Source organism: Camelus bactrianus, chromosome 2, assembly GCF_048773025.1.
Source record: "Camelus bactrianus isolate YW-2024 breed Bactrian camel chromosome 2, ASM4877302v1, whole genome shotgun sequence".
Classification (NCBI taxonomy): Eukaryota; Metazoa; Chordata; class Mammalia; order Artiodactyla; family Camelidae; genus Camelus; species Camelus bactrianus.
Window position 1 is genome coordinate 44,574,950 of NC_133540.1, and position 576,716 is coordinate 45,151,665.

At 37.7% G+C, this 576,716-nt stretch overlaps 4 protein-coding genes, 2 long non-coding RNA genes and 1 pseudogene across 23 annotated transcripts; 3 read left to right on the plus strand and 4 right to left on the minus strand.

The window, feature by feature from the left end:
- Window positions 1-5,787: 5,787 nt before the first annotated feature.
- Window positions 5,788-53,360, minus strand: LOC105070491 (UPF0462 protein C4orf33 homolog). Its single transcript, XM_045518014.2, has 5 exons — window positions 53,279-53,360; window positions 37,565-37,622; window positions 31,909-32,089; window positions 20,489-20,537; window positions 5,788-6,047 (listed from the first exon to the last, which is right to left on the minus strand). The coding sequence occupies exons 1-5, from the start codon at window positions 53,290-53,292 to the stop codon at window positions 5,912-5,914; spliced, it is 438 nt and encodes a 145-aa protein (XP_045373970.1). The 5' UTR covers window positions 53,293-53,360; the 3' UTR covers window positions 5,788-5,911.
- Window positions 53,345-77,366, minus strand: C2H4orf33 (chromosome 2 C4orf33 homolog). Of its 3 annotated transcripts, none has more exons than XR_006725518.2 (7): window positions 77,176-77,366; window positions 71,823-72,012; window positions 69,366-69,426; window positions 66,943-66,994; window positions 66,628-66,827; window positions 64,576-64,728; window positions 53,345-53,482 (listed from the first exon to the last, which is right to left on the minus strand). XR_006725518.2 is itself a non-coding variant. In XM_045518012.2 (7 exons), exons 2-6 carry the CDS (start codon window positions 72,001-72,003, stop codon window positions 65,853-65,855), a joined length of 552 nt encoding a protein of 183 aa, XP_045373968.2. In that variant the 5' UTR covers window positions 72,004-72,012; window positions 77,176-77,366; the 3' UTR covers window positions 63,984-64,728; window positions 65,832-65,852. The 3 variants fall into 3 exon arrangements, 2 of the variants coding, with proteins under 2 accessions (XP_045373968.2, XP_010955220.3); XM_045518012.2 differs by lacking the exon at window positions 53,345-53,482 and adding an exon at window positions 65,832-65,910 and having other exon boundaries at window positions 63,984-64,728; XM_010956918.3 differs by lacking the exon at window positions 53,345-53,482 and having other exon boundaries at window positions 63,984-64,728.
- A 3,654-nt stretch (window positions 77,367-81,020) lies between these two features.
- On the plus strand, window positions 81,021-245,458 carry SCLT1 (sodium channel and clathrin linker 1). Of its 10 annotated transcripts, XM_074378665.1 has the most exons (24): window positions 92,765-92,866; window positions 101,205-101,263; window positions 102,033-102,105; window positions 106,386-106,441; window positions 118,317-118,452; window positions 122,942-123,064; window positions 124,751-124,816; window positions 128,733-128,803; window positions 147,783-147,873; window positions 151,043-151,134; window positions 159,452-159,629; window positions 162,212-162,310; window positions 165,404-165,475; window positions 171,483-171,557; window positions 173,440-173,585; window positions 176,988-177,180; window positions 183,345-183,541; window positions 224,257-224,335; window positions 226,808-226,903; window positions 230,503-231,970; window positions 239,687-239,818; window positions 240,443-240,726; window positions 240,923-241,027; window positions 244,688-245,458. In XM_074378665.1, exons 1-20 carry the CDS (start codon window positions 92,765-92,767, stop codon window positions 230,563-230,565), a joined length of 2,067 nt encoding a protein of 688 aa, XP_074234766.1. In that variant the 3' UTR covers window positions 230,566-231,970; window positions 239,687-239,818; window positions 240,443-240,726; window positions 240,923-241,027; window positions 244,688-245,458. The 10 variants fall into 10 exon arrangements, with proteins under 10 accessions (XP_074234774.1, XP_074234771.1, XP_074234770.1 ...); XM_074378664.1 differs by having other exon boundaries at window positions 240,443-241,027; XM_074378666.1 differs by lacking the exon at window positions 240,443-240,726.
- LOC141579847 (uncharacterized) lies at window positions 227,501-239,689 on the minus strand. The gene is made up of 3 exons (XR_012511866.1): window positions 239,541-239,689; window positions 228,940-229,190; window positions 227,501-227,628 (listed from the first exon to the last, which is right to left on the minus strand). It is a non-coding gene; the product is annotated as an uncharacterized LOC141579847 (long non-coding RNA).
- On the minus strand, window positions 241,103-447,959 carry JADE1 (jade family PHD finger 1). Of its 7 annotated transcripts, XM_074378656.1 has the most exons (14): window positions 447,858-447,959; window positions 418,026-418,073; window positions 325,836-325,963; window positions 318,322-318,434; window positions 280,043-280,120; window positions 269,975-270,060; window positions 266,807-266,964; window positions 264,631-264,818; window positions 261,864-262,075; window positions 258,861-259,028; window positions 257,542-257,658; window positions 253,668-254,189; window positions 248,327-248,444; window positions 241,103-244,917 (listed from the first exon to the last, which is right to left on the minus strand). In XM_074378656.1, exons 5-14 carry the CDS (start codon window positions 280,092-280,094, stop codon window positions 244,007-244,009), a joined length of 2,532 nt encoding a protein of 843 aa, XP_074234757.1. In that variant the 5' UTR covers window positions 280,095-280,120; window positions 318,322-318,434; window positions 325,836-325,963; window positions 418,026-418,073; window positions 447,858-447,959; the 3' UTR covers window positions 241,103-244,006. The 7 variants fall into 7 exon arrangements, with proteins under 7 accessions (XP_074234757.1, XP_074234752.1, XP_010950860.1 ...); XM_074378651.1 differs by lacking the exons at window positions 318,322-318,434; window positions 325,836-325,963; window positions 418,026-418,073; window positions 447,858-447,959 and adding an exon at window positions 296,644-296,879; XM_010952558.3 differs by lacking the exons at window positions 318,322-318,434; window positions 325,836-325,963; window positions 418,026-418,073; window positions 447,858-447,959 and adding an exon at window positions 296,249-296,378.
- On the plus strand, window positions 254,031-256,057 carry LOC123616182 (uncharacterized). The gene is made up of 3 exons (XR_006724059.2): window positions 254,031-254,283; window positions 254,561-254,673; window positions 255,835-256,057. It is a non-coding gene; the product is annotated as an uncharacterized LOC123616182 (long non-coding RNA).
- LOC105067146 (hsc70-interacting protein pseudogene) lies at window positions 301,558-318,246 on the plus strand (annotated as a pseudogene).
- Window positions 447,960-576,716: the final 128,757 nt, after the last annotated feature.

The following is a 576,716-nucleotide window of genomic DNA, read 5'->3' on the forward strand; positions in this document are numbered from 1 at the left end:
AAAAAAATATTCTACTCACCATTAAAATGTTCTAAGTTCTATGAAGCCTGGCTTCTAGAGTTATTTGTGGTTGCTTCAACTCAGTGTTCCCAGAGATATTACCAGCTGAAATCATGTTTTAGGTTAATTTCTCAATGTAGAAACCACCTAGATAGTGTAAACTTGAGCACCAAATGAATGTAAAGGCCGGCTCACATTTGTAAATTCTCAGAGGAAAATTTTGCTATCCTAACTCCCAGCTCAGGCTGCAGTAAGTTGCTTGGTTGGCTCTCTGTGCCAGTGAATAGATATTTTTCTAATTCACCCTTGACTTTATTCACTGGTGGTGCAACTCTTCAACAGTTTTTCATTTTATTTTCTATTTCATTTTCAACTCCCGGACTCATGAATCCACAGCATCATTTCCTGTCCCCACAGGGCCATTAAATTCCAATTCTTGATAACTGAGAGATGGAACCAACCCCATCTGCCAAGGCAGCTGCCACTTCAGCTTTCACTCTGGGGCTTTGTTTCCTCATCATTTATCTCCCCTGGCATTTTTGAAATTCTCTTGCAAGCAACCAGATGAATAGTTGTTAAGTTCTATCTAGTATTTCTAGGTATTTAATAACTGAAGGCTATTCAGGTTATCTAATTCCTGCCATCCAGAAAATGAAGCCCTTTAAGTTGTTTTAATATAAGTCAATATTGGGTATTATGTTTACTATTCAATTCAATGATGGAGAAGATAATTTTACAATTACTAAAAATGAAACCAAATTTGTCATATATGATCAGTGAGCAATCTTTATATTAGTATCACATCCAAAATGGTTTAGCTCTTTCTTAGATCTTTTTAAAGCTTTTTTCAGAGGCCAAAGATGAAAAATCTGGTTGCTTTCAAAGCTCTATTATTTATAAACTTATGTAATTTATTATGTATTTGGATGTATATGGATATAATTATGATTAACTAATTTATTTAACTCATCTCATCTTACATTTTCTTGACTTTTATTGAAATACCATGTGTCATGACCTATAAGAATTCAAAAAGTCAGTTATTTTGCCAAGTTTTCCTACTATTCCCCCATAACTAGCCTATATCCCCAGTAAAACAAACTAGAGGGCATTTTCCACCCCAATGTGAAATATTTCTCTGTCTCTGAACCTTTGCCTATGCTTTAAACCATCCAGATACTATAATTTCTCAGTTCTCAGGTCCAGCTCTCAAACCCTACCCATCTTCAAGGCCTCTTTATATGTCTGTCATCTTCATGAAAGCAATCTTTATTGCCCCAAATATGACCTCCAGTCTCTTTCTGCATAACTCTTGTGGTTTTACCATATTCTATCTCGGTTTACTGCTTTTTGGGATTTTATGTTTTGTTTTAGCTTAGAAAATAAGCATCTCTATCGTTTTTACTCTTATAGTCCAATGAAACACTTTGAAAATTAGTGGAAAGTCAATAAATACTCATTGAATTTCAAGATAAACAAAAGCTCCTTTACAATTCAAACCAGATGTTTTAAATAATTACAGTGTCACTATTTAGAATATAAACCTTGAAAGGGAAGATTTAAAACTGTTACATGTATAAAAGGTGTGACAACACATGGAATAAACCTCTCTGGATCCCTACAAAAAGGAAGGTTTTTAGACTAGATGACTCCTGAGGTTTCTCCTACCTCTAAAATGCTGATATTCTTCTCCAACATCAGATAGATGTTCATGACTATTTCAGTTGGGGGCCCAGTGTTTGCATTCTCAGTGAGACGATCACCTGACGAGGACCAGGAATGCAAGCTCCTCTATTGTCTTAGCTTAACACTGTGCCCGTTGAAAATGAGAAATGGTTATAGGATCCAGCTTCTCTATTGCAGAGCAGGTAATGCAGGATGGATTTGAAGCTGAGAGGCAATAAACTGATAACTGGCACAATAGGGGGTATAAATTTCATTGCATACATATTATCTTCAATTTAGGAACAGATTTCCTAAAATTTAAAAGATGGAATGGTCATGTTATGATGTGAGAAGGTAAATTTGGATTTAAAAATTTGTATAATTCTTTCAAACACCAAGGTACTAGTTAATAAACTACAATTTCAGTATATTAAATTGTAGTAAAGTAGCTCAGTGCATTATAAGATTTTAACTTTTTCTATAATTTTGCAAATGAAGAATACATTTCACCTTTCCAAATCAATTCCAGTTTGATATCAAAGTCTATTTGTAATAAATACCATAAGCTACTCATTGGGGGGAAAAAAGACAGACTTGTGACTTAAAATGAAACAGCATCTCGTGGTTGGTGTGTTATAATAAATCTTTGACTCCAATATCTAGGAATTTGAATAAACAGATATAGTATGATAGCACTGAAACATCATGTTCCTCAATCAACCGGATGAAGGTCTGTTCTTCTCTATAATTTCCTTTGGTCTCATCATTTACTTGTTCAAAAATTTTTTTCTATGATATTTAATAAATATAAAAATCCCTTGTACAACTTAGGCAGTATGCCACAGTGGTTAAAAGCATGTCCTTTAAAACTAGACTGAGTAGGTTTGAATCTTGACTCATACTTTTGAGAGTTTGGGGGACTTGCTTAACCCCTCTCTTTCTCAGTTTTGTCATTTGTAAAATGGGGACAGAATACCTGCCTCATAGGGTTTTTGAATGTATTAAATGAACTAACACAAGTAAAGTGCTTAGGACATTGCCAAGAACACAATAAGTGACAGAAGTTTGTTGTTTTCCCTACTACCTATATCCTTGAGAACAACTGTCAAGCACTCTTGATTGATTATGGTGACTGGTTAAGAAACAACTAATTTTCCTTGAAACTCTCTTATCACCACATCAGAGAACAGAGGGATAAATATAAAATGAATGCCTTCTCCCCTTAGAATTCCAGGACCATTTGACTATTCCTTCAGAATGGGATCAAATATATTGTTCGTACTTGTCCTAACACTTGTCATACTGTTTTATCCCTGTCACTCAAGGTTTCAATTATCAATATGAAACATAATTTGTATGTTTCAATTTACATATTTCCTCACCCCAAATCACCCAACTGATCCTCAGAAAAATCTGTTAAGCCCTAAGGATAAAAATTACTTAGACATCTGATTTTAAAGCTTGCTAAATTTCCTGTTTCAAGCCATGGATACCAATCCTAAAGAAGTTATTGACATAAAGTTACTTTAAAGAATAATCTGGTCCTGAGAATATGCTATTGAGCAGACAAGTGGTAGAACATTTTTTCCTGCCAGCCTTCATACATTCGTGTATCTAGTAGTTCAATTCATAATCATTTAATAAAGTGAACATTTGCAGTCTTAAATATTAAGAAAGAAACAGGTTATTAAATGTTAAAACCCTACTTGCATTTAGCCATGTTTAAAAAAATAATCCCAGGAATATTGTAATGAGTGTAGGTTTAGGCGCAAGCATTGTGCAAGTTAATGTAAGTAAAGAACCTTTCATGTGAAATGATGTAGTGTCACAACTCATTTGCGTCCCACTTAAAGTGTAATTAAGTTTCTCTGACAGCATGGCTTATGGCTGAAAGAACAGACCTGGCTGCTAAATTAATCCAGAGTCCCTCAGTTAATAACACTCAGCAAAGAAAACTTTACATACTCTTTCATTTAAAGTTCCCAAACTCCCATTCACAGAAGTGTATGACAATGCAGCCCTACAGAGAAACCTTGGTATGAAACTGATGGCCTTTTGCCAGACAGATTTAATCATCAAAACACCTGAAAACCAGACTTTGATGAATCAGGATGTGAGAATACACTATTTTCACTCCAGCTATTTTGGTCTGAAGGGGGTGGTTTCACATTTAAATTTCATTGCACCATATATTTAAACTGTAGTATGTTCTCAAAGTTAAATATGAAATGTTGGGAATTTTTAGATTTATAACAGAACTGGGGCTTACCATAGTAAGTGCTCAGAAATAATGGAATTTGGTTTTTTCATTCATTCTTTCAGGACCTGAGTACTTCATATAAGTGAAGATGCTGTTCATTAAATTTTTTGTTTGTTTGTTTGCTATTGTCATTGTTTGTTTTAAGAAAAGATATGATATATACGTATACAAGAGAATACTATTCAGCCATAAAAAAGAATAAAATAATGTCATTTGCAGCAACATGGATGGACCTGGATCATCTTACTAGGTCAGACAGAAAAAGACAAATACTCATACAACGTCACATATATGTGGAATCTTAAAAAAAAAAAAGACACAAATCAAATTATTTACAAAAAAGAAACAGACTCACAGACATAGAAATCAAACTTGTGGTTACCCAGGGGAAAAGGCTGAGGAGGGAGTGGAGAGATAAACTGAGACTTCAAGATTTGCAGATACTAACTACTATATACAAAATAGATAAATAGGAAGGTCCTACTGTATAGCACAGGGAACTATATTCAATACCTTATAATAGCCTATAATAAAAAAGAATACATATAATATGTATAACTGAATCATTATGCTGTATACCAGCAATACCACAACACTGTAAACTCACTATACTCAAATTTTAAAAAATGAAAAAAAATAAAATAAAAATAAAAGCAAAAAAAGAATACTCACTTTCTGCAATCCCTAGAACTGATTATGATGTTGCCACAAGATTAGAACTACACTGTTACTTAGAACAAGTTTTGGGGAGTGGGGGGTATAGCTCAGTGGTAGAATACATACTTAGCATGCACAATTCAATGGGTTCAATTCCCAGTACCTCCATTTAAAAATTAATTAATTAATTAAATAAAAATAAAAAACAAAGCATAAGTAGAACAAGTTTTAACTAAATAAGGATTTAACTTATAAATAATCTAAACTGTTTTCAGAGAGGCAAACGAGAGGACAGGTAAATTTCCCAGGATCAGATTCCACTTCACCCCAGGGCAACATAAGATACTCTGGCCAACAGTTATGTGTGGCAACTGCTTGGTGCTACTACCTTGTTCTTCTTTCCCCTGCCACCTCAATTCAAAGGCTGATGTGGCAAAGAAGCAGTCTACCTTCAAGTTGAAGGTCTCAAAATCGACTCTTGTTGCCACCGTAAGTTAACTGGTTCCTCAGAGAGTCAGTGAAATGTTGGTAACTGGAGAAAGAACACTAGGTATACCCTTAACATATAAAAACATTCCTGAATCCAGGAAGTGCCCAATAATTTAATAATGTAATGCCTAATACACTTACCCTAGTCCCCTAAACCAATACTGTTCAGAGTATTTTGGGCTAAGTTAGCGTTTATTCTGACAGATGACCTACATGCCATTTCTACCAAGAAAATTGTTTTATTTAGAAATTAAATAATCAAGTGTAACATTGAGTAGAAGCTATAATGGCCACCTCCGTGTATTTACAAAGCAGTGAAATGTCCTTAGGGCAAAATTTGCAGCAGTTCATTTTTCTACTTCAGGTCTCAGCACTATACTGAGTATCACTGGTATTTCAACAGAAACATGCTCTTCCTTGATTTTCCAAAGATCTAGTCCAGGGAACAGAAACTTGCCAGGAAGGATAAGTTGATGGGAAAGAAGTACCCTATCAATGTTTTTCTCTAAACATTTATTTTAAAAAATCATTATGTAGGCCACCTCTCTTGCCTTCTTAGATGGTCCACATTCTGACTATGGACTGTGTATATCCTAAGGCCGCTTGTTTTGCCTTCAGAGACCACCCGCATTCTGTGGATGGAATGTGTATCTCCCTGAATAAATTTACTTTCACTTAAAAAAAATCATTGTGTAGTAAAAGATAAAGTGTAGAAGTCATGTTCAATTAAATGATTTATTTCTGGCATGTTGTTGGAACATTTACAGTGGTAGCAGACAATGATTTTACTTCAGCTGTCCAAATGAGGCCAAAAGGTGGAGGTATATGGAATGCCTTTCCTTATGAGTTATAGCCCGTGTTGTCAGAATGTAAAGGATCGCAGCAAAGCTCTTTCCACAGCTCTGAGTCTGGCTGCTCCCAGTCGTCTCCGATAATCCACTTCAGGTTGAAAGGTTTAAAATACTCAAAGCGATGGCTTCAGGTCACATAGGAAAAAAAAAATTCAAATTTTAAGTATTCAGTACACAGCCACACTTTATTTGTTCATTAAATACAAAGAAAATTAAAAAGAAAAACATATATGTTATTTAATTACTTTAAAAATTGTTCATTAATCTGCTATATTGTTTTTAAATGATATAATATATATCAAATCTTTTTATATGCATGTATTTTTCTTATGCATACATATGCAGACCTTGCCACAATATTCATTGAGAAGTGAGAAATCATTCTTTCTATGCTAATAATTATATATACACATATATTTTTTTCTTAATTCAAATCTCACCTAAAAAAGTTTATATGAGCAGTTTATTGAGTTCACATTTTAAGGCATATCCAGATAGTCTGAATCTAAGGTTCATCATGCAATAATAAAGGTATCCTCTCATGTCTTACTGGTGGTTTCTGTGAGTCCCTGACTACTACAAACACAGTCACTCAAGTCACAAGAAGTACTGTATGCTAATTAAATACTTTCATTCATATAACTCTCCTATAAAATGAGCTTTACCTATGGATTTTCAAAGTACATAAGCTTTTTTACAGAAATCATGCAGTCCTGTACCGTGCTTAGTACAGCCTGAAGGAAGTTGATTCAGGTTGACTGTTATGTAGATTCATTTTCAATTAGATAGGAGTTGATCGAAATGACAGAGTTGTTAAAGTATAAAAAAATAGGTCAAACAAAAATGTTGAAAATGATTCATCTGTGCTATACATAAAGAATATCAAAAACTGTACATATAGTACACTTACTTAAATATTTATAATTTTATATGTATGTGTAGTTTTTAAATTTTAGGTACTGTGAAAAAATGATGAATGCTTAAAGTATCTCTTCCCTCAAAATGTGTAGCATCTGAAATGAGTGGGTATCAAACCAAAAATCTCAAACATTTATAAAATATAATACATAGGGAATACTTGCAAAAAGTAAACCATATTTGGACTTTGAGTTGGAGTTATGTAGGGCTGAGAAAATAATGTAACTATACAAAACAGGTTACTTGGTAGATTTAATTCTACATTTTAGAAAGCTTAAATAATTTACAATTGTTCCCTGGTATTTTCAGTTCCAATTAGCTCATACAATATAAATCAGAAAATGTTTTAAAAAAAATTTGGTTAATATATCACTTATTTGTGAATAGGCTACTTATTCTTATTACCAGAAATACAATGAAGATCTTTCTGGGATATTAAAAAAAACTTAAGGAGTTGTTGTCAAAGCTCTTATCTGCCCCCTCTCACAACTCATTGTAGGTAAAAGTTGAAAGTAAATACATAATCAAATTATTTGCATACTTACAAGTTAGGCCCTTGTCCATCCTCAATCTCTTCATGTGGTGTTGAATAAAAGGCTTCATAAATTCTTCCAATCCCCAATCCATGAATTGCATATAAATTCATTTTATCAATACCAGGTGGAAAATATTCCCAAGGAAGAAATTTAATCCCATTCCATTGCTTGCAGGTAATGTTGACTTTAAATTGTAAACTCAGCTCTTTCTTTCATAGTTAGGAGGAAATCATCAAAAGAGCATAATTTTCGAGAGGCAGATTTAATGGGTTAAATAAATAGAACCAAAGTTTAAATTAAGCAAAACTGATATGATTGCTTTGTAAGGCAAGCTCGTCAGTCATAGTTCCTAAGTTGAAGACCCATTAGTAACACCACTGAGTATTCACCCCATTCATAGTTTTACTATTTATAAAAAGTTGAAAGTATTTATGGTCTGCTATAAAACATATAAAATGTTAGATTCAATTTATGCAAACAGCTAATTTTTATAAGGACATAATTATACTGCTGACCTAGGCACTGGTTCTTTATGCTTAGAGCTCTAAGGAAAAGCAAGTGAAACTGCTTTGTTTGCTCATTAGCTCTAACTTTATTGTAGTTGTTAATATTTATGCTAGACCCCTGGAAGGCAAACCTAGACTCTGGAGACCTGTTAAGCAGCCACCTTAGCTCAAGGAACCTGACCTGAATCACAGAGACAGTCTAATGGAACTTAGAAGCCCCTACCTGCTTGAGTTAGTCACTTCGTTCTTTCTCACGATTTTAGAAGTTAATCATATTTATTATATTTGTCAGAGTCACTCATTCATCAACAACTATTTTACAATTTAATCAGTTTTGCAATTTTTTAGAAACTTTTTTTTGCTGACATCAATTTTTACCTTTTTAAACTGTTCATCTTTTTATAAATGCTTATTAATAAAATCTTTTAACAGGGACAAGTCATAAAAGGGATAGATTTTAGAAACCATCCATGTTCCAAATAGAGAATATTGGATTTCTTTTTATTTAGATTATCTCCCTGAAGACTTCATTCCCCTGTTCCCAAACAGATCCTGTCAACCCTAATGAAGAATCTAATATTAAGCGAAGTCAGCCAGAATCACTGACAATCCCATTCTAAAAATTACCCATTTGGAAAACAGTGATGGTCAAGAGCCAAATTACCTTCCCTGCTCTTCCAACTGCACTCCCTCAGAGATCAAGACAACTTAATTTAAAAAACTGTTCAGGGAACTGCTGTAACAATGTTCACTGGACAACTGACAACTTCTATGAAGCGACTCATAAACTAAAATCTATGGCATCTGATAAACACAATCCACTGATTACAGTCATTTCCCCTAACAGTCTATTCTGCATCTAGAGAAGAAAGTACATGAGGCATTTTATCCAGGGACGCTCTGGAACTAGTGGTATTGTCAACTCCATACAGCTAGCAATAGTTGTCTGCATTTTAGGATTTTTTTAAAAAGAACTTTTAAAATAAAGGGTCTATTGTCAAATAATTGGAACCCAATACACTATCCTGCTGCCAGGACAAACTTGAGTAACGTGCTTGACCTCCTTTCAGAACAGACATTCCCAAAAGCTCTTCATTATGGCTATAATTTCCTGATTCACTTTAAGGTGATAAATGTATCATAGGAACCAAGCATTGTTTGAGATGTCATTTTTCCAAAAACCATTTTCAAAAAAAGATATTTTTATAAGATCTGAGCCCAATGAGTTCCAACAGATGTTAGGATCTAAATAGAACATTCTTATACCTCTCTTCTTTCCACTTGCTTCTGTATCAAGAAACTTAAATTAATTCCTGACTTTATCAAGCACTGGATTGTCATTCAAGGAGTGTTTACTAAGGGCTTGCCCTGTGGCAGACACTTTTCAAGGAACTGGGCACACGGTGTCCACAAAACAAAGTCCTTGCCTTCACAGAGCTGATATTCTAGCTACATTCATAGAACAGACTCTTGAGTATGAACAGACACCTGAAGTAAGCATCTTAAATTCCTTTACCAATTTACCAGGAGGACAGGATAACATTTTTGATTTGCTGAAAGCGCTGCAGAAAAACTGATTAACGTTTAGAACTCAGACTACAGCAGCAAGCCATTCTCCAGCTAAATAACCTTTATAGTTATCGTCTGCTATTCCCTTCTGCTTGAGAATACAATTCTAAGAGGTCAAACATGAGGTCTACCCTGTACACCAGCATAGTCCCATTGTCTAGCCCACTTAACGTTTGTTGAATGATTAATGAGTATTAGGCCAACTAATGAATGAATAAATGAGTATACAGAAGTAGCTATTCACAGGGAACTCTATAACTGTGGTTGATTTAACACCTTTAATTTTTCACACTATCATCCCTCTTCCTTCCCAAAGTGACTCTGTCAAGTGTCCTATTATATTAGGCAGCAGGCAAGTTCCTAAGAAAAATTGTAAATGCACTTGTCACACATTGAGGTAGCTATTTCTGGGCTATTCGCACCCCCCTCCATCCTTTCCACCACCTCCCAATATTTGGATACACTGTGGCTAAATTCTTTAAATTTTCCCCTGAGTGGTGAAGCAAAAGATATAGTAGCTGCAGGAGGGCACCAGTATGAAATTTACATATTATCACAAGGGAGAGCTCCCTTGTTTCCCCAAACCCCAGCATTGCGTTAGCCTGGGGCCTACCCTCTCAAACCCTACTCCAATTTCTCCTACTAAATTGCTCATGGTTGGATTTTTTTTCATTGGAAAAATTTAAACCTGGTTCAGGAGCCACATTAAAATCTGGTCCTCAAAATACTGCAGACCAATCTTATCCAGTTTTATGGCGTCTAATTACACACTTTCAAACAAGTGCTTATTTAAGCCTTTGAGTAGAACCAGAGTTGCTTTTTTGAGAAAAGCTTTGGCTCCAATGGAGGCATTCCTGCACAGCTTCTTTTTAAGTAGGGTGAGTTTTCATTCCAGCAAGAAAATAAGAAGCTCTTCAATGTTCCCCTGAAATACCATGTTGGCCATCAATTTTGTCTCATTAAGATTACAACAGTCTTCTATCAGTCAGCAGCACAGAACAGAAGCCATCATCATAGTGTGCTTGCTGTTGCTACCCACTGAATTTTCTGCCATGTAGTTCTTATTACAAACCTAGCTAAGATCACACATTCAAAAGGAACTGATTAAGGTGGTCATTTCAGAAAATTTGTGTGGTTATAAATTTACGCAGATTGCTTACAAAAAAGATAAATTCCTAGGATCCATTCAAGATCTCCTAAATCTGAATATTAAGGGAAGATCCAATGCCTAGAACAATGCTGTAGACATAGTAGGTACATACTAAATATCAGTTAAAAGAGTAAATGTATGTGTTTTTAAGTCCCACACTGCAGTGTTTCATTTCCTGAAGACAGACAGTTCATTCTGTGGGACAAAATCATCAGGATTTTCCCCACCTGAACTCTTGGCTAGTTACCCCTGGAATGTGAGCTCCTTCAAGGAAGGAGCTTTGATTGTCTTGTTCACACACGTAGCCGCAGCCACATGAACAACAACCTGTATGTGATAAATGCTTGCAGAATATTTGTTGCATAAATGAATCGGCCTGTGAATCCCCATATTTATTAAGCCGCATACGTAATCCCAAGAGTGTTCAATAAGATTAGAACTTATAATATTAAATACAGGTAAAACCGAGCCAGAAAAGTTGAAAGTTGACATTGGTGACTTTGATGCATTTTAATAGCCATTTTCTTTCTTTAAACAGTAATATTTACAATTTGGGAAGGGTTGTAATGGTTCTCATTTAGAGATTAAATTCTTCTTATTTAAACCTGTACAATAATGTGCTGTAAAATTGTATACCTACAGCTAAAAGTGTGAAATGTATTACTATATTAACATTGTGCCAGATTTTGCAGGTGGCATGAGGATATCAATGAACTTCTAACCCAAAGAACCACTCTAGAAGGAAAGGTACAGTTTTTAACATGGAAGAGAAGTTTTTTCTTCTTTTCAGAGATAAGAAGGTTTCCTTATTTTGCAGACTTCTAGTGTAGTAGCATGGCTTGGTGATATTTGCTGTTCCGTTTTGCTTTGCTTTTTATTTTTGTATTCCAAAATAGAAGCAGAGATATTTAAAGTAGATATTAAGAAAATATATACCAAAAAAAATTCAGAGAAAATTTGGTTTGTAAGAAATCCAATCAGCATTAACTAAATTAACAAAACATTTTGAAAAAGTGAATACATGTCATTGGAGTGAAAGCTCCAAGACAGCAGAGACAGCACATTATTTGACTTTGTATCCTCTGCCACTAACACAGTCAGGTCCATAAAAGATACTCAATGAAAGTCTGATAAATGAATGAATGAATGAATGAATGAATTCAATTCTGCCTAATAAATACATTCAAATAACTAATTTTGTCTTCGTTAATGAAAGGCATTTTTAACATACGACTTTCAGTAGCAATTCGTTCAATCCTCAAGTGCACATACCTTTCTCCACATATCAAGACAAAATTATGTTCCAATTTTCAGTGCTGATTATGCTAGGTACTATGGAGCCAAACCACTTTAAGAATTCAGCAAAACATTTAACTCTATTTGACACTTAAATGGACAGCAGCATTTTAAATCTGTCACTTTATTTCTGTTGCCTCCACCACTGTTGATGGGATTTTAATCTGGTTGGCATCCACTTAACAAACAATATACTCACAGTTCTCAATTTTCATTTTTCCTCTTTTACAAAGTAGAAAGTCAAATGGTAAAGTTAATAGAGCTGTAAAAAAAATACAGTACCAAATTTATTTTAATGACAATGTGATTGTCACTGATTTAGGGCAGCTGCTCTCTGAATAAATAGACTCAGGGTCTAATAATTTGTGAAGAAAAAGACCAAGGCAGATGTCATTGCTGAGGCCTGAAGACCTGTTGGCAGACCACTGCCCAGGTAAGATTACTGGTCTCAGCGGCATGTTCCCTACAGCTCAAAAAACTGCCCAGCTGCTTTTGTATGCAGAGGTTCCTAGATTGATTTCTTACTGGAACAGATTCCTCACAAACAAGGTTTATTCTTTATTGGAGCTTTAGTCACTTGAATTCCTCTCTGTATTCTTCACTGTCAGGCTTTGCAATTTTTATTTATTCTTGGTAGAATGCACTTACTATTGTTATGGCACTTTTCACTCTAAGGCCTTCTTTTCAGTGTCTTTGAGAAAGAAAGGTCTTTAGCTAGACATTTCTCATGCTTGTTGACAGTCTGGAAATGATTTATTTTAGAAGAGAACAGAGGTGAAAGGAGTAGAATAAAAGATCATTATTCCCCCACCTTTGAGCACTTATCAGTTAAATGTTTATTGTTAAATGAAATGTGATGGCTTTCAACACAATTTTATTGCTTTTTATCTTTGTTTAAGAAGTAACACTAAAATATTTTAAAGTCTCATAAATAGAGTAAATCCAATAGGCTAAAAAATTTCCCTGTGGCTAAATTAACTTTAATTTACTCACTCTCACATTAATATGGTAAAATGGATTACTGCAACCCTAGACAATGAAAATATGTTTTGATCGTATATTATTTATAAACACATTTACAAATATATTTTCATGGATGGGTCTATAGACAAAGCCAGTATTATTCTGTGGGTACCCGTTCAGATGTTTTCAACACTAGCTTCTTCCACACACAAGAATGAGTCCATAATAATCAGAATTGTCACTCTTTCAAACTTCTACTTAATATCCTGACATTTTAACCCATTGCTTTCCAAAGCTTCTTCTCCATGAGAATTATTGCATATATACTTAGGACTAAATTCTAAAATGGTTACTGAAAGAATTATTTAACAAATATTTCAAAATGTATTGAGCTTACTCTGGGGTTTTCTAATTTTGCTACACAGAAATAAAATATTTAGACTAATTCCTTTAGAGAATAGCAAGATTCAAGGCCATCTGGTGCTTCTGTCTCTTCTTTTTCCAATAAAAGAAATTCTTCGAAGTAAATTATTGCCAATTACAAGTTCACCCAGGGAGAGGAAGAGAAAAAATAGTGACTGGATTTCCTTAAAAGACTATTCCGACTTCCCAAGTGTGAAGTCTTAAATAGTAGAGACTAGAGTGGAGAATATACAGAAACTAAAACTAGATACTGTAACTACTAAGAATTTAAAGGAAACTTGTCATTATCTTCTTAATTAGATGCAAAAGCAAGCTGCTTATGAAAGTTAAGCCCCCATACTTAATTTTGATTTCTTATGCTAACCTTAAAGACTCTACAATGAAAACCCACTGAAATATTGAATCTGCATGCAGATAATCATTTCTCAAAACCAAGTTTATATGTCAGAAACAGAAATAGAAGGAAAGCATACATAAAAATATGAAGGTATATATTGTGTTTACTATCATGTTTCTCTTATTTGAGCCCAGAACTTGATTGCCGCATTTTTGTAATTCCAAATGTAAAATTAAAATAAACAACCTGTATTTTTTTCCCCTAAGAATGTCTTACTCAGAACAAGATTAAGGATACACCATTACTAAATTTAAATTCCCCTTTCTCCTATTAGGGCAGGACCAATACGTAAAAAGCAAGCTGGACATCAGGAAGTCTCCCAAAGAACATGCCATATTGAGGGAAGAACTCAGTATGTTATATAAACAGTGCACTGGAGCCAGCCTCACATGAACTGGAGTTGTCTTAGCTATTGCCCAGAAAGCATAAGCAAGAACATAAGAAAAGATTCTATTTTCTTCCTCCATATTCAGAATAACACACTGATATCACCACCCTGGGTACAAGGGGCAAACATAAGTGACTGTTGTCTAACTTCCCAATGTTGAAAACTATTATGCTCACTTGAAAAATCTTTTTTCAGCACAAGTATTAGTTCTCACAAATTCTTAAATGGTTTACAATTTTATGTCCAATCAAACATTACTACTACTGTGTAAGGACCACAGTAGGACCATCGGGTAGGCATATTATTTGCGGCACAAATCCCAACCTGTGTTTTAAAAAAAAAAGCATTACATAAAAAGCTCAGTTAGATGTTAGCCAGGGTTCATAATGTAAACATATGCATGTGCCATTCAGAACTCACAAATAAACAAAAATGGAAAGGTCAGCAATGGTCTTTCTTCCTCACTGTTACTAAGCCTTTGAAATAAGCTCACGAAATGTATGCAGGTGGTTTTTTGATTAATTTGATAGAGGTACATCCATGGAACCAATTTACAAGTGATTTGCAGGCAGGCTGGCATTACTGAAATAAACGGTGCTATTACTATGATTTATACTACTATTCCCAACACAAATGATAAAGTGAAATTTACAGTCCTTAATTACCACCATGAAAAATTGGGAGGGAGAAAAAAGAGCAAAGATTGGCAATTTGCAAACTTGTCAGTAAGGCAAGATGCAAAAATCCATTTGCTTTACTTAAAAAAGGCACTGCATAATGGGTCTTACTATATTGTTATCAATCCATTTGAGAAGGCGAGGGAGTTCAAAAAACAAATGACCAGAATATAACCTTGAGATGCCAGGAAGTATGGTTTAGGAAAACAGCTGACAAAATGTAGCCTCCAGTTTTGAAAAGAAGGGAAGTCACAAAATACAACACTACATTATACATTATTCTGGGCCAATCACATGGCCCAATTTACTCTTCAAATCACCTCCTTTCAAATGTTTTTCAAATGCTTCCTAGCAGAGGAAAAAGAAAATTAAAGAAATAATATCTGTAATTTTTAACTAAATGTTTTTCTCTTGTCCCATTCATATCTAAATAGTATTGGGAGTCTTTTAGGATATTCAAAGGTGTCAGCCACACTGCTATCAACAGAACTCAAACAAAGCTACCTGGAGGAACCTACTCTGAGAGGCAAGGCTCAAGCACTGCAGTTGTCAAGAGGTTGGAGATGATGTGATTGCCCAGTTTCCTGGGCCCTTGGCCCTTTCCTCTCTCATTTATTATCACTTCCTACTTTAAAAGTCCAGCCAGGCTTTATTTACAATACTTATTCCCTCTCATGACTGACCTCCTATCAGGGAATGCCTAGGGTTCTAATGGACCTTCTAATCACCATTTGCTAAGTTTGATTTAAAATACAGTGATTCCACGCACTGGTCATTCATAGTACTTCACAGACTGGCTCACGGGAAAACTCCACAAAGTTACAAGACATGGAGACTGACTGCATATAACAGGCAAGAGAAACAGAACAGAGACAATTCTTGTCTACCTGAATTAGAAAATAATGGTGCAGTCTTAGATATTGGCACACAGCCAAAACTTGGGAATTGATATGTCAGTTTCAGTAATGTTAAGTTTGAGTTGCTGCCAGGACACTCAGATGCAGATATTCAGCAAACATTATCAGGAATGTAGGACTAAAGCTCTGGAGACAACTTAGGCCCAGATATATACAGATGTTGGAGAAATCTGAATAGAAATGAAGGTTGAAGACATCAGAGGGGATCAGATGGCCATAGTGGAGGCTGTAAAACCGAGAGGCCTGAAAGCAAAAACAAAGAAAAGACAAAGTTGGAGGACCCAGAATAGAGAAAATAATGAGATCAGAAAGGACTAATTGGAGAACTAGGAGGAGTCTGAAAAGAATCTCAAGAAGAGAGAAATGATCATCAATGTCACATGCTGCAAAGAAATCAAGACAAATGAGAAGATGCCATTAAGTCTGTTGAACAAGATAACGTCAACAGACAGAAACCAAAATACAGGAGTCTAAGAGATAAACACATTTAAGAAAGAGGAGTTGCAAGTGTAGAGATTTCCTATTAGAAACCAAGTAGGAAAAGATTTAAGAGAATGCTATGGAAATGGATTAGGAGAAAGCTTTTTATATAGTAGATATAAAGCATATATGTGTCTTATTGATTTCTGATTTCTTGCTACTCCTTAAAATTTCTTCTTTCATGACTGGTATGTTATCCTGTGTGAAAAAGTCTTCAGATAAGCTTTTTATGGACTTTATCCCTTTTGTATGTAGAACTCAGTGATTGTGATGGGTTATTTTAGCTTTGTCTTGTTCCCAGTGAGCCCAAGAGCATTTGGGGATTCTACGACCAAGGACTTTCTCCATTTCTACTTCCCATCAACTCAGGCTTCTTTCCTACTCCATAAATCTTCATTTTTTTAAAGCATCATTTTCTCCATTTCAATAACTTTCCTCCTGAGATTTTAAATTATAATAACATTTTCACACCTTCTTTAATAACCTCCTTACTTCAAATTCATAAATTTTACTTTTCCCTCGAAATTTTCCATACCTCCATTCATCTGTATTTGGATGGTATCTCTTTCTCATAAGCATTTTCTAAGTTACATTTTCATCACCATACTTGAAATTCAGAACATAGAATTTGCAATGCTCTGTTTCTTCTAATTTATATTTCTTTTAATATTTTCATCAATAGTTAATATTAACTACCATTTGAGAGCTTGCTCTATGTATTAAACATTTAATAGAGTGTCTGACATTCACTGTCTCATTTCATCATCTCTAAAAACCTTTGAAGTGAGTATTTTTATTCTCTACGATTCACAGATAAGGTTAAGTCACTCATCCAAAGTCACAAGCAAGTAAACAACAAAGCAGGAATTTGTACCCACGTCCATTCAACTCCAATGTTCATCATTTACCTTGTAGAAAATTCTATCTTAATCCTTTTAGTCTTACTTTATAAGAATATCAATTGTCATTAATGCATTTTCATTATTGGAACACTGCACAAAACAAACTCTCATTAGTGAAAGCAAGCCTCTGTCAATTCTGGTTCAGTCTAATGCAAAATATTCAAAAGGAGAAAATTCAAGAATTGTTTTGTTCCTTCTTCTATCCTCTCTTCGCACTTTATCAAGCAGTACCCTGTTAGTCCCAAGAGACTCGAGTTATTTTAATGGGTCTTTCCCTCTGTTACTCCCTCTGTTTTTTCCTGTATCCTAATTACTCTGAATTCATTTTTATTGATAGATAGTGTAAGTGTGCATAAGATCACCACAATTTGAAATTATTCCTTTATTTTCATTAATGTTACGATACCCACATCTTCTAGAGTTGATATTAGTACACGTGTTCTTTCTTATCAGATATAAAATATATCATGTATCTATAAGTATATATACACAGAATTTAATGACATTAAGTGAGTAGTATATCTTTATGTAACTTAGTGTGAATATGTTAAATTTTTTATTTTTATCATATTTTATATATTTATATGTATATATATAATTTAATGGTATTAAATCAGCAGCTTGTTTTAGATTAAGTAGTTCTCAAACAATACATAGATTGGTTTCTTAAAACATTCCTTTTATAACTTTTCTCTCCTTTCCACTTTCACAATTGAAATGCTAGTCATATTCATATCTTCTCAAACACATTAAAGATTAAAAAGCACAATTATATTTAAAAGGAAAAAGAAGATGCCATACCTTTATGTGATACTTTCTCTAGAACTTCACTGTCCAATATGGTAGCCATTAGCCACACCTGGCAATTTAAATTTATATTTGAATTAATTAAAATTAAATAAAAGTTAAAATTCAGTTTCTCAGTTGCAATAGCCACATTTCATGTGGCTAGTGGCTACCACTTGGGGCAAAGCATATACAGAACATTTTCCAAAATCACAGGAACTTCTGCTGGATAGTGCTGATCTAAGACGACTCAATAGATAAGTCAATCTTTAGTATGTTTTGCAAATTCTCTTAAGATTATTCCCCCATCACGAATGGATAAAGGAAATGTGGTATATGTATACAGTGAAATACTATTCAGACTTTTAAAAAGAAGTAAATTCTGCAATATGTAACAAAATGGATGGATTTTGAGGACATTATGCTAAGTGAAATAACAAGCCAGTCACAGAAAGACAAATACGGTAAAATTCCATTTATGCGAGGTATTCAAAATAGTCAGCTTCACAGAATCAAAGAATAAAATCCAGGGTTTGGGGGAATGGGAATTGGGGAATTACTAATCAGTAAGCATAAGTTTCAGTTTAGCAAAATGAATAAGCTCTAGAGATCTGCTGCACATTATACCAACAGTCAACAATAACATAATAAACACTTAAAAATTTAAAAGAGTAGATCTCATGATTTTTGTTCTTACCACAATATTTTTTTTTTAAAAAGGGCTATATCCAGCATGGTTCTGAGGAAAACAAATGATAGATAATAAATTATTCTTTTACTATTAAGAAAAAGACTATTATCTTCCTTCCTATCTCTCTTTTTTTTTTTATTGCCAATGCTTAGTCTTCTTAAATTTTTCTACTCACTACCACTTTGAAGTAACAGTCCTGGAAATATTTTACAATGTAAGATCAATAATGCAAATGTCCTCCAATTCAAAAAGTCTCCCATTACTTTTTCTTAAACAAAATAGCCAAGAGACCTTGGGTCAATTTTTGTTATTTCCCCTTGCTCCAAAACTTAAATAACAAATCAAAATAAAACAAGGCTTCCTAACAGAGTGTGCAATCCTTTGTAAACTCCAGTGGTTGAGACCACTGTTCCTGCAGTAGGTGTGGTCCTGTACTGAGAATTTTGCTTCTAGAGTTAGAAAAGAACTCCTCAATACTGTGTTACACTTTTTATAGACAGGTCATTGTTTCAGCTCTTAAATCCTGTATTTCTACCACTGTAAGCAAGTTTACAACAGGCTTCTGGTTTTTTCTTTGCTTTCCTATTTTCTGAAAAGTTTGAAACCAATAGAATACAAATGTGAAAAGCTGACCAAAGTTAGGATTGTAATCTATAGTCATGGACCACACAAAGGATCAAACCTCTAATCTTGGCCTTCTTAGCACACTCTTTGACTGAGATATCCTTGACAACAAAAAGTTTATGTCTGAATATATTACTGCGAGAAAAAAGAGATACATCATCTACTGTGTCTTTTCTTAACGATTAAAAAGGAACTACCAAAACACAGACTTAGTATTTCAATATGAAAACTAAAAAAAGCAGCTAAAACTCTTGAAAGCAATTGCCCATGGAAAGACTGCAGTGAAGAATAATGAGTCAAAGAAATATTGTATTTAGTCCTATAAGCCTTTTAGTTGATTTTTAAATCATGTGCATTTTACAAATAATTTTTATAATAATAAAGTTGCTTTTTTAAAAATTATGGAAACTATCTGATTGTCCACCAATTGAGGAACATATGATTTGATGTCTTATAATAAGATATGTGAACCATTACAAAATATATGACTTTGCAAAATATTTGACTTTTGCCATATTTATATATAACTGACCTAGATTACATTTACAAAAACATCTTAGTTAATGGCTCTTCCCAATTCATTAAGAACAGACCATTTCACAAACTTTTAAAATATTTTTTAAAAAAACAATTTATATGGAAACAAACATGTTAAAAAAGCAAGAAAATATTATAGAAATGATACTGACCAACTTTAGACTAATGAAAGTCACAAAAACTGGAAAAGGTAGGAAGAAGGAAAAAAAAAAAGGAATGGTAAGGGATAAGAGAAGGGTATTGGCTGCATCTATAAAGATTTATTTTTTAATATCTGTCAAATCCTTTTGATGGGGAATGTTAGATCTAAGTGGTAGATGTCATATTTACTGTACTTTTCAGTTATTTTGAAATATTTTTTCACTTCTTAAAAAAATTCCACCTTCATTGTTCAAAGTGTCCTCAGTTTATATGAAATTTTCCAACTAAATACACACTATTCTCTGCTGCTCCTTTTAGAGAAGTGTGTAGAAACTTCAATCTCAGAAGAGCAGTTATCATTATTAAACACAATGTGCAAGAGCACATGTAAAACAACAAGCCGTATTAATAATCTACCCGTATACCAGCCACACCAGTGATATATCAAAAAATATATCTATATTTGCCTCATGCATTTCAGCCCTACTCAAGCCCTTGGCCTCTCTTATTTTGCTTCCTCTTCCCCCAACTTTGAGAAGGAAATGAAAGTTAAACACCAAGTATGTAAAAATTCAAATTTCCAAAATCATGCAAACCTACATTTTAAAATATAGCCATTGTAAAACAAAGGTAGATTTTATTCAGTAAAGATGTGTTGTACTCACTGCAAATGCATCACCACTGGAGAGCAGTAAGACCAGGTGCTGTCTGTGCCTAAGCAAACAAAAAGAATCATGACAGAGTTGAAACTAGGCTGACAGTTCGGGTATTTTCAGATTAAAAAGTCACCCAGCTGTAATTTTTATCTAATCTTATTTGTGATTTTCTAGTAGCTCATTCTCAGAAAACTGCAGGTTACTTAATTGACTATAGCTAAGAATGAGTAATGGTGGGACCCAAAACACTTACAATTACACAGTTAAAAGGAAGATGTTTGTCTTTTTCCATTTGTACAGGTTATGCAGACTTACTCAACTTTTAGAAAACCTACTATTAAAGGTAGCTTAAACATTGTCCATAAATCTAAACTTTATCTAAATTTTCAGCTCTATTTCTATTAATGGGGAAGTTGTCAGATAAAAGAACATTAATTTCAGGACCGGCTGTTAAGATTCATGTTAAAAATATTCAACACACTGTTCATAATATGCTAAAGGATTGTGCTCTTAAAATGGAGATGGCAAAGTATCAGCATCAATTCAGCCCTCAATTTACTGCCTTTCATACAAGAGATGTGTGCCTTTCATCCAGTCTAAATTGAGTACATATTTGCCGTTATGTCATATTCACAAGGTCAAAAACTAAACTGCCTCGTCCAAAATGTTAAGAAATGAACATCCTAGAAGTATCTCTTAAGAATTCAGCTTGCCAATAAAGATGTTTTAAAATTGAAAATTTAAATTAGTAATGTTCAAAGTTGGTAACATAAGCAAATTAAACTGGAGAATTTTGATACTTAATTTCTTTAAATTGTATTATTTATCACACTTAGTTCATTTGTAATAGTGGATAAAATATAATGATGCTCAATTTAGCACTATTTGATCTACATATTTAATTTCTTATAGAGATGCATATTATTTATATTTTTAAAAAATAAATTACAGTGACTGGTAAAAATAACAAAGAACATATTTTTTGAAAATAAAATTGTATATACTTTCTACATTTCTCCATCATTTCACTGACATCCTAAGAAACATCTAAGGCACATAAATTCATACTTTTTAGAAAGAAAAATATACAAAAGTGTATCTTAATTTTTTTTTGTTTTCTTTCTTTTTAAATTCAATTTATTTAAACTTAAAAAAACCCAAAACAGTTCATCCATTTCTCCCACCCCCCAACCCCCACCTCTGGCAACCACCAATCTATTTTCTGTATCTGTGAGCTTAGAACATCTTTCTGTCTCTTTCCATCTATCAATATAGACAGATAGATAATTTTAGATTCCTCATATAAGAGAGATAATCAGATAATTGTCTTTCTCTATCTGACTTATTTCACTTAGTATAATGCCCTTGAGGTCTATTCATGTTGCACAAGTGGCAAGACTGTATTCTTTTTTATGGCTGAATAATATTCCATTGTATATATATGCCACATCTTTATATATTCATCTATCAGTGAACACTTAGATTATTTCCATGTCTTGGCTGTTATAAGTAATGCTACAATAAACATGCAGGTGCACGTATTTTTTCAAATTAGTGTTTTCATTTTCTTCAGATAAACACCCAGAAATGGAATTGATGGGTCATATGATAGTTCTACTTTCAATTTTTTGAGGAACTTCCATATTGTTTTCCATAGCAGCTGCACCAATTTACATTCCCACCAACAGTATGCAAGGGTTCCCTTTTCTCTTCATCCTTGCTAGTCTTCTTGATAACAGCCATTCTAAGAGGAGTGAGGTAGTATCTCATCAGGCTCCCAGGATACCTCTGATATGTAAACTAATCAACCCAGAGCCATACCTCCTTTATCTGGCTGTATCAACCAGGAGGCAGAATTCTTCTGCCTTAATCATCTGAAGGCCAGGTCCAGGTAGCAGGCAAGTAGGGAGCACCCTTAGAGCTTAGAGACTGCCAAATTTTTTCAAACTAACCAAACCTAATCTGTTTATCCTGCCCTGCCTTGCCTTTCCCTCAGAAAATCCAAGCCTACATGCCCCCCTCTCCTCTGCCCCTTCTGGCTCCTGACCCATACCAGTGCTTCCCCATGTTGCTCTTCATGGTATACCATGCCTTCTCTTTCTAGGACCTATGAGTATAATAAACTTTGTTTTTCTGACCTCCTCCTGGGTCTCCTCTTGTAGCCGTATCTGAATGATCATTACATACAAGAACACAGAACATGATGTTTATGTTTCACTTGTGTTCCTGTTTTATACATGCAGCATTACTGCTAATTGTCCATCAGGCTCTATTCTTCCTTGCTACCTTTTAATAACAGACATTATTAGGTTTAGCTGTATGTGACTGCCTGGCTAGAGGTGACATTTCTCAGCCTCCCTTGCAGCTAGATGTAGCCCTGTGATTAGGTTTTTGCCAAACTTATCATATAGATGAGAAATAAAACTTGCTTTCGTGCATCTAAAAGGCAAAATTAGGAACAACATCTAGCAAGTATATAGAAATGAGTTTCAATTAAATATAATTACTTTCTAACAATAGCATTCTTTAGAGGCTACTGCCCTTTCAACACTGTATCTTCTTTTCAATCAAAGGTTGGATACAATAGGAGAGACTTCTAAACTGAATAAAACTTTGGAATAGATATTGCTTAAAGTTTCTTCCAGCCCTAATATTCTACAATTCTAGCCAGATAGGAAAAGAAAAGTTGGGACAAGGAAGAGAAAGTAGGAGGCAGGACAAAAGGGTCAGAGAGAATGAGGGAAAGAAGAGGAAGGGGTAAAGAAAAGGCAACCTTTAGAACCAAGAAATAAGATTACTGGGAAATACATCTGAGTAACTAGAAAAAATGTTCTTGAATTTTCATTTTTATACAATATCAAATTTACATATCCCTACCCTTAAAAAAACCCACAAAATCTTTCAAACAAATATATTTTAAAATCTAAAGGGTAAGCTCTAGATTCAGAGTATAGACATAAAATTATGTTTCATGGTTTCGAGATTAATTTTATTGGAACTGAAAATTCCTCTTATTCATCATTTATAATAAGTAGCAGTTTTACACTGCTTGATTGATTCATGTTATAATCATGGAGTAATTTACTATCCTAATTTATAACATGACATCTGTTGACATTTGCCATACTTATATCTGCTCTAAATTCTGTCACTTTACAAACATCTTAGTTAATGGCCCCCTGCAAGTTATTAATAAATTTAATTAAAGCAAATAAGATAAAGGACTTTGTCACACTCATCTCTGCATTGTCTCCAGTGCTTAACACAATGCCATTACTTTAAGTGTGGCTCAGAAATACTTTCATGCAATAATCATTTATTGAGGCCCCAGTCTGTTCTTGCTAATGCTTTGGGCACTGGAAGCAACACAGCATGGTGGTTAAGAGTGTGGGCTTCCAATTAGGATGAGTCTGTGTTTGAATCCCTCCTCTGCCATTGAGGACATCTCAGTTGCTTATACCTCAGTTTCCTTTCCTGTAAAATGAGTAAAATAATGATACTTCCCAGGTGAAGCCTGAATAAGAATAACGTGCAGTATGCTTAGCATAGCCTAGCATATGTAAGTCCTCAATAAATGTTATTTATAAGTCAATCACATAGTGTCCATAAAATTATGTCAATAATACAACCATTCATATTATAATCTATGTACTATAATTCACTGAATAAACGTTCCATGAGGAAAGGACTTTTTGTCTATTTTTTTCACTATTGTATCTTCAGTGCTTAAAACAATGCCTGGAACACAGTGAACATCCCCCTAAATAAGTGTTTTAAATAAGTTAATCAGTAATCACGACATATTTTACATTAAATAATTTCATTCTCTTAATTACATTCATTTCAAGAATTATAAACGACATGCTAGAATGCTCTATTAAGATTAATTGAAGCGGGACTTCCAACATATCAAGATAATCTAGTTCCTTCCAGGATCCTGCCTTAGAAAGACAATATAGGCAATAATGACCTAGAGTAAAATGCCTACCTTTATATAATCTAAATAATAAAATCTTCAAATTGGCAATATATGTGGTGAGTTAATGAAGCATATCTATTAAGACATTCAGAGAATTCTTAACACGTGAGAACTTGAAAACCCAAAATGATAAATTCTCGATCTTCTTATTAATCTCGGGACTACACAAGACAAATTCTTTTAACAGAAGAAATTAAAATGCTAATAATGTCTGTCTTATCTCCAGACAACATACTTTAGTGGTTCCTAGTGTATGGCAAAATAGCTTATGCACATTTGTTTGTCCATTCAGTACCCCAGAAAGTTTGCCTAAAGGCAGGGGTCCAGGTAAACAAAAAAGAAAGAAAACATAAAGAACTTGAATAACCCATAAGGATTCATATTTAAGAATTACGTAATAACTGTTCTGGAGATACAGAGATATCATGGACACTAGCCACGTCCCTCTGCCAGATTTTCCTTCTCTCTTTTTCTCAGAACTCTCATTGCCTCTGAAGAACTTCACCCTTTGAACTATGTGGTTCTGGCAGGGCTGCCAATGACAGTATCACAGTCTCCTTACATACTGAAGCGGGAAGAAGCAATCTGGTTCCTTCAAAGTGGCTAAATTAGGATTGCTACAGATTTTCAACTGCTGAGTCACTCACTTCCTCACTACCTCATAAAGGAAATCTCTCTCTATAGGAGGAAAGAGTAACACAGTCACACATGGATGTGGAAGGCATTTAGAGATGAATTTGAGGAGAAGGGGGTGGGGAGGATATGGAGGTGTGAGAAGAGAAAAGCTCAAGAGTGAATACTCATTGACATCACTTTATTCTTTGGATTGAGGCAAACTAAAACAGGCCAGCAAGTCCAACTCTGATTTTAAGTATCTGAACCAACAATTCTTTCTCTCTGCCCAAATTTCCTTGAGTTGTAGTTTCCTCACCTTAAAAGAATTTTGATGAATATAGGAGAGCTTCAATTTTACTTAGTCACAAAATATCTAGAAGTATAGAATTAGTTTATACATCAAAATATTTGGTCTTATAAATAATCAAGGTTTTCAATGTTGAGCCCTATTTTTTTGTTTTCTTTTTTTAATGTTTTATGCATTTATATGATTAAAACTACAAAACATTTGGGTTTTACTCAATGAAACTATTCTCCTCTTTGAGATGTGAACGTCCACACAATTAATATAAGTGAAGAAAATAACTGATTCATTTTGAAGAAATTACCTTAGCAACTTAAGTTAATGAAATTATTAAGCTATCAACAGAGACAGCACAGTGATTAAAGAGCACAGACTTTAAAAACAGACTGCCTGGATCCAGATTTAGACTCTGCTACTAACTAGCTGTGAAACCTTGGTTAAGTTATTCAACAGAGATATGTTTCCTTACCTATAAAATGGATTACAGTGTGGCGAAAGGACTTAACAAGTGAAAAGTGCTTAGAATAACACCTGACACAATGTAAGCATTACATTAGTGTTAGTCACTATTGTTGCCATTCTCATTCTCTAAAACAACTGATGCTGCAATTAGCAGATCCTAGGTTTCACCAGTGTGACTTGGCAACAACAATACAGTGCTTTAAAATGCCTCGTTGATTAGCTTATTTTATCATCTCACACTTTGCTTCAATGAAAGGATCAGAACTGCCTGATTGGTGCACAAAAGTTCTGGTGTACATATCCAAATTGATGAAGCATTTTAGCAGTGTGAGTAATGCCAAAGCCAAGAGTAGAATGGTGGTTCCCTCTGCCACTTATCCTTTTTCCTCTAAGGGAAAGGAATGCAATGGAAAGCAAATTTTTACTGGGAACTTGGGATTTGAGACAGAAGGACTCTAATGCTGATTGCTTCCTGCTCATTTTCTACAATATGATAGTGTGCTCAAAAAAAAAAAAAAAAAAAAAAAAGCTACACTGTGATTCCAGAGATCACATGCTGAAATATGCAGAAGACCAGGCATGCACTGTAACTACGAGAAGCACTCTTTGAGTATAAGCACTTAAATTCAAAATTGTAAAAACACACTATAAAAAACATACTATAAGCAAAAACAAAAAACAAAAAGCAAAAAACAAAAACAAAAACAATCTGTTGGTCACATTCAGCCACTGAGATGCCTGGTTATACATCCAAAGGGTGAACAGTGATTTTATCTGGGTAGTAGTATCACAGATGATTTTCATTTGTATATGTGCCTTTTATTATCTTTTAAGTGCTTTACAATGTATATGATTTTCTTTTATCATCAAAGGAGAAAAATCCCACAAAATATGTGATTTAAAAAAAAAAAACATAGGTTCAGTGACTTGGCTACACCTAACTGAAGCTGCTCATTTGTTACATTGAAGAAAATCACAAAACAAGCCTTGCGAGAAGAGGCCAGAATGAACAAGCACCCTAAGGAACAACTTTTACCAAAATAGATGACCAAAATACCATGACTTAGATGACTGGCTGTCACAGAGAGAAGTCCAGTACCGCACTTTCACAGGCAGAATGTGGAGTGATTCAAACAGACCGAACATGCTAAGTGCTGTTTAAGTGTGGTAAAACTGCATTTAACAATCCAAAATTACTACCTAAAGAGTTCTTTCTTTCTTTAATGCTATACCCATGCAATATGTCTCTAAACCGTACTCCTTGACTGAGCATCTTTACAGATAGCAATACTGTTTTTCCAGCACAGTAAGGGCCAGAAGAATCCATAAACTCTTTACAGACTTCGTGAAGAAATGGGTGACGCCCTGGACAGGGTTAAATAGATGGGTTTAAATTTTAAAAGTTTAAAGTTTAAAAAAATGCTTTAGAGCACAGAACTCATCTCATTAGGAAATTAGCTTCTAAACTTGGTTTGCTTGTTGGCTCAGTCTATAAAGCATATAGGTGGGTTGGCGTGTGTGTGTGTCGAACTTACTCAGTGGAGTTGAATTAGGGATTACAAATATCCTAAAAAACATTGGGTATCATAACTATGTGAGAAGCTCTCTCTAATTTTGATATCTGTAAGACTAGTTTCATGAAAAAACATCAATTATGATGAATTTAAATCAGGAAGTAGGTCAACCGTAAGGAAATATCATCATCTCAGTCACCTGTGTGATTCTGCATAGTCTACCTACTTTAATGCTTCTAACTTTGTATGATGTCTATAATAATAAATGTGGGTGGGACTCACATACATTTTGCAACCCAAATAGAATGTTTAAGAGTTTAATGTTTTTTTAAAACTATTTGGAAAGCTAGCCTAAAGTAGCAAGCAGTCTGTGTGAGTTAAAAGAGAACTTACAGGTAGAGTTCCACCTCCAGGTACTGTTTAGTCTTGCTGTTCAAAAAAAAAAATTCAACAACTGCAAATAAAAAACAATCATCGTATTGAGAAATTTAATCTGGAAAGAGTCGAGAAAGTAAACATTTAGAGAGGTTGCCAAGTGGGAACTCAGGAAGCCAGACTGGGAGAAGAATTGCAGAGCATGGATGTTGTCAGAGGCTCCATCTCCTGCACTGGCCGTTCACGGAGGGGGACCACCTGCCAGACGCAGACCTTGGTGCTCAAACATCCCCGCGGGCATCTGAGGATAACATCCTGAAACCACAAAGAGTCAGGACAAGAATCCTGACTGTGTGATCCCCACCCCTCCCTCCTGGCCATGGAGTCTGCTGTCACCTCATGTCCTCCACACCTGGGTTGCTATTTTCAGTCCTTGCCTAACATCTGAGGGGAAATGGAAGCTCCGGGGACTCCAAGTGAGTTCACCGATGCCTTTAATTACACTTCAAATCCAGAAGGGGTCTGCCCTGACAGTGCACTCTGTTAATTCACCTTTACCGTGGTGACGACCCAAAACGTGAAACACCCCACAGGAATTCTGTTTTAGTCAAATAGAAAAAGCTAATTCCAGTAGGGCTATCATAAAAATGTTACAAGGCAAGTTCATAAATTTTGATTAAAAAAATGAATTCCTCTTTAAAAAAAAAAAGGAAAGTAAATATTTGTAAAGAGTCACATTTTGAAGAAGGAAAATCTAGTGGCTTATAAAAATTAAAGTTTTATATTCAACGTTACTGCACACTATTTTAGAAAATCCAGTGTAACGTTCTTGGGACCTTGTGAATATTAAAAGTTAAAGCAATTTATCTGTTGTCTATGCAAAACATTCTGCTTAAATTCTTTCCCAAAGTAATTTCATTGAAACATCAATTCCACAGAATTTCTATAGACAGTAGATATTTAATATGGGAGGCAGCTTAGAATCATAGTTGATTTCAAATTGTGCCTAAGCCACTCACGCGACCTTGGACAAATTTCTCAACTGCCTTATGTAGCAGTTTCCTAACCTGTGAAATGGAGATAAAAATGATATCTACGTCATAGAACTAATGCATGAAGTTCTTAGAACAGTGTCTGGCACATAGTAAGTACTTAATAAATTGTAGTAGTCATTGTTGTTATTAGTATTACTGATATAAAAAGAATATATAATATATAAAGAATATATATAATATACAAAGACTAAATATATAAATATATAGTTTATATATTAAGTATTTATATATATAAATAACAAAGGAAAATATATTCGTGTATGTTGGGTTAATAATATGAAACAGATGTCTCTTCTGAAAGATTTGGGAATTACTAGTTTATTAATAATATTCATAGTGACTCTCCAAGGGACAAATAGAGTTTTCAGTGTTTTCCAAAATTTCTTCCACTGGGATCTTTTTTTCCCCCTCAACATATTTCTCAAAACTAATGTCAATGAACATACTTGAGGGATGTAAGTAAATAAAAAGAGGATTTCAAAAATAATTTTTTAAAAGATAATACAAACTAATTCATCTACTATAAGGAATTTCTAACATTCTAGTTCTAAAATCAGACAACCTGGCTTTTTGAGTACTAGCTCCATTATTTATGTACTGTGTGATCTTAGGTAAGATAATGAACTTCTCTGAGCCTCTGCTTCCTCATTTGTAAAATGGTGATAGTAACCATGCCTATCTCACAGAATTGCCATGACGATTAAACGAAACAATACTTGCAAAGCACTCACCAGAATGCTGTCCAGCTGAGGACAGAGATTCTGCTCAGGGCATCCTACGCACTGGAGTGTCTCCATTCTTCTACCCCTACCTTGTTAAGACTGTGACTTTCAAATGCCAAGAAGGCTTGAGAACCAGGAGAATTCATACATCTCCAAATATTTCTGGTTAAGGACACGTTACTGCTAGTGTAAGATTTTCTTGAATGATAACTTAAATCCCAACCATAAAAGGCCACCGCATAACAAATCATTCACCTTCTGAGACCCTTCATGACTGAGCCCTGCTAGGACCGTGTCATTACCAAGACTTTGGGGTCCAAAAGAAGCTGCTGAGAGAGCTCCTGTATTTTCTCCTGCTTTGTATGTGCTTGTTTCTGCCAGATTTCTGTATTCATTGTTTTTACAAATAAGGAAATTAATGTAATTAATTATATTGGGATTTGAATGGCACAGAGGAGGGGAGTTCTTTCTATCTGTAGCTAAACAGATACACTATAGCAAAAAAGTGCCACAACATAAGCACAAAATGAATATTAATTGTTAGCTTTCATTCCCATTCAGAGGTGGATCTAGGACTTATGGGACTAGAAGCTTATACAATTTGGGAGGACCCTGTCTGAAAGTAAAAATACAAAACTATGAAAACAAAATTAGACAGAGAACTTTAGAAGGGACCTATGCAAGTATAAGCCCTGAAGCATAACCTTCATTAGCTTTATAGTAAATCCACTCAGGGGACAGAAAATACATGTTCCTGCCTTCAAAGAGTTTTAAATACAATAAAGGAAACAAGATAGTACCTAAGAGTTTAAACTGCAGGCAAAAATACTACAGAAAATTCAATATGGGGATATGTAAATGCCACAAAGCAGCATATAATAAATTTCTAAAAAAAAAATGGAACAGCACATCTCTCTCTTTTTATACGTATAGTAGGAGTTCAAAAGGTAGAGTAATCACTATGAACTGGATTATCTTAGAAGGATTCACAGGAGAGGTAACATTTCAGTCAGGTCAAAAAGAGAGGGTTTGGGTAGGCAGAAAGAAAGGAAAACTCTGTGTGCTCAAGGTTCAAGTTATTTAACTTAAAATGAGCAGATCTGCTTAGTTGAGGCAGAGGTTTCTGGAAGGACAGTAATTGAACACAGTTTGAGGAAAAGCCAATCAAATGCCTTGAATAGCAATCTAACAATTTGGGGCTTAACCCTGCAAGCAAAATGGAGCTATTAATCTTCTTGAAAAAATGGAGTAACATAATCAAAACAGCATTTTAGAAGCACCAGCCAGGTCATTGTGGATAGGATAATCAGGATCACGAAGACTCTGGGAGCAGAAACACCACCTGAAAGCACACTATAATAGTCTAGACAATCCTTAAGAAGTCATGCTGAGGATGGACACGAAGGGGCATGGTCAAGAGACATCCCCAGAGAAGAATCAACAGAACGCGATAAATGTTTGAGGGGGAGAAAAAAAGAAGAGATCATGATGACATCAGGATCTCAAGGCTGGTAACCTGGAGAATAACTCAACAGAAACTGGAAAGTCAGAAATAAAAGTGATTGTGTATGAGGACAAGCTCAGATTTACCATGAGAAGTTTGGGTAAAGAAAGAATATATTCAGGTTTTGATGTCCACAACAAAGTTGTAAATATGGTTTCAAGAGAGATTTTAGAGAAAGAATTTCTTATTAAATTCTAGTACATCAAGAAGTGAATTTTTAAACAGGACAACAGCATATATTGGAAGGTTTTGGATTTGGAATCAAGAGGCCTCAGATGTAGACACAGGTATGTTTAAGGTAGCAAGACTAATAGATCCTCACAGGTAGAGTTCCAGTACACTATGATTCCATGAAAAGATCATCTTATTTCCCCTAAGTTATTCAACGAAAACTGTAAATTACAAAAACATAAAATATCTGGATGAAAAATCCTTCTCAAAATATACAGCTACTTTTTTTTAGAAATAAGTATCACAGTACTACTATGAAGTTTTTAAAAAATAGAGTTTTATAGTTCTAGAACTTAGAAGATACCATCAATTTAAATTTAAAGATGCATGCTTTACAAATACCACTCAACACCTGAAATAAATCAATTATCTATATTTAATACTTGGACTAACATTTTCACATGAATTGCTAATTAATACTGTTTCACAAGTAATTTTCTTAAGTGCCTATCAGATATAGACTGTTCACTCCAAAATCTCTAATTCCAGGTCATACAATTTTTGACACCATCTTTCTATGTCATTGAATTTTCAGATATTCAGGATGTGGAGCATGAGGTATTTGGAAACTCTGAGAAGATGAATAGATATTATAAGAGAACACTACCATATATCACAAAATCTGCTCTTTCTCTCAGCTTTGGCACTCAAAATAGGAAATGTCTCACCTTCATACTTCCAGAGTCCATCAAAAGGTTGTCCTGCTTCATGATGTGGTGCTGGGGGATCATCAAAGAAAGGAGCATTCAAGTCCATCAGTAAGCCTTGGACCCCAGATCTAAACTTGGGAGTCATAGGCCTTTGCAGCACTGGTAAACTGTCCCACGTGGTGGTAATTCTATATTCCAACTGTCAAAATGAAACAGAAGAGCAAATGCCATGATATAAGTGAAGCAATGTTTTTCTTGCTCCCCTGGTCTTGATCAAATTAAACTGAAATAACATCTTTTACTAATATCCTCAAGGCAATCAACATCCCATTACATATTAAAGATTTCTATTAATTGCAGTAAAACGTTTTTGTGTGGTATTCAGCCATAGCAAAATTCATACAAAATATTTAGAGGAATTGCTTTTTGTGACTTAATACACAGGTGCATTTATTTTTGTAGTATTTACAGTGTTTAATGATGTGAATTTGCTTTTATTCATTTGTTGGGGAGGAAGAAAACTTTCTTCTACACTTTTAGGTTCTTCTGGCTGGTCTAAGAATTAAATTGACATGAGACATTAACAGGAGAAAATAAAATTTAATTTGGCACATACAGGAACTCTACCTACATGAGAGATTTGAAGACAGAAAGGTAAAATGAGGTAAAGATGCCAAACTGAGCTAGAGGATGGGATGGGGCCCCAGGTTTCCAAGGATAGGAGGGTTATTCACTGGATGTTAAGAAAAGTTTGGTAGTTAGATGTTTGCCCTGCCATATACATGTGGCCACTTAGATAAAATTTATCTCTGGTAATAACTCTTTTCTGGGAAAAATTTCCAATTTAATTTCTTTTAGATAATTAAGGGAGAGGCAATATTTTCTCTTGAACTTGCAGGGACTTGACTAACCCCAGCTCAAAATAATCTTCATACAAAAGTGACACATTCTGAGGAGGTTCATTCTGTACCCCTACACATTCCACAAATAATCAGTGAGGACGTACTATGTATGCCACTTCTCACTAGGTTCTGCAGATAAAGTTCAAAGTAGACAATGTAACCCCTGTCCTGCCTAAAAGACCATATAATCTTTATAATCAGAAAGAAAGACAAAATGTACATCCAAAAACTAATGAACAGTGAGTGAAGCATAGATTTAGAACCTGACTAAATAACACAGAAAAGTAATAGAAACATGGAGATAAATATAGGTTGCAGTAGTTGGAAAATGCTTCTTGGGACTTAAGGTTGCACAAGAAAGGAAAATGCATATGTTGAATATACCTATCTTGGATAGTTTATTCTGGATGTTTATCTTGCCTACTTCAATTTCAAGCTTTTTGAGAACTGAAAATAATGACGACAATCATTCAGCATTTATTCACATCCCATGCTAGCGTCTGACTATCCCCCAAAATGTATTAGAATGCTGCTCTTACCTGGGTACTCATTAAATGCTTATTGTAAATCAATTAATAAAACAAGTATTTCTTGTGTAACCACTATCTGCCTTTTCTGTGCTAGACGTTTGAACTATGGAAACAAGACACTTCCCTTGCACTTAGGTAACTCACAATCTAGTGTAAAAGAAAACTGTGAACAACTAATGAGAAAACTGTGAAAGTGCTTTAATAGAAGTGTGCAAGCACAGAGCAGGGAGCCTCTAGTTCTGACAGCGGGAAATGGAAGAGTAGAGCGTGTATGCAAAGACCTCACAGAAGTTACAATTGAAAGATGTGTAGGAATAGGAGAGGAAAGGAAACAAATGTATTATAAATGGAGGAAATTGCTTAATCGCAAGCACACAGCCATGTGAAAGCTGAAAGGAGACGGGAGATCAGATATAAACGGAATGTAAGGTGCGTGGTGGGAGGTGGGGGATATAGTGAGAGAAATGACACTGGTGGGAGGGGGTGCAGATACTGAGAGTGAACATTAAAGTTTATGCTGAAGTCATGTAGAACTGATGTCAGGTTTCAAACAGAGAATTTACTGATGAGGTTTATGTTTCAGAAGAATTACTCTGAAGGATGTATAGAAGAAAAAAATACTCTAAGAAATTTGAAGTCTTATTCAAAATTTATTTTTCTATTCCAATTTTCTCTAATTACAATGGTAAGCTTTTATTTTCAAAGTTATAATCTTTATTTCAAATGATTCTGTGAAATGTTTGTAAGAGAAAGGATCTTAAAGAATACAACTGAACTCAATTCAAGTAACAATGGAACTCTTTATTCCTTATCTACAACATAATACTTCTTGAATCTCCCAGTATTAGAAACACTCAGGCTTTCTCAATTATTCATTTCTCATTATGCAAAGAAAATTAACCAAAGTGATTCTGACTGAAGGAAAGAAAGGAAAATTTGGAGCCAGGAATAAATTACTATAAGCACTGAATGCTATATGTTTAAACAGCCATTTAGAAAACTACCCCATCATAAAAGCAAAAGAAATTTAATCTGCACAAAAGTTTAAAACTCCATATGCTCACTGGGATGATAACTCTTTTTTTCTTAAATATTCTCAAATTACGTGTAGCTCTGAGCTACTTTTGCTTAGAAAAAGAGTTGGAGCAATTTTTTTAATGTATTATGTTTAAGGATTTTTTTTTCTTTTCTTATAAATAGATCACATTTTTTTCTAATATCCCAAAATAGTCAAAGGCATTCTTCTGGCACTTTGCAAATTTCAATAAAAATAACATCTTTAGTAAAATTTCAAAATATCAAAGTTATCATAATTTTGTAGGAAATTTTAGTTGTTTTGTTGTATAGTTTAGAAATATCAAATGCCAACAAGAAAATTTATAGGACGAAATAAAGTTAATATGCATAGACAAGAATCACGCTTTTTATTCTAGTATTCAAATACTGTCCGGTATGAAACTTCTGAAGTGAGATATTTATTAAAAAAAATCTTAAATGCAAAAAACAAAACAAAACAAAACCCCCACAATACCATACACAACAGTTTTAGATATCCTTATGCTCAACTATTGATATAATTAAGATGTAGCCCCTCCTCTTTCTAAAACAGCTTGATGTTTACCAAATTCTCAGCTGCTTAAAGTCTGCTTTCTGTTAAATTTATTAAATTCCCACTGATGCCAGCACCACCAAGGACAGAATTTGGACTGATGAGCTTTGTTTTATTTTGTTTTAATCAGGCTTCCACAAAGGAATATTACACTACCTGTAGTAACAGAGAGATGTTTTTTGGCCCCAAATGCTATGACACTTGAAAGACTCCTACATTTTTCAAACTGGAAGAAATAAACTTCTAAAAGTCAATAAAAGACCAAGTAACACTTTTAATGGGCATGTTTTATTCAGCTATATAAACTTTTCTTGTTAAATTTCTTTTTAAAAAGTCTCTATAGAAAAATCACCAAAAATTTTCAAGTGATAATAATAGGAAACCAAGCTGTATTAAAGGCAGGACCAGGTTGTATCAAAGATTAGAGAATTTTATTTCTAGATTCCTTACCCACATCTGTAAGGGTAAAGAGTTACAGAGAGTTAATGCAATTACGTTGCGTCGATAGAATCAATGTAAATACACAGTCTGGGTAACCACACTACAAACTGCTTACTGTATCATTTCTTCAATTACAGGGCTTAAAATTTATACCCAGCTCTTGTTAAATAAGTACCTCTATTCTCTACCTTGCCTATGCAGACAAAGCCCTAAAAGAGAGCCAATAACTTACATAGGCCTCTATAGCCATTTTTTAATCCTTCTGATAAATACCTTTGAAGACATATTTTTTTTAGATCTAATACTACCACTGAGTTATGACTCTTTTTTTAAGATTTAACTGTAGATGGGCAAAAAAGTTATAAAATCAAACTGATGTCATTCTCCTTGTAGGGGACTCAGCTTATGTTTTATAAAGTATATGAAGTGTCAAAAACAATAAAATTTTTAGCTTTATGTAATAAGATCTAAACATAGTTAATATTTTATATGTTTATTAAAATCACTGAGATTGTTATTTTGAATCTGGGAAAATATGCATGTATTTAGCTATTACTGCAAAGTTGCTCTGTAGAACAAAATGGTGAGGCTGTTCATAATCTAAATTTAAACATCTGAAATATAAATATATAAAAGCATACATGTACATATATACTAGGTAATCTAGTAATCCTATGTACTGACACACATTTATCAAATTTAGATAGGACTTAAATGTATAACATTTTTACTCTCAAGATATAAAACACTATTTAATTTTAAATTTTAATTATGCTTTACTTATAAGAAAGGCATAGAACAAAATAAGAAAATAAGGCTTAAAATTATATAAGATCTCCTACACACATTTTTAGCAATTAAAATAGTGATGATCTAGATACAAATAATATTATCAAAATAATACAGAATCTGAATCTGGAAAATAAAAAGTTGCAAGATCTTCACTGAACTGTACAAAATTAAAACACCATAAAGCTTGTCCCGCTGTAGAACAAGGTGATCTCTGAAATTACAAGGCAGTGAATTCAGAATCATAAAAAGGAAATATTACTTCATAACCTTTAGTTAACCTGTAGCTACAGTTCCATAGGAGGTCATAAAATCAAATTCTGTGGTTGGATTTAAAAGCTGGATAATTTTATAGCCACTCATAATACCAGGGTTCAAGCTCATTGCCTTCAGCAGCTGGAATGGAATTCTTTGATCATTCGTATCAATAAACCACAAGGTATGAAGGTACTGGTACTATGTGTTGTTTTAAAGATTAAACACTGTTTTATTGGAGTCAAATAACACTGTTTACCACATTAGTTGCCTTTCTCACATGTGTAGAGGCCTGAAGGGGCATAGAAGCCACAGGCAGCTGCCCTCATAATTCAGAATTCATCATTCTTTTACGGAGTCTTCCCATCAACTTACAGACCCACGTGCCCAGTAAGCTTACATTTGCTACAACACTGGCATCAGATGGATGCTAGTATTCCCATTTCCAGGTTATTTCACCTGAGCGATCTGATGTTTCCAAGCGGAAGCTTTACTTTTCCAGAATACCCACGCTTCTCCCTTACCTGGTGCTTTAGCTTGTAAAGACACTTCTTACTGCTAATATTTGCCCAAAAAATACATTTTACAGTGTTCTATCCACACAAATATTTAAATTGCTTTTTAAAATGTACTGTCCTTTCATCATTAAATATGTTTTTAAACTGGTATTTCCTGCCTCTGTGCCTTTTTTCATTCTGCCTCTATCACCAGAATGCCATTCTCTGCCCCTCCCAAGTCAAGGCTTAATTTAAATTCTAGTTTCTCCATGAAGTGATCCCTGATTTTCTCAGATGAAAGTGATACTCTAAGCTCACTCTCCCCACCCACTCTATATGTCCAAAATATTACAACTGTATTTCTAATATGTATCCATTTCTACCTTATTTTAAATGTACGCATAAATCAATGTGACTTACATCTTGCTTAGCTCTCACAGAATGTAAAAATTTTATAAACAGTTGCTGTACCTAAGTCATCCCTTGTGTGCTTCTCATCTAGTCTAGTATCTTCAAGGTGCCAACTGCTCAGCAAGCACTTGTGGCACAAAAGAATAATTAAACGAATGAGGCTTGTTATTTATTGCATAATAACACGTGAAAAATCACTCTGCAACGTACCTGTTACCAATATTTTTATATAATTCTTACCTCTCCTCTTCCAGCTGGCAGTTGTTCTCTTTCTTGGTTACTTTTGAAAATTTCAGTCCTTTAAAATAATGATAAGAAAATTAATCCCCATAAAAAATACAGAAATAAATATAATTTGTACATCCAGTATTTATATGAAAAGAAATATGGCAGTAAAAATATATAAATAAAAGAATGCTGAGACTGTCATTATTTTAAACACAGTCTTGTGGTTGTTTCTGGGTAGAGTTGAATAAAGCACCAAAAATATCATTTTGTTAACCTGCTTCTTCCATCTAGTGGCAAAAAGCAGTAAGAAACAATGTCCTAGAAAAATACTGTGAGCAAATGGTTCTAAGCGCCATTTCAGGAATTACTTGATGGTGAGAGTCCAACATCCAAGCTTTAAGTTATGAGTATATATTAATTATAAAAAAATAATTCTAGCAAATTGTCAGGGTTCAGCTGGGATAACTGTTAAATTTACTTACATTCATGAATGTATTTATATGTTTTAACAAAGACTTCTGCAACATATATAAAAGTGTATATAAAAGTATATACCAACTACCCTGCATTAAATTGAAATGGATTTGTTTTTGTATATATAATTATATTTCTGGATCAAATTGCTGGATAACTATTTAGAATTCCATTATTTCATCAGCTATTACCACAGGGCTACGGTGCTATTATAAGTTTCAAGAAGTACAATTGAGAGCCACTAAAAGTGACCTGTCCCATTGGAATTACTAGTTAAAATGCTTTTGCAATAATAGGCAGTGAAATACTTTGTGACTTGAAGCATGGGGTTAATTGGAGGGGGAAAAGAGGAAAAGTTTAAAGGAGATACAATCATCTGTTCAGCATCGTTAGGGCTGCTTCAAAGGCATTAATGAAAAGTAACATGCAATACACAACATAATTGTGCATTCTCTGCACTCTCAAAGGCCACCAGCTAATCCCTAATACATGAAGTTTGACTGCCCTTCTAACACTTTCTGTTCGCCTCGCTGCAAATATAATTAATGTTCTAGAAGTTAAATATGGGTTACACAGAAATGGCAAAAACATTCTCCAAGACAACAAGCTTTTCCCCTTCCCCTATTCAAGTGAGCCAGCTAACAATGTGTAATGGTAATATAAATGAAAGGTGGTCAATATATTAAATCAAAAATATATTAAGACTACATAAAGGAAAATAAAAGTATTAGTGAATGCCATGATTATTTAAAATTCAAGATTTTGTATTAAAAGAAGACTTTTTGTTTGTTTCCTAATTTTCAAGAACTGAAAAATCCTGTCTTAACACCTTCAACCCCCAAAGCAAATTTGAGTATAGGATTGAGTAAGGATTGGCTGCTGGGTTTTCTCCTCTCCCTAGCCATCCTCCCTGCTCAAATGAAAGCAGGCTAAAGTTTTATGTTCTGCTATATGTGGGAGAGAAGGAGGAGAAATACAGTGATGACACAGAGAAGGTGTGAAGCAAAGAAGATGAGATCATAGGGCAAAGCTATCTGGGAAAACAACAGGCAGAAGGTGGTTTCTGCAGTATTCTTGTGGCCAGTCTCCCTGGATTAGGCCAAGGAAAGGGTGCCAATTAACTGGAATATCCCAAAAAGCCACAAGATCTGAAGCCTCACCCCGAATAATTAAATTGACACAAACAATTGTTGCTATATGATACCAGCAATAGCCAGGATAGGGATGGAATCCGGTGGCCCAGTAGGACTCCTGGAACCTGTGGTGGAACCTAGCCTGGTACTCATCATTACATTTACTTCACAATCATGTGTTTCCAGATTATAAGCAGCTGAAATGTGTGGATCTCTCTTATGGTATTATAATATAATTTTACTAAAACTAGAGATCTTGGTATTTAAAATTTTGTTTCACAATGAACAAATTCAGTTCCTGAGAAGTGAATTTCAGGCAAACTGTATACATAGTCACAGGCATTAATATTTTATTCATTATGTTTATCAGTTCTTTGACCTTGGTCAAATTATGTAACTTCTTTGAACCTCAGTTTCCTCATCTATAAAATAGGGATGATAACACTCACCTGATAAGGTTTTTATGAGGAACTATGAGAAAATGCTTATAAACTACTTGGCAAGTAGTAGGTGTTCAATAAATATGAAATATTATCATTTATGGGATACTTAGTATATACTAAGAATTTTTTGTACAGTATCCTGCATATAGTGTGGTATATAACATTTGTTTATATGTGCTTGTAAAACAAAATTAACAATGTTCCCTCTGGTGCAAATACTTCCTTATCATTGATTACTTTTGTAAATAGGCATGGAGATTTTTGTAAACAATTTTCAAAGTTGCCTCCAAGTGCTTGAATATCCAATAAACAATTACAATTAAATATATGTTAATATTTTTGTCTTGCTTTTTTTGGAGTTTTTTAGAAAATCTTAGCTGAAAAGCTCAAGATTAGTACAGGAAATTTAAAAATACATAATTTAAAACAAAAGGGACAGATGAATAATAAAAAGAAAACATCTGTTAAAGAACAAAAAGAAGGTAAAATAATTATTAAAAACTTCTAATCCCTGAAGAATTGAAGTACTCATGCATTTCTGAAAGTCTTGCAACCTATGTTTATATGAAGCCATGAGCTCAGAGAAAGAAAAACAGGTCATTTCAAAGCACCCAATTGATTTTTTTGTCCTATGTGAATCTGAGTTGGAGGGAGGCTATAATATGGTAACATTTTTTATAAAAACTTAGAAAACAGAGACATATTTTCATATTTGGATAGAATACATTCAATACTAAATGCCTATTCATGATTTGCAGCTTTATACTATGTACTTAAAGAGGAAGATATACAGAAGGAATTGTCATAATTTGCACACAAATACATCTGAGCTATAAAGCCCATTCACTCTTGTTTACTCTTCTGAAGCCAACTTGAAATTATTAGTTGATCACTTTTAACTTGGAAAATATTTCTGAAGGACTCCCAATATTCCCAAAAAATACAAGATAACTTTAAATTATTTTAGGCTTCTAGATAAAAGGTCTTTCTTTCCATGTCACATACTTGCTTTTTCTTCCTGAGTCTATATACAGTTTTAAATAAAATCTAGAGTAACAAATATGCTCCAGTTCTGACTCAAACTATGGGACTTTAGTGTAGAATTTTTTTTTACACAACATCAAACCTCTCTGATTTACACATACCAATCTACATGTCCCATGGAATACAAGATTTGATGCTGAACATTATTCAACAGTTCTAACCTATTCTAATTATTGACTAGCAAAAGGGCCTCTGGCATCCAGCTTTCTTTCTCATCTTTTGAAATAAAATTCTTCTAGAATTTTCTGCACATGCTCCAGAAAAAGTTTACTCCAACTTCACAACCACTTAAATGTAATTCTTTCACGATAAAACTTTATCTGAAACTCTAGTAATTAGAAATATTTACTAGTATAACCAATATATTCCATTTTCTGTAATACCTATTAGAAATTTTACTGCACCAATTTTATTGTAAACACATGGTAAAAAAGAAAAAAAACACTCAAACAAAGTTTTTATAGGACAGGAAGAATTACCACCCTCTCTAACAAATGGTCACATCCCTGCAGAATTGAAAAATGTTAAAAAATTAAATAATTGAGTCAACTACCTGTTTGGTAAAGAGCAGCATGCAGGGACTCAACAGCATGCGGCAATAAGAATTAGGATCAAGACTGCCTTCATTTTAAAAAATTTAAAACAAAAATACATTTTGAACATTATTTATATCTTAATATATCTCAGCAAGGTTAAGGCATTAAGTTTCATTATTTACTAGAAAGTTTATGATTGATAATGTTTACTGTCCTTGGTTGTGTCCATTTATTGGTAATGATATCAGATCAGTGTGGCAAATATATGGTCAGAACAAGGTGGCAAGACTAATATCACACAGCTTAACTCTGAGAGGGCCACTATATAGTCAATATAAGCAATGCTTACTTCTCTTAATATTGTTTGTTCTTTTAAAACATTATGAAAGTGTTATTAATGGAGGGAAACTCTCCGTTTATCTTCTCATTATTTGTGTAAGTCTAGGGGAAGTATTTTCAGCAACTCTTAACTTACAATCAGCCTTTAGCCTTATTATGATATTTGTTGTAGCTATTGCACTAAAATCTTCATTAGGAAACAGATCATCATTAATTAAATTATTTTCATTTATTCAAAATTATTTCTAGGGCCTATTGAAACAAAGCATTTAGCTTATACTGCAGTGGGGAAAAAGCAAATTAGGCACTAATCACGTTCCCAAGAAGCTCACAGTTTAGTTGAGAGATAACTGAATAGATAAATCAAAATGCAAAAATGATAAAATGCAGTAAGAAAGATATACAGAAATAAAGCTTACAAAATTTGGGGGAAGAGAGTTTACTAGCAACAGAACAAGAACATTGAAGGTTGGATGGGATGTGGGCATGTTCTAAGAAAAACGATTTAATTCACTCATGTTTGGGCAAATTACTCTATTGGACACTAATTTAGATTTGTCCACTCTGTGAGAGAAAACTGAAAAAAAAAATGTGGTAATTTCCTTCCCCACTAACCAAAATATGGTCAGGCTATATGATACAGTTTTGAACTTCTTCACTCTTGCACTGCAGGGCCTAAAGCAGAAGTTACCAGGAACCTAGAATTCAATCAACACATCCAGTTGTGTGTGTGTGTGTGTATGGAAAGATAGGTAAGACTAGGCTCAGAGGCACTGAAGTGTTCAATTTGTAAAAAAGGGAGTGCTTGGAGAGTTTTCTGAATGAGAACTATAGAGAGAGATTTAGGGAATTAAAAGATTTTGTATGGAGGTAAAGAACTCATGCCTCACTCCTATGCAGAGCCCTGGGATGTGACAGAGCCTTTGACTGGGTGGGATGGAAATTTGAGGAGAATGACCACAAAGAGAATAAAAGATTTCTGTGTCCAAACTTGGACAAGAAGCAGTGGAGTCATGAGATCAAGGGAATATTGTGGTTTGTACTATAAAATTAATAATGGTAACCAGTGTAGATGAAAGAAGAGAGGACCCTTCCTTCCAAAAATATTTTGCACTAAGCAAGACTCCCAGAATTCTTAAAGCATCCCAGGAAAAGTGAAAAGACACTTGAAACATGATTGATACAGAGTATCCTGTCAACAAGGTACGTGTGGTCTGGGAATAGATTATCTGTTTTAGATAAATAATGAAATGTAATATTTCTTTACCCCTGTTATAAAAGCAAAGTTTCTATCTGCTACATGTTCAATTATTCAAGAAATATGTCAAGTTCCTACTTTGTCAGGCATGATCCTGAGGAATATCTCACTTGGAGGTCATACTTGAATGAGGGGAATATACATACATTAAAATATGTTTAATATGCTAGGTGGCAATAAGTGCTAAAACAAAAGTAAATCAGAGTAAGCAAAATAAAGAATGAGCAAGAAGTTGCTATTTTATATGACACAGTCAGAGAAAGCCTGTGTGTTAAGCAGACGTTTAAATTCAGATGAGGAAACTAGTCCCACAGACATCCAGGGAAATGTGTGTTTTAGATAGCATTACTAGTGAGAACAAAGATCTTGCAGCAAGACAGTGCTAATCATATTTGGATAACAGTGGAGTTGATGAAGCTGGAATGGAGACTATGAGAGGAAGACTAATTACACATGAGGTCTGAGAAATAAATGATTGAGATGGCAAGCCTTTCGTATTGCTGAGCACAGGTGTGGCATGACCTAACAGTACCTGAAAGTCTGTTTCTACCCATGAATGTGGTAACTCCTATGGGACTTGCTATGGGTCCTGCCATAAACAAATAGAAAAACTGAATAAATTACATGAAACCACCACTGTCAGATATTAGACAACAAGCAGTACAAGAAAAGGGAAACAAAGTGAGCCTGTAACTACTGTGGCTGTTGGCCTGAAAGCAATTTCTAGAACTTAGCACAAGGAGAGATTTTTAAAGTTTCAAAAGGATCAAAATGGTAGTAATGGGATGTCACTTCTGACAGTAGGCTATAAAAGGACTGCATTCTGTCTTGGGCGTGCACATTTGCTCTCTTGCTCTCCAAGATTGCTTGCTGTGGAGGAAGTCAGCAGCCATGTCACAAGGCAACCCTGTGGAGAGGTTCATGTGGTATGGAACTGGGTGTCAACAGCCAGTTGAGTGAGCTTGAAAGCACATCATCCCCTAGTCAAGCCTTCTGATGAGACTGCAGACCCTATAAAGAGCTTGACTATAATCTCATGGGAGACCTGGAGTCAGAACCACCCAGTTAAGCCATTCCCAAATTCCTAACCCATAGGAATTAAGAGATAATAAATAATGTTTTAAGATGCTAATTTGGGGAGTAATTTTATATTCATCAATAGGTAACTATTATAATATCCAGAATGAAAATTTAACCTGATGGGATTGACAGCAGACTAGACACCGCAAAGGAAGGTTCAGTGGATGTGAAGACACTCTTAAATAAGGCACAGAGAAGAAAAGACTGGAAAAGAAATGACTGGAATCTCAATGACCTATGTAACTAAATTAAGCAGGCTTGACTGAGGAGAAAATAGAACAGAAAAAAGTATTTTTTAAAATTAATGGCTAAAAGTTTTCCAAGTTTTATTAAAACTACAACTCAGAGATCCAAGAAGCTAACAAAACCCCAGTTAACATAAATACCAAGAAATCCGTACCATGGCACATCATAAACACATTGCCAAAACCCTGTGATAAGAGGAAAATCACAAAAGTGAGTGAGCAAATTAAAAAAAGATTACAAACAAAGGAAAAAAGAATATAGCACACTGTATTAGAATATGCATAAATAAGAAGGAAGTGCGGTCGTATCTTTGTAACACTGAAAGTAAAAGTCAACTGAGAATTCCATGACCAGTGAAACTATCTTTCAAAAATTAAAGTAAGATAAAGACTTCTCAGAAAAGAAATTCTATGAGAATTCATCTCAGCAGACCTATACTCTAGTAAATATTAGAGGAAGTTCTTGAAGCAGAAGAAAATGATGCCAGAGAGGGGGAAAAAACACCTTTAAAATTCAAAAGAGTGAACAGTGCTAGAAGTGGTAAGTGTGTGAGTAGATACAAAAAAACTTACTATTCTCTATTTTTAAAAAATTTATAAAATATAATTGACTAATAGAAGCAAAAATAAAAACAATGTTTTATGGATAGAAGAGTAAAATAATGTATTCTAGTTGTATATTATATTGTGAATTCGAAGAGTAAAAGTTACAAAGCATTTACTCTTTGAAAGATATGTTTAAGAAAATGAAAAGGCAAGCCAAGCCATAGACTGGGAGAAATTATTTGCAATACATATATTTGTCTAAGGACTCGTATCCAGAATATATTTTTCAAAACAGCTGAATTATAAAAAGACAAACAAAAATTGGCAAAATATTTGAATAGACACTTCACAAAATAAAATACATGAATGGCCAGTAAGCACATGAAAACACAAATCAAAATTATTGGTCAGCCAAGAAATAAAATTTAAAATCACACTTGAGAAACCAGCCTACCCATACTTGAAGGTTTAAAATTTAAAAGACTGACAATACCAAGGTTGGTGAAAATGTGAAACAACTAAAATTGTCATGTATTGTTAGTACTATAAAATGGTAAAGCCACTTTGCAAATAATTTATCATTTTCTTAGAAGGACAACATATAGTTACCACATGATCCAGTAATTTCGCTCTCAGATATTTACCAAAGAGAATTAATAACATGTTTGCAAAAATACTCATATACAAATGTTCATAGCACCTTTATGCAAAATAGCCAGCATCTGGAAGCAACTCAAATGTCTACCAATAGGTGAATCAATAAAGAAATTACAGTATATCCATACAATGGAATATTTCTGAGCAATAAAAAGGAACAAACTACGGACATGCAACAACACAGATATATTTCAAAAACATTGTGCCAGTGACAGACCCCAGACAGAAAAGATTGGAACTACAGTATATAATTATAATTATATGAAAGTTCTAGGAAAGGCAAAACTGTACGGAAAGAAAATAAACTAGTTGTTGCTTGCATATGAGGGTGGGAGCAGGGATTGGCTACAGACAGGCACAGGAGATGTTTTAAAGTAATCAAATTATACATTTTATTTTTTGTAAATTTTACCCAAATTATATTGTTTTTAAAAAGTAGAACCTGCCTTCTGTTTAGAGAACAGGTATGGGGTGAGGATACAAGGGAGCAGGGCAAGGGGAACAGCAGGGAGACTCGTTCTTTTCAAAGACTACAGTAATAATTCAGGGTTGCAAAATTGCAACAATCCAGGAAAGATGATAGTGGTTTGGGCTACAGTGGTAGTAATGAAGGTGTTAAGAAGTGGTGAATATGAAAATGAATATATGTATGTATATGCATGACTGGGACGTTGTGCTGTACACCAAAAATTGACACATTGTAATTGACTGTACCTCAATTAAAAAAAAAAAAAAGAAGTGGTGAGATTCTGGATATATTTCAAAAGAGGAGATGATTAGATTTGTCAATGAATTGGATTTGGGTCAAATGATAACTTTTCATCCTGAACTGCAGAAAGACTTGCCATTTAAGATAAGACAAATTTGGGGAGTATCAGGTATGGTGGCTAAAAAGAGTTTAGTTTTAGACATGCAAATATGAGATGCTCATTTGACAACTTAGTGGCAATATGAAGAGCTGTATACATTCATGCACACATTAGGAGGATGAAGATATACCTTTGGGAATCATTAGCACATATAATGTATTTTAAATCATGATACTGACTGAAGTGACCAAAGGAGAAAATATATAAAAAGAAAAGGTCTGAAGATTGAGCCTTGGCAAATTCCATTGTTAAAGTCTGAAAAGAGAAGGAACAAGCCAAGAAAAATTAGGAGGAGAACTGAGAAAGTGACATTCCCAAGATAAGTGAGGGATATCCAGGAGGGAACAATCAATGTTGTCAAATTCTGATATATAAGCAAGATGATGTCCAAAAAGATTATAACAACATAAGAGCAAATCATCTGAGATAACATTTCTTACCTCTCAGAATAGCTAAATCTTGAAAGCATGATAACATACTCTGGTAGAGAAGCTGTCTCATAACAGGAACTATCATACTTTAAAGGTGGAAATGCAAATTTCTCTATGGCACATGATTCTGTACTTTCTAGCAAAATTGTATATGGCATATGTGTTTGACCTTTGACTCAGAAAATACTATTCCTAGGATTATAGTCCAAAGATATTCTGGCAAAAATACAAGTCTTTATGAAGTAAATAGTTAAGCAGCAGAACAGCAATCTATTTCCTTCTTTTCTATGGGGATGGCCTAGGTAAAAAGAAAGTGACCCAGTCAAATCTCCTTGTAAACCAGATTATGACAAATCTGGTGAAATAATGATATTTGCTAGCAAGATATTCCTTGTCAATGGAATGCTTTTGGCAGGATATATTTGGTTGGCTTAAGATTGCTTATGATTAAAATAAAATCCTAGATTTGGATTTGTGGGGCATATGTCCCTGGAAAATGTCACATAAGAAATGTAAAAATCTGAATATAAAATGGAGATGTTTATTGACTAAAATATAGCCCCCTTTGGTGTTAAGTCCTGTAGCTGAAAACACAAGGCCTGTTGCCTCTGCCCTTTTCACAGGGGATATTGTCTAAGTCTACCCCTCACCCAGTTTTAATTAGCCGTGCTAAATGAGAACCTTTGGAATTGCCTAAATTCTCCGCAGTCATTAATACTAAGCAATACAGAATTCCAGGAGGGCAACAATAGATCACTGTTCAAATTAAGGAAAAGGTTAAGACGGGAGTTTTGATTCCCATTGACCCCCTTTTTAACAGTCCTAGCTACTATATAAGGCATAAGGTTCCTGAAGGTAGGCAACAGACTGTCAAGGATGAAACAAGGTGGTTCCTCTGATTGCTTCAGTTACACCTAATATGGTGAAAACTATGTAAGAAGTGCAACAGGCCAAAGGGGCCTGGGATGCCATTATGCATCTAACCTAATATCTAACGTAATGCCTTCTTATCAATCCTAAATTCACACTCTAGCTAGACACAGTTTGCATTTTTATGGAATGGAAATCAGTGTAAATTTACGGTATTGCCAGAGCCAGAGCAATACAGTAAATTCCCTGACATATTACCATAATCTAGTGAGTCAGGACTTGTACTAAAGAACCATAAAGAACAAGTTAACGCACTACATTGATGCTATTATGTTAATTGACTCCTCAGAGGAAAAAGGTCAAGAAGAATTAAGAACCATAGTCACCTTTATGACAAATAGAGGATGGCTGATAAATCCAGCTAAAATTCAAGTCCAGCCCAACATAAGAAATTCCTGGAGTAACCTGAGACATTCCTCAAACTGTGGGGAGTAAGTTACTGTCTCTAACAGACACTTTCAACAAGCAAGAAGAGCACAGCTAGGACTATTTGAGTTTTGGCAAAATCACATTGTTCCTGTTAGAATACTGTTAGCTCCTGTCACAAAGTCATCAAAAATAAATTTTATTTTAGGTGGGGTGGTAAGCATAAAAAAAAGATTTGCGGAGGATGGTGGCACAGGGAGCCCAACTATGACCTCGTGATCCAACTTCTCAGATTATATAATATTCACCTCCTAGAATATATGCAGATGTGAAGCCTTTGGGAGAAATTAAACAGGGCTACTCAGCAAAGACCTCTTGGGTTTGGACTTGAAAAATTACTGAGGCAGCTGCTCTTAATGAGCCCATTTGAAAGACAGATGCTAGTTTGTTTCTGGGTATTGGTCAAATGGCCACCCGGCTCCTACCACCACAGAAGGGTATCAAATAATTTTGAGGCTGGATATCAATCCTGCCTTGAATGACACCAGAGAGACATTGAACAGAGAAAAGGCAGCACAGCAAATCTCACTGACCAGGAGGAAATGCTACGTGGAAGAATACACAAGGTGGGAAGTTCAGGGGAAGTGTACTGAATATGAGAGCAAGTTGCTAACAGAGCCAGTGAGAGAGCCCTCCAAGGATCTCCCTTCCCCACAGTGCTCAGTGGTCCAAGTCCTGTGATTCTTTCCCAGCCAAGAAGCAGCTGCCTGGTTCACTAATGGGAGTTCCTGCCTTGAGGACCACATTACTGTTTGGAAATTGGCAGCTATGTGCCTTACTGATATAAATAACCTTGAGGGGAGGCAAGTCTGCAAATTTGGCAGAGTTGAGAGCTGCCAGTTTAGCAGCCGGAGAATTAGGCTTCTGATCTCAGAGGAGCATTTGGATATTCATAGACTCTGGGTTGTAGTCAACCACAAATGGGTCCTAGATCGTTAGGCAATGGAGGAATATCCTTACGTGGCACTCAATTAAGAAAACCCCTGTGGGAATTAAGAAGAATTAAAGTGGATCGTGTGGATGTTCACAAAAAAATCCAGTTCCCAGCTCAGAAAGGAGACTGGAATGCTAAGGCAGATGCCTTAATCAGATTCCTGAGCTAGCTACCTGGGTTCTTGCACTCAGCAGGTATGGAGGTTTGGATACCAAAGCAACCTATGTCTTACCTAGCACGGGTAAATGTTACATGACATCTGTAAAAACCTGTACCATAACACCTGGAATAAACCAAATGGGGCCCAGAATTTACTGAACAATGGACTCTAGTCACCACCCTTATAAAGGGGAATGTGGTATAGGAGAAGACATTTCTATTGAGAACAGAATGATCCCATAATATTAACAAATACACGATGTGTCAAATGTTACTTTAATCTCTCTTCTACAGCTATATGGTATAACAAAGAATTTGTAAATTTATTTATACAATTAAACAAAAAGGAAGATTTATGTAAACAATAATTTCCCAGGATAAGAAAATATTTAGGGAAGTTGAATTAAATCTCCCAACAGATATAACACTTATGGAAACCAATTGGCCGGAGAAGGCAATGTATTTGGCCTTAGAAAAATTATACACTCAAGTTAAATTCTTAATTCAGCACATTATTTTAAAAGTTCAAATAACTGTGGATAAACAAGGGGAAAAGAGTAACTGAATTGGTAAAAGACTTATGAAGCAGTATGGTCATTGTTAAGGTATTCTGTAGAGGGAATTCTTGCTCCTTATTAAAGCTGCTGGCTGAAATTTGTTTCTCTCTGATTACCAAGGGAACATACTCCAGGAAAGAAAAAAAGACAGGTGTCCCAGTCTTAATATTTCTGTAAACATGCTGATAACTGACTTCTTTAGGCTAAGGATATGTGCTATCAGGTGAGTCCTTATCTGTGGAATTCTCTTAGCAAGATTGTCCCTGGAATCTATGGATTTATAAGGCATGGCCAAGGGAGAAATGGCATATAAGGCCTTAACTAATCTAAATATAAAATGGGAATGGGCAACCCTTCTCTTACTATGTGAGATCAGCCACAAATCTCACTAAAAGACATCATCTATCACTGGCCAGAGAAAGTGTCTTACGCAGAAAGGAAACACCAAGATAGCCATATAGAATGAACTAGCTTTCTTTCTGACTTGCCTGAGCTTTTGGTTATTTATATCCTTGAAATTATTAGTAAGTCTAATTTGACAGTGAAATTTTCTGTTAGCTCCAGGATGCTAACATTTATATCTAAGATGGGAGGATATGACAATTTATACATATTTGCTTATATTAAAAAATGGAAGCATGAAGGGGGATGGTATAGCTCAGTGGTAGAGTGCACACTTAGCATGCACAAGGTCCTGGATTCAGTTCCCAGCAGCTCCATTACAAAAAAAAAAAAGTAAAATAAATAGATAAATCAAATTACCACCCCCAAAAAAGTTTAAAAAATAAATTATTTTTAAAAATGGAAGCATGAATTATAATTTTTTTAAATGGTTATCTATAGGGGTAGAGAGGTGATGGGTTGGAGGGAATCAGAATAGAGGCCAGAGTTCTCTGAGTATATCTTCATTTGTAGATTTGAATTTGAGACCTCTTAATATTTTAAATTATTAAAAAAAATTTTAATTCCCCCAAAGTAAAAGGGGAATTAAACCAATGAACTTAATTGTGTATTGACTTCAGTGCATATTGACTTCAGTGCATAATACATAGACAGAAACTACTTTCAAGTGACTTTAGAGACAGGAATTGGACTGTATATTTTTGGTGGGATATATGCTAAGGTCAAAATGAATAGGAAAAATAAAAATACCCTTTAAACTCTTTCTAGTAATCATATTCTTATTGATAGTGTTAATTTATTCAGTCTAGTGTGTGCATTGTAGGAAAAAAACAAATGAGATTATGTTGAAATCACTGAAAACCAATTTGGGCCCTATTAAAACAGAAACAGATGTAAAATGTATAAAATTAAGTAGGAAGTATCAATATGAAGTCATGATGCATTTTTTAAAAAGGACTAGGAAAAAATAATCAACCCGTTAGCAATAGGCACTCTTAGTATTCAAATAGTGGTCTTTAAAAATCATTTGCTACCAAGAGAAACCAAGATTTACTGGAGAAATGGCAAGCTCTATGTCTATAGCAGGCAATGTCCAAGATGAGCCCAGAACATCTTGTTATACCAGAAAGCAAATAAGCTACTAAAGACTACAAAGGTCATATCAAAAGACTTAGGAACAAACTTAAAGAGATTCCACTGGCCAAAGACAGAACACATTGACCACCAATGAGAAAACTGCAATGAATTGATATACATACAATATTTTTAAATCCATGAGCTCAGAAAGATATTTTTAAAAATATCACTGGTCATCTTTGGAGATTGCTGGAGAATCAAGTATTCAGAAAATAGTTAAATCAAAGGAAAAAAATCAAGCATTTATCTTGTAAAAACAGTGCTTCTTGGAATCTAAATAGTTGAACTGGGATAATTCAACAGCTAAGAAATATGGAAGTAAAGATAAAATTGGATTATCATTTATGGACTTAGGCAATGTTCATCAGTGGCTTCTAACATCACAAAATGGAGACAATCAGACATAATGCATCTCCTGATAGAAGAATCTTACAATACTGTCTATGAACTATTCTTACCAAAAATTGAACCTGGATGTAATCAAGTATCTAGATATAATTCACAGAAAATACAGGAGACAGATGGAAGCATGGGAATACAATTATCAAAATCCAGACTTCAGAGAATTGTAATTTTCATGAAATGAGTAACATATTTAGAATAGTGCCATAAATCACTGAGTATTTTCTCTTATGTTAGATTTTGTGGTTTGTCATTGTGAGGCTTATAAAACCCAGTCATTTCATATACAAAAAGGAAAGATGTCTTTGGATGAAGAAGACCTAAAAGATGGTAGAGCAAGAAAACCACATATAAATTGAGCTAGAAACCTGATGACACAGTAAAAATGTCAACCTCTACATCAAACTGCCAAGAAGTCTGCCATATCTCCTATTACCATTTAAGCTAGCTTGAGTTGAGCTAACTTTTACTTATAACTCAAAGCATACAGTAAAAAGGGACCACGTGCAATGAATATATGTAAAATCTGAGGCTCTATATCTTTGCAAGTGCTATCTACCTACCTACCTATCTCTTAAAATTTATAGAGTTGAAGAATAAAGTGGAAGACCATATTTCTTTCCTTAGTTTTTAAGCTGCATCAGAGACACATTTGAATATGAGGTTCCCCTCCAAATCTTTTTCAGTCACTAATCATTGAGAATCTTTTAGACATTAACTAGTTATGCAGAAGATAATATTGTGAAGAACCAAACTGTTTAAAGCCTGTGTTCTGTAAACACTCAAAACTGATGGATTTTGAACTTTTGTGACTAGATCTAAAATATGAACAAAACTCTTGAAACAATATATATACTTAGTGAATATGATATACTCTTTTATTTTCAATTCTAATTAATTATTTATGGTTACAACCTACTATTTGGATTCTATAATCTACTCCCTAGTGGGTTTGCAACTTGCAACTTGAAAAGTCACTGATATAAGTTAACCTACTTTATTGTTTTTGATAGAAGATAATCCTCTCAGAAAGGAAAACAGATACACTGTCACTGTTGCAAACAGTAAAATATTAAGAAGAGGAATGCAGATACTCACAACCTTGAGGTTTTCTGCACAAGCAGATTATAAGATCTTTTAGAACAAATTACTGCTAAATTTCTCCAGTTTCTGATACATGGAGATAAGTCTATTACAGTTATTGCCAAGTTGCTCAAGTTAGTGCAAGTTACTCAAGGGTGTGAAGTTTGGTTGCCAAAGTTTTCGTATCTTCTGAAGCTTATGACAAAAATGTGTTTTGATTTTTGACAAAAGCCAAGTTAGTAAAAGCATTTAGTATAGTTGCAGCCTGGGTTTTCTTCCTCTCTGATATTATATCACACTGTGGTTCATTCCCTACTCAGGATAAATCCTAAGAGATTTCCATTCAGATTAGCCACAAGTCCACCACCAAAGTACACCAGCTGTAATGACAATTTTCAGGTGTGACATTGCACTACTGCAATAAATGATACCCTAGAAGAGCCTAGGGGGAAAATGTGTTTCTCTTAGCAAGTGGCTTATTAATGAGCGACTTGTATACCCATCTTCTCTGTGAGTGTACTACAAAAAAGTGAAGGGCTTATGAACCTATTTTTCCTTCTATGTTATTTTTATTTATAGAATCAGGCAAGAAAGAACTCACTTCAGTAGCTCTATTTTATAGATGAAAAATCAAGACTCACAGAGGCTGCAGCATAGTTGACGAGTGCCCGGTCTCCAGAATCAAACTTCCTGGGTTCAAATCCACTTTTTAGCTGTATGATCTTGGGCAAGACATTTAATCTCTGAAGGCCTCAGTTTCCTTAACTTTAAAAATAAGCATTCCAAGATATACAATTCTCTCTGAGGTTGTTGTCAAAATTAAATATAAAGGTCCTGAATGATTCCTGAAAAATAATAAATATTAGAAATTTTAATGAAATGACGCACAAAATCTGGCAGTCAGGAGCAAAGCCAGGACTATCGTAGGAATACAAGACACTTGGTGCTTCTATGATATGTATCAAAGCTTACTACTTGTGGTATTAATTATCTTTTTTTCTTCTGGATATTCTTTTCAAAGTTCATTCAAAGACATACATTTGTATTTAGCACATTTTTAACTTTTTGGAATGCTTTCATTTATAGCTCGGTTTTCTATTTCCGCAAAGCTCTCTCTTCAAAAGATGTACTCCAGGCACTGAAGTGCCTTAGGGCATTATTAGAAACCTCGGTTTTCAGTGTACTATTGAGCCAGAAATACTACTTAACAGATATTTGAGTTGATAAACTGCCAGAAGAAAATTAGTTTTTACTGAACTCTGCATTCTCTGTGAGTTTTTCCACTACAAAGTAAAAAATTAACAGAAAAGCACTAAAGCTCTCTCCAATGATAGAATTATATATTACTGTAATTCCTACAGATGGTAAAGTGAAATATCATTTAACAATATTTTCTACTATTTCTCCTTTAAATTATATATTAGATTTATAAATATGAGGCATAAAATTTACCTATGGATTACACTGTGTGGAAAATAATATTTTAATTACTAGCTATTTATCACAAAGTCATAAAGAAAAATTTATACAGACACTCCACTTTTCATAGAATAGTAACTTCCATTTTCTTATATTCCTCATACATGTGTCATCTGGCTGTAGTGAAAATCTTTTCACTATTCCTTACATGAAAAATGATAGCTGGTGATAATAAATTGTTATAATATTCAATTTTATACATTTTTCTCTTACAAAGAAAAATTCGGAAAATAAATGATCAGAAAATGGGTAGTATCCACCTATTCGTTTATTTTCCTTTTTAGTGCTTCTTTACTTCCTGGCACTGGGAGATGCTCTAGGCTTAACCTGTCTTTTCCTTGAACTAGCCCTAGAATTAGCCATTCCTCTAAGGATCCCTAGTTCCTTTATTGGAAAATGATATTTAGAATACTGAGAACACACCTCACTGAATACTGGGTGTGCTTATTGTTGCTGGGGTGTCATTGCCTCTGGGCTTTCTCTGAGGACAGAGATAAGATATATATTTAAGTATACTAAAAATGTATAAACACCCATCTATAATCTGTCTATCCTATCTATACCTACCTATCATCTATCCATGTCTATCAATGACTTATCTATCGATTGATCTATCTACCAAGACTAAACACGAGTTCATACTGATGTATCTAACTCTAAGCAAGTACCGCAGAGTTAATCCTAAATTTCCCCCTTGCTTATTTGTAATTTATTTCTATGATAGTAAGAAGCCCAGATCCTATTTAACTAGCATTTATTCTATTATTTTTCAACCCTAGTAAACATATAAAGTAGTTTCAGAATTATTAACTGGTATTCCTATGAGAAATAAATTTACTATCTAGAATACTGTGCTTACATATAGTTGGGTTGTTTTTTTTTTGTTTTGTTTTTTGTTTTTTTGTCTTTAGTCTGTTTTCAGTCAAAACATCATTTTCCTAAGTTACTTAGGAAACTCCTTTTTTCTCCTACCACTTTCAGTGAGGTTATGTCATACACTTATATTACAAATAAAGTCATTATACCAATCAAAAAAAAGAAAGAAAGAAAGTGGGTAGTGCTGAGGAATGACAATTTTTTTAAAAATATGCCCCCATACATATCTTCAATTAGAAGATTTGTTACACAGATATACTCATCTCAAAATGCAAATGCTCTACCTCTTGGACTTAAGTCCAGAATAGTGTAAAATACCCTAACGGTTGAGTCAATACCTATTTAAAAGATCGGCACTTAGACAAATTAAAAATTTTGTCCGTGACGAAGACTAATGGAAAAGGTGGGGTGAGTTGAAAGGACTGGGGAGAATGGACACCTGGGACAGACAGAAGGAAGTGGGGAGACCCTCATGTTTAGGGGCCAGAAGAAGTAGGAGGAGTGGCTAGAGGAACCTTAAAAGAAATTCTATTTAAAAATCAATACAATTTAAGATGACTGTACTACGTAAATAATGTTTTGGCATAGGCACTGATAAAACTAGAATAAATGAAAAAGACACAGGTCCTTTCCTTTTTTGTCTACTATTTATTTTATCTAGGACACTGAAAGTGGCTTGTGTGACAGGAAAAAAATCTTTTTTGCAGGTTGCTAAAGTCTGAGTTATGATTTTGGGGAAAATGAGAACTTTTTAATTTCCTAAATGTAGGCCCATTTTCCCAGTCACAACTAACTAGTCCTATGTCTCCGATCTATTTTCCAATGGAAATAGGAAGGTAAAAGACAAGGAAAGATGAAGAGAGAGGAGAAAAAGGTGATGTCTGGATGTATTTCCACCTTCTCTCCTTCCCTCACTAAAACCAGTAGCACAACGGAAAATATTCCAGGATTGTCCCTACACATGAAATTTTGAAATATATCCTCTAAAGTTATTAAATCCAATAAACACTAGCTGAATGCTTAAATGAGCTCTGGACTATTTTTGTGGAGATAGGTCTTTCAGAATAACAAAGAGACATAAAGATGAATAATTACAATGCAGTGTACTTTAGTCTGGGTTTCACCAAAAGGAGAGCCTGAGAAAAGAGCTCAGTGCCATTCATTAACTTTAGAACATGATTCTAAAGAATGAGAATGGAGATTTTGGAAAAAGTAAACAGGATAAACCAATATAATGTTGTGTTTTTGAGCTGATCACTACCATAGGCAATTGAAGGTTAGTCCTGAGGACCACTGAAGAACTATATGGAATTTACCTCAGAACTGTCTATCCAAAGAATATTCTGAAGAGAGGAATATTTACCTAATAACTCCTGTCCCCATTTGACCAAGGATGCTAATTCCCTCAAACTTGCAGGTTTGCACTTATGCCAGAATAGCTGAGCATATTGCAACAGGTGTTCCATGTAGCTGAAGTGTCAGAAAAGCACCAAGGCAGAAACCAAGATATATGTGGTACACAGAGGTAAGATGCTATCAAAGAGTGAAACAGGTAGACTTAAAAGATGGCTTGAGAAGATGTGAGGTGGGACACAAGAGCTATCCAGTACAGTCTACTCCTTGCAGCCACATGTTCCATACTGAGTCAAACAGTCTTTAAGGTAGTGGTCAGCCAGCATATAAAGCTTTAATGCAAAATATTTAGTGAAACAAGCTACAGTCTCCACTGCTGCAACTGATTTTATATGTATAAATGACATTTATCTTCTACTTTCTCCACCACAAATTCTACACTTCTTTCACATTTGGCCAAGCTCCTCAGTGGGTACAGGTTGTTTGAGTGATGAGATAATCCAGACCTTCATTCTCATTGGATTAGTGTCCTTGGCTGCTTTGCCTTGTCAGGCTGTGGTCACTACAGTTGCCTATTCAAGGTTTTCAATTGACACTGAAGCACCAAGAGATGCCCATTTTCAATGGATCCCCTAAGGAGGACATAATCCATTCTGCCTCCATTAAAGTTGTAACACTAACTCTTCATGGTAGTCAGGATCAATAGCCCCTTCCAATATTATGCATGTACTTGCTTGATGAACTGCTAGCACAAGAAGCCATTAAGACTAAGTGGTTTTCATAGCTTCAGGTTCTGTGGAAAACTCACTGAGTTCCATTGTGGAAGGCTTCTCACTTTACCTCCAATCCAAAAGAGCCCACAGTTGCATCATTGTGAGTGATGTAGAGAATCGCCAATTTCCACCTTCAGGTTCTTGGATCTCAGGTTCAGTGCAAATACTACATCCTTAAAAATATCAGCCCAACCTTCCAGCTGTCCCTGAGCTTCTACTTAGTTAAGCCTTTAATAGGCCACTTCATCATTCTGTTAGGTGGCTGCTTTCAGGTTGCACAGTATATGGTAAGACCAGTAGATTCTGTGGGAATGCAACTATTTTCATATATCCTCTACCATAAAATGAGTCACTTGGTCAGAGGTGATATTATATAGGATCCCATGTCAGGAAACCAGACACCCTATAAGCTTTTTGGATGGTGGCAGCAAATTCAAGTCTGGAACAGATGCTGATTCCAGCACAGATGAGCTGTTGTCTTTCTCAAATAGGAGCCAGGTATAATCAACTTGCCATCAAATGGCTGGCAAGTCTCCTCAAGGAATAGTACCATATCAAGGTCTTGGCATTAGTCTGGGTTGCTGATATTTTGAGCATTCAAGAGTAGGTCACTAGTTTCAGCACAGCAAGAAGGAATACACGCTATCGGGCCCACACATAGCCTTTATCCCAGCCAACATGGTTACTCTATTTATGGATCCATCGTACAAGCTCAAGAGTGGCTGAGGACAGAGGCTGGCTGACATCCACTGGTTAAGTCACTGTGACCACCTATTTATTCAGGGCTTCCTCTACAATGGATCTGCTCTGGTAGGGATTAATATGAAATGTAAAAAGATCCTCATGCTTTATGCCTAAAACCATAAGTCCATCTACATGCCTCCTTCCCAAGCTTCCTTGCCTCCCAACTTCAAATCTTGCCCCAACCAGTCAAATCATTTCCTAAGGGTCCTTAAATATGTGTACTTACAGGCATTTCTTCACAACACAAGTGAATGACAAAGTAAATTGCTCATGTACCTGTCCTCTAGAAGGCTTTCCCCTCATCTGTCATTCAAGGACTTTCCTAATTGGGCCTGAAGAACAGCAAGAGTTCCCTTTCAGTTAGTACTAACCCATCAGGCTTGACTTTTTTCCTCCTTTGTATTTGGTTGTAGGGATCCTCCCATGAAGCCATGGACATGAGCTGAGGGAAAGGCATCAACACAACAAAGGTAGGTGACGTGGGATTCTGGGACACCTATTCATGCAACTTATTTGTGCCCTCTGGACCTGATCTTAAAGGTAGTGTTGGCATCAGATGATGGATTACTGCTATGCCCTCTTGATCTCATGACTTAACAGATCTGATAATACCTATCTCATGATAGGTAGCTCTGGTCACATAGTCACTTATGTGTCCCATGGTCAGGTGCTCAGCCTTTACCAGAACCCAGGAGTATGGTAGAAACTTCTTTTCATATATTCTTAGCAACAGAAGACATGGCCTTGCTCCATAAACCTAAAGAGTCTGTATTAGACTTCTCTTGTTGGGGCTTTCCAGAGACCCTACCCCATATTCTTACTCACCATAGATACCTCTTGGCCCTGTCACGCCATTAATCTGACAATGCTGAAGGTATCTAAGGGGTGACAGGGCCAACTGTGCCATAGCCAAAAGTGCTGCAACACCCTTTCTTGCTCTGGGGAATAACCTGGGGGCAGGAGGGTGTGGGTGATGGAACTACTGTGAGATGTTCTTGGCCAGGATTTCTTTGATCACCTGGCCTCCATGTGCCCCATTCTAACAGAGGGCCATAATGTAATTCAGGTACCTTATTATTAATGTCAGCTCAGTTATCAAATTTACTGTATTCAACAGTCCCCAAACATCTTAGTAGTCACCTCTCTTTGAACTAAAGTTATTCTGATTGAATGGCCACAGATCTCTCTGGGGAAGAATTAGAATATTTATTGTATATTCTTGGGGTGACACTGCTGGTTATTTTATCAAGAGGATTCAGCTTCTCTTTCAATTGGCTATGGATCTGAAAGTTGGATTAGACCTACAATAAGGGTGACATATCACAATGATCTATTCCGTGAGCTGTAAACAGCCTTCTTCTCACCAGCTCTGAATTATTTTTCTGGTATACATTCAAGTTGGCTGGCTACTTTTATCACCCTCAGGTATACTTTGGAATATTAGCCATATTCATGGATATCTGATGTTAATACATTCTGATTGCCACTCCTACCTTATTGCTCACTACAGAAATTACATTCACATGACTTCTGTTAACTAGCAGCTCTGATATTCTGGGAACTTATGATGCTCATTGAGAAATCCCAGTTCTATGGCAACACTATCTACTCAGTAGTGGGTTACATAGGCTACCTACAGTTACTGAGGTCACTACTGAGTGTCTCAAGAATGATGGTGCTACCCTCTACAGCTTCTTTATTTTATTCCCCTCCTGATGAATATAGATGGAGGGTTCTCTGGTTTCATATAATATTCTACATTTTTGGCTTCTTTTTTTTTAAAAGTACAGCTGATTTACAATACTGTGTTAGTTTCTGGTGTATGGCATAGGGATTCAGTTATTTATATATATGTATATATGTATTTTTCTCTTTTTCATATTCTAACATTTTAACATCATCATCTCTTCAAGCCTTTGACCTTTCCTCAATACTCCACCAAGGCAATTTTAGCATTTCTGCTTCATGTACTAAAAGCTACCATTAAATCCAAGTTCAAGAAGTCATCTTGGCAGCATGCTAAGTTCCAGGTGTCCTTGTCAAGATGTTAAGCTCCAAGTTTAACACCCCATGCCATCTTCTCAGAATCCACCCCCCCCAAATTATTACTTTTTGTTAATGTAGAAAGAGCAAATGGAATCATTTCAGCATCAGAATTGTTAAAAAAAAAAAAAACGCAGTTAACACCACAGTCCCTATTATTACCACTACTTCTATGTCATGTGCTATCTACCACTTACACTGATGTTTGATTTTCACCTGCACTTCAAGCCCATCTACCATTGAAAATCTTAGTAACTATGATGTTACACCAGGGTCATCACAACCACCAATGGGGCCCCTATCATGGAATGCCCCATGGGAGATACAGTTCCTGATTCCCATCCTGAAGCGCTACTTCTGAGGGCCACTGCAGGTGACAACTGACTTAGCCTGGGTCCCCCATAAAGCACACCTTGTAATAGCTGTTTGAAATGCTTGCATGTAGGATTTTGGTAAAGTAATTCCAAACAGGAGTAAGGAATTAGGAAGAGTAAAACAGAAAATGAGGGAAAGGCAATATAAGTTGTGTTACTATTTGGCCACTGCTGTGAACAACCAGCGTGTCATGTTTTTAGGGGTCCTCCAAGGGGCTGTGTGGAAGGGAACTCCAAATTGTCAGCCTCACAGATGAAAGGAGTATGTATCCACCTACTTCCATCCTTCTTGGTTAAGAGTTGTCCCATAGGGTGTAAGCTCCCTCACACATCCAGGGTAGTTTATGTATGAGATTGACTAAATGGGTTCCCCAACAGCTGAGGCAGCAGCGAAGCCACAAGACAGGATATATATAAGCTGAGGCAAGGTGCTGTCAATTAGCTGGCTGCTGTGTCAAGAGAGCTTTCTAATGCACAATGGGAAAAGTGCTGCAATAAAGTAATGTTAAATACTATGGAAACTTAAATGGGAAAAAGGAGACGGGCTCTGAGGCATGAGTAGAAATGTTGGTTTACTGTAATAACTTCACCACTTATAACCTTCCTTTTACTTTTTAAATATCAGGTTAACTGTATTCATTACCTTCTGCCCTCGAGCCTAATATTTTAAAGAGGAGGAGGAAAAGGAAGAGAAAAACTTAAGTATTTTTTTCCTGTGGCAAAAAAATTTTTAGCGTCAAAAAAGGTACTTGAGGGCTAAAAATAAATGTTATATTTCCCTCTGGACTGGGACTTACACTTTACTGAAGCTGAGAAAAAGCATGAGAAAGCACCTGAATAAATATACACACTGTGTAATCTATTTAGGTGGTGAGAAAAGAGAACCTACGTGATACTGTAGTGAATAATTTACCACACAGCAGGGAAATACACTTATGCATATATTAAACAAAGGAATGATTATTCTTTAGTCCTAGAATTGAAAAACAAATTTCAAACAGCTATTACAAACACCCACTCTTAAAATACTAAGTTTCTATAGGGTGCATTGTTTGTATCTTACTAATGGACAAATCTTCCAAAATTCTGTGGTTGAACTGCATGTTCCTTTTAAAAGAAAATGCTTATATAGCATGTTTTTGTTTGCTTGGTATTGGGAGAAGGAAAATATTTCTTATCTAGACAAAAGTTAAGAGATGTTTTAAAAACAACCAAACAGATAAAAATAAGTTTTAGAAAGCTCACAAACCATAATATCCAAATTCAACATTTTACATAATTTTGCTTGTATCTAGGATTATTTGTGCTTTGCTTTGCCTTCATGCTATAAAGTTACGGTATATACCTGAACCTGTGATTAAGGTTCTCCACAGTCTCATTAATACTTAGTATTGTCAGTTGTTTTCAATTTTAGCCATTACACCAATTTATAATTCTGGTTATTATTCAGTGGTATCTCATGGTTTTGATTTCCTTGGTGGTAGGTGAGGTTGAGAGCCTTTCTATATACTTATCGGCCTTTTACATATTTTCATCTGTGAAGTGTCTGTTCCAGTCTTTTGCTCTTTAAATGGCTTGTCCTTTTACTATTGATTGTAGGAGTTCTTTATATATTTTGGGGAGAGTCCTTTGTCAAATATGTCTATTTTGAATAGTTTATCCCAATCTGTGGCTTGCCTTTCCACTTTATTTTCCTAATTCTTTTTTTATTGAGGTATAGTTTATATATAATATTACACAAGTTTCAGGTGTACAATACAGTAATCCATAATTTTTAAAGTTTATTCCATTTAGTTATTATAAAATATTGGCTGTATTCCCTGTACTGTACAATATATCCGTGTAGCTTATTTAATTTATACACAGTAGTTTGTAACTCTTAATTCCTTATCCCTTATTTTGCCCCTCCCCCTTCTCTCTCTCCACTGGTAACCACTAGTTTGTTCTCTATATCTGAGTCTGTTTCTTTTTTGTTTTAGTCACTAGTTTATTTTTTAGAGTCTACATACGTGATATCATACAGTATTTACCTTTCTCTGTCTTATTTCACTTAGCATAATATCCTCTAAGTTCATCCATGCTGTTTCAAATGGCAACATTTCCTTCTTTATTATGGCTGAGTAGTATTCCATTGAATATATATACCATATCTTCTTTATTCATTCATCTGTTGATGGACACTTAGGTTGCTTCCATATCTTGCTAATTGCAAATGATGCTGCTATGAACGTTAGGTTGCCAGGTACTTTTTTAAATTAGTATTTTGGGGTTTTTTTTTGGATATATACCCAGGAGTGGAATTGCTGGGCTGCTCCTTTACTTTCTTAATGGAAGATTTTGATGAACAGAAATTTTAAATTTTGATGAAGTCCAATTTCCCATTTTTTATTTTCAGTTAGTGTTTTTTATGTCCTATTTGAAAAAAAATCTTTGTCTACACCAGATTGTGAACATTTGTTCCTAGAATTTTTTTTATTTAACCAGTCACATTTAGGTTAATTTTTTTTCATGTTTTTCCAGTTATTCCAACACAATTTGTTGAAAAGACTATCCTTTCTCTTTTTAAATAAATTACTATCTCTGTCAAAAATCAACTGACTGCATGTAGTTTTTTTTTCTAGTTTCTCTATTCTGTTGCACTGATATCTCTGTCTAAGTCTATGCTAACGTCATACTGTCTTCATCAGTATAATGATGAAGCTTAATAAGAAGTCTTGGAGTCAGGAAATACAAGTCCCCCAATTTTGTACTTTTTCAAAATTGTTTTGGCTGTTTCAGATCCTTTGCATTTCCATAAAAAATTTGAATCAACTTGCTTATTTCTATCAAACAAGCCTTCTAGGGTTTTTAAATGATATTGCACTGAATCTATAGATCAACTGGGGGAAATAAATTAGGCAGTTTATTTTCTTCTTCATAATGAAGTCTTCAGGTAGGCAGTCCGGATATGATCTGTTACTCTACTGTGCTGTTTGAAACCCAGACTCCTTTGTCTTGCTACTGAGCTATCCCTGGGTTGTCTCTTTATTAACACAGTGGAGCTACTTATGTTACCTCAGGTATTAATTCTACAATTCAGGAAAAAGGAAGAGGAAGAGTAAAGGACAAAATGTATATGGCAACTGAGTCTTTCATCTGTAAGGCATCTCTAACACTGTATACTTACATCTCACTGACCTGAACTGTTTTATAGTGTCATTTCTATCTACAGAGGAATTTGGGAAAATTTAGTTTTTGAGCAGAGCCCCTAAACATTCAAGTTATGTAAAAGAACTAGCAAAGAAGAGGAGAAAGTATATCATTGCGTAGGAAATTAGGTATCTGTAATAAAGGTTCTTCTTCTCCAAGATCGCTTATCTGTGAGTTAAGAATTCTGGTGAAGGACCAGGTTTGGTGGAGAAGTTCATAGATAATCTACTAGATGGCTTCAAACTATGAATTATAACACAAAATTTGAAAATTATAGACCAGGAGTGTTTGATGTTTATAAAGTAGAATGATATTTCAGACATCTTGTTTAATAGGATTAAGAAAATGACCAGGGAAAGGGGGTGGGAAGAAATAAATTTGGGAATTTGAGACATATAAATGTTAGCCACTATAAACATAAATAGATTTTAAATAAGTTTCTTCTGTACAGCACAGGGAAGTATGTTCAATATCTTATAATAACCTTTAACAAAAAAGAAATATGAAAACAAACAAAAAAGAAAAAGTCATTTATTTGTAAGTGAAAGCAGAATCTGATGCCTGAATTCAAGACTATGTTATTCCATTTCTTTCTACAGAAAAAAAGTAGTCGTAAGACAGGAAAAACAGCTGATTAAATAGCACGTGTATCATAATAATTCCTGAACAGATGGATTTCCTATTCAACTAAAATATGTCATTTTTCTCCTCATTTCAAGAATGGACATAAGATTCTGAGTAACAAATTATTACATGTTATGATGGAGTTCAAAAATGTGCAAATAAGATGTTCAGTTTCAAACTGGCTGAAGTTTAGGGAAATGGGAAGAGAAATAATGATTTTGGTTGACAGAGACAGGGATATTTGGGGTAATGGTGATGCAAGGCAGATGGTAGAACCTGTTGACATGATGACTCCTGGACTAAGTGACTCCAAGAAACAGTTTCACTTTATAGTTAAAATCATCTATGAACTTTCTATTTTCTTGTTAATTTATACACAATTTGCCAGAGAGATACTATGATTTCATTGACTTCTATGAAAATCTTTGTTGTTGAAATGTGTTCACAGTTTCTTCAAAGAGATTGTACTTATTACTCATTTACCTTAAAAGGTATAGCACGAAATGACTGATACGGTCACCTACTATACTCCTATACCTCAGGTTTCTCTATAGCCATAGTTCTGATTCTGGCTGTTTCCACTCTTCTCCAAGCAGTGTGTTAAAACTGAAAGGCTTGAAGTACTCCAGACGATGACTAAATGCAAAGAAAAAGAAGGTGGGAATTTAAATGAACTATGCATTTGTGAAAAAACTGCCCCGAAGGGCTATATATTTTGTCACATCTGCGATAGGACAACATTCTACTTTAAGAATATCGAAGGTAAGATGTATCCTATGTGTACAATTTTCTCATTCTAGTAATCAAACATTCAGCTCTGAAAATATTCACCCATATCTCAAAGCACTCTCCTTTCAATTCTACAAATAGCTAGCTCCCTCACAGCTAAAGGGAGAAATAAAAATCAGCCCTCAAACCTGACTCATCCCATCTAGCCTTAAAGGAATCATATTATGCTCTTATAGATGTTTTCATAGTCAGACTTTGATGTAACTTATATCAATTACATAAACAATTGTTTTTAAAAGTTTCAACTCAACAGATTAAAGGATAGACTCCTTTACCAAAGCAAGGTAGGTTTATGTAAAACAGTATTAATTCTATTTCTTTTCCTTCCAGGAAAAACCATTTAATGATTAGGAAGCTTTCCACTGTGGCTTAATGAGGAGAGAAAGGCTTTGCTAATACGCTGCAGTAGAACTCAGCTCTGTAGGAAATCACTCCGCCCTGGCTCTGCCCTAGCCAATGGCATAATTATACTTTTATCTAGAGTAAGCCTCCAGTAATGTATAAAAAAGAAGCTTGAATACAGGAAAGTATTAGTTTGCGAAGAGGCAGAGAAACAAACCATCTTGATATGAAAGCCCTGAATGAGTTGCATCTAGAGTCCTGTCCCACTCTGCCCACCTGACCAGGCTGAACCAGTTTTAGAGTCACAAGTGTCAATCCAGATTAAGTGGTCAAGGAAACAACAGCAAAGGATAAGAGAAAGGAAGGGAGAAAGAGGGCCAGGACTGGGGAGAAAAGCAAGGGGAAAAGGGAAAAATGCGTCAGGCAGAATAAACAGGTAAGAATAGATAAAAAGCAAAGTAGAGCAAAGTAAGGGCATACAGGAAGGACAAGGGAGAATAAGGACAGTGCAGTACTTTCCAAGGGTAAAAAGGCAGGAAAGTTAGTCTACCATGCTGCAAAGCCCACTGGGATGTCTCTGGTAGGCTTTTCTAAGCATGCAGACTCACCAGACTATCTCGGCCACTTGACTACACGCTATACAGCAGGAGTCTCAGGTTGCCCCAGGACAGAATCTGGCTTTCCTCCCTAAGGGGGAAGTGTTTGCAGCAGTCCATGTAGCATTCATAAGGCTGTCTGGGAACTACATTCTTCACAAGTGACTGCTTCAGGTGCAAAGAGATCAGACTCAAAATGGGAAAGTGTGGGAGATACCTTGGCTTACATGCCTGCTGCCCCACAGGAAATAGTATATTTTGTTATAACTCTCTAGACATAGCTTCCAGGGTCCCCACAGGGAACATAACTATTAAAGGGAAACCAGAAGCCATGCTATCCCCATCTATGTTGCCTAGAAATACAGTTGACGTTTTTATCCTTATGAGGTTACAGGAGAAAAGAATTAGAGAGTTAACTTAAGGTCAGAGTCAAGCAGCAGGGGAAAGGATTTATTAACCCTTTGCTCACATCAGAAAACACAGATGCCTCTGGCCATTAAGCTCTGAAAGGAACCATAAATGAATTGGCAGCCATACTTCTATACCAGCTGTTGCAGTACTCATTAAGCAAGACTTTTCTTACATTGCTATGGAAATATAAGTGCTTTACTGACAGTAGTGAGAGAGACTATGTTTGTCCAAAGTCAGTCTATCAAATACTTACTCAAGATCATTGGGAAACAAAGCACTCTACTCAGTGCTTTTACACATGTATTCTTCGATCAAAAAATGTTACTACTACTCTACAAAGAATTAATTTCAAAAAACTCTTATAGTCGGGACATATTTTCATTTATTTTCTACTTACAAATCAGGTTTCTGTCCTTGCTGCAGTTCATGCTGAGGTACAGGGTAAAGAGCTTCATAGTTTCTTTTGTCTTTTGATCCATGAATTGCAAATGAATTGAATTTTGTCACATTTGGTGGAAAATAACACCAAGGAAGATAAGCTTTACCTTCCCATTTTGTCTCTCCTCTGGACACTTTGAATGATAGATCAAGTTCTTGCTACAGAAACAACATGTGACACACAAAATGGAAATTCATATTTATACTTTAAACATTTAAAATATGCATATATACAAGATACATGGAATTTTGTCTCATATTTTTATTTACTTACTTTCCACACATTTCTTCTACCAGAGAGTAAAAGCACCAAATGCTGTCCGTGGCTGTCAAAATTAAAATTCCTCATGAGTGTTTGAAAGAAAGAAACATTATTTTTTGGACTATTTATCATATCTGTGATGTGTGTGCTTATAACTAAATTTTCAAATAATTAAAAGATGCAATATAAATACTGGATAATTATAGGGAGAGCCAGTGTGTTCAGTTACTTAGAAATGGCATCTTTGATTTTACCACTTTTCAAGCAATTGCAGTCAAATGCATAAAACTATACATGTTCAGACTGCTTTTCATATTCTTTAAATAAGAAATTATATAAAATACTTCAATTGGTTAGATGATGCAAAGTATGAAAAGAGGGCAGAGGTATACCACGGTATCTGGAGTTCATAATAAACCTGTTTTGAAACTTAAAGTATCCCAAAGGAAGCTGGCACCAATTTCCAGGTCGAAATCCAACAACTTTACTAAAGGTTATTCTGTAAGAAAACTGTCTTGAAGATCATTAGGAAGATATAAAATAAAAATATAGATTGTCTAAAACTACTCAGCAGGCTGAAGACTTTAATTTGTATCTATTCTCATACACAACTGTTCTGGACCTGTCTGCCTCTTGTGTTTTCCTGCTTTCTCCCATCAGTTCTGACACTGATGTCACACTTTCAAAGAGAAGCACAATACACCCTCAAAAGAAAGCTCTAATAAGAGCACATAATTGGGATTAGACAGTTCAGTAAGAATCAAAGAATTTCAAATAGTTACATGAAGCAAATTTACTGTCTGTGGAAAAGACTGCATTTAAACATTCTGACACAGATGGTCTGTTGGGAGCTTCTCAGGAAGGATTTCCTTCAAGAAACTAGTCTAACAGAAGACAAGTATTCCTTTCCATTTAAAAGTCCTCTGCTTATTTTTATCGTTATGACACAACTTTAAGAATATCCTGAGGAATAAAATTTCTTGCAAATTCAAATAAGAATACTCTTCATATTGCTTTCCTAGAGGTTAATTGTCACAGGAGTTGACTGCCTAAAGCACAAACATGATTCCTGATTATTAACTGTCCTAATCTATCTAAAACCAAACAACTCTAGGGATTTCTTTTAACTTTTAACTTTATTAATTTTATGCATAGTGATTATCGTATAATTTCTAAACAAAAGAGAATCTAATTATCCTATGTATCCTGTGATAAGTCATCACTTTATGAAAGTCAACTGATATTATCATCCAACAAAATTTAAACTAAGGATATAACTTTATAATTCTAGTAGATCCAAGTTCTTATCTATCTTTTGGACAAGTTATAAACCTATTTGCCTTAGCTTTCTCATGTCTATGGTGAAATTTTCTTATCTCATATGATAGTTTATAAGAATTAATCATACTTTTAATAAGATTTTGGCATGTTAGTTGAAAGATAACACACAAAGATACAAAATTACTCTTCTGAAAAATATAATTATGAACAGCTGTATTTTCCACAAAAGCATTAGCAAGAAATCGAAACAATGGAAAAGAAAACGATATCTAAAATCTCATTTAAGTCAGTTGTTTGGGACTCTGCTCACTCTACAAAAGGACAAAGGTTACTAGATAATAGATACTGAGAAGTATTCAAATGTCATTAAAAAATAAATAATGGCAATATAAAAAATATATCACTACTAGGTATTAACTTAAAATTTCTTATAATTTAGATAATAGGTGGGCATAAATTTACTTTTTGCCATCTACAGAAAAAAATTGCCTACCAGATAGAATTCTCAAAGACTGATTAAATTTGAACAGAGACAGCCCAAGGTTAACATTTCTATTGACTCTAGGAAAAGCCACATGTGATTTAGTTTTTATCCCTGGCACTGAACAAAAAGTGATACAGTATATACTCAATAAATGAATAAAGAATAAAGGAAGGAATACATGAATATGTAATTATGTAATATATAAAATTAAAGTTTAATCTAGCCATTAAACGAATCCCCTAAAAGAAACATTTTCATAAACTGGTTCAATTGTTATATCTATATGCCTCTCTTTGTTTCTAAGTAGCTAATATTTAATAATGCAAAGTTACAGAATAAATAATGAGAGGGATTCTGGGATTTTTTTTATAGAGTTTCTGTCTTGAAATAATTTTTTTCATTTTGCAAAAAGAATCCTTCAAAGTTATTAGAAAATCAACTACACTAGTGAATTAAAAATAGTATCAGTACACTTCCAAAAATTTACATACTCTAAGTTGTACATTTACTTGAAAATAAGGAATTACATATAATTCAGATTAATTCAGATTAGCATTCCCCACAGTTGGCTGGAATTAGTGAGATTTTACTATAAACATATGATATATAACTAGAAAATAATGTGTTCAAAACACATAGTAATGAGTTAGAAAAAATATCTTATACTTACGGACAAAGTTCAACTTCTAAATACTGTTCAGTTATGTCGTTCAAGAAAAATGCTTCCACAACTTTTGAAAACAGAGATATGACATGTTAAGAAATTCACTTTTGTTTCATAATAATTTGTTTATATCTTTAGAATATAAAATAAATTAACTCATTTTTAATTAAAGCTATATCACCAATAGGAAAAGGGGAAAAGAAAATAAATAGACATCACCTGGAAGAAGAAATATATAGAAAATAAATCATCAATTTTTTCCCATATCAGATTTCTAGAAAATAAAAATATTAATAAAGCTTAGTGCTGGTGAGTTTATAAAAAAATGAATATTATCACACAGACTCTGAGCCAGTTATATTCTTGTGGGAATTTATCCTAAGGAAATAATCAGACAATTGAAAAAAGTAGTAAGAAAGATGCAACTTATCAAATTATTGCTCAAAAGGAAATGGTCTAAATGTTTATCTCCTGTTATATAAATAAATCTCCTATTATATAGGAGAGTTGTTAAATACATATGGAACTTGTATATTCCCTGCAGTAGAATATAATGCAGTCATTAAAATGAAATATAGAGTTAAATATTTTTGATATAGGAAGACATTCATGGTATCTGATAAGTAGGCTGCAGAGCAATAACCAAATGAACATGAAATAAAAATGTCTGTGTGAGCCCGTGCCTAGATGGCTGCAAAATGTGCACAAAAATGTTATGACTGGTTGTCTCTGACAGGTGGAATACAAGTAGGTGATTTTTCTTTTCTTTATAATTTTCTGGAATTTTCCAAGCAAGTTTATTTTAAAAACTGTGTTATTATGAAAGTAAAACATACTTTTTATAAATTATTAAAACAATACAAACATATATGAAGTAAAAAGTCAAAATCCTTTCCTTCCTACTTTGCTCTAAATTCTGTCAGACTTCTATCCATCCACAATCTATTTTACCTAAATAGATTAAAAAATACATAATCATTTCCTGTCTACAACTTGCTTTTCCCACACTCACATGCTTTACAGCATATAGCTACCTCTTTTTAATTACTGCATAGTATTCTTCTGTAGAATGCTATGACTTATTCACAAAATTCTTTATTGATAGACATTTAGGTAGTTTCTAGTTTTCCATGTGTTATTTTTATAACAATAAAATATCTAAGATACAGATATAGTCCCATCAACAATTCAGAGAGTCTTATTGCCCCTTTTTAAGTCTTTTCCTGTGGAAAGGATGGTAGGATGAAGAAGAGATACTGAATTAGAAAAACAATCAGGAGGTGAAACTGGCAAGATTTAATAAATAAACCCAAATATGGAGAGTGAGAGAGAAGATAACTTGGAAAGACCTCATATTTCTATATTTGGTGATTTGATGTATTACGGTGTCATTGATTGAAACTGGGCAATTAGGGAAAGAAGAAGGTTTATGAGAGAAGTGGACGAGCTGAGTTTACGACTTGCTGAGTTTGTTGTCTGTAGTACCTCCAGTAGGTAAGTCACATTGGTGTGTACACCAACAGGAAGCTGGTATATACAAGTTCTGTATCAATAAAAGACAACCTTCATTTAATGTATGATAAATGAACACTGACAAAATGCATGCTATACAGATGGTATAGAGAAAGCAGATGTTAGTATGGACTAGAAGAGTCATCAAAGGTTTCTCTGAAGAAATGAAACCTGAATTAGACCTTGAACTATGTGCAGTAGAGGCAGGGGGACTAGAATGAGGAAAGGGATATGAGTGAGAACATGCATGAACAGTGAGACTTTCAGCCTTTCAGAGGTCAAGAACTTTTGATTGAATATGATAGCTCAATTCATGAGTACCTTGAAAGCTTATGGGAATGGTTTGAACTTCATCTTAGGGATAGTAATGATTTGTAATTTAGGGAATGGCATCATAAAGAGTATTTCAGAAAGATAAGCCTGGTAGCTTAATTAGGATACATTATAAGGTGATCATATAGCAAACCTGAAACTGTAATTTCATGACATGTCTTTTAGTCTTCACTTGATATGTGAGAGCACTAGGTAAGTACAAAATAAAAACTACATTTCATGTTGAAGTTGATGGGTCTCTATAATAAGTAAAACACCCCAAAACTTCCATAAAGAAGGTTTATAAGGTTAAAGCAGCAATTTGAAGACACTTTAAAACAAAGCAGGAATGCTGAACTCTTCTTACAATAGGTAACAGAAGTAAAGGAAGGAATTATAGCAGCAATTTAAAAATCTGGATTTGTAATTGCCATTTTTCACTGTTCTTGTTATATAGTTGAAGTCACATAGGTAATTGTGAAAAAGTCAGAATGAGAGATTGGTAGGAAATTATCAGAAACTGCACATGTCAGTTGCTCAGAAGCACTCACTTCCTTATAGCAAGATAAAATAATAGTTGTATGAGAGGTTATTATAAAAAGATTTATGTTTGCAATAAAATGCAGTACTTCCACTTACCTTCATAATCCCACAGTTCATTGAAAGGCTTTCCTGGTTCTCCTAGTGGGGCTGGAGGATCATTGAAAAATGGAGCACTAATTTCCATCATCACTCCTCCATCACCCGGATTCACCCTGACAAACACTGGCTCATGCTTCACTGGAAACTCATCCCAAGTGTGTTCAATTTTAAAATCCATCCGAAGACTCTAAAGGGAAAAAGAATGAAAACAAACTCTTTAACAATTTACAAATGTTTCCTTTAGATGAAATAAAATGAAAAGTTCAAAGCCACATAGAAGGTAGGAAGGCAGCAGAGTGAAAAGAACACAGTTCTGAGAGTCAAAAGATCATTTGTGCTATGGCAAATCACAGACATGGAATTCAATTACAAAATAGGTGGTTGTATCCTAAAAGCTTTAAGTCTAGATCTAGCTCATGTTACCTTGTAAAGACTATACCAAAATCATTTTTAAGAACTGTAATTAAATCTACTGCAAGTTGTTCATGTACTTAACTATAAGCACTATGAGTTTATATGTCATGCTTTGTCATGCAGATGAATTACTGGATCTCATGGGAGTCAATATCTTTACAATAAAATTCAATTTGATTTTTAAAAATCTCAATAAATGAGTACAAGCATTGCAGTTAACACTTGTTCTTTCGGCTTAAACTCTTCTCTTCTTAAGCTAGGAGTGGAAGGGGACTTCAATCATTTGAAGGTAAGCAGAGTTTAATATTGTCTTTCTTGATCTCGGGGTATAGATTTTCTTAGCCTTTTCAATTTATGTTATTTCAAGTGCTAAATGACCATTTGCTTTGTTACTTCCTTCTCTCCACTGAAACATGGGGAAAAATCTGCTATCATTTAAATTATGAAATAGACTAAGTTCATTTGACACAAACAGTATTTGCATTTTAATTATTTCTCTAAGGATTAAAGGGGAGGACATAGTATTATATTAATAAAATTATATTTTGCTGAACACTATGGATCAGGTGTTTTATAAACATCATCTCATTTAATTTCACAAAAACTTGTAGAGGAAGTATAATTATCTTCATTACAAATGAAGAAACAGACTTGTCCAAGGTCAGATGGCTAGTAAATCAAGAAATCGAATCAATGTCAGCCATGCCTTCCTAGACGAAGACATTTCAGGAATCTGCAAAGAGATGAAAACCTTATTTCAGGAGAGGTGGATCCCCCCAAATTATACTAGGTCCTTATGTCTTGTCCAAAAGATAACCTTGATTAGTAAATGATGATATTTCCAGGCTGTAATTTTTCTTATCTGAAGTCTCTGGATGCATTTCCTTGCTTCATTTGTTATTTTTACTGCAAGTAACCAAGTTCTACATTTTGAAGAAATTTCTCTCTTTAAAAATTATTTTTAGATTTACTGAGGTATAAGTGACAAATTTATATATTTAAGGTGAACAGTGTGATGGTTTCATATAAATATACTTAAATACATTTATTTCAGTGAGTATATTTTGAGTACTTTACAATGTGTCAAGCACTTGGAGAACCAAATATACAAGCTCTGGGTCACATAAAGAATCCAAGATCTCTGAAAACCTTTTTCTAAAGTATGTAACTTTTTTCAATTTTCACTATGTGCTAACAAATTTTAATAGATAACCTCTAAAATTAAAAAATAGTTCTGGTATTACAACCCATCTGCAAATAAAAGCATATTAAAAGAGGATAGGTTAAGCAATTTATATTCTTCATCATTGAAATAAGCTCAATGAACAATAAGACTGTATAGAGATTCTGATTTATGTGAAATTAAGTCCGGATTTGCATGGAATAGAACACCTTAGTAAAAAACTTATTTTCTTTAGTTGAAATATCAAGGTACATTCTTCAAAAATAAATATATTACCTTCTACCCCAAATTCTGGTACTAGTAAGTAAGTACCCTCTTGCAGCATATAGGAAGAAATAAGAATAAATTAAGTTATTAGAAATGATGATTTAATCTGATTCTGACACCAATATGCTGAGAGAATATGCTACTCTCCTAACTTAGGGCTTGAGAATTCTTGACAGTCCTGGCAAAACATAGCTCAGCAACTAGGGAGTTTTGGTAGAGACATTCATTCTCCACATAACCAACATATCCACAGAAAATGCTGCACATGTTAAAAGGATCCTTATCCTACTCAGTAGGTTTCTACCAGGGAATTTTCAACTCCCAGCTCTCTTAGGCAATCATCTCTACGCCTAAATGGAATTACATCATATCCAGTGATGTGGTCCTAAACATGGTCTGTCACTTTCATGCACATATAATAGGTCTCACGGCCAGAGTGAGGTTTCAAATTACTTCAAAATGCAATCCTAACTGGAAGATAAGAAGAAATAAACGATAAAAGCAGAGCTACCCTTGTTGACAGTATAAGGTAGTGGTTTCTACTGGTTACTTCTGCCTTTTCCTCTAAGCGTTGTTTGGAAATTATTGCAAGAAATATTGACTAGACTTCCACTAGTGGGAAGGAGTGCCACAGCTGACGTGTCCAAGTGTAGGATATAATTTTGGCTTTAACTGTACAAAATGACTTTAGATTCTTATCACAACAAATTTGTTCATTTGCTTAAAGAATATTCATGCTAATCTAAATGTGCATAATATTTATTTTAAAAAATCAACCTAAAAATTATAGTCCTGCCCACTAGTTTATGATCTAATCTAAAGATAACATGGACCCAGAGACAACTGATTCACCTTTCAACTCCCTAGGGACCCTTGGATTAGGATTGTATAGGTTTAACCTGCATCACCTTTCAATTTTCATTGTTCGCACATGTGCTCTTACGAAGTACAGACAATTCAACCACCAGCATCCTTCACGACCTGGGCTAGTGTGCATCCGTGCAGCATTCCAATCCCTATCACTCTATATTGCCCATACACTGCTCTGTTTTGATTCACAACACTTATACTGCATGTCATGTTGTTTATTGTCTCCCCATTCCCAGCTAGAATGCCTGTAAGTAATAGGAATAACAAAGTATTTATTTGTTGAGTGAAAAACTGTTCTAGTCTCTGGATCCAAAATTTCATGATTCTGAGATTTTATGCAGGAGAAATCAACTGTGTTAGTGATATTACCTCTTTCAACACCATCAAAACAATGGCAAATACCTAAGATGATACATCTAGAAAGTTCCTTCCAAATTAGTTTTCTACTCATTTTGTTGCAGGCACCATACAAGGTGCTGGAGAAATAAAGTATGAGAAAGTCTGTGGGGACTGGGGATCATTTTCATGTAAGTAATCAACAGGTCTCATGTTGATGCATTATCGTTTGGTTCATTTTGCAGCCTGATTTAATAAAGTTGGATCCCTATACCAAACTAAGTTTCAAACCAATCAAAAATCTAAACATAAAAATCACACCATATAAAAACAAGAAAGAAAAAAGAAGGGAGGCTGTTTTTAAAAGATGATCTTATAGTAGAAAAATCCTTTTTAAAATATAACCCCAAACCCAGAAGCCATTAGAGACTGATACATTTAGCTATACAGAAATTTTAAAAATAAAAGCAAAATCTGACTTCCTCCACCAAAAAACCCCACCATTATGAAATCAAAGATAGTCTGGGAAAAAAAAAAACACCTGTAACTCACAGTTCCAACATATAACTAATTTCTTTAATGTTTAAAGGTTTCCTAGAAATCACTAAGGAAAAGATTACCCCAACAGAAAAGTGGATAAAGATATTAACAGCCAGTTCACAGAAAGGCAGGCCTCATTTATAATGATAGAAATGCAAACTAAAACAACAATAAATTATTATCTTTCACTAAGATTGTAAAGGAATAGAAAGTTTGGTAAGATGCTGTGATAATGAGGACACAGAAACAATCACATACTGCTGTTGGGGCATAACTATCACAGTCTCTGTCAAGAGCAACCCCTGAATATCTATCAAAATAAAAAACGCAAATAACCTTTGACTCAACAAGTCTAGTTCTAGGAGTTATACCTGCAGATATTCAAAATGATACAAGTATAAAGATATTTACTGTAACACTGTTTAGAATAACGAAACATTGTAAGCAACTTAAAAACCATCAGTAGCAAGGGGGAGAGGGCAGAGCTCAGTGGTAGAGCATGCTTAGCATGCACAAGGTCCTGGGTTCAATCCTCCATTAAAAAACTACCTCCATTAAAATAAATAAATAAATAAACCTAATAATCTACCCCCACCAAAACCCATCAGTAGAGGACTGGTAAATAAATTATGCTGTATCATACAGTAAAACACCACATAGCTGTTAAAAAGAGTGAGGCAACTCTACATACACATCTAAAACGCATTAAGGAAAAAAAACAAGGTGCAAAAAGTGTGCATTTATTTAATAGAAAGGAAGGCTATTTGTATACATGCTTTTGAATGCATATACTATCTCAAGAAGCATATACAAGGAACCAGTGTAGCAGCGATTGCCTCTTTGGAGAGAATTATCTGAGACAGGAGAGGAAGCAAAATTTACTTTCAAGTGTCTCACTTTTTTCTTAACCTACTTGAATTTTATACTACGATAGGCACGCATTACTATTAAAAAATAAATGAATAATTTAAAATATTTTTTAAAGTCCAATTTATGGCTGAGTTTCTCAGAGTATGGTGGTTTCCTTTTCTCTCTCTTACATTATGTATGCTGAACATTTCTAAAAAGTCTGAATGAACAGCAGGCATATTACTGAAGGAATATATTCATTCAAGGTGATGACCCTCCTATTTTTATACAATTTTAATGTTGGCCTTTTAGACGTCCTTAAAAAGAATGTTTATTGTTAATCTGTATTTTTCCACATTTTAACCTCTATTCAAATTATGCTTTCATCAAAAAAAGTGAAAAATAATTTTTAAATTATTTTCATGCTTTACATGTACTATGGACAGACCTTTAAAAGCAAATCAAGGAAGAGAAAGGAGATAGAACCTCAGAGCATTAAGCGCCTGGAGAGGAAAAAAAATCCACAAAGCTAAAGAAGTTAAAGGTAAAGAAGGAAGTTGTGGAAAAGGTGCTTTCTCAACAGAACAGTCTGTGAGGAGAATTTCCAAATTCTTTCCAATTTCCAAATTCTTTTCATGAATTTTTTTTTTTAAGTTTTCCACAATAACTATCTCTTCAGTTTGAAGCCTTCTCCCCCCCCCCCCCACCGCCCCCCGCCCAATTAAGAGAGAAACGGAGAAATGAGGAAGTCAGGCCGAAAGTGGGAGTAAACTGAGCCGGCACAAGTTGCAGCTGAAAAATAAGTTGCCACAGAAAAAAAGCCAACAAAGCTGGGAGAAGGTGAGAGGAATTACCGAGTGAAGAAAGCGCAAACAAGAAGACAACACAGACCGAAGCTTGCCTCAGTCCAACACTCGTGCGCTCCCTTCGCCGAGGTCCCTGCCGAAGGCCCCGCCCAGGCTCCGCCCCGCTGCCCGCGCGTCCGGGGGAGGGGCTCCAGGGTTGACGCAAAGACGCCTGTGGAAGGGCTGCCGGTGACCCTCGGAAGACTTTCCATCCTTCACAGAAGTTTGAGCGGTTTTCTAGAAGGAGAAAGAAGGGTAACCCGGCAGTATTTCAAATGGTGCAACAATTTAAAAATCAGCTGTAAATCATTAAGATAACAATAGAATATGTACGGCAATAATTCACTTAATGCAACTAAAGGCTAACCGGCTATATAAGCAAAAACTGTAAATTATATTACAGTACTAGGAGGCATGAACATAGTGGTTAACATTCTAACATTGGGATCAGATAGCCTGGGTTCAAAATCCCAGTTTAGGCACTTCCCAAATGTGATCATCAGCAAGTTATTGTAAAAAGGATTTTAAAATAGCACCTACCTTGCAAGGTTTTATGAGGTATAAGTGAGTATGTGTGTATATACACATATATGCCTGGTGCATAGTAAGTACTAAAAAAAAGATTTTCTATTATTATCAAAGTATATAGGTTTGCCTAAAGAAAATATTTTTCTGTTCAAATCATTAAAATTACATGTTTCTTAAGTGGTTTTCTTATAGAAAATTAGACTGCGAGACAGGATCGTCTGACCCTTGAGATGAGAAAATATGGTTAAGTGCTCTAGAGATATGGTTCTGGTTGGCTCAGTCTTAACTATCCTAGCAGTTTAAGCATTTATCAGCCTGCTTTCCTTCATTTAGGGTCTCTTTCACCCAAGACAGTTTGACCTTACTGTTTCCATATAGGATTAGAACTAAATTCATAAAATAATCATGTATAAAGTTTTAGACTTTTCAAGAAAAGGTAATAATTTACAGAATTACAATATTTCCAAATAATATAATCATTCTGTATTTTAGTTGTTCAGAATTACCAAACTTCTAATAGGATCTAAGGGTTTAATTCAGCAAGGAGTCACTGCACCTGAACTTCCTAGCTACTGTGAGAAGAGTGTGCATATTCTGCATGTTTAGGTAGACACTACGATTTTCTCCCAACTTGCAAAAGTAGATATTACATTGGTGTCTTGCCATTATTCAAATATTTTCAGTTGAAGTATTAAGCTAAACCATTTGAAACTTTGGTCAACAATTTCATATGGTTCAGCCTAAAAATATTCTGCTTGTAACATACTTCCAAAAACTTTTGGGGGGGGGGGGAACAGCTTTTGTGTTTGTTTTAACAAAGCAATTATTTTTGTTTTATAAAAATCACTTTTGGTTGGAGACGGAAATGGGGAGTTGTTCAGTAGGTATAGTGTTTCAGTCATGCAAGATGAAACAGTTCTAGAGATCTTTTGTATAACAATGTGCATATAGTTAACAATATTGTGTTCCATACTTTAAAAATTCAGAGTAGACTTCATGTTATATGTCTTCTACTACAATAATTATAATAATAAAAAAAAGACAAGCTTAAAAAGAGAAATTTAATTTCCAGGCCATCCTTCTCTTGGTTGGTCAAATAAACATACTTATTAAGGAATTTTTAAAAATCACTTTTCGTGGCACCTAATAATATCAGTCAATGTTAAATAAAGTTTAGATCCTAGCTTAAATTTCCAACTTTGTATTCTTCATAATGCTTTCCCTATAGTATTTGGTGCTCAATGTCAATTTATTGCATAAATTAATATTAGTGAAATCTATTAATTTTCAAGGGGTTTCCTTACTGCAGAAATATATCTAATATAAAAACATAAATTAGTGACTAGAGAATGTTTAAACACATACTAAGTACTTTTCTCTCCTTTTCATTCCCTGTATTCAATTACAGTAATAGTTACTTTCCATGCACATTCACCGAATTCTTCAAATTAATTCCTTCATCAGCTACTTATTGAGTGCTCATTGTTTTCCAGGTAGTATGATGTAGCCTGAAGTCAAACTACAAAACAATATGATAGAGACTGCATGTACAAGCACAAAGAAAGTAACAAGAAAGCACCTAGCATGGGGTAAGTTGGTAGAGAACACAAAGGGAGCTTTAAACAGGAAAAACACCAGAGGGGATACTTTAAAGACAGGTGGAATCATAGCAATTTTGTTTCTTAAAGATGAAAATTACCTTGAAAGTACTTCATTAAAATTCAACCAGTAAAAATCTTGTAACAACAATAAAAACCAAAACCAAAACACACCACACCTCAGAACCCCAGAACTATAGTTTGTATTGACCTTAATCACATAGGCCAAATAATTCAAATTTCAGATGCTTAATTTATGCAGTGCAAAGACCACCTCATTATTTACATCCAGAAAGCACTGTTTGTTTTTACCCACACTAATATCTTATCAACTTGTAGCGTAAATATAAAGTTAAGTTTATAACTACTTGTTTGGTGCCAAGTTAAATCACACTATGACAACATACAAGGTTCAAATGTAAGGGAAGTTACAAACAAGTCCTTGGAGAATCAAAAAGATTGTTCATGAAGAAGTCATACACTGACCTTCAAAAAAGAGTTGGAGCTTGCACTCATCAATTTCTCTTTCTAAGAAGTTTTGTGTTAACTTCATGGCCACTAAAAATCAGATCAAGTTCAATCTTCACTACCTCAGAGTTAAAGTAAGCTTTTTATGGTTATTAGATATACCTCCGTATTTAACAATGAGTCTTTAGAGGAAGGGACCATCTCATTCTCTTAATAGTGAGTATAGAGAAAACTTGTAACAGCAAATACCTAATTGGACACAGCTGGGCTCATTTTTAAAACAACACATTCTGCTAACATTACTTTCTTTATATAACATTATGAGTACAAGACAACAAAAACTTCTTAAACTCTTAAAGAGGAAGCTAAATCAAGCTACATCTATGACATGTCTGTTCAGGAACTTTACCTCAATCCATAAAAACATATTCGATTAAAAAAGCACTAAAACTGGTGGCTGGCTTCAAGTTAGTTATTATTGCTAGCACTGAAATTTCCCCTAATGTTAACTGTTTAAAGAAAATGATGAGGTTTAAAATCTAGACAAAATCAATTTTTAAAAATGGGAATTATAATCCAGCTGCAATGTAAAGTTTTACCTAATTTTTTTTCTTGCAAAAAATGTAACTTTGGTCTTTTCTTCTTTTTTGAGGACGCGGTTTTCTCTAAAGAAATAACTGCTGAATTTGCAGGACCTTTGGAGTACTGCATGCCTAATTAGCACACAGTTAACTATTTAAACAACAACTGTGTCCCTTCTCCAAAGACCCACGTACTTAGCTTCTGGAGATTACTAAATTCACAGAATTTAGTGAACAGAATTCACTTGGCGGGTCCCCAGCAAACCCGAAATCTGAAGTTTCTACCCTGAGCGAGGGACTCGGCTGGGAATCGGGATAAGGAGATAACTAAATTCATACCCAGAAATCCTCCAGAGGGACAGCCTTGGATGTAGACTCTGAAGACGCCAGTCTGGGTTCCAACCCCAGACGCAGAAAGCTGCGTGCTTTCCACCCACCTGCTTTGGCCAGCGGGTTCTCCCAGTCTGAAGTGCTAGGTAACAAAGATACTGGGGAATTTAAAGTATATATTTAATGCCTTACCTATGTTTACACTTGGGAGGGCTTCTTTTAAAAAAAAAAAAAAAAGAATAAAAGGGAAAAAAATTACCCCCCCCCCGCCCCAGCTTGCCGGCTACCACACAGGTGGCTAAACAGGCTGTCATCCAGGTTCCCACAGCTCCGCCCCTCGCTTTGCAGGTAGCCAATAGTGTGAGAGAACTCCAGGAAGTGCGGCGACGCAAGCGCTGACGCCAGCGTGATGGCGCAGGCGGCGTCACTGTCTCCAAGGAGCGGTCTGGGGCACCGGTTTCAAAGTCGCAGGGCGGGCCGAGTGGACTTCCGCTGCTGGCCTCGGGCTTCCCGGCCGTCCTGAAGTCGCTCGTCGTTCTGCCAAGGACGCCGCCACCGGGCTGCCCGCCGGCTTCCTCGGCGCTCTCCTGAGTGGCTCGACACGACCCCGAGTGACCCGCGGGACGCATATATCCACCCGCGTCCCTGGTCCCACCTGGCTGAGATTCGAGTGAACGTGGAACAGAATTCACGTGGCGGGTCCCCAGCAAACCAGAAATTTGTAGTGTCTTTTGAGCGAGGGGTTCGGCTGGGACTCTGGGGAAGGAGACGCCGCGGGGCTATTGACGCCGCGTGAGTAGGATGCTAATTACACTGCTCTAGTGCCAAACAACCTCCGAAGCGTTGCCTTACTTTTGTTTTCCCGCACAGCGAGGTTTGTGTCTTTTTGAGAAAAGGTGGCGAATGCTCCAAACTAAAATTGTATCCAAATAGACACAGAAATCGACTTCCCGCGAGAACAAAGTAAGCTCTATATTCCTTGATTGAGAATTCTTAAATGTAATGTTTAATATCGTAATTGTTAACTAATGTTTTCTGAGTGCCTGTTTGGTGCCTAAAAATTTGCAAAAACTTTAAAAAGCTGCAGAAAAAGCTTGGTGGTATATATGAGGATGTGTATACACTTTAAAACCGTTTGGTAAATACAGGTTCCTTACGCTTATATGGGACTCTGTTACAGGCATGTTTGTTATGCTCCTCGCATGCTCTGGAGAAATTAGAGGGCTAATGGCCAGAATAGTTTCCAGCTGCAGTTAGAACCTAGAAGCACAGCTCTGGCCATTTGTTCAAAGATTGTTTATTGAGCGCTTCCTGTTTCTGTTACGTGCCAAGCGCTATACAAGCATAGATACTACACGGGTAAGGAGGACTGTTCTATCCTCCAAGAATTTAATTTGAGGAGGAAAATCTGTAAATTCCATATATATGCTGAAGTGGTAGCAACGACTAACCTTTTTTGCCTCAGTTTCCTCACAGGGTTGTTGAAATGATTAAATGAGTGTTAAAATATATAAAGGATTTATCATAGTGTCCGACACATAGGGCTAAACAAATATTAACAATTACAGGGTTATAATTTACTGTGGTCAAGGAAGGTGCCATTTGTGCTGAAACTTGAAATACTAATATGAATTTACTAGGTAAAGAACTGTGTAAGCAGACAACACTATTTGCAACACTGAAGGGATTAGGAATATGCTTTGTAAAAAATTTGAAAGAACGTTGGCTTGAATGGAATATGGTGTATATAGGAAACTGGCATGTGGAGCTGAAAGGGAAGAATTCGGCTAGATGGTGAAGGGCCTCCTCTGCTGTGTGTTAAGGAGTTTGGACCTTTGCACAGGTTTTAGGAATCACTGAAAGGAATTCAGTTGAGTAACTTGATCAGATTGTGATTTATTTGAAAAGCCCAGCTGGTTTTTATGAGGAACACGCGTTATAGCAGAGTGCAGTTAGGTGACTGTTGTCATTATCCAGGTAAGAAGTAAACTAAGGTAGGTACAGAGAAACTGGAGATGAGGGATTTTACAAAAGAGGTAGAGGACACCTCAGGTTTTTGGCTTGCTTGAGGAACAGGGGGAGTAGGAAAAAAGTAGTAAGTTCCATTTTGGAAGCATTATAGGCCAGTGGTTAAGAACTTAACCTCTGGATTCAGTCAGCCTGGGCTCATATTTTAGCTTTGTCTCTTTCCAGGTCTTTGACCTTGGGCAAGTTACTTAGCTGCTTCTCCGTGTCTGTTTTCTCATTTGTAAAATGGGTATAATAGCACAACAACCCTTAAGGGTTTATTGTGAGGATTAAGATGATGCAAATAAAGCACTTAGGATGGTGCTTAGCACATATTAAGTGCACAGTGTATATTATCTAAAATCATTAATGACCCTATATTGGTAACATTAGGATTATTTCTTAGGTTTCTTAGGTTTGAAATGGAAATACCCTTTTCCAATAAAGAGGATTAACTGGCCACCATCTGTGTGGTGTGGGAGAATTGGTGCTGAGGAGTTTGGTTGGGGTGGGGAGTAAAAACTATGTTTCAGAGGAATGCATCAGCCAGAATTCTTAAAACTGAAATCCAAATACCAGAGAGAATGGTAGAAGCATTGTAAATTATTTTTTGAAAAATGAGTGGTAGTTCACCAGAAGACAAATGAGTGGAAGAAGGGAGTCCTTACATGGAGGGAGCGGAAGAAACAAAGGCTTGGAGGCTTAAAATAACTGCTTATTCAGGAAATTGGAGTACAGAATGGTAAGATTTTCATGAAGAGATGATAATGAGTTTTGGATGTCTGTGAACCTCCCCCTTTTTCCTTTAACTGGATCTCACATGCCAGTTACAGCTAGTGGATGACCTCCACATTAGTTGACCTGCTAAACACCAGCTCAGGTAAATATAGATCGATTGCCTTTCTCCCACCTACCTGTGTATTCTCTGCGTTGACTTCTATTCCTTTTTGAGCCTCTTTTCATTTGTTCTAGCATTTGCAGGACACCATTCTTCCCTCTCCATCTGGGAAGTGAGATCTGATAGTCCTTAGGGACCTGTTCGAAGAGAGACTTGTATATCAAACTAAGGAATGAAGAATTTATTCTTGTAGTGGGGATTATGAGCATTGGGGATGGACTCTTTTGTTTTCCTTTTTATTCTCTTAAGAGTGTCTTTTACAGAGCAGAAGTTTTTAATTTTAATGAAGTTCAATTCATCAATTTATTCTTTAATGAATGTGCCATATATAAGAAATTTTTACCTTACCCAGGGCTGTAAAGATTTACCTCTGTGCGCTTTTCTACAAGTTTTGTAGTTTTAGATTTTACATTAAATTTTTTTTTCTTATGTCTTTTTCTGGTTTTGGTATCAGGTAATGTTGGCTTAATGGAAAATATTTTGCCCTCTTCAGTTTTCTGGGATACATTTGTGTAGAATTGGTATTATTTCTTCCTTAAATGTTGGTAGAATTTACCGGTGAAGCCAATTGGTTCCCTTTGTAGGAAGATTTTAAACTACAGATTCAACTTCTTTAATAGAGAGTTATTCAGTACTCTGTTGTGCAAGAAAGACCCTTTACAGGTGGTACATATATGGAGTTCTCTCTCTGTGCAGCTTTCTCTCTTATTCTTTGCCCTGCCAATTCTAGTTTAATTGTTTTCCACTGAGTCTCAACTTCGTCTCCTTAACTCGGAGAGTCTGCTGATCTCTGCTGCATTTTCCCCCTCTGTTCTACGGCCTGAAATGTCTCTCAGGTCATTAAGCTGGGGTGATCCTTAGGGCTCATCTCATTTGTTTTGTGTCTGTCATTATCATTGTCTGATGTCTCCTGTCTTGCAAACCCTTGTTTCAATTGTTTGTTTTTTGGTTGTGTCAGGTGGGAAAGTGGTTCTTGTTAACTTTATCTTGAGCGTGAAAATCCTATTCAAATTGACCTCCTTTTGAAACACAAATATCTTACTCCCACTGTAACTGTTCTTTGACTTCATCAAGACCTCTATTTGTTGAACCCTTCATTTTCTACCATTTCCTTAACTCTTTCCCAGCTTGTGTTTTACTACTTTCTTACACAGACTGTAACAGTTGCCCACTGGTCCATCTGCTTTCTTGTTAGTAGTATGACTATGCCCCTGCTTTTCTGTAGCACATGTCCAGTAACACCTTATACCTAGTTGCCTTTCAGTTCTCATACCCAACTGTTAATAACCATAGATAAAAACCTCCTAGATAAGTACCACCACAAATTCAAGGTTAATTCATAGCTAGTAAGTAACTGAGCTGGGACTTGAACCCAGGCAGTCAAGTTCCAGTGTCTGTTCTTAACTACTACCCGGCAAAGACACTTGCATGAAAGAAAACTTATAAGCCTGTTTCACTTATGCACATAGAAACTAAAATCTTAAATAAAATATTAATAAGTTGAATCCAGCAATGAATATAAATTGTGTATAGATACCTATATAAACATACAGTCATCTTCATATTGGGTTCATCCTAGCAACGAAAGGGTAGTTATAAAATTATTAGAAAATTAAATACATAAGAGAAGACCTAGATTAATGGAGAAACATCAAATTTATGAATTTGAGCGCTCAATATAGTAGACATAAATGTGTCAGTTATCTCATAAATTAATGAGTAGATTGAATGCAATGCCAAACCTAGTTTTGACAACATGGTTCTAAAATCTATGTGGAAGAGCTAAGAATAACCAAAAGGGTTTTAAAGAACATCAAGATGGGAAATTTTATTTTACTATTAAGACTTATTATAAACATACAATTTTTAAATCAATATTATATTGGCAGTTAAATATATAGATCAGTTAGCACAGAAACAAACACACGTATCCACGAACATCTGAAAGAACAAACAACACAAATCTAGACTGTTCAGCAAATGATGCTAGGATAATTGGCTTTCCAAATGAGATAGTAAAAATAATAAAGATATCTTTCTGACATCTTTCTCACGCCATATAGAAAAATCATCTCCAGGTTGATTGAAGGAATAAATTCTCTTAAACTTACAGAAAAAAATTTAACAGGGTGTCTTTATGATCTCAGGATAGAAGATTTCTTCAATAAACATTTTTGACTGAAAGGAAAATATGTATGAATAGATTACACTAGAAATAAAAACTTGGATATCACAACATCATCAATATAATGACTAGCCCATCCACAGAAAGGGAGAATATATTTACAGTAAACATGACCAAGAGTTGATTACCATCCAGAATTTAAAGAGATCTTTCACAAACAAAAACACATTCATACTAATAGAAAAATGGTTTTTTTACAAAAAAAAAATAAAACCTGGAGAGGCCATTTACAAAAAATAAAATCCTGGAGAGCTACTAAAAATATGAAAAGGTGTCAATCTCATCAGTAATTCAGAAAACGCAAATTAAACAATGAGATAAGTGCTTGTTGAATAAAGGAAATACTAGATTTAAATTACAGTAAAACTCTGCTGATTAAAGTCAGTGTATGAAGATTTTGTTTTCTTCATTAATGCACAATTGACTTCTTAACCTTGTTTAATTACTGAGAACTCAGATTTAGTATTTCTTCTTATTTGAAAAATGTATCAGAAAAAGTAGTAGTTTGTATTGGAATTATTATATCCCTGACCATATCTCCAGTCTCCTTTTGAGACTGAAGAGTAATAAGCAGAAACTAGATCCTAATTTTAGAGCTGTGTCGAGCAACTTTCTTAAAAGTTCTGAGGATAACAAAAAAGGATAATTCCTTTTAAACTCAATAAAAAGTTAAAAATTATTTAAATTATTTTTATAATTACTTATTCCTTTATCAGACTCACGTGTATCTGTCATATTTCTCCACTAAATTATGTGTGCTTTCAAGGAAGAAACTTATCTGAAGGTAACAATGTAGAATATGTACACTATCTGTGTGTACGTGATATATGTTTGTTTATTGATATATATAGTTAATGTATTTGTGCATATATATGTATATTTGCTTATATATAACATATGCAGAAAAGTAGAGAAAACAAATATAAAACTAATAGAATTGTTACAAATCTCAAAACTCTTAACCACAACCCAGATCAAAAAATAAAATGTTGCTAAGACCTTAGAAGCCCTCTTGTAATCATAACCTCTCCCCCATCTCCCAAGATACTCAAAGATAACCAGTATTTTTAATTTTACCCTGTGATTTAGTTTTGCCTCTGTTTGAAATTTATATAAATGGAATCATAAACAGAATCATAAATTGTGTATCCTTCCATGTTTGGCTTCTTTCATTCAGTATTACGTTTTTGAGATTTATTCATATTCTTGCTTGTAGATGTAATATGCTCATTTTCATTGCTGTAGAATAATCAGTTTATAAATTTATCACTTTTATCCATTTTTCTTTTGATATTTTCAGTTGTTTCCAGTTTGGGGGGCCATTGAAAATAGTGTTTTTATCAATATATTTTGTCATGTCCTTTAGAGCTCAAGTGCCCACATTTTGGTTGGGTATATTCCTAGGAATTATGTGTTTGTTTAATCTTAAAGTTGTACTAATTTACACTCTGACTAGCAGTGTATGGGAGCTTTCTTTATTCCATGTTGTCAACATTTGTTTTTTAATCTTAGCTCTTTATTATAATTTTAGTTTGTATTTTCCTGATATCTGAGGTTGAGCAGCTTTTCTATGTTTATTGACCACCTGAGTAAACTTTTTGTGAAGTACTCATTCAAGTCTTGCTTTTAGGAGTGTCTGCCTTCTAATTGATAAACGTTCTTTGTATATTCTAGAAATAAGCCCTTTGTCAGTTATATGTGTTAGAAATATCTTCTCCATGTTTGTAGCTAGCATTTTTACTCTCTTAACAGTCTCTTTTTTGATGATCAGAAGTTCTTAATTTTAATGTGGTCCAGTTTATCATATTTTTCTTTTATGGTTAGTGCTTTTTGTGTTTTGATTTAAAAATACCTTTTTCTCCTGTAAGGCTATAAAGATACTCTCTGTTCTCATCTAGAATGTATTGTTTTGGCATCCACAGTTAGATTGCCAATTCACATAGAATTGATTTTTATGGATGATGTTTTGTTCTTTTCCGTGAGGATATCCAGTTGACCCAGAACCACTTACAAAAAGTCCTTCCCCCCTCACAGCTCTGGAGTGCCCCTTTGATCACAATATATATATGTATTTTCCTGGATTCTGGATTCTCTTCAATTGGTCAGTTTTGTTCATCCTTATATGACTATCACCCAATCTAAATGACTATAGCTTTAAAATAAATCTTGGTATCTTGTTGAACAAGTCTTCCCCTCTGTTCTTCTTTGGCAAATGTATTAGCTATTCTCATTACATTTCCGCCATATTTCATTTTATTTTTTATTTTTATTTTTTGAGTAGGGTATCTCATTGGTATTTTAATTTACTTCTCCATAATGCACAATGCATATCCTTTTCCAGTAATTCCCCAATGTTGATCAATTTATACATACTTAGTTCACATTTATGTATAATTTTCAGTAAGGTAATACTCATGTTGACCTATTTGTTTTAATTTGGGTTTGTTTTCTTATTGTGGAGATTTTCTAGTTCTTAGAGTATTTTGCATGCAAATCTTTCTTCATTTATGTGTTTTGAAGGCATATTCTCCTAGTTAGGGGCTTGTCTTACCATTCTTTGAACATTGTCTTTCACAGAGTGGACATTTTAAATTTAATAAAGTACATGTTATCAATGTTTTTCTTTCCTGGATTGTGCTTTTTGTGTTGTGTGTGAAAACTAATTATCAAACTATAACTCACGTAGATTTTCGCCTACTGTCATTTTTGTAGTCTTTTTTTTTTTTATATTTAAGACAATGATTAATTGTCTTAAATATAAAATGAATGAATGATTTTGAGTGAACTGATGTCTAAGGGGCAGAGTTTTTGTCTTTATTTATTTCCTTATGGTCATCCGTTTGTAGCATCATCATTTGTTGAAGATGACTAAAGACTAAAAGTTGATCTTTTCTGTGTTGATGTTCCTTTATTCCTTTGACCAAGGTCAAGTTGTCTGTATTTGCATAGATCTGTTAGTAGAGTCTCTATTGTGTTCCATTTATCTGTTATTTGTCTGTTTGTTTAACATTCTGTTCTCTCTTGATTATTTTAGGTTTATAGTAAATCTTGAAATTGGAAAATGTGAGTTCATTAACTTCTTCATCGGTGTTGTCTAGACTACTCAATGCCGTGTTTAAACAAGTTTGTTGATATCTACAAAATGGCTTGCTGAGATTTTTTTATTGGGCTTGCACTGGATCTGTAAATCATTTTAAGAAGCATTGATTCTATTCTTATCTTGTGGTTGGCTTTATTCCTTTGATAACTATGTAAGTTTAAAAAGCTAAAGCTCGGAACTGTTCTTAGAAACAATGAACAGTACATATATGTAAATTTAAAAAAAAGAAATATCCAGAAAAAAAGAAGCATTGACATCTTAATAATATTGTGGCTTTTGATCATGAGCAAGGAATATATCTCAATTGGTTTTTCTTTCATTGCTTTCAAGAAGGTTTCATGTCTTTTTTTCTTTTTAAAAAAACTTTATTCTAAGTTTATTTTTTTAAAAAGATCCAGTTCATCCATCTCCCTGCCCCCACCCTCCACTTCTTACCCCAACCAATCTGTTTTCTGAATTGATGAGCTTGGTTCCTTCATTCCCTTTCCTTCCTTTTACTCTTTCCCTTCCCTTCTCTTCCCTTCCCCTCCCTTTCTTTCTTTTCTTTTTTTCTTTTTTTTTTTTTTTAACATGTGGAATCATGTAAGAGAAATCATGTCTTTCTGTTACTTATTTCATTTAGCTAATGCTCTTGAGGTCCATCCATATTGTCACAGGTGGCAAATTATTTTTTATGGCTAAGTAATATTCCATTGTATACATACCATAGTTTCTTTATCCATTCATCCAACAATGGACCCTTAGGTTGTTTCCATATCTTGGCTGTTGTAAATAATGATGCAGTGAACATGGGGGTGCATATATCTTTTCAAGTTAGTGTTTTCATTTTCTTTGGGTAAATACTCAAAAGTGGAATTGCTGGGTCATATGGTGGTTCTATTTTTAATTTTTTGAGGACCTACATACTGTTTTTCATAGTAGTTGCATCAGTTTACATTCCTACCAACAGTATACATTTCCATGTCCTCACCAACACTTGTTATTTCTTGTCTTTTTGATAATAGCCATTCTAACAGGAATAAGGTGATATCTTATTGTGGTTTTGATTTACATTTTCCTGATAATTAATGATGTTAAGTATCTTTTCATGTGTCTGTTGGCCATCTGCATGTCTTTGGAAAAATGTCTATTCAGATAATCTGTCCATTTTTTAATTGGATTGTTTGTTTTAGCTACTGAGTTGTATGAGTTTTTTGTATTTTGGATATTAGCCCCTTATCAAGTACATTATTTGCAATTATTTTCAGTTGGCTGTCTTTTCATTTTATTGATGGTTTTCTTGGCTGTGCAGTTTTTTCCTCTTTAAGAAGTTCCGAGGTACTACATTTTCACTATCATTCAGTTCAAAATACTTTCAGATTTGTTTTGCAATTCCTCCTGAGACCAGTGAGTTATTGAAAAGAAATTTCTTAACTTCATAATGTATGGAGATCTTTATTTTTTAATTTCTTGATTCTAGCCAAATTGCACTATTATCAGGTAATACACTGTCTTTGGCTTTGTAGGGGAAGAAAAATAATTTTCCTCTACCCTCCTAGGTTCTTACCTGAACCTCCCCTCTCTCCCCCATAAAAGACAGATGAACAGGAGAAAAAACAAGTTTAGTAACATGTATACATTCTGTATGCATTAGAGAGGTCCAGGAAACCTGAGAAAAACTCTTTCCTTGGCTGAAGATTACAATCTTAAATAACATCTTCAGCTAAAGACAAAAGAAGATGTTAGTGGGGAAAGAGTAGGCAGTTATGAGAAGTTACCAGGAAAAGACCAGTAAATGAGGGTGAGGTTGTTATGCAGATTTAAGTTGTTGCCTTCCCTATTGTTAGAGTCCTCTTTCTCTTTCTGGTATAGAAAGGGAAATATAAATGGAGTTTTCTCTCATAAATGTTAAAGTATTTACAAAAGGATAATTTCTCAGTTTTCAGAGTTTTTCCTATGTCTGCTATTTCTTAAAAATAATGAGCCTAAAATAATACTTATGCTAAAGAGGCATATTTTAGAGTGGTGTATTCTTCTCCTATGGAGTTACAGTCGTTTGACAGTTATTGAGACTTACTCTTTTGTCAGCAAATTATGAGTTTTAAATGTTCATGTGATCTTGAAAGAATGAATTTTGTACTGTCGATTGAAAAAAATGTACTGCCTAAAATTTGAGACTTACGTTTTATTCAGCAGACATACTGAGGACTTAACCTGGGAGACAGCCTCTCAGATAGCTCTGAGGGATTGTTCTGACGAGGTAAGGGAGGAGCCAGGATATATAGGAGTTTTTCCAACCAAGTCCAGGTAGTTGGAACATCAAAAGATTACTATTAATTAAAGAAGAACCAGACATCTCAAGTTAATGAATTTTGCACTCTTTTATGAATGGGAAGATGCAAAAGTCTGGACTCATTGAAATCATTCCTTTGATATGCACCTTAACTATCTACGGCCAGTATCCTGCTTTTCTCCATCCTGAATTTCCTCAGGGTGCACAGTTGGGGATGACTGCAGTGGCTGATGGCCCCCACATCTTTTGTTTACTGATTTGCAGGGGACATTGTTCATTCATAGTATATTTGTTGGCTGCTGTGTTCTATTGTATGTTTCTTTTCTTGATGCAAATAAAAATATCACCTTGCACTTACTGAGAGCTCTGGCCTTTTCTGGACCTTCTTTTCCATTGTCTCTTGCCCATCCCTGCTTAATTTGGATACTTTGTTCTGCAGTTTCTCTGTAGTGTGGAGGTTTGTCCTGGAAGAGAATTTCAGCAGATTTTAATTTCTGAAGATGTATAGTTACAGCCTTATCTTTCCAACTCTTTTCACTTCTAGTAGCAGGGACGAGAAAAATAAATGTGGAGAATATTTTTTGCCTTCCAGTAACCTGAAGATCAAGCCAAGAAAGACTGAGAATTAAAATTTATAGGGTCAGAAAAATTAGTTCTTGCAGCTCTTTTTTTCCTGCTGTTAGTAGTTGGCCTAGGTGCGTAGAATGACCTATTCTTTTTTTTTTTTTTAACATTTTTATTGAATTATAGTCATTTTACAATGTGTCAAATTCCACTGTAGAGCACAATTTTTCAGTTATACATGAACATACATATATTCATTGTCACATTTTTTTTCTCTGTGAGCTACCGCAAGATCTTGTGTATATTTCCCTGTGCTATACAGTATAATCCTGTTTATCTATTCTGCATATGCCTGTCAATATCTACAAATTTTGAACTCCCAGTCTGTCCCTTCCCACCCTCCTACCCCTTGGCAACCACAAGTTTGTATTCTATGTGTATGAGTCTGTTTCTGTTCTGTATTTGTGTTCTTTTTTTTTTTTTTTTTTTTTAGATTCCACATATGAGCGAACTCATGTGGTATTTTTTCTTTCTCTTTCTGGCTTACTTCACTTAGAATGACATTCTCAAGCGACATCCATGTTGCTGCAAAAGGCATTATGTTGTCTTTTTTATGGCTGAGTAGTATTCCATTGTATAAATATACCACATCTTCTTTATCCAGTCATCTGTTGATGGACATTTAGGCTGTTTCCATGTCTTGGCTATTGCAAATAGTGCTGCTATGAACATTGGGGTGCAGGTGTCTTTTTGAAGTAGGGTTCCTTCTGGATATATGCCCAGGAGCAGGATCCCTGGGTCATATGGTAATTCTATTCCTAGTCTTTTGAGGAATCTCCATACTGTTCTTCACAGTGGCTGCACCAAAGTACATTCCCACCAGCAGAGTAGGAGGGTTCCCTTTCTCCACAGCCTCTCCAGCATTTGTAATTTGTGGACTTTTGAATGATGGTCATAGAATAGCCTATTCTTAAATTTTAAAATGGTGTGTGAAAACTGAGGATTCATTTTATTTTGAATAGCAGTGAAGACTAGCAGTTTTGTATTACATATATCAAATAATATCTATGTTATTTCTATTTTTTAAAAATTGAGTATTGCCTAATGAACTACAAATTGGTTTTTCTTTTTGTTTCAGATCAAAGATTAAATGACATTCTTAGGCAATATCAAATGGAAAATTTTTTCAAATATTCATCAGTACAGGTATGTAAATTAAATTGAGGTCTAATAAACTAAGTTAAAATTTGATTGCAAATAATCTATGAATGAGTGCAAAATGAATTCTATTTAAGATTATTCCATGTGATGTTGAAAGTTTGTTTAATGCTTTGCTTCTTACAAGGAAGACTACTTGTGTTTTTGCTTAATGAATATAAATTCCTTGACCGTAGAAATTGCCTTTCTTCCCCCCAGAGTTGAAGCTTATGTATTATCTATGGTGTTCACATGTTAGAATTCTAAAATGAGAATTGATTAGACTTTTGAAACATCCTAAAATTGTTTTTCAGAATATAGCCAGTTGGAAATGTGAACTCTCTGAATTCTCATAAATTATGACAAGCATAAACTAACCCAGTAAATAATATATGACATTGTTTTATTATATCTTTCCTTGGGTGTATGTTTTTGTTTAAATAATGTGTTAAAAATTTTTTTTTGACCAATAAGGTATATGTACTGGTGGACGTAGAGTTAGAGAATATTAAAAGAAAAATAGCTGCTGGATTAGTGGTAGTTCTTTACTGAAACAGCAAAGAAGTGTTTTGCTTTTGGCATAAATGAATTTTGTAAATTAAACTGAAATTGCTGTTGAGATATTAAAAAGAAGTTGTTTTTAAGATACTAGGTGTTAGAGAATCTTCATAATCCAACAGTCGCTAACTTTTGCTCAGATTCTTAGATTCTTTTGCTTCTGCTTAATGTCATATAGAACATGCCTGAAGGGAGGATTCAGACAAAAGATAAAATCACTGAGATAAAATCACACAATGTGAGAGTTGTGGGTTAAGTTTTATTTGGGGTAGAATGAGGACTATAGCCCTGAAGACAGCATCTCAGGTAGCTCTGAGGAACTGCTCCAAAGAGGCAGGGGGGAACTCACTATTATAATATGAAGGTGGCTTATATGCAGTCAAGCACACATTTAGGCAGAGGCTTGCTGCTAGTCACAAGGAACAGATGTCACCAATAATGATTTTAGTGCATATGAGGCGATGCAAGAATTTGGGCTCAAAATCTTCTCCTGAAAATATCTACCTATCTGAAGGCCTGTTCTGCCAGTTTTCCCAGAGCATAGAGTGCCACATTCCTGATCTCCACCCTGCACTCCTTTCAGGGAGTGTTGGAGGTCAGTGTCTGTAGCAGCTCGTGACTTCATCCAAGCAGAGGCAGGTGGCAAGTGCCAATTTTTAGTTGGCAAGATTGATTTTAAAACCTGAGAAGACCTCTAGACATGGTATTGCATCATATCTACTGGAATCTATGGCTGATTTGTTTATGAAAGATGGTTTTAACAGATAAAATAATGACTCTAGGTGGCCCTTTAGATGCACTTGAATTGTGTATCGTGATTATAATTAATTAAAACCTGATAGTAACATAGCAAGCAACAGGTTTTCCCTTACATAATAGAGTACTTTTTAGTGAAATTGTAGACTTAATTCTCTGAAGGTACACCTTCTTATTTTACATACACTGTTTTTGTCATCATATGATCAAATCTTGATTTCTATTTCTTATTTTTAGTGTTAGTATGTTGTTACTGCCTAAGATTCCTCTGTAGTCTACCATCTCTTCAGAACATGTTGCTGTCTCAAGACTCCAATCCCCATGGGTCTTGCCTTTCACTGCACAGTTTGCAATAGTGAGAGGGGAGGTCATATGAGAGCATGAAAGGGAGTTTAATCTGCTTTCTAGCAGAAAGGTCCACATCCTTGGCCACATGTAGTGCATTCTTGGGGTTTTTTTCACCCCAGAAACATTATTCTGGTTTCTGATAAAATGCTCAGGGGGATTTCTTTTTTTGTTTTATTTTTGTTTTCTGTTTGTTTTGTAGTAAAGAATGACATAGAAGTAGGAGGAACCCTTTATCAAAGAGAAAATGGGACCCAGGAGCACTGGCTCAGATCTCTTGTCACTGTAGCTTTAGTCATTGCTACTAGCAACAGAAATTCTTTAAAAATTTGCTTGCCTTTTTTGTTCAGCTGCATTTTCCAAGTTTCTAGAAAAGTTCTTGTTAGATACAATAAATATTTAATAAATACTTGTTGACTTAATGAAACAACTATATCCTTCCTCTTCTTCGCTCTTACCTACTTATCTTCTTGCATCATTTGAGCTCCATGTGCCAAATACATTGAAAGTGGAGACGTCAAGAGTCATGATCACTTGGGAAATACAAATAGTTCATGCTTTTTAGTTCTATTTTTAGGGATAAAATTCCAATGAAGTGTCCCTTCTTTCTCACACTAGGTACCATAAAATTTCCAGGACTTGTGTTAAATGGACGTATTTTATGAAACCTTTTTCTAATATTGAAAAAACAAAGCTTCAGAGTTTGATATTTATTTCTTATATTTTAAGCTGGAACTTCAAACATGGTTTTCTATAGAAACTACTGTAAGTGATAGTTAAAATTCTTAAGTACTTTTACTACATACTGATTATTTCAACTTCTTTTGGATCAAAGTATAAGTTTTATGAATTACCTTAAGGTATTTTGTATAGTATTCTTGGGGAAATGATACATTTATAGTAACTAATGATGTATAAATTCTTTGGATTTAAACTGAAAGTTGGACTCTTCCAATGTGTTGAGTAGCTTGTATATTTAATGTATTTGGTTCACAATACTTTCATAATTTATTCATCTTTTAAAAAATATTTTCCCTTCTTTTAATTGTATGTAACCTTATAAAGATATTTTAAATAGCAACTAGTTTCTTGAGTGATCCCTTCAAGTTATTTTCAAATTTAGTTGTCTTTCTTTGATTATTTTGTGTTTTTTATATAAATAAAGTGTTTCAAGTAACATTGCTCTCTGAGAGTGTAGTAGTGGGCACTGGATGACAAATATTCAAAGATAAGTAAAATATTTTATTCAAGAAAGTGAATGGGAAATACTCCTCTTCTCCCATTTTTTTTCCCAATTTTTTATTCCCCATTGAATCCCTGCCTTTTCTCACAAGCAAGCTAATTGAATCTTCTTTGCAGTCTATACCATGCTAGTACATTTGTGTACTGAGGGGTGGGATTCGTGTTTTTGTTCTCTTTGTACTTGCTGGAGGGACCGGGTGGAATATTAAAAATAAGTTTATTTTCTCTAAAAGCTCTCCTAAAAATATCTTCCTCTTCTAGGTTGGGACTTTTTCTACTTTTTACCCCTTGAACTCAAAATTAAAGTTAAAAAAAAAATTGAGAGGTAGTCTGCTGGGAAAGAAAGGAAACACATAAACTGGAAAGAAGAGGAAAGAATAAATAAATAAAAAAGCATGATGTCAGGAGGTACGAGTTGGTTGTAGAGGAAAGACAGTCATAGTGCAAATTTACTTACCGATTCACTAATATAATAAACATTAATATATTAATTCAACAAATTTTGAGTATATTCCTTTGCTAAGTAAGCTCTGGGGACAGAGCTATGAATAAGATAAGAAAAAAGATCCTTCTTCAGTGGAAGAGATATGAATAAATGAATGAATGAATGATTGAATGAAAACTGTAATATCCTGTGAACATAATAAACAGGGTGCTGAGATAGAGATTAATGTGTATGTAGTGTGGTGATGGCTGGGGCCCATTTTTGGTAGAAAGGTCAGAGAAGGCTTGTCTAAGGCAGTAACATTTAAGTTGGCACTCAAAGTGAAGAACAAGCCAAAGAATGGACCAAAAAGAGACAGAGGTGGGAAGAAATTTGGCATGTCTTGTATAAGGTATAAGAGCTGGTTCCAACTGTAATCAAATAATAGTTATTTGAAATTTACATAAAAAAAGAGGAGCTACTTCTGTTGATCATGAGTTTAAAAATATAAGACTTGTCAGGTAAAATATAACAAACCGTTTTTACTACATAAGTCAGATTATTAGCTTTCTAGACCATTGCTATCCAGTAGAACTTCCTGTGATCATAGAAATGTTGTATAATTCTGTACTGTTTGGTATGGTAGCCAGTATCACATGGAGCTTTTGAATACTTGAAATTAGGCTTACAGAGCTGCCAGGTCTTTAATTTTCACTTAAAAAATGAAATTTAAATTTCAATAGACTACTGTGGCTTATGACTATTGTGTTGGACAGTGTAGTTCTAGACTCTCCATATGATGCCATGTGATGAAGTACTCGGGTAATAACCTTGAAGTGTTGATTTTGCATCATTCCATCATAAGGATAGGTAATCAATGATTTAGTACTTTAAGGAGTCTGAATGTAAAAGTTTCTCAATTTCCCATGTTGTACATCAACCTTTATTTATAAGTGATGAAAATCTGTTTCCTCATGATATGAATGAGAAAGACTTAAGGGTTTGCTGCAACCCTCTAAAATGTACAAGACCACCTTCACAAAATGTTAGTCTACCTGTACTTTATTTTCTTCTGAAGGATAGAGGTAAGGATGCCACTTACTTATTTGATAGCCAGTGATACTGATTGAAGTCAGGGATACAAAATTAAACATACTGAATTATAATTACAATACTTAGAACATATGTAGTTTTGTTAATTAGAGGAAGAAAAGTGTCCAAAAAGTTTGTTTCCCTGACTACAATCCTGTATTACTGACATTCTTTGTGTGATATACCATCACTATCATCTTAAGAAGTCATCTTGGGATCAAAATAGATAGAAATTAATGTTACAGTATCCATTATTCAAGATTTAAGATTTATAAAATTCTTTAGTTTGTATAGTTTGTTTAAATTTTGTTTGAGAATATAAGAAGTCTTATAAATGCTTTTATAGTCAATTTCAATCTTATTTTTCTAACCTGATTTTTTTCCCTCTAGGTCTCCACTTTCTAAGTAATGCAGTCTCTTATTCCAGAAATTTTTCTAGCAAGTTGAAAGGGATTGCTGAATCTGTATTTTTATTTTCAGATGTTTTTCTTATGTTTTGATTTATTACGTTTATTTTTGGAATCTTAATAACTTCTATAATTACTTTGGATTATTGGGTCATTTACTCTTGTATTTGTATTTCCTTAGCAACTGTTGTTAGAAAATAGTTTTGGAACAGTGTCTTCACAGAATTCAGCTTAAGCAGTATATTGAGCACCATCTTTATGTAAGGCACTATGCCAGGGGCTTTAGTGATAGAAAGGTATGTAAAATAAAATTACTGTTTCATAGGAACCTAGAGACTAATGAAAATATGGTATGAGAAATATTAAATAATTAGGTTAGAGGTATATTATTTGAAACTTGAGAACCTTAAAACCAAATATGGATATCAAGGAAGAAAAAGAGATCATATGCAGCTGGAGAGATCTGGGAAAGTTCCCTAAAGGGTGTAGCATATCTGATGGACACTGAAGAGTAGGTAGGATTTCAAAAGAATTTCACTGGGGGCCAAAAGAAGGGGTGGTGGAGAGCACTGCAGATGGACCCACTGGCTTGATGAGAAGCCAAGGAGGTGAGAAAATAAGTTATATTTAGGGATTAAAACATACTTCAGTTTGTGTAATCTGTTTGGTATATGTGAGGGAAGTAATTGAAAGTAACATTAGGGAAGTTAGGTTGTTTCCACATTGTAGAGAACCTTGAATGGTTAAGTTGAATAGTTTGGATTTAATTTAATATGCACTAGATAATTACTTGATATTTTTTAGAAGAATGGTTTTCTGAATTACCTGGAACAGATTTATTTATCACTAATATATTGTGCATCTGTTGTAAGTAAGGCATTGTGTTAAACTATGATAACATAATAGTTCAGGCATGATGCTGTCTATAAGATAGATGAAAGTGGAGAGAAACGTGATAAGAATAACAATTAGGAAACTTAAAATTGATGGGTGGGAAGTAAGGGTTTGAATTATTTTGCAAAATGTCATCCATCTCCAACTATCAGTCATAACATTGATAGCTGATTTTGATTTTATAAAAAATTCTAAGAAATTTGGGAAATAATACTTTTAAAGTTTAAACTATAATTAACTTTGAACTGCAAGAGTTGTCTTAGGTGCAAGCTTTTTTTCAGTAAATATAGTACCTGTATTTTCAGTTTACAGATCTTTAAATTAACTAAGTGTATGGAAAGCTTTTCGTTAGCTTAGATATCACAATATGTAGAATCAAAAGAACTAAAGTTTGAGTCCTAATTCTATCCAGATTATTTCAGCTTCCTACCCTTGAGTATTTGTCAATTCCTTTGTTTTTGAGGCAGAGATACCAGTGTGTGGATTTTTGACTGCTAGTCATCACCTCTAACCCCTGAGTTGTTCAAGGGTCAACTGTATTTAGTTATATCCAGAAGCTTTTAAACCAGTTTTGGAACAATTTAAAGTTAAAATAGGACTTGAGTCTTAATTAATTCTTTAAAAAATACAATAAATTTTTCATTGCTCTAGAACTGAGCAAACCACTCCCTGAGTTAATTACATAGACTACTGGATGCATTTACTCTTTAACTCATCAATTTCTTTCTGGAAGGTTACCTTTCTTTTAGTCTAATTCCTTTTGTAGTTCTTCTGGAGTGATGTGAACACATCTATGGAGGTTTTGCTTTGAGAGAGTTAATCCTTCCCATGTTGGTTGAATTCTTATATAGCTTTGTTAGCCAATAGATTTTTTTACCCCCATATTCAGAAAAGAGAAATTAAAAAAATAAAGAGCTATGATTTACTAAAAGCTCTCCATGTTCGGGAATTATGCTAAATGCTTTAGATATATTATTCCCTATATTTAAAATGTATATATGTTGAACATACATCAAAGTATAGAGGATAGTAAAAACTAGTATCTGTATAGCCACCACCCAGTTTTGTTCACTCTTAACTTTTTGCCGTGTTTGTTCATTCTTTGACCTAATGGGATTTTGTTGTATTTTTCATTTATCTGATTTTTAAAAAACTTACAGTAAAAGCTGCACTGAACATTCTTGTACATCTCCTTGTGTTTGAATGTTTCACCATACTTTATACTAGATACTTCATATTTGATCATGTTAAAAATGACCCTAGCCTTTTAACTTTGCTGTGGTATCTTTTGCTGTATAGAACTGTTAAATTTGGATATTGTAAAATATATTAGTCTTTCTGTTTATAGCTATTAACTGCTGATGTCTTACAGTTAGAAAATGTATTTTGAGTGAGATAATGCCAGGCAATGCTTGGAATATTGAACAAAACAGACAAAATTTTCTGCATTTTTGGAGCTTAAGAAAGCTTTCTCTATTTCAAGGTTAATAATACATTTTGTTTCAATAGTTGTTAAGTATTTTTTAAAACATTTGAATCTTTAATCTAACTGTAATTTATTTTTCCATTTGGTATGTGCTGGAATCTACTTTTATTTTTTTGCCCAACACTAGTATTGAAAAGCAGTACTTTGTCCATCAGTTATAATTTCACTTCTTTTGTATACAACATTCCATAAGTACTTGTGTCTATTTCTGAATTTTCTATAATGTTGTTTCTGTGTTTGTACTATATTGTTTTAATTACTTTAGTATTACAGTTTGTTGTTTTTTTTTTTTTTTTTTTTTGACCAGATGATCTTGGCTATTCTTGCACATTTATTCATGCATGGGAACTTTAATATCTGTTTAAGATCAGGTTTCATAAATTATTCCATTGGCTTTTTTTTTTTTTGAATTACATTGCACTTGCAGTGAATTTTAAAGAATCGATGTACTTATAATATTGACTGTTCCACACATGGATATGATATAGTTCCCTTTTTTTAAGTCCTTCAATAAAGTTAATTTTTCAGTAAAGTTATTACAACATTTAAAAATTTTATTTTTAAGTACTGCCGTATAGTAGGGAATACGATATTTTTCCTATTACATTTTGTTTAATGCTGGTATTTGGGAAAGCAGCTGTTTCTTTTTGCTGATCTTCTATCTGGTGACTTGGTGCATTGTTATTGGTCTGAATAATTGGTAGATTATGTATAGTGTTTTCTAGGTAAATGGTCAAATTGTCTGTAAATGAGGTTAGTATTGTATCTTCCTTTTCAACCTTTAGCTCTCCTAGCACCATCCACCCAACAGATTCCATTGACGAACCTTTAGTGTTACGTTGAATTTTCTCAGTAATAGTGAGCAGCCTTGTATTACTGAATTTAATGCAGTACTTCTGATGTTTCCTATTTCTAGTTTACCAAGAGTTTTTTATTATGTATAAGTGTTAAAAATTACCAAATACATTTTTTAAAGCATCAGTTAAGATGATTATTTTTTTCTCTTTCTCTCTTTTGAAAGTGCAATAATAGATTTTTTAAGGCTATAAAATTTTTAATTATATTTAATTTTAAACTACTGTCAGTTTTGGTTAGAGTGGTGAATGAAAACAAAGTTTTAAGATGCAGTATTTTCTGTTATAGAAAGCTGTCTTCAAAAGAGATGGAGATGACACATTGGAAAACTCAATCGTTGATCAAAGGTGACGTTGAGTTACCAGAAAAATAGTATTTTCTTAATTTTGTCCTCCTGTATATATATATTTTTTATTGAAGTATAGTCAGTTTACAAAGTTGTGTCAATTTCTAGTCTTTTGTTGTTGTTGTTGTTGTTGTTGTTGCTTTAAGAAGCAGAACTTCATTTGGGGGGGTAATTAGGTTTATTTAGTTATTTATTTTTGGGTGGCAGTACTGGGGATTGAACTCAGGACCTTGTGTTTGCTAAGCATGCACTCTACCACTGAGCTATACCTCCCCCCGCCAATTATGTTTAATTATTGTTAAAATAATCCTTTTAGTGTTATTAATGTTTATTTTATGGTCTGGTGTAATTAGGTTTAAGTGATCTGTCATTGAATTGACAAAGGAAAAAAAGCTAGTATTATAGTCTGTAAGAGTGGTTCTCAGCTGGGTGATTTTTGCCTCCCTTCCCCTTCCAGTTACTTGACAATGTCTGGAAACATTTTTGCTTAGTCACAGCTGTGGGAGGTAAGGGTGCTGCTGACTTCTAATGGGTAGAGTCCAGGAATGCTGCTAAACATTCTGCAGTGCACAAGTCAGCCCCTATAACAGAAAATTATTCAGCCTAAAATACTGAGCTAAGGTTGAGAACCTCTGGTTTAAGAAAAAGGCAAAGTATTGATTGCTTTGGATAAAATTAGAATAAAAGTTCTGATGTTTAATTTATTTCATGTTACATATTTATTAAACTAAACAGAATATGTATCTTTTAACTTTGTAATTTTTCTTTAGCTTTTTAGCTCCTCTTATTACTGAGTATGATAAGCGTCTGGAAGAGCTAAATGGGCAGCTGAAATATTATCAGGTATGAAATCATCGTTATCAATCTTTTTATAATATTTTCTTATAAAAAAAGAAAAATAGACTCCCTTTCTTTTCAAAAACATTGATGAGGAAGAAAAGATTTACCTGTAACTAACTAATCAGTTCTTGACTCTCTGTGAGCGTAAGAGTGTGTGCGTGTTTGTCTGTTTGCATGTATGTTTTCAAGATTGTCTTTGGTTTTGTCTTTTGATCCATTGTTTCCTTGCTCTTGGTATCTGGTAGGAGCATCTCTTATCTCATTATTATTTGCTTACATCTTGATTTTTACCCCAGAAAGACCCCAAACCATCTCACATCCTTTTAGATCTCTCTTTCTCTCCCCTCATTTTACTTATATTTCCCATTATTTGGAGAATATATTTTTTTCCCTCAATTTCAGATATCTGTCTATCAGATTTTAGATGCTTTGATGTACTTCTGATATAGACTTAAGCTGTGGCAGCTTTTTGCTGAAATCCTCTTTAGAGGATTTTAGAATTGAAGGAAGTGAAGAAACCAAGAAAGCTGTCTATATAGACAGGTTGTCATTCTGAATCTCAAAATTTCTAAGATGGGATACATGGAGAACCAGAATCATAATACAGCATTGTTCAGGATAAAATCTGAGTTTCAATGAGCTACATTTTTAGAGTATACATGATATTTATAATGTTTCTTTGATTTGAAAATGTTTTTTACATTTTCCTCCTAAACTTTGATCTTTCTGATTATTGGATAATCATACAACAGAAACATTTCTTATGTCTCAAGCTAAACCCACCAGGAGGTGATGACCACTCTTTCCTAGAGTTTGAATATACTCATCATTGTTTTTGGCTCAGATACCCTGGATCAAGTCAGTTGTGACAAAGGTACCAGGGTTGACTTAATTTAATGCAAATGGAAGAAAGTATAACAACATGATATAAAAACAACCCCTTAAGACTGATTTCCTTAGAATGGGGCTGTGGATATGATATACGCTAAGAATTTTATTTGCTCCCTTACTTTCTTTTCTCTTCATACATGGACAGAAAGAAAGAAATCTACTCTGTGCTTTGGATGACTGAATAAATGCCAGGGCTTATTGGAACAAGATTATTAGATCTGGTTTAACAATCTATATATAAATTACTGGATAGATATGTAGCTTTACTGAAAGAACATATAATGCTTACAGCTTCTAAAAATAGATGTAAGTTCTTCTGTTACATTTGAAATTATTTATATTATCATTTCCAAGGTTAATCTTCTAATAAATTTATTTATAAAGTGATCCTTTAGACCTAGATTTCAAAAACAAGCCTTTCTTTTAAGTTGCAGCTTCTGTTTTGTCATAATTGTCTTCTCCTAGTCTTTACTGTTTGCTTTTTAGCCTGTGGTCATTTAAGTTTGAGCCAACCATAGTAATTTCTTTTTCTAATTGCCAAAGAGCAACAGAAAGCACTCTTTTGCACAAATGGCATTTTGCTTTTATTTTTAGGACTAGTGAGTCTAAAGTTTCTGCTGAATTCATTCTCTCGAAATTGTTATGACTTGTGGTTTATTATAAAATGGAATAGCTGGTTATCTTAAAATTAAACTACTTTAAATTTTTAATTTTTTGTAATCTCTCTGATTTGTTTCTCTCTTAAATCAGCGATTTTACTAAGGTGTTTAACTTCATTTTTCTATTTGGCATCCTCCATCTAAGAGTGATTACTGAATTAATTACAAGAGAGAAGAAACTGTAGTAGAAAGCCCAGAGGGCTATGATAAGAGTAGTTGCTACTTTTACAGAGAGAAAAGATGTTGACAGCTACTTCTAAGAACAGTTACTCACATAGATCTTATTGGTTAGAAGTAGTGTTTATGATTTATCTTACTGACTGAATCAAAAAATAGTATATCTTGAAAACAAGTATCACTATAATTCTCTATATGAAAGATTTTCTTCCAGAAAATACAAATAATAGGGGAAAATTTGGTGATACGGAACATACTGCTGAAATTTTGTTTCCTTCCAACTATTAATTATTTTGAAATATTTTACAGTATAGAATCTTTAGTGTGACTGTAATGATCCAACTTTTTTTAAACATTTTTTATCGATTTATAATCATTTTACAATGTGTCAAATTCCAATGTTCAGCACAATTTTTCAGTTATACATGAACATATATATATTCGTTGTCACATTTTTTTTCTCTGTGAGCTACCATAAGATTTTGTGTATATTTCCCTGTGCTATACAGTATAATCTTGTTTATCTATTCTACAATTTTGAAATCCTGTCTATCTCTTCCCACCCTCCGCCCCCTTGGCAACCACAAGTTTGTATCCTATGTCTATGAGTCTATTTCTGTTTTGTATTTATGCTTTGTTTTTTGTTGTTTTTGTTTTTGTTTTTGTTTTTGTTTTTTAGATTCCACATATGAGCGATCCCATATGGTATTTTTCTTTCTCTTTCTGGCTTACTTCACTTAGAATGACATTCTCCAGGAGCATCCATGTTGCTGCAAATGGCATTATGTTGTCGGTTTTTATGGCTGAGTAATATTCCATTGTATAAATATACCACATCTTCTTTATCCAGTCACCTGTTGATGGACATTTAGGCTGTTTCCATGTTTTGGCTATTGTGAATAGTGCTGCTATGAACATTGGGGTGCAGGTGTCATCCTGAAGTAGGGTTCCTTCTGGATATAAGCCCAGGAGTGGGATTCCTGGGTCATATGGTAAGTCTATTCCTAGTCTTTTGAGGAATCTCCACACTGTTTTCCATAGTGGCTGCACCAAACTGCATTCCCACCAGCAGTGTAGGAGTGTTCCCCTTTCTCCACAGCCTCTCCCGCATTTGTCATTTGTGGATTTTTGAATGACGGCCATTCTGACTGGTGTGAGGTGATACCTCATCGTAGTTTTGATTTGCATTTCTCTGGTAATTAGTGATATTGAGCATTTTTTAATGTGCCTTTTGTTGTAATGTAATGTATATGTAATGATCCAACTTTAATCCTAGTTTATGCATGTCTCCTACATAATTATTTGAATAATATATATTTTTCAAGATGCATTAATATTTTTGCAACTTTTGAAGATCATTATTTTTAAAATTACAAAATGGAGGTCATTGCTACAGTGAAATCCAAGCCTCTTAGTTATCATGGCATTCAAGACCTGCCACCTGCCTTTCCAGTTTTTTCTCTCATTGCATCACTCCATGTATGGTCAGTTCTCAGTTATCTGGCAGTGAATTTATTCATTTTTAGTTTAATTGTGATCCAGACGCCGCAGGGGCCTGGGAAAGGTTCACCTTTCAAGGCAGCTTTGTATGTAATTGGCTATTACTGATTTCCTAGACCAAGCTGCCTTGAGCTTCTCTTGAAGCATTGCATGTTTCACCCTTCCCTTACCAGGTTCACTCTAGGCTTGTCTCTTCTCCTATAACCTAGAGTACCCAATCAAGACTAATGGATATATCATGCATTGGTTGCAGTTTTGTTTTAAGTATGATTTTACATGCCCTCCTTTCTGATCTCCATCTGCTCATTTACTTTTATTGAGAATTCACTATATGCCTTGTTATCTAATGTTTTTTTCTTCATTTTCTCCCCACTTGAAATGCCCTTCCTTTAATCTTGAAATCTAAAATCCCTTTATCCCCTCAAAGAAAATTAATCGTACCTTCATCTCATTTCCTTTACAGTGTGTATTTTATTCTTACTTATATTTCAGTTAGTGACTTTTTATCATCTTTCCTACTAAAATTTGTGTTAGCAACCACGTTGGCAGCCTTGTATAGTGCAGAGAGTTTTGACAATTAATAAAAGGTGATCAGAGACTGAATGAATTACTGCTAAGGAAGATCTCTATTTTCTCTTTTCACTATAAACATTTTACTTTTTGAAATAAAAGCACTTAGATGGGCTTCACCTAAGATCGATTAATTAAGATATACATTCAAAGTCTAGATATCATCTGGTATTTGTTATGGTGACATACTGAGGAATATCTTTCATCTGTTTTCCTATAAACATCTAGAAATCATAGGAATTATTTATAAATATTTTGTAAATTTTATATAAAATACTTTTATATTCTATTCCAAGTGTTTTATCATGTTCTGCATATCATGAAAATACCTATATTTAATATTGCTTGTTAGAAGTGAAGAATAATTATTTCTTATCTGTAGACTAGAGTCATATCTGGTTACTTGCAGATGGATGGACTACTTAATCCATTTCAGATCTAATTATGTGGAAAATGTTTTCCTACAACGATATTTTATTCTTTCAGAAACAGACAGGTGAAATGAAACTACAGCTTGAAAATGTCATCAAGGAAAATGAAAGGTAGGTCAATTAACTATTATTTTCTTTTCTTAGGTGGCTTTTATTATTTTTATCTGATATATTATTCATGTAGTATACTGGTCATGAGTGTGGAGTCTTGGACTGATTTCCTGTTTCACTCCTAGCTCCATTACTTAGAAGACCTTGGACAAGTTATTTAACCTCTTTGTGCTTTAGTTTCCTCATCTATAAATTGGAGATAATAACAATCTATTATTAGATTGGAATAAAGTAAAATAGGGATACCTAATAAACACTTTATAAATATTAGCAATCATTAATAGTATAGTATATAACATATATGTATGTTAGGAAACATACTGATAGAACAAAAATCTGTCAACCCACTATCCAGTTAAGAGCTAAAATGTTACCAATACTGGTGCACCTATCCATGTTTTCCTTCCCCATCTCATCCCTCTCCTTCCCTCTGCCATAGGTTAATACGATTTTGAATTTTATTTTTTAAAAGCAAGGGAATTATAAAAATTTTTATAGGTACGTTTTTTCCTAATGATATATTATTTAGTTTTGCATTTTTTTAAAGTATCTAAAATGGTGTTGTTTAGTCTTCTGAGACTTTTATTTCACTCAATACCATGCACAATTACAAGAGTTTAAAGGGATGAAATTGCTGAGTCATATGTTCTGTGAATACTCAATTTTGCAATTAATGCCAACTTAATTTTCAAAGTGGCTGTACCAGTTTACATACCACCGGTGATATTTATGAGTTCTTTTTGATTCAGATGTTTTATCAGCACTTGCTCTTATCAGATTTCTTAGTTTTTGTTATTTTGAGTCCTAGGTGGTATTTCATCGTGGTTTTAATTTACATTTTCCTGAATACCTGTATGATTAACCATTTTTCATGTATTTATTTACCCATATGGCTTTCTGACAAAGTGCTTGTTAATTTCTTTTTCCAATTTTCTATTTGTTTATCTTTTCCTTAATAAATTGTCAAAGTACTTTATGTAATCTGAATATTTGTTGGTGTACCAATCAATGTAAGCAGTAATCATTGTACAAATTTCAAATAAGAAGGAATTTAGTCAATTACAGTTGAGTACTATGTAGTAAGATCGTTGGTTTTAGGGTCATACCTTAGATGAGATTCTGAGGTCAGGAGTTAATGCTGCTGCCACCATCTCTGTAGCTACCACTACAGCATCATTTCCATGAATCTGGACACTTGACACTGGAAAGCGGGGTGTGGGGTACTGACTGTAAGAGGCACTCTTGTCTACCATCTGTTGTACCAATAGAAAAATGTTCTCAGCTCACTTCTGCCTTCCATATCCCCCTCAAGTACTTCTTACTGGTGCAACTTTAATCCCATCTACAATTTCATCTGCAAGGACATGTGGGAAACATAGTTTTAGACTTTAGCCACTATGATAGAGGCTGGGATATGGAAAGGGATGGGAATGAAGAATGAGTGCCAATGGCCCATTCAATGTGCTAGACAATAGTTATGTTTCAGATGTCTATTCTCAGGTTGTGAAATATTTGGTAAACAGAATTTTTTTTTTTTAATTTTAAGGTAGTTGAATATAACAATCTTTTGTCTTACAGTTGTTGGTCTTTGTGTCTCTAACAAATCCTCCCTCAGCTTGGGGTCAGAAAGATCTTCCCTTATATTTTCTTCTAAAAAATGTTTAAAGTTTTATTCTATCCCAAGTTTAACTTTCAAAGCTCATACAACTGGGCTGAACCCTGATATATCTTTTGTTGTTGACTTGTATAACTAAACCAAAAAATGAAATACATGTTTTTTAGTTTTAATTTCATTTAAAGCATAGGCTCTTTTAAAGTTTGGCATTTCTTATTTGCATTCTTATATGCAAGTCTCTTAATTGTATTTTCAGTTTTTCTCATTTATTTGTGTTTTTTGCCATGAGAAACTTTTTCTGACTCTAACGTTTTATGATATACTCTTCTTTCGCAAGATAATCATTAAACAAGTTATCATCTTTGTAGTGAAGAATATTACTAAGATTTTTGAATCACCAATGTATGTAGATTAAGTTTGTATTTTGTATTGGGCATAAATGCCCGATGATTGAGCTAATGATTTAGTTGTTTCCTATATTTGACTCCATACTCTTCCTTTTATGTCCAGGTCTTTTGCATCCAGTCTTGTAAAAATCTGCTATTTAATAGTAATGTGGTTATTTCTCATGAATGTACTTATTCTTAGTGCAATAGGGAAGTGAGAAAAAATGGATTCTGAGCTTATTAAAAGGCACTTTTAGTAACTCGAAATGTCAGATTTTAAAGTGAACTCTGTCATTAGGGCGACATCCTGCTTTTAATTATGTATTGCAGTTAAGGATTGCAAAGTCAAAAGAGTATCATTTTTAATAAATGTAGTAAATATGTATACATGGTCAGGTTTAAATAATGGAAGTTAGCAATAGCATGAATTACATAATAGTATGCAATTCCACATTATTAGGTTTTAAACATTTTAATACATTTGAAGAATCAGGACATACTGAACAAGAGACAGCACAGAATTGCAAACTGTAAGATTAGACACCCCTTCCCTAAATACTTCAGATACCAAAACAAATAAAAATAAACTACTTTAGGGAGTTCTTGTTTGACATGACAATGCAGGACTATAAAAATGACCCTGCAAAGTATGTCCAAGATGATGGGATAGGGAGACCCTGAACTCACCTCCTCCCATGAGCACACCAAAATGACAACTATTTACAGAGCAACTATCAATGAGAATGACTTGAAGACTAGCAGAAAAGATTTTCCACAACTAAAGATGAAGAAACTGAAACAAGACAGGAAGGAGGGGGCAGAAATACAGTGTAGTCAAGACCCACATCCTGAGGTAGGTGACCCACAAATGGGTCACAGAAGTTCTCCCTAAGAAGCAAGTGGTCCAAGCCCCACATCAGTCTTCCCAGTTTGTGGTCCTGCAGTGGGAAGGCAAGGCCTCTGAACTTGTAACTTGAAGACAATCCAAACAAATGGAAAGATATATGATCATAGATTGAATTAATATCAAGAACAAATGAAATCCCTTTCAAAATACCAGTGGCATTTTTCACAGAACTAGAACAAATAATTTTAAAATTTGTATGGAAACACAAAAGACCCCAGATAGTCAAAACAATTTTGAGAAAGAAGAACAGCTGGAGGTATCATACACCCTGATTTTAAACTATACTACAAAGCTACAGTCACCAAAACAGTATGGTACTGGCACAAAAACAGATACACAGATCAATGGAACAGGATAGATGGCTCAGAAATAAACCGTACTCATGTGGTCAGTTAATCTGCAACAGTGGCGGAAAGAACATATGATGGAAAAGAGAGCATTTTCAATAAATGGTTCTGGGAAAACTGGATAGCTGTATGCAAAAGAATCAAATGGAATTATTTTCTACTTTTTCACACCATATTCAAAAATATTAAAGAGTTAAATGTACCTGAAAGCCCAAAACTGGAAAAAAACATAGGTGGTAAGCTCTTTGACATTAGTCTTAGCAATATTTTTTTGTATCAGTCTCTTTAGGCAAGGGAAACAAAAGCAAAAATAAACAAATGGGACTCCATCAAACTTAAAAGCTTTTGAACAGCAAATCTATCAACAAAAATGGAAAGGCAGTCTACTGAATGAAAAGATGTTTGCAAATGATATATCTGATAAGGGATTATATCCAAAATATACAAAGAAATCAGCTCAACATCAAATACACAACTGTTTTTAAAAAAGGGCAGAGAAGCTGAAGACATTTTTCCAAAGAGGGCTTATAGATGGCCAACAGACACATAAAGAGATGATCAGCATCCCTAATTATCAGGGAAATGCAAATCACAACCACTTGAGATACACCTCACACCTGTCAGAATGGCTATTACTCTAAGTGACAAATAACAATTGTTGGCTAGGGTGTGGAGAAAAGAGAAAGAGAGCACTTGTACATTGTTGTCAGAAGTGTAAATTGGTACATCCACTATGGGAAACAGTATGAAGATTCCTTAAAAAATTAAGAATTAATCTACCACATCATTGAAGAATACGAAACTACTAACTGCAAAAGGTATATGTACTCCTGTGTTCATTGTAGCATTATTTACAATAGCCAAGATATGGAATCAGCCTGTGTCCACTGATAGGTGAATGGAAAAAGATGTGTTATATATGTAGACACAGATCTATCTATATCTGTTTACACACGCACACAATGAAATATTACTCAGCTATTAAAAAAAGAATGAAAACTAGCCATGGACAGACCTAGGGGGTATTATGCAAAGTGAAATAAGTCAGAGAAAGATAAATACCATACGATTTCACTTATATGTGCAATCTTAAAAATGAAGCATATAAACATAACAGTGGAAACAGAGCTATAGAAACAGTGAACAAACAAGTGGTTTTCAGAGGGGGTTTGTAGAGGTTGAGGGATAAGTGAAGTGCAGGAGTATATTAAGAGGCAGACTTACAGTCATAAAATAAGTCATAGGGATGTACTGTACAACATAGGAAATATAGACAATAAAATAGTGTAATAACATTGGTGACAATGGTAACTAGACTTACTGTGGTGATCATTTTGTAATGTATAAAAACATTGAATCACTGTGTTGTACACCTAAAACTGATAGAACATTGTGAGTCAATTATACTTCAGCTTTTTTTTTTTTACAGCTATGGAAAATACTTTTAAAAAATTTTTTTTAACATTTTTTAATTGAGTTATAGTCATTTTACAATGTTGTGTCAAATTCCAGTGTAGAGCACAATTTTTTAGTTATACATGAACATACATATATTCATTGCCACATTATTTTTCACTGTGAGCTACCACAAGATCTTGTGTATATTTCCCTGTGCTATACAATATAATCTTGCTTATCTATTCTGCATATGCCTGTCAATATCTACAAATTTTGAACTCCCAGTCTGTCCCTTCCCACCCTCCTACCCCTTGGCAACCTCAAGTTTGTATTCTGTGTGTATGAGTCTGTTTCTGTTCTGTATTTGTGTTCTTTTTTTAGATTCCACATATGAGCGATCTCATGTGTTATTTTTTCTTTCTCTTTCTGGCTTACTTCACTTAGAATGACATTCTCAAGCGACATCCATGTTGCTGCAAATGGCGTTATGTTGTCTTTTTATGGCTAAACAGTACTCCATTGTGTAAATATACCACCACTTCTTTATCCAGTTGTCTGTTGATGGACATTTAGGCTGTTTCCATGTCTTGGCTATTGTAAATAGTGCTGCTATGAACATTGGGGTGCAAGTGTCTTTTTGAAGTAGGATTCCTTCTGGATATATGCCCAGGAGCAGGATCCCTGGGTCATATGGTAATTCTATTCCTAGTCTTTTGAGGAATCTCCATACTGTTCTTCACAGTGGCTGCACCAAAGTACATTCCCACCAGCAGAGTAGGAGGGTTCCCTTTTTCCACAGCCTCTCCAGCATTTGTAATTTGTGGACTTTTGAATGATGGCCATTCTGACTGGTGTGAGGTAATACCTCATCGTAGTTTTGATTTGCATTTCTCTGGTAATTAGTGATATTGAGCATTTTTTCATGTGCCTATTGATCATTTGTGTTTCTTCCTTGGAGAATTGCTTGTTGAGGTCTTCTGCCCATTTTTGGATTGGGTTGTTTGTTTTTTTCTTATTAAGTCGTATGAGCTGCTTATGTATTGTGAAGATCAAGCCTTTGTCGGTTTCATTGTTTGCAAAAATTTTCTCCCATTCCGTAGGTTGTTGCTTTGTTTTGCTTATGGTTTCCTTTGCTGTGCAGAAGGTTGTAAGTTTCATTAGGTCCTATTTGTTTATTCTTGCTTTTATTTCTATTGCTTGGGTAGACTGCCCTAGGAGAACATTTTTGAGATGTATATGAGATAATGTTTTGCCTGTATTTTCTTCTAGGAGGTTTATTGAATCTTGTCTTATGTTTAAGTCTTTGATCCATTTTGAGTTTATTTTTGTGTATGGTGTAAGGGAGTGTTCTAGCTTCATTAATTTACATACTGCTCTCCAGTTTTCCCAACACCATTTGTTGAAGAGACTGTCTTTTTTTTTTTTTAACATTTTTTTTTTATTAAGTAATAGTCATTTTACAATGTTGTGTCAAATTCCAGTGTGGAGCACAATTTTCAGTTATACATGAACATACATATATTCATTGTCACATTTTGTTTTTCACTGTGAGCTACCACAAGATCTTGTATATATTTCCCTGTGCTATATACAATATAATCTTGTTTATCTGTTCTAAATTTTAAAATCCCAGTCTGTCCCTTCCCACCCCGCTACCCCTGGGCAACCACAAGTTTGTATTCTATGTCTGTGAGTCTGTTTTCTGTTTTGTATTTATGTTCTTTTTTTTTTTTTTTTTTTTTTTTAAGATTTCACATATGAGTGATCTCCTATGGTATTTTTCTTTCTCTTTCTGGCCTGCTTCACTTAGAATGACGGGGAACATCCATGTTGCTGCAAGTGGCGTTATGTTGTTGGGTTTTGTGGCTGAATATATTCCATTGTGTAAATATACCACCACTTCTTTATCCAGTTGTCTGTTGATGGACATTTAGGCTGTTTCCATGTCTTGGCTATTGTAAATAGTGCTGCTATGAACATTGGGGTGCAAGTGTCTTTTTGAAGTAGGGTTCCTTCTGGATATATGCCCAAGAGGGGGATCCCTGGGCCATATGGTAATTCTATTCCTAGTCTTTCGAGGAATCTCCATACTGTTTTCCACAATGGCTTTCCTTGCTTCCCTCTCCCACTCTTAATGATTTAGATGTCTTCTTTTACAATTTTGTGTTTATTCTATTTGTAATTCATGGTAGTTATCACTTTTCCAGTTAGAAGTTTCTCATTTTGTAACATCCTGCTTCTTTTCTATTTAGAGTAGACCTATCAGTATTTCTTTTAGCATGGGTTTCGTGTTGCTAAACTCTTAGTTTTTGCTTGTCTGTGAAGTTCTTTATCTCTCCTTCTATTCTAAAGGATAGCCTTGCTGGATAGAGTATCCTAGGCTGCACCTTTTTTTCACTCAGGACTTTGAATATATCTTGCCACCCCCTTCTGGCCTGTAGTGTTTGTGTAGAGAAATCAGCTGAGAGCCTTATGGGGGTTCCCTTGTAACTCACTCTTTGTTTTTCTCTTGCTGCCTTTAGGATCATTTCTTTATCCTTGACGCTGACCATCTTGATTATGATATGTCTTGGTGTGTTTCTGTTTGGGTTCTTCCTGTTTGGGACCCTATGAGCCTCCTATACTTGGATATCTGATTCCTTCTTTAGGTTTGGGAAGTCTTCAGTCATGATTTCTTCAAAGACCTTTTCAATCCCCTTTGTTCTTTCTTCCCCTTCTGGAACCCCTATTATGCATAGATTGGCACGCTTTATATTATCCCATAGATCCCTTATATTGTTTTCATTTTTTTTTTATTTGTTTTCCTCTTAGCTGTTTTGATTGGGTGCTTTCTGTTGTCCTGTCTTCTAGGTCACTTATTCGTTCCTCTGCATCATCTAGCCTGCTTTGTACAGCCTTTAGTTCAGCTCTCATCTCAGCAAATGAGTTTACTAATTCTACTTGGTTCTTCTTTATAAATTCTATTTCATTTTTGACATTTTATATCTCTAAACACTATTTCTTTTATTTCTTTCAGTACTTTGATTACTCCTTTTTTGAAATCTTGATCTAGTAGGTCATCAATGTCTATTTCCTTGATCATGCTTTCAAGGGATTTCTCTTGATCTCTTAATTGGGAGTAGTTCCTCTGCTTCTTCATATTGCTCATATCTCTGTGGCAATGGTGGGCAGGTGGGTCATTCCCCCTACCGATGTCGCAATCAGATGCTGTGTTCAGGTGAGGCAGGTGGGCAGATCACGCCCCCTCCCAGCACCGTGGTCAGGTGCTGCGTTCCTGCCAGGATGGCGGGTCGCTGCTCGCCCTCTGCCTGCGCCAGTTGCTCTGCTTCTCTGTGCAGTTGCCCGCTCCACCTCGGGTCGGCGCTCCGTAGGCGGGCTAGGAAAGACTCAGAACAGCCCTGCCCCTGCTCCGTGACAAATCTCAGCTCCTTGTTTGTCTTGGCAGTGTGAGTTCTCTGAGGTGCCAGGGCAGAAAGATCTTACCTACTTTGGGCTGTAAACAAGTCTCAGTCCTGCCTAGGAGGTTGTGGAGCCCCCGGGTGCAGAGTCAGGGCTTGGCCCCGGCTCCGACCCCGACCAGGTGCTGCGCACAGGAGGATATGGCAGCTGTGTCTGCGCCCTGCCTCTCTTCTCACGAGAAGCACCAGTAATGGCACCGTGGTCTGAGGAGACAAAGGCTACAGCGCCTCTCCCCCCAGGGCACACCAGATGTGTTGCTTTGCTTTTTTCTCAATTTATGGGGGACCGAGGTTGTTCTGCTCCGTATCCCCTCCCAGCCATGGCGCACAGCACCCTGCGGTCCCCCAGGGCTTCCTCAGTGCAGCCGCCCCAGTCCTCCACCAGCTCGGGCAGCCTGTCCTGGCCCCCAGCTGCCAGCTCACATCTCGGGCTGGGTGTCACAGGGACCCTCTGTGCCTGTTTAACTTAGTTCTGTCGGACAAGGGGTGCTCTGGGCAGATCTGAACCTCGGAGGCTACCCCTCCGTCCCGCTGACCTCTCCGTTGGAGGAGGGAGACCCAGTGAATGAGCACTAGTCCTCCTTTGCCGCTCCCTCCCTGCAGGACCGGTCCCGCACTGTTTTGCTTTTTCTTCTTTCTTTTTTCCTTTTGTCCTACCAGATTTTTGGCGTCTTTGTCTTTCGAAGAGGGCAGTGTTCTATAGGAGTTTGGCAGGTGCTCTGGTTGGCTGAGTGGGTCCGTAGATGTGAGTTTTGGTAAATTTGTGGGAGAGGTGAGCTACAAGCATCCTACTCCTCCATCTTGCTTCTCTCCCTGAAGAGACTGTCTTTATTCCATTGTATATTCTTGCCTCCTTTTTCAAAGATTAGTTGACCAAAAGTTAGTGGGTTCATTTCTGGGCTCTCTATTCTGTTCCGTTGGTCCATATGTCTGTTTTTGTATCAATACCATGCTGTCTTGATTACCGTAGCTCTATAGTATTGTCTGAAGTCTGGGAGAGTTATTCCTCCAGCCTCTTTCTTTTTTTCAGTAATGCTTTGACAATTCTGGGTCTTTTGTGGTTCCATATAAATTTGATCATGATTTGTTCTAGTTCTGTGAAACATGTCCTGGGTAATTATACTTCAGTTTTTAAAAAGTGACCTTGCAAGCCAAAATCTTGGGAGTGATGTTTATAGTCAATGGCTTAAAATTATTGTTTGGGACCTTCAAAACATTTTTCCAAAATACTAAAAACTGTCTTACTTTTGATTAAAACTTTACTGTTTGTTATAAATGATAAGTTTTTTTTGTTACAAAGAAAGGAAATATCTTAATTCTTAACTTTGTAATTTTAAATAGGTGTACTAAATAAATATAATTTTACTATTATATAGTTTCATTTCATTGTTAGTTAAAAAGTATTAGCGGACAGCTAAATTGATTAAGATGGAAATATTTGTATGGTGGGAAAGAAGGAATATTATGCCATCCTTAAAATATCTACAGAAAACTTTATAATATGGGAGAATGCTTTTGTTTCAGTAATACACTTTAAAAAGCAGATTATAATAGCAATGTGTCCACTTTTAATGGAGAGTAAAAACTCTGCTAGAAAATACATTACAGCATTATTAATGGTTTTTCTCTGAGATTTGGTATGTCTTTTTTGTTAAACTCTTGTTATATTTATGTATTGATAATTTTTATCTTATGCAAATGTCATTTTATATCAGAGAGTAAGTACTTCTAATACTATAAGATATTTAAAAGTAAGAACCTTATGTTACTGATACTTCTAAGTACTTAAAAAAATTTTCGTTACAGAATAATTAGCAGTTGTCCTTTTTTTAGGGAGTAATGAAGTTTCTTGTTTTTGATGAGGTATTTGTCTTATGAGCTTCATTGTATTTGATGAACTTTGTTTTCAATAAATATATTTTTAAAATTAAGATTGGATTTTTCTAGTTTCAAAGAAGATTTTTTCCTTTGGTAGATAATTCTGTTTAAATTATTTTAGAGAGATGGATGTAACTCTGGAAAATTTTTATCTTGAGATGTGTTTATAATAATATTTTCTGCTTATAATATAAATTGTTTTCAAATTTTTCTAATGTTATGAAATGTTTTTCCTTCTAGGTTCATATAATTTTGATATAAAAATCTAATTAGTCTTTTAAGTTGAACCTTTTTATGCTTTTTTAAAAATTTTAAAGCATGAAATATAATTTAATGTAAGATTAAAGTTGAATTTAAGGTTTCATAGTTATGATCAAGCTTATTAAGAATGTGCTGGAAAAGAAAGCCTCTAGTCTTGACTTCATAACCATGAATAATTTTAGTCAGCTCTAGCTGAACTAGTTAGATGTCAGATGCGTTTAGTCAGCATCTAACTTGAACTAGTTAGATGTCAGATGCGTTTTGTGAAGCACAGTGAAGAAAATAACAAACAATACTACAAGGTTTAAAATTCCATTTCCTGCTTAATAAAGCTAAACAAGCAATTCTCCAAGGAAGGCATACAAATGATCAATAGGCACATGAAAAAATGCTCAATATCAGTAATTATCAGAGAAATGCAAATCAAAACTACAATGAGGTATCACCTCACACCAGTCAGAATGGTCATCATTCAAAACTCCACAAATGATAAATGCTGGAGAGGCTGTGGAGAAAATGGAATCCTTCTACACTGTTGGTAGGAATACAGTTTGGTGCAGCCATTGTGGAAAACAGTATGGAAATTCCTCAAAAAACTAATAATAGACTTACCATATGACCCAGCAATCCCACTTCTATGCATATATCCACAGGGAACCCTACTTTAGAAAGACATCTGCACCCCAGTGTTCATAGCACTATTGACAATAGCCAAGACATGGAAACAATCTATATATCCATTGACAGATGACTGGATAAAGAAGATGTGGTATATTTATACAATGGAATACTACTCAGCCATAAAAAATGATAAAATAATGCTATTTGCAGCAACATGGAAGAATGTCATTCTAAGTGAAATAAGCCAGAAAGAGAAAGAAAAATACCATATGATATCACTCATATGTGGTATCTAAAAAAAAAAAAAAAAAGACAGATGAACTTAATATATAAAACAGAAACAGACTTTCAGACATAGAATACAGACTTGTGGTTGCAGGGCAGAGAGGGGTTGGAAGGGATAAACTGGGAGTTCGAGATTTGCAGATACTGACTGTTATATATAAAATAGATAAACAAGATTATACTGTATAGCACAGGGAAATATATTCAATATCTTGTAGTAGCTTATGGTGGAAAAGAATATGAAAATTAATATATGTATATTCATGTATGGTTGAAGAATTGTACCATACACCAGAAATTGACAACATTGTAAATTGTTTATACCTCAGTAAAAAAAAAGAAAAATCCCATTTCCATTTAAGTAACTAGATGAAATTACTATCATATTTAAATTTTTTCTGAATGAGTTATTTCATCCACTAAAAAGGTATAATTTCTGAATTTTACTTCGTTGAAAAATTAAAATCTTCCTAGGACAAACTGAATTATGTATGCTTGAATTAATTATGACCAATTTAAATCATTCAAAATTGTGATATAATATTTTTTCTTACAGCACATTATTTAATGGTGATTAAACACTGTAAATTTTGAGGTTGACTTAACGATGATTTTTGTGTAAAGAATGATTAGACCCCACTGTTTATTTATTTAACCTTGAAACAGTAATTCCTGTTACTAAAATTAGATTATTTTTGTGTTAACTGTTTGTTCCAAAGGTTGCACAGTGAATTAAAAGATGCCGTTGAAAAGCAAGTGGATGCCCTTCCCTTTGGCACAGAGATGGGGAATGAGATATATACAGATGATGAAACAGTCAGGAATCTTCAAGAACAACTGCAACTGGCCAATCAAGTGAGTGATTATATATATATTGAATTATATCTTGAATAAACAGTTTCTTAAAATCTGTGTTAATCATTATTTATTAATGATAATAACAGAATATCAAAGTTGTTAATGGAATAATTTTCTGTAATTTGCAAAATAGTTGACAGATAACAAAACTTTTGCACTATGTACTCTCAGTGTTATAAATGTAGTTGCCATATATATATTTTAATTGAGTTGCAAAGCTAGCTTTTGGCATAATTTTTTGTGTTATAGAGTATTTTAATGCCAAAGAAAATTTTTAAAGAAAATAATTAATTATCCACTTGCCTAAATTTACATTTTTTATTTTTTGTGTTTTCTTCTGATAGTGTGTTTTCTTCAATTTTCAAAGATTTTAGAATTATAATTTTCTAAAGTTATACTTCTTTTAGAATTAGACTTTTTCTCTTTTTTTCTTCCTCACAGTAATTGAAATATTTGTAAGCTATGTTGTATATATCCTGTTTTTAGCACTGTAATTTTTTGGTTATAAGTAAAGGAATTTAATTTTAATTTAAAATTTTCTATCCCTGGGTATCTTGTATCTTGTATGGATTTGAATCCCATTTTTCTACTTAGCAGTTGTGCTTCAGTTTCATTTTATAAATGGAGATTAGAAATTCTGTATCATGATTTTGATTTTATGATTATCTATGAAAAGTCTTTTTCTTTTCAATTCCTTGGGATTTTGGTTTTGGAATTCTTTGCTTTTGAAAGTGATATTTTAAGTCAATCAGATAGGCTGTATCTACTTAATGGAGCATTGTGTAGCACCAGAATTCTTTTTTAATGTGTAAACAGAAGGAATTTGAAAACATAGTAGAGGCAAAAAAATAATTAGGAATGCATGTTTTTTACTCTGTTCTAGAATAGTATTCAGGAAAGATTTATTAATGTTGATATAGAAGTAAATGAAAATAATTTAGACTTATTAATGCTCTCTTTTGAAAGCTGTAGCAGAATAAACATTTCTTATTACTCCTGAAAAGTACTGACAGACCATACGTAAAATAACCCTCTCTTGTACACCTTACCTATAGGCAATGATTATTTGTCAGTCATACCTCAGTAAAACCAAAAAAAATTAGTTTAATTTATAAAAAGAAAGTGGAGTGCGAAACTGGGTAAGATTTGTAGTTTCAAAAAACGAAACAAAATGAAAAAGAATCCTGTCTCTAAAAATCGTCTCTCTGTAGTACTTTTGTCGCTATAATTTCCAATGCTAAATTTTACTAAAACTTGAAAATTATTATTTTTTTAAATCCAGTTGTTCTCATTTCTCACCTTTTTCTCCCTTAGCTTCTCCTCTCTTTGCCTATCTCCATCTGTATCTTGCTTAGTATTGTATTATGTTTCTGAAGAAGGTCCTACTTTTTTGCTGCATTTTGGATTATTACTTCATAGAAGATTTGGTGAGGTTCAAGTTTGAGCAGTCAAAAAGAAAAAACACAGATGTGTTCAAAACAAATTTTCCCACAAAATCCCAATGTACTTTGTATATAAATATGAAGTTTTAACAGTATGAAAATTTAGGCATTTTTGTAAAGTATGAATAATAGAAAATGTTAATAAATCCATAAACAATAATATCAAATGTTAATTCTGCCTATTATTTATACATACATGTTTATGTATTTTGTTTTTTAAGTTCTGATGAAACACATTGTTTTTGTATTCATCACTAGATTGAAAGACCTTTGTGTCATGCATGAAGACTAGTTGAATCCAAACTGAACAGATAAAAACTGAAATACAATTTATAGTAGAAAATTGAGAGAAAAGAGAATTCTTCATTATATTATGCTTCATTAAAGTAATAAATGCAGAGAATTTAACAAATAATCTTCATTCATTCCACAAATATTTACTAGGTATCTATGAGATACGAGTCACTGTGCTTCATGTTGATAATACAGTGAAGAATGTTGGCTTCTGCTTTTGTGGAACTCACAGGCTTTAGGAAGAAAAGTCTGGTCAAACGTCTTGAGTTTGGTCTCCATTCTACTTTCTGGCTCTTTGATCTTGGGGAACTTCTTTGTGCTTCACCTTCCTTATTTATGTATGGAGATTATAATAATTCTTATCTTATGGAGTTCTTATGGGAATTAAATTTTTAAATTCCCATGTAACACTTAGGATAATGCCCAGCATATATGTAAGTTCATAAATCTACCTATTATTTTTATCATCATCATTATTTCACAGCAAGATAAACAAAGAAGAATTAAAATTAGGTGCAAAAGTTTCTGTGTAGAGCAAGTGTAATTGCTTTGGTTGCTGAGAGCACTAATATACTATCATACACCTACCTTAATATTTTTAGCTTGGAGTATTTTGTTCTATAAAAATGTGATTTGTAATATTTTTTCTGGAGGAAAGTTTAGCAAAAAGAACCCTAGAAATGTTCATATCCTTTGACCAATTAGATGGTGATACCACATAGATTCTAGCAATCTGTCCTAAGAAACTATAGTATTATAGTATTGTTTTGATATTTAAAAATTGAAGTTGTTTAAAAATCTAAAAATATGGAGTCACTGAAATAACATTTTTTCCAAATGATGGGTTTATGTATTAGTACGGTGGTTCTCAAATTGTAATCACCCGAGAGCTTATTGAAATAAAGATTGTCACCCCTCACCCAAGCTTCTGATTCAGGAAGTCTGAGATATGGTTCAGTTTACATTTCTAACAGGTCCTATGGCAGTGCTGCTAGTCCTTTGAGAACCACTGGTCTAGGAGAATCTACATTTTCTAACTAGTAATCCAGATGATTCTTATCGTCAGGCAGGTTTGGAAAACTGCAGTCGTTTGAAGTATGAGGCATTTTAATGATCATTCTATTGAAAAGAAAGTCTTAAGGAAATAAAATAAACTGTCCAGGATTATTAAGGAAATAAAATAAACTGTCCAGGGTTATTCAGTCAGGATTAGAAATCCAACCCAAGTCTAATGGTTCCAGATTTGCTTTTGTCTATAAATTTTAAGACTGTGTATGTTTTAGGCAAAACTAATCAATGATTTTCGAAGTCAGAATAATGGTTCTTTTGGGGGAGATTCATGGTATCTGGAAGAGAGCAGGGCATCTTCTAGGTGCTGGTAATAATGTTCTCTTTCTTGAATTGGGTCCCAGTTACATGGGTTCACTTAGTATACAAATTCATGATTTGTGTGTTTCTGGCTGCATGTTACACCTCAGCAATAGTTTCCTTTAAACTTATAAACATGTATTTTAAGTATATACTCATTATGTTCCAAAAATGTGTTATCTTTTCACTACACCTTCTTACCTGCTTACTAAAACTGAGAGAGGATTATCGCTGACCTGGGATTTAAAAGCTTGGATTTCAGAGACAAAGAGGTTTCTTCTTGACTCTGTCAACAACTTGCTGAGGGACTGTAGGCCAAAAGCTTGAACCTTAGTTTCCACTTCTCTAAAAAGAGAAAAACGCTTTCTGTATGCTAGCTTAGAGTTTCTCAACCTTTTTGGTTAAGGATCCCTCCTTAGGATGCTTAAAAATTATTGAGGACTTAAAAGAGCTTTTTATTTTTGTGGGGTATTTATCATATTACTAATTAAAACTAAGATTTTTTAAAATAAATGGGAGCATGAGAATACATTTCGGTAGCCACCAGAGCAGTGACAGCATCACACATCACATCACATAAACTTTGAAAACCTCCACTGTACATTTATGAGAGGATGAGGGTGAAATAGGCAAATAATGTCTTTCTATTATTATGAACATAATTTTGTCTTCTGGGAATCCCATACCACTCTTTGAGAATTGCTCTAATGAAAGAATTAATGACTTGAGAAAATTCTTCTTATAAACTGCCAAGTGAAAATAGTACAATACAAACAGCACACTATATGATTCCCAATTTTGTTAAAAGAAAAAAAAATACAAAATTCTCCCCCAAATCCTATTTATAAACAAGAATACATCCAACATTTATAAAGATGATTGTATTCAGATGTTAGCAGTATTTATTATATCAGGTGTTAAAACTATCAGATTATTTTATCTTCTCTATTTTTCTGTATTTTCCTAATTTTCTACAATAAACATTTATTACTTTTGCAGTCAGAAAAAAAACTTATACTTTACCAAGGAAGTTTTTTTTAGATATTTCTGTGGCTTACACTTTCTTGTGGAACAAGGAGAGTGGTTTAAACGTCTACCTCTGATTGAAGGGTTTTAATTTTAATTATGAAATCCAAATAAAAAGAAGATTTCAAACTAAGGAATTTTTATCTTTTGATTTTTTCTAAATTTAAGTTTAATAATTGAGTTTATAATTATTAATAAACTTAATCAAAAATATTATGACTGTACCATCTTTATATAAGTTCTGTTTTTATTTTGTGTCTTTATATACAAGAATTCCTTCTGTAAAAGAAAATGATTCATTTGTACTGTGCAATAGCCTACTAATAATTTAATGAGTTCTCAAATTTTTTTAATAGGAAAAAACTCAGGCTGTGGAACTCTGGCAGACTGTTTCTCAAGAGTTGAATAGACTGCAGAAACTTTACCAGGAACATATGACTGAGGCCCAGATTCATATAGTAGAAAGTCAAAAACAAAAGGTAATCTTGTATGTCATGGTTTTCTTATATATCAGTAAGAAGTTGCATTCTGGAGAAATTATTTGGAAAGAATGCCTGAATCTCTACTGTGTTATTTATGTTGGCAGTAAATAGGTCTTCGATGGTTAGAAGTCTCTTGAACACATAAGATAATTATGTGCCTAGTATACACTGGGTTTTAAAATGTGATTAGTAATGAAAGCTGTAATTAGTGCTGAGAAACACCCTGTAAGATTATTATGTGTAAATGGACATCCAAAGCTTTCATGTTCTTGATTTTCTACCTGGCTTAAAAAAGACAAAAACTGTTCATTAGATTATGGACAATGAAGAAGCCTACTCAAATGTAGTGACAATGCCATATAAAATGAAAATGTTAACAACATTAAATATGACCTTTTACTAAAATTCATGTGAAGTTTGTCTAACATAAATTAATCAGAATAGGATTTTACAATAGGAAAGAATCTTAATGGCTTTTAAGGGCTTCTTTCTATTCAAAGCAAGAATCATTTTATATTCTTTCAAAATGGGCATCTATCTTCTGCTTTATACCTCTGTTGACAAGAATTCACTATCTCACATGACCATCCATTCCATTGGAAAATCTACCTCCTTTATCTTTCCGTTGATTCTTTTTCTGCTAGGTATATTGAAAACTATGGAGTAATTCCAATTCTTATCCCTTTCCTGTGGATTTTGAGAAGGCATCTGTTTAAATATATTAGTTATCATGCCTATCTTCAATTCTCATTTATAGGCTTTTCAAATTCCAGTTTATGACTGTTCCTATTATTATTATTATAACCAGAAATTTCTACCTAAAGAAGTCATAATAATGCTTAATGATGCTTTGCAGTTAACAAAATGAGTTTTTCATACATGCCCTGGTTTGAAAATAACCCTCATGTAGTCTAAGCCATAACTCTTACCCTGAGATCTAGAAACCATTTCTAATACAAGTATGTTCTTTAAGGCTGTTTCTTCATTTAGGTCAAACAACTAAGCCTTTAGGTTTTTGGAGTATTTTTCTACCTGAATAAGATCAGTCTTATGCTATTGCTATGCAGTTAGGGTTTTGGTTTTTTTGCAGGGGGGATTTTGGTTGGGTTTTAGGGGGTGCAAGACTTTACAAATAATACTTTGTCCTTATTTCCCTAGTTACCTATCAGTTTTGAGTTCTGTTACGTGATATAATAGCAACCCTTCCTAACCTTGTGTCATCTGCTCGTATAATGTTGAATCAGATTGTAACAGATAATCAAAAAATTTAAAACTTGTGGGTCATTCAAGCCATGAGAATTTTAAAGAGGGGAAAGGCACAATAACTCCTTGACTGTGATTTATATTGTAGGTTTTAAATAGGTTTGAATGTGGTTTTTCAGTATTGGGTAAGGTCTTTCTAGCATATCTATTTATTAATGGATTGAGTTCTAGAAATAATGATTTCACATAAAACATAGATTCTTATATTAGTTTCCATGTTATCACTTTGTTTAATTTTGTAATTGTTAAAAAATTTATTTTTTCATTTCAACTGTTAACTCACACAATAATTGTTAGAAGGAATATAACTGATGTCTTCTAGACTTAGGCATAATGATTTTAGACATGATTTTAGTTTAATTTTAAATATGGGCTGTAAACAAAATGCTATTTATGTACCCCTCTACCTTCCTACTGTAGGATCAGCTGACCAATTTTCAACAACTAACCAAGCAACTTCATGTTACTAATGAGAACATAGAAATGGTAAGTGAAAATATCCACTTAGTGCCCTTGTTATATAAACTAGAAAGTGTCACACTAAGTAATAATATTTATTTTTTGCTAAGGCAAATCAATAAGAAAAAACTAAAAATAGGTAGGCAGTACTTTTTGCTTTTTATCTGTCTTTTTCTTTCACATTCAATAGCAAGACATGAGCATTCATAGTAGTTTCTAGAGATCTAAAATTAACAGCTATCTGAAATATATTCTAATCTGAAAATACTCTTTGGGTCCTTAGTAAGATCTCTTGAGAGTAATCTAGACTGTTAGCTTCTCAAGAGTAGGACTTAGGCTTTGTTCTTAGTATTTCATCTAGAACACGGTTAGGTATATAAAGAAAATAGTGGAACTGTTAGACAGATGAATAGCCCAAATCCTTAAAAATAATAGGATACTAAGAACCACTTGTTAGTTGATTGACCATCAGTCACCTAAATTGGTGCACCTAAATTCCCTTTAATTTTTTCCTGAAAGAAGTACAATTAGTCTTCCCAGTTCTGCCTTTTTGCCTTTTTTCTTCTCTCACTTTTATTTTCTTTTTCTCTTCTTTTCTTTTCCTTCTTGGAATTTTATGTTACCTTATTGTTGAGTAATAGGATTATGACATCCCAGGTATTTCCTCTTTTCCTTTCTTCATTTTGCTTAGTTACCCTGTTAATTCTTATTAGTACCTAATGAAAAATGTCTTTAAGAGTGGAGTTGTGCCATCAAAAGTAAGTTTATTTGATCTCATTCTTCTTTTTAAAATTTTCTCCTTTAACCATGTAAAAAATTATTAAATAAATTTCTCCCTATTTTACTTATGTTAACATTTAGAATTTCTATTCACTTAAAATTTTTGATAATGTGACTTCTTAGTTTTAAAACAGTATTAAAGTACTCCAGAATAAAATGATGACTGATTTCCATAATTAAGAAATCCTATTTCTACATGACATTAATAGTCTAACCTAACATCACAATTGTTTATTCTTTTAATATTTGCTAGAATTGTGGAGATTATCTAATCCTTTGATATTTTATACCACAGAGCCTATATTTTGTTATATACAACCCAAAACCATTCTGATGAAAGTCATGGGGAAAGAATACTTGAATACATTAAAAATTTCTAAGGCACAAGAATTCATAGTTTCAGACCAAAACTAAGAATAATAACCTAGGGATACAATAAAAGTGATAAAGGAGTGACAAGATGGATGAAGCATTGTGTTACAAAGAACAAATAAAAGACTATCCTGGTAGTTAAAATAAAGAAAAATGGCTAAGAGAAATTTTTAAGACTTAAGAATTTTTCTTAATGTAACGAACACTGTGGTATCAAACAAGACTCTACCAAGTGTAAAGGGAGATAGTTAAATGATTATAAAGATTTTTTAAGTCTCAGCATTCAGAGTGTGGTCATAGGAGCAAGTTTGAGTCAAAAATCAAACAATGTCCATTAAAAATTTTTCAGATTACATAAATAAACTCAAGAAATGAGTAAGTTCTTACAGATGTACAAGAAATTGATGAATATACAACAAATAAATAATCTTTTATAACCAGTGCACTTTAATAATATGCAGAAGGTAAAATGTCCTGACCTGAATGGTAAATAAAAATACAAATTTATATTTATTTATTATTACTAGAGATACAATAAGTTCACATTTCCAAGAGATTCTCTTTACTGAAATTGTATTTTTCTTGAGATTTATTCATCTCCATAAAGTAACCCAAAAATATTTGTTTATTTCATCTTAATTTCCTTCCACTGCCATGGGTTCTTTCGTTGTAAGAGAAGTGTGCATGTATCCACAAAGCCCCTATCTATTTGATAAATGCCAACTGAAATAATCAGTGATAAGATAGATGATGTAAAGGGATACTTCCCTGGACCTTTAGGAATCTACAAATTCTGTAACATTGATATAATTTTTTTTGTAATCATTAATAAAAAATAAAGCCATGTTCAGATGCAGTTATTGAGCTCTTACTACACTTGCTAGCAAGTTGCATGTGTTTGTTTCCATCACTAGCTTCTTAGAATTCACAATTCTAATTTATACTTCTGCTAATCTCTTTACATAATTTACCTTTAAGGTGCTCCCAAATAGTAAGAAACACAAGAATTACTTATGCTATGTCCAAGACTGTACATAATAAAATGTTATGGTGCATTACAAATATTATACAGGAATTCAGAGATTGAATCAGTTTGGGCTGAGGTCATTGAGACAGCTTCACAGGAGAATTTGAAATGATATTAAAGGTCATCTGTTCCCTCAAATGATATATAAAATTCTATTAAATGCTTTTCAGATGATCCTCTAGCCTTTGCTTTGAATATCCTCTGTAAGACATACTGTCATTTCCACTAAGAGCCTGTTTCTTTGAACTCTGATTATTAGAAAGCTAAAATCTCTTACTAGATTTCCTCCCACTGATACATAATTTTATCTTTTGGTGTAACATACAACAAGCTCATTTCTTTTTCAAGTCAATCCTTCAGTTATTTGCATATACCCATTATGTCTTTCATGACTCATGCCCAGTGTTACACCCAGTGTTTTGTTTTTAACTTTTCTGGTGTGGTATAATTTACTTACCTCTCATTAGTCTGGCCATCTTTCTGTGTGTACTATAGTTGGTCTTTTAAATTGTGGTCTATGAATTAAATACTAAATTCTTGTCTGGAACAATCTACTTCCCAAGATAAAGATTCAGTTCTCAGACTCTCTTTCATGTCTCAGTAAAGGCATTTGTTCATTAATTCCTTAAAAGTATAGTACTTAGAATGTACTAAATCATGTGTTAGATGCTGGGAGTTCTAGGTGAAGCTAGTCTTCAAAAAGAGGCTCATATTATAGCCAGGAATACATAAACTTTAACTATAGTACTTAAGGGCAGTGTGCATTGTAAAAGTATATGTAAAGTTTTATCAAAATGCAAAAACTAAACAATTAATTCTACCTTAGAGTCAATGAATCACTCAGTATATGCAGGGCTGACTGCTGGCAGAATGATGACATCCCAGGTAGAGGGAAATACCAAAGTGTATTAAAAATGTGAAGTCAGTGAAATTGGGTAGGGTGTGAGAAAAGCACAATGAAAACTGCCTCAGGGAGTTTGGTTGGAGAGGTATGTATGATTTGTTAGAATGGAAAGAGACTGAAATCAAGACTATCAGTTAGGAGGTAAGTATAATTTATGTGATTTTGCCTATAAGGCATATAGGTAAGGATGAGGAATTTGTACCATCATGATAATTTTTTTCTACACTTAGAAGAATGCTTCACATCTTTCTTTAGCATTAGTAGACTCTGGGAAAGGAGTTCCAAAGCATGTCACTTATTTAGGAGATAATACCAGGAAGTACCAGTAGGGGAGTGGAGAAATGAGACTGGGAAGGGAAGATAAGGCAGCCAATAAAGGACTTTTAACAATCGAGCAAATTAACACTGTGGGTAACTGAAAGTTAATCCCACTGATGAACTCTGGAACCCAGTTTAGAACACAGGGCTCAGAGATATTCCACCATGGGGCATGGGAGTTAGGGATTTTTACACACCAGTTCCCTTCAATCTTTGTTATTGAGCTCTTCCAGAACAGACTGGGAACATGAAGTCTACAACACCTATAGCCTTCTGCATAGTTAGGTGAACAAAGGCGGCTCAGAAAGCCAGAGAAAGCCAGAAGTCACAGAAGTGAGGATGCAGGTGGTTTGAAGGGAAGCAGGCACCTACTGAAGTAGTAAAGGCAGGGAAAGGTGGCCAGGGTTATATTTTACCATCAAAAAATCTAATAATCATCATGACTTCATTTTATTTTCTTCTACTTGTATACTCCTGTAGTTAGCGTTCAAAGATGTAGTTTTAAATGTTCTAATACTGTATGTTTTTTTTTCTTGTGGCAGACTAATCAACACTTTCTGAAAACAGTAACTGAACAAAATGTGGAAATCGAGCAACTCCGAAAACAACTTAGGTATTTTCAGAAATGATTTTTGTTAATTTATTAATAATTATTTTTCTTCAAAGAAAGTGATGATGTCAAAATTTTTCCCATGAGTTTTTTTTCCCCTCCCTTTTAATCTTCTGTCAATAGCTTTTTGTATGTATGTTCTTTGGGGACAAGAAGAGACTGAAATCAAGACTGTTAGGAGGCAAATATAATATATATATATGAAGGGATGTTCCATGATGGCAAAACCAGTGTTTGTGGAAGAAAATCAGTTCTCTTTAAGTTTTTCTACACATATTTCTTTTTGGATTCCCCCATAAGCAGACCCTAAAAGTCCCAAAGTGCGTCAGTTTACTTAGAGGTAATACCAGGGAGCACCAGTGGAGGAGTGGGGAAGTGAAGCAGGGAAGGGGAGGAGAAGGCAGCCAATAAGAGGTTTTTAAAAATCAGACAGCTTAATACCATATGTATATTATGGTCCAGTGGTTTAATAATCATTGCATTAATCGACTTTACTGAAAAAACCCTAAATGACCAAAGAACTTTTCACTTTTCATTCCCCTTAGTTACAATACTTTAAATTCAGAAGTGTAGTCATAAGATTTTGTGCTGTGATGCTGTCATATAGAAATATCTTTAAATTGTATTGGAAATTTATATTTTATAAGAAATGTAGGTTACTGTTTATTAAAGGAATCTTGCTATTCATTTTGTTTTTCCTACCATCATGATTTTGCCCTGCCAAATAATACCTTATTTTTTTAAGAAACACTTATTTTACAAAATCTTATATGCCATTTAAAAATATTTTAATTTTATTACCTTCATGAACTTTTAAATTTAATTTAACAAATTTACCTTCTTTTCCTCAGACATTTTTACTTGTGGGCTCTTATTTGGTCCTATTATTTCTTTTGATGTAACTGATTTTACAGTTAAAATAGCAGTGATTTATTTAATTGCAAGATCTTATTACTCTTTTTTCGAAGTGAAAGTAGTTTTTTAAATTATGAAAATAATGTACATCCATTATAAAAAAATCTTTAGATAGTATGACAGTATATCAAATTGCAGTACAGTTCTGGCAGTAAGTTAATACAGATTCCACAGGTTAAAAGCACAATCCCCAACATGACTACACCCACACAGACACCAGTCACGAGTTCAGGGCTCCCAGGCCACCTGTACTTGTGACCAGTTGACTATAAATCTGAGTGTTCCCACTAACCTCCCAGGCTCGATAGTTCTCTAAAATGGCTTAGAAAAGTAAGGAAAGCACCGCACTTAGGATTAAAACTTTATTACAAAGGACATAAATCAGAACCAGCCAGAAGAAGAGACTTACTGGGTGAAATCTAGAAAGGTCCCAAAAGCAGAGCTTCTATGTCCTCTACCCATGGAATCAGGGTGTGTCACCCTCTTGCACATCAGTGTATTCACCAACCAGGAAGATCAGCTAAGACTTGGTGTCCTGAATTTTTATTGGGATTTTATTATATACATATGATTTATACTAAATGTAAATAAATTGGTGTTACAATTAAATTAAATTTATAATGACTACATCATAGGACAAAACTCTTTTGAATTTTAAGTGTTATATGACTGATTGAATGAATCATTGATCACTTGTTTGAACTTAATCTCCAGACCTCTTCTCCTCCCTGAGAGTCAGGAAGTTGGGCCTATATGACATGGCTCAAAGTTCCAACCCTGTAATTACATAGTTGGCCTTTCCAGCCAACCTGCTCACATCCTGAAACTATCTAGGGGCCTACTATTGAGTCATTTAATTAGCATAAACTTAGGTATAGTCCCAAGAGCCTACTATGAATAACAAAGTTATTGCTATTACTCCAGAAATTCCATCCCAGAAACTTAGACAGAGACCAGACAAATTCTTTATTATACAATTCAAGTGGAAAATAAAAATCTTATAATTCCATTATTTAGAGTTAACTATTACTAACTTTTTAAATGTATAACTTAGGTTTGTGTATTTAAGTATTTTAGTAAAAAAGAAGTATGATATACACACTAATAGCCTACTTTTTTTTTTACTTATTGATAATATAAACATCATATCAATATTTCAACCTTAATGTTATGTAGTATACTATTATACGGATGTATTATATTTATTAGTTAAATTCTTATTCACTCTCCAGTTATTCCTTTTCCATCTTTAGTAGAATATTTAGTATCTTTTTTATAGGCTATCTATTCATTGAGCATTACAATTAGAACAGTAAATGCATGATAGTTAGCCCTAAGTTAGTCTTAGTTATTATTGTTGTTTATTATTATTAAATAAAAATTTAGTACTGTTAGAGAAATTAAAATGAAATTTATCTAATTTAGGACAGTTAAAAGAAAGGCCAACTTGGTTGAATGTTTTGTTATACATTTTTTCAACTTCCTTTAAAAATTGTTTTATGATAAAAATGCTAGACACTAAACATAAACTGCTAAAGCATGAAGTGCTAGAGAAAAACAAAACAAAATAAGATCAGGATGAGAGATCTGGAGTGTTGGGGGAAATGCTGGGATTGGAGTTTTAATAGAGTATTCAGAGTAGGCCTCACTGAGAGGTTGAGATTTGAACAAAGACTTGAAGGATGTGAACAGATTATCCATGCAATACATGGAGAGTGTTCCAAGTAAAGAACTTGCCATTTCAAAGGTAGAAATGTGCTTGAGGAACAGCAAGGAAGCTAGATGTCTCTTATCTATTGCTAAGTAACAAACCATTGTAAAACTTGGTGGCTCAAAATAATAACTTAAGTAAATTATGATTTGGGAGACAATAGAGCAGGTTTCTGGTCTGGGCCTGCTGCGTGTCTGCTGAACTTGCCTATTTGTATCTAGCCAGCTGGTTTGTCTGCTAGCAGAAACGTCTTGTAGTTGGCAGTGGATGATAAAACAGTCTGACAACTGGCAGTTTCTTCACCAGATCAACAGGGCAAATCTTACTTCTTTACTTGGTCATGGCACAATTTGCAAGAAGAGCAAGAGTGCAAATCCCAGTGTACAGATAATTTTCAAGCCTCTCTTGAATCATTTTTGGTAATTACTCATAGAAAAGCAAGTCACCTAGTTAACCCAAATTCACAGGATAGGGAAAAGAATACCCCTCTTCATGGGAAGATTTTCAACATCATGTTGCAAAGATGTGGATGTAGAGGGGGAAGAATTTCTTGGCCATTTTCACAATTTCTCATACTAGTATATCTGGAACACAGTAAACAGGGAGGAGAGTTGTAGGAGATAAGATCAGAAATGTTCCAGAGGGTGTGAGACAAGGTAATATGGGGCCTTGTAGGCCATCATGAGGACTTTGTTTTGTTTTTTTTTTAACTATGGATAAAATAAGAATGACTTTTAATAGGAGATTGACATAATCTGACTTATATTTTAATAGGACTGATCACTGTGACTGCCACATTGGAAACAGACTGTAGAGAGGCCCCAAAAAAAGAATGGAAGCAAGGAGATCAGTAAGGAGGTGTTACAGTAATCCAGGCAAAAAATCATGTTGACTAGAACTGTAGTGGTAGCAGTAGGAGTTAGTGAGATGTGGTTAGATTCTGGATATGTTTTTAATGTTTTTTATGGTGGATTCAAGAAGATTTTCTGATAGATTGAATGGATACAATAGAGAGATACTGAGGCATCAAGGATGACACTAAGTTTTTTCCACAAGCAGCTGGAAGAATTGTATCGTCGTGGACTGAGAAATCTATGTATACAGGTGGTCAGATTTGGTGAGGAAGGGGCCAGTTTGGGCCATGCTGAGTTTACAGTTAGTACTGGAAATCCTTGTGATGATAATGATTGACAAACACTTCAGTTAAGAAATCTGGACTAAAGATAAACGTTTTTGATGATCAATATACAGTTGTGTTTAAAGTCATGAAACTGTAATAAATGATTATCAATAGAAAAGGAGAATCTTTGACCGCGGTCTGGGACACTCAAATATTAAGAAGTAAGGGAAAAGAGAAGGAATCAACAAAAGAGGCTGAGAAAAGATGAGTGACATAGGAGGAATACCAGGAAGTATGGTGTCCTGAAAAACCAAGTGAAGGAAGTATATCAGAAAGAAGGAGTGATTGCTGAGTCAGGTGCTTTTGGTAGGTAAAATAGGATGAGTTCTAAGAATTGACCATTGAATTTAGCGACATGGAGGTGTATTTGTTTCCTAGGGCTGCCATAACATTACCACAAACTTGGTGGCATACAACAGAAATTTATCCTGTCAGTTCTGGTGGCTGGAAGTTTGAAATCAAGGTGTTAGGAGGGCCATGCTCCCTCTGAAGGTTCTAGGGAAGAGTCTTTCCTTGCCTCTTCCAGCTGCTGTTGGCCTTGGGTATTCTTGGCTTATGACAACATAATTCCAATCTCAGTCTACCTTCCTTTTCACATAGCCTTGTTCTCTCTATTTCTTTGTGTATCCTCTCTTCTTGTAGGTGCACCAGTCAGAGGATTTAGAGCCTGCCCTGGTTCAGGATGATTTCCTCTTCAGACACTTACCTTAACGATATCTACAGAGAGCCTGTTTCCAAATTAGGTTCCAGATGGACCTGAATTTTGGGGGGACAGTATTCAACCCACTACAGAGGTTGTTTTGACGTTTACAAAAGTACTGCATAATTTGCTTTCTTTTCATATCTATATAAAACATTAAAAAATTGAACTCATTTTGGGTGGTAAAAGGTAATTCTTCACAATTTTCTTAGGTTTGATTTAACATAGACCACAGTTTCTTAGGACAGGGCTATTAAGTTTAAAATCAGTAAGAAAAAGATACCTAGGTAATTCCCATAACTCTGGAAATGAAGAAGCATATTTGTGCACTTAAAATGATTTGTGCAGCTTAAAATGATCACTACGTTCAATCCAATTCCAGTCAAAAACCCAGGAGAATTTTTATAGAATTTGAAAAGCTGATTCTAAAATTTATATGGATATACAAAAGATAAATAGATAAACATTTTTGAAGAGGAAAACAACCTGGGTGGACTTCCTGTACCAGGTTATTATGACTTAACTGAAAAATCAAAAGATCGTAGTATTGACATGAGGATAGATAAACTGAGCAGATTAGAGAGGCCAGAAACAGATTCACACTTACATGAACTGTTGTAGTTTTCAAAAATGATGACAATCCTTTCTTTCTGCCTGTATCCATGTCCTTTGCACAATGACTTTTATGGCATCGACAGATGCCATATTTAGCACAAGTACTTAGTGTTCAAGCTGGAATTAGTTAAATAGCCAAAGTAGTATATGAGTGTACATGTTCTGAACAATATTAGCAATAATAACCTTATTAACTAAAGAAGGACAAGGTTTAACTAGGTTTTAAATTATAGTGAACATTTTTATTAAAGAGCAGTAGTGGAAGATGGTGCAGTGTTTTTTTCTATTCCTCCTGCTAAGTACAACTAGAACCACAGGACATATATACAAAACAAACATAAGAAGACTGAAAGGTGTAGAGAAGAAAGCAGATTGGCTAGGTGCCTCAGGAGCCAAGGAATGGCACTATGGTCAGTTCCCTGGGTTTTTTTGGTTTGAGTTCTGTTTTTGACTCATATATCCCAGACTTGGAACTGAAGAAGCTGGCATTGTGATAACACCAACGAGGCTCAGACCAAAATAGACATCACCCCAACAAAGACTTTCTCCCTCTAGCCGAAGGACCAGAAAAGGAGCAGCCAAGTATGATAAAAGCTTCTGAAGTATAACCTCTCTACCTCAGCCAAGTACCACAGAAAAAAACTATGGACCACCTGTACCCATGCCAGAAAAGCCTGGTAGAATCTGGACCCCTGCTTGGCAGTAAAAGACAGCCCCTTATTCCACCAAAAGAAAGGTACCAGAGGAAATAAGCTAAAATAAGTTAAAATAATACTAGAATCTCATAACATGATACCCCAAAAGTCTAGGTTTCTACAAAAGTCATTCATGCCAAGAATCAGAAAAAATCTCAATTTGAATGAAAAAGACAGTAGAACCAACACTTAGATGACAGAAATGTTAAAATTGTGTGACAAAAATTTTAAACAGTCATCAGAAAAATACTTTAATGAGAAATTATGAACAAGCTTGAAACAAATGAAAAAATAGACATTCCCAGCAGAGAAATGGGAAGTCTCAGCAAAGAAACAGAAGATATACAGATGAAGTAAATGGAAAATTTAGTTGGTTGGGATGATTAAATTCTCTAATGAGAATAAGACTTCCCAAATCTTTAGAATTAATATAGTTTGTATTAAAACCCCTGTAGTGTGTGTGTGTGTGCGTGCATGCATGCATGCATGTGTGTGTGTGAGAGAGAGAAAAAGAAGAGAAAATGCAACTTGAAAAACTTACCCTAGCATGAAATGGTGAGGTGTCATATACCAAAACCATTCTGTAGAATAAAATGCTGTGTTGTTTACAGGAATTTGAGTTTGGAAGAATAGAGCAGAAGTTCAGTATGTGACAGAGGTGGTAGCAGCATAAATCAGTAGGGAAACAATCATGTTAGGAATTGTAGCTGTCTATGGGGAAAAAGCCTGCTTTTCACATTTAGGCATTTACATGGTTTTATGGATTAAATAAGTAAATGAAAAAATCAAAACTTTACAGATTTTAAAATACTCTCCTTTTCAGTATTTTGCTAGGGAAGTACTTCTTAATCAGAATTTAAATACAAGCCCAAAAGGAAAAGATTCATATATTTGAGTATGTTAAAATGTAAAACTTCTGTTATAAAAATTAATATATCAGATGAAAAGGCAACCCACAGTCTGGGAGAAGACATATGCAATGTATGTAACTGATAATACATTACTGTTGATACATGAACTAAGTATTGATAAAAATAAAAATTCATGGACTATTGGGCAAAGAAAAGACTCTATAGGGAAAATGGGCAGAACCTGGTGATACTGGTCTAAAGGACAGGGGAAGAATCATGGAATTTTATTGCTAAAGGTATCTTATGATCCTCTTAGTTCAGTTTCATAAGTTTATGGAAGAAACCAAACTGAACCAAAGGCTCAGAAATTGTCCAGGGTTGCACAGCAGATTCATAGAGGAGCCAGAGTAGAACTTGCATCTTGTGATTGCTAATCTAGTGAGTTTCTAAACCTGACTCTCTGACAATGTTCACAGCAGTAAGGAAGTCAAGAATGAGAGTTTATTGTTAAAGGATGATGCATGAATACATCATTTTTTGTCATCTGTGTGAAAGTTTCATTTGGCTTTTGGACATTTGGGCTTAAAGATTATAAACTGAGATTAGAGATTAATAAAAACTAGTTGTGGTTTTCTAAAGCCTGAAGTATCTGAAGTGTTTAATTGTCCATGAGCAACTTTGCCATAATATTTACTGACAGTATTCCATAGCTTAACACTAAGCAGTTCAGAGTTGTATACATAAAACTGCTTGCTTTTCCTGCCACAGATTTGAAAGAACATAAGGATAAGCAGATGCTTCTTTTAGGGAAAAGGGTGTTGCTTTCAAGTTTGACAGATTCTGAATGATGGGCATATTGATATTACCAGAATTTGGGTTTTGAGATGCCCTGTATAACCATGCCAAGAATAACTAAATTAGAATCTCTTTAAACACTAGATTTGTTTAAGTTTGTACTTATACTGAAAACATATTAGTTTCATTTGTTGTCTGATGTTATGGTTCCCAAAAAAATGAGAATCGTGTGAACTTGTAATTAAAGCTTTTATCGTTTTCCTTTTTAAGAGTTTCTGGTGATACTTTATCGTAGCAGGTAAAACTCTTTAGCCTAGTTTCTAAGAACTTCCATTCACCTGATCCTTCCTAATCCTCAAATTATATACAGTAGTCATTTTTTTGTCTTTTTTAATTTGTATTATTTTATTTTGGTGGGGGTAGGGAGATAATTAGGTTTATTTATTTTTTAGAAGAGGTACCATAGATTGAACCCAGGACCTCGTGCATGCTAAGCATGCTCTCTACAACTTGAGCTATACCCCTCCCCGAACAATAGTCGTTGTGCTGTTTCTCACAGAAGAACTTTTGTTTTCTTCCTTTTTGCCTTTGATCATTATTCTGTTTCTTAGAAAAACTGTAACTTTATAAATCTGCTTAAAGCTTGTCTTCTTGAGGAAGATTTCTCTGACTCATTCCACCAGATTTTTACTCTTCTTGTGGATATACTGAGCATTTATTCATTCTAACTGAGATTTTATTCTATTTCTCTGTAGGTAACTTTTTTGTCATATATAGTTGTTTATATGCTGCATTATGGAAATAATTATTTTTCAAGCCATATATGCTCAGATTTCATATTTGCCTTGTAAAGTCTTTGAAAGATTTTCATTTGTGTATATCTTTCAGGAATAATTAATGTTATCTTCGTAAAAGGTTGTATTGTAAAGACTGGTTCTAAAGTATTTGCATAGGGGTCCATATTATCCTCTCAACAAAGTGACAGTATTAGAATATTTATTTTAAAAAATTAAACCACTAAGGAATGATTTCATTAGCAGACATAGATACTACCTTCATATAAGAAACTGTAATTTGTCAATCTATTTTGTATTTATTGAGCACTTAATATACCTGTATGCTTTGAGTGTGGGAACAATCTTTAATAAGTTTACATATGATATGATAGCCTCAGAATCGCTGAAATTGGACCTGTTTCATCTCATGTATACTTTTGTGGCTTTAACAATCTCTAAAGGTGAGATCCCATTAAATTTTTGTAGTTTGAGGTTTCCCCGGGTTATCTCTACCCAGATAGGTCAGAGGCACTAAACTAAGCTTGTTACCATCTCTCCCGAATCTTCTCTTTGTATTTCTAAATGGTACCACCCAGTTTCTGCTTCAGAAAACTAGGATGCGTCCTGAATCCTTTCTGGCCCAACTCTACCTTCTAAGTGTCTCTCAGATCCTTCACTTCTGCATCATTCATTATATTCTCATTGCCTTTGCATCATCACATCTGAGCTACTCCAGTAACTTCCAAATTGGCTTACCCCTCCCCCATCTTCCTTTTTACTGTCATCAAAATGATCTTTCTAAAATAAAACCTGATCATGTCAGTCTCCTTCAGTGTCTACAAAATGCCTATGGGATTTAATCCAAATTACTCAGCATGACATGAAGTCTTCTATGACCTGACCCCTGCCTACTTAACTATCTTATTACTCTTCATCTCAATTTCCTAAACTATTGTTAGTTCCCCCAAACAAGCCATGCTATTTTATAAATCCCTCCTTTGCTCACATTATTCAGGCTGCCTAAAAATGCCCTTTCTTGATAAATATCCTCTCAACTTTCAAGATTCAGTTCAAGTGTCACATCTTCTAGAAATCTTTTTCTGAATCTTTATGGTTTCTTCCTCCCGGGTAGAACCAAATTTGCCTTTCTTTGTGCCTCAGCTGTAGACGGCAATATATCTGTCACAGGATCTTTAATGTACTTAATTCTTTACAAATTAATCTCTCTTTGCTAATTTTTAAACTCCTTAAAGGTATGGATCATAATGTAGCCATTTTTATCATGCCATCATCTAACACAGTGCTAGACACATGGCAGGTGTTCTTAAAAACGACTTTGAGCCATTAAGTCAGTTAATGAAATTGTACTTCATTGGAAAGACAGAGCTGAACTGATTTATGTGGGTTTTCTACTTGTGTATTTTGCAATTGATCTTTTGGGGCACAACTGTTTTCTTGACTTTTCTTGACAGTCATTATTTAGAAAATTATATTTTATATTCTTCAACCATGCAGTAATGTGTGTCCACTTAGTAGTCCTGTGTGATAAAATCTCACACTGTCCTGCTTTGTCCTACCCAGTTGTGAATTATCTTCTTTGTCCACTGTATCCCGCTGTACCCCATCACTTAGTAGTGTCTCCGTTATCAGATTGACACTCCAGGATATTGCAGGCTTGTGTCCAAGTAACCCTTATTTAATAGTGGCCCCAAAGCACAAGAGTAGTGATGTTGGCAGTTCAGATATGCCAAAGAGAAACCTTAAAGTGCTGCTTCTAATGAAAAGGTGAAAGCTCTCTATTTAATAAAAAAAAAAAAAAAATCTTCTGCTGAGTCTGCTGAGATCAATGGTAAAAACGTATCTTCTGTCTGTGAAATTGTGAAGAAGTAAAAGGAAATTCATGCTGGTTTGGCTGTCGCATTTCAGACTGCAAAAGTTACAGCCACAGTGTGTGATAAGTGCTTAGTTAAGATGGAAAAGCATTAAATTTGTACAGTAAGGTATCTTGTGTGAGAGAGAGAAGCTACACTCACATAACTTTTATTACAGTGTGTTGTTATAATTGTTACTAGCTACTGTCATTAATCTCTTAATGTGCCCAATTTAAACTTTATCATGGATATATATGTATAGGAAAAGTATGCTGTATATAGGGTTCAGTACAATCTGCAGTTTCAGACATCTACTGGGAGTCTTGGAACTTCTCTCCTGCAGAAAAGGGCGACTACTGTATATGTACCTTTGCCAGGTAATAGTTTTATTTTAGCTAAGATAACAGATTTTTCTAAGATGTTTCATATTCCAATTTGAATAATATTGTGTCTTTTATTATAAAAATGCTATATGGAAATCTGGAATTCATGGATCACTAGTTTTGATTCATAGTGTCTCTTGGAAACTATCCCAAGTGAGAAATGGCCCTGAGCAGATGTGCTTAGTCATAAGAATTGCCAGACAGTTCCTCATGTGTTGGCAGCTAGTTTTATGAGCATAGAAAATATGTTTTAAGATAAGAAATAGGGCCTTGCTGTCAGTTTCCTATATCTTCACACTATTTTACTTTAATGTTAAAGGGTTACTTAGTCACCCCTTATACAAAAATGTTTATATCTTTCCCACTTAATCTTTCAGGGGCATAAAGAAGAATATGAGACTTTACTTTTAGAACATATTAGTCAAGAGTAGAAATAAATTTATAACTTCATTGTTTGGAACTTTTGCCTGAAATAGGTGATCCCTGATTTATTTCAAAATATGTATTTTATTGATAATTATGATTTTACTTTGCAAATACTCCATATTTACCCACTTAACCTAAAAGTGCACTTCCATGTGATGCGACGTATAAAGAGCATAGGCTATGAAGGCAGACAGCTCTAGATGAGTATTCTTATTTTTTATTTTCTATTGACTTGGGCAGATTGCTTAACTGAACTTTAGTTTCTTAATCTCTAATAGAAATAAAATGAGCTTCTTTACAGTGTTGCAATATACTGTAACTCATTTTTGCTTTTCTCTATTCTACTTTAGTATCCAACCTGTGTAGGTAGGCTTGTGTAATATTTACAAATCAGTTGCTGATAGACTTGGAAGTTAGTATTAATGCAATAAATAGACAGTTGACATTTCCCTTCTAGCTCTAGAAATCAGCCTTACCTCTGTTGTTGCTGCTGTAATTTCTAGGAACCAGATTAAGCTTTCCTTTCTTTTTCACTCCTTTCTATTTTTATATCCCCATGTCTTGCCAACTGTACAACCCTAAACTCTGTTTCTTCTTCTGTGTTGTTCCATCAGTTATATCGATTCTTTTTAAAAATAATAGTCTTTTGGGTTTCTTCCAAGACCACAGGCATAGGTATATACCTCGAGGCCCTGATGATTCCTCAGATTACTGTTTTCTTCTCATTCTTTGAAATTGCTTGGAAGAAGAGCCTCTATTTGCTATAGTCACTCTTCAGAATTTCTTTTACTTTAGATTTGGTCCCACGTCTTTTATTCTTCTCCTCAAAATTATTGGTACCCCTTTTGCCTTGAAACAGAATCCTCCTTTCTCCTTGGTCATTGATTCATTTTGATTGATGATTTTTTTTTCTGCCCTTGAACATTTTTCTACTAGGTCTTTTGTTTTTGTGTCCTGATTTCTTCTCTGACCTTTGTCACCATTTCTTTGCCTTTGCTTTTCCCATTTCCTTATCCTACCTACTAAAGTAGACATTTATTAAATTTTTAGACATGTTGCATAACCTTCCCCCACTTATCACGTTTACCCTACTCAACTTAAACTTTCATCTCAGTAATAATGTTTCCCACATGTATACCTTTGGCCTTGATCACTTTGTTGAGCTCTATACTTGAATTGCTAGACAGTGGTTTTCAAACTTTAACAACAGAAGCCCTTAAAAAAAATTGTATACATAGAACCCCAATATATAACACTGATAAAAGTGGAATTGCTGTGATTGAAGTAAGAAGCGGAAATCTTCCCCAAGTTAGTAGCTAATACTGTCATCAAACCTAAGAAGTTTTCTTGACTCCTCTCTCGCTTTACCCCCAGATCCAAGTCATGCTGGCTTTGGATACAGATTATCACAAATTCAGTCATCACCACTATCATTGCTACCCCAAGCCACCACTACCTCTTGCTTGCATTTGCCTCCTGTCTGGTTGCCTGCTTTTACTTTTATCTCACTGTTATTTATTCTTCACACACCAGCCCAAATCGTCTCCTCAAAACATAAAACAAATCACATCACTCACCTGCTTAAAACACTCAGTGGGTTTTAATTGCAATTGGAACAATTTCCAAAATTCTTACTATACCCAAAGACACATATGATCTGAGAGACACAGAGAGAGCTGCCTTCCTTTGACTTCATCTTACTCGTTTCTATGAAACATCCCTGCTAATTGTCATTTATTTAAGTGACTTTCTCATACTCTGCATTTATTGTTAAATCCCTCTGCCTATAATTCTTCCATCTTAGATTTTCTTAAATTGACTTCATTGTCCTTTAAACCTTAGATCAAATATTTCTTCTTTAGAATAGGTTGTCACTGATGACCCAAGTCTCTCTCTCATTGTTATTTATCATTTGTTTCATTGCATTATCACTTTCTGCAGTTATCTCATTTATCTGTTTACATATTTACTGTCTGTCCTCCTCTAATACAGTGTAAGCTTTTCGAGGTCAGAGCCTTTGACTCCTTGTTTATCACTGTATCACCAGAACTGACAACAGTGCTTAGTGTGGTTTATGTAGGTGCTCAATAAAATAAGTCTAGGGCTTCTGAAATACAGTTTAAAAAAAAAAAAAAAAGCTCGACATGCCATGACCACATGAAGCTCAACATGTCCAGATTATATTCATAGTGTCTGGCATATCATAAGCATTCAGTAAATATTTGTTCAAAGAATGAATGTATGGAGTCTGTTAAATTCTCTCTGTAAAATCTATGCCATCTCTCCAAGTGGAACTGCTTACTTATTGTTACCATCACTTTAGTTTAGATATTCCCATCATCTTGCCTATTTACTATGATAGATTGGTTAAAGAAAGATGAAACCATCATTCTAGTCCATTCTTTTTCAACAATGCCAGGCTTAAATTCCTAATGTGCAGCTCTGATCCCATTATTTGAGCAGCTCTCCATTGCCCTTAAATTAATACAGATCACTTAACTCGTCAACTAAGGTCCTTGACATTGTAACCCCAATGCCTTTCCAGTCTCCTTTCCCACCTTACCCACTTTCCTACCTTTATGCTTCTACTTATTTTATTCCTTCCTGAAACTTTCTCTTTACCTCTGCTTGTGAGATTAACTGTTCCTCTGCCAATTCTTATTTTAAATACCTCACACTTCAATATTCCCTGAACTAAATGCAAATATACTATCTACTATGAATCGTAATGCTTTATTTTAATCTTTTGTGATGCTTTAAGTCAGCTTTGTGGCCCTCCTAAACATTACTGTATCTCACATATCTTTGTTTTGTATTATCTCACAGAACACCTTCTGTGTTCCAAACATCACAGACACGTGGTAAGCATTTTTTGAGCATATCCATTGCATAAGCCTATTTAATAATACAAATGAATAAATATGTTCTCCACTTTGTCAGTGGTACCCAGTGATATGACTCTAAAATTACATTTTTAATAATTATTTACAACCTTTTGGAAAGATAAGCCTGTTAATTGTTTGGTTATTATGTAAAATCTAGGCAGTGGCTGTATATTAGAATCACCTATATAGGTTCTGAAAAACAGATGAGCAGATACCTCTCCCATACATTCTGAATGAATAAGACTCAGACAGAGACTATGCATATATAATTGCAAAAACTTACTTTCATTCACAGAAAGTATAGAGATCTACTACTAGTCTGATGGAAAATTGTATTCCGACATAGAAATTAGAATTTTGAAGTACTTTAAATTGTATATAATAATTTGAATTATGTAAAAATTATATACAAATGACTATTTCAAGACTGAAGAGACTTAAAGTTTTGATAACTCAGTATGTGAATTATTAAAATCTGTTGCTTTTAAAGTTTCTTTGTAGGCTTCTGTCTTTTGAATTGTTTTAATCATTAGACTGCTACTAAAGATTGAAAGGAGAAAAAAATGAAAATAAATTTTTTCCAGTTTTGCTACTTACTATTAGTTTCCTAAAAGCAGAAGTGATCTTGAAAATTCAGAACCTTGTCTAAAATTGAGGATTTTCTGAAGTATTTAAAAATAAATGATTGACTTTATTATACTGGATAATTTTAGAAGAACTTATTTAAAGTACCTAATGTATGCATTTTTGTTTTATTTTAAATTCTAAAGTTTAGACTATGTGTCAAATCCATAAAAACTGGGTCTTTCTCTCAGAATGTTAGCACTTTTCGTTATATGAAAGAAATATTGTAAATATTTCTAGGATTCTCTTGATATGAGCCTATAAAAGACAGACAGAAATTTATCTTAAAATGGACTCATTTTGTTTGCTGTAAAATCTCAAAAAAGGCATTGATAATTAAAGCATTTTAATTTCTGTTGAGATTGATGCTAGTATATATTAATAGAAAATACATACACGTATCCTGTGTTTTATGTTATATTTGATTATACTTTGCTTACAGAGCAAAGCTTTGTTTTTGAAAGATTTAATTCAGACCTCTTTAATATCATAAATGATGAAAATTACATTAAAGAAAAATCTCGGAAATTTTAAATTGCTTGACAAGGAAGCATACCTGAATACAAAATAATTTGCTTTTAAAAATTCTTTGTAGCAAAAATAAAATATGTGAGTACTTATGACATCAAGATTGTTAATATTTAACTATTCTTATTTTTTAATCAAATTTGTTTTTTAAGGTGAAAACTGTTTTTTAACCTTTATAAAATTATGTACATAAGCAGACATATATCTAAAACATTTACGTGTAAAATAGTATAAATGTATAGTTATTAAAGGCCCTTCATAAAATAAAATTATAGTTATTTTTGTTGGCAACTTTAAAGATTTCATAAATTTGAATATTTGGAATGACTCACAACATTCCACAGAGCATACTCACATAAAGCTTTTATTTAAAGGGGAAAGATATTGTGCAGTAAGAAAAAAGAGCATCAGGAAGCATGGGGGCCCAAGTGACATCCAGGCACAAGTGCCCTAGGGTCTTTATTCATACAAAGACATGCTTTGTCTCCAGATTGAACTACCAAGATGTGTGCAATGAATCTAGGCTTCAGGAAAGCTCAGCGCAGAAGGTTTTTTTTGGCCCCTCTGGTCATATGGTCTAGCCCGGCTGTCTCACCAGTTATACCAGGTGAAAGCCATCAGCAAACAGATCCTGTTGGGGGTTAGCGGAGGCAATTCAGACTTCAGCAGCACACCATAAATCTCACTTTTCATTTCTTGGCCCAGAGTCAAGGCCAGACATTCAGACATCCCCCAAGCTTTTTCAAACCAGCTGTAAATTAATGCTGTACCACGCATTCTTGACAACTTGAAATCTAAAAAGGGGCAAGATTATGGTGATAGTCTTTGTGTAAACTACAATAAAGTTTATAAAGTGATTTAATATGTATTAGCTTATTTGAACTTTATGATAATTCTGTGAGCTATGCAGGAAAATTATTTTTTATCTCAAATTTATAGCTACAATTCTGAGACTTGGAGAAGTTAAGTGATTGGCTCAGTTCACATGGCCTTTTGTGGTGATAGAGGCAGGTTTAAGACAGACCTTACAACTTTTATTCTAGAATATTTTTCACTGTTTCATGCCAGAAGGAGATATAAAGAACTATTTCTTTGCTATCTTGTGGAACAATGTATAGGAATAAATATATATAAAACTATTACTTATTTTTCCCCCAAAACATGATTCTTTGTGTGTTTTAGGAAATATAATTAAATGCTTTCAGGGTATTTTTCCTTTTAATACTTATAAAAATAGATCATAAGACCAGTACCTGAATTTTTTTCTTTTATGTATGAGATTCTGTTTCAAATGAGATAGGTATGGAAGAATTGTTCACAAAATTACTATTTTAGGCTTTCCACATATAAATAAAAAATTGGATATGCGAGACCTGAGTAAAAGTATCAAGATATAATTGTACCTGTGACTCTCTCTCTCTCCCCTTTCCTTTTGTACTCTCTTTTATTCACTTATGGTATATTTACTTGTCTGCTATATGCCAGGTACTGTGTTACCTCCGAGGATTTAAAAATTAATACAATGTGATCCTTGCCTTTAATGATCATACATACCGTAATTTTTTCATAAACTCACAGTTCCACAAGGGGAGTATCTGTTAACAATGCAGAAAAAGTATTATGTTTTATGGGGACTGGGATTATAGGGCCTTTTGCCTAGGCGAAATTAGGGAAGACTTGAAATGAGGACACTTTTAAGCTAAGTCTTGAAGATTCTTGAGGAATTTATCAGAAAAGGCAGGCAAAGGCTACTTAAGTCAAGCATGTAAACAAATAGACAAGGATATGTTTAAGAAACAGGATTTGGTAGTCTCTCCTACCTGTAACAGAAATTATATGAGGGGAATTAGCAAGAGATGAGATGTTTGAGGTCAGATGATGACTAACTTTATGTGTCATGCAGAAAAGTGCTGATTATATGCCCAAGGAAGTGGGGAACCCAGAAATCATTATTAAACAAGAATTTTTATCACCAGATAATTTTTTTTTTTGCAGATGAGATTCATTGTAGAGGATGAATTAAAGAGGAGACCAGCAGCAAAGAAATCAGTTTGAAATCCATTGGAATAGTCCTGGAAAGTTATGATGAGATCAAACATTGGGCCATGAAAGTGGAAATGGAATACACAATTGAGAGAAAATTTAGAAGTAGAATCATTAGGCAAATTAGATAGAAATCAGGAAATCATGTATTATAGAACTTTAGTTTTGGCACATTATCTAATCTACTTCTCTGTTGTTGGATATGAGACCGCTGAGACACTCTTGTGGTCAAGTGAAGTACATTAAGCCTCATCACTGGTTAGTGACAGAACTGAGTTCCTTACTCTAGGATCCTCTACCTTGGACCTCATTCCTACTGTGTCTCTAACACAATTTTTTTTTCTTTAATCATGCTCTGACCTTACATTTCTTTACAGTTTACAGTGCACTTTAATGTACATTATCTATTTTGACTTGTGCAGCAACTCCGTGACACAAGTAGAACAAGCATTATTATCCCCTTTCTAAAGGCAAGAAAACTAAGTCAGAGTGGATGCTATGCTTAGTCAGAGGTTACTCAATTTTATCATTACCGGATAAATATCTTACCCCTTCAGTTTTTCCTTTTAAAATAAAAAGAATTTTATATCTGGTAGATTTATTTATTGATTTATATAGTAGATTCACTTCTGAAATTATCTCTAAGCTTAGATTTTACATGCACTGGTATAAGGTAGTTTTTGTTTTTTGTTTTTGTTTTGTCATCTGATGAATCATTTTGCAAGCAGAAAAAAAATTATTTTATCTGATAGTCAAATTTTTATAAATTGGAGATATTTAAAGCAAAGCATTTCCTTATATGCTTAATCTTATGCAGTATTATTGGGGCTATTTTTTAGCTGCCAGTATATCAGAGGACTCTGTTTAAATATCAGTTTCATTGCTTACCTGTGAATACTTGCAAGTTAGCAAACCTCTGTCAACCTTACTCTCTAGACTTCAGTTTGATATAACAATATTACTTAATGCACAGAGTTATTGTGGTGAGACAGTGTCTACAAAGCATTTAGGACAGTTCCTGGAACCTAGTAATTACCTGATACATTTTAGCTATTATTAGCTTTTTTATTTCCTGTTGTTTTATGCTAATCAATAATGTAATTCTGAATACCGTTAAGAGTCAAAGTAAGTGAATTGACATTTATTGTGAATTTTGCATCAAATAATTTATTTACGTTCTACAGCATTAATGTGGTTTATATTTATAATACATACATGAAATAAAAAGAAATAAATATAGGCAGTTCCTAAAGTACCTTCCTTCCTGAAAAGTATATTTTTTAACATAATCCACATGTTCTTTATTTATACTTAGTGCTTAATTGGTATGATATTAAAAAGTCTTTTTCTGTTTCAGAAAGTCTTATTTTATTATTCTAAAATCTTTATAGGGAGTGGAGGAGATACTGAAACTTACTTGATAATATTAGAATATTCAAAAACTTGTCCTTTTTGTCCTTTGCACCTACAGTCTCTGAAGAAAGTAGATATTAGACTATCTTGAGACCAGTGTTTCAATTCATTATGTTACGTACTTCTAGTGTTTGGGGAATGATCAAGGTGTTGAAGCTTGGATTCATTTTCATAAAAAGGCCCATTAGCAATACTTCTCTAACTCTATTTGGGAAATTATAGATGTAACTGTATTCTACTTAATGCACTGACATTCTTGTTAGGTAATTCATTATGATGATAAAGTTCTTCTTCATGAAATCTATTGAATTATTTGAGTATAAAATATAATTTATCCAAATAAAGTATTAATGACTCCCACTTCGCGCTCACTCTTTCAAATATACTTTTTCTTCTTTACTCTTTTCCACATACATTTACTAGAAATAAAGGAATCTTTCAATATTAACCCCTTACATCCATTTTTAGGTGCATAATGGTTAGTACTGATTTTACCAAATTTAAATTTCTTTTCTAATTTTAAAAAAATTTTGTGGTCTATGAAAACAGTGTTTTTTACTTTGTGTTTTAGGCAAGCCAAGTTAGATCTGAGAGTTGCAGCAGCAAAAGTGGAAGAGTTAACTAAAGTGACTGAAGATCTTCAAGGACAGATGCAAAAGAAGGTATTTTCCTTTTTTCTAAGACAAGTGGATGCAGATGCCTGTAGCATAGTTTTCTATGTATCTTAATGTTGATCTGTTGTGGATTAGTGTTAAAGAGCGTTGCTGGAAAATGAATTTATCATTTTGTTGCCCTCTATATATAAAGTTAGGAAGCTAAATTATAATATTGGAAATAACTTTTTATCTCTATTTACTTTATGCTAAGTCAATAAAACATCATAACATCATAATCATCCCTAAATACATCATTACTGAAATGCTTGTTAATGCAAAATCAGGTTTTGATTAATTGGTTACATGTAGATGGAAAAGAAGTATTTAATACTACATTTTGTTTACTATATTTTGTGCTATTTATTGGCATAAGAGACTTTCTTTTTATGTGTAATAGGGAAGTTTCAAGAATATATCAAGGAAAAGTCAGGCTTTAGATTTAGATGGATCTAATTATTAAAGTTTTAACCCTGTCACTTATTAGCTGTGAAACTTTTTTGAGCCTTATTTCCAAATATGTAAAAGTTGGTTATAGATTTCCAATAATGGTGGATTTGTGAAAGGCCTATGCAAACCTTCTCATATATAATAGTTAAAAAATTGGATAAGTTTTTTGAAACACTGCAAAGCACCCCAAAACAGAAAGACACTGAAAGAGAGAATTATGAGTTTTTAACTTTCTGACCTGAGAGTTCTCCCTAACCCCTACAGCTATGCTTCAGAAAACAAAAGCTTTATATGCACTTATAGTGGCTCCCAAGATCAAAGTTTAGGGCTCAGTTGAGAATTTAAAGAAGAAATATTAGCAGCAAGAGAGCCACACAAACGATAAAAATTGAGACCCAAATTCTGAGAATAAACTGACCAGGTTCATAACTGACAGTCAAACTAAGTGTCCAGGGCTAGGATAGGGTCCCCAGGAACCCAGTGAAGAAGTAGGCAGAGACCTGAGAGAAATCTGCTCTTGAAAGATACAGCTGTATGGAACTAGATATTTAGGTTTGCTGCTTTTTATAATTGAGTGCATTCCCAAAATGTGTGCAGCTTGAGCAGGAAAGCTGAAGCATGAGTGTTTGAATATCTGTGGACAGAACCTAAAGCTGGCAGAGCAGCTGGAAATTACAAGGGGATCTCTAAGAGCAACAAACAACAAAGAGGATGAGCCCTACCTCTACCCAGATCTTGACTAATCCTCACATTACACAGACACAGTGAGTTTCCTGGGAGCCTAGCAAAAAAATTTAACAGTGGAAAAAAATTAGACTCATCACAGATGGCAGCTGCTACATACTGTGGGGAAGACACTTCAGAGTTTGAGTCTAGGCAAGATAATTGCCTAACTGAGCAAAAAAGCTAATAATCTTCAAAAGAGCAAAACAGAATCCAGAGAAACAACGATACATTATCTTTGTTATCCAATTTTCAACCAAAACTTACTAGACACTGAAGCGTGACTGCTAGGGGGAGGGTGAAAGAGGAAAGTCAATAGAAACTCACTTTCAGTGAGTTTGGATTTAGCTGTTGGATTTAACAGGCAGAGACTTCAAATAAGCTATTATGTTCAAGGAATTAAAATCTATTTTTAAATTACAGTAAAATATGTTTCAGTGAAGGAACAGATAGAGAATTTTTAATTGAGAACTAGAAAATAATTTTAAAAATAGAAATTCTAGAGTTTGAAAGTAAAACAACCCAAATAAAAATGTCATTAGATGGCTTCAAAAGTTAATTGGAAAAAGCAAAATAATCACTGAACTTGAAGACTGATCAATAGAAACGTTCCTATTCAAAGAATAGAGTTTAAAAGATGGAAGAAAAATGAACAGAACCTCAGTGATCTGTGGGACAATATGAAGCAAGCCAATGCAAGTGTGGTTGGAATAGGGGTAGGGGAGTGGGAGCAGTGCAGAAAAGATGTTCAAAGAAATAATAGCTGAAATCTTTCAAAATTTAGTGGAAAACATTAACAGAGCCAAGGATCTCATTGAACCCTTAGCGAGATGAATACAAAGAAAATCACTTTCAACACATCATGACAACACCGACAGCCAGTTAAAAAGAGAAAACTTAAAAGCAGCAGTAGAAAAATGGCGTGAACAGGGGAATAGAGATAAGAATAATGGCTGACTTCTCAAGAAATTGTGGAAGCAGAAAACACTGGAGTAATATATCTGAACTGCTGAAGGGAAAAATAATGCTCATTAAGAATTCTGTGTCCAGTGAAACTGTGCTTCAAAAATGAGGGCAAAATAAAGGCATTTTCAGGTAAACAAAAACTGAGAAAATGTGTCACTTAGTGTAGCTGTTCTTCAAAAAATTCTTTAGGCTGAAAGGAAATAACATCAGTTGGCAACTCAGATGTAAGAAGAAATTAAGAGCAACAGGAATTTTAAATATGAAAGATATATATACATACTTTTCTTTTCTCTTATTAGTACCTTAAAAGACTTGAATGCTAAAAGCAGAACTTAACACTATTTGATGGGCTTATAAAGTATGTAGGTATAATATATGACAACAATGACACTAAAGACTAGGATGATACATGGAAATAAATACACTGTTGCAAGGTTCCAGTGTTTTCTCTGAATTAATTAACTATTAACTAAATAAATTGGGATAAGTTAGAGATGCAAATTGTAGCTAGGGCAACCACTAAAAAATAATTCAAAGAGGTATAACTAAAAACCAATAGAAGACCAACAAAAAAGGCCAGAAAGGATGAACAGGAAATTTTTTAAAGATGGTGCAAATAGAACCTGTTCATTTATTTTGAAGCAACACTGTTCAAAAAAGAAATAATCTACGATTATAATGGGATGCAGTGTAACCTAGTTAAAAGAACACATGCTAAGGGCAGACAGTCTGCATACAAATTCCTGCCTTGTTTTGTTAGACTTGGGCCATAAAAATAATTTGAAATATTGGTAGAAATCTGTATGTAGTGACTGTTTTGGTTATTGTTTTTCTAATACAGAATTGATAGTGAGGTTCTCATCTCCCTTTTTTAGTATATGCATGATTTGCTCCCAAAGTGATAGTGCTTCTTTAAACTTACATATGAAATTCTAGAAATACAGTAACTTTATATAATGAACTGCTTTCTTTATGCTATTTAACGGTGCTTTGAATTTTCACATACTCAAGATAAGCATACAGTTTCTTTATTTTCTAGGAGGAGGATATTGTGTCTGCCCAAGGAAGAGAGGAAGCATCAGATAGGCGCTTACAGCAGTTGCAATCTAGTATAAAACAATTAGAAACAAGGTAAATACATCTGGCTTTGTTTATATGCTTCGAAAGTGATTCCACATTAGAATTTCAGTTTATGGTATTTTCTAGAATATATATTTTACAAGTGCTGAGTGAACTGTAAGTATAAGTTTAAAATCTGGTTTGCTGGACATTTTTAAAAATCATATTCAAAAGATTGGTGTATTTTAAACACATGTTCAAGAATCATTTTTTCTTTATCTTTTTTCCAAAACAGTAATAGTCAAATTTAGTCCCAAAACCAAAAATACTCTTTTTATCTTAAAGCAGGGGGAAAATAATAGTGAAGTTGGGTAAAAATTACATAGAAAAATAATTTCTCACTGAGTGGATACCCAAGAGAAAGAATACTTGAGGAATCATTATAGATGTGTTTCTTGGAGCCTTACAGAACAATAATTTTCAGTCATCTTTGAAGGTGTGGGCTACTTTTTAAATACATTCTGTAGCTTTGTCTTTAATTGCTGTCTTAATGCAGATGTTCACTCTAGAATCTTTTGTTGTCATTTTCTAGTTCTTGTTGGACGTTCCCTTAAGAAACTTGAAAATTGTCATTTGTAATCTATTAAAGATACAGTGACTACAGCCCATAAGATCACATTATGGTTTGTAGTCGAAAAATGTACTCTTTTTACTGAAGTCTGTTACACTCAGAAAGAGTCTACTGATCTTGAGCACCTCAAAAATTGAGATCTCAGTTCTAGTCACATACCCATGACTGATATTTTTTATTCAGAAACAAATTAGTAGCTTTGAACTTCTGTTTTCTCTTATCCAAAATGTTAATGAAAGTCATTTCTTTGTTCACTGAGTTCAGAACTAATTGATTTTAACCTCTAACTTAGACTCTGGTGAAAGGAGTTGTATTTTTTTAAGTGCTAGAATTCTCTGGGTTTTGTTTTTCATTTTCAAAAGTTTTCAGCAGTTGAGTGATTATTTGACTGCTTTCTTCAACTTCTTTTTGTTAAACTTAGAGAAAAAGTTTGTGGTTGTCACTTCTGTTATTTCAGTAGCATTCTATGCTGTGAAAATAAATGCTAGACGCTTGAAACAGTGAAATTGGAATGAGTGAATTTCACTTCCTTCGATCTGGATAGGATTTCATAAGGAATCGAAGTTGTTCATTCATTAGTGCTTTAAGTTGTCTTTTTAGTGTTGAAGGTATGGGGATTTTTTTTAATTGTTTTATTTTGTTTTGCTTTTAGTCTAAAGTTATAAGCTAACTAAACAGCTTCCTAAGAAGAGATCACTGCATTGTAAGAAAATCTCAGGATATTTTTTAAAGTCTAGTGTTCAGCTAGTTACCCCTGGCAAGGAAATTTTTACATTGGCTGTCTTTTGAAGCTATTATAATAACATTGTTTATATTATGATTAAAAAGTTACATTTTGAAGTTTAAAAAATCTTTTATTTTTATATAAGAGAAAGCAGAGTTATTAGTGTAGTTGATATGTATTTCTGAACAATGTTCAGCCAATGTTTTAGGTGTGAATATATCCTATTTAATGAACTACCAGATAGAAAAGCTATGTTTTTAATGGTCATCTTTTTTCTATTAAAAAAAAGACATTTTGGCCTTAGCAAATACTGAATTATTGATAATTATTTATTATTTATTTCTAAAATTATTATTTGTGATCCTTTTAAATGCCACAGACATCTAAGAAGCATAAATCATTTCTTTCCATCTTCCAAAGAAAGGCCTCCCCTCCTGCCTTTAAAGATAACTCATGGTTACTGGGAATTATATTCGGGGAATGACAGTCCTCTCTGAGAAAGGCTGCTAGTTTGTATATGCCCTGCTAAATAAGACCAGAGTGAAATGAAGAGAATTGCTTTAAACTTTTTAAATTTGGTGCTTTTTTAATTTAGTGTTTTCTTTCAAAATAAGAACATGCAAATAAGAGCAAGAAATCTTTATTTAGGTGACTGGTGAAAAGTGATTTTCATTTGAACCACTGTTCAACTTTTTGTTTGCTATCCCTACTCCTAAGCAAAATAGACTGTATGAATCTTTTAATTGAAGATATTGAAATATGGTCCTGATTATATGTGGAATAGGAGGCCATGCATTGGAAATTAATGAATATGAATGGATGAAGTATAGAGGGCCTTGTGAGTAAGGTAAAGTTGAATTTGAATTTCATGCAGTATATTACAGATTCTTTAACTGGGACTACATGATGAAATTAATCTTTATGAAGATTAATTTGATGGTATTTTAAAGGTGAGGATGTCTGGGGACAGGAATATAAATTGTTGGAGTAGAAAGATTTGAGATTTAGAGGCAAACAATTTCTGGTTCTAGTATTATGTTTTTGTATATTGGGAAAGTTAACCACCCTCACTTAGCTTCAATTTCTTTAGAATTAATTGAAGTAAGAATATATAGGTGACCCAGCACCAAGTTTATTATTTTCTTCCTTAAATCTTCCACTTCTTTCAGACAAAGGATAACTTCTCCCTAGAAAATTCAAAATTATTTCACTTTAAACTTTTATGTCTTATAAGATTTAGCATTTTACACAGTCAGCAGACATTTGGAAGAGAACTAGTTTACTTAAAAGACTAATAAACTATATTCTCAAAGGTAAATTTTTTTTTTAAGTTTCAATGGCCTTAATGAAATAGAACAAGGTAGGAAGAAGGGCTATAAGCAAATGTTACAAAGAATAAAATAGTCTTTAATGTTACATAGAATGACAACCTTCCATCCGCTGCCTCAGATTAGTCTTTTCATAAGGACTGATGCAAGCTCTTACCCTAAAACTTCAATTCATTGTGGTCCTAGAACTTCCTTCTTACCACTCCTATGTTGTATCCTGTGTCTTTTGCATCCCACAGTTGCTAATTTCTTTGTTGACTCTCAAATTTTAATGGATACCATAACTGAATACACATGGGAAGTACATTTTTTAAGACCTTGCTTATTTAGAAATATCTTTACCCTACCTTTAAAGGTGTTTGATAGTTTGGCTGAGCAGTGAATCCTAGATTGGAAATCCTAGGTTTTAAATTTTTTCTTAAAGTGTAGAGATATTTTCCTTATATTACCTAAGTTCCAGCTGTTAAAAAAAAATTTCCTGTGCCATTCAAAATTCCAGTTCTTTGTATTTGCCCTGTTTTTTTTTTTTTCCCCTCTGGAGAGTTTCAGGATCATACACCCCACCACAATTAATATTCTAATTGTGCAATGTGCATATTTAGTTAAGAATCCTTTTCTATTTGGGACATTTCAATCTAGAAATTCATGTTCTTCAACTTTGTGAATTTTTCATGGATTTTCAATTTAATCATTTTTTTTCATTTTTTCTGTTTTTTTCATTTTTTTTGGTAGTTGTTATTAGCTGAGTAATGTGTCTAATGGATTGATTCCCTAACTTTCATGCCTTTTCTCTCCCATTTTCCATTTCTTCATTTATTTTCTACTAACTTGGAAGTTTCCTTAAATTTTCTTCTAATTAACCATTTTTTGAATATTTTATTTTAGCTATCATAAATTTTTAAAGAGCCACTTATGCTCTGAATGTTTCTTTTTCTATAGTATCAGTATAAATGTTACATCATCTCTTAGTAAGTATATTAAATATATTTTTAAAGTTTTCGTCTGCTATCTGCATTGTCTCTGCTTTTGCTACATTCCTTTTTCATGTGTGCCTGTCTGCCTTCCTTGAAATGTTTTGGTGATCCTTTCTGTCCACTGATATTTAAAAGTATGACACCAAAGTGCTCACTTCAGCAGTACATATACTGAAAACTGGAACATACAGGGAAAATTACCATGGCCTACACTCAAATCCATGAAGTGTTCCATATTTTTAAAAACTGAACTCATAGATACAGAACAGACTGGTGGTTGCCAGAGGCAGGGAGGTAGGGGGGGAGCAAAATAGGTGAAAGGATCGAAAGGTACATACTTCAGTTTTAAAAGAAATGAGTCATGGAGATGTAATGTATAGCCCGGTGACTATATTTAACAATACTGTGTTGTATATTTGAAAGTTGCTAAGAGAATAGATCTTAAAAGTTCTTATCACAAGAAAAAAATTGTAACTATATGGGGTGATGGATACTAACTGGACTTTGGTGATTATTTCAAAATATATCAAATATCAAATTATGTTTTACACCTGAAACTAATACGCAGTTGTCCCTCAGTATCCAACAGGTTTTGGTTCCAGAACCCTGTGGATACTAAAATCTGTGGATGTCCAAGTCCCTTATATAAAAAGGTGTAGTATTTGCATAAAACCTGCACATCCTTGCATATACTTTGAATCACCTTTAAATTAATTACTGATACAATATAAATGCTGTGTAAATAGTTGCTGGTGCATGGCAAATTTAAGTTTTTCTCTCTGGAACTTTTTGTAATTTTTTTCCAAATATTTTTAATCTGTGGTTGGCTGAATCCATGACGTAGAAATTGCCGATATAGAGGGTTGACTATAATGTTTTATGTCAATTATATCTCAATTTAAAAAAATTAAGACACCAAAAAGTAGATAGGTAGTTAGGTGTGTATAGATGGACTTACAGTCTGACAGACTTACTGTATTATGTTTAGGCAGTGAGCTGACTTTTTCCTTGGACAATCCCCAGATATCAAAAACTGGGGGTGCTCTTTCTTGGGCCAGTTTCTTCAGGTTGGGATCCACCAGTCTTCTGCTGCGGGCTGGGAATGTAAGTGCACAAGCCTGAGTGTATTCCAAAACTGAGGAAAGATTCTGGGGGGTAATATTGTTCCATATGCAAGCTTTAATTCAGCACCGTGGGCTTTAGTATGTCTCCTCACCCCAACTTTACTTGAAGTGATAGCCTCTTGCTGTATACTAACAGATACATAGATCTATGAGTTGAATCTGTATTAAGTGGAAGTTTCTGTTTGGCAGTCTAGCATATTTATTAGGATCGCTTACTCTGGACCCAAACTGACTTGAGTTCAAGCTCCAGCTTCACCAATAACTAGATCAATAACCATGGGCAAGTTACTTACCCTCATTGTATGTAAGTTTCCCTTTGTATAAAATAAATATAATGATTTAAGCTCCCTCATTGGCTATATGATACTAGCTTCATATCTACCTCATAGGCTAATGATATAACCTGTTTCATAGTGTTTTTGAAAATATTGAGGATTATGTTTTCTTAATTTAAAAAAATTTTTTATTGAAATACAGTCAATTACAATGTGTCAATTTCTGGTGTACAGCACAATGTCCCAGTCTTGTATATACATACATATATTTGTTTTCATATTTTGATTATGTTTTTCTTTAACATATGTAAAGTACCCAGTACAAAGTGTGTTCTTACAAGTGTTTGCTATTATCATTGATGTTGTTGTTGTTGTTGCTGTTGTTGTTGTTGTTGTTGTTGTTATTATTATTATTATTATTATATTATAAAGAGGGAACTTGGCCCAATTTTAGTAAGTTCCAAGAAAGGATTCTTATAAGATTTGGCTGTAGAGCATGTAGAAGTGCCTTTATGAGAATAAGAATAGTAGTAATACATCTTCTATGTTATAAAATTATGGAAACCTATAAATTATGAAGCTGATTATCTGAAGCTACTTTCCTGTAACTCTACTCCTAACACCAATCTGACTTTTCAGAGCCAAATGGTTACTGGATCTGCCAGACTGTTAAATACATATGAAACCTTTATTTGCAAGGCTTTTTCTGACATGGGTGAGTGTCAAGCTTGAAGACAAGAGTCAGAGAGTTTTGACTGAGGATTGGAATTCACCAAGTCCTAAACAGAGTTTGCCCTGTTGAGCCCCATGGGCTTTTGGAAGATGAAGTTTGCGTAAACTCTTCATGAGTCTACCTCCTCTACCTGGTCCCCAAGAGGCCATGGTGAAGCAAATGGGTGAACTGCTGCTAGTAAAGTGTCAAATGTCCTGTACCTCTGTGGGGAGGTGGCGATTGCTTCATCATCTACCACCATGCTTTAACCAAAGTAAGATGGAATGAATAATGTCATATACGTAAATCATTGAAGTATGAGAGGAGTGAATTCCATTAAAAGGCAGAGACTTGCAGATTTTAATTAAAAAGCAAGTCCTAGTAATATGTTACTTTAGAAAATACCTAAAAAAAAGAATAAATGAACAAAGATACTGAGAAAGGAAGGATGAAGAGGATCTGTTTTAAATTTTAAAGGTTTTAGTGGAGAATATTAACAACTATAAACAAGAAAACAAGAATGACAATATCACACAAAGTAGAGTTTAATGATAAAAGCACTAAACAGAATAAAGAGGGACCTTATCTAATGAAAAATGGCACCATTATGAAAAAGATACAACATTAATAAATCTAAATATGGCAGATAATAGGACAGCTAAACATGTAATGCAGAAGTTAGGAAATGCAAGGGTGATTTGATGAAAATACACTTATGGTTATTATTTTTGGCCATCTGCCTCTTACCTTCCTACAATGTTTGGGGAATTCCCCTCTTCATTGGAGACCATCCTAATCCTGTGATGAAGTTCCAGGCATGTTCCCTTACTATAAAGCTTCAAACTTGGTTCTCCAGCTCTCCTAGTGAGTCTGTGAATTTACCAATATCTTTTTTTTTTTTTTTTAATAAACTCTTTATCTGCTTAAATTGGAGTTAGTCTACTGCTGGCAACTAGGAACTCTGGCTAAAATACTGGTAGACTTTAACTCAGTTCATTCAGAATTAAACAGATCTACCCAGCAACAACAACAACAAAGGTTTAAAAATAGAGAAATTAAATAAAAGTGAGGCTGAGTCCTCTCAATTTCTAAAGCTGGGAAAATGTCAGGTGTGCTGGAGCAGGGATGCTTCCTCCTGGAACTCCTGTGTTTGGGTGTGGGTAGAAAGGGTGGGGAGAGAATACAGAAGGCTTCTCCTGCCAACACTTAGATAAAAGAAATGCTTGAAAAAAAACAAAGAAAAATATATAATGTAAGAGAGAATTGTCTTATCTGACATCAGAACATGTTATAAAGCCACTTAAATCAAATTAATATGATTTGGGCATAGAATAGACAAATAGGTCAGTGAAACATGACAATCCATAAGGAAGTCATAATTTGCATATTTTCGTTCTGATACGGAGTTATTTCAGTTCATCAGTTACTAATGGTACTCATGTAACTAGCCGTCAATCTGGGAGACAGGTAAACTAGACTCCTTCCTTATAGAACATTCAGAAGTAAATTCCAGATTGATTAAAGATTTACAGGTAAAAATATTAAAGGTAATTTTTCAAGGAATTCTAGGAGATGACATTACATTTATAAAAACTGAAATCCCAGATGTTGGGGAAAAAAGGTCAAATTTAGCTTTGTTAAAGGGAACATTTTAGTGTAATAAAGATATCCTAAATAGAGTCAATAGGCAACAACAGAAAGGTAGATTTGGGAAAAATATTTGCCATATAGAAGACTGAGGGTTAGTATCTTAATATTCAAAAAGTTCTTATAAAGAAAAGCAAAGTAAATAAGCCATCAGAAAAAATGGGCAAAGGCTATGAAGAGAAAATTCAAAGAAGACAAATCACATAGCTAACAAACTTTTAAAATAGGCTTAAATTCTCCAGTATTTAACAGTGAAGAGAAGTTACATCCATCAGACTAGGAAGGGAAAGAGGTTTGGGATGTATTGTTTAAGGGGATTTTTGTAAGATATTATTGAGTAAGAAAATCAAATGCAGAAAAGGGTGTATACTATGATCTTAATTTTTATAACATAAAATATTATGTTTAAAAACCAGTGGATAGATGTATATATACTGTGTATGTATATTTAAATGTATACTGTGTCGGTATAAAATGATATGTGTGATATTATGAACATGGAGAAAAATATTCAAAGATATACATTAGTAAGTTAACATGAGTTACTTGGGTAGAGAGTAGGAAAGGGGAATCAAGCAAAGATAAAAATAGACCATATAGATAGAACAACTATTCTTTAAGAATTTGCTTTATAACATTGTCATGTAACTATATGAGACAGTATGAGTTAACACAAGTAGAAAAGTGTAGAAAATGTAACATAATTAGTGTTAGAATACCTAGGCTTAGTCTTTGTCCCACTGCTCATTATTCATATGACCTTAATCAAATGTTTAAGCTCTCTGGGTCTGTCATTCTTTTAAATGGAAATAATGAAACTTATTTTACAGAACTTTTGAGTGGATCCAATGAGAAGATACATGTGAAAGTAACTGGAATAATGCTTGTCCTGTAACAGATGCTCTGTAAATCTCTTGTCTCCCTCCTTCTTTTTAAAAATATTTAACTTTTGCGATGTGACTATTAATTTTTAGGTTATGTGTGACAATCCAAGAAGCTACCCAATTAAGAGCAGAAAAAACACATTTGGAAAAACAGACCACAGAGTTACAAGCAAAGTGCAATGAATTAGAAGATGAGAAATATGAAGCTATTGTGAGAGCCAGAAATAGCATGCAACTCTTAGAAGAAGTTAACCTTCAAAAAAATCAGGTAAGAAAAGTAATAAACATGTTTATAAATAAGTAAAATAGGTAATAAAATATTTAACATTCCCCCGTGTGACCTGATAGTAAGGAAATCAATAACTACAGAATAAACACAGAAAAATGAAAGTACTATACTCATCATTAATAGACATGCTACACTCTTGATGTTAAGACTTAACATCATAAAATATGATAAAATGTCAACCTTCTCTGAAAACTTTCATATTAGAGTTTTTTTTAATGTCTGCAGTTCTTATGTAACTAATCTTCATCCCCTGTAGTCTCATACTTTTCAAAAAATCTGTTAAAGTACTTTACTGCAGCATGTGTACTCTATATATTTTATTCACTTGCATGAATCTTACTCATCTTTATTTCCGCTTTGTCACCTGTCCAATTACTCTAATAGAATAGAATCTTAATTGATGGGAATTAAATTTAGCCATAAAGATTTATTAACTGGAGCCTTCATGTCACCATGCTGTATTTTTTAACCCTCTAGATATTGTGATTACTGTGCTATTGCATATCATAGTTTTCATCTTGTACCACTTCCATATGAATGGTATATAATTTATAGAAGTCACAAAGTAGATAATTTGTTTTTAATGTTGCTGCCTCTCATTAAATTATTATTTCATTTAACCAACATTTATTGAATACCTAGTATATGCATAGCACTCCACTGGGAAGTATGGGGAATACAAAGGAAATATTTTGTTTTATTTATGCTTTCTTTTTCACATAGTAGACAGTTTTCCAAGAGCACTGTTAAAAACAAAATAAGCTATAAGTTGCATATTAAGAAGCCACTAAGATGTAAAAAAGAAATAATTATCCAAATCTAAGCTGTGGGAATGTTTTGGTACTTATTACACCTTTCAGCTAACATTCCCACCTGTGATCTGAATACTGTTTCTTTAGAATGGTTGAAAGGTGCAAAAGAGACAAAATGTTCTTGGGAGTTGCTCTAAACACCTAAGTTATTTAGAAAAATTAAGAGCAGGGCAAAACTGTTTATCTCTTCCCCCTGAAGCCTAGTCATATGAACATTCTTAACATCAGGTCACAAAGGTGAACATTTTGTGTGTAGCACGATGGACAGAGAAGGTAGTAGTGACACTCACTGCCTATCCCACAGATCTTCTCACCCAAGTCGTAGGTCAACAGACCTTTACAGAGGCTATTTATGGCCACGGTATTAAGTTCCCTCTTGACTTGTTGCTTAATTGCCAGAGGGTTCCCACCTTCAGTTGTTTGTTCCAAGAAGTCAAGGGTTCTTTCAGCCAATCATACACATAGGCAAGAAGCAACCTTAGTATAGTTTCCTTATGAAGCTTCCCTTTTCCCCATTGTCCTGTTCTCCCTGAAAAGGTTGTGACATCAAAAGAGCAATTAATTCTCACTAGTTTACCTATTTAAGCGGGAGAAGATTTATTAAACAATAAAAAGCAAAGATAGGAACATGTATGGTATCTTTGGAAGACAGTGGGGTCAAAACAAAGAGCCACTTACCTTGTAATGATATTTAAAAAAAAAAAAATTCACTCAAGACTAAAATCGGAGGAATTCCAGGCTCAGGAAGATCCTTGGACTAGAGATGTAAATTTGGGAATTGTCAGCATATAAATGGTATTTTAAAACCATGAGATTGGATTAGCCTACCAAGGGATGGATGCAGTTAGAGAAAAGAACCAAGGACTAAGTCTTGGGTAGTTAAGTATTAAAGAGGTTCAGGAGAAGAGGAAGAAACAGCAACGCACACTAAGAAGAAATAATCAGTGAGTTAAGAAGAGAACCAATACTGTGATGCGCTAAAAGCCAAATAAAAAAAGTAAAACAGAAATGAAAGTAATCCATTATCTCAAGTGCTGCTGACAGATATATAAGACAGTTACTCAAAATTGGCTCATGGGTTATCAGTATAGAGATCATTGGTGGTGAAAGCTTTATTGGAGTGAACATGAGAGTTTTAGAGATAAGCAAGTGTAGACTTCAGAGGAGTTTGCTCCACAGGGAAGCAAAGAAATGGAGTGTGACTAAGAACAGAACTAGGATTGTAAGAATATTTTGTAGGTGAAATATTTTGTAAATGAAAATGATTGGATAGTTAGAAATGTCATAGAGATGAAGTAGGTAGTGTCTACAGTAAAGGAGGTATGAAGCAACAAGGGACATAATTTGAAAAAAAATAAATAATGGAAAGAAAGGGAAACCGAAAAGATTTTTCTGAGAATATAATATTTAAACTTGATTACTTATTTTGTATAGGGAATAAAAGAGAAAGAAAATTCAAAAATAATTCTAAATATCCAGCTGTAGAGGTCAGAAGAGTCATGGCACTGCTTGAAATGTCGAAGGAAAAGAATAAATTTTTGGTTAAGACATGGTCAGGTGAGGAGTTTAGGGAAAATAAATGTCATTCATAACTTAGGCAAGATCTCCAAGTGGAGATGTCTCAGTAGTTTTGAATAAGATATATGCTTTCAAGAAAGTGATTAGTGGATAAGTTTTTACCCATTTATTATGTTATCTTTATTAATAATGATGCAGTCTATAATAACATCAAATTATTATTTTCTGAAGGCTCTGCTTGAGGAAAAGCAAAAAGAAGAAGATATAGAGAAAATGAAAGAAACCATTTCCCGGCTTCTGCAAGATGCCTCCGTAAGAACCAGGAAGGAAGTAAAGGATTTTTCATTATATTTAAAATCCAAAATTTTACAAAATTTCACAGCTTAAGACTAAATACTACCTGAGGTTTTGCCTGATTGACCTAGCTAATTAATTATCAGCTAATTGCATCAATTGTAGTAAATTTCCAATAAAAATCATTTCAAGATGGTAGCTCCTAACATTTGAGCTAGAGTGAGGCAGAGGGAATGGATAGGGGAAGTGGGAAGGAGAGAGATTTAGGCTAGGAATACAGTGCAGATTAACATACCTGAAACACAAAGTTAAAAAGAAAGCTCGAAAAGAAACTTAGAATTCATGAGAAGTAAGAGAAGAAAACCTACTGTTGTTTGCAGTATCTTAGAGTCTTGGGACCAGAGTACCAGAGAAATCTGCTTTAACCTCTTATTTTATTGGTAATGAGACTGAAACCTGTGAGAGGTTATTGACTCACTCAAAATTATATACTAATTAAAGCCAGAACTTAGACTCATGCCTTCTCTTGGCTATAGTGAGCCCAGCGTTGTTTCAGTCACATCATGCTGATACTTGTACAACTTATGAATTGTGGTGGTGTTTGCAATTCCATTATCAAGACTAAATCTTATATTTTTGTGTTAAAGCAATGATTTGGTTCTTGGTTAGAATTGTGAGCCTTATGAAAGTTAAAACTATCTTGGAAATACAAGTTTGCTTTCATATAGAAAGACAAAGAAGACATACATTTATTTGCCTTTTCCTCTGGTACAGATATGAATTAATTCGTAAGCAGTGTGATAAAGTTTGAAAGTGTAAAGTGACTTTAGGAGGAAGAAACCGCAAAAAAATATTTTAAAGATGAGAAACTGAAAAATAGAGTAGCTAACTAACTTGCTTAAGATTCCACCTCCAGGAAGTAGCAGAACTGGGTCACAAATGCAGTTCTTGATTCTTGAGCTCTACTCTCAATCACTGTGAGAAATTGTTTACCATTCATTTTGTATTGTTTTTATTTTTAGGACTTTTCAAACCCATAAAAAGTTTGAAAGAGCTGCATAATGAACACTTATTTACCTCTTACCCAGAAAACTCTTAGTATCTTGCCACACCCATTCCATCTCTCTTTACATACATATGCATTTTTCCTTTTTGCGAAATATTCACACATAAGCCGGAGGTCTCATGACTCTTCATCTTAGCATCTGTTTCCCCAGAAAGAGAGCATTTTGCTACACAACCACACCACTATTACCATACATTAAAAAAATCCATATTATTTCAGTCTAACTTAGATTTCCCTAAAATATTCTTTATGGCTGTTTGTCTTTTTAAATTCAGACTCCAGTCCATATTTATACATCATTGCACTTGACTGCTGTATCTCTGTAGTCTTCCTTGATTTAACCAGTCCCCTGCCTTCCTTTGTATATGACAAAGAATCCTTTGTGGAATCCAGGCCAGTTGTCCTTTAGAATATTCCACATCTGGATTCACATGACTGTTTCATCTTGACTAGATTTAGGTCATTTCTGGCAGAGCAATGTGTATACCTACCTCCCACTTCATTTCATTAGGAAGCTGTAGTGTCAGGTTGTGTATTGGTGATGCTAAACTTGACCACATTATTAGGGTGATAAGACTAGATGTCTCCATTTTATACTTTATAAACAACTGGGGAAGGTGCCATGTAGGTATCCTTTTCCACCAAAATCTTTCATCCAGTGGTTTTAGCATCCATTGATAATTCTTGCCTGAAATAAATATTTTATGGGATAATTAAAAACAATTACATTCTAATTCTGTCAGTCTTTCTATACATTTATTAGCTGTCAATTTTTTTGGTAAAGGAGAGTCCTCCCCCCTTTTTTAATGTCACTGTGGATTCATGGATCTTTCTTATTTTTTTTATTTCATGAGCCATTACCATCAGTCTTTTTTATTCTCAAATTGTCTCTAGCTTTCTTGCATAAATAAGGGCTCTCTCTCATCTTGTACTTTCCCTGCCTCAGACCAGGAATCATCCAGCAACTTTTTGAAAAAGCCTTGGTTTTTTTTAATTTGACATTTTTGTCAGAGACATGAATTAGCAAAAGCAGAAATTACTGTTTTCATTTTTACAGTAATAATTACATTAAAATGCTCTCCTACATATTTGTAAAGGCTATCTATGAAATTAACAGATGATTAAAAAACTAATACTCTTTTAAGATGAGCTCTTACAGGATAGGTAGGTACACTGTATGTTCCTCCACTGGAGAGAACAAAGATGTTAGTTTTTTTCTTACCTATGTTTTTTCTTGTGTGGGCAATATTATTTTCCTCTCCTAGGTAGATTGAAGTGAACTGGTTTTTAAAACCTCATCAGTTAAAAAAAAATAGAACTAACATGCTTGCTTTTCTCCCAAGCAACTAAGTGGTCGAGTTTTCACTCCAGTGAATTCACTGTATAATTCACTGTATTTTTCTTGCCACAAAACTATTTTTTAGAAATCTATTACTTTGTCATTGTCTGGCTGAAATTAGGTAATTTCCCAAGATAAAATTTATAATTTGAGACAGAATCCAAACTAAAGCCTGGGTTTTTTTAATTCCTAATCTTGTATATCCTTTCTGTAGGAATCCCTGTCCTATTCTTGGCATTGAGACTACTGTAACTTTGACGGTAGTTTAAAATATTGTTAATGACATATATTTAAAATAGATTAATACATTTTGTGGCTTTTAATGATAAAAATGTTTTATCAAACTACTCATGGTGTGAGAACTCTGATTTTCTTTTTTTTTAAACATTTTTTATTGAGTTACAGTCATTTTACAATGTTGTGTCAAATTAGTTTTTATTTCTAATATGGTAAATTTTAATAGAGAATCCATTATAAAGACAAAAATCTGTTTTATAGTGTAAAAAGATAGTAAGACCAAAAAGTTTGACAACCATTGTCCTTTAGAATGTAGCATCCTATTCACTTATTTCCACTGTCATGGTAAATTCTTGACTTTTTAATATAGCATATGCTTATCTATTATACCCTAAAAGTTATACTTTTTTATCAAAATCATTATCATAAGTGTTTTATTAGATGTTAATTATTCTATGGTAGACCTAATAAATATCTTAATTTACAGGTTATAAACGTAAGAAAACAATATTCTGTACAGATTTCTCGACTAACAGAAGAACTTTCAGCCCGTCAAATGGTATGTTAGAAGACTATATTGATACTTTCTTCTGAATATTGCTTATTTTAAAGGTCAAGATACATATTTTCAGGCATTCATTTATTCAGAAGATACTTATTAAGCCAGAAACTATGCTAGATGCTAGGAAAAGAGTAAAAATCATCCGTAGTCTGTGTGTGTGTGTGTGTGTGTGTGTGTGTGTGTGTGTGTGTGTGTGTGCGCACGCGCGCCAAGTGAAAGGTAATTAGGTTTATTTATACGTTTTTTTTCAGTGGAGGTACTGCAGATTGAACCCAGGACCTTGTGCATGCTATACATGTGCTTTTACCACTTGAGCTATACCCTCCCCCCTGGTCTGTCATCTTGAACTTACGATCTAGTAGGAAAGATGGATGGCATTTATCACCTTTTACTATGGTTACCTTTTTTGGACAAAGAATGTGCAGATTACTATTGAAGCATCCAGCTACAACTGCTACCATATGCTGGGTTCACCTGGGAGACCAGGGAGAAAGGAAAAGTATACATGACAGCAGGAAGGATGACAGACAGTCTTCCCAAAAGAAATGAGTTCTGAAGGATGAGTAGGTAAGGAGGAGAAGAAAGAGTACTTGAGTGACTAGAGGTGTGTGAGTAAATATATAAATTTAACTTGAAGATTTGATGAAATGGAATTTAATAATCTTGCTAAGGGCATAAAAGTACATGAATTTCCAGAGATTGGGAAGATATTTTCAACTTCACAAACTCTTATCTTTTCTGAATCTCTGTCACTTTTAATCTTTCTTATAAAATTTAGCGATGAATTATGTTTTGTAATAAATATTACACAAGTCCTCTCTTTCTGTCTCCTCATCTTCCCTCTCTGCCTCCTTCTCCCTCTCTTCATGAAAATCTTATCTTTCCAATTAGATTGTAAGCACTTCAAAGTAGAAATGTCATGTGTTCCTTTATTTTCCCCCTTGCCTAGTACAGTATTTTGCACAATATGTTTTCAATAAATATTTATTGACTGATATTTAAACACCTCTGAAAGAAAGATCACATCTTTTTCACATTCTGCAAACTGTGAATGTGGAAATCTGGTATACACAATGGGACCTTCGTCACTGTGTATAGGTCCTGAGAGTAATAGAACAAGAAACAATGTTACTTTTTGTTTACTGTCATTTGTTTTAACACTAAAGGAACATTAAGTAAAATTAATGGGATGTAGTATGGCGGATTAGTCATGTCTAGTTCTTTGTTGTGTTTCGGTTTTACTTCCTCTTCTGTCACCTTGCTGTTTTGCTTGTTCTCCTACATGGACTGATTAGCTATCAAAAGACTCATGGCTTTGAGAGGAGGGATGTAGCTTAGTGGTGGAGTGCGTGCTTAGCATGCACGAGGTCCTGGGTTCATTCCCCCCAGTAACTCGAAAAAGATTCACAACTTTGAAGAAGGGTTTTATCCCAGTCTAGGATTTTTTAATAGATTCTTAACTTTGGAAGGACAAGAACATTATTTCTATTTAGGAATGTGTGCTAGATGGAACCTGCAAGAATTTAAAAAATAACTCATAACTGTGTAGCAACCAGAGCTATATAAACTTACTTTAGTGTAAAAAAATTTTTTTTAATTTCAGATTATTACAAAAGGTGCTTCTAAGGATTTATAGTAAAACAATTGTAACTCATAGCTAAGTGGATTTTTCTAAAGATATTAAATATTATCGGATGTCATGTTGGTTCAGTGAGGAAAACTGTACTAATTGAAGTCTTTGAAATATTAGACATTTAGAAATATGTTTGAAGGAAGACATGTTCAACTACTTTAAAAAGCACATTTTCTCAGGAAACTCAGATTACAGGTTGAGGCATAATAACCTGGCATCAATTACTGATTTCTATTCTGCAGTGCCAGTTTTACCACCTGTGCTAAAAAGATGAAGTCAGGGAGGGAAGGAAGCATATTTTAACCCCAAACTAAGTCATGCTTGCAGGAAGGAGAAAATCTTGTATTTTAGTTTACTGTACATATTTTTTGGTAGTTTTACTAAAAGGCCAGAGCCAGTCTGTCTCAAGCCATATTTCTCCCTTAGGAGAGCAGCATACACAGGTATAGTTTCTCTTAAGAATACTTAAAGTTTTAATTCTGCCAAGTAGCTGAGATTTCTGTTAATCTGTAGCAAATGCAGAAGAAGATTGGTTATAAATGCCCAGATTTTTGCAAGTAAGATAAAAAATTCATTATAATCTTTTTTTGATCCATGAATTTTTTGAAAGTCTAATGTTAAATTTCTAAATACAAGGATATGTGGACATCTTTTAATTACTGATTTATAATCCTGTTAAGTAGAGGCCACAGTCTATGTGATATTTATTTTAATATTTGTTGAGACTTCCTTTGTGATACACTATGGAGGTATGATTTTGGAAATACTCCATGAGTACTTAAAAAAATGTCTAGTAGCATTTGGTCGTATCTGCCCAAAAGGTAGGAATACTGGTGGTGATTAATAGCAAATTATCTGTGAAAGCCTTTTAATAGTCATTTTAAATGTTAGCTTTACTATTTAGTGCCTTTCTAATAGAATTTTTATATCTCTCCATAAAGATTTCATCTTTTCTGTCTCATTTTAACTTCATTATCTTGGGTTAAACAAATATTCAGCCATCATCATTTGGCAGTTAAATGGTGGACTGGGTAAAAAGGGTTGCATAACATATTTATAACATACCTTTCTTTTATATGCTACTCACAGACCAGAAATGTGATCCTGCCTTGTAATTAATATCTGCATTAAAAATCCTTTGAGAATCATATAAATAAATGCAGAAAAAGCATTTGACTGAATCCAGCACCCATTTATGATAAGAACTCTCAGTATACTAGGAACAAAAGGGAACTTCCTCAGTTTGATAAAGAATAGCTACAAAAAACCTACAGTTATGAAACTGAAAACTTTCGCACTAAGATCAGGAACAAGGCAAGGATGTCCCCTCTCACTACTACTTTTCAGCATCATACTGGAAGTACTAGTTAATGCAGTTTGCCACCCTCAAAAGGAAATAAAAGGTATACTTTGCAGATAACATAGTTGTCCATGTAAAAAATCCAAAGAAAAAAGGAGAGACTTGGAACAAAGAAGTGATTATAGCAAGGTTGTAGGATAAAAGATTAATATACAGGTCGATTGCTTTCCTATATCCCAGCAATGAACAAGTAGAATTTGAAATAAAAACCTAATACTATTACATTATCACCCCCAAAATTAAATAAATGTAAATATAACCAAATATATAAAATCTATATGAGGAAAACTACAAAACTCTACTGAAAGATATCAGAGAAGAACTGAAAAAATGAATGAAGTACATGTTCATGGACAGGAAGATACAATATTTTCCGTATGTCATTTCTTCCCAACTTGATGTATAGATTTTTTACAATTCCAGTCAAAATCACTGCAAGTTATATTGTGTATTTTGGCAATCTGATTCTAAAGTTTCTATGGAGAGGCAAAAGACCCAGAATAGCCAACTCAATATTGAAGAAGAGGAACAAAGTCAGAGGATTGACACTGTACCAGACTTCAAGAGTTACTCTAAACCTTCAGTAGTCAAGACAAAGTGATATTGGTGAAAGAATAGACAAATAGATCAAAGGAACAGAATATAGAACCCAGAAATAAACTCACATAAATACAGTCAGCTGATCTTTTACAAAGAAGCAAAGGCAATACAATGGAGCAAAGATAGTCTTTTAAACAAATGGTACTAGAACAATTAGACAACCACATGTAGAATAATGAATCTAGACACAGACCTTACACAAAAATTAATCCAAAATGGTTCACTGACAAAAATGCAAAACACAAAACTGTAAAACTCATCTAAGATAGCATAGGAGAAAATCTAGATAATCTTGGGTTTGGCAATGAGTTTTTAGATACAACACCAAAGCTATGATCCATGAAAGAAACAGCTGGTAAGTTGGACTTCACTGAAATTAAAATCTTCTTCTCTGTGAAAGACACTATCAAGAAAATGAAAATTCAAATCATGGATTGGGAGAAAATATTTACAAAAGGCATATCTGATAAAGGGCTGTTACCCAAAATAATTCAAAGAACTCTTAAAACTCAACAGTAAGAAAACAAACAACTTGATTAAAAAATTGGCCAAAGACCTTAATAGTCACCTCACCAAAGAAGGTTTACAGATGACAAATAAGCATATGAAAAATACTTCCAAATCATATGTCAAAATGCAAATTAAAACAATAATGATTGTAAATCAACTATACTTCAGTAAAAGAAATAAAAAATTAAAAACTTTAAAACCTTTTAAAATTAAAAAATAAAATCAAGCTATAATGAGATACCACTCATTACACCAAGTAAGTGCCAGATACACTTATTAGAATGGCCAGAATCTGGAACACTGACACCATCAAATGCTGACAGAGAAATGGAGCAGTAGAACTCTCAGTTGCTGCTAATGGGAATGCAAAATGATACAGCCACCTTTGAAAGCAGTTTGGTGGTTTCTTAGAAAACTAAATATACTCTTACCATAGGATCCAACAGCTGCATTCTTTTGTATTTAGCCAAAGGAGTTGAAACTTATGTTCACGTGAAAACCTGCTGATGGATGTTTATAGCAGCCTTTTTCAGAATTACAAAAAGGGGTTGAGGAGGAAAGAGAGATGAATAGGGGCATAGGCAAAGCACAGAGGATTTTTAGGACCATGAAACTGTTCTGTCATTATAAATTTCTCCAGACCCATAAAGTGTACAACACCAAGAGTGAACTCTAATGTAAACTCTGGACTCTAGGTGATAATATTGTGAGATGTACTTACATCAGTTTTAACAAATATACCACTGCATTGCAGAATGTGGATAATGGGGGAGGCTATGCATGTACAGGGTCTGGAAATACAGGGGAAATCGGAGACTTCCCCTCAATGTTGCTGTGAATGTAAAACTATTCTAAAAATAGTCTGTTAAGAAGAAAATCACACAAAATGACTTATGAATATAAGAGAAATCGCAAATTTCATACCATAAAGTGCCTTTTCATAGATTAGTGATTTATATGAATATATGGAACATTAAATTTGCATTTCTTATACACTGACAGTTCTATCTTAATAAAAGATAAACTTAGATTAACCCTCTAATTTATAACATAGGGCTAAAGATCTTCATTATAATCAGAGTTAATTTTTGGTCACAATTTAGAAATTTATTTTAAACATTAAAAACATTGATACATAGTACTTCTGTAAAATAAAGTTATGATAAAAGTAATTGAATATTAATTGGCAATATACTGTTAGCAAAGCAGATTCATCCAAAGCATAATTTACAATCAGTAGAAAATAACCACATCCATTCTCAAAAATAAATAGCAAATAACAACTGTGAAGAACTAGTCATTATGATGATTGTTTTTAGTTTTCGTCTCATTTGCAAATTTTGCATTTTATTGACTAACTAATATGCTTGCTTGATTTTACTGATAAAGCCCTTTTGAGCCAGAAATGTTTTATGTCCATTGGCTGTTTATAAGTTTTGCAACAGAAAATTAGCTATTCTAGAATTTATATACCCATACGCCTTTTAGGCCATAGGTTATCCTATGGTGGTGTGCCACTGACCTGTTCTGTTGTCTTTTAAAATATGTGATAAGAGAATATGAAAAGGAACACTGTAATATGAGAAGGGGGTCTCATTTATTTATTTTTTCCCCTGGAATCCCTCAATCTCTATTATCTACATAATATGTTCAATTAGAACTCCTTGACATTCTGTCCTGGAGGTGATTTCTGAAATCCTGAGATAGGTAACTCTTTAAAGGTTGAGGGCTTTTTTTTTTTTTTTTTTTTTAAATATATATAATCGATATGGTCCTGCTGTATACAATGTGTATAAAGTGTGGTATTCCTGTTATAAACAAATCATTTTACTTTTCCATTTTCCTCATTTTTCTTAAGGTTTTACAGATATATTTATTTACAATATGATTTGAATTTATAGGAGTGTGCTGAAAAACAAGACCAAATTGATCAAGCCATTAGGGAGAAAAAATCAGTGGAAGAAGAACTAGAAAAGGTAAAGAGAAAACAGAAAAAATAACTACCTAAAACCCAACTGCAAATATTCAATATAATTTTCTGCTTTCATTATACTGTCTACTAGCAACCCCTTTATTATAAGTATTCTCTTGGTGAGTGCTTTTATTTGCTTGAAAAATATTCAGAATCTGCATTTAAATACTGGTATTGCCTATATTCATTTCTTTACAAGAATGGCCACATTATTTGAACTTTTTACTTAAAAGTATAAATTTGACAGAGTAGCTATATTTCTTGCTTAGAGCTTATCCTCATTTTGTCTTTCTTATCTTTTTAAATTCTCTGCCAACTCTTACTGGGTTTAGGCCATCTATAACTATAACATGTGTGTATATCCAAAAAATTATAATACTGCTATAATTTTAACCTTTAAAGTACAGATTTTTATTTGTAGTTAGGAAAAATATTTACCCCAGTGACATTTGAGAAAGAATATTGTGAGAAGTCTAAATTTAAAGTTTAAAATATATTTCTTATTTAAATGACTTTTTTTTATTAGCAGTAAATATCCCAGTCTTTTAAAATGCCTTGGGGTGGGGGAAAGGCTAAATTTGATTCAGCACATACTGTGTTTGAGATGCTGCATTAGTAACTTTCATAGAGAGGTTAAGTAACTTCCCCAATGTTAAAAAACAGTAAATGGTAGAGTCAGAGTTTGACTTTCAAAGAAGAGCTATGTAGCATAAAAAACCTTTGATGTATCTATGACAACATCAGATTGTAAAAAAGTAATTTACAAAGCATAATATAGTGTATAGTCCCATTTGTGTAAAAAGAAAAAGAAAAATACACATCATGTTCAAGTTAGACCCTTCATGGTCACCACTGTCCTGCAAAGTTGATCTCTTCTGAGTTTCGATCTGTTACGGAGTAGGAACAGGTCGTATTTAGATTGTAACCTGACATACCTCGGTGTTTGAGTGAATTTTTTTTTTAATATCACATGGTATAGGTTAAGGAATAGGCTTTATTGGGGAAATATAAAACCCACAAGGCTAAAGGCAACAGGTAAAGAGAAGTCACAGCTTTTTCTTCTCCCATGGTTCCACAGACAAGCATGCTACAGTCAAAGTACTGCTGAGACTGCAGTATAGGTCTATATTTTAGTAGCAGGACACTGGTATGCCAATATTCTGTCTTTTTGTAGAGCAGGAGTGACAAAGCAGTCTTGTCAGTGGGAGAAGACACAGGTTACTTGGCCAGGCAGTTTGGATTTAGAGGGTTCCTGTGTGTAGGGTTTTGCTGAAAATGTGAGCTGCCTAGCACCTAGAGACCTTGTGAATCATGGGATGTTACAGCCTTTGTTGTAAGTGGAAGCCCAGTCTCACAGGAAGCAGAACATGGGTATAACCACTTCTGCTAGGGAAAGGGAAACCATTTCAGCTAGATCATCTTCTAGTTAACATACAGTGAGATTCTGGAGTCACTTGCAGATAGTTCTTCTCATTGCACCACAGCATGTATCTGTACTGTTGAATATTGCAATACAGAATTATCTTGAAGGTATTCATTAAAGAATCAAAGCATTTGTCTCTAAATGGTGACACTTAAGAGTGTTTTTTTTTAACTTCAGCTATTTTACATCTCTTTCTAAAACATTAAAACTGTTTAAAAAGCTTACAATGAGCATGAATAATTTCAAAAATAAGTAATTATTTTATGTTATTTTTCATCATCTTATTTTGTAAATGTGAAGTAACCAAAATTAATTATTGATATGTTTTAATGTTACAGTGGGAACAGATGAACACATGATCATGGATTTTTATTTCTCATCATTTATTTCAGTTTCTAAACTGTGTAATTTCTTAAGACAATTTCCTTCTGTAAGGTAGTATACATATAAGCCTCTTCTGCAGATTTACCATGAAGGCAGAATAAATGAAAGTGATTACAGAAAACTGGAAGAAATGCACCAAAGATGCCTGGTTGCAGAGTGTTCAAAAGATGATCTTCAGCTAAGACTTAAGACCGCAGAAAATAAAATCAAACAACTTGAAATGAAGTAAGTTACTCTTTTGGATTTTCAAAATTCAAACAATTTTGGACAGGTTTTATTTTTATACAACTCATAATTATATATTATGTTGAAAAAAAGACTGTTTCGGCCAAACAATTTTTTTCAAGATTATTTTTGAAAACTAATTTCTTCAGGAAGAAATGATTTAACAGTACTGTACCATTTTATTTGAAATTTCTTGTTTCTGGCAGTTAAATAGAATGTTCATGAGATCTTTTTTTTTCATGGTAACTGTACAGCTATTAAGGAGCTCGCTTATAATTATTGCTTTTATACTCAGTTTGTATTTATATTTCTTGAGGTATTGAGTAGTCAAAAATAATCCATCATGTTTATGTATTTCATTATTTGTTAAAATGATAAACTTATAATCTGTCATATCCACACTGAATATTTCTGTACCTTCCCCCCCAGATTATTACTTAGTATAGTAAATCTTGCTTATTTTAAGTTGTATGAAGTCTCGATCTCTGTTATAAAATATGTTTAATAGATACTTAAAAATAAAGAGGAGTGATATCAGCAATATGGCAGAATAGGAAGTCCCCAGCCCATATCCCTCTGCAGAAACAAATATTTGACAGCCATCCATGGACAAAGTGTCTTTGTGGGAGCTTTGGGGTCTAAGTAGGTGGTTGCAAAACCCCAGTGGAGCCCCAAAATGAGGAGGCAAGCCTGTGCACCAGTGGCAGGCTCCCCAGCTGTGGTCCCATGTATGAACCCAAAGCAGCCCCATCTCTCTGTGGACCTGGCTCTAAGCCTGCATGCCCAGTCCTGCACCTAGCCCCTTCCCAAGGGACCCTTGTAGGTACTCTTAGTGATTCAAAGAAGTAATCAAAAGGGAAATCAAAAGTTGAGACAAACAAAAATAGAAACAAAATACACCAAATTTATGGGATTCAGCAAAATCAGTTCTTAGAAGAGAGTTTATAGTGATAAATGCCTACATTAAGAAAAGAAAGATCTCAAATAAACAACCCAACTTTATACCTCAAGAAACTAGAAAAGGAAGAAAAACCTAAGCCTAAAGTTAGGAGAAGGAAGGAAATACCAAAGATTAGAGCAGAAATAAGTAGAGAATTTTTTAAAAATAGAAAAGGTCAAACTAAGACTTGGTCTTTTGAAAAAGTAAACAAAATTGACAACCCTTTAACTAGACTAAGAATAAAAGAAGACTCAATAAATCAGAAATAAGAGAGGAGATATACCGGTGATACCACACAAATACAAAGGACCATAGGAGACTACTATGAATAATGATAAGCCACAACAAATTGGACAACCTTGAAGAAATGGATAAATTCCTAGAAACATACAACCTTACAAAAGTAAATCTGAAATAGAAAATTTGAACAGACCAATTATATTAAGGATATTGAATCAGTAGTCAAAAACCTAGGATTTTTGGAAAGTTCAGAACCAGATGACTTCACTGATGAACTGTACCACATATTTAAAGAAGATTTAATGCTAATCATTCTTAAACTCTTTCATAAAATGGAATAGGAAAGAACATTTCCAACTCATTTTACAAGGCCAGCATTAGTCTGATACCAAAGCAAGAAGACACTATAAGAAAATAAAACTATAGGCTAATATCCCTGATGAAGATAAGTGTAAAAATCCTAAAAAACAAATAAAAACTAGCAAACCAAATTCAAGAATGCATTAAAAGGATCATACACCATGACCAAGTGGGATTAATACCAGGGATGCAAGGATGGTTTGACATATGCAGATTAGTAAATGTGATATAACACACTAAAGAATGAAGGATAAAATTCATGTGATCATTTCAATAGATGTAGAAAAAGCATTTCACAAAATACAAATTCATGATTTAAAAAAAAACCTCAATTAGATGTAGAAGAAATGTACCTCAACGTACTAAAGGTCATATGTAACAAACTCACAACTAATGTCATACTTAGTGGTGAAAAGCTAAAAACTTTTGCTCTAAAATCATAAACAAGACAGGGGTGCCCACTCTTGCCACTTTTATTCAACATCGTACTGTATGTCTTACAGAAATTAGACAAGGAGAAAAAGTAAAATGTATCATCTACAGAAAAACAGATAAAGAAAAGAGGGTGTGTGTGTGCACGTGTATGGAGATGGAGATATGTATATATTCTCCAGGAATCCCTCTTTTCTCTGTTTTTTCCTTACAAATAGTTTGTTGAAAAACTGAGTTGTTAGTAGAGTTTCCTCTACCTACATGCGTATATGTGGTGTCATTTACGTAGTTTTTCTGTCCCACGTAGTTCCTAAAAACTAATAACTAAATTGAGATGCTTGATCTGATTCAGCTTTCACTTTTTTTGTAAGAATTCTTCAGAGATGGTGGTATTTTGAATTTCTGTTTGGAGGCACATAATGTGTTATTATTTTTGATCTTAGCGTCTTTATGACTTTAGCATACTTTGAGGATCATTGCCTAGATCTATCATTTCATTAGGAACTTGAGACAGGAAAAAAAGGGCTACAAGTATTATGGGAATAAAGGACCTTGTATATTCCCTGTGATAGCTGTCAATGAGGGAATGTTTACAGTTACTTAATTATCTGGGATTGAAAAGATAGAAATTTTAAAAGATAGGAATGTGGGGAGGATATAGCTCAGTAGTAGAGTGAATGACTAGCATGCACAAGGTCTTGGGTTCAATCCCCAGTACCTCCATTAAAAAATAAATAAATAAACCTAATTACCTCCCTCCCAACAAAATTTTTAAAATAAATAAAATTAAAAATAAATAAAAATTTAAAAAAATAGAAGATAGGAATAAAAATTAGCAGCATATTGAAGCAGTAAACAAGTTTGGAGGTTGTGTCCCCCAGTAGTCCATTGTTGAGAAAGGTCAAGAAATGTACCTATTTAAAGTATGATAAAACAAGAAGTTTATGGAACTAGAAGTTTATAAAAACCATTTCTAAGATATGTAACAGGAAAATATGAAATAGGTCTTATTATAATTCATAATTTAATATAGTCAGCTAATGTGTCTGCCTACAGAGCTGATTGATGATGAAAGGAGTTTTGATTAATACTTACTTCACTTTCTTACCATTAGCTTTAGTTTGTCCCATTGAAGTCCTCTTTACACAGTGATTCTCAATGGTAGTAAAACTTTGAAAGAAGTTTCACACTGATTTTCTAGGTGAGTGATAAAAGTTCAACTGAACTATTCTTAGTTAAGATTGCTAATTAATCATATTTGCCTGGTGTAACATAACATTGTGAAACCACATAGTCTTAAGTCCACAGTGAAGAGAAATGGCTTAGAACAAAGAAAACAAGTCTATAGTATAAAATATAGGCAGATTTTCTTGACATTTACTACAGATCATTAAGTTTAAAGGTTCTTTTTGTTTTGTTTTTTTAATCAGTTCCTCAGAAGAGATATCACGTTGCCAAGAAATGATTCAGAAACTTCAAAATGTACTGGAGTCTGAGAGAGAAAACTGTGGATTTGTCAATGAACAAAGGCTGAAACTTCAGCAAGAAAATGAACAGTTACAGAAACAGACAGAGGATTTAAGAAAGACTGCTCTCGAGGCTCAGAAAAAAGCCAAATTAAAGGTATTTTCAAGACTAGTTAGAATTAAATGTGTACTTCTGAAAATCAAAATACAGAGAATATTTAGAGAGACCTAGTAAAACATTTTTAAGTTTTTTTTTGTTTCGTTTTTTGTTTTTGCCTTCTCATCAGATAGCACTAAATCATATTGCAGAGCATTAACCAGTCTTTTCTGTATTGTAGAACTTGGCAAGCATACTTGAAAATGATTGCTTTCACTATCCACACACAAAAAATCCTTTTCCAACCATGAAATGCACTGATATTTCTGCCAAAGCAATTTAAGCAGTGCTAGCAAGACGATAGATTAGACAACTTTACAGACTGCCATCCTCTCTTCTCTCTCTTTAGATAGCCTCTTGAAAATAGAGCTCTTAAAACTAGCTGTACAGAGGATGGTACATCAGTGTGCTCTGAAAACCATTCATAGGTAGTCTAAAATTCCATGCCAGGAAGAACGCAAGGGACAAAAGTCTCCTCTAGAAAAAAATTTCCTTTTATTTTCTCTCTCCTTTCCCCCTCTTCTTTACTCTAATGCTTACATGGTTTGACAGTAGGAACGTGATAACCTATTTGAGGGAGTTTCAAGAAGCACAGGTACCACCATCAGCATGTTGCTTGCCTTACCCTATTCCGTGTGACTTTTGTAAAAAGTGGCATTAATAACTCTTTACGATAAAGATTTATATCTTCCAGTTTCATAGGAAGGATGTGAAGCAGTAGCATTACTGTTTCACTTTGTTTTTTGTTCCTTTGAGGACTCCTAAGAAGTCACATTCCAACCCAGTTCATATTAGCATGTATTTATTTAACACCTCCTATTACAAGTGTCCAACACTGTAGTTATTTATAAAAGCTTAAACTCTGAACAAGAGACCCTAACATGTCATACAAAGAAGTTTGTAGTTTATGCTTTAGGCTGTGAGAAATCTTTTAAAAACAAAGGGGAAGAGTCACATTACCAGATACCAAGACTTTATATATAAAGCTGTGGTAATTAAGACAGTGTGTAATTGACATAAGAATAATCAGTGTGATCAATAGGACAAAATAGAATTCAGGAACAAAACCTTTTTTCATAATCACCTCGTTTATACAAAGGCATCACTGAAGTTCAATAGGGAAAGAATTGTTACAGTAGATGATGCTACCTCAGTTGGGTCCATATTTTTTAAACACAACAAAAAGAGCACTAATCATATTGAAAAGATAGATGAATTGGATTTCATTAAAATTAAGATTTTTAAGTGATTTAGAGGGACACCATTAAAAGAGTGAGAAGTGGGAAAAAATATTTATAAGATATATAACCAAAAGAAGGGGACTCATATTCACAATATAAAAATGTTTACCAATAATGAAATAATTATTAAGGAAAAAACAGACACCCCATTTCCAAAAATGGGCAAAAGAATTAAATAGGCATGTTATAAAAGAGAATATATGAAAAAATGTTCAACTTAATTATTTATCAGGGAAATATAATTAAAACTACAATGAGGTACTACTGCATACCTTCCAGAATGGCTAAAATTTTTAAAGCTGACAATATCAAGTGTTGACATAGATGTTACTTTCATATGTTATTTTGGGGAATATAAATTGGTACAACCACCATTTGGCAGTATCTTTCAAAGTTGGACATACATAAATACTATGCCAAATATAATAATAAAACTGGCTACATACCCAACAGATATTAGTGCTTATGTTTATCAAAATGTGCACAAAAATATTCATAGAAGTTTTAATCATATCAGAATACTGGAAACAACTCAAATGTCCATCAACTTGAGATGATACAAATACATTGTAGTATGTTCATACAACGGAACAGATGCAGCAACGAGAAAGAATGAGCTATGTCTATAAACAATGGTCGATGAGTCTCAGACATAATGTTGGACAAAGAAGCCAGACAAAAAAATTATAGTCCCTTAATTTCATTATATGAAAGTGAAGAATAGGATGGGATCAGAATAGCGGTAACATTTTAGGTGGGTGAATATTGACATAAGGGCACATGAGGAAGCCTCCTGAGAGTCCTAAATCTGGATGGTGACTCTGGTGTTTTTACACATGTGAAAATTGAGTTGTTCCCTTAAGGTTTATGTACTTCATTGTAAGAGAGAGAAATCATGGCAGAGGAAAGTGGGTAGGATTATAAGTAAAATAAGAGTGGCTGTGAGTTTGTTGTGGATTATGGAAGCTGGATGATAAGCATATAGGGACTCACTGTGATAGTCTTTCTATTTTGTGTATGCTTCAAAGTTCCCATTTTGAAGCATTTCCAGAATTTTTAAAAAGTGTATTTTGGTGAAAAAAAAAAGTTAAACCTTCATCTTATATTTTAAATTTCATATGGATTAATAACTTAAAACTATTAAAGATACTATAAAACATTAATAGGGAATGAAGGTGAATATTTAACTGACAGGTGGGAAAGAACTTTTTCAGCAAAACCAAAAATGGAAGAAATTACAAAAGAATAAATATGTTGATAGATTTGAATATGTAAGAGTTTTTTTAAATTTATTTTATTTATTTTATTTTTAGGGGGGAGGTAATTAGGTTTGTTTGTTTATTTTTAGAGGATGTACTGGGGACTGAACCCAGGACCTCATGTGTGCTAAGCAAGTGCTCTACTACTAGAGCTATACCCTCCCCCAAATATATAAGGTTTGTAAACATTTAAAACACTTTTTAAAATATCTTAAAAAGAAATAACTGGAAGATGTAGTTTTAATAAATATGACAAAAGACAAAGATCATGAGGAGCTCTTAAAAATATAAAAGAAAAATATTTGCAACCTGGGAGGACAACGTGTATGATGCATGAACAGAACTCACAAGCTAAGAAAAATTACTAATAAACTTTTTAAAAGTTTAACTCACTGTTAACTACAGTGTTATCAGTGTGAGTGAATGTGCAGCTGCAAGTATAAAATGGTATACATTTAGAGTCTAACATTTAGTCATAAAATAATTAGTGTCTCATAATTAAAGAAATTCATTGCAGCATTAGTTATATTAACAAATTAGAAACAATCCATCTAGAAATAAACAGTTAAATTATGGCACATCTATAAAATGCTATATTGAGTCATCATTAAAAACAATGTTTCCAAACAATTTATAATGCATTTATATTGTTAAGTCGTAAGTTTTAAAAAAAAGAAAAAATGTGCATATATATTTATATGTTGTAATCCTACATACACTAATCTCAATTTAAAAATTTATAAACAGAAATTATGTAGAAGTTAGAGGTAGTTATCTCTGCGTTGTAGATTACAGAAACCTTATATTTGTCTTTTTAACTTTTTGTATTTTCCATTATTTTACAATATACTTATGTTTTGGGCTTTGCATTTTTATAGTGGGGAAGAGAGGAATGAATGAATTTCCCCTACTTGGTACTCCATTTGATCTATCTTTAACAGTTCAGGATAGTAACTGAAGTTTCTTGGAAAGCAAAAAGATGGCAGAAATCTTATCTACCAAAAATGCTCCCTTTTGCCAAATCTGCATCTAGTGGAAGAGAAGAATCATTGGTAAATAAGGGACAGATTCTCTTAAATAGTTAGCTGTAATTCTATTTTGTGGAGGAGGGCTGTCAGATAAATGGCTGCTTTGTAGCTGATTCCTTCTCTGACAACATGAGAACCTAGTACTACACTTTCCTGCTTTTCTCCCCCTTGAAAGAGAGTGTGATCCTCCATAGATCAACTGAAAGGAGCCAAAGCCTCTCCATATCTTTGTGGTCTAAATACCCCTCATAAGAATGTAAAATTAGGAAATAGACAGTTTATAGCAATCCTTTACTGGAGTGAGTAGTTTTCTACAGAGGAGGGACACAAAGGAGAAGATAGGAAGACCATAAATTCTATTTTTCTTACCCTGAATTGAAACATTCTTGGGACTTTTATTGTTATAGGGAACCTAGTTGTTTCAGCCCTTATCTTCCAACAGCGCTCCAGACCTGTCCAGTTTAACAGTTGGAATTGTATCAGGTAAATGATCTGGGGTTTGTTTAAAGACCAAGTTTTGATACCAGGAAGCTAGCATTCATTCAGTCTACAGATAAAAATTTTTGACATCCTTACTATGTTTCAGGTGCTGAAGATACAATAGTAAGCAAAAAAGACATGGTCCCACCCTTAAAAACATATTATTTGCTTAGAGATGGGCAAACTTTAAATGTATATTTACAAATAAATGCTCTTTAGGAAAAGCATAGGAGAGCTTATAACATAGGGACCTGACTTTTTCTAGATAGATGGTAAGAGAATTTCCTGTAGGAGCAGTAATTGGGCTGAATTCTAAAATTTCAATAGAAATAACTAAGATAAGCAGGACAGGAAAGATTATTCCAAGCAAAGGGAACAATATGTGAAAAAGACCCAAGAATGGGAAGGCATTGTGGCAGAAACAAAGAAAGGGAAAGGAATAGTAGCATAACACAAACTTACAGAAGTAGGTAGAGACCAGGTTATCACGAAGGACCTTAGAACAAGGCTTGTCAGACTGCAAGTAGATTTTCTAAGTGGAAATGGGGAGTTAATTAGGCAGGCAGTTCTAAAACTATACAGATTCATAGACCAGTTTTCAATACATGTGTGAGAGAGAGACAGACAGACAGAATTAAACACTTCCACCTAAGATATCAGAACCATGGCTTCTGTGGAAAATGTGGAGATTGAGACAGGGAAGGCTGTTCAGTTCTAGATTTGCAGAATTCAATAATTCAAAAATTAGTTAAATAGAGGAGTCAAAGAGCCTTAGGAGATTTTCACTGCAGTTATAAAATACAAAATTAATAAATCCAAAGTGGTTTTTCCAGTGTCAGTATTTACAAAGTAAAATTTCTACTTGTGTACCATTTGAGAAAGCAAATTTAAGAGTTTTAGGAAGCATGTCGCGTTTAGCAGTGGTAGTAAGGACAGGTTGTTTGCAGTTTCCCCCCATGAGCCTTAGATTTTGCTATTGTTGGGTTTTCTTTGGTATTTTTTGAATTGGTAAAATTGAGTTCCTTTTTCATTCTTTTTTGAGTTTGAAAGTAGCCATATTTAATACATTACTAGAAGCCTTGCCAGCTGTGACCAATTTTAAAGAAACTTAGTTTAAAATATCATAAGGTAGGTATTCTTTATAATATTTCTTCAGTGTAGCAAGATGAAGATGGATTGAGAATATAACAAAGAAATTGTTCTAGTCACTGTTTAACTATTTTCTCGGCTGTCTCAAGTATGGCAATAGGTAGTTTGATTCTAGACGGATACAAGAGAAGACAGTTCATTACATGTTTTGATTGTTTTAGGGTATTAGGCTTAATTCTGTCTGTGAACCCCAGTTGAGAAAGCTTTTGTTTGTATGTTCATTCTGCATTAAGGCATTTTTACTATAATAACAGACATAACCTACAAATAACTAAAGGCATTTCCAAATGAGTTTCTCAAAGTCATTATAGTCTTTTCATGAAAAAACAAAAGCAAAAAAGCAACACTTCGTTCATTTACACTAACTGAAGTGGTAAAGGGATTTCTATATATGATTTTCTTTGACTTTACAAAGCCCTTTGAAAGACAATCTGAAATTTATTATGTAAATCAAAAGTAACTTGAAGACCTTCTAAGAGGAGCTTCTGATGAACACGTCAGGGTGCTGGGAGGGTGGCATACATGGAGAGAGCATGGAAACTCCAGACACACCCTACATCCTGTACCTTGCTGTGTGTGACTCTTCTATTTAGCTGTTCTAGAGTCGTAGCCTTTATAATAAACCAGTAAACACTTTTTTTTAAATGACTTGAGTAAAAACCTAAATTTCAGTTACTGAGAGCATGAACATTTTCTGTGTTTTCTGGCAACAAAAATAAAAATAGGTAAGAGCAGTTTTGTATTCCATAGTATACTTTTTTCCTACTGGTGTTTTAAGGTGTTGGGGCAAGTGTTGAAAAATTTGTAGCCCAAAATTTATATTATAATACAAAATAAGTCTTCATATGTTTGGAGACAATTTGTAAACCTAATTTTTATATAGATTTCTCACCAAATATTTCTGTGCAGCAGACAACACAGTGATTCCTTTTGTATATATCATTGATCATTATATCTCCTAGGGTAACAGAAAGGAAAAAAAATACTATGTTCATTTTATTCCTTAGATCAGTACAATGGAACATGAATTTTCAATAAAGGAACATGGGTTTGAAGTTCAACTGAGAGAGTTAGAAGATAGTAATCGAAATTCCACTGTTGAACTGAGGCATCTCTTAGTGACTCAACAGAAGGCGGCCAACAGGTGGAAAGAAGAAACGAAGAAACTCACTGAAAGTGCAGAAATTAGGATCAGCAATCTAAAGTAAGTCCACTATTAATTGTTTGATACATTTTATAGAAGAAATTATTGAATAATTTAGTTTAATGTCCTTGCCATAATATTTTGTAAAAATGTTTGTCTGGACCTTGTACTTTTATTTTTTATTCAGCAAATATTTATTGAACTACTATGAAAAATATTAAGCATTATAAACCAAACTAATATGTTTTATAAAGTTTATTAATATTACACAGAATTTAAGGATTTTTGTTGGATATGGCAGTTTTGAATCTCAACACCTTTTGCATATAGGTATAGCACAATGGTTGTCTATAGTTATAACAGAATCCATTTGACCTACAAAGCCTAAAATATTTGTTCTCTGGTCCTTTAAGAAAAAAATTGCTGACCCTTGCCCAGAAAGAACTTGAGCATTTATGATGAATGAAATGGGAAGCCATGAAAGACTTGTAGCAAAGTGATATGGTCAGGCTTCAGTGTTCAACAAATCAGTTTAGCTGCTATAGAAAAAATAGACTAGAGAGGGTCAAGGGCAGAAGAGAGAAGGTAGGCCAGTACTGCAATAATCCAGTTATAAAGTGATGGTAACTTGGATTAAGGTTTGAAGAGTTGGAAATTATATTTTTTATAAAAGTATACTCTGGATCATGTTCAGTATGAGCTACCTAAAAGACATTTAAGTCAGGATATTGACTCATTAGTTAGGTATGTAAGTTTGGAGTTCAGGAAGGAGACTGCAAGAGGAGCTATGAATTTGGGAGTCATTAACATACACATGATTTTTAAAGTATTGGAATAAGAATGTATAGAAGGGAAATCTAGATAGATAATTAAGCTGTCTGAGGACTAAGTTCCAAAAGTTAAAGTTTGGGGAGATGAAAATTCCACTGAGACTAAAAGAAAGAATATTGAGAGAAATAATCAGGAAAGAATGCTAATTTAAAAAAGAGAGAATGAGCAATAATAATAGTAGGTGATATTTACATTTTACTGGCAGAGAAACTGAGGGCCAAGGGAGGTTAAGAAACTTGTTCAAGGTCACATAGCTCATAAAGTGACAGATCCTGGTTTTAAATTCAGGCACTTTGGATAAAGACAATATGCTCTTAACCATTATGTTTTTGGTAACAGTTTTTTGCAGCTTTTTTTTTTTTTTGAAGTATAGTTGCTGTACAATATTATATAAGTTACAGGTGTACAGTATAGTGATTCATAATTTTTAAAGGTTATACTCCATTTATAGTTATTATAAAATATTGGTTGTATTCCCCATGCTCTACAGTATATCCTTGTGGCTTATTTTATACCAAATAGTTTGTACTTGCTGCTACCCTATCCCTATATCGCCACTCCCCGCTTCCCTCTCCCCACTGGTAACCCTTAGGTTTTTCTCTGTGTCTGTGAGCCTGCTGGGTTTTGTTATATTTACTAGTTTGTTGTGTTTTTTAGATTCCACATATAATTGATATCATATAGTATTTGTCTTTCTCTGGCTGACTCGTTTCACTTAGTATAGTGCTCTCCAAGTCCATTCATGGCAAATGGCAAAATTTCATTTTTTATGTCTGAGTGTATTCCAGTATGTGTACACACACACACACACACACACACATCCATCAGGTCTTCTTTATCCATTCATCTGTTGATCAACACTTAGGTTGTTTCCATATCTTGGTAATTACAAATAGTTCTTCTGTGAACATTGGGATGCAGGTATCTTTTCGAATTATTGTTTCTGTTTCTTTCAGATACACACCCAGGAGTAGAGTTGCTAGGTTATACGGTAGTTCTATGTATAGTTTTTTGAGAACCCTCCATACTGTTTTCCACAGTGGTTATACCAATTTACATTCCAATCAATGGTGTACGAGGGTTGCCTTTTCTCCATATCCTCAACAACATTTGTTATATGTGTTCTTTTTGATGATAGGCATTCTGACAGGTGTGATGTGATATCTCATTGTAGTTTTACCGATTTACATTTCCATGATGATTAGCAGTGTTCAGCATCTTTTCATGTGCCTGTTGTCCATCTGCATTTCCTCTTTAGAAAAAAAAAATGTGTATTCAAATATGCTGCCCATTTCTTAATCTGGTTGTTTGGAGGATTTTTTGATAAATTGTATAAGCTGTTTACATATGTTGGATATTAATCCCTTATCAGTCATATCATTTGCAAATGTTTTCTTCCATTCAGTAGGTTGTTTTATCATTTTATCAATGATTTCCTTTGCTGTGCAAAATCTTTTAAGTTTAATTAGGCCTCCTTTGTTTATTTTTGCTTTTATTTCCTTTGCTTTAGGAGATGGATCCAAAAAAATATTGCTTCAATTTATGTTGAAAAATGTTCTGCCTATGTTTTCCTTTAGGAGTTTTATCCAGTCTTCTTTTTAAGTCTTTAATCCATTTTGAGTTTATTCTTGTGTATAGTACTAGAAAATGTTCTAGTTTCATTCTTTTACATGTAGCTTTCCAGTTTTCCCAGCACCACTCATTGAAGAAACTGTCTTTTCTCCATTGTATATTCTTACCTCCTTTGTCATAGATTAATTGACCATAAAGTGTGTTGAGCTTATTTCTGGGCTCTCTGTCCTTTTAACTTCCCTAATAGCTTTGTGTGTGGATAATTCCCTACCTTTACTATTTGCCTTTACTGGTGAGCTTTTTCATTTTGTAATTTTCATATTTCTTGTTGTGACCTTTTCTTTTTCACCTAGAATAATTCCTTTAACATTTGTTGTAAAGCTAAACTTTTGGTTGTGCTGAACTTTTTTAGTTTTTACTTGTCTGTAAAGCTTTTGATTTCTCCATCAAGTATGAAGGAGAGCTTTGCTGGGTAGAGCATTCTTCGTTGTAGGTTTTCCCCTTTTATCACTTTAAATATATCATGGCACTCCTGGCCGGCAGAGTTTCTGCTGAAAAATCATCTGATAGCCTTATAGGAGTTGACTTGTATGTTATTTATTCCTTTTTCCTTGCTGCTTTTAATAGTCTCTCTTTATATTTCATTTTTGTCATTGTAATTAATTGTCTTGGTGTGTTCCTCTTTGGGTTAACACTGTATGTGACTCTCTGCACTTCCTGGACTTGGGTGATTATTTCCTTTCCTGTCTTTTTCACTGATGGTTGTTCTTCAGATAGTTGTGATTGTGGTGTACTCAGGAGTTGAGTTCAGGGTCTTTCTACCCCACCATCTTGGCAATACCCCCATAACCATTATGTTTTACAAAATGCCACTTATTGGTTGAAAAAGGGAGGACTGAGAATGAACCTTTCAGTGTGACACTCTGTGGTGGTATTGTTAACCATGGTAGGAGGAGTTTTGGTAGAATGCTGTAATGAAAATGTATTTGGAATTAATTTAGAAGAAAAGGAAAATTGTTTCTTCCAGTTAATGGTGAGCTAGGAAATCTGTACCATAACTAAAAAAATTAGATGAATTACAAAAAGCATCTACTAAAAGCATTAAAGAACAGAAAAAAAATTACCAGTTTGACTATATCCCAGAATGCAAAATTATTAAAACAATTAGAAAATACATTTATATAATTTACCACATTAAGTTACTAAAAGAGAAATCACAGGGTCTCCTCAATAGATATGGAAAAAGCATATGAGAAAATTTAATATCTGTCCATTTATGATTTTTAAATATATCTCTTAGCAAACTAGAAATAGAACTTCCTTAATTTTATAAAGGTATCTATTCTAAAGTAAACATTATTCCTACTGCAAAAAAAAAAAGTTAACTTTGCTTTGAAGATTGAGAAGATAACAAAGAAGTCTACTATTACCACTTATATTAGTTTTGTACCAGAAGTCCTAATCAGTATACTATGGCAAGAAAAAGAAATAAAATGTATACAAACTAAAAAGGAAGGAATAAGACAGTAAATGATTGTATATGCAGAAAGTCAAAAATAATTCATAGACAGATTATTAGGTGAACATACAGAATTCAGTTATATTTTACATACCAGCAACAAGCATTTCAAAATAAAACTTTAAAAATAGTAAAGTTTACAGTGCATCCAGAAATATCAAATACCCAAGAATAAATCTAACAATGTGTAAGACTTACACGTGAAAAGTATGATACTAAGATATATTAAGATGTAAAGAAGGCCTAAGTAAGTAGAGATCATGTTAACTGATCAGAATACTCAATATTATAAATTATTAACACCCCCCACAAACGATCTATAGATTTAGTGTAATCCCAGCCAAAAAATTAACCATCACACTTCCTGTATCATACATGAGGAAACTCTGGACTTTAAAAAAGTTATACAAGTCCACAGTTAATTATCTGCAATTCCAAATTCAAAAAGCTCTGATAACAGTCTTTTCCTAAGTTAGCTGCCTACACTTGATGACAAAACCTGATGAACTGATCGATAGGAAGGTATTTATCATACAGGTATATTTATGTGGACACACACATACATACACACATATATACAGTTACACAGAAACATATATTCCCTTTATTGTGCCTATTAATATGTTTTACTGAGAAATATTTATTACCATTGTAATCTCTGTCCTACTCTAAACCCCTGAAGTATCTTCCTTTGATGTCTTGGATTTTGCTATCTTGTATATATAACTTGTGCAAAACAGCTAATCACTCCCAGTAGATTATTGATAGTAAATGTGTTTTATTTTAGTTTATATTCCCTGAAGTATCAAGCAAAATGATTTGGCAAAAGAAAACACATAGAATGTTGAATTTAATTGCCTTGAGTCTGTCAAATAGTTTTAACACAACCCCATTAGTCTGGACTAGAAAGGTTGTTAAGACCCCTTGCAACTTATGACTTCAGGAATACATACTTGATTTTTTGAAAGTAATTTTACCTCAGTTATACATGTATTTTATTATCAAGGAGTTTCAGATGATTCTCATGAGTTGTCTCATTACTATATAGGAGCCTATGAGTTGTGAGATTATCCATATTTTTGGAGGATGTTATTATTTCAGAGAAATCAAAGAATGTCTTCAAAAATTATAGATACCCTAGATTTTAAGTTACACGGAGCTTAGATTCTGCATATGTATATTTTAATATGTAAGGTTAAATATATTTGACCTTGATAAGCACCTTAATTTTTGCAGCAAATGCCCTATGTTAAATTCATACGACTAAAATTATTTTAAATGCTCTAAGATGATTCATACTTCTAAAATAACCTCTAAAGTGTTTAACAAGGGAAAATTTTTGTAGTCTGTTTTCAATCATAGACAAACCAAAGATTCTCATGAATTATTTCTCCTCTAGAACATAAACTGAGGCAGAGATCTGGCACTGGGCACAGAATATTAGTGTTCTTACATTTAGCACACACAAAAGATCAAACTAGAAAGCAAAGTGAGAAAGAAGAGTAGACTTGAATCAACTTAGAGGAGGATACGAGAACACACCAGTGACATTAAACAAGATGGCCTGTACTTGTAAAAAAAAAAAAAAAAAGAAAAGAAAAAATAGATAAAATACTGTATTAGTGAAAATATGTGAGTAAATCTCAAATAATGAAACCCTGGTAACTGTGGTTATTTGATATAATCACTCACTGCCTTTAGTACCTACTAATAATATTAATAAGATGCTACTAGATTGGTAAACTCATTCATCTTTTGGTAAAACTCCTAATGAGCTAAATCAAGATAACAAAAGGCTTCTTAGATTACTCAAACCCAGTTTTCAAATATTGAAAAATATAATAGATTTTAAGAAGAAATATTGATCTGGCTTGAGAATCGAAGGTGTGAAATACAGTGCAGAAGATCCAAAGGTCAGCAGTGAATGACAATTTTGGAGGAACATATTTACTGGAATATAAAGGTATTTGGTAATCAAAAATTAATAGTAAATGATATCTTTAATAATTCCTTGTTTTTAAAATCTGTAATAGCAAATGTTTATATAATGAAATATATTTACATTTGTTGATTCTTTTAAGATGCAAACAAATCTTGACACTAAAACATAATTGAATGCTGAAATCTAAGAAAGAAATATCACAAAAGGGAATTCTTGTTTAATTACATTACGGAATTACTAGTCCCACAGATATTATTTTAATTTGATCTTCTCTGTTTGGGACTTATACTATCAGTTTCATTACAGAACTACTAATCTCTCTCCTAAAGCTTTTAATATGACCCATTTGGGAAAAAGTTATGATTTCTACCCTCCTCCATATGAAAAACCTGATTAGTTCCCTCCTCCCTCCCTTTCTTTCTCTCCTCTTACTGAATAGTTTTAGATGCCTGTGCCAGTATTTGAAGTGGAAATAGTTTTTTTTCTTCTCTGTTTTTTTATCAACCTTATTTTATCTGACCATTTCAATAAATTTTCTTTTACTTTTTTCTTTAGGTATTCACACATAAACTTCAAATAACTTAGACCTTCTGATCTCAAATTCTTGGTCTTTGAAAAGATACCTATTCTTATACTATTATCACCTCTTTGTTGAATTCTCCACTGCACCTCTTTCAGCCCTACATCTTTCTTAATGTTTGTCCTAACTTTGTAACTGTCTATAGGATATTTACTGTTTGTCTTGTTATTATCTCAATTTCTACATTTCAAAACCCAAGTTACAATATTACATCTTCCAAATAGATGTCTACCTCTAATGGTCTTTTCTCTGTTATTGGTGCCACTATTTCCCTAATCTCCTAGATATAAAACCTTTTAGCCATCTGTGACTCATTCTTTGCCTTCATCTTCTTTCAGTATCCAAGTACTGTTGATTCTCCTTTTGAAATGCCTCCTCTCTTTCCATTCCCACTGCCATGACTCTATAACTGCATTAGGTATCTACTGCTGTGTGACAAATTACCCTACATTTTAGTTGCTTAAAAACAACATTTATTATTTCATAATTTATGAGCCAGGGAATTTGGGAGTAGCTCATCTGGGTGATTCTGGTTCAAGGTCTCTCATGAAGTTACAATGAAGATGTCATATGGAGATTTGGTGGGAACTGGATGCCCATCTTCCAGACTCACTCACATGGCTATTGGAAGGAAGCCTAAGTTCCTAACGGGTTGTTGCCACACCTCAGTTTACTGCCACGTAGGCCTTTCCACAGAGAAGCAAAAGTATCCTAAGGACATGGAAGCTGTCTTCCCCTAGAGCGAACAATCTAAGAGAGAGCCAAGGAGGAAATCATAATGTCTTTTATGGCCTAGTCTCTGAAATCACATATCACTTCCACTTTATTCTGTTCATTAAAGGCAAGTCTGTGTCCAGGCCATATTCAAGATGAGAAGAATTAGACTACGTTTTTAAAAGAAGAATCTCAAAAAATTTATGGTTATATTTTATAACCACAAGACCAAATGTGCATATTTTTGCTCATGTGTAAATATTTGCCCACATTGATGTTCCATCTCAAGCTACCACTATTTTCCTCAAGTTTCCTGTATTTCTCCAGTCCATGCTAATATTTTCCTATTTTGAATTACTGAAGTACTGAGAGAGTCTGAAACTATTTTTCATTAACTGTCTTTTTAAAAATTTATCTTACCTCTTTTAGATTAGGGTTGATGGACAGACTTTCTTTATTCTTTTTAAAATTTTATAATATGACACAAATGCATAAAACATGTACATTTTTTACAAAGACATATTGCAGACAGCAGTGTAACCACCTCCCAAGTCAAGAAATGCACATACTATTTTCCAATTAGAGTCCTCTTGGAGGAGTGATGTCAGCATTATAGCAGCATAAGACATCTTTCATTTTTGTTCCTCTCCCTTCAACGATAAACTTTGTCATCCATCCACAAACAAAAGTGACTCCGTCAGAGTTGTGGGATCTAGTACCATACATACAGAGAGAGATCCAGGAGGTGTTGCCCAGCCATGTGCTGGGTAATAGGCGCACAGACCTTCTTGGTATGGGCTGTGGAACTGGCAGAAGCCTATCAACTGGCTCCAACCCCTTTCAGCCACAGCCTAGGAGCACTTGGAGATAACTGACTTGAGAAGATACTCATGGACAAGACAGCCTTTGCGGAAGTCCAGGTTTTCATGGGAGAAATTACAGCATTTTGTTGGAGAAAAACAAAACAAAACAAATTTGGATGCATTGGAGTAGAATTGAAAGGAGACATACAGCTTATGAATTCTGCCACAAGAGGGAGCAAGAAGCGAGAAGTAGGTGTATCCATGCAAGGTCAGAGAAGGCCCCAGACTCTGTAGCAAGACTAATAAAGATACCTCTCACCTGAAGACAGTATAGGTTGGAGGAGGTGACTGCTACTTCAGATGCAAAAATAGCAACACAAAACTCCAATGAACATGAAAAATCAGGGAAACATGACATCACCAAAAGATCACAATTTTCTTCTGGTAACCAAACCCAAAGATAAGAAGATTTGCAACTTACCCAATAAACATTTCCAAAAGCTGTTTTAAGGAAATTCAGTGAACTACAAGAAAACATAATTCAGTGAAATCAGGGAAACATACATAAAAAGAATGAGAAATTTAATAAAGAGATTGAAATCATAAAAAAAAAAAAAAAAGAGCCATTCAGAATTTCTGGAGCTGAAGAATTCAGTGAATGAAATGTAAAATTCAATAGAGAGCATCAACAACAGAATAGATCAAACAGAAGAATCAGTAAGTTAGGGGACAGGAACTTTGAGGAGACATACCAGTGTAAGACAGATAGCCCGGTTAGAAGAGAACGAAGAAAAAGAATGACAAAGAGTAAAGAAAACCAATGTGATCTATAGGACACCCTCAAAAGAAGCAATGTCTGAATCCTTGGAGTTGCATAAGGAAAAGGGGCAGAAAGCTTATTTAAAGAAATAATGACTGAGAATTTCCCAAACCTGGGGAGAGATTTAGATATTCAAGTTCATGAAGCATATGGATTATGCCATTATTGCAATCCAAAATTATCTTCACATTATAATGAAACTATCAAAAATCAGAGACAAAGAGAGAATCCTAAAAGCAGCAAAAGAAAAAAAGATTGTAACTACATAGAAACCCACATTAGGCTATCGGCAGGATCTTTACAGGCCAGGAGAGAGTAGGATGATGTATTCAAAGTGCTGAAAGAAAAATATAGCAAACCAAGAACACTTTGTCCAATAGAGTTATCCTTCAGAAAGGAAGGAGAAATGAAGATTTTCCCAGATAAACAAAAGTTGAGGAAATTCATGATCAGTAGACCTGCCTTACAAGAAATGCTAAAAGAAGCTCTTCAAGCTGAAAATGAAAGAAAAAAAAAAAAAAAAAGAAGACATATGAAAATATACAACACACTGATAAAGGTAAGTGATCAAATTCAGAAAACTCCAATACTGTAATATGGTAGTGTGTTAACAACTATAGTACAAAGGTTAAGGACAAGAGTATTAAAAATAACTCTAACTACCATAACTTGTTAATGAATACACAATATAAAAAGAGGTAAATTGTGACATTAAAAACATAAAAGATGGGACATTGTGCTATACACCAGAAATTGACACATTGTAGCTAACTGTACTTCAATTAAAAATATATATATATGTATATACATATATATATAAAAGGCAGGAGAGTAAAAAGTAGAGATTTTTGTATGCAAGCAAAGTTGATGTCAGCATAAGATAGACAGTTCTATCTATAAGATGTTTTATGACATGGTAATACAAAGGAAAAACTGATAGTAGATTTTCAAAAAAGAGAGAGGAATCAAAACACATCATAATGGAAAATCATCAATCACAAAGGAAGGCAGCAGGAGAGGGAAAAAGGAGCCAGGGAACTATAAAGTAATCAGAAAACAGTGTATTAGAAGACATCAGTAAATCCTTATCAACAATTACTCTAAATGTAAATGAATTGAGTTCTTCAAAGTACGGAGTGGCTGAATGGATTAAATACAAGAGCCATCTATATACCACCTGCAAGAGACTCATTTCAGCTCTATGGACATATAGGCTCAAAATGGAAACCAAAAGAAAGCAGGGGTAGCTATACTTATATCAGACAAAATAAGACTTAAAGCCAAAAGCAGTAACAAGAGAAAAAGAAGGTCATTGTATGATGGAGTTAACTCATCAAGAGGATGTATCAATTATGAGGATAACGTACCCAACATTGGAACACCTAAATATATTAAGCAAATACTAACAGATCTGAAGAGAGAAAAAGGTAACAGTTCAACAACAATGGGGTACTTCAGTGCCCCACTTTCAGCAGTGGATAGATCATCCAGACCAAAAAAAAGAATGAAACAATGAACTTGAACTATACTTTACACCAAGTGGACCTAACAGACATATATAGAATGGCAGCAAAATTTACATTCTTCTCAGGTACACATGGAATTCTCCAGGATGCATGATATGATAGGCCACAAGTCTTAGCAAATTTAAGAAGATTGAAATCATACTATTTTTTCTGATCACAGTGCTATGAAAAGTAGAAATCAACAAGAGGAAAACTGGAAATATTATAAAATGCGGAAACTAAATAGCACACGCCCAAACAACCAATGAGTCAAAGAAGAAATCAAAAAGGAAATCAAAAAATATCTCGAAATAAATGAAAATGAAAATGGAAACATTTCAAAACCTTTTGGATGTGGCAAAAGCAGTTGTAAGAGGGAATTTTATAATGATAAATTCATAGATTAAGAAAAAAGAAAGATCTCAAACATCCTAACTTTATTCCTCAGGGAACTATAAAAAGAACTAAGACCAAAGTTAGCAGATGAAAGGAAACAACAAAGATCAGAGCTGAAAAAATGAAACAAAGACCAGAAAAAAAAGAAAAAGAAAAAAAAATCATCAAAACTAAGAGCTGGTTTTTTGAAAAAGTAAAGAACGTTGACAAACCTTTAGTTAGATAATCTAAGGGGGAAAAAAAGACTCAAAAGTAAAATGAGAAATGAAAGAGGAAACATTACAGCAGATACCATTGAAATACATAAGATCATAAGAGACTATTATGAACAACTGTATCCAATAAATTGGATAACCTAGAAGAAATGGATAAACTGCCAGAAACATACACCTTACCATATCTGAATCATGAAAAAATGGAAAATATGAACAGACCAATAATGTGTAAGGAGATTGAGTCAGTAATCAAAAGCCTCCCAACAGAGAAAAGCCGAGGACCAGGTGGTTTTCCTGGTTATTTCTACAAAACATTTAAGAAAGAATTAGCGCCAATCCAAACTCTTCCAAAATAAAAGGGTCATGTACCATGATCAAGTGGGATTTATCCCTCAGATGCAAGAATGATTCAGGTATGCATATCAATAAATGTTATACACCATACTGATAGAATAAAAGGTAAAATATGGTCATCTTAATCAAATGCAGAAAATTGGAAAAAACATTTGACAAAATACAACAGCCTTTCATGATAAAAACCCGCGGAACAGAACAGCATCAGAACAGGGTGAGGGCAGCTATTGCTGGTGTCTGAAGAGAGAATGAATCGAGTGGTCCAGGGCTGTGATTGGTGCTGGGACTGCCACAGCCCTCATGATGACCCATGCCGATCACCCGCTCTGGCCCCTCTTGCTTCAGTGCTGCTCCCCTCTGGGGCAGTACTGGGAGCAGGGAGAGCATACACTTAGAGGAAGAGGAGCTAGCTCAGATGTGACCCCCAGGGCTTATGCTCCAGCAGCTTGGTAGCAGGTCCCTGCTCCTAAATGGTAATGTTGGCTACCTAGCAGAGGAGCAGCCCTGGTTCACACTTGGCTCTGGCTCTAGCCCCTGCATCTCCAGACCCACCTCCTACCAGTGTGATAGCTGCCAGCACACCCTGAGGGAAGATGTTACTAATGCTCACATCGGATAAAGCTCCCCACCAAATCCACTGGGTGCACACAGACTGTATAGGGTTACTCCCACACAGGGCCACCCCTTCAGGACTAAAATAGATAACTCTTTCATTTTCATAAAGACAGAAACTTAAGCAAAATGAGAAGATAGAGAAATGTACTTCAAATGTACTTCAAAGCAAAAACCCTGAAAAAACAACCAATGAAACAAAAATAATGTACCAGATAGAGTTCAAAGCATTAGTAATAAGAGTATTAACTGACTTAGTGAGAAGAATAGATGAATACAATGAGAATTTTAACAAGGAACTAGAAAGTTTTAAGAAGAACCAGTTGAAACCAAAGAATGCAATAAATGAAATGAAAAACACAAGAACAGATAAGTGATCGGATAGAATAGATAGAATACTGGAAATAATCCAATTAGCAGTATGGATATACCACATTTTATTTATTCTCTCACTAGTTGATGGGCATTTGGATTGATTCCACTTTTTAAACACTTATTTTTAAACTGTGGTGAGATACACCTGTAACATTTACCATCATAACCATTTCAAGTGTACAGTTCACTGGTATTAAGTAATTTACATTCTTGTACAACCATCACCACTCATCCATCTTCAGAACTCCTTCTGCCTTGAAAAACTGAAACACTGCCCATTAAACAATTCCCCAATACCCTCTCCTCCCAGCCCCTGCTAACTACTACTTCACCTTCTGTCTCCATGACCTTGACTACTCTAAGTACTTCGTATAAGTGGAACCACACAGTATCCATCCACCTGTGACTGGCCTATTTCACACAGGACAGTATCGCCAGGTCATTCATGTTGTAGCATGTGCATGAGTCTTCTTCTCTTTTAAGGCTGATAGGGAAGGACTCCTGTCATTTTATTCTTCATTTTTTATGTACCTTATAGCTTTTCTGTCCCTCCGTTTCTGCACTACTGTCTTTTATGTTTAGTTGATTTTTTGTAGTGAAGCATTTAAGTTCTTTTCTCATTTCTTTTTGTGTACATTATCCAGCTGTTTTCTTTGTGGTTACCATGGGGATTACATGTAACATAATTATAACACTCTACTTTGGGTTTATACCAGTTTAACCTCAGTTACATACAAAAACGTTGATCCTTTATACATCCATCCCCACCCCTTTCAGGTGTTTCATGTCACAAAAATCACATCCTTATACATTATATCCAAAAACATAAACAAATATATTTTAATGCATTGGTTTCTTGAATTTTATAGAAAAGAAAATATAGCTCCACCTTTTGTTTTTACATGATTGACGAGACTTACACATTTTTTACTGCAAGTATTAGTCTAAAAACTGGTATTATTGCAACTTTGGTTTGTAACTTCACATTTTGTTTTCTATGTAAATTAAGAGATTAATGCATGTTTTGGATTTTGTTTATGTATCATAATACCATCTGCAAGATTTAACAGTTTTCTCTCTTTCCAATCATCATATATTTTATTTCTCTCTCTTATCTGTTGCTCTGGCTGTACCTCCAGTACAGTGCAGAATCAGAGTGATAGTAAGTAAGGACCCTTATCCTTTTTCCCAGTCTCAGAGGGAAAGCTTTCAGTCTTCATCTTTGTGCATTTTGTGTGTGTGTGTGTTTGGGGATAACTTCTATCAGATTCATAAAGTTCCTTCTTGTTTTTCTGAGAGTTTTTGTTGCAAATATTGAATTTTATAAAAGCTTTCTCCATATTATTTGAGGTAATCATTTGATTTTTTTTCTCTTTAATCTGTTAATGGATAAATTTTATGGATTGATTTTGCTAGTGTACTAAATTTGCTTTCCTGTAATAAAACCAACACAATTATAATTCAGTCTCCTTTTATGTTGCTGGATGTAATTTGCAAGTATTTTGTTTAATATGTTTTCATCTATGTTCATTAGAGAGATTGACCTGAAGTTTTTCATTATTGAACTCTCATTAAACGGTAGTATCAAAGTTATGCTAGCCTCAAAAATGAATTCTATTTTCTCATAAATTTTATGTATTAGAAATGTTTGTTCTTTGAATGTTAGATCTTTTTAGTGAAACTCTCTTGACTTAGAGTTTTGTTGTTGCTATTGTTTTGGGGTTTCTGTGGGAATTTTTTTTAATTGAAGTATAGTTGATTTACAATGTTGTATTAGTTTCTAATGTACAGTATAGTGATTCAGTTAGGTAGATAGATAGGCAGGCAGGCAGGCAGACATATATATATATATATATATATATATATATATATATATATATATATATATATACTTTTCATATTCTTTTCCATTATAGTTTATCACAAGATATCGAATATAGTTCCCTGTGCTATACAGTAGGACATTGTCTGTTTTATGTATATATATATATATATAAAAACATATATAACATATATGTAAACACATATATATATGTTTTACCTGCTAATCCCAAACTCCAAATTTGTCCCTTCCCCTCTTTCCCCTTTGGTAACCATAAATTTGTTTTCTATGTCTGTGAGTCCATTTCTGTCTTGTAAATAAGGTTATTTGTATCATTTTTTAAGATTCCACATATAAGTGATATATGATACATGTCTTTGTCTGACTTCAATTAATATGTAGATCTCTAGGTCCATCCATGTTGCTGCAAATGGCATTATTTTATTCTTTTTGGGGCTGAGTAGTATTCCAATGTATATATATTCCACATCTTCTTTATCTAGTCGTCTGTTAATGGAAATTTAGGTTGCTTCTATGTCTTGGCTATTGTAAATAGTGCTGCTTTGAACATTGAGTTGCATATATCTTTTCAAATTAGAGTTTTCTCTGGATATATGCCCAGGAGTGAGATTGCTGGATCATATGGTAATTCTCTTTTTTGTTTTTTAAGGAATCTCCATACTGTTTTCTATAGTGATTGTACCAATTTACATTCTCTGTAGAAATACTTTTGATTGTTGATCCAATTTCACAGTTTTAGAACTCTTCAGGTTTTCTATTTCTTCTTTGAAACAGCTTTGGTAAATTATATTTTTCTAGAAATATATCCATGTCTTCCAAATTTTCAAAATTTTTGGCTATGTGTTCATAATATCTTCTTACAGTTTGGTATCTGAAATATCTATAATGATAACCCTTTTCACATTACTGATATTGGTGATTATTTGTACCTTGTCTCTTTTTTCTTTATCATTCTCACCAGAGCTTTGTCAATTTCATTCTTCTTTATAAACAACTAATCTTTAATTTTTTTAAATGTCTGTTTTATGTGTATTATCTATTTTATTACCTTCTGCTCTTTATTACCTCTTTCCTTCTACTTTCTTTGCTTTCATGTTGCTGTTCCTTTTCTAACTTCCTGAAATAGAAGCATGTCTCACAGATTTTCACCTTTTCTTTTTTCCTAATGCATGCATTCTTAAATGTGACAAATTTTCCACTGGATACTGACATAGCTTTAGCACACAAGTTTTGATATGTGTAGTATTTTCATAATTATTTACTTTAACTTTAAAAGATTTTAAAATTTTTCTTTTTTCTTTCAATCCGTATGTTATAAGTACATTTTTAAATTCCTAAATATATGGGAACATTTTAGCTATATTTTTATTAATTACTTCTATTTTCCATAAATATGTCTCTTAGAAACAATATATTGTTCTGTTTTAGACCATTTAGTTCATTTCTATCCAGTGTACTCTAAAATATATTGAGATTTGTTTTCATTGTTTTATTTTAGTACTTTCTATTTCTGTCATCTTTCTTTTCCTTTTCTTTCTTATCTTTTTTATTGACTTAGTATTTTTTAATCATTCCACTTCTTCCCCTAAGATTTGAAGATTATATACTCTATATTCTTTTGGTAGTTACCCTAGAAATTACACTTTATATACTTAGCATAGGAAAGTCCAAAGTTAAAAGCCGATAATAAAAGAACTTCACAACATATTAATACCATTTGTTTCCCTTGTCCAGCTTATATATTATTGTTGCCAGATTTTAAAGTCTTCTTTGTAATGTTTTTGTTTCATCTTACTAGTTGTTTTATGTAATTACAGTTTATTTACATTAGCTCATAACATTTGCCACCTTCTTTGTTCTACATTTCTTCTTCTATCTCAAACATTCCAGCTGGGACTACTTTTCTAAAGTCTAAATTTGATCTTTCAGAAGTTCCTTTACTGAGAATATGCTTCTGTTTGTCTGTAAAATATATTTATTTTATATGCATATTTGAATGATATTCTTGCTGGGTATAGAATTCCAAATTGGCTGTTGTTTTCTTCTAGAAAATTAAAAACACAATCCTTTGACTCTGTTGTTTCTTCTGTTGAGAAGTCATCTGTCCATCTTACGTGTCATTCCCTTGAAAGTTACCTCTTTTCCTGTGGCTCTACTACTCTGTTTTTCTATAGTTTCACTGTGATGTGTCTAAGCATGGATTTTGTTTGTTCTATTTTGTGCCTTATGAAAGTGTGGCTTGGCTTTGATTCTAGAAAATTACCAGATGTCAACTCTTCAAATATGGCCTCTGGCAATCTCTTAAGTCCTACCATGAAGGAGAAAATTGTGCCAGACTTACCTGCCCACCAGAAACAACTAGAAAACTGGACAGAGTATTTGAAACTATTGTTTTTCTGATCCATGAGAGACAGGAAACAAACAAGATGAAATCTAGAATCACCTTGGATTTCTGCCTTCTGACCATGGTCCACAGAAGGGAGATTTCCAAGCACTACCAAGTGATTGCTGCCAGTTGAGGAGTCAGAGATCAGAGTTTGATGCCTGAGGTAACTGAAATTCATAGGACAGAGAACCAGGAAAGATGGAGCTACACAGAGAAAGAAACCCAGAAATCTTCATAGTAGACCCTTTGAATGTGTTTCTGAAATCCAAGTGATGATTCATTACAGCAAAACTCCTCCAAGAGGCCAGGCAAACAATGGCTGGGGAGCTGTAAGCTAGAAAACACCAAGAGCTCAGACAGGGCTGGGAAATATTAGAGTTACACCCAACCTACCAACAAGTGGAGAGTCCTTCTTCAACACACAGGGCATGCAGTAAAGATTCCAGGACTATTTCACCTTGATAATAGAACTAAACCAGTCCAGAATAAAAGATTTTCTAAATTCACCTTGACAAGGCTTAAAACCAAGCCTCAAAATAGTCAAGCTTGTCCACGAGTAATTTAACTGCCTGCCAGAACAAATCCAACACTTTTAATACTAGACAAGAAAAAATGTTATTCCTAACCAAGAAAGCAAATCAGGTTTGTCAATTTCATTCTTCTTTATAAACAACTAATCTGTAATTGTGGGTGTGTACATAGAAACACTCCCAGAAAACAGAAATGGTGCAATTAGTAGACAAGAACTTTACATCAGCTATTATAAGTAAGTTCAGTAATATAAAGGAACACATGAAGATGACAAAGGAACATGTGAAGATGGAATTTACAAAAAGGAACCAAATGGAAACTTGGGGATGAAAATTATAATATCAGAAATTTTTAATTTTACTGAATGGGATTAACTGCAAATTATATACTACAGACAAAAGGATCAGAGAACTTAAGGACAGAAGGAAAAAATAAACCTATCCAAAAATGGAAGCATAGAAAAAAAGTAAAATAATAATAATGATAATAATAATAAGCAGAGAGCCTAAATGATTTGAAAGACAATATCAAGCAGTGTAAAGATGGGTGGGAGTGAGTTGGGAATAGAGGTATTTTAAGAAATAATGGCCAGAATTTTTCCAAACTTGATCAAAACCCTTTATATTAGTTGTCTACTCTTACCTAACAACTTGCTCCAAAACTAAGTGGCTTAGAGCAAGAGACATTTATTATTTCACAGTTTCTGTGGGTTGGGAATCTAGGCATGTCTGCATCAGAATACGTCTGAGTGAGGATTTCTAATGGACTTGCAATCAAGGTGCTGACTGAAGCTGCAGGGATCTCAGGGCTCCACCAGGAGAGGATTCACTTCCAAGCTCGCTCTATAGTTGGCAGGCCTCAGGTCTTCACTACTGTTGGTAGGACACATCAGTTCCTTGCCTTGGGGGCTTCTCTGTGGATCAACTCAGAACATAATAGGTTACTTCCCTCAGAGTGAGGGCTGATAGAGACAGGCGTACAGAGAGAGGGAGGTAGGAGAAAAAGAAAATCCTGGTCTTTTTTAACCTAATCTTAAAAGTAATGTTCTATCACTTTAACATTTTGCCATTAGAGAATGGAGGTTTGAATACTAGGAGATAGGGAAATCAGGGGCCATTTCAGAGGCTACCTACCACACCATGACATTACACCATACACAAAAATAACTCAAAATTAATCATGGTCTAAACATAAAAGGAAAACAATAAAACTTCTAGAAGAAACGAAGACATCTGCAATAAGCAAAAATTTCTTGCATAAGACACAAGAAGAACAAATCAAGAAAAAAATGATAAATTGGACAACATCTAATTAAAAACTTCTACTCTTAAAGCCACCATTAAGAAAATGAAAAGACTGCGAGTAAAGATTTGCAATTAATATATCTGACAAAGGATTTACATTCAGATTATTTTTTTTAAATGTTTTATAACTCAATAACAACAGTAACAGTTTGGCAGTTTACTACAAAGTTAAATGTGTACTTACCATATGACTATGCATTTTTACTTATAGGTGTTAGCCCAAAAGAAATGAAAATATATATTCACTAAAGAAAAAATCGTACAAATTTTGTAGGTGCTTTATTTATAATAGCCCAAAATGAGAAACAACCCAAATGCCCATCCACAGGTGCATAGATAATCAATCAGCAATTAAAAAAAAAATACTGATACATGCAACAAATGTGGATAAATCTCAAAAATGAGATGAAATAAATGCTAGACAAAGGAGGAGGGTGCATACTGTATAATCCCATTTACATGAAATTCTAGAAAAGACGATTCTAATCTATAATGACAAAACAGCTTGGTGTATGCCTAGAGCTGGGGTTATGGGCAGAGCCATGACTGCAGAGGGTCATGAGGGAACATGCTGGGGTGATGGACATATTCTATATCTTAACTGTGATTGTAGTTACGTGGGTGTATGCATTTGTCAAACCTCACCAAGCTCTACACTCAAAGTAGCTACATTTTATTTTCCATACTTATACCTCAGTAAGGTTGATTTAAAACCAAAATAAATATTGCCTTTGCTCAATCAATTCTCTCTCTCCCATCCTTCTGAGACTCGGCTGTAAGGTATATTAGACTTTTATATTGCATTCTGTGTCTCTTACCTTCTTTATTTCCATCTTTTTCTTTCACTGTGTATTCAGACAGTTACTTCAAATCTATCTTATATTTCATAAGTTCTCTTTTTTTATGTGCAGTCTGCTGCTATATATGCCCATTGGTATTTTTCTAATTTATTAACATTTATTTCATATACATTCTTGAAAGAACTAAGCAAATCCGTACACCTATCCTTTAATTTTATACAACCAGCACTAAAAATGATAACAAAGCTAAGATTTCAGTGTCTGTTAGTTTTCACTCTCTATTTTTCCTTTTGATCTCAACTATCTTAAAGATGATTTCTTTCACATTTGCAAGGGAATGCCTATAGCAATACCGTGTTACCTTGTTCCAGATGACAAAATAATACGCCTATTGATTTTTTTTTTAATCTTAAGGTATTTTTTAATGTTCAGAAGTTCTAATGAGCTCTTTTTCAAGCCCGTTGTTTTACATTTTTAAAGCCTCCTGTCCCTTGCTGATATTTTCAAGTTGTCTTGCTTTTCTTTTAAAGTGGTAAACATTACTTGAAAGTCTGCATCTGATAATTCCAATATCTGTCATCAGACAGGCCTGTTTCTGCTGGTTTCTATGCATGTTGTCTGCTTTCTCTCTCTGCTTGTTAGTATTATCACCCTGGAAATTTTTTATAGTGGGACTTTCATAGAGAGGCTTTGTCTTTGCTTCTTCTGTGTTCCTGAGAGCGCTACCAGTTCTCAGCACCTCAACCAAGGGAGAATTTCTGTCTTACCTTAGGTACTGATTGATTCTTTGAGGGAAATCTGTAAGATGGCCAGTCTATGGCCACAACTTCTCAGGAATGTTTCTTTTTTCTTTTCTTTTCCTGCTTTGCTCATGCCCAAAGTAACTTCTTTGTCATCCTGTGACTTTGAGGGGAGGGGCATGGATTCAGATATGGTTCACCTTTACCCTGAGAAGGAGATACCCTTTTGGGGTCCCAGATCACTGTTGATGTCAGAGAGGGTCTCTCTACCGCACACCTTTCTCTGAATGGTAACAGACCCAGATCCTAGATGTGGGGTATTGTAAATGCCTTCCAGGGCATCCAAAGCATTCATGCCCCAATATTCTTCTTATTTTTTTCATTACAAGCTTTCGTTCAATAATTGTCTTGAGACTTTTTGCTATATTTTCATCTCATTAATTCTTTTAAAGTGTTGTGAGGTTTTTAATGGGTTGATTAATCTGAATAACCTAGCGTGCCTTTACAGGATCCAAACATACGCTCTTTTAAAATATCCCACCTCATTTAGCACAGTAATTGATATATCTTCGTGAAAAGTAGGCTTTAGATAACTTTTGTCTTATACAGAGTTTACAGGTATCTGTAGTCAGTTACAGTATCCTGGAAGTTGAAATGGACTATAGCTACAAAATAAATCACTCAGGCCTGGAAATTTGCATCAGGATCGTTAGAACCAATATTGCACTTACACAATACATTACTTCTAATTAATAACATTAGCAGTTGATCTTAGTATTATTTCTTAACTAAAAGGGATATGTTGTATACCTTTGTGTTTTAACCATATTGCCTTAAGTGAGATATAGTAAGCCTGGATGCAGATCAAGAGACTGACACTGAAAAGGGTTTTACAACTTCTTATACTCACATTTCCCTGGGGCAAACACAGCACATCACCCAGGGCCACTCGGGAAGCAGGCTAGTCAGTCGCCGGGCAACAAGAGCCTTTACAGTGATTTGTGTTGGAAGGAGTGGCTAATTTGAATGATTTCAGTGGGCTCTGAAGCATAGGGACTGTCCCTGATTATCTGATATCTGGCCCTGGGGCGGTTAAGGCAGGTGTACAGTGGCCCAGAGTATCAGAGATCAAGAAGGGAAGTGGTTGTGAGTGTGAATTTAATCAGCTGCTCATGAAGGGATACTGATGGGCCTCTAGCTAGGGCCTCAAAACTGAGTCAAGACAGCATTTAAAAATAATTATATTTTAAAGCAACTACCAATGTAGAGTCCTAAACCAGGAGCATAGGGACAACTATTCTAATGGGGCAGAAGTGCCTAAATTTTATTTATTTGTATCACAGTGTTGAAATGAGCAGTGAAAAAATGTATATCGTACTGGCTGAAATCTTAAAAACATCTAAACAAACGTAGCATAATTTGTAACTGTGTCTGGCTTAGTGAGGGCCTGCCCGTGCTAAGAATGTCCCGTAAAGATTTAACATCTCACTTTCAAGCATTGCCTTTTAATCAGTCAGTTTGCTTTGGTTAGAAACTGTAAGTCTACTCAGAGAAAGTTTTTGTCACTTGGCAGATATTTTGCATCAGGTTTAAGAGAAAGGCAGTGTCACCTCTTTGTGGATCCTCTTATATTTGACTTTTCCATATTTCTCAGGAAATAAAAGTAATGAATAAATCAGTTTAGTTTAATATTATCTTTGTATTAAAAATTACATGTAGATCATTTAAATTATATATATTAACTGTAAGAATAGAAGCACATTAATATTTAATATACTCTTTTTTTCAGTTTTTTTTTAAGTTTAACATTTTTTATTGGGTTATAGTCATTTTACAATGTTTGTACTTTATTGTGTTAGTAAGCTTACCAGAAAATATCCAAATTGGCTCTGATTCAGGTTGTTAGTACACCTTTAAAAGTGGTCGGCAAGATTATTAGCATCTTGGCTCTCTGTCTCTTCACTCTATTAAGTTCAGAATTGCACCTTGCAATTTAAAGTGTCTAATACTGCAGTTTGCAGATTTATACAAGTACTTCCAGAAACAAAGCAGATACCTATAAACTCACTTTAATTTATGACAAACATTTCAGTGACCAACCGCTCTTTTTTTGTGTGTGTATATATTTTTTTTTATTGAAGTATAGTCAGTTTACCATATTGTGTCAATTTCTGGTGTACAGCATAATGCTTCCATCATATATGAGCATACATACATTTGTTTTCATATTCTTTTCACCATAAGTTATGACAAGATATTGAATATAGTTTTTTGTGCTATACAGTATAAACTTGTTTATCTACTTTATATATATTAATATCTGCAACTCTCTAAATCCCAATTTATCCCTTCTCACCCCCTTCCCCCCTGGTAACCATAAATTTGTTTTCCATGTCTGTGAGTCTGTTTCTGTTTTGTAAATAAGTCTGTTTGGCTTTTTTTTTAGATTCCACGTATAAGTGATGTCATATGGTATTTTCCTTTCTTTTTCTGGCTTACTTCACTTAGAATGACAATCTCCAGTTCCATCCATGTTGCTGCAAATGGCATTATTTTATTCTTTTTTATGGCTGAGTAGTATTCCATTGTATAAATATACCACAGCTTCTTTATCCAGTCATCTGTAGATGGACATTTAGATTGTCTCCACATCTTGGCTATTGTAAATAGTGCTGCTGTGAACATTGGGGTGCATATGTCTTTTCAAATTAGAGTTTCCTCTGGATACATGCCCAGTAGTGGGATTGCTGGATCATAGGGTAAGTCTATTTTCAATTTTTTGAGGAATCTCCATACTGTTTTCCATAATGGCTGCACCAAACGACATTCCACCAACAGTATAGGAAGGTTCCCTTTTCTCCACAACCTCTCTAGCGTTTATCGTTTGTGGACTTTAAAGTGATGGCCATTCTGATTGGTGTGAGATGATACCTCATTGTAGTTTTATTTGCATTTCTCTGATAATTAGTGATATTGAGCATTTTTTCATGTGCCTTTGGCCATTTGTATGTCTTCATTGGAGAATTGCTTGTTTAGGTCTTCTGCTCGTTTTTGAATTGGGTTTTTTTTTTTTCTTACTAAGTTGTATGAGCTGTTTGTATATTCTAGAAATTAAGCCCTTGTCAGTCTCAACTTTTGCAAATATTTTCTCCCATTTTGTAGGTTGTCCTTTTGTTTTGCTTATGGTTTCCTTTGCTATGCAAAAGCTTGTAAGTTTAATTAGGTCCCATTTGTTTATTTTTGCTTTTATTTCTATTGCCTGGATAGACTGCCCTTAGAACGTTGCTGAGATTTATGTGACCAACCACTCTTTTCTAAGCACTCTGCTAAATACTAGAAACACAAAGATGAATAAGACAAGGTCCTTCCCTTAGAAAGTTACTTTATCACATTATACACTTCTGTTTTTCTTCATAGCATTCATCGCCAACAATAATTGCATTTTATATTTATTTCTTTACATTTTTTCTTTCTTCCATATGAGAATATCAGCTCCATAAAGTAACTTGTGTCTTGTGCTCTCCACTGTACCCCTAGATACTCAGAACATATTTGTTGAATGAATGAAAGAATGAAAGCTAGTGAATTTTTTCGATTATTGTTTCTTTCCTAGGCCAAACACTCCTTCCAATTTTGAGCCTTTCTGCAGAATTTTAGTTTTTGAAATGCATTTGAACTTGGTGAAACATGATAAAGTCTCTATTCAAGAGACTGCATTACCAAGAAACTTGAATTCCCATAATTCCACTGCCTTGTAGTGAAAACTTTTTTCTCATCTTACAGACTTTTAAAAATGTTATTCATTCTAAGAACTGCTGTGAAGACTGTTGATGATAAAGGAATACATAGTTCAGAATGTAGGCACTAGAATTGAGTGAACTAATTTTTTAAAAAATCGTACTGTTCATAATCAAGATCATACTTCCAGAGGAGAAAATATTACACAAAACAATTGGTGAGGATTATTTATCAAGTCACATTGAATTCATACTTGAATTTCTGTTCTAAAATCTAAATAGACATTGATCATATATTACAAACCTCTGTGAACTGTGTACATATTGCACAGGCATCACCAGCAGTTATTGGCACATAATTGTTGAATCCATATGTAAGCATAAATATTTATACAAGTATAAAATCCATTGCATAGTGTTAGGCACTTGACAAGTATTCTTTAAATGTTTACAGGTATTTATTTGAGAATTATTAGAATACGGTTTTTTAAAGGGAGTTTTTGCTAGCCAGCAGTACAAGGCCAAAGAAGAACTCCTTGAACCTGAGTTCTAGGATGCAGTGTCAGCTTTATGAGCAAGCACATAGGTAGCCCCATGTATGACTGATCTAAAGGAGTTTACAGGAATGAGTCCTGTGTCAAAACACCTCATCAGTCCTGCTGCCTATCATCACACCACCATAATGTAATTCTTTTTAATATCGGAAATTACTTTTCATGGGGTTTTTGATGATGTTTTTAGCCAAAATTCATATACTATGAAAGTAGCCCTTTAGTTTTCAGTAGTTGGAATCTTGCAAACAACCTGTATGTCGTCCATAGAATGACTTAGAAGAGCAGACTGCCTTGGCTCCAATCTCTCTTCCTCCTTTCCCTTACCTCTAGTCAGTCATTGAGTCTGGCTGATCTGCCTCCTTGGTGTTTTTCAAATCCTTTTGCCTTTGCTCACTACCCCTAACTTGTTTCAGGCCATTCTCATTTCCTACCTAGATTACTGCGGTAGCTTTCTGATTGGTTTCTGGAACCCCAGGCTTGTCTTCCCTCTAATCTGTTTTCCATACTATGTCAGAGATACCTTTTATAATATCAATCTTGTTAATTCTTTCCACTCTCCCATCCCTTCCCACTGCAGTTAGGAAGAAGTTGGCTGCAGGGGTTTTCTGATCTAGCCCTTATATGTATTCTAATCTCATTTCTTATCACTTTCCACTTTTTATTAGTCTCTTCTCCTTGAGAAAATTTTAGAGAAATCCTCATCACTTTAAGGTTCATTTATTATAATAAGAAATTAATATTACCAGTTTAATCAAAATTATATCCAAAGCACGCAGTCCTGTAAAAAATAGCTGCTGAGTAATAAGCCAGCCAGTCACTTCTCCTTGTTAAACCACAGGGAATTGGTGGGAAGTGGGGGAGTGCAAATACTGTGATAACTACTTTGCTCTTGTCCAGCAAGGACTCGTACCTTTAAAGAAGACAATAGCAGTGGGCACAACACAAAACCCCTGCCCTTGTGGAGCTTTTATTCTAATAGGGAAACAGACAGAAAACAAGAGGAATTAAACATATAATAGATAATAATTACATGCTAAAGAAAAATAAAGTAGAAGAGGGAATAGGCAGTGTATATGTTTTTAGAGGGAGGGCATTTTTAGAAAAGGTCAACAGGGGTAACCAATCCTCAACGACCTTGACCCTCTTTCTCTTCTTCCTTTTCTTGTCTTCCAAACAAGCCCTGGTTAAATCCAACTCCTTGCTCCTCGTCCTTTCACCCATTCAGCTCAAGGTGACTGGAGTGAAATGCAGCCATGCTGGTGGTCTCATTTTAAATCCGTGATCGCAGAAGGGGCCCTTATGCTGCAGACAGTCAGTCTGTATACTCCTTGGTGACTATTTCATACCCTCTTGTCTTTGCTGAAACCTTTTACATCTCCTCCCCACCACCACTTTCATTTGACAACTTCAATTCCTATTTCACCGAGGGAAGAGAAGCAATTGGAAGAGGACTGCCACAGTTCCCATCATTGCCTTTTTATTCCTGCTTGTATCTCTTCCCGCATACCCTACTGTAACAACAGATAAACTGCCTCTGCTCCAGTATGAGGTCAAACTCTTCATTTGTCTCATAGGTTCCACTTCCACTTTGCCATGCTACGTCTTTGTTGGATGTTCAACTGAAAACAGTTTTCCATAGAAATAGAATACCTAACAAAGCAACGTGAACTGGTTATCTGCCCTAAAAGAGCAATAAGTAGAAATAATCCATGGACTAAGCAATTTAAAACAAAACAACCAACCTTCTAAGGAACATTCCTACTTAAGTGAAATCTCAGTGTGTAGATTTATTTAGGCTTTGCACAGAGCTGGTACACCGTGGTCAGTTATGCTTAGCAGATCGCGTTTGGTAACAGGGTCTTGCCCAGCCTAAATAGTCATGCAGTTTGTATCTTGACTTCAGTTGTACACTTGAACACGATAGGTGTACCTCAGACTTTTTTCAGTTTTGAAGCTAACCCATTTTCTGTCCAGCCTTAAAAAAAAAAAAATTTGGTAAACAGCCTTCCAAATCCTAAACAAGTTAAAGCTACCAAGTTTCCAGTAATTTAGTGATTTTTTTTTTACCTATTAGATAAAAGAGGGAAAAAAAGGAAATAGAACATTTCCTTCAAAAATCAAGAGAATAATACTATTACTGGATACCAAACAACGGTAAGATTATTGTTTTTCTAATATCATCCAGTATTTTTTAAAATAGCTTTTTAACATCAGTATGAAAGTGAGCAAACATTGCCCTGCCATCAGACACTATGTTCTAATTAGGAAGTCAGACTGTAAACAGCTGTGTTAACGAAGGTTTACTCTGCTACTAGATTTTTAGCAATTTGATCTCACTTTTAGTGAATTAATTATTCCTTTTACCATTTCTATGAATTTGAATTTATATCAAAGTCAATTTGTATGTCACGCTATAAACTTACACTGTTCTCAAAACTTATTAAGTAGTTTCAGAATTAATATGAACTTTTCAAATCATCCTAACTGAAGACATTATGTTCATTTTATTTCCTAGAGGACTGTGTATGTCTTCCCAAAATAGTCTCCATCTTTTATGGATAACTCCTAATTTGACAGCTTTTTAAATATTGAAAAACATAAGCTTAGTACCAATGGCCTTAAATAATGAACTATTGAAATACCAGTTTTAAAGACCTAAAAATTGTCTCCTAAACATGAGTGACTGACTCAAGATTGTAGTGTAGAAGTCAATGGAGTATATAAAAGCTAACATACTCGATTCAAGTCCAAGGTCTGCACCACAAAAGTGTGATTATATATAAATCAATTTTCTCATTCTCAAGCCTCAATTTTATCATCTATAAGAATAAAAACTACCTTAGTTTGCTAGGGTTATTTCTGAAATAGTGTAATTATCAAAGTATCTTGTAAACTATAAAGCATCTTGCAAACGTTATATGTATTATTATTAGAATTAGACATGTTCTATACTCAGATTTTTTTTAGTTTTTTAATTGCCTGCTGTCCCCAAATTGCCAGTCCTTGAGATACTTCCAGCTTTTTTTTTTTTCAATTCTTACCATGATCTTATACTTTTAAGTTTAAATGGGTATTATATTCACTGCTTTTCCTTCTGCTATTGTAGTTCTGTGTAACAGTTTTTAATAAATCTATAGTAACTATATAGGGAAAGAATCTTTTTGAATACAGAGAAAAAGAAGCAGATTTTTCCAGCCATCACCTCTCCTTTAGTGACAACCTGGTATGGTCTTTGTTCCATCGATTAGAGCACTATTTTCATTAAATTTAGAAGTCTCCATTTTCTGTGACATGTGGTAGGTTGAAAAAGATTACTTAAAAGTAAAATGATTATCAGAAATAAATAGGTCACATTTTTACATGCTTTGAATATTTAGATTTAATCATATTTCTTTAGACATCTTTTTTAAAACGAATAATTATGCTCAAGTTAAATATGTCTTGATTATGTAATTTTTATAGAATTATTAAAATTTGAGAAAGCATTTTCTAGCAAGTTTTCATTGTATGTATTTAGGACTTTGCATGGGAAAATATGGTTTAAAAGGGTATAGTTAACCTTTGCTTGATATGCCTATGTTGATTGTTTAAACCACAGGGGTAAAAAAGGACATATGTTCTAATATACTAAGAAAGACTTTTGGCACGCCTCTACTACATCACTAAAATTGGGTTATCATGCTCTGTCGTGCCAAAACTAAAATGTTTGCTTTCACAATAGAAAATACGTTCATAAGATTTTGCCTTATGATTATTTCCTTTCATAAAAGGATTACATATTCAATAATGTTGAGAAATAATATAATATTTTTAGCACGGAAGGAGGCAGCAAAGCATTATAGATAAAGAGCACTAACTTAGGAGTCAGTCAGACCTGAGTTTGAATCCCACCCAACCTCAACCCTTTACACTTACCTGTAAACCCCATATGTTATTATAAGGCTTTACTTATATGAAATATAAGGTGTTAACTGTATGTCTGGAGTGTTAAAATATTTAGGAAGCAAACATGGGCTTTGGAAATACCCTTTATAAATGCTAAGAGATTGTTGAATTCAAAGTAAACCATGATGTAGTGTATGAGACCTGTGTATGAGAAGCGTACATGCTTATTTCATTTCTAATTGTACAAAACATTACTAATTCTAGAAAGCACTAGATTTTATACAGAATTTATGTATGTGAATTGCATTTCCCTCCTCTTAAGCGACATAAATAATACTGAGGAATATATATATGAAACCAAGTCAAAAATGTTTTTGTAATAAAAAAGTAGATACTAAAGTATTTTCACTGACTTAAAGGTGAAATATCTCACCTGTTGGTCATAATGCATAATTATGTGGCAGCCATGCTAAATTTATATTTTCAAGGTGGAAAATTAAAATGTATACTTATTCCAGTGGAAAAATATGTGATGAATATGATGATCTATGCTGGACGTATTTACAATAACATCCATATTGGGCAATAGCAGATTGATGTGTGCTGTGTTGTATTGATAGTGGACATGCTAACTGCTAGAGGGTACTTCTGTATCTTTGGGGAAGGATTCATCTTCTCTCCTTAGAAATGGGTTTTTTTTTTAGAATGATTCGATGATACAGTCCCAAGTCCTCCACCAAGTAGATCTTTTATTAATAATAAATTACATAATAAACAAAGAACAATACATTTAAAATACAAGTAGCTCATTTGATGCATTTGACTCTCCCACTCAGGATTTCTCTGTATATACCATGAATTTATGTATTCTACCATTCATGTAAAAAGTGTTTTATTAACAGCTATCAAAAATGGGCTTTTTTATGTTAGGTCCCAGCATCCTGCTTCCCAGTTCACCACTGTTGTATCACATTAAGCATCAAAGCTTTCCTCCTGAAAATCTGCCCTTCAAAAACTTAGTGCTAGTCTGTCCTCACCAAATCTTGAGAACGGTTGGCTCTTTGTCCTCTCTACTTCGTAACAACTAAATTATTATAAATTGGTTGTTTTCCTGCTTACTACGTATCCACCTGTTTACTCTAGTTAGAAGAATATTAGAGACCAAATCAAATACCAATTACCAGGATAGCCATGAAACACTTATGATCCTAAAGTCCATTCTGGAATAGTTTTGCTGCCTTTGGAAACCTCTGCTCCTTCTGACAACTGACAATTAGACGTGATTAGATCTACCCTAATGAGTAAATATGGCCATAATTAAATGTAACACAAAATAATTAAATAAAACTTCCTTCTCTAGGAAGATTTATTCCTTCTTCCTACAGAAGGAAGTTTTTTATCTTGGTATCAAAAAGCTTAATATAAAAAGCTTTGTAAAAATTTGAGCTGTGGTATCTTCTTTCAGTTTGAGGTTTATTTTAGTTTGTAAAATTTTATTAATCTATAATTATTCCCTCTTAGTTACTCCTTTATCTTGAAATGTATGCAACACAGAATTTTGAGCTTCCAAGAGGAAACCATTTTACAAGTTACTTATTAACATGTAACATATATAGCTGTAATATATCTACTAATCTTATTTGAGTAAGAGATTGTTGTTATTTTTACAGATTAAATTTTAAAACTTTTACAGGGAAAAAAAGAGATGAGAAAGCTGTTTGGTGGTATTGGGACCGGAATTGATAATTTAAAGAAAACACAGAAAAATAAATCATGTAAAATTAGAAATTTTGTTCATGATAATATGGCTTTTCAAATGGTGAAAAAATGATGTTGGAAAAATTTTATTAGTTAGAATATTTTTTACTATTATTACACAAAGTAAATTCCAGATGGATTAAAAAGCTAAATTAGAAAAAAGAAGATATTGGAAGAAATAAAATTATTTTTACTATCTTAGAATGGAAAAGTCTTTCTAGTCAAAACACAAACCCAAAATGCAAAAAGAAGGGAAAATATTGATTAATTTATTTAACTATAAAAATTAAAATTCTGTATGAAAAAAAGATGCTAAACAAAGATAAAGATAATAACAAAAATAAAACAAAGGATTAATATGCAGTATCCATGGAGTTCCATAATTAAGAAAAAGAATAACAGCATAATAGATGAACATCCAGCCCAAAAAAGCAGAAATACAAAGCTCCTCTAAACGTATCAACCGAATTCAGCCACACTGTTCACTGAATGCAAATTTAAACAAGTTTGCCGAGCAAACTGGCAAAAATGGAGAAGATGGTTAACATGCAGCATCTGCAAATACAAGAGGAAGCAGGAATGGGGTATACAGTACTGCTGACAATATAAACTGGCCAAATCCTTTTTGTAAGGTAATGTTGCAATATCCAACAAATTTAAACTATGCATATCTTTTTGCAATATCAGGTACCAGAACCTGTCCTTCAGGAATGCTTGCATATGTGTAAACATGCAGTAATGTACTTGTCCTTTCCATCTGTCAGGGCTTTTCCTGTGTTTAACCATAGCTGTTAAAATAGTCTGGATCACCCTGTTTTCTCTGCTGTCAGGTTTTGTTTGTTTGTTTGGTTGGGTTTTTCTCATTCTATTCCATCTTTCATACTAATCTTAGAATTCTTTTCCTAAAAAGCAAACACAGTCCTGGCCCTGCCTACTTAGAGAATTCTGTTTTATTGCTGCCTGTGGGTTTTTTACAATCTTTCCTCCACCTGATTATTGTCAGTCTGCCTCTGCCTCATGAAGAACATGTTCCAGCCACACTCAACAACCACCCCCAATAAACCAAGAGTACTAGGCCAGCCCTTTTACACTCCTTGCACTCCGTTCACTTATCACACGTTTATTGAGCAGCACTGTTCTTTGGGTATTAAGGATACAGCAAAGCCAAAGGCCCCCCTCCTTTTTAAAAGATATTAAAATATTGATGGAAAAGTAGAAATTATTGAATAAATAAGTATATGCATGTAAAATGAGATACTTATCATGCAGAAAGTTCAAATAAGCCAAATGATAATGAATGGATGGATACCTGAGACTCGCAGACAAGGGTGATCCTGTGAGGAAATGAATCTTAAGATCTGGTGACAAAAAGGATCCTGTCATTTAAACATCAGGGGAAAGAGCATTTCAAGCAGGGAGAACACTAGTACAAAGACCCCAAGGCAGCAATTTAACTGGTGTGTTTGAAGTAAAAGAAATAGTATGCTAAATGAAGGCAATTGTGTAAGATTTAAGCAGTGCCAGCCACCACAGCAAACAAACTCTTAAATCTCAGGGGCTTGACACAACAAAGGTTTACTTCTTGCTTATGTTACATGTCTAAGCAGTGTGGCAGGAAGGCTCTGCTGGTAGAGGTTCCATTATCTTGAACATATGGTTTTCCAAGATCACTGGAACAGGGAAGAGAAGTGGAAGAACACTAACTCTTAGCTAACTGAGCTCTGAAGTGATGCTCATCACTTCCGTCTATCTTCATCGGCCAAGCTAGGCATATGGACCTGATCTAACTGCATAGGAGCCTAGGAAATGTATATGGAGCACACAGCATGTTTGGTGGACACTGTCTCTGCTGTTGACATGGACCTGATCTTGTAGGGTTTTATTAGCCAGGCTGAAGAGTTTAAAGTGTGAATGAAGGCCAGCAAACAGCTTTGAAAGGAGAAGTCACCTGAGCTGATTTCTTAAAGATCATTCTGGCTACTGTGTGGAAAATGGAAGTGAGTAAAAAGGCTAAGGAGGGACCTAGAAGGCTGTTGCAAGTCTTGTTAAGAGATGATGTGGCTTTGTAGAAAAAAAAGAAAGAGAAAAGTGGATTAGTTGGGAGTCTTTTCATTGTTAGATGTAATAGAAGGTGCTGATGGATTGGATGTGAGATATGAAGGAAAAGAAAGGAATCAAGGATGCTTCTTGGGGTAATTTGTTCATGCTGTTTCTTTCTAGGGATGTTCTTTCCTAACTCCGCACCTGAAAAAATGTTCTTCCTTCCAGACCCAACTCAAATACCATTTTTTCTCTGAGGCGTTCTTCATCCCCTGACAGATTGAATCTTTTCCTTTCCCTGCACTCCTGTACCATTCTGCTCATTCTTTATTATGACACTTACTGAATTGTAGTAAAACTGTCATTTACATCCATCTTTTCTACAAAACCATGAGCTAACATCTTGCCTGGAATATAGTTGCTCAGTAAAATTGTATTGAATAAATGAATGAATGTAGTGTATAATATTTTCTTCTCTTGTCCAGTGGTATGTATGAATTACACAGCATTTAAGCCTAAGGAATTTTTTCAATCTCTAAAACATAATTCTTGGCTGTATATCTGTAATATTTGGCTGCCATAACTGCTTTTTTTTTCCCAGGTTTTTTTTTCAGGCTTTTTTTTTTTTTTTCAGTTAACAGAATGAGAGGCAGCTGCAGGTACTGGCAGATTACAAAATGCGTAATTACTAAAAGTAACTGAAGCATATTATAGTATAATTCAACAGAAAAAAAAACATCTGGCACATGCTACGTTAATTTGTCGTAAGAGAGTTTCGAAGAAAGCGTTTGCTGCAGCTGGCGGATCCATCATTTCCCTGAAATGAATAGTACACCTTTTGTTTTTAATCCTCTCGTATAATATAGAGCAGAGTTTATGTGATTCAGTCTCCAATCATCGGTAAAGGATTTCATGCATCAAGGAAATTTTCCCTTATGGTGTATCAACCAAGATATACAAGGCCCATCCTTAACTTAAACTGTGCCTCAATAATAACAGAGTGATCTAAGCAATGATAGTAATTAATTATAATGCCCAAGATACTGGCCCAGATTTCAAACTCTTATCCCATACCTTACGGAACCATAACTTCTCTTATTTTATTTAAGCTATTTGTGCTATTTTCAAAGGGACTAGTGCATTGTAGGGAAAACTTCGCTCTTAACCTTGTAACCATACCTTTTTAGTTGTATATATATCAGTGATACTGAGAATTGAGGTGTGATTAGAATAGAAATTTTCTCTTTCAGCATGGGTTAGGATATCTATTTCTATGACAGAGACAAACAGAAAAGGGCTAATTATTGTTACAAAACAGCTTCTAATACTGGCCTTTTTGAAATAATCTTTACCTCCAACTGTCTCCTGAACATTTCCATAGAACTTCAAACTCAGTATATTCAAAACTGAACTCATCATATCACACCCAGCCTATGTCTTTATTTCACCCTGTGTTTTCCATTTTCATGTGTAGTAATATCTACCCAGTTGCTTAAGCTCCATATGTCATCCTGAACTCTGCCTTCTCCTCATACCCATAAATCCAGTATTACTAAATTCTACCTCCTGAGTAACTCTTGAATCTGCCCATTTCCTTCCAGTAGTTTAGGCTATCAGTATTGCTCACCTGGATTACTGCGGTAATCCCCTAATTACTATAGTCTTGTTTACTTACTATTTTTCCTGCTGTAATCAGCAAGACTTTCTGATATTCAAATCTAATCATGCCACTTCTCCTTAAAATACTTCATTGCCTCCCCAGTACTGATGGTAATGTCTGAACTTCCTATGAAGACATAAAAGATCCCTATATTTCCCTATATTACCTTGTACATGTAAAATCCAATCAATATTTCTTTGTGTTTCCAGCTTGTCTCACCCCAACTCCCACCTCCTAGTAAATATGCTATGTCCCATTCATACTGAGATTCTTTCAGTTTCCTAAATTTATTATCCCTTCTTATTTCCTGGTCTTCACACATGGATTTGATTGTAACACTTTTCTTTTCGTTACCCTGCTTTTGTCCATCTAACTTCTATTTATCTTTCATATATCAGCTTAAAAGCCTACTTCCTCTGGAGAGATAGCTCTAATCCCCTAATCCTCCATGTGGTTCCCGTAGCACTGTGAACTTTGTATAGCATTTACTACCTATATTATAAACCTCGTAGCTTTTCAGTATTTCTAGTAGTTCATAAGTTTCACTGTGGAGGTGACTGGATCTTTTTCTTCTTCGTCTACCCAGAACCTAGCAAGTATGTGAACTGTAACAGGCTTTCACTTCAGTGTTCACTGAATGAGTGAACTTTGTGATTCCTTCAGTCTTACCCTAAGACCAGCACTTAAAATTAGATGTTGTGAGGAAAATTCATGCATTATTTTGAATGTTTGAGTTCTTTCTTCCAGTAACCTGAAGTAAGCTTTCTATGAATGATTTCTATAAGTAAAGCTCTATAGCACATTGATTTTTGTGGCAATAGTCTCCCAGATTTATTATACCACTTGATGGCTATTTTAAAAATGTAATCACCAAATTATCTAATTAGTTGTGATATGATAGCAAGTTTGTAGTAAAAACTTAGAAAAAGCAACATATAGGATATTAGAAATGTTATTATGGAGTGGAATAGTTAACAGATTTTGCAGAATTAAATAAATTTGTGTAGGCTAAAAAGCACCTTATGTGTACCAGGCACTGTTCTAAGCCTTGTGAATGTAGCTTCTCTTTTAGAGCTTTTATTCCAGTGTGGGGTGAGAAATAATAAGAAGGTAACCTAACAAACAGGATAATTCTAGATGTTTCAAATGGCTTGAAGAAAAGCAATGAGATGATACGATAGTAACTTGTATGGGGTGACAGCTGAAAGGGCTTGACTAGTTTTTAAAAAGTAGTCAGAAAAGGTGAGATTTAAGCTGAGACCTGAATGATAGAAACCAGCTCTATGAAAAAGCCAGGAAAACATTCCAGGCAGAGAGAAGAACAGCAAGTACAAAGTCCAGTGTTACGGAGCAGACCCGTGTAATTGAAATACAGTGCGTGAGGAGAGAGAAAGCTGTCAGGCTGAGGAACTAGGCATGGCTCGGGCCATGAAAATCTTGTAGGCTATTTTAAGTAAGCTATCTTTACTTAAAGTCAGATTTTTAAGTAAGACTATTTTAAGTTAAAATATTTAAGTCCAAAGTGCAGCAGTAGGAAATCACTGGAGAATTTTTAACATTCTTAGGTCTTTAAAAGACCACTTTGGCTATTGTGCAGAAAATAGACTGGAGAAGGGGCAAATATGGAGTCAGGGAAACCAGATGTTAGAGTACGACAGAATTCTAGACAGTAGGTGATGGTGCCTTAGGACAGAGGATTGTCAGTGAAGATGGAGAGAAATGGGCAGTTATGAAATATATTCAGGAGGTAGGGCAGAAATTACTAATAAGTTGAATATAGGGGATGAGGAAATGGCAGGAATCAGATGACACATAAGCTTTGCCTTGAGCATCTGGAAACATGGTGATGACGCCATTTACTGGGAAGGAGGGTACGTGGGAAGGTATAGAGAAGGAGTAGTTGCCACTTGGGGCAGGTTGCATTTGAGGTGCTCATTGGTGTTCCTTTACACTCATGGCCTAAATGAAGATCACCTAGGGGGACTGTGCAGGTAGGGAAAGAGGGAACCTGGGACTGTGCCCAAGGTGCTCTAATATGTCTGCTGTAACTTGTGATTTTAGTTAACTGAATGAGATTTAAAACCTTAAGATGAATTTTCTTTTTTAGTAGAGGTCTTTTGAAGCTGTACACAAAGTTGAGATCACAATCTTTGCAATTACTGACCATTTTGCCGCATACTGAGGATTAAGGTTTTTTTTTTCCCAGAGAATCTTCATTCTGCCTTTTAGCCCTTGATGTTATATAATGCCACAGGTATGCTTTACTATCATCACCTGTAATTGATTGGGCTTAAGGTGAGAGGCAATGTGATTTAGTTGAGAGAACATTTTGATTAAAAGGCTGGGTATGAACTCAATTTTTTCATTCAATCACTGCATGACCTTAGCAACATTAAATAATTTTTCTGAGTTTGAATTCCTTTACCTAGAAGATGAGAATAATAACTACTTTGCAACATTGAAGAAATGATAAGATATAGTGTTCATGTTCAGGTACAGTGGAAAACCCTCTTGGCTGATGTCCACTTAATCGTGGACCACATTAACCAGTGAAGTTTCTGTGCAATGGTGCTGACCATTGCCCGAGGCATTCCACACACCCTTACCTAGTCTGCTTCACACTAGTGTCCTCTGTCCCTTGTTTTACAGCATCAGTGTGATTGTTCCCAAGCCACGTTATGCCAGTTATACTTGTTTTGGAAATATATAACTTAATTAAATAAACCAGTGATGTGTAAGTACAAAGAAGAGAAAGTTACTGTTTCTTTTTAAACTGAGTTGTATACTTTGGAGAATTCGCTGTTGAATTAAGTCTGAACAAGCAACTATGAAAGAATAGAGGGAATATTGTAAAAATCTAGAATAACCCTGTATTTGAGTTGCTTGCCAGTTACCTTTAAATTCTTATACTACCTTAACGAAGCCAAAAGTGGAAACAATTGTAGATGATACATTATGGATGTGGTTTGTGTAAGAAAGATATTCAGCACTGAACCACTCCAATCAATGTGCTCATACTTAAAAAAAAAAAAAATCATTGTATATCCCAGGCAAAAAGCCCAAAGTCCTTAACCTTCCTTAGGCCTCAGACGTCTTAAAAAAATCTGAGGAAATCTGTGGACCTTCTTCCTAGACAAGGGAAACACAGAAGATCTTACATATAGTTCAGGGTGTTGGTGAACATACCTGAGCCCATCCGTGGACCACAGAGGAGGAGCCCTTGCCATAGGTGCTCCCCTTCCCCTACTTCCATCTCCAGCTGAAGGATTGGTTGACTTCCCAGTGTTGATTCCAATATTTTCTTAATAGAGACAGCATTAGTTACTTTGTCTACAAATTATTTTTGTAAAATCTTACTTACATAGAAGATAGTAAATCAATTATATTTTACAACTAAATTTTTAAATTATATTTTGTAGGCATGTCTAGGATTTTCTGTCACACACATACATGAGTTATATAAGTGAACTAAAAAAGATTTAGGACGCTGTTGGGCTAAACAATCCTCAGGGATATTATAAGGAATTCCTCATTCTTCTATTAAAATTGGTAGAAGATCATTTTACCTTAAACTTTATAACATATAACATATTACATATGCTAGAAACTATAGAGAGGTTGGATATAGTTTCATTTAAATTCTTTAATTAGTGTAGAGTACTCTTTAAGTGCCATAATGTCATATAGAAACTGGAAATGTCCTCTATCTCTGTACCTTCTGGCAGGCTACACTTAAATCATCCCTGATAGGTAAGAATGTTTCTGTTTTTAAAGATTTCCAGTGAAGAGATTACATAGCTTTACTTGGCAAGTGTTTGAAGTGTAATACCACTGAGAAACTTTCTGGAAAGTCTTACTTTATGTTTATCCTAATTCACTAATGATATAGGGAACTCTCAATTATGTTCTCTAATGAAGAGACATTTTCTCAGAGATAATACAGAGTTGGATCATCCTCCTGGGTCTTTCCTTTATCCCTGCAATGAAATATCCTGACAGGGAAATAAGGACTTGCAAAGAACTGACAGGCAGGCTCCAGGAAAGTCTCAGGGGATAAAGCTGGTGAAATCACTTTTCTTTCCACCCTTTAATACCTTATAAACTTCATTCAGAAGTGAAATCGAAGGAAATGCTTAACTGAAAAATAACCTTTTCTTAGCCACTTCAAATCCTTTGGAGAAAGAAGTAGACTATACATAAATCTAAATAAATAAAAATAATCTTTATCTAAAGTATGTTTTGTGGTAGATTCCTCAATAACTGTTTGTTGATCACATAAGTAATAAAATTTTCTAACTACTAGGTTTCCTATAGAACTTTAGCCATAAATCTCCAAATGGTTATTGAATCCCTGTGTGTAAAGCTCTGTGGTATATACTGTGGAAACTAAAAACAATCCCCCTTCTAAAAGTTTCCATTGTACTTCCAGAAAAATGACAGAAACATTAGCCTAAAGTTGACACATACATGATTTGTTGGCAAGACAGTGAGAGTCTCACTGAAATGGAAGGCTCCTATTGCAGACAGGGTATGAAAGATAAATTACCCAAAACTTTGGAAGATTTTGAATGCCAGTCTCAGGAATTTGTACTATTTTGCCCAATAGCAGAGAGCCGTTGGAAATTATTGCTCAAGGAAGCAAATTGTTAAAGTGGTGCTTTAGAGAAAGTAATATGCTAGTGATGTGTAAGTTAAGGAAAACTACTATATTAATTGAGCACTTCTATGTGCGCTGATGGATGCTTTACATACATTTTTTCACTTGATGTTGAGAAGCCTGAGCAGTTGACTACTGCAGTAAATCTAAAAATTAAGTTATAAGAACTTGAGTTGTGATGGTAACACTGAGTAGAAATGAAGAGTAGATGCAAGAAACACTGCAAAGGAAGAATGTATTTAGGGGAAAACATTCAAGAAAAAAGTGAGAAATAGAGTTGACTTCAAGGTTTTTAACCTAGGCAGCGAGGGCAGAAGTGTCATCAGTGTAAAAACTGAGCAGGAGGATGAGGAATAGGTTTGCAAAGCTATGCAAAAAGTTTGAAGTTAGTCATGTTAAATTTGAATATAGGAGCCAACCTTTAGGGAAAGAGTCAGAAATAAAGATATAACTTGTCAGGTTTCCAAGCAAATGTGTAAATATTTATATTCCTAGAATGCCTAATACACACATTCACACATACATTCTCTTTCACTTACTCATCTAACAAACATTTAGCATTGCCCAGTCGCCTACCATGGTGCACAGTACAGTGGGGATGTTAAGAGCACAGACTTTGGAACCAAAGGGCCCGCTTTTCAATCCTGACTACAACTGACTAGCTGTGTGACTCTAGGCAAGTTGCTTAACTTTATTTGTAAATTCCTCTGTCTTTTAATTTTCTCATATGTAAAAATAGGAATCTCAGGGTTATCATGAAAACTAAGTAAGTTAACTTATGAAAAGCACCTAGAACAGTGCTGGGCACAGAGTGAGCAATGTGGGGGCATTTGCTGTTACCACCACCATCACCGTCACCTTCACTGTCACGATGATGAATAGCAGTGTTGCTCACTATCCAAGGGGGGTGACAGCGCTTGATACACAATAGAATAAATATTTACACAGATAAAAAGTAACTTTGTATCTTTGCGATCTTAAATTTTGTGGAAAATTATTACTATCTGATAATAATTATTAGAAATTATTACTACCATTCAGATAAGTTACCATGGGTAAGTGAACAGTTTAGGCATCAAATTATGCAGTAGGTGTTTTCTGAAAAAGGTATCGTATGCACTGGGTGATGGCTCACTTTATAAATATGATCATTGTATCATCTTCATCTCTGTAGGACTCAAAAGTTATTTCTCATCAGGACTTAGGTGCATATCTTTTACCTTTACATTTAACCTAGAAGACTGGCCACATTAGTCATTTTGCTTTTCTTTGTTTTGTTTTGTTGTATTGAGGAGCCAGCCGTAATTTTAACCTACACAAGATACTTTAAGCACAGTAATTTATTCCGCATTATTATTACCACCAAAATAAAGCTAAGATAAAATGTTTGAGTTTTTCTGCCACAGAATCAGTGATACTCAAGCTCTTCATCATCAGTGACCTGTATTGATAAAGCCACTGAGTAAGAATAAGTCATTTCCCTCTTAGTTTGTAAGTTCTGTTATGGCAACAACTGTATGTTTACCACCACATGCCTTGCACTTGGCCATAAAGAGTGTTCAGTAAATATTTGTGTAATTGATTTGTGGATGACGTTATCTTTTGTTCTCTTGTATGTATTTATTAAAAATTGCTTGCTGGTGTTAACAGCTACCCATTCAAATATAAGACACTAGATGGACTTACCAAGTTTTTAGGCTCACTTGGAAAAAAAATCAAAGCTGAGGTTGTTTTGGAAATGTCAGTGTATTGATTTGTTTTAGAAGTTAGATCAAAAGATAAAAACCAATCCTGAATTAACTATTTTAATACTCAGAAGTTGATTTGATCTTTTTTTAAAAGTTATTTTAAAGACTACATTGTATCTATTTCTAACCTGGGACTCTTGAAATTACCTTTGGCCAAAAGCAGTATAATGCTTAGATGTTGAACAACAGCAACAGAAAAAGACAACAATTCTGTACATAAGATAATTCCAGCTAACAAAGCATAAAGGATATGAATGCATAAAATATAGCATATGTACAATCACAACATAAATTTTAATCCTGAATATACTACTATGAAATGGTGTTGGAGTGATTAATATGAGCTTGAGTTTCCAGGAATTGAGCCCCTCTAAGAAGCACTATATATGAATCTTAAAAATAAACATTGTATCTGTTTAATATGAATATACTTTCATTTTAATGCCAAATAATACCTCAAGATAATATTGTTAAAGACACTTTGGCACTTTAAAAAATATGTGTATGGAGGAGGGGGGCGGTTTGCTTTTTTTATTGTGGTAAAATACATGTAACATAAAATGTACAGATTTAGCAATTATTAAATTGTGATAAAATACATATAAAACTCACTATCTTAATCATTTTTATGTGTATGGTTCAGTAGTGCTAAGTGTATTCACACTGTTGTACAACAAATCTTCAGAGTATATGTGTATTTTATAAAGAAAATGAATACGTCGTTTAAGATATGGTCTATTAATAAGCAGCTTTTATTTTGCACACAGGATAATTTTGTTCAAAACATGGACAGGTATCTCACTAATAAAGATTCTGTTTTCTTAGATTTTTGAACAGTTGTATTCTAATGGCTTTTTTTCTTTTCTTTTTTTCCCCCTCTCTCTTGATTAACAGGAGTGAGCTGAGTCGACAGAAACTTCATACCCAAGAGCTGCTTTCTCAGCTGGAAATGGCAAATGAAAAGGTAGTTGAGGTAAGATAATGACTCTCCTGGGAAGTACTTTCTGCTGCAGCTTGATACACAGGTTATAGAATTTTACCTGAGCCAAGTCCAAATTAATTCTCTATTTGGAAATGACCATAAGGATGTGACTATTTCTTGTAGAAATCATTCATAACCCTAAAAGTCCACACATATTATAATGTGAATAAAAGCTTTGAAAGTCAGTGATTCATCATATAAAAATGACAAAAGATAAAGCTCTTATGTTAGTTTTACCATATAACTTGTGCTGTTTCTGAGTTGTTAGGATCCTCTTCACTTTTACCTCTGTGCATGTCTAAGATTGTTTTTTTAACCCAATTCCTCTTATTTTGTTTTAATCCATCACCAAAGACATGTAGGAAATACTTTTGCCTACTTGGAATATATTGAAATACTCCTTCAGGTTAATGCTTTAGAAGTGAGTATGACAAGGGTTCATCATTTTTTTTTTCTTTTTTGAAGAAAAAAAAAGTTAAACAATTTCTAGATTAAGATTAGAACTTTCTAGAACTCTGATTCTTTGTTTAATGTTCTAACTTTGAATGTATTTGTTGGAATGTAATTAATAGGCTATTTGGTCCACCAGCTCTCTGTGGCCTTCTATAGGATCCATGACTCTTCAGTGTTATAGCGTTATGAATTGATATGAGCCATTAGGGAACAATTAAATAATAGCCATTAAAATACTCTTTGATGTAACTCCCACTTCCAGGAATCTGTTCTAAGGAAATAATTTAAAATATGAAAAATTTTAAAGGAAGATATTCAACACAGTAATGTTAATTATTTTGGAAAATCAAAAGCAACTAAAATATCAATTGAAAAAGAACAGTTGCACATACTATGATTTATCTGATCTGGAGTATGCCTTAACCATTATGGTAGCAGCATAGAAAAATGCTCATTATGTGTGGTGTGATTGTAACTGTGAAAATGATTATTATAGATGATAGCATTTTTTCCCCCAGGTTTTCTCTAGTGTTAATGATTTAAGTTAAAGAATTTAAGACTGCACATTTAAATGTCTTAGTAAACTGGAACAGACAATGTAGTTCTCTTCATACAATTTAATTTTGCTTAAATTGGGTCACAATAAGAAATAGAATGACATGCATATTTTAACAGGATACTGTTACTTCAATATTTTGTACTACTAGGCATGACATTCACTCTTACCACTTGTATGTAAGGGCATGGGAACTGTCTAATTCAGAAAACTGTGTAACAATTCTGGATGTACAAAAACTTTTTTTTAGGCTACTAACTGTGGAGAAGGCCAATATATGTTTTAATTGATAGAATCTTTGAACTTGTTTTCATGTTGTGATGTTTGTATTTATGATGCCTACAGTTTCCTGAGATTGCTATGACAAAGTCATACAGACTGGGGTGGCTTAACCAACAGAAATTTGTTGTCTCATAGTTCTGGGAGTCAGAAGTCCAAAATCAAGAAGACAGCAGGATTGGTTCCTTCTGAGGGCTTTGAGGGAGAGTCTATTCCATGCCTCCCTCTTAGTTTCTGGGAGCTTCAGGTGTTCCTTGTCTTGTACAGAGTGTTCTTCCTGTGTCTTCATGTGTTCTTCCCTTTGTACATGTCTGACTCTGTCCAAATTTCCCCTTTGTGTGAAGACACCAGTCATATTCGATTAGGGCTCACCCTAATGACTTCATCTTAATGTAACCATCAGAAAAGACCCTATTTCCAAATAAGGTTGCATTCATAGGTACTAGGGGTTAGGACTTCAGCATCTTTTTTTAGGGACATAATGCAACCCATGACAATGCTTTAATAACTCTGTTGACTCTAATACCCTCTGGAGTCTACAGATGTATTGGGAAACATGTAGAAACAGATTTCTTCCTCTTTTAAATAATATCTTTATTATATAATCATTTAAAACAAGTCTCACTCTGTAAAACTCAGGATTTCTAGAATGAGTATTTTATGTTCCTTGAACTTTAATAATGTGTATACTGTGTCACAATTTCCCTGAGTTTGTCCTGGCACAGTGGCTCTAAATGCCTTAGCAAACTGAGCACCACCTAAGAACTTGACAGAAGTGCAGGTTCTCCAGATTCACCCTACCCCTACCTATGCTCTGGTGGTGAGGCCCAGGTCTGCATTCTCACACTCTCCAGCTGATTCCAAAGTAGTGATCTGGCATCTCAAGGTTAACATCACAAACTGAAAGTCTTGTTCTTAACCTCAGGCTTTGTTTGCTTTTGGATTTAATTAATTTTCTTTGGTGGTACATAGGGGAAAAACAAAACAATTTAGTCAATGTGAAACCAACTTTGAACTTTGAAGTTCATAACTTGAAAAATGTGAATTTGGAGATATATTATCTTTGCCTTTTATAAGTGGTAAAATGATGTCCAGATATTTCATTGATTATTCCATAAAAGTCTCCATGCCACATATGGATTTATAACTTCTTTGTTTTATATTCCCCTTAATAGAATGAAAAGTTAATTCTAGAGCATCAAGAAAAATCCAACAGGCTTCAGAGGCGACTAAGTGAGGCGGAACAGAGAGCTGCTTCAGCCTCCCAGCAGGTAGGGAGCCTCCTCATTATCCCTGGAAAATAGTAAATAGTCTGACTAGATCAAAGAGAAGAAAAATTCTTCAAAAGTTCCCAAAGAACTGGTGGTTTTATTTTTATTTAATTAAACTATTTAAAATTAGTCTCTTTAATATTTGCAGTTGAAAAAAGTAAACTTTAGAAACAGAAATAAACAGCAGTCTCCTGCTGCCGTGTCCAATGTGATAGCCACTAGCCCAAGCCGCTGCTTAAATTTAAGTTAATTAAAATCAAATAAAAGTAAAGCTGATATCCTCAGCCACACTAGCCAGATTTCAGGTCCTCAAAAGCCACGTGGAGCCATGGCTGTCATACTGGACACGTGGTTACAGAACAACTGTCATCCCAGTAAGTTCTGTGGGACAGCATGGCTCTAGAATTGTGTTCTGTCTAGAACTAGGCAGATGTTCACTGACAGATTTGGAAGTAGATAACATTGCTTTGTATGTAATATTTAAAATTGTACTTTTTTATTGTTGTTTTTAAACGGAAAAAAATTATTTGGCTTAGGGGTTTAACCTCATTTCATACATGTTATGACCATGTAAATCTAAAATACCATATAAAATTTGTCCAGTGGGAAATAGAGTTGAAAATGCATAATATCAAGGAAATAATAAGGGGCAGTTACTCTGTAATACTCACACATTATATAAATGAAATGGTCCATTTGTTCTAAAGTAGGAACAATAGTCTCTCCTGTTAGGAACAAAAGGAGAACAGTTTAGTGATTATAAATATAAGCTGGAAACAGTTTAGATAGATATGCAGACAGACAGACAAAAACCAGGTTACTGTATTATTAATTATATTTAGTTATAAATATACTGCTTCAATCAAAATTAATATTATTCTTAGGTATTACATCATTTCTATACATAGTAAAACAACTAACCCTAAATACTCACTGAATTCAGTTTGTGTTCGTAATGTTTATATATTTTTTTTTGAAATCTACTTCTGGTATGAATATGGCATGGCATTTAACAAAAATCCAATAATAGTTTGCCCTTCTATTTCCCTCCCTCTTGAAAGTAATTATAGTTTTATCAAATAAGTTTAATTTCTCATAAAGTTATGAGTTGACGGAATCTTGAATTAATCATTCAAGAATTCATTTATTCACTGAGATTATAAGGTAACAGGAGCCAAGGTACTAGGCAGTATCTTGAGAGGATGCAGTTTGATGTCAGGCGAATAGCCTGGTACCATTAGGTGGCCATGTGACTTTGGGCAATTTCAGCTTCTCTAAGCCTCAGTTTCTTCATGTTTTAACGTAGGATAATAACACCTCTCTGATAGAGTTATTAAAAGATCAAAGGAATTAACACATATAAAGCACTTAGCATAGTCATTAAGTGTAAGTAGATACTTAGATATATAGAAATTAAATTAATATAGCACAGTCTTAAAAGCTTTCAGTTTACCTTTTTTAAGGAACATGGTAAAGAAAATAATACCTACTTAAAATCAACTACCTGGAGTTCTTTAACAAGAAGGGTACAGTTACAGAATCTTAATTGTATAAACCAATTGTCTCTAGTCTCCTTTCTGACAGAATTAAACCTAAGCAGTCTGACACTGACGTTTCTCCTGCAATTTAAACTCCTTAATGGCAGAGATTCCACCATTCTCTTTGTAGCTTTTTTTTTTTAATGTTTTGTCAGTAACCACTTCACAGATTTCTCCATAAGCCTTTTTCCTTGCATTATGTTCTCATTTGAAGATGGAAAATAATCATTTAGCATTTTCGCCGTACATAGGGAGTTTATTCCCTGGAGTTAACTTTTTTTGTCCTATTTTAAATGTGTCCAAGTCATAAACTTTTTAAGACATATATTCAGTTTTTTACAAATCTTTATCTTTGCCTTCTCTCAATCTTTTCTAATTTTCCCATTTTACTCTAAAAACTGGAAACTGCTATTAGAAATAGTATCCTGCTAAGGGCTTGATATTTAATGAAATAAAGAAGTTAAGAGGTCTGTATTGTCTCTAACATGTGACACTCACCCATGCAGCCCAGCCAGCATCATGTCACTGGTTCAGCACAAGCCCTGCGCTGTATTCATTCAGTCATGCTCGAAGTGTGCTCTTCTGATTAACTTTCTCTATACATTCTTCTTCCATCTTTGGATTGTGGTTAGATGTTCTAAGTGTATCATTCTAAATTGTTGAATTCCACACTGTGTTCTTTTGACAGTATGGTATTTTAAAAAATCAGTGTGGTGAAGCCTTTCTCTGCAGTACACAAAACCTAGAAACTATGAGAATTTAATAAATGTGACTATGTAAAATTTCAGATTTCTGCATTAAAAAATCATAAAGTCAGTGACAAATGGAGAAAATTATTTGCAACACATAGACAAAAGGCGAATATCCTAAACACATATAAAGAGTGACTAATCAACAACAAAAAAAAAGTACTATAGTACAATGGAGTGAATAAAGGATAAAAGACAAGTGGCTTTTAAACATTTAAGAAATGCCCAGCTCATCCTCACCCATAAGACAAATGCAGATTTAAACTGTAATCACATACCATTTTTCACCTGTCAGGTCATGAAGCTTGATAATACATTGTGCTGGCACTTTCACACATCAATGATGTAAATGTGAATTGGTACAACCTCTTTGGTGCCCAGTCTGGCAATATCTCTCAAAAATTGGAAATGTGCCTAAGCTATGATCCAGCAGTTCCAAGAATGTATTCTGCAGGTGGTGTATTTGCACCTGGCAAGTCTGTGCAAGGATGCATGTAAAAATTACTAATTGCAGCATCACCTATAATTTTAAAAGATTAAAAACCATCTAAATGCCCATCCACAGGAAACAGTTCAACTATGGAATATCCATGCAAGGGAAATTTTGCAGCTGTTAAGAGGAATAAAGTGATTTAATGTGAAAGTATTTCTAAGGTAGATTGTTTAGCAGGAAAAAAAGATGGAAAGTATCTCCAGTACTTTATCATTTTTTAAAGAAAAGGTGGTGAGGAAATATATGCATATGTTCTCACTTAGAATATGTCAAGAAATATACTTAGGAGCTGGAAATAGTAGTATCTGGAAAGAAGGCTGTGGAATGAAGGACAGAGATGGGAAGACTTTATGCTCTTTGCTCTTTTGTACTCTGAGATGTTTTTAACCATGTGTCTGTATCATCAATTTCAATTAATATTCAAAGGTTGTTTCCCCATTAGACTTATTATGATCTATCATCACCTTTTTAATACCTGCCCTGCATTTTGCTGGCTCACATGTAGTTTGTGTTCTAGCTCATTTTCTGATTAACTTTTATCTAGATGTTTTTCATCCATTTGTAAAGTATGTTTTGGAATTCCAAGTATATCACTGAGCTATGGAATGTCATATTTGACATGCATATCTCTAGTGTAATACAGACATTTTAAAGTATCAAGAGTGAAAGAGAAATGAACACAAAAAGTGACCTCCTACAAGACCCTTTACAATAAGATTATTTTTAATAATTGTAAGTTATGACGTATTATACTTTGTATTAGTCTAAGATTTTCCATAGAGAAAGTAACTATTTACTGATTGTTTATTTCAATTGCAGCTCAGTGTGATTACAGTGCAGAGAAGAAAAGCAGCCTCCATGATGAATCTGGAAAATGTTTAAAAGTATACATAGTTCACTCCCAGAACTTTAGAGTTGGGAAAGCTGTTGGACTAGAAGTGTATTAAAATGGTAAAACCTGCGTAGAATGGTTAAGGCTTGTGTCATTTTGCATAAGCATTTTCCATTCTGTTTTGAGGGTTATTGGAAAACAGAACAGTGACAGCTTCCTGTAAGTAAAGAAAATATAATTCTATATTGAGCCTCAGTGGAGAATAAAGCCAATTGGGAAGAACTGATTGCCTTCCTCGACATGTCTATTTTTTTTAATTCCTCCTTTTTCCCTTGGAAGAGTGTAATAATTTTCAAACTGTTCTAATCATGAGTTTTAAGAAAATGCTAGAATTTCAATATTTCAGTTTCCAAGATTTGAGAATTTTGCATCTAATTGTTCCTCATAGCTTATTTTTAAAGTTCCCAAGTACCCATATTATTATGAACTCATATGTAATAAATTACACACTTTCTAAAATGATGCTGTCATGTATTTTAATGTATAATTGTAGTGATTCATTTTTAACTTACACAATTTCCAGTATTTATCAAATATTGATATTTAAGAATTTGGGGAGGTTTTGGTCTGTTTGGGGTTTTGAGGGAGGTGGGTAGGGTTGTTTTGTTTTGTTTTTGCTGTTACTCAAAACAGTATTAATCAAATGGAATCTTAAGTTCTGAGACTGCATGGGCATTAAACTATTGTGGTCCTATTGATTTCCATAGATCCATGTGCTCAATTATTCTCTGCTCCTAGTTTGAACATAGTGCACCCTGCTTTCTGTGATTAGAGTAGATGGGTTTGCATCTGGACAAGTTAGGAGACCATTGTAGTAGTCCAGAGAAAATACAATGAGTTAATGAGTTAGAGGTGATGTAGCAGCATGCATGTGTAAATATTCAACTAGCACAGAGGTTTAGGACTGATACCAACAAATTGAGATAGTCATGGGTCTTTGGCATGGAGCTGAGAATTGAAGCCATGGAGTGTAGTGGCTTGCTGAGGGGCCTTATGTGATGTGCTAGCTACCTCTTCCCCTCCATTTCTGCTCTATCCCTGATGAAGGCCTTCTTCATCTTCCATCATGACGTCATCCTCCCTCCCCACACAGGGTCTCTGCACATACTTGGCCATTTGCATATTCTTCAGATTACTACTTAGACACCACTGTGTCAGAGAGCCTTACCTAGCCACCAGACTAGGTTAGGTCCCCTTGTTGTATTGCTGTTAATGTATGCTATATGTTTTCCTTTATAGTCCTTACTAAAATCTGTAATTAACTCTTTTTGAAATTTTTTTCTTTAATGTCATCTCCTCCCCAATGGACTGCAGGATCCTTGAGGGCAGGACTCATGTCTGCTGTCATTCATCGTTGTACTCTTAGCAGTCAGCGCTGTTCCTGCCACATGGAAGGTATTCAGTAACTGTTTTGTTCAAAAACTGAAAGAGTCATCAAGACAGGACCTTAGAAAATGTCTTTATTTGTTGAATGACCTCAGGAAGAAGTCTTTGGAGGAAATTGAATAGGAGCAATAAGAGGGCTGTAACAAAGCAAATCCAATATGATGAAAACTGAGGGAGGGAAAAATCTGATCTAGTAAAAGCTGGGGGTGGGGGTGCAGCAAATTGTTGCTACTATCAAGTACAATGATGAGACCAGATAATACAGATGTGACAGTAAATGGTAGTAGGCGCTTAGCATTTCCATCTCTTAAAGATTTTTTCATTTGGTTCTCTGAATTCCTTCCCATCATTCCAGACTGATTTCTACGTAATAAGAGGTATGTTCCTATTTATGTTTATAGAGTATAGATTTTAGTTTTTAAAACTTTAAATTAGAGAAAATGTTAGAATTATATCTGACCAAAAAAATGAGACTATAAGGAGAAAGCACTTCAGAAACTAACATTCGAGACAAATGGAATGTAAGTAGTAGTAGTAGTAGTAGAGGTAGTAGTGGTAGTAGTAGTGGTAGCAGTGGTGGTGGTAGTAGTGGTGGTAGTAGTGGTGGTGGTGGTAGTAGTAGTAGTGGTAGTAGTGATAGTACTAGTGGTAGTAGTAGTGGTGGTAGTGGTGGTGGTGGTAGTGGTGGTGGTGGTAGTAGTGGTGGTGGTGGTAGTAGTAGTAGTGGTAGTAGTGATAGTACTAGTGGTAGTAGTAGTGGTGGTAGTGGTGGTGGTGGTAGTGGTGGTGGTGGTAGTAGTGGTAGTATTGATAGTACTAGTGGTAGTAGTAGTGGTATTAGTGGTGGTGGTGGTAGTGGTAGTAGTAGTGGTAAGTAGTAGTAAGTAGTAAGTAGTAGTATCCTTTCTCAAAAAAGAAAGTTTCACTTTCCAGACTGACTTCTTTGAGGTAAAATCTTCCAACCAAACTTCCTCCAAACTGTGGCCATAGGCACCTACTCTTTACATTTTGGTATTAACAACCCCCTCTCCAGTTGGCTTTCTTGAATACTTAGATGTTCTCCAAGAAAGGGATATAATATGCAGATAATAGGCCTTTCTGATCTCTGTTCAATTTGAACAGATTTAAGCTATGTTTAGCAACAGAACTAAATATGTATGGTTATTTTTCTTCCAGAAAATATTGTTAGCTAATGATTTCCAATGTAAAAATGTAGTGGAGTTTTTGAAACATTTCTCTTGTTGATCAGTCTTGACTTCATTTACACAGACAGTGAGTATCATTGCTGTGAACTTTATTTTAAGAGATAGGGGAAAATAATAGGAAAGAGAAAAGAAATGCTATAAATCTGAAATTGGGGACAACACAGCTAGTTCATTTTATTTATTCATCTTTATTTATTGTATCTCCCTGAGGAAGAAAAGAGATGTGATTACCTCTTCTTCCCTTTGTATACAAATACGCAAATTGGAGCAGCCAACAATCTTCTGATTTCTCCTCTAGTGTGAGAACTATGGGAGAACATTAGTAACAACTTAGTCACTCATTTATTCAGCAAATGTGAATATTTCATAGCTGCATAGCCTGCCAAGCCAACTCTCAGACAAATCAAGGAAGAGTGAAAAAGCACTTTTAAACATTTTATTATAAATTCTGTTCTTTAACCATAATGTGTTCTATCAATTTTTCCAAAATTAATCTGTAATAAGCTTCTTTATAAACCTTTTTATCTAAAATAATGATTAACTTTTTAGTTTACTTAGAAATTTATATATACATACAGATATGTGTACAGAGAGGAGAAAGACACTGCAGTACCCCAGTACTACCTATGAAACCCCTCCCTTACCACCTCTTAAGCCTTAAAAAAAAGTGTGGCTTTTGTGACAATATTAATATTTATATAAGGAAGAACTAAAATATGTTTATGCCTAGATAACAGAAATCATAGACTGGAAAGGCATTTTTAAGTAAAGTAATTTTTTACTGGCACCCACCCAACTACCAAGAAAAAGTCTGCACTAAGTAAGTGGTCTTCTTGCCCAAGGGTTCACCAGAAAAATTCACATTTGCTCCACACTCCCATAGACATTCTTGGGTACTAGCTCTAACTCTACTCTGTGTCTCGACACAAAAGGATATTGGAATGTAAGCAAATGGGAGTGACGTTAGAGATAACTTTGAATTTGCTCTAGTTTATTCCTTTTTAAATACACATTCTTAAAGTTCACTCCTTTATTTTTAGTAACAAATTAACCAGTGTTACTGTGCACAGCTGTTGAAATTCACTGGCATGGGGCGGGGCAGCTTCCTCTCCCTTGAGGTGGCCCAATCTACTTTCCAACAGCTTTGACCATTAGAAATTTCTTCCTCATATTGAACTGCAGTGTGTCTCCTGCCTTAGTTCTACCTTGTGCAACAGAGGAAATCTAAACCATCTTCCATACGGCAGATCTTTAGCCTGCTAAAAGTAATCATCATGTTCTCCCTGTGCTTAGTAGGCATCTCCGTTTCCTCACAGGACTTAGTTTTGAGTCCTCGGGCCAACCAGTCACTGGTCTCTGGAAGCATATATCCTCCTTCACTCTTTGAGCAGATATTTCTTGAGCACTTGACTTTACACCAAGTGTGCTTGGGATGCATCAGTCTTATGCCCAAAACCAAACATTATATTCAAGGTATAAACTATTCATTCCCTTATCCTGGATCGTAACTGAGAGAGATGGGGAAAGGGTGATACCTGCCCGAGCTGGAGGGACGGCATATTAGTCTCTAGGGTGTGGATTTGGCCTCATAATACATAGCCTTCCCCTCCATCCACCCCCCACCCCACCCAAGAGGAGCCTGACATACTTTTAGGGAAGCATCTTTGAGAGTTACTGTAATTAGTGCTTCAGGGAAATGCACATATAATTTCTCATTAGTTACTTAGGATGAGGAAAAAAAACGAGAATTACTGTTCTAGAGTCTACACTTCCAATAATGCAACTTGAAATCATGTTAGCTTTTTTGGAAGTTGAATCACACTGTTGGACAGATATTGAGCATGTTATTGACTAAAATCCTAAGTATTTTCCGAAGGTTTTGCTGCTAAGGCATATCTTTGCCCCAGAGGTGAGACTGGTCATTTATCCCTTTTAAATTTCATTATACCATTACAGGGTGCTGAGGTCATTTTAGCTCCTAATTCTGTCATCCAGTTTGTTACCTGTAAGAACTATATCTGTTTCATTTTGCCTTACTGCTATATTTCTTGCATTCATGACCATTTTTTATTTACAGTGAATGCCATCTACAGGCTTGATAAACATGCCACCCATATTTTCATGAAAATCATTGAAAATATGAGAACTAGACAGACCTGAGTAGTCAGTCTCTTAGAGCACACCAGTCACAACCTCCCATAATCAGTAACTAACCAGGACCCATGAGGCATGGTCAGTTGGCCTGTTTTTAGTCTAGTCCATATTGCTGCTGCTACATACCACCATGGAAATGCCAAGGAAGACCTAGGCTTCTGCTTAGCATAAATTCATGTATCACAACTGTCATGCTTCCCAGACCTAATTAGTAATCCTGTCCAAGAAGACAGTTAAGTTAGATGAATTTCTTCTTAGTAAATCTGTGTAGCATCCTAGTCACTGCCTGTTCCTTTTACGTTGACTTAAAACCCTTAACGTCCTTTAGTATGGCATCATGGAAGTTCTCAGTCAGTATTTCTATCCTTTATTCAAAGAATTTTTAAAAGTGCATTAGAGTATAATATGATGTATAAGGAAATCTGTTAGCACTTAGGTCTGTGAAGATTAAAAATATGAGACTAAGATTTCCTTTCATATAAACTGTGCTCTAGGGGATAAAGGAGAATGAGAAGTCATGATCCCTTTTCTGCAAATAACCAAAAGAATCCATTGGAGAATCTTTCCCTGGATCTACAATAAACATGCTGATCTGTATTAATAATGTCTATTTATTGAGCACCTATTATATGCAAGGCATTGTTCTAGCATTTTGGATTTATTACCTCACTTAATCCAACAAACCTGCCAGGAGGGTGTTATCATTCCTTTTCCAAAGGTATAAGGTATCGTAAAAATTAAACGCCTGCCCCAGGGTCGCATAGGTGAAAAGCGGCACTGCAAGCTCTCCAACCAGGTCTATCCAACACCAGATTTCTACTGCCAACATTGCATCCTTAGGGTTTGCGGAATTCATGCTTTTGACATCTCTCCCATTTGCTGACAGTGACTGAGAGGTTCCCTGAGTGCCCTGAGACTTATTTCCTCTGGGTCAGGAGGCCAGAACTCACTGTAAACAGCTAGGTGCGCTCATACAAGTGCTTCACACATCCTAGACTTCAGGAAACCCTTACCAGTGTCTGTTCTGTCCTTTTCAATTCAGGTATTTGTGTTCTTGATAGAAAATGCAGACGTAAAATAGATTTGGAAAATTCTACGTTCACCTTTTCATTCATCAACTTACTATGAGTCTGAGGTGCAAATGAGACTTTCTTTGCCTTTTCTGACTCTGAGTCTAACCCAAAAGCCTTTTTGTTTATCAAATTATATGCATTATGTAGAAAACTTCCTAAGAAGAGCATCTTCATATCTAGTGGGATTTGGGTTATTTTTTTACCTAGAAAGGAAATTGGCCATAACCTAAAAAGTTGGGTAACTTTCATGGAAAATGTAGATCTAAGCAAAGGAACTCATATAAATTAGTGGGCTACCCCCTTTGAAGTTTTCCAAATTTCTTTATTAGCCTTATAAAGCTTTTTTTTTTAGTTAAAGCATACTTGATGTACAATATTGTTATAGGTGTACAATATTATGTTATAGGTGTACAATATAGTGATTCAAAAATTTTAAAGGTTTTATTCCATTTATAATCATAAAATATTGGCTATATATCTATTGCATTGTACAATATATCCTTGTAACCCATCTTATATGTAATGGTATGTACCTCTTAATCCCCCCCATATTGCCTCTCCCCCCTTCCCTTTCCCCATAGGTAACCACTAGTTTGTTCTCTATACCTGAGTCTGCTTTGTTATACTCATTTAAATTTTTTTTTAGATTCTACATATAAGTAATATCATATAGTATTTGTCTTTCTCTTATTTCACTTAGCATAATGTCCTCCAAGTCCATCCATGTTTCTGCAAATGACAAAAATTCCATTCTTTTTTATGGCTGAGTAGCGTTCCATTGTGTGTGTGTGTGTACACACACCGCATCTTCTTTATCCATTCATCTGTTGATGGACACTTAGGTTGCTTCCTTACAAGGACAATTGTAAATAATGCTGCTGTGAACATTGGGGTGCATACATCTTTTCAAATTAGTGTTTTTGTTTTTTTCAGATATATACCCAGGAGTACAATTGCTGGGTCATATGATAGTTGTTTTTAGTTTTTTTGAGACACTTCCATACTGTTTTCCACAGTAACTGTACCAATTTACATTCATAGCAACAGTGTACAAAGGTTCCCTTTTCTCCAGATCCCTGTCAACATTTATAATTTGTGTTCTTTTTGACGATGGCCATTCTGACAGGAGTGAGGTGGTATCTTATTGTGGTTTTAATTTCCATTTCCCTGATGGTTAGCGATTTTGAGCATGTTTTCATGTGCCTGTTGGCCATCTGCATTTCCTCTTTGGAAAAACATCTATTCAGTTCTTCTGCCCACTTTTTAATCAGGTTGGTTGTTTTTTGGATATTGAGTTTTATGAGCTGTTTATATATGTTGGATATTAATCCCTTATTGGTTATATCATTTGCAAATATTTTCTCCCATTCAGAAGGTTGTCTTTTTGGTTTGATGATTTACTTTGCTATGCAAAAGATTAAGTTTAATTAGGTCCCATTAGTTTTTATTTCCTTTGCTTTAGGAGATAGATCAAAAAAAAATTGACAGATTTCTTTAATAGGTGGTGACAGTTTCACCCAAAAGTCGTATCTACCACATAAATATCCACCACCAAAATAATGTTAAATTGAGTTTAGCAATTGTAAAGTTATTGATAGAATATTGTATGATTTGCTGTGTCAAAGTAGGCATAGTATTTTAAAGCAAAGTGTTTGAAAGGTATTTACTCACTTTTACTATTTGGGACTAGTTGAGGTAAAGATACGACCACAAGCATTTGATATGAAAAAGAGAAGCTCAAACAACTGAAACAGTAAAGCTGGAGCAGAGCCAAAATGAGTGAGAAAAGGAAAGCACTTTGTTTCACACTGGCATAATCCGGAAATTGGAACCATCAGCCAAATTAATGGGTAAAATAATAATTAACCCATAATTATAAATGTACTATTTAAAACTCAGCCATATATAAGCCAAGTAGTAGTGAGACTATCAGGATACATTAGAGATACATTAGGAATGATAGTACACATTATTTTTTTCTTTTATCTTTACTATTTAATTTGGCATTGCTTGACTTATTTGTAAAAACTAACCAGACTTATAAGTTATATCACAGAAATACTGGTTTGAAGGTTTTACATAGCATCAATTTAAAATCCTAAGACACTGGTCCTACTTGGAGATTCATCATCAAAACTATGTGATTTTAAATAATTATCTTCAACTTTCCAAGCAATGTGTCAGGATATAGAGCAAATTAAGTTATTCTTTGAGTTCCTGACAGCAGTGCTACTGTCTTTGATCTTATATGCATATATTTTGTATCTATAAATATGTGTATGCATGAGTGTCACTGTTACACTGCTGTGTGTAACACTGATTCCATTCTCCCAAGAGGAAGGCAGGGACTGATCAACCACAGGCTGACTATATTGCTCATTAGCCATTCAGGTACATTCGTAGTCCGTTCAGCCAGTACGTTAACATTATATTTTAAGCCAAGATAGTTTTACTTCATAGAAATTCATTGAACTGAAGTTCACATGTATAGTCCTCAGTATACCTAAAAACACATGAACTGCTTTATGTGACGTCTTTTTATGTTCTGAGAGGCAGCGGGGCCCAGGGAGCTCGCCACAGCCTGGGTGGGATAGAGTCCCAGCTCTACCACCTCCTGACCTTAAGCAAATTAATTTCTGTGCCTCAGTTTCTTTATCTGCAAATAGATAATAGTACCAAACTCACATGCTGTAAGGTTTAAACGAATTAATATGCATAAAATGCAAAGCAGTGCTTTTGCCATTTGATAAGCCCTTTGTAATTATCTGCAAAAGTGTGGAGGTTCTCTGATGACTATGTGGAATGTCAGTTTTTATTGTAGAAGTTATCACTATGGAGATAGCGTTGGCAAGGTTGCAGCTAATTAGGAGGGATTCATTTCAGCAAGACTTGAATCAAAGCAACCAGGTAAGAGGCTGCTGCAAATTCCAGGCAAGAAATGATGAGGCATAAACTATATGGCAAGCGGTACTGGGATTAAGAAAAGCAGAAAAAAAAACACTGAAGAGATATTACATGTAACACATAGACCTAGAGCACCATTTGGCTGCGGGAGTTGAGGAAGAAAAGACTCACAAAGAACTCCCAGGTTTCAGGTGTGGTTCAAAGCAGGATATAGCTAAGGAATGAGAACCAAAACTCAAGTACCTGCATATATCCAAGGGGAAATGCCCAGCAGGCAGTCCAGTAGAACCCAGGGAAAGCTGGATTGCAGCGACAGCAAACTCAGCAGCACAGAGAACGGTCCAAGTCAAGGAAGTAGGTAACAGATTTGCTTTTACCCTCTTTTTCAGTCAAAGCTCTGTTCTGCCCCAGACTGGAACACATCATCCAATGCAGTTCTGAGCATTAAAGGGAAATCATATTGAAGATTTCAGCCTTGAAGTTAACTGTGAAGCTTGCTGCAGATGGCTAATGTTTCAAAGGTGGGAACCGTTTTCTAAGTGATCTGGGTAAAAATACAGAACATGAGTCTCTGGTGTCACATTTCCCATCACAAGTTGCAGAATTGCCAGCGATAGGCCCTTCTTTTAGCTCCTGGGGATTTTTACTTCCCTAGGGAACTATTGTGGTTATTCAACTTTAAGACCTTGTAGGAAGAATCACAGTTATTTCTCTCTGGGGTCTTACTCAGAGCAAGCAACATGAAAGTAAATAGTCACTAAGGAGGAACAAGGAGAAATAAACAACCTTTTAGCCAAATGTATGAGGAATTCATATTAAAAAAAAAAACTGGCCAAATTTTTTTAAATTGTAAATTAAGGACAGTACCACTACCCTGCTGTGGCTCCTGTTTATCATAATCCACATGAGAATATGTAACCCTCACCAACTAATTTTGCTGTTCCCAACACAAAGAAAGGTACATGTCATTATATGCTAATGTCTGCATGTAGTGGTTGAGTAAATACTGTTTCAAGCAGGGAGAACACCAAACTAGAAATTAGAACTAGGGCCTTGACCCAGTTCTGCCAGTGCCTTATGCTGTGATCTTGGATATGTCTTCTTTGTAAAAATGAAGATCTCTCTTCTTTGCCCTAATGTTTCAGAATTCTGTGATCAAAGGAATGCATTTAATGAAACTGCTCTTTGAAAGATTGTTTTTGAGAACCTTATTAAGTACAATCACCTTGTCACTCAGGAATAACATTTTTTGCATCAGAGGGCTCATCGGTCAACGTTATGTTGGAAAATTAATGTCCTGTTCCTAATCACAAATAGCCTACCGCTTACTAAATGCCTACTACAGCTTTATGCTAGATGCTCTGTGAGCTTGCTTCAAAAAACCCCAGCAACCCCAGGGAGTCAGTGGATGTCATCCTCTTTACAAAAGGTAAGACTAAGGCTGCTAAAGGCTAGGGGACTTGGGAAAGGTCACTCGGCTGGTAAACTATAGTTCAGCCTTCAAACCCCATCTCTCCAACCTTGAAGTCTAAATTGTTTCAACTGGTTGTTTTCAGATCTAAAATTGTATTCTGGAAAGAACTTCAGGTGGGGAACACTAAAATCAAACCATTATCATTTGTCAGGGTCTCACCATCAGAGTTGAGCTGGAAAGCAGTCCAGAGGACGTGTGCTCTTCCTCGGTCTTATGTTCTCATTCAGCTGAGACAGTCGACAGGAGCTGCCGTCGTGTAAGCATATACGTGTACAGCTAAGTCATATACATCTAAATAGTCAGCAAAAGCAGATTTCAAGACACTTTAAAATGTACTGCAAAATGTACAGCATTTATTCACATACAGACAAAAAGGCACAAATTCTACTAAATAGTTCAACAAAAAATACAGCTGTCCTCAACTAGTTTTATAAATACTTTCAAAAAGGGGGTAGAAATAAATACAGGATTGGGCCATGTAATATAAAATAGTCATCTCTACATATACTTTGTTTAATTCTGATTTTTAACTCTTCATGCACCTTTTTTTTCAATTTTAGCTGAATGGACACCAAGCTAGGCACATAGTGAAAAATCCTCTGTACAAGGTTACAAATGTAATGACAAATTTGTCCATTTCAAAATAATTAAGATTTGTACACAACACATAAAACCCTTCATTTAGATTTTGTGTTTATAACCTAACAAATGACATTCCAGGCAACTTTACAAAAGTTTAACTAGCCTACATTTTGACATAATACACTGATCATAATCAAAGATATTTCTTGGTCAGGATGCACAAGGAAAGATAAAGCTTTGGAAAAAAAAGAAAAGAAAAAGAAGAAAAGAGCAAATGGTTCCATACTCAGAGTGCAGGTGGGCAGGTTGGGCTGGTTGCGCTCATGGCCACCTCATACAGAGTTCCCAGCAGGACATGAAACTAACTTAACTTACAAAGCTATCATTACACTGTCAGAGAAACCGTGCTCTGTACCATTTGCATTTCAAAGCAGGAATAGAAAGTGTGGGCTTTTTATTTTTGTGTGTTTTGTTTTTGTGTGGGTTTTTTTTATTTTTTTGTTTTGTTTTGTTTTGTTTTTTGGTTCAGCATAACTTGGAACGTTTGAAAGCTTTTCAACCTAAATGTGGGGAAAAAACAGGTAAGGCATTATTTTTGCACACAACTAGCATTCCTAATAGTGCAAATGAATCTGGTACCTCTTATAATGGTGAGAGGTCATATACTTACTAGAATTAATTTAGATTTTCTTTCTATGGCTTGACAAATTATCCCTCTATATATTCTGCTGTCATCCAGGGCTGTTGCTGTAGTCAAAAGATAACTGTAGATAGAGTCCACCTTCTGTATTCAGCAAAAGGTTTTTGCTCATATGCAAAAAATTTGATTTTCCAATTCTGCTGTGAGTGAATGTACAACTTGGATTCATAAGAAACTTCTAATATCTACAGCGACAGTTTATCTAGACAACAATCTTTCAAAATGAGCCCCATAGCTCAAAAATAGTCAATCTAAAAACCTGGGTCATTCTTTCCCCTCCCCTGAATTAGCTTAAAATGTATTCGAAAAGTTAAGACTTGGTTTGAACATGTCATACATACAATGGGGATGTATCAGATCTACTATTTGATCATCTGATAAAACTTGCATAGCAAGATGGAATTCAGTAAGCCATTTTCATTGTTGACAATCATCTGGAAGACTTGGAAGTTAACTACAGAACTCAAGCACTATTTATTAAGTATCAGAATGTCCCTGCCACATGGAAACAGATGTGTAAATGAATCAGGAATCTGAATACTGATACTAACAAACTAAGGGCTAATTTAGGGAAAGTTGGGCTTGTTCCAAGTGCCCATATGTCTAAATCTCATTGCTACTTAAACTTTCCTTCTCTTAAGTTTGAGTCACAACTACATAGAATTCCAAAGAAAATTAAACAGGACCTTAACACTATCCACTGTCTTAATACATAATGCACTGCAGTGAGTGCAGAAACAGAACATGGTACTCAAATTTAATGCTAACTTTATTATTGCTGATAACTTACTAGTTATTGCCATTTGCAATCAGAAAGTCCAAGTTACGAATTAGAGCTTAGAACTCTGACTCCAGGAAACCTATTACACTTCAGTCTCTTTCCTGTGTAACCTTGGTCAATGGTAAGAGGTTATCGCAACTTATTGCCTTTCCATTGTTTTTAAAATATAACCTATTTTGCTTTTTATCCCTTTTTTGTTTTTCATTTTTTTCCTTTTTCTTAAGGAATCCATCCATGTTGGAAGGCCGGATTCCCCGACATATGCACTAGTGGTTGGCTCTGGGAAGTATGAGTCACCAGAGTCTGGAAGTTCATGGCTTGAACTTGAATAGCCATTGTGTTGTTGGAAGCTGGATGGCCAGGGAAATCCCAAGCTGGCCCGAAGGCAGTGGTTAGGGAGGAGGAAGGCCTTGAGAGGACTGGTGACCACGAGGCCTCAGTGGCCCTTTCTCACGGCCTCACTCTCCACCAGCCCCACGTGCACGACACGTTCAAGGGCTTCCGGCAGCAGGACCTTGCTTACATTTGCCCTAAACCTCCGAGCCCCAGCAGCTCTACCCTGTCCCTTCAGATCTTCCAGTAATGACCTTTCTTAAAATGTTCTCTTCCCCGTCTCTATTTACACATGAATTCCCTAGAGTTCCTGAAGCTTCCGAGCTACTGCCTGTATACTATGATGCAACAAAAACAGCCTTGTGGGCCAAAGTATAAATGTGATTTTGAGATCCAACACAGTCCTAGAAAATAAGTTTTATGGGCTATTAAATGGTACGTGAGGGTTTCTCAAGAATCATATCTGATTCCATATATTCAGGTCACCAAGTTTGTGCTTTGGGAAGAATACAGAGGGCAGTAAAAGCTCATGAGGCTTATTTAAGCCTTGCCCTCTATAGAAACTTATTTCAATTAATTCTCATTTTAGTGTTTAATTCAGCCTCTAGTTTTAGCAGTGTCTTATGGTTACAATCTACTCTTGTGTTTCCTCAACAAGTTGCAGATAACACACACTTCTCACAATGATTTATAAATGACTCTGAAAAAAAATTCAATCTGAATTGTAAGTAAATGTGTTTGTGTAGCTCAGGAGAGAGAGGTCTCTGCTCGTGCCCCGTGTCAGAGCTCTCGTCTACTTGGTGACAAGCCGGCAGTGCTCCCACAACAGCTCTGCTTCATTAAGAGGCCAAAATGCTTCTCCTGATAATGTCTGTCCTCCTGCTGATAGTGCTGCTGGCATGTATGCATTTCTTTTCTGATGCCTCACTCTCTGAGTCACTCATTTCTACGTCAGGGACATACCCGTCATTCTCACTGTCAGATTTCAATTTGCTTTTCGCCCTTTCCTTGGCTGGAACTCGGCCTAAGCCCAAATAGGGGTAGTCTGAGTGCTGGTGGCAGGCCCCCTCCTGGGCGTCTCCCTGCTGCTGCCGTTCCCCCTTCTTTGGAATCCGGAATCCTCCCCAGTTTTTCACTGGGCTGGCAGGTGTTGTAGGCACTTTGACTGCAGTCTGGTTATAGTTTACTTTGATTAGGGAGCCGTTACACTTGGGCACCATCTCCTTCCTTGTGCCGGGTGCTGACGGCCCCCCTCCAGGGGAGGTGGCAGCTCTTGTGCTGTCCAGATGCCTCTGGGACACGTCTGTGGACCTGAGAGGCTTGTGACTCTGTTTAAAAGGTCTGTCCTTTAAGTCTCCCTTACTAGGATCACAATGAAAACGGTGGTCTCTTCTGTTCCCGTGGTCTGGCATCACCACACCGTTTTTCTGTTGTGCTGACATGAGACGTGCTTCTGCAAAGGTCTTTTCAAAACTCAGAAAGCTCTCTGTGCCCACCGTCCCCTCCCTTCTACCACACAGGTCTGGCTGCTTGAGCAGGCTTTTGCCTTCACTCGCGGTGCTGTTCTGCAGTGGGTCTCGCTTATGGGGCTTTTTCAGCGAGTGAACCAAGGAGGTACCCATCTGCTTCCTGAAGAATGCAGAATGCCACTTCAAGTCCTCTATCTTGGGAGCATCAGGGCCCACAGAAGGACTGTTAAACAAAAGCATGTTTTCCAGTGAGGAGGAGGAGCAGGAAGAAGAAGGCACACCTATGAACATATAAACCACAAATAAAGAAAAATTACAGCAGCAGCAGAGCCAGAGGAATGAAATTCTAGGTCTTCAGCATGGCCCCACTAATGCAAACTTCCCACCCAACAGTACAGCATACAACCACCAGTTTAAAAAATTTGGTTTTTATAATAAAGATATTACCTGCCTTGAGAATCTGCATTCAGTCTACATACTTAACAGCTGAAGAAGTTCATGTAATTTTTTACAAAACACCACCTTTTCAAGGAATACATTTCCTGGTCAAGCAGAATAAGTGATCTGATTTTCAACTGGGATTCACTGCAGAATCCATCCATGGTCAAGAAGCTGCCTCCACCCTCCCCCCAGTCACAGGACAGCACCTGCCGTGCGCTACGGTCTCCTGCCTCACCTACATGCTAGGAGCGCCACAACCACGAGGGCGGGGACTGGGGCTTCTAAGTTTCCTTTTCCAAAGTATCTACACCCTCACAGGGCTGTGAGGAGGATAAACACATGTAAATTGTGAAATGAATAAAGGAAGGGTGTTTAAAATCATTCTTGACATGGAGTAAATGTTTTTAACAAATGTTTACTGTTATATGTAAAACCCATTTATGAAATTAAACTGAACTGTTATCCAACATAAGTTAAATTGATGTCTTTCAAACATGCAAATCATAGTAAGAACTAAATTTCACAGTGTAACACCCAGTGAAAGTTCACTTTTCATGCAGTCATATTGGCCATCACCTGCTATGCACGCTGACATTGTCTGTTGTTTCCCTTGTTTTAATACTGATGGTGACCTGCTGAACTCAGCTCACAACCTGCTAATAAATCGTAACCCTCAGTCTGAAACACACTGGGTAAACTCATAACACACTGGAGTTCATCAGAGGGACCACGTTCCTGCAGGAGCCTCTAGGGCATCCACAAAGAGCAGTGTTCACATTTTCTGTCTCCCATGAGGAATGAACCACAGGAAAACAAGGCTCTGCCCCAGAGTGCAGGCAGGCAGGCAGGTGCCCGTGTTGAGAACCAGGGCTGGGAGGACAGGACACTGCACGTAGGCGGCAGAGAGCTAGTGACTCTCCACCTAAAGCCGTCCTGAGTGCGGGGAGGGGGTTTACAGGTGCTGGCTCGGGATTGCCTGCCTCCTTAAAAATCAAACATAGGGTCGGCCTTCACACCACGCTTCTAGTTCTTTTACTCAGTCACCTACTGTGGGAAAAGAGATAAGGGACTGACATTTCCTGAACTCTGATTTCTATCTCCTTGACTGGGACCCATGTCTCCAAAGAGCCTCTGATTCATGACTCACATGAACACTGTCTCCACTGAGGCCACTCATCCAGCAGAACGGCCCTGCCCATTCTCAGAATCATGACAGTTTAAACCTTGGACCCTTGTCCCAGTGTAAGTCATGGCCATCTGCTCTGCCTCACCTGGAATCCTCTAGCGCAATTACAAGGCAGGTCAGGGTGAGGCACAAATGAATAAGAACACAACTGAAAGTCTAGAACTGGAAGAGAAGACATCCTAGGGGGCTGTCACTTCATTCCCTGTCGGAGTTCACAAGATTACCATTGTTTTCAACCCATCATACCTGGTATGGTTCACGGCAGGGAAGACCCCTTCGTCCTGGAATAGCAGCAGGACTGCTGAACATAGATCGCATTAGCTCTGTTACACAAAACACTTCCTAACCGTGCTAAGACTCTCACTTACACAACCTAAAAACTCAGCCATGAAATGCAAAAACTGCAAACAAACAAAAAGCTCCCGACAATAAAAATGAAAAATGACTCATAAATGAAATCAGACGAAAATGCTCTTTACAGCTTATTTCTATAGGTAATCACTCGTTACAGAACGACTTCTAACAAGAATCACAGGTCTGTAATGATGAAGCTCCACAGGCACCAGCGGAATGAATGATCCTGGACACTGAGCAGCAGCCCGGCCTCTGCTGCTGGAGGCCACCTCCAGCTGGGCCCTCATAGGAGGACACAAGTACAGGGAGAAAACGGGTCCCGCTTATTTGCATTCCGGGGGGAACAATGAAGGGACAGAAGTTCACGTGAAAGAATCTGAGTCAAACTGCTTTTACCTAGGATACCCTACTTAGAAAAATTTATTTTAAAAGTTTTACAATTAAACTCTAAAGTCTGGTTGATGATATAAGACTGATACATCTGGAAAATATTTACTCTTGGGAAGGAAATATCTGGGATAATATTATTATTAATGCTACTAAGTTAATGCTATCAAAACGATGTAACACTTCAAGAATATCATTTAAAACTCCCTAGGCTTTTTTCTCTGTGTTCGGCTGACCAGTTTACCTCTAATCACATATATCTGGTTTGTGTTAGGTAAACCGGAATTCAGATTCCAACAATTAGGTTATAACAACTTCTTTGTTGTAAAATAATCTATGGAGACAAAAAAGCCACAAAAGCAGGAGGAGGAAGGAGTGAGCTGGCTGAGTCCCCACCAGGCCAGCAGTGCAGGTGCCACAGCTCTAACTTCAAGGGCAGCAGACACTAACTCGCTCACCTGAGACCTGCCCACTCGCGAGTCGTGGTTCTACCTGCTCCACACTCCTTGTAACTTATGCCTGCATTCCGGGGCTTCTGATCACAGACCATTAGTGTGGAAAGGCACTTCAGAGGCTGGGATTCTGGACTAAGCCTCTTTATCAGATCACAAGTCCCAGCGAGGTTAAACAACAGGCCCAACAGTGCCCTTGATCTCAAAGTCACTGAAGTGTTCTCCAGGAGAGGAAGTCCCTATCTTAGTTTTCCTTTTCCCTTCGCCAGAGCAATGCAGAATAGACGGCTCTAAATAAATACATACTTTGTGCTGAATCTCCAAAATATTCAAAATTCCAGCTACACCAAAAAAAGTCCACTGTGAGTGTTACCTAAACATGGCTATGTGTCTTAAGTACACAGCCTTCAGATACATTTACTGCACGTTACAGGTAGATCCAAAGGCTAGATAACCTATAAATCTCTTTAGGTGATCCTGTGACCCTTTACATTTACCAAGTGCTTTGCAAAAAGTAAGTTACTCTTTCATTTGAGTCTCATAGTAGTTCCCAGGAGGGAGCCATACATACCGTCCTCCCGTTACATATGAGGGAATGGGGGAGACTCAGAAAACTTAAGACTTGCTTGTGTTTGGCCTGTAAGTTAAGAATACAGGATTCGACCCATGAGGCCAAATTCACAGCCCTCTCCCCAACACCGTGATGCCTCAAATGCCTAAAGATTTTCTTCAGTGATGAAAACCTGTGCTGCTTTGATTCTTCGTAGGATATAAAGAAAATTAAAGAAACTAGCATTTTCTTCCTTAACAAAGCATTAAGGCTTACAAACCCCTGCCCTATTGTTTGACCTACCAGGGCTTAATGCATACCTGAAACTCTTTCTTGCTCCAAAAGCTTAGTGTAAAGATTGAATATCTGTTCCTGGACTTTGCACACAGATCGTTTAATCTTTTCCCTGCGGGTCACCATGTAAGTGAGGTTCCGAACCTAGAACGTAGAGAATAAAGATTCTAAGTAAGCAAAACAGTATAACAGTAGTTTGGTGCTTTTTTTCTTTACCTGAGAAAAATTTGTCCTTACTAGGTCCTTGACTGACTTTTAAAATAAAAATATACTTTAAACGTTTTATCTAATCTCTCACTTCCTCTGGGGATGCTAACAAGTATTCTGCATATATCCCTCAAGGTGGGCAGCCGCGGCACAGGAGAGACTGTGGGAGGAAGTCCTGTCTCCTGCACCACACCCGGCCCTCTGCTCATCCTGGCAAAGACGCACCAGACTTGCAACCTCGTCCCAAAGGATGCTGCTTGTCACCTCTCAGTATCTCCTCCCCATGAATTCTGTTGTTAAAGGCTTCAGAACATTTCAGAAGCCACCTCTGCCACACTTTATCAAACATCTTCTGAAGATGGAACTAAGTAAGCACAGGGTGAAGGGCCATCCGAGGGAGCAGTCCCCCACCCCCAACAAAATGATCCCTGCACAGGGCTCACTAGAAGACAAAGTGGTCACCAAGAATCCAAGTAGACTTCTTTCGTCAAGTGAACACTGAACTCTCAGAAATACCTTGGAACTCACAGGTAACCATAATGTGTTCCTAGAGTGTGAACACCTACGGAACATCCTTCTTGCTTTGCTATTGATGTGCTGTGTCAACATCTCAAAGCCAGCTCTCTGTATCACCACATGAAAAACTGATCCTGCCCTCTTCCTAATTGTCGGTAACTGGCGAGACCCCAGCACTCGGAGCTACACTTTGCATGTGATGTGCAACCACTGGGGAACTGCATGCATATCCTCATTAACCAATTCTAACTAATCAACACTTAAATTTGTTTCCCATTTTTAAAGCCACCTGTGATCAGTCAATACAGAATCAAAATTTAGTGACTTAGTCAATAAACCCCCTTCAATCCCTCAGTCCCAAAACCTACTGGTGAACCAAACCAGATTACATGGGCCTGAAAACACAAATGGCAAATACACATCAGATACACAATGCAACCTTTCTTCAGGAGGATGTGGACAAGACTCCCCAGTAAGCTCAGTGGCAAGACTGGAAAAGTGACGAGGTATCCCCGTCAGCGCCAACAGCAAAGGCATGATGCCTACACTCTAAGGCTTGGGCAATCCCTGCCCCTGCCACCTTGAAATGGAAGCAGTTCAAAGGCCACTAACCTTATCTTTAGCAGTGAGGGTGGCGACAAGCCATAAACACAGCCCTGCGTCTGGACTTATGTACAGGCACCGCCCCTAAAGAACTCTAACAATTCTAACTGCCTGCCCCCAAGTTGTGTTCCAGGCAGCCTTCTTTGCAGGAGTGCAAGAGGCTTTAAGAGGAACAGGTCGGCTGGTCTTCACATTTGCATTTTTACACACTGTGGTGTCATTTCCTGGCCTAAAGCAGGCGCTGCAGCCAGGCTTCTCCTGACCCTAAATGAATCAGTTCGTTTAGGGCCTTTCTGCCTAACACTTCTGGGTGAAAATAAAAATGATCTTAAAGTTATTGAAAAGAAAATCATTCTTCCTGTGTCAAAGTAAATATTGCTTTGTCATTCACCCTGGTTAAAGCACATTCTTTCTCCAACAGCCTCACCCCCCAGGCCAGGAAGTAGGTGTCCTTTATAAGAATTCTGACCAGTTTGGGGATGGAGGTGGCTAACAGACTATTCTCTTTAGTACTTACTGTTCTTCCACCCAGGTTTGGGTAGGGGGGGATTGAATAGAAGCTCAAAAAGAGGAGGGGGCTGAACCTAGATCCTCATCACAGATTCAGAACTTTTGGAAAACAAAATCAGAACAATTGTTACATTAAGACAGGGAATCAAACTTCTGGAAATAAACAGAAACAAATTCTCCGACATCCTAGGAGTGGACAAGGTTATTGTAATCATTTCTCTCAAAACTGTTGATGGAAATAGAAAATAGGGAAGTCAGAGAACCTGGACTTTGTATATTATTCAAATCTAATTTTGGTGTCATCAACCACTTCCCCCAGTAAAGATTTCCACCCTGGTTGCTAACAGGAAATCCCACTTCCACTCCCCATGATCTTAGATGAGAGACATCTAACTATAACCCATGCCTGGCTGACCACATTTAGCATAGCCAGTGCCCTACTCCTTACCTCTGTGATGCACAAAACAGCCCTCAGGGAGCAATTTCCATCAGCAGCCCCTGTATCTCAAAATACACTCCACGTGACCCTTCCCGTACACTGCTGACCTAACCTCCTCCCCTGCTCCATCTTCTCTCAGTTGCCAGTAAGGTTGTACCCAAAACCTGCTCTCAACTGCACTTGTCAGCCTCTCCCCAAAAGCAGTGGTTCTCACACAGAAACCTGTGGGAGCCCTAAAACACAGAATGCTGGCCCCCAAGCCCAGAGTTTTGGGAATCAGAAGTAGGATTCAAAAACTTGCATTTCTGTTAGTTGGGGACCATACACTGAGAACCACTGCCCTCAGGATCCCAACCATGAGTCTTAAGGGGTTTTCTTGAATCCCAAACACTACTTGCAACACTAAAGCTTAACCTGCTTCTTGTTCAGGGACAACTGCAGCCTCCATCAGACTTTCAAAGGTGACCATTCCACTGACTGTTGAGTAAGATGGTACCCCCAGGACCTGGCCCCTTTCGATACCCAGGAAGACGTGCAGAGGTAACATGTTTTTATCTGAGCAAGTATCGTTTGCTGAACTCACATTAACTGCATCCTTTAGGAGACAATTTTTAGGGGAAAGGAATCCCTCCAGAGTGGAGTGGCAGCCTTGGGAACTTGGGAACTTGACATGGTGCCCGCCACCTACTGGCAATCAGGTCTTCAGGCTCTCAAACCCTCCTGAATCCATCCCTGTCAGCTAACTTTCTGGTCCACAACTGGAGCCCAGGTGTGCAAAATGCCCCAAGGTGTTTATCTGCAGGAAAGAGCAACTACCATCATCACTCATGAGTTGCTTGCATTTCTAATGAAGGTTACTCACTTGTCAGTTTCGCAGTGACCGCATGCCTCGATCCTAGTCCCACGCTTAATCTGCTAGGAACTGCTATTGTGTGCATTAGGCAGAACTCTACCTTACTCGAGAAACAAAGTAGTACTTAATGATTTGTTCTTGTTGTCACCCCTGCCCTGATGAGCCCTTGGCCTCATACACTTATTATTACAAGTAACTGTGCAACTCGGGCACAGCCAAGATTTACACTTTTAAAATCCTCCACCACATGCCTCACGGTAAATTTTAGAAAATATTTTTCATTATAATAAGCCCACTTTAAACTGATACTGTATGCCCTAAAATTTCTCAGGCTCTTTATAATAAAGTAATGCCACACACACAAATCCTGATTTATTCCCTGTCTCTCATACATTATTGGCATCATTCTACTTAAAAAGCAACAGCGATGACTCCAAAAAGAATGTTCCGAATTTAATAATAAGTGTGTGTTAATCTGAGTAACTTAAATACAGAAAAGAGTTAGTACACCACAAGCATTTTCTACACTTTTATTTTGTGGTGATTGTGAGACAAACACAGTCCAAACATCAGACTTCTCGTCCTCCCTCCTGAGGACTCTCTGACTCCAAAGCCCGCGCACCCCACGTACAGCAGTTGTCTGGCTGGGAGGGATAATGGCTTCTCGCCAGGATTCCAGTTTATCCTTCTGATCCCTTTCTCATCTCTTTAACAGAAAAGGCCACTTACATGTGGTCAAGGCGAGGTCTTCTTTACGCTCACCACGGGGGCGGGGGACACGGGAGCACAAGAGCCTCACACACACACCCCCGCCCACGCCCACCTCCACCTGAATCCAGACTCTTAACCAGGTGCCCGGGAGGGGCATCTCAAGAAGCCTGCACTCAGCCAGGTACTAAAAGGGTCTCTCCTAAGGGACCCTTACAAACCCTCTCACTGCTGTGCCATCTAACAGCCTGCAGGTCTCTGTAAGATCTGGATCTTTTGGTTCAATACTTCTTCCTTGTATCCCTATTCTTTCCCTACTCTCGCTTCAAATCCTGAGTCAGAGTCTTTTCCAAGCAGGTGACTCACTCCGCTGATAAGTTCGTGTTTGGGGGAGATGCCCTAACTGTTTCGGCCGCTTGGGTGCCTTTCAGCCCAGGCTGCTCGGGCTGGAGGCCTCAGCCCCATCTCCCACGCACTAATGATTTTAACTGGAGCCGGCTGTCGGCAGCCCGGGGAGTTGCAGAAGGTGCTCTACAACGCATCCCCAATTAGCGAGCCTCAGTCAGAAACTACCTACAAGGAGCAGGAGGCCCTGGGGAAAAGACAGCCCACTCCTATTTATTCCTGCAGCAGGAAGGGCGGTCCAGACAGGGACTCCAAAGGAACTGGAGGGTGGGGGAGGCACAAAGCAGCAACAGCTGGAGGAAGAAGTGCCACCAGCCACTACACTGGGCAGTCCAGTAGTGTGATAACGTGTCGAGAACGACCAGGGGCTCCTCTGTCAGATTGGAGGCCCCTGTGCACCGGGAATCCCACCCCACATCCACACCAGACACAGCCCACAGACAGACATGGACACACACACGTGCACACAGTATATGCAGAGCCTCAGTGACAACTTAGCACCTCACTGCCAGGAGCCCCTTCGGGAACAGAGATGCGTGTATACGGAAGTTCACACACACACGTCAGCACCCACAGCCTGCTCTGCTTGTGACGGAACCGGGAAGGCCCTGAGAGTTCGCCAAGAAGCAAAGCTGGGCCAGAGAGGCAGTGCTCCGCTCTCTTTAATGAGCCCATAACCAGCACCTGTGTTTCCCCAGGTTGACCAGACGTCTTCCTACCTCCACCCACACCCACCCCTCACTATTAGTTAAACCCATTCTGGTTTTCTAACTCAGTTTGTAAACAATTCTGAGCCAATCCCTTGGTCATTTTCCTGGGGCTCAGTTCCCCTTAGCTCTAGAATGAAGGGGGGAAGACACACCCCACCTGATCCTGCAGAAGAACAGTAAGGATTAATGGGAAAGTGTTTAAATCAGAGAAGCTCCCCACTCTGTGGCCGTCTTGCATGTATGTACAGTGAGTTTACCAGCCCATAAATATATTTAACCAACACAACCTCATGCTGCAGTATGTACGAGGGTCTGAGAGCAAATGAACTGGCTACCATTCCTTGCTCTGGGCAAGCGGTCGCCTCTTTGCAATCTTCTTCTCTAAGTCACTACAAGGTGTCAGTGTCAATCATTACCCTCTCCAGGTCCTGCCGCAGGTGAGTGAACAGCTGCAGCCTCCTAAACAAGACATCCTGCTCCCGCTTCGCTAGATTGTCCTCTTCATCTTTCTTTGGAGTGATCAGGGGCTTGTTGAAGTTGACCTTCCTCTTCAACTTCCAGTACTGGTACAGGAAATCCACTACCTCCTCAGGCAGCCGCAGGGCCCTGGCAACATCCAGCAGGTTGACGAAGGTGTAGAACTCATCCTCCAGCTGCTGCAGCTTCTGCTTGCGGACACTCACCCGGTGAGCCTCCTCCTGATTCTGCTCCAGGCTGGCAAAGGGCTCCAGTGGATCCCGGGGGGAGCACTCAGGAGCCCCATTCTCCTGACTGGCCCCCTCACCGAGGGTCTCCTCGGGTTTGCGATGTGAGCTATGCTTCGGGCAGTAGGACTTGAACTTGACTTCATCGTTCTCCGCCAAGATGGTCTTCATCTCCAGGCCGCGGTCAAAAGCACAGGTGACATGGAAGGCCGTGCGGCAGTTCTTCACAGAGCACTGGCAAGAACACGCAGAGAACAAGAGAGGAGAGGTTACAGAGTGACAGTGACTGGAGCCCTGGGTGCCGGGTGCCTCACAGCTACATGCACAGGTACAGCCGCACTCTGAGCGGGGCGGGACGGGCAAGCTTTACGTGGATTAACCCTGGCAGATCTAGTCGTGTCTTCGGTAAGCTAAGGCTTGGGATTTAAGGGACCTCTTTTTTCATAAACCAAACCATAACTTTCTCAGAAAAGCAACTGCATCCAAATCACCTCTTAAAGAGGACACAATTACATAGGTGGCATGTGTATCTCCGCAGGAAGAAAGGCCACTAGTCAGAGTGTTTAAAGGAATGTGAATTCTCATTCTTACCTCCCGCAAGACAGGTCCCAACACAAGGGGGAAATAAACGGTACATTGCTCCCAGCAGCCAAGGGCCACTCAAGACTGAGGAGGGTGAATAACAACTTCCAAGGAGTGGAAAGGAAGAGGAGATCAGGTGAGTCCAGCACGGAGGACGGGAGAGGTCTCTGCACCCAAGGAAGCTTCACCAGGTGCAGAAGGCTTCCAGGCCAGTGGGGTCCAAGCACTGAGACCTGTGAGGGACCCGATGCCCAGAGACCAGGCATCACCCAGCTCTGCCTTCCCCCCGCCCCTCCTAACCCTCCTCCACAAAGGCCTCACCAGGGCTAGAGTGCAAGGCCTTGAATCCAGGCAGCAAGCCGGAGGCCTAGCAGGAGAAAAGTGATTAACTTCTCCCCATCTGATCATGCTGGGCGAATCCCTGGAAGGAGGTTCCTTGTGGAGACTGAAGCCAGTCCCTTAAAAAGCAACACTGTATTGTGTGAGGCCAAGTGATCCCAGGCACGCCAGGGCTGCAGAGAGGAACAGACCCGAGTGGCCACAGGCCAGCGGAAAAGCTTAATTAAGCTCATCCAACAGGCCTGCATGGCATCACCGCGAACGGCAGAGCCTTGGGTTGGGACTTCTTGCCCTAATCACTTCAGTATTTAAGAGGTGACTCACTGCCAGTCATGATTTCTTCCATTATTATAAAGTCTCTTTTACCCAGAAGTACAGAAAATCCAGCTCCCTTCACAGAAAATCAATCCCCCCACTGCAAACACTTAAAGCACATGAACTAACATAAATCTGTAATTTTATCTATAATAATAACCTCAGTTCCAAGAAATGTGTGAAGTCAGCTTTAGTGGCAGAACACACACACACACACCTGGCCACTACCAGTAAGAGACAAAGTGCTCCCCCTTAGCACGCATCCAAGTGGGAAGTAAAGTGGGAACAGATGACAGAGACACTACCCGTGTTTGGCTTAAACGACACTGTAACTCAGCACTCCGACCTTAAAGGGGAACGCGCCGCAGCAGAACATTTACATGGGACTTTGTAAAGGCGCCAAATGGCCTTCCTCTGGGTTTTCCTATTCAGGTTGACTCAGCAAACAGATGTTACAGAAACGTAAGCCAGAGCCTGCCCAGCTGCAGACATTTCAGACAGGAATTCTTTAATAAAATCAATCTAATCTGTGCAGATATGAAAAATCATCAACCTTCCATGGCTTTTCTGTTTTAAATTAATGTTCTGGGAAAAAGAGGTCAACAGCAACAAAAAAAGTCGTTTTATTGTCTCTTCTTCTCAGAAGAGAAGCAGAGATCCCATTCGCTGACCTCTTGTAAACATCAGTTATGGACCAGGACTGGCGTGCTCGCTCAGTAACGGGTGTAAACTCTATCCTCAGAAGAACATCAGGTAACTTGGAAGAAAATGACTTCCATTTTCCTTGGTTTGTCACAGCTCGATTCCTGCAAGTGTTCACGTGGGTAGTCCACACGCATACGCACACCCAGCTCTGATGTCTTTTTTTTTTAATTTTGAGGCTTTAAAAAAATTCCTCCTCCATTCCCTCCCAGGACAACTCTCAGGCCAGGGGCTTCTGTCATGTCTTAGTTTTAAGCAGATTCCATTCACATACAAAAATCTGCACTATTTTCAAGGTCCACAGCCAAATCCCACCAGCCGTCTCATGCCTCACCCCCTGAATATTTTTGTTACGTTTTGGATTCTTGAACACCAGTGGAAGTGATAATGAAGAAAAGTACAACTACTTGGCGTGCAAAACAAAAACTCTTTAAAAAAAAAAACCCACCAGTCAGTGGATACTTTACCAAGAGAAGTATTTATCAGCCAAAATACAAACTGATTTTGCCAAATGAGGTCATTTCTTTAAAACCCATGACTGGCAGTTTGGCCAAGTTTGTGGAGTCTGTGTCTTTGCTGAGCCACTGTGTTCTCTGCATCGAGAGAGAAGCCACCCCAAAATAGCACCTCTGCTCTCAGAAGGTGACACAGGGACTGAGGAAGAGCCAGTGGCCCTGAGCTGATACCTCCCAGAGGAAGAGCCAGACTCAAAGGGCCAACTGTCAGCCACACACAGCATTTGGAGACCTTAGTGGAACAGCATTTCAGGCCTCTCAAGGCATGACTGTCATGACACCAAAAATGTGAGGCCCAGAAATTAACTTCTCAAGTAGTGCTTTAGACAATGTGAGAAAACAGCATGCCATCTATATTCTCTCCTTGATTCTATCTACCTTATGACTTTCTACACTTGCCTGTATGTGGACAAAGAAACTACAGGTAAAACTTTTTACGTACAAGCTCCCCTTCCCCACCCTCCCTCTCACCCTCCCCTACACACGCTGCCATAAAGAATCAGATATCCAGACTGTGTTCAAGCTAACAGCTTCTGCAAGGAACCCTGGCGCAGCACCTCGAGGGTGTCCCTAGACCCAGCTGATGCTCCTGAGGAGTCCCTGTTTTACCTAACTTTGCAAAAACACCAGCATGCCAAGCTGATTTCAAACAGTGTACACTAAGATACGACACCCTCCACGTGCACACCTCAGAAACCAGCAGTGGCAGGTGCAGCTACAGGGGCAGGTCTGCCGCTCGGCAGGTGAGGGGGAGGCTGACCCTCCAGGCCAAGACTCTGGCTCTTCCCCAGAGCTGTCAGCCTGTGGAAAGAGCCAAGATGCCAGGCTTTAATGCGGGAAGGGAGAAACCAGATACAAACTAGAACTGCCTTGCAGCTCTATCAGACTTCTGAGTTGCCCTGAGATGGTTACAGCTGGGATTCTGGCTACACTGGATACAATCTGCCAATAAAGGCATGTGTACCAGGCCGGAGACATTCCTCAGCAACCGCAGACGGGCTGTGAGAACCTCGTCCCACTTCCTGGATTCTAGTCCCATTTCCAAGTCCTCTAATGGTGACTTCACAAAGCACCCCCATGTCCTGCTCCCCACAAGGCAGTGAAGGGTGATGGTGCTGTGCTAAGTTGATTACCTGTATGGAGGCCCCAAACTTCTCGTTGCAGAGGCTGCACACCAGTGCCCACCGACTGCTGGGGATGTGAGACACCTTCGTGATGGGCTCCATCTTCTCTGGGCTGCCGATGCTCACCTAGAGGCCGAGAAACAGCAAGACGGGGCAGAGGCCGTCAGACAGGCAAAGGCTGAACACAAATGGTAGAAATTTAAAGGCTCGTTCCCTTCCCGTGGACCTCCTACCAGATGGTGGCCAGGGGCGCTCGCCCTCCTCGCACAGGCAAAGCCCCACATTAAAGCATCAGGACAGCACAGTGGCCAGCTCTGGGCCAGCAGCACGAGACCACAGCCTAGTCCCTGTGCTCTGTCCTCCAGGGGTCATCTGAGACAGAAGTCCCGTTTGCAGAAACACTCGGATAACTGGAATGTTCACTGCTCAGCGAGTGTCTGACAGCAAAGGTGCACATGTACCAGGACAGTGTAACCTACTGCACCTCTGACCCTCAGAGAAGTGGTCAAGACTGAAGACCCACCTTAAATATGCTTAAGTCGTCGGTGAACAATGGAGTGCATAAATAGTAACTGCCTGTAATCTCTCTCCCACTAAAGAAAACTACTCTCTTCAGTCAGAAACAATTACCACATTCAAAGTGCAGAACTACCGGGATAAATAAGGTACCCTCTCTGCATGCTGCCTGGATCACTGAACCACATCCCTGCTAACACCAAACCGTGAGATCCTGTGCTACCAAGACCCAAGTCTCGAAGCCTCAATCCAAATCACCCCCAGATAAGTTTCCTCTGGAGGAAAATGCACCAAAATCATACACCAAAAAATGATGAAATGTGAATCACAAATGATACTCTCAAAGTGAGCCATGCAAATTAAATTAGTCAAGGTCTGGGACTTGAAATAAATTAGACCAGACCTGAAATTAAGAAGGTTGAGGCAAAGTAAGAATCTTAATTAAAAAAAATCACAAAAACGTGGCCTAGAGCAGTGGTCCTCCAACCACAACCGTGCTGTGTGCGGGGGCAGGACAGGGGCACTCCCAGGCGCGTGTCGGCAGTGGGGGGCCAGCCGCAGTGGCGTCTGCAGGGAGTCTCAACACGCCCACCCGAGAGCCCAACTCGCCGCCACTTCCAGCTACTGTTTCCGCAAGTTTACGCACCGTGAGTGGCCAGACGGCAGCACGCCTGGGATTCAACTAATGTGAAGAAAAGGATAGCAATTCAGGTGTCCTTTCACTCATCAGCTACAAGGCGGCCTTCTGAGTGGCTCCCCATGAGAATGAACAGCCACGGCCCCCGCACGGAGCCGCGGGGGGGCGCACCCACCTCGGGGATCCACAGCGCACAACTGACGTGGACCCACTTGGTCCCGCTGCGGGTGGGTTTCATGGCGCCGCCTTTCTTAGGACACAGCAAACACTTGGGCTGAACCCCGAGGGCACAGGTCCGGCACAGCCAACTGCCCTCTGGGACCTTGAGGATTCCGTAACAGGCCTGTCAAGCCACAGCACATCACCAAGGAAAAGAGACAAAGAGAAAAGAGTTATTTTTTCCCAGTGTGCCTATTAATTAATTTTAAAATACCTAGAAAGATTTTAACAGAACCACCATCAAAACAGAGGCTCTCCCATGTCCACCCAGCCGCGACCCTCTTCCTTCAGGTGAAGTGCCAGGCAGGCTCACAGCAGCAGTCAGGAGGTGTCTGAGATCTGTGGGTACCACACATTTATTTATTTACCAGAAGGTGGTCCTAAAAAGAACTTAAGGACAAAAAGGTTTACAAAAACTCTGCTGAACTGCTGCAAACACCACCTATACCAAGTTTCTAAATGTTGGGCAGTAAATCCTCGCTCTCCAGGGCTCAGTGGGGGATTTACTGATGTGGGTGGGATACAAAGTGAGGAAAAAAACAGAGCTTTGAGAGTCTCCCAAAGCTACCACATGGGATGGCAGTGGGAACGAGAGGGGACTACGGAGCAGCGTCATCCCCAGGTCAAGGAGACGCTCCTACCTAGGCCCCAGCACTCCCAAGGGAACACAAGACATGGGAAAATGAGGCATTCTAGACAAAGACAATTTGGCCTCTTTAGCTGGTATTTAAAACAAAGCCTGCTCTGCATAACATGGCAAAATCAGACAGGACAGCAAAAACTGCAGAAATCAAGGCAACTCAAAGTCATCAACATAGTTCAGAGAAAGAAAAGGCAAACATTAAAGAAGTGAAGAAACAAAACCATGATGGTACCAGGAGCACACTCAGAGCCTTGTAAAAACACCAAACTGTTCAGAACTTTATCCTCAAATGAACTACAAGTCAGGAAGTGGAGAGACAGAGTAACAGAGCTCCAATCCTCCAGACAGGAAAAACACAGCCGCTATGCAATCTGAATACCAGGACGCAAAATAGGAAACCACAGGATGAGAGCTCAGTGAAGCTAAGTGACACCAAGACTGGCACTCAGGAGCGCTGCGTCGGTGCCATGAAAGAGCCACTGTCAACACAGACTTACTGGAAAAAAAAACTTTTTAGAGGAGCTAAATGACACTATTAAGGTTTCAAATCCTAAAAAGGTCTATACCAGGCATTCTAGAAAATGTCACACGTGAAGAAGTAACTTTTTTTTTTAACTGGAAAAGCAAGTCTAAGTAAATTAAAAGATTAAGTAAAGGATGCCTTAAAGACAAGTCATGAAGAATTTCTCAAAAGAAAAAAGGAACCACAAAGAAATCTTAAGGAAAGACACACTGCGGTTCGGCTGAAAGAAAGGAGACCGGGCATGGGGATGTGGTGGGGGGTCCCGAGCCCCCAGATCCAGTTCCAACTCTGCCACTACCCATGGCAGCACCCTGAACAGACCACCCTGACATCAGTTGACTCATTTATAAAACAGGGGTTTGAGTAGTTTTCAAGCAGTACCCTTTTTTCCAAATAACATTTTTTTCTCAGGGAAAAAAAAAAAAAAAGTAAAATGGCAGGAAAAAAAACACTGAAACAAAAAAGCAACAACACTAGTCACAATGCTCATGAATTCCCCCATCATCACCAGGAAGCTCCTAGATAATTTGAAAATCCAAAGCTACAAGATGGGCCAAAACATGACTTTATAAGCAAGAGACCGTGGTCTCCTGTCTCGGCAGGATGAGGCGGGGCAAGGCCACAGCCAGCACAGTCCTCAGGCCAAAGGGAAGCCCAGGAAGCAGACGGAGGATAAAGAAAATGCTATTTAGGAGCTTCACGGAGCCAACTTGATTCTTCTTCCCAGGAGGTCACCCAAGCAACTATCCCACACGAGTCTCGGCATCAACAAGTGAATTCAAAGAAAGTACCTCAGGACAGCCTCTAACTAAGAGCATGTGCGAACACGCACCCCCACAGAAGCACAAATTATTTCATTACTGCCTTAAAAAATAACTGACAGCCATGAAGAGTCAAGAGTGAGACTCAAGCTTTTTAAATTACCCGGTGCTCATCCTTACTGAAGCAACCACCAAATCCTACTGGCATTGGGAGGACAGGAAGTAACTTCCAAGAAAAGGGGCCCCTTTCCTGCTGTTCAAGGGCTTGGCTTACATACTAACACATGTTAGCAAACGTTATGTGTTTGTGTCCCCAAAATACATGTTAAAGTTAAGCCCTAACCCTGGTACCTCGAAATGTGACCTTATTTGGAAATAGGGTCGCAGCAGATGTGATCAGTTAAGATGAGGTCACACTGGAGTAGCATGAGCCCTCAATCCAGTATGACTGGTGTCTTTACAAGACGACGGTCATGTGTGCAGACACAGATGCTCAGGGAGGACACCATCTGATGAGGGAGCCTGAGACCAGAGTCGTGCAGCTGCAAACCAAGAAACGCCGACAACTGTCAGCAAACCACCAGGAGCTAGAAGAGGAGAGGAAGGATTCCACTGCAGGTTTCAGAGGGAGCACGGCCCTGCCAACACCTTGATTTCAGAGTTCTAGTGTCCAGAGAGCAAGAGAATAAATTTCTGTTACTTTCAGCCATCCAGCCTGTGGCACTTTGTTACAGCAGCCCTAGCAAACTGACACAGCAAACGAACCACCTTCCCAAGAGTTGTTTTCTCCCAGTGTTCTTAATAGCTACACCCAGGTAACAGAGCAGGGCAGAGGGGCTCATATATTCTATAAACCTGACTTCTGTGGACGGGAATAAGAACACTATGTGAAGGAAGAACAAGTTCCACAGAGGATCCTATTCTCCTGGTTGTAAAAGTAGCAAGAAACACTTCAAACACTGTAAGGACCTATTAGAACAGAAGGGTCAGGCACACTTCTTTAACTCATAGACCCTGCCAGGAGGGACATACCTGGTGCACACAGATGTTGCACTTGTCACAGAACACCATCTCGTTGCCGTCCTCACCGTCAGGCGACTGGCAGACGTCGCAGACGACATCCTCGTCATACTCGATCCCCAGCCCTTCCTCGGTCTCTATAGCGTGATTCATGTTGTCGTAGCATCGCTGTTCAAACTCCTCCAGCACCCTTTCCATTGTGTATTCATCTAACTCGGGCATTCCTGGACGAAAAATGCCACAAAACCCATTTTAATGAATCTATATGAATAAATATTGTAAGACAATATTCATTTATTTATACTTATAAAAAATTCACAAAGAATAAATAATACTATAAACAAATCTATCCTGAGTGCCCCAAATATTCTCTACTGAGTGCCTCTCAGACCCTTCCAAGAAAGGGTCTGTAAATCAAAAGGCAGGAGGAGCCTTCCCCACAGCAGTTTGCTCCTTACGGTCAGGCACCGGAGGGCTGCAAGCAGAAAAGCCGAAGATAAATCCCAAAAGGGTTCAAGGATCTTAAACACATATACTGTTAGACTGTCATTTCATTACAATATTATTATACTTAACAACTAACATGTAAGCGACTTTAAAACTATGACCACATATTACAGTTTGGGGTTTTTTTTTTCTTCCAAAAACATTCCTTTTTTGCTGCTTTAAAGTGGTGCTCTGTGAACAGCCTTCACCGTAAACACTCAAATGTTTTTACCTGGTTTATCCCTCCTCACTCTCTGAATTTACTAAGTTGAGACGCATAGTTAATCAGACGCATGAAAGACGCAGGAAACACAAGGAATGTCTGAAGCAAAGGAGACAGCTCCTTGTGAATCAAACAAAATGCATTCTTATGCAAGAATGATCAAAAATAAACTTCAAGCGGTTATCGTGGTTAGAGCTAGTGGGATAAGACTCTTATTTTCCTCCATTTGCAGACGTATCCCAAACTTCCTACAATGAAAATACTCATGCAGAAAGAAAAAAAAAAATAGGTTGTAAAAAACAGTCAAACATATTTAAGTGGCAAGAAACAATAAAAATGTCATTACAGCCAACAACAACTTTTTAGCATTATCATAAATTTAATTAACACTTCTCAAGTCTTTAAAAACTTGGAGAACACATTAGCGCTGACATTGCAATAAGCCCTCAACACATATTCCAAAAAGCCACCTATCATTTCAAGCCCTGTTTAATGAGGAGATGGTCTCTGTGCAGCCCCCTAATTTCATCTCAATTCCTCTTACCAGCTTGAAAAAACACCACTGGCTCTGAAAATATCATCCTACGCCCTATAATTTTTACCATTAAAATGACCAAAAAAGCCAAAGGAAACATCTTGAAGCATGTGTTCAATTTATATCATACAAGTGCACCCTTTATCCTGCCAAAACTCTCAGCACTACCTTGCAATCTGCTGAGGTAGCCCAGCACTCCCCAGCAAAACCATCCAGAGGTCTCTGGTGTCCCTGGCTGTCTGTCCCTCTGACTTAACACAGGACACCCAGTCAAGTGCGGGTCTTTACAAAGCAGAACTTCATCATCTATGAAGCTGGAATATAGTACTCAGTTCCAAGAGAGCTCTGAAAACTTCTGGCCACTCTGTAAAGCAACCTCCTCCCAGCCTAACGTTCTGGACCCTAATACCTAAAAGCAAGGACTTTGAGGAAGGAAATTACTTTGTTCAAGTATCTGAGTAACAGTCCACACCATCACTCCCACTCCAAGGCTGGGGAGCAGAGTGGCAGCCCAACACGAGCAGCCCTCACACGCCAGGCTTAGGGATCTGTACAAGACACAGTCTTAACCCTTCAGAACTTTGAAATCAGCTGCATAACACTGCATAAATATTTCCCGAGTGCTAGACTGCACACAAGTAGCCCGTGCCACCACTTCCCAACCTTGACCTACAGCACAGATGCTCACTAACCCTCTCAGTCTCTCACAGGGAACCAAAGCTTGACCTCCTAGACTCGCCATCACCACACCTGAGGCAACCCTGAGCTATCAGCAGTGGTGTGTGAGACAAGTGCCATCCTGGTCTTGACAGCAGGAGATGCAGGCAGATGAGGTGCAGGAGCCCCGAGCTGTATGTACACAAAAATGACCAACTTATAGAAAAGAGGTCACGACAGGCAGGGCACTCAACCAAGGCAGGGCTTCCCCAAAGGTAAGCCTGGACAGAGATCAACGGGTAAGAGGAAAAAGCACTTGTGTTTGGAGAAGGACTTAAGGAGAATCACTGAGGTGAAAACACAACTATGTGTTTGGAATATGGTGAGCTTGGATGGAGTGGAGTTTACTGTGAAAAAACAGCCACAGCTGAAGATCTGAATAGCACTGCAGAAATTTTTTTTTTTTGAGGGAAAAACAAAAAACCCCACCAGAGCAGGAAATTGTGTGGACCAGACCTTCTGTGGCCTTGGGGAAGCGCTTCATGTCTCTGGACTGTTCCCTTGAAGTAAGTAAGTGGGGGGAGGGGTGGAAATCGGGGCAGGGACTGCAGACCCTGCTCCACACACGCACAGAATTCATCCCTCATCAATCCCACCACTCTCGTCCACGAGCCACACACAGACTCGGCGTCCGTCTCAACACACCTGCCACAGCCGGACAAGCGCACGTCCAACAAAGAGCCCATGACTCGTAGACTAACAGGCTGTGATGGAGCTGGCGTTGCCAGGCGGTGAGGAGTCTCCACTCTCACCTGCAGGCTTAACAGACTTCTCTACTCATCGTTCGTTAACAAACCACAGCCCACGGGCTCTCTCACCCATCTCCTTAAACTCCTCATTGGTCAGTTCCAGCCACGCAGCGTCCATGTCATTGAGATCGTAACGGCACACACTGTCGGCCAGCGTCCGGATATCCACATAGCCCAGCTCTGGAGGCTCGGAGCCCGAAGAGATGATGTATTTCTTAGGCCTGATGAACATGAGGGACTTCTCTTCAGACACGACCCTAGTTAACAAGAAAACAGGGCAGCCAGGTTACCCTTCTGCCACACAAAAAGAAGTTTGTCAGAAGGCCCCAAGTTAGCTTCCCCTCCAACCCCCAAACTCCAGGTCATTGCCAGGTTAAGAGACTAAACACCCTAACGACACTGCTAATAAAATGATACAGGAGTCATTTCAGTCCCCAAAATGGAAACAGTTTCAAGTAAAAACACTGCAGAAGTCTCCAAAACCAGCTTCTCCTACGAGGCTTCCTGTAACGCCCCTGCCCTGCCACCATCTATAGCAGCAGTTGCTGGCCTGCTGGCAACACGAAAGCACTGACTCCCTAAGTGTCAAGGGATAAATCACTGCCCACTAACCAGGTCTGTCCGCCCCTGCTGGAGGCCACCAAGGCCTGGGTTCTCAATAACACTGAGGAAATGAGAGCAGCCACACAGGCAGCGCACGCACAGAACGCTGGGGAACTGAGGGGAGAAATCCATTGCCTCTGGTTCTAAAACTCAGGCCTTGACCATTACTGAGCAGCCTGAGAATCAGAGTCCTCGCCAAGTGGGAGATACTCCCAACACATACTGGGGACCCCATGATGGGAACACAAGTCCCCTCTGCTCCTATACTCCACCCTCGCCCCTAGCCTGTGAACAGCTGGAGAAGTGCTGTCCACCACACCCCACTCAGAAGAACGACAGCACACCGAGAAGGTCAAATCGCTGCCGACTGGGAATGAGAGGCCTCTTCCTGAGAGCAAAGGTGGCCTCGGGGGCCCTACAGAGCCTCACAGTCCCTCCAGGTCTCTCTGTGTGTCAGTAGGTTGCATTAACACCCAGTTGTCCAGTTTGTCAAACTACCTCCATCACCCTGATCATTACCAGAGTGATTTTATCTACATGACACGGAGATGGGGAAACTCAAGTTATTTCTCCTGCTCAACCAAGAGCAGGGTTTCAGCTAAAACCTTCCATAAGCTGTGTTAACGTTTACTCCTCTTATACTGGGCCCCTAACTCCTGGACAGAAATCGCCAGTGCTGAACAGTTGATGCTGCAGACTCTAAGGCAAACAGACGGTGTTTATCCTGCAGAGCCCAGGGAGACACTCCATCCACTCCACAGGCTGGCGTCTGGCCTATGGAGGCATCGGAGTGGTCACGTAAGCCTGCGTGTTTGTGTGGACACAACATGTTTTGTCACAGAGATCCCAAACACAGTAATCAGATTCGATCATCCCAAGTGCCTGAGGGATAGTCACCACTCGGGTGAGGGCCGAGGGGTCAGTTCAGCCCACACTCGACAATGGTGCAAGAGTCCATTTCGCAAAGCAGGCAGCTGACTGACGACACAGCAGGAGGAGAGGCACGCGGGCTCTCTTCCAGGAGGAGCCTCCAGGCCATGGGAGCAAATCAGCCTAGCTTCGTGCTGAGGCAGGTCATCAAGGACCCAACCCTCCACACTTTTAAGGGGAAAAGTGGTTTAGAAGTAAATCCAGAGAAATCCCCAAGAACAATTGGGCAAAGTCCATCCAAGGAGAACTCATCAAATTTACTCCTCCTCTGAGCTCCACCTTGACACGACCCTAACCTGGCAGGCCTGCTCACACCCGTCCTCCCCAAAGGTGCAGTCGACCACGGCAGGACCCAGTAAGGCCAGACACCTCTCTCCAGCAGAGCTGCTCCCAGAGGAAAAGAGGAAGCAGCTGTGCAAACATCCAAATGTTCCCTGTTCCCCACCGGCCACTCACTTCCCAGGAAGTCTTGGAATCTACCTTCCTCTCTTAAGAGAGAGCAGCACCTTCCCAAGATGGATACAATGTTGTTCAGAGGCCCAGGGCCCTCAAAACCACTACCTTCAGACCCGAGGTGTGTTTCTAATGCATTTCCCCCTTCCCCCGGAGGCCCCACTGCCCACTCGACACTGCTCCTCTCAGACACCTGGCTGTCAGGACAGAGAGGAATGGCGGGGAGAGACACGGTGCTCCTCTCCCAGGGCACGTCTACCTGGCCACAGGCTGAGGGATGGTCCCAGGGCTCACTGGCACCTGGACCCCCTTCTCCCACTCCTGTCTCCAGGGATCTGCCAGCACATAATACTCATCCGGGTTCAGCTGGTAGGAGTCGTGCAACTTCATGGCGGTGATCAGGTCTGTCCTAAACACCTGGAAAGGGAGAGAAAGGATCGCTGACGCTGGATGTTTGCATTCTTATTCAGAGCACTGGCAGCTGCGGGGTAACCATGGAGCTGCCATGAAACAGGGTCACTGTTTCAACAGAGAACCAGTCTGACCTATTATAGGAAACCCCTTGGCCTGCTGCACCCGGGGCCTCTCTCAGGCTTGGGGTAGTGGCAGCTCACCCTGTCCTCACTCCCTCACCAGCTCTGAGAGATGAGAGTGTCTGCACCGGCTACAGCAAAAAAGGAACCTTGCTGTCCTCCCCTGAAAAACTCTAAGAACTCCCAATTCACCGAACAGGCTGCTGGAAACATGCGCCTGAAAATCCCTGGAGGGAAGTATCTCACTCAGGGGTGCCATTTTGGTAAATGTTTAAGAAATAAAACTTCACCAACCATGTAACAACTCCAAGCCAAACCCAGAGCCACAAGGCTGCCTCTGTCACACTCAGATTGCCCCCACCCGGCCCCTGCCCACCAAAGCACTAGGGCTTACAGCAAGGGGTCTGGGGAGGGCAGGTCCTGGTTGGTCAGTGCCAGGCAGAAGTACAGGCCAGAAAAATGTGGGAGAGAAGCAATGACAAGCCAGTGGAATCAAGGCAGAAAATGGGCTTATAAAAAGTGTATTCGTTCGCACACCTTCTCCTGGCACAACTTCTACAATGAAGTGGCATTTGCAGAGAAAGGAGCAGAAGGAAAGAGGGAAGGAGAGAGAGAGAAAGAATCAAGCAAGCTACTAGCCTCTCCTCCCCCTGCCAAAAACAGACCCACAAGACTCCAAAGTACCCCTCTGCCAAGAGGGGGCCTCAATCCCTCACTGCAGGCTGGGGGACCACGTCCTCCTGCGGGGGCCAAAGGACAGCAGCAGCACAGCTCTGCCTCCCCGCTGGGGCCTTGTCCTCAGTCCACTCAGGTCTCAGGACCACACAAGGAAGCTCTGGCCCTGGCGTGAGCACTGGCCCAAAGTTGTATTTGGCACAACGTGTGCCTGCATCTGAAAGCTACACTCTCTGTTTACACAAGTCACAATGCTGAACTCTCTCTTCTTGGGACAGGGAGTTCCTTCTTGTGCTGCTAAGCATAGTTCACATTATATGCCTGCTATTAGGTCCGTATTTGTTTTTCCTGGTGGCTTTTCAGGCTGGTGATCACTTTAATAAACTTCACCATAATAAAGCCTGAGGCAGTATCTAAATAAAAAGGTCATTTCTTCAGACTGCCATTCTGGACCAGACTTTTCCCCAGTATGCTGCTCCTTGTTTCTAAAATCCCAGTAACAAGAGAGAACCTGGCTGTGCACCTTCCACAAAAGCCCAAGTAAGATGGAGTCCCCTGCAGCACTGAGTCCCCAGAACAGGTGCTGGGGCCCGGGTGCACATGAACCTTGTCAGTCCGCCTTCCCCACCCCCAAAGAGAAAAGTCCTTCACATAAAGTCACAGGTTTACATATTCAGGTGGCAAACCAGTTAAAAACACTTTCCAACTTAGTCTGATAAATAAGAAGTGAGGGAGTCTGCCAAAGAAGGAAAATCAAACTGAGGTGACAAGAGGAAAAAAGGCAGCCCACTGTTCCCGCACTCAAGGAACTCGGATACGATGGTCAAGGATGGACACAGATGCCCTCAAATGGACGTGAACTCCTGTGTCCCCAGCAGAGCTACACGTTAGCACTTTAAGTGGAAAGCAATGTCAACTCAAGAGAAATTTTACAAAAAGCCTGGAACAAAACCCAAGTTGGGGAGCAGGCCGGCCCTCAGTGCCAGCACCAGAAGGGGCTCTAACCACACCCGGGAGGCAGTGGTGCTGGTCACCCGGGCACCAGCTTCCTATTAGAGCCCCGGTACCCCTGCCCTGAAATAAAAGGCACACAGTGTGAACATCAGAAAGGTACTGAGGGGGCTGTGGAGGTAGCACGAGCAGCAGAGTCACTGTGAGACCAAAGAGAGGGAAGACGGCACTGCAGGTGCAAAAGGACAAAGGCCTGGAATAAATCAAGGCAACGAAGCGGCCGCCCTGTCACGAACACCTAATCTGACGTTTACGTGCCCCCAGGGACGGTTTTCCACAGTTCTGAAGCACGCATCCTACTTCCTCATGGAGGAAGTTATTTCACAAGCACATAACCCCTACCCTCCTCAACACAGAGCCCCCAGCATCCCTCTCACAGTCGGAGGAGACGCAGTTCCTTAGGGACGGCGGCCACCTCGGAACTCACTGCACCAAAAGGCAGCACAAAACCAAGGGGCTGAACTAAAAACTCTCTATTCTGAGCATAACCTGCTCACCTGAAAACGGTGATAAACTAAAATGCCTTTTCTTCAATCATTTAAATCCTCAGAGTCCAGCCCAAGGCTTTCAGAGAAAAGAGATCTCAGGACTGGCAGGGCCCCTGATAAACGAAAGCCAACAAAGACATGCACCTACAGCCTTACAGAGACAGGTAATGGGTAGGCAGGCAGGCAGACAGACAGACAGACAGACAGAAACAAACGGGAGGGCACAGGGAAACCGAAGATGAGAAACAGATGGGGGAAGAGCCTTAAGCATAATCCCCAGAACAAAACTCCCAGAATTACGTTGGCTTTTGCCAAATAAGCCACAAATTCATAGCTAAAACTAACTTGAGGCTGGCAGTGACTGGCAGCAGCCAGACACACTGATCTCCTGGCCAGAGGGAAAGTTGCTGGGAGCCAGCAAAGATGGAACAGAAAAGGAAAAAAAGAATAAAATTAATAATAACAACTAACATTTACTGAGCACATTTCACCTGCTTTGTATGCATTAACCTCTGTGTATTAACCCACTTAATCCTCACTAGAATCCTATGAGGTAAACACCTGTGTTACCCCATCTTACAGATTTGGAAACTGAGACACCGAGAGGTTAAATAACTCGCCCAAGAATGCACAGACATCAATACCAATCAACCAGGTGCGTGTGTCAACCATACACTCACACACACGCGTACGACAGTCACACCAGCATTCGGGAAATACCTCTGAAGGCTTTCGGTCTTCATGTCTGGAGCATGAACTTCTCCTGTGCTGGGATCGGGAATTCTGTGACCACGTAGTTGACAGGCCTAAAGAAATAAATATCCGAACAGGAACAATTAAAAATTGAACAATTAAGAACACACAAATCAGTGTTTACAGGGGTCTTTTTTTTTTTTTAAGCCAAACTGAGCAAGGCTTCCCTCAGTGCCACCCCAGGAGACAAGTCAATGCTCTGCCGGCGCTCTCCTCCCCCAGAGCTCCTCCACCCCCATTACTCACTTACACACTCACTCCCCAAAGCAGGCCAACAAGACCCTCTGTGTGGCTGTGCTCAGGGGTCCTGTGTCACAGAACAGCTCACGGGAGGGGAGAGGCTTTTCAAGAACACCACACAGGTGGAACCTCTGTCCCTAAGCCTGCACTTGAGGCTCCAAGTCTCACACTGGTAAATATAAATTCAGAAACTTTCTTGAATTTCCAGTAACCTTTCTAAACACGAAGATCATTATGCTAAATCCTAAAAGCCATCCCCCAAAACATAAGAAAAAAAGTTTTGACTCCGCAAAAAAAAAAAAAAAACTTTAGCATTTCCTGGAACAGGGAAGTTCAGATCTGCTGTACACTAGCTGCTACAGCCAAATCACCTTTAAAACTGCGTACTCCTCTCTTTCCCCAGAAAAAGCCTGTCAGCTCTTTTCTGAGCTCTGAAGATAAGGTATTCTTATCCCTGGTCACACGGCCCCTCCCCCACCAGGACACGGAAACTGGAAACCCTACCAGGACACCTTTGTCTCCTAACTGCCACCAAGTCTGAGCCTGAGCTCCTCTCAGGCCTAAGACCCCTCTGCAGCACAGCCTCCATCCTGCTTTCCTGGTGTCCCCACTCTGTGGGCCCTGTCTTCCAGGTGCCCCCCCCCCCCGGCAGTGCTCATCCAAGCCTACAGTCCTACTCAGCACGCCCAGGAGACCGCCAAACCTGTGTGACCTGCATTCCCACGCTCATCTCCCACCCAAGCACTAGGTCCACGTTCACTCTCAGATCAGACATCAGCCAAGTCCACGGTGTTCCTGAGATGGGTCAGAGTTCAGCACCACACTAACTGGGCTCAACATCTTACCCAAACCCGTTCTTCTACTCCTACTTTGAGGAATTATCACCACCACTCCCACTTGAAGTCAGTAATCTTAAGAGTCATCCTAGACTCTCCTGACTCAGGACACATCCAATCAATGAATGCCTGAGTCACATCAGTTCAACTGCCCAAAACCTCAGAATCCCGGTCTTCTCTGTCTGTGGGTGCTGGACCACCATCAGAGACCTGAAACAGCTCTCACTACCACCTGCAGGGTGTCTAACTTCCTAATAACGTGCCTCCACCTTGATTACAACTGTACCATTTCCCAGAAATTTAACAGCCCCTCCCCGACCCCAGAAAGCTGAGACCTGAGGGAACCTCTACCGTACCAGTAAAATCACCTGTCACTCAAACAAGAAACTCTTATCTCTACGGATTCCAGAAACAAGGGACACAGAATCAAAACATCCTTAAGACCTTGGGGGCATTAAGAAATAGACTCTGCACATAAGCCTATCATCAGATTTGCAATGACAGAGACTAAAGGGGATTGCCACGCTCCCCTGACAGGGGAGAGGTCGGCACTACCCTTGAAGGCCAGTTCTGAGGCCCGATACTGGGTCAACTGACTGCTGTCAGGCCAGCAGAACTAGATTTCCTACTAGTGGCCCTACTGCACTGCTCGGTAATATTTTCAAAACTTCTTCTTTAAAAAATAATCCTAAGTATCTTTCTTTAGACTCCAAATGAACAAGAAATCTTCACTCCCACACTGCAAGAAATATTCTGGGCACACTGGGGTGATTCCGACTTGCAGGAAGTTCTAAATCTAGTCACCACTGGAGAAAGAAAGACAGAAGCCAAGCTAGGAACCCAGAGAGGAAGGCAGCTGGGCAGCTCGTGTGTTTAACAGGCCCCTCTGCCAACCTCTGGTCCTGCAGGCCACCCCCAGCCAGCCCACAGGCTGAAAGCAGAGATGGGAAGAGCACAAGCAACTCGGGGTGGGACTGCCCAAGGGCTAGGGGCGGGGAAGGAGACACAGGGCAGAAGAGGGATGGCCCCTTTACTTAGAATTACCATGTAAAGGGTTGTAAGTGATAAGGAATGAAACAGAAAAACTTTAAATTCATTCCACAGCTATAATTCAAAAACTAACACGGTGGGGAGGGGAGGCGAGTGCTTACAGTTAAATACTATCAAAGTTAAAGCAGAAGCAACAGATTTGTTCATTCTCAAAGTTCTGTGGCCCTCTTGCCTCTTCCTAGGGATCTGTCAGGATCCCTCCAGGGTAGCTTTCAAGGTTCCCAGGAAGTTTCAGCTTTGCTGGCACAGAACAAACCAAGTAATGGCAATCACTTTGAAACTTTTCCTAGTACTGCTTTTATATTCTTGAAAAATGTTGTCTGCTTTTAAAAACATATATTCAAAAATGCTATAAATTGGTATCTGATCGTATTACCCAAGAGAAACTCTGGTCCACCCAGAAATAGTCTGTTCCTCTTCCTTTTCATTTGCCTAATGCAAGAGGAGGAAGAGAAAAATTAATAAAACTTACACTGCAGAAAGGGAAAGGCTGGGAGGAAAACTAAGTTTAAATTACCACTGACACAAGGAATGTCCTTAGCTTATTTATAAAAGACAAAAAACAGAAACCATGCAAACACCCACCACCAGACTGAATGAATGAACAAATCATGGCAAAACCACAACGGACTACTACCCAGCAATAAAAAGGAACGAGCCGGTGATAGATGCAACACGGATGTATGTGGGAATAATTATGTGGCATTAAAGAAGCCAGATGAAAAGAATACGAACTGTATTATTCCGTTTATATGAAACTCCAGAAAATATAAGCTAATCTATAGTGACAGAAAGTAGATCAGAGGTTGACTGAGGAAAGCAGGGGGGGAAGGATTATCTTGAGTTATATGATTTCATGGGTGTAAACGTGTCAAAATGTATCAAAGCATACACTTTAAATGTGTGCAGAAAATACCTGGTGACTTTCTATCATCCATTAACAGTGAAGGAAAACAAAATGCTCCATTTTACTTCACACGGGTGGCTGGTACGAAGCCTGCACTTCGCTGCTCAACAGCGAGAAGCAGGATCCTCCACGCCCCACACAGGTACCTACTGGTGATCCCCTCCTTCTAACTCACTGTACTACTCAGAGCACACAGTGTACCTAAGTCAGCGCTGTGCACACAGCAGATTCTCAATTTTTTTTTCAAGTTTTTAAATGGAAAAAATATAGTGTCATTGTTCAGGACAGACAGTCACGCTCAACGAGAACCATCACTGTTACTCAAGCACTGCAGGTGGCAGGTACCAAAGACACACTCCTGTTTTAACTACTAGAAGATATGCTTTTGAGCTTAAGGAAAATGAGGTCCTGGCAAACAGAGACAGCATGGTGGGGCCGCTGTTTCCTGACAGGAACGCACTCCCCTGACAGAGCACCCACAGCGAGCCCACGGGAGACTCAGAGCACCTGCCTTGACGTTCTTCACCACTTCTCCCTCAGCCACATTCTCTCCGGGTACTTCCCAGACGGCCATCAAGCTCCCAGAACACAATCCCAAGCAAAAATGGCCCGCACTCCATTTTAATTTTAAAATGCTATGGGTTTTTTTGGAAGTATACTGGGTGAAGAAAAAGAATTAAACCAGAAATGAGAGTATTTCAAACACCAAAAGGACTGGGGAGGCAGTGATTCACACTGTGGTATAACACTGGCCACTTCTTAGCTCTTAAAAACCACGTGCTAAGATTATGCTGAGTTGGTGCCGCATTTTGTTTTTTTTCAGAGTGCTAACATTTAATGACAAGCTAAATTAAGAATATGGCAAGTAACTTTTTGTTTGTTGCTTTCAGGAGAGGAGTTGGCAACTCTAAAAACTTGGTAATATCTAAAAAGTACTGTATTACCCACACACAAGATATTACCTAAAGTTAAGTCTACTCTAGTGACAAGTGTGACTTTTAGCTTCTTGACATGTACGCTGTTTGAGTATCAACAATTAATCTATATTAAACACTGAAAAGAGTTAATGGAATAAACCCTTGTTTTGATTCACTGTCCCCAATTTCCATTAAAACAAATTTGGGAGCAATAATAAAAGTCATAAAAGGCTCACAGATCAGAGCACTATGAGCATGGATCTTGTGTGTGCACTGCATTCTGAACCCTGCTTCCTGGTCCTATTATGCATTTACCTCAAATACTCCTTTGAAATATTAAAAATAGCCACACAGTCTTGCCCTAGATCTAAAATAAGGAAAAACCTCAAGAGTACATCTAATACATATTGCACACACCTCCCATTTGACAGTTCGTGTATGTGTAGCCTCCCAGGTTGTCCTGCACATGAAAGGTTCAGAAATTAGAATGAATGGCAGCCTGGGTGGGTGCTCACACCACCACAAAATGCAAAACTACGAAAGAACCTAACCACTGATCAAATAGCGTATCTCCTGTGTCTCACATCCTGTTTCTAAATGCTAAATACTACCCTTGTGTCTCTAGAAGTGTTAAATCAGCTTAGCACAGTAAGAGGCTTAGGACCAGCAAGCATGGAGCCCAGCAGGCCAACCACTGTCACCATAACAGTGCAGGCTTCATTACTGCAAGGCGAGGCCAGCCTTGCGCAAGTAAAGCGGTACTATGCAAAGTCCTAGCTAAAAGAAAGCAAACTGAATGTAGTTCCCAGCTACTTGCTTTAACTGCATGATAACTGTATGACCTAAGACTCGCACACCACTGCTATTTCCAGCATGGTCTGACCCCACATCTCCCGCCGCCCAGCCCGCCCTTCCATCCCAGCATGGCTTATTGGCTCCATGGTCCAAACTCACTTCCGTCTTTCAAAAAACAAAGCTTAATGGGTACATTCAGAGAACTGGCCCAGGAATGTTCCAACATATTTAAATACACTTGGCCTTCAACCAACTGACACAAATGCTTCACAGTAACCCAGCCCTTCTGTTGAGTCCAAGTCTAGGGCCACAGAGACTAGCTGGTGGACCAGACCGTCCGTGCTGTGTTAGCAGCTCCTCAAGCCCAAGATGATGCTCTTCCACTGTCAAGGACAAGCCACACGTCAGGTTTGGAAAGGGGCAAAGCCATCTCCGCGTGCCTTGAGGTGACATGGGCACAGCACACATTCTGCAGTACTTGAGACAAAACTCTCATTTCAAGAATCCCTACACAAGATGTCCTTGGTGTCCTAAGATGCAACTGATGGAGGGAAGGGAGTAAATTAAAGGCATAGTCAAACAGAAATAGAAACGGAAGCAGACTTAACTTTTATGCAAAAGGGAAACCACCAAGAAACCTCAGAAGACTTGCCATGAAAGGAACCAAGAACAGTCAGTCAAACGTAAAAAAAAATGACAAGTTATTGAAAAACGTAAGAGAACCCATTAAATGCATGAGACATAAAAGGTCCAAGCAGAAGTATGTTTCATCCACTAAAAGTCTTGGTCTTTCTTTTCTGTTTATCCGTCAGCTGGAGAGAACCCAGAAAAACAAAAGTCCTCACATAACTTCATGTTCATCAACCAGCATTACAAAGCGCGAAATTCGTAGGCCTGAATTCTACTCAGCTCTTTTCTGCACCTTTGTTATCACAAAGGTGATAACTTGGCTAGAACTTGGCTAGATAACTAGAGAAGACAGAAGTGTTTCAGGGTCAGCAGAAACTGAGAGACCAGGGAGGGCCCCCACAAGTACCTGTTCCAGACCTCCAACCACACCCTAGGCCTTCCCACAGGGAGGTCAGCACAGCCCTGAAATTTAGGACATTAGGCAGGTGAAAACAATCCCCAGGCCCAATTCCAGCACGCGCCTGTGGAAGCGTCCCCACACCACCAACCATCAGACACCAGCAGGGTGTCCAAGAATTCAATTCCATTCTGACACCACCTACCCAGAGACAGAACTCGATTCCACAGGATCAGCACCACAAAACCGCCCTTCACTTCAGATGCCAGCTGCCAACCCCAGGTTGTTACCTGTGCTTCGGACTGACTGGCTATAAATCAGAGGTTCCCATGACCCCTTCCTTACTTGGGTTCAATTAATTTGTTAGAGTGGCTCAAAGAACTCAGAGAAACATGTTACTTACCAGATCACCAATGTATTATAAAGGGATATTAAAAGGATATGAATCACCAGCCAGATGAAGAAGAAATACATTAAGACAAGGCATGGGGAAAGGGCATGGAGCTTCCATGCCCTCTCAGAGAGCACCACTCTCCCCAAATCTCCATGTTCACCAACCGGGTAGCTTCCTGAACCCTGTCTTTTTGGGTTTTTATGGAGGCTTCATTACACAGGCATGATGGATTAAATCATCATTGATTTAATGGTGCAACCTCCAGCCCCTTTCCCCTCCCCACAAGCTAGGGCTTTGGAAATACCAAAAACAGCTGGTGGACCCCACTGTCATGTTTTCCGAAAACCCTAGTTCGCCGAAACTCTGAAGGACAGAAGACCATGGACTGGGAAGCAGGAAATACAGTGCTTGTTTCCCCAGGTCACACCCTGGCACAATGTGTAACTTCAGAGACTGGCTAGGCCACTCAGTGCCAGGAGCCCAGCAATTACAGACACAGCCTGCAAACACCCCAACATACTTCATCCAACAGCCAAGGCCAGCCCTCCAGGGCACCTGGAGAAAGGCCTCAACAACTATGACGGCAGCTGGATGAGGGCTTGCACCAGCATGGAAAACGCCCGTCCATCCCCAACTGTAAACACCACACTGGCATTCCCCCTGGATCAGGCCACAAATCAAAGCAAAGAGCTCCAGTCCAGGAGGCCAGGCGGGCCCAGCCGTGGTACTGGGGCCCTAAGCTGACGTCTACAGCTGCCTCTCCTCCATTTAGATGTGCTCTGCTTTGGGCTGGGAGCTGCTGCCAAACTTCTGTTGGGGCTGCAGGCTGGAAAGGCTGGACAGTGGCCACTGCACAGACCCAGCCCTTCTTACAAGCAAGGCTACAAGTACCTGGCTGAGGGCAGGCTCAACTCTGCGGACTGAGCAGGGGCAGAAGGCACCCCACACACACCACCACAGGTCGACACAAGAGGATATATGCCCATGCAAACTAGCAGGCTGGTGGCAGAAGCCTACACCATGACACAGCTGCCCTCAGAGAGGGTGGAAAGGGTGTGCCATGGTGTGGATACGTGCATATGTTTACAAAGCTTGGCATTCCGGGGCTTCTCAATGAGAGCCGCTTGTTACTGCAACCATCATCCACTATGACTAAACCATTAGGCCTGGACAGACAGCACAGCCGTACAGTACCACTACACGCTTTAACCGAAGCAACTGTGTGACACAAGGCCAGCCTGCCTTCCTTCTACTAGCAGCTATCTAACGGACTACTGGTCCTACTAGTGTAGCCCAGGGTAGAACAAAACCCAGCCTGGTCTTCTTACGTTAACCCTCTAGGACCCTTTAAATATTCGCCTCAGTCCTCTATCCCTGCCTTCAGGGAGGCCAGCATAGACATAAGTATATTAGGAGGCGGAAGAAAATGCATGTTTGGATGAAACATTTGGTCATCTAGGGCTGTTATGGCCTGAATTGTGTACATCCCCCTCTAAAATTCACATATTGAAGCCTAACCCCCAGTACTTCTGAATGCGATTATATTTGAAGATAAGGCCTTTAAATGAGTGATTCAGGTTAAATGAAGTCTTCAGGGTTGGCCCTAATGCAGTCTCCCTAGGGTCCTTACAGAAAGACATTTAGATGCAGAGACACCAGGGATGCACATGCTCAGAGGAAAGACCCTGTGAGAGCACAGGGAGAAGGCGGCCGTCTGCAAGCCAAGGAGAGAGGCCTCAGGAGAAAGCAAACCTACTGGCACCTTGATCTTGGACTCCAGCCTCCAGAACTGGGAGATAAGAAATAAGTATCTGTGGCTGAAGTCCCCCCCCAGTCTGTGGTATTTGTCATGACAGCCCAAGAAGACGAATGCAAGGCCCTGTGAGACTACCAGGAGCCTCTAAACAGCCAGAAGGACTGGACTGGGCCGGTGTCCGGAACTGCACCGTCCAATATGGTAGTCACTAGCGACATGGCTTTTTAAATTTTAATTTTAATTAAATTAAATTTTAAAACTCAGTTCCTTAGTTACATCAGATCATTTCCCTCCTACTGGGCAGCTCCAGTCCGGAGAGAACATTCCAAGAGAACCATTTCTAACTCAGATTTCCCAAGGTGGAAGTGAGGCAGTGCTGAGAGCCAAAAGAGTGAGCAAACACAGACCTGCTGCTCAGCCAAGAATGTATGAAAATGGAGCTCTTCGCCTTTTACTGGACACTGGTAGTATGCAGAAGGAACTCATAACCCTTCTGATTAATTCTGAACCTAAAAAGTAAGCTTTTAACTGCTGTAGGACAAAACTGTGTACTCTGAGCAAGCAGCAAGCATTTATTGAGTGCTTATGACCCCTGAGGACACTTGATAGGCACTACAGAGTGCAAGGGAGAAATACCTAAGCACGTTTTTGCCTCAAGGAGTAAAAAGCCTAAGTAAATATTAGAGAAAACAGGTAATGAGGACTGTGAAAACGACCAGCACTAAGAAATTCAGAAGGCACCCCCGAAGGCAGCAGAGCCCCTCAATCCCCTCCCTGAGATGGAAGGGGAGCCCCATCTCTGGAGCTCCTACTCGTCTCTCCTTCCCTCACCCAGTTCACTCCTTTGTGCCAAACATCAGCTCCCGCTGTCTGTCCCAAAAGACCCATTCATTAAACTTCTCAGTCCCAGTCCTCCCTCCATCTGGTCACAGCTCACTTCCACGTACCTCCAAACTCCCATCACCCTCCCATCCACCAATTCTAGTTCACTGCTTCATGCTTGTATCCAAAGCTCTAATCAGGATTTCATTCCTTCTGTGTCTGAGTTTTTCTGTTTTTAATGTTTCCGGTGGCTGTCAAATGTGGCCACCCACAACAGCAAAGCCTTGCTTTCTAATTTGCCACTTTTAACCTGCCAAAAACTTGGGAGACCAGAAAAACAACCCTGTTTGCCTAAACTAAGAAGGCTTCAGGACCTGCCCAACTTTCCCTGGCCCTCCCTTCCTCTGAATTTGTGTCTAGACATATACATCTCCACAGTGCTTCAAAAAGGCATCTCTGACTGTCCTGATGACTTTGCATCAGGCTGGGTTTTATATATGTCAAAGACACAGTTCCTTGAAAGCAGCCCCAATACCTTTCCCATCATTCAGTAGAGCAAGCAATCTTTCAAGGTTTGGCAAATTCTATCTGTAATATGAAACGTAAGCAAATGGGCTGGAGCTCAGGCACTGTGCTAGGTACAAAATTTCCTTGTTATCCAAAGGGAGCTCTTCCCCGGGTAGTCTGTTAGCTTCAATACACAGACGCTGTGTGACATTTATTTTGACTGCCTGGAAGCCAACTAACTTCTGGTTCTCAGAAGCACTGTGAAAATATGAGGATGCCAGAGCTGAGATGCAGACAGTAGTAGTATTAATACAGTCATGTTCAAATCAGTGAAGAGCACTGATTTGTGCCCTACTAAAAACCTGTACTTAGTATTTTCACATCACACTAGGCAGCCTTCAACCGCCCTTTGTTTCAGGTTAGACTAGTTAATAATTAAGTGGCTTCGATTAAGTTTCCTTTTCATAAAAAGCAACTGTGAAGTACTGTAAATGATGTTTAGGAAAAGAGAGACACACCAGTGACTCTTGAAACTGGATTGTTCATCTCTGGATAACAAACAGGAAGCCTGAGGAATGCCCACCTGCAGTCAACCTTACCCGGAAAGATCTGGTTACAGACCTGCAGTATCACACTCAGACAGATGTGTTTCTCAGCTGTAGCTCTTCTCTGACCTGCCTGATATGCAGAGGTCCTCAGCTATTTAAAGCATTACATTAAAAAATCATGTTTTTACACTGACCCAAACCCTGCTAGGCTCCAAGAACAACAAAGCAGGACTTACTGCCATTGTCGTCAGAATCCTCACTGCTGCTGGGAAGGCGACCTCGTTTCATGATCTCCCCGGGAAACAGCAGGCAGCCTGCAAAGCAATGAGACAGCACTTAACCCAAGATGATAATACACAATCATCAAGTTGTGCTTCAGATGGCAGCCCAGGATTTACAGCATACAAAAGCAAACAATCGGCTTTAAGTAGCATTTGAATTGTAAATAGTAAAAAGACCAAAGATACATAATTAGGTGCACTCATTAACAGAACAGGTTGAAAAGGAGGGGGAGGGGCAGAGAAGTCACTTATCAGCAGGTCTCCCAAAGGTGCCAGGCTTCTCTCCCGTTCCTGTGACATTATCACTACAACTACTCCAGGAGTCTCTAGCTGACTGGCAGCAAACACTGCAGGAAAAAAACCCATGGCAATGAGCACAGTGCTTCCTCACTACAGACAGATTAATATTTTCCACGTGTATATGGGGAGTGAGGATGGGGTTGTGCCTGAATGTGAGAATATTTACACTGCTCTGGGCATCATCATGCTTTTTAGGCAAATTTTGCTAAAAGATTCCTACAAATTGAATACCTAGAGTTCTAGGAACAAAACAAATGGGGCACTGGGAATGCAAATGCCTCCCCTAGTCATCTCCAACCTGTCAGCAATTCAAAGCTGGAAAAAGAAGGGACCACAGATATCATATGGTTCTGATCCAGACCCCTCTCCTTTACTGACTAGGATCTTTGGGCAAGTCACTGCCTAAACCTTTTTCTGGCTTCAGTTTCCTAGTCACATTGTGAACAGGGAACGTCTGATTCTAAATCTAATTTCACTACACTTCACCCCAACCCTTTCAGCATTACAATGTGGTGTGTTTCCAGGAACGTGGCACACAGAGCAGTGTGGAGAAAAATATGGAGAACCACTGTACTAGAGTAAGACAGAAACTTCTAGAACTGTCCTAGAACAAGTCAGAATTTAAAAACCCAAAGGTCCATTCTAAATGGACCTGTAAAAGAGGAAGTTAGAAAAAGAAGAAAGCTTATCGCACAATGTAGTCTGTTCCCACCTACAAAATAGACCTATGATTCATTCAAATATTCAGGCCCCTAATCTTTAATTTCAATATTTTATATTTTCTTTCTAAGACACAGGTAGCTAGTGGTAACGGGCTACCTGTTTCCTTAACTTATCCAGTTAGGTTTGCAGATTTTTACCAGTTGATTCTTCAAAAGCCATTAAAAGAATTTCCAAGAGGAAGCCAGGACGTGAGTACTAGGGTTTCACACTGTGAAGCAGGATCACAGTCCTAAAGCCCACCCACCCCTTTCCTGCAGAGCCCCATTTCCCTGTAACTCTAACACCCAGGGCTCGCCTGGGGCAGGTCCACCCCAGAAAGACTTCCACAGCGACAAACCCCTGGGGCCCACTCCCCACTGGAAACAATTGTTTTCCCTACCCTGTCAGCTTGTGCCGAAACACCAACTGCTGACAGCCGACCTCTCTTCAACAATCTTCTAGAAGAAGGCACCCCTGCTCCACCCCGGACCCAACAGGAGGTACAAGGAGAAAACAGAAAGGCAAAGCCTGCTTATTCCCAGCAACAGCTTCAGCTCCTTAGAGCCTGCATTACAAGAGAGCTTGAGAAAAAGAAGAGGGAAAAAAAAAGTGCCACCTAAAGAGGAATTCCTTAAAAGTTAACAGCATGAAGCATCAGGGCAAGAATACAGCCCCCACCTCAGGAGCGGGTGTGAGAACTGAGAAGAGGGTGTGAGAACTGAGAAGAGGCTGCGAAAACCCATCAAAAGCTCCCCAGCTGGAAATGAGGAAACAAACGCTGGTTACATCACTGATTCGGACAACTGACATTTACCTAAATGCAAGAGTCTGGAGAACTTAGAATCTTTTAAAATCAAAATGCCTTCCTCTGTGCTTTCAAACACAGCTTCCAGAGAAAGCATGCACCTCAACAGTCACTGTGTGCAAGATGCAAGCACTGGCCAGGACAGAACGATCCTCCTAAACACACATAAGTACTTGCAAGTGAAACAAGAGTAAAAATAATGTTTCCCTTCTAATGAAACAAGAGTAAAAATAATATTTCCCTTCTAATTTTCATCCACCCCGAAAGACCTTGATGAATAAGGTTGAGAATGTCGTGCTGTACTTCTCCAGGGAAGCTGGCGCAGTAACGGGGAGAGTGCACGCCAGCAGTGCCTCTTCTGAGGCTCTAATGTACTTAATCCTTGACATCAGGCTGATTTATCTCACCTGGGGTTACTTACTCTATCAAGAAATCAAAGTACACACATGTTACTATCTTTAAGACAGACAGTACAGTGCCTGTCTGCTGCAAACATCTGTCCAATGAAGCCAGTGAGAGAAAGCAGAGGGCCCTCAGTATCATTTAAGGCAATGGCTGATTATTATCTAGACAGCAGTAGAATAAGTAATAATAATAATAATAAGGCTATTTGCAACACTCCAGAGAAAGCAGCAAAAAAATACATTAGCCTATAATGCATCCTACGAACATCTGAATACCTAATATATTAGGAGGTGCTGGAGAGAAAATGACTGTCCCTGACCTCATGGAGCTTCTGGTCTAGTTGAGGTGACAGACAAGTCAACAGGAATTCAGTGTTAGTGCCTGACAGTGGTAAACACCAGGCTCTACAGGAGCACAGGCTGATGGAGTCAGTAAGATTCTGAGCAGAGTCCTGAAGAACAAAAGGGAGGTAACAAAAAGCAGCTGCACGACACTCTGGGCAAAGCACTGTAATATTTAACAACGTACACGTCACCAGCATCTTCACGTTCGGAATCTTACTGCTGCTTGCCCATTTCTTTACTAATATACAACCCTTCTGATCTTTCTATTCAATTGCCATGGCTTATCATTTCATAACATATGACCCTCTCAAGTCCTCCTACTGCCCCACCAGCTCTGCAGCCACCTACACCGAGATTACTTCAAGCACCACCCTTCTATTCTACGTGCCCAGTTTCTTACCCTTCCAATTATTAAAACAAACAGAGCCTTCCTACAAGGTGACCTCATCACATTATTCCCTATGCCCATCTCTCTCTCAGTTTCACAATGCAAATGAGTCCAGCCAGAAACCTAGAGGTTTTCCTCCACCAGGCTCCTCCCTGCTCTACCTAAACATCTCTCCAAACAAGCCCCTGTAGCCAGCTTGCCTGGCCTCTGTCCTTGAAAGCACCCCTTCTTTCCAACCTCAGCCTCTGCTGATGGTGCTCCTTGGTCCTGTCCTCCCCACCCATCTCAACACCACCTCGTCTCCAGGCTCAGTGCAAAGCCACTAAGTACCGTCCACCATTCCAATTAAAAGCATCTACACCACTCATTTCATCTTTTTTCTTATTTTAAAACTTCTTCACCCTTTTTAATATACCATTTTCTTCAGTAGTCAATCAACTCCTGCCTTATACCATCACTTAAATGTTCTATACATGTGTGTCTCTAAAGCTTATAGTAAGTTCTGGAGAACAGAGATCCTCTCAAATCAAATGTGAAACAAAGACATCAGAGAGAGGGTTCTTGAACAGAAATAGGACTTCACAGGGTGGCTAGAACAGATGCCTCCCAGAACTCTGGATCCAATCCTCAGCAGGGCTTGTCCTCACATCCTGTCTGGTTCCATCAAAGCTGACTCAGAGGGATGCCATTTACAGGAGCCTGGAATGTCCACCCGCCATGAGAAGTTATTAACAGCCAGGCAGACAAAATACAAACTATAAGGCATTTGGGACTTTGCCCAAAATGTGAAAGACTTACCTAGGAAGCCAGATTATAATCACAGCACTGCCTGGAAAGGCCAAGTAAGAGGAAGTCATTGTCCAAAGACCGTGGACGGAGCAGTCAAGTGACAGTCCTTTGGCACCTCCATCTCCACTGTAGGGAGGGACATGCCAAGACAACCAGGCACCTGTGGTGGCACCAGCTTCTCAGGAAGCATAGGTACCATCCTACCTGCTGGCCCTAAACCCTACTTAAATCACATGCAGATGACTCTTCTTCGACCTCTTCTATCAGATGGGTTAAAATGTAGTGTAGATTAGCTAATACATTAATTTAGTTAAAACTGCATCAAGTTAGGTGCCAGAGACATGGTGAACAAGATATGGAATGACCCCCAGAGAGATACAGTGAGCAAATATCTAGACCAGTAACTTCAGTGTGATAACGGCTATAAAGGTTACAGGATTACCATGCACAGACTATGATGGGACATGGCATCAGTACGTGAGAAAGCAATGTAACTGAAAACCCTGAAATTTCAGTTTCCTCCGACAGAAACTGGGGGAAAGAAAATCAGTAGGCATTTAGCTCAGAGCAGCCATTAGCTGAAGGAACCCATGCCCTAGGTGGCTCAGGAATTTGCAAGTGAACAAGTTCAGTGACCTGGGTGTGGTACCAGGGAGGCATGACTGGTATGTGACTCTAGCTAAGAAAGAGTGAGAAATGACCAAGAGGACAAAGAGAGAAGAGCTTTTACGAAAGAGTAAGATGATTAAGAACTTGAGGATGTTTATTCAATGCTACTCCTAGGAAAGAGGGACAGATTTGAAGAAAACAAACTGTCCTGTAACTAGAATTACTCTCTGTAGTGGAACAGGGACCATTTATCAGGCCATAAACTCTACAGCTATAATAAGGATTACACCCTAGTGGCTTTAATTATCTTATGGTTTATATGCAGAAAGGCTGATTTTTTTTCCAGTTTTATCCACAACTATCCATTCTTATTTATTTCACTGAAGAAGTTCTAAAAGGTACTCAGTTAAAGACCAATACATACTACTTCTCTATGTATCACCAATGTAGTGGATTAGCTATGTATTAAAATAACCTATAGTGGCTAACATTTGCAAATCTCAAACACCCAAATTTATCCTTTCCCCCAGTTACCATAAGATTGTTTACTATGTCTGCAAGTCTGTTTGTTTTGTAGATGAGTTCATTAGTGTCCTTTTTTTTTCCTGTATAGCACAGGGAATTATATTCAATATCTTATAATAACCTTTAATGAAAAAGAATATAAAAACGAATATATGTATCTATGTGCATGACTGGGACATTATGCTGTACACCAGAAATTGACATATCGGATCCGACTATGCTTCAAAACAAAAACAAAAAACCTATGGGATGAATGACTGAGTTCCTGTACATAAACTATATCCTATGCTCACTCAGCTTTATAGAAAGAGATGTTTCACTTCAATATCTAATCAACCTTTAACTAGAATAACTTCCATTACTTTACCTTTAAATGTATAGGTGTCCTTCCATTCTCTGCCAAAGTTAATAATCTAATACTTAAACATACTATATTTTTAAACGTATTTAGAAAATGTATAATACAAAATATATATTGAAGAACATATTTTCAGACACCAAGCAGTCTTTATATAAAAAGTATTTTATAATGAGCTGTTTCTATTTGCTAAGTTCACACAATTTGAATATTATTTCTAAACATTATGTAATTAATAATTTGAGTCCTAAGTTACTGGTCATAAACTACTTTCCCCATAAAGAGATTTACATTGTCTTAATAGGTCATCTTTTTGACTTCTGTGGAGCATACAGTACTCAATGGAACAAAGTACCCAAAAATAATAATGACCTATACTTCACAGTAACCTCCTGTCCCTAAATGCATGTGAAGGAAATCCAGCTGATTTCTTACCTCAGTTTTTAAAGCAAACATTAATCGCCTAGATAGTAAGTTTTCAAATTGACAACACTATCTAATTCATATGCTCAGAGTCTAAAAATACTAGTGTGACTATAACTTAAACCCAGATTTCTCACTTTAACCAAAGAGTTATTTACATCTGGTCAAAAAAGTAGTCATAGACTTGATTTAACTGACAAACTGCTCTGCTCTTAAGTGTTGAAGTTTTAACCTTGTCTAAATATTTTAACCCAGAAAAATGGAACTTTTAAAAATGTGTCCTTTATAATGTCATACATCAAAATTTGTTTAAAAGGAAATGCTGCCCAAGCTACTATAAAGCCTTTGCAAAGACATCATACTTGAAAATATTCAGCTGAAGAGTTTGTATTAGCAATAAATGACCACCTCAAAAATATTGTAAGAACTGACCAGATAATAACTGCAATATTTACTCCTATGTTACTAATAAAGCCCAAATTACACATTAGTTCACCATAAATTCTTTACAAACTATTTTTAAACTCAGACCTTAAAAGTCAATAGAAGGATTTTTCAAGATTTCAAGGAATTTACAAATGGGTGGTTCTGAATGACTCACAGGCAGCTCCCATTTGCCAATTTGTAAATAATCCAATCCCTACTTATGTGCCCTAAAACAATCTATTAAACCCCTCCCAGGTCTCTGTAATTACTGACTCAATTAGAGCCAGCACCTGAAGAGCAGCTATGACAAAACACCCCAATCATCTGTATTTGGAATATATTTTTGTTAACTCCCCTTTACGTGGGAGTAAATGAATACAGCCCCAAACAGTAAAGGCAATCAGTCACCACGGCCTCCAATCTCGAGCTTCTATCCCTATTTCCATCTATTAAGAACTCCTTTCTGTTAGATCTATATGCTCAGATATGGAAGATGCTGAAAACTTATCAAGAAACATCAGCAAACTGTAGGGGAAAAAAACTGAAATTTGGCCCATTTATATATAAAAGAGGAGGGAAGAGAATACATACACCAATTGCTTGCATACTCGTGGAAAATTTCTGTAAGAACGTTAAAGTTAACAGTGTTTATCTCTGAGAAATTTGACTTAAGTGTTCCAGATAGACTAGTTTGGGAATTCTTAAACTTTTACTTCTCTGTATGACCTTTCACATGATTTTAATTTTTTTTTTTACCATGATCCTGTACTACTCTATTTATAATAGTAAAGATTTAAAATCCAAAACCTTCCTTCCCTGCTCCTCATCATATTACAAAAGACCCTGGGAGCACAAGTTCTTGGCCCCACACAGAATCCAGCCTAAAATGAGCAGCCATCAAATAAACTATGTATACCCCACCTCCTTCCTGAGATGGGCTATCAACGGCTTGCCTTGCTTCAAAAGAATACCTGATGAAATAGTGCAGGAGGGAAGGAAAAAAAAAAAAAAACAGAAAAGGTAATAGGATAATGCCATAAAGTGCTATTATCACCCATTCATTATTTACTTCAAAAGCAAAAGTTTTAAAAACGTAAGAATAGCCAATGCCAGTAGCAGGTCACTAAAAGTATATTCAGTAAGAACAGGAAAACTAATCCAGACAAGAAAACAAGGGTTTAAACTACCCTTAAAGAATACTCAACTTCCTATCCATTTCAAGAGCAGCACTATTTTGGGGAAAAAAAGTTTAAAAAAGCTACATTCCAGAGATGTTTACCAAATACTCTATTTCCTCCTTTACCAATGGTAGGCATGGTTAATAAATTAGGTCATTCTTTTTTCCTACAAGCCCAGACATGACTTCAGAATCCTCCTTAACACAGTGCTATCACCCAGTCAGAATTTGTGAGATAATATTTGCCCTGTAGGTCCTTTTTATACTTTTTGACAATTTACCAGGGAAAAGGTGAAACCAATCTCTTCAGAATATATGAAAATACATTTTTCCAAAGCACTTCACTGAAATCAGATGTGTTCCATTCTGCCCTGGGGGGGTTGGTCTCTGAACCAAATTCTTATTTATCCCCCCCTCCAATAAACACACACACACACGTGCAAATCTTCAGGTGAAACTCTAAGTTCACTGAAGAATAACACTTTAGAAAAGCGTTAGTTAGGAGTTGGTTTCTGAACGAAACAAAGGTAAGGATAAGGACAGGAAAGTAGTCTAACCCCCTTATTCCACCCTTGGAAGAATAAGCCAATAAATGCAAAGTGACTACAGGGTAATTTTAAAAGATTTTTAAATGCTCAAACCAGATGTTCTTATACAGGATATACAAAGCAGCTTCTGCAGAAACCAGACTCAACCAGCTAATGACAATTACACTGCACACAGATTGAAATGCAGCTGTTCTGAGGAACTTTGTTCCTTGATTATAGCCGGTTGTCAAAAACTATCAGTTACCACTAACAATGTTAAGTCACCAAAAATTTTTAAAGTACTGTTTAAAAAAAAAAAAGTCAGATTCCCAATGTCGTACATTAGAAGACCTAGATGGCACACTTAACAAAAACTCCATTTACACATCATCTGAATTACATACGAAAACAAATATTTCATCACAATTGTACAAGTCTTTATTATGGTCATGGAAACATAAGACAGTCTCAAAACCTAGCACCAAGGTCTGGAAAGTATTCTCTGAGGCTAAAGCTGAAAAGAGTCTCAACCATGGATTATGTCTACAGGAAATCTTCCCCAAAGAAACCCATAAAACCATAACTGTGGCACTAGAAAACATTTTAAAGATAATTTAATTTACCTTTCCTAATGTTAAAGGCAAGTATATACAATGAATTCTGGAGAGGTTAAGCAGCAAGAGTAAAGATGCAGACAGGTCTAGGGCAAAGCCAGTGGCTGAACCAAAGACCAGTTCTCAAGGTGGGTGGCCCTCTTGTGCCACCCACCTCCTCCCAGGTGCCTGCACAGGCCTCCCACTCGACACCTACTAGGATTTAGAAAGAGGTTATCTTTAATATTAAGGCTATGCCTTATATGTTAACAGGGAGCAGACAACTAAAATGTACTCAATAAACGATAGTCTGTTAACTTGGAACCTGAAAGTTTCCTGGCAAGCTGATGGGAAGATGGTTGCAAATGCCATTTTAACCGGTGAAGTGTACAAAAGGTAGAGCTGGAAGGAGCATGTGCTAGTCGTCCCCTGAACACTATCACATGGTTATGAATCCCCTGAGCAGCAGGCATTAACTTCTGATTGGCATGACACACACACCCTACTTGGAGAGAGGTTATCTGCCTCTGTAGGGATCCCCAGGTTACAATGTACATTCCCTTACACAGGGCTTCCCCGCCTGGCTCCCCTGCAGGGTGTGACTACCTGGTTGTGCTTTCCTAGGTACACAGGATCCCATGTCACACATCCTATCCTCAGAGGATCGGATCAAGGAACCAGAGTTAAGAGCCACAGCCTTTAGACTAGCCAGATCCCTCCCTATTTATCAAACAAACTTCTGACTTCAAGCTGTTATTTCAGGTTCCTATCAGAAGGGGAATTCAGTCCCAACAGAAACAATCCAATGACCAGGTAATGCTGTGTCTCATTATAAATCAGGGGTCCACAGCCTGTTTTTGTCCAGCCTCTGAGCTAAGAATGGTTTTTACATATTAAAATGGTCTGGGGAGAAGGGATCAAAGAACATTTCACGACACCTGACAATCATACAAAATTTAAATTTCACTGCCTGTAAATAGTGTTATTGGGACACAGCCATGTTCATTCATTTACCTCTTGTGTCCACTGTTTTTGCACTTATGGTGGCAGAGCTGAACAGCTGTAACAGAGACCATCAGGCCCACAGAGCCTAAAATATTTACTATCTGGCCCTCTACTAAAAAGTTTACTGATCCTTGCTGTAAATCAATACACTGGCAGTAAGGAGAGGGTGTTCTCTAAGTGACTTAAATAAAGGCCATGTCTAGAAACCCATGAATTTTTCTCAAAAAAAAAAAAAAAAAAACCCTGAGGCTCCTACTTGGGGTCAGCATATAGTACTAACTTGTAACTTCTAACATGCTTATCTGATTTTCAAGCCAGTAACCAATAAGCAGAAAAATGTTCTAAGCAGGCATGTACTATAATACATGGTTAATAGTGATAAAAAAAAAATTCACCAGAATTTAAATACTAAACTGGAATCCAAGGATGCACTTAAAGGTATTCATCCAAACCCTGAAATGACATGAAAATTTCAGTGCAACCTGCTTTTTCTGAGGAAGAGGTTCCACAGGTTTTGGATCTCAAAAATGTCCTTGACCTTAAAAAAGCTACAAGCCACCAGTACTCAGCCTACACCTCTTAAGTGCATCATTGTATTTCAACACTGAAATAATTAATGCTGATAAAAATGACCATGAGTAATCAAGAAAAATCTTAAATCACATTAAGTGTACTCTGTGCTAAACAAAAGCAAGCCACACAGCTCAAACTCCAGCAACTTATTAACCTTGCCAATTCTTGCTGTTTACCCTGCATTAGTAGTAAAAGTTTTCAAACTTCACTTAAAATAACTCCTTAGAAACTGTCTTAGAAGTAGTCATTAATTTTCAAATTAATAAGATCTCCTGTGCAGACATTAAATGATCGATATTAAAAGGTACTTATTATTGACAATTGGGAGTACTTCCAAAAACAAGAGAAAATTCTGTTTTAATTCCTTCAACAAGTAAGTCCAAAAGAACCTAAAGCTTTAAAAGTAAATAAATAGGCCTCTCTCTCTCTGGTCTTCAGAGACGGCCTGCACTCTGTCTATGGAGTGTGTATCTACTTTTACTTTAACCTGAGCTTCCAATCCCCACACCTTGTGGCCTTTCTCTTGCCTTCTGAAACAGCCTGCACTCTATTCAGTGTGTATCTCTCTAAATAAATCTACCTTTACTCAAGTAAATAAATAAACTTACTTCTACTGTCCTCAATCACCTTATTATGTCATAACTCCACCCAAGAAATCAAAAGCAAAAAGTAAATATTGGACTGGTTTTAGAGTATTCATGAAAAGTTAGGTCCTTGCGAAGGGGAAGACGTAGGGGTTCCCTGAACATTTGCTAAGTGCACATCATATACTACTGGTCTAGCATTAACAAAGGACTCAAAAATGGAAATATCCCATCTCTTGCCCAGCTACTAAGCTTTCCATTCCATTTCTAGCAATCTATTTTTGTTGCATTCAGGAGAGGAAAGACATCCTCAATAATTATTCAAGGACCAGGCTAGATAAGGCTAGGCCACAAGAACACTGCCAAGAGTCAGGATCAGTATCCTCTCAAGCTAGATTTTCTCTCTGTTCCATGACACTCAATCCGAGCTAAACTTAAAAGACAAGATGCCACTTCAACTCAAAGGTAAAAAGGCCTCCATGGCCACTCTTGCATTATTAGGAATGCAGAGTTAACTTACTCCATCAGAGCCCACCAACTGTGAAAACATCAAAATATATATCCCTCATGATCAAAGAGTAATATTTTTGTGTAAGTACACCAGGCAAATGGCAAGACTCTTTCAGTTAAGTCTCAACTTTCTGAAATAACATACACTGCAAATAACACATTAATTGTCCAAATTTTAAATACAAGATAACATAAAGTGCTGCAAAATCTTGAAAATGGAGAAAATACACTGAACACTAAAATTTAAGGTAACGACTTAACTATCTCAGGAACTAAAATACTTTTCCAATTAAGGTTCCTGATACCATCTAAGAAACTAACAACTCCAAGTAAAGACAGCCTTTATTTAAAATAAAAATATATATATATACACATATATATATACATATATAGTTGAATATGGTGACAGTATTCTAAGTTTTACAGGCTTGAACAGGAAGGTGAGGAAAGAAGTTTAAACTATAACTCAATTAAAAAAATTTTTTTTAAGTTTAACACTGGTATAACTCCCACTGTTTGAACAACCAAGCCAAACTTTTTAATGTCAATCCAAATAAAAAGCATGATATTGGCTAAGATGTCATATTTTCCTCCAGAGGATATCTATTTTATTAACCATGTGGGAAAACTGGGCTTATAATGCAAATTCTGATGGACATTAACTGTTAACAGTCTAACAGATGCCCCATAATCCTAAACGAGGAGAGCTTCACCAACAGGGAAGCAAGGAAGCAGGCAGTATTGTGAGTCATATGCCACCTCCTCACTCCTGACAAACCCTAAAGATACAGGATATGGTCAGTGTTTGGTATCTTGATGTTTGCTCTTCCAACCACCTCAGTACTGAAACACAAACAGAGTTGATAACTCTTTCCAGCAAGTCTGTGGATACATTCCTCAAGCAAATTTCTTTAAAGTAGTTTTCAAACAGATAATCTACAAATCAGATTTCCAAATTACAATTAAAAAGTTGGAATCAAAATAGGATTTTAAAGTCCAATCATGATTAATTCCAAAGGCACGCCTCCTCAATGTCAGTTCTATCAAAAAGTCACTACAGATTAAAACCTTACAGGAAACAACCAGATGCAATAAACGATCCTTGACTGGACACTGTTTCAGACAAAGCTGCTGTTGTATTTTGGGGCCAAGAGGAAACCTGATTATGTCCCAATAATAGATGAAATGAAAACTAGCTAACAGGAAAAGAAAATCTCCTTACACAACTGTATATACAGTATGATCTCATTTTGATTAAAACATACATACATACACACAATTACCTGGAAAACAATACAATGATGATTTGTAGGTGGTAGAAATGTGTTATATTTGCTCCTCTGTAATTTCTAATTTTCAACAATGTACATGTAACACCACTTCTGTAATAATACTTTAAGCCACTAAGGGCTCCTTAAAGTCAAAAATCAGTTATTTATGAAGGTGAGACACAAGGACATCTGCTTTTATTCTCAGCAAGTTAATTCTTCTTCCCAAAGTCTCTCAGCTAAGCAATGGTTTGTTTCTACAATATAACATTTCTTTAAACTCCAAAAAGTTTTTTCTCCCTGGTCTCACTCTCAGGCAGACCTCATTTCTCACTATCTTCCCTTTATACTACTCTTTCAGCCTTGGTAACTAATATAAAACTAAAACACTCATCTATAGGTTGAAAACCTGTCAAGTGAGGGAGGAGGAACTAATAAGTGAGGGTGGGGGATCTTTTTAAATGAACATTTAAAATCTGCGGCATCCCACTCAACTTTTCTTGTTAGAAAGCAGCCTATGACCTTAAAATGGAATCAAGTTCAAGTACTACTGCATGTTCAAGCAACTCCCTTTATCTCTGGCTGGTGTTTGGAGGAAGGCAGATATGTGACACTTAAATGGCTAAAAAGTCGTAATGAAATATGCCAGGTCAGATACATACATAAAAATACACAAACTTAGGGAAGAAGGCAAAATAACCAAACAATTAAAAAGTCATCGGATTTAAAAGTTACATTAGAAGAGACTGAAACCTTTGGGACAAAAAGGCATTAGGAATTCTGGGTTGCGGGTACTTGCTACAAAGTGTCATCCACAGAACATCCTATGCATCTCTCCAATGTGTGCTGCCCAGTCTACTACAACATATTATTGTATCAAAAGTGTTGTCAGTGTAAACAGGGTTACACTGAACACTTCTTTTCTCCACCTATAAATGATTAAATCTTGATTAGCTGTGATTTGATCAAATACAACTTACTATAGTAATTCTCTAACCATTAGTGGATCACTACCTAAATCAGCTTCCAGGGAAATCATGTATCTTAAAACTAGTTCATTAACTTTGAAAGGTATTAGCCTTGAGCTACAAGTAACTAGAGAGCTAGCCTTTCACAGTGGGTTTTCTAAAAAGGAAAAATAGTTCACCTAATAAAAACCTTTGGGAAAGAAGCCCCTAAGCATTCTCTTTAATGGAAACTTCAGATTCTTTCAATCCCCAAAAATGTAGCCGTTTTAAGTCATTCAACTGCAGCTATCATTTTACAAAAAGAAAATTTAAATTCCCCCTTGGCTGTGGTAAACAGAGAGCGACAGACCCTCGCCCCCGCCGTGGCGAGGTGGGGCGCCTGCCTCCTCGTTATTAGAAAGCCAGTCAAAGCTGCTTTTAAACGGTCTCCGGGTGACGACGCATTCCTAACGGGTTTCGAAGGCACGTTTAAATCGCCCGCTTTTTTGTTTGCTCGCTTCATTCACCGGGCGCCGGGACTGCGGCCGCCCCCGCGAGGGGGAGCCCGGGGTGGGAAAGCCCGGAGAGGGGGGGAAGGCTGGGGAGGGGAGGGACAGCTGGGGAGGGGGGGAACCTGGGGCGCCGAGAGCCAGGGCGGAGGACCCAGGGACGCGAAGCCAATGTGGAAGCGGGGAGAGTGCGGGTGGGCTGGAGACAGAAAACTGAGGACCCCAGGAAGGGGGGGATCCTGGGGAGGGGCGAGCTGGGCCGCCGCCCTGCACCGAAGAACGCACCGCGCGGCTCCCGCCGCCGCCCGCCGGGGTTTGCGCAGGGCCCGGCTCAGCGCGGCGGCGCCGCCCCCCTCCTCCCTCCCTCCTTCTCCTCCCAAGGCGACAGAAACAACAGCGCGGGAGGAGGGGAAAGTAACTCCCGGCACCTCCGCCGGAATTAGCCCCGATGCAGTGATGACACCTTCTCGTGGCGCAACCAAGCCCCGCTTTCTCCGCAGCGGCGTCCCCGCCGCCGCCCTCTCCATTTGAAAGTGGCCACCCCCCCCCCGCGGCCGCCACCGCCGCTCCTCCCGCCCCGCCGCCGCCAGCTGCACCAATCCGCTCGGCCCCAATTGCAAATCAAATGCTCCCTCGCGTCCAGAAGCCACTGGAGCCGCTGGAAAACGCCGCGCCGTCCCCCTCCCCGAGTCCCTCCCGGGCGGCACCTAAGGGCTGGGGCGGGTGCGCCGGCGAGAAACGGTTGTGCTATGGGAGCAGCGGCGACGGCGGCGAGCAGCCCCGAGCGGGCTCGGCTCCCGCTCCCGCCCCCAGACAGTTCTGGAAACTGTGTATCACCTCTGTCACAGGAAGCCATCCGGCGAGGAAGGCGGCGCGGAACCAACAAACAAACGCCTGCGCCTGCCCGCCAGAATCACCACGGGGATGGCGACCGGCTTCGGGCCGTTCCCTGGGCGGGGGCGCGGTGGCCGCCCCCGCGCCGCGGGCTTTGTGCGGGGTTCCCGCGGCGCGGGCGCGGTGGGCTGGCGTCCCCGCCCCCGAAGACCCCCACCCCGGGCCCCGGCGGCGCTGCTGGGACCGTTAAGTGAAGCTCCCGCCGCGGCGGAGAAAGCGCCTCAGCCGCCGCCCGCCCCCATTTCCACATGGAGCCGCCTCTCCTCCAACGCCAGAGGCGGGCCACAAAAGTTGGCCCCGGGGCCACCCAGCACCTGCCCACGTGCCGCGAAGCTTCGCTCCCGGGTCTCCCCCGTCCCTTCCGCCCCGCCGCCCTCGGCCGCCAGGTCACCTATTACCGGTGGGAGGGGAGAGAGGCTGCTATTTAAACGCCCGCGGAAGTTGAGGCACCCCCACTGGCGGGTGCCGTGCACCTGCCTCCCGCCGCCGCGCTCCGCCACTTTGAGCAGCAGCGGCGTCCTCGGCCCCGCCTCCAACCCGCAGGCGGGCGGGGGAGAGCGGGAAGGAGGTGGAGGGGATCGAATTTCTCCAGCAAATGGGACCGTTCCGACAGGATTCGGTTCCCCGGTCAACATTCCACATTCCATCCCTCTCCCGCATTTGCAAGCCAGCGCCAACAACCCGGAAAGCCTGCTGGCTACCGAACAACAGCTCCCAACTCACAAATACACACTCACAGGCACAAGACACGTGCACTGAAGGGCTTTGCAACTTGCAGTCCCGGGGTGCACACTGCACGTTCATTTCAGGCAGTGAAGACCAAGCGACACCCCCACAATTTGCAGACGGTGCCAAAGGTTGCAATTTGCAATCCGTTTTAAGTTCATGGTTAATCGGTACTTTGCTCTACCAATGCAACTCCCTCCTTATTTCACCGATGAAGGGCTTTTCACTTCACAGGTGGTCCCACTGTAAGTAAAAGGTCTGATCATTGGAAATCCAATTTGGAAGAATCTAATTGCTAAGCTGTCCCTCACCCCCCACCCCCGCTCACTGCCCTTGAATTGATGTAATGAATATTTTGGACATGTGGTGACGCGGTGACAAGAGCCAGGGCTGCGGCCACCCTATACAGATATACCTATACACACACACCTATGTTTGGACAAATACAGTCGTCGTCCCTCTCCCCTTCCCCCCGCACCACCACGGTCACACACACTCTGGATTCATATATGTATGTGGACCTGCGTTCTGCCATTGCCATCTGTCTACCAAGTTGCTACTATGCTTTCCACTTTCATACAACCTAATAATACACTTTGGCTTTTCTAAAAATGCTATAAACTAAAGCAACTAAACTGGGCTTCTGCTCCTGAATACGTTTAATTTTATGATTCGTCTGAAAATCGCATGTTCTTCGCAAAACCAGAAGAAAAAGCTCTAAGTCTTCACCCCCCCCAAAAAAATTGAAATATAATCATAATAAAACTTACTGACCCAACATAGATCAATTCTCAGGATCCAAAAATCATCCTCTCCTCCTCCTTTGGCCCCCGCCCCAGCAATGCCCAAGTTACTGGTGGGATAGTAACGCTGCGCTTGGCGGCTGCCTGCCCTCCCTCCTCGCTACATATCGAGAACCCAATCTTTTGGCGCCATATTAATGACGTACTATATTATTTCCACTAGGCAGCGACCTTCGGCATTAAATTACTCCCGAGAACTCCCGAGCAAAGCAACAAAACCATCAAATATGGCTGAGCCTCTCGGCTCGTCCTGCAGCCGCCACCGCCGCCGCGGAATCCGACGCGCACACGGACCCACACGCGGACACGCGCGGACTCTCGCGCGGAGCGCCCTCCCCGCGCGCCCCCCGCGGCCCGCGCGCGTACCTGCTGCGGAGGGGTTCGGCCGCGGCGCTGGGCTCCTCGCTGCTTGCTCCGCGCAGCATGAGTTCGGGCCGCGGCGGGCGAGCGGACGGACGGGCTGGCGGGCGGAGAGCCGGGCGGGCCCCTGCTCTCGCCGGCGCGCACACACCCGGCGCTCGCGCAGGGAGGCACTCTCAGACGGGCGTTTGACTTGTTATGGAGGAAGGACTGTGTGAATCAAACTCATTTCTGGGTCACTGCTGCCACAGGGGGGAGCACTTTAATCCCTTGCCAAAACGAGAGGGTGGGGACAGGAGGGAGGAGGGTGTGCGCGGGGAGTCTGCGGCGCGGGGGGCTCCGTCCCTCGTTAACTCTTCGCGGCCCTTGCCGCAGCCGGCCCGGCCTGCATCCGCGGGGGCTCGAAAGGAGACGCACTGTTCAGCTTTTTAAATCTCTTCCTTCTCTTCCCTTGTGAGCCTAGAAATTCTTGAGGTGTCTCCGAGCAGAGTGGTGGGCTTTTAAATTATTCCTTTCAAACTGTCCCAGTTCCAACTCTTGTTTGACTTCACTGCACCTAGAAATGGATTCTTTCAAGTTAATTTAAAATTATGTAGATTAAAAAATGTGGCTTTTAAGGAGTGTAGTCTGGGTGAGAGGTTTTATTTTTAGGCTGAATGGCAAAATAAATAGTTCTTTCGTAGTAAGCTATAGGGAGTTGCGAATTAGAATGACATTTAAATACAGAGAACCCAGTTTTGGAGCCAAAACATATCTTTACCTAAGTTTGTATTGAAATGATCATGGCAAATGAACATTAATTCATTAGGAGACAGTAATTATTTATAAATTGACACCACCTTTTTGTTACACAGTATTACAGAATTAGGTATTGCCTTCCAAATATGAGAATTGAGCCTAATGCTAAAACTGGGGTTGCAGACTAATATAAAATTAGTCATCAGAAATTAATTTGGGGGTTTTTTATGTGTAAAAATGAGTGGTTACTGATTTTCCAAGGAATACAACCTTGTACTGTGGGGGTTAACATAACTTCTTTCATGGACCCCCCCGCTAAAGAAATGAGTATGTGACATTCAGCTTCAACAGGGAAAAGACCAGGGTACAGATTAAAACTCCCATTCAGTAAACAGGAACAGTGATCACTACAAAACTGAATATCAAACCAAAAGGCATACTTATCCACTGGAAGAAATCTTCTGACTGTATCAGGTTCAGTTTCACACAGTCACACACACCAACCCATCCATCCACATCAAGAACAAAATAATCTGATAAATGCTGCAAAACTGAGTCTTTCAATTATGTTTCAGAAAACAAAGTAAACCAAAGGAAATCGTAAGTATATGTCCTCTTTCTTCCTTGCTTGTTTCACTAATGAAAAGTACAGATACTCTATCAGTCCTGTTCATGTGCTCACTTAATCCTGTTCAAAGAGATCACATATGTAAGGCACTATGCTAACTATCATTATTACTGCTATGGATATTACACTGCAGTTATTATTTTCACTATTTCACCTTATACATACTCTATTGTTGAAGTAAGAGGACACAGGTTTCCTAGCCAGACAGACTTTGCATTGGATCTGGTTCTACAGGTTATCAGCTGTGTGGCTGTGGAATAAATTACAAAACTTCTCTGAGCCTCAGTGTTCTCATGAGTACTGAAAAGAGGTTAGCAACCCCTACCTAAAAAGTTAAGAGGAATGAGATAACTCCATAAAAGTGCCCAGCAGCGGCCCTGGCAGTAGGAGGGCTATCCCTCCCATATCTCTTTCTTGGCCTTCTCTCCGTGGAAAATTGCAACTTTTTCACATTCCTGCCAACTTTACTTCACTCATTCCCCCGCAAAAAAAAAAAAAAAAAAAATTAAATCGTGTTTGCCACTTAGCTTTAGTTGTTTGTTTGTTTTCTATCCCCACTCCCCAAACATCAGACAACAAAATCAAAGTATACTGAATCAATGGATGAGAAAAATAAAGAGGTAAAATGGCACACAAACTCCCAACACTGATACACTGATCAAGACTGATGGTTCCAGAAATATATACAAGATCTTATGGTAGCTCACAGCGAAAAAAAAATGTGACGATGAATATATGTATGTTCATGTATAACTGAAAAGTTGTGCCCTACACTGGAATTTGACACAACATTGTAAAATGACTATAACACAATAAAAAAAGTTAAAAAAAAAAAAAAGGCTGATGTTTCCAGGAACATCCCTCAGTTATGCCACTGCTTTGGAATACTGATCCGCTGAGGCAGTGCCATGTGCTGTAAATAGCCCTAGACTAGGAGTCCAGAGACTCCATCAACTCACATCACGACTCTGAACAAATCTCTTTAGGTCTTAGTTTTCCCACTGACATGATAGACAAGATGATATATCACACCCATTTTCTCTTTAACATTCAGTAATTTCTGCTTGTTCTTACCAAACTTAGAAAGTGATGATTATTTGAAGAAATGGAGGACAACCTGAATCAATAAGCAACATGTAAAAACATTTCGTCATTAACAATCAGCCATTGACATATTTTTAAATAATAGGTGTCTTTTGCCATCAGACCACAAAGGAGACTTTTATACAACCCATCCGCAAGCATACAGGAACGTGGTCTGACTTGCGACAGCACAGTCTAAAATAAAATGTACTAAGCTGGCAATTAGGAAAATGAGTTTCTGGTTCCCCCCTGTCACTTATTGTCTTAACTTACCAAATCACTCATGATCACCATTTCCTAGTCTCTAGAATGGTCCTGTTAATTCACACTTTATTATCAGAGATGAAAGGACATTCAAGAAAATACGTACAAAGTAGTCAGTATAGTTGAAATATCAAGATTCTAGTCTTTCCTAATCTGAGTAGTATTCATGGTAATAATTACAATTTTATACATCCCTTAAATTTTGCTGCAGGCATACAGTTTTATTTTCTTCCATAATAATGGATTTCTATGGAGTAAAATTTTGAATGTATATTCATATTCCTGATTCTGAAGTCATACATGATTAAACCTATAATGTTTAGTTATTTTCATTTGTGTCTACTCTGAAGGTAATTGTCAGGCCTTGACACAAAATTCAGAATTGTTCATATTTGAAATGAAGTAGGTACATGTGCTAAAGTCCTATATGTCTCATTCCTTTAGAGAAATGGCAAATACCATTATATGACATATAATGTATACACAATTTTTATTGCACAAGTGCTCTTGTGGATAAAATGGGTTGTGTTCTAAAAGTATGTTTGTATTTAACTGTTTGGAGCTTTGAATTTATGCCCCAAATAAACCTTGTTATAAAGAGGGCTTAAGTTGTCACAAAGTTTTTTTTTTAATTAATCTTAATAACTATATGACAGAAAAGAATAACTTTTTATTAACTTTTTTGAATGTTATTATTTAGGTGGGAGAGGATTTAGTTCAAAAAAGGACAAGCAGGTATATCTCTGAACAGGAAGAGTAACATTGGGAACCATGAGAAGAAACAGGAGGTGATGGGTAAGAGATTAGGAGAAGGGTTCCCTGCCTAACCAATTGATGAGTCCACCAGTCCTGAACAGCCAGGAAACCCCTCCAGGTAGGTGGTTACAACCTTCCAATATATGGAATGATTGGAAGGCCAGTAATCGACATACTTTCTTGCTGATATCAAGACTGACTAAATTATTTTTTCCTTTAGATTCTTTCTTCCTTTCCTTTTTGTTTCCTTTGCTTGTCTTTGATTTTCGTTGTTTTAATTTTGTTGATTTTCATACTTTCAGCACAAGTTAAGATGTCAAAGAGAAACAATTCTGACAGAGGGACAGAAGAGAAAATAATTTAACACAGCCAGATGGAAATGACCAAGGTTAAAAATAGGAAAAGCTTTTTTCGATCATGAAAGGAAAACATGATGATAGAATTTTCAAAATTTAGCAAAGCAAATAATGGTGATAAAATTCACCCATTGGGACAACTATTATAAACCATGCCATGTATTTTCAGATTTTTTCCTAGGCATTTTTAATAAAATTGGAATGATGTCACATATTTCATTTTACCATCTTCCTTTTCACTTCTTTCATGTATATCATTTCAGTATTCTACTTTGTAAAGTAATTTTTTTGGCAGGTCTTTGCCTGCCTTCATGCCGTAACTCCACCTACAGGTCTCTTCAACTATGTATTCTCATAGTTACTCCCTGCACCTTGTCAACTACTGGGGAGTTCTGCCATCTTTAATATCAGATTCAAATCTATTTTAGCTACCACCTCCAAGACTTCTAAAGCTTATTTCTCATGAGTTCTTTCTTCTTATCTGGAAAGTCACTCCAATCTACCCCTATAGTCTTCTCTTACCAGACGCAGAGCAGTCGGTGGTAACCCAAAATGTGATCTCCAACCAGCAGCAGCAACTGCTCCTGAACTTGTCAGAGATCCATTGTTTCCATCCCCACCCAGACCTACTGAATCAGAAAGGGGCATCCAGCAATCGGTGTTTTAACAAGCCCTCCAGGTAATTCTGATCCACGCTCAGGTATGAGAACCACCTGAGTCGATCTTACTTCCATCCACCACACTCGAGGCACAGGGCGAGGCACGAGAGACAAGGTTGCAAGTAACAAGGGAAGAAGGTCTATTCTCTGTCCATAGGTCAGTTAAAAATACAAACAGGTGATGACAGTTTACTACAAGGTGTGGGGGTAAGCCTATAATGGACCCCTAATCCCTTGTGTGTCTATTTGTGTCTGCGTGGGGGTGTGGGTAGTGGGAGGAGGGTGGTCAGAGAAGGCTCCTCAGGATAAGTGATCCGAGCTGAAATCTGAAGGATTATAAATGTTAGCCAGATGAGAAGGGGATGGGGACCTAGTGTTGCTTTTTTGTTTGTTTCATTTTTTGTTTTAGACAAAACCTCTGGCTTCTGTGTGGCGAATGGATGGGGTGGAGGTGAGACACGAGATTAGGAAGCTAGTGAGGAGGCTTCTGCAGTTGCCAGGTGAGACATAGAGGCCTAGGATGATAGCCATTGATCACAAAATGGAGACAAGTAGACAAATCAGCTTGTGATGGAGGCATGGTTAACACTGGCCCAGCTCTCCACAGGTCTCCAGCTTGCCCAGTTCAGCACCGCTCCAGGCAGGGGTGTGAGAGCTCCTTCCCCCAACCCAGGAGGTGCCTGAGAGATGTCTGTAGGGCTTAGCAGGTCCCTGTGGCATCTGGGGAGGGCACCCACTAGGTAGAGGCAGTCATCCGGGGAGGGAGCAACATCTGGAGAAACCAAACGAAGGTCCTGCTGGGCAGTGAACTGGTCAAGGGGTTCAAGCCCTGTCCCTGCATGCAGAGCGGAGGCTCAAGCCACGGGGCCGGGAGAAGAAAAAAAGAGCCAGCCACAGTCAGGGAGGACTCGGGCCCCTCGCAGGGTCCTTCTTGGCCCCTCCCTTCTCAGTGAGGCCTGGATCTGATCCCAGGTACCCCACAGTCTCTTTATCCCTCCTCCAGAAAGCTCCATTTTCCTCTTTTCTTCCACAAAACACCTTAATGGCCCATTATAACCTGAGCCCAAATCATTAGCAAATGAAAAACTGACTCTCCTTTTCTCTAAGGCTGAGAGGGCAGGATGCAGAGAGGGCAGAAAACGGGGAGGGAGGTATCCCTTCCCCCTGGTTTAGCTCCAGTGTTAATGAAGCAAAGAAATGGGGGTAAAGCAAACACTTAAGTTTCTGTGTTGAAGTTGTTTGATAATTCACTTTTTTTTCTTGCCATGAGGCACATTTAGTTGTGGACAAGATTTGTCTGCGATGGCTTGAATGTCAGAGGTAAAGCAGCAGCTGGAATAAAAAGATGCGTCCCAGGCTTCTGGCTTAGAGAACTGAGTGGATTCCTTCATTTGAAACCCAACAGACACTGAGCACTGAGCAGCGTGCAATGGTGAAAACGAGAATCCTGGAGCAAAGGAAAGGAAGGAAATTCCTGAGGAAAGGAAATGAGAGCAGAAATACGAAGAGTTCAGCTTGAGGAATCACCCAATTGAAGATGCCCACAAGGCAGATGGGATGGGGAGTGTGGTGCTCTAGAGGGAGGCTGGGTTGCAAGTACTGGTTTAGGAGTTATCAGCATAGAGAGGTTAACTGACACCATGGGAGTGAATGAGATCAATTGGAAGTGCCTATAAAGTAAGAAGAAAACAGGGCCTAAGCTCCAAACTAAGAAGTCATATTTCAATGGCCAGAGGAAGCTGCAAAGCTTCAAAGTTTCATTGAAGGCAGTGCAGGTTAGTTGTCTTCCTGCCTCAGTGAGGACTTCAAAGCACCATAGGAGAAAATCACAGACCTGTGCCGATTGTTTGCATGAGGTCTTCATTATCCTCCACCACGTCCTGAACTCACTAATTTCCCCAGGTAGTTCAATCTCCCGTTCTCCTTGGGATTTTGCTTAGAGCTTTCTTCCTGTCCCAGTCTGCCATCCTGCCACTCACCCAGACATGTTCAGCAGAACTCCTAAACCTCCTACACCACAGATGTAACAGAGGCCACCGGACAGGAGTGCCTTTGACCTTCTACCTCCAAACCTGCAGATCTTCCCTGCAGGCTCATCCTCCGCCTTCCTTTCTATCACAACAGGAGGCATGGCATGTGACATTTCCTCCACCTGGGCTCAGAATCCTGAAAACGGTTCACCTTTTCTGGTCTCTAGCTCAAGAGTAACCCTTCTCTTTCAGGTGTCTTCTGCTTCCCTGGCTACCAACTCCTTCCCAAGCATATTTAAATATACTTGTGTCCCCACTAAAGGGAAATAATCTCAAGGCTCCCTTCCTCTGCCTCCCTTAACAGTCACACTTTTTGAAAGAATGGTGTACACTCGCTCAAACCCACTGAAATCTGACTTATGCCCCCCAGTCACCCCAGTGTAACTGCCCTTGCCAGAGATCATCATTGACATTCTTACTGCTCAATCCAGTGGCAATTTCTCATCCTTGTTTTTACTTGACCTTTCACTTGCATTTGACACTGTTGTCCGTTCATGCCCTGTTTCTTAAAATGCTTTCACCTGGCTTCTATAACCTCAACAGTCTTCTACTGGTTTCTCTCCTACCCCTCTGGACTCTTCTAATTCTCTTGCAGGCTCCTCTTTCTCTTTTGTTAAAGCCATGCCTCAGACAAATTGTTTTTGAGTACATGAGAAGCTTTTTTAAAAATTCAACTGAAGGAATAATTTTGGTTGAGACATTTTATAAGAAAAAAGGAATGGTTCACCAACCATGTTTAGAATGGATACAGAAAAAAGAACATCTGGTTAAAGATTATTAGGCTAGTCAATCAGCTGGATGGGTAACCCTAGCTTCCCAGAAGGAGTTCTCAGTCTTATTAAAGTCTGTCAGAAAACTGTTCACGCACTTTATCAGGAATGCTAATTGCTTCCCAGAAGGAGTTGTAAATTACATCACACAAAAAATTTCGGTCCCAGACCAGGTTTGAGTCAATTTGCTTTCTCACTTTCAGTCTCTTAAATGTTGGTTTTCCTTAGGGTTCCCTCCTAAGCCGTATTCTCTTTTCATTCTACTTATATCTCTTGGTGTTCTCATCTACTCTCATGACTGCCCCCCAAAACACACATCTATACTTGTGTCTCCAGTAACTTCCTGAACACCCCCAATGGACCTCCCACAGGCAGTTCAAACTCAATGTATCACAAACTGAACTCATTTTCCCTCCCACTTTGTGCCTCCTCACCTGACTCAATTAGTGTACCACCATCCACAATTGCCAAACCCAGGAGCCAAGACATTGTCCTTGACTCTTGCTTTTCTTTGACTTCTCCTCCATTATCACCACCACCACCAATCCAGTTTATTCCCAGATCACTTCTACATCAGGTTTCACCTTTCCATCCCAACAGCCACTATCATCATCTCAGTGATTTACATCACCACCTAACTGCTCTCCCTCCCTCTAATCCTGTCCCTCTCTAATTCATTCCCTATTCAATAGTCTATGTGCTCTTTTAAAGCAAAAATATGATCACAGCATTCCCATTTAAAACTATTAATTGCCCTTTTCCCCCTTGTTTACTCTTCAGGATAGAATGTGTCATTAACATAGCTACTTACTTTTGCTAGTTCTCCTTCCAAACCCTCCCCCTACTTCATGGCTTTTCACATCTCCTCAGTGATATCCATTCAGAACTTTTGAAAATGCTTAACCCTAAGCTTGGATCATTCTTCCCTATCTACACAACCCCTTCTTTTGGCCCTAATTCACTCAAGTTCTACCAAATAGCCTTACCCTACCTCCCTAAAGCCTGCCCCTTTCTAAGCTTCCATAACATTCAGTATTATAACTATATTATCACTTCTCTCACTGATTTGTAATTTTTTGTGTCCCTCACAAGACTATCTGTCAGTTGTTCAAAGGACTTTGTCAATTATTCTCTGCATGTGTTTCTAGTACTGGCACCTAACAGTTGGTAGACAGTTAATAAATGTTCTGAATGCAATGGATGAATGATCAATATATTCATGTAATTAAATAGTCTCCAAAGAACCATTTAAAAAACAGATTATAACTTTCATCCTTATTTTCTTATACTAAAAGTAATAAATAGTATGTTTTAGAGAAGCCAAAATAAAAATTAAAATCACCAAAAAGCTATTACTCAAAGATAATTACCACTAAAATTTTGGAATGTATTTTTTTCTGTCTTTTGTATATTTGTGTGTGTGTGTATCTATATATACATACTTTTTTTTAGACAAATGGGATCCCAGTATAATTCTGTTTTGTGACAGTATTTAATTTGTCCATATAGTTGGAGGTTTAGGTTATTTCTATGTTTTTCTTTTTGCTAATTATTTTTATCTTTTTTACTAATATAAAGAATGCTTTAGTGAATATCCTTATAGCTCTATAATCCATGATTAGGCAAATGGAATTTTTATTTATAGTGCAACATTCCACCATATAATGGAATCCTCATGATTCCTGATTCTTTATTTACACATTTATGTTTTTCTAAATCCACACTTTTACGAAAAAATGGCTGTAAGAAATATTCCTATGCACAAATCTTTGTTTAACTCTTTGACCACTCTTAGGATAGATTTTGAAAATGTAAATTACTAGGCCAAAGGCTTTGGGTTCATTTTGTCAAATTGCTTGCAATGAAACATGCTGTAATTTAGATTCCTCACTATCAGTATATTGGGGACTTGCTGAGTACTTGGCAATTACCCAGTATAGAACTAGACTCTGGAGGGCTGGGAGCATACCCTCAAGCAGATATGTATTTGGGGAGATACATAATAGATATATGAAACAGTAAAGGTAACCTGACCACATATATAAATATCATAATAATTTGAAGATAGGAAATTCTATCAAATGCTGAAATAGGTTAAGAAAGTTTCATAAAAGAGGTAGAATAATTAAGACCAGAAGAGGTAGAAAGAAAGAAATGGAGACTGTGGGGAAGACTTTGAGTTGGGGAAGTTGCCTGGAGACTTTGCACGGGGAACAGGAAGCAGGAAAACTCACACTTATTAAATGTTCTCTGTGCGTATGCCAGGTACTGCACTAAGCATCTGATACATAATATTTCATTTTCTGCTCACACACAACAATCCTGAGAAGTAGGTATTATGGTTATTTTCATCCAACTCTGAATGATGTGAAAAATTGATGTTTAGGGGGATTAAGTCACTTGCTAAAGATCATGAAACTCTTGAGAGGTGGCACCAGGATTTGAACCCAAACAGTCTGCCTCCAGACCTCATGCTTTTCAGCACGTCACCTGACTGACTCATTACAAAGTCAGAATCATTTACCCATCAGTAATCGTATCCATGACTTGGTGTCAGTGAGTTGAGTCACAGTTGGTGCTCAGTAGATGCCTGAGAAAGAAAATGAGGGCAAAAGGGTTTCACATGCTAAGGCTTATTTCAGACGTCAGAGATCTAAACAGTTACATAAAAATATGTGGCATGGACTTAAATGTAAAATGTAAAGCTATAAAACCTTGAGGAAAAAATACAGAAGAAAGTCTTTAGGATCTAGGGGTAGGCAAAGAGTTCTTACACTTGACATCAACAGCAGAATTCATAGAAGGAAAGACCCAAGTATACTGGGTCTCTCAAAATTAAAAATTTTCTCTCCAAAAGACCCTGTTAAGAGGACAAAATATCAAGCTACAGACTGGGAGAAAATATTTGCAAACCGCATATTCAACAAAAAACTAGTATATGGAGAACACTCAAAACTCAACAATTTTAAAAACTCAAACAATTCAATTAGAAAATGGGCAAAAACCATGAACACATTTCCCAAAGAGGATATACAGATGGCAAATAAGCATTTGAAAAGATGTTCAACATCATTATCCATCAGGAAAATAATGCAGATTTAAACCACAATGAGATATCACTACACTATTATCAAAATGACTAAAATTAAAAAAAAAAATAGTGGTTAACACCAAATGCTGGCAAGGATGTGGAGAAACTGGATTGCTCATACATTGCTGGTGGGAATGTAAAACGGTCCAGCCATTCTTGAAAACAGTTTGGCAGTTTCTTATAAAACTAAACATGCAACTACCACAAGGCCCAGCAATTGCACTCTTGGGCATTTATCCTAGAGAAATGAAAACTTATGTTCACATAAAAGCTTGTACACAAATGTTCATAGCAGCTTTACTCATAGTAGCCAAGAACTGGAAACAACCCAGATGTCTTTCAATGAGTGAGTAGTAAACAGACTGCAGTACATCCATACCATGAAATATTACTCAGCAATTATAAAAAAAAAAAAAAGAAAGAACTATTGATACATCCACAAATCTCTAAGAATTTACACTGAGTTTTAAAAGCCGATATCAAAAGGTTACATACTGTATGACTTAATTTACATTACATTCTTGAAATGACAAAATGTTAGAAATGGAGAATACATAAGTGATTAATAACGGATAATGCAGGAGTCAGAGGAGGGGAGTGTATGTGACTACAAAAGGCAACATGAGGGATTCTTGTGGGGATGGAAATGATATATATCTTGAGTGTATCAATGTCAATGATATTGCACATGAATGTATCCTACAATGATGTTGTGCTGGAATTTCCCAAAATGTTACTATTGGGGGAAACTGGGTTAAGGGTACATAGGACCTTTCAGTGGTATTTCTTATAACGGTCTGTTAATTAACAATTATCTCAAAATGAAAAGTTTAATTTAAAAATATATAGCCAATTGGAAGAGAAAAGAATGTAAACACTAACATATTCCTAGAAAGTAACCTAAAAGGTAAAGAAACTTCCCTATGTCATTCAACAGAGCAACAGGAATGAAAAATTCATCTGGCCTAAGGTTATGCAGATGTATACCTTCTGCTCTGTTGCTCTTTTCAGTACTAGTAGAAACAAGCAGCTAAGCAGGGTTGCAAGTGTAAGAAGAGAAAAGAAGCCTCGAAAATCAGGAAGAAAAAAAAAAATGGAGTGGTCCTTCCTAGAGCCCTTTATAAATATTCTCTGTCACCTGGCTTTCTGTTTTCTATCCAGATGGCCAAAAGGAATTAATGACTATGCCCTTTCCATGGTAGAGACTCACCAGGGCCCTGAGGGCAGGGGAAGAATCTGAGTCTTGCCTCACGTCAGCCAAATCTTACCTAATCTCTCACACATATTTCTCCACTCCAGTCCCAAGGCTTCACCCCAGTGCCCTCCCCACCCTCCCAGAGTCCCATTCCCCCAGCAGCCCCACTACGCAGAACAGAGCATCCACGCAGACATCTAATATATCACTGACTGACTTCTAATCGTGGGTCAAGCCCACTAGGTCATTCTGAAACATTCATCTTAGTTTTAAAAACATGAGAGGGACATTCTTGGCAAAAATCCAGGAGTAATGAATTCTATGTTCTAGAAACAGAGAAACTGAACTATTTCAATTTGAAAGTAAGAGCTGGCAGGAAACCAACAGAGCAAAGTCCTGGGGTGGGGGGGGAGGGGGCGGGAGGAACAGGCTGGTTAGTTAACTTGTAGGTCTGTAAGGTGGGCAGATTTCCTTAAAAAGCAAACAAAGCAATTTTAGACTTGAGGGACTTAATTGGCATCCAAGGCCAAGAATATGAATAATGTTATATAAAAACCTTGCTCAAGTGAGAATTCTGCAATCGAAGCATTCTGACTCTAATGGCTAAAGTTTAAGGGGGAAGAATACAGAAAAGGACGTTTATTTTTCCAATCATATATTATAATATATATACCACTCATGGTGTCAAGATTTAAATCTTATATTTTTTTTCCATCTGGCAAGAAAAGGTTGATGCTTTTCAGAATTTTCTATATCTAAGAAAATAAAGAGTCAAGCTGCTTTTGTAGATTACAGACAGCGCTAAGATACTCTTGCGTTTGTTCTTCCCTCCATAAAATAAGAAACTTCATTTATGAATAAGGTAAAATTAGAGAATTAATAATGGCTTAATAGCAATTCTAGATCACTTTGGTAATGAAAGACAGGAATAGCACTTATAAATAGAAATTCAAGGACAGTGAAAAATCTATTTGTTTTAACCTCTTCCCTTTCTCATCCCCCTTCCTGTCCAACTAAAATATTATTATTGAAATGAAAGAAAGGCACACAGGAACAAAAACAACAAAACAAAGAGCCTGTGGAAACTTCTTTCAAATTATAACAATCACTGTAAGTATCATTGAATGAATAAAAATATATGTATAAAAATGCCCATTTCTGGGTGATTAATTTTATTATAGCAAAAAATGGGCAACAATCTAATGTCCAAAAATAGGAAAATGTTTAAGTAATTTATGGTATGTTGATATGGTGGAATGTTTTGCAGCCATTAAAAGAAGTCATATTTTCAAATAGCAAACATTAAGGAGGGAAATACCTACTAATCGTGGGAATAGGGAAGAAAGTGGACTCTCATACAATGCCAGTAGAAAAGTGGACTGGTATAGCCTTTTAAGAAAGTAACCTTGGCAATATCTATTAAAATTAAGAATATGTTACCCAGACAAAGACACAGATGTATGTAAAGACTATTTTTAACTACAAAAGCAAAAACAGGTAAGGACTATGCCATGGAATCCTCTTATACAAACAGGGAATCATTTTCATGGAGGGAATCCCAACTGAAAGAGCTTACGTCCAACTCACTGTTCGCTCATGTCTTTGGGGTCCACCCCCGTGGGATCCTCAAACCTTAATCTTCTCTTTAATCCCAGCCCTCTGGGTAATACTGTCTCCCACTTGGCAACTACTCAGTGATGTTCATGGACCACCTATATGGTACAGTCCACCAAGACTATTCTCCTTCTTCACTCACTTCCTCCCACCCATCAGACATTAATTGCCGAGTCCGGTTAACTCTGAATTTGCAGTGAGTCTCCCACTTGTCCCTTCCTCCTCATCCTCTACCATCTATCCTGACGCCAGACCGTATTACCTTCCACAGTTCTATCCAAAGGTAAAACTGGTTTTCTTTCCTCATTAGCCCTCCCTGCTCGAATTTACTTTACACATTGTGACCAAAGCAATCCTCTGTGAAATTCTGACCATGACTCTCTCCTGCGTAGAGCTTTTCAATGCCTCCTCTTTGGGTAAAGAGCAAACCTCAGCATCCTCAGCGCAGCATGCCAGGTCCTCAAGAACCTGGCTCTAGACGTAGCCTGAACAGCCCCAGTGCCTTTGGGTGTTGAACCGGTATACTGGGTTGAATAGTGTCCCCCAGAATTCATGTCTACCTGGACCCTCGCCTTGTAACCTTGTTATGAGATAGAGTCTTTGCAGATATAATTAGTTAGGATGCGATCTTGCTGGATTAGTAAGGGCCCTAAATCCAGTGACTGGTGTCCTTATGAGAAGGCCATATGAGGACACAGAGAGACACACAGAGAAAAGATGCCCATGTGAAAAGGGAGGCAGAAATGAGAGTGATGCAGCTATAAGCCAGGGAATGCCAAGGGTTGCCCGTAGCCACCAGAAGCTAGGAAGAGTCAAGGAAGCATTCTTCCCTGGAACCTTTAGCAGGAGCACAGCACGACTGACACCTTACTGGGGACTTACACCTTCCAGAACTGTGAAAGAATAGATCGTTGTTTTAAGCCATCAGGTTTGTGACAACTTGTTTCAGCGGCCCAAGGAAGCTAACACAGTTGGTTACCAAGAAACAACAACAGAAACAACATCCAGAAAACTCAGTTTAGCTCAAGGAGGAAGAAATTTACCACAGAGATACCACTATATTTCAGGGACCCCAAGAACAGAAATACAGCTGAGCCTCAGGAACATCCAACATCAGAGACACAAAGGTCACCAGGGTTCTTGCTCTGTGATGCTGTTTTCCCTCTGTATCAGCTTCATTTATTTTTCTTCTTCTCACTCTTCCTTTTTTTCTATCTCATTTTGTCTCTCTTCCTACATTTCTCAAGGTTCAAAGTTTAACTTCTGATAACCAAGAGAAATTGATTACTTTTTTTCTTAGCTTCAATTCCAAATTCCCAAGAAAGAACTGAGAGGCCTGTTGAGTCAGAATTCCCCAACATCAATCAGTATTATGTGGTCAGATGATGATTCTTACAAAAACCATGTGACCATATGGTACCAAGAAGACGATTTTTATAGAAACCACGTGGGTAAAGTAGACCTGGGAGGAGAAAGGGAAAGGAACCATTTGTGTCCTTGAAATTCATGCTTCCCCTTTTCTGGAAATCCCTTTTTCTCTTATTCTGTCTCTGCTTGTTGAAATCGCACATGCCTTTGAAAGTTTAGCTTCAACATCACCTTTTCTATAAAATATGTTAATCTCTGCCAATAGACCATGACCAGGCCTCAGAAGTTTTAGCAGCTCCTTGAAGCCTTCTGGATCCAGCCATTCAGAATTCCTCCCACTCCTCTGCAGGCTTCTGTGGTACTCTGTTGGAAGTTCCTTTATAGTATTTGTCATCTTCTGGCTTCTACTGAAGATACTTGTAAATGTTTTTCTCTTCCTCTGATGTGTTGGTTCCTTATAGACATGATTCAATATTTTGCACATACCAGTAAGACAGTACCTCATTGTCAAATATAATTCCCCATTCCTACCCTCTCAAATATCCAATTAACAATAAGTAAAGTTTGTTCCAATTGAAATATAAGTGCATATATAATACCAACATACTTTTGCCCCCAGTATATGACCTAATTTTGATCTTTCTCCACTCACATGATGGACTCAGATCATACCTTCTTGCGTAATAAAGTGAAGACCCCTCCTTGGCCATCACACGTGTGCCTTGGTGCTTGTGTCCAGAGAAAAGACATCCCTACTGCCAGGCTGTGAGGACTATGGGAAGGAGAGGGAAGACAGAGGTAGGAAAAGTGGGGGCTGGGCACACTGCCCAAGCCCCAGCAGGGGAGGAGTGCGGCTGGGATGTCAGGAATGGCAAGAGCAGATGAGCAGAGTGCCTTTTGCCTGTGTTAAACAGAAAAATGCTAAGGGACCACAGACAGAGCACGTTTTACAGCCAAGGCAGGAAGATGAAGTTGGGGAGGGAAAATTCGGGTAGGTTTTGTCAAGTCAAGAGCCTATAAACAGTCTGCATCCCCTATTAGGAAAGCAAAGCCTTAGAGTGCTGTTGATCAGCTGGAAACCCCTGGCTAGGCAGGCTGGCCACTGACAGTGCCAGGAGCAGTGGAGGGTGGAGGCAGCAGCGCCGCTCCTGGGAGGCGCTGTGTGGAAGGTGTGCGCTGGGTGGCTGGAAGGGCAGGGTCTGGATGGGGAAGAGGAGGCCTCCAGGGAGATGCTGGGACTAAGTGGGGTTGTGGCAGCTCACCAACAGCAGTGGATGCTAAAACCCACACGAAGGGCAGCAGGGCCAGGCACTGGGCAGGCCCCATTTTGAAGAGCAGGCCCCCCCGTGTCAATGAGGCCCCTGGCTCTGGCACTCAGGACCGGACTTCTGAGGCTCTCCTCAGGCATCTAGATGCCATGCCAGGCAAAGAGCACGAACTGGGAGTTGAATTTTGATGGAAGACACAAAATACAGTTAATGGGAAATTTAAGAGCACTCCTGCCCACAACTCAGCTAGGTAGGGGGTTCAGGCATTAGATCAGTCATAGTAAATTTAAAATTTCAGTATTACAACCAAAAGCTAAATGTGAGACTCTCCTACCCCATATTCATCGATGTTTGGCTATATTTTTGTTTAATATCAATAAATCATATTACTACTATATGGTGAATTTGCAGCTTTTATGTCCAGAACCCTCTGATATTTTTTACTGTACTCTTTGCTTAATAACAGCCACAATTAGTCCTGCAGGTCAGCTAGAAGTCCCTTGGACAATAAAAGAGCAAGTTAATAAAGACCATTATACCATGTGCTCAGCTTCTTTGGAGAGAGCAAGAATCACGCTGTGAATTGGTATTAAGGCCAGTGCCGCACTTATTACGTGCACAGAGCACAGTGAGATTAAGGGGGTGGGAGGCAGGGACAGACGACCCAGGCAGAAATCTGGCTCCCTGCCCCCTTCCCCCACCCTCTGGCCCTGGCAGCCAGGAGCTTATCCCGGTGGACCAGCTCAGCCATCAGGCAGGAGCAAGAGTCAGGCCCAAACTTATACAGGCAGGGCTTGACCCATCAGCCAAAATCTCTCTTCTTTCTTCTCCACCTGCCATCCAAGTGCATCTATTTACTCAAGGTCGACTTTTGTGCATAGGAAAATTATTCAAAAGTTACTTTGGTTTTGAAAAATTAATATTTGACTTTACAAAATCAGAACCCAGGGTGATTTTTCTGTAAGCTTGTAAGTTTATAAAACTTTATAAATACAGGGAAATGTAAACAATCCCTCCTGAGGGGACTTTTGATTAATGTTTGATCACATTTACAAATTTACTTAATTAACCTACTTTAAATATTTTAACTGCCTTATAAATTTAATATAGTCACTTTTTCAAGTTCTTCATTTGTCAAACCAAAACAACAAACAAAAACAAACAAAAAACCAAAAAACATTTTCCACATACTCAAGTGATTCATATATAACTAATAAATTAATCTTATATATACATTAATTTTAAGTTCTTTTAAATGTTTAATACTGCATTTATATTTGAAAAATTTCCACTTAAAATAAAAAATGTAAATCAATTACTTAGCTCCACATTTTAAATAAGCATTACACATATAATATGTTATCCTAATAGGTCATATTCTCTTAAACATTATAAATATGTAAAATACTAAATACATAGATTCCTTTACACAAAAATACTAATACAATGTGTTTGATTTTTAAAATATTTCTTTATTTAATTGTAAACTCTCCCAATGTTAAAAAAAAATGCTTATTGCTTTAAAAAAGTTTATTTTCTCATGTTCTTTTGAGTGTATCTTCTGAAGCTGGTTGATTTGCATATGAAATCTGGAGCCACAAATATCTAGAGGAATTTTTCTCATAACATCACTACCACAGAGTCCCTTTATATTCTAAATATGTCATAAACTCCAAAACTTAAAGAGGGAGTTGACACCAGCCTGCTAAATGGCCTCCAATGATTCTCCCCTCCTGTAAGTCAGTCCTCTGGGTAGACACTTCTACTCTGAATGAGGCTGGCCTGTAACCAATAGGATATTGCGGAAATGATGGAGAGTGACTTCTGAAGCTCGGTCATAAAAGACATTGCTTCTTCTACCTTGCATACTCTTGGATTGTTTGTTGTGGAGGAACAGCTACTCATGCACCCATGGAATAATCTATGTGAGTAGATTGGTAGTTGAGTCCTACCAACAGCCAGCGTTAACTTGCCATGCATGTGAATCACCCACCTAGGACACAGATCCTTCAGCCCCAGTCACCCTTCAGATAATGTAGCCCTGACCAAAACTTTGCAACTTCATAAGAGACCTCAACTGAAAACTAAGCAGCCCCACCCTTCTACGTGGTCTCTGAGGTAGCGGCGAGCCTGGAAGCCAGGCTCAGCTTCCAGACCGTGGACCCCAGAGAAGTGAGCGAATTTCAAGCCTTTGTGAAAATATGTCAACAGGATCCCAGCATCCTGCACACCAAGGAAATGCACTTCCTGAGGGAGTGGGCAGAGAGCAAGGTGGGGAAGGTGGTGGGGGTGAAATATCACCTGCCACTCATAAACTAAATCAGAACACACCAAGGAAGGAAAAGCAGACAGTGAGAAGGCAGAGGAAAACCTGAAGACAGACGAACCATCCGGAGAGGCAAGTGATCTGGAATTTGAAGGTGTAATTGAACCAGACGCTGATGTCCCTCAACAAATAGGAAAAGAAAATGTAGAGATAACTGAGGAGATGCTGGATCAGGCAGGTGATAAAAATGTGGCTGCCATTGGTGCCCTAAGTGATGGTGAACTACAGAAAGCCACTGACTTGTTCACATAGCCATCAAGCTGAATCCTCACTTGGCCATTCTGTATGCCGAGAGAGCCAGTGTCTTCACCAAATTACAGAAGCCGGATGCTTCCATCCAGGACTGGGACAGAGATATTAAAATAAATCCTAATTCAGCTCAGCCTTACAGGTGGGGAGGGAAAGCACACAGACTTCTGGGCCATTGGGAAGAAGCAGCCCATGATCTTGCCCTTGCTTGTAAACTGGATTATGATGAAGATGGTAGTGCAATGCTGGAAGTTCAACCAAAATCCGGAAAATTGCTGAATGTCGGAGAGAGAGTATAAGTGAAACTGTGAGGAGCGAGAGATCTAAGAAAGAACAGAAAGGGTTAAGAAGGCTTTGGAAGAACAATGGAGAGCCCAGAGGGAGGCAGAAGCCTGAGACTATCTAGATCTCAGTAGGCTGCTTTCCAGGTGGCTTTCCTGGGGCAAAGCATGGTAATTTTCCTGGAGGAATGCCTGGAATGGGAAAGGGAATGCCTGGAATGGCAGGAATGCCTGGGCTCAATGAAATTCTTAGTGACCCAGAGGTCCTTACAGCCAGGCAAGATCCAGAAGTTATGGTGGTCTTTCAGGACATGACCCAGAACCTGGCAAATATGTCGAAATATCACAGTAACCTGAATGTTTTGAATCTCATCAGTAAATTGTCGGCCAAATTTGAAGGTCAAATGTAATGTCCTTCTGACAAATCAAGACCATGCTGAAGGAAAGGCAACATCCTCATGGATGTCCCAATAATACAAACCAGTGTACCTTTGACCTTCTCCTGAAGACAACTGAGGTGCTTTGAAGATAATCGCTACCCCTCTGCCCCACATGCAACTGAAATATTTTATAGTGGTTTGCCTTTAGAGTATCCATTCAGATATTGTTTTCCCACTGGGAATTAAGACTTTTAACACTTTTTAAACCTTAAAAATATTAAAAACAAAACCAAAAACTAAGCAGTCCCTTCCTGCTCAAAAAATAAAACCCACTGAGTTGCTCCCAAACTCTTGGCCCACAGAAACTGAATGAGATAACAAACCTTTATATTGTTGTTACTATAAATTTGGGGGGTAATTTGTTATATAGCAATAGATATCTAATCAGAAGTGGTCATATTAGCCCATATCCCTAAATCCAAATCGTATCATTATCTAATTTTCAAGCCTGGTTAATTCTACTCAGGTGACTACACCATTTGCTTGGATTAAACTATTTATTGTTTCATCTCATCCTGAATTTTTGCTTCCTATTCTTTCTATCTGTTGGGTCCACAATTATAGAGAAACATTAAAGTCTATCTAATTCTGCTTCTCATAAACCTGTTCCTTACTCTGTCACGACTTCAAGGAACTACATTGTACTGCTACTTATCACCACAGCATCCTCCCTTGGCCAGATTGAGAGTCTATATTTGAACAATAAAAGATGAAAGCATCTTTTCTAGAAATCCACCGCTAAAATGTCCATGAAGCCTAATAAACATCCCAGACATAACGTGGCTGAAAAGGAGCTCTCAGTTTTCCTCTCTCCTAGCCTAGGATTTCCCCAGGCTTCCACAGCTCCGTCAAGGAAAGAGCCATCCTTGATTCTTCTCTTCTTTTCAATCAACTACCGTGTCCCCTTAGGCTCTGCCTGGAGAACCTATCCTGACTGTTGTTGACTTCACTTCATCTCCATAGCCCATCTCCATTCCATGTCCATTCTTTCATCTCCATCTCCTCAGCCTGGACTAAGCCACCATCATTCACCAGGACTCTGCAAATCGCCTTCTAACTATAATCCCTGTTGCTTCTCTCTTTAAACATTCACACAGGTGCTTGTGTGACACATTTTATTTCTCTTGGGTAAATGCCTAGATGTGAGATTGCTGAATCATATAGTAAGTGCCTGTTTAATTTTACCTGATACTACCAAACTGTTTTCCATTTTGCACTCCCAGCACCTGCTATTGTTTTTTTAAAAGCCATTCTAGTAGGTGTTTAGTAGTCCTTTTTCAATTAAGATAAAATTCATATATAGTGAAATGTACAGATCTTAGGTGTACAATTCAATGAGTATTGATAAATGCATATACTCATGTAGTCAAGATGTAGTACATTTCCATTACCCTCATAAATTCCCGAGTAACCCCCTTCCAGTCAGTCTCTACCCTCAAGAGGCAGCCACTTCTGATTACTATCACCATAGATTAGTTTTACCTTTTCTTAAACCTCTTAAGAAGATCCGTATAGTATATACTGTTTTGTGTCTGCCTGATTTTGTTCAACATAATGGTTTTGAGATTCATCCACGTTATTGCATGCATCAGTAGTTCTTTATTTTTATTGCTGAGTGGTATTTTATTGTACAAACATATCACAATTTGTTTATCCATTCAACTTTTGAGAGACATTTGGGTTGTTTCCAGCAATTCCATTCCTAGGTATTTACCCAGGAGAAATGAAAGCATATGTCAACAAAAATACAATAATCACCAGCTTCCTGTCTTGAGCCACAACCAACCATTCTCCATGTAGCAGCTAGAGGGATCTTCTAAATAACTTACTCAAACCCCGTCACTCCTCTGCTTAATATCTTTTAGTACCTTCCCATCCCACTTAGGAGAAAATACAAACTCCCTACCATGGCTGGTGAGACCCAGACATCAACCCTGCTGCATGCAGGAATTCCCTGGGAACTTTCACTGCCTGGGCTCCACCTCAGATCAAGAGAATCAGAACCTCTGGAGGAGGGCTCCACATAGTTTTTAAAAAGCCCCCAGGACATTCCAACAGGCCTCCAGGTTTGGAAGGCCCTGCCAGAGTGACCTGACCCGTGGCTCTCTCACTTTATCTCATACCACTCTCCCCCTGGGGTGCTGTAATCCAGCCACACCGGCCTCCTTTCAGCCCTGTGAACACAGCGATTTTATCACTACCTCGGGGACTTTGTACTGGTGTTTCTTCTGCCTGGAATGTTCTTTAGATCTTAGTGTAACTGGTTCTTTCCTGTGATTCAGGTCTCAGCTGAAATGTCACCTGCTCAGAGGGGCTTTTCCTGCCCACCCAACCTAGAGGAGCCACACTATAGCATGTCACTTGTTTAAATGCTCTGTATTACTTTTATGTCTAATGGCATCATGTTCATGCATTTTTCTGTGTGTTTGTCTGTTCTCCCCACCCACCTCCCCATGACTATAAATCCCACAAGAACAGGGACCTCACCTTAGTATTTATAATCATGCCTGGCACATAATAAAGGCTTAATAAATATTTAACATGAAAGAATACATGTATAAAATATACCTGGGAGGGAGGGCAGAAGTCCACACGGGGTCTTCTTTCTTTCTTGATTTACAGGCAAATGGAGAGGCTTTAGCTTGAGGGGATTAAACCCAGATACTGAAGTTCATTAGGTCCTAAAAGGCAAAGAGGTTGTTTTTGGCTTCTAGTATCTTAACTTCAGCCCTCACCGGATGCTGTGTACATTGTAGATACTCAATGAATATATTTCTATCAACAGTGAACTGACTATGATCTGCTTTGAGGGGCTAGAGGGGTTGTGGAAAAAGGTGATGGGAGGTAGAGTGTGTGGGTAGGGATTTGGGGATCATGAGAAAAGGAGACAGAAGTATATTTATGCCTTTATCCTCCCTTTAGATGCCACCAATTCAAAGCATGAAATTCAGTTTACTCTCTTCCAGCCAATTGGATTTCAAAACATTGTCCTATTCTACATGTAGTTTCTCTTTATAAGCAAGGTGATATGTTTAAGCAATGTTTTAAAGAAATTTAAAAAGAAAGAAAAAGGAGTGCTATAGGGAGGAAGACAGGAGGGAACAAGGAAGGATTTAGGAACACCTTTGTGCTACACACAGTACCAGGCATGTTCAGGTATTTGCTTACTTATCACAACCCTATGTGAAAACAGATATAATTATACTCATTTTACAGATGAGGAAACTGAATGAACCTAGAGAAAAGCAATTTCCCTTTTAAATATTCTTACCCTCAACTGTTATAATAAGATAGAAAAAAATATACAACATATACACATCAAATACGCAGATGGCATTAACAATGGGAATGCCATCTAATGTAAGCATGATAGATCAAAGTTTCAAATTAATCTTGTCAGCCCAGAACACTGGACTAAAACCAAGGGTTAGATACAATGTAGTAGATAAATGAAATCCTGCAATCAGTTACACAGGCACAGAGAGACAGAGACCTAGTTTGGCTGGAGTTTGTGTGAAAACATCGTGTGGGTTAGGCTGACAGCTAGTTTCATATAAGCCAATAGTAGTTGCGAAAAATGTAAACAGGACAACCCTTACGTACCTCATGACGTTCCTTATATGAATCGGCTTCTTTTCAGTATTTATCATTGGAAGTATTTAAAAAATTTTCTCCTGACGTCTGTTACTTCTGATTATCTTTTCATCTCTGAAGCAGATCCTCATTAATACTAACACTATTAACACAATACGCAATAACACAGTAGCCCTCATTTATTAAGGGTTTTATGCCAACTACACAATTACTGTATCTAATCCTCCCTCTTAACAGCACTAATGAAATAGGTATAATTATTTTCGCCATTTTATAGATGAGAAAACTTGGGTTTAGAAAATCTAAGTGATTCTCTCAAGATCAGACCACTAATGACATTCATGGTGCCCCACTCCAGCAGTCTGAGAGCCGCATGCTCCTAACCATTCTATCTCCTGCCCCAGAGTTTCAGAGATTCCTTTTCCTTTGCTCATTCCTTAAATGTCAGTATTCCTTAGAGTCCGGTCCTCAGATCATCACCTCTCTGGTTAATCACCAGTAGACACGGGACTCCAGCTGATGACTTCTACACTGATGAGTCCTTTGGCTGCCACCAGTGACTGCCGACCTAACAGCACTTACCCTTCCTTGCTAGTAGGTGCCCCAATAAGCTTCAAGAGGAGGATGGATCCAGCCCCAACCCTGGTTCCAGAGGATGAATCATGACTGGTTTAAACCAAACATGATGCTTCCCTGCCTCCTCTTTTCAGTGACTAGTTTAAGCACTGGAAGAGAGTCAGCTGAGGGATGTTTGAGGAAAGTTATCCTGGCTCATAAACAGAAACATTCATCAACAGATCATCTTTTTTCTATCACTGTGTTGTGTCTGCATGTGCTGTGGAGAACTAAGGCCGCTGTCTTGGAGCCTTTGATAATTTTCAAGAATATAAAGGGCTCCTGAGACCAAAACATTTGAGAACTTCTATCCAGTTCATGCCAGTTTCATCCTTCACCAGGCTACTGAAACAGTTTCCTAGATTTTTTTTGAGCTGCTAACCTGTGTGTGGCCAACCCCAGTAAACCCATTCTCTGCTTTGCTACCAAGAAGGTCTTACTAATGCCAATCAGATCCCTGCTTAATCCTTCAATGGCTCCCTGTTGCCTTCAGCTTAGCACCTAACTCCCTACTTCTCTTGTTTTATTTGCTCCTCTCCCCTCACATAGCCTTCACCCCAGCCATTCACAGGTAACTGCAATTTCCAATCAGAAATGATATTGTTGAACTTTCCTACAATGAATGGATTACACAGATGATGGAAGAGCTATGAGGTCACAGGATAGTGAGGCAAGCAGAGGGGAGCAACAATTGTAGCAAGCCACCGCCAACAGCAAGTTCTCGGACTAGTGGAATAAAAGGCAGACGTGGTGTCACCAGACCTGAAGGGTCAGGGTTACCCAGGGAAATCTAGAACCATGGTAGACCTGTTCTGCACATGCTGGGCCCGTGGAGGAGCCAAGGCACTGCCAACGGTGCCTTCCACAGCTGAGCTTCCTCATCTGCCCTTAAGTGCAAACTGTCACATCCTCTCCTTCATTCTCTGGCTAGCTAACTCCTACTTATCCTTTGAAACTCAGCTCATTTTTTACAGGAAGCTGTCTCTGAGCGCACAGTGTAATTTACCTGTTCCTCTTCTATGCTTCCAAAGCATCATTTATCAAAGTGGTCACCAGAAATCACTGCGATCACTGGTTTATCCCCACCACTCAATAAGCTCCTTGAGGGTTGGAGTGGCCTCTCTTTTCTTTGTTTTGCTTGAGCCAAGGGTAGTGTCTGACTACAGTGTTGGGGGCTACTGTATGCACTCACAAAATGTTTTACAAACATATTAATCAATGAATTAACTCTAAGGTAATTTGCTTTGGGGGCAGGTGAGTTTTATTTTCTGGAGCCTTGCTTTTCTTTTCTTTTTAAATGTGCTAAGATCTGTACTATTCAGGGCATTTTCCTCATGCACTAGCTTCTTCCTATAGCGCTTGAATGGAAATGCTATTTAGCTTCTTAACACCATCTCTATACTGTGGGATGTATAAAGATGCTTTCTGAAGCCCCAGCCTCATGGTCTCCTTCAAACTGTGCTTCCTGGAGTGGAGGCCTCTGTAGTTTCTTCCCTATTTGCACACTTGGAACACTTAATTTTACAAACCACCTTTCAAATAAGCCAGAAATTTTTTTCCCTGTTTTTTTAGTTTTATACCTTTTTTGCTTCAATTTGGATAAAAATAATAGGTAATGAAGGCTTAATTATATTTTGGGAAACCCTTCTTTGCTTTTAGAAATGGCCATTAATATTAGTGCTTTGTCATGTGTTTGGGACATAGTCTGTGCACATGCACAAGTTCTAAGGAGAGCTTTTTGGAGAGTAGGAAGCTGGTGAGCATAGTATGAGGTTGAACAAAGCATGCCAGCCAGCGGACAGTCCTTTTATTTTCTTAATAGCTTCATTAAGATGTGAACCACATACTGTATAATTCACCCATTTAAAGTGTACAATTCAGTGATTTTTAGTATATTCACCAATGTGTGTAACCATCACTGCAACTTTAGACCATACGTATCATCTCAAAAAGACACCCTGTACCCTTTAGCTAACATTCTCCCCACTCCCCTACCTTCCCCCAGCCCCTGTCAGCTCTAAAACTATGAATCTATTTCCTGTCTCTATAAATTTCCCTGTTGTGGACTTTCATATGAGTAGACTCATACAACATGTGGTCTTTGGGGACTGGCTTCTTTCACTTAGCATAATGTTTTCAGGGTTCAGACATGTCGTGGCCTGCATCAGGATTCCGTTCATTTGGACAGTCCTTTCCAAATGCCAGAACTGGACTGGACCAGCACTATCACCAGAGCGATCAGTGTAAACTTCTTTGGTGAGAGGATTTTCATCTGCCATGGATCCTGGCTGGTGAATCTCACTGGGAACCCGCTATACTGCCTATTTACCTAAGCAACCACTATCAGGTGGCATTGGGCCTTCTATGAAGATGAGGAAGTTAAAAATTTATCAGAATTACAGACAGAATCCCCCAACCATTGTTATGAATTTTGAGCAATAGAATTCACACACACACACACACGCACACAAATCCACCTCAGGCTGTCTCTTCACACAGTTCTAGTGGACTCTCTACGTGCATCCAGTGGGGAAGTCCAGGCTAGCGACAGGGCCAAAGCTTACGTGAGTGTTATACGAGTTCACTGGTTCTCCGTGAGGTCTCTCAGAACAGCAGCATCAGTATCACCCAGGAACTTGTTAGAAATGCCGATTCTCAGGCCTCCCCCAGACCTACTACATCAGGAACTCTAGAAGTGGGGCCCAGCAAATGTTTCAACAAACCCCCAAGTGCATGGATCCACACTTAGGCTGGAAAACCACTGATGAGTTAACTGGTGGTAAAGGACTATCACTCCTAGTGCAGGCACACAGATTAATTACTGACTCATACCTTGCTTTGTATCAAGCATAGATACTCAATGAATGAAGAAAAACCATCGGGGCTTAAGTAGCAGATAATGATACATATGCTGAATTTCTATGCATTGATATGACAAGTAATCAATTTTATTACTCCCCAACTCCCACCTTTATTTCCTTTTGAAACAATGCTTTGGTAAAAACTTACTTTAAAAAAATCCTGATAAACTTTTTGACTTCACAAAGTTTATTTCCACTTCAGATTGAGAAGATCTTATAGGAAATATCTGTAGAAGATGGTATTTCTATAAATCTTGGTGCAAGAAAAATTAATTCGTAAATCCATTCACATCAGACACATGTCTCTGGAGGTTGCTTTTCTGAGGGGATGTTTTGTCAGTGTAGAGACAGTATCAGGCAGTGCATTTTTGAAGCAATTGGTAATCTGTTGCCTCTGTTGATGAAATACCCAAGAGTTCACTTTGGACACACTAGAGACTTGATCTATCCTTTGTTGTTAGGACCAAACACTTTTTAGATACTCTGAGGATAGTCATTATCTCCTTCACAAAGAGCACAGGAATGGTTTATTCTCAGCTGATCTGAATAGATTTGAGTCATGGTTAGCAGTTTCAAAATTCTGCTAAAACATGCCTTAAATACTTATATAAAAGTATAATTCTTGATAAAAAGCAATTTTATTTGTCAGAATTCACTGTTGCATAATTCTTTTGACTTAGTAGTATTATTTCCTCAGCATCTATTTTCATTTTGCTTTAAATACCATTAAAATTGATTTTTAAAAAGTCTTAGAAACATAGAATCCTTTCATGAGGCACATACCACACATAGCCTCACGTTGTTAATTACCATTTCATGTATCTCTGTCTCATCCCTCAACTAGATTTACCCTCCCTCCTTAACAATTTCTTGTACATATTTGTTTGCTTTTATGATGCCTATCAGATGTCTTAACCATAGCAGACATTTGTTAAATATGTGTGTATTGATTCACAGTTTTGATAATAACTTGAAACGCCCATTCCTCTTGTCAAAAATAGAAGTTCTCTCAAATTAGGTCAGTTAAGGAGAGATAATAACAGGCCACATCACAGATATCCAAGAACATAAGCAAAGCACACCTAGGCCACGTGGGACATGGAACTGGACATACAGGACCCAAGGCTAGTCCTTTATTCTTGGGACCTTGGGGCTTCAGATCTATGATTCTACCTGTGTATCTCCTTCTTTTGCAAGAGTCTTCAGAAGACCGACCTCCTTTTTATTTTGGCATCTCTATTCTCTGAAAATATGACCTTATATTTGAATTGATTTATCATGGATGCACCCAACTATATTATTTCAAAGGCCCATCAGTATCTAACTGGTTCAATTTTAGTGGCCCAATTCCAAATTCTGTAGAGACACCGTCTGATTCAGGTAGAGTTCAGTTCTAGTACAATCAGCCATGAATAGGAAATAGGAGGTATTGAGGAATCAGGTGGCATATAAAGCTGTTCTCGTGGAACAGCTTCAAATGCTAAAATATTTACTCTCTGGCCCTTTACAGAAAAAGTTTGCCAACCCCTGCTCTAAATGAGCTTTCTTTCTGCATTTATCTCATAAACATTCACTGAGTATCTACCATATTCTAGGTACTATTCTAGCTACTGGAGGTGCAGGGATATCATAAGACAAACATGGGTCCTGCCATGTAAAAGCTTAGATTCTGTTGTGGGTGAGAAGAGACCAACAGTAAGTATATACATTAATGAATAAATGGGACAACTTCAGATTATAAGTGCTGAGAACAAAATAAACAAAGATATTAATAAAGGGAGAATAATAAGGGAAGGGGACAGGTTGATCGGGGGGGAACCTATCTGTGGCGGTGACATTTACACTAAGACCTAAAAGACAGGAAAGAACTGTGAGTAGGTCAGCATTACAGCCAGAGGAAATGAGGGCAAAGTCTCTAAGGCAGTTAAGAGGTTGGCTTAGTCAAGGGACACAAACAGGTTGCTGGTATTATGGTAGAATATGGTGGAAAGTGAAGATGGAAGGTAGGAAAGGGCCAAATCATCTATGGCCTTGGAAGATGACATGATCTCATGAATGGCATGAACTCAGAGATGTTTTAAAAGTCTCTCTCTGGTTGCCATGAAACAGGTTATAGAGAAGCAAGAGTGAGTTCTATTTAAGAGGTTATTGTAATAGTTCAGGCGAGACATGACTGAGATTTAGATGAAAATGTTGCCGTGAGAATGGAGAAAAGTGGAAGAATTAAGATATTTTGCAAGGAGAATTAATGAGATGAATTTGGGTATGAGCAGAGAGGAAACAGCATGAACCCTAGATTTCTGTTTGAGCATCTAACTGGTTGGTAGGTCTTGTCACCTTATCTATATCATCTTTGATAACTGAGTAACTGAGTCTCTGGAACTAAGAATTGTGCTTATGTATTAGAAAAATTTTCAAAGTCAGAAAAAGAATTTTTCTCAGTATTGAATCTTCTTAACTTTTACAAACATACTTTCTACAAGAGCTAATTGAACAAAAAAGCACTTCTTCAGCAAACTCTAGACTAAGCTCTTAGAAAATTGCAAGTAGTTCTCTCTTCAGAATAATAGCTTGTGTGTGCTTTCTGGCAGTGAAATGACCTCTCAGGGTTGCCATTTTGTCCTGAGATGTTGTGACTTTGCTTCTCCCTTTGGGAGATTGCTGCCAAAAGGCAGAGAACCATGGGTCACTGTGCAATGGGGGATGCCTGGCCCTCTCCATCCTCCCCATCAAGGACTGTGTGCAAGATGAGAACAGGCAACAGCCTAGAGATACTGAGATTTGTTTTGAAGCATTTAAAGAGGAAGCAAATGCTCTGGGGAGGCTTTAAATTTCTTTCTACTTACAGAAGTTGAATTGTAAGAGCTATCTCTTTACCATTAATCACCAGGTCTAGTGTGAAGTCAGCCAACTTCAGAGAGTTAGTTAAAAGAAGTAACTAATGACTCAGCTCTCTCCTTATCTCACTCTCTCTTCAGGTTTGATCTCACCAGACACTCAGGCTGCACTTACCCACTCTCACAAGAGCTCTTCCAGGGTACTGCAGTATCCAGGGAGTTCTGTGTTTAGGCGCCTGTCCTGTAGTACCGTCCAAACGACTGATGGGGAACTTCACTGCCCAGTCCGGGGCATGAGTGGAGCTGAAGGCAGAAGATCAGATATATTAGGTCTGGAGAAATGTCCGAGTTGATGGTTTAGGCATGACCTAGAATCCCTGGGATGTCTCGATCATTTTAGTTTAACAATTAAACCCTTATTATATAGAGAATCTTTTTTGAAGTTAGTTCTGAAAATCTGCTTTTGGTCTCCGCTCACTGGCTCCTGCAAGGACTTATTTTAGAAATAAGCTTTCAAGGTTATTCCTATTGTTCCAGTTTCAGTGATCAAAACATTCAAGACTGCATTTTTATTCTACTTCTTTGTAGTATTTGATCATGTGTCTTTCTGAGTCTTAGGTTATACTAAGCAATTATTAGTTACTTTCAAGCCACAGATTCACTGCATAATCCCTGAGTATAACCAAGTATTATTACTCTCTCAGTGATATTCCTATGGAGCTGGTTGTTCAAATCACACGTATCTCCAATGACATCCACTCTCCTCTACAAACATGGGGCTCCCACCACTCCCCTCTACCATGGTTGCAGGCTTCCAGGAGGCCCTTTGTCAGCATCCAGTTGGATATGTCTTAAGTCATGAAGTCAATAGGGAAAAATAAAGGTTGGAAATACACCCACGTAATGCTAGTGAATTTGTTTAACTATTTAAGGCTGTATCTCAAAGTATAAGTGTGTTGCAGTATGTTTTGTAAAGTAGTGTTTATAATCCATTGAGCTTTCAAAATAAATCTTTCCTGTTAAGCCTGCATTGAGAAGCAGGGTAAATTTGCTAGAGTACTTTTTTGTGTGATAATTACAGGACTTGCAGATTAGCATGAATGAGTTGGCAAGGTTCTGTAGCTAATAAAAATTGTAACATTCAACTGCGTCAGGGTTCCTTATGAGGAAAACATTAACCATTCCTGATATGCCAGTTTTGAGTTCAAGCTGGCACATTAATAAATTCTTAAGGAAAAGTACCTTTCAAATGACATATGGTCCAACATTCCCCGTAATAAAAGACACAGTTCTGCTATTCAGAGATTTGAAGCTAACAGTAGATGAAATAATAAAAGATAAAGTCCATGAATTAGAAGATATTTAATAAATGTTTTTTCAGGCAATAATTATTTTGCCAGTCAGGCTATACAACTCTTTATTAGAACCATATGTGAAATATTGAAGTACTGTACTGAACTCTAAGAGCATATTACCATTTATTTAGTGAATATTTGTGAAATACCTACTATGTGCCAGGCACCATTTTAGGAGCAGGAGATGAAAATCCCAACAGACAGTCCTGTCTGAACACATTGCTCAGAGAGCCCATGACTAGAATCACTTAAGCTACTTCAGACTGGTTGAAACTGTCATTCAAACTGCATGTGGTTGACTTCGAGGATTGCAAAGGAGTAAGTCCTCTGTTCTAACATTTAGAAGCTCCTGGCCACCAGTGGCTCTACTGACCACTTCTCAGCTGCCTTGGGAGTCCAAGTTCCAACCAACTATATAGTTATATCATCTACTCAAGTGTTCTAAGGCATCTGCCTTTAACTTTGGCAAGCTCACTCATAACCCCAAAGTGGGAGGAGATAGATCTCATCTGTGTTTAGCAAAAACAAACAAAACAAAACAACAACAACAACAACAACAAAACAAAAACTTTTCCAACTGGAAGGGAAGAAAAGAAATTTTTACTAGGTTTTCCATTAACCACTAACTTCATGACCCTTTTTTTAAAAAATAGTTTTAGATTCATGGAAGAATTGAGAAGGTAGTACAGAGTTCCCATATTACATCCCCACCCCACCCAACCTCCAGGTTTCCCCTATTATTGACATCTTACATTAGCATGGTACGTGTTACAATTAATGAACCAATATTGGTACATTATTAATATCTAAAGCCCGTATTTATTTAGATAGCCTTAATTTTTTACCTAATGTCCTTTTTCGGTTCTAGGAAACCACATTATATTTTAGTTGTCATGTTTCCTTAGGCTCTTTTTGGCTGTAACTGTTTCTCAGACTTTCTTTGTTTTTGATGACCTTAACAGTTTTGAGAAGAGCTGGTCAGGTATATTGTAGAATGTTCCTCTATTAAAAGTTGTCTGATGTCTTTCTTATGCTTATTTTGGGGGTTATGGGATGTTGAGAAGAAGTTCGCTGGGTATAGTGCCATTTTTATCACATCATATCCACAGTACTATCAACATGATCTGTGACTATGATGTTGCCCTTGATTACCTGGCTGAGGTAATCTGTCGTAATCTGAGGGGTCTGTTGGGCTTCTCCACTGGAAAGTTACTCTTTTCTCCTTTCTCCCTTTCCCATACTGACCTCTTTGGGAGGAAGTCACCGTGGGAAGCTCACACTTGGGAAGCTCACATCTACATAAATTATTTGGAATTCTGCACATGAGAACAAGAGGTTTGTCTCTTCTTCCCTATTTATTATTCAATAATTTATATTAGTATAAACTTGTGGATATTTATATGTTTGGTTATAATCCAATACTACAGTAATTTATTATTTAGTTGCTTGAACTGTCCCAATTTTGGCTACTGGGAGCTCTTTAGTTGACTCCTATGATCCTTTGACATTCCTCATCAATATGGCATTTTGTTTTGTTTTGATTTTTGAGCACTTCATGATTCCTTTTCAGTCTAAGAAACAATCTTTAATAGTCAATCTCTAATATTGAGATTCAGGCAGTAGGAAAGATATTTATTCAGATATTTGGTTCAAGCTTCTCAAATTCTGTGATGAAGTTACCCATTATTTTAGGCTCATTTGAAGATAGAAACTGCAGAGGGAACATACCCCAACATAATAAAGGCCACTGTAGGACAAACCCACAGTTAATATCATACTCAACAGAGAAAAGCTGAAAGCGTTTCCTCTAAGATCAGGAGCAAGATAAGGATGCCCACTCTGTCCACTTTTATTCAACATAGTTTTGGAAATCCTAGCCACAGCAATCAGAGAAGAGAAAGAACTAAAAGGAATCCAAATGAAAGGAAATAAAACTGTCACTGTTTGCAGATGATATGATACTATACACAGAAAATCCTAAAGACACTACCAGAAAACTGCTAGAGTTCATCAATGAATTTGGCGAAGTTGCTGTATACAAAATTAACATACAGAAATCTGTTGCATTTCTATACACTAACAACAAAGTATCAGAAAGATAAATTTAGGAAAAAATCTCATTTACCATCACATCAAAAAGAATAAAATACCTAGGAATAAACCTACCTACGGAGGCAAAAGTCTTATACTCTGAAAACTAGAAGATGCTGATGAAATTGAAGACGACACAAACAGATGGAAAGATATACCGTGTTCTTGAATTGAAAGAATCAATATTATTAAAATGACCATACCACCCAAGGCAACACTCTTTGACATAAATCACAGCAATATATTTTTTCAGATCAGTCTCCTAGAGTATTGGAAATAAAAACAAAAATAAACAAATGGGACCTAATTAAACTTAAAGTCTTTTGCACAGCAAAGGAAACCATAAACAAATGAAAAGACAAACTATGGACTGGGAGAAAATATTTGCAAATGATGCTATCAACGAGGGATTAATTTCCAAAATATACAAACAGCTCATATAGCTTAATACCAAAAAAAGCAAACAACCCAATCAAAAAATGGGCAGGAGACCTAAATAGACATTTCTCAAAAGATGTACAGTTGGCCAACAGGCACATAGAAAGATGCTCCATATCGCTAATTATTGGAGAAATGCAAGTCAAAACTACAATGAGGTCTCCCCTTATACTGGTCAGAATGGCCATCATTAAAAAATCCACAAACAATAAATGTTAGAGAGGGTATGGAGAAAAGGGAACCCTCCTACACTGTTGGTGGGGATGCAAATTTGTGCAGCCATTATGGAGAACAATATGGAAGTTCCTTAGAAAACTAAAAATAGATTTACCATATGATCCAGTAGTCCCACTCCTGGGCATATATCCAGAGAAAACTCTAATTCAAAAAGATGCACCCCAGTGTTCATAGCAGCACTATTTAAAATAGCCAAGATGTGGAAGCAACTTAAATGTTCATCAGCAGTTGAATGGATAAAGATGTGGTGTATACACACACACACACACACACACACACATGTATTTTTACACATACACATATGTATGTATATATGTGTATATGTATATATATATATATAACGGAATATTACTCAGCCATTAAAAAGAATAAAATAATGCCATTTGCAACAACATGGATGGACTGAGAGATTATCATATTAGGTGAAGTAGGTTAGACAGAGAAAGACAAATATCATATGATATCACTTATATGGGAAATCTAAAAAAATGATACAAATGAATTTACTTACAAAACAGAAAAAGCCTCACAGCTATAGAAAACAAACTTATGGTTACCACAGGGGAAAGCTGGGTCGGGGGAGGGGAGGGATAAATTAGGAGTTTGGGATTAACATATACACACTACTATATATGAAATAGATAAAAAACAAGGACCTACTGTACAGCACAGGGAACTATATTCACTATCTTGTAATAACCTATAATGGAAAAGAATCTAAAAAAGAACACATAACTATGTATAACTGAATCACTTTGCTGTACACCTGAAACTAACACAACATTTTAAACTAACTAAACTTCAGTTGAAAAAATGGTTAATTAAAAAAAAAACAAAGATATAAACTGTGCTGTTCACCTCCCACTCCTGCCCCTGCCTGGGCACAGAAAGAGAGTTAATCGTAGCCTTCCACTCATAGTACATTAGCATCACTGGTGTATGCAGGTTTTCACTCTTATTATTCTACTTATTTCATCTCTTTTATCTCCTTTCCCATTTTTCCTTCCCTCTCCCAACCCCAGGAAACTATTCTCATATATTTAATGCGTATTAATTTGGTTGTGCATACTCTTTCTTGCAAATGTATATTGTTCCGTGCTCAAGTATTCTTAACTTAAGCAAATGGTATCGTATTATATGTTTTATTCTTTTTTTACTCAGCTATATTTTGAATGTGGCTATGTGTGCATCTGTACCTTGCTTCTAACCCCTTGTTGGTACTCTGTATTTCTTCTATTCCCTTTCCCTGATTAACTGCCCATAACCACAAAAAAAAAAAACAAAACAAAACAAAAAAAAAACCCTTCAACAAACATCCTTGTAACATATCCTTGAATGGATCTGTGTGAGAATTTCTTTGAGATGTGTCCACTCAGAAGCAGAACTGCTGGATCCTAGAATATCTACATACTTAATTTAACTAAGTAGAGCCAGATTGTGCTTCCAAATTATCCTGGCCTACATTCTAATCATAACATATCCTCACCAACATATTGCATTAGCTAGCTAATATTTTCCAGGCTAATAATTATAAAGTACCATTGTGTTGTTGTTTTAATTTTAATTTATCTAACTATTAGTTACTTTGAGCAGCTCTTCACATGCACCTTGGCCTTTCAGTTTGCTCACTTATAAATTGCCTGTTTGTAACCTTTGCCCATTTTCCCTTTGAGTTTGCTGGCATTTTCTTGTTGAACCGCAAGAGTTCCTTGAATTTTCTAGACACTAATCTCTTCATAGTTTTAGATAATACAAATATCTTCTCCATTCTGTCATCTCCTTATTGTGTTCTTCCTTAAAGAGAAATTCTTAATTTTGATCTAATCAAATACATCACTATTTACTTTTTGAAATCTTGTTTTAAAGTCCTTACCAGGCTACTCTCCTTTCTGAGACAGACTGCATTCTGTATATGGAATGTGTATCTCTCTAAATAAACTTGCTTTCACTTTACTATGGCTCGCTCTTGAATTCTTTCCTGTGCAAGACAAGAACCTGCTCCTTGGTAATACTTTCTATCTGCTAGATTGGATGCTGCCTGATTTGAATCAATTTTTGCTTAAATAACCCTTAAAAAAAGTCCTTACCTAATTATTATTATCTCTTATAGGTGCATTGATAGTATCGTGGACACATACAGAAATGTGTCCATATTTTTAAGAGTACACTGTGGACTATATAGGACGAAATGATATAAAATCTTGGATTTGTTTTAAGACACTTTGACAAAGTAAAAAAAATAAATAAATGAAAAAGGGATAGAAGAAGCAAACATGACAAAATCTTACTAATTTTAAAATCTGGGTGATGGCTATATGGAAGCTCATTGTTCTATTTTCTCCACTTTTGACGTACTTGAAATTTTTCAATACAGAAAAATGAAAAACAAGCTCTTTCCTTCCCCTAGGTTACAAATAGTTTTCTACACTTTCTTTTATTAGTTTAAAAATTTTAACTTTCATGTTTAGGTCTTTAATCCATTTGTGGTTTTTGGCAGGTATCCACTTATAATTTTTCTTATATAATGAGTAAGTTTTCCCCAAACTATCTACTAAATTATCTTCTTTTCATTGTTTTGTGGCACCACAGAATTAACAATAATTATCACATATACATTGATGTATCTCTGTCCATTCTATTCTGTTCCATTCATTGATTTATTCTTGTGCCAATACTACCCTGTTTTTATTACTTTTAGTATATGTGGCTTTTTAGTGTAACTTAATATCCCTTTATGGTTATTTTAAAAAATTAAATTAGCTATTTATATGTCTTTTCTATATGAACTTTAAATATGCTTATTAAGTTCTTTTTAAAATGTTAATATTTTGATTAAGATTGTACTGAGTTTATAGATACAATTTGAAAGAATTGACAGGTTTATAATTATTTCATATCTTTTTTCCTATCATACTGACTTAATAAAGAAATGATCCTATATCTCTTCTATCAGAATCTGGCCAATCCACGTTGTCTACTAACAAGCTAGAATTTAATTGAATAGTAGTAAAAGTGGATGTAACTGGCCAAAATACTAAGTGGGTAGCAAAGAAACCAGAAGCCAAAGTTAGGAAAAGATTTTCATTGCACTCATAATTATTCTTGGTCCTCTGCTAGATTCTATACCCAAAAAAGATGTAAGTTTATCATTACATCATTTGGGGGGGGGGGTTACATTTAAACAGACAACATTGAGTGCATAAAAGGACAGGATTTAGGACAGGAAGAAGTCAGCTAATCAGAGAATGGACTAATGTGTTTCTAGCATACAAAAGCACAGAGTAAATGCATATTAGGGGACAAATGAGAGCGTGGGAAAAGAGAGGCGAGATAGCAGGGCAGAGAAAGTGTTAGAAGATACCAAGATTTATTGTTGCCTGAAAAAAGTAAGCTAAAATGTGTATAAAATGACTGTCATTTATGTGAAAAAGGAAAAAATGTGCATCTATATATTTTTTCTTATATATATATAGTATCTCTGGGAGAATACAAAAATAGCATTGGTTGTTTGCAGGAACGGAAATAGGTTAGCTAGAATGAGAACAGAGGGGAGAAAGACTTCTTATTGTATATATTTTTATATTTCTTTTAAATTGAATAATGTAAATTATCTATTTTTAAAATTTTTAAAATTAAACTTAAAAAGCTCGTGGGTCAGATAATAAAATTTCCTGAATGTTTATGGCATGGCAGGCATGCATGCATACACACTTGTATAATACATCAAAAGAGTTTGTATCACAATGCCACTAATTCAACTCTATATTAATTAAAAAGGAAAAAAAGAAAGGAAGACACCACAGCAGAAGTTCCAAGTCTGTCATCAAGACCTAAGAGCCACATAGAACACCCACCAATGTGAAAAGAGCAGAACCAGCAACCAGATACCCAAGAGGTAGGTCTATGTCACCCTTGATGTCCTGGAGTAATCTTTAGAGTAGAGACTAAAAGAGATTCAACTGTGAGTACAATCTCGGTCAACTATTTTATACCACCTGCCATGAGGATGTTGGAAAAGCAACTTGGTCAGCTTCTTCCTTCTCCCAGCCAGCTGAAATCTATGTCCTAAGTTTAATGATGGAGTATTGATCTCTCTAGTATAAGAACTGATAATCACTCAGCTATCCCAGCAACTTCATTGCCAACCATTAAAAGGTTGCAGACAATTCACTGTAAACAACAGAAGAGAGCTTTCTGTACCTCACAGGTTAAGAGCTAACGGTAAGACTCAACAGTCAAAATCTTACATTTTACAGGTAATTACTTCTGAGTGATAGATAATCCCTAACTTCGTTTATGTATCTGAGTTTTATCCTTGCTACCACCAGCATTGGTAAGTTTACATCATCTTGACAATTACCTGGGATACATTCATTGATAGTATGTCCATTATACATAGTTGTATAGATCTATGTTAAAATTCCTCTAAATTAAATTTTGCATATTGCTTTTTAAAATTCCTTATTTTTTCCCAGCACATACATTCTGATTTCTTAAAGTTTAACCTTAACAGATTCTCTTCTTGCTCTTTTTTGAAATGTTTAATTATGTTCTATGTTATGGTTCTACTTTGAATTTTTCACATAAAATATTTTCTCTGAAAACTATCATTTAACAGTTATGTTACGTTCCTTACTGCTACAGTTGAAAATTTTATGCCTTATTTTTAAGCACTCTTTATTATAACTTACTTGGAATCATAGATATAAACAAAGATTTAGAATGGGATCAGGTTCACACAAATTTTTTAGGTTGTCCAAATCCAGAAACTCATTTTCTACCAAAATATTGGAGAAGTCAACTTAATTTAAAGCTTTATTAATGAGAGCAAGTATAAATTCTATTAAAAATCCAAAATGCTACTGCAGTTAATTACATGGACAATGTAGCCAGACTGCTTGGGATCAAATCCCAGGGCTACCACTTAATAACTGTGTAACCATGAATAAGAGATTAAACTTCTCTGTGCCTCAGTTTTCTTATCTGCAGAGTTGGGCTAGTAATGGTACCTACCCCATAAGTTTGTTAAGAAGATTATGAGTAAATATGTATGAAGTACTTAGAACAGTGTTGATGTAGTAAGTTTATTATTTCTATCTGAACAAGTAATTTGTGGATCTACTTTGTTTTCTTTTTTACTTTCCTTTTTTAATATAATTTTTTAAACTTTCTTTCAAATAGTTTTCCTGTTTTAGAACAGCTCTAGACACTCATCATCATCAAAATATATTATTCAGTGTTTGTGCTGGTGTACCTCAATTTCCCACAGAAAAAGTTAGCCATGACTTTATCAAAGCTCAAGCTCAGTTTTGGTAGGTAACATAGGTCATTTATTTTCTCATTCTATTTCGTTTTCTGAATAGTTTCTTCTCGTCCTCAACTAGATGCCACTTAAGGTGATAATCAAGTTGAGAAGCAAGTTAGGGAAAAGCCAATCTGACTTTCAGAGCCCTATGAGTGTTTATGAGCAAAATGAAGAAAGATTCAGACATATCTAGTGAATGCCCCAGGAGGATGAAAAGGACAACAACTTCAACCAATAAAGCACAGTTACTACAGAAGCTTTTCCACATCACAACACACCCTGACCTTATTCTGAGAGCTTTTCGCTACTTAATCCTTTGATGGACGTCTTATGCACTAGAGGGGACGAGAGCAAGGACAGAATAGGCCATAGTTTAGGAGAGAATAAGGTACAAAGATTCAGAGGAAAAAGATGAGGAGAATTTTTTTTATTTTAAAAGAACAAGTTTTTGACAAAGAAGTAATGGGAACAGGAATGGAGAAGGGAAATGCCATAAGAAACTTCATATCCAGGGAGAAATGTGGGAATAAATACAGTGCTTAGTAGACGCAATAAGCACAGTTCTACTCTGAAAGGAGAAATCAAAGGGAAAAAAATCAGAGAATATGTGGGAAAATAAAAAGCACCTGAAAGGATGAACCTGAAAAGAAGAAAAGAGCTTAAATTCCCATCAGTGTTTGAGAGAGTGAGGAAAGGTTTTCTTCCTTTTCAAGATTCCCATGCCCTCTGAAAAGAGTCACTAAGATGCAGCAGTCTTTGTGGCATTCACGTCTCCAACCCCATTACCCCTCTTTTGACATTTATTTTCATTCAAATAGGTTGAAGATCACTCTTACTAGCAACTTGCCAATTCATATTTCAAAAGTCTGTAAGAGATGATGCCCTTGGAATTGTGTCTTAGGGGCTGGCCATTGGATCACACAGCTCTAGGCTCTCCCTGCACAGCCACAGCAGCAGGGGGCAGGGTGAAAGTCAGCTCAGCAGGTTAGAGCTTAAGGGCTCAGGTTACTTCCTCATGCGACCCAGTTGGCTTTGCTTTCTTTGTGGTGCAAACCGAATCTCCAGGCCCAGCCACCTGCCCCAAAGCTGCCAATGGCCAAAGGGTGTCAGCTTCTTACTAGCCTGAGGATCTATGCACAATTTAGCCCAGAGAGCTTGATGGCTTGCCGCAGGGAGGATCAGAATTAGAACATGGTGGCCTAACTCAAAATGCACTTTCACTATGGAGGTGAGATTTGTGGAGTCTAAGAATTGCCATGTGAGGCTTTAGTAAAGAGCCTTCATTTCCTGGGAGACTATTTGGGCAACTTTCCCCCTTTCCTTCTTTACTGCCTCTATTAGATTGATAATGTTTTATGTTGTGCTTCCCCCCTACGCCTTCCCAGTCCTCTCTGTCTTCCCTTTACCCTATGCTGGTTTGGAAGCTATGATGTTTCATTTCTTTTAGTGGTTTCCATTATTTTTTTTTAAATGGGATTTCTCAAAAACATGCAAATAGAGTGAACAGCATAAATTTTCCAGTGTATGCATTGCCTAGCTTCTTCAGGTATAAATAAATAGCCAATTTTGTTCTACCTCTGATTATTTTGAAGAAATCCTAGACAGTACATCATTTTACCTACACATATGTCACTATGTATCTCTAAAAACTAAAGACTTTTCTAAATATATATATATATATATATATATATATATATATATATATATATATAATTACAATACTATTATCACACCTAAAAACATTAAAAATAATCCCTTAATATTATCAAATATCCAGTTAGTGTTCACATTTCCCCCATTGTCTTCACATGTCTTACAATTTTTTTCTTTTTCTTTTTTTTTTACAGTTTCTTTGGGTCGGTATCTAAATAAGGTCCATACATTGCAATTGTTTGTAAAGTATTTTATCTCTCTACCCCTTCCCTCACTCTATTTTATCTTGTAATTTGTTTTTTAAGTGAAGAAAATTTTTTCTACCTACTGAGTTTCCCACAGTCTAGTTTTTGCTGATTGCATCCTTGTAATGTTCTTTAAGAAAATATGTTCCACTGTCTCTTATGTTTCCTGCGAAACTGTGGTTAGATCTAAAGGCTTGAGTAGAGTCAAGGCTGTGTGTGTGTGTGATGTTGCTGGCAAGATGACTTCATAGATGGTGCTGCACACGTCTATCAGGAGACACATAATGTCTGATTGTCTCATGACATCAGCCATTGATGGTCATTGCTTAGAATCGGTAGTTGATTAGGGACTACAAATGACCATCTTTTTTGGGGGGGGGGGCCTCTGTTTATTAGCTGGAAACTTTTTGTAGAAAAGAACATCTCCCCATCAAAAATTTAGTTATATTGAAATGCAGATCTTATGGAAAGGACAGGATAAGTTCTTAATTCTGTCTCTTTATTCACCTGATTATACATTAGCCAATGTATAATCCTCCAGGATTATACAATGTATAATTCCCAGCATCCTCCAAAGGTGATCAATAAGATTGGGCATCTGTATTTTGGGGGGAGAAGGGAGGAATCTCATTATGAACTAAAGGATTTAAACACAAATTGTAAGTATTTATTTTAATGGCATGAGTTAAGCCAATAATTTTGGAGTAGTTTGTTACATGGCAGTAGGTAACTACAACTGTCTCCTTTCATTTAAAGAGAAAAATTTGTGAATAGTAGTGTTAACTGAAGATTTTTCATTGTCCCTTCTGTTGCATCCATAAGCTGGCATTCCATCCTTGATGGGTAGGTGGCATTGCCATTAGTTATAGAAACTGCTCCCAATTTTGTGCCCATCCACATGTAGCAGGTGGCCTGATCAGTCTTATTCTCTTCATGTCTTTTCTGGCATTATTGCCTCATGGATCATGCACTACATTTGCCTCTTGGGAGTCAGCCACTTGCTTATGGACAGGTTAGCTGGTTTCTGCCAGTGCCTCTAATTCATTGGTGACCCATTTATTTCAAATCCAGTGTCCAGGAGGCTCTTTTTCTAGAGACAGAACTTTAAGCAAAATTGATCAGTCTTTTTCCCTCACACAGAAGTCTTGTCTAATTGGTAGATGGATAATTTTGATATTACTAGAACTATTTTCCTGTTAAAATCATGATGATTTGTTTGGAATCTCATTTGAGTATGAGGCATTTACATACAGCTTTCTTAATAATCAGTCCCTGTCTTGGAGCCTATAGACTCATGGTGAGCCTAAATGGATTAACATTTTTACAGTAACAATTTAAGTGTTCTATCTAGAGACTTCTTCAGTCTCCAAATCTCCAAAATTCAGCAATTAAGACATGGCCAGGTTTGTTCACTAGCTGTATGAATCTTACCCACCAGCTTTCAAGTTTAGCTGATTCTTTCCTAAAAAGTACTTTAAAGGCATCATCTCATGTAACTCTCACATGAAATAGGAATTCTAGTTGCAAATGACAACACACTGGCACCTTTTAGGGCACCCGCAAACAGCAAAGCTGTAAATGTTAAATCAAACTGTGTCAGGGGTTTGCTCCACACATGTTGATTATTCTCTGGACACTCCAATGCTTTTGGTATGTAGAAGTTTCCCAGAGGTTAGGGGGGAAAAGCTAATCCCAGGCACTGCAAATGGGGGAGAGGAACAGAAGAAAGAAGCCAAAGAAGAAACAAAGATCCTTGACGTAATAAGACTTATCTATAAACCAGAGTATCTATAACTTAGGCCAGAGGGAAATATAGTAGATTTATATTCTTTCTTGCTATGTGTTTTATTGCAATACCATAAGATTGTAGCAACAAAGGAAGAACAATAAGAAAAACACTGAAAGACAACAACAACAAGAATATTCCGACTGGCTGCTCACCCACCTCACGGTGATATTTTCTTTGGTCAAGTTGCTAATGTTATGATTGGAAGGGAGGGTGACTGGGGGATGGAGGTAGTGAGTATAGTCAGGGATAGTTCTTGGAAATCCTCAATCAAGTTCAACAGCATCTTGCTAAACCTCAAGCCTGGTAATTTATACACACTCTTGTACAAAAACACAGACACACTCTTCTGCTTTGGTTCTTTTGCAAAGGGAGGGCAGGTTAGCTGATGAGAAAGCTTGCATTACAAAGACTTCATTACTTTTACAAAATATGCACCCAAGGACATTTACTAGTGTACTGAGAGCTATTATCATAAATAATTAAAACTAAACTCTTCTTCTATAAATAAATGTATAAAGTACATTGGGTGATTCCGAGCACTAAGCTTTCTCAACATACTGCTTTGTCGCCTTACAAAGCAAGAAGCCACTCAGGCCATTAAATTCACATTCCTGGTTTTTCCAGAGAGATTTTATAAAGCAAATTCAGATGGGGCACAAAAACTTAGGAGGTTAAACTCCTACTTTCTAATTGGCCTTTTTCCCCCTGCAGTAATTATTTACAAGAAAGTGAAAATGATAATAGAGATCTTTGCGGAAAGGACCCTAACACCAGTACTTTATACAAATACTTTGACACGCAGTTCAAAAAGCCTGGATGTCAAGCACCACGACATTTCTCAAGCATCGCTGCCATCGTGGTAGCCACTGTGATTTGTGTTGAGGAGTTTCCTTCTGTAGTCTTCCCGATTCAAAGAATATAAAATGCAATCATCATAATATGACCAAAAGGATTTCCCATGTCCATTAACCTAACATATACTTCAGCTATTGCGCAAAACACTGAATTGGATATCTAACTACTGCTTGGCTTGCTTCTGTGTTAGGCCTGGAGGAGACTGAGGTAGCCTTGAGAGTGACAAGCTATTTTAGGGTCGATTTCTTTCTTTCTTTGTTTCTTTCTTTAATTTTATTTGGGGGTGGGGAGGTAATTAGGTTTATTTATTTTTAGAGGAGGTTCTGGGTGTTGAACCCAGGACCTCATACATACTAAGCATGTACTCTACCACTTGAGCTATACCCTCCCCTAGGGTCAATTTCTATTGTCAGGATTCCCGTTAGTTGGTTGGTTGACTTCCAGGATTATCCTGATTTTAGTCTTCAGAAGAGAAATAGTTCTCTGGGATTCTGAAGTATCCCGGAAACCTTGAGGTCCTCTAAAGTTAATCTGACCCAGTTCAATTTTTGAAATTGAACTTTCATTCAAAAACATTTCACAGAGACTTTAACCTAGGTTTAGTCCTGGGGTTTCTTTAAGCAAAGCTCGATCTCGTCTTCCTCCATCCTTAAACTTTAAACTTCCTCCATCTTTAAACTCAACAGAAATCTGCTAAAGAACTCAGGTTCTCTATATTGCTACCTATAGACTGATGAGAATCAGGTGGTCTCCAAATCAAAAGGCTCATGCCAGATTTCAGGAAAACCCATGTCAAATATACATCACTATCATGATAAGTTAAAGTAACAACTAAAGGATAAGCAAAGAATTTGAGAAGATTGATACGTAACTTCATTTTAAATATCCTGAAACTTATTATCAGTAATCAGAGAGAGGTATGGCAAAACAAACTACAAGCTTCATTTTGCCCAAATCTTTAAACCCATCCTCTGTCAGCTTCTTCATGAAAGTTGAAGTTATCATGGTCTTCTGACTTGCCCGGCTCCCTTTCACTTTAACCATGCCACCCACCACCAGCTTCAGCAGGATCAGTAGTCTAGGATGTTCAAACACGTGGGTTAAGTCCACTCTCTGGTCTTGATCTCTGTTTATTCTTTCTCCTTCCCTACAAATTCTAGAGACATGCATAACCCTGAAGAGGCATCTGGGTTTATTTAATGTGTCAAATTGGCTCGATTAAAATGTCACATTTGACAGATTGGTATTATACCTTATATTAGAATTTCTATCACCCATTCCATCATTGGTTCTATATAGAAACAAGAGAATCATTCAAAGGTTAGTGGCCAGAGGAGGTAAAACCATGAGGGCACATAATTAGAAGCCAAGGTGTAGGCAGAGATGAGATTTTAGAGGCATTAAAAGTCCTTCTCAATCCAAACTACCTTCCTTTTTTGTTCCTACCATAGGCTGTTTCCTCTATCGTGTTGGAAAATGTCATATTACCCTCCTTTTGGGCTAAAAAAAATGTTAGAAAATATGGGGCACCCATGCCATCACTGCCCTTTCCTCTCTCAGGTTAGACACCACTAATCTACCATGATTTTCTGCTTTGTTAATCTTAGATTTGCCCTTACAGTACCTCTCAATGCACTAGAGAGAAAGAGCCACTATCAACTATTGATGTTAACCCTCTAGAAGGAACTGCTGTTCTAAGATTAAGACTCTGAAGTCTTAAAAACTAAATGAAGTGTCAGTCACAATGTCATTCTTAGGCATAAAAACTCTAAAGCTGAAATGTTTATATCAGCAGACTGTAAGACCTGCTGAAATGGGAAAATATTTGCTAGAGAAGAAAGAAAGGAAAGGTTGAGGTATAAATTTGGAGCAAATTCTGAAAAAGGGAAGATTAGATTGCAGAATGAGTAATCACTCCCTACACTGTCTGTCTGGTGCAGATGAAGTTTTCATAAAGCAGTAATTTTTCAGTATGAAAACACTAGACTTTCAATCCATTTGTTATCTTTTTTTACTCAATCAGAGACTAAGATATGACCTATTTTTATAAATATTTATCATGTAGACAGAAAGGAGAGATCATTTTGCCATTCTCACCTCTCCTGTGAAGTTTATCCTGTTCTACAAATGAGAAAGTGAGGAAATCTGTTGAAGAATAAGTTCAGAAAGCAGAAAAGTGTGATACAAGGTACACAGATAAAGCCTGGTAAAAATAAAATCAAAGAACCTTAGTATATTAATTATAGCAGCAAAAGCTTTTGCTGTCAGGGAACTGGTGGAGGCTGGCTCTTCAAGTTGTTAGAACTTGGAAATCTGCAAACTGGGGGACTGCTTCTGCATTCGGGGTGGGGGAAGGGAAGCAGAATTTGTCCTTAGGTCAAGTACACATTTCTGTTCAGGAAGTACCACTTTGGTAAATCTTTTAGTAATACAAATGTTAGGTCAGTTAGTCCCCACCGGGGTTAATCCACTTGGACTTCTATCACAGAATACAATAGACTGGTAGCTTATAAAGAACAGAAATTTATTTCTCCCAGTTCTGGAGGCTGGAGGGCCAAGATTAAGCAAGGTAGAGCATGGTCATGTTCTGGTGAGGACCCGATGCCTTGTTTACAGCTGGTGGCTTCTCCCTGTGTCCTCAAATGGTGGAAGGGATTAGGGGATCTCTCTGGAGCCTCTTTTGTAAGGGCATTAATTCCATTCATGGGGACTGCACTCTCATGACTTAAGCACCTCCCCCAAACCCCACCTACAAATACCATCACACTTGGGTTAGACTCTTAACCTATGAATTTTGAGGGGAATACAAACATTCAGACCATAGCATCACCCCTCAAGGGAAGCCCTGAACCAGCAAATAATACAAATGCAAAAACTGATGTCAACGTTCTGCTTAGCCATTTAAATTAGTTCCTTATCAGAAATAGATAATACCTCTTCAGAGATGGAAAATATTTTCCTCCACAATCTAAATTATTCTGAATCAACTGCCCTAAGCCTAAAAATTATTTCTTTCCTGGAAGATACATGGTTAATAATTTTTTCACAAGGAGATCAGGAAACCATATTGTGGCAAGAAGGATGTTCAAGCTAAACTTTTCTCTAGTTTATGGCTGAGGAAATAGAATCCCAAGGAAATGGATGAGCATGTGTTCATGCTACTTAGGATGTATACAGGGCTGGCTACACAATTTGCGTACCCAGTGCAAAATGAAAATTTTTGTTTTTGAACAAGGATCCCCTTGTTCAAAAAGCAAGGAAAAAATGGCATTAAAGGTACCAAAATATAAAGCTTTTTCCTTTCTCCTATTGTCTCTTTCTTTCACGGTGTTTTCTTATTTGCTATTTAACGTCCCACTCTCTCAGGCACTGGGATGCTCACAGGCAAGAGCAGATCCTCGAGGGACCAACAAACACTCGCTCCTCGAGGAAACTGTAAACTCCTCTGAACCTCTCCCGGACCAGGCCTCAGCTGTGGCCCCCCACCCTGCTGCACCACCCAACTCCAGCAAGGAGCCTGCGAAGTCAGTTTAGAGAGAATCTGCCTACTCTTTTTTTCTTTTTTTTTTCAATTGAAATATAGTTGATTTACAGTGCTGAGTTAGTTTCTGGTATAGAGCATAGTGATTCAATTATACATGTATATATTCTTTTTCACAATAGGTTATTACAAGCTATTGGATATAGTTTCCTGTGCTGTACAGTAGGACCTTGTTGTTTATCTATTCTGTATATAGTAGTGTGAATCTGCTATCCCAAACTCCTAATTTATCCCTTCCCTCTCTTTCCCTTTTGGCAAACATAAGTTTGTTTTTTATGTTTGTGAGTCTGTTTCTGTTTTGTAAATAAGTTCATTTGTGTCATTTTTTAGATTCCACATAAAAATGATATCATATGACATTTGTCTTTCTCTGTCTGACTTACTTCACTTAGTATGATAATCTCTAGGTCCATCCATGTTGCTGCAAAAGGTATTGTTTCATTCTTTTATGGCTGAGTAATATTCCTTTGTGTATGTACATATATACGTACACACACACCACATCTTCTTTATCCAATCACATGTCAATAGACATTTAGGTAGCTTCCATGTCTTGGCTATTGTAAATAGTGCTGCTATGAACATTGGGGTGTATGTATCTTTTTGAATTAAAGTTCCCTCTGGAGATATTCCCAGGAGTGGGATTGCTGGATCATATGGTAAGTCTATTTTTAATTTTTTGAAGAATCTCCTTACTGTTTTCCGTAGTGGTTGTACCAATTTACATTCCCACCAATAGTGTAGGAAGGTTCCCTTTTCTCTACATACTCTCCAGCATTTATTGTTTGTGGACTTTTTAATGATGGCCATTCTGACCACTGTGAAGGGATACTTCTTTGTAGTTTTGATTTGCATTTCTCTGGTAATTAGCAATAATGTGTCTTGTTGTCTCCTCTTAGTAAATTTTTACCCACGGACTCCCCCAGCTTCTGCCCCTTAGCTATAAATCTCCACTCATACTTGCTGTATTTAGAGTTGAGCCCTGTCATTCTCCTCTATTGCCAATCTTGACACCTTTCAAAACAGTCCTGAATAAAGCCTTCCTTACTGTTTTAACAAGTGTTGGAGTACATTTTTCTTTAACAGTTATGTTGCTGTAACTTAGATAGGATAAGATTCATCATCAGAGCTCTGGGCTGGAAGTTCTCCTTGGCTCTTTGTTTCAAATGGAGATTTATTCCCTGACTCCTGGGCAGGAAATTTCTTTTCTGGCACCTTGTGAAGCCTCTTTGTTCTCTCCATTTGACCCTGCCTCTCCCATAAGAACTTAGTTGATTGGAATGCCCTTCTCAAACTCTTGCTAACTATATGCTCCACCATTACTGCACTAACTGTCCATTTCCTCTCTTGTTGGCATGATTTTACAAAGGATAATTTGGAACTAAAGATCTCTCTGAACTGGCACATCTAAGACCTCTGCCTTTCACCTTCACTCTTCCCCTCATTCCTTGAATCTTTTGATACGTCCACCTTCAAACTCCCGCCTCCTCTGTCCCTCCAGCTACCCCTGTTAGACCTTTTCTTTCCCCTCTAGGCCCCCAACTCCCCACAGGCAATAGAACTTTAAGCCCCTTGCCCCCATGAGGGGCTCACAAGGGACTAAGGAACCCCTGGAAGCAACTATCTGAGGCTGAAAAGGGGAAAAAGGCTAACTGTAAACAGACTGGCTATTTCATCCACTCATATGAGCTTTGGAAACATTCAGACAACTGATTGATCTCTGCTCAGTCTCTCACCTAAAATTCAGTCTACAGCCTCCTTAAGATTATGTATGAGAGCAAAAGAAAATCTTCATGTTTCCTCCACAAATACTGGTAAAATCCTTTAGCTCTCTATTGAGTAGGTAATCTCAACTTGCTCTGTTCGCCAGAAACACAATTCAGATAAAAATGGAAAGTGGACCAAAGATGAGACCCAGCTACTTCTTATAAATTACCGAGTTTATGTTACTATGTTTATCAAACTCATAGCTAAAATTTTAGAATGGAAGTTATTAGGTCTCTATTTGTGTCTATATACTTGTATGTGTTTATATATGTATATATGCCATATACACATGACATTTTTCTACCTTTGGATGGTATTACCAAATTAACTTACAAAATCCCATAAAATAGTTCTCAAATTGGTTTAGAGATAAATAAGCACTTATATAAATAAGTTATTCCTAAAACTCTCAGAAATTTAAAAACTAACTCAAATGGTTTTGAAGCTCATGTGACTTGAGTAAATCTTTGATAAATAAAACTAGTTTGGTATCATTGGTTCAATAAAAATGACTATGTCTTCACAATTTCAGCATTAAGTAAAATTTTAATTTTACTTGGGTCTAATAAGGTAAGTCAAAGAAGATAATATTATATCAACTAGATGTTTAAGATGATAAAAATTATAATTTCAACCCAAGAACAGTTGGTCAAGTAAAGATGTAGTATAAATAAATGTTTTGATACCATTATCCACTATTTCATGCATATCCAGCACAGCAATAAAACAAAAAACCCCATGTATTTAACCTTTATAGGTTTTACTCTTGTGATACTTGCCTAACGTGCACATGCCATCAAAATAATTTACAGGGTAACAACTTGAGATGATGATTAATTTTGTTTAATAACATGTCTTCCTTAAAACAGTTTCCAAAGTCTTTTTGGTAACTTGCAGCCTTAGAGTTATGCTAAGTCAAGTAACATATATGTGTTAAAATAGATAGATCATTTCTAAGTAAGATAAACTACTAAAATATTCATTACTAAGCAGAAGTTTAAGTTTACATACTTTTGGCTTCTTATTTTATATTGTACAGAGAAGGTAAATGTATTTGGGTTTGTTAATAAACATTCTTTTTGCCATGTTGAAAAGTTGCACTATGAGGAAGCATATACCTATAAAAGTTGTGAGATGGAGTGATGGTTAATTTTATGTGTCAACTTGACTCAGCTAAGGGATGTCCAGATATCTGGTAAAACATTACTTCCCAGTGTGTCTGTGACAGTGTCTCTAGAAGAGATTAGCAGCTGAATAGCAGACTGAGTAAGAAAATGGCCCTCACTAATGCTGTGCGCGTCATCCAATCCAACTAGGGCCTGCATAGAACAAAAACATGGAGGAAAAGTGAATTCCCTCTCTTTTCTTAAGCTGAGACATTGTCTTTTCCTGGGACATCAGTACTCCTAGCTCTTGCACTTTTGGACTCAGACCGGGACTTATACCATCAGCCCCTCAATCTCAGGCCTTCGGATTCAGACTGAATTACACCACTACCTTTCCTGGTTCACCAGTTTGCAGACAGCAGACTTCTTGGCCTCCATGATTGTGTGAGCCAATCTCTCTGGTAAATCTCCTCTTATATATGTGTGTGTGTGTGTGTGTGTGTTTATTTATTTATTCTGTTTCTGTGGAGAGCCTTGACTAATACAGATGTCATATTCATAAAATATGCTAGTCTACAGAATGGTGGTATGTGACAGACAATCATGTCTACTTCCTGATATTCTCTGTTAGAAAAAAGAGGTTACCAATGGGTAAGAATTATAATAAGTATATATAAATAAAACTACTGCAAATAATAAGAGTAAAGAGAAACAACTTTGCATGAAGAAAATACAAGAAATGTAGGGTGTATTTTCATTAAGGGAAAAAGAATAACTTTGTCCTAAACTAAGTGACTGGTTGCCCCAGTGTGAGAAAGAGGATAAAAGCGGAATGAATATAAAATATTGAAGAAAATTTGTAGAAAAGGAATCTTGGAAAAGAAATCTTATCTTGCCTGGTCAGAGCTAGCTCACATTGGATGTTTATTTATAAGGTTTTTTTAAAAAATGAACTTTGATATCAAAAGTGCACTTATGCAAAACTAGAATTTGGTTTTCTCTCTCTCTGTTAAAAATAATAAGATTTTCTTGGATTATAGGTCTGCTCTTAATAAGAGATTATAAAATATTTGTCTTCACCTTTTGCATAATATGCTTAGGAAAACAAGATTTTGTATCTGTTCGGAATAATTTCCTGTGCTTTATGTTAACCTTTATCACATCCTTGATTATTTAAGAGAACCAAGTCATCTCACTTTTTTAAAAAGCTAAGGTTTTTTGTTTTTGTTTTTGTTTTTTACAATCATGTTACCTTCTATCGTTACTTTTAAATTCTTTTGTTACTTTGGTTAAATAGGAAGCTGAGAATTGTTACACAGTGACCTATGATCTTATTTAATCAAGTATTCAAACCTTTGACATTTTGGACAATTATGCTTTCCTAATGTCATATTCTAAATGAAATCTTGATATTGAACTGAATTTGAGACTTTCCAGAGGGCCTCCAGAAAATCTCAAAGGTTTTGTTCTTTTACCTTGTAAAAAAAAGAGATGTTAAAAAATAATTAGGTTTATTTGGATGTTGAATGGCATGAAAACCATTGTCAAGTAAGAAGGGATGCTTAACTTTCCCTAGGTTACATTTTTATGGGTTAATGTCATTAATATAAATATTTCAGAAATCACATACGGTTTATAGAAATTTGTCCATACTCTTGGTGTCCATAACATGTCCAGTACTGATACTTTCTTGAAAGTGTTTGCAATCAGTTACAGGCCAGAGTGCTTCACCTTCAACAAAAAGAGATGGATTCAGAGACCCATGGGAAATTATGTGACGGGTACTCTGGGAAACAGGCTTTTGGTGGCATTGCTTAAATAACTTTGAGACCATACCACTGAAATGAGTAAGAATTTCCAGAACTCTAGTTGAGAAGCCAACAGGGTCATAAAACTGCTAAAATTAAGCAGAAGAAAAATTAATTACATGGGATTGAATGATCTGACTAAGGATAATTATGACTTTTTCTTTGGAACTTTGATAGTCCTTTAATGTTCTATTTTCTAATATAATGTACTCCTTTCTCTTTTCTGTTAAGCTATGCACAATCCACAACAATTTAATAATTATATTTTTATGAACAGAAATGGAACACTTATTCTCCCTGCCTGATTCCTCCAGAATTAGCAAATTCTTATTGAGCATTTCTATGGCAAAATAATTAATTGCATGAGTTCAATAAGAATCTGTGCTTTTTAATATATATGTGTGTATGTATAACTGAATCACTATGCTGTACACCAGAAACTAACACAACATTGTAAGTCAACCACACGTCAATAAAAAAAAAAAAAAGAATCTGTTCTTTTTGTAACAGAACATAATTGGAGAAAATAGTTGTATAATTGAGCTTTGTCATATGTCATATTTGAGAATGATATGCATAGAATTAGTTATGACCAGACGGTTTTAAGGAACTAAGACTGACTTTATGGAGCCAATGCTTACAAATCGCTCTTGGGGAAGGAAATCAGCCTAGTATCTGACTAAAAGGGTTTTCTGGTCTTACAGGTAAGTAGAGCCCAGGAACCCTGGGATGTTTGGGGGACCTAAAGAAGAGAGGAAATCATCCTTATGTATTGCAGGTAAAGTTTGCTGGTGAGTTCTTGGCTTCCTATATTCAAGAGGTTTTTTTAAAAAAATCTTTTGAGATTCCTTATTAAAAGTTCTAGCAAAACAGACTTTAAAAGGCCTATGTGTTAATTAGATTATTGCTGAATTTATGTAAATAATCAGGCCAAATATAATGAGACCAGATTTATTTTGTAAATAAGATTTAAAAGGGAGGATGACTATATAGAGAAATTTCATGTTTCTTAAACTATAGGAAATATTTATGTTTTATTAATTATAGGAAAACTATAGCACACCCTCATGGGTTATCAGATTCTGGTCCAATTCATCATCTATGAGGTTTATCTATCTGCAAACTAAATTGGATCCTGCTGTTTTACACATTTTGTCAATCCTCACCAAATTTTCAGTTCTTCTAATTTCCTCCAATATTTGGCTAGAAATCTCCAAATTAATGTTTCCAATTTTTCTCCCACCCTCCTGCCTTAGAGCCACTGAGAACTAAAACTTGACTTCCTGGATCCTTATTGGAATTCTAGATTGTCTTGTACCTAAAGAAGCCCTGGAAGCTAAAGCTGGAGGCTGGGCAACCTTGGTGCCTAGAGCTGCTGCTGTGTGGGCCACTCAGGAAGTTCACTGGAAAGCCTGCATCGTCCATGCTCTGCTTTAGGAAATAACCACAATTGTGACACTGATGCCTATCAGAGACATCCAGGCTACAAGCCAGGAAACTCACCAGTTTACCACTGCTGTCCTCCCTCCACCACCTTAGGATGTTTCAAGCCCAACATCCAGAAATCTTCTCAGTTGGCTGCCCTACTACCAAGTTCCAACCTATGGTTCAGTTAGTCCTTAGTGAACAAACAGCAACTGATAAGCAATGGACTTAGACTATCTAAGGAAAGAAAGAATGTGTCTTCTGTCTTTGAATGAGGGGAGGGGCTGACAAAAACTCTCCTTGACAAAACTTTAGGCTCTTCTGAGCTCTCTTTTTGACTGGGCCTTGGCCTCCCCCCGTCCTTGTTGGGCCTGCACAGCCCAGTGGTAGGAAAAATCCTGCTTAGTCAGTTTGGAGAGAATCCCCTACTCTTGATATCTGATTAGATTCCTCAACCCCTTGTCACCCTGGCCTGCCTTCCATAGGAATGTTGTTAAGTCAGTTTAACAAGAATCCCCCAGCCTTTGATGGTGACTGTCCTACCTTTTAGCCATTTTCCATCCACTGACCCCTCCCACTCTGCTCCTGGGATACACCTGCAGTGTCCTTGCTGAATTCAGAGCTGAGTGTGATCTCTCTCCCCTATCACCATAGTCTTGACATCTATTGCAACAGACCTGCTTAAAGTCTTTCTTACTGGTTTAGTAGGTGTCAAAACCAGGTTCCCACCCTGAGACTCAGCATGAGGCCCACCAGTCTCCCCTCCTGCCACCTGCAAGGCCATAAGCTGTGCCCACCTGGGGGCAGGGAAGTCAAGACAGGCATCTGTGCCAAGAAGCTCCAGGCACCCGGATCAGGGGTGAGGAGGAAATAAAAATTGCTCATTTCTCTGGATCAGAGGGCAAGTCGGAGACCTCAGTGGTAGATACACTTGGGGGACACCTGTGCCCAGCAGAATTGACATCTCACAAGGGTCACAGCAGCACAGGCAAAAGAAAGAGGCTTGAACAGAAACCAAAACAAAACAAAACAAAACTGAGCAGTTGTTCTGGAGCACATGAGAAAATTCCCTGAGAAATTTCCAGAAAGAGCAGAGGGAAGACTTCAAGGAACTACATTTCAGCAAATGGATCAGTGAGTGACAATTTAGTTACAAAAAGGAAATGTAACTTCATTTTGAAGTTCCACACTGCTGAGGCAAAAATGTATGGGTTGCACATTCCAGAAATGATAAGCAGCTAACATTATTCTCATTCTAAAATGCAAAGAAAAATCTATGCTATTCACCACCTTAAGAAGCAGACTAGAAATGATTTCTTGGATATAACACCAACACACAGGCAACAAAAGGAAAAACAGACAAATTGGACTTCATCAAAATTAAAAACTTTTGTGCATCCAAGAGTATAAAAAGGGAAACCACAGGATGGGAGAAAACATTTGCAAATCACTATTAAATAAGGGATGAATATTTAGAATATATAAAAGTAGGTAAAGTGTGGATAGGAGTTATTGTTTAATGGTACAGAGTTTCCATATGGGATAATGAAAAAGTTCTAGAGATGGATAATGATGATGGTTGAACAACAATGTGAATATTCCTAATGCCATTAAAATGGGTAAAATGGTAAATTTTATGTATATTTTACTATAATAAAAAAACACAGAATAACCTAACTACCAAACACCCTTAATTTATTAAACCAATAAATTAGGAGATGGTTATTGGAATATAAAAGTATTTGTCGATTTTCAAATGATTTCCTTTAAGGAAAATTCTTTCCTACATCTTTACTGTCTCTTCACAAACCATTAAACATTTGTAAAGCAGTCAAAAGTGGGTAAGAGGAAAATGTGAAGAAAAAAACAAAATATACCAGAGACCTTGTACAACTGTGTCTGTCTATTTACAAGGCTATTGAGTATTCTGTTTATATTGGTTTTCTAAATGTTCTGCTTTGAAAAAATTGAAAACTTACAGATATAGTTCAATGAACTTCCTTGAATCTATTATCTGGCTTCATCACTTGTTAACAATTTGCCACATTGTCTTTCTCTCTGTCTGTCTAGTCATATATATAATTATTTTAATTTTATTATTATTCTTGATGCGCTATTAGAGAGTAAACTGCAGACATTATGATTCTTTACCCCTAAATAATTTTAGCATGTATTTCATAAAAACAGTGACTTTGTACTTTAGATCTACAGCACAGTGATAATCCATAAGAAATTTAACATTGATGCAGTTCTATACAATGCATATACAAGTTTCTCCAGCTGTCTCCTTAATGTCATTTATAGAAAAGAATAATTATCTTTCTATCCAGAATCTAATCCAGGATATGTGTTAAGTTGTGTTCTTTAATCTCTTTTAATCTGGAACAGTTCAGCCTTTTATGGTATGAACAATTTTGAAGAGTACAGTCCAATAATAGCATGTCCCTCAATTGGAATTGATCTAATTTGTTTTTATGATTAGTTTCAGGTAACCCATTTTGGGCAGGAATACTACACAGGTGTTGTGTCCTTCTCAGTGCATCATATTAGGAGACACATGACATCAGTTTGTTCATTCTTCTGCATTCTCTCTTGGTTAAGATAATGTCCACTGGGTTTCTCTACAACAAGATTACCATTTTTCCCTTTGTTATTTTAATTTGTGGGCAAGTACTTTGAGACCAAGTAAATATCCTGCCAAAGTTGAACTCAGTGGTTTTAGCATCCATTGACAATTCTGGGCTTAATCAACTATTTCTTATTTTTTCTTTTTTTCTTTTTTAAATGGAGGTACTGGGGACGGAACCCAGGACCTTGGGCATGCTAAGCACACGCTGTACTACTGAGCTATTACCCTCCCCCCTGATTATTTCTATAATGGTTGCAAAATGGTAATTTTTCAACTCTACCATTTCTTTTACTAAATGTTGTTTTCAAATGTAATGTTTTGTAGCAAATAAGTGCATTCTTTTATATGGAAGATATATCAGAAATAAATTTGTATTATGGCTGTTAAGGTGAAAAAAGCAGCCATCCAAGACTACACTAGTATTTAATATAGAGAGTTCTATCTCTAAGATAAGGATTAAAAGAGGGTAGGAAACATTTTAAAGAAGCCTGATTATAAATAACCAAGCTGAGGATAAACACCAATTGGTAACAATTAGGGATTAGTTTGATCCTGGGTGTTTATTTCTTTAAAGCTTATTTTAGGTATTATCTTAAAATGGGGTATAGTATCTCTAATTGTATTTAACTGTTTTTCAAAAATACACTTTATATTTTTCTTAAAAAATTTGAGCGTGCTAGTATTTTTTTCTTAGTTTCTTATATTTAAGCCTAGCTAGACCGTGACCCACAGAATTAAAGGATCATTACCCACATAACAGCAGGATATAGTAATTGCACATAATAAACTAGAAGGAAACATCTTTAGATGCTGAACTTGCAAAAATAAACATATTAAGTGAGAAAGCCTTGACTCAGTGGTTCTAAACCCTGATAGCACAGAAGAAACACCTGGGAGCATTTAAAACACCCAGGCCCCACCTCAACCCAGTTATATCAGCCTAGCGCCAGTGCATTATTGAAAAAACTCCCCAGGTGGTTCTAATGTGCAGCCAGAGTTGAGGACCACCATCTTAATCCATTATCTATTGAGGAAACAATTAGACCTCAGGCTGGTTTAAAGCTTCCTACCCACTTCTCCATTGCTTTTTTCATCCCAAGCTAATATCTTTTGTTCTTACCAAAGCACCTTGGGATTTGGCTAGAGGAATTCTTTCCACAGCTGTAACCACTTTTCCTTCCTCTTAGAGTTCCTCCTTTGAGGTAGGACAGGACACAATATATATTCCCATTTCCCCTGATTCCTCTCCTACAAGGAGTCCCTTTCATTTAAAGGTTTTTTTTTTTTTTAAATGCAACAAATGAAATAAAACATTGCAGAAATTATAAATATTGTGAAAAATTCAGTTAATTCTTAAAATATCTCTTGTTAATTGAAATATAAACAAAATTCTCCCTGCTTTTTTCCCTTCCCAACCTCTGGTGTTGAAATTTCTTCTCACAGTACTCATAAGGGTCTTCAGTTTCAGTAAAGAAGCTATAATGTTTCTCTAATGCTCATTTGTTTGCCTTTAAAGGCCCATAATTGCATGCAAAATCCATCCTTCTTTTCATTTGAAAAACTGCACCTGATGAGTTTTATGGCTTCACTTCAGTAGGACCATGCAGGGCTCAGACAGGTGCCTTGTAATCTCCTCCCCTCAGCCTTTCAGCAACACAGTAATCCCCCTGATCTAGAACAACACTGAGTTCATATCCATTACTGGGTGTCTCTGAACATAAAGTGCTATTTTGATAATAGATAGGCTTCCACAGAGGCAAGGCTAAATTCACCACAACTGACTTTAGTTGTAATAAATAGCACCAAATGCACTGGCCTTTCTATACCAGAAAAAATCCAAGCTTGTTTTAGTGATCTAGTCAAAAGACAATTTCCAAAACCTCTGTCAGTATGACAGATAACCTGCCTTAAGGTTTTGGTCTCTTCTGGACACCTGATTAAGCATGAAGAAAGGAGGAAAAAAAATAATACTTTCCCAGTTTTATTACTTTATTTTAAAAGAGAGGTTATTATAGTGAACCCATTACTTGTTTTCTGACTTCAACAATTATCAACACTTTGCCAGCTTTGGGAAAAAAGGAAATTTAATACTAGGGACAGCTACAATAATTAAAACAGTCCCACTGAAAATATAACAAGCTGATCTTTAATATTGTACAGGAGAAAAAGAAAAGAATTTTAGTCAGTTTATAGACACTTGCTTTCCTCTGGCCCAGCGTTCAGTTTTCTGTATTATTGTATAAGAAATTGCTGAATGGTAAAGAACATTTTCAGCTGAAACAACAACATAAACATTGCCTTCACTGGGTTTTGTGAGACCCTGGCTGGGAAGAGTGGTACTGTACTTCTTCCGAGATGGCTACAAGGTCCTAGTTTCAAAAGACTATGGTGGATGTGAGAAATGGGGAAAGAGTGCTCTTCTCCAGCCAGAGGCATTCTGTGATGGAAAAGACCCATCCAGGATGAGGCCTGGAGAGATCTAGGTTCTGTCCTCAGCTCTGCTGATAGGTGGCTGGGTGACCACTAACAGAATAAAGTATCGTATAAAATCAGAGTTAACAAAAAAAGATGTGGAAGGAAATTATGCAGAGTCCAATTGAGCAGATTAGGTTTCAAGTGGCTGTCTTAATAAAGGAAAAAAAATTGACCCTGAGTCGGATTAACCTCTAGGCTTAACTACCATTTATAGGGGGTAGAGGAATAAGTTAAATAACTGCAAGGAAACCATCAGCTGAATCCAGAAGCGGGAGACATGCCACAGAAAAAAATGAGCCAGCTTCTATAACAAATCAATGCATAAGGTGAGGGAAATGGGAAGGGGGAGGCCCTTGTAGAATAAAGGGGACTTAAGAACCAGAGCAAACAAATGTATTGTTTGGACAATTTTTATGGCATAATTCAAGCAAAACAACTAGAAAATCCATCTCTGAGACAGAAAGGGAAATTTGAAAACACCTGGGCATTAGATATTAAGAAAGTATTCACAATTTTGTTAGGTATGATAATGGTATAGTGGGGTTTTTTTTTAAGTCTTGTTAGAGATGTTTATTAAAGTATTTGGAAATGACATGATATCTGAGATTTTCTCTAAAACTTTTCAAGAAAATAAAAAGGAAAAGAAGGAAGGGAGGGAGGAAAGAAAGAAAGGAGAGAAAGAAGAAAAGTATGTGAGGTGGAGGGAGATGAAACAAGATTGATAAAGTGTTAGTTTTTGTTGAAACTGCATAAGTGATACATGGCAGTTCGTTACGCTTTTCTACTTCTGTGTATGTTTTAAAATTTCCATAATTAAACATTTTTTAATGGATGCTTTGGGGCATCTGGGGGGATATGTTAGTGTAAGCCCACCTGCTCCTTGGGATGCACAGCTGAGAAATTTTCATCCTATTTTACGGCAAACACTGTAGTAGCACTTAAAGGGCACATGCAGCCATGATTTAGGCTTATTCCAGCATTGCTTTTGTGTCATAATTCACTATTGTTGAAGGACTGTTTATTTCCTGCTTATTTGCTGTTTCTGTAACTCAATGTTTTCTAGCTTTCCTGTGCTTTATGAAATACCATTTATAAATTAAACACCGTGTGAGTCCCCAAGCTGGGTCACTTAGATGAAACAGAAGTAGTTCTTATACCACCAGAATACCCAGGAAAGTACGTTTCATTCTGTGAACACACTTATGGACTCAGTTGAAAAAGCACTGTGGAAATTCTGAGTTTTATCATTTAAAATGAACAAAGTGTCAACTCAAGGCCCTAGCCATGGGCAAACATGAATTATGATGCTCTCCCCAACAGTACAAAAGAATTCAATGACAAATTTTGGTTTCTTCTAGAGCCTCCGACATATAAGCAAGCAAAAGCTACTGAACAGCAGTTGGCAGGGATGTGACTTTCTTGTACCCAAAAGAGATCTCTCAGAGTCTAAAATCCTAACAAAGCCTTCTTCATAGGTTTTTTAATATGAAGAAGGCCAACATCAAATAACTATTTAATTTGAGATCTAAACTTAATTTAAAAAATATTAGCCAAGTTTTTCTGTACTAATTTGCTTTTAGGGTACACTTTTAGCAGAATTCTAAATATTCTAGAGTAGCTGTTAAATTATTAGTGAGCCAAAATGTGGTTAATTTTTTTTCAGAATTGGAAGAAAAGCAGTAACTCTTTAAAGATCTTTAATGACATCTCCAATAATATATCTCCAAACGCCCATTCTTTTTTGAACAGAGGCCCAGCATGGGAAAACTGAGGCAAGTCATAGCGAGGCCAAGGATAGATTTTAGGATTAAAATACTCCCAACAATTGATATACAGTAAGACATAGCCCTTGAGGGATGGCATAGCTCAGTGGTAGAGTGTGTATGCTTAGCATGCATGAAAGTCATGGGTTTGATCCCAGTACCTCTAGTTAAATAAAATAATAATAATAAATAAACCTAATTACCTCCCCTCCAAAAGTCAAAACATAACAAAACAAAAGATAAAGCCCTTAAAACATCTGGCATTTCTTCTTCATTCTACTTTTTACTAGAAATGTGCAAATATGCACATAAGCGTATAGACCAAAAATTTTTTTTTCACAAAATTGATCACAGTTCTGTACCCAACACCCAGATCAGAAAACAAAACATTGCCCAGCAGTCCCCCTTGTATACCACCAATTTCAATTACCACAATCTCACTGTAAGCCCTATTCGGTGCTCTTTTGCCACATTTTATTTTTGCATTTTCAACTTTCATAAATGGAATCATGCAGTATGACTTTTTTTGTATCTACCTTCTTTTGCTCAATATTGCTTATAAAATTTACCCATATTGTTGCAGGTGCTATGATTGTCATTTCTGAATAGTATTTTGTTGTATGAATAACCCATAGATAATCCATTCTCGTGTTGATGGGAATTAGGGTTCTTTCCAGTTTGGAAAATTAATTACAAACTGAGCTGTTATGAAATTCTCATACTATCTTTTGGTGTACCTAGAAATGCATGTCTGTTGAGTATATGTAGATAGCATTTGTTTAATGAAACCTGAGATTTACAGCACAGGGACCATATTTTCTTTATCTTTGTGGTCCCAGGACACACTAGTGCCTGGAACTTAGTAGATACTCCATAAATCTTTGCTAAATGAATGAATAAACAGATGATCTCTGTGGCCCATTATCTTTCCTTCAAGACCTAATGCCATATCACCCAAATTAGTATATTTTGGGGTGTCTTTGAAATCTTTCTGTTTATACACATGTCAATTTTCCTTTCTGTTAAGTGCTATCACAGAAGAGGTTTCCCATATTATGTATCTCTGTGTTGTAACTGAAATGATTGATGCCCTGTAGGCTTTTCAAACAACAACATGCATATTAAGACTGCCCTCTGCCTGGTGCTTGCTTTATGCTTTGTGAACTGCCTGACACTTCTGCTCAAAGAGTCATTTGTCACTGAGGCTGCGTTCTACATTTATCTGTCTGCTACTCTTTTTCCAGTATACCATAACTAGACTTTTTTACTTGTATTATCTCTGGTTATAATACCAGCTCTCATAAGTTGGTTACATAAACTTAAAAAAAGTGAACTTTAAACTAAAATTTTGACTTTTATCTTTTTGCAATGTAGGCGTGGGACCAAAAAGAGCAATTTTTGAGGCTGTATTTATATGAAACAGAAAATGCTATGACATATGTTGCAGGTGCTGGTATGAAGCCAAAAGAAATGGCTACCACTATTAGAATCTTACCTTATTTTCCTTTCTTTATTTTGGAAAATGTAACTTTCACTGTGGGTGGCATTCGTTAATATAATGAGAAGATGATGGAACGAGACAGAAAAATACCCCAAGCTCTTCATGAAGCCATAGACACTAACAAAGTACCCACCCAAGTAGACTTTCAGAGTGTTACAGGGTTCAAGGTCGTGTGACTCTTAACATTAGCATCCTCTAGAATAGAAGACTCAACACTACTGGTAGCTCAAAAGATTAGCTCTAAAAACATTAAGAATTAGAAATAACATATGACTTGCTACACATTTTTGCTGAAGACAAAATGTCTTCATGAAGAGACTAGATTAGGGATGTCAACCCACAAGCCTTTCAAAGGAAGGCGATATCTAAAAAGAACAGTCACTTAGCTTGTCCAATTAACTCAGAAGTATCCTTGACATTTTTCCTCCGGGAAGAAAGACTTTGGGTGACAGTTTTTATATTGCTGTTGTTTGGGGTTGTGGAATTTTCTCCTTCGTTGTTTTCAAGCCCTTAAGCGATGGGAGATGGCCTTGAACCTAAACTCTGGAGTTTTTCACCTCCTTGCATGCATGTAGCTAGTTTTTCTGGGTCATCGTACTTGTAGTTTAATTTTTTTTTCCTCCTAAAGTCACTTTGATATCTCATCATCATTTAAAAACTACCGTTCCCCAGAGTCTCTCCCACTTGTCTTTTACATGACTGATTACAATCAAAAGAGAAGACAAAAGTAAAATAAACTTTAAAATAAACCTAAGAAGAAAAGGGGAAAAATCCAAACCATTTAAATCAGTGCCATAAAACTATTTTAGAAAACCAGCTTTCTATATTTTAATGCTTTCCATGTCTGAGGCATTTCTCCAGACTTTGGTGCTATAATTGTAACACCATCTTGACACTTCTACTTTTAAGCCATAAAGTTTTTGCCTTTCCCTTTCTCAAAGAAAAAAGTTGCAGCCAGTGACCACTATGCATACTTAAGACTCATAGGTAATGGAGGCAGCAGGGAAATGTCCCCACTGAACAAGCAGATAGAAACCTATGTTTCTTGATGGTATATAGAATAGGGAAGGTGGCCAGGGCATTAAAGTAAGGAGAAAGGCTGAAGTTTACACTTGGTTTGACAAGGAAGTGGAGGAGGGGGAATGGGCAGGAGACAATGCCTGCAGGGAAGAAATCAGCAAAGGGGGTGGGGTGGGGAGATTCTGTTGTGAAATTCAGAAAGTAGGGCCCCTGCAGGCATATGAATTGCCCCTTCAGAGAAGACTTTTAGAAAAGAGCCCTCTTTTCCCATTTGATGCAAGAGGACATCAGGCCACATGTTAGCTGCTTTTAGAGCCCTGGTCCAAGTGCTCTGTGCAGGACAAAACCTATACAATCAAGGTTGTGACCATCACTGCATGGCTGCCTTGCAATTTATCAGTCCTTTGGTTGTCCCACCCTGAAAGGGGCATTTATTCAGGTCATGTCTAAGCCACCCAGCAATGACCTTTCTAGATAGCCCGACTGTGTAGGAATTCTGAGGCATAAGCAGCAATCTGAGCACATAGTTTGGAATTAGTGGAGGAAGGGACAGGGAGAGAAGGCAATAAAAAGGCTTATCTCAAGATCTAAAAAACAACAACAACAACAAAACAGTCAAAAATTTTTTAAAAAATAAGGAGCTGCAGTAAACAGAGCTGGAGAAACTATAACAAATAAAAGTATGGAAAATCATATTTACTAAGTGCCTGTCACATGTCAGGTACTGTTAGATGCTTTGTTTTCATCAATATTACCTCTTAATCATCAGGAAACCCTTTACATTAGATATTTCCTTCTTTCTCCGAATAGATAAAGAATCTCAGGCTATAAGAAGGTATGCCAATTGCTCAAGGGCCAATGGCTAGTAAGTGGTAGACTCAGTTCCCCAATATTAAAACTCTTAATGACCAGGTCTTTCAGTTCTCACACACTGACGCTGCCTATCACCAAATCTGATACAGGAGATCTGGGTCTGGATGTTGTGGCAGAGTCTAATGGCTGCCTTCCAATTTTATAGATTCTCCGCTTTTTTTTTTTTTAGAAGCAGGACTGGGTTTAGGTGAGCACATGGCCAACCAGCTAACAGACTACATTTCCCAGCTTCCCTTGCACATAGACCTACATGACTGCATTCTAGCCAGTTAGATGGAAGTAGTCATGCCAAGTGGAACTCTGGAGGCCACACAACTTCTTTGTCCCTTTTCCTTCTTAGTGTTACCTAGAATGTGGATATCATCTTGAGCCATGATGTTACTTTGGGAATAAAATTTAAATATGGCAGAACAAAAAGATAGAAGCAGCTTGGGTCCCTGACATAGACTATTCAGCCTCAGACTTCCTTTTTTATGAAAGAAATAAGTTATCTAGTTTAAAACACTGTACGCCCGCCTCGGAGATATTGCAGGTGCGGCTCCAGACCACTACCACAAAGTGAGTGCAGCAGCAGGACAAGCCACAAGAACTTTCTGGTTTGCTAGCGCATGTAAAAGTTATGTTTACACTATGCTGTAGTCTATTAAATGTACAATGGCATTACAATGTACATACCTTAATTTACAAATATGTTAATTGCTAAAAACTGCTAACCATCATCTCACAGTGCAGAGTTGCCACAAACCTTCAGTTTGTTTAAAAAAAAAAAAAAGACCCAATTATCTGCAAAGCACAGTAAGACAAAGCACAACAAAACGAGGTATGCCTGTACTTGAGGTCTTTCTTACTTGCACATGAACCTAATCCTGTCTGATATAATGTAGGATCTGCCACCTATAGACCCAAATACTGACTTCTTTTCTCCCTTCTACTTCAATATTCTCTGGTTCCACCTTTTTACACCTCAAGCCAGTGTTTTACCAGGTATATTACTGCTTTTATCTGACACAGAGCCTTAGTTAGGACACTCTGGTCCATACTAATAGGTTTCCCTGATTTTAAATTTTAGTTAAGAGAGCTCAGTTACCTCCCTAGGAAAATTCTCTAAGGATTATTTCCTTATCTCTTTCAGCAAAATTCTCTGCTTATCAAGGGTTAAGACCTACCTGCCTTTGACAGGTCCTCCAAATTTTCACCACATCCTTCCCCCAGAAAATGTTATTCATCCTAACTTGCAGAACTAAGGGACATCAGTCACCTGCATGCTCCCTAAGGAAAGCCTGTCTGTTCCTAGATGTTCTTCTACCCAGTCAGAGAAACAAGGGGGTCTCCTTCTAGTTTCCAGACACACCAGTTTCATGAACAGGAATGGCATGTACATTTGTGTAAGCTGTGCACTGTATAAGGACATTTGCCCAGAGGAAAGGGCACAGTATTCTAATAAAGCACAAAGGAGCTATCTGATGGCCAAGCTATTGCCTACAGGGCTACATCTGCCCAGGCACTGTATGAGATAGTTGTGCGCCACTTGTTTGTGACAAGACTTTAACCTCTATTAGTCTTAGTTTTCTCATCCATAAATGTAGATAAATTTCCAGGACCTATGTTTTCTCCTCTATAAAGTGAAGCAAATACCTTAGGTAAGGTAGAATAGATAGGTTTTAAAGTTTTCCACAAAGCCTAAGAAATCCTGCCCTATTTTCTCTTTATGGAGACTCTGTGACCTATGTGACTCAACCCCAAATAGTCAGTCCAGAGTCATTCCCTATTACATCACCTTGTTTTATTGTCTTTATTATCTGAAAGACAATATTTTACTTGTTCACTGTCTCCTTCTCATCCCCCACTGAGCCCATCTCATGAGCTACATGAGAGCATGTCTGTCTTGTATGTTGCTATATCCCCCATCATCCAAGAGTTCCTGGCACATAGTAGGTTTTTAATAAATACTGGTTGACAAATGAATGGACAATTTTGATAGTAATGTGAATTTTTTTTAAATTCCAAAATCACTATTACTAGTAGAAATATACGGCTTTGATAACTCACCTATTTCTCTCATCAAAAGCCTGGCTTTTCTTTAAGCCATTTATCACTTTTACTATTGAGACTTTTAAAGTTTAGAAGGTAAGAAGATGGGGAAGACTAAATAAAGACTGGAGTGCCAGCCTGTAAATGAAGAAGCCAGTGGTGGTTTCTTTGCGTTTATGCTATCCCTGAGTTGAAGACGGCAGGTAGGTTATTTTATCCATTCAGAAACATCATTTTAAATACACATCTGGGAGGTCATCAGTTCAGGCTTTTTGCCATAGTAAGAAGAAATCCACCAAAGAATCACCAAGAGACTGCCGCCTTGCTCTGAATGCAGAGTGGAAGCACACAGGTGACTGGTGAGCCTTTATTTGCTTTGTGTGGGGAATCCCCAAAAGGCATTCCTCATTTCAAGAAAGGTCAGGTTTTCCACACTCGCTATAACCTCTCTCAAGAAGTCAGGCCAATCAGAAACTCCTCTCTTCCAAAAGAGCTGTGTTCTTTTCACTGGCTTCACATTTCAGGATTCTTGCCAGCTCGCTACTGGTGGCATAGTCAGGGTTTGTATTTGGTTTTTTCCTCACAGCTACGGCCATCCCTCTTTAAAAATAAAGAATAAGAGGTAGAAAGGAAAAAGGAGGAATAAGAGGGGAATGTCTGGTCATGACTGCTGCTGCTGAGAAGTATTAAAATGCAAATGACATTACCCTAGTCATAAACAGAATAGAGATGCGCAAGCAGCATTTTCAGGGTGTGATATGTGTCCTTAGAAGTAAGAAGGAGGGAAAATGAAGTGATAGAAAACAGACCAAGAGGGAAAAAGCATAGGATGAAAATAAGCAGCAGACGAGAATCCCTTCTGATCACTTAGAGAACTTGTTAAATGGCATTAAAAAAGAGAAATAGTCCAATACAACTTCATCTCTTCAGTATCTTGAATCCTTAGTTTAAAAAAGTGTACTGAATATAGTAGTAAAGGTGTTTCTTCTTTTAAATAAAGATGCTTCAGTTTCCTATATGAATTGTTGTTAATCAAGTGGATTTTTGAAAGATAATGTTTTGCCATTTGATCATTTTATAAAATGTAATAGAACTTCAATATTAGAAAAGTAACTTCTTGATAAGATAAGGAACACATATAATATGTCCTTAAGTGAAATATTTAAAAATACATTCAGATGGATATGTAGATATCAGAAAGAGAGAGTCATAGTTCCAAATAGAGAAGACAAATTAGCAAATTCATGAATAAAGTTTGGTTCATAGTTTCATCTTAGGAAAACAATTTGTTTGCCTAAGTAAGATCCTGGAACTTGATTAGCAAATCAGTATATAAAGACATTATTTAAGCTTTGGTTCCTGTTTTTAAAAAACTGCTATATAGTCTTTGAAAGTGATATCATTCACTATTGCTTATTAATGATAGAATGGGAAGACAAAGACAACTCAAAAATGGGTAGAACTTAACGTCTGTGATACTGTGGTAAGATATCCCAATGATAGATTAAAATGAGATTAGGCTTTGAAATCAGGTAGACCTAGGTTACATCATGACCCTACCACTTGCCCACAAGGTCTTTAATAAACTATTTAAATTCTGAGCTTTGGCTTCACCAGCTTTAAAATAGGGAGATTATTACAGACCTCTCAGGGTTGTTGTCAAAATCAATACAGTGTATTTGAAAGCATCTTGGTCTCTGCTGGGCACATAAGGACTCAAGAAATATTAGTTTTCTCAGCTGAGGAAATGAGGCCATGTTAAATTCCTGCATGCAAAATACTCTAATTTAAAATATTACAACCTTTAAGATTTTTTTGAAATAAACCTGAATAAAAGGTATCCACAAGGGAAAAAAAAATTAAGACTCAATTTACCATGGGATACATACTTATAAGGAGGATTATAAGTCTTTTGAAGTCATCAAAAGACAGATACTGAATTTAAATATTTCCTTTTGAAGCCCAAAATGTTTTAGAAAATTTATAGGCCATGGTATCATGATATTAGGATCCACAGTATCATGGATCCTGAAAACTACCAGAATTGCTATACTGGTTTCAATTTTCTCAGTTTATAAACTCAGAATAGGGAGGTTTGGCAGGGATCAAATGGAACTGTGCGATTGGCTTCTGACTCACCAAGCTCCTCTCTCTAAAATGACTGCTATTTCATGAATTTAAACAAGTGCCACAAGTGCTCATTTCTATGTGTGACATTTTTGATAAGCTTCCAGGTTTTAAACTGTTAAGGGAGCCAGATTACAAGCCATTTTGCTTAGTGTGAACAATGAACTAGCTCCAATATAGCCCCTCTCAAGATTTTCAGTTAAGTTCCTGAAATATTAGTCAATTACTTTAGTATACACAACCAGTTAAACACTTTCCAACATATAAGGGAAATACAATGGATAGACTTGAGTGTTATGTGACAGTAAGATCTTTAGAGGTATCCAAGACTGACTGGAACCCCCTAGAAGCTCCAAGCAATAAAAAAATTATGGTGTACTATCTCATAGGTAATTCAAAATAAAAATGATTCCAAATCATATAATAAGAATAGGGAGCATCAACAAAGATTTTTTCTTTTCTTTTTTTTAAAGAACTGGCAGATGTAAAAAAAAAAAAAAAAAGAAAAGAAAAGAAAGAAAAAAAAAACTTTTATTCCTCTGTTTCTCTTGCTTTGCTGATTAATGCATGAAGTTGTCAATTGCAAACTCCCCAGGTAGCCACCAGAATAATCTGTTGATCAAGCATGGCTAAGCTTGTTAAACTTACTGCAGTGAGGGAGAACACCACCTTGACAGAGTCCTAGGAATATCTCAGAAGGGTAGGTCAGAGACAGAAATGCATATGGTTGAGGGTATGGGTCTTTTAAAGCGGGACTCAGGTTATGACTAGGAAAAGTTTATGATGTAGTAGTTTGGGATGGACTGGACACAGCTAAGAGAGGGTCTTGAAGCAAGTCTTGATAAATAAACAAATTGTTTGATAAGAGAACCATTTGCCCAGGTAGTTAATCTATTACCCTGAGAACAAGGCCATTTGCTCTGATGAGCAATTCATTGTTCAAATAAATTGGTTTTGGGGAATTTCCTGATGCAAACAATGAAATTATTTATTGCTCTACAAGTTTATCTTCCTGGGCAAGAATTTCCTAGAACAAATAGTAAGTCATGTTGCCACAGGTGGTCTTAGTTCTCAGTCCTGATAGTTAAGCTATGTGGATACAAGTGGAATCAGTTCTCATTGCCTGATATGGAATTCCTGCACTAGTGGAACCTCAGGATTGAATCAGGTGTTGAATTAGGAATAAAAGAGGGAGGTATGGGGCCACTAAACAAAGGGATGTGCAAAATAATTTCAAGAAGACTTGAATAAAGTTACCTACTTTCTCTAAAGCAGCCAGTTTGAGGGACGTCAAAGTTTGGCCCAAATGGTCCAGACAGATTCGACTTTAAGGAGTAGAGGCTGAGAGAGAAGATTCAGCTGCAGCTTACATAGACCTGATTAGTCTATTTGACTGTTCTGAGATGCTTGGATCTGATAGTGTGTTCCTTGACGGCTGGACCTGCCCATTTAATTTTGTATCCCTAACACAGGACACCAAGTCATTAAGCGTTCCATGTATGACCGCTAAAATGAATGAGGTTCTACTAAAAGTTGTAGATTTGTCTCTGAATGGGGAGCTACAAAGACATGTAGATGCAGGTTTGCTTCATTGGTAACAAGTTCATCCATGTTTAAGAAGCTGAGCTTTAACTAATTCAAAAAGATAAATGCACCCCAATGTACACAGCAGCACTAGTTACAATAGCCAAGACATGGAAACAACTTAAATGTCCATCAACAGATGACTGGATAAAGAAAAGAAGTGTAGTATATACAAAACAGAAACAGACTCATAGACATGGAATACAAACTTGTGGTTGCCAGGGGGGAGGGGGGTGGGAAGGGACAGACTGGGAGTTCGAAATTTGTAGATACTGACAGGTATATATAGAACAGATAAACAAGATTATACTGTATAGCACAGGGACATATACACAAGATCTTGTGGTAGCTCATGGTGAAAAAGTATGTGACAATGAATATATGTATGTTCATGTATAACTCAAAAGTTGTGCTCTACACTGGAATTTGACACAACATTGTAAAATGACTATAACTCAATAAAATAAAAAAATTTTTAAAAGAAGTAATATACATATATATGTGTGTGTATATATATATATATAGAATACTACTCAGTCATAAAAAAGAATAAAATAATATCATTTCCAGCAACATGGATAAAACTAGAGATTGTCATATTAAGTGAAGTAAGCCAGAAAGAGAAAGAAAAATGCCATATGATATTACCTATATGTGGAATCTTAAAAAAAAAATTACACAAATGAACTTATTTACAAAATAGAGACTCAAAGACATAGAAAACAAACTTACAATTACCAGGGGGAAAAGGGATGGGAAGGGATAAATTGGGAGTTTGAGATTTACAGATACTAACTACTGTATATAAAATAGATAAACAACAAGTTTCTACTGTATAGCACAGGGAACTGTATTCAATATCTTGTAGTAACCTATAATGAAAAAGAATATGAAAAGGAATACGTATATGTATATACACAACTGAAACATTATGCTGTACACCAGAAATTGACACAACATTGTAAACTGACTATACTTCAACTAAAGAAAAAAAAAAAAAGAACCTGAATTTTAACCACAGTGAGAATCTTGGACTAAGAAAAGACCGTGAAGATGCTTAAAGGACACAGAACAGACGAGGTAAAGGAAAGAGCAGGGAAGAGGAGACACCTGATAATTAAAAATAGGTTGTATTTACAGAGCGCCTATTAATGTACAAAGTGTTTTCATTTATGTTATTTTATTTGATCTTCACAACATTCTTATAAGGAAAGTAGAGCAGGAATTATTATCACCATTTTATGGATGAGAAAGTTGCAGCTCAGACATGGTGAGAGTGTCTTGTCCAAGGTCACGACACTGTAAAATTGCCGACGTGATTCTTGGGCCTAAATCTTCTGAAGCGTTTTGCAACTGCTCAAAATTGGAAGCAAAACTAAAACTGTGAGAAGAGTGAGAGAAGTGTTTCTCTCTACTCCTCCAACCATAAGGTCCAAGGATTGCCGAGTTGTAAGTTCTGTAAATAGACAAGAGTATGCTATGAACTGTAACTGAATGGGAACTGTCAATGGAGTTGTCGGACCTGATACACTCTGCCTGGGTCCCTCAAACACAGCCTCTGAGCCACCAGACGTCTACAACTGCCATCACAGATTACTGTTTTTGTGCCAAAGTCCTGCCTGGCCACGTGCTTCCACAGGCAGCAAAATTTCAATATCCCTGTCTGGCTGGGCTTAAGTTTTTGGCAAGAATTTCCTCCTCTCTTGTGAACATCTTGGAAAGCTTTTTAACTGAGCACAAAGATGTTTATTTTGAGAAGCAAAAGGGACTAACTAAATAAGTCCAAAAACAATCTCTACCTCTCCCAACAGATGATTCTTACTTTTAAAAATGTAAGCTATTTTGCTACTTCCACCATCTAATGGGCAGAGCCCATGGGTGACCCTATCTGAGATGTCTGTAAAGGGACTGGTGATTCTCTCTGTTACTTCAAGCCTTGGAGAGGGCTTAGGAATCTGAGGTGGGGAAGCATTGAGGGAAGTAGAGAGGGAAAGAAGTGACAGGTCTAGGAGGGGAAGAGTAGTTGTATCCACAGGGGACTGGTTCCAGGACTATCCCCCTCAACTGGTTCCCTCCACCCCCCCATAGATACCAAAATCCAAGGATGCTCAAGTCTCTTATACAAGATGGTGCAGTACAGTTAAGCCTCCTTGTGCAGATGAGGAACCATGGATACAGTCAGCCAACTGTATTACGAAGCTAGGCGACCAACCATTATGCAGCTGCCCCCCCAATTGCCTGCTTACTTCTCAAGTATCTTTTGAAACAGTTTTCACTGGTTTTAGAAGGGATCATATCCAGACATAGAACATAATTTGTTTGGCCCTAAGGATAGTGGCAAATATCACATGGGTCAATAATTTTTGAGGGCTGCTGATATACAATCAGGTCATTTTAGAATTATAACATACCTTACAGTCATTGGTCTAGGTTTCCCATCTGAGAGATAAGGAAACTAAGACCCAGAAAATTAAGTGACTTTTGCAAGGTTCATGATTCAGCAGTAAATCTAGGTGTGTAAGACAAGACTCCTGACTTCTGTGGTTCTTGCACGGCACTGTGAAAGAGTGATTCTGAAAGCTAACATTTCTTTTTTCTTTTCTTTTTTTAAGGTTTCTCTTCTTTCCACACTGGATTTCTCACTCTTTTACAATACTGTCAAACTTCGCTTCCAGTGTGAAGGGACCTGACAAAGGAAAGGTTTTCCTTAACTGAAGTTAGAGGTAAAAGGACTTTTTCTAAAAGTTGTGCTTAGAGGCCTGGACTTTACACTTCCTCTTGAAGTATCCAATAGAAATATGGTAGTAAGGGCAGGGATGTGATGAAAAGGGGAGAGAACTGAACTTCCAACAAGTGAGAAGGCAGATCCCTGAGAGCTTGGGGACAAGAGGAAGGACACTGGTTTAGATCAAGATGAGACTTTAATTTCCTCATAGTGGAACCTTGCAAAAATTCATGACTAGGTCCTTGAAGTAACTGTTTGCCTGCTATATACAGAGCCCATTATGAGCCATTAATTACTACAGGAGAGAATCACACCACTAACGCCAACAGATGGTGTAAAGTTATAAATCAGTCTGGTCTGGGGAGGTGGAAGATTAATCTGACTTGGATCGATACTCTTTATTCTTCTAGAACAAACTCAGGCATAGAGGCCAAGTGGGAGAGGGTGCCTCTGGGATTCCCTTAATGCTCATAAGCTCCTAAACTCTTAGTATTCAGTTTCCCCATTGCGTGTCTCTCTCCTACAATTTTATACCAAATACCTTAGTGCCTTTGCCATCAAGTCCCATGATTTATAAGTAGGCATTCAGTTTCCTGCCAGTGTTGGATGATCTTGATTGCTTTTCAGTCTCTCTAAATTCATTTCATTCTCCCTTTTATGGTCCCAAAGACTCCAAATCCCCCCCTTCTCCCATCACCATAATCACAGGGCACAATTTCTCCTCTTTCTCTTAAGAGAGAAATAGCCACTGGATTTGATGTTTCTCCTTGCTCCTGAGGGGAGGAAGCGATATCAGTTTGAAAAGGTCCATGTTAATATTGCTGCTCTAGGCAAAGTATTATTTTGCTTTAGCCAGACTTGCCTTAGTTCCTGGGATTTGTTTTCTGAAGTTAACTCCTGATTTCAGCTCAGATACAAAGAAATTCTGACAAGCCAAGAATCAAACCACAAGGCAAAAGATCAAGGTTACCTACCTCTGAGGACTAATAGTTACAGCAGCAAACCTTCCAAAAAGTGAAAGCAGTAGCAGTAGCAAAGCAAGTCAAGGCTCCAAGATGAGAATGAAGATGAAAAGCAAGCAAAGTCATTAGGGTACTGTTCCTTGATTCTTCTCTCTGACAGCATTCTCAAAATCTTGAGGATTCTTTTCTTTTCCACTTAACTAAATTGCAGTGGACCGAGTGTTTATATCCCCACAAATTCATATGTTGAAATCCTAACCTGCAAGGTGATAGTATTAGGAGGTGGAGCCTTTGAGGTGTGATTAGATCACGAGGGCAGAATCTATGTGAATGAGATTAGTGCACTTATAAAAGACGCCCCAATAACCTAGAGGAGATGGACAAGTTTCTGGAAACATACAGTCCACCAAGACTGAATCAAGAAGAAACTAACCACTTGAATAAACCGATCACTAGAAATGAAATCAAAATAGCAATAAAAAACTTCCCTACAAATAAAAGTCCAGGACTGGACGGCTTCACTGGGGAATTCTACCAAACATACAAAGAAGAACTCATACCAGTCCTTCTCAAACTCTTCCAGAAGATTGAAAAGGAGGGAATACTCCCAAACTCATTCTATGAAGCCACCATCACCCTGATACCAAAACCAGGCAAAGACACTACCAAAAAAAGAAAATTATAGGCCAATATCACTGATGAACATAGACGCCAAAATCCTCACCAAAATATTAGCAAATAGAATCCAACAACACATAAAAAAGATTATACATCATGACCAAGTGGGATTCATTCCAGGGACACAAGGATAGTTCAACATATGCAAATCAATCAATGTAATACATCACATCAACAAGAGAAAGGACAAAAACCACATGATCATCTCAATCGATGCAGAAAAAGCATTTGATAAAATTCAACACCCATTTATGATAAAAACTCTCACCAAAGTGGGTACAGAGGGAACATATCTCAACATAATAAAAGCTATATATGACAAATCTACAGCCAGCATAGTACTCAACAGTGAAAAACTCAAAAGCTTCCCACTAAAATATGGGACAAGACAAGGATGCCCGCTATCACCACTCATATTCAACATAGTCTTGGAAGTCCTAGCCACAGCAATCAGGCAAGAGAGAGAAATAAAAGGCATCCAAATTGGAAAAGAAGAGGTAAAAGTGTCACTATATGCCAACGACATGTTACTATATATAGAAAACCCTAAAAGGTCCACACAAAAACTATTAGAGCTGATCGAAGAATTCAGCAAGGTAGCAGGTTGCAAGATTAACGTTCAAAAATCAGTTGCATTTCTTTATAGTAATGATTAATCAACAGAAAAAGAAAGTAAAGAAACAATCCCCTTTAAAATAGCACCCAAAGTAATAAAATACCTAGGAATAAATCTAACCAAGGAGGTGAAAGAATTATACACAGAAAACTATAAACCATTGATGAAGGAAATTAAAGAAGACTTTAAAAAATGGAAAGATATCCCATGCTCTTGGATTGGAAGAATCAATATTGTTGAAAATGGTCACACTGCCCAAGGCAATCTACAGATTTAATGCAATCCCTATCGAATTACCCAGGACATATTTCACAGAACTAGAACAAATCATTGTAAAATTTATATGGAACCATCCAAGACCTAGAATTGCCAAAGCATTACTGAAGAGAAAGAAAGAGGCTGGAGGAATAACTCTCCCAGACTTCAGACATTACTATAGAGCTACAGTCATCAAGACAGCATGGTATTGGTACAAAAACAGACATACAGACCAATGGAACAGAACAGGGAGCCCAGAAATGAACCCACAAACTTTTGGTCAACTAATCTTCGACAAAGGAGGCAAGAATATACAATGGAATAAAGACAGTCTCTTCAGCAAAGGGTGTTGGGAAAACTGGACAGCAGCATGTACAGCAATGAAGCTAGAACACTCCCTTACACCATACACAAAAATCAACTCTAGATGGATCAAAGACTTAAACATAAGACAAGATACAATAAACCTCCTAGAAGAAAATATAGGCAAAACATTATCTGACATACATCTCAAAAATGTTCTCCTAGAACAGTCTACTCAAGCAATAGAAATAAAAGCAAGAATAGACAAATGGGACCTAATGAAACTTACAAGCTTCTGCACAGCAAAGGAAACCATAAGTAAAACAAAAAGACAACCTACAGAATGGGAGAAAATTTTTGCAAATGAAACCAACAAAGGCTTGATCTCCAGAATATATAAGCAGCTCATACGACTTAATAAGAAACAACCAAACAACCCAATCCAAAAATGGGCAAAAGACCTAAACAAGCAATTCTCCAAGGAAGACATACAAATGATCAATAGGTACATGAAAAAATGCTCAGTATCACTAATTATCAGAGAAATGCAAATCAAAACTACAATGAGGTATCACCTCACACCAGTCAGAATGGCCATCATTCAAAAATCCACAAACGGCAAATGCTGGAGAGGCTGTGGAGAAAGGGGAACCCTCCTACACTGCTAGTGGGAATGCAGTTTGGTGCAGCCACTGTGGAAAACAGTATGGAGATTCCTCAAAAAACTAGGAATAGAATTACCATATGACCCAGGAATCCTGCTCCTAGGCATATATCCAGAAGGAACCCTACTTCAGGATGACACCTGCACCCCAATGTTCACAGCAGCACTATTTACAATAGCCAAGACATGGAGACAGCCTAAAACAGCCTAAATGTCCACCAACAGATGACTGGATAAAGAAGAGGTGGTATATTTATACAATGGAATACTATTCAGCCATAAAAACTGACAACATAACACCATTTGCAGCAACATAGATGCCCCTGGAGAATGTCATTCTAAGTGAAGTAAGCCAGAAAGAGAAAGAAAAATACCATATGAGATCGCTCATATGTGGAATCTAAAAAAACAAAAACAAAAACAAACAAACAAAGGATAAATACAAAACAGAAATAGACTCAGACATAGAATACAAACTTGTGGTTGCCAAGGGGGCAGAGGGTGGGAAGGGATAGATGGGATTTCAAAATTGTAGAACAGATAAACAAGATTATACTGTATAGCACAGGGAAATAAATATACACAAGATCTTATGGTAGCTCACAGAGAAAAAAATGTGACAATGAATATATATATGTTCACGTATAACTGAAAAATTGTGCTCTACACTGGAATTTGACACAACATTGTAAAATGATTATAAATCAATAAAAAATGTTTAAAAATTAATTAATTAATTAAATTAAAAAAAAAATAAAGGACACCGCAGAGAGGTCTGTCACCCCTCCCAGCTTGTGAGGTTATAGTAAAAAGACAGCTGTCTGGGAAGCAGGCTGTCACCAGAAATGTAACCTGCCAACAACTTGATCTTAGATTTCCCAGCCTCCAGGACTGTGAGAAATAAAGGTCTATTGTTTATAAGCCACCTAGTCTGTGCTATTTTGTTCTAGTGGCCCAAATGGACTACAACATAAATGCAGAAATGTTTCTTGTTTAGCTGTAATGACGTTTCAAGTTTTCCAGGTAGGAATATTCTTTGTGATTTCTAATAAGTATCAAATTGTTGTAATTCCATCACTTACAGCTTATACCCCTAGGAACTTGTTAGGGCTTTTCCATTCCTCTAACACTGAAGCTTCAATTTCAAAAACTGTCCTTTCAACGGAAATTCAAGGAGAATAATTCAAATGATGAAACGACAGTGGTTTGGACTTTTAGGACTTTTTTCCCCCTTTGGATTACACATTTGCACTTTTCTCATGTATGGCTACACAACTCTTAGACATCTCAGAGCAAACTGACAAGCTGTTGTTGAGCAAAGAACTGGGATATCAATCCCTAGGTCATTTGCTTTTGTGAAGCTGTTCAAAGAGTTCGGGACTTTGTTCAGAGCACAAAATACCAAGACCCATTTTAAGAAATGTGGTGTTTTTAAAATATGTCCACAAAATCTTCAACACATCTCTTTTCAAAAAGCGGAAACTAATTGCCTCCCCTTGAATGTGGGCGGGACTCAGTGAACCGCTTCTGAGGACTCGAGTGGAGTAGAAGTGATGCTCTGTGGCGTCCAAGACTAAGTCATTAAAAACAGTTGCTTCTGCCTGACTCTCACTCCCTTGGATCACTTGTTTGGGGGGAAGCCAGCTTGCCATGTCATGAGAACACTGAAGCACCCCTGAGAGAGGTTTATATGAAGACCACCCTCTAGAACCAAGTCACATTTGTGAACCATCATGAAAGGGGATCCTCCAGCCCCATCCAGCTTCCAGACAACCACAGCCAGAAGTTAATATCTTAACTTCAGGCTCCTAAAAGACCCCCAAGCCAGACCCACCCAGCTAAACTCTTCCAGAATTCCCGACCCACAGAAACTGCCAGAGATAATAAATGTTTATTGTTGTTTTAAGCTACTAAGTTTTGGGTAAATTTGTTATGCAATAATAGATAACTAATATAGGAAGCAATTAGCAGAGGCTACTGTTCTATTTTTGAAACTCTTGAAATGAAAATAACAATTACTATACAATCAGAGAATTATTTTATTCAGCTATTTACATTTTATTCTCATTCATTTGGATCACATAAATCCCACCCAAAATGCTCCTACTTTTCTTTCCATCTGTTCACATTTGAAAGGTTGATACGCATTATTTGCATGTGAATACATGGATGTGAATAGAGCAGGAATGCCAAAAAAAAGTTAAGAAAATTGAAAGCCAGACACAATTCCCCTATTACTCATTAAATATTTTACACTTTTTATCTCCTTTAAAGTTCTTTTTCTGTCTTGGAGAAATTGCTTCAGTTTTGGATGTGTGTTAGCTCCAAGGGACTAGCTTAGTTTAGGGCCTCATTACCTCTTGGGTGAATTAGTCTGTAAGTCTTCATCTTTTGCCTTCTGGCAAGATTCTCTTTTGAGGTACAAATCTGACTATATCACCTTTTCACTGAAAAACTTTCAAAGATTATTCATTATATTCTGGATTGAGGTCAGTCATCAGCAACCCTACCCCACGTGTGGTCTGTAAAGCATATACAAGTACGACACATCCTCTTCCTTAATGTTCTGTGCTACACCATAAGGTCTTCCATTTCCTAAGGGATGAGAGTCAACTGACAGTTTGAGGTTAGTAATACCTGTTTTCCTTGGTGATAAGGCTTACTGGAATCTTTTGGATTTGTTGCTATTCTCTATGTAACACAAGACTGTGTATTCTCTCCTGTCCCTCTGACAATCTTCATAATGGGCTTGAGGTCCTAACTCATTTGTTTTTTCAAGAAGAGAATTTCAAAAGCAAAGGCAAATCCCTCTCTAGTCATGTTGGCTGTTAGTATAATCCACCTGAAATGGTGGATAGGAATTGATGACCAGCATCTTTCTGTAAAAGAACATAGGGGAGGAAAAATGTCTTTTTCTTTCTACTCTTCTAGGTTCTCGACTGGGACTTTGTAACAAAAGACAGATTTTTTTTTTTTAAAAAAGCATACACATTTATTTAAGTTTTACATGACACAGGAGGCTTCATATGGAAATGAAGACTTGAAGAATAGGTTAAACCTGAACATTGTACACTAGGTTTGATAAAGAGTAGAAAGTTATGGAAAAATGTGACAGGACAAAGGGTATAAGCTATGGGTGGTAAATGAGGGGACATTTAGCAAAGCCTGTTTGTTCAGATACCTTCAAGTGTCCCCCTGTCTTTGGAGATAAGGATGCTCCTTTCCTCTGGGTATGGAGAGGGCACCCCTCACATGAGGGTCTTATGTCCTGCTTCAAGGAAAAGGTCAAGGAGTCCTTTGAAACACCTGCTGTTTCTCAAATTCCTTCAGCTTAAAATATTAAATATGCCCAGGTGCCATACTTTGGGGGAGCATGTTCCAAACTTCATTACCAACAAACCATGGAATTTGTAAGCCTAGAGTCATGTTGAAATCACAAGGGACCAATAGCTAATCATTTTCCAGCATTTTATTAACTGGGTGTGATCTTTGGTAATCTTCTGCACTTGTGCCAGTTGCTAAATTTTTACTTTAAATTCCAAACCCAGGTTTTGATATTCTGCTCTGAATTTCTGGTTTGCCAGTGCCTCCACGTTAGATTCTGCCAATAGCAGGTGCTGAGGGAGACTACAAAGGCCAGAGGAGGAAGAAGGGACTTGCTTCTTCCTGTTTGCTCTTTGCTTCCTGTTGGCTTCCTGTCTGCCTGTGGTCCTGTCCAGCAACACTTCTTCATTTCCAAAGCAGCAGTTCCCTCCCCTAGTAGCAGGTGAATCCACTTTGTAGTTTTCTAATAGCTGTAGAACCAGTTTTATGTCCACCCAGCTGGTGGGGACCCTTTCTTAGATGTCTGAGTTTCACCTTCTCAAGATCTTCTTTTAAGTTTTGAAGTTTTAATAATTCGAACCTCTAGCCTTTCTTCTCCTAGCCCCAAGAATGTGTGGCAGCCAAAGAATGCCCCTCATAGGGAGTATAATTAGGGATGAGAGACTTCACAATTAAAATATAGGATGGATGCCAGTTAAATTTGAACAACAAATCACTTTTTAATGTAAGTATAACCTATACAGTATTTGGGATATACTTATACTAAAATTTTCATTGTTTACCTGAAATTCAAATGTAATTGGATGTCCTATATTTTATCTGACAAACCTGAACTTAATTGACCATACTGACTGAGCACGCCAGAAAACTGGGCCTGTTTCCTGGGAGACACCTCTGACTGGCCTCTTTGGCTCAATAACTTTCCTATGGCTTTGCAGAAACTTCCTCAGATTTTATGACCCTTTCTCCTTCACCCTAGTTACATTTGCATCTTAGCCTTCCCTGCTCCCTCTGGGTTTCCTTTACACAGGCATCTCCTCTAATAAAATCCTTGCAGGTTCATTCCTGTCTCAGTATCTACCACGCGGTAGGCTAACACAGGGTAGTAGCAGCTTCGTAGTTACTGCTTTGTAATGCTTTACAATTCTTCGTTACCTTTCAGTTACCTGGTAAACAACTTACTACCTTGCCAACAGTCCTTTGTGTTAAATCTTCTCTCTTCAAATAATAGATGTGGTTTCTGTCTCTTGAATGGACCCTGACTGAGCGCCCCTAAGCTCGGTGAGAACTCTCAATTGCTCCAGGAAGTTTAAGAGGCTAGGCCACTCCATTGAAGGGATGTGGGATGTTTATTTTCATTACATTTCCCTTGTTTTTAACACAGAGTTAACAAAGCAGGTTGATAACCGCCTGATATAAAAGTGACATCAGACATTTGTTATGCTGTGTTTGATACTGGGAGTCACATTTGGATACCCTGGCAAATTAGAAAGCCTCTGGAGGAAGGTAATCATGAAAATGACCAGTCTTGAAGCCATTCCCAAGGAGGGGCACACTTATTTTATCTGAAGACAAGACTGCAGGAGGATGGGGTAACTTCTCAAGTATTTGAAGGTCAGTCATATGGGAACTGGATTAAATTTATTTTGCAGGGCTCCAGGTGCTAGAGCTGGAGCCAATCAGCAGAGCTAGAATGAGACATGAGGGCTCATAATTTGGTAGCGATGCATATCTGTATTCCTTTAATATTTGTTAAACGTGTATCTAGCAAAGGTAGGAAGAACCCTTTTTTGTCGTTGTTAACAAAATGTATAGCTCTTTATGCTCAAAATAAAGGATTTATTAATGTGGTTACATAACAATATACCTTCAACTTCTTGAAATATTTTTCCAGCTTTTATACAACTCACAATTGGGTAGCACAAGCCACTTACACTCTCTAAGTAAGACTAGAGGTGATTTACAAGGGTAGCGTTAAATATCCTGCCCACATTTATTTGAGTTCCTCTATCTGACTTTTATGTTGGCATACATATCCTTCTCTTATTCAATACTTACTGTATTATATATAATCTTAGGTTATTTTATAATCATCTCAGTGGGAAAATTATGGCCTAATAAAGGGTTTATAATTTAGAAAATAAAATAAACCACTCATTCCTAGCACATCTCATGGTTTTATTGGGTTTTGGAATTTCAGATGGCCATATTGTCAGGCGCCAGGGGGCAAGTGCAGAAGTATGGGGACTAGTCCTTTGCTGCCTTGTGCTAGTCACACGTTGGTCTCTCAAAAATACTCAGCAGAGATCGCTTTGTGTAGATAATGAATAACGTTTTAAAATTTCCCCTTGACAGCACTGTCTGATTCCATACTGTAGGACCAGTTTACATGACCTCAGTTATGTGAGGAGTGGTGTGTGTTAACAGGCACTCTTTAACAACTGAGCTTAAGGATATTTTAACACCCTTCTTTAAATTAATGCTCAGGAGCTGCCCGGTTTGTCTACCCTTTAATCCAAATCTCCAGTGGGTAAAAATTACAGGGGAGCATATTTCTGCCAGTATAAGCAAGACCTCACTAAGAACAAGAGTTTCTAACAATAAATTGAGCTACCTTGCCATGCAGAGTTCCTCAACATTGACCATCATTTATCATGGACACTACTGAAAAAAAATTCTGCAATGGGAAGGAAGATAAACTAGAAAAACAGACAGAAATAACTTCACATAAACAAATGTGAAGTCCTGTCTTGTTATACTTTAACAGGTTGTAGGAGGCTGGCAAAACAACAGTTCATATAAAGATATGTTAAGAAATGTTCTATGATACTTGAAGGTAAGCAAAAGAGAGGATTATACGTCCTTTTAATGTCATACCGGGACATTGCTCAAGAGGTGCACTTAAGGACTTCGCAATTTTCTAGGAGAGTGACCTTGTTCGGTTTCGTTACTTATTATCAGTTAGAGCCCAAACACTAAGAAAGATGTTAACTTGTAGGTTTTTACCTGATAGATATGCAGATGATTTCTCTTTGGTGGAAAAGATAATCTCAAAAGTCATGATTTATTGACTTACAGGGTATTGAGATTTTTTTCTAACTTAAAAAAACTTATTGCAATGTGCCTTTCTTGATGGACTATATATTTCCCAGTTTCTCAAATAGTTTTAAAACCAGGTTTATTACCTTCTATTTCCTTCATTAATAAGTTGAATAAATTTTTGACCTGTGTTCTTTCTTTATCTCTATGACAGTCATATTTTTAACTTTTGAAAATTGTATTTGACAAGAACACGAGTTTAAAAGTGAAGCAGTAGTCCAAATGGTTTAGAAAATATTAATAACTCAAAAATTCAGAATGTACACTGTTCCCTGAACTAATCAGCTGACACCTGTGGCATTTGATTATGTTCTTGGTACCTCATTTTTAGACTGACATTGTCTAAACAAGAAGAGGGCAGCTAAGATGAGATATCTTGAAAGCATGTTAGATGAAATATTAATACAACTAAGGAACAAAGACTGAAGAGGGAAGTGTTGTGACAGTTTTTAAGTTTCATCTCTGATTGTATCAAATGTGACAAATCACAGGGCTGTATGAATTGAGGAAAAGTCATTACCCTTTCTAGGTCTCAGATTCTTTGTCTGTAAAATGAATGAGTTGGACCAGAACTAAAATCCTAAGATAATTGTAATCAATATTGAAAGTTCACTGAATAAAGGAAGGATTAGATTTATTTTGTGCATTTCCCAAGAGCATGACTAAGCTCTTTGGTTAGAAGTTATAGGAAAATAGATTTTTGGCTGAGTATAAATAAAAGCTTTCTGACTATGAGGATTGTTCACAAATAGAACAAGCTACCTTGTGAAGTGCTAATTACTGGGGCCATTCTGGAAGATCCACTGAGATATTCAAGTGGACTTACCTGCTGGTGCCATTAAACTTCAAGGCCTTAGACGTGTACCTCAAGGTCTGATTAAACTTAAGCATGTCTTTGTTTCTCTTCCAGAGTGAATGCCAAGTGACTAACTTTGCATTTCTAAAGCTCTTCTTCCTTTTTTTCTGATTTTGTATTTTTGTTTTTGTTTCAGTTCTGAGCCAAGTCTGCTAGTCTGTCTGTTTTGATTAACTTAAATTAAGCACAGTTGTGTCCTGGAGCAGATTATACTGGTGTGTGAGAACAAAATACATACACCAATTCTGCATTTGTGACATTGGTAACACAACTGAAAGCAGCAATTATAGGAAAATTCACACCACAGAGATAGGCCAATGCTACACACTAGTGCTTGTTTTAGGGAGAGCTGCAGTATATGAACCTGTAACCAAGCAGGACCCTACGGGGCCTTCCCAGGACAGACACCTCTCCCATATCCTCTGCCGTGGCTCCTCTCTGAAGTGTCTAGATAATGGTATCTAATGCACACTTCCTGAGTTGTCTTACAGATGCTAAAACCACCACCAAATGGAATAAATTAACTACCTGATGATCATGAGTCCTCAGACCTATGGGCAGCAAAGGGTTGATAGTATTACCCACTCTATTACCCCAACATCAACCAATCAGAGAATTGTGTACAAGCTGATCACATACCCTTCAGCCCCTGTCCCTCACCTGGCTTTTAAAAATGCTTTGCTGAAACCCTTCAGGGAGTTTGGGGTATTTTGAGCATGAGCCACCCATTCTCCTTGCTCAGCCCTACAATAAACTTTTCTCTGCTCCAAACTCCAATGTTTTGGTTTGTTTTACCTCAGTTGTGTGTCAGGCTCACGAACTTGCATTTGGTAAAAAACCTATATGTGTCTTTTCACAGCTAGGTCCAGGCACTGGTAAGTCCATGTCTTATCTCTAACCAGTAGACAGGTCTCAACTGCATAATCTAGAAAGCATCCTTGCAAAACTTGTGGGTTGGGCCATGTCTTGTTGTAAAGCCAGATCCAGGACTGCTAGGTGGGTCTCAACTCCATAGTTAATATATATAATTCTGATAATGCACATGGCTGATTATTATGGAAAATTTGGTTTTATGATCTGCTCACTTGATCTTCTCTGTCAGGTGGATAATAGGGATCTATTTTTCTATTGGGTGAGAGACAACAGCTAATCCAGTTTGTCAGTCTTTTTGTTTGGCTGTTTATCTACTGTGAGCTCAAATCAATTAAGAAAACAATTTGTGCCCACTAGAAAGGAAAACATCTCCTTGAGGTTTTTGTTTCTGAGTTTACTCCTGACCCGTAGCTGAGGTTACAGAGCTGAAACCAGGCAGTTCTCCGTAACTAAGAAAAGCTTTTATCTCTCATTGTGTGTGTGAAATATTTTCTCACCTTTGGAAGGTATTAATAAATTAGATTATAAGGTCTTAAATTAAAAGAATTCTGTTCTAATTGACCTATAAAGTAAGTCAATTATTTATACTTATAGTATGCTTACATAAATCTAATATTTCCAGAATTCCTAGAAGATAAAGGAACTAAATATTAGAATACTCTAAATGTTCTAGCCTTTTAGCAAAAACATTCTTTCAGAAAGTCCTGAGAAGCATTTTATATGACAATATAAATATATATGCATAATTCATAATAATTAAATTTACACAATTAAGGTGACTCTTTGGATAAATCAGTTTATAATTTTGGTTTTAAAAAACTATGTCTTTTTCTCCTAATTTTAGTAGTAAGTATACTACATTTGTACATTTTATTTTTTAGAAGATCTAAGCTTTATTTCTGAGCTTCCTCAACTTCCTCTGCTGGTTTATTGATGAAATAATTTTGAATTACTACTTAAAAATATTAAGGATTATGAAAAGTGTAAAATTATGTGTCTAACGAAGTTGAATTATAATTTTGACAACCTTTTGATAAGAATAATCACATGTTCTATAGTACGTTAGCTGAAATATAATTTCTAATATTCTTAACTTTAAAATATCAGACTAATACTAAATCAACTTAATTAATGGATAATCTTTGGATACTGAAATAATTTCTTCTCTAAGATAGACTGCTAAAACACTGATTACTAAACATAGTATGTATATATATATCTTCGTTTCTTATTACTATGCTATGGAGTAGCATGCTTTTGGATCATGTTAATGAACAAATGTATGCATGTAAATAACACTTTATCAATTACACATCTCCCGTTTTCTCTGTGAGATGGAGGTTAGTTTGTTTAAAAGTTATATAGTTAATATGAGTAGTAAGACCATAAACTAAGAACAATAGTGACAATGGTGTAAGCAATGCTAAAGACAAGAACAATAAATTTGTAAAATAAAGGAATTTGTTTCGTTTTTCAAAGAAAACATGAGTGGTTTTGTTCTAAAGGAAAACATCTGTTTCAGAACATGAAATAGGATAAGGAAAGACAAACCTTGAATGGAGATAGAAAATTATAGAAGGCTTACTGAAATTAACCACATTTGTGACGGTTTTCTAAAAAGAAGCAATAAAATATGTTAAAATTTTGGCAGAGTTCTCTGTTTTGATGGGTTTATTCAAAAGATAATTTTTTTAAGGAACTTGGAATTCTTTATTGCCAACTATTGAATTAATGCAAAAACAGAATTTGGCTTTCTCTCTATTAAAATGTTAGATTGCATTAGGGCTTTTAACAAGGGGTAATAAGCAGTTATTATTTATATTTTGTCTAACCCATTCAGATAGTAGAGACTTATATTGCACCAGAATAATTTTCTGTATTTTGTGTTGATTTTATCCTGTGATTATTTTTTAGAAACAAAGAACAAAGTGTCTTCACACCTGAAAGAGTCAGCATTACTTAAAATCTTTTTACCTACTTCTATGTCTATTTTAAATATTATATGGTTGCTTTAATGATTAGGTAACTAAACTTTTTTTCTCAAACACCTATTTTAATCATGGACCAAGTCTCCTCTATTAAGTCTGTTGCTTTTGCCTTCCTAAATCCAGACCCTAAATTCAGAAAATATAAAATTCTCAGATTGTCTCTATACTGAAAACTACCTTGGAGATTCTCTAAGAACCTCTGGAAAATCACAAAGATTTTGTTCTTTTACCTTATAAAGAGAGAATGTTAGAAATAATTAGGTGTGTTGGATAGCATAATACTTTTTAATAAGCTTAATATTATTGTAAGAGTAGCCCAGGAAGAGTTGTCCAATCAGAAGGGATGCTCAGCCTTTCCCAAGGTAAGTTTGTAAAGGTAAAATGTCATTAATAAAAATATTTCAGGGTAGGTACAATTTACAGGGAGGTCCTTAAGATTTGGCACTGCCCTTGCTGTCCATACTATGTTCTTATCCTCAGAGAAAACATTGATCATATCTTTATGAAACATGCACTCATTAGACAGTTCTGTTCTCCATTCTGATATTGCTAGTTGATGTAATAAATTAACCACACCCATTCATTCTTAGAGGTCCTTTCTGCTTTTCCCTCATGCTTGCCTGAAGGCTCTGCTCTAAGTTACAAGCCAGAGATCAAATCTTTAACAAAAAATTCTTACAGCCTCGGAGAAAAGATTGTACTGTGTACACCTAACTATTGATACTTCAAAGTATGGACCCAGAATACAGGCTTCTGACATGACAGCCTTTAGAAAACTTTCAGACAGTACCAGGAATTCTAGGACTTGTTTTTTGGTCCTGAAACTGGTAACTTTGTGAACTCAGATTGCTAATCCAAGATCCAATGGAACAAGAGTTAATTATACAGAATCAAAAGAACTGATGAAACAAATATAATAATTGTGGGTTTTTGTTTGGAACATTGTTTTTTTAATACTCTATTTTCTGATGGGTATATTATTAATATTTTAGATGGCAAGTGTTTTTTTTTAAATAATTCTTTTAGAAGTATATGCTGAAACATTTTCATATGAAATGATACAATGTCTCAGATTGGCTTCAAATAATCTGGGAAGGAAAATGAATGGGGTAAACAAAATAAATGTCTCTGTATTGGTAACTGTTAAGCAGTGTGATGGTTACATGAGGGTTTGTCATGCTAGTTTCTCTACTTTTTTATCTGTTTGATATCTTTCCACAGTAAAAACTTTAAAAAATCCCATTATCATACATTTTCCTGTGTTTTTAAGCTCTTAATAATCATTATTTAAATGCCCATATCTTATTTCAAAACACACACAAATGACTATTATCAATCTTTATTGTTAAATTCAGGCTGCTTTTAATTTCTTGTTATAAAAAATACTAAAATTTTTGTGCATGAACTTTTCACTATTTTTTGAATTATCCCTGAAGACTTGGTGGATCAAGAGGTAGGAAATTCTAAGGCTCTTGATCATGGAGCCATTTAATTTACCAAATGTCTTTACCAAAATGCACATCTACTAACCACACCCTCATTGACATTGGATATTTTAGTTTGTTTAAAGCAAAGTAAGTAAATACTAAGTATTTTCTAATTTTTTCAGGGGGATAGTATCTCACTGTACTTTCACTTAGGAATTATTTCCAGTAGGCTGTTCCTAGCGTGCCATTTGAAGTTTTAGTATCTCCTGCTCACTTTTGTTTAGATAATCATTCCTACTGGGCATGGACTTTGATATTTGGCTGCCGGTGGTCATGATCCCTTGCCCCTAAAACAAGGAAAATTCCTGGAGGCTCTAACACTGTGATCCTGAAATTATCTGGCTCCTGGTATGAAGAGAAGATCCAGATGAGTGGGAAGGAACAGGTACTGACTGGCACAACTGAAGGTCTGAGCCAGTAGGACAGAACAATGCCCCAAGCATGTCTAGAGTCTGAAGTCTGAAGCCTGGGAAGAGTTAGCACGTGAAAATTACTTCAGGGGTTACATTTTACACCCCAATTATGGCCTTGGCTATTAAAACTGGGAGGAAGAGAGAATGAGCTTTCTAGACCAATAAACTGTCCACTGGCCAATATTTTTATCATAAAGTTGGATACAGCAAATATCAGTGCAATTTAATGAATTTAAAGTATGCTGAGAAAACACCATTAGCTGGCCTGATTTTGAGACTACATTGCAGGCAACAGATAAGCAAGTAATCAGCTTTCTGCAGGTGGTTTGAAAGTGTCAGGAGTAAACCACCCCAAGAAGGATGTGATAGTTATGCACTTTTCTTAAGTCACACTTTGTTGGACACAATGTTCAAGTTTTCTACCTTCCTCCAGTACCAAATCCTCCATGATGATGGTTTAAAATAAAGAGACAATTTAGGGGAAAAGGGAAATACAGCAGGAGAGTTGTAGCTGGCTAGCTGAGATTCTCTGTGAACATCATTACTGTTTTAAAGAATCTACTCAAGAAATCACCTCGCCTGGTTGCTGTACTTGATATATACATTTTTATTTATGAATCTGTTAGGAAATTTGTGAAAGTCTTTGAAATGGGCAAAAGATTGCTGGGTATCCCTTCAGTGGAAAGCTAGGCATTGTCCAGAAGACCTTTGCGGATTATCTGATTTTACAGGGGTCTGTTCCTTTTGCTGCCTTTGACTAGACTGCTTCACAACTCTGTAAATTGTAGAAAACTGACAGTCATGCAAGTCATTGTCCACAGAGATGCAAATGAATTTTGTCTTGTAGAAAGACATTTGATTTTCCCTTGCAGAAGATTCCAACAATTAAACATTTTATTGGCCTATGAAGTTTATACATCTATTAGCAATTTCATTTTCTCGTTCCTTATTGCCTGTATATAAGTGTTTATTCTTCATATTTTCCCTTTAAACTGGTTGTAACATCTTACTGTTTCCTCATTAATGAAAGAGTTCAATAAAATCTTTGGCATTTGTTCATTTCATATTTGTGTGAGAATTTTGATTTTAATTAAAAAAATCTTTTAACAACTCCAACCTCAATTAAATATGTATTAATTCTTTCCAGCAGCCATTAATAATGTGTTTTCCTTAGGAGGCCCCAGATTTTTTCCAGCATCTGTTAAAGGAGATCAGGTCCCAGAACTGAAACAAATCTCTATCTCTAAAGTGGATAGGACTCTCTTAACCATTCTGCTCTAATGTAAAGCTATGTCTGAGGTTTGCTAGGACTAAACCTGAATTTGCAGAGCTTAAGAACATAAGTGCAGGCACTGCCTGCCCACAGAAGTATTTACAAGTACCCAAAATGCAAGGGAAAAGTGGAAAGGAAAGATGGAAGAAAGGAAAATGCAGTGCATGGGACAGTGATGATTTTTGAGGTGGACTCTGGGGAAGCAGTGTTTTTACTCTGTAGAGTCTTACAGCTGGGCAGTAACTGGTCTCCAGGTCTAAAGAGTGTAAACTGATTTCTAAACCATTGAGTGGTTGTGAGGATTAAATGAGTTAAGATATGTTAAGTACTTCATATAACATGGATACAAAGTACATGTTGTGTCAAGTAATTATTATTATTATACCCAGGATGATTAAATATTACTATTTTTATGTATACTTCCTCAGTGCAAACATCTACCTTCCTTTGAGAAAACACCACTGCAGTGGGGAAGAAAGGATGAGAGGGTAGACTATAAAATAAAAGACACTTAAAAGAAAGATCAGCCATTCACATTGTGTAAACAAATTAAAAAAATAAATAAAATAAAAATTTTAAAGACAATCATGGGACAACTGAAAATGTAAATGCTGTGAACACTGACTAGATATTGGATAGTTTGAGGAGTTACTATTAATTTTTTAGGTAAGATAAGAGTATTACAGTCATGTAAAATAGGGAGTCATTTTTAAGTTAAGAATGAAATCATAGGTGCCTGCGATTTGCTTTAAATTTATGTGTGTGAGGTGGGAAGATGGGGTAAGATTAGCCAAAGGTTGTGAACAGGTGATGGGAACATGGAGGTCTATTAATCTATTCCATCTTCTTATGTTTACATCAATTAAAAAATGAGGAGGAGGAGGAGCACTAGGAAGATGAGGAGAAAGAAGACAACTACACACCTAGGATTTGGTCTTATCCTAGGATTCACCTCTCCTCCTGGCCTCCAGACCATCAGTAGGACCCTCACTATATTTTCTAAAATGTGAGTTATTCTGCCAAGAGCAGTAGCGAAGCGCCTTCAGCAGGACAGCTGAAGGAGGGCGTTGGCACTCTAAATTTGAATCACGTCAAGCTTTCCCTCTAGTTTAAGACGTGAGGTACATTTCTCATCCCCTCAGGTAGTCCAGTGGGTGTCTCTTGCATAACACACCACACACACACAAACACATACCCCACACATACACACACACACACACACATACACTGTTTTCCAAGAACAAAAACTAATTTTCATAAACAGTTGAGCCAAAATCCATTTTTCCATGTGCAACAAAATTTCAGAACAGCTTCTTCCCAGGAAGAAGACAGCTTTCATTGACATTTTTATGCAGAGCAATGTCCGTTCCCTTTGTTTTTTCTCAGACTGTATCCTGAGACCACCACTGCATAAGAAATGGAGTCCATTCCAGAGCAATCGACCTCTCCATGGACACTCTTAGGCTCACAAAGACCCGGAAAAGGCTTTATATTTATGTTTTCTCCCCTTTGCTATTTAGCCCAGGTCTCACATCTTTCTGGTGTGGAGATTATAGAAATGCAGAAAGATGTGTGGGTTTAATCTCCTCTCCAAGCAAACCCCTGAGGACTGGGGTAGGGAGGAGAACTGTGGGAGGTAAAGGGCCGGGGGTGGAGGGGGTGGGGATAGTTTGTTCTTTCAGTCACAAAAAACCAAATAGATATCACAGACTTTTAGACCCAAAAAGACCTGAAAGTACTTCTAGGCCAACCCCTTCAATTTACACTGAGAATGATGCTTACAGGAGTCAAATGGAACATTTGCTGCAATCATACACAGGGCGTTTATAATACATATTTAGGTGACTCTTCTCACAAAAACTTGGCTAATAACTAAATCAGAAAAATCGAGAAAACAATAATCTTTTGATGTTTTAATTATTAAATTGCTACCTCAGCCCCAAGCTTTAAATAAAAAAGTTTTGTGTACACTTAAATATTTATGATAGTTGTTAATTTCAAAATTATCTGCACTTGGCCTGTTGCGGTTTCCTCCTTGCAGAAAATCTTCAGAAGCACTTATCAAGGGCAAAACCATGGAGTAGGCTTCCCCAGGGCAGGCAGGCAGGGCAAGCCTTGTCTAGAGAATTTTAAAACTATAATAAAACCAACTAACAGTTGGTCTGCTTTTTATTAGCATCATTCTCTGCAACTCTAGACAATGATGAAATTGCTCTCCCTGAAAAAAACAAACAAACAAAAAAAAACCTGGGGGCCTAAATTCTAAACAATTGCTGCAGTTAACTGTTGAATTTTAACATATAAGTAAGCTCCATATTAGCACATTTTTGTGACGTTTTCTTTAATCAACATCGTATTCCTAACTACCCAATTAGCCTTCGGCACACATGGGCTCAGCTCCACATGTTTGTTTTGAAAGTAAGTCCTGCAACCCCTGTGATATTCCATATACCTGCATTTAAATTTTTGATGTGCAATAAGTACTGATAGTTCAGCAACTTTAAAGATGAAGCAACAGAACTCGTTACTTCAGTTCTGCCATTCTGTGTGACCATTTGCTTTTATTTGTGCAGTAATGTTGTTAAATGCAGATTTTAGTTCATATATGAGTTTTACTTTGCTATGTTTAAAATAGAAATGTATTTTTTTAAGTTGTTAATTGCTTTTGAACTAAAAATAAACCAAGAAAATAAAATATTACATCAGTGATGTAATTTAGTAGTTACCTAAATAACCTCCTTTTGCTGAAGTTGTGCTTTTATTAAAATTTACTCATTAGTTATGAAAATTTTCAACATAAAGTATTATTAGATTATAACCAACACATGAAAGTTCAAACTGTGAGGTAGATATAAACTATCAAAACAACCAAAGATGCTGTTCTGACATTGCCAGAAGATATCAAAAGGTTAATGTTTGAATTTTTTCAGTCATTTTCACCAAGGACAGGACATCGACTGATCATTTAGCCATTTTCTCTGATATTTGCCATGAAGAAAAACTTTAGAAATTTTTATTAAATGTAAGTGAAATCTATGATGAATTTTTCTGGTGAAGATATTTTAATGGGAAATATGTGGCTGTGGAGACATTTGGAAAGCATTAGAATTGATCCCAAAGAAACTAAGACCCGAAAATTATTGCAATTTTTGAAATTTATTGCCAAATGAGATTTTTATAAATGTTTGCTAAACTTAACCTTATGTTTAAGACTTTCCCTAGCCATTTGTATGCCTGCTGCTTCATGTGAAATTAAAATAAATCAAAAGTGTTCTTTGATTAACTATGAAGATAGATTGAGAAGTTTGTTAAAACGCTGGTTACACATAAGTTTGTAAAGAAGATCAATTTTCAAAAAATCATAGACACACTGGTGACTTTTGCAATAAAAACCACCACCAGGTACCAGAGCTGGAGAGGAGTAAAATGATGGAGGCCAAGAAGGAATCTTTAAGACCTTTAAGAAGATAACGTTTTAGACACTTGGCTGATCTAAGGAGAAATTTGAGAAGGGATGGGTTTTCTGCAGAGTTTTTGAGGAATGGGGTCAGAGAAATACTGTTTTGTTAATGTGATCATGCCTCTATTTTTATCCCAGCTTGGTATGTCCTAGGGAAATGTTGATGGCAGTTACAAAGGTCCCTTCTCTTGCCAAAACAGAGGACCCAGAGAAAAGGTCTTTCTAGAAAGCAGAAGGCTTTCACCCACCTTCCTTCACTCTGCCCTTCTTCCCACTGCCACAGGGAGTCTTTGAGGGGGCGTGTATATACCTTCAGTAGGCCATTCCAATCCTTTTCTGCATAGGCATAAAGCCTGCAAAATGCCAGTAGGTTCCCTCTTTCCTAAAAGATAAGAATTCCTTCAGTCTGACTTCAGGCTTTCATATTAAATCTATAGCTTTTTTTTTTTTTTTTTTTTGCTGGTATCTTTGCAAACATTTTCAACATCTGATGGTTCAATAAGACTATAACCCATATAAAGTCCATTTACCTTATGATCCAGTCTTAACGAGGAAACTTAGTCCAGTTTCCAAAAATAATTGAATATCAGTTAATATCTTTTTACTGATTTTTTTAGGAAAATGATTCTGGAGTTGGGATTTTTATTAATACAACTCAGGAAATGTCTTGAAAATTTCTCTCCACAATTGTCTCTCCATTTCTTATAAATGTGGAAGCTACTCCCCAAATTTTTATATCCTCTTCCTGCAAACTCCCCCAATTTCTTCCAAAATTCAAGGCATGCTCTCTTTGGTCTCATCCTCCCTTCCTCTGTCATATTCCAGAGCTATTTACTTCTGTGTGGCTATAAACTCTGGCTTTCCCAATCAAGCAACTATAGCACTCTCATTATCCAAAACCCCAAATCTGCACAAAATTGTGGGAAATATGTTGGCCACAAAAGGAATTCTGCGGTGTAGACAGAAAGGAAGAAGTGATGTCAGTTCCTACATGTTAACATCTTTATCTGTTCAGGAGTATCCTCAAAAATTTTCTGTCGAGGATGAAACCTGCCTGAGACCAAGTAGTTGATTCAAATTCTGGTGTGGCTGAAGACAGAATCTTCCAATATTTGACGACAAGGGACGCCAAGTCTGATGGTGATTTACATTTAGCAATTGAAGACTACCAGGAAGCAAGATTTTTATTTTTCCATTTTGGTATGCTATTACTTATTCTCATTAATTTTTTTTGAAAATGTGGGAGGAAGAATGAAGAATAAAAACACTGTGTAATAGAGGGCCAGTTTCCTTATTAACTCTATATATCAATCTCAAAGATGCCGCAAGGCCTGGTGGAAGAGCACAGACTTTGGAGCTAGACATTTATAGTGAAGCTTGAATCCTACCTCAGTCACTTTCTGGCTGAGTATAACTTATGATGAGACAGTTATTATCGGAAAAGGAAGGAAGAAAAGAAAGGGAAGCACTGTCTTCTGTAAATGCAGATAATAACTGCTTTGTAAGATTGCTGTGAGGACTAAATGAAATAATGTTTGTAAAATGCTTAATACAGTACCTGTCATATAACAGATATTCAATCATAATAATCTATAATAATAATAAAGGATTTTTTAAAAAACTGGGTTTGGAGGGCCTCTGCCTAAACTCCTTTTGTTTCTAATGTTTTGAAGTTAGTCTTAGTACTATTTTGTGCTAGTTTTACTTAAAAACATATATAGAAATATATATTAGATATGTATATATCTACAAATCAAATATATATACATTTAGGATAAATGCAGTACAAATAGTGATATGGAAGTATTTGGGCAACAATGCTTTTTGTAGCTCAATGAATGGTGGCAATAAATAAGAATTTGAATAATCTCTTGTAGGTAACTGTAAGTGACCTCCACTTGACCTGTAATTTGTATATTCCCACCAGCTCCTCTCCTAGTCTCCTCTTCACGACCACCAAGGAGAGCTAGAGGACCTTAGAGGAGGCTCAGAATAGTACTGCCTTGATTTTGGCAACATGCATATTGTTTCTTCAGCTAACTCAGCATGCTTGAGATCATTTTAACAGCATAGTGTTATCATGTGGTTTCAGTAGAAAAAGTCCCTATATAAAAATAGCACCTTCTTCCTCAGCATGTCTGCTCCTTTAATGAAAATAAGACTTTAGCTTAGACTGAGCCAACACAGCTATCAAGGAGGGAGCTAAAATCTCATCTGCTTCAAACACTGTTAGCCAAATTCACTAACCATGGTACTTACAGCCGTTGACAATAAGAAAGACACTGCAGTAACAGACACAAACAATACAGGATAACTCATACCCAATACATGATACTTGAACAGCAGTTTCCTAGAATGGGCCATCAGAGAATATGATCAATGAGAAGAGTCACAATTGCTCTGCAAGAATATTTACAGCAATATAAACAAACCAAGAAGGAGGAAAAAAGAGTCAGTACCACTCACAAATTTTTATCTGATCCAATTAAACAAACAAACACAAAAAAAGAGAGATGCACTAATATAATTCAAGCCATATGGCAACCTAGTAGGTTGCTTCTTCTTGGAGAATGGTGTTTCATTCATTCTACCAGCCTGCATTCTATCACAACATGTTCTATTTTGGCATTGGGAAACTTCTATGTGCATTACTGATATGAAAATAAAATATAGCAAAGGTAGTTTTATTTTATATTTTTAAGGAAAGACACAACTACACTTTAAAAATTAATCTGAAAAACGTAGGTCCAGAACCTATTCTTGGGCCATCAGTGTCCTCTCATATTGTCTTCAGAATCTGTTGCACATTAAGCCTAATGACTTGATTAATTATACTTATCAGTGCTCTCTCAGAAAAGTGATGCCACAGTATGAAGTAGGTGTGGCTACAAACAAATATAGTTCTGCATCTGGCATATCAATAAGAGTTCCATCATGGAATCCAGCACAGGCGATAACTGGAAGTATGTCCATCTTACGACCATCAGAAATTTCACTTTCAGTAAGTGAAATCTATTCAGAACAGAAGAAATGTTACCAGGAGCTTAGTTTGTGCCCTAGAAATTTCTAAGCTCTTTTATCAGGGGGAATACCGGAGAGCTGCAGTTTTATTTTATAATCCATTTCCCCAGAAACCAGATCTTTCTTAACAGGAGACTGTTTCTTTTTTGCAAACCCTAAGATATCTTTAGCAAAAACACTTTGAAAGCTGTTTGAGGCTATCAGATACCTCTTATTTATTACAACAAACAGCTCTCTACAGCCTCATTTCCTTTGGTGTTACAGCAACCTTCATTCAGTGGCTGTCTGCAATGCTACCTGTGCAGTCCACATCTATGTCTGATCGGCCCCTTTTTCTATTATTTGAAAGCAGTCCTAGAAGACGTTTACCTTGGTCAATTAAGAGAGACCACAGGGCCTTGCACACAGTAGGCATTCAGCAAATGTAGTTAGTTCCATGCGGCCTCCCTCCATCATTCCTCATCCCTTTTATCAGAAGGAAAATCTAGAATCAAATGACTTACAGGCTATAAGGGCATTACACAGTTTCCAGCACTATTTTCTTAGTTTGCAGCCAAAATAGATTTCAGAGGAACTATAGGTCAAACATATGGGTGGAACTATTCAGTGGGCTGTTTGAAGAATGAAGTCAAATTTGAGAAAATTTAGAAACCGGTGATATAAACTGGTGAAATCAAGAGGTTTGTAATGAAGTTATGAAAGTCAGCAAGTTTATTCAGAGGACATAAAAAAGAGAAGATAGATTAAGAACTGAACCCCACATTTAATTATGGAAGGATGAATGGAGTTCTGGAAAGACAACAGGAAAAGCAGCCAATGAGTTAAGAAGAAAATGAATACTTACTTGTAATAGAAGCTATAAGAAGTGAATTCCAAACAAGGAGGTTAACTGTGTTAAAAGCTATAGAACATTCAACGAAGACAGGGTCCAAGAAGATATCATTGATGATTAGGAAGTAGCTAGTTAACCTACTTACTTGCTGCAGAAACCAGCTCTCAAGAAATAAATGAATCCTGGAGAAGGAAGTTGAGGGGATAAGAAAAGTTACTCTTCAAGAGATCTGATGGTGGTGGGAAGAAGAGCATGAGTTTAGTATATCACGGGGTAGCAGAGCAGAAGTTTCCATGAGGTGTACATGCTAAGCCATGGCATCCGTACTATGAATGTGGTAGATTGCAAAATGAGTACAAAATCCTTCCATCCTTGTATGCATGCTGCTTTGCTCTGTGACTTTTGTAGCCTCTCCCATCAAGATATAGAGTCTATTTCTCCCCAGAATCTGGATTTGGCCAGGCTTTGGCCTCAGACTCATTAGTAAACATGACAAAAGTAGACGTTTGCATAATGGGGATCACTTTCTCTTGTCCACCATGTGAACAAGGATGAGAGATGACATGGAGAAAGGCCCCAGCTGTTCCAGCCCCAGTTGAACCTGCCCCAGAATAGGAAAATTGTCCAGTGAGTTAGAGAATAAGGAGTGATAAGAAATGTTTGTTGTTGTAAGCCACTGCACTTTGGGATGGTTTGTTACACCACAAAAACCACCTGGTACAGCAAGATATTTTCCTTTTCTACCTGTTCTCTGGACTAACTCAATTCTGAACCACTAGTATGAAACCAGAGTGCTGAATGATGTCATCTGAGAAAACAAAGAAAAATAAAACATGCAAATACCAGTAATTTTCTATCAGGCAATAAGATTCCAAAAAATCAAAAGCATCCAGAATACAGCTGTGAATTTAGGTAAGCACCAACGTAAAAGATGTCCAAATATCAAGGAAATTCCCTGCCACAGAGTCTATGTAATTTATTTATGGCAGAAGCCAAGGTCATTTCCAAACCTTTATATCATGACCTGCTGATAGAGAATTCTATAAAAATATGGTGGCAGTTTCAAAAAGATCGGTCATTTGACTTCTATGATAGTTACCAGTTCACACAAAGGTTATAGATGATGTATTAGAAGCATTATTGGTTAAAGCAGAAAGACTAGAAACCAGCACATATGTGGGACCTGGGGTTAAGAGTGGAAGCCACCATAGTGGTTACAGGCAGGAAACACAAGTATCACATCTTGTCCCAGGAAAGACTGCGGTGGTGCCCTGTATATTTCACCAACCCCTGAGGACATCTTGTGCCACTGCCCAGTAGCATAGCTGATGTTCACAGCAAGGTGTCAGAGCCATTAAGAAAATGTTAAACGATGTTCAATATACTCTGTTCAATAGGCCAAGAAGAATGGAATCCATTTTATTACAATTTCCATCAAAATAGCTCAATTTTCTAAAAGTTTGGTGCTTAAAGGGTCTAAACTTCAGTTCAATGAAAAACTCACTTCTTTGTGACAGTCCACTTTCTGACAATATAGATTGGTGAGGTATTAATTTAGACATAGTCATTTGGCGCTCTAAAGAATTCTAAGACTGTAACATGATGATTATTTCCAGAGACAGAAGTATTGTCCACCAAATGGAGAGTAGGCTAGTACTTTGTTCAAATTAGGAGATAGATGGTGATGTGGTTTTTTCAAGGTTTCTCTCTCTCTCTTCTTTTTTTTTTTTTTTTTTTTCAATGCCTGTCAGCATTCTGTGGTCTCCGCTATTTTTAGTTCACTAGATACTGTCATTAACCACTTTGCCTCTCCACTCAGCAGGCACTAGAGTGGCCCTTGGTCTTTCTTCACAATTTCAGGCTTTAGATCAGCCTCCATAAAGAGTCTCTCTTTAGCAAGACTACATCTTAGACTACCAGACCTCCTCCATCTTTACCTGTGTTCCCTGAATATGGTATAATGGCATAATTATTGTCATCACAGTTTTCATGACTGAAAACATTCACTGAGCACCAACATAGCGCATAGGAAACAATCAGTGGTTCTTCAGTCCTGTGTCCCACCTTCTGTTACATCATCCAACAGGTCTAATTTAGGGGCCAAATTCCCACACCCCAGGCTAAAGGCACCCATCACCTTGGTCTCCAATCCAAGGGTCATTTTCCTGAGCTATAAGCTTTATGAACATAATATTCTCTTAGTGCTTTTATTATGTTCTCAAACTTTTCAGTCAATTATCTTACTGGTCTAATAGTCTCCCAAACCAGCTCTACTTGTTTTTGCCTTGGATAGAAGTGTTTCCAACTGCAATGTGGAGTGTTTTTAGAAAGCACAGACTTTGGTGGAAGAATTAAGTTCTAGTTCTAGTTCTAGCATAAGGATTATTTTGAGCTGATTATTTTTGAGAGACTGCAGACACAGGAGAAGCTCTGAAACACAGTAGAAGTTACCCTTTTATAAGGGATATTTATATTTATAAAAGAAGTCTCTATTGATAAGCATCACCCTCTCTGTACCAGAAAGAGGAGGACAACTCTAAATCAGAAGACACTCTTGTCAATGGAGAAGGTGCTGAGTTAAATCTGCATAGCAAGCTTACCTTTGTTTACTGTGCCTTTCCTGGTAACCTCCCATAACTGACCCCCACCCCAATCTTTCTTTTGTCCTTAGAGGAAGATGATATTTAAACTGGTAGCTTGGACCACCTCTGGGAGTTAATCAGTTTCTCTTGGTGGGCTTTCTTTTTAGAGCTGCCTGCCTGCGAGACAAACTGGCCCTCTGCTCCAGCCTCCACACAGTACCCCACATGATCTGGAGGACCACAGAGTGAGAAGGAAGCCATTCACCCTCCATTCAACACCTGGGTGAGAGTTCTGCAGATCCACTATGCTCCTTCCACGAGACTCAAGGTTTAGACTTGAGGCAAAGGAGCAGAAGGCCTGATTTCAGTTGCAGTCCTATTCTCCAGTCTTCTTTCAGCAAGAAAGCAGATATTTGGATCCTAATGGACTCTGACAATTTCTAATTTGGCACATTAGAGATTGCAACAGCAACCTGAGAAACTAGCAGGAACAGGATTTAGCGTAACTTTTTGTCTTCTATTTCTTCTCACTGGTGCATAGTTATCATAGGAATATTGTCAGGGGAGACCCTTACACCATGAAGTACTTGCAGTCCAACCTTCTTCATTTTATAGACAAAGAAAATGAGGCTCAGAGAGATTGAGTCACCCAAGCTCATTAGCATAGATGGTGGCTTGGAACCCAGCTGTCTTGACTCCTGGTCCAGTGCTTTTGCCAGGGTACCTTGTTCCTATTCTTAGCAAAGTATAATTCAAAGCAGGTCTCGACTGATGGATGAAATACTCTGGACCCTCACGTTAAGTTCCGACTCTTAACTCCTAGGTTTCCATCTTATGTTCAGCTTGGATCCAATTATTACTAGTTTCTGGTCCTCTTACCCACCTGGTTATGAAGGACTGCACACATCCTAAATCTGAGTATCCCCAACACATCTCTAGGCCTTAGGAGAACTGAGAGTCACAAAGCGCATTTCCTGAGTCTTCTAAATCAAAACCAACCTAATTTGGAAGTAAGGCTGGGTAGCTTTTGTGTAAGGCATGTGGGGTTGGTTCTAACATTCCAGGAACTTTATAGCATTAACACTTTTTCCATGGCTAAGCTCTATGGAGTTGTCTTATTCTTTCTTTTTTCAATGTTGAATGTCACAAATTTAGAGCCCCCTGGAATGCTGAAAGTACTATGGCAATGATATTCCACATCAGTATATAATTTTGTTTAATGATAAAATTAGGCAGAATTCTCATGAGAAATACACAAAACATATATACACAGGGCAATGGGTACAACTATAGGTGAATTTCCCAGCTATATACCATGAGTCTAAAGTCATGCATTTTCCAACCATTCCAACAAAGGCAGAAGGGAAATGCATTGCCTGTGCAGATTACAATTTGTATCTCCACTTCCAACTCATGACAACTTGTGCTTGATGCCAGTTTATTGAGCAGCATCAACAGCAGCTGGGGCCCTCACTGTCTGAAGGGAAGGAAAGCCCCATGGACTGAGTAGGATGGGTGACTGGTCTCTGGAAGGCCCAGGTGATGCAGACTCTCAGAGTGTGCATGTGGGCATGTGTGTGTTTGGTGGGGGGAACATGGTGGTAAGGCATGAAGGGGTGCTCTGAACTTCCCTCTATGTCCTGGCTTCCTGGAAGCTCTTAACTAGCAATAGCCACTTTCCAAAGAGAAATGACTGCTGCAGTCACAGTGCAGGGAAACTCCAGGGCAGAACCTTCAGTCTCCCCACCTGAACGTCTGCTGCTTTAAATGGCCTAATTAGAGATTAATTTCTTAATGGGGATGGTGGGTTTTGAAACTATTCATCCATTTTGTTTGTAATCTCCCTTTTCACCCATTATCATTCCCAGCAGTTTAAGTTGAGGACCAGACAAATGCTATATTTTGTAAAAAAAGTTATGAACTTAGAAAAGCCACTACCCAATAGTAAGGCAAATGGAAAATCCTTTTGTCTCAGAGATGATAGAGTAAAGCAGTCAGTGATCTGTGCTCTGATTTGACCTACTGGGATAAAATCCTAGAGGAAGGAGCAATGAGATAGATTTGAAGAGAATTCCAAAAGTAGAGAGAGATTGTACCCCACTCCTCAGGGCAGAAAACAGATTAATTGTAGAACTCATCAGCGGGCAAGCTGTATTTCCAACTCCAGCTGTCAGATACCACCAGGCAGGGTGCTCCCCTGTGGCCGAGAAGCCTCAGTAGAGCAATGACAGCGGCGCAGTTTGTTGGAAAGGGCTAAGTAGTACCCTCCAGCTTCGATTCCAGTCAGCAGCCTGTAGCACCAGAAGTGCCCAGGAGTTCCCACCAGCCCTGGGGCTACAGAGTGTAGAAAATGGAGCAACTGGAGCATTTACCGGGAGGTGACCATGGTAGTAGCTCAGTGACCCTGGGACAAAGGGCTACAAGGCACACCACTCAGACTGGTCATAAGTTTAGAGCCCCCTAGAATGATGAAAGTGCTGACTGACTCAGGATTCACAGAGCCAGTGCCGCAGGCCCCGATCAGGCGAAGAGAACTGATTATGTGGCAGGTGGCCTGCAAATTTAGCTGCTATCATTTCCTTTCTTATCTGTATCTACAGAGACATGGAGTCTGTCTTCCTTTCCCTTGAATCTGGCTGACCCTGAACTACCGTGACCAACAACTGACTGTAGCTGTAGTGGGGCTCTGTCAGTAAGAAGCCCTAGCCTGGCAGCTTTTGCTTTTGTCCTCTTGGAAACTAGTGCCATGCTGTAAAGAAACCCAGGCTACACTCCTGAATGATGAGAGGACAGGAGGGAAAAGACTCTGGAAGATATAAAGGCCATCTTGGATGTTCCAGTCCCAACCAAGCTCTCAGCTGAATACAGCTACGTGAGTGACCTCAGCCACATGTGAAATTGCCCAGCTGAGCCCAGTCAATCCACAAATCATAAGACATAACTATGTTTTAATGATTAAAACGTTGTTGGTTTAAGTCACTAAGTTTTGAGGTGGTTGTCACACATCGTGAGATAATTGTGACAAACACAAACTCACAAGTCACAGATTCCATCAGTAGGGTCTAGCTCAGCCAGAAACAAGCCTGGTCCAGAACTTTGTAATACAAGCAATAGAGGATCCAGAGAACCTTTGGGTCTGAGGCCCTCTATCCCCTATCCCCATGTGTGTGTGTGCCATTTTAGAAAGGAACAGAGAGAGAGAGAGACAGAGAGAGAAAGAAGTTGGAAAGGTGTGGTAGACAGAATAGTGGGCCCGGAAAGATGTCCATGTTCTAATCCTAGGAACCTGGGAAAATTTACTTTCCACGGCAAAGGGAATGCAAATGGAAAGAAGGTTGCTAATCAGTTAACCTTAAAGTAGGGAGATGGTCTGGATTATCTGGGTGGAAGAAAAAGGCAGGGGAGTCAGGGCAGAGGGAAGAGATGGAAGAACTCCGCCCTCTGTTGCTGGCTTTAAAGGTGGAAGAAAAGGGCCCTACTCCAAAGAACACGGAAAGTGCAAGGAAATGGATTCTCCCCTGGAGCCTCCAGAAAGGAACACAGCCCAGCAGAGACCTTGATTTTAGCCTAATGAGACCCATTTCGGTCTTCTGGACTTCAAGATAATAAACTTGTGTTGTTTTAAGCCACTAAATTTGGGTTAATTTCTTCAGCAGCAATAGAAAACTAATTCAGGCAGCAAATTGTAAGTGACTGAATACTGGAATCTGAAACTGGGAAAAGACTAAAATGGCTTTAAATGGCAATTTTAAGATTTGTATTCCCCCACATCACCCAGGGTGGGGGAGGCTGGAAAAGTAAGATTAGATCATTCCTGGATGACAAAAAGCCACCTTTGTTTTTCACACTCCTGAGTAGAGTGAGTTAAATTTGAGACCTTGTTGCACCTCTTGTTCTGTTAAAACCAAATCCCCTTGTAAGAGTCACATGGTAAATTTCTCCAAATGAATGAGTTTATCTGATTGCTTCTGAAAATAGGAATTGAGTCAGGGGAGGATGGAGGAAGTAGGGTCAAGGCTTGAGCACCCAGATTCCTGGGAGGGGGAATTGGTGAGGAGGGAAGATGGGTCCTGACTCAAGGGTGTGGGGGACACCCCCTGAACACATTGCTGTCCTTGAGCAGAATGGTTACCAGTCCCACTCGACATTGCTCTTTACGAACAGTCTCAGCGGTGCAGTATACTCTGCATCGTGTGGCACTGAGTGCAGGTGGGAGTTCATTATGCCCAACAGCGAGACCAATCGCTTCATGTTATTTAGGGCTTTAACATCTCCGTTGCTTCTTTCTGCTGCATTTCAGATACCTGTGGTTTCAGCTTTGTGACTGGAGTCCCACATTTCATCACTGGTCTCTGACCCTCTAAAATAAAGACCTTCTGAATCAAAAGTTAAGTTATTTTTAATTTTTAAAATAAACTTTCTGTCACCATCACCACTGATCAGTATTCTTTACTCTCAAAATGATTCTTAACAGTACGATGTTAGAAACAACACTGAGTAAGCAAGAATGAAATACCACGTTCTAAGCACGCAGCACACCACTGTAATAATTGCCACGGATTTATTGTTTCAAAGACATACAAATTCGTGGGGTACTTTAAGGGCAACTACTCAGGTATCACGGATGCTCTGAAGTTCACTGTTAATTTAGTAGCAGTCCTTGTTTAGGATAGGGAGTAGGAAATAAAGCAGCATTGGAGGAGGGAGGGAAATGAGAATCTAGTGATTGCTGAAGTCACAGGGAGACAGGATAAGGGTGAGGAAATCTGGGCTTCAGTCTAAACAGGTTGAAAGTCACTCTAACACTTTTGACTCTCAGAGGGTACTTTACTTACCCTTTTAGTAAGTCTACGTAAGAAAAAAAGGTGGAGGTGGGAATAATAGTGCCTGTATCATAAGGTCAGTGTTTATGTTAATTCACATAAAGCACTTAGTTCTAGCAAGGCAGTAAATACTTGATGAATACTAGTGATTTTTACACAGAACCCAAAAGTTGAGAAATCAACATTTTTGCCAGACCACAAGTATTTTTCTCATTGATCGTCCATTTTTACTACACATCAAGAATAAGGTCTAGCTCACTTTGATCCCCTCCTCACATGAGGTTGGTGTCCAGGTCTGCACATACCTGGAGTCCCTGGAAACATGTGAGAAGACTAATGCTGCTTCCAAGTCCCCTTATCAGGTCTCCAATTCTGTTTCCCAATCCCTTCCCTTCCCCATGTGGTTCTAATATCAAAATATTTAGTCCATCTGTCCCAGAGGGGTTTGGACTTTCTCTTGATTTGTGCTTCTTGAAATAATATGCTCCCAAGGCACAGACTGTTCCTTCATCACTAAAAAAGGTCAAGCATTTATTAGTCTGTGTATAAACATGACAACAAAGGAGGCCTTGTAAAAATGGAATGTTCAGCTTGGATGGAACACAGAGGAGTTCCCCTTGGATCTGGCAAATTCCCTTGGATTTCATCTCTTTTCAATATACCACGTTAATGTCACTATTTCCTTCTGGATTCTCAAGCCTTACTTATAAATCCCCATGAACCCTTTGAGGTGTAAGTTTCTTCATTTATACAGCCTATAAGTGCAATTTCTTTTTCAATTCAAACACATTAACAGTTTCTTCTGATAAACGAATCACAGTACTATAAGTAGAAGGTGTGCTCTCCTGTGTGTCACACGACCACTTGTCACAAAAAGGGGAAATGACATTTCTTTGCTCACCAACAACCACTTCATACAAACGTTATTCTTATCCTCTTGGGAAGCACCCCATGGGAGCTCAACCTCTGATTTATTTTCTCCTTTAGATGTCCTCTTCAGACGATCTTAACCCAATACAGAGCTCTCCCTCTATCACCTTGGTGTTCATGTCCATTGTGACAGCCAACTGCCATCTGCATTCGCCTATTCCCTTTCTTGAACCTTGATCCTTTCAGAAAATGTACATTATCTTTATAAAACACAGACTCTGATTCAATGGTATGCATAATCTAGGTTTAAAAACATCTTCAAATTTCCATATGGTTTCTTTATAAGCTGTTGTTGGTGCTGGGTTTTTTTTTTTTTTTTTTAACAGAAAATTATCTTGCTTTCCTACTCCAAGGAATGAAGAAGAGATGGATTCCATAATGAGACATTCTCTAGCCAGTCTCAGGTACATCCTGTCTCGGGGAAGGAGGATCATGTTCCATGTCCCTTTAAGGCTAGCAGAGCGAAAATATCCACCTCCGATTGGAGAGCTCAGATTTTATGTGTCTGGTGAGGTCTGCAGGAATGTAAGGCTCATGAAAACCGGTGTGATCAATCTGTACCCTTCTCCTGCTAAGACTGTCTCAGTATGAGGACATTCTACAGGAACAGTAGAGTTGCTGGTCTTCTTTATCCTTCTTCTTCTTCTCCTCCTCCTCCTGCTCCACCGCCTCCTCCTCTCGCTCTACCGCCTCCTCCTCTCTTCCCCCTCCAGCTCTCTTTTCCCATTATCCTCTTCCTCTCTCTTCTTTTTTTGGTGGGGGGGGGCATTTTCCCCTAGAACTGACCAGGGAAGCAATGAGGCTTGGAAAAGAATCTACCACATATTGGCTCACTAAATACTTATTTTACTGCTATGAATTTCTCTGGTATAGGGCAGGAAGTCACGTGATAGTACTTTTTGAACTTAATGTCAACTTGTATTATTTTGTAACTACATAAGTGAACACCAGCCCTAAAATTCAGCAGCCTACCCTCCTCACAGGAAGTACGAAGTACATTTCATTCAAATAAATGAAAGAACATCTGTCATGGGTTGGCCCCAACTTACTTTTCTGGTTTCTTCTACCGCATGCCTCACTGCCCCTCCCGCCCTCATATGATGCTGTTAGTACATCATCTTACTCCCTTTCCTCTGAGCTTAGAACAATTTCTGAGCTCCAACTAGGTGACTAAATGAATGAAACAACCTGTGCAGTTACACCCTGTGCCTTTGCTCATACGTCCCCCATTTCTGGAATACCAGCCTTTTTACTGAGGACATTTCTACTCATTTTTCAAGGTCCAGCTTGCTGCTGCCTTTTCTTGAAGTCTTCACTCGGTACCACTCTCTCCCTCCTTACATTCACAGTGTTTTAATTCTTAAATGTCACACTTGCTTTGCCTCTGTTTGCCTTTTGTTTGTTTACTTGTCTTCCTCTCCCCTTACAATGCAATTTCCTTCATGCTAGGGACTGTCCTTTTCATCTCTGTATCCCTCAAATCTAGCATAATGATTGCCATAAGATAAGCACTGAAATGTTTAATGTCTTGGTTTACTGTTTGTTAAGGTCTGGAAGAATGACTTTCAGATTCTAGACTTGGGGGACAGACAGAGGGTGTCCACCAACCAAGATACAGGATGGATAGCAGGAATTTAAGGTGAATGTATATCCTGACATGGATCTGGTAGTCACTTGAATCTACAGGTCTAAAGCTGAAGAGAGATAAAGACTAGATAAACAAAGTTGGGAACTACCAGTGTAGAGGCGAGAACTAAAACCATGGAAGTGGGTGAGAGCACTGACAAGGAGGACTGAGGACAAACCCTAAGGAAAGTCAACATGTATGGGTGAATGATGGACATAATGCAGCAGTAGACTCTGAGAAGTAATGGTTTGAGAAATAGGTGGAGAACAAGAAGAGAGTGAGGTCATGGAAACTAAGGGAGGAGTCAAGCTCAAGAAGGACGCAGTGGAGACTGGGGTCAAATACTGTAGAATGAGGGCAGCGACTAGAGAGAAGTCAAGGTCAATACAGAATTTCCAGAGGAGGGATTGTGATACTGTTCATTGGTAGGTTCTTATTTTCAAGGATGAAACAAATAATTGATAATTAAAACCCAATAGGTCTAGGAGTTATGGGAACCAACATCTCATTAAGACAATAATAAATCTCATTAAATCTCACCAGGAAAACCATATTTCAATCTGAATTTCCTTGCTTCTCCCTATAAATGGGATTGCATAAAGAAGACAGAAACTTTTGTCTGCACCCTGTGACTATATTAGAGTAACTGAAGGACTGCAAATCATATGCCCTCCCTAGATGATGAAGCCCTATCTTGTTGTGAGGATACCATGGAAGGGTTCTCAAGGTCGACCTTTGAGGGCATGAAGAAAATTACCCATCACCATTGAGCCTCCAGAAGTAATAGAAGAGGAAGACTTAAAAGCAAAGATGCCTTCAGATAAGCCTTCTGATTTGGTACTGTGATGATAATTGTTATCACAATTTAATTTATATTAATTTGCATTTGTCTTACTTATATTAAAAGAAAATATGACCTTTCTGAAATTGATTAAATTATTATCAACAAAGAAACTTTTTTTTTTCTTATTTTATTTTTCGGGAGAAGAGGAGACTCATCTACTTATTTTTCTACTCATTCTTCCATCCACCCACCCATTAATCTAACCATCCATCCATCTGTCTGTCCGTCCATCCAAATTATTTTTTAAGGCCGTTTTACTTACTGGGCTTTATGTAGGTTCTTAAGCCTACAAAGATGAATAGGACCAGATTCAAGAGCTCAACATAGTCATCATTCAGTATGTATAACTTTGATCTAAAATATCATTAAAATTAGGCTATAGTTTAGGATATATATCAAATTCTCTTAAAATAAAACCCAAAGATATGCTTTAGGCAGTATCTCTGTACTTCTTCAGTATACTAATGTTCCCTGACATTATTGCTATCACTGATAAATGTCAAAGGGGAGAGTGATATTTTTGGAGCTGATTTTTTTTTTACTCTGTTACAAAAATAGATTATAAACACATACATATATGTCATAGAAAGAACTTAGGCTAATATTTCTATACAGGGACAAACATTAACATATTTTTAAAGTTTGCAGTTACATTCCTACTGTCAGTTATAATCATCTGTTGGTATGAACTCCTTATTTTATGATAGCTATCAACATCTATTGGTAATATGTAATCTGATTACATTTAACAAGAGTATGAGAATTTTATAGTCAAAAAGTTACTGAAGGAGGCTGCATGATTCAATATTTTCATACAACCATCTTTATAAAGGCATAGTGCTAACTTAACCAACAAATAATGATCTCTAATAAAAGTAACACAAAGCTACAACTGAATTCAACTTCATAAATGTTTCATTTTTAGGTAGTTGTTCACTGTTCAGGACATTAGTCTAAATCTGTATTAGTTATAATTTACGTTAGGCATATGCTTTGGGGAAAGAACATATATACTAAGTCAAAGCACTAATGTGTCAAAGTTATCCATGTCATCACGCTACTCTACCATAGGCCCCCTTTGCTCCTCTTGGAAGGTTGTTAGTATCCCCAGCGTTGGAGGAGGCACTAAGGCTAATCTGGATTGCTGTTCAGAGACGTGAAAGAGACAATGTGTCTCATGCAGGCCTCTGGAGAAAGCTAAGATTTCTCTAACCCTCATATAGAAACCCCTTGCTTAATCTGTTGGCAGTTGGAATGTTATATCGTACAACTTTATAGTTCAAGGAGACCATGGGGGCCACGTCAAATTAGCAGGTACAAGGGCTAAAGGAGCTTTTATTATTCATCATAGATTAACAGCCTGACAGGTAAAGACCAGTACTAATGGAACATTCAAGTCACAAATTTCATTTTCTTACTCCACTCAAATAGAATGAATCAGTTAGCTCTGCAGCTATAACAAACAACCCCCAAATTTTAGTTGCAACCACAAAGGCTTTTTTCTGGGATCTGTGATGAAGAAGACATATGCACCAAAACTGGCCTTATGTGTTTTCTTCATTTCAAATCCAGGCTGAAAGAATAGTCCATTTTTGGACGTGTCATTCTTATGGCAAAGGTAAAATAGCAAGAGAGCTGATGGCAACCTACAATGAGTCTGTCTTAGTCAGTTTAGGCTGCTATAACAAAATTACCATACAGCTGTGGCTTAAACCACAAACATTATCTCTTCCAGTTCTGGAGCCTGGGAAGTCCAAGATTAAGGTACCAGCAAATACAGAGTCTGGTGAGGGTCAGCTTCCTGGCTTACAGACAGCTGTCTTCTCACTGTATTGTTCCATGGCTGATAGAAAAAGATCATCTCTCTCATGTCTCTTCTTATAAGGGCACCAATCTCATTCCTGAAGCCTCCACCCTCATGACCTAATTACCTCCCAAAGGCCTACTTCCTAATACCATTGCATTGGGGGTTAGGGCTTCAACATATGAATCTGCGAGGAGGAAAACATTCAGTCCATAGCAGGCTTTTAGAGCTTGTGCTTGGATGAGGCATAGTCAAGGTTACCCACATACCATAGGCCAAAGTACTCACATGCCCAAGCCTGATGGTAAAGGTGCAGAACCTGCGTGCTCCCCCACAGGAGGCACTGAGAGTTGTGTGATCCTAGTAGGAGTGCGAGTTGCTGGGAATGATAACACAATCCCCCACGCCATGCTCCCCTTTGCAGCCCCCCAGCCAATTCTCTCGCCAACGCTTTCAGCCCCTCCACTTCCTGCCAGCTCAAGGAGGGGTACCGTGGAGGGTCCCGTGGAGGAAGACCACACAAGCAGTGAGGCTGCAGCAGCTGTTGTTTCCGTGCTTCCCTGTTTTGTTCTCATCAACCTCTGAGTGCAGATGGCAGGGTGGGTTGGGAAGGAGACTGCAGATGAGGTGGAAGACAAATGGGAGAACAGAGACCTTTCTCATTAACCGAAGGGGCCACTCGGGTAGTGCCCTGGGCAAGAGACAGTGACCTTTGTGTGCACCTAGAGGGCTGTGCCTAAGAGAATGTAATTAAGCCCACTCCTCAAAGCCATCATCCTCTTCAATTAATATTTACTGAGCACCCACTGAGACCCTGGCCCTGTGTGCAGAACTACAAAACTCTCTCGGGCTGGGAAAGACTCCGACTAATTTGCACATTAAAAACTGTGCAGACAGAGGAAACCCACCTTTTTCCCTTTCCCAGTCACCCTGGGAGAGAACCTCTTCTCTTCTTCATTCATGTGTGGAATGCCAATTAAACATAGTAAACAAAGGAAACTTCTTACATTGTCATTTTCTTCTCTCTCTCCTTGCTTTACTTGCTGTCTGGATTTATTGCTCAAGAATTGCCTCCTCTAAGCATCATCCCCTATTAACCAGAGAGATAAAAGCCATAAAGGGAAGGGGAACTCTTTCAGCTCTCTTTGCCAGTTGTGAGACAGAGCAGCGCCTTTACAAGGGGAGTAGACATCTGTTGACTGAGACTGCCCGTCCTGCACCAGGGCTGTGCTCATGCTCCAAATGCAAACTGCAGCCATCAGAGACAGAGCCGGGCTTGATAACTGCTTGAGCCCAAAGCAAATCTGCTTGGGCACTAGAACAGAAATTGTGTAGTTTTAAAGCAGATGTACGTTCTTAATGTGGTTGGCTGGTAGCGCGATAAGACTTGGAGTATTTTTCCCCCTTAGCCTATCAGAACAGTTAGAGTAAATAATGTAACTTAAGACAGGCCAGTTCTATCACCATTCCATGTAATATTTAGTCCACACAACAGGATGAAACTTAGCTTTGCATCACATACAGAAGGCATTCCATTTTCTCACATGCAGTATGATATTAGTAAACAACATATGTCTCCGTAGTTATAAACAAAGGTGTCATGTTTGCAAAACAGATCCTATATGTAGAACTTATATAAATGGGATAAAATGTGGGATTTTTGCTGGTTAAAATGGTGTTAAATATTTCAATCAGTGTGATCTTTGTGAGAAACATTTTCTCCTCTTCTGTGATCACTACCAAGCATTGTTTTTGCATCACCTTCCCCTCATCTGAGTTCTTGCTTCAGCACTTCTACTGTGACCTTGAGAAAATCAACTAGTCTGAACCTCTGTTTCTCTACTTGTTAAATAAGGATGTTGATCTGGATTAAGGTTTCTCTAAGTCTATTCTGGGGAACATTGTTTCTGAGGAAATTAATAAGGGTAACATTTTAAAAAAGAGGTTCCAAGGTCAAATAAGTTTAGGAATTGTGATGTTAATCAATATTAAACACATTTCCTTACTCAGAACCTTAATGTGCTAATAATATTCATTGTGATTCTCCGAGAGAGAGAAATGCCTTGTTTCCTCAATTTATTTAGCCAGAAGACTTTTCCTTGTGGATCATTTCTCAGAACCAAACTGAACATTAGACTTTAAAGATCCTTCAACTTATAACATTCTGTGATTCTATTTCCTATTTATTCTGCCTAACTTTCCAATTTGTCTCACCTCTTTCATGAAAAGAACTACCTGGGCTTTTTAACTCCTTCATTAAGTGAAAGTCAGTCTGTTCTTCTGCAGTTTATTTTTTTTTTCCTCTGCAATTTATTTGAAAATTTTCAAACCCACAGAAAAGTTGAAAGAATAGTACAATCAATATATAGTCTTCACTTAGATTCAATAACTATTAACATTTTGCTCCAGTTACTCTCTCTCTCTACACACACACACACACACACACACACACACACACACACACTATACTATATGTATAATTTTACTGCTGAACCATTTGAAAATTGCAGACATCTTGACACTTTATCCCTAAATACTTCAAGATGTATCTTGTAAGACAAGAGCACAACCTCAGAACAATTGTTACACATAAGAAGTTTAATGCTGGGTAATATCACTATATTTAAGTTTCCCTAATTGACTCCAAAATGTTCTTTATAGTTTTTTAAACTCTGGAATCCATTCAGAGTTCACATATTAGATATGGTTATGTCTCCTTGGTTTCTTTAATCTAGAACCAGCTCTCTATCTTGTTCATCTTTCATGAGGTTAACTTTTTTTGAAAAGTCCAGGTAACTTATTTTATATAAAGTCTAACATTTTAAATTTCTATGAGTTTCCTCATAATCAGCTTTCATCGAAATATTTTTTGAGAAAATGTTAATAGGTGACATTGTTGCATACTTCAGACTACATCATATCAAGAGAGACATAATGTCTGTCACTTTGTTCCCTTTTTGGAGGTGTTTTGAGTAATAGCATGATTAAAATGTTACTTGCTATATTTCTCCTTTCCCCTTAGTAATTTATAAATGATCTAGTAGCTGATATTTTGAAACTTGTGAATAACTTCTTTCCTAACGACCCTTCACCCAGTGGCTTTAGCATTTGTTGATGATCCTTGCCTGGACCAAATATTACACTGGGATTGCAAAATAATGATTTTTTCCCCCTAATCTTATCTCTTCTAGTTCATTAAATGTTCTTCTTCTGTAGATAAGAATTTTCTCTTCTTCTTTCTCCTCTTTCTCTCACTATCACTTCCTCTGTCTCTGTCTATCATTGAGTATCATGATGTATCATAGATCCCTTTTTTCATTCAATGGTTTATAATGTATTATTGTAATTCATCTTTTTAACGTTTATTCAGAGACTACTCTGTGCCAGGTACTGAAGTGAGATTATTCTAACATTAAATCTTAGTCTCCTTTACCTTTCCCTGCAAGAATTTAAGAAAACTATCAGTGGAACAACTAATCCAGATTCTTGAAGTGGCCACTACTTTGCCACAGTTTTATCAGATACAGGAAACTGAAAATGGAGATGGGAGTGGGGACTGATCTCCAAATTATAATTATTATTTCTCTTTTGTAAACCTTGGCCAGGCTACTGTGGTTCCAGCAGTCATCAAATGTCCATCTGAATCATCACACAGGGGAAACAAATCAATTATCATCTCCGTAGAGCTACGCTGGATCTGCCTCAGAAGGGAGAGAATTCTAACACCAAGAACTTGGCCCCAGTACTTGGGCTCAGGGTCCATGGAAGGAGAATAATAATTTCCGTTTCTACTCTGAGCACAAAAAAGGTCATTTAATCATCACCCAAGTCATTAGAAAGACTGGGTAAATATGTCCATGTCTTTAGCATGTATCAGGGTACCAAAGGCCTGGGACAAGACAGGAGTCCCAGAGCACTTCCCTGGCCAGACAAGGGTCACGGGTCCTACATGGGCAGCATATTCACCTCTCCAACAGAATGTGAATGGTGGATTCCAAAATCCACCAAAGGAATCAGAAAATAGCCCTCAGTGGAAGGAAAAGGGACCCTATGTTCTTGGGAAAGAATAGATTGACCCATGTTGGTTCAATTTTCCAGTGGAAGGAGTGTTCTGCACATTATGCAAGGGAAGACATCTTGCAGTGCAACAAGCCTGGTGTTGTAACACCCTGCTAACCAACAGAGGTCAGAAGACATGTCCAAAGGACAGATAAACCTTTTGGACTTGATTATGTTTCTTTCGCAGGGGGTTGGGGTGGGGTGTGGAGCCTAGGAGCTTCTCCTCCAGCCCTAGAAAAACCCACAGTCTGTGTTCCCAATGGGAAGGGGCAGACAGAACAGGCAGAAATTGGTGTCCTGCCAGGGAATCAGTAGCCAGGGGGTGACTGTGATCCCTGGAATCTTTGTTACCTCAAGAATTACAAAACTTTAGTGTCTCTCTGAGGCCGTGGGGGAAGATTCTCCCAGCAGTCAGAGCACCTTCCAAGGGACAGGGCTCAATGGGAAAAGTTAAGGTTTTAGATGCTATAAAACCTGGCTTCAAATGCCATCCCTGAAATTTATAAGGCATAAAGCCTAGGCAATTTAGTTATTCATTCCTGCTCCCTCATTGGTAAAATAGAGACAGGAAATACCTCGCAGATCTGTTGTGATCATGTTAAATAAATGTAGAGCGTGTGCATGGCATTATTAGTTAGCATTCTTTTCATTCCAGGTAACAGAAACCAACCTGAGCTGATTTAAAGAAAAAAGTAAGAGAGATTGAGACAAAATTAATTGTAAGGTTATAGTGATATTCCATCATTCTTAGAGTCAAGAAGGCTTATAATAAGGCTGTAACCCCAAAATAAAAAGTCACCAAGAGAAATGCATTGTAGCTTCTCCTTATCTGTTTTTAATCCTTTTTATGAGGGTTGGCTCTCTCTCCTCCAAGCCAACAGAGCTGACAGAATGTGACTGTTCATAGCTTTTGAGTTTATATATCACTTTTCAAGACACCAACACAGAGGTAGAAGGAATCCATAACTCCAAATCTGATGTCTTACAATAGAGTCTGGTTCTTTACCTTATGACAGGAGTTCGCTGTGGCCATGACTGGGTGGTGGCTGGGACCGTGGAGTGTAGACTTAGAGAGTGTAAACACAGCTGAAGGGACTCACCCTGTGGTGAGCAGTATACTGAGGGGATCTTTACAGGCTGGGTGGACATTCTAACATACATTTTCCACAGGAACCTAGCCCAGTATCTGTCACATAATGGGGGTGTTACTTTTCTTCTCCCTTCCTCTGATACCAGATATGAAGACTCTAAGAGAAGAGTTGGGGAAAACTACTCAGATATTCTGGGGCATGTAGGACCTTATGATAACTGAAATGGAAGAAATTAGGATTAACACAGTATCTGGCAATAATAACACCACTAGGATAAATAGGGCAGGCTATGTACTTTTTAGACTTTCCTTATCTTCCTAAATTTGGCTTCTTGCTGTGTTCTGTGAAACATGTCTGCCTACCCTTGGAAAATCTCATTTCTGGTGATATGATGGCAGGAAAAATCCTTCTATGGAGAAAAGTGCTCTCTACAGAAGTGGGTAGGTTAGGAGGGAATGGTTAGGGCTAATGGTCAAAGAGAATACTAAGAACAGAATTGCTGCAGAAAATTAGCTGGCTTTTTCCTACTGCTACAGACCACGTTTGCAAGTGCAGCAACTTTGCAAAAAGACAACATTTATTCCTTCCTTCTTTCTTCCTTTCTGCCTTGCTTCCTTCCCTTCCCCTTCCTCCCTCCTTTCTTTCTTTTCTCTTTTTCTTTCATTCATGCAATACATGTTTCCCAAGCATTTTAATACCGACAAAGATACAAAGAAAAGCACTCAAGATGTTTTACATGATCACCCTTTTCTCCTGGGAAACCAGAGGCTCAGCCTGGGATCCTGGAACTAAGGACTGGGCATGAGAGTAAAGAATACTGTCCTGTGAGTATAGGAAGCTGATTAAAGTGGCACTTCGGCCCAGAAACTGAAGGTCAAAGCATCCAGATCAAGGCTCTCCATGAATGGAGAACATGAATCTGGACCAAAGGGTCAACAACGGTGAGCATGCAAAGCAGAGCTGCAGGTTGACACAGAGCCTGGCATGACCCCCCGAGGCTATAAGCTGCCCAAGGCAGGAACTTCTTATGGGAAGGCCTCAGGCCTTTGCCAGAAGGGTCCTCTGAAGGCACCCAGGCCTTTTGTTTCTCTGTAGAACAAAAAAGAGTTCTGAAGGGAGAACTATACTCCACACTAAATGTGCTCCTAATAGTTTAAGTCAGAGTATAAAAATCTTCCTCAGTAATTCTATTTCCTGCCAACTCCCCAGTACAACTTGCAAAATTGTAGTGAAAGAAACATTTTGTAACAGGGAAGAACAAATCTGACTCCATATTAAATCTGTTCCTTTAGCTCTAACCCTGTGCTCTGTATCCTGTGCTTAGTCCTGCTGGTTCTGCTCCTCTTGTAAAAGAATGTTGCCTATAGCCTGAAATACACAGGACAGACCATTCTCCAGGCTCTGACCTTTAAAGGTATAACACTTTTCCATTCATATAGACATAAGAAGTTGCAGAACAGAAAATAACATTCATCTTTTTGGAGGTTTAGAGGAACATCCTGACCTGACCTAGGTGGACAGCTGCAAGAACAAAGAATTTCGACACCAAGAAGTTTGCAACAACCAACCACACCCCTCCCTACTTTTTAGTATAAAATGAGCCTGAATTCTGACTTGGGGAAGATGGTTCTCCAGGACATTAGTTTCCCATCTTCTCTGTCTGCCTACTTTCCAAATAGGGTCGTTACTCTTTGCCCTAATACCTCATCTCCCGATTTATTGGCTTGTCGTGCGGCGAGCAGAATGAGTTTGGATTCTGTAACAATTTCTCTAAATTCACTACTGAGACTTAAAGTTCTCACAGGATCTTAGACCAAACATAAGCTCTTTCCTTAAGAACCACAACATGCATATGGCCATTTAAGCATAAATCTATTGACATCACCACTGAAAACAAATTATGTCTGCGTGGTAGAATATATTAGATGAGTTTCAGGGTCTTCCTACATTAGCAGCTTAGATTTGAGGCAGCATTTTATCTTCACATACTGGTATATTTGTCCCTACTATGTTTCTTGACCAACTGAAAGCCCTTGATTCCCTGGGAAATATTTAATGGGTAATGAGAATCACTTGAGTGACATGTCCTATTTGACTAAGTAGCCCAGCCATGTCTTTGCTATTGATATAAATGTTTCCATATTACATTTACATCATTTATATCCATTGTAAAAAAATATATTTCAACAGGGCAAACATAATGTGGTAGGAAGGCAACCCTGGGGTGTTATAAATATCAAATAAGTCATAACTATAATGATAATATTGGAATGTATCTTTAGAAGAGAGAGGCTGAGTTTATCAAGAGGTCTCAAGTGAACAATAAAGACCTCCTTATCAAGTCCAGATAAATTTCAGATTTTCGATAATCTTGTTAAACACTCTATGGTTCCTTATTTGTAATGCCATCCCTTAGTTTTAAAACTGCTCACTGCCTTTATAGTTGCTGCTTTTTGTGGCTTTTCCATATCTGATGATCTCTAGTAAAACACTAGTCTGGTGTTAAAGATTTCCACTTCTCCCTTCCCCAATCCCTTTCCCATCTCCCTTCTCCCCATCATCTTCTAACTTCTACATCTAATAGTAGGACAAGGACACAAAGAAGGAAAATAAAATGCAAATAAGAATTTGATGTTTAATAACAGGAGACAGAGAAGTGTAGCACCCACTTGAGCCTTCTTCTGTACCTAAACAAATCTCTCTCAGCCTTCACTGTATTAGTCTGCATGGGTTCCCATAACATAGTGCCACAGACTGGGTGGCTCACACAATAGGAACTTATTTTCTTGTGCTTCTGGATGTCAGAAGTCTGAAATCAAGGTGTCAGCAGAGTTGATTTCCTATGAGACCTCTCCTCAGGGCTTGCAGATGGCCATCTTCTCCTTGTGTCTTCACATGATCTCTCCTCTGTGTGTGTGTGTGTCCTAATCTCTTCTTAGAAAGACACAAGTCATATTAGATTAGGGCCTATCCTAATGATCTCATTTTAATTTAATTACCTCTTTAAAGGACCTATATCCAAATACAATCACATTCTCAGGTTAGATCTTCAACACATGAATTGAAGGAGACATAATTCAGCCTGTAACAGCCACCCTGCCCCCGCCATCTACCTTTACTAAATTCCACTTCTCTGCCACACTAGCCTCCATGGTGTCAACCATCCACAGCCTTGGTGATCTCTGCCATTATGTTAGCAGCTGATTAAATTCAATTGGGCACTTATGGACACTGTCTTGAGTGGTTTTTAGATGAAAGTCATTTCTCTCTCAACAAGATCCATGAGCACAGTGACAGCTTTTAATCCCTCTCAATGCCTAGAATACAGTCAGCACATTAGTAGATAGGCTTGCAATAAAACAGAAAAGCAAAACAAATCTCAAATGAATTGAAAGAGATAGTGGCATTCTTTTAGTTGCTGTGTTTGTACATTTCATCCCTTTGAGAAGAGAAGCCCCTTAGAGGCAAGATTGTGCCTCTCTGAAAAGAAAACAGAGGAATCAATTCAATTTGGCCAGTGAAAATGAAACTTGGACAATTTTCAAAATCCTCTGCCTTTTGACATGATTTTTAAGTAAAATGATGTGAAAATTTTATAAAAAGGTCAATTCCAATATTTACATATATTTGGCTGAGATTTTGTTTATAGGAACTTAGTTAACTTTGGATAATGATCACTAAACATCAAGTGATCCTTCTCGGTAGAGTAAGTTTAGAACACTGTAGCCCAGATACTGAAAGCCAATCTTGAGAGTAGATACTAGCGAGGTACCATCTACATTTTATTTTACACAGTTCGATCCTCCCATTTATAGAGCTACCTCATACGACCTTCTTAACTTTACAAGCATGGTGGATAAATGTCTTTGCTGTGACCATGACCTTTAGGATGTTATTTGGCTCTTCATTTCTCCATAACTACTGTATCAGGCTCTTTCTGAGCTCACTTTGCTCATGCCTGAGAGTGCGCCTCCCACCAAAGTCTATTCAGTTATAATCATTCATTTGTTGCAAAGATTCAGTCTCAAACGAGAGATGAAATCTATGTTGTTTTTCTGACTCTTTATGGATGTAAGCAAATTATCTACCTTATTAGAAAAAATTATAATTCCTTAGCATAAGAAATAAAAGTCAGACTGAGGAAATTCCAGAATGGCCCAACTCATGAATTATGTTATCTTCCAAGACTGCTCCAAAGAGAAATTAACCCCTATTTTCATGTTGCTGGTTATAAAGAGGGAAATGACAGGAAATTCTGATTTAATGTTCTCTGGACTGTTCATTCTTCAACAACCAGGATAATAATAGTGGTAATTATCAAAAGGAATCTGACATCTGCACAGTACTAGGCCTATGAGATAATACCTATGTTGAGGGAAACTAGGATATTAGGCAGATGAGAGGGTATGTCCAGGAATGCTGTCTAATTGACTCCCATTTATTACCATGGGCCAAGTGCTTTACTTACATTACCTAATTTAGTCCTCATAATGAAGTGGGTATTATTCTCACTGTTTTATGAATGAGGAAACTGGAGCATCAAAGAGTTTTTGTACCTTTCCCAAAGTCATACATAAGTAAAGGAGAAAGGAGTGTCAAAATGTACACTCCCAGACTGTCAAACCCAATTTACCTAAGACTGTATCAAGTTAAAGGCATGAAATTTGGGTAGGAGAAATGTTTCTCCTAAAGTGACAGACTGGGTTTTTTTTTTAAAATCCTCTTTTATGTATTTCCCTGGTCCAACCCCTTCAAGTTTCCATCTTCTAAGAGGAAATGGACCTGCCAGAACAACTGAAGGCTTTACCTAAGAGTTTTCACATTGTATTAAATGAGAGAGTCTCCAAACTGCCTAAAAGACAATTACTTATGTAGGAAATAATTATATTGTGTTTTGGCATGAGGACATTTCTCTCCGCAAAATATATAGGAACAACCACCACTTACAGCTGAAAATAGAAGGGGTGTCTCTTGCTTTCCAATGACTGCAAAACACATTCCCAGCAACTTCGTTTCAGAAAATAATGTTCTTATTTAATGCTCCTTTGGAATTCTCCCTTAGCCTGAAAGTTACCAGTGACCTGCCATCAACAGTCACAATCGGCGATGCCAACAACTGTTCTAGTCTCCGCCGACCCACACAACAACCCAGCCACAGGAGCAAGGGCAAGCAAAAACAACACAGTAGCTCCCTCAGTGAAAAATTACTAGTGAGGCGCAAGCTTTCATGCACAGGGTTTCTAGAGAGATTTCAGCCAGACCTCGTAGCAACCCCTCCCCCCAACCCCAACCAGCAGAGCCTCTTGTTGATTCCCACCTTCAGCAAAAAATCCTTTAGGGCAGCAAGCGCAGCAGGAAACCTGTCATTAACAACCACCAGAGTGTCACATCAGCGATTCTCAGGAGTGTCGGCTCCACTATTTAACTCAGCTATTTACCTCACTGGGAGAGCTTTGTTTGATTGTCAGAAAATAGAGCATGTACATTTGTCGGTCATAAACACACAAACAAGCTCTCCAGAGCACAAATAAACAAAATGATCATGCACGTTGGTAAATATGTTTGCATTATTTAACCAAACCAGATGAAGCATGTGAATAACCCTGCATATCAAGTACCATCGAGTAACTTGCTTGTAATCTGCCTTGTACAATACAGCCGTTGCCACTCATTTCACTCACCCAATTCAGACCCTGGAAATGTACTATTTTTAGACCGGCTTTGTACACCACTATTTACAAAGAGCACTGTTAAATCCTTTGAATAGCAGCCAAGAAGTTGGGTGAGAACCTAGAAACCTGCCACACAGATCAGCATCCTAATCAACTCTGGGACAGTCAGAGCTAAAGATCTGCCTTTGTTTCCTTTTCCTCTTTCCCTTTGTCTCGACGGGAATATCAATGTAAAAAGGCAAGGGGATAAAGGGGTGGGCCTTATCTGTTCTTGTTCAAATGGGTTGCCTGACTCAGATAGCAGCCCATTTGTCAACATCTTTCGTGATTTAAGCTGCTCTTTGTCAAAACCACTTTTGGAAAAGATTTGACCATTTATTTACTTGGGAGCCAATGTGACGGCAGCAGGTGCGTCATGGAAAACTCAGACGTGGGTGCTTCACAGCGGCTGGGATTCCGTCACGTGACGGCCCACTGCTCCCGGCCAATTCACTGCTGGCAAGCTGGCCAAGTGGCCACACAGGAAGGGGAGACAGAGAAGAAAATAGTAGGCAGAGAGTTGGCGTGAGGCAGGTGGTGGATGAAGCAATCGCAAACAGAAAGGACTGAAACACCAGGGAGGAGATGCAGGGCCTCGTATCATTTTGCAGCCAGCAAAAAACCTGAGGGAACTAAGTTTGGCTCTCTTTTGACAGCTTGAGAAAAGCTGAGAACGGAAGCAATGACTGGGCTAATTCTGGACAAAATTTTTAAAAATGATATTTGAGAGAAATCCACATCTTTGCTTCAAATCTTAGCTTTTGTGTAAATTGCTCATTTTCCAAATTCTTTATTTATTTTTTCAGGTGACTCTATTTGCATTTTGTGTAGTGGATGGGATCCTCTAAGACATCCTTGGTTATCTAAGAGGTGAAGAGTCTGCTCAGCTTCCCCCTGGTGTCATTTTGTTCCTTGATTTAGCCTGGATTGGCTGGTGAAATCAGTACAGCCAGAAAGTGGCCAGGCAGTGATATCCTGTCCTACCCCCACCCCTGCACCTGTTCTCAGAGGTCCTCATGAAAGTGCTCCTTTCCTTTACAGAACTAATCAGAGGAGGAATAGACAGGAGGATTTTGAGTACTCTGGATCAAAAAGTGGTCTCTGAATTTGAGGCATTTTATTATTTTATTATTTCAGGTTCAATAGGGTTTTTATGTTCATTATAATAGAGGCATCTGGTGGGAAAGCAGTATGCCGAGATGATTAATAACAGTAACAACAAAAGCAACTTAGTTTTGAGCCCATATGGGCCAGGCACTGTTCTAAACACTTTATACAATTTGTCTGTCCTTACCAACAGCTCTGCAAGCCAAGTGCCATTTTCCCCGTTGTGGAGAAGTACTGAGAAGCAGAAGGTCACTTGGCCAAGGTCACCAGCAAGTCAATGACAGATCTGAAATTCAAACCTAGATTTGTGAGGTTCTTTTTGTGACACCAGGCAACATCATTTGTAAGTGTGAACCCATTCTGAGCATCAAAAAGCACCGGGCTTTACTTTGATGGCTCTCAATTCCATATTGAGCTGTTATCTTAACAGGCTCAACATGTTTATTTATCTGGGACTTTTACAGAACAGTAATAGGATTGTTATTTGAGTTTTCACTGATAGAACTAGACTTGTCTACTGCTACTTTAGATTCCTTCTTATCTCCTGAGGATTCCATTGGACCTGATTCCCTTTTCCGGACGTGGTATGGAGAACATGGCCTATAGTAACAATGCATAAGTGTATCTTGGCTCCTGGGGGGAGGGATAAATTAGGAGTTTGGGATTAGCAAATACACCCTACTATATGTAAAACAGATACACAACAAGGAGCCACTGTAGAGCACAGGGAACTATATTCAATATCTTGTAATAACCTATAATGGAAAAGAATCTGAAAAAGAACATATATGTATACATATATATAAACTGAATCACTTTTCTGTACACCTGAAGCTGACACAACATTGTAAATGAACTATACTTTAATAATAAAAAAGAATATCCTGGCTTCCTTTATAGATGCATAGATAGATGAGGAAAGAATTTTTTTCCCTACCCCTGAGCATGTAGGCAACACCACTATATGGCAGGCTTGCATGCACACAAAGCTGGACTTAAATCAGTCATTGGACAAGGCCTGGGCAAGAGTTGGTGCTAAATAGGAAAGGGGACAAAGGTCATGAAGAGGTGCAAAGTAAACAGGAAGAGGTATTGGTAAACTTTTCATGTACAATAATACAGCTGTCATAGAGAAAATCTGCTCAATAGATTACTCTCACTTCCCTCCTGTATATCCATTACCTTGGCTGATCACCATCACCCAATAAGGGAAACAGGAGGAGATAAGAACTATAGGTCTTAACATAGATTCTAGAAAATGAAACTGCCTTTCATAGCTCTAAATCCAAAGCTTTTAGCCTCAATGTAGATCGAAGGTACATCATACTCTTTATTACCTGGGTTTTTTCACTTGCTTGTATCACCATGTTCTGTTTCTGTTTTGCCTGAAAAGAAAATGAAATAGAATTACCTCCTACACTCATACTGCTATTGACATTAAATTTCATCTTCTTTTATTATGATCAGCAAAGTTATTCATAACATTGGAATTTGTTTTTTGCCTTTAAAGTTATAGCTACTGCTGTTGTTGGAATAATTAGTGTTGCTTTGGCACTCTGTTCCACCTAAACTCATGGCATTTGTGTACTATTTACCTTTCAGAAAAGCTATTTTACATGAAGAAAAAGAAAAAGGGAGTACAGACTTCCAACAGCACACATCTTTTCTGTTCTATCCTTGGCTCTGAAAGAGGATGCGTGAAGCAGAATTTCAGGCTGTAATTAATGCATCTCTTCATAAGATAAGAGGTTCTTTTATCTGTAAGAAATTGCTGCACTAATTCTCCACAAGAATCAGAATGCTCCAGTTAATGCTCTTTCTACTAGAGGAATTCACCTTTTCTACTCTAAATATCCGTAGTCAAATTTTTTCTTTCTTTCTTTCTTTCTTTTTTTTTAAAACTGGAGATGAGTAAACATGCAATGATATTATTTTATAGGGCTGAGTCTAAAAACCTTAAATATTAACAATATATTCAGATAAATTCTGAATAGGGGTTACATAAAGAATTTCCAAATAATATTCACTCTATAGGAATGTACTTGTAAGCACAGACCTTAATTGGATGCAATTTACATCCAGCCCCTTTGATGGGGTTGGTAAACAAATTGGGAGATGCATCCTTATTTGATATAGTAAGAAAAAGAGCTATAGTTCCTTATCATGACCTAAAGTACTGTCCAAAGAAGGAAGAAGCCTCTATTGTTTCCATCTTGATTTAAGTATCTCCTTGTAGAATGCATATTGTGATTCAGAAACAATACTTCATACATGTTTTGTGTGTGGGCTTGGAATAATTGGTAATGCATTGGCACTGGGTTCCACCTTAACTCATGCCATTTGTACACTATTTAACTTTAAAAAAAAAAAAAAAACTATTTTCCAAGAAGAAAAGAATAGGAGTACAGCAAATGTCTAGAAATTAGAGGCTATAAGGTTCTTCCCTAAGTTCCTGTCAAAGAAGACCCCACTGTAAGGCAGTATGGCTCGTATCACGCTGCTGCTTCATTAGCCCCTCCATTTCTGCATCCATACATAACCAGATAACCACTTTTTCCTTTCCATTGTGACACCTTGTGAGTTGGTGTAAAACGGGATAAATTGTCATTGGGCACAAAGGTCAAGAGGCTTAGTCAAAGCAGGAAATTAGGTTTGACTGAAAAATGTGCATAGATTTTCAAGGTATGATTACTCCAAGTACAAATAAGTGGGAAGTTTGAGCCACAAACTAATTGAGCCACAAGGTAATTGTTATTTAGGGTATAGCAACAATTCCTATTTAAGTGAAGATATATTTGTTAACACAGAAAAAATAGAAGACAATAATAAAGAGAGTGCAGGATAGCGTTTGTGTCTGTCCAGTGTTCACTTTTCCTTTGCACGTCTATCTGTGCTTGTGTGTGCGCGCGCACACACACACACACACAGGATCCTCAACTAGAGAAGAGTTCTTTCTTGTATGTTCACAAAGAGATGAGAATTTTATCCTCAGAACCTCTTGAGGATGAGAAACTTTTCTTGGCAGACTATCAACTGATTCTGAGTGAACAAATCTGACAGAGCCCTTTCCCTTGGTTCTTTTTGTTCATATTGTTCCCCCTCACACAAGGAGGGCTGCTAGGGAGGGTAAGAGGACCCTCAAATGAGATGAAGGTGAATTTTCCTGGACTCGCTGCCAAGCAGTGCTAAGCTTCAGTTAACCTGTTACCTCTCTTCCTTGCCTCTGGCCCTCAGTTTTCCTTTTGTATCCTGAAAATAGCATTGACATTAAATTGGGTCACTGGAAAAAAATCAGTGACCAACTCTAGCTTATAATTTTGCTCCCCAAGAAAACGTTTGGTAAATATCCCTTACCTAGAGTGTACACTATACAAGGTGAATCTATTCACCTTAGGAAAAGATGTTGTTCATTTTAGACTTGAATTTCCACAATCAGAAAATTTGCCTAATGCCATTTTAATGTGCTATGCATCACAGAAAGATTTTTAAATCAATATAAGTAGATATATACCCAAAAGAAGTCCTTACAATATACAACAGGGGACATATACAAGAATGTTCATAGTAACACTATTCAAAGCAGACTAAACTCTCTGGAAATAGGCTAAATGACCATTGACAGGAAAGCAAAGTGTGGCACAGTCATGTAGGGAATACTCTAAAGCAGTAAAAATGAATGGACTACAGCTACATACAAAAATATGGATTAATCTTAGCGAGTCCTAAGATTATTTATAGCCCCTTTAAAGTAAAAAAGTAACTAGAAAACTCATTTAGTAGGTATATGTATACATACAGTGATAAAATACTATACAAGTGCAAAAAATAGTGCTTATATTAGGTGTGGTGAGTCAGGGAGACGGAATGGAAGAGCAGTGCATAGGTAGATTATTGTCAATGTTTCAAATACGAAATGTTAGGTCTTGTTTGCTTATTATATTATTAAATATTAATAATCAAATAAGTAAAAGGAAGATGCATGGGAGGAAAATCAACATGAGATATAAAGTATTGGCAGAATATATGGTGATGTTTACATACAAATGCAGCAGGATGCAGAGTTTTGTGCAAAATAAAATAACAGAAGACAACTCATCACAAGAGGCGCATACTACAGGATCTGGATCTGGCCACTTCTGATTGTCCTCACATCTGATCTCTTCTTCCCCAACTCCCTTCTAGTTTGAATTCCTAAGAGTGGAGATTCCCTGTGACTTTATCATTGTTTCTCTTCTCTTGTCCCTACACAATCTCTCCTTGAATAGCACATCCACTTCCGTGTCTCCGATTGCCTTTCAGACAACTCCCCAGCTCTACCCATCTAACAATGATTTCCCACCAGCAGCATAATCCCAAGTGTTCACAGAGTATCTCTCCTTGGATTCTAGCCATTTTCTCAAAGTCAACCACTGGGCTGACCATGAACTAATTATATTAACTCTCTGGTGTTAGTTTCCTCATCTCTGAAATGAGGGGTCTGTGGATATAATATCTGAGGTCCTTAACCATCTCTAAATTTCTATGAATTTATGAATTATTGACTCTTCTTCACATTCATTGTTTATCCAGGATGTCATCATTATTCCAGGTATAACTTTGACATATTTCTAGTTTTGTTTGCCTATACTCAATCAGACCAAATTTTATCTTTTTATTTTTTTGGAATGTCTCAAATTTACCCCATGTTTTCCATTCTCCTGTTTACCTTAGTTCTGAACCTAATCAGTTTATACCTGGATTACTTTACATACATTTGAACAGATTTTCCTGTTTCCCATTCCCTTCTTTTTTCAAGCCCTCTCACACATCACTTCCAGATTATTCACAGAAATAGCTTATAAAAACTATGTCAGGCCACCTTATGAACCCATGATTCTATATTACCTAGTAAGCAATCCCCATACCCCTAACAAGTTTAAGATCCTCCATAATTTCATATGACCATCTACCCAGCTTTCTCTCTTACACTTACACTCAGCACTTATACTGCAGTGAAGTTAGCATTATTAATGTCACACAAACATATACAATAATTTCTGCCTCTGAACCTTTATTTATGCTAATTCCTCAAGCCAAAATGTTCTCTCCTCTTCTTTTTTTTTCCAAACAAAGATGCCCTCTTTTCAAGGACCAACTAAAATTTCAGCTATTTACAGCTTTCTCCAACATCTCAAATCTCTGGTGAACTTTCTCTTTTCACCCAAATGCCACAGCAATTAAAACTTGATTATGAATGATTGATTATTTTCTCTTTAATTTCTCAAGTTACTGGATTTTTAAAACCCTTTTGTGGGGTTGGTATTTCTTTTTTTTTTTAATTTTTTTGGGGACAATTAGGTTTCTTTATTTTTATTTCTTTATTTTTTAACAGAGGTATTGGGAATTGAACCCAGGACCATGCACAAGCTAAGCACTCACTCTACCACTGAGCTATACCCTCCCCACCAAGTTACTGAATTTAAAAAAAAAATCCTCCTACTAAATTACAATATTCTAAAGGCAGGAACTATATCTATAACCTTTCTTATAGTCCCCATAGTATTCATTCAGTAAATATTAATCTCTAAACTAATAATGTGTACATCCTAAAAAAAATTAGTACCTATGAGAATATGTTCAATTTAACCTTTATTGAGCACTTATTTGTATAAGGCACTGTGATGGACACAAGGGCCTTACAAAACTGAATATATAATTCTTCTCATCAAGAAGTTCAGAATCTGTTGAACTGGAGTAATACATTCTTCTACATTCAAATTTTTAGACTTAAATCTGGCCTCTCTCTAGAGAAACAGATGAGTTATATCTAACTACTTTTAAGATCTCTAATTGGAGGTTTCACAGGTACTCATCTCAAATTTAACTTGTATATTATTTCTTTCTACACCTGTGTCTCCCAATACAATCCTATAAATTTGTGTGTTATGTAATTTAAAAGCTATGTTATTAGCCCTATTTAAATTAAAAAGTGTTATACTGTCCTGGGTGTTCTTCCTTTTATCATTTAATTCCTAACGATACTTCATTCCTTAAAAAATATTTTGTTTGATGTTAATATAGAGACTACAGCTGTTTAGGATTTGCCTATTCCATTTTTAGTCCTTTTACTTCAAATTATGCTCTTGAGTGTTAGATAGTCCTCTTATATAGAATGTAAAGGTGATTTTTTTCCTCAATCCACTTGAGAATCCTGATCTTTTAACTGGAGCATTTAGTCCTCTTGTATGTATTATGATTTCTGATATATTTAGAGTTATTTCTTTTTCTTATTTTGGATCTTCCTGCCTTTTTGTTGTTGTTGTTGTTAAAAAATTCTTTCTGGCCTTCTTTTGGATAAATCACAGTTTTTTCCTACTTCCCATCAGTAATGTTTTGGACAGTATATGCCATACAACTATTCTCTTAGTTTTAAATTTTAAAAATATTTATACTCAAATTAAAATTAATCAACTGCTCTACCTATTTTTAAACACTATTAAGATCCCTCTAACTTTGATCATCCGTCCTTCATTTTACATGTAATTGGTGCCCAAATTTTAATTTTCTTTTTATTAACCTGAAATTAGACACAGTAATTTAGTGATTTATTCAATTATATATTTAATTGTTACATATTTAACAATTTGTTCGCTCATCATTCTTTCTTGCACTTAAATCTTCTGGGTAAAATTTTTCTCTTCCTGAAGTACATCCCTTAGAAATTTTTTTTTTTTTTTAGATTTATTTTATTTTATTTTATTGAAGTATAGTCAGTTTATAATGCGTCAATTTCTGGTGTACAGCATAATGTGTCAGTCATACACATACATACATATATTCCTTTTCATATTCTTTTTTATTATAGGTTACTACAAGATATTGAATATAGTCCCCTGTGTTGTACAGTAGAAACTTGTTCCGGTTTTGTGAGGATTTCCTTCTATTTCTGATTGTAAGAGATATTCTGTTAAAGTTTAGTAGGTATTCTGTGTGATTTGTTCTGTATGTAGATGTAGTTTTTGCTGTATTCATGGAAGAGGGTGAGTACTGTGTCCTTCTACTCTGCCATCTTGGTAATCTCTAGAAATACTTTGTCATTAAGAGTTGATTGTATACATGTGTGTATATACATATGTATGTGTGTTGGTTATTTATATGTCCAGAAATGTTCCTTCTATTCCTCGTGTTCTTTAATGATTATCAGGGTAAGACTTTATAGTTGGCAGTTATTTTCTCTTAGCATTTTGAAAATATTATTTTATTGTCTTTTGGCTTCTATCGTTGCTAGCAGTATAATTAATATTTAAAGATAAAGCCTTTTTTCTCTGGTTACTTTTAATATCTTTTCTCTCTTTTAGTTTTCTTTTCTTGTAATTTCCGCACAATGTGTCTAGCTGTGTATTTCTTTCCATTTGGATCCCTTGTGCCTTCAGAATCTGACAATTCGTAACTTTAACCTATTCTGGAAAATTCTCAGCCATTATTTCTTTCATTATTATGTCTCCCTGATTCTCTCTACTCTCTCTTTTTGGTATTCCAAATAATTCTTCTCATTCCTCCATATCTTTTACTCTTTTACATATCTTTTTGCTATCTTCAAATCTACTAATTTTCCTTTTATTGTAACTAATTTTCTACGTAACTAAATTTTTAAATTAAATGACTGTATTTTTTATATTGCTAGAAGTTCTATCTTATTCATTTTCAAAATGTCCTATTTTTCCTCCAAGTATCTTACTCTTTTCTTATGGTTTATACTAATTCTTTTATGTCTGTAACCATTTTAAAATGCTTATTTATAGTCTTAAGTCAGTAGTTCTATTATCTGAAGTTTCTGGGAATTTTAATCTGCTCTTTTATTGTCTCTGTAGATTCTTACTCACAGTGGAGTCCCTCCTCCTCCACATGCGTTTTATAGTTTTTGACTGAGCTCATCTTCAGTAAGGCATTATCTGTAGGAATCTTGCATGGATTCCATTGAAGATATGTCTCTCCAAAGCAGTTTTTCATTTGCTTCTATTGGGCAAATATGTGTTACCACTGGCTTCTTTTTAATGTAGATTTCTAGGCTGAAAGATTCCAAAACCGCTCAGGCAGTGTAAATTCCAAACCAAATCTACATGAGACTTTTTTTTTCCTCTACCCAAAACCTAGGCCAAGACAGGCAAGCTTCCTTATCACCTCACAGTGTCCATAGTTGTTTTTATTTTTGTTTTCTTTTACGTAGGGTGTCACCCTCAATGATCCTGGCTTTCTGCATGGGTCTCTTTTCCATTCCCTGCTTCACTGGCCCTCAAGACTTAACTTTTTGCACCCATGTGGGTTTTCCTAAGTCATACCAAGACCAGAAATCTCCCTTCAAGTTTGCTAGAATTCAGTGTATGCCTAGCATTTTGGTTTTTCTTCCATGTTCATTTTTAGTTCTTGGAGATTTACTTTCCATTATTGCAAGCTCATCTATGCATTTAATGTTATTTTTTAGAAGGATTCTCACATTATGTGATCTGCTATGCTACAATCTGTAATTCAAGCCCACTGTTTTAGATCTGGGGCTTGCCTCTCCACCAGCTCTCATGGACTTGGCATTCAGACTGTCCTTTTCTTTTTCTGAAGCAGCCTTACTCAGGAGTCAAACATTTTTGAATCCCGTTCCCTCTGTTCCTATGCCTGCCCTAACTTTCAGGGATCCTGGCCAGGGCCTGAGCCTCTACCCCTACCTGCTTAGAAGGGAGTTTCGGCCAACAATAGCCTCTTATCTCCTTGTCATATCAACAGTCTCTTGCCTTTTGGTCCATCCTTAACATTACCTCTAGAATGCCATTTTCTGAAATTCAGATCTGAATATGTCACACACACCCCCATGTAAAATCCTCTGTACCAAAATAAAGACTGTTATATTAAAAAAAAAAAAAAAAGGAGGAGGCTATATTATTCAAAAATGTCAGTGTCAAAAGTCAAATAAAGGATGTAGAAATATTCTAGATTGAAGGAGTGAAAGGACATGACAACTAAATGCAATACTTTATCTTAGACTGGATCCTGTAATGGAAGGAGAAAAACGCTATTAAAAGATGTTACTGCTTCAGTAGACAAAACTGGCATATGAATTCCAGGTTAGGTAAAAACTATATCAATGTTTAACTTACTAAAGCTGATAACTGTTCTGAAGAGAACCAAAGAGAACATCCCTATTTTTAGGAAGAACACACAGAGGTACTTAGAGAGAAAGAGGACCATAATTCAACTTACTCTCAAGTGGTAAAGGAAAACATATTATGTGTGTGTGTCTGTGTATGTGTACACACACATACATGTATGTATGTCTAATGAGAAGGAGACAGCTCAAATGAAAAGGCAAATGGGACAAATATTAACAATAAATGAATATACATATATGTGTGTTCCTTATACTACTTATACTCACAACTTTTCTGTAAATTTGAAATTATTTACAAATAATTAAAAATAAAACAAAAAGCCCGCCACTGTTTCCCCACTACCTAAGGATGTCCATGAGACCCTTAGCAGCCTGGTGCCTCTCTTACTGCATCTGCTACCATCACCCCTCTCACACCCCAATAAGCAGCCCAGCATTTCCCAATCCCAGACTCAGATCACAGCTCTCTGCCTTCACACATGTAAGTCCCTATGCCTGGGCTTATTATTCAGCTCCTCCCTGCTCAGAAAAATATTTGTTTCCTCAAGCCCCAGCTCAAATTTATCTTTTCTTCCAGGAAGTTCTCTGAAAGATCTTATAGAAAGATTTTAAGCAAAATTAAGATGTTCAGAAAGCTAGAAAGAAAGAAATAATATACTTTGTTTATAAGAAGAAACATGGAAAATAAAAGATTCTGAGAGAGTCAGCTAATTTCATTTTACAATTCTTTTAACTTCTAAATTTTCTGCATGGTTTAGTGTACGTAGCTTCAAAGTCGTCATGACTCAACATGGAGCTTGTATTTGAAATTTTCTACTATGTTCCAATATGTTATGTTATTACAACATTTTATACATCCTATAAGATGGCATGCTATACCATAATTACTTCTTTGGGTATTGGTTTCACCAATCACAATGTGGGATAGGAACTTATCTTATTTATCTTTTATATCCCCTCTAACATTTGGAAAGATGCCTATGATATAGAGGCCTCTAAATAAATTGAACAGTCATTGTGTAAAGCAGCCTAATTACCAAATTTAATCTTAACACGCATATACACACGCCCCGCAAGTTTAACATTGCTATCATCCTAGCAAATAAATAGCAAACACTTAGCAAAAATGTTTTCACTGTATCTACTCCTTCCCATGGGCAATCTAATAAACAGAATCCACTTTTGTCAGTTCTCACCAGGCAAAACGATGTGTAATGTGTAGGCGATTAAATGGCTATAGGCCTATACACAGTAAAACCTTTTAACAGCAAAATTTACATAGAGTCAAATCTAGTTATGGTCAGAATTTCAAAATCCCACCAGACTCAAAGCAATTTGTAAGTAACAAAATTCCATTTCAAGTCTACTTGTCTCTGGTTTCTGAGACTGTTTTAAAAATACTTCTGTCTGTAGGTAAATCAGTTTTTGAACAAACATCAATATCTGTGGTTAGACCTGCCAGATGCATGGGTGTATTCATCTGCCTCTCTGTTTAGAAATAAGTAATTTTATATCTTGAATTCATAAGGACAGTTATGTTAGCAGATATTTAAATAAGTATCATCCATGTACTAGGTTTTCTGGAGAACAGAGAAAAGAGTGCCTTCTAGGATTTAAATTAAAATTTAAAATCACAGTAAATTTATATTTTTATGGTTGACAAACCATTTGAAAATGATACAACTTTCCCAAATCTAATTTAAATCTTAGCTGAGGATATCCTAGCATATCAGTTGTTTTCTGGAATTTTAACAAATATTGGAAGAGATGGGAAGAGACATTTTCTTTCTTTAAAGGATGAAGTTAAATAACATTAAGAATTTTATTTTTTATAATAATGCTATAGTATTTTGAGTATTACTGTGTTTTATTGCAACATGAAGTCTACAGATTCTGATACTCACTTAGGTGTTGCAGACCACAGTCTTTATAAGTAAAAAGTCTCACTCTTATTTCATTGGATCGCCTCTTCATGTTGCACTTCATAGTGTTTGATTTCTTTTCAGTATAGCTAGTCTTTTCACAAGCTAAAAATTAAAGATATGCTGCAACCAGAGTTCTTGAATTAGAAAGTTCATTGGTTGTATTTGATATAAGATCCTCTGATCTACAATTAGGGACTAATGAAGACATGCTGCTGACTCAAAAAGGTTGAGAAGCTTGTATTTGATGACCCAGAATAAATCCTAACTCCTTGAGTTCTAATAATAAGCCACAACACATTATTTTCTCTCCCTTTCTTTCACTTCACCTTTGCCCCACACATGACATGTAACTCAGAACTAGAGACGTCTTTTCTGGAAAAGAAGAGAATTAGAACAAACATAATTGCTGTCGGCAAACACTTGCAGATCTTGGCTCCAGAGGGCAGAACCCATGGGTGGAATTCATAGGGATAACAATACCAACTCAGTGTAAGAACTTTCCAATATTAACAGCTACCACATGATAGAATGAGCTGCTAAGGGAGAAGCCAACTTCCCATCAGGGTAATTGTTCAAGGAGCAGCAGGTGACCATCTGCAAAGCTGTTGTCAAGGGGATTTCAACACCGGACCAGACACCGGTATAGTAGTCCAAAGTCTAAAACTCTATACTTCTGCAATATTGGAAATTTAATGCTTGACGTATTATTATCATTCGGTCTATTTCCTGCTACTATCAAAGTGTTGCCTGACATTTTATCAGCCCAGGTTAAAGTCACTGAAAATGGTCAGTGCACCTGACCTAAGTGTCACTTTCCTGATCCAGAGAGTGAGAGGATTGATGAAATGATCTCCAGAATTCTGTCTACTTCTAGCCACATTCTGAACCCATAAGGAGAGGGCCATTGTGTATTTACCTCACTAACCCTTTCTGGGTAACATATAAGAAATTTAATAAATTCATGCTGTTTTTCAAAAACACGTATAACCTTTGGGAATCTAGTCATTTTCACTGATTCAATTTTAGTCATTTTGATCGCTTTTGCCAGTGGGAAAGATAATGTCACATAATTAAAATAATAAATAACCTCTCCAATTTGTGTTTGTTACTTTGTGACAAAATCTCCAGCTATATTTTGTTAGAAATAAATTAAAAATAGCACATAACTTGCAGCTCCTACAACTTTTCACAATTTAAAAATTGAGGATGTGCTGCAACCAGAGTTCTTGAACTACAGAGCTCAATGATTATACTCAATATAAGATCCTCTGATCTGCAATCAGAGACTTATGAGGACATGCTGTTGACTTTAAAAGGTTGAGAAGCTTGTATGTAATGACGCAGGGTAAATCCTAACTCCCTGAGTTCTAATAAGCCACAGCACTATATCTATATCTATATATATATCTATATCTATATCTATATCTATATCTATCTATATCTATATCTCTATCCCCAGAGAATGGATCGTTGGCATTCCTAGGAGATGCACGTCTATACCTGAACAGCAAGTGATAGAGTCCAACACCTCCCGTAGAATCCTTAACTCCAATCTGTGGGATTCTTAACACCTAACCTCTGAAATAACTAACACTCCAGAAGGTATTGAAGTTGAAGCCTTTGGGAACAATGCTACACTAAGCTGTACAGGGGCTGAAACTGCAGCTACTGACGCAAGAACATCCCAGGTAGGAGCATGTGCAGAAACTCCTACAGAAACACCTCTGTCTCAGGCCAAATGAGTCAAGCCCCTCGATCACTGGGCCAGTAATCACATGCATGCCTGTTGACTTACTTTTTATCAGTTAATACTACAATATACGTCCATTATAGTCACCAGTCCTCTAGCACAATCCTCCTGCTCTTTGGATGAGCCCTCCACTCCACCTCACTTGTCCAAACCTCCCACGATGCCCTCCATATGCTGCATATTCAGCAAACTCTCCTATATCATCAACCACCTCTCTAAACAGTCTCTTCACTTTCTTGCTTCAACTAAAACCTGGCTTTTGTCTGCAGACGCCACTTCTCCCGTGGACCTCTCAAGTGGTGGTTATTTATGTTCTCACACACCAGGTGGAGGAGGAGTTGGTGTTTCATTGTCCCCCATTTGCCATTTCCAGACCCTTACTCCTTACACTTTTGTAACCCTCTCCTCTGAGTCAGTGTCACATCCCCTAATGGCACCTCCTTTCTCCCTCCTAGTAAGTTTCATCTCCAGGCCTCTCATTTACTCTTTGGTGTACTAACAAGGCTCCTGGCAACACCAAATCCAGCCAATGTCTGCAGAAATTTCAAAAGCTAGGGTTGACCCATATGATAATCTAGACTCCAGGCCTTAGTCTCCTCATTTCTAATGACCTTAACTTCCCTTCCTCTCAGCTACCCACTCTTAGGGTCACACCCTGGATTTTGTCATCATCTGCAATTGCACCACCCACCAGGCACTGATTCAAGCAACCTGCTCTCTGACTCCACCAGCCTCTCCTTCAGCTTGTCCTTCCCACTATGATCATTCTGTGTCTGAATTTGGATTTTCAGTCAATTGACCCCCTTCACTTTCAACCAGTCCATCAGCCCTCTTCTTTTATGCCCTAGTTTCTTGCCCAGCTAAAACCCATGGCCTGCCTGCCATTTCAATGACAATCTTGTCAGTACCCTGAACTCCCTAGCCCACACCCTTCTGGAAGAATCCTAGCTCTGCATCTACCCTTCTATCTTTCTCTATTTCTGCACCTAAGCTGCTTTTTTGGAGAAAGTTACACAATGAGGATTGGTGTCACTATGAATTCATGATCACCAAACTCAAAAGAGTTCCTTAACATTGCCTAGCAAACCTCCTACAGTTCCCTGATCTCACTCTCCATAACTGTCTGAAACTCTGCTCTCTTCAGCCTGTGACACTCACCTCCCACCACCCATCCACCTCTCATTACTCTCAGGGAATAGACCAGAATCCCTAATAAGGCCTACAAGTCCTTGCAAGCTCTCGACCCTACTTACGTTTCTAGCTTCATCTTATACTTTTGTCAGGTTTTTCTCTCCAGCCATAATAGCCTTCTTTCTGTTTGTAAACTGCATCCCCAACTAACAGAATCTTTGTACGTAGATTATCTCAGCCTGTAATGTTTTTGCTTAACAGTCTGCTGTTTAATTTCTATTCCTCAAGCGCCATCCAACAGAACTTGCAATGATGCGAATCTTCTAAGCAGCACTGTCCAATATGGTAGGCACTAGCCATGTGTGGCTATTCAGCACTTGATTGTGGTTTGTGTGAATGATAAACTGAATTTTAAAATTTATTTAATTTTAATTACTTTGTATTTAAATAATCACACATAGTTAGCACTTATTTTTGTTGGCATAGCTTTAGAGCTTACTCAAGCCAAACTTCCTTAGGGCAGCCTTCTCTAAGTCCCTATCTGGGTTCAGAGTCCTCTCCCTCATGACCCTTATCCTTCCCTACAGCACCTATCTTGCTTTGTAATTGTGTATTCATTGCATGATTATTTGATTGTGCCGATATTTGCTCAGCATTGTACCCTGGCATCTAGCACAGCTCCTGGAGCACCGTAAATATTTTTCAATGTATGAATGAATAAATGAACATTGCAAGGTGAAGAAGAGAGGATGCAGATTAAAATTGCTGCCAATAATCTTCAATGGATAATCCTCATGGTCCAAAGAAAGATGACTTATGCTAGGGGAGTTAAGGGTGCCACTAAAGAGTCAACTGGACAACCCATGTCCCATGTCAGTTGGCCAGCACTGGTGCCAGTGGATGCAAGGACAGATAATACCGACATGCTGAAGGCAAGCTCCCTGCTCACCAACTATAGGTATCATCTCATTAACCATCATCTGTCAGGTTACCAACTGCCAAATTCCAACTGTCAAAGCAATATCCTCCTCCAGCAGAGCTACGAGCCTGATAATTTATTCTGATATAGTGTGGCTGCTACTGACTTTTTGTAGTTTTTAAAATACTGGGGTAATATATTCAAAAGTAAAGCATATTATTTCAACACCTGATTTACTCAATTTAACATATGGCTTATATCTAAATGTGTTTGAAAAAGATTATACATTCTCAAATGGATAGAATTATAATTTCCCCTATTTAAGGGTTACATAATTAAATGTAGGCATGTAATTTTTGTGGAAACAGACATAATATCATCTATAACATCCTAAAATATTCCTGCTGCATCTTTTACTAATATTGTCCTTGGGAAAAAATAGAAAAAAATTAACCTCAAGGAAGTCCTTCCACATCTAACACCACAGTTCTTTCAGTGACAAGTTTGAGAATTCCTTTCTAAAGTCAAAAATTCTTGAGGAATCTCCATTTTATCATAATTATATTTTTAGTGTTCAGTTGACTGAGAAAACATATAATGTTAAAAGCTTCTGTAAACCTAGTAGTGTTCTAAAATGAATAATCTCCTCAGTACTTATATATACTTAAGAAATAAAATACAAATATATGCATCACACTGTTTATTACAACATAAACAATGTAGTGAAAATACATACTCGGTCCCCTACTTCAATATCCCCACCATAGTCTACAGCCCTTAGGTAGGGAATCTAGGAAAGATTTTTTAACCATATTTTGTTTCTGTTACATATTTGGTGGTTCAATATCTCCAAAAATGGAATAAAAAGGAAAAAGAATCACTGAGCAGAAATAGTCTTAGATAAAATAGAAAAAAAAATAATTTTTTTTTTTTTGCCTATTATGTGTACTTTTCACAAGGGAATTATAGACATTGGAGATATTCCAAGAGTTTATCTGAGCTGTTCTCTACAATGCAATAGAATTGTATCTAAATCATTCATAATAGAAATAGCTGGGTGATTTAGGGGCATTCAGCAATGAAACAATGCTACTATTTTACATTGGTTTTAACATTCAGGGGAAAAAAAGTACCTCTCCAGTTACGGCTATTGCCATTGAAAATTTTCAACTTCCACTATTTACAGGTTTGTTAAGGAGTACAAAAATCTAGTAAATCAGTGTCTATTTCACAACAGAACAGCCTATCAGTTAGATCATTTCCTAGACAGTAGCACCTGCCTTTTACTGATTCAGATTATACTTTAGCTACCGGGCATTCACTTATGACATTACTTCCACTTTTTTTTTTTTTATGATAATGGCCATGTAAATGCCTTCATTCTTAGAACTCCATCCCCACCTTACCTAGTTATGATATCAGGGAATGATTCATGAGAACAACATTCTGAAAACTTCCCCATTTTAGGAGATTTTTGGTTTTTGCAAAATGTGACAGATTCATATTTCAATAGAAATAAACCTACATGACAATGAAAAATCAAACTTCCTCTGTATGGTACTCATAGGGCCCTGCTATTAAATGTTGCTCCATTTATAGTTTATTTTCCTATATCTTCAGGCTCTAGAGCTTCTGGTTTTGTAAGGCATCTTAAATGAGCCATAGAGAAACAGCTGCTCCTCTAAGTCCAGGATTATTAGGTTGTGCTGATTCTGAATTTCTGAATCATAAGCTTACCTCCCTCTTGATCATGTAAACTCTTGATGCTCAAAGTAGGCCCCTACCTTGTGGTCCTTCCTGATTCAAGCCCTCTACAGACAAATCCATTTTGCCTATATTCCAAGATGAAAGTATCTTAGTTTTGAAGACTTGTACTTTACTGATGGAATTCTTTGCCTATTCATCATGCAAAACACAGTGGCAATTTGACCAGCAGCAACTGCCTAGATAGCAAAACGCATGTCCCTTTCATTTCTACACAGCCACTGCCAAGTTACATGGGATGCCTCAGGGAGAGTTCTGAGCTACTCCTGATCCCTTTATATTGATTGGTACTTCAAGTTCCTCTCTTAATTCACAACACAACAATTAATACTAATCTGTGGCATATCACAACTCATAAAAGACCACTTCCCAGACTATCATAGCTCAATAAATATTGAGCTCAATAAATATTTGTTGACTAAATGAAGGAATTAATTTATGGTCTTGGATGGGAGAAACAAAGGATCAGATCTCTTCTCCGTAACCACAGCATTTGCAGGTGTGGGGCATGCTGCCTTCCACATCATTGTGTTACCTCCTCTCCCAGCGCCCCGGTGTGAAGTCAACGTGACCTGGGATTGGTGTGAAGTGCTTTGCACATACGATGTTGTGAAATACAAGTTGTCAATCTATTTGTCTGAAACAGTGTAAAATTTTCTTTCATATCTAAACTAAAATCAAAAACAACCTCTGAGTGTCACGCCACGAAGCAATCTGCCATTGCAGTGCTGGGTAATGGCTTCCACTCCAGCCATCACTGTGTCATCCTCCCCTTCTCTACTCTTCTTCTGCCGCCTCTGACCAAAATCTGAGGTGACTCTGGACTTTTCTAGTGCTTCTTATTTTTTAAAAATCTTAGCTTTAATAAAAACACATGGAATATGTCAATTCCCTCCCACTCTATAAACAGCAAAATCCAAAGAATGATTTCTAAAGAATTATTAAATCACACTTAAGAATTTACATTATATTCCAGTAGGTATATAATGTAATATACCTACTCCAGTAGGTGAGAAAATATTGAAATATTGAAAATATTATCAGTGCTTTATAGTGTGGGAAAAACCCTGACTTTTTAACATTGACTCTAAACAAAATCTGGGGCAGTGAAAAAGAAATAACCCAGATTCTACAGCTTGAATTGCTGCCCTTTTTATATAGCTGGTCAACATTTTTTCCATCTCATTTTAATTTACAAATCTATGATTTTCTTAAGCTAAGTTCTGTATTCAATTGGCATAAAATATCAGCATAGCTAGGAAGCATTTCTGCATTTTACATGATAATACTTTTACCCTCACATAAAATTTGTGTCTTTGAAAATAATTTGAATAATTTGGTGCCTTATGATTAATATACCAGACACATACACATATCTTATTATAATCCACCTGAGGTTATACTGAGAAAAATCTCTATATAACAAACATATGTACAAGGCCCAATGATCCATTTCTAGAGAAAGTTAAATAAACCAAATTTTGGTTTGGCCAGAGGACTTAGTCCCTTGGAGTTTTCTGCTACCTCAGGTGTAACTGAATGTACAATTTTCTATCTGGAATTTCAGAGGTAATTAAGACTCAATTCTTTTTTCCCCTTGTACCTTTATTGGTTGGCAGTTAATGACTTGGCTTTTGACCAATATAGGAAAAAATACTTCTTTCTCTTGTAAGGACAGATATCATTTTCCAGCTCTCAGATGCCAGTTGGAGTTGACTCTGATATTCATAAGCAATAAAGTATTGTACAGGTAAAATCCTATTTAGTGGAGGAGAATTTTCTGTTAGGAAATTCCTTCTAATACGAAATAACTAGAAACAACTTATTGTTGTTTTTAGCAGGAAAACAGCCCTGTGACTGCCCTCATTTCACCTCATTTCAGGCCCTTTCATGATGACATGTCTATTGTACCACCAACTCACCAAAGTGGTGACAGGAGCCATGGGATTGAGCTGTGGTGGTGACTAAACAGGCCCAAATGTCTCCAAGTTTCCAAAGCCACTCCACAGTTGTATGGCAGCTTTAGTCAGCCTCATGGGGGAGGTCTGTCTGACCTCATCACCGCAGAGCAAGGCAGGATTTTGTAGAACATTCTTTTTCAGTCTCTTTAAAGAGCACAAGCAAGGACACATGAAAACTAGAAAATGGTTTCTAGGAAATTTAACCTTTCAAAATATGGGCATTATCTAATGATACAGTCATCACCAGCTGCTGCTGTATAAATACAATAATACATACAAAAGATGAAGGACAACTATGAATAATTAGCACAGTATACTCAGAGCTAATCATAAGATTATTAAAGTTACACATCGGCCTACACAAAGCAACAATTTTCTTCCAAAAAAGAGTAGACAGGTGTCACTGTCCAGTGAGGCATTTATTTTCAAACTAAACCCAGTTAAGAAGCTGGGCTGCTGGCCATAACTCCTACAGAAACCAACATATACTTCTGTGCCTCTGACAGCCCAGCCCGGAGATGAGTGCACCAGAGCAGTTGAATTGTATGTCATACTGTTTGCACTAACATGGCACCAAGCTTCAGAACTAACCACTCTGCAGAGTGGAGGTCAGCCCCTCTCCCTGTGTGGCTCGGTCTGCCCGTGTGGTCAGGACCTGCTGGGGATTCTATCAGCATCCCCTCTGACTCATACTTAGCGTTCAATAGCAAGATGGAGTCGCCAACAATGAGGACCTGGCAGAGGGCCAGCCTATTGGCACTAAAGCAATGCCTGCCACAGTGCAGCTCGCCGGGCCAGACATTTATGGGAAATGGCTGACAGCTGGATAAATAAGCAGCTCCTTTTTTTGGTGAGCTGCAGCGGAAGCAGAGTGCATGGAATAAGTCTTCAGGTATTATGCTTCAGATGACTCTTACTCTGAGCTGCTATGAAACAGTATCAGAGACACAAACATGGCACCTTTGGAGGTTCTCCTCTAGCGAAGGCACCGCAGGAAGAAAGGGGCCAAATCGCGAACTGTCAACCCACAGAGCCAGCCAAGGAAAGGCTCTGTGTGGACACATCAAGCATGAGAGGTGGCTGGTTAGACGCCGCTCAGTTACCCGTAGTCCCGCTCAGAGACTGCAGGAGGCGCTGTGTGTGGCCACTCCCTCACCACCCAAGCCACTTGGTGCTGAATTCTAAACCCCACTGACCAAGAAGAGAACCTGTGTCAGTCAGGAACCCAGAAATTCAAGATAGAGAGAAGCTGAAGGTATAAGCCATGTGGAAGAGCGAAATGGACAAGAGCTGTATAATGAGGTGATCAGGGTTTGTGTGTTTCTCCCCCAACAGCATCCCTCTTCCCCCCCGACCCCCCCCCCCCGCCGCACGGCTGAGAGTGAGTCATATGTTGAGCTTGGTTTAGGTTTTAAGGCAGTTTGGGTGTTTGAGACATATCTAGCATGGATAAGTTTAACGTTGTATTAGAAAGAATTCCCAACTTTTTCCTTTGTGTGGCTTTTCAGAACAGAATGAGCCAGATATCAGCAAACAGCAGTCAACTGAGATAAGCGGCTGTTTTAGGCACAGATGCCCTTGTGCCGGGAAAACAAGAACAAGTATGAACGAGAAGCAGGAAAACGAAATCCACAAACACAACTCTTGATTTACAGCTGTGAGACAATGCTTCCTTTTCTTGGACCTCAGGATCTGCAAACTGTGACTCACAGGAGGGTGAGTGTGCAGAGGTCCCGGAGAAGGCAGGAGGTGTCAGTGACAGGAATAGAATTACACCACACTTTGCTGTCCCCTTTGTGCCCCTGGGTCACTGCCAGGCCTGTCCTGATCCCGCAACATGTAGAAAGCCAAGGTGTTCAAATTGAATAATAGAGGATTAAACCAAAAGAAATTACTAGTAAAACATTTTCTGGAAAAAGAAAATTATTTTGTAAGCATGAGTGAAAAAGGAAAAGTTTCTTAGCTGCTAACTGGAAAGCTTTCCAAGTATCGGCTTATCGAGGAAAATCAGGACAGTCTGGTACTCAGCTTTGACTTCGTGATAGTGATTGTCCCTTTCCCTGAAGGCCGATGGCTCCACGTCAGAGGCCCCAGAGTTGGCTGTTACTCAGAAGCGCTTATGTTTTGGGGTCTTGTCTGAGTCAGACCCACGTGGGATCTGGAGGGGTGAAAAACGCTGGCTCAAGTTCTATTGTCAGATTTTGGTTCAAAATCATTTTCTTAGAGCTAGTGAGGGTGCAGAAAACTTTGAATAAAGGCAAAATGAAAGGCTTGGGTCTAAAAACAGGCTTTCAAAAGTAGAAACAGGATACAGGCAGTGGTGAGCTGACAAAACGTACGAGCCAGAATGGGAAGAGTAGAGAGAGAAGTAGAAAGACTCTGGGTCAGACTCTCTAAGAAAAGCTGTGAGAGAATAGGACCGTGGCTTCTTGGCTTCATTTCAGTTAGTGCCTCACACAGTTCATTTAGCTTCGGGTGAGACAAGGCTCCCATGTGTCCTGGTCTGCTCCTGCAAGCATGGGGAGGGGAGTGAACTATACCCAAACTTCTTGCAGCTCTTACCTTAATATAAGAAATACATAAGATTGGGGGCAGAGGTGGCCATATCTTTCTCTCTAGTTCTGATCCTTCACTGTTTTTCTAGCCCAGAATTTCCAACTGCATACTAATGAGGTCCACATCCATGGTCATCTGTATCTCTGAGTTCCTAGCATAGTGCATTGCAAAGGTATGGTCACAATAGATACTATTAGCTACATGATGGATGAATGAATGAATGAATGAATGAAATTACCCAGTCCACCACAGAAAGCCCTACCTTGTCCTTCCTTCCTGACTCTGGTTGCTGGCCCATTGCTATCTTCCAAGAAGCAGACAGTTTATAAAGGGGCTGTGTAATTACTGGGAACTCTAGTTGATGGAACAGACTGGCTATGAGGGATTATGTAGTTGAACTCAATAGTCCTTATTGACTGTGCCAGACCTTGAACTAGGTAGTCACTGGGGAATTTCAGATGAGTAAGACATGGTTCCTGAAGTTGAAGAATTCACCATCAAAGGAGGAGACATGAAAAAACTGAAAATTACAATTTGACATGTATTGGGATACAGGTAAGAATCAGGGCTATGAGTCAAAGAAAAGAGGCACCTCACCTAAATGGGAAGGTGCTGGCCTCAGTCCCTCAGAACAGAACAGCTCACAAGGTTTCTGCACGTCTTGGGACTTGGGCTGATCCTGATGGTATCACCACCTCCAGCTGTCTCATATCTTGTCTCTCTCTCTTCTCACTGCCTCCTCCTTTAGGTCTCTACAATACTACACAGTCTTTTCCAACTGTGCTATGCCCTCAAACTACTGGCTGAGCTTTATTCTTTTACTGCCAAACCATAGCCTACATTTTCGCACATTTTCTTCCCACCCTATCATCCCCTACCTACCCTTGATGTCAAATTCTCATCTCACAGTAATCCCCCTCTTGGAGAAGAATCACCAGTGGCCTCCTTATCACCAGATCCAGTGACCCTCATTGACTTTACCCAGAGCTGACTCTGCCAGCTACCATCCTACCAGTTGAAACGTTCCTCTCCTTCAACGTCCCCGGCTTCTCTGCCCTTTTCCTTCCCATATTTCTCCTCTGTTTGCTTCATTGGTGCCAATTCCCTTTCTTATCCCCTCACTGGGAGTGTTCCCTAAAGAACAGCCTCGGGACCTGCCCTGTGTCCAGAGTTCCAGCTCTTCCTCATGCTGATTACATCTGGATCTTTATTCTAGCTCTGGTCCTTCACTTTATTTCTAGCCTAGAATTTCCAACTGTATAACAATTAGGTCCACCTCCATGGTCATCCCTGTCACTGAGTTCCTAGCACAGTGCAGTGCATAGGTATGGGCACAATAAATAATATTAGCTGAATGATGAATAAATGAATGAACGAATGAATGAATGAAATAGCCCAGTCCATCACAGAAAGCCCTACCTTGCCTTTCCTTCCTGACTTCCTGACTCTGGTTCCTGGCCCACTGTTGTCTTCCAAGAAGCAGACAATCTAGAGTCACAGAGGAGTCTCACTTACAAAGCCTGATACTGAATCTTTCTATCAACCGTTTAGAGAGTGGTCTTGTTTTCTTATGCCCCTCCATTCTCTTTCAGGAACTCATTTTCTTTCTTGGTAAAACAGAACAAAAGTTATCGGCCTTTGTGGCAAGTACTATTACTCATGGTAACGTTCTGTCTTGTGGCTGACTGGCACTAGGACTGACATTCCAAGTGATTTATACCTCAGCCTCCACGTGCCCTTTCCTGTGATCTTTCACCCCAAAACAACAGCAACAACAATAACAATAGCACTTGCTGTGTGCCAGGCCCTGTGCTGTGCTAAGTATTATGTATGCATTATCTTTCTGAACCTTCTCAAAAACCTCATAAGCAGAAAACCTTTTATAGGGGAGGAAATGGAGGCTTAGAGAGGTCGAAGCAACTGGCTCAAGGTAACCAGCTCAAGGACATTGAAGTGAAAATATCCACTCTTAGCCACTTCACAGCACAGTCTCTCACATCTGCTGGATTCAGTTTGTGAGGCCTTGAGTCGGTTCACACCTACAACTCATTGAGTGCCTGTACCCGCTGAGCATTATGGGATTCAAAGTTTAAAAGGATCAAGGCCATGATCTCAAGGAGCTTACAGTCTAGAGGAAAAGCACCAAGATGAGACTGATGCCTGGGTAGTGACATGAGACTCTCAGATAAAAGGGCTGTATTTACACAAAGCACACACAGTTCAGTACTACAAGGTCCCTGCCCTTGAGGAAGGTCCCAGCTGCTGGAGCTTTGCCTTTGCGATGTTTCATATTTAGCTTCCCCTCCTCTTTGATCAGGCTCCTCTGTGTTTCTAAAGCTCATACTATACATATAATTTCCATTCAAATTCAAAATCTTCCCGATGATTGTAGTGAATGCAATGTTATTCAAGGACTTTTTTTTCTGAAAGAGCACCTATCTGACATGCATTTTTAATTTTATGTGCAATATGCAAATGTCATCACTGTAGTTGTTAACTGCAGTGCAGGATTGCAATTAACTATGGAGCTGTGCATTTTAGTTATATGCTAATGCTAATGAGATTTTCATAAAGCAAGTCCAATTACCAGCCCTATTTTTTAACTGCAAGAGCTGGTGCAAAGCAAAGGTGTTGACTTCCTTTGGAATAAATTACCCTTTGTCCTTGGCTCCTTCATCATATTCAATCATCCTAAAAAGTAACTCCTGCTACTTTGAATATTTTATCCTGCCTTGCTCTACAGTACAGTATTAATGGAGACTGTGGGCAAGATTGTTTAGAAACCAATTTATACTGCACAGGCAGTGGGAAAACTTCCTCCCAATGTAAACTGCTCCAGCAGAGGAGCAGAGCTTTGAATAGTTAAAGTAAACAGGACCTGGAGGAGACTGAAGATTCAGACAGTGAGTTAGCAAAAATAAATCCCAAGAGAGCACATACATGATGTTACCTTGGAGTGAGGAAGCTGCATGCTGTGAATGGGTATTTAAACTCAGATTTATGAGTAGATGTGTCACTAGTCAAGGACAACCTTGACAGGATATTTATTCATTCATTCATTTAAAACAGTTGTGGGGCTTCTGTGTGTCAGACACTGAACTAGGCACTGAGGGTTCAAATACGAATAAGAAGGGGAGGGGAGGGAGACTGAAGGTTAGAAGTGAAGGGAGACTCTAATGTGATATTTCTATATTGATTCTTTTACAAAAAGAAAAGTGTGAATTACATGAGCAATGAAAGAATAAATAAGGCTTTGGTGAGCTGACAGTCAAAGAGAAGGATACATGCATGTCAAATGATTTTGTAAAAAAGTGTGACACGTGTTAATGATACTTTTTGAGAGGCAGACAAAATGAAGGAAAAGGTCAGTTGGGAGAAGGGAGGTAAAGAGGGACAAGAAATCTCATGAATGACAAGAAGGTTCTTGAAGTGAGCCTTGAAGCTGAATGGGTCTTTGCTAGAAGGATTAGGTGGGAGGTCAGTCCAGAAAAGAGCAACAGAAAGTGCAGAGATGTAAAAGAGCAAGTGATTCAGGGTAACTGGAGGCACAGGGTGTGAGGCAGACCAGAGGTGAAAGATGACGTTAGAATGGAGCCACTGAGGGGTTTTAAGCAGGAGAGTGAACAACCAGGTTTGCCTTTCAGACTTGCCACTTGGGCAGCAGAGTGGAAGATGGGATGGGGTAGGGAGCGTAAACCACTGACCCTCCATTTCTTTTTTGGCTACCTTTAAAAAAATTTTTTTATTGAAGTATAGTCAGTTATAATGTGCCAGTTTCTAGTGTACAGCATGTTTCAGACATGCACGTATTCATTTTCATATTCTTTTTTACTATAGGTTACTACAAAATATTGAATATAGCTGCCTTTTGCAAGAACTTTTTCTCTTTTCAAGTCAGACTCTGAGACAAATGATCAGGTTATATTTTCCCTCAAGAGGATGTTTTTTTTGTGTCCCTGTAGAAGGTAATCACTCAAAAAGCCCTCTTTTTATTTTTAATATTTTCATCTAAATCATAAGGCAAAAAAAAATACAGGCTATAGAAATGAAAACTTGCTGATGTTGATATATAGTTTGAGTATCTTCCCTGCTCTGGATCAACTTCTAACCAGGGTAAAAGGAGCATAGAAAGTAAAGCACAAGGAAGGAAAGAGGGAGAAAAATAAGGAAAGAGAGGATGATACAAATTTTACCAAAAACTGACTAGAATTACATATGGGTGATGGGGCTACGCTTTCTTCTTTTCATCCCTAACCCTGTCGCTCAACAACTATCACCTCTGTGAGGGAGAGGAAAGCCAGGAACTGGGAAAGGACAACGGGACATGGCAGTTAATGGAAGCCGATTTTTTACTATATGTCAAGGTTAGAAAGGAGATAGAAGTTCTTTTAGCATAAAGTTATTTCAGCAGAGCAAAATTTTAAACACATCTGAAGAGTGTAGGATTTAGACTCTAAGAGAAGAGTTGTACCTGTGTGGATTAGAAATTGGAATGATTTAAAGAAGGTAAAAATAGTTCTATCTAACTCCTCTGCCATTCCATTGGCATCACTCTTTTAAAATGGCTGCAAGAGCTCCAGTGGTCACATTCATATTCCAGGTATCTGGATGGAGGAGGGGATTAGAAGAATAAGGTAAAGGATATATGATCAGTATCTTTGAAAGAAGCGCTGCAAATACTTCTGTACTACACTTCCACTTACATCTCGTTGACCAAAGCTTAGTCGTGTTTCCATAGAACAAGAAGGATTGTCCTCTAGCAGAAGGAGCTCCATTCCACTGTAACAAGGCCAGATGATTAAACATCTCAGTAACACAGACAAGTAAATGTAGTGTTGGGAAGTTAACGAGTTTCCATCAGACGTCTTCTATTTTAATTAACTATGAAGTACAGTCATCTGCTGAGAGTGAAGGGGTGAGAATCAAAGACAATGAAGAAGTTTGAGCAAGCAGATACGGGTTCATCCAAGATTGGGGTTTTGCTGGATAACTTCAATGGAAGGACCAAGGGTCAAGGGTGTTTCAAATATGGGCAATAAATATATTCTGGATAGGAGGAAACTCATGATAAGACTGACTGATGGATAAGCAGAAAGGAGAGAGGAGGGGTAAAATGAGTAAGCTGGAAGGGTGGGAGGACATGGCCAGAGGGTCTGTAGTTGCTATTTCAAAGAAGGAGAAGTTTCAAGTGATGTTCAGGTCCAGGGTGAAGCTGTGGGGATGGAAGGCAGGGATGGAGCAGGGATGGTCACTAGAAGATGAAGAGGTCAAAGAGCTGAATGGTTAGTGGTAGATAGGCCACAAAGAAAGACTATGAGACAAATGCCAAAGTCTTCAATGACTGAGAAGGAGTGAGCAGAAAGCCAAAAAAGAACAGCATTCTGGATGGGCAGTTCCAATAACATGAGCCTTAAAGGAGCAGGAATCCTGAGGCAGATGCTGATGGTCTAACCAATAGTCTTCCCTCAGACTCTCATATTTTTCTGCTGATAGAGGCCACATGCGTGAATTCATGACCCAACCACAGCCAAGAGGACTAGTGGGCAATATGCCAGGGGTAGGAGTCTTATGGACTGAGTGTTTGTGTCCCTTCAAAATTCATATGTTGAAATCCTAACCCCACAATGTACCATTATAGGAAGTAAAGCCTCTGGAGATAATTAGGTCATGAAGGAGGAGACTTATGAATGGAATTAGTGCCCTTATAAGAAAAAATGTAATTGAGAGAAATGTGGTCTCAGCCATGGAAGTATACAACTAGATTCGACCATATCTGCAAATCAGGAAGTGATCTCAGCAGACACTGGGTCTGCCAGTGCTTTGATCTTGGACATCCCAGCCTCCAGAACTGTGAGAAATAAAACATTTGTTGTTTAAGCCAGCCTGTAGTATTCAGTTATAACAGCCCAAACTGGCTAAGACAGGGGGCTCCTGGGAAAGACTTCCTCCTTGTTAAGTAATCACAGATGAGGAGAAATTGCCCTTTCTACCTTTGGACATTGTAGTAAGCTGAATAATGATATTCAAAGATATCAGGTGATAAACCTAGAATTTATAAACATCAATTTGTATGGGAAAAAAAGTCTGCAGATACGATTAAGGTTAGGATCATGAGATGGGGAGATCATCCTGGATTGTCCAGGTGGACCCTAAATGCAATCACAAGTGACCTAAAGTCACTCACAAGAGAGAGGCAGAATGAAATTTGACACAGACAGAAGAAAAGGCAATGTGAAGATGGAGGCAGAGATTGGAGTGATGCAGCCAAAAGCCAAGGAATACTGGCAGCCACCAGAATCTGGAAGAGGCAAGGAACAAATTCTCACTTAAAGCCTGCTTGGAGTATGGCCCTGACCACACCTTGGTTTCAGTTCAGTGATACTAATTTCAGACATCTGGCTCCAACCAGTGAAAGAATAAATTATCATCATTTAAGTCACCAAATTTGGGATAATTTGTTACAGCAGCCTTAGGAAATTAATACTGACATAGCTGTGAGGGATGTGATATCTGGAGTTGTGGCAGCCATCTTGTGACCACAAAGAAACAAGTCTGAGGATAAACATGCTGGAGAAGAAAAAGTGGAAATATGGAAAGTGCTGCTGAATTAACCAGTTATCATTCAAGAATATGATTTCTTATAATGTGAGATTATGAATTTCCTTATTGTTTATGGCTCTTCTAGTTGGGTATTCTGTGACTTGCAGCCAAAGGCATACTAATTAATACAGGCCTATCCAAAGGGTGGGGCAGTCACAGTTGGAAAGTAGCCATGAGTACTGAGGAGGGGGCTTGCCCCACTTTCCAACCCTGAAAATACATAGTACATATAATATGGAAAATGAACAGCTCCCATTTGAATGGGGAGCAGAACAGATAACTCAGAGGAGAGCCAGAAGATTACGAAAATGTCCAGGGAAGAGGTTGTAGGCATAGGGACATTTGTTAATTACACAGCAGGCTTTTTAGAGGACAGTTAAAGTGTTTAGGAAAAAGGGGAGTGGGAAATGTTCTGAGAAAAAGATTATGTGAATCAGTACAGAGCATTATTGTAACAAGATTATTCAGAGTATAGATAGAGTGGGGAACAGGGAGAGACTCATATTTTGGACAATGACCAAAGAAAATAGGTATAAAGCTTGGTGGATTTATCCAGCCCCAGGGTTGCCAAGAAAATGTTTCTACCAGTGCCAGGGCCAAAGTGCTCTTTAAACTTGAGAGTTTATCTGTGGAGTTTGTTAAACATGTTAAACATTTTCAGGCCCCAGCACCAAGATCCTGACACAGCAGAGCTCAGTAAGGTCCAGAAATCGTCATTTCTAATCAGCATCCAAAGTGATTCAACTGCAATTGATCTAGGACTGCATTTGAAACACTGAGAGCAGGGGCTTTCAAATGTTTTTCACTAAAATCTACATTCAGAAATAAAGGTTATTACATAAACCACATGTATACATACAAACACACATACACGTGCACAAGGTAGGTGAAACAATCTGGCTTAACATAATAGAAGTTTATTTCTCATTCACATAAAGCTAAAAGCTGAGGTCCCTGGTCAGGTGACTCTGGTGGCTGGCACTCCTGCCAGTGAGACTCAGGGACCCAGGCTGCTTCCACACTGTGATTCTGACATCTTGTGGCTTCAGGGTTGCCCTGGTGTCATCCAGCAGGCATGTGGAAGGAAGAGAGTGGAGGAGCCTATGTAGGAGAGTTCTATGTGCCATATCTGAAAGTGGCATAGATCCCTCTGGACGTACAACTACAGCCAGAGCCCTGTCACCTGGCTGGCTGTAAGGGAGACAAGGAGACGGAGAGGGTCCCCCAGAAAGCACTATCACACTCTCCACTCTAGAAAACCAAAGGTTCACAAAATAATACTTACTCCTACCATATGCAATATTCTCTGATATTTTTCTGCTTTGTTCTGGTCCATGCCATTCCATTTTCTTTATTTTTTAAAATGCCAGCCTCCACAACTAACTCAATTTCATGTACTGCCCAACAATCCACAGCTTGGAAAGTCCTGTCCTGGAGGGGCAGATAGCCCCACGATTTGAGGCGCTCTTTTTCCTTTGAATGTACATCCAACACCCCCAGTCAGGCATACAGCAGGCATTTAGTAAGTGGTCACCACCGCTGCTCTTAGGATTGTGGTGGTGAAGAGGAGGGAACAGAGAAAAAAGGGCTCCTCTTCCCTGAAGATGTGAAATTTTTACAATTAACAAAGTGAAAAATGGCCTCCTTTTGGTATTTTGGGTTAAGACTCTAGAATTGAAACTTACCACTAGGGGGACAGTGGAGGAAGAAAGTGAGGGAGAGTGTTTATAAATTAAGGGAGGACAGGACAAGCGTAGATGCTCTGCTTGCTTCCTACATGGTTGGTTTTCTCCCTGAGCCTGCACCAGCCACGGTTCACCAGACATGCTAACTTTACCAGGCTGGAAGTGCCGGGAACTCAAAGCTGTAGAGGTTTCCATACAGGTGTCTTACCCTTTCTGATCTAGACTGATTGGATGATTACTTCTTGGATGAATGACCCTCAACTGTATTTCTGAAGCTCCAGGTAGGAGACAGGGCAGTAGGTGAGAAGGAGCTGTGCAATTCCAGCTCCTCCCCCAGCTCCCGAACTCTTCCTGCCCTTCCTGCTGTCTCAGACATGGTCTGACAAAGGGAGAGACAGGACAAGGACAGGAGAAGAGAATTGCGGAAAGGTGTGGAGATGGGAAATGGAAGCAGGGAGAAAGGAAATGAGGGAAGAACTCCAGAGCAATTTTTACTGGCTGAAGAGAAAGCAGAGCAAAGTGCTCTTTACTTCTCTTCCCATCTTAAGCATGGATTTATGAGAAAACAACCAGAGGAAGCAGGAAATTTCTCAGATTGCAGAATCCTAAAGGACTCAGAATTCATTGTTTCTTGACAAATGAAAAGTACCTGAGGAAAAATGCTGAGTGTCCTTTAAGCATCATGGAATAAGGGCTGCTCATCTTAGACATGTGAACAGGAGGTTCTTGGACTGAAAATCATGAAGAAGCAGCTAGCTGCTGGGAAAGTCCGGGAGGGGCGCTAAGCCAGACAGAGACCTGGAGCGGCTCTCAGCCCATCCTTCCCCGGGTAACTTCAGCCCTCAAAGAGTCTGCAGAGGTGAGACTGGAGTCCAGCTTTCTATTTTTAATTCATAATGTGGAGATAAGAGTTAAATATAAAGCAGATTAAGACTTCCCTTAAATCTCCTCTACAAAAGGAAAACTGGAATTAATCTACAGGGGCACTCCATGGATGGCTCAATACCATCATTTTCTAAGAATAAAATTAGAAGCAAAAAACTGTGTCCTTATCCTTTTGACATCCAAGAATTATTGCCATCAAAGTACTGCAGCCCATGAAATTACTTCCCAGGTTACACTCATTAGATTGAGCATTTTCATTCTATACACCTGTGGTTTTAATAGAAAAGAAAAAGAAAGGAAAAAAAGTCCCCTCACTTCATAAGACAACTGTTTCCATATACTGGCCCATTAATGGGATGCCAATGCATGTGGAAGTCATTATAAAATCACAAATGCAGAACGGCAAAGCGGATTTCAAACATCGATAAGCCTGGGCTTGTTGTGGAAGTCTGGACCGTGAGAATGTCGGATTTAGGTGGTGCACTGTAGCCTGTATTCCCTACACCTTGCAGCTAAAGAGGCACTCAATTACAGGCTGTGATTTTTTTTTTAATGTCTAATCACATTATATATTACCTTTATGGATTAGACATTAAACAAGAAGCGAACATGGCTCCTAGAGTCTTTGTCACTGGATGTGTTAACCAGATAATATGGCAGCAGCATAGCAAAGGATTAAGCATGCAGGCTCTGGAGCAGTTGGCTTAGGTTTGAACCCTAGCCCCATCAATTACTCACTGTGTGACCTTGGGCAAGTTGCTTAATCTCTCTGTGCCTGAGTTCCCACTTGTAAGGATTAATTGAGAAAATTTATGCAAAGAACTAAATCAGTTCCCGGCATTATGGCAAGGACTCACCAGCAGTTGGAGGTGTCGGAGATGTGCGAGAAATGAATGTGGAATGGCTGTGCACTCTGGTGGTTTTGTTCAAACCCACTGAGGTCTACAGTCCTCAGGACGCCTCAGGCGTTGTCCTGCAGAGGAAGAGAAACCAGTCAACTTTCTCTGCTGGTCTTCTGTGTATCTGAAGTCACTGCAATGCACTGGGCCTTGGATGGCATGTAATGTCTCAGTGTGTGCACTGAGATCAGTCCAGCAAGTCATAATGCTTTTCAGAACAGTTCTCTGTGTATGGTGCTTTTAGGGTCACAGAAGGATTACAAGACAAAGCTCTGTCTGAAGCATGTATGAAGATTCATTGGAGAGAGTCTGTATACCCAGGAAATACAGCAAACTCTTTATAGGGCCTAACAGGAGAAGGAAGTGCATGTATGAGAAGCAGCATTGATGCAAAGGTGGGTAAGAACCAATCTCTGCTTTCAAGTTTGCAATTAGCAGAGGGACAGAGGTAAGATGATACATAGGCTGAGTGAGTTACGTCTATCAAAGGAGCATGAACTGATCGTTATGGAGTCTCCAGAGAGGAAACGCCAAACAAGACCACTCTGATGGAATTCTCAGATGTGTTCTGCTGACAACTGGAGCAGCACAGCACTAATTCATTTCACAAAGACTTATCATCTTCCATTTGCCGGGTACGATTCCGAGTGCTGCCTCATCTTACAAGTCCCTGCCTCTGGGTCACTGACATTCTAATGGGTAAAAAGACAATTAACAAACAAAAAAAGTCCCAAAGTGTGTCTTTGTACACACACACACACACACACACACACACACACACACATACAATATACCAAGGTGAAAGTATTACACAGTAAATAAAGCAGGGTAAGGAGTTGAGGGGTGACAGGAATGAGGTGCTATGTTTCTGTGGGTTGAGTTGGCTGAAATTCCAACGAGCATTCTAAAGGGAACCACAAAATATTCTGCATGAAGTAAATATAATTCCTTAATGTAAAATCAAAAGGCCAGGTGCCATGGGAGTTTGCCTTGCTTGCAAACTTGAAGTAGGCAGTCTAATCCAGGGTATGTATCAAATATATTATTTCCCCCTTTTTTTTGTAATCAGGGCAGTCTAAAAGTCAGCATCTCTGACATGCAGACTGTCGAAGGACCAGCTCCCTAGGAAGCTCACTAATTTTGCTCAAACTGATCTATTTTGTTTCAATTACCAGCACATTCTATGTTCCACTGATAAAAAACTGCTGTTTAGAGGTTTGTTAATTCATTTATTCAACAAATATAGTGAGCTCCCAATATGTGCTAAGTACAGTGCCACATGCTAGGGATTCAGAGGAGGACAAAACAAGCAGGCCTCTGCCCTCCTGCATGGAAGGTATAGACCACACTGCTTTGGGCTTCTTAGATGGGCTTCTCTGAACTCCAGCAGAGAAATTCTGCCTGTGGCAACGCTGTAAGAACTCTCTAGTCATTAGTTCTCTTTTAGACACTGAATCCTGTTTCAGCAATCAAGTCATTAATCACAGAGCAGGGAAAATTCTGTGAAGTCACATGTTCAAAATGTTATAAAACATTTATAGAATTAGAATATGAGGGGGAAATTGTGAATAAGCAAAAGTAGCTTTGAAATTCCCTTTAGGAGGGTACCATGCTGGAAAACAGCACATGCCATGTCTGAGTAAATCTAACTCAGCCAACATTTCCTCTGGCTTTGGTTAAGTGCTAGAAGTGAATGGCTGACTTTCATTTAGGGGCAATACTTAATAAAAATGTATCTTTAAAATACTAGAATTGCATTAGCATCTGATACACAGGGATGGATTGAGAGAACAGCAGATCAGTGTGTAGACTATTCTGAAATGGTAACCGATTTTATATTTGCTTCTAATAATTCTAATGGCAATGCAGCTCGCAACCACTGAGTCACAGGCATCCATTGCACCAAACTGTCTATGGGGAACAGTGTAAAAGCAGCCTACCTCCTGCTCCTCAGCCCTTGTACTCCCCTACATAAGGGCAAAAAGCAGCTGAGGGTTCCTGAGTCCCCCCCTAAGAAAGGGGCCACTGGATCAGAAAAGGCCTGGGTTGGGTCAAGGGCAATGTGTAGAGTGTGAACATGGAGCTTGGATTGATAACCATCAGCAGTGGGATGCTGTCACAATGCCCAATAACTAGGGAGGAGAAGTCACATCTCAACTGAGGTCAGCAAAGACAAGAGAACATTTGGATAAGACCTATAACTTGAGCTTCTCCTGAGCAGAAAAGCAGAAGGGTGGTGAGGGGAAGAATCCTGCCACGGCCCAAATGTGTGCCCAAAGAGATCAAGTGTTCAATGAGAAGTGACTGAGTTATTTTGAAATAATAATATGTTTACATTGCCTATCAGAAAGGAGGAATTGGGAGCCAAGTTGTGTTCGGTTATAGAAAAAAACAAAGTCACATTTCTATTTACATAAATGGTCTGTACATTGTAAGTCAGATACACATGTCTCCGAAGGCACAGTCCCTCAAACATACCCTCAGTAAGTGAAATGTCAGAAGTAATCACCAGCACAATTAAAACGGCTGTCTCTACATATTGAGCAAAATACACATTGAGTTTTCATAACTTAAATGCATGAGGACCTTGTCTCCCCATACTCTTTGTTCCCCATGTCTATGGCTTTCACAACAGTAGGCTCAAAACACACAACAGTTTGCTTGGATATTCAACATCACAGTATATACCCACAAATACACCCAAACCAAAAGCACAGGAGAAATAAGAAGTTTCATTTCTTTATGCTTAACACGCTTCTGGGTTTAAATAAGATGGATTTTTTTTAATCACTTAAGTTGTAGGCATTTCTAACTTTAATAGCCACTCCAGAATTATACTACATTCTATCTTGTCATCCACTATGAAATTGGGCACAGATGTACTATAAATACTTGTTGATTATGGATTAATAAAAGACTACATACTTCTATAGTATACATCTAGATTGGTCAGCAGGAACTGGGGCAGGTTATATATTCATATTCATATGAATGAAGAATATTCATATATTCTTAATACGAATGAATAGAGTATATAGAAATTTAGTCAGATAATGTGACAATTAGACCTACTTAACCCTGAAATCCCATGATTTCTAGGCTAAACCACCCAACATAACTGTATAACTTCATCTTTAGGAATAAAAGAACACTGATTCTCATATGGAAAAAGAGAATAATCTTTTGTCATCCTCAGTCCTCAGTCCAGTTCTCCAAGATGCTACATTCAAGAAGCCCCAGCTATAAAGAGGGGTTGGGCTTGGTGTTGGAAAGGTGGAAATAGATCTTTCTTCTACCTTGTTGAGAAGAACTACTCAGTTAAGTAGGGCAAGGATACTAAAACCGCTTGTGCTGCCCAGGGCAGTGTCGAGTGAGACTTTTAAAAGGTAGAGAGAGACTGAAAACAAATCTATTACAGAAATGCAATTAGCTTTGGAGAGCAGTGTCACCAAGCCATCCCTACAGAGTGGAGGCAGCTTCTCCTAGTGACCAGGACATGAGTTGCACAGCTGCTCAGGCCCTGGAGGCCTAAGGAGAAAAAGTGAGCAGAGGCGAGAATGTTTGTGGAGATCCCAGTGCCCAGCAAGCGTATCCCCGGCGGGCTGCCTGGAAGGAGCCAGACCAGCTGTTGGATCTGGTGGCAGTCTGTTTAAGTGGACCATACTGGGAACAAAATCCCAGCTCTCCAGTCAGTGAGGCATTTTCCAGGCAAAAGCTCTTGTAAGCTTCCGGTTCAGTGAGCACTGCAAATCAGGAAGGGCTGAAGGAATGGCAGGCAGATGCATCTACCCTCTCAAGGAGGTTAGTTTGGTTATTTTATGGCCTGTGACACTATAATAGTCACAACTGGAGTCATAGCTACCAACTAAGAAACTCTAAATCATACATATTATAAAATTCTAGAGCCGAAAGAGACTTTGGAGATTGTTTAGTTTCAGGAAAGAATTAGGAACCCAGAGTTTAAGAGACTTATCAAAATCACACAACTGTGAATGAAAACCCAAATGGCTTGACTGCTAATTTAGGGATCTTTTCATTATACCTAACAGCTTTTCAGAATATGTAAGACATTGCTCCTTTGTCACTGTCCGATCATCATAGCTCCCTTCCCCTAAGTATCCGGAAAGGGTCTTCTTAAGGGTAAATATCTGAAAAGCTTTTGCAAGTTTTGTTTAGAAAGTTTTTGCTTGCTACCAACATCCTTTTAACATTTTGTGACATTTTCCTAAATATATTTATTTTTCTAACTACAGAGATAAAAAATGATAATGATTCAACAGTTATTGAAATTTAAAAAAAGTTTTGGTAATTCCCAACCTTTGGAGTTAGCCACAAAAGTTAATGTAATCCTTCCAGATCTTTATATATAATATGTATGTGATTTACTATAATAGATAACATACGTTTTTATATATTATATAAATATATATCACCAATATATGTTTAAAATATATAAAATGTGATATGATATCATATGTGAGTTGTCAAAAATTAAATGCAGCAGCATAGGAAAGATGAACCACATTATTAAGCTTTTGCCATTTGAGAAAAAGCATACTATTCATTCTCAGTGGACGGGAGATGAGCTACTGACTATCTAAAGAGTGAATTTCTAACCCAGAGAATAGATACGCAGGCCTTTGACCACAAAGTCTAGATTCTTCACCACAACTCCCTTGTACCTTCACCCCTCACTACCCCACTGGTAACATATCTTTTGTTTTTCAAGCCCAAAGATGAGAATTTAAGCTCAGATCAAGGCTGTGTACTTGGAGAATAAGAAGGCAGAGGGACCCAACCTTTGGGAGAGGGAAAAGGGAGCACTGGCTTCCAGAAGACAGTGGGATGGGGATGAACATTCCTAAGCTGATAGGTTTCGGGAGCTGATAGGAACTCCAGTAGCAATGGATGTGTGTGTCTAGGCAGGCCAGGAACTCAGCATCCCAAGTGGGGGTCTCAGTAAAGATATCAGGGTCAAAGCATGGGCATGGAGAACTAGACATTGGCAGAGATGTTACCCATCCACAAATGTATTACATGGGCAGGAAGGCCAAGTTCTCAGAGAGAAACCCAACTGACTGATACTCAAGGACTTGGTCCCCATTTATCTTTGACCACTAGGGCCTAGAATTCTTTCATGATCCCAAATGGGTAAAGGGGGCTCCCTGGAAAATGACTGAGAATACACTTCTCCAAAACCATGATGGAGTGGGCTGAGTCTCATTGAAATGGAATTGGAAAAATAAAGGCATGTGATGACTCTTTTAGCTTTGAGCTGTGGAGCAAATCAAACGTGTTAATATATATGTGATGTGATATGGTATGATTTTATTTACATATCAGGATACCCAGTGATAGAAAAATTATTTCTTTCTGTTTGCACACCTACCTCACACTAAATATAAAAAATTTATTCAAGAGAGATTAAATACTTAAAAATAAGCAAGCAAAATCTCAGCAGAAATTTTAGGAGACTATATTTATAAGCTAGGGAGCAGAGAGGCTTTTATATAGTTTATATCAAAGCAAGAAATTCAGAAGTCATACAAGAAAAGATGGATATAATGAAATATAAAAATACTAAAATTTTTGTTAAAAAATACATACTTAAATAAAGTTAAAATATGAATACTTGATTAGGGAAAACCTGGAATGGATATGTCAGGTAAAGGGTTAATATCAGTCAAATGCAAATAACTCCTACAAATTAATAAGAAAAAGATAAACAATGCAACAGACATAAGAGCAAATAATATGAATAGGAAATTCACAGGTGAGCAAATCCAAATGGTGCTTAAACCCATAAAAATGTTTTTGTTTCACTTGTTGGGGAAATACAAAGTTTAAAAACAATGATATATTTCTTCTCACTCACTAGATAGAGTATCCCTTCACAAAAAAACTGCCTAACACATAGGTGTTGAAAATTTAAGTAAAATTTAAATACACACATATATTCTTTAACCAAAAAATCCTGCTTCTGGTAAATTAACACCACAGAAATATGAGCAAACTCTTCATGGCACTGGAGTAGGGAAAGATTCCTTAAATAATAAACATGAAACGTAAAGGAAAATGTTGATAAATTGGCTATAATAATGTATACTTCTACATGCCAAAGGATGTCCTAAACACATTTAAAAGAAAAGTCATAAATTGGCAGAAGATAGCTGATACTCATATAATGAGCAAAAGATTAATATCAAGAAATATTATGAATAACTATATGGCAACAAATTGGACAACCTAGAAGAAATGAACAAATTTCTAGAAACATACAGTCCAACCAAAAGAATCAAGAAGAACTAGACAATTTGAATAGACCAATCACTAGAAGTGAAATAGAATCAGTAATGAAAAAAATTTCCTGCCAACAAAAGTCCAAGACCAAATGGCTTCACTGGGGAGTTCTACCAAACATACAAAGAGGAACTTATACCAATCCTTCTCAAACTTTCCAAGAGACTGAAGAGGAGAGAACATTCCCAGACTCATTCTATGAAGTCATCATCACCCTGAGACCAACACCAGACAAAGACACTACCAAAAAGAAAACTAAAGGCCAATATCATTGATGAATATACATGCAAAAATTCTCAACAAAATATTAGCAAACCAAATCCAACAATACATTAAAAAGATTATACACTAAGATCAAGTTGGATTCACCCCAGAGACACAAGGATGTTTCAACATATGCAAATCAATCAATGAGATACCCTACATCAACAAAAAAAGAGGAAAAAAAACACTTGATCATCTCAATAGATAAGAAAAAGCATTTGATAAAATTTAACATCCATTCATGATAAAAACTTACCAAAATGAGTATAGAGGGAACATATCTTGACATAATAAAAGCTATTTATGACAAACCCACAGCCAACATAATACTCAATGATGAAAAGTTGAAAGCCTTCCTGCTAAAATGAGGAACAAGACAATGATGCTCACTCTCACCACTTCTATTCAACACAGTATTGGAAGTCCTATCCAATCAGGCAAGAAAAAGCAATCAGACAAGAAAAAGAAATAAAAAGGATCCAAATTGGAAGAAAAGAGGTAAAATTGTCTCTATATGCAGATGATGTGCTGCTATATATAGAAAACTCTAAAGGCTCCACACAAAAACCACCAGAGCTGATAAACAAATTCAGCAAGGTAGCAAGATACAAGATTAACATACAGAAATCTGTTGCATTTCTTTACACTAACAATGAAATATCAGAAAAGGAAAGTAAAAAAATTTGAAGATCACTTTTAAAATCACATCAAAAAAAAATCACATCAAAAAAATTAAATTCTTAGGAATAAACGACCAAGGAGGTGAAAGACTTATATGATGAGAAACTATAAAACACTGATTAAGGAAATTAAAGATGACTTAAAGAAATGGAAAGCTATCCCATGCTCTTGGATTGGAAGAATTAATATTGTTAAAATGGCCATACTACCCAAAGCAATCTACAGATTTAATGCAATCTCTATCAAATTACCCAGAACATTTTTTTACAGAACTAGAACAAATAATCCTAAAATTTACATGGAATCACAGAAGACCCAGAATCATCAAAGCAATACTGAAGAAAAAGAACAAAGCTGGAAGAATAACCCTCTCAGACTTCAGACAATACTACAGAGCTACAGTAATCAAAACAGTATGGCATTGGCACAAAAACAAATATACGAATCAAAGGAACAGAATAAAGAGATGAGAAATAAACCCATACACCTACAGTCAATTAATCTTTGACAAAGAAGGCAAGAAAAGACAGTCTCTTCAGCAAGTTGTCTTGGGAAAGTTGGACAGCCACATGTAAATCAATTAAGTTAAAACACTCCCTCACACGTACACAAAAATAAACTCAAAATGGCTTAAAGACTTAAACATAAAACAAGACACTATAAACCTCCTAGAAGAAACCATAGGCAAAACATTCTCCAACATAAATCTTAGCAATGTTCTCCTAAGGCAGTCTACCCAAGCAATAGAAATGAAAGCAAAAATAAACAAATGAAACCTAATTAAACTTATAAGCTTCTGCACAGCAAAGGAAACTATAAACCAAACAAAAAGACAACCTACAGAATTGGAGAAAATATTTGCAAATGATGAGACTGACAAAAGTTTAATTTCCAGAATATACAAATAGCTCATACAACTGAAAAACAAAAAAATAAACAACTCAAGCAAAAAATGTGCAGAAGACCTAAACAAACATTTCTCCAGTGAAGACATATAAATGGCCGATAAGCACAAGAAAAAATGCTCAATATCATTAACTACTGGAGAAATGCAAATCAAAACTACAATGAGGTATCACCTTATATCTGTCAGAATGGCCATTATTAAGGAGTTCACAAATGATAAATGCTGGAGAGGGTATGGAGAAAAGGAACCCTCCTACACTGTTGGTGGGAATATAGTTTCGGTCAACCACTATGGAAAACAGTATGAAGATTCCTTAAAAAACTACAAACAGACTTACCATATGATCCAGCAATCCCATTCCTGGGCATATATCCAGAGAAAACTCTAATTCAAAAAGATGCATGCAACCCAATGTTCATAGCAACATTATATACAACAGCCAAGACATGAAAGCAATCTAAATGACAGCATCAACAGATGATTGGATAAAGAAGATGTAGCATATATGTTCAATGGAATACTACTCAGTCATAAAAAAGAATAAAATAATGCCATTTGCAGCAATATGGATGGACCTGGAGATTGTCATACTAAGTCAACCAAGCCAGAAAGAGAAAGAAAAATACCATATGACATCACTTACATGTGGAATCTAAAAAATGATGCAAATTAACTTGTTTACAAAACAGAAACAGACTCACAGACATAGAAAATAAACTTATGGTCACCAGGAGGGAAATGGGGGTGGAGGGATAAATTGGGAGTTTGGGATTTGCAAATACTAACTACTATATATAAAACAGATAAACAGTAAGGTCCTACTGTATAACACAGGGAACCATATTCAATACCTTACAATAGCCTATAATGAAAAGGAATATATATATATGTATAACTGAATCACTATGCTGTACACCAGAAATTAACACAACATTGTAAACTGACTATACTTCAATAAACATTGAAATATATAAAGAAATATTTGTCTTATATACATGAAATTGCCAATATTCAATAACTTTTGACCTACAAAAATGGCAATTTCATATGACTCAACCAAATATAAGGAATTCTTCCAAATCAATTTTTTTTAAAAAAGACAACCAACCTAAGAGGGAAAAAAAAAAAAGGGACAAAGGATTTGAAGAAAACCAAATGGCCAATAAAAATCTGAAAATATGCTTAACTCCCCAAAAATCTGGGAAATAAAAACTATGATGAGATACTGCTTCATGTCACAAGGTTGACAAGGATTAAAAAGCACTGGTGGCAGGGAGTGAGGGGGTACAGCTCAGTGGTAGAGCACATGTTTAGTATGTACGAGGTCCAGGAGTGCAAACTGTTACAAATTTGGCCATACCACATGAAGTTGATGGAAAGTACAGTCGGTATCTGACCCACCAACTTCATAGCTGGGTACAAACATCAACTATAACCTTAAGAATGTATTTACAAGAAAGATTAATGAACCATAGTTTACAATAGTGAATAACTAAAAACAATATGAATCACATTGCATTTTATGACTGATTATCAGATAAGTAAACTGTGGTAGATTCAATCTGTCAAAATTAAGGAATTTGCCCCACACGTGTCAATGTGGATATGTCTTAAAAGATACAATGTTGAATAAGAAATTGCAGAAGGATACCTAGAGTATGAGCCTACTGATATAAATATTTAAATTCCACTGAACTATATATACATAGTAAAATGTGGAAGCGAACAGTATATAGCTGACTTGAGATAGTGGTCAGGGAGGGAAAGAAATGGAATGGAAGAGAAATAAAAAGGTCTTTATAATTCTAACATTTTTAAAACCTGAAGTAAATATGGCAAAATGTTAACATTTAAAAAAAATAATATTGGGTACTTCAGTGTTTTTGAATTATCATCCATTTTTTTCTGTATGTTTGAACTATTTATAGCTTTAAAAGAGTAAAATGTCCCATATCTAAGCTTCCATGAACAAGGATGTTTGTCGTAGCATTGTTTCTAGAACTGAGACCAATGCCAGTGCCCACTGACTGATAGGGTAAATGATGAAACTACGGTATATCCCCATCTTATACTTCCCTCATCTGTGGCTTGCAACAGGTAGAACTGGGCTTTTGTTTAATTTAACTATTAAAAATAACATGACATTAATGTAGTATCTTATATTGAAGTAATGAAAAATGGGATCCTGTGATACATAGTGTTCTGAAACTGGCTGTGTAATATTTCATCATATAGAAGCAGGTGACATCATAGGTGAAGATTTGCCCACTTGCCTCATCCTGTTTATTAATGGTACATTTTCTTCCCTCTGCTCCTCCAATGTCTTTGAAGTTCTGATTCTGAGAGTCTTTTACCAACCTCCAATTCCTCTGTGGTTAATGCTGGAACCTCTGGGTCACAACATTTTGCAGGAGAATAAATTATGACACCAGGGTCTTTGGTTTGATTTCTAATTAAACAGAAAGGCCCTTAATAACTAACACATCCATTTCTGTGGGTGGCAAATGTCAGAAAGCACTTTAGGATTTCAGATTTCTTCTTCCCCATCATCAAAAGGAAGTGTTACTCCACCGATTTGTACCTCTATGTCTCTGCCTACGGCACCTTTCTCCAAGAACTCAGTTAACCTCCTGTCACTGTACTTCTGTACTCCTAGGTGATGCCAGGCAGGAGATTAAGTTACAGGCATTCTTAAAGTATTTCTGCTGAGTATCCAGGGGGTTGAAAAAACAGAAAATGTGTGCAGAACAATACTAAAAATAGATAACAGCTAATAGGGGGTTCTGTATCTCCAGATCCCCCTGTGCTATCTCCATGAGCTCAGGTCTGTATAAATACAGCCTATGAAGATTGTTGCTTTGTTATAGAAGCTACTACATTTTTTTTTAAAGATTCAATAACATTCACATAGTTCCTTAAAGACATTCAGCTCTCTCTAAGGTCTTCCTTTGGCTGATATTTTAAGAGCTACCTCTATACTACTTTGGATATGTAGTCTACTGATGTTCGACAGCTGTGAAAGGATCACTCCTATACCAGACCATGGCCTTCCAAAGGTCTTGTCATCTAGAAATAAAATTCCATTTCTTAGGAGGAAAATGAAAGTTGGGTTTTGGGTTTTGGGTTTTTTGTTTTTTTTTTTTTAATGTTGAGAGTTTCTTCTCACCACAGAAGATTGGATCAAAATCTCGCAAAGGGGCACAGAGACAAAGGGAAATGATCTGAGGCTTCCTGGTGAAAGCAGGTCACGTTATTCTGCCTTCCTCCTCTTTCCCGTCAACACCTCGGCAGGAGGTGTGCCTTCAGAACGGCAACTGCACACATGGGCTTCTCCAACCTGGGAAACAGGACTCAAATTGATAACTACCATCCGTATACTAGCCATTTGCAAACTGCTCCCAACTGAGTGTTAAAAAGCATTTGGGGGGCCAATTTAGGACAAAGGAAATGCCCTTTTCTGTGTTAGAAGAAAACAAGTTAACGATTCCAGTTGCTTCCCCTGCATTGGCTAGCTGATTTCTAAGATCTTCTTTACCCGTAATGGTTTGGATGCCAGGGCATTCTTCCTGTGATGCTAACATAGCCAGACAGTAGAATGCTAGTGTCACGCTAGGGGAAGCTGGGGGCATTGACTTTGCAGAAAGGTCTGTTCCAGTTCCCAGAGACAGAAAAACATAGGATGTCAAATATGGCATATTAAAGAAGAAAGTGTTTTTGTTTTAGATTATGTCTGAAACAGAGTACTAATGCCCATCCAAAATTAAAATTACCCCCCATATAGAATGCATTTGCTGTTCTTTAAGATGTACTTTTAAACCTCCAACCTGTAATAACTCTGCACTTTTATAGAACCTATAAACCCAAGGCCATTCATTCTCCTCATCAGGATTCATTTGAGAGGGCCTGTACCCTTTCTGGTGAGGAAGCATGACTTCTTATTTTTCTCAGGCTTTTAGATAACTCTCCTAAAAGGTGATGGGTCTTGTCTGGGGCTGGGGAGTGTTGCCCCCAAAGAATGGGGAAAGGAGACGTTCAGGCACTTCCACTTTCCAATTTAAAATGCTCCTGTGGTGGGTGGGAGTATAGCTCAGGGGTAGAGCATGTGTGCACAAGGTTCTGGGTTCAATCCCCAGTACCTCCACTAAAACACACACACACACACTTTTAAAATAATAATAATAATAATAATAATAATAATAATAATAATAATAATAATAATAATAATAATAATAGTAATACTGCTACTGCTGCTGCTGCTGCTGCTGCTCCTATAACAGGAGCTGAGACTTCTCTGTGATTTTGTTTTTTGCTTCAGGATCATCTCATAGCCTAGGAACCAAGGGCCCTATTTATTAGAGTTTATTAGTCTGTTTCTCCTTGAAATTCTCTTAGCTTAAAACACATCAGTGTTTTCTGTAAACTTGGCCTCACATCCTACCTGATTGTATCTGAAGAATTATGAAAAGCCAAGAGTTAGTGGCTGAAGAGGAGGAGAAAGGGTCAAGATTCGCTGGCAGTCATTCTCATGCCTGCTGTAGGGACTCCATCTGCACATAACTCCTCTTTGGGCTACCTTTGTTTCCCACATTCCTTGTGCTTTCCCACTATTTGTAACAATGGCACTATTTAGGCAGCCAGCCATTTTTGATAGCCTTGATGTAACTAACTCATAACTCAACTGCCCAGACTGATAAAAATTTGTGATTTTCTTTATTCAGCACTTTTCTTGTGGGATGGAGGGAAAAGGATTTTCTCTAGAAAGTGAACAGACTACTACCATCAATGTCCCTGGCAGACCCCGGCATTCCTTGCTTAGAGAGAAATACAAACTGAACTTCTAATAATAAAAAGTATTTAAGCAGTTTATTCTGACCTTGAATAATAAAAGTTAATTGCATGCTCTTGAACTTCTTCTCGATTCCTGTAATTTATCTAAGCTTTGTAGAGAAATTCGATACAATGATGCATTCTGCTAGAAAGCTTTAGTGCTCCAGACCTTCAGAAATACTTTTAAGAATTAAACTAAGTTAGCACACTCCATTCTGTTATTCTTAGACTCCTCAGCTAGGAGTGGGTGGTGGTGGGGAGCCTAGACTGGGGTCCTTTAGGCTAAAATGCACAAGAAACCAATGGGGACTGCCCTGTTGGTGAAAACGGGCCAATATTCTTGAGACCTTTTTTAAACACTGCATTGAAATCATGGGGTCAGCTTCACATGACTTCAGATAATTTTAAATATTTAGCTTTTTTCAAAAAACCAAACTGAGCAATAAAAATCTGCTACTTGGTTTTCTGCTAATTATACTCCCATGTCTCTATCTTCTTTGTTTTGTTTCCAATCTACTTAATCATGATGTCATTTTACACTTTAGTAAGACGGTCTACACCAAACTCTTGATTTGTCTTTGGTACTCAAGTCTCTCTTATTTGTGGTGATAGATACATGCATACAACTTTTCTTAAAGTATTCTTTTGATATTATATCTTGAAAGTAATTACATGGGAAGCAACTGCAGCTGTAATAACTTGGAGTCAACACCTCGGCAGGAGGTTATAGTTGAAATTTCAGCTCTGGCACTTATTTAGCTTAGGCGAATCACCTGATCTCTTAGATCCCATTTGTGAAAATATAATGATAATAATATATAAAATACATGGCTGTTACATAAGTTAAATGAGAATATTTTGATGAAAGTATTTCTCCAAGAGCTATACAACTGGAAGGCATTATAATCAAAGGAGTGGGTAAGTATGGGATTGCCCAGGTAACTATTATTGGCAGGTATTTGGAGTTAAGCACCGTAGAACATAGTAAGAATTAAACATTAAACTTTAGATACTCTTTGAGATTAGCAATATTACCATTGTTTAATATTTAATTCTTACTGTTCTCTAGTGGACCAGACTCTGTGGAGCATGTAGATTTGGACATTCACTGACTGCTTGAATCCCAAACTAAAGTGCATACATAATAAAAACATCTCACAGGAACTGTTGTGCATATCACTGGTGATGGTGATTACACAAATCTATACATGTTTTAAATTCATAGAACTATATACAGACATTTTAAAAAGTAAATTTCACTGTGATACTTTTTAATAAAATTATTTTTTAACCCAAAGGTTAAAAAAAAACTCATAGACATAATAGGACACTTGCTTCATGAAGCATACTCAGAATGCACTTTCATCAACAACATAGATACCAGTTTTAAATTAGTCAAGTGAGGAGTCTCTTAGCCAGGCTCACTCCTCTGGGAATGACGCTAACTTATTACACTGAAGGTTTTGTGTGTGGATTATGCTTTTTGACCTGGGTTTTTCTGCTATAAAGGGTCCATTGTTGATAAAACAAACACAACCAAAAAGTTAGACTCTCTGGAAATTCATCAAAATTGTCTGGCTTCTGCTGCCCAACAATTCTTTAGCTCTTTTTGATCAATGGCTTATAATCTTTTGTGTTTACCTCTTAGAATCCTTGTTTTTCAATCCAATATTGAGTTTCAGACTGTCCCTATTTAATGAATATTTCGGAATTTTAACAGAGCCTCAAGGAGTCAAACTCAAGAGATTCGTTTTTGTTTCTGTTCCTTTGTTAGGGTGGAAGGATTGTCATATCTTATTTTGCACTTATTCTGCCCTCAGCAAGTTTCTCTTTGCTGACACCTCACACAGAGCATACCTACTTTAGTGGCTTGACTTGGTTGTATGGTAAACACTGCAGAGAACCTAAGAGTGTCGGAGAAAGCAGAAAAAAGCATTTTATGGAGGCACTGTAAATGTTTCACATCCTGTGGTCTCCCTGAGTTTCTGGGGGATAAAAAACAAAACAAAACAAAACAAAACAAGTGGTGGGAAAACTAGCTTAGTACACAGCTATAAGGAATGGAATATCTCCTTCAAGAAAAAAAGTTTTAACCGTTTTAAGAGGAAGCTATAAAACACAAGTTCTTGAAATCATGCCAGCAAAAAGTATACCGTTTTTTTTGTGTGTGTGTATTTTTTTTTAATAGGGGGCATTAATCAGAACTGGGCCTAGGGAGCCTGGCCCCAGACTATAGTCACTTGGTTTAGGCTACTGCTGACTCCTCTGTGAGATCACATCCATTTTTAGCAGGAATCAGGAGCAAGGAGAACTACTGGGGCACCAGGCTACCGCAGTGATTCCCAAAAGCCCTGAAAAGAATGAGCTCTGCTGTTTCCCAGGCCAGCAAGTGATACTTAAAGGTAGGACCAGGGAGGCAACATGGATCCACAAACACCTGGTTTACTTATTTTTTTTTTAATTTTTTTTTGAGAAGGGTAGGTAATTCTTTTTTTTTTTTTTTAACTTACTTATTTATTTATTTTAATGGGAGGTACTGGGGATTGAACCCAGGACCTCATGCATGCTGAGCATGTGCTCTACCACTGAGCTATCCACCCACCCCACCTAGTTTACTTATGCTAGTCATAGTGGTGCCAATGGGAGAAATCACAACAGATCTGCCCAAGGAATTCCTGAGTTCACAGGCTCATTGTGTTCTCTTTGATCCCCAGCTCAACCAATTCTATATGATCTCTGTTCTTGTATCAACTGAAACCCATTTCTTCCCTCTCTCGTGTTAATAAGAATAAAAAACTTGACCGTCTCTTTCTCTTCATCATAACTACTTTTCCAAGTGTTTTGCTGATCAAGTCATATTTGCCTGATTCTACTGATTTAATAAAGTCTATGTCTATCAACAAAATCTAACTATGCATGAGCACGTAATTATACCCTTTTATATATGGAACTTCTTAATTTCCTATTCTCATTAATCTATTAACATGTTGATCACCACATTGCCCAAATCTGGTGACAGTTGTGTCTCCTCAGAGGCCCCGTCACCCAGATATGGGTGACGCTTTCCTTCATCCAATTATGCAGGTTTTTACAAGTAACTTCCAACAGTTTTCATTTGTAATACAAGTATTTAATAGTAACAACATATAAGTATATATGCAGATAGATAAAAATATTTTCTTTTGAACAAAATTATATAATATTACATTACTTATGATACTCATTGAAACAGTTTATACAAAGCTGCAGTGTTTTTGGACAACTAGGACAATATGTTCCTGTCTTTTTTACATTTTTTCTAGTTTCTTGTCATTCCAAAGTTTGCCTGCTTTCCTGATAACAGAGGACACACATTCTTCTGATTGTTTTGCCTTAGGGATTTTTTCTAATTTGTAAATTGTGAATCTCTCCTCCTTTATCCCCTTGCATATTATTGGACCTAATATTTGGAGAATATAACCATTCCTTAACTAAGAGTTCCCTAAATTTCGATATTTGACTTTTTAAATTTGCCTTTGCCTGGTATACAAGATGTGAATTTATGACAGCAATCCCAATAAGTAGATGTAGTGTTAATTTCTGGTAGCATTTGATACTTTTTCATAATGTTGTTGCATATGAAAACCATCTGGTCACTTCTATCAATGCCACTTTCCTTTATTATAATCAAGTATGGCTAGTGGCTTCATTTTTATAAGATTGTGGTGAAGAGCAGATGAATTTGAACCAGTACCATAATGGGTGTGTGTTTTGTCAAAAGTATTCTTACATCCCGAACATCTTTCCATTTCAGGATGACAATGGAATTGTCATCTTCTCGCAACACCATTTCACCTCTTTTTAGTGGATGGGACAGAACATCTTTTGGAATAAACTTTTATTATGCTGTGCAGTCCCAATAACATGAGTTTTCAAACTAAAAAATTTAAGGACCAATTAGTAGCTGGTGTAGAAGTTATCTACATACAAGGTATGCCCTTCATTCAGTAATTTTTCTGCAAGCGCACTGCAAACATTTTGAGCTAATCCGATTTGCTCGGCTCTACTAGTCTCTCATCCAGAACATATTTTTATCGACCTCGTATAACCTTTGGTCGAACAGAACTTAAATAATTTTATTCCATATTCGTGTGTTTTATTTGGTATATACTGTCTAAATATAAGTCTTCCCCTCCAAGGAACCATTGTCTCATCGATTATGACATCTGGGCCCAGTGAAAAATTGTTTTGATAATTTTCAATCAAAGTTTAACCAGTGGTAATATTTTTCCAAGCCTATCACCTCTTTCAATTGTCTCATTATTTGCAAAGTGCAAATTTGATAATAACAAATGAAAATGATTATGAGACATTACAGTACACGACAATGTGAAATTGTAAAGGGGGTCTTTTGAGCAATATTTAGTCATAGATATTGGTTTCACTAGACCTGTCCAAATCAGAAGAGCAAGGAATTTTTTAATTTCTTCAGAAGTAGGTTTCCACCTCTTTATTCGACTACACACCATGTTTAGATGTTGAAGTAATTTTTGTTCCACATATCTGTTTGTCTCCTTTACCAGATGGTTTATTATTACGTCATCTAAAAATAGCAAAAGAATTTTGCCTGGGCTGATATCACGAGGTAATTCTGTCTGAAGTCCACCTTTTCCTGTGAATATAAATGACTTTTGTCTGCCAGTAAACTCTTTTCACTGAGTATTATCTAGTGCACCATCATTATCCTCCTCTGTTTCTTCCTCTTCCTCTACAACTAATTGTTCTAAAATCTCCTCAGTGTTTTCAACTTCAGCATAACCTTTCTCCTCATTCTCTGAGCTTGAACTTAACAAAATTTTATTTATCTTCTTCTGACATGGATTACTTCATTGTCACTGCTAGTGTCACTCTCAACTGTATTTTTACGTTGTAAGGATATGAAAAATACTTGAAAGATGCACAGACTCTAAGATGCAGAATAAAACTGCCGAGCTGAATTGAACAGAGCAGGCAAACGAGCAGAGTACCATTCTAAACAACCACTTATCTACCAGTTCTACCAATTGGATCATATATCACTCTCGAGCTAACAAATATCAAAGTAATGCCACAGCACCCCAGACTATTCCATTACCCAAATTTATTCTATACAGAATAATTCCAAGAAGAATTATAATAGTAAAGAGGTTGAAAATTGAAAATAAGAAATTTTTTTAACACAATTCCAGTTATACTGGAAAAACAGATTAATTATAAGCAAATATATTGTTAGTGCATCACACTGTGGTGAAGTGTGAACTTGGAAACACATGCGATCCAGTGGGCGATCAACGTGTTAAGTCAAATTTCTCTCTACTTTAATAAAGTAGTTTTCCTAATCTCAAACACTATCATATATATGACATATATCTGTCAGCCATGTAAACATGACAGTTTTAATATAAATGGGAAATAATAACTCCCATTGGTGCTATTTATTTACCTTCCCAATGCTGCTGAATTTCTATATCAGCTCATTGTTATTAACAAATAAATATATGACTGGATTTCCTAAATACATTTGAATTTTATAGTTTATCATTTCATACAGGAGAAATATGTAGCCAATGTTTTTGCCTACTCTCCCTCTGAAAATTTCACTTATCTTAGACATGATTCATGTAGAGTGACTACAAATAGTATGTTTAAATAGTTTATACATTTTCTTTATGGTCATTCTTTTTCTGTGGGCTTTAACCTGTTAGACTTTAAAATGCTGTAAAAGCACTGTAAGAATACACTCAGGCTGGAATTTTGTAATCAAAATTTTCCTCCCTATCAGAAGGAATAATTATTCAGAAGCCTTGTAGATTGGTCATTTCTTAAGAAGCTAAATCATATGGTACTGTGTCTTAGCCAACTGTCCAGGGTCAGCAAAATGCTATGGCCTGTTCTGTTTGATGGCCTCAGGCAGAAAGCCACAGCATTCTCACTATTAATATCTCTTGACCTTTCAACTTACAAATAAAAGCATCCCTGTGGCCATTTTTCCCCCTGTATATCCATGAAAAACCAAGGATCTAGAGCTTGAGATAAGAAATATTTTAGTTTAATTATTTTTAGCCATAATCCTGGGCTTTTATGTAATGAATGGAATTTTGTGAAATTTTGTGAAATTTTCTTAAGCACCAATTACACGCAAGTTGCCATGCTAAGTGTCAAAAAACAAAAGTACATCAGTCAGTTGTGCCCTCAAGGAGCCTATGGTCTAATTGGAGAGAATGAATAAAACAAAATACTACAAAGTAGGTTAAAAAGTAGTAAGCACCACAAGAGAAATACAGACAAGATGATTTGGGGGATTCAGAGGAAATTACTGAATTTTGTGGGCTGACAGCAGAGGGGAGGGAATTTATGATTAATCTGAGAAGAAGATGGCATTTGAACTTGTCCTTGATGGATAAAATTTAAACATGTGGAGAGCCATAAGTGTGAATATTATAGATTGAGGGATCAGCATGATGAAGAACATAGAGGTCAGAAAATAAGAAGTAATAAAAACATTTCAAGTAGTTCAGTTTGGCCAAAGAACAGCACGTGTGAATGAAAAACCATGGAAAATAAAATTGGAAAATTAGTTTGAGAGCAAATATATAGGGCTGTTAAGGCCAGATGATGGAAGGTCAGCTCAATTTTACAAACAATGGGGCCCACTGAAGGAGAACACCACATTCAACATGTGCTTAAGAGGTGTGTCGGACTGAACTGGAAGTGAGGATACTGACCTACTAGATATGTTCTATAACAATCCAGTAAGAAAGAGCCTAGATTCTCTGGAAAACAGCCTCAAGCAAGGATCAAAGTGCTAATGCATTATTTAAGAAGTGCAAACCCAGGCCAGTGAGGCTAAAGAAAAAGGAAAGAGGGGAAAGATATGAAGCAATGCAAAGTGATGCCAGGCAGAAGTGGCCTCTGCTTTGTGATGAGCCATGAAGAGGCAGAGTGAATTATTCAGCATGTCCGACCTTTGGCATGTGAGACCCCTTGGAATGGGGCAGCTGAGCTGAAGGTCCTAGAAGTGGGCAGTGACCATGATATCTAAGAAAGTACATAGGCTTTATGTTGGAAACAATGAGTCAAGAGAAAAGAAGCATTTATACTGCATTTAGGGAATAACTCTTTTAGTAGGCAATCATGCTTTCCTTTCAACAGTATTTAGAAAATCACCTCCCTCTCAAGTATGAAGACTTGAAAACCAAGAACCATTGGCTTAAAAGATACTTCTGTATATTATCTGAGTTAGTAGGATTTGAGTATTACATTTCTTTCATTCCAATTCTATGACTTGTCGTCATAAAGTTTTGGCATGTACAGCCCCAGTCTTTGGAAGAGGGGATCAGAACTGTGTAATACTTGATAAAGTAACATTTATCATCTAAGGATGGGACTATAAACACCAATCTGGACATAATGGAGCACACTTAGCCCTTTTGTTTGGAATTGTAAGAAAAATAAGGTCATAAAGAATCCTCTGCCCTTAAGAAAAAGTTCTCAACTGCAAATCACTTTTGAGTACCAAAGCTAAAATGTAATAGTTTACCTTCAAAACTGAAAAGGGAAAGGAGACTTTTTTCCTACTTTTTATTTTTTGCTAACTTTACCAAAAGCTGATGCCAGGCAAATTTAGCTTTATTTTTTTTTTCTTGGATTTTTCCCCCTAATCTAAAACAGGCTTGGTGCACTGGAAAAGGAATTAGAATTGCGGTCAAACTTTCAGGCCTCGAGTTGCTTCTGCCTCTGTGAAAAAAATAGCCAGTAAGAATTCACTTCGAAATTCAGTCTCCTCAATTGTAAAATGAAGATAACGGTACTCACCCTGCCAACCTTAGGGACTGTTCTAAGAAATAAATGAGACAGCGCTCTGCTAGAGTGCTTTTCAAAGTGAAGTTACTGTGTTTTCTATAGCGTCAAAGGCAGTTCTCTCTAAGTGGGCAAGTCAAAGCATGGACAGAACCTGACAACCAAGACAGGCTCAAGGACCAGAAAAAGAAGAAAATGCCTCAAATCTCTGCTTCTGCTTCACCCACAGTGTGGAAAATGCCCAAACCACACTGCACCAGATAGGTTAAACTGATCCTAAAGGTTTGAGGAATTTTAACGCCTTTGTTAGAGACTTAGCCAATCCTTCATCTACCAAAAGTCATGCTGCTACTCTCTGTGGGTTCCCCCGGTGCTTTGAAGATTTCTCTAGTGGCACTTGACTTGCTTTGTGTTTGGTTTCAAATTCCTGCCTAACCACTCATTATATGTATGACCTAAAACCTTTTAACTCATCCGTGCCTCAGTTTCCTCATCTATAAATTGTAAATAAGAAAACCTAATTTATAGGATTGTCAGAAATTTCAGAATAATACTGCTAATATGTCTAGCATAGTGCCTGATACATGGTTGGTATTCGATAAATATCAGCTATAATTAGTATTGCTGTTATTTTTAGCATGATAAGAGTAGAAAGAACAAATGCTTTGAAACCAGACAGTTCTGCATTTAAATCATCTCTGTCACTTACAATCAGCATAATCTTAAGCAATTTAAAAATTTTTGAAGTTGAGTTTTGAGATGACACATGCTTTCAGAGTGTAATTGTTATAATTTCAGAGATTTCTATAGTATATTGAGTGGCGGCCCCCCCAAAAGATATATTCATGTCCTAATCCCCAGAATCTGTAAATGTGGGTTATTTGGTGAAAGGGTCTTTGTAGATATATTTAAGTTAAAAATCTGAGATCTTGCTGGATTATGTAAGGTAAGGACCCACCCAGATAATCCAATGATGTATCCTTATACAGATGAGAAGACACAGAGACAGGGAGAAAGCAATGTGACCACAGAGGCAGAGATCAGAGTGATGCAGCCACAAGCCAAGGATTAGAGAGGAAAGGAAGGACTCACCCCTAGAGATTTTTAAGTTCCCTTTTGAGGGAGCATGGCCCTGCCGACACCTTGATTTCAGATTTCCAGCCTCCAGAACTGTGAGAGAATAAATTTCCATTGTTTTAAGCCACCAATTTTATGGTAATTTGTTCTTGTAGCTCTAGGACATTGATAGAGTGTCCAATGCAGAGTGCCTGGTATGATGCTGGCATGTGACAAGTTCTCAGCAAATGGCAGTTACATAGGGGGTTCCTCATCTGTCCTTACCAGCCCCTCAGTAAGTCACAACCTGTCTAAATCCATTGGTGGTCACTTGAGAGTCTGTCATCGGGGAGCAGGGGGCATAGTTAGCTTCAGCCCACTCAAGATAGAAGCCTGACCTGAGTTTTGTTAACCGCAGACGCTACCACAGGCAATTGACACCAGGGTTCTCCAGCTTTCAATAGCACAGATCCAGTCTCATTATGCATTGAAGTGTTTGTTCTCCTAAAACTCTCACTGCTCCAAAGGTTTAGAATTTAAAAATAACAACAAATCTCTGTTTAAAGGAATGAACAATACACTTAAAGGTTCTTCTTGTAACAATAGCCTTTTGCATCCTGAAGTGCTATAAAAATTCAGAGAGCAACTTCACCCAGTTGTGGAAGATAAAAGAATAGCAACTAAAACAGGCAGTCAGACCAAGGCAGGGGAGCGGCCTGTTGTCTCTGGGCTGAAAACAGCCTTGAATGCTAAAAGGCTGAAATGTCTTTAAAGAGGGGGGTGTGGACACATATAACAGACTCCTGCAGTCTGTGTCTCTGAGCTTTGCATCCAGAATGAAGTGGACTGTTGGCATACTCCTCCCAGGGGTGGTGTGACTGTTGGAGCCAAATATCTGTCTCTGGTGGGATCCAAAATTTACACGTCACAGATGAGATGGAACAAACGTGGAACCTCCTTTTTTTTTTAAGTTTCTCTAACGGACTTTAACTTCCTCATGAATCACCATCCTGTAGGGCAATGATAATAGCAACCCTTACCAGTGGTTGCTCTGTGTGCCAGGCACTCTTCCAAGGACTCGAGATATATTAACCATTTAATCCTACACATCCTAGGAGGTTGCGCTGTTAGGATCCCCATTTAGCAGATGAGCAACCAGTGTCAGAGGTTTATTTGACCAAGGCCACATAGCTCACAAATGGAGCAGGTCATCCGGCTCCAGAGTTCATACTCTTGGTCACTAGGCTAAACTGTGAGAAATAAAATTAAACTTGCCATTAAAATTATCTTCTCTATTCACCTCAGTTTTAAACAGTCTCTTTCAGATAAAGTCTACCTCTTTAGGGTCAATGCTCAGTCATGTCCTCACGTCTATGGGAAAGGGGCCCCCGTGGCCCGCGGGTGCCTGGGCATCTGGTGGACGTCACTGCCGAGAGTGGGGATGGGAAGTCCTGCAGTCTGCTCTCTGTTGGTCTCTTTACCTGGTCTCTGGTTCTGGCATTGTACGGAAGGCGGCTCTCACACGCTATCAGGGAGTGGTCAGGAGTGGCCAGCAGGGCACCTCTTCTGCAGCCTTCTGCCATTGGGGATAGTATGGAGGTATGTCTGCTCCCCACCTCAACCATCCACTCCCTCAGCTTTGGCAATGAGTCCCTTCAACCAGCTGAGCAGGCTCTTAGTCTTCTCTTGGCTGACTGGAAACCTAGGAAGCCTTGTAATGTCAACATCAGCTGCAGTGAAAAGGAAAGGACTGCCTTTGTCCTTTCCTGACTCTCACCAAGCCATTTCCAAACCACCACCAGATGCTGCTCCAGAGGAGCTTATAGTTTTCCTAGTTTGCATTCAGGGAGGTTGAAATGTATACATTACAACCCGAAGGTGCAAAAAATGTAGCTCTTATTTACCGTTATAAATCTCAACTTTCTATGGGGCCCCATTCCCACTCAGAAGAGAGAGACAGAGAAAGAGAGAGAATTTTTTTAAACTTAAACCTCAGTCTGTTCTACTTTTAGAAAAATCTCTATGGTACTTATCCTCTTTGGGGTAAATATTCAATCAATTCAAAGTTAAATCCCATATCAGTGCTGATTCTTACAAATCCCTCAAAGGGGCTCTTCTCTTCCTCTTACTTCCCAAGATGGCCTCTAGGGAATGATGGAAATTGAGAGCGGGAACTCTGGCCTTCCAGCAAGCTGGGTTTTGTTGATCTGGTCTAGTCTCTGAGTGCCCCCTGCTGGTGTCCACCGGGGTGTGGCTGATCCTGGTTGGTCTTAAGTGGATTATGCTGGAATCCACTGCTGGACTCAGGTTCCTGCCTCATAGCCTCCAGGTAGGAGGTCTCCACCTTTTGTTACCTCCTTGTCTTGCTCCTAGGCCTCTTCAGATTCACTGTTCTATCAAAACCTCTATGTATCCCTTTCAGGTCCACATGGAACCCTACGTTCACAAGGAACCACTGATTTGGAGGTGGAAGTAATTTGAGTCAGTGGCTGAACCCTCAGTGAGACAGACAGACTCTTCCAATAAACATGGTAGAAGAAGCCTTTGGCTTTTCCTGGTGTGATATAGTGATTTATAGAAAATGCATATTTTTTTCTCATATATAGTTCGTCTTCATCTACAGTTCCTGGCTCACAGATCCACAAACCCTTGGAATTTCCTGAACAATAAGAACAATGGGATATTTGGTCTCCCCTCCTCAGTTCCTGAAAAAGCTTCAGAAAAAGTGACTTTCTGATTCCACCCCAGGGTGTAGGGGGCGGAGCTGGTTGCCAGGAGAATCAACTATGTGATTAGAGGGTTGGAACCTTCAGTCCTACCCACTGATTTCCAGGGAGGGGCTGGAGGTTGAATCAACTGCCATTGGCCAATGATTTATTCCATCATGACCATGTAATGTAGCCTTCATAAAAAACCCAAAGGATAGCTTTCTGGCCCTTCTTGGGGGAAGCAGACTGATTCTGCCATGCCGTGCCACCATGTCAGGCCCCACACTCCATGAGGACAGAAGCTCCTTTGTTTGGGACCTCCTTTATGTATCTCTTCAGCTGGCTGTTGATCATATCCTTTAATATCTTTTTATAATAAATAGGTAATTTGCTGAGTAAACAAGTTTTCCTGAGTTCTGTGAGCTGTTCTAGCAGATTGATCAAATCTGAGGAGGGTTTTATAGTCAGGGTATAAATCTCTGATTTACAGCCATGAGGTCAGGTAACAATCTAGACACGCAACTGGCATCTGAAGTGGAGGATGGTCTTGTGGGACTGAGTCCTATACTTATGGAATCTGATTCTATCTCTAGGTAGATAATGTCAGAATTGAGTTGAATTCTCAGACACCTGCTGGCGTCTGATAATTGCTTGTTGGTATGGGGAAACCTCCACACATACGTTAGAATTGAGATCATGAACCCTCTTAACCTGGGGTAGCTGTGAAAGCAGTTCTGTCACCCAGACTCTAACATCACAGGTGCCTCTAAGGATAATCCCATGGTGTAACTGGGCAGTTCTTCCAGATGTGTTGTTATACTTGACGGATTTGTTCTTAGTCATGTAGCCTCCAAGACTGGTTCTATTCAGAAATTTCTATGAACTATCTAATACTCTTTATTTTTTTCTGCCTAGACTGACTCCGTGGAGTCTGTTGTCTGCAACTCAGAACCCTGAAAATGCAGTAAAAACAGTGTAATCATGTTTATAGAATTTACATGAATTACTGTAAGACATACTATAAAACTAGAGGACTCTCTGTCTTTGTCAAGGCTGTCTTGGTTTTAAATAAGAGATATTAACTTAAGCCATCTTTTGTCTAAAAGGAAAATTCATTAGAATGATACTAAGAGCTGTGTAGTGTTCTGGGAAGGGGAAAACCCTCAAGAGACAAGGAAAAATGTCTCTTTTTTTCCTGTCTCTTTTATGCTTCTCCATGCACAGTTTCTGAGTTTATATTACTTAAGTTTCAGCCACAAGTACAGACTATTTCTCAGTGCCAATTCCAAATTCTTGAAAGAAAGATCAAGCCTAGAAGGGGTCAAGATGTCCACCCCAATCCAATCAGTTAAGGCCAGGAGACTACATAGCATAAAAATATGGCTGTGGAGTGGACAGGAGCATAAAAAGCACTCCAAACTGTTAAATTCTTAGAGGTCTGTGTTTAGAAAACTTACCAGAGCTCAAAATTCTAGGGCTCGCTAATGTCTGAGTGTTAATCAGAGGTCTATAAGATATAGCCCAATGTATTTTGAAGCTGCCAAAGCCTTCCTAAGGCTTCCATGATACCTTTCGGAAACCTTTTGATGGGGAATTTTGATAAACCCTTAGAGACCAGCAGCTTTGGTCTTAATGGCTGTGGTAACCATTATCTTGACTTTCCACGAGCTTTTCCCATTCACACTCCCTTCTCCAATGTTGTTACTATAAAGTCCCTGTGATGTGCAGCTTGTTTGAGTAAAGTTCAAGCTCAGGGTAAAAACATAGAATGGACTGCTGATTTTCCTTTTTTAGAAATTATATTGAAGATCCCAAATATGCCATGGTGGCTAAACTCTGAATCTTTATACTTTGCAAGAGAATACCAGAATCCTCAAGTCAAACCAGTTTTGCCAACAAAGGTATTCACCAGACAACACAATTAATGATGGAGTTTAGGTCCTCAGGAGGGCTGGAATGAACTGGTTTAAGTGGTATTTAGAGTTCCAAATGAGGCTAAGAATTATGGTCTAGAAACACTAGGGCTCAACCATGTGCTAAGTACCAGAGAACAAGATGGAACATTTCCTCTGTCTCAGAATTCTGGCAAAAGCCCCAAAGCTAGAGACAGTAAGTACTAAGTACTTACACAAAATCGGGGGGGGGGGGGGGAAGACTTACCAAAACACAGAAAAATCAATCTAACAATTACCACCCTGTTTAAAAACTAGAAATTTAAAAACAGATTCTTAGAATGGACATGTAGGAATAGACATATTCATAGGAACAGGCAAGGCTGCAATGAGGGGAGATGGTCATGCTTCTCCCTGTCTGAAAATTTGCAAAGCTTCCCAAACTCAGAGGTCCTACTTCTCCTTCCCCAGTACAGTAGACTTGATACACTGGGAGACCCTACCACAACTAGATCTGGCATGAAACAAAATTTTAATTACACAACTAGACTCAAATAAGGGAAAGCACCCAGGGTGGAAAAACAAAGCCAAACTAAAAACAAAACTCTTGATTTGAAAACCAAAGTAGCAAGCGGGTGTACATATGTGAAAGACAGAATTTCTCTGAAGACATGTGTTACCAATGATCCAGGAACTGATTGTGGGTTGGAGAGTAGGTTGGAGTCCAGGATTAAGCAGGGTAAAAGGAGACCCTAGCTGTGAATACACTGCTAAGGGTCACAGTAAGTCAGCCACAGAGGAAAGGGCTCTGGAAGAACACCAAGGGTACGGGGACAAGACCAAAACAACACTGACAGGTAAGAGACATTTCTTCTGCCCCTAATCCTTCTTCCCTGGCTCTGCATAGAGAAGGAAGAGAGGACCAGAGGCAACAACAGAGGAGAGGTGGAAAAAGAGAACAAGTGAAAGAACAGGCCACTGTGGATTAGGCCTGATGGGAGAGCAGGCAGAAGATTTAACCTGAGTGGACCTTAATACTGTGCCTGAAAATGGCTGGAAAGCTGTGCATGAGGAAGGGAGATCCAAGAGCATGTTTTCAGGCAATGACAGGAGAAGAGTAAACTTCATTGAATTCCAGCCATTCAATAAACAAGTTCCTCTCACCCAGACAGCAGGCGGCCTGCCCCTGCTTCATAGTTGTCTCAAATGACTGGGCATAAACTTGGGTTAGATTCCATGAAGAAGCTCTGAAAATTAGCCTGGGACAAGGAACTAAGGAAATCTGGCTGCCAAACAAATTAAAAGCAGATGGCCAACAAGCACATGAAAAGATGCTCAGCATCACTAATTATTAGAGAAATGCAAATCAAAACTACAATGAGACATCATCTCACACCAGTCAGAATGACCATCATTAAAAAAGTCCACAAATGATAAATGCTGGAGAAAAAGGAACCCTCCTACACTGTTGGTGGGAATGTAAATGGATGCAGCCACTGTGGAGGACAGTATGGAGATTCCTCAAAAAACTAAAAATAGACGTACCATATGATCCAGCAATTCCACTCCTGGGCATATATCCAGAGGAGAATATAACTCAGAAAGACATATGCACCCCAGTGTTCACAGCAGCACTATTTACAACAGCCAAGACATGGGAACAACCCATCTGTCCATCAACAGATGACTGGATAAAGAAGATGCGGTGTATATATATATGCAATGGAATACTACTCAGCCATTAAAAAGAATAAAATGCCTTTTGCAGCAACATGGATGGACCTGGAGATAGTCATTCTAAGTGAAGCAAGTCAGAAAGAAAAAGAAAAATAGCATATGACGTCACTTATATGTGGAATCTTAAAAAAAAGGACACAAATGAACTTATCTACAAAACAGAAACAGACTCACAGACATGGAAAACAAACTTATAGTTACCAGGGGTAAAAGGAGTGGGAAGAGGTTAATAGGGAATTCAAAATTTGCACCTCTTGGGGAGTGATAGAATTGTTAACTGTCTTGATTGTGGTGGTGGTTTCAATAGTGTATACATCCATCAAAATTCATCAAATTGTGCATCAGAAATATGTGTAGTTTACTGCACAGGAATCATAAAACTTTGTTAAAAAAAAAAAAAGCAAATCTCATGGTTCATGTTAACACAGACTTATAGATACCACAGCCCAAATCATACCCCCAGGAAACATTCTTTAAGAGCCATCTGATGTAACCTAGTTAGTGCAAAAGATGCTTCCCCAAGATCTTTACCATGAAGAAGGGGGTTCTGCTACATTGCCTCTGTTTCTGGGGGATTTCTGATGTTATCGAGAAAATGATGCATATTTGAACCTCAATCATTTGGATGCACTGGGAGAAAGGTCAAAAGGTAGTGAGGGTCTCAACAGAACAATGAAATGTGAAGGCTAGTTATAGAATTAGAGCAGAAGATCATTTATTTTGTTACTTTTGTATAATCACAATATCAAACAATTCCAGCTCAACTTTAAAGGAAGGATAAAAATTTAGATTAATGTGAATGAAAACAAGTCAACAGGCCTCAGAATGTTGCACAGTAAAATGAAAAAACACTGTATTTTCTTTGTTGAATTAGATGCTGAACCTGGAAGATAAAGCCATTTTAATAAAATCCTTTATTTTCTGAACTATGGATTTTGGACAAATTCACAAGTATTTATCACTTTGAAAAATGCTTATTTTGAAGTTATTATTCTGTAAGAACTATTTGTTCACATCTAGATTATCACAACTTCTAAATTCTGAAGCTTTAAACAAATAATAATGAACTGCATTTTCTCAGCCATCAGAAGCAAGAGACCAGTGAGCTCTGGCTAAAGGAAAGGGGTGATTTTACCCTGAAACTTTCATTAGAAGCAGACTAACTTTTGGTGGGATTCTGCACTTTTGACAAAAGATTGAATGCAACAGCAATTTCATCAGCCCTCCATGGAGACCTGACATTTATAGAAAGCCTGGCAGTGTTCAAAGGGCTTCACCAGAGGTGCAGCAGTTACAGCCTTAAATCAACGGAGGGGGCCTGGCTCCTAGACCATCACAGACAGGTTTGTGGCCTCCAGAAGCCAGCCAATCTCTCCAAGTTTCAATCTCCTCATTTAAAAATTAGGGCATTTTATGATCCATCTCAATGTCCCTTCCAAGCCTAGTAAGACTCAGGGGTCTTGACCTCTTAGCAACCAACTATTACAGTGCAGCCACTCTGGTGAATGAGCAGAGAGAGGCTGGTGAAGCTCGCCAAGCTAAAGGAAATGGTTATGGACTGAGAGCACAGTGAAAACTGACATGCAAGTAGTTCAGACAAAACAAAAAGGAAACCACCTTTTTGAATACTCTTTGTGATATGTATGCAATTTACTTCCTAAAAAGACAGAGCATTTTCATGGCTGGTGTGAGTCCAAACCTGACAGAGATGCATGAACTGCATCTGGCTATTTTAAAGTGCTAAGAAGTTAGTGACAAGTGCTCTTCCGTTTCTTTTTTAAATTATTAGACTTTGGGGGTGAGGAGAAAATGTACGGGGAACCTGAGTAATCCTTTCAAGGGCTTCTCCTTACTTTGGCACTCGGAGATCTCTCAAGAGGAAAGAAGAGATTTTTTTCAACTATGTAGTCTTCCAGGAACAGGAAATTCATAGCAAAACATTTCCCTTTGTTTTGAGGTAGTCACAGCACCACAAAACCCAAGGGCCCATACTGAGAAAGTCATCTATAGATATTTGTATGTGAGCCAGCATTCCTTGCCATATTGTTTATTTAAAACATACACATACACCTAAATTCACATACATGTAGGAAATTTAAATGCAAATTTCTTTTCCAATACCTATCACATGCATGCTAAAAACAAGTTTATATAATAAAACTAGTCAAAAATATGCAGTCTAAAAATTCTGATCTTATTCAAATTAACCCTAATAATGTAGTACATTTATTGTCAGCTAGGGTCCTGTGACACTTAGGTATGTCAGAGAAAGCTTCATAAGTGTACTAATAAATTTTAAACAATGTGGAAAATATTTGAAGTATGAAGCCTATGATGTCCATTGGATGGACCATACAGCCTAATGGACAGAAGCAACATGATGTAGAACAAATGGACAACCTCCTAGGCGGGGGACATAAGGCAGTGGTAACATTAAACCAAAGCAAACAAACAAAAAAAATTTACTGGAATAAGGGAGAACTTTGCCCTTAGAAGCCTAAAGAGAATAAGTCAGATCCACACATGGTTCTATTCAGTAGAAGCAAAGTGATAAAACGCAGTAAGAGCTGTAATATCATAGAAGTTATTGTTTTATAATGACTGTTGACTTGCTAATTTTCCATTTCTTCAAGTGTACTGAAAAAGATCTTAATACTCAAAAGGGTGAGAATCACTGTTACCAGAAAGCATTTGGGGGTTGGTCCTGACTTTCCTATATTGCTCAAACATCAATACCCCTTATTCTCCTGGATGTCTCATAGGGCTGCTGAGTCAATCCAGGTTCATTCTGATCTTGTGAAGGCCATAGAATAAAGCCCTCACAAGCTGGACATTCCCAATATCTATCATCCAAGGGAAAAAAGGTCCCTGGCTAGAAAAAGAGATCCTGAGATAGGTGGGAAGGGAACAGTCGTTCTTTCTCTGGGACTTGGCATGAGGCCACCGCCAGGTGGTAGAGATTGAAGATTTCCTCCAAAGGAGGCAGAAACAAGGCAGAGAGATGAATCTTGCAAACCAGATCATCTGTTTTTATGTGACTCTTAGTATTTATTTCCCTTTTGTAAACCCAAAGTTTTTGGTACCTAAAAATTGTTGTTTAAAAGTTGTAGTTTGGTCACAGCCACACTATGGGCTTTGGAGAATTAAGGAGACATTTGGGTCCACCCTTGACCTGAGCATTATTGGAGGAGAAGTGACCTAATTAATTAATGTGGGGGGGACTAATGTGGTGACAACAGCATAATAAGTAAAAAAATCCACAAGGAGAAGGGGAGTCCTGGGAACAAATGTTTGCCATAACTCCTGGCTGTCCCTCCCGAGGTGCAGATTCTTCCTTCACTGCTAAGCCTTGATGAATCAGGCTTTGATTTACCAAGGGGTCTTGCAGGTTCCTTAACACACATATAATAAAAGAGCAGGGAAGGCTGGCTGGTAAGTTTGGCACTATAGGAAAGTCAGGTTCAGACTTAAAATGTTATCACAACAATGACTGACAAACCCCCAGTATGAAATTCTGACACAGTTCAACTGCTGAAGGAACATCAACCAATTCACACTGTACTTTGGAAATTATTTTTAATCTTGAATTTAGTGTGTGCATCGGGAAGTGACATTTATCAATCTTTTTTAGCTTTTAAATTAAGGAAGATTTTGAATAGGGACAAATCTCAGGATTTCCTAATTCAAGAGTATTACATGTCTCAGCTTAAATTCTTCCATTAAGTGTCTGTAGTGTTGATTGTGTAAAAAGCTGGCTATGATTCCTAAAATCAAGCTGGAGTTCAAGCCTGGTAGGATTTTTGTTTATGGGGACAGAAAGGAAGCCAAAGTGAAATAGAGAAATGAGATGAGAATCCAGATTAAAACCTCACTTTCCTAAAAACAACAAGGGTGTCCCCAAAACCACCACAACATTTTGACTATCAGCACCATGGCACTGAAGCCCTTAGAAATATAGGCCAGGCTGGAACTGCAACTTTTCAGAAAACCACAGACTCACACATGGATCTATAAACTCTTCTGTCTTTAACAAACATAAAACAACAATCCTCCCAACAGCAGACGACAGTATCACGATCTCTTAGTCCTAGTCATTCTCCTTGATGACCATGATGTTTTCTAAGGATAATCTCCATGTAGGGAATAAATTGATAATAAAAATAGACAAAATGAATTTCTGCATATTAGCTTTGACATTATGACTGATATTTACTCTAAAATAAGAGGTGTAACTTTCCCTCCTCTCCCCTACCCCAGAATACCCCCGAAATATTAAAAAAAAAATACAATTTAAAAGACCAAAAACTTTTTCAAAATCATAAAGAAATAACATAATGTATAACTTACAACTACCAATACTCAAAATGAGCCACAAAATCAAAAACAATGCTAGGTCCATTAACACCATATCCCTCTATGCCAAGTGTATGACACTGTCACTTGCATGTTGAGATTATTTTTCCTGTTAATAATAATGAATTTGCATTGGCCCATCAACATACTTTTTAGGGCCCTTGATGAGCCACAATGACATTTTAAAGGTGGTTGCTAGGGCAGGACAGGAGATGGATGACCTTAGCCAGATAGAATGGGGATTAAATCTGTGGCCATGGCTCCATCAGCATGAAGCTCCAGCAGCCGAGCTCAGCCAGAGCCCTCACCTGTGCTAACAGATGTGGTGAGCAGGGGTGGAGCCAGCCAGCCAGCCATATCCTGTGCCTGTCAACTCTCTCTTTCAGGCTGCATCAGAGCACTTGGCATCATTCTTACCTTCACTGGTGTTCAAACATTATTTGTTAGCAGATGATGTTATTTTTCTTTCTTTCTTGATGCATAAATGGCATATCCATTGATGGGGTGGGTGAATGGGCTAGTAAACAGAAATGTAAGGACTAAAAATCATTTGTTGTTACAGCTGGAAGGAATTGAGTCCAACATCAATACTCTGCAGATGAGAAAACTACAGTGTGGAGAGGTTAAGTCCCTTGCCCAAGGTCGTGGAGTTATTAAGTGTTGGAGCCGGGACTAGAATTACATCTTCCGTCCCTGAACTGGTCTCCACAGTGAAGGCTTCTGGACTTCACCCCAGTATGAGGGAAAAGAGTTGTGAGGGTAGGAAGAAAGAAGCTTTGATCTCCCAAATGGCTCAAAATTTCTTTTAAAAACTGAATTTTGTTGGCATGGCTGGGAGCACTGCCTTGACAAGTCTCTTTTGTCTGACCTCCCCCACACAAGCCTAACTGTGGCCAAGGGGGCTCAGCACTCTGGCTGCCTCAAGGGTCTAGGCAGGCACAGGCAAGTTCCTTTGAGGCTTGGGCTCCTGGCAACTGCATGGACATCCAGGGCCGCGAGGCTCCGGAGCCCCATCACTGTCTCAGAGGCTTCCCCTTCATGCTGGGCAGTGGATCTCAGGCAGTGATTTACCAACTGCTAGAGATACCAGTATGTAACAGCCAAACAACTGTACCAGCACATACAGCAGTCCTGAAATCAGCCCTACATGTGCCCACCTCAGATGAAATACTCTTAACGAGATGCTCAGCTTGTAAGTTTCCCAAGAAGTAAACTCAATCCAATATGTTGCTGCATGGAATGTTACTCAAAGTATGGGAAGTGCCCAAAGGACTTGAGGCGCAGGAAAAATCATGGTGAGTAGGCCCCCAATCCACCCCAACCTCTCACTTAGAGTACTTCTGCCACCACGCCACAGTCCCTTACACACACACACAAAGCAAACATCGTAAGCAGTTTTCAAAAGGAAGCCGCCAAAGGGCATGAGCCTAGGGCTGTATATGTTTATGAGCAGCTTGCATAGGAGTCTCCTTGTCCTCCTCCCCTCAGTTCCTCCCTCACCCTCCAAATAGGTTTGGGCTCTGGGAATGGCTGTGTGCATCAGATCATCTTTTCATCTAGTCAATACCAAGCAATGAAGTCAAAGGACACTGTCTGGTAAAATATGCTTTGGCCTAAATTTGCTAGAAGAGCTCTTTGGACTTGCCCAGAACTCACTCAATTACTGAACATTCTCTCATTTAGTTTTTGTGTTTGCTGGACAGAACCCAAGAGGAAGATATTATCATAGTGGGGTACAACAAGGCCACTGTGGTCTGAGTGACGGGCAGTAACATCTAGCTTGAGAAAAGTACCTGTTTTTCAGGGTGGCTTGAGCAGCATTAGGCAAGAATCTTGCAAGCCATCTTTTACAAGGAGGCCAGCAAGATCACAGAAGGCAATACCCAGCTTGCTCAGAGACAAGCTGTTTCCTAATCAAGTTTCCTTATACTCAGAACTACGGAAACGTTTTCAAAGGTATTATTCTCGGCAGGTTTCCAGTAATTCAACATTTCCAGACTTATCCAAATGGCTTCTGAAATATTTGCTGTTTGTTGAGAGCAGCTTTCAGGATGAGGTAATTAAAAGAAATCTATCAATTTGAGATTTTTTTTTTCCACGAGTAAATAATGTTGACATACTCTTCAAATAAACCCACAATTTACTGCAATCTGTTTTTAGACAAACCCTCCACTTTAACCTCCAAATGGGAAAAACGAAGAGACTTTCCTCTTCTCATTTAATCAAGAACATATGTTCAAAGATAATACCGGAGGCTTATTCTGGGAAGCGTTCTGCTCTTCCTCTGACAGCGACGCAGTGAGCTCACGAGGCAGCCTCGACACATAATGAAAGCTCACGCCACCATAAATCTCCCGCCCCACGGAGGTCACTTCAGAAAAATCGCCTGCTGCTCAAATGAGCACCGGCTATGCTGAGGCGCACGGGAGGGGGACAAACGCCAACTGGGATCAACACCAGCAGGGCTGCACCAAACTGTGGCACCCAGGCAGACGCAAGAAAAAGGAGCCAGGGACCAGGCAGGTGTGTGTGTGTATGCATGTTTACACACGACCTCACCAGCTCAGTTTGTTCTTTCTGAGCAAGAACGAGCAAGTTCACTAGAGACTCGCTGCTTTCCCCCTCAGGAGGAGAGCTCGGGAGGCACCAATTTTCATTAAACCTAAAAGTACACACAGTGGCAGGAGGCCAAAACAGTCCTCAAAAGTGAGGCTTTTAAAAACATCTGTTAGGGGTTTTGAGATCCTAAGGAGGGAGAAAGAGAGAGAGGGAAAGAGAGGGAGGGGAGGAGGTGGGGGGAGGGAGAGAAGAGGGATAAGGGGTGGGGGGCGGCTAAGAGTCCAGTGCTTTTCATTTCCAGACTGTGAGTCATAAAAAAGAGTGCGTAAATCTGGATGGCCAAAATACGCTGACCCGAGTCTGGGTTTACTAACACCTGAAGTACATTTCATGGGAATTAGGTTTAAATATCAACCTGATCATGAAGCTTGAAAGGGTTTTCTCCCATCTCAGGATGCCAGGAGTCCTCTGGAACCTGGAATGGAGTTTTCTGACAGCAAAGGTTTACTGTAGCATAAAAGAAATTATGGAGATTTCCCCGCTAGGCATAAGGATGTGATCACTATAGGCACCTGTGGGCCCAAGAAGGTTAACCACCAAGATCCCTTTAAACACCAAATTATGGACTATTAGGCCACTGCTTCAAGGCTTCCACAAATGTGAAACCTTGACAAATTCCCAAATAAAAGCCGTAAAACCAATCATTTTTTAAACCCGCATGAGTGACACCAGAAAAATTAGAGCAGTGTGACAGGTCACTGTGAAATAAAGCTGCCATAAAGAAGCTTATGATGCTGTCATGGAAAAGGCAATTAGAAGGTTACTTTCTCTCAGGTCTCAGATTGGTTCTTGTTCTTCCTCCAGCCCCCTGCCTGCCACCTCCCTGCTGCAAAATGGATCAGTCTATAATAAGTAGTAGTTATATATCCTAAGGAAGCAATTCCTTTTAGTTGTTCCACTATAAAAAAGCATCCAGATTTAGAACTTGACAGAAACCAGTATCACCTGCCCCCGAGAGCCGGCAGAAAGTGTGTGTGTGTCATTCAGCCAGCATGAAGTCTGGGTGTTTTAAAAGCTTTAATTTGAAGGGGGTAAAAAACCTGGGCATTAAGCAATTTGGCTGTGGATATTTAATGCATCGGCCACGCTACAGAACTGGAACTCCCTATTTAAAACGAGAAATTGAAAACTTACATGCTCTGCAGGCAAGGTGTAAGTAAATGTAGGATGGTAAGCAGAAATCAGCTGAGAACCTGCAGAAACTCCATTAGAAGGACTAATGACATGCTCAAAAGTGGCCTTCAATAAATGCTACGGTATCATTTGCAGGTGTGTAAAACAGGTCTGGCTTTTAATTAGCCAGAGCCATGCCTCCCAGCGTTTAGGTAAAGGCACCTGGGAAGCAATGGCCCAGAGAAGCTGAGATTTGCCCCAAGACACGTAACTCCTCAGTGGCCACACCAAGATTGGAACTCAGTCCCCTCTAATTTCCACTCTAACACACTTATACCCCAAAGATGTCTAATTCCTAATCCACAGACCCTGTAAATATGGAATCTTACATGCAAAAGAGGCTTTGCAGATGTGACTAAGGTACAGATTTTGAGATGGGGAGATAATCCTGTATTATCCAGGTGGCCCAATGTAATCACAAAGGTTCTTATAAGTGAAAGAGGGAGCAGGAGCGTGAGGGCCAGAGTCAGTCAGAGAGATTAGAACTTACGCTGCTGGCTTTGCGGATAGAGGAAGAGACCACAAGCTAAGGAACACCAGGTGGCCTCTAAAATATGGAAAAGGCAAGGAAATGGGTTCTGGAGCCTCCAGAAGGAATTCAATTCTGCGGACACCTTGAATTTAGCCCCATGAGACTCTTTCAGACTTTGGATCTCCAGAAGCATAAGAGGATAAATGTTTGTTGTTTTAAACCACTAAGTTTGAGGCAAATTATCACAAATTATTAGAGCAGCAACAGGAAACTAATACAGTGCTCTAGATGGATGTTGCATTTCCCCTTCATTTTGATCTACTTGAAGTGACACCATTACCTCAGTGGCAGTCAAATTCTTTATAAAAACCAAAAGGACCCCCCACCTTTAGTCTTTAGCACCTTCTACTCTCCTTTCAGTCACTCTCTTCTTCTCTAGCCCCTCACTGCCTTCCTTCTCTGTGTTCTTTCCCGTGTAAACTACTGCTAAAGGGAAAATGTTTTTTCTAATTGTCAACTGATCTATGTTGAGAAATTAGTTGGCAAGAACTTAAAACATTACAGTTCACCAACTATTTCCAGTATATTAGGACACTCTGTTTGGGTATTTTTCATCCTCTTACTCCCACTGCCCCTGTAAAGCCTAAAAGACTCAAAAAACTTAATCTTTAAGGGTGGAATTTTGGGTTCTTGATTTGGCTGTGTCTTTACCAGAATGTCTCCAGTCACACTACACACATGGGCTTTGAATTGAGAGACCTTGATTTGATTCCCTGATTCACCATTTACTAGTGATATGACCTTAGGAAAAGTATTAAGCCTCACTTTATCTCCAAAATGGAGAACATAACAATAACCTTGCTCCACAGTGGGAAATTAATGAGATTTTGTTTTTAAAGTGTTTAGCACAATGTAACCCATGCAAGCAATCCTTAAGTAGTGGTGGTGGTGGGAGAAATAAAGATACCTGGTTCAGCAATACCTGTGACTCTGAAACTCCAAGGCAATATAAAGCCCATTTAAATCCTGTGGGACCAGAAGTTCCAGATTCTGATATTGTAAAAAGACACCTACCCAATGTGTAACAGCAGGAAGTATTTACACATTGCCAGCTATGAACCTTCTTCTTGGATACTGAGGATTATCTGAGGCAAACAAATCGTAAGAGACAATATACAGCCCTGCCCAAAAGAAGCTCATGGTTTAGTAGGGAGCAGAGATAAAACATCATTACTAACATTTATCCCTCTGTATTGAAGACTTGTGTACAACAAAGGGTGATGAGAGGGCCCAGGAGAGCAAAATCTTCCCAAGGGAATCACGAACAGGGTCCCAGAGATGACTTCTGAATAGGGTTCTGAAGGATGAGTAGAAGTTTGCCATGTAGAAAATAAGAGAAGGAACATACTGAGCAGGGAAAAATTTGCATGAAAAATGGAGTAAAAGAATATCAACAGAGAACATCTCCTAAGCATAACTGTAACACTGAAATCATTGGAACAAATTAAATCCAGTTCAGCAAATTAAATCCATGGCCACTTGGCTTGAGTCATCAACAACTTGACTTTCTCTGGATCTGCTACAAAGTGATTTCAGGGTCACACTAAACAATTCATTCTTCCTTGACTAAAAATGATGCCTTGAGAATTCACTGATGACCACAGTGCAATCAATATTAATCAGGTATTATACACTGGCCCTGAGATAACAAAGCATCCAGAATCCCGATGTATGAATTCATACTTAATCAATACTGCTTTATATGAGTAGAGGATTTTTTTTTTCACATTCCAAAGCATTTTAGTAAGATGCTGAGAAAAATCAATAATTTATTGAATACCCATGGCCTCATTAAAACAAACTGTTGATCACGTTTGTTGCTATCATATTGGGGCCCCAGATCTGACTTTACAGATTTTGTAGTGGGGCACATGCTCACAGGTTTACTCCATTCATCAGAGGAAATGATGCACAGAATGACTGCACACTGCAGCCAAGATGGGGCTACTATAGGAAATGGACTCCCAGTGCATTACTGAGGGAAAAAACTCAGTAGTGGAAAAAATGGGGATGCTATTAACTTCAGCTGAAACCAGTGAAAATTAATTGCTAGGAGTAGTAGTTGGAGAGACTTTGTTAATAAAACAGTAATTTCTTGAAATATTTCCCACACCTGAAATATTTTGACTATCACCCTTGTAATGTCAAGAAATAGTTATATTCATTTCCAGTTTTAAGATGGCCCCTTTTAAGCCACCTGAGAGTATACATTAGTGCACATATGGATTTTGTGAAATGGAAAAGTGAGATCCACTCAACCATGGTGTTAAATACATTCCTCAGCAAATGAGGACGCTGGTCCTACTTCATTGAATTGTTAGGGGGCTTATTTCCCTAGAGATGGTTAACTTTTTAATCTTGTTGAACACAAATTTGAAGCTACCTCTTCCACTGCTGTTCTGCCATTATTTTCTCAGGCATATAGAGAAAAATTTGAACTACATCATTATGAATTTATGGATACAGTACTCCTGTTACTGACAGAAAGATCCCCTTATTTAAAAAGTAAAGTCGTCTTTGTGTGAGTTAAACTTGAGAAACACTGAGTTAAACAAAATTATCTCACAAAATTACATAAGATATCAGTACTTGCCAGTAACCTCTGAGTAGCATTTCTTAAGAACTTATGATCACAAAACCCAGTAATAGAAAATAACCATTTTTATTTGGAGGTGGTTAACATTTGCACAAATTAGTTTTTCAAAGAGCATACGTATGTTAATCTTCCCTACATGCACATAGGATGGTAAGAAGACAGAGATGCTACATTTTTCAGTCCTGGATTTGAATCCTGTCTAATCACTCTCCAGCTGTATCCTTAGAGAGTTACTTCATGTCTCCAAGTCAGTATTCTCAGAGATTAAATGGAGATAAATAATGTTTTTCCTACCTATCTCACTGGATTATTGTTATGATCAAATGAAGTCACATGAGTAAAAAACGAATATATATATATATATCTATCTGGGACGCCCAATTAGTCAGCCATACTGTGGCATTGCAGTGAAAGAAACAAAAAGAAATTCAACAACTGCAAGTTACGTTACTCTGATATATACTTGTATCTCTTCACGGGCATTAAAAGAGATCTAATTTACTACTCACAGCACTGTTTTGTAGGTCCCCACATCATGCCTTTCAAATTCTCTCATACTCTATGGTTATTTTTGAGCCTCTTGCTTTTTAAACTCCTCACTCTCAACTCTGCCCCTGACATCTCTCCAACAGCCAAGAATCAAGACTTGTCTGTGTCTGTCTCATCTCTAACCCCTTCTCCTCAGTATCTTCATCACACTCATCACTTTAGCTTTCTTGTCTTCCCACCACACAGCCATCCCCCAGATTCACCACAGCAAAGCTCAGAGGAGAATCCAGCAGGCGGAATCTTTCATACCACACTCCTGTCCCCACTGAGAGGCATGGGATGAAGAGAGGGACGGAGTATAGTCAGACAGTAATGATTTTTATCCTTTTTAACATTAATATTTTCACCCTAGCTAGTGTTCTTGATACCTATGAATTCGTTTATTGTCTCTTATATTTTAGCTGAGGTAATAAGGTCTTTATTTTCAAAATATGAAAAACAAATCACAAAGTGACCCAGCCATCGATCCAGGGTCCCAGAATTGTCAAGAATGTAGGTAGAAAGTGGGCTTCATTTTTTTTTCTACTCTACAGAGCAGTGGTTCTTAAAGTATGTTTCAAGGCATCAGTGGAGATCCTTCTGAAAAAGAAATCCAAGGCCAGATTACAACAGGGAAATGCTGCATACTGCCTCCCTTCAGGGAAGCCCATAATGCATATTAACAACTGAGAGAAGTCCTGAGGCAAAGAAATCTATTCAGGAAAAAAAAGAAACCAAAAACAAAAACCAGAGATTAGAGATTTAAATGTGAAAAGCAAAATTTTAGAATATCCAGGACAACATCTTTATAACCTCTGGGTATAGAAATATTAAATCAGACCCCAAAAGCACAACTATAACAGAAGATTGATAAATCCACCTATATTAAAATGTAAAACTTTTCTTCATGAAAGGACACCACTAAGAAAGAGAAAACTCAAATCATAATTTGGGAGAAGAAGTTTACAAACACATAACTTAAGAATTCCAATGAAGAATGCAAATAGAACTCTTACTCCCACAAATCAATAAGAAAAAGACAAATAACATAATCAGAAACTGGGCAAGAACCTGGACAGCATTTACAAAAGACGAAACTCAAATGATCAATAAGATATATGAAAAGATGACTGATTTCACAAATAATAAGAGAAATGAGAACCATAATCACAATGAGACAGGCTAAAAAGTTTGTCTGACATGACAATATGTTGATGAGGATACAGAACAACAAACTCTTAAAGCCTGTTGGAGTGAATAAAAATTGCAACCATCACTTTGGAAGGAAACTTGGTTTATCCTACAAAGTCGAAGATGTGCCAACCCTCACAACCAGTAATTCTACTCTTAGGTATGTACTCTAGAGACATTCTTGCACATGTGCCCCAGGAAACATGTACAAGAAAGTTCATAATTCCACTCTTTGTAATAGCAAAACACTGTTAAGCAACATGCTATCCATAAAAAAAAATGGTAAATACATGGAAACAACCCAAATGTCCATCAACAGATGACTGGATAAAGAAGATGTGGTACATATATACAATGGAATACTACCCAGCCATAAAAAAGAATAAAATAATGCCATTTCCAGCAAAATGGATGGAACTGAAGACTGTCATTCAAAGTGAAGTGGGCCAGAAAGAGAAAGAAAAAAGCCATATGACATCATTTACATGAAGAATCTAAAAAATAATAACAATAATAATGACACAAATGAACTAATTATTATTTTGATTTCTTGAATGTGTAAGCACATTTGACTATCCTTTATGATTGGATTACCGCATTCTGTTGTCTCTTATTTTGTAGTTGGCTTTATTCCTTTGATAACTATGTAAGTTTAAAAAGCTAAAGCTCTAATCCGTTCTTAGAGACAATAATTAGTACATATATGAAAACTGAAAAATGTGCAGAATACTGTTCATATGTATTTACATGCAATATAATGTGTATGTGCAGTTGAACTGTAATAATTCTACATAATAAAAATGGAAAAAAGAGTAATAGGAAAAAACATACATTCCCCTTTGACTTCTAAATTTCATTTTTAGAAATTAATCCTAAATAAATAATTTAAAATACAAAAAAATGGTAAATAAATTGTGATATATCCATGGAATGAATAATAACAATGAAAATGGACTACATTGTACATACCAATGCATATAAAGACCAGGAACACAGAGTTGAATGAAGAGCAAATCTCAGAAGAATATCTACAGCATGTTATTGATATAAAGATAATTCAAAACCATATAAAAATTTAAAATATATTATTTAAGGATATATACACATATAATTGAACCATTATGAAAAGCAAAACTCAAACACAAAATTCAGAAAACTGGTTCCCTGGGGAGAGAGGAGAACAGTCAGAAAAGGGGTACCCAGCTGGATTGATGGGATTGTAATGTTGTATTTATTAGGATGGGTTTGTATTGCTCTTTATACCTATATATGTTTTATTTATATTTTTTGTTATGCGTGAATGTTATATGCATACATTCTAAATCTTAATTTAACTTGTTTAATTCAGTATCTCACAAACATTGCCCATGTAATCCTTTTGTCTCCTCACCCATACTAACACCCTGTTGAGCTCAGTTTGGGAAACACTGCTCCAGGTCTTATAACCTCTCTCTCTTGGGAAAGAGACTTCCTCCAGCCAAGTCTTGTGGCTGTCCAGCAGGGCCAGAATGCAATCACAGATGCAGTGCTTTCCCTGGGTCAAAGAGTCCCGGGATTTTTTACATATGTCTTTTAAGCAGATGTGAACTGTGTCTGTTAGTCTCACCTCAGGTTTAAAAAGTGTTAGTAGTGGAAGTAACAGATGGTCTGTTGATCTGTACAAAGGTAACCGACGTTCAACTCTCACATGTCCCTGGAGTTCACTTTCTTCCCCATCCTGTCCATATACACACCATAGAGGAAACGGCACTCCAAGCCAAGAAGTTGACTCTCATAAGAATGAAAATTACTCTGGAGAGCCCTGTGCTCTGGGGTTTACTGCAGGAGTACCTAGTTAGGGGCATTGTTTTCAGAGGCAATTCCTCTGTGCAGCTCATGCCTAATAATCTTCAAATAAAAATAGCTCCTGCTGGGCTTTTGAAGTTCACACGTAGGTGAACTCATCGAGAGATACTTTACAGCTGGTTGCATTGCTGAGATGCCAACGTATTTCTCCCCCACTCCTTTGCTGATAGAGGGCTTCTGAATTGGTTGTGATTGTAGGAATCTTAAACTGCCACCCATGACCATTGGACTTTAGTCCATCATTAGTACCAGGTGTAATAAGGTCGGGCTAACAGGGCCTTGTGTGCTGTTAAACTGAGTTGGTATTGATTGCTATCAACAGAGGAAAAACCTACTATACTTTAAACCCCTGGTTCCAAGGGAATATTTCATTTTTGCTGACTTTGTCTTCCATTGTGATGATTGATTTCAGCATCATGATCCATCACCTGAGGAGATTCACTCTGCTGCTTCTGAACTCATATCTTGGAACCAGGGATTTTATATCCTACAAGTCCCCGAGTCCCCAGCAGCCCTGCTCATTGTGTCTGAGCCCACAGAGCTCCCTGTTGTTTGCTTCAGCACTTGCTTTCTCATCATTCACACCTCCGTCTTTCAGACGTTGCCTGACTCTCTCCTTACGAGGGATGCCACAGAGATGTTGGGCTTTCACTGCTTTTTCTCCATTTGCTTCCTCTAGAAACCTTCTCACTTACACAGAGTTTCTAGCTGAAAAGCAATTCATCTATCATCGTACGAGGTGAAAATGGCACAGAGCAGCATGTGCTAAAGCACAACCAACATGTTAATGGCAAATTTGTTTTCACGAGCTGTTAAGTTGACTGAGGTATCCCCACTACACTGGCTTCACTCATGGGATAGCAGTTGAAGGGCAGGCAGCTGATATTTCCTGAGCCCAAGGGCAGAGCTCAGCTGGGCAGCAAAAAGATACTGGAATCAGGACCTGGAAAGTCATCCAGACTCTCTCCTGGTGTCTCATGTCACAGTTTCTCTTTGCACATCTACTGTCTCCTCTCTCTTTCTCTGCTCACCAGCCTTCTCTGATCCCCAGAGCAGAACTCATGACTGCTCAGGTCTCCTGAGGATACACAGTGCAGTCCAACCATATTACTCTCAGTCCCAATTCGAAATTGCAAGTGTTGCAATTTTGGCTGGCTCTGACTGGGTCAGCTACCCAGTTCACTGTGGCTGGAGATAAGGGCATGTTCAACCAATAGTCCTGGGGGCCATTTTCTCTGAATTGGGGGACCCAGTTAAGAGGGTTATTATGAGCTGAGCAGACACTCCAAAATGTGTCCCCTATATGCACCTAAGCTTAAGAACACAATAATACTTTAATAAGTCATTGTGATGCATTCTTTCATGCATGTCTTTATCAGATATTTAATGAACCCTAATTTGTCAGACACTGTGCAAGGCTCTGAGGATTTAGACAGATGAGATCTAGCCCTCCAATGGAAGACATAAAAGAACAACCAACCTGTTAATAAAGTAATAATAGATTGGAATAATTGCTGCATAAAAAATTGAAAGGGTGATGTGGTAGGGTATTTGAGAGGTGCATGTGGAGGTGTATTATTTGGCACGTTTTTGAAGAGATAATGTTAAATATCTAAGGAAGGAGGTGATGCCAGCAAAGAGAATGCAGGTGCAAAGTTGGCTGTGAGATGGGAAAGTACTTAGGGGATACAAAATGAGTTTAGAGAAATGGACAAGCTCCAGCTCACACAAGGCATTGTGTGCCCTTCTATGGGACTGGGATTTATTCTAAATGCAGTAGGAAGATGTCAGTGAAGATTAAACAGGAGAGAGAAAGACATAATCTGATCTATGTTTTTGAAAGATGACTTTAAGTTGGGATTTTAGGAAAGCAGGAGTGAAAGCAGGGAGGCTAATTGGGAAACTGTTAGAGTAGCTCAGGAAAGAGAGAGTAGACGAACCTTTGGGCCAACAAGGGTGGTGGTTATTGGGATGGATAGAAGGGTTCAGATTCTGGACGTATTTTAAAGGAGGACAACCAGAACTTGCTGATGAGTAGGATTTGAGGAGCAAAAAAAAAGAGATGAATTGCAGATGACCCCTAGCTTAGGTTTGAGTGGCTGGGAGAATGGTGAGCTGTTTTCTGGAATGTGGCAGACTGGAGTGACTGACCAGGTATTCATCACAGCCAAAGCAAAAACTCTGACTCTAGACACGGAGGTCTCTGGATCCTGATCCAGTGAGAAAGTCCCATCGGTTCTCTCTGCAGTCCAGGTCCTATCCTTTTAGAACACCATTGTGATCCCACCTTGGCTGTGCTGGCCTTCCCATCTGTCGCTTCAACCACCTCCCCTCTCAAAATCCACGTAAATTCCAAAGGCTCTCGTCCTCCATGAAGTGCTTAGAGGAAGAAAGTCTGCGGTTGAAGCAGTATTAGGAGGTAGTGAATTAATCCAAATATCAATTCTCCTGTTTTGAGCTTTATACATTATTAGGACACATTAAATGTATTATCAGCTTCCCCATCTATAATAAAGGCGAGGAGAATATACTTCATGGAGTTTTCATTTTTAAGATAGAAACAAAACTATGTGTAAAGCACTTGGCACAGTGCCGAAATTATGTCAGATGTTTAATATACATTAGATGTCATTATTCTTAACATTTCTTTCTTTTACCTGTTTTCAAAGTAAATGTATTACCAGATACCAATTTGTTGCTTATACAAAGAGCCTAGAGATAAGTTTTGTTTGTCTCTAGCTCTAATGGCTAGGAATGTTTTGTAGCAATATAATTATTCAAGCAAAAAATTCCACTGCTAGGAAGACAGATATTTGACTACACTTGCTCAAACTGAAATTAAAATGGATTCTAGTTTGTGAAGTAATTTGTATGAAAAGTCTTACCAAGATATAAAATTAAATTGTATTTAGTTATATGTTGAATTAATTCTTTATTGAGAATAATAAAATGATATGAAATGACAACTATTCCATAAATTCAGGACATATGGTCATTATCCAACTGAGGTCAATATTATGCAAGTTTACTTGGATTTCCTGCCAAAGAACAGTTTCTTTAGCACAAAGACATAACTTAAGAGGTTGAAGACAACAAAAGAATATCTCACTGAGGAACATTCTGGTATCTCTCCTCCTATAAATTTCCAAGTGTGGGGAAGACAGAAGTGCCCACTAAATATAGCTTAATAGTAACACTTTCCAGCAGTTAGAACTTGTGCTGTCTAATATGACTCCCTCTATTTCCATCACCCTGCATAGTGCATTCTCATTTGGATGTCATCTAATGAAACAGGAAGATCATAAACTGTCAGGGTAAGTAAGTACCTTAACGGTCAATGATCTTCATTAATAGCAATGGCTGCTATTCCCATTATCCCACATTCAGTCACCTCGCAGGAAAAAGGAGCCCTTCTACTGGGCATGGCTTCACCATGTTTACCGAACCAAAGCAATCAGATTCCCATAACAAGCCTTCTCTTAGTCTTAGTGGATTTTCCACTTAAAGGAAGTCTCCATGAGCCACAGGTATGATATCAAATAAATCCTAATACGTCAAAGAAGCTTGGTGTGGGAGGCAGAATAATAACCCCTAAAGGTGTCCATGTCCTAATACCTCACACCTATTAATACATTATATGATACGATAAGGGAAAAATAAGGTTATCAATGAGTTAACCTTGAAATGGAGAGATTATCCTATCCAGGTTATCCAGGTCGGCCCAGTGTAATCACCAGGGTCCTTATAAGTGCGAGTGGGAAGTAAGACAGTGAGGGTCAGAATCAGAGAGAGATTGGAAGAAGTTACTCTGCTGGCTTCGAAGATGCAGGAAGGGGCCACAGGCTAAGGAATGTGGGTGACTTCCAGAAGCTCAAAGAAGATAAGGAAAGAGCCTCCAGAAAGGAAAACAGCCCTGCCAGCACACTGATGTCAGTAAGACCCATTTCTGACTTCTGACCACCAGAGCTGTAAAAGGATAAATTCGTGTTGTTTTAAGCCACTAGGCTTGCAGTAATTTGTTAAAGCAGCAATAGAAAACTGATATACAAGTGGATAGACATTAGAGGGTCTCGAGAGATACTGTTTCCTCTCCTATGGAGATCCCATAGGGAGCAAAACCCTCAGGTGCCTGTCTTTTTGGCCGCCGAAGTTCAGCCTGCTACTCAACTACTGAAAGCTTTTTATCATGGCAGAATGATGTGAAAATTTTCATAGCTAATTTCTAATTAGCTATGCATGTGCAAAATGATTTGGAGGAAAGCATAAAAGTGGGAAGAAATTAAAGGGTATCCTCTAACAGGCCACATATGAGGTGACGGAGCTCAGGAACTGAGGAGCAGAGATTAAGGAAAAGCCATGATTATCAGGGTGACCCTACCACCACTGCCACCAAGCCCTAGCCACACTAGCCTTCCTTCTGTTCCTAGCACTAATCGAGCTCATCCAGGGCTTGGGCCCTCCTGCCTGGAAAGCTGTTCCCCTACTAGTGCATGGACTTTCAGATCTCACCCTAAATGGCACCTCCCGGACAGCTCTTCTGCAGCAGCCAGCCAGGCAGTATTACATCATTTGCTTTCATTCTCTTCTTAGCACTTGCCAATATCTGATCATTTGCTTACTTACAGGTGAATATATTTATTATCTGTCTTCCTCAGCCAGAATATAAGCTCCATGAGAGCAAAGACCTTGTCTGTTTTCTTCACACATAACCTCAAGGCCTACATCAGTACCTGGCACATAGGAGATGCTCAACAAATCTGTAGTATGAACAAACGACAGAGGAAAGGTCTTCGTTACACATTGGATATAGGTGGAAACAAAAGGATGAGTCACATGTGGCTCCAAAGCTTTTAGTTTTAAGTGGTTGGGAGATGGTGGTACCACAGACAGATAGGAGAACAGAAGAAAGGAAATTGGGGCATAAAGCCAAGGATGAGTTTGGGTTTTAGTTTATTGGGCACAAAGTAAGAGCAGGAAGTCCTGACAGTGTCTGAGCTCAGCAAGTCCAAAGTTCCACTCAGTGTCTCTTCATCTTCCTAAACTGGCTCCCGTCCTCTCCTCCATCCACCTCAGTTGCTGACACCCCCGTTCAGGCAGTTGTCCAAGCTGGAAAGCTCAGAATTCATTCTGGACTTCTTTCTCTCACTTATTCCAACATCCAATCAGGCCAATTTTCAAATTGCCAAACTTAAATAGGAGGCATATTTCTTCTTTAACAAAAAACAAATAGCCTACATTTGCTGCCCTGTTCTTTGATGGTATCAGTACCCTATCTCCCAGTTGTTTTTGAAAACAAAAAATAAAAACAAATTAAAAAAACCCATATATTCAGTCCCTTCAAAGTAAAGATAAATAACATTTTGACAATGAAAATGAGAAAATAACTACGTTTCAAAAGAAACCCCCTACTGCAGAGAAATTTGAAAATAGATGTTTGGAAATGTTTCCATCACTTGTGATTTTATTGCCAAAAATGATATAAAGGCATCATGTGTACAAACATTTGTATTAGAATACTTTAAAGATTTGGGATACAGAATTCACTAATCTATTTTTAAAATTTTGGGACAGAGGTTTAAAAATTGAAACTATTTGTTAACAGTATGAAAAATATGTACCTTTGCCAATTAGCTTACAAGAACAACTGATTGATACTAAGGATAAAGGCAACTTACTGACTTGAATTTCAACAAAAACGATTGCAAAATTACTAGATAGAATGAGAACTGAGTCTCATGACTTAGGAAGTGTACTTCCATTGGAGGCAACATCGCTTTATGAGGCCTTTTCCACTGTATCAGCCATTAAAACCAAAAACCGAAATAAACTACAAATCATAGTATCACAAGTAGAAACTAAGATTTTAAGAAACAGACACATTCAATCACGACGGTTTTTTAAATAAGTAAGTAAAATTAAAATTATTTTAAATGTTTTCATTTCATTTTTATCGTATCCTTTTACAATTTCCATTTTGGAGGATATTTTTACACAGGCAGAATATATCAGTGCAGCAATAAACATATGTAATTTATTTGAAAAATACCAATGTTGGGAGTGTGTGGCTGACACTTCCTTGCCCACAGGATGCCCAATCCCTGCTCTACGAAGCCAGAGTAATTGCCATAAACTGCACATGAGCCCAGAGCATGAAAACCTTCCCAGGGCTTTGCCTTCTTCGTGGCCATGGTCCTCTCATGACCAACAAGATGGGTAATATACACACATGGAAGTGCCGTCCTCTGGGTGAACCCATATTTGATGAAACCCAAAATCCTGGTGAGAAGGTTAAGTGCAGAGGCAATTTGTTAATGCCATGCCACTAGCCTGCTGTTTGGATGAGGTGAGCAGAGAGTTACTCTCAAGCCCTGGCTCCTAGCCCGAGCTCGATCCTTCTCTTTCTCTCTCTCTCAAGAAAGCATATGGAATGCCAGTGGGAGAGAGTCACCATATCAGAGTGATAACCTTGAATTTGCTCTAATTTAAGTCTTTTAAGGAGTAAAGCCATCACAAACCTAACACTTTATTATTAGTAACACATTATTTGGGTACACCTGGTGAGTCACAAAGCCTCTAACTTATAGAATCAAATCTCAGCTCCTTAGCAGTTCTTGACTCCACCTTCCTCTCAGATCTCACTTCTTACTAACCTCAGTCTCACGCTTTACACTCTTGCCTACACATACCATCTGTTTCTCACCTTGTTCATAATGTCCTCTTTGCCCAAAATGTCCTCCACTCCCTATCCCCATCCAGCTAACTTTCATTCTTCCACTAAGACTGGGCTCAAATCACCTCTTCCAGGAAGTCTTCCTTGACTCACCTGGGGCTACCTTTGCTGGTAGCCCCGTAAGACTCTATATATTCCTGTCATACTCTCGCATAGCTGTATTACTGCACCGAAATTATCTATTTATGGGTTGGTCATGCCAGACCGTGAGCTTTATTTTAGGCTGAGGATGGAGTCTTACTGGTAAGCACAGTGCCTGGCATGTAGCAGGCATTCCATAGATGTTTGTGGAATGAGTGAGAGAGTGAGTGAGTGAATCAGAGAGCAGTAGTAAGCCATTGGATATTTAGGACTGACAGAATCAGAGATTAATCTAATGACAAAACATCTACATTTAATTACTGACCCTTTATTGCCTAAGAATATGACTTTAATGAGAAATTGCCAAAGAATGAGCAATTACAAGAGAAGTAGCTTTGGAGAAGTGGGGGTCAGTGAAAAGATAGAGAGGAGAGGACCACGGATGGGGTCCCTCAGCCTACTTTCCCAAACTAGGCTACTTCTCCCCCTTCACAGGTATTACCACAGAGAAAGACCTCTGAGGTAGCTTATGGCTGGACAGGGTTGGAAGCTCCAGGACTGTCTGATATTAACCCTTTAACTGCTGTGTTGTCTAGAGGTCTGAGGAGCCAGGAAGTGTGGACAGTGGAGAGGGGCTCTCAGGGAACCCTGAACTGTGGCTATTTTCCAACAGATATGAAACTATTTCAACTTTTTTAACAATTGGTACAGCTACAACAGTGAATATCAGCTTGATATCAGCCTGCCTATAGGTAAATCAGGTAATATATTGTCTACATCTGTGTCTCCATGGAAAATAATGGTCCCTTTAAAAGCTGAGGGTTTTTTATTAGCTAAGAACCACTTCCCTCGACATTTGAGAACACTATTTCTCAGGACTGGGGTGGTTAGAGCAAGCTCTAAACAAGCATTGAGTGATTTCACCCCCCCCCCCCACTTTTTGTTCCTCTTAAAAACTTGACTGTAATTGTGCCTGGTAGCTTCGTTCTTCCCCTTGGTGATGAAATGAAAGCTGATTCAGGCCTTACCATGTGGGGGACTTTTAGTCACAACAAGCAAGAGCTTTACAGTTATTTGCATTCTAAGCTTCCTCCTTCGTGTAATTGGAAGAGATTTTGATTCAGTCCTTAACCTAGTTTTCACAGAGCCTCCACCAAATGCCTCACACACAGACACACTCTGTCACTCTTGGCTAAATAAACGAAATGGGCTTTCATCAGAAATGATCAGTCCTCCTCCCAGAGAGAGTTTCTATGATTCCAGCACTTGATGGGGTTTTTTCCTTCCCATCTAATGGATTTATTTCTCACTTGATTGTCCCTTCCACATCAAGTAAAAGCTGCAGCTCTTTCCCATGTGGAGCTCACTCGGTGTTTTCATTTTCCAGGATTGATTCATTCTCAGAGGGTGAAAGGTGGAGGGACCCTGAAACCATCTCTGAAATGACCTAAAATAGCTGCAATGTACAAAGCAGCTGATTAAATTATTTTGAAGGGCTGACGAACACTTTAAAAATCTCTGCACTAAATATAATTGCCAATGTAGGGAAAGAAACATTTTCCCTCTACCCTTCTTGATTCTTTGGTTGGTCTAATAACCAAATTAACATAGGATAGATTAACAAGAGAAAGACAAATTTAATTCCTTATGTACAAGAGCCCCATTAGAATATGAGACCCACAAGCAGTTAGACAATTGAGACTTGTATGCCATTTCGAGCTAAGGAGAAGGGCATAGGGATCTGGGACTTCAAAGGGGGAAAAGACAGTTCCTAGGAAGATGGCAAGAGCAAATGTCTGGTACAAATGTCTGCACCCTACACCATGCAGAGACAATGGGACACAGGGAGGAATTTGATCTCTGGGCCCAGCCACACTCTCCACCAGCTTACCACACCCAGCCCATGTTCTTTGTAGTTATCTGTGGTGAGAGTTCTCTTCCGGAACCAGGCCCTCTACATAAATTCTTTTAGGCAGTTAAGGGAGTGGTAAACATTTTTTTTTAATCTGCTGGGTCTGGATTGCCTTCAGCTCAAAACAGTCCACATGCCAAAGTGGCATACTGGGGAGAGACCTGTTCTGAACCCCTACACCAATGTTTCTCAGAGTGCACTTTGAGGCCACTTGCATCCTAATTATCCCCGTGGTTGTTAAACATGCCAAGTCCCAGGTCCCATCAAAGGACCAAGTTTTTCATGGTAAGGGCCTGAAAAAAAATCTGTACTTGGAAAAAAATTTTTTAATAGAAAGTATAATACACAAAAAGAAAAGCACACATACCATAAATGGACACCTTGCTGCAGTTTCACAACTAAACCCATCTGAAAAACTAGCACTCAGATCAAGAACCAGAGTATCACCAATATCCCAGAGGCCCCCTCTGCTCCCTTCCAATCACAACCTATTTCCCTACCCCAAGATTAGCCATTAACTTATAAGGCTACAGATTAGTTTCCTTTAAATTTTTGGGTTGGTTTTTTTTTAAGTCTATAAATGGATCATCCAGTATGCATTCTTTTATGTCTGGCTTCTTTTATCAATTGTATTTGCGAGATTCATCTGTATTGTTGCATGTAGTTACAGACTATTCCTTCTCTCTGGCTGAATGGTATTCCATTGTGTGATTATACCAAAATGTATTTCTCCATTCAATTTAAATTTAAATGATAATGCAATACCTCTATATAGCCATCAGAATGGCTAAAATTAAAACAGAAAATACCAAGCATTGGTGAGGATGTGAACAACAAAATAGCTTATACACTGACAGAGGGACTCTAAATTGGTACAACCACCTTGGATGCCACCTTTCTGGCATTATTCTACTAACACTGAATATGTGGCTAACTGATGATGCAGACATTCCACTCCTAGCTATATGCCCCACAGAAATACACACGTGTTCACCACAATGACACGACCTAAAATGTTCACAGCTGTTCATAATAGTCAGAAACTTCATACTACCTAAAAGTCTGTCAGCAACTGAGCCAAATCTGCATTTTTAACAAGTTCAACAGCTGATTCTTATGCACACAAAGTTTTGAGAATCTTTGCATTCAGTATTCTGAAGATGTACTTTGAGACTAAACCTAGGAATTTCAGCAACTATCAAAATCCATAAGGTCAATATGTTTGAATTTGTCAAAGAAAAAAGATATTTTCTCATCATTAAACTTACAACAGGGCTTCAAGTAGAAGTTTATACTTAAGCACCATATACATTTCCCATTCCTTTGAAAGCTGAAAGCTACAGGAAAGTGGTTCACAAAACGTGTTAAAATTTTAATTGTGTTCTCACAGCCGTGAATTTAGGGCAGCTGCTATTATTTCTCAATCACACTATCACTGTTGTGAATGAGTATTTCATATACTGCTGTTTTCCCATGAAGTTCCTTTGATTAAATAAAAACTTGGATTTGTAAATTCAAGAAATAACTAGGGAAAAATTCAGTTCTTGGAGACTTTGACAAGAAGCAATTGAGCAGACCCCTACTCTGAAGTCAAGTGTGAGAGTTTATTCTATATTGGTAGCAACTGAAAGATTTTGAACACTCACCTACAAAACGGACTACCCTTAAGATGAGTGGCCCTAAATAACATACAGATAACTCAATTATCACTCCTAAGGAGGTGGAAAAAAAACACTTGCAAGCAAACCATCTTAAAAATGAAAAAGAAACAGCCATTCTTATGCCTCAGGATTTCTGCAGACTAAAAATGGTCCAAACAAACCCCAAATGCTAGCTATTTGGAATAAAAATGTTTAGAATAAAAAGAGACCCTAACGAGCATCTACAAAGAGGAGAGGAGACTCTGATATGGATATAAGCAAGCAACCAAAATTATACATGGCTATGATTTTAAAATAATGCCCTATAGCCAAATTCTTAGGCACTCAATAAACTGAATCTAGACCTTGTGAGACATCTCAGCAGTTACTTAAAAAGCACAACAAACTTAAGGAAAATTTAGCATCTCCAGCTGTAAGCCATGAACTCGTCCTTCTTGTAAAACTGGAACCAGAATATATATTGTTCCTTTTGTTATTTTATAACGGACTATTCAGAGGTAACCTTCCAAATTACAAGGTGAATGAGCTCACTAGCAGGCACCAATATTTCATACCTACCTAGGGTTCAGAAGGGCACAGTGGTACTTATGACAATTCTACACATGAGGGGAAGTTGTGTGTCAGCCTCAGCAGGTGAAATAAAAGAGTGCTGTCTCTGGGCCTTGGGAAACAAACGCCTTCTATGTACAAGTGACTGTGATGTGACAAATATGGAGGAAGAACTCTGAACGCCAGAGCAGGAAGTTCAAAGGCTGAGTAGAGAAGGAAAAAAATCACCCCTTCTTTCATCATTAATCTGCTCAGTCTCAAGAGAGATGGCAAATACTTAAAATATCAAGAGGCTTGGTCACTTACAAGAAGCAGCCCATCTGAGAATACACATCTAATCTGCCTTAAATTCCAGAACATCACTTCATTTGGCCCTTAAGATCACATTTATCTTGCCAGGGAGTGAAGTTACAAGGAGAGGGAGGGAGTGGGGTAGGGGAGGTGGTAATAACTGGCCTTTGCACAAGAAAAAGGAATACTGTCAAGTCTGGGCTTTGGAATGTCCCGTCTTTGTGACCTCTGAGGACTCCACCACCCTGTCATTCACACTCCCTAGAATGGTAGCCTCAAAGGATATTGTCAAGTGAAGGACTCTCTTTGTTTTGGTAGTTTTTTGTAGAGAAAAGAAGTTGACTCCTTAGGACAATGAAATGATTTTAAATATGGTGATTTTTTTTTTTTTTAAGTTAGACACTAACCTGGCTGTTCACTGCTCATTGAGACAAAAGCTTTATCTTCGTAATTTAGTTTGCTTGGACTACACAGGAGTTTTCTAATTAAAATGGTCTCTAACAGTGTTACTAGTGAACTTACTGTAATTTCAGGTTTAAAATATAGCTTTGCCCACAGACAGCAGAGACAAACCAAGGACAGCAGCTTTGGCCACCAAGGCCCTCTTCCTCTGAGCTGGAAGTAGATGCCGGCACACTTGGGTTGTTCTGGGCGCCTGAGCTCTAATTAAGTTCACTTGTAAACTTCCTAAACAGGGCTGGTGCAGCTGCCAGCAGGATGAGGCCATGTGTTAGTGCCAAGCAGACTGGTTCTTCTGTTGTTTGCACCCCATTCTTAAGGCCATTCTGGTACTACCCTGGCCTAGGCTCTGTCTCACCTTTTCCTTTATGGGTCAACCAGGCAATCCAGTTAGAGAACCCATTATACTTCTGACAAACAGGGGAAACTCATGTACTGTCTGGATTAATTCCCACCAAGGCCACCTTGGTACAGAGCAGATTCCCTCACATTTGTGTGGTATAGGGGAGTGGACAAAGGTACACACGCTCCAGATAGGTCATAAGCTCCGTGAAAGCAGAGTTTGTGTCTGTCTTATTCAAGTCTACCTCCCCAGGGCCTAGAACAGTGACTGGAGTATAATAGGAGCTAGATAAATGTTTGGTGAGTGTAATGCTGATGCAGAGAAGATGAGAGCATGAATCAGAAGAAACCAGGACTGAGCAGTGTGGGCCTGGCTCTTAAGAGCTAAAAGTAAGAGAAAAGTACCTGCACCTGGTAGAATTTCAGACCCATTGCAGGCTCTTAAAAAAACTAGTTCCTCATAAGACTGAAACATGCTGTACACCAGAAATTGACCCAACATTGTAAACTGACTATACTTCAGTAAAAAAGAATGCAAAAAAACCCCTAGATCCTCAAGATAAATCCTCCCTGATTAGTGTCTTTTCTTTAATTTGGCAAATATTTCTTGAGTACCTGCATTGTCCTAAGCACTGTACAGGTGCCAGGCATACCAAAATGAAAAGACAAAATCCATATTCTCATCAAGTTTACATTCTGGTAGGGAAGACAAAGAATAAGCACACAAGTATTTTGGAGAGTTTTAAGAACTAAGAAGAAAATAAAATAATCATTACAACAGGACAGAGTGATGAGAGAAGAGCCGTGCTATTGCTTCTACTGGGGAAGCTCAAGAGGGCCTCTTTGAGGACCACATATTTGATCTGAGACCTGAATGTTGAGAAGAAAGCAGTTAGGGGACCTTCTGGAAGAAGAACATTCCAGCTGGGAATGGCAAAGCCCTAGAAGCGTGGTGCATTGGGAAGGTTGAGGGACAGAATGTGTAGGTAGAGACAGAGGCTGAGAGGGGGAACAGGAGAAGGGAGGTTTGGGTGTGAGTCCTTTGTAGCCCTTGGTGAAGAGCTTACATTCTATTTCAAGTGAAAAGAAGCAATAAAATAAATGTAAGAGTGAGAGTAGATTGATCATTGCTTATTAAAAAGATCTCTCCAGCTGCTGTATAAAAATGGCTTATGGGAGGAAGCAGAGACCAGTTAGGAGGCTGTTGCAGTGCCTTGGTTGGGCTGTAGCATTGGAGGTGCTGAGAAGTGGGCAGCTTTGAATACAGTGTGCAGATGGCAGGACCTGATGATGGATGACAGGTGAGGTATGAAATAAAGTGAGAGATGAAGGGTGACTCCTAGGATTTTGACTAAGCAATTGCATAGATGGTGGTTCTATTTACTGATGGGGGAGGTTGGGAGAGGAGCAGGTGGATGAGTTGGATGCAGAATCAAGAGTATCTTTTAGCCGTGTAGAGTTTGACATTGACTGTTAGACATCGAAGGGTCTCTTGATGTCAAGCAATAGTTGGATATACAAATCTAAAGGTATGAGCAAAAATAGAGCTGGAGATAGTGACTCAGGAGTCATCAGCAGATTCATGGGCCTGGATGAGACCACTTCAGCAGAGTAGTTTCCCATCAGTAGCATCTTCTGCAGAGATGACCAGCTCTGGGGTAAATGGAGAGCTCCCCAGCATCCTGCTAGTTCATAGTCAGATTTATTTCAGATCCCCTTGTGCTTCCTTCATTAATGTAATGTGAAAAAAAATTAGAGAAAGTTATAGGAACAAAATGTCTGATCAACATAAAACTTCAAGGATGATAAAGGTTCTTTTTTAAACCAGATAATCAAGAGGGAAAAGCAGCAAAATATAAAAGCAAAACACAATCACTCTTTTCTAACTTTATTTCAAGCCTGTTTTCCTGGTGAAGCTAATGCCATGTGAAATACAGAGGGTGGAGTTAGAAAAAAGCCTCCAAACATTCCTTTTTAATGACATCATTGATTCTAACCAAAGAATCAAGGGATCTTGGACAGCAGGACTTAGAAGATAAGGAAAAGGGCAAACCATTAACATGTAGGTAACATAAACACAGAACCTTTTTGTTTTTTTACACTTTAAAATATTCCATTCTGAAACCTATGATGTTTCATTCCAAACATATTTGATTTTCACTTTAAATTGTAGGGTCTTATATTGACTACAATAAGCTTCAAAGGCACATGCATAATTATAAGAAGAAAATTTATGTTTAAAGTTTCATAACAAATAGATCTAGTTTTCAGTTTTGCCACTGAGAAACTAGGCAGACAGCACATTAGGTTTTATAACCAAATCCCCCAGAGTCCTTACATAAAACCTAAGCCATACACACGACTCTACTTTGAAACAGTGGAATTTTGGGGTACAGCCAACCTTCACAAAACGAGTCAAGGAGTTTCCTATGATGTCAAGGACTCTAGTCAGTGTTTGTAGTATATGGGGCACCATTTTCCCCTCTTATTCAGTTCAATTTTTTTTAAGGAAGGAAGGAAAGGAAGAAAAACGAAAAGAAAGAACATCCCTATCATCTAGATAGATAGAGAGAAATAGAGAGAGAGAGAGAGATCGATTTCATGCTTCTACAGCTTTGCACACACTCTACCCTCTCTTATCACACTTATTTGTTTCACCTGCCTATGTCCCCCATTTATACCTTTCACATTCATACCCTAGTCTAGCATCATACCTAAAGGAGGAGGTCACAAGTAGAATATTTTAAAAATTCTTTCTAATTTAGGTCCTTTGGTAGTGTGATTATATTCATTGCCCCAGTACTTCACTTCTGCCATGTACCTTGGCAGTGCCTTCATGCTTTGGATAGAACATTCTGTTCCACCCATGCCTCTGATTTCACACAGGGGACTTGCTTTGGCCAATGGGGTGTTAGCAAAAATAATTTAAGAAGAGGCTCTGAAAGTGCTTGCACATTTCCACTTGTACTTATGTGCCTCTACCATTGCTGTGAGACCATGTTGAGGCTAACGGGCTGGCTAGCCATTTAGCAGAGGCAAGTTGACACAACTGTCACCCAGCTAAGACTATCCTAGAGCAGCCCACCAATCCCCAGACAAGTGAATGAACCCAACCTAAATCAGCAGAGCTGCTGAGCCAACTCACAGTTGACTACAGATTCATGAACAAGTGAAGCAGAGCAGCCAAGCCTAATGTAGAGTAGAGTCACGAGCTAAATCAGCGGTCAGCCAACTATGGCCCACAGGTCAAATCTAGCCCATCACTTGCTTTTGTATGGCTGATGGAACAAACAATCACTTTCAATTTCATGGCTGGAAAAAATAAAAATAACATTTCATAACATTAAAATTATATGAAATTCAAATTTCAGTGTCCATAAATAAAGTTTTATTGGAACATAGACACATTCATTTGTTTATATATTGTCTGTAGCTACTTTTACACTACAAGGAAAGGGCATCTGTGACAGAGACTGCATGACCTGAGAAGACTGAAGTATTTACAGTCTGGCCCCTTAAGGAAAAAGACTGCTAACCCCTGAACTAAATGAATGTTTATTGCTGTATGACCATGGGACTCAATGGATTTTGTTACACAGCATCACTGGAACAAAAGTTCACTGACATATTTACTCCTCCAAAAGCTAATTCCTTTTTCTATTCCCACAGCAGAGAGTGCTGGTAAAGCAGCAGGGGCTCAGGGTCAGAACAAAAGCAGCCCCTCCTAGTCACCACCACAGGCATGGACTTTGTGACCAGGGCTCCAAGGATGAATGCCAGTACATCAAGGACATCACATACTTTGGTGGTTCCCAGTCCAGGGAGCAAATCACATCAACCTCTCTGCCACAGTGACCAGTGAGGATTCAAAAGGCCCCTTATCCTGCTGGCAGTGCCACAAATCCTATGAGCTAGGGATTCCACTCATTGCCAGCTGTATACTCTGAGGTCAACTTGCATAGGAGCAGAAGTAGGGAGAAGAAACATGTTAGATAAATGGAAACTAAGTATTTACCTAGATTCATTATATTGGAGTAAGTTGACCAAATTGGACTAAAATTTAACTCCCACCTTGGGATCCACTGGTGGAAACCTGGGAGAAACATTATTTTACTTAACAAAGAAAAATTAAGAAGTTAGTGTTCTTTTCCTCTCTTGGAATAATATGGATGATTTATGCAAACCTGATATGAATTCCCGTGAAATAAATAGATGAATGAACGAATGAATGGTAAACTCCCCACCAAACTGCTGTGTACTCATTCACCACCTCCTGGCATTTCTATCCAATCAAGTTATTAGTCCAAAAATAACCCATTCTTCCTCTTGAACTGACTTCCAACTTCAAGAAGCAAGCCACAACTTCTTGGTCCAGGTCCCCTCGTTCAGAAATCCCTAAATACCCTCCCCCTTCCTCTGGTTCCTTGGGCTCAAGAATCTAATAGGTGGTCTCAAAGACTTAGATAAATTTACATGAAATAGACAAGCATCCTCCAGGTTGGAGGAACTTGGATCTTTCAGTAGACTTTGGCCTTAAACCTGTATTGAATATCTTCTAAGGCAGTAATGAGGCAATGTTTTCCCCAAGAGGAGAAAAAGTCAGATTCCCACATCTGGAGTTTGACCTTTGTGCATGTTGTCATTTCACCCACCACAGGAAACCTTTCTGGGCTGGGCTGAAATGTGTAACTTCTCAACAGTGAGGCTGGTAGCAATCCCACCCAGCTGTGTGGAACGGGAAGTGACAGGGCAATTAATATTCTGTTAAAACTTCAGGGGGCTACACTAAAGCTGGCCAGATTTCAGGGCTGACTCATCGTGTTAAAACCAAACATGTTATCGTCTGTTCACTTCTGCTGACTCACTTGTCAGCCCTAAGAAATATGTGCCAGGCAGAGATGTCTTTCTAGGGTGTTACCCTCCAGCACCAGCCATGTCAGTTCATTCTGTGCATAAGCTTCTATAATGAGCCATGGATGGTTTTCAAACGTGTGAAGGACTGTTCTGTAAAGGGAGATGACCAGCCTCTTTTTTGCATTGTTTCATATGAAAACAGCACGGATAGCAACACGACTGACATTAGAGAAGAACCATAGCATTTCCGAGCTGGAAGGGAGGCTTAGAGATCAAGCTAAAAGTACTTTCCGAAGAGGATGGGAGGGTATATAGCATAGTGGATAAGAGCTTTGAGTCAGGCATCCTGAATTCAGGTCCCATCTCTGCCAATCATAGTGGAATTCTAAGTAGGAGGCTAATGCAGCTATTAAGTAACTTTAAGCAAATTGCTCAGACTCCCTGAGCTTCGAGTTCCTTATCTGTAAAATGAGGAATAATTATAGCACCCATCTCACTGGGCTATTGTGAGGATTAAAGGAGACAAAGCATAAAAAGAGTACAGTGCTTGGCACAAAGAGCTCAGTAAATAGCAGCTATTATTAAGGCTGATGGGGCAATCCATGGAAACCTCTTTCCTGGAAACAGGATAGAACCCCCATGTGTTTGGCATTAGGTGGGTAAAGGATAGAAGAACATCACTGCAAGCTGGGTCCTGGTGGGGGTGGGGAGACAGGATGGGTCCTCAGTGTCTTCAGCAGCTGTGCCTTGGGACCCTAGGTAGGGAAGGACCCACCTTTCTGTCTGGGTTTTAGGTCTACTGAAGATAGTCATTCATTAACAAACAAACAAACAAATACCTCTCTGATTATATGTCTTTGAAGGCTTTGCTCAGATTTCCCTTTAAGAGACTTAAATGCACACACAAGGCACCACAAACCAGTTTAAAAAGAAAAAAAGAAAAGCCTGGCCAGTAATGGCATACAGAAACTGATACTTACGTGATACTGTTAAGTGCACTCTTTTAAACCACTAATTCTTACTCCACGGAAAGTGGTCTTTATGTCAAAGTCCTTAAGAGGTCCAACAGCTTGTATAACCAGCAAACCTCATGGTTGGTTAGCAGCTTTCAGGACTTGGATTCCCAGTGATAAACAAAAGAATTCCAAAGGCCACCATCCATAAACTCTCCATAGAAACATATGGAACTACTTAAGTAGGTTGGCTCAGAGCTGTTGTTTTGAAAACAAGTATCCTCAGCCAGAATCTCCACTGAGTGCTATTTATTGAATGGTTAGAGAAGGGCAAGACCCCATGGGTCCTATAGGGCAGCTCTTGAGCAGTCTCAAACATTTTGCAGGTCTCTCTCCTGATACCCAGGAAAGGATACAAGAAGTCTGTCTCCTGATACCCAGGAAAGGATACAAGAAGTCTGTACGTTTGTAACCATTCCACCAAAGGCATTGAGGACACTCATTAAGGAGCTTACTCTCCTTAAATATTCTTCTAAAAATCTCTGATTGCAAGGTCATAGGCCTCCAATTCTCTCATTTCTTACTCTTGAAACATTTTTGATTATCACTCCCATCGTTAAGATTCAACTGGCCACTCTGTCCTTTGGACTTTGACAATAGTCCTTCCAAACTGCTATGATATGATAAGTGCTTCCAAGCCAGTCTCCTCCTCCTGAACTGTAAGTTCCTTAGCTGCAGCTTTCATCTGCTTCTATTTCATATCTCCAGGATTTGGCTTAGTAGGTGCTTGACAATTCTTTTCTTGTTGTATTAATAAAATCTAATTAATTAAGATTATAAATTACTGAATAAATAATTAGGTCCTGGTCATCCTGACCAATAATAAGTTCTGAGTCAGTGGTAGAGCCATGACTAGAACTCGAAATTCTGATACTCACTATGATGAGTTACTTCACAAGGACTTACAGCAAACCCGCTGTAATTGCTCTTGCTCTCTGAGGCCAGATTATGTGGCCATCAAGATGTGGATGTAGGGTAGATTTGGGACCTATGGGTCATCATACTTCAAAACACAGACACAGCCAGCCTTCTGGCTTGTGCTGTTTGAGTAATTTGTCCTGGTCCCAGATCAACACAGATTGGCGTTCTCTTCTTAAAACAAATATGGAGAGGTTTTTTCCCCCTCATTATTAAGTATTACTCAAGACTTTCTGTTTTAGCAAAATGCAGACTAAGATAAATCTCACCATAAAAACACAGAAATGCTGGATAAAATATAATTTTTAAATGTTTTAAATTCATAGCTAAGCTCACAAGAAAGAAAAATCTTTAGGCACCAGAAACAAAGAGGTAATTGAAAACAGAACAAAGTTTCAAAGTGTCTGCTCATGATGTAGCTGCCGTATAGTGACAGAGAGTTTATTATTGATCTATTCACCTAAGTGCTAGGAATTTCATGCTCATATGGGGATTTTAGGTGAGCACTGGCCCATGTGAGCAGAGAATTGGAACTGGAAACACTGCACAAAAGTTGCAACCCTTAAAGGACTGTACCCTATGTGAAGGGGCAGTCTAAGTAAAAAATCCACCCATTAGTGTAGGGAGATATCAAGGAAATTGAACATGTAAATGAATGGGTTAAACAGCAATTTGATATAGCAAGAGAATTCATAAACTGGAAAACAGATTTGAGGAAATTATACAAAAGGCACAAGACATAACAGTTTGGAAAATATAAAAGATTAAGAGACATGGAAGATGGAATAAGGAGGTCTAACATATATTTAATTCCAAAAATGGAACACAGGACACAAAAAAAATTTTTAAGATAATGGCTGAATTTTTTTCCATAAATGACCAAGGGACTTAAATCTTGAAGTTCAGTAAGTTCTGAGAAGAATAAATTAAACTAAACCCAAAGCTAGCCACAACATAATGAAACTTCAGCAATTCAAAGACAAAGAGATCTCAAAGTTCTATGCAAAAATAATCATGAACATAGAATTCAATGCCCAGCTAAACTCTCATTTAGAAGTGAAGGTAAACTACTTTTTTTAAAGACCAAGAAAGGTTACTACTCACAGATAATCATGCACCTCTATAATTGACTAAACTTTATGCTGTGATTTCTAAAAGCTAAAAAGTGAACTGATGAAAGTATCCTAATGTTCTACTCCCTTGAACAACTATTATGACCCCTTTTTAGACCACATCCAAAATTCCATGGAGGGAGGCTAAAGCAGGGCAAGATTTGAGTTACAATTGAATAGAGGAAAGAAAATGATAAAGACTGAAAAATTAATGAACTAAAAGCAATGAAACAACAGAAAGAATCACAAAACCCAAATCACAAAACTCATTTGAAAACAAACTTTTAACAAGACTTTCAATAAAAAAGAGTAAGAATAAATGATGTGATGAACACAAGGAGATGCAGTTATAAATATAGTTGATACCTGATAATCATAAAAGGATGCTTTGAATAATTACATTACAAAGTATTTAGAAACTAGAAAATAAGTGAAAAGGACAGTCTCCTTGAAACAGCTGTAGAACCAAAACTAACTCAAAAAGAAAAAAAAAAAAAAACAAAACCCTTGAACAACTGGAGAAATTGAACCAATAATTAAAATGTACCCAGAACAAAATTTTAAAACATGGGCCTTAGGGAAGTTCTACCATGCTTTCAAGGAATAGACAATTCCAAAATCATCCAGAAAATAGAAAAAGAAGAGAAAGGAATCTACACACAAATATATTTATTTCATGAGGCAGCTATACCTTGATCCCCCAAACAGATACAAAACTGAAAAATCAATCTCATTTCTGAGCAAAACCCCCAAAATTCCAAACAAAATATTACCAGATGGATTTCATCAATGCATTTAAATATATATGGATATATAGTAATATTTTATTAATTTTTAAAATCTTACAATTATATATTAAGAGAAAAATATACATATAATTCAATACATACAGAAAAAAATATTTTATAGAATTCAATCATCTTTTAATGATTAAATTGATAGCTAACAAAAAACAAAAGTGAACGTAACCTGATAAAAAGTACTTACTAAAAATATACAGCAAATATTATACTTAATGATGAAATTCAGAAACACTCATTTAAATTCCAAACAGAAGAAAAGCTTCCATTATGATCGCTTCTAGTTAATTTTATCCTAGAGGATATAAAAAACACAATAAGATAAGAAATAAGAGGAGTAAAGGATCGGAAAGGAAGAAACAGAACTGTAATTATTTGTAGATTATGTAAGGGAGTTCAGCAAGGCTAGTGGATTAAAATATCAACGTATACATAAAAATAGAATGCTTATACATCAGCCACAAAAAACTAGAAAATGTAATTTTAAAATAGATTCCATTTACAATAGCAACAACAAAAAGAAAAACAAATAAAGACCTAGGAATAAACATAACAATAGATGTGTAAGACTTCATGAAGAAAAAAATTATAAAAATGTATTGACAGACTAAAAGAAAAACTAAATAAATGGAGCTATATAATTATTTATTCATGAACTGGAACATTCAAAATCATAAATATCTCAGTTATCCTCAAATTAGTCTACCAATTGAATACAATTACAATAAATGAAGTTTTTAATAGAACTTGATAGTATAATCTAATGCATATAAAAGAATAAAATGTCAAGAATAGACAAGAAACATTTCTGAAAGACACAAGAGTAGACTTGGATAAATGGAAAGACATCTGTTCTTGGATAGGACAACTCAATGTTGTGAACATGTCAGTTCCTCCTAAGTTAATTTATATATTTAAAGCAATCTTGATGATAATATCAACAAATGTCTTCATGAAGTTAGACAAATTGATATTGAAGTTCCTATTAAAAACAAAACAAAACATGAAACAATAGTCACAAAAACACAAAAAAATAGAAAACCAATGGAGGTGAGAAGAGAGGAGCCCTACCACATTAAACATAATATGAATCCTTTATGATTAAAACAGTGTGACGCTAGCAGTAGACAAATAGGTCAGTGGACTAGAACAGAAAGCTCAGAAGTAGACACGAGTTCATATGGAATTTTTATACGTTATTAAGGTGGCATCTCAAATCGTTGATACAAAGATGGACTTTATAATAAATGGTGCTCAAACAACTGGACATTATTGGGAAAAAGATAAATTAGATCTATAACTTACACCATACACACAAAAAAATCCAAGTGGACCAGAAATCTAAATGGAAAAAAAAAATGAAACCACCTGAAAGAAAGCAGGGGGACTTCCTCTTCAGCCCTTAGTATGGGAAAGACTTTCTAACTATGACTCAAAATCCAGAAACAATAAAAGATTGAAAATTTTGACTACATAAAAAATGTTTTAAATTGCATGGCAAATAAAGTGTGGCACTGAAATGCAATCAAAAGGCACTGACAAATTGAGAGAAAATATCTGCAGCATATACAACAAAATGCTAATAACCCTGAGGGATCAAAACCCCATACAAAAAAGGGGAAGAGACATGAATAAAGATTTCACAAAAATGGATATGAAAATCTTTAAATTCACTCATAAGTAGAGAAATAATATTAAGATAATACTATGATACCATGTTGTACCTCTTAGATTAGGAAAAATAAAAAAGCACAAGGACATAATCTGTTGGTAAGCTTATAGGAAAAAGGCATTTTCACATAATGCTGATGGTAATGCAAACTGGTACAGCCTTCTGGAGGAAAGCTTGGCAATACCTAACAAAACTATGTATGCACTTATCTTTTAATTCAGTATTCTCACTTACTGGAATCTATCCTGCAGATACACCTCCAACAACACTCATAAAAAAATGTATGCCACAATTAGTCATTGCAGCATTGTTTGAAATTGCAAAAACTTGGAAACAACTGAAATTCCCATATACAGGGGAACAGCTGAATAAACTATGGTACATTCACTTAATGAAGCATGATGCAGCAGTAAAAAAAAAAAAAAAATTAATGTGGAAGAGCTCTGTGATTTCCAGGACATACTGGTAAATTTTTGTTTTAAAGCAAAGTGAAAAAGAGTATCTATTGTGCTGCTCCATATAAAAAAGAAGAAATATGAGAAAAAGCACACCAGCTTATTTGTGCAAATGTAAAAGAAATACAGGAAGATTAATCAGAAGCTAATTGAGATTGGTTACTTAGCAGGGGCAGGTGAGAACAGAGTGGAAAGAATGGGAGAACAGGAAGGAGGATAAGTGAGGAAGCCATACTTCCCTGAGAATACATTTTTGCATAGTTCTGATTCTTAGAACCATGGCATGATGGTTAATTCTGTGTGTCAACTTGACTGGCCACAGGGCACCTAGATTAAACATTATTATTTCTGGATGAGGATGTTTCCAGATGACATTGAGGTTTTGCTATTAACTTTGGTGTTTTGCACCTTTTGGGGGGGGTAATTAGGTTCATTCATGTAGCTATTTAATGGAGGTCCTGGGGACTGAACCCAGGACCTCGTGCTTGCTAAGCATGCACTCTACCACTGAGCTATACCTTCCCCGCTCCAGATGACATTAATATTTGAATCGTGCACTCAGTAAATCAGAGCCCCAATGTGAGTGGGCATTATCCAATTCAGTGAGGGCCTGAATAGAGCAAAAGGGCATAGGAAAGAGAAATTCAACCCTTTTTTCCTATTTCAATACTGAGCTGGAACATCTCATCTCATCTTCTTCTGCCTTCTAACTGGGACTTAAACCATCAATTCCTCTGGTTCTCAGGCCTTTGGACAGGGACTGAATTATATCACTGGCATTCCTGGATTCCCAGCCTGCAGACAGCAGTTCATGGGACTTCTCAGCCTACATAATTGTATAAGCCAATTCCCATTTTATACATATATATATATATATATATATATATATATATATATATATATATATACACACACACACACACACACACACACACACACACACATATATATATATATGTATGTATATGGTCTATTGGTTCTGTTTCTCTGGAGAACACTGATGAATACACATGGTAATCTTTCACATATAAAAAATAATGAAAATCAACAGAATATGATGAGAACCTCAAATGGAATACAAATAGTAACAAATGAACCTAATTGTATTACAAATACTAACAGAACCAAAGCAAAGTGAGTGGCAAATAAAAAAACTAACCTAAGTATCTTTGGAAAATAATATTTTGACTGGATATTGTAAGGATAAAAAAAGTACAAAAAATTCTATACTCTATGTCAGTATGGGTTGATATTCTGACCTACTTGATGTATATACTAGGATCAAAAGATTAAGTAAATATATTGTGGATAATAAAAGCTAGGTTTCTCAGTGTCAACAACCAAAAAAGCTACAAATAAGAAGAGAAAGGCTAGAATGAAATTTGTGGCATTGAGTAAGGTAAGAACATATGGTTTTAAATATGTATACATATGACTAGATGCAGAAATAAATATGAATGTACATATTTCTGATAGGCTGACTGAAAAGGACCGGAAACAATGACATCCTGTAGCAATAAGCATGCCTGGTGCCCAGATCTTGGTTCAAAATACCATTCTTTAATAAAAGGAATCAGGGCTACAGAATTAACCCCAGAAAAGTAGTTGAGTCCAGGGGTAGGATAAGAAATAAAGAAAATGGTCTGGAACAACCTATGCTTCCAAGTATATGCTCAACAATCATTCGGGGCAGAGAAGCAACTTGAAGGAGCTCCCAAAGACCAAAGCTGGTTCAATTTCAGCAACAAAATAAATAATGATGGTATTGAATTATGACCTATGAGCCCATACTAATATAAATTTAAAACTGAAAACATAAGCAGAAGAGACAGCTCTTTCTTACAATGGATTTCAATTAATAACTTTGGAAGAAATTATGGGAAACAGATCACCATTAGGCAAACACACAGTGATAAATGTTTCAGGCAGGAACCATCAGTGGATGCTAAAATCAGTGGGCAAAAGTATGACAAGAAATAGCATATTTGCATAGTCTCTCCCCAGAAGATACTTATTGATTGCCAAGGGAAAAATAGCAGCTTCACAGTTGAGGAACTTGGCAGACATCACCTTAACCAAGTGATAATGGCGAACATCAACAGTAATAAATAATATTGACATCATGTGGCCTCTGACAGTTTGTGCTAAGATGGGCACAGTGTCACTGGAGTGATAACCTTGCCAAAAAAATGTAATGATCTCAATGTAATAATGAAAAAACAAAAGTCCACTCCAAATTAAGGAACACTATAAGTAACTAATCAGCTCTCCTCAACAGTGTTGAGGCCATGAAAGACAAAAAAGGTTGAAGCTATGACACAGATGGCGAAGACTAAGGAGACATGACAACTAAATATAATGTAAGACCCTGGATTGGATCCTGGACAAGAAAAAAGAAATTACTGGGAAATCTGGTGAAATTTAAAGAAATCTATAGATAAGATGACAGTATTAATTCCAGTGTTAATTTCCTGGCTTCCATACTCTTACTATGATTATATAAGATAACAACATTAGGGGAAACCGAGTTTAGGGAATACAAGGACTCTCTGTCCTGCTTTTGCAACTTTTATGTAACTTTAAAATTATTTCTAAATTTAAAAAATTCTAATAGATTTGAAAAAAAGTAAAACAATATAACTTCTTTCTGCACAAAGTCTGCTTTTCAAGATGATTACCTCCCTAAAGAAATCAAGAACGTCAACTCTGATTCAAACTAGATTAATTTTTCTGTTGTTTCAGGTAATTTCCATTTTTTCCTTCCTAGTACAAAAATTCTCATGGCACAAACTAGGAAATGGACAGCTCCAAGGAAACATGACTTATATGGGGAAAACTGAAAGGTGGTTTAATATTTGCAAAAGATTTCCGCTGTTTATAAAAGGAGATGACCATCTTAATATTAATATGTGTTTTTATAATCCTTTTCTAAGGTGCAAAGGCCATCAGGCTCAGAAGTCAAAATCTAACATGGATAAAAAAAATGTTTTTAAATCAACATGGAACGTGATATTGGAAACAAATATCATGAAGTGAAAACTGGAGACTCAGGGAAGGCATTCAAAATGTAGCCAGTGGCTGCATGATGAGCAGTCAAATGGCAATTTTGGTCCAAAGAAGCAGTTTAGGTCACTCTCTCACTTCCACTGACAGTGATATTTTTAAAAAGTCAAATACATTGCTGCAGTTATTTTTCATGTTTCTAAAAATATACCCATTTACCTTGGTGTTTTTAATCACGTTTGTCAAAATCATGAAGAACATAACATTTCCACTATTCTTCAGTAATCTGCAGACAAAAATGAGAAACACCACACCTTCGTTCTTCCATTTCTGTGACATCCTAAAACGCATCATCAGTTTCACCTCCTTCTGTCTAGAGTCACAGTTACTGTTTACTGTGTCTTATTTCCCTATGAATATGTGTCCCCTGTATCTGGTCATGTATTGGCCCTAAGGCCATGCCTTGTACATAGTAGATGTTAAATAAAAACGATGATGTCTGGGGCTAATGAGATGTTGTAAATTTGAGGGTGATGATTAGGGCTGAGTAACAAGATATCAACATTCATTTCGTAGATAATTATTTAATGGATGTGGTAGGTACTAAGTGGTATGCTAAGTGGTAGGCACTGTGCTAGGCATAGAAATACAAACATGGATGCAAATAATAGGGCTTGCTTAATAGTGCATACGGGGTCTCAGGCACTATTTTAGGCACTTCACATATATTAACTTTATTAGCCCTCAAAATGACTCTGTAAGGTTATTTTAGAGATGAGGAAACTGAGAGATTAAGTAACTTGCCCAAGGTTACACAGTTAAAGAGACAGAGCAAGCATTTAAACTGGATGGAGATATCTAGTAGACTTTTGGAGAGATATTTGCCCAGAGAAAGTATGTATCATGTAGAGTAGGAAGAGGGCCAATAACCGGAAGCTGATGTCAACTCATAGAGGAATAGATTCTTTAACCCAATCTGAGTCTTATATACAAGGCAACTGACAAGGGTTGTAGAATTAAAGTCTAAAGACACATGAGCCCACGCTTCACAATATAATCAAGTTTACATCTAAAGAATCTAGTACCTCACTAGGAAAGTGAAGGCTTCCAGTTTATGGGTAAAATTAAGAATAAGAATTGGAAACAACAGAAGCCCATACCAAAAACAGACAGTTAAACTTCAAGTAGTGATGAATACCTTCTCTTCAAGAGGCATATAAATCTTAGAAGTAAGTTAAGCCATGAACAATACGAAAGTTTCAGCTATCCAACTCAGTGTGATGGGGTTTTAGATGGGTGCTATTTGTTTTACAATAATAAAATAGATATTAATTAAGTTCCAGTTCCATTTCTGGCTCATAGTTGATACAAAGACTGCCCACTCCATTGCAGTTTATGCTGAGCTGGGTGATATATATTCAATATCAGCCACAGTGAAAGAAAAAAGTTTGTGGGTAAAGTAGATGTTTGGATAAACAGAAAGAGAAGCCTTCCTGCCAAAATCTAGTAGCAAAGAGAAAAAAAAATTCAAACAAACCAGGAAGCATGGGGAAAAGTAAACACATCTAAGGTCGGTTCACAGTTCCAAGTTCTGCAGTTCTTCCTAGAGCATAGTCGCTTCTTTTCACTTTCCATGTAATCACATTGCTTACAGACCCTTGAATATCCTATTTCAAGAATTTTAAAAATTAAATTACAGATATTCCAGGAATAATCTGGGGACATGTTTGCTTCTGTTAACAGAAAGAAGAGCTTTTGAAATACTGTGACATTTTACTACTACTTCCTTCAAAAATATATAAAGTAATGACATATGTAACTACAGAGCCAACATAAGTAATGGTGAAGCAGAACATAAAAACAAGCTGCAGTGTTTCCTAGTGCCTTTACCACAAAATTTGGATCACCTGGGACCCAATTATTGAGACTTGGAAGCAGGGGTATTTTGGAAAAAAATGAATAAGGGCTGAAAGGTAACAATAAAATATTAAGGTTAGGTCAATTATATCTCTATAAAGCTGGGAAAACATCAGGGATTGCAAAAATAAAGAAAAAACAAATACCTTCTATAATAGATGTAACAGACATAGATTTAATATTACTCTCATTTCCTTCTCTTCCCACCACTTCTGCTAAATGGGCATAACCAGAGGAGGACATCTAATGCAAAGGCAGCCAATCCATGGGCATGTCAGCAATCAATGACCCGGGATCCGAGTAGAACAGATGAGGTCAGCCAATCAGATTCCTCCCTTAGGAATCTGAACCAAAAGACTCTAGGGAAATTTTCAGTTAGAGGTAGGGGCAAAAGCCAAATGGACACACCAGGAGGTGCCATGATGTAGACAATTCTGGAGTCCCTATTATGCGTCACATACATGCCGTGGTTGTGAGAGCCAGGCAATAGGGAAAAGAGGGTGGAGGCAACATGCAAAAAAAAAATATTTTGATTATGTGGCCACAGAGAGGAGGAGAGGGAGGGCAAGAATGGCCTTGATTCATGACAGCTTCCCTTTAGATCCAACTATAATTCAATTTCTGTCTGGATTTCTCTGAAATCTCTGAAACCTAAGGTTTCTTATACATGAAAAAAGCCCTAAGCGAAACAATACATCCTAAGGTTAGTACACTTCTGACCAATCTTCTATACTTTATTTCTCTGCAAGGACTGGTGCCTAGAAGAAAGGCCTTTGATTAATCAAGGAAACAATTTGCTGTAAAGGAAATTGGTTCCACTGCTATTTATGTAATCTTGGGCAATTCACTTATCTCCCAAACCTCACTTTTCTCAACTATTAAAAAAAAAATACATTTTAGGCTTGTTGTAGAAATAACAATAATGTGTATAGAGCACCTGGCCCCTGACACTCAAAACTTAGTAGTTGTCATCTTCCAAATAAAACCTAAGACTTGTTCAATGCTCTTCTGCTTTCTTTATCTAACGTGATAGACTCTACAGCCCTGAAGTAGGTAAGCCAAGTGTTACCATCTCCATTGTACAGCAGGCTTAATGAAGATCGATAACTCCCCAGGTCTGTAGAGCTGGCAAGTGAAAAAAAAACAGACTTGAACACGGGGCTTATGACTGCCAGCCAATTTGTATTTTTCACCAGATAGCCTCTCATTTCATCAAAATCCAGAGAGTAATACACTCATGGATTTGGAAAAAAAATTGCAACCAAGAAGCTGAAAAATTATGGAGAGAAGGGTCCTGATTAACCCTCAGTTCAAGAGAAAAATGTATTCCATTAAAATTCCCTTTCCCTGGACATTCCTGATTTGGGATTTTATAGTTCTTTGAAATACCACAAGATCAAATAAATGCACACATGTATCACTCCATGAATAATGGAAATATTGGTACTTTCTAGGGGAGAGGAAGAAAAATTCATTATGTTAGACAATCCCGGAAGAATGACACAAGAGACCAAGACCAATGCAAGTAAATGTAGAAAAGGAAGGAAGAAGAGGGGGAGGGAGGAAATTATTTCTGGCACACCTAATTACTACAGAAACTCTCCTCCTAATCCCCAGGGTAATTCACACTTTTATAGATCAGTATGACAAATTACTTTTTTAGATTTTAGTAAAATAATCCTGAAAGTGTCAGATTTAGATTGTGAACATACTTTGTTAGATGCAATGGCAGTTCTAAATAAAAGTTAGTTGCTAAATCTAAGTTTCCAACATATTCCTTTTATATAAAATAAGAAAGGTTTTAATTATTGTACATATTTACCTTCTAATGATTTGAATCACTATAACATTAAAACTATAGCCATGTCCTACTATAGAAAACTCAGAGGTGCAAAACTTCCACTTCATGAGAATTCTGGTTGGCACCTGGAACACTGTGAACACACAATACAGACTAAGCACTGTTCATTCCTGTTGGCAGCCTTGACAGGAAGATCCAGGTCAGATGAGATGAAGCCCACAAGACGCTCATCTAACTGCTCCAGGGCCTCAGGTTCCTTGACAGCATGACCTCTAAGGTCTCACCTAGATGAAATTTCTAAGCTCCATAAACTTTCTCTCTGAGCCACTTCTTCGAATAAAGTTTAATGAGAATATCAGATGACCAAACTGCCTCATGAGTCCAGTCCATGTTCATTAAGCCCTGCATATCTTGTATGGCCCCAAAGCCTAGTGACCATGGTCTTGGGATTAGGACCTTGAACTTTGGCATTTATGAGCTGTGTCACCCTAGAAAAGTAACCTCATCTCTCTGTACTTTAATTTACCCAACCATAAAATGGGATAATACTTACTTCATAGGAATGATGGGAGGATTAAATGAGTTACTGAGTTTAGTACACATTAAATGAATGCTTAAGAGAATGCCTACAACACTGAGTTCTCAGTAATTGTTAGCTGCTCTTATTATCATCTTTCAACTATGCAACATTCCTTAATATATGCAAGCACAAAATCTATGGAAACACCTGCCACAAGAGAGAAACAATGAAGTTCAGATGTACATAGAGATCAGGGACAGGAAAGTATGACACAGTACATTGCTTGCTGCAGGCTGCATCTGTTCGACTGAGCTGAGATGAGCCTCACGTTGTTCCACAGTCGGCCTAAACCACCAGCACTGCTGGCACACTGAATGGCAGAGGGTGCGTGAACCAGGAGAAATCCATCCCTACCACCGATCAAAGAGCCTAGCCCTGCATTCTCCACTGTCCCACATTAGAGAACAGTGGATGTGATACACTGCTAATAGACTTTAAGAGTTAGGAGGTTGGGAGAAAGAACTAAGGGCATAATGGAAGAGCTGGCATTCAGGGTATCTCTGTGAAGTGTTCTTAAGCTACTTTTTGAAGGCAGGTGGGAAGAGAGCTTGAGGAAAAAGTGAGCAGAGTTTTCCAGATGGGAGGAGTAGGATGTGTGTGCCCCTGGGCATGAAGCTTGGGGAAGCCCACATGGAAGAAGATCAAGAGTGTTGCCAGGAAGAGAGCACATGAAATAAAGTGTAGCAGCAGGGACAGCTAGTAATAGCCATGGAAGGTTTTTGCCTATTTTGCCAATTTCCAAAGAAATAATCTCTGCAACTTGGTGTTTTGTTGTCAGGTTAATTGCCTTTTAGGATTATATTTAGACTTCCTTTTTCTTTTCTTAGAAAACCTCAAATGATTGCAACTTCCACAGAATTCTTAAATAGGTCACAATAACCAAGGAATGCCTTTTTCTTTTCAGATGGACCCCTGAAACTCTAGATTCCAGAGAACTAGATGTCTCATTCTCCTCGGGGGAAAGAATAGCAAATTCGACCTGCCCCACTGCCATCTCTCTCCACTCTACTTAAGGGCTCTCAGTTCACTGTTCAGTAAAAAGAAGGAGCATTTTCTCAGTGAAAACCAATTCTCCAGTAAAAGAAAGCTGGATGAGGATTTCTAAAGGTTAGAGACTTCTCACAGAAGTCAGGGCATTTTATATCACTAGAGAGAGATAACCAAGAGGAGTGCAGGGATATTACTATAGAGAAAAACAATAACATTTAAAACTGCAAACCCCGCTAGCTTCCTTATATGGCAACCAATAGTGATGCTCAATACCAGCTGCCATGGCCCAATAGTTAGATGTGAGCCTCAATCAGAGAACTCTTTCATCCATGCTGCTCATATAGAAAAGAGAAAAATAATGGAAAATCTTCTAGGAAGAATTTTTTTTCTTTTTTAAAGTTCATCGTGGGGTCCAGGGAGAACTTGGAAACAATATTCTAATTAGGAAGAACTTATCCTCATTGGGACAGGCATTTCCTACCATCCCTTTTCACAAGCTATCAACACAGGCTTTACACATTGTGAAGTCATGGCTTCCCAGAATCTTCATCTGAGTCTCGATTCCTTTTCCAATCAAGGGAAATGCTGCCAGATTTTCACTGAAATGTCACTTTCACCAAAAAGACCCTGATTAAGAATTTTGGAATCTTAGACTGAAGAACTCTCCAGGATAGTTATTATAACCTGGGCTTCAAAAGAGTAGAAATTGAGAGTTAGAGAAAGAACTACGGTAGATAGTCTGTCAGATAGCTGCTATTAGTTACCGTGCCCTCGAACTCTGGCTTCGCTCCTTCACTGTGAACTTACTGCCGAGAGTCTGTTAGCATTCCAGCCAGGGCCAAGGGATTTATGGCAGCATAATGCAAAGAGTAAAGGAGAAAAGAAGATGATTCCAAGTCCAACAGAAAAAGAGAATGGGGTAGATAATACAGGCAAAAGGTTTATTTTTGAAGGGAAGAGGATGGAAGCAGGCTGAGAGGCAGTTAGAAATATGAAACTGGAAAGAAGACATAAAATCTAGCTTCAAAGACAGGGTCACAGTTAAAGCCATGAGATAAAGTCCCGTAGGACAAAGGTAATGAGCAGCACATACAAGTTAGTATGTGCATCCATGTACACATACCTATAGGTTCAAGGCCTGGGTTTTCAGTGTAATCAGGAGTAGAAGGGGAAAAAAAAAAAAAGAAAGAAGAAAAGGACACAGTGAAGATAGGTTGGGAAGGCAGGAAGAAAAACTCCAAGATATTCCAAAAGCAAAGAGAACACTTCACTGTAGGGCAAACATTAACCAAAGAAAGAAAAGGAAAGAAAGAAGAAAAGAATGAACTGGTGTTAGAGTATTAATATCACACAAACTAGACTTAATCAAAATTCATCATTCCAGATGACAAAAGTCAACTTACAAGGAAGATGTAACAGCTCTCAAGTTGTGCTGCAATGAATAACACAGTCTCAAAATAAATAAAGCAATAAATGAGAGAACTTCAAGGAAAATAAACTCTCTAATTAGTGAGAGGTTTTTACACCTTTTATGAAGTAAATGGTTATCCTAAAAATCAGTAATTTATAAAAATATCTCTAATGATTTTTAACTATCAAATTCCAAATTCTTTAATAATGGTCTTTAATATTCTTACTTCACTTACCTTCTTCTTACTTGAAACTCTCCAACTTGAAACATGAACTCTGGTCAAGCTAGTTCACCAAACATAACCTTCTTGGTTTCACTACTATTCCTATCTTCAGGCTATGTCCCCTAGATGAGATGTGCTCTCCCATCTACAGATTTTTTTTTCCTTGCAATTGTGAGGGAGGCTGAAGTGGGCCCAGCAGAAGCAGACTTCTGGATCATGAGGATAAAGGAGGCAAAAAGTTACATGGACCCTAAACACAATGCCATCCCTCAACTTCCACTGGAAAGTTGTATTTATTTATACATCTCCCTGGTTAGGAGCCATTCATTCCAAGCAGTGTCCAAGACCAAGTTTGCAGGTGACACTCTGTGGGGTATGGAGAACAAGGATAAGTAGTCAATTGTGTGTCTCTTTCAGGAGAAAGTTGGTGGTCCAGGAAGGTAAACCATCTCAGGCTGGGCAGATGAAGCAGGGGAGGAATAGCCTGTCTAGAATGTCAAGCTGAAATGTGACAAACAAAGGAGGAACCAGAAAACAACCTGGAGTTAACCAGTGATTGAATGAGGAACAGGAGATTAATGAGAAGCCAAGCAGCAAGTTGATTCTGATGTGGACCAAGTAGACTCAGTTATATTGTGAAGTTTTAGGACTGGTCTCTTGAACCCACTAAGGAGTCGTAGAATGACTCAGTATTTTGGGATGGACTCTTGACATTCTGCCTTTTCTGACAGGTAAGCTTTTATCAAAATTTAGGCATACTTTTAACCCAAGGCACAAGGAAAGAGGTGTACTGCTTCCCTCCAGTAGCTGGAATGCACCTTTAAGTAGTAGGTATATATAAAGTGACAAGTCATGATAAAGATAATGCTGTCTGCAACTTTCCCTAAGGTCAAGAAAAGCAGACAAGTCAATCACTTTCCTGTACCAGCTTATAGTCCTGGTCCTGTTATCACTGTCAACAGTTTATGAAAAAAAAAAAGTCATGAAAAAATATAAATAATTCAGAGCTAATTGTCAGATGATAGTTTTAATAAGCTAACAATTTTACAGCATGAAAGCATGTTTCTGCCCATATTACTCTGTCTAAAATGAACACGACAACAATAATATACCCAGATGTAAGATACACCTTTAAATAGAAATTATAAAATCCACAAAATGTCAAAAAAAGGTCCTTTTCCAAATAATCAGGAAGCCATGAAAATCAATGAGCCCCAGGGTATCTCCACACTGGGAACACTGTCTAAGAATCAGAAAATGTTTAATAAATCCTGGTGCTTTCTCTATGCTAATCATAGATGATCCCGCCCCTTCCATAGCTGCAGAGAAGCCAGAAGATGTCATGAAGACAAATTCACTCAGGTGTAGGCTGAGGCTGCTGTCGGCACGGGCAACTGGAAGAGGGCTATCGAAAGGCGTTTTAACTCCTTGACATGGGGGCTTGGCAATGATTTTGTGGATTTGACACCTAAAATAAACAAATGGGACTACATCAAACTACAAAGCTTCTGCACTGCAACGGAAATCAACAAAATGAAAAGACAACCTACTGAAAGGGAAAAAAATATTTGCAAATCACCTATGTGATAAGGAGTTAACACCCAAAATATATAAAGAAGTCATACAACTTAATAGCCAAAATAAAAAAAAAATCCATCCAATTTTAAAATGAGCAGAGGATCTGAACAAACATTTTCCATAGAGGACATAAAATTGACAAACTGGTACATGAAAAGTGCTCAACATCATTAATCATCAGGGAAATGCAAATAAAACCTATAATGAGATACCACTTTAAACCTGATAGAAGGCCTATTAACAAAAAGACAAGAAGTAACAAGTGTTGGCAAGGATGTGGAGAAAAGGAACCCTTGTGCACTGTTGGTGGGAAATGTAAATGGTATAGCCAAGTATGGAAAACAATATGAAAGTTTCTCTGAAAATTAAAAATAGAACTACCATATAATTCAGCAATCCTACTTCTGAGTATATAGCCAAAGAAAACAAAAACACTCATTTGAAAAGATATCTGTACACCAGGTTCACTGCAGCATTATTCACAGTAGCTAAGACATGGAAACAATCTATATGTCCATCAATGGATAAATGCATAAAGAAGATGTGGCATACATACAATGGAATATTATTCAGACATAAGAAAAAAGGAAAACTGCCACTTGTGACAACACAGATGGATTCTGAGGACATTATACTAAGTGAAATAAGTCAGATAGAGAAAGACAAATTCTGCATAGTATCATTTATGTGTGAAATCTTAAAGAAAAAAAGTCAAACTCACAGAAACAGAGTATAAAACTGGTTGCCAGAAAAGTGACTGGGGCAGTGGGGGTGGGCCTTTGAAATAGATGTTGGTAAAGGGTATAAACTTTCAGCTATAAAATGAATAAGGTCTGAGGAACTAATGTAAAACATAATGACTACAGTTGATAGTATACTATATTGTATAACTGAAATTTGCTAAGAAAGTGAAACTTAAATGTTCTCACCAAAAAAAAAAAAAAAAAAGGACGACTATGTGAGATGATGGATGTGTTAACTTGAGGGTGGGAATCCCTTCACGATGTATATATATATCAAATCATCACAATGTACACTTTAAATATCTTATAATTTTGTCAATTATACACCAATGCAGCTCAGAAAAAGAAAAGAGGTTTAAGCTCTTCAAGGAACTTTCTAACCCTGAGTCTCTACTTTTTGGAGTACTATGAAAACTCAGCTGAAAAGAAACGAACACAGCAACATCAGGTAGTTGTGATATCAGTAACACTGGGGATAACAGCAGCCGCTGAAGGAGGGGTTTTCCCACACTGTGACTGAGGGGGACGGGGTCGGGGGGTGGGAATCATAATGCTATTGAGGAAACAGAGGATAAGGCCCAACAGTGAGTACAATGATCTTCACTTGGGTTCCACCTGAGAATAAGTCTTAGCACCAAACTCCACATTGTAAAGGATTTCCTGGTCTGTCAGTGTTCCCACGCAACTCAAAGAAATGATTCTGTTGCAACATTTGAATGGCTCCCAGGATCTAAGATTGAGGTCCAGGTTCTTTCTTGGTTTAATGCCAGTTTTCCGCTTTCTTTATGCAAGGCTGTGTTGTTTTGTAATTTACACAATAAAATGCTGTCTTTTCAAAGGGGAAGATCATTAGAAGGTTTGCAGGAGCCCTTCAAACACTCCATTCATTTTTAATGGGGCACTTGACATCCTGCAAAGTTCACACACATGAGGAAGAGATTGCACAGCATGAACTGGAAAAAAATCCACTGCCTATTCCTCCAGGAAGATGCTGATAACATGAGGTGACTTAGTACATGACATGTTTTATAGGATGGCTCTGTAAATGGCCATGCCCTTCAGCACAAAATGAATTAAAACATAATCATAACCCCAGTACCACTGTTACCACTGGGTGGCATTCTTTGTGATTAAATATATATCACGTTGTTTCCAGGCCTGCTATGGTAAAAACTGCTGAATTCTGAATGGCAATTTACTTTAAGTTTTGAAAATAAAAGTGATGTTCCCCCCTAAATTTTATTTTAATTAACACTTTATTTTCAGTCACAAATCAAGTCATTATGATGAACGTTAAGGAGGTGGCCAAATATCTTCCCAACACTGTAGTTTCTTGGTGTTGAATATTTTTCAAAATAAATAGGACATTTGGTAAATATTTGGAAATCTATTCTTTATGGTTTCAATTTACTATCAAAAAATCTAAGTTCTGAAAAGTCAGATTTAGAGAAAAGATAAATTGGAGAAAGGATGTTACTTACATTCTCTTCAAGACTCACCACAGGATTCATTTATAGCAAACCCCTGGGATAAAATGACAACTGTCAGGTGGATTCCTGCTACTATGAGCTTTGGGTAATTTTCTTCTGTCAATATTTAGAGGAATCAAAGAGAAAGGTTTCATTTCTCTTTCAGAAAGTGGACCATTCCTAGCCTCCTCTCTCTGCCATGCTCTGCATTTGAGATCACATCCAAGAGTGTGATGCACATCGGCCACCAATCTTTGTACCCTGTTTGAGGAAGGGTGCCCTTTGTTCGTTCTCCTCAACTTTAATTCTTCCTTTCTCAGCTTTATGCAAAAACCATTCACCAGCATTTTGGGGGCCCTATGGCAAGACTCTCTCATAGTTCTGGGCACTTACTCTCTTCCCAATTGAGTCTATACCTCCTGGGAAGAAAATGGGTATTGGAGTCTGAATCCCAATTCTGACTCTACCACTTAGTAGCCAAGTGACTGCAATATTGTGAAGCTTCAGTTTTCCCATCAACCAAGCGGGTAATAATATCCAGTTCATTGGAGAGTGAGAGAAAAAGTTAAGTGTTGTTGATAAAGCATCCAGGCCTGGGCCTGTCACATAACAGGTGCTTTACAAATGGGAGCTTTCGTGATGACAAGCTATTATCCTGGGTGTTTCCTAATTGTCTCTTTTCTTTCTCTTGTCTGTGTTTTTTTCCTTACCTGTTTTTAATGTTCTTCCAGTAGGTTCTCAGTTGATCCAGAGTTCCTTCCTGTTAACCTGCATTTTCCCCCTATAAACTCCTTTATCTTTCTCTCCTCACCAGCAAGCTCAGTGGACCAGCATTCTTGTCTCAACAGGAACTATCAGGCCTTTCTCCCTAACCCCATCTGGACCCAAACACTGTTTCCAGAGAGCAATGATGCATCTGCATGTCATTATAGTTCACTTCCTCTGGCCCCAGTCAGGTTGAACAGGATGCCAAACCCACAATGACTTTTAGGGATAGAGGCTCTGTCAAAAAGTTCCTCTGCACATTTAAAATAGGATTTGATTTATAAAACCTTCAGTGTATAGGCAACTTTCAGGATCAAGTCTGTGGTTCTCAAGAAGTGAGGTTCACAGGTTTAAAATAAGTTCTATGCAGTATCTGTCCCTATACGGAGCCTGGATAGGGAAGGAGACAGGAATAAATGTACCTAAAATGTATTGTGTCTATTTGTGCAAGGCACTGTGCTAAGTGTTTCACAACCATTACGTTATTTAATCTTCATAACTACCCCCATAAAATGAGTACTGCTAACCTCACTGTGATGAAAAAACTGAGATTCCAAGAGGTCAAGTGACTTGCCAAAGACATAAAGCTAGTAAGTGGCAGAGCCAATATAAATCTAAGCCTGCCTCACTGTTAATGGTACAGAAAGCTTTATAAAATGTAAGAATACAATGAAACATGTTCTTCTTGTTTGCTTAAATATTTTACCTAGTACTTCGGATCTTTGGTGGTGAAAGACTCTCACGTGGGTGGGAGAAAGAGAACTCTGGCACCTTTAGCACCTGAGTGGCTGCAATACTCTCAAGTTGCAGGACATCTTAGGGACCAACTGATTCATTTTTCCTGTCAAGGTTTTCAGAAAGCCCCTAATCGCCTGGTGGAAAGTTTTTTGATTCAGCCCTCACAACCATACGGAAAGTACTAACTCTGCTGACTACAAGTTAATCCTCTTTTCCCAGAACTGTGTATGGACAAAGGTATGGAAAGACTTCGGCCTCTTCCCTTCTGAGATGGACAAGCAATGGGCCAGCCAGGTAATGCCCAGGACTGCACCCTTTACCAGGAACTATAGCATGACTGGGAGCTCAAATTCCACTGAAAATATAACCTAAGAGTATCGAAAATTATACTTATTAGGCCTCCTTTCAGGGAGTATATTGAATGTGGTAGAAAAGAATGCTTTAAAAAGATGCCTGGGGTAAGAGAAAGAAGACTCCGAAGGGGTATGACAAAGCCATGGTTGAAGAGCTCTCAATTGTGTTCTAATGAGGTGAGACTGGGACAACTACCAGACTCTTGTTTTATAGGGTGGGGTTTGCATATGTGGATCCAGAGCTAGAATGCCCAGGAGAGGCTGAGTCCTGCCACCCAGCATTCATTCATTTATTCAATACAGGTATAGTGAGTGATCCATATATGCCGTGTTCTGTTTGTGGTGCTGGGGATAGACCAGTGAACAACATGACAAACAAAAAGACTTCAGCCTTTCTGCTAAATAAATATTAAAAAGCACTTAAAGGCATCTCATGTCAGCATGTGGCCAACTAAGCTAATGCAGAACCCCTTCATCTTACAGACTAAAAATGACTGACATAATAATAACTTTTAACATAGTCGAGATTAAAAGAAAGGATATTCAAGTATCAGAAATAAAAATGAAGTATAAAATTGAAGTAGTAACAGTGGCCCAGGAAGGGGACTGGATCAAAAATTAGTACTTTCCACTAAGTACTAGGGTGTTAGTTGTGATGGGTGCCAGGAGATACGGCCTTGGGCTCATACGAGACAGGAAGCTAGAAATTAAATCCTTAACTAAAACTGGCACCCACAAAGTTCAATGCCCAGAGTGAAAGGGACTAAAAACACCTGTTCATCATCCTCAGGGAAGTCACAAGAGATACAAGGGAGGGTGTCTCTTCCCAGAGCATTTGGGTGAAAAATGAAAAACATAGGTCTGTGACACATCCAGTTTACCAGTTCACATTTACATTGAGAAGTACTAGAAATGAACATAAAAACTGGCCCCAGCCTGGCATATGACAAAAGCAAATCTCAACCATTCTCTAGGGCACACAGACTTTATTAAAAAAAACCATTCTAACTGAAGATGAGCTCACAAAGCATATGCAGGAATAATCTACCCTGAGAGTGAGCAGACACAAAAATTATGGAGGATTAGCACCCCCATATAATTGAAATAGTAGAATAATCTGGAATAGGCTATTTTAAAAAGAACATCTAAAAAGATTAAAAAGAAAATTGAATTGAAACTACAAGAAAAAAACTGGATACTATGGGGAAAAAAATAAGAATATTTGTTGTTGTGCCAAATTACTAAACGGCCACAAATACCACAATGTTCACCAAAGTATTAACCTACCTTGAGTGCCCCTATGTCTGATTTTAACTCTGCTTCCATTTTATGATTCTGTAATTCTTCATCACATTAGGAGAACAAGTATTCACCAACATGAGGAGCAGAATTGGGAGAATTATTTTATTAATGTTTCAAAAACTTCTCAATGTTTCCATTTTTCCTTTGAATAATGGGGGACACTAAGGAATAAAGACATGAACTGAGTTTACCGATTGTATTAGTCAGGCTGAAGGCTAAGCTTTTGTAATGAAGAGTTCCCAAAACACAGACATTTAAAGAAGGCAGACATTTATTTCTCTCCCAAATAACTGACAGGGCAGCTCTGCTCCACCAAGTCATTTAAGGACTCAGGTTCCTTTTATCTTATTTCTCCACTATCCCCTAGGGCTGAAGGGGAGCAGATTTTACCACCCCAAAATATGCCTCTTTGGCATATGGATTATTTTAAGCTGGTTATTTTTTGAAAACGCCAGACATGAGAGAAGCTCTGAAAATTGAGTAGAAGTTAGCCTTTTGTAAAAAACAAAACAAAACAAAAAACAACCAATTACACGCACATGGGAAATTTTCATTTGTAAATGTGTCTCCCTCTCTGTACAGGAAGACAAGGATGACTCTAAATCATAAGAAACTCTTGTCAATGGAGAAGGCAACAACTTAAATCTGTATAACAACCTTACCCTTGTTTACTGTGCTTTTCCTAGTAACCTCCCATAATTGACTCCCCACTTCCAACATCTTATTTTGTCTTTAACTGAAGTTGGTATTTAAGGTGATGACTTCAGCCATTGCAGAGAGTTACTCAGTTTTCCTGGGCATCCCTCATGTATACAGCAGGTATACATGTTATTAAACTTTTGTTTGTTTTTCTCCTGTTAATCTGTTTTATATCAATTTAATTATTAGACCAGAACCTAGAACCAAAGAACCTAGAAGGGAAAAGGGAAATTTTTCTACAGGGCATTTTACTTAATCTGCATTGTCAAAATAAAGTTACGAAAGAGTCCTGTTTCACTTCAGGGGCAAGGGGCCAAACCAAATGGGAGCACTGGCCTACTATCTCAAGGGCAAGTTCTGGAAATGACACACATCACTTCCACTCTCATCACTTAGCCTGACTTCAGTGACATGGCCTCATCCAACGGCAAGAGTACCTAGGAAATGGAGTTTCTAGCTGAGTGACCATGGATCCAGCTAAAACTCTATTACTCTAGAAGAAGGGGGAAAGTATTTGGGGATCATCTAGTAGTGTGTCACAGCTGTGATTCTGGCAAACACTGGGGGATGAGGTGATTAGCAAAGCTTTTTTCATTTTTAAAATATGCTATAGCGTATCAGTCAATCACAACTATTTGTCCAAGTCCTGCTATTAGCTCACCTTTACAGGTAGCAGAAACAAAAAAATGAGGTGGCAACTGAAGGGTAGCAGAATATGTCATCCCAAAATATGCCTCTTTGGCTTAAGGATTATTTTGAGCTGATTATTTTTCAGGAAAAGTGTACACAGGAGAATTTCTAAACATGAGTGGAATTTACTCTTTTGTAAGGGAAATTTACGTTTATAAGGGAAATCTCCATTTGTAAGGGTATCTCCCTCTCTGTACCAGGAAGAGAAGGATGACTCTAAGTCACAAGAAACTCTTATCAATGGAAGACACTTACATCTGCATAACAACCTTACCCTTGTTTATTTTACTTTTCCTGATAACCTCCCATAACTGACCTCCCCACCCCCTAAAGTCTTTCTTTAGTCTTTAGCTAAAGATCTTATTTCACATGGTGACTTGGGAGTTTTACTCAGTTTTCCTAGGTATCTCCCATGTATACATGAGGTATACATGTAATTAAAGTTCTGTTTGGTTTTCTCTTGTGCCAACTAAAAACTGGCACTTGCCATCTCCCTCTACAAGGAGTGGAGCACGTTGGCACCTGCCATCTACCTCTGCTTAGATTAAATCAAGAGCCACTGCAGCCACTGACCTCCAACACTTCCTGAAAGGAGTTCAGGATGGAGATTAGGGACGAGACATTCTGTGCTCTGGGAAAACTGGCAGAACAGGCCCTCAGATAGTTTGATATTTTCAGGAGAAGATTTTATAAGCCCAAATTCTTGAGACTCCTCATACCTAGAAAGGCACTAAAATCATTAACGGTGACATCTGCTCTTCGTGACTAGCAGCAAGCCTCTGCCTAAATGTGTGCTTGACTAATTGTAACCCTCCTTCACTAAAATTATATATAATACTGAGTTCCTCCCTGCCTCTTCAGAGCAGTTCCTCAGAGCTATCTGAGATACTGTCTCCTGGGCTATAGTCTTCATTTTGCCCCAAATAAAACTTAACCAACAACTCTCACGTTGTGTGATTTTATTTCAGTCAACATCTGTTAATCTGTCTTTTATTACAGGGAGGTCTCAGTCAAGAATAATGAAAGGTAAAGGGAAAATTATCTGAAAGTCACCCCTCACCATTATTGCTCTCTCTTCCCCATAACAGACCGCCATCCATTTCTACTGGTTCTACCAACAAATACCTACCCAGCTCCTTTCTTGCCTCTTTTCTAGCTGTTTCTCATCATTTCTTGCAAGGATTATTACACAGTTCTTAAGAGTTTCCTTTCTTTTTCTCCTCCAAACAATCCTCTATATTGCTTCCTGAGTGGTCTTTCTAAAACATAGATCTATCTATCTACATAATCTATCTGGTGTCTACTTTGCGGCAGGCACTGTCAGAGCTGTTTGGGATTCAGCAGCGAACAAAACAAATACAGGTGACCTCATGAGGCTTTTAGTAGAGGGAGACAAAGCATAAATGATACACAAAATAATGATTACATTATAAACTATGTTAGCAGTATGTATGATAAACACCAAGGAAGAAAGAAAAAGTAGAGCAGAGTAACAGAAACTGAGAGTGTCAGAGGTGGGAGTGGGATGGTTGGACAGGACTCAAGCCAGTTGAGAAGGATGTTCATTAAATGAGAAGGTAACATTTAAACCAACACTGAAGAAGGCGAGGGAATTAGCTGTGAAGATCTAAGCCAAGAGAATTTTAAGAAGAGGGACAGCCAAATTGTAAACACCTATGGTGGGAGCCCTCCTGGCATGTTCAAGGAACAGAAAGGAGGCCAGTGAAGCTGGAGGAAAATGAGTGAGTTTAGACAGAGACGGGATCAGAGAGGATTGTAAGGACTTTGGTGTTCACTTTGAATCATATGAGAAGCCACTGGAGAGTTTTAAGCAGAAGAGTGACATGATCGACCCAAGTTTTTTAAAGGACCACTCTGATTGTTGTATTGAGAGTAGACTGTTAGGGGAGGGTTGAGGAGGGAAGACTGAAAGCAGGAAGACCAGTAAGAAAGCTATTGCAATATGGCAGGTGAGAGATGATGGAGGTTTCTACAAGAGCAATAGCGGTAAAAGGCTCTGGATATATTTTGAAAGCAGAGCAAACAGGATATGATGTAAGATATGAAAGCAATGGAGCAGTCAAGGATGATGTCATAGCATTTGAGGCTAAGCACATGCAAAGACAGAGATGCCATTAACTGAGATGAGGAAGACCGAGGGAGAGGTTGTGTGACATTTGCAGGGGAGGATCAAGAATTTGGTTTTAGAATAATAAGCTTGAGATGCCTATTGACATCTGGGTGAGGATGCCAAGTAAGCAACTGGATATGTAAGCCTGGAGTTCACACAACAGGTCTGGCCTGGAGATAAAATAATCAAGTCAACAAGTGTATATACGCACACACTGTTATAAGCATTTTACATATGCTAACTCATTTAATCCTCACAACAACTCCAAGAGGTAGTAGGAAATATTATTATCTCTTATTTCACAGATTGGGTAACTGAGGTGCATAGAGATTAAGTAACTGAGGTCACAAAGACAGTTTGTGGAAGAGCCATATTTTAATCCAGGCATCTAAGGATCACAATCCATACTTTGAGCCACAATGATATAGTGCAGGTAATACATTCGGGAGTCTTCAGAACACGAAGGAAATTTAAAGCTATGAGCCAGGTGAGATTACCAAATGAATATGATAGCAAAAAGGTGGTCTGAGGATTTGGTTAAAATAAAACAGTGGGATTGTGGAAAGTGGATAGATGAAATAAAATTGGACCTGAATAGATAAAACATGAAACTGAGTAGAGGCCACATGGAGGTTCACTATACTTTGCTATTTTGTGTATGACTAAAATTTTCCATAGTAAAAAGTGAAAACAAGGAGAGAGAGATAAGAGGAATTATCCAAGGAGACCAAGAAAAAGTGACAATGAGGCAGGAAGAAAACTAGGAGCGTGGTATCCTGGAAACCAAATGTTGTTGCATAACAAACCACCCCAAAACTTCATGGCTTAACCAAACAACAGTCATGTATTCTCAGAAATCTGCGATTTGGGTGGGGCTCAGTGGTGACCTGTCATTTTTGCTCCAGTGGCATCAGATGTCAGTGGGGGTGACTCTCCTGGGCCTGAAGACCAGTCTCTAAGGTGGCTCATTCACATGGCTGGCAAGTTGCTGGTGTCAACTGGGAGCTCATCTTTATTTAGGGTCAATCCCCAGATTTACTAAAAGACAAGTAATGGAAACGAGAATTACTTGAAACTTCTTCAAAGGATGTGCCTTACTCTCAACTGATAAATGACCCTTCAGAGATCATTGAGAAAGATACCACTGATGCTGGGATTGTTTTCCTTGTAAGAATTACAGAAAATGAGGAGAACATTTGTTATCTAGGTCTTTGTAAATGCCAGGAGAGCCCCTGCACTTTACAGGAAAAGATATCTGAATTTTGGGTACCTTTTGGTCACAGCTCCTTCTTGGAACTTCTCCTTTGTAAAAATACTTTAAATAGCTGCAAGAAGATAGGGAGAGGGTGAAAAGATGTGTACAAATCCTTGTATGTCTGACAAACAAGAGGCAAATAGCAAAAACTAGCTTTTCCCTAATCTTCTTACTCATGATTCAAAATAGTTCTGCTCATGGGTTTCTAGAAGGTTTTTACCATGGGTGAGCCAGGTGGTTGTTCCTCACCAGCATTCTAAGGTACTGATTGCCATTAAAGGCCATCAGAGTTCACTTGAAAGTTTTTAACACTGAGACCTGATTTCCAAAACACTTTGACACTTCAAAATCAGGCAAGAGGTTGGAGTGCCAGTGCTGGCCCTACCCCTAGGTACACCTGGAAAACATAAAAGGGCAGGGATGGCTGATTCTGAGACAAGATGGTCACCCCCCATGCCCCTGAACACACACCACTGGGACTGCTGGGCTGTTGCAGAGGGTCCAAGGAGGAAACAATTTGAAAAACACATGGGGAGAACTGAGGGGCAAGTTTTGTTCTACTTCCTCATTTCTGCTAACTTGAAAATACAAGGGGTATCTGAAACTATCAGATGTGACTTAGTACACGTTTTGATCATGATGCAGTATTTCTGCAAGTTACATCTTTGCCTGTGTTTTATTATCTGAGAACAGATTTAAACAAGCCAGCTTTTTCTCTGTGGTGAAGTCTCTCAGGACATCATTGTTAACAACAGGCACCCACCACTGACCCACATCATTGGCCAAGAGTTGAAGTATTTCTCAAACACTGAAAGCATTGAAATAAGTCTTAGGAGCAGGTGTTAACCCTTTCACCCTCTGCCTTCCACTAGTGTAACTTAGTCAAATCACAGTAAGTTAAAGAGGCATTTGGAGAGCAAGTTCTACTTCATTACCCATATAAACACACTCTGAGTTCTTTCCTTCCTTTACCTCTCCCTATCACTTGTTAGTGCTTACCACCCTATCCTTGGTGTCTAGGAAGTCCCCATCTCCTGATTTTCCTCCACATCTCAGATTTCCTCCACCTTCCTTACTCTAAGTCTGTACCCAAACCCAGTGTCTGAGGTTTTCCCCCACACCATGCAATTCTGTGACACCACCTGGGCGTCTTACAATTCAACTCAATTCTGACACTATCCACCTGGATGTAGCATCAGATCCCACAGGTTAAGGACTCAGCCCAACAAGACTGCTCCAATTAAATAATAAGGAAATGGACACACAGGATAAATGAGATCACACATTATTTGGTGACATTTAGTGTCAGAGCCTTGTCAGAGCATTTGCTTTACAAAATAAAGATTTGTTTTATAAAATAAAGAGCAGGGCCACATCCACCCTCCAGGCCAACAGTAACCCACCACGCAGCACCTTTGGAGAAAGGTCACTCAACCAGTTTTGAATCCACCTAGTTGAGGGCAAAGTACCCTAGACCAGGATGGCATTTTCCACCTTCCTCTTTATCAGCTTTCCATCTGGTCTCATCCAAACAACAGCCTGTAGTTCACACCGAAATGTAATCTCCAAAGTCCACATGTATTTTGCATCTATGTCCTTTGTCTACACAGTAGTCCTTTGGTATCAGCGAGGGTCAGTTCCAGGATCCCCAATGATACCAAAATCCTAGATGCTCAAGTCCCTCATATAAAATGGCATAGTCCCTGCATATAACCTACGCATATCCTCCCATATACTTTAAATCATCTCTGGATTGCTTATAATACCTAACACAGAGTAAATGCTATGTAAATAGTTAAAAATACAATGTAAAAGCTATGTAAATAGTTGCTGGTACAGGGAAAATTCAAGTTTTGCTTTTTAGAACTTTCTGGGATTTTTTTTTTTTTAATATTTTCAATCCATGGTTGGTTGAATCTGTGGATGCAGAATCCACAGATACCAAGGGTGTCTGTAGTCAGAAAGAGTATTATACAACATCATACAGCATTGGAATTGTGCGTTTTTACATCCCATTTCTTTCTGCATTTGGTATGAGCCCTGCATGAGCTAACTGGCTCAACTATTCTGAGCTGTCGAACCCCTTATTCAAATAAAATCTTACTGCTAGCAAATAAATGTTTAAAACACTGACTTGCTCTGGCTGATGTGGGTGTGAAATCCTGAGCCCACTTTGCCTCTCATTCCCATCACTCCTTGGGATTCTGCAGAACCTCAAGGTTGAAAAACCACCGGGTGAGAGCACTGAATGAAGTTCAAGGAGTCAACTCCACACCATTGTTCCAGGTTTTGCCACAGGCCCTGGAGTATCCCCAACAGCAACATGACAATGGTCATGTGGGCCAACTCTGGAAAAGACCACCAGGGTTCAGAGCCCCACCTCTCCCACTCACTAGCTGAGGCTCATTGAACAATTTACTTAACCTCTCTGTATCTGAACTTTCTCAAGACAAAGATCATAATGGTTCCTGCCTCTTTGCTTGTTAAAGGGATTAAATGAGTTTATAGGTAGAGGAGGCTTAGAAGAATGCCTGTCTGACCCACAGAGGTGGTAAATAAATATTTTCTATTTACCATCCAAAATCTTACTGTATTTGTAAAGAAGACCTGGGGGCAAAGTGTAAGTGACTCAGCACAGTCCTACTGTCACAGAACACAGCCTGTGTTAGCAGTCAGCACTGTCTTCTTTCTACATAAGGTACCAGAGACTGTCCCTTTGCAAACTATGTCTTGCAGTGGATGAAGTGGTAACTTGGGGCCTTAAAAGAGACATTGGCATCATCCAACAGAGTCAAGGGCTCCACAAAGGAGTTTACTTCCCAAGGTTTACTAGAGATTTAGGTCAGGTGAGAGATTCTACACAGTGCACAGCTTTTCATTGGAAATGGACTAGGCCATTTGATTAGACTTATAAATCCAAGGTTAATTGGGAGTTGAGCACTGTACTGCTAGGAAATAGGGTACTTGGCATGTTTGTGTATTTCTGAATCTGTTCCCTGTTTATATCTACAAACATATGCCATTAATTTATGATTTTCCTTCTATAGGCTTCACCACGGTAACACAAATAGAGATTAGTCATTAAATCCAGGAGGAATTTGAGAACAGGACATAAAATTTGAAGAAGGTTATACACTGAGGGGGAAAAAGGATGACATAATAAGTAAAAGCAACAGAAAATCAGCTGTTAAATCTTTGGGATAATGCATTTTTACAAGTTGTTTTTAATAATACTCATTATATTGTACTTTAATCCGTGGTCCCCCAAGCTAAGCTAAGACTCCCAAGAGAAGGGGAAAGGACTTTCTAAATAGTGTAAATAGGTTCTTTAAATGAAAAGAAAGAAAGAAAGACCACCAAATCTTGTCCTTCCTGAGTTTGTATTTTCTTTATTACTTTTTGTTCACCAAACCTGCAGGGAAAATAGAGTGTGCAGATATCAACTCTATTTCCTGAGTGCCTGTTTTCCCAACTAAAACCTGGAAGGAGAACATGGAACCTGAGGTTTTTCAGGCTCAGCTTCAGTCAGACCCCTTCCTGGCTAGTGCAGGAAATGTAGAAATGGCTTTGTCAGCATCTTCATGCACATCTCTCTGATTAGAGTGGAAGGAACTGGTGATAAAACAGTCCACGTTTCTCATCCTCAATTGTAAAAATCCAAAAGGCTCTGCAACCAAAAGTTTTTTTCCATAAATTTGGCACCAAATTTGTCTGGTGGCAAAAATCTGACCTTCTTGACATATAGCCGGGTGTAGCCATTCTTCGTCTCACTTAGGGTGATGATATATACATTGTGTGGTGGAAGCATGATTGTATTTGTTTACAGGGTGCTGGCCCAGACCCTCATTGAAAATAACTATATAATATATGCGATATACACCATTCTGCCTTTCTAAAATCTAGAAAATTTTGAATTTCTAAGTATATCTGGCCCCTTGTGTTTAGATAAAGAATGTTGGGCCTGTCTGAAGTGTTTTGAGGTCGTAGGAGGTCTGAAAAGAAAGGACACACTTTGGTTCTGCAGAAGGAAACCTGAACTGCAAATCTAGAAGTGCTTCAGACGGATGGGAACTCAAAGGAGAGTTGTCAGTAGGTATTATCTATCTTGTGAGGGGCAGGAAACCAGTGCAGTGAGTGACAAAAATCAGTCAGCAGCCACACTCCTTGACCAACTACGCATCACTGCCCACCCAGTCCAGGTTGAGGCCCAGCGGAGCACACAACAGAGGGTACTGCCGCTCCTGCCTCCTAGAATTCTTATGTCCGAACCCACAACAGGGGCTTTTGCCATAATCTTTCTTCATTTTTCCACTCTCTTTCACTGTCTCTCTACTCTAAACAATTTCTCTTCTATCTTTACAAGTTCCAAACTAATTTCCACTCCGAATTGATAGTAAGTTTGGGAAATCTAAAAGGAGCAATATTAGTTTCATCTGGTTATACTTTTTTTTTAAAAAATTCTGGATTCAGACTGGCTGGGTTCAAATTATGGCTCCACTACTTCCTAGTGATGTGACTGTAGGTGAATAATTTAATCTCCTTGTGCCTCAGGTTCCTCATGCATAAAATAGGGATAATAGTACTGATGTCACACAGTTGTTGAGAGGATTAAATGAGCTAACACTACACGAAGCACTTAGAACAGTGCTCGACATATTGTGAGCGCTCTGTAAATGGAAGCTACTGTTATTTCTGCAGCTGTCTGTGACTGTCTTCTAAACGAGCTACATACACTGATAATAAGTTTGTTTTCTTTATAGGATCCCTTATATCAAGTTTCCTAAAATGGTAGCATAAGGACATTGACTGATCAATAATGATTTGTTACATATGAAGATAAAGGAGGAGAAAATAACAAGAAAATAGGTGCACAATCAAAACCTCAGTATGAAATTACAATTAGCCTTCATTACATTGCCAACTGTAACATTCTGGTGGTGTGCAGTTTCTCCCCCTCCCCTTTCCTCCTCTTGATAATTTGTTTCTAAAGCTAAGAAATAAAGTAAAAAGAGGATAATAAAACATTTGACATACAAATTTCAAAATAAAGTCATCAGGCAGGAACAAATTTTTGAGGATGTCCTTCATATTATGTTCACATTTTTGTTTTCAGATTACCCGTCCCTTAAGTTAATGTGAATAATGTTAATAGCACTGTCCAGCTAAGAATGCACTAACAATTGATCCTGCATTAAATTGAACCCCAATTACTTAAGCATTATAACTAGAAATCTTTCCAATGATATATCCTTCCCTGATATCTCACAAAGCTGTTCCATTCAGAGTTAGACCTTGGAAAAGATACTCCTTGACCTTCCCCAAGACATCAAAAACGACACCGGTCCAAACCAGCCTGTGGGTCATCTCCACCACTGGATTTATAATTTTCAGGTGCATTTTCAGTGCTCCCCACCCTGTGTCCCTGGTTGTACTGGAAAGACTGGGAACCCCACATACTCACCACTTCTCTCACCTCCTGCTCTGACTACAAGATTAATATTGGGGCAGCTGTGACTTTTCTCTTAAGTCAGCCCTCACTGCACCAACTCATATTTGTCTCAGTCGAATTCCCCTCCACCCTATTTTATTTATCAAAAAAATACATACCGAAAAGAATGCCCAACTTAAGGTGGGGAAAAAAAATCACAGCTAAATGTAGGTTTAAAGCTGAAGAGACTTGAGACTGAAAAACTGCCAGTTCTTACTGCTCACTTACTCACATGAGGGTTTACAGCTCCTGAAATCATGCCAGGGCTTTGAAAATGAAAGCTTGCAGTTAGAAAACGATGGCTCATGACAGCAACGATCAGTCATGTGATAGGCCAAGCGTTTTCCGTCATTGCCTTCCTCAATCAGACAGGGCTCAGAAACAGAGGTTAATCGGTCAGATAGCACCCACAGAGGCTGAGGGCAGCAGAATCTGGCTGCAGCAATTAATCATTTAATTGCTTTCTGATTCACTTTAAATGTCTTTTAAAAAGATATTAAAGAAAAACATTATTGAAAGAACATTTTAGACTATTTAATAAAGATCCAATATACCCTTTGTGAACCAGGAAATAAATGGATCTCTAGCCCAACCCTGTTCAATGTTTTCTTGGGTAACACTTACTTACACAGAGGAAGGAATGACAAATTCTCTGCAGCAGGCAAGAGAAAAAGCATGTATAAAATCACTTAGGAAAGAAGGCATGTGTGTAAATAAAAATGAACTTCTTGTTTGTTTGGCTGTTTGGGTTTTTCGGCTGAAGAGTAGGGTGTGCTCTCCCACCAGGAGTTGGTAGGAAAGCCTAGAAACATAGTAAACTAGATTTTAGGAGGCCTTGAATGCTGAGATGAAAGAGCCTGGACTCAAAAAAAAAAAAAAAAAAAAAAGAGCCTGGTTGATCTATTAATTAGGCAGTGGGAGCCACTGAAGATTTCTGAGCAGAGAAAGCAACATGCATAGGGACTAGCATGCACTGTGGGGTCCATCAGCCCTAGGTTATAACTCTAGCCGTGGCCCTCACTAGCTGGTGTGAGCACATCATGACCTTTTGGAGCCTCCCAAGCTGTACAACAGACGTGATTGTACCACCTCCAGGGTCACCGAAACATTAGAAATAATATACGTAACACACACATTCCAGGGCTTGGCACAGAAAAAGCATCTAGTAAATGGTGTTAGCTGTTCCTCCTACTGTGCTCTGGGTAGGAAAGTCAAAGGGGAAGAGGGGGGGAGGAGGGAGACTGGGGCTGTCCAAGAAAGAGGTAAAGCAGCTAAACAAGGCAGAATACAGGCAAGGGGAGTGGCAAAGAGAAAACAGGACAGACTACTAGGGACACAACAAAGGTAGAACCCAAGGAAATGGAGACTAAGAAAGATTAACTCACCCAGAGCTATTTGACAATGACTGGACATAACCAAGGGAATAGGGGAAGCCAGAGAGACTCCAAGAATCAGGCTGAGATAAGCATCACACAAGTCAGAGATATGCAAACTTCTACTAGATCCAAAATAAATAACAAACATAAATAAATGCCAAACACTGAGCTTACATATCTAGAATGACTATGGAAATAAATAAGCAAAACCATATTCCTTTCTGCAATGATCCCATCTGAATGCCTAATAATAAGAGCTGCCCTGAGAATGATTTTCAAATCCACAGGGCCAGGTGATTTGGGCTGTAACATTACTCAGAGTCGTACCCCAGTCAGTGTCCTCTTTCAACACACCTTCACCATGGCTCCCCTCTTCACATCACCTGCACCACACACCTCCCACCATTTCCTCAGGCTCCTCCTATCAGTTTTATTGTCACCACTCACTTTATGATCCTTCTCAGCACAAATAACTGCTGATGCTCTCCTTAGGCTAGAACAGCCAGCCCCACAAGACTCGCCTGCTTGGATAACAGGTAGAGAAATACCTGGCACTTGAGAACAGCAGGGTAGCACCTAATAACTCACTGCACCTGACATTTTCATTACACACTGCATTAGAAGTTTCTTCAGGAAGCAGCCTTAATAATTTTGCGCCACACTGCTCAGTGGGGATTGACATTACTTACTTACACATAGGCGCGGCAGCCTCTCTTCCAGCACAAGCTTCTGTCCTCGTCTGGGTCATTGTGGGTTTCAGCCGTGTCAGCTCCATGTAATTCACAAAGGAATCAACCCACAGACACTTCCCAGCCACGCATGTGCCTGCCAGGACACACAAGGGAGACTACAGTGTATATAAATGCACTTTAATATTGCAGTATACCTTTTGGGATGTATGTCTAATTTGTTACAACACGCAGAAAAGCTGACAAGCTACTTCGAGCCTTTTTAGAGGTCTCTGTTTTGCACGGGCTGCCCTAGGGAAGCACAGGATTGCACTGTCTTCCCACTCACCACCCTCCTGCTCTCCCTACAGGGGCCTTTCCACCTAAGCTTGCTCTGGAGCACTTAGAAGGTCTAATGAGACTCTGGGGCTGGGGAGTGGGGGGTCAGGGGGTTGTTCCTGCATGACTTTCCTCTTCTTCCACTAAAGCTGTTTTTCTTGAACATCTCTGAGAAAACATTAAATATGGTTTAACTTTATTTTATCATTAACTTCGGGACAAATGTCCTGCTGACTTCTCTCCAGTTAATGATGTACTTCCTGTGCAACCCGACTGGCTCCAGAATAACAAAACTCAATACACAGTGTTTTGTATGTTAAAATGTTTTATGCTTTACAAAGGGAAGTGGGACTTGGGGAGGGGGTTGATGACAATGTAAGGTCAAAGGTTGTTTAGAAGTCAAATCATTATAGATGGGTAAGTGTTCCTTCTGGGTTCTTCACAATATCCTTAACCCAGGAGCACATGACACTGGGCACTAAATGGACTATTTGCATGGCTGGCCCTCTGATTGTGTGCAAGTGTTTCTCTTTCCAAGTTATTCCTGGTTCAGAGGAGTGGACATGATAGCAATGGTTAAGGTTTCCACATTTTTTTATCTCTGTGAACCAGAACAATATTAATGATGAACATTCACTAGTCATTGAGTGCTACTGCTTCTGTTTCACTCCCATGTCACCACTCCGTGAAATAAGGTATTATTATTACTCCCATTTTACAGATGAAGAAACTGAGCCTTAGAGAGTTTAGATAATTTATCCAAGGCCAGACAGCTGGTACCTGGGAAAACCAGAACTCGAATCCAGTTCTTTTACACCAGAGTCAGAGTTACAAGTCATGATAACTCACCAGAACAATGGCATCTGCAAATGATATTCCAGGAGCACTTACAAGAAAAATCTAGCTTGATATCCACAATTAGGAGAAAAATACCCCTCAGAGCTCACTATTATGAGTTGGATTCCACATATACCTATGACTATATAATGACCTTAACCATTTCAGGAAAAAGTACATCATTTTTGTGATATTTATTGACTTCTTACTCTATAAAAGACACACAGCTAATTAATTACTAAATGGAAGAGGTTGGGTGTTGAGAAGAGTAAAATGTCCATTTCTCAAGGTACCTATAATCTAGCTAAGTAGACAAGCCCTAAATACACACCGTGTATACACTGGTATGATGCCAGGACAGGCCTTGCAAAGCTTGATGAGATTCATTACCAACTTAACAATACAGAGCAAAAGTGCTAGGATGAGTCAGGTGAGAGAGACTTCTCTCCAATCAGGAGGGGTGAGAGAAGATTAGATTGGAGAGATGGGACTTGAGGTGGGAACTGACAGAGGGGTAGCACTTGAGGAGGTTGGAGATTGCTGGAAAGTGGAAGGGGCATCCAGGAGAAGTGAGAACGTATCCCTGGAGTGGATGCAAGGTCTCCACGGTCCTATGTCATTACATGTGCTTGACTGGAATGCAGCACTAGCACAGTTGACAGTGACACACTGTTATAGAAGGAATTGTGTCCCCCTGAAATTCATGAGCCAAACACCTAACCCCCAGTGTCATAGTATTTAGAGATAGGGCCTTAAAAGAAGTAATTCAGGTCATAAAGGTGGGCCCCTAATCTAATGTCTTTATAAGAAAAAGAAGAAACAACAGAGATGCCCAAGCACAGAGGAAAGAACAAGTCAGGACACAGAAAGAAGGCAGCAATCTGCAAGCCAAGGAGAGAGAACTCAGGAGAAACCAAACCTGCCAACACCTTGATCATGGACTTGCAGCCTCCAGAACTGTGAAAGAATAAATTTCTGTTGTTTAAGCCATCCAGTCTGTGGTATTTGGTTATAGCAGCCCTAGTAGACTAATACATACACCTTCATCTGTTTCACATATAACTTCCCTGCCCTGGCTCAACCTGCTACCTGGATCCTATGCTACCTTGGGTCCTAACTGTCCTAGAGTGCTTGAAACCTGGAGTGGCAAGTTTCTAAACCAATGCGCTGTTCTATTTGGTTATCATGGAGCCCTCTAGGAATACTTGAACAAGCTGAAAATGATCCAAGGCAGTGTATTTCAAATTCCCTATGGTGAAGAACCAGTTTTCCCCCATTCCTTTGCTGACAGATAGATAATCTTACCATGTTGAGTAGGCGGCAGCACCCACAAGCAACTCACTGTGCAAATTTAACAACTCTATTCAACAGTGTCTCCTGATCAGGTGTGCAGATATGGCAGCCAGGCAGTGATGTGCTGGTAAGTGTTCAGCCCCTGATTCTTGTGGGTGGGAGGAGTCCTGATTTGTAGCATTTGCCCATTTGTAAGATAAAAAAATTTCCTACCACGACTGACTTCAAGCTACCTACTTGAAGTCACTGAGCCACAGAGATGCGAAAAGATGCCCAAAATTGGCTCTCTCTAACCACCTCCAGCACATCACAGTGGCAATGTATAATTACTAAAAGGTTTCTAAATACTTACTGTCATTTTTATACTTAATTCCTTGCAGAAGGCATATCACACTTTGTGTAACACTGACCCAAATTTTTTAAGTGTAGGAGTCCCCAAAGAGGTCCCCTCAAGTCCATTAGCTCACTATTTCATTAAGATAAACTCCAGACCCACAAAGTTCTAAGAAAGTATTTTCAGAAAGGGCCTATTTACCCCAAATGGTATGAAAAACTGGTAGGAGCTCAGCTCTTGTCTTCTACCCCTCTTTTTTTCATCCTTCTAGAAATATTATCTCAAAGACCTTCTCCCTACCTCCTCTTTTACTTTTTCCCTTTCCTTGTCCTCCCTTTCCTAAAGTATTTTTCTTCCATTTCCAACAGTCACAAGCACAACCTTTCCAATGGTCCACTCTTTCTCCTATAACTTGGCTTTATTGTGGGGATGGGATGCTAGTCTTTGTTATAGGAAGCAATGAGGGGATTAAGCCACTCAGACAACTCAAGGGTAGAACCCAAAGCAGCCAGAAGATTTAAAGGGCCTACAGGATTAAAGGCAAAAAATGGAGAGTTATGTTAGCCTTCTTTAGCCTTGTTTTCCCAAACCCAATTCAGCTTTGTTATCTTTTCTTTTCTTTTTCTTTTTTTTTTTTTTTCAAACACAGAGCCACCCATTAGTAGAACAGCCAAAGCCTGTGGCATACAGAACAGTGATTGGAATGGGAGTGATCAGCACTGAAGTCCAGACAGGAGGTAATTAGGGCTGACCTTGGGAGGTGGCCATGAGAATAGAAACAAAAACACAGATACAAGCCATAAAGCCATATTCTGAAGTAAAACCGACAAGATAGGATCACTGATTAGAGATAGAATAGCAGGGGCAGGGGAGGAAGATGGTGCAAGGTTTTGAACATGGACTGCAGCCAGATGAGTCATCCTGGAGCTCAGATCCAACTGAGTTACTCAAATGAGAAAAAACCTTGGATGGCTCCAAGCTCACCACACACAGAAGAAAGTCTAAATTCCAGGACTGCCACAGTTCTGCACCTAATTATCAGCAAACTTGGACTCATTCATTCATTCAGCAAACACTTATTGAACAGCTATTATGTATTTTGCTGGATCAGGGAGTCAGAAGTGGGGGGAAGGTACAGTTCCTGACTTTGATGGGTTCAGAGCCTAAAGAGGGGTAGCCTTCAAATAAATCAATACACATATGCTGAAGCTCTGTCCACAATGTTATCTTCATTGGAAATCCATTTATTTATTGACTGAGTGCTTACTCCACGCCAGAGATTGCTCTTGGCCCTAGAGATCCTGCCAAGTTACTTCTACTCATTTCCCAATCAGACCTGTGGATTATTGATTTCAGACTGTCTGTGTAGAGAGCCTAGGCCAAAGGGAACCTCAAAGGGTAAAGACTGAATAAGAGAAGAGAACCAACACCAGATTCTTGGAGTAATGCCTAGAGTTCAAGGATTAAGAAAAGGGAGAAGAGCCAGAAGTGGCCAGAGGAGTAACCAGAGAGGGAACAGAAAAACAAGCAAGTCATAGAAGCTAGGAGTGGAACGTTTCAAGAATAAAGAAGAATTTGAACTGTGTTCAATGTGGCTGAAAGGCTAAGGGAGAGAAGACTGAGAAAGACACCCCACAGCCACTCATGTCAGGTGATAGATGGAAAGAAGTTTGTGATGAGGAACACATCAAGGATGCACAACAGAGCAAGGGCGAGGGGCTTTATAAAGACTCTGGAGCAGGAACTGGGAGGGTACAGAATTTGTGGACACAAGTGAAAAGGTTGGCCTTAGAGAGAGGAGAGACAACACTTTCCCCAAGACCAGAAAAAAGGAAAGGACAGAAGACTATGTAGAGACACAGCGTAGGAAGTCATAGAGGCTGTGAGGGTGTTTGAAGTCAGACAATCCCACCTTTGAACCTCATATCTGCCACTTACTTTCTGCCTTTCATAACGGGCAAATGGCTCAAGCTCTCTGATCCTTAGTTTCTTCATCCATAAGATGGATATAATAATGCCTTTCTCATATGGTTGTTGTGAGAACACATTGAGAAAATATATGTGCTGCCAGTTTCCCCCTTGCCTTATCAGCTCATGTACATATGAGGTCACATAAATAAATTCACTGGCCCTCGTCCCTATCTGTTCACACAAGATGGTGACCCTCGTCAAAGTACTTTTGAAAAAGTGCTCATGAGTGGGCCCACCTCACTGATCTCCAGGGAGTCAGCCAAGACTCTGCTGTCCCTGCAAGATCCTGGAACAAACAAGATGCCAAGTCCAAACATGCTGCCTTATACTACAGTCCTGCTGAAACAGCCTTTTCAGGTTTTACTTAGTCTTTCCTCAACCCAGCCTCCACCACTCTCAGTCTGTGCCTGGATTGAAACCTGAGGGAAAAGCACCATGCTATACCTCACATTGTCCCTCCTCTCCCACAACCAGGTTTGAATTAGGCTCTGGAAGTCTCTCTGTTCTTCACATGAACACATTTTTTGGTAGGCCCACCCCATTAATTTGCTAAACACCTGCTGATATGTATCAATCCCAATCTAGACTACAGTACACCCTGGCACACAGCACAGGCTCAATAAAAGTTAGGTCTCTTTCTCCCTGAATTCAGCACCATGGTTTTATTTATACTTCTGATTTGCAATGTCCCTTCTCCCATCCTCAGTCACATTTGGGTTTGACCCAGGTACACAAAGACTTGGTCATACTGTAGAATGGTGAGCTGGTAAACATTTAGCAACCAGCTCTCTGGGAAAAAAAAAGCCTGATTTTGCAGTGTTTGCCAATTTTCATTGTGTCAACACTCCCACCACAGCTGGTTCCAATCTACCAGCATGACATAAACCACCTTGCAAAATTCCTGAAAATTTAACAGTCAGTTCTCTCAAGCTGGTATAAGCTGTCTCCGGCATACCACTCAGCTGGTTACCTGGAAGTCTTGGCTAGTAGGGTATTGAAGCAGCTCTGAAGTTTCTGTCCATTTAGAAAAGCCCCATGCATGTCCAGCGACTGCTTTGTAAAGACAACATCCCACCCCAGCTACACTGCAATGGGGATGAATTGCAAAGGCACTAAGTCTCATTTAGGGATCATCACTATTTTCATGTGGTTTGAGAAATGATTGTGTTTAAATGGCATTTTGGCATTTTGAGGGAAACAGACACACCCTGATGGGTGAAATCTCAGGGATGATCAGTGAACAAAAACACTGTCACCAAGTAAGTAAACAGTGACAAGTTTATAAGATGCTGTTGGCAGTAGCTGGATTTCTCAGTGCTGAACACTTGAGTTGGGCATGGTGGGAGCGGCTGGTTAGCCATTTGTCAGGCAAAGTCAAAACAGCCCTCCAGCTACAGCACAGACGGCAGACTGCAGCTCGTCAGCATTTTATTTATGACTCTTAATTAGCAAGCAAAAAACAAGGGAAGAAGTTTCCAGCTTGGGATATACATACTTATACGTATATATTGCCCAGAAATTATCTTTGTCAAAATAATTTAAATCCCCACAACCCTGAGAAGTAGATATAATCTTTATTTTATAGACAGGAAACTCCATCCTGGAAGGTAAATACAATTATTCTTATCTCGCCAATGAAGGCTCAGAGAAGCCAAGTGACTTTTCCAAGGTAACGCAGCTAGAACATGGCAGAACTGGGACTAACAATATTCAGACACTAATGCAGAGGCTCTTTCAGTCACACCATGGTTAGCTCTCATCTGGCACGTCACAGTAATAGCCCATTGACTTGTATTAAAAAGAGAACTGACTACCAAACTCATTATATTGGTGAATAAACTTCTTGTTCTTATAGTTAGAATTAATTCTTTGGAGGGAGGGGAATTATTGAGTGAGTAAGGAATGTAGGACGAGTGAGTGAGTTTGTCAACTCCTGCCTGCTTTTGAAGAACCTGGGGTCTTGCTCTGCAACCAACAGTCTAATCAGGCACAGGGCAGGAGTAAAGCATGGATCCTCACAGCCCAAAGTGACTCTGCTCTTTGGAGAAGGAGTGTTTGAGTTGTCGGGCCTTCAGGTGACTGTGACACATAGGAAGCATCAGAAGCACGATGAGGCCTGGAAACGATACACATGTGGGATCGTTTACATCAACCATCTATCTACAGATGACATTCAGAAAGGGTTGAGCTGATAACTTCTGATCGTTGATTTGCCAGGAAAAAAAAAAAACCTGATACTTACATAATATATTTTTAAAATTTTTATTGACATGAATTATTTTTACAGGTTTATTTTGGTTTTTAATTCCTGTGAAACCCCCAAAACAATGTATGTCTATTTAGTCTCAGGGGTTCCATGCCTCAGTAAAGAACAAACTAGAAGGCAGCAACTTCCAAGCTCTCTAAGGAGGACACTACTGTTTCTGGTTCTCTCCTCTGGTAGGGACAAGGCAGAATGGAAATTCTCCATCCCCTTGAAGATCAGCTTGGCCATGTGACATACTTTGGCCAATGAAATATGATCAGATGTAAAGTGTGTCACTTTTGAGTGGAAGACTTAGTTAAGTGTTAGCACACAATTATCCATGCTCACTCCCCTCCTGCAGTGATCCCGGCAACACATGCTGAGATGACGGACTATCTGCTGTTAGGTCCCAGAGTCTCTCTGACAGAAGAATCTTCACTGAATTTTGGAAGCTATCGTTACCACAGCATAACTTCACCTATCCTAATAGGAGAGAACTGTTTGGTAAAAGAGGAAGTTAACTAAGAGGAAAGTCAAAGGCTGAAGACTCCTAGACATTTTGAATCCCATTGAAGACTGGGGTATCTGAGTGCCAGAGAACTCTTGTCTCTAAGGTGCTGTTCTTCGGAAGTGATCAAGAGAATGTGGAAATTGGAAAGTTGGTCAAAATCAATCTGTACCTTCAGATTTCCAAACAGATAACAGGAAAAGATCTAGACTCCTTGAAGCCTAATAAGAAATCTCCTGAGCTGCACATAGAATTGAGATTGAGTGCAAACAACTTAACAAATATCTATTGAGGGCCCACTCCTTGTATAAGACTATGTTTGACATTGCAGGAGATGCTTAGGAGTACAGAAGCCCCTTCTTTCTTTCAAGGAACTTACAGTCTAATTAGTGAGCTCAAACTTAACATTAGGAAACATTAAATAATACATTTTTTTAAAAAAATCAGATAATGATAAATGTGATGCCACAAAGCAGTGCAATTAGTGACCAGATTCACCATAAATGGACATTCCTATAGATGTGCTGAAGGGACTCAACCACCACTAAAACCTAACCATAGTTTGCACCCTGTTTCATCCTTACACCCACAGTGAATAGACTCCTATCAGTACTTTATGGCTGAGACTGGCTACAAGTGGAAGAGATGGAGGCAATGTTCAGGCTCTCCTGAGGCACACAGCAGAGAAGAAAGAGCTCCTCAGGTTCTTGGTTGCTCAAATGGAAGTAAACAAAAGCAGATAAGCTGCCTCGTGGGGCCTACCTGGTTTTGCCACATGCCCTCAGTGGAACAGCGAAAGGACTAGAGAAAGGCAAAGGCGAAGGCCAAAAAACTGCAGCAGCTATCTGGCCATCATACCTTGTGTGCCCTCTCCGCCCCTGCTCCGGATGGCTTGGCTGTAATATCCAGGGATGCTGCCAAATCACTGGGCAACAGGTAAGTTGCTCATTGCTGCATATACTGTGGGACCTAGGGGTAGCACCTAGAGGTGGCACTTGAGAATCTGCCTTCAGATTACAATATATGACAGATCTTATTAAGGAAAACTTGATTATAACAAGGAGACTGGAATCTAATCCAACCACTCCCCTCCCCCAAACAAACCTGTGCTGTAAAAAATCTCATGACATCATGGTTCAAATGAAGGTTCTATTCCCTTTTCTCCAAGTCTCTGGAATCACTGAAGATTGAGTGTAAATTACCACCCTGAAATGCATTCTCCAAGCTGCATGACTGAATTTCTGCAAAAAAGAAAAGAGGTAAAGAGTTCATTTTTTACCAGGGTGTAAGCAACCCACAAGGGCAGTAGTACCCTGACATCAGGACATCTAGCATTATCGAGCCTAAGAGAATCCTGCTGCCCTTCTTTGCATGGAGAAAGTGGCAAAATGTCAGTCAGTGCCTTTCATATCCACAGCCCTCCTGAAAGGAACACCTGTGCCCACTGTCTAGGCTGGGGAGCACCCTGAGCAGGCCTTTAATAAATTAAAGTGACTCAAGGACTCCCAATCACAGTCAGGCTCAGCCTCTGGGAAGTGGTCAGCCCTCCAAAGCTCAATCAGGGACAGGGACTATGTGATTATGTGATTAAGCCAATAAGACTCTTCTCTTCTCTTTCTTTCTTCCTTTCTTTCTTCCTTTCTTTCTTCCTTCCCTCCCTCCTATCATTTCTTCCTTCCTTCCTTTTCTTCCTTCCTTTCTCTCTCTTTCTCCCTTCCTCTCTCCCACTCTCACTCCTTCCCCTTCTCCTTCTGGCAATTGAATGGGAAATACAGGGAACATGGTCCTTGAGTCATCAGTGGGAGTAGAAACTGAAAAGATGTATTCAGAGATCATATGTCACATAGGAAAACTATGGGACAGAGAGTATGAGAGTGCCAAAGCTGAGACTAAGTTAAAGAAATGAGCTACTGAAAAGGCGCACAGAGCTGAAAGCTAGGCCAAGTTGATGGCTGCAATCATTAAAAAGCCCACAAACGATAAATGCTGGAGAGGGTGTGGAGAAAAGGGAACCTTCCTACACTGTTGGTGGGAACGTAATTTGGGCAGCCACTATGGAAAACAGTATGGAGAGTCCTTAAAAAAAACCTAAAAATAGATTAACTGTATAATCCAGAAATCCCACTCCTGGGCATATATCTGAAAGGAACTCTAATTCAAAAAGATACATGCACCCCAATGTTCATAGCAGCACTATTTACAATAGCCAAGACATGGAAGCAACCTAAATGTCCACTGACAGATGACTGGATAAAGAAGATGTGGTGTATATATATATACAATGGAATACTACTTAGCCACGAAAATAATAAAATAATGAATGCCATTTGCAGCAACATTTCTGGACCTAGAGATTATCACACTAAGTGAAGTAAGTCAGGCAGAGAAAGACAAATATCACATGATATCACTTATATGTAGAATCTAAAAAAAATGACACAAATGAACTTATTTATGAAATAGACTCACAGACATAGAAAACAAACTTATGGCTACCAAAGGGGAAAGTTAGGGAATGGATAAACAGAGTTATTAGGAGTCTGGGATTAACAGATACACACTACTATGTATATAAAGTAGATAAACAAGATCCTACTGTATAGTATAGGGAGCTATCTTAAATACCTTGTAATAATCTATAACAAAAAAGAATATATATATATGTGGATCACTGTGCTGCACACCAGAAATTAGCACAACATTGTAAATCAACTATACTTCAATAACAGAAAAGTTGGTGCCTGCAGTTGTGGTGGACATAGAAACCAAATCCCTATGATAGATAGAGTGGGTACAGGAACTCCCATGACTGAGCTGTGTTCCAGCTTCCTTGTAGCCTCCTGAAGACTAGTTTCCCATAGGAGTCCTGTCTCCCATATCCTGCCAATTAAACCCCACCAGCAAAGTTCCATCAGTGTGTCCCAACCTTGCCCTCAAACTAACACACAGGCAGAGGACCAGGCTCTAAAGATACTGGACGTTGGCCAGTCTAGACCAGCCCTGATGCTTCCTCACCCATGTCACCCAAAGCCTTCATGACAGGCATTTGACACATAGCCTGTCAGGCTACTTACTTACTTGTGCAGGCTTTCACACTGTCTCAACAGCTATTTGTTCTGTGGAGTATTTTTAGCATGAGATAGAGGAGGGGGCTTCAAGAATAGTTGGGGGAAGAAGAGACGTGCTCTAGTGGGGAACAGTGTCACATTCTTGAAGCTCTGTTAAGTGCCTTGCACAAACACATGCTCCAAAAAACGACTGTCGATGATGCTGTCTTAATCCCAACTTCCTGTGTTTATAAAGACAAGTACAGGCAATTGAAAATGAGGTCTCAGGGGGTCCCTGACAATTGAAACTCTTCCTCCCTCAGGGAGCACAAACAAGGAAACACATAAGTGTACTCATGTGGTCTTCATAGAAAGATATCACATAGCGTCGAAGATTTCAGGGAAAAAATAAGAAGAGAAAAACCTTTTCAAATTCATTTAAAACAATCCGTGCAGCTGTTTCCTGAACTCTCTGGAAGAACCAAGATGTAAAATGCTATATCTCCCTTCCATCACTCCCCCCTCCCTCTCCGTGCAAACTGGCTTTCAGGTGACGCAATGATGAGACCTCTGCGGTGTGCTCTGAAGAGATGCAGCCAGCCAACAGAGCATGGGGTGCTGCCACCTCTTGGATGTTCATAGCCAAAGCAAGTCTCTGTCCCAGAAACGATGAATTTCGGTGATATCATGAAATGTTAACGGGCAATCTGTTCTGAAATAATTGCTCAGTGTGTTGGCCTCCTTTTCCATTTTAGAATTTCAAAGGCATTGCAGGCCTAAAGCAGTGCCAGCCTGTTAGTGGTACCTACACTGATTAAATCTAGCCCATCACAATCAGAGCTACACAAAAGCTCTTTTTCTCAATTAATAAAATGCAATTAATGGTATCATTGAAAAACTCCTGCCACTTCAACTTAGAGCTAGTTAGAGCTTTAATTTAGAGCTGTGTGTAAATTTTAGGATATGCATTTTTTAGCTGACATGATTAACAGCATCTAATTTCTGGGATATGCCCAAATTTCTGTAGAGAAAAAAGCATGTTTACCAGAAACATACACAATAATGACAGCTTTCTTCCCCTTCCTTCCCTACACATACACACACACAACACACAAAAGCTCATACACTTGCAACCCAGTTCAATTCCAGTTATTCAGTGACCACACTGTCTCTCTCACCTGTGGGAAATCTGGTATGTCGACACTGGAAATAACTAGGGTGCTGTGAAGTAGGATATGAATTCTAAGACCTTTATTGCATGATGGTCCTTTTGAAATATTTATATTGATCGGCCCAGTTCCTGAGAGGAAATAGGTTGTTTCTCTTATTCTCTAAGGTATAGGTCATTTGAGCAGTTGGGTTGTCATTTTTTTAATCTCCACATTTCCCTAAGGATAGTGAGAGGATGATTTAAACAGCAACATTAGCTGCTTTAGGCTAGATTTTGAAAGCTCCACCAGGGGAGTTAAAAGCGCAAATCCTGTTATTGTTACAGGATTAATGCACAGAAGTCCCAGAATACCACTTTGGAAATGTAGCCAAGGAATATTATTTTAATGTACTGTATGCTATTTTTAGACTCAGCTATAGCCCAATTATCAGCTGGCATATTAAAAAAATGAGACAAGACAGATAGCTGTCTTTAATCCAAAATTCTAATGAGGTTTTTGGTGTTTGTGTTTTTTTCAAACTTAGAAATCTGGATATTTGGAGGAAAAAAGTACAAGATAGAAACTACAGCAGCTACCTCCTACCTGCTCTGTTGCTATAGAGGCTGCTACTTTGAGTACTGGTTCTACAGAATATTTTAGCATTTTTTTTTCCTAAGAGAGGCAATTGGTAGGCAAAGGAGGTATTGAATTATGGGGACCTCTTGACCATACCATAAAAAGTTACAACGCAATCACAGCGTACTAATAACTTCAAGGCAGCAAGTCAGGGTTCCTGCCATTAGTCATTTCTATTTCTGCATTTACACATCTTAGATTGTTGTTCAGAAATAACTGTCTGCAAAAGATCTTCCTGTTGGAGTAACTTTGCTTCCAAGTTTCCCTGTGGACATCAACCAATGTTTATTGATTCTCTAGATGCCTGCTGTTGGGTTTTATTAAACTGGGTGTGTTGTTACCTTTTAGCCTCTGAGTAACCACATAGATTGGCAATGACCACATCACTGTCTCTAGTCTGCTGATGACAGCCCCCAGAAGAAGTTCTGCCTTTCCATTAGTCAAGAAATACTCTACACCAGTAGTTCCTCTCACTGACTTTCAAATTCCAGAGTATCTTCTGTTATCTCAAAAGGGATTATATCTTTCTAAAAAGGACAAGCACATTTGCACAGATCTGTTTCTGTGTGGGGCATGGTGATGGGGCATAATACCACTTCAATAAACTCTGGGATTTCACTATGTCACTAAGGAAGGTTTCACTTGGAACTCTCCCTCTCTGGCCACCAAGAACCTGCAGATCCCAGAGCCATCTCAGCAAACAGAACTGAAACTTTTTTGCACCACCAGTGACGTCAGCTGTGACCTTGCTTTTCAGAGCAGTCAATGAGGAAGATTAAATGAGTAAAATTCTAAGTAGCATTTAGCACAGTGCTTGGCATATTGTAGGCTCCCTTGAGTTAGGGAAGCAGCAGTGGCACAAACAATTTTAAAGATTCATCTTTTATGTTTATAGGCATTTTTCAATTTATAAAATTATTTTTGTACATTATCTCAGCAGCAATACAGCAATGAGCCTTGGGGTGGGTACTCATGCGTTTAATGTGGAGTTAACTCAAGTTACATGTCGGCTTTTCCAATGTAGTTTGTCCATGGAGGTTGGGCTAAAAATAGGACTGGAATGAAATCCTCCATTTCAGTTTCTGGGGCATCGTTCATATCATAACCACTATTCATCTGTGTTTCATCTCTGAAATGGAGTGACTGGATTCTAGACAATCTAAAATCAGAAAAATGTTCCCAGTTATATACTTGAAAAAATTTTAAACAGATTAATTCTTATGAATATCTATTTTTGACATAACTCAATAAACTAGTCACTATGACATACATATTTTATGAACAGTTCCTCCTCTTAAGGAACATTTAAGAACGATTAGAATGCTTGTGTACACCTATGTTCTACCAAGAATACAAACTTACTAGCACCTAGCACAGCAGCATACCTAATATCTTGTGATTCCTCTTACTCGTGAAACAAGTACATAAATGAATAAACACTATAAGTCACTAAAGATGAAGTTCAATGTCACTAGGTACAAGTAGAAGAGTCTGAGAACTTGTTGCCCCTTCTATAAAATGGGGGGACCAGCACTGCATTGGAGGATTATTATAAGGATAAAGTGAGACAATGTATGTGAAGGACTGTGGTAGGCAGCCTTCTAAAATGGCTCCCAATGATCCTCGCCTCCTGGTTTTGACACTGCGTATAATCCCCCAGCCCATAAGCATGAATTGGGGGCATATTTCTAACTAACAGAATAAGGCAGAGACGATGGGATGTCACTTCTGTGATTAAGTTAGAAAAAACTGATGTCTTTTGCTAGCACTCTTTCGCTGGTACTCCTCCTTAACCCTCTCACCTGTGAGAGTCTCATGTGTCCAGGGACTGAGGGAGACCTTCAACTAAGAGCTTGCGAGAAACTAAGACCTTAGTCCAACAGCCCACTGAACTGAATCCTGCCAAAAACCACATGAGTGAAGGTAATTCTCCCTTCATCAAGCCTTGAGATGACCACAGCCCTAGGCAACACCTTGAGTTTATGAGAGACCCTGAACCTCAGGACCCAATCAAGCCGCATCAGGACTCCTGATCCACAGAAAATGGGAAATAATAAATGTTGTTTTAAGGTGCTCCATTTTGGGTAATTTGTCCTGCTGCAGCCATTGGTAACTGATACAGGGACCTACCACACCATGGCCATTTTAAAGTATACAATATATAGAAGCCATTTTTATTTTATAGTGGGGTTGTAAAATTTAGTGGCCTTGTAAGACTAGTTCTTAAAGCTAGCAAAGACAATCATAGAGTTGCCCTTACTAAGGAGAAGAGCTAACTCATCAGTAGAAAGGAATGTCTGGGATCCATTCTGCTGGTAATCCCCTCAGCAAATCCTAGGAGCTAGTCCTGTATAGCACCAGCATCAAAGAGCAGCAGTGCAGGAATGTCTTCAATTACACAACTGGTGGAAAAAGATGCAGTTAAACTCATCACTGCTGAGCAGGGGTTGAAATGGCAGTGGTCTCCTAGAACCACTTCCATAAAACATTGGGAAACATGGCTGTTTAGCATGAACCCCGGCCTTGCAGAAATTAAATGATTCCCTCAGCAGTCTTATTTTGAACTGTTCTCATTGCCTGCTGAAGACAGTTGGCTCTTAATCCATTTTATAGAAGCACTTGCTGTTCCTTGGATAAAAGGAAGTACATAAATTTCAAGTGCCATATTACCATACATGCATGGTTCTGTTTGGGCACAAGCACGTAGTTCTTGTCATAAATTCTGACTCAGAATGGGAACTCAGGATTTACCATCTCACTCTTTATAGTTACAGGATCGACTAAACTGATTACAAGAAGAAATATGTAAGCTTTGAAACTGTTCACACCAGTGATGTGGTTCAGTAGCTTGTAAAAGTGGCAAATAACAGCAAGCCAAAAGAAGGAAATTTCAAGAAAGGCAAGGCTCTTAAAAACACAGCGTTGGTTGTGTTCAGAACCCAGAAGCAGTTGATTCTCTTTGGAGCCTGGAATATTCTCCACTGCCTATTGTTGGACTGTGGTCCTGGGAAACTTGGGTTTATTGCCCAGAAGCCCTCCCTCCATCTTACCAGAGTTTCTAGGACCCCTCCCAGAAGAGTGGCACCCCCAGTTAAGGGAGGAGCAGTCACTCTGGGGAATGGAATTTTCTCAAATCCTCTAAACTTTTAGCTATAAATTGTGCATATGGGGGCGGTACAGATTAGTTTAGTTGTTTTAGCCTGTCAAGAGGGATCTGCAGCCCCACCAAAGACTTCTTTTTGCCCTTGTCCAGGAGTCTAGGCAGGATACTGCAGCCACCAAAATGAAAGGAAGTGTAGGTAGAGCACAAGGGTGTGAACCTCAGCCTCATTGTGTACTAGCTGTGAGGTCTTGAACAAATTATCTAAATCCTTTAAGACTCAACTTCCTCATATGAAAAATAGAAGTGATATTACCTCCCTATAAGGTGAAGGCTTTATAAACCATAGAAAGTGCTTAGCATTGTGCCTGTCACACAGTAAATACAATGTAAATGTTAACGTTTATAGTATTACTGTTTTTTATGTTATTAGTCCTATTTTCATGTATTAAACCATTAGCTCTTTGAGGACAAAGAATGTTGGTATTTTGGGCATAGATTTTTACATACAGTTGGCCCTTGGTATACCAATCCTCCATGGATACCAAAATCCGCAGATGCTCAAGTACCTTATATGAAATGGCTCTGTTTTTTACACACAACCTATGTACATCCTCCTGTATACTTTCTCTAGACTACTTATAGTACCTAATACAATGTAAATGCTTGGTAAATAGTTCTAAGTACAATATAAATGCTATGTAAATAGCTGCCAGTGTGCAGCAAATTTAAGGTTTGCTTTTTGAAATATTCTAGATTTTTTTTTTCCAAATATTTTCAAGCTGCAGTTGGTTGAATCTATGGATGCAGAACTCTCAAATACTGACGGCCGACGGCCGACTGTGGCTGGAAATTTTTGAGAAATTTTCAGTGCGTCTACTGAGGCTGAAAAATCCCTGTTGAGCAGTCCTGAGCATATCCTCTTTTCTATTCAATCCACATTCCCTCCCTTGGTGATTTCATCCCCTACTGACTTTAAATACTATTTCCTTGATGCCAATTCCCAAGTTTCTATCTCCAGCCTAAATGTTTTCTTGAACTCTAGATTCTGGTATCTAACTGCCTTCTTGACACCTTCATTAGGATGTCTTGCAAGTAATTCAAACTCAACATATCCAAAGCAGAACTCCGGATCTTCTCCCCAAAAACCCTGCCCAGTCCATAGTTTGTATATCAGTTGGCAGTAATCTCGTTAATTCAGGTGCTCAAGCCAAAACTGTTGAAGTCATTCTTGTACTGTTTTTCTTTCACAACCTATGTCCAATCCATCAGGAAGCCCTACTGTTTCTACCTTCAGATTATATCTAGAATCTGACCATTTCCCACCAATGCCACTGTTACCTCCCAGGTCTAAGTCATCATCATCTCTCACCTCCAATAGAAATTAAACTATTTTGAAATAATTTTAACTATATATTCTGAACTTTTTAAAGAGTAAGTCCTATCACCCCACAGTAAGTATCTTCCAAAACCAAGAACACTCTCCAATATAATCAGCAAACCATTCTTCAAAATAGGAAATTGACATTGACTAAAACACTACTATCCAGTCTCATTCACATTTTATTAATTACTTCAAGAATGCTCTTTTTCCTCTGTAGTCCAGGATCTTCTCAAGAGCACATATGTTTAGCGATTATGACTCTTTAGATCCTCTGATCTGGAATAATTCTTCAGTCTTTCCTCATTTTTCATGTACTAGACACTCTGTAGGATATGTTAACATTTTGGAGGATTACCTCTGTCTCAGTCCATTTGGGCTGCTGTAACAAAAAACCACCAACTGGGTAGATTAAAAACAACAAACATTTATTTCTCACAGTTCTGAAGGCTGGGAAGTCCAAGGTTAAGGCACCAGCATTGTCATGTTTTAGCGAGGGCCCAATTCATGATTCACAGTCCATACGATCTTGCAGTATCCTTATATGGTAGAAGGGGGCTAAGAAATCTCTCTGGAGCCTCGCTTACAAGGCACTAATCCCATTCATGAGGGTTTCACCCTTATGACATAAGAACCTCCCAAAGGTCTCACCTTCTAACACTATCACATTGGGCATTGGGATTTCAGCATGTGAATTTTGGAGGAATGCAAACATTCAGACCATAGCAACCTCCAACATGGAATGTCTGATGTTTCCTCATGATCAGGCTCAGGACATTAATTCTCGGCAAGAATTTCACAGAAACAATGCCATGCTTTTCTCAGTGTATCACGTTAAAAGATACACAACATCGATCCATACAACATTGGTGATGTTAACCTTGGTTACTTGATCATGTTGATATCTGCCAGGTTTCTCTGCTTAAATTCACCATTTTTTCCTTGTAATTGATTAATATTTTATGGAGAGCTATTCCTGGATTATTTCAAAATACTCTGTCCCTCATGGAATCTTCACCCATCAGCCTTAGCTGATTGTCCATTTCAGCTGAAATCAATCATATCTGTGAAGCTTGCCAAATGGCAATTGTCTATTTACATTATTCATTCTACATTTATTAGTTGATATTCTACAGGAAAGACAAGCTCTTCCTTTTCATTTATCTATCTGTCTATCTATCTATCTATCTATCCATCCATCAATCTATGGATTCACGGATTTCCAATTTATTCAATGAGTTTTAATCCATTATTTTATTTTTTAAATGCTGAGATTGTCCCTGATATGGTCAGTGAGAACCCCTGTGTGTTTGTGAATTGTCCCTATAATCAACTGAATGTTTCTATTTTCTAACACAAGAAGATGTTTCAGGGTATGCCCCCACCCTAGAATTAGCCACTGGCCATTTATCCAAGGACCCTGTCTTCTTTTAGTACAGGATGGTATTTAGAAACCAATATCTGGGTGCTTGTTATACCCATTGTTTTTCAGATGCCGCTGCTTCCAAGCCCTCTCAGTTGACAGAGCTAGGAGATATGTATATGTATATTCATGGACACATACACTGATATATCTATATTGAGAGAGAGACTGAGAGAGACCAACACTTTAGAGTTCCTTCTAGCCCTTCCCCTTTCTGTGCTCATTAATTCCTTCTCCAGCAGTGAGAAATTTGGCTTCCATTATCCTCATTATATACACTTACAGGCACAATTAATTTACTAATTTGCTCAATATAATCAACCCACTCCCACCATGCTGGCCACCTCTTCTGCCTACCACCTCCACACCACCCCATCTCTGCAATACTCTCAACTGCTGGCCCACAAGCCTATAGCCCCCTCCCCGCCAACCCCAGCCCTTGCCTCTGCATGGCTCTCCAAGCCCCCTCACAGCCCCGTGTTTTCAGCTGTCATGCTGTCTCCTCCCTGTAGAAGGAAAAAGGATGGAGAGAAGGTTGCAATAGCACCCTCAACCCCTACAGTTTATCCTCATTCAAGAGCCAAAGTGATTCTGATAAAATGTAAGTTTAATCATGTCCATTTCTGTGCACAACACCCTTCGTGGCTCTCCATTTCACTCAGAGTAAAAACTAAAGCTCTGACAAATGGCCTAGAAGATCCAGCACGATCTGGGACTTGTTACTTCTTTGACTTCACCTCCTACCATTTTCCTTCTCACTCACTTCACTTTAGCAACAGTGTGCTGGCTGTTTCTCAAACATGCCTGACGTGCTCTCACCTTACAGACTTTGTACTTGCTCTCCTTTCGATCTAGAATAATTCTCCCCATATGCCTGCATGGCTAACTGCCTTAGCTCCTTCAAGTCTTTGCTCAAATGTTACCTATGAGAATGAGTATGAGTAGGAAATGAGGCCCACCCTAACTATCCTTTAAAAAAGCAATCCTTCCAAGCACATTTGATCCTCTTTGTCCTTTATTTTCCAACTCTATATTTTTCATTGCATTTAACATCTTTCAACATACTGTTTAATTTACTTAAGCATTATGTTAATCATTTATTATCTGTCCCCCTCTTTCTGACCATCTGCACTGTTTCATGAGACACTTTGGGGTAGGGATTCTATTCTTCATTGATGTACCTCAAGCACCTAGAAGAGTATCTGGCACATAGAAGAAAATCAATAGATAATTGTTGAATAAATGAATTAATTAATATAAGCATTATTTTCTCCATCTTACTTATGAGGAAATTGCATCTCAGAAAAGCCAGAAAAATTGCTCTAAGAATCACAAAGGTAAAGATAAATTGCCCAAGATCACATAGTATTAAGTCACTCCTGAAATTCTATCTGTAAATTGTTTAATTTCTAAATCATTTGGCATTTTAATAAATACTGATGAATTTAATTGACTGTCTCAGAATGGGCACTTCTAAGGTGCCTAACTTAGAACCAAGAAACATTTTAAGAACTATGACAAAATGGCTTACTGTGTATTAGATATTTTATTTCCTCAAAAAGAAAATTTTGTCACATGTTAATGAGCAGAATCAGAAAGAGGTTCTTGAGACTATCTCAGAGTCACTAAGATTCTCAACATGATTTATTTTATACTTTCTAATTCTACTTCCCTTAATGGGTCAGGCCAGAATTCCATTAGTGAAGAACTTCCCTGAGGACAGATGACTGTCCATCTTCCCTCATAAAGAAAATCCCAGAATAAATGAGTTTTATATACAAAGATGTTCATGATGACATTGTTTATTATAGGAAAATAGTAAAAACAACCAAATCTCTACCATATGGGAATGGTTAAATAAACTGTGGTACATGCTTTTGTCAAGAACTGAGTTTGTACTTGTGATCTGCCAATCAAACTCAATGACAGATTTATCCAGATTAAGCTATAAGGACAAATAACATTTATTGAGTACTTACTACATGCCAGGCAATGTTTCAAATAATTTCTATGTGGTATCTTTTTTAACCCTCATAAGAACCCTATGAGACGGGTACTATTAATAACACTATTTTATAGGTGAGGAATCTGGGGCTCACAGGCTGAGAGTCAAGGCACAGACCACTGACAGAAAAGGCCTTTCCATCATGCTAGAAAGGTAGAGACAGACACACCTGGGCTCTTGCTCTGCTTCCTCCTCTTTATTCGTCTGAGTCTAATCAGGAGAAAGAAGACATGTACTGATTTGAACAGGATTGTTTAATATAAAGAACTATTAACTATTTCAGGAAATTGAAGTAAAAAAACCTGGCCACTAAGAAGTAAAGGGAACTGTAAAGGATATGGTAACAAGGAGCAGCCACTACTCCAGAGGCTCAGATACAGTGCCCAAGGAATGACCCCAGCCTCTCCCCAAACAGCTGAAATCCATACTTCACTGGAGAGGGCAGAGACAAGACTCAGTGAATGACAGAGATCACTGGTGCCATGCTGACCAAACATGCTGGAGATCTGTTTTTTCAAACTTGCTGGAAATCCTTCTAGGGTATTGGGAAAGCTGTTCACAGGGAGATGTGTCATTAGAGACATCTACAAAACCACCCAACAAGAAATGAAAGGGTAAGTTGCTGGCTTCTGAGTATTGCTGGCTACCACGTATGGTAGGTGCTGGTTGGAGCCAGTTTCTGGAGAAGCTACATGTACTTCAGGAACCTATCTAGGGAGCAAGCCAGATTAGGGAGCAAGCCAGATTAGGAAGCAAAATTCTTTCCTCCTGCAATATCTCTTAAGCACTGTCCACTGACAAAGCTTAACATGGCACTAGGAGAAATATTTTAAAAGCCCATACCTATTTTCTCAAAGCAGGCACTGAAGAGTAAATTCACCCATAACTCTGAGGCAATAAATTAATAACTGACATATCCTCCAAGGCAGGAGCATCACTTATTCTTGCTCAGTTTGTTTCCAGGAAAGTTCAGTGTTGTAATAATTATCTTCAACAAAAGTGTATAGTTTGTTGGTGTAAATTCATCCATGGATACAAAAGGGTGGTAAAAAGGTTGTGGAGCCTTCCAGATCCAGACACCTACTATGGAGAGTATCAGCTGAAGCCACGTGCCTCATCCAGATCAGTGCAGAGCAAAAGGAAATATGCTGAGATTCACTACATCCACTCTCAACCCTCTGAGGATAACTTTCTGTCCATGTAAGATTTTATATAGCCCTGCCTTACTAATTGGGGAATAATCAAAGCTGACTCTATGTGTATGCTGTAGCCTCCTCCACCAAGTTGCATCCTTCCTGAAACGCTACCACACTCCATGGAATGTTATGCAACCACCAAAAATGTTATTCAAAAGAGTTCATGGAAAAATGCTTATAATTTAAGTGAAAAAAAGAGGGTGCAATATTGAAGTTTCAAACTGAGCCATGGGGATCTAGAATTTGACAAACAGAGTTCTCTATAGAGTATCTGAACCAGTTCCCTATAGCTTACCCAAGCTAAGATGACTGAAACCCTATAGCAGTTTGGCCAACTGACATGAGATAAATTGTCTACCCTGGATAAGACAGAAAAAGGCAGTTTATTTACAAAACAAAATGAACTCCACTTTCTGAAACTTGAGTTATTGAGAGTTATACATATATCTGAGTAAGATATAAGAGGAAACCCAACATAAAGAATTAACAAGCCAAAGACTGAAATTCAGCCAAATCTAAGCAAAACCAGCAAGATTTGAAATGTTAGCAACTTCCTTGTTTAAGAACTAGACAAGCCAATCTCCTTACAGTTCTAACAGCAATTTGGAGGAATCCCCTAAACACTGAACTCTCAATTCAGGCCTCTATTTCATGAAAATTTTTATTTAAATGTCCCAATACAAAGCAGTAATTTTCCCCAAATCATGGCTGCTGCTAAATATTAAGGGTTCTGCAATTCTAAACTCTAGGACACCTTCACAGTTTCCCTGCAAAAACCTGGGCAGCTACACCTCTCTTCCAATGCCATAGTAACTTTTAAGAAGAAGAAGAAAAACTGGGTAAGATGTAAGAAATTCAAATAGCAAATAGTAAGGATTATAAAATGATCGAAATAGCGTTGGACTGTTCATTATCTGTGGATGCTTCTGCCTAGCCTATCACTGGGAATGGATGATCTGAATGAACCATGTGAATGAAACCTGGTGGGAGGCAGAGGATGACTTCATGACATCTGAAGATCCCTTCCAGTTCTGGGACTCCAGTATTTGGCGGAGATATGGTACACAAGGAATATGTTAGAAAGAAGCATTCAGCCTACAACCAAATGAAAAGAGTAAGAAAAGTTGAGGCTATGCAGGAAGAGGAATACTAACTACGGTGATCACAGTTTTGCCAAGGAATGTCCCGGTTTTAGCACGGGAAGTTCCACACCCCTGGAAACCCCGCAATCATGGGCAAACCAGAATGGCTGGTCACCCTACTACTTGGATCTGACAAAGACTCGCTTCTTTGAGTTTCCATGCAAATTAAAAGCTCTGATTAACTAAGCCTTGTGGACCCCTTGCCAGGAAGATAACTAATTATCTCACTTTCGACTAATGACACTGATTTCTGCCTCTTCCACCCAGCTCCGTTTAAGCATATTCTCTTTCTCTCACCCACAAAAGGGCTGGACTCCACAAGTCCTTCTGATTAGAGATCAGGAGCGCTGTGTGTGGTTAAATCCTGGGTCCTGCTGGAAATGTCTGGAGAAAAAGCTTATTCCTCCCTTTACTAACTATAAAACGACAAGCCCTCCAGGAGAAAGAGACCTCCCCTTTTGTGAGGTCTCTGATTATATAAGAAATGTATTGCTGAAATCCTGATTAACTCAGAGGCCCACGTGGTTCGGGTTTTGATTAGCATTCCCTTCAGGAAGCACAGTTCAACAACCGAAATTATTTACTTTTATTTACTAGCTTCTTTTTAGAAGGCAATAAAGAGTATCCACATACATTATTTACACAATACTTTCCTCTCTTCCCTGATTTCTCTCATCTACTTCCTTCAGATGTTTAACTCTCTCCACCAACCTCTGTAATCCCCAGAAAACCTCCTCCTCCATTCCCAGCCTGTGTGGTTTTCTTTCCTTTTTCTCCTCCCTCTACTCCTAGCATATTAGCCTATCTCCCATAAGACAGAGCTTTTTCATAAAGCGGTGGGAAGAGGAGAGAAATTGGCCTGGTAATTACAGGATTCTCTTTGGCAGCCTAGGAAAGACAGGAAGTTTGAGAATGTTCCCATGTTAATTATTTTGGTTCCATGGCACTCCTAATGTTGGTATGTGTCTGAGACAGATACCACAGCATGCTGGTCCTGAAAAGGACTACAGAATTCACATGCCCAACCCCCTAATTTTAACAAATGAGAAAACTAACAGAGATTTTAATTTGTCCAAGGTCCTCAAAAGTCATTTCCATTGCTCTAAGGTATATGCACTTAAATCCTGTCACTTTTGGTTATCAAAAGGAATAACAGTGTCAATGCCCTCCAGCCAGAGACCACTAGAAACACACCTGTAGTTGAATATGCTGGGATTATAGCATTCTGCAGCAAGGGAAAGCACACTCATTGAGGAATCACAGGGTGTCTCATAAGAACGTGTTAAAAGGACTTATAGAATTTGGGTTCTGCTGGATGATTTGCGGAAGGTTTAAAGAAGCAGGCTTTGCTCTGGATTGGATGCTATCAGGTAGTGGGAGTACTTCTATGACTAAGTATCTTAATAAATCTTATCTAGAAAGAGGGAAGACTAGAGCCAGGCTAAAGCTGTAATTGGTAAAGAATCCACAGTCATAATAGGCTGAATAAAGAAATGTTTGGTCAGGTTCGTGGATCGCACAGTGTCCATATTTTGTCTGGGTTCAAACATGGTTACATAGTGGCCTTGTTTTGGGGTTTTTCTTCCCCTTAATCCTCCATGGTCACAGAGTGGCCTTGTCCGATGTTCTTGTTTTGTGAGACTGTTTATGTTCAACAGGAGAGCACCAAGACCCCTCCGTGTCTGTCCAGCTCCTGGATTTTGGGGACTGCTTTTCTCTTTTCATAATAATAAAGCTACCTTCCAATAAGTGCTTTTAATGTACCAAGGAATTTTTCATCTTCATCACCAATCCAGGAGGTAGATACTATTATAATTCTAATTTTAAGATGAAGAAACAAAAGCTTGGTGAGGTTGTTCATTTTCCTATGCCCCAGAGCTAGTTAATGGCAGGACTGGGCCCCAAAACTAGGCAGTCTTTCTCCAAGGCCTGTACTCAGATCTGCTCTGTGGCACTGCCTATTGTAAACCGGAATATTGGGAGGGCAGAGAGGGCAAGGAGCAGTTAATCTGTGGAGATGTGGGATGTTGTTGCAGTAAATACAATGCGGGGAATAAAGTGTCAGGAATTGCAGGCTGCGCTGAATGATTGGGCCATGAGACACTCAGGATGGAAAAAGAGAAAACATGGAAAAAACCAGCTGTGACACTTTGACCATAAAACCTTCTTTGGGAATAGTTTAATAAAAGGAAAGCTGACTTATTGTTCCATAACTGAAGAATGACTTTTACGACTTAGAATATTATTTTAAACTTTACTCTCTGTTTTCAGAATGAATGTAAATCGACTGACAGAAGAAGGGAAAAATCAGCAGCAACTACTCTGGCATAGTCAATGAGAGTATCTCAGTGTAGTCAAATGGTAAAGCAAAATTGTTCAGAGCTTTGTGATGGAAGCTGCAGGCACCTGGCAGTACCAACGACTTAATCAAAATGATTATGGGAGAAATATGGTTATTAATAGCCTTATAAATGCATTCATTTTTCAGAATCAACTTACAGAGTGAAATGACAGAATGAAACTCAAATTAACAGATAAAGACCCCCATTCCACTGTTCCCACACACACTCTCAGCTCCTCCTGACTTCAGTGGGTGTTCTAAGCACAGAGAAAAGACAGAAGCAGGATATTGATCTATTTCTAGTATTCGAAAGACTTCTTCTCTCTGTAAATTTCAAGGCAGCCAAGATCCTAACTTTACAGCAGCACTACATTCTGTGCTCACCTTAATAGATCCAAGTAAGAGCACTGAGATGCAGTATGCATTCCTTTCCCAAACTAGACAGAAACAGAGTTCTTCCAGGTGTGGGGTGGGAGGTGGCTTGATAAAAAGAAAGAAAAATAGGAATGGGAAAGCTGAAAATACGTCTTCGGCTATCGCAACCTTTTTACCCATCTGTTCTTATCACACATTCACTCCTCCACATAGCCTTCAACAACCTGCCATGCCTCCACTGTGTGACAGGCACTGTGCTAGGCTCTAGGAATGAAAAACCAGTTAAGACTTGGTCTCTGCCCCCCAAAAATTCTTAGATTATGTCTTTGATTTTTCTTTGCATCATACCTTGCATAGTGCTTGACAGATGTTTCTTACTTACTGATGACAGTTACAATAATGATATTGGCAGTGATGACAATGAAGAGCACAGCTGATGAGTGGTAAATACGAAAAGAACCTGTCCCAAAGAAACTTTTATTCATCCAAGAAGTATTTATTAAGCAATTACTTTTGTGGTTAAGACATTGCCCAGGGCTCTGTGAGAGGTGCAAAAAAGCTTTCCACTCCCAGGAAGGCCTGGTGACCTCATAAGCTCAGTCTGGAATGGGTAGAAATCCCCAGGTCAGCCTCCGGTCTCTAGGCCTCAAAGTGACCGGTGGTCAGTGAAGATTTAGCCTTGCTGCTTCAGTTTCCATCGCACCTCTAAGGTGGGCTGAAAATTGACCCAGGGAAGTTGTATATGGGACAAATAATAACAAAGTTAAATACATCATTCTCTGGGCAACAATATCAGAGAAAGCACTACACACTGCACATTTTCAAGGCTGTGATTTCAAGACAAGGCTACTCTTGTGCCCACAGCAGGACAGCAGCACAGGGAAGCCATGTGAGCTCATGCCTGCAACTTATCTTCTCCAGCACAAGGCCTTAAAAAAGATAATGTCTGTATGGGAAGTCACTTGACTATGCCATTAATTGAAGCATCAGTTTCATTTCAAAGTGTCAGTGAGCATTGTGTGGGCACAGAGCTGCAAGGTTAAGTGACTAGAGCATGGATAATTTCCCAGATATTTTCTAGGAGTAAATAACAATCACTGGCTGTGGGATGGATTCTTTGAAGATGCACATAGCTGCCTCTGCCCCAGTTAGGAGGACCATATCCTTGTCTGTCTCCCTGCCCCTGTCCCCTCCATTACCACCTGGCACATCCTTGCAAAGACATCTGCTTTTCTGGATTCCCAGATAGTCCAACTCATGCAAACTTCCCAGCACCCTTAGCCAAGCCCAGATTCTACATTTGCTCCTCTTTTCTCCAGATGACCATTATATCTTCACATTTGCTATTGTGATCATTGTTGAACCACAAAGATGAGAACGGATGAGGATAAAAATATACTTCTCTGCCCAGCATACAGAAGGGATGGTCCTACCTTAAGTCAGGGCTTCTTAATCCCAATAATTTTTTAAAAAGCAGATAAATCTCTGATGACTAGGATCAGAACCTCAAGGCTCTCCTTAGCAAGCTTCTTCTGTCAATCAAAAGCAGCCAACAGGGAAGGAAATTAACATTTACTGAGTATTAACTGTTTGCCTGGCTCTATGTTAGGTGCCTAATATTATCTATTCATCTTCATATTAGTCTATGAAGTTTGGTATTATATTCAATTATTTCTACAAAACACTCAGGAGCCTGAAAGAAGATAAAGAACTTGCCCAAGTTCACCCGACTGTTAAGTAAAAGAACTGAGCCTGGAGTCCAAGTCTGTCTGATGGTACAGCTTTCACTACATCCCTTACCTGTTCATTCTAAAAATGTACAAAAGGGGGCTGTGGTGGTGAGAGATCTTCCCTAGGATCATAGTCCATAAAGTCAACCAGTCATAGTTACCTCTCCTATAAACATGACACAGGAGTAAATGGATTCTAACCCCTTAGATTATCTAAATACATTTGTGATTTTCATTAAAGCAAAATAGCAATTATGCACTTGAAATATTTATAAAATAAGTCAACTACATCTGAGGGAAAATGTAAAAGCATTGCAATTAAACAGATCTGCACACACTGCAGGGTGTTTTTCTAACAAAAGGAGTAAGGAATAATGCTGCTAATAAAAACAATGATGATCTTGTTTAAATGTTCTAATAACTCATTTAGCACTGTTCTGAGTGGAACTGTATATTAGTAATTTCAAATAAAGTCTTTGATGAAAGATTAAATATAACTTCTGCTCATTCTACTTTGCAAAGCTTGTGATTCAAGTGGGCTAATTTGTTCCCTTTCTTCTAGTAAAATGTTTCAAGTGATCTATAAATGTTTTTCTCCTTCTATTCATATTGTAAGAGGAATCAAGTGAATAATAATGAATAAGAATAAGGAGTTATACTGATGCATTGAAAAGTAATGGGTGCCCCCATCCCCCACCATCACCAACACACACACGCACACGCACACGCACGCACACACACACACACACACACACTTTGAATTCTCATTTGGGCTTCTATTGAGAAATGGGCAGAAGTCACATCACAAAATAAACACTCCTGAATGGAAACTACATTAAATAGGAACTAACCTAAAACAATGTCCTGGTCACCTTTGAAAAGATTATCATGCTAATTAATAAAGAGCAGGATTTTGTATTGTTTTGTTTTCAGAAAGGGGGGACTCTAGAAGTGTACAGTATAAAATATATTTAGCTCTTCCAGAAGAAATAAAGATTGGTTGATTAAATTCTAAATAGAAAAATTTCTCTTTGATACTTCAGACTTAACAATGAACAGTATCTGTAGTACTTCCAAACTGCCAGTGTGGGAAACACAGGCCAATCCATTTCAGTCTCTTTTGGGATGTAGGACACGTAGCGATAGATCAAAATAATCACATGCTGTGAAGTGGTCCACCTAAATGAGCAAACCTACACTTTGCAAACATACCAGATTGGCCATTTTTTAAAAACTCCTGTTTAGAGGACTCAGTGCCTACTATTAGGCATTCAACAAATACTGGTCAAATGGAATGAATGAATCCATCAATTAACACTTGGACTGAAGCAATTTCTACATTGGGGTGCGTATTTTGAATGTTTTCTTCATCAGACATGATCTGAAACATTCTAATTTTGAATGAAACAAGTCAAATCTTGTTTCTGTAACCCACAAAGTCAGTTACGACCTAAAAATGTTGATTCAGACTTCAAAAAAATGAGCACCAAGGTAGATCATATTTTCCTCTGTGGAGAAGATCGAAGCTTGTCAAAGACAATCCTCAAGGCTCTTCCCAATCCCCCTCCAGCCCAGGGATGCAAAATCCCTTACGAGGGAAACTATAATGAAGAGAAGCACAATGATACCAGGTAATCTACTTGCTCTAAATTAAGGTGAAATGAAACCCTGAACTCCTCAAAGAGGAGCAAACCCATTTGGAGGCACAACAGATAAGGTGTCAAGGAAGTTTGCATAAAAGAGCCATCTCTCTTACTGTATAAACAAATCAACTCAAGACTCCAAGAACAAAAACGGTCTTCTTTAGGGGTGGCATTAGAGGCATAAATTTAGGCTGACTCCTGATAAAAGGGACTGATTTATTTCTTTCAGTTTTTGAAACTATAGATTAGGACTTTTCCTCTACCTCCAGGCTAAGGGGCTCTCTGCTCCCCAAGCCTACATGTTCTAGGACTTGCCTTAGCTTCTTTGCACCTGCCAGCCATTTCTCCCATAACCCTCTTAGCTTAAGCCCTGGCCATGGCTCCAATACTTCATCTAAGTACAGACAAAAGTTCCTGTCCATTTTAGAGTCACAGACCTAGTCCTCATTTCTCATGCCAAGAAAGAACACATTGCTGAAGACAGGGTTGAGAGAAGGTGCCATGTGGGTGATAACATGAGCGGAACAGAAATAGAAAATATTTTGATATTTCCTCCAGGAGCTTATGATACCTGTGAACACCTAGATTTGCAATTTTACATCCTTCTTTGTAGTTTTATACTTTAGAGGTTGAAAATGTTTCATCATGTTGGATAGAAGTGGAAGAAGGAACAATCAAGGGGCTATCATGTCATCCAAACACAGACACACAGACAGACAGACAGATACACACACACACACACACACACACACACACAGACTTTGCTTTAAAATGAGATATGAAATTGACCCTGTGGAGCCTTCCTGGGACAGATCCCTACCCCATATCCTCTGTTTTTAGCTCCTCTCTGAAGTATCTAGATTACAGTATCTGATGCACATTTCCTGAGTTGCTTTACAGACGCTAAAACCCCCACCAAGAGATTAACTATGTGACCATGATAACATAGCCCCCAGGCCTACTGGAGCCGAAGGACTGATAACGTCAGCCTCATGACACTGCCCTGTTACCTCACCATCAACCAATCAGAGAATTGTACACATGCTGATCACATACCCTGTGACCACCCCCCTCACCTGGCCATTAAACATGCTTTGCTGAAACCCATTAGGGAGTTCAGGTTTTTTGAGCACTGACTGTCCTGAACTCCTTGTTTGGTACCTTGTAATAAGCCCTGCACTTTCCTTCACCACAACCTGGTGTCAGTAGATTGGCTTTACTGAAGACCCAAGTTTGGTTCAGTAACATAATTGTGTAGTTTAAGCCTCTCTGAAACTTGTCAATCTCTTTCAATGTTTCTCCTCAGACCCTGTGACCCTATGACCTTAATACTGCATGTGGCTGCCATGCAATACATAATCATGTATCATGGAATAATCTTTTAATTTAGGGGTGATTGAATATCCATTTTTAAATTCATTGAAGGTAGAACAAAAAAGAAACTGATTCATCAGAAAGAACAGAGAATAGAGGTGGGTAGTGGGGGAAATAATGGTCAAAGGGTATAAATTTCCAGTTATAAGAGTAACAAGTGCTAGGAATCTAATGTACAGCATAGTGATTATAGCTAATAATATTGTACTATATACTTGAAAGTTGCTAAGACAATAGATCTTCATATTATGACTACGTACATAAAAGAAATGGTAATTAGGTGATGGGGTAGAGGTGTTCACTAATGCTATGGTAGTAATCATTTTGTAATACGTAAGTGTATCAAATCAACATGTTATATACACCTTAAACTTATGCAATATTATATGTCAATTATGCCTTAATAAAGCTGGGGTTGGGGAGAAGAAATCAGTTTACACTATAGCAAGAAGGATTTAGGTTACTTATGAAATTTTCCAAGGGTGAGCACTTGAACCAGCAGCATGTGGTACAGGTGGAAGGGAAAAGGTCCCAGATTTGAGGGGCTGGATTGGCTTTATCACATATTAGCTGTGACTTCAATCAAGCTATTTGACTTCTCTGAATTCAAGTTGTTATGAGGTTTAAATGAGATAATTTAGGAAAAGTACTTTGTACATCAAAAAGTATTTTTTGAATAGTGTTATAGTTATCATGACGTGAATCCAGTAAGATAACCCAACACAATTGACCTGAGCCTTCCACTTCACCAGGAAAGAACTGCAGTGTGGGATGAGGGATGTCTACAGTTCTGTTTAGACAGGAAGAATAAGGAAAGGAAGGCCTAGCCCCAAGGATGTGACACAGTGTCAACAGACGGTAGGAGATGGTAACAGAAGGCAGCTGCATGCTCCTCCATCAGGGATGGTTTCAAGTGCGGAAAGCCGGACAAAAACAAAAAGGGGAAAACAGGAAGACTGGATGAGAAGATACTGAAAGATCACAGAGTTAACTTCAACTCAAAACTCTAAGCTAGACATACTGTAATAAAAATTAGTAAAAGGACTTCTAGGTTTGAGCTCAGAACCTTTCAGGAACCACAGTCTACAGGAGGGAGGCCAGAATACAGCCCCAATTTACAAAGAGGGGTCTTTTCCAGAAATGATGATCAACTGAGCTTGACATAAATCCTCAGAAAATCCTAAATGGATCACTTTAAATGACTATTGAGGATAATTCTGTTACAGAACAGAGTGCAAATATTATCAACCTTGACACTGTGAAAGCAAAATTACCACTGAGAGGAGCTAGAAGGTAAAGGAGGTATTAAAAAAAAAAAAAGGCAGGAAGGGTGGGGATATCAATATCCTCATATTAAAAAGTGAATGGTCAAGAGATTAAGTCAATAGCGGATTGGTCAAGAAAAAGGCTTAAGTACATTATTTTGAGTTACTAAAGTAACCTTTAGAAGAACTAAAAATAGTGATATAATTATATTACAGAAAGGAAGAAAGATGCGGGTGATGAATGAACTAAATTCTCATCTACCATAGCAGGATGTCTACAGCAGATGAATCAAGAATTGATAGGAAGTGTGTTTTTAGAGATAAGGGGGTAACACCGAAAGAACTAAAAGTAGAAATGGGTAAAGGAGGGGACTTGTGAGAAGTGAGGAGTGGGATGGAGTAATGATACTTCTCAGTATTAACTCTTCCACACTATCTAATTTTTTTAAATTTAAACCATGTTCATGGATTACTTACATTTTTTAAAAAATTATTTTTAAAATGATACATGAGCAGTTTAGAAAAAGCTGCTAATCTCTAGGACCTCCTATAAACTCACTAAGAACAACTCATTCCACACTAGCCTGGATAGGATAGGAGGCTGGTAGGGAAAGATACTATTTATTTCTTTCCACCTCACACAGTACCCAGAATATAATATGCATTCAACAACTCTCTCTTGAATGAATGAATAAATGAACGACATCTCAGGTTTCAGCCATTAAGGTTTGAATGAAGTCTTTGTGTGTACAATGAAGGAATTCAGGTGGAGGATGGTACAATGGATGACTTGTTTGAGTGGATGTGACTTAATCTTTCCAATCCAAAAGCTCTGAAGTTGGGCATTGGCCATAATTCCAGATCTCTCCCAGTAATCACCAGCAGCCTGAGTCACTGTTACCAAAACCAGGGACTTCACTCTTCCTGCGCCCAGATATGACTCCAGCTCCACGGAAGAGTAACCAAACACCGAGGAAGAATTTTCCCTCTGTTTCTGTTGGTTGTATTTAGCAGTCACTCAACCTTCAAAAGGAGGCTTGGAGTGAGTCTTTAAAACAGCATGAAAACATTATTTTGTATTGAGCCTGATTTGAAGTACTATGGCTCACTGTAGTTTAATAATTAATCTGGCTTTGAGTTCCTTTGCTGCCAAAACATTTTGAAGGTAGGTCTCTATAGCTGAAATGGACCACTCAGACAGTTAAGTCAAGAGATAAAACACTACATCCAAATTCAGAGCAGAGTGAATTAATTTTCCAGGTCTAGGTGGCTCTTGAATACATAACTTTGCTTAAGAAAATCCCCCAACATCTGGTTCTTTTTTTTTTTTTTTTTTTCTGTGTAAGGACAAGCACAGAGAGAAGAAAGTCTGCCATCTGTTCTGAATGTAGCTAATTCATTTCTCTTAATGCTAGGTGGAAACCACAATTTTACAAGTCACACAAGAAAGCTTTAGAAATCATTGATGAAATAACTCTAAATATACCTTTGTTTGATACCAGACAATGTGTTCACTTTTAACTCAAAGTTTTTCTTACTCCTAAATATAATACCTTCAGTTTGAATTTAATGTGCTAGTAGATGCTTGAAAGAAAATGTAAGACCTGAGTTTCCAGGGAGGAAGTCACTTTTGAAACGGATTTTGAGAGATGGATAAGATTTCACCAGGTAGAGTCTGGAATGGAAAATTGTTCCAGGAAAAGAATAATGTGGAGGCTTAAAAATAAATAAAAAGTAATTTCTGATAGCTATGTCAGAATGTCACTTCTGAAGCAAAATTGAGTTACCACAAATGACTCTGCTCAAATAGCTATTTATTCCCTCTCCTGCAGCCTTCCTTAACCAGCCTTCCTGCTGCTATCCTCTCCATGAAACCACCACTCCATGAAACAAGGGCGCCACAGCAAACTGGATAGGAAGCCCCGCTTGACAAAAGCAAAGCTGACTAGCTCTCTAAAGCCAGACTTAAAAGCTCTGCCATTGATTCTTAATGTCATTTAATGATAAACGATCCTTTCCCCACAATTTGCCACTGTTGCTAAACAGAGGTCTTAACAGGGCCCTCCCACCTGCACTCTACCTTTGCAATTAGTACATCTGGTCTCTGTGCATATATTTCATGGGTGACTCACATATAAGCTAAGTGATAGGTAACCAAATTACAAGGCTATAAATACATCAACTGTTGCCTGGGAAAAAAAGCCCGAGTGGTTTATGAAGTCAGCAATATTCTGACAACTGATCCTTACAACAGAGCTTAGTTTTCTTTCCCTCTCTCCTCCTCCCCACTTAGGTAATTTGATATTATATATGTCTCCAAGCATAAATCACATGTGAATTATTGGAAAAGTGTAACTTGGGCCTGAAAGATTTTAATTATAGCAACATTTTTTATTCATAAGAAGACTTAGCTGGACAATCTCCA

What these genes read in the sequence shown, in the direction of transcription:
- LOC105070491 (XM_045518014.2), bottom strand. An exon ending in TGGACTCTGGAAGTATGAAG is followed by an intron (nt 20,538 to 31,908) that starts GTGAGACATTTC and finishes TTGTTTGCTTAG; the next exon opens with GCACAGACAGCACCTGGTCT. An exon ending in CCAGTGGTGATGCATTTGCA is followed by an intron (nt 6,048 to 20,488) that starts GTGAGTACAACA and finishes TGTGACCTGAAG; the next exon opens with CCATCGCTTTGAGTATTTTA.
- SCLT1 (XM_074378664.1), top strand. Translation starts at nt 92,765, where the DNA reads ATGAACTACAAATTGGTTTTTCTTTTTGTTTCAGATCAAAGATTAAAT. An exon ending in CTAATGAGAACATAGAAATG is followed by an intron (nt 124,817 to 128,732) that starts GTAAGTGAAAAT and finishes TTCTTGTGGCAG; the next exon opens with ACTAATCAACACTTTCTGAA. An exon ending in AACTTTCAGCCCGTCAAATG is followed by an intron (nt 165,476 to 171,482) that starts GTATGTTAGAAG and finishes TTGAATTTATAG; the next exon opens with GAGTGTGCTGAAAAACAAGA.
- JADE1 (XM_074378648.1), bottom strand. An exon ending in GGATTCTGACGACAATGGCA is followed by an intron (nt 270,061 to 280,042) that starts GTAAGTCCTGCT and finishes TTATTTCTTTAG; the next exon opens with GCCTGTCAACTACGTGGTCA. An exon ending in AAGACCGAAAGCCTTCAGAG is followed by an intron (nt 266,965 to 269,974) that starts GTATTTCCCGAA and finishes CTCCCTTTCCAG; the next exon opens with GTGTTTAGGACAGACCTGAT.
- C2H4orf33 (XM_010956918.3), bottom strand. Translation starts at nt 72,003, where the DNA reads ATGGATTTTAAAATTGAACACACTTGGGATGAGTTTCCAGTGAAGCAT. An exon ending in GTAGAAGAAATGTGTGGAAA is followed by an intron (nt 66,828 to 66,942) that starts GTAAGTAAATAA and finishes TTGTTTCTGTAG; the next exon opens with CAAGAACTTGATCTATCATT. An exon ending in CAAGGACAGAAACCTGATTT is followed by an intron (nt 64,729 to 66,627) that starts GTAAGTAGAAAA and finishes CTTTGCATTTAG; the next exon opens with TCATCGTCTGGAGTACTTCA.